This window comes from Sus scrofa, chromosome 14, assembly GCF_000003025.6.
Source record: "Sus scrofa isolate TJ Tabasco breed Duroc chromosome 14, Sscrofa11.1, whole genome shotgun sequence".
Classification (NCBI taxonomy): domain Eukaryota; kingdom Metazoa; phylum Chordata; class Mammalia; order Artiodactyla; family Suidae; genus Sus; species Sus scrofa.
In genome coordinates this window covers 116,913,690-117,401,276 of record NC_010456.5, presented here as the reverse complement: position 1 = coordinate 117,401,276, position 487,587 = coordinate 116,913,690, and the positions used below count along the sequence as shown (strand labels likewise).

The 487,587-nt window shown below is 36.2% G+C and overlaps 2 long non-coding RNA genes across 4 annotated transcripts; one reads left to right on the top strand and one right to left on the bottom strand.

The window, feature by feature from the left end:
• Positions 3,187-440,778, top strand: LOC110256694. 3 transcript variants are annotated; one of them, XR_002338575.1, is made up of 7 exons: positions 3,187-3,510; positions 263,950-264,041; positions 308,573-308,633; positions 331,928-332,016; positions 431,488-431,541; positions 432,561-432,696; positions 437,461-440,778. It is a non-coding gene; the product is annotated as an uncharacterized LOC110256694 (long non-coding RNA). The 3 variants fall into 3 exon arrangements; XR_002338576.1 differs by lacking the exon at positions 3,187-3,510 and adding an exon at positions 233,915-233,990; XR_002338577.1 differs by lacking the exon at positions 308,573-308,633.
• Positions 428,280-432,581, bottom strand: LOC110256696. The gene is made up of 3 exons (XR_002338579.1): positions 432,501-432,581; positions 430,356-430,412; positions 428,280-428,445 (listed from the first exon to the last, which is right to left on the bottom strand). It is a non-coding gene; the product is annotated as an uncharacterized LOC110256696 (long non-coding RNA).

Below are 487,587 nucleotides of genomic sequence, written 5' to 3'. Positions count from 1 at the left end.
TTAATGTCATGTTGGGACCGAAGTGAAAGCGACAAGGTAAGTGTCCTTCATTTCTAAGGGGCATTATGGCAGGAGAAGTCAGGGTTCATTTTGGCTGATTCACAGACCAACTAAATCAGCTTAGATTCAGCTGATAGAAGACAGTAGGGTCATGGATCAGCAGGATTCATTGCTCAGGTATAATATTTTGCAGAGTGATTGACAGAGCAAAGAGTAAAACAAAACAAAAAAGTACAACAGCAAAACAAAGCAAACTACTACCACCACCAAATCTCTGTGGGAAGACCTAGAGGAGAAAGGACAATTAGTCAGGGTTAGAAAATGGTCACAAGCACTTATGAAGCTTCTAGAAAGTGGGAAGGACTACTCTAACATTTGTAACAGAAACTCAGTAAACTCTCGCAAACTGATTAAGGCTGATCTTGCCTATCTGCAAAAGCAATATTCCAGTGCTTTGTTCTTCAATAGTAGATTTTGAAACTAGACTTCTTGGTTTAAGAAGTTAAAATTGGCTCCACCATTCGCTAATTTTATTATCTCAGCTGAGTTCCTGAAATTCTTTGAGATTTGCACATGAAAAATGGGGATAACAGTAGTCACTTCATAGTTGGCTTCTGAGGAAACAAAACATATTAATATGGCATAGAATGTTTTAGAGTGTTTGTCACACAGTAATTTCTCACTAAGTGCTAGGTATTTTTATTACTATTATTATTATTACTCTTTTTCTATAAGTACCCACAGATAACAATAATTCTTTGCTTTGGGAAAGTCATTTTTTCTGACCTGTAGTTTCCTATAAAATGTGACATTTTCAGCTTTGATCTCTGTGTGATTAGTTTAGAGGATCACTTCAAAATATGATGTCATGTAACCCTTCCTAGAGCACTAGGAGGAAGCAGGTGAAATTATTTTCCATTTTATGGATTAGATAATAGAGGCCCAGAGAGATTAATTGATGTGTACATAGTCATTGTATCACCATGACTTAAACACAGTGTTTGTAGTAGAAAGTCCTGTATACTGTTCACTATGATTTCTAGAATTTCCAAACATAAATACGCTGATAGAGTTTCCGTCTTGTTGAAGCTTTGAAGTTAGCAGAAAGTCATTCATTAAATTTTTCTCTCTCTGATTCCATAGTAGGTTTAGGTCTATATAACATTATTGTGTAGTCTACTTTAGTTTGACTAGGAGACCTTGATATATTGCTGAGAGCACTGCACCTGTGACTTGTTACAAGAAAGCAGCTGTACGATTCCACTCCTCTGGTTTATGGAGAGCCACTTATTTTCATATACATGCCAAAGGGATGTTTTTGGGGTCTCTGGGGTCGCCAGGTATGATGATGAAGCCAGAGCATGACTCAGTCACCTACTATGGGTTGAAACTAGCTGGAGATCTTTAAGAAACTGATTCAGACTAATTTCTAATGCCATAGTTCTTAATATTGCGTGAGCTACAATGCCAAAGCCTTTTCCAATGGTTTATTAAACTGTCAGAGGCATATTTATGAATAATAATGAAGTCAAGGTAACATATTACTTTGCATCTATAAGAGTGTGTTGGAAAGCTTTTCCTGCCCTCCATTTCACCCTCTAGAATGTCATCAAATGCAGGGGTAGCACACTTCTTGTCTCCAAGCTTCCTTCCACCTTGTATCCCCTCAACAACTCAGCATGTGTCCAACAACCAAACAAATAGTAGCATTAGATTATCACCAATGACTTGTTACAAGAAAGGAGCTATTCCTTTAATTCTCCAACAGCACAGATATGCTCTTTATCAGCAGGAATTTCAAGAAGAGTGTCAGTTACCCTGACAGAACAAGCTCAGATTGACAGGAAATGTCACACATCAGCTTCTCAAGACTCTAGGAAACTTTTATGTATCATTATTCACCTTTAAATAAAATACAGCTAAAGCTGCCACTCAGGTTTGTAATGAGGTAAACACCATTGATGTTTTCTGTATGGTAAGAGAGGAAACACATTCAGAAAATTCCCAGAGAAGAGCCATCGTTTTTAATGGGAAATAGCAGTCATCAGGTTCTTATTGGGTATCCACTTTTTTTCAGCCCTCAGCTGGACACCGCATGGGAGCCTTGGAACAAATAAATGAAGCAGGGTTATCTTTTAGGAATTCATGACTTCTCTGGGGGAGGTAAAACGTATTTACTGGAGATAATTTTGAAAAAATCATAAGTGAACTGAAGGCTAAATTGAAGCACAGATAAGTGTGCTTCTATAGATGATAAAGGGGATATGCGTTTTGAATAATCAGGAAGGGGACAGCTATTCAGGAGGAACAAAGTATGGTCAAGAGAAGAGACTAAATAAACTTCCTCCCGTGAGATGGCTATGTGCTGACCATTTGCCTTATATTGGATTGGGGGAAGGATCAGGATATCTTTAGGAGGAATACCTCAGTGAATTGAATGAAAGGTTCCAATTTTGCTCTTTCCTATAATAGATGTCTACATCTACACTGGTACAATGGTAAATGGGGGGGGGGTGGATGTAGCTGCGCTTCACTTTGGTCTTGGCCATGTGACTTGGCAAATGAGCTGTTAATGGATGGGATGGAAGCAGGTGCTTGACATGGGCTCACAAGATTAAATTTGCTCTTTGTAATTTGAGATCTGCCATGTTAGCTGGGTAGCTGGTCCTTCTGCCCAGACCTGAGAAGAAACATGCATGGGGCCAGACCCAAGCCCAGCTCTACAGTGTATCCAAGCCCAGCCGGATCCCATAATCCAGAAATAAGTACAATCCCTCAGCAGAGTTTAGATGAGGTTCACTAGTATGTTTTTAACTAGCAGATAAGAGTGGGAGAATACAGGCTTCTTGTTAAAAGCCACTAAGATAGTGGTTTTCTGCTACACAGAAAATACTGACTGATAGAGAAATTAAGGTTTCCCTCATATATTTTAACCTACAGGGGAAATAATGGTTTGTGCTTAAGTATACTATTCAGTAACTAGGAAAAGTGTCTTAAAAGAAGTGTAAAGAATTCTGGCATTGCAGAGGAGGTAAGAAGCCTCAGGTTTACAAAGACTTTCTGAAACTACTAAAGGACAGGTAGGCTTGGGGCTGATTGTGCAGACAAGATAAGGATGGAGAAGGGGTTTGCACTGTAAGCACCTGAACTTGTTTTTATGTTGTAACCCACATGCCTGACATTAACCTTTGATTGCTGCAGCATCCTCTTCAAACACAGCTATTTCAAATAAACTCATTGCCAGATACAGGACTATATAAAGAGCCAGATGCCCCACCCCGGAAGTTCCCTTTATTTTAGAGTTCTGATTGGCTTGGTATCTGACCATTCGTTTGCTAGTTTTCCCGTTATTGCTCTTATGTTTTAAATTCCCAGCAAAGGTGAACTTGTAAAACCCTAGGCACCTCATCCTCGACCCCAATAAAAGCAGAACCCTGGGCTGCCTGCTTCCTTTCTCTGCCTGTAGTCCTGCTGTGTAGCTGCAGGTGTGCCACATACCCTTCAGGACTTGTGAGTAAAAAAATCTCTTTTTTTTTTTCTGAAGTTCTCTGCTGGTTTCGTTGCTGAGGTGTGTTTTGCAATCAAAATAAGAAGCACAAGGGCCTGTTGAGCCACAACATTGGCTACAAAAAGAGAAATGTTTGTGGGGGGCTTGCATTAGACCCATGTAAGTGGCCCCATGTTTCTAGCCAATGGCATTGCTGTAGAAAGTCTAAGACCTTGGCACCAAACGGTATCCAGTTTAGAAAGTGGAAAACATGGGGAAAAGAAGGCAGAGTATAAACGGAGTGATGTCTTTCATTTCTATTGCTGCTACTAAGCCAGGTTCCTTTGCCCAACATGCAGCAAGCCAAAGGCTGAGATGCTAAAATTGGCAGCAGAGAAAAGGTTTATTCATTAGGCAGTCAAGCCAGGGGATGGGAAAATAATATCTCATCTGCCTCCATGAAGATAAGGTTGAGAGATACTTATGGGATAAAGAGGCATGGGGAAAGGTCATTGGAGGTAAGAAAATTGAGGTAATTGGTGTTCTGCTCAGCTGCAACAACACTACAAGCTTCTTTGTGGGATGCATGTTGAGAAAATAGTGGAGTTAGCAACTTGTTACGAAAAGTGGGCCCAACTGCTCGCTGCTCTAAAGCTAATAAAGACACAGGATTGGTAGAAAAACGTTTGCTTTATTTTGGACGTCAGCAAACAAGGCAGGGGGAGGGAACCTGTATCAAAAGGCAGAATTCCCCCTACTGACAACCAGTGGGCAAGATCTTTTAAAGGAGAGTTTCAGGGGTGTATAGGTGGAGGGAGGGGGCTACGAGCAAAGCAGCACAGTCAGCTCTGATAGTCAGCTTGAATGCTCATACAGTGGTCTGATCAGTGTTTCTGAATGGTGGCAGCTTGTGTTATGTCATGGTTATAGTCTGCTCATCCTGGAGTTAACTTCTGCCTGGTGGAGGTTTCAGTTTCTACAAGACAGGTCACAGGATGTGGCTCAGAATATTATCTATAGCCGTTGAGAAGGAACCAAATGTCTTTGACTTAAGGACTAAATTGTAATTGTTTTGTTCTGTTTGTTTTCCTTTGCTTCTGCATTTTCTCATTTCTCTGATTAAATTTATTCTTTTGCTAAAGCTTCTCTACAGACAAAAGGCAGATAGAAGACATTGTGGGGGGAAGGACCATAGAGTTGTGTTCTGTTTCATTCTGAGGGTGGAGTTTTTGGTTCTGTGATGTCAAAAATTCGCCGAATGAACACTCTCATTCCCAGCTGGAGGGTCGGTGGTCCCGACCAATCTTAACTGGCTGAAGCTTGAATTGGACAGACACTGACTCCAGCTTCCCAAAAAATAACTCCCGCAAACACCTTATGACTTCTAAGTTAGAGATACTTATCTATAGGGGTAGTGGAAGGGTTTTGTAACTATTGTTGAGGCTATAGGATGCTTGAAGGGTATGCAAGTTTCATAAAAACAATTAAAATGAGCTTGATCAGTGAAAGCAGGTTACAGTTTATTATTTATTAAGCATATTATAGGTTAATGGATCTAACTGATGGTTACGCTTGGTTTCATTGCTGCCGTAACAAATTAGCACAGATTTAGTGGCTTAAAAATGATGCCCATTTATCACCTCATAATTGTGTACGGCAGAATGCTGGGTGCAGCATCACTTAGCTAAGTACTCTGCTTAGAGTCTGCAAGCCATTTGTAAGGTATTAGAGCTGTGGTCCTTTCTGGAGGCTCTGGGCATCCACATCCAGTCTCGTTCAGGCTGTCGGCCAGATTCAACACATTGCAGTTGTAGGACTGAGGTCCCTATTTCCTTGCTGGCTGTTAGCCTGGAATTAATCTGATCTTAGGGGCTGCCTGTGTTCCTTGCATACTTTCCACGTGGCCTCCCTTCCTGGCAGTGGCTTAGTCTATGGGTGGGGTCTCTGTCTCCTGCTTTCTTTTTTCTTCTCCTTCATCTTCCATTATATCTGACTCTTTTCCTTTCCCATTCTGCTTCTAAGGGCTCATGTGATTACATTGTACTCATCCATATAATCAAGAATAATCTCTCTATTTGACAATCATCTGAGTAGTAATTTTAATTCCATCTTCAAAGTCTTTTCACAGCAGTACATAGATTAGTGTTTGACTTAATAACCAGAGAATAGAAATTGAAGGTGGGAAGTAGGGGGACTTTAGAATTCTACCCACCACAGGTGATACAATAGAAAATTAATCCTATTTGAATAAAAGGAAGGAAACAGTTGAGTAGAGAGAGATGAACTTGAACCAATAGATTGGGGCTTGAAATTGTAAAGTTTTATATGCCAGGACAAAGGCCATAGGGAGTAAGGAAAAGTTTCTTGTGCAGAGCAGTCATGAAATGAGAATTATACATTAGGATAAGTGATTGCAGAACATGGGCAGTGCATTTTGTTTAGAAGAAGTTGCAGAAAAGAGTAATCTCAGTTTACACATTATTGCAATTGTGCATGGTCATTTCAACAAGATTTAATTTTGGTTTGAGTAGTAAATGTAGCAAGAGGGACAGATATGAATGCCTACCAGGGTCAAATCTAAGACTGTCCCCTGAGTAATTAGAGTGGAAATGAAGGGAGGAGGATAGAGTCGGGGATAACTGTGGCATCAGTGATGAGAAAGAAGGTGGTGCTATTAATTGAAAAAGGGAATAAAAGACATGAGAAGAAGGTTAAGGTTCATTTGGATAGTTTCTGAGAGGAGTTTCCCAACAAGTAGTTGGAAATAGGGTCATGTGGGCTAGAGAGAGTATTCCAGCAGCTCTCTGAAAAGAGATGAGTGCCCAAGTTTGGGGGCACTTATAAGACCAACGAGAAAGATTTAGGAGGAGATATGGAGGGAGAAAAATGAGAGCTTGAGAACAAAACATAGAAGAATGTCTATCTTGTGAATAGGAATAAGAAAGATGTTCAGTGAAGGTCACTGAGAAGGCTTCGTGGAAGTCATGGAAGTGATGGAAGGAAATTTAAGTGACATGAAAGGTGAATGTGAGAGAATTTCAGGAAGGAGGTGATAGATAATGATGTAAACTGAAAAAAAAGGTGGCTTTACTCTTAACTCTGGAAAATATTAGGAGTTTACCCAAAACCAGTTTGTTCTAAGAAATGGAAAAAAGATCTCATGTGCATTATTGCAGAATGTACATATAGCTGTGTTTTCAACTGTGCCCTTTGTTTGCAGAAAGCTACTAAATATTGCCCATGAAGAGTCCCTAATAAGGAAACATCTCTTGGCTTCAAAAATATCTAGATAACTCATGAAATGATGGGGAAACAAAATTAGGTTCATTTTTCCTTGGATTTTTAGGGGACAGAGATACACCTGAAAACGTTGTTTCAGCTGCCAGAGAGAACCAGTGATCTCTTTCCAAAAAGGACATTTTCAAAATAGAGTGGCATGTTTTTGGCAGGTCACAGGTTTGTGTTTGTCAAATATTTCTGATGTAAAGAGAAGAAAAAAACAAAGTGATTCTTAATTGGTTACCACTTGCCGAGAAAGCACACAAGTCCTCCAAGTTGTACAAAGCTCTCAAGTACTGCCTATCCACCCTCAAATATATTCCTCAACAAAAATTGAAATTGAAGAACTGTGGCTTTTGAATATAATGGGGAAAAATAGCCAGTTTCTTATTTGTGCTAAATTTGGAAATACGTTTTTTGTATAAGAATTGTTTGAGCTATCTAGTGGTGTTTTTGTTTTTCACTGGAGTTTGCCATCAAATGTGAATTCTGTGCTATTTCGTAAAAGCACAGTCCCCAATTTTACTCTCGACTTCAGCAGACACACAGACATGGCCAGTTGCCTGCCCAATAGATTCTGTGCTTTTGTTTAGGTAATCCACTCTTAAGCATGGCCCTGTATCTCAGTCGCCCATCCCTAGGAATCCCATTCTTCTTTTCTTGTAAGTGGTTTGGGAGTAGGTATAAGATAGAATTCTGGCCAAAGACAGGCAAGGAGAAGTCTTCTGGGAACATTGCTGGGAGAACTTGTTCTACTTGTAATAAGGTATGTAAGAAAGAATATGTTCCTCTCCTTCTGTTGGAAATTTTTATGTCTGAAAATTATCTCTAGAATTGTAGAAGCCATTTGGTGACCCTCTGGGCAAAACCAGCAGACTGAAAATGGTTATGGGAAAAGAGGAATGTACATGTGTCCTTGACGTTGTTGACTGATGAATGGGCCAAGTTAAAGTTACCATACCTTGGGATTTCTTCAGAGTTATTTTCCCTAATATAAGGACATTTTGAGTTGGATTTTTGACTTATCAAAAATGTATTAACTGATCATCTGCCATCCCACTTTCTCTAGGAAGTCTGGAGGGTGTGATTCATGAGTCGGAGGATGAAATAGGCAAAGTCTGAAAGTCTAGGCCATGGGCCACTTTAGCACTGGTCCAGAGAATACTATTCAGCCTTTGCAGAGAACTAAAAGCAGAGGGAAAAAGTCCCAAAACTTCTTGACAAACAGCTTCTCAGGTCCAATTTGAAAATGAGGAATATAGAGAAAAATTCTTTGAAAACTGAAGTACAGTACGATCACTAATTGGTATGATTCAAATCACATATCAGGGATGGAGTTAAGCAGGATCTTGTTTGTTGTCATTGTTTCAAAGCAGGATGTTGTGGGTATGGAGTTCTCAGTAAAGAGGCCAGAGCTGGATGAGTATGCGAAAAGCAGAGCAGTGGATAGCAAAACTTTATGGACTTGTGTGGTTTCAACATATTCATTGAACAATGCTTTGACCAGAAACCAGAGATCTTAGCCTGAGCTTCTCACATGCTTAATTGAGGTAAAATATACTTTGGCACACACTTAGACACATTATTAATCCTTTTGAAGATAGCTTTCACTTGAACAAGTGGTGTAAATTAGAAATTGTCACAAAGAAATGTGCCATTTTTTTGATGCAAGCAGAATCAGATGATTTGATATGATTACTGGTTAAAATATAATTGCAAAGCACCCGTACTTCTGATAAATGTTGAAGACTTCACTGAGGAGTCAAGAGATTATTCTTGGATATAAAGTCAGTAGAGAATGCATATGTAAAGTGCTCTTACCAGATTTATGCTGAAACACCATAAAAAGAAAACACACACTACAAATCTAGGGAAAAGAAAGGACAAACAAAAGAAAGTATAGCATTGATATCATAGTTCAAGTTAAGAGAACTTATAACAAATTCTTATATTAGCCTAATGAATGAATGGTCAGGGAAATTTTTACATTGCTTCCATTTATTTATTTTGTAATTTCAGAGCTTCTGTTCAGGTATAGAACTCAGATGGTAGTTAGTCTCTTTCCCTTTAGAAGTTAATCTCTTGCTGAAGACAAGGAATAAAGAAATAAAATTTATGGTGTGTGTGTGCATGCATATGCATACATACTCAGGGAAAAGTAAAGCTCTTTTGGTTCAGGGTAAAAGCTCTTCAATTTTGGCCAATATATTTTATTTCCATCTAGGGGTTATGGTTACCATAATGGATAGTGAAGGTTTAGAGAGAATAATTAAGAAGCTTTTGATGGGATCACAGAAGAAACCAAAATGGACAAGAATGCAGAGATAGAGCAGGTTCCAAGATATCATCAAAGATTTGTATTCACTCATTCCAACAATTTTGTCCTACATTCCTTGGAAAGTTGGTTATAACACCGATTGTAATTGAGGCTACTCCACAAAACAACCAAAAGCCCAGTGATGATGACTTGAAAACCTCTGAACTGAATATATTTTCCTACTTCTTTAAGCTTTGCAACTGATTTGCTCTACTTAAATGTACAGTAGGGGGGCAGGTTCATATGCCTTGAACTCTAGCATCTCCCTCAGAATACCTGAACTGAACCACAATGCTGAAGTTCTTCATTTTGAGAAATTCTGGTATGTACGAAGAAATGTTTAGTACAAATAGTAGGCTAAACATGAATTTAATAGCACTTTCATGTTAGTGAGCAAGGAATTCATGAAAGGATTATAATGGAAAAAAGTTAATTAGGTTCGTTCAAATAATTATAAAATAGTTACATGAATTTAAGCTATTTTTAGGATTATACTTTGAAATACTTTTATAATATCAATAAGCTTGGGATTTCATTTACCCTCTAACAGAATGGCCAAAAAACTCTTTAAACTCTCTAGTTAAGGACCCCATAAATATTTATTCTTTAATAAATGTAGCCTTTGGTAAGGATCTGGAAAATAGAGATCTTAGCACTCTTTTGCTTCGCATGATGATAATGACAAGTAATCACTGTTTTTTTTTTTGTATTTATTGTATTAAAAAATTCATTTGCTACTATGAGTATTTGGGATGGCCTCTGGGTGAATTTTAATTTAAGGGAAACAAATTTAGAAGCCTAGGAATATATCATCCATATGTATCACACTGGTACATTTTGACAAACTGTCACTGGATTTAAACAACAAGTAGCCTCCATTTTCACTGCTCATGAATAGGGTATGTTTAGTGTCTCATGGATCCAGTCACTCTAGAAATGCCTTGAGAACAGCTGTTTCCACAGAATTTTGGCTCACTGGGTTTCTGTCAAAACTCAGAACTACAAATACTGCTCTGAAGACAGGAGGCGAGGGAACGCTTCAAGAGTGAACATGATTTTAAAGTTCAAAATAGCTCACATTGGCTTTGGCGCAGGAGGTGTGTGTGTGGGTGGGGGGTGTGAGGGGGAGAGAGATTTTCATTTCTAACTCAAAATTCATTCAGGGTTCTTTATAAATACTCTCCAATTTCTATCAAAAATGTTGTTATTATCAAGCCTAATTTTACTTTTTTTTTTTTTTTTTTTTTTTTTTTTTTTTTTTTACTGTGAAGAAGATGGAGTGATGGTGGGATCTATCAGAGTTAAGGAAAGGCAGCGTACACCATGGTTAAGCTTTTGGGCTTTAAAGCCAGGCTGCTCAGGCCGAATACCAGTCAGCTCCAGTGGGTGATAGGATCTTGGGTAGAAGTCTCAACCCTTGTGCACCTTGAGGCAAAGTGGGACTGGTGATAATCCACTTCCTATAGCAGTTGAGAGGGTCAGTGAACACAAAGAACAGTTCCTGGTACTTAATAAATACTCTACGATTAAATGGCTCTTTGAATTGGTTATTGCTAAGAAGTCCCTTTGCTTGCTATACTCAGCTCATACTTTGATCTCTTTGATTTTTTTTTTATATAAGTAAGCTTCACTTCTTTAGAACTACTTAGATCATCAAAACCTAAATTTTAGCAATCTTGATGACATTTCAGTCTGAAGTGGATAGGAGTCCAGGAATCCACTCTAGAGAGCTCTCCAGCATCCTGTATCAGGAGATAAACACACCTTTTGAGAGTGAGAAGAGCCAGCTTGCTGTGGTAGAGTTTGGCAAACGTTCTGGAAGTAGGTGTGAAGTCTTTGGGTAAGGAGCAAACGTGTTCTCTGATGGGCGTAATCTTTCATCAGGATTAAATTTTTATCTAAGACATTTTCGGTTCCTAAAAGATGCCTCATTTTGCTTTGGACATAGAGCCAAAGACGTTGCTACAGCTCCTAATTCTCTTAAATTCCCTGGATATGAAATTTCTTTCGGATTAACATAATGATATGTCAGTAACCTAGAGTAAGTACTAAGTGTCTAGTTAACATGATAAAACTAGTAAACCACCAAAAACAGGGTAGCCTTCTTGGTCTTGTGATTTCTCAGAGCACTCTGTCTTTATGGCAGAATCTTTCATCCAGGGAATAGATTTGCTTATTTTAGTACCTTTTAAAGATAAATAATTTGTAGGGTGTTTGAGGAATGGAAACTTGGGTAGTATGGCCAACACAAGGTTTGATTTCTTTTTTTATAGTGGTACATGCCATTTGAACAAATTCTCTTAGATTTTTTATTCCAGCTCTTTTCTATTAAAGCTGAGGGTAAATTTACATAAAAACAATTCTAAGGTCATCTTCAAGACAGCTACTTTTAGACAGCTATTTAGAACTGGGAGGTATTAGCTGGCATTAATTACCTGATTTTCCACAAACTTCATGTCTTTAGCTACAGCTCTTTATTTCAAGAAGACTTAATAAAATGTCTTCAGATGAATTTCTCAATCAGAGTCCTCACGACATGCAATTAAGTAATGAAGCTGAGATTTTTAGGAAGAGTTTTGTATTGAATTAGAGATAGGAGAAATGACTTAACCAGGCTTTGCACAAAGAAAAGTTAAGATGTGTGACAAGAAGGAAATCATGTAGATAGAATGACTAATGAACCTACTCTTGTTTTAAATTATAATGTTATGCCTTGAAAAGAAGTAAAAAATTAAAAGGCTTGTAGTTGTATTGCTTTTTTTGAGAAGTGTTATTGATTCTATTGGAAGACCTATAGCAATTCACAGAGTTTATTGTTCATAAGAATCACCCCGATGCTGGTTAAAACGGCAAGTTTCTTTGTCCCATTTAAGAGCTACTAAATGAAGAATCTCAGTTTTGTGCACAATTAAGTTCAAAATAAGCTTGTGTAAATTATCCAGCCTCCCAAAAAATTTCACCCATTTTTTTTCTCGTTATTAAATTTTCCTTTACTAAATCTGTAACAGGAGTCAAGTTAATCTACCATTTCTGTCTGTCTGTTTTATCCTGCCAACTTTATTGAGATAAAGTTGAGATATTAAAGGTGTAAAATGTGATTCGATAAACATATGTTGTGAAATGATTACGACAATCAGTTTAATTAACTTGTTTATTATCTTACACAGTTATCTCTGTGTGTGTGCGCATGTGGGTATAGTGTGAATGTTTAAGTTCTACTCTTTTAGAAAATTTAAAATATTCAATACAGTGTGAACTATAGTCATCACGCTATATATTAGAGCCCCAGAAACTATTCATATTAAAACTGAATGTTCATACCCTCTGACCAGTATCTATTTCTCCCACTCCTCAGCCCCCTGTTACCAGCATTCTATTCTCTGCTTTTACACATTGGACTTTTTTTTTTTTTTCCTTTTTTAGATTCCACATATGAGTGAGATCATATAGAACTCCGCCTGGTTAAATTCACTTCATGTATTATAGATTTATGCATGTTGTTGCAAAAGGCAGGATTTTTTTTTCATTCTATTGACTGAATATCATTCCATTATGGTATATATACCTCATCTTCCTTACTCATTCATCTGGTGGACACAGAGGTTGTTTCAACATCTTGGGTATTGTGAATACTGTTGCAGTGAACAGGAAAGTGCGGGTATATTTTCAAGATTCTGATTTCAGTTCTTGGGGATTTATTCCCAGAAGTGAAATGACTAGATCATGTATTAATTTTATCCTTCTGTCTTTTTTGAGGACCCTCCATACTGTTTCCTCTAACGGCTGTTCCAATTTACATTCCCACAAACAGTGCGTGAAGGGATGCTTCTCCACATCCTCATCAACCTTTTTTGCCTGTGGTCTGTCTCTATTCCTCCCTCCTTTCCTTCCTCCCTCCCTCCCTTCTTACCTTTCAATAATGCCATCTTAAAAATTATGAGGCAATATCTTGTTGTGCTGATTTTCAATTCCCTGATAGTGATATTGAATACCTTGTAATATAGACCTCTTGGTCACTTGTATGTCATCTCTGGAAGAAATTTTGATTCAGGTCATTGGTACATTTAAAAAGTCATTTATTTTTGTTTGAGCTATATGAGTTTCTTACATATTTTGGATATTTACCAGATATTTTGATTTTCATACTTTCTCTCTTTCTATAGGTTGCCTTTCATTTTGTTAATTGTTTCCTGTGCTGTGCAGAAGCTTTTTAGTTTGATGTAGTCCCACTAGTTTTTTTTATTTTTTCGCTTGTGGTGTCATATCCAAAAAATCATTTCCAAGACTAATGCCATTGAGTTTTTCCCTATGTTTTCTTCTAGGAGTTTGACTTTCAGGTCTTATATTTAAGAATTTAATCCATTTCAAATGAATTTTTGTAAGTGCTATTAAATAGAAGTCTAGTTTCATTCTTTTACAGATGGCTATCCAGTTTCCCAAAACCATTTATTGAAGAGACTCTCCTGATTGTGTATTTTTTGCACCTTTGTCAAATGTTAATTGACCATATATATATGGGGCTATTTCTGAGCTTCCTACTCTGTTCATTGATCTATATGTATGTTTTTTTTTTAATGCCAATACCATACTATTTTGATCAATATAGCTTTGTTATACAGTTGGAAATCAGGAAATGTGATGCCTCCAGTTTTTTTCTTCTGGCTCAAGAATGTTTTGACTACTAGGGGTCTTTTATTGTTCCATACACATTTTAGGATTGTCTTTTGAATTTCAATAGGGGTTGCATTGAATCTATAGATTGCATTAGGCAGTGTGGACATTTTAACAACATTAATTTCTCCAGTCCATAAATGGGTTATCTTTCCATTTATTTTGTATTCAGTTTCTTTAATCAATGTCTTACGGTTTTCAATATACACATCTTTTGCTACTGGTGATAGTATTTATGCCTTCAAAAATAAATTCTTAGATACGGAGAGATTCTGAGGTCAATAGGAACTTAAGTTCATCTAGTTGTAACATTTATTTGGTAGTGACCTTCTGCCAGGTATAGAATGTTAGATCATAAGGTCTAGGACATTGTTACTGCCCCCAGTACGCTCTTAGTCAAGTAAAAGACACAGTCCGTGTAACAGATACGAGACTGGTCAGTAAATTGCGAGAAGTGCTTACAGGAGGCCTTTAGGAAGGGCATATAGCATAGCATTAGGGATGTGGGGAGGCTCAGGAATTATATTCTAAATGAGATAACATTAGGGCCACATGTATCTTTTTGAAGCACTATTTATAGCCAAGACAAGGAAGTAACCCAGTACCCATCACCAGACAATTGGATTAAGAAGATAGAATATGTACACACAGTGGAATATTACTCAGCCATAAAAAATAAAATACTGCTATTTGTAGCAACATGGATGGGCCTAGAGAATCCTATGCTTAGCGAAATAAGTCAGACAAAGACAAATACTGTCAGATATAACTTATATGTGGCATCAAAAAAAAAAAAAACAAATGCATGTATATGCAAAACAGAAACAGACTCAAGGATAGAGAAAAATTCGTGATTACAAAAGGGAATAGGGGAGGGGCAAATTAGGGGTATGGGCTTAACAGATAGAAACTATTCTGTATAAAATAAGCAACAGGATATATTGTGTCCTCACAGAGAATTATACCCATTATGTTATAACATCTATAATGGAGAATAATCTGCAAAAATACCGAATCACTATGCTATAGACCTGAATCTGATACAGTATTGTAAATCAACTACGTTATCAAAAAAAAAGGGAGATTTCAAAGTGATGAGCAACATTTGTCCAGAACAGGGGTTATTTGAGAGGATGGGTAAACAGTATAGGTTGGGGAGACATTTCTGACAAAGTCGTATTTTTGGAGATGATATGCATTAGGTGATTATTGTAGATGAGTTCAGAGAAAAAAGCAGATCTTTGCGTGTTAATGTTTAGGACCTTGGACTTTGGATTGTTGACGAGGCTTTTTGCTGAATGCACTCATGTCAGAGATGGCTAAAAACCAACAAGGTATACTATCAAGTGGCTGAAAATTTTGTTGTTCACATCAATTTGCTGTTTAGGGAACAAGACATAGTTCTTTCTCTGTTGTGGGTAGATAAAGCCAGCTAACCTGTTTTTTTTTTTTTTTTTTTTTTTTTTTTTTTTTTTTTTTTTTTTAAGGCTTCTTAGGGCCGTATCTGTGGCATATGGAAGTTCCCAGGCTAGGGGTCAAATTGGAGCTGTAGTTGCCAACCTATACCATACCAACATGGGATCCGAGCTGCATCTATGGCCAAACACCACAGCTCACAGCAACACCAGATCCCCCACCCCACCCACTGAGCAAGGCCGGTGAGCCAACCCGCATCCTCATGGAAACCAGTCAGATTTGTTTCTGCTGCACCACAATGGGAACTCCTTAACCCTCTTTTTGCACTAATCACTCAGTCTCATCTCTGAAATAGACAGTTTTTAAAAAAAATATTTTTAGGATCACATCTGCAGCATATGGAAGTTCCCAGGCTAGGGTTGAATCAGAGCTGCAGCTGCCGGCCCATACCACATCCACAGCAAAGCAGATCTCTGCTGCATCTGTGACCTACACCACAGCTCACAGCAATACTGGATCCTTAACCCACTTAGTGAGGCTAGGGATTTAAACCTGCATCCTCATGGATACTAGTCAGGTTCCCTGTCCCTGAGCCACAGTGGGAACTCCTGAAATAGATAATATTAATGGGTGGTATTTACCTTAGCTGAAGCTTCATGCTATTGGTGTAGAGACATCATAGCATGTGCTAGTGATGCTACAATATAGAATGTCAGCACAGTCTAGTATATTGGTTAAAGGAACCTATTTTACATAAAGATCTATTTTATATAATGAGTATGGTGGTTAGGGTCTTAGAACATGCATTCAGATCCCAGGGTTAAATCTGAGTCCTGCCATGTTCTACCTGTGTGATCTTTCATAAATTACTTAATCTCTTTAGACCTTAGTAATTTTTTTTAGAGTATGGATGATAATACACCTACCTAACTGTACTGAGAATTAAATGAGGTAATACACTGTAATAAGTTCAATTGTACCGCCTATCCTCCCTCAGAAAGATTAGTCTTAACCCTCTTAGAATGTATCATCTTAAAATGTGAACTTATTTGAAAATACAGTTTTTATGGAGGTAATCACGTTAAAATGAGCTCATGATGGTAGATCTCAATCTATTATGACCGATGTCCTTGTAGAAAAAGGAAGTTTGGGGTTAGTAGATGGAAACTATTGCATCTGGAGTGGATAAGCAATGAGATCCTGCTGGATAGCACATAGAACTATATCTAATCACTTGTGATGGAACATGATGGAGGATAATGTGAAAAAAAGATATTTATGTATATGTATGACTGTGTCACTTTGCCATACAGCAGAAATTGACATAACAGTGTAAATCAACTATAATAAAAAGTATAAAAAAATAAAGTTACTTAATCGTCAGAAAAAAAAAAAGGGGGGTTTAGGCACAGAGACAGGCACATAAGAACCTGTGAACATGAAGGCAGAGATTGGGGCAAATTATCTTCAAGCCAAGTAACATTGAACATTTCTCTCAAACTGCTAGAAGCTAAGAGAGGCATGAAAGAGATTCCACAGCCTTCCAAAGGACACAAACTTGCTGACACCTTAATCTTAGCCTTGGAATCTCTAGAATTGGGAGACAATGTTTCTCTCTCTTTCTCTCTCTCTCTCTTTTTTTTTTTTTTTTTTTTTTTTGTCTTTTTATCTTTTGAGGGCTGCACCCACAGCAGCACATGGAGGTTCCCAGGCTAAGGGCCGAATCAGACAGATCTGCAGCCGAGGACCTACGCCAGAGCCACAGCAATGCAGGATCTGGGCCTGTCTGCTACCTACACCAGAGCTAATGGCAACACTGGATCCTTAACCCGCTGAGCAAGGCCATGGATCAAACCTGCAACCTCATGGTTACTAGTCGGGTTCATTAACCTCTGAGCCATGAGGGGAACTCCCAGTGTTTCTTTTATTTAGCTATCTAGTTTGTGACATTTTATTACAGCAACCCTAGCAAACTGATGCATACACATAAACTGCCTGGCACATACTAAGTGCTCAACAATGATCAGCTTTTCTTTCTGCTCTTAATATTGTTTTGCTATAGTCCTGGTTTCTTCTCAGACTCTTGCCTTGTCCGATATTGGTTATTTGGTGAGTGGGCCTTACTCTATGAGTCAGGGCTGGAAAACCAGAAATGCAATGCAGTATGTGATACACAAATATCTCATAATTTTGTGTAGGCAGAGCCATGAAACATGAAATTAGTTCTGGACCATTTCAAGGGAAGGTTCGAATGGTGGCCAGCAGAGATGAGCAAGGGCTTCAGAGGTGAACACACTAGACATGGCATCTTCAGAAAATGCAAGCTAATCAACAAGTAAAACAAACACAAAGCCAAAGCAATAATTTGATTATGGCTCAAGGGGAAGTTGAGCATATACAAATAGGAAACGAGTCTGCTTACATGATGGGTGTGTATCTTTTTCTCCCTGAATTAAAAGTATCTACTATTACATAGAATTGGCTACAACTAAAGATGGTTATAAGAAGAAAAATACCAAAGATAAAGGACAAGAAGTAGAGGAGCAGGAGAAAGAGTGGGAGTGGGGAGAACAGCTCTGTATAAATGGAGACCTTTCTTTCTACTGTGAATACGGCACTTGAGCAGAATTTCTCCGAAAGGTGTGATGGAACTTTTATCAGTGCAGTTTTTCTCAAGGAGAGGCTCTTGCTTTGAAGTTTATGAGCCTCTGGTGTGAAGTTTATGAACCACTCTGGACTTAACAGGGCTCTGCCCATGCACCTTACCAATTGAAAAGTGAGAAAGAAGAGAAAATATGTGGGAGTAGGTATTTGTCCTGACGGGAGTGGAAAGGAGTTATGAAAAGAGCAAGCAAGAAGGGGACAGAGAAAATAAATAGAAAAATGAAAGAAAGAATAGGCAGGCATTGTGACAAAGTACCCAGATTCTATACAGTAGCTCTGTGACTCTGAATAAATGACTAAGCTCTCTGTAGATTCTGCTTCCTCTTCTATAAAATGAAATTAATAGTAGCACATACTTCTACGAGTTCTTATGAGGGTTAAATTAGCTAATAGGCAAAATACTTACATTGTTTTTTATTGTATTATTACTGTGCTGGGGATCCATCAAGATGAGGTGATAAATTGTGGTATACTTAATCTGTCATTAAAAACAATCCGGTAGAGCTTCATGTACAATAAGGCAGGATGTCCAATAGCAGCAGTTAAGTGTAAAAAACAAACTGTAGGAGATGGTTCACAGTATTTACCCATGTGCATGAAAAAATATATTTTATTAATATTTGTATTTGTGTAGATTATTTTTGGAAGAATGATGAAGAAATTGGTTGTAATGCTTCCTCTGCAGAAGCTATATGGGATACATAAAGCATAGGAAGAGTTGCATGTTATTATATTCCTCCTTGTTCCATTTAAAAATATCATTGGCATATGTTTATTTTTTAAATTTTTGACTTTTTTTATGGCCACACTTCCAGCATGTAGAAGTTCCCAGGCCAGGGATTGAATCTGAGCCTCAACTGTGACCTACTCCGCAGCTGCTGCAAAGCCAGATCCTTTAATCTACTTTATGGGCCGTGGATCAAACCTGAGCCTCAGTAGTGACCTGAGCCACTGCACTTGAATTCTTAACCCACTGTGCTTTCAGCGGGAACTCCATGTATATTTTAAAATTAAAAGATAAAAACATGAATGTGAGAATAGCCCTTTTCCTATGGGTCAGGAAGATTAGATGAGATGTATCCATATATACGTGTTAACATTGTACTTGTCCATTTAAAAGCCCTCCAAAACATCATAATTATTACCACAGTTGGTTTTCAAAAACCTGTAAAGCATTGGTGTCAGGACCCCTATGGTTGTCAAACTCGAGGAATGCTCAAGTCCCTTATATAAAATGGCATAGTATTGGTATAGAACCTATGTACTTCCTCACATATACTTTAAAAAATATCTAGTCATATACAACAGCAAATATAATATAAATGCTATGTAAATGCTTGCCAGCATGCAGCAAATTCAGTTTTTGTTTTGGGGAACTTTCTGGAAGGTTTTAAAAAATATTTTTGATCTGCAGTTGGGTTGGTTGAATCCAGTTCTGCCAGAGCACCCGTTTTCATGTTATCAGGTTAGAAAGAACTTAAAAAATTGGGTCTCCAGGTGCTCCCAAGATTCTCTAAGATTTACAGAACGCCTCCTATGTGGAGCTGGATACCATTCAGTTTTTGGGTAAAAGTTTTCAGTTTGGGGAGAAATCCCAGAAGAGGAAGGTGTGCTTAGGAGCTAAGAGTTTATGAATAAAGTTTGGTCCTCAAACCACAATTTCAAAAGAAGGCAAATTTCCCTAAAGCCTTAGCTTATTGGCAATAAGCAACCGTCTAGCAAAACTGGAATCATTATGGATAGTTTGAAAGTGTTTAACTTATGCACTGGATAGAGTTTTATTTTTTCCCTAGTGTTAAATTAAAGCAGAAAAATTAGAGTCTAAAAAGGCAATCCTTAGCCAGGTGGCTAACTTAGGCTGTTCTCATTTTCATCCTTCGCAGATACCCTTTATTTATGGATTTATTCAAGGAGAGGCAGTGAATCAATCTCTATACCACTTAATTTCAGCAGACTTGTGTTAGAAAACCTGTTTTGTTTTCCTGTGCTGTACCTAGACCAACAAGAGGCTGCCTTTAATTGGTGATTTGTGGGAAAGCAGCTAGACTAGAGCTCATTAGTGGCTGAGCTGTTGACTCTGAGGCCATCCATTGGAAATGAGTTGAGAAAGTTGCCCTGCATTGAAGACTTTCTCTCCCAACAACATGACCTATAAAAACAAACAAAACCCCTTAACACTGGGGAAAATACTTTGTTTTCTTAAATGTATATGTTATGTACCGTTAAATGGGTTGCTGCAGTAAATTATGGGTCTGACCATGACATCTGTTTCACCTTGATGAGAAAAACCTGTCTTGGCAAGATACCATACTCTAAGAGCATAAGAGATCTGTAGAAGAGTAATACTTCCAGGTTTACTTCCCTGGGGTCTTGGGTTCTTCTTTCATTATGCTGTACTTTTTAGTTAACTCTATTTTCTAGTCTGCATATTGCATGGCAAATGCAAAATCCATTTAGTGTAAAAGCTTCTATCAATTTTTGTTGGTAAAACTCAAGGCATTAGTCACCTTGCAACCAGAGCAAAGAATAAGGGATTCGGTTTCTCCCTTCAGTTGCTTTGGGAATTAGATGCTGTGGCAAGATAACTATTAGATTTTATTTTCTCAAGCCTGTACACCTCAGATAATCTGAACTTTTCCCCAGATAAATCTATGTCCTTAAGTGTCTAATAGAAAGTGAAACTCTAGTTTCTAAAATTGCAACTTCAGGCTTGCTTAGTTCAGTGCTCCCCTATTTCATGCATTTATTCATGCATACATACATGTTTTTGCCCAATGTGTATTGAGTACTTAACATGTTCTGAGCTGGTTGAGAAGCTGGATGTAAAATGATGAATGACAATGCAAAATCTGCTATGAAGGATCTTTGTTTTAGAAAAAGACAAGTAAACAGTTTCTGTGACATCTCAATAGTACATCTAGGGTATTCTAGGAATATAGAGGAGGGACACTTAATTTTGACTGGGATGGGGTGAGGGATATGGAGACATTTCCTGGGAAAATTGACATCTGAATTTCATCTCAAAAGATAAGTGGATGTTGACTCTATAAAGCGTTGTTCAAATTTACTTCTTTGAGGCTCAGGATTACTTCTTACTACTGAATGTAAGGGATGTGGTGAAATTAAAATCCAATGAAAAAACTCGAGAGAAAACAATCTTAAGAAAGCATTGAACTTAGAGGAGTTGACAGAGGAGACTCTGTAATGTGTATCTGAGTGGAAAGGGAAGATGAGAGCAAACTCCTGAGTTTTAATTTCCCCTTGGGCCTAAGGATTAACTTTTAGAGATCTGAAGAATCACTTGGGAATCTTTTTTTTTCCTGAGTATTGTTAACTTACAGTGTTGTGTCAATTTCTGCTGTGCAGCATAGTGACCCAGTCATATATATACATTCTTTTTTTTTTTTTTGAGATAATCACTTTTTCTTTTTCAAAAAATTTTTAAATTATTTCCCCATACATTTTTTTTTCCAACTCATGCTATCTTCCATCATGGTCTATCCCAAGAGATTGGGTAACTTCTCTGTGCTGTACCGTAGGACTACCAACCCCAAACTCACCGTCCATCCCACTTTTTCCCCACTGGCAATCACGATGAATCTGCGTTCTCTCCTCCATGAATTCCAATTCATGTAGTTCTGGAAGGAGGCCCAGGAATATGAATTTGTAACACGCCATCCAGGCAGGTACAGGTTTCCTTCCCCTGCATTTTTTATTCCCGTCACCATACCCAGCTTCTTTGCTCTTCTTGGTACAACCAGGAAGGGCTGGTATTTTGAAAAAGAATTCTTTTAAATACCCAGCAACAACAGAAAAGGCATCAAGTAAAAGCCATATAATTAGTGAAGCTTATGTAGCACAAGGGGCTGCTGCCACTGTATGTACCATCTAGGCTTCAGACAAAACCGCTTTACGAGGCTGTTCTTGTGTCTCTCCCCCCCCCCCCCCCGGCCAAGGAAATTTTCCTGTGAGATGGCTCACAGCTTATTTCCTGCACCTAAAAGTCTGTCAGTTGTACATCTGTCAGTTATTCATTTTACCTCTAACTCATTTGAGCATAAACATTTATTTTCGACTTTATTGCCCACCTGGACTTCTTCAGCTCCATTTGTGTTTCCTGACCAAAGGAATGCCCTCATGCTTAGCTGCATATAAAGATGCCTTAATAAGTCAGATCAGCTGACGTGCTATTTGCTATACACATCAAGGGGCTCGTTGAATCCTTTCTAACAATAGCGCCACTCTTAGAGAGACCTTCACTGTGAAACAATAATGCCTATCCCAAAGCATTTGCACACATATCATCCTTAAATCACTTGCGCAGCCTGCTTATGTTTGTTGAAGAATAAATGAAGAAACACAGCAATTGTGAGTCACCGAGAGGCACCTGTGTCTCAGGACACTGATAGCTGTTATCCAGGAAGATGGATGTGATCTCTTTACCCAGATACTCCATCTGACATGAGGAAGAGTGACTTTGTCAAGGTGCTATTTCATGAACGCACTGAGATAAGAAGTTATTATCTCAAGTTGTTAGCTTACTTCCTGTGATCTCTTCAGGGATGATTGATTAAGTAGGACATATTGGAATGGTAACTGGGCTACGCTTTCTCATGGAGAAATCAGAAGTGTCAACGTGAAATTATAATACAGGTAGGTTGAAGATACATTCATTATATGAACATTTTAGGAGTACTGTGCTGTGAGATTTAGAGGTAGAAGAGTAAAATGTTGTCCACTAAGAGCTTAGAAGTGGACCAAATTTACATAATATAGCAATAACTGCCCTTGATTTAAAAAAAAAAAAAAGAGCTGCATTTCTACCACTACATACAAACGAGTAGACCTTTAGACCAAGTCTTAGGCACTGAATGAGGACCTTTCTTCAAAATGAATGGACCTGGAGAAGAGATTCAGTGATATAAGGTCTCATTTAAAATCAGTTATTAAATAAAAATCTGGATTGTGCTGAAAAGTCGTCAGCTGCCCAACCAAACTCAAAGACCAGGGCAGGAAAATTTTGCACAAAATTTTCACGGCAACCTGTGCTCTTATTTTTGAAAATTTAGAACTCTGATATGGACAATGCAATGGGGGAAAAGCCTGCAACAGGGCCATGTACTGCCTTGTCTCTTTTATTTTTCCTTTTGATGTCTCAAACTGTATTCTAAAGATGAATCGGATAGGCTTGTTCTCCTGAGAAGCCTGCTCAATTAGGAGGATACCATAACCTTTGAAAAATAAGGATGAAATGCTGATGAGCCAACACAGGAATTAACATTTAGAAATTGCCTCTGTACCAGCTCACAATATTGGGAAAAACAACGGTAATTATCATTGTTATTTCAGAAAGCTGTTAGTCTCAGTGTGGGTGTGGAAAGTCAAATAGGAAAATGAACTTCCTCCTTCTGATTGACATTTTGAAGGCATTCTTTATTACCCTTATCAGCCTAAATTTACAGGAAAAATCTCTGAAATATCATAGGTAAGTTCCAAAAAAATATGATTCTGTTAAAATGAAATAAAACAGGAAACCTAATTCAGAGTATTTAGCTATTGCAAAATTATTATTGCTCCATGGATGCATGGAAAACCTATTTAAAACTGTAAATAGTGAAAAATTTTAAGCACTTTTGCCTAGATTTAAACAGCAACTTGAAAAATAAAAGTATGTTTTAACATGTAATTGTGGGAGAAATTGTAAATAGTAGCTGACTATTTAACGTGCTTTGTCTATCCTTCACTTTTACCATATTCTGTAAAGTTGCATTTATTTTACAGGACAAAAATGAAATATTATTGCTTTTGAAATAAATACCCAAGAGCTTATCAGGATTTCGAATTATTCAGAACTCAGATTTATAGGAAAACCTCTGACCTTCAGTTTGACAAGCTAAAGGAAGCAGAGTCTTTGATGAGCATGCTGATTTTCTAGTTTTGAGGAAAAGTTGGGTCCTTTAAATGCTATTTTGCTTATCGCATCAGTACTTTGAGGGTTCCCACTGTGGCCCGGCAGGTTAAGAACCCGACATAGTCTCTGGGAGGGTGTGGGTTCAAACCTGGCCTTGCTCTTTGTGTTAAGAATCCAGCCTTGCCATAAGCTGCTGTGGAGGTAGCAGATCCTGGCTTGCCATGGCTGTGCTCTAGGCCAGTAGCTGTAGCTCCATTTCGACCCCTAGCCCAGGAACTTCCATATACTGCAGGTACAGTTGGAAAAAGGAAAAAAAAGAAATTATTTGAAAAGCAAAATAAAAATAGGTTGTACCTCTTTTCATCAGTATAAAAATTAATATATTATCAAAAATAATTCAACACTATTAACTGAGGATATTTTTGTGTAGACATTGAAAATGGTGATAGAGTTATATGGGTTAATAAGGTATGATCTCTGCTATCTTGAAACTTAGATTCCATTGTCCTGAGATCTCTTCACATCTCCACCTCTGATTACTCTCTGGTCAATCTCATCTGCTTCAAGTCTTGAATATCAGGTATAAACTACTGATTCCCCAAATATGTTTAGTCTGGACCTGTCTTTTGGGTTTCAGACTGTCTGGCTGATGTCTTTACTAGGGTGATTATTTGGTGCCTCAAATTGTCTAAAATGGAACTGTTGTTCTGCTCTGACCACCCATGTCTCTGACCATCTATTCTTCCTCTTCCCTTCTTCATCCACAAAATAAGTTCATTGTTGTTGATCTCTTGATCTTCCTAAAAAGCTTTTGGTCATAACTATTTATTCATAGTATTTACTTATATCCAATCTATAATACATTTTGTAATAATAACCCTGAAATATATTCCCAGTTCCATGGCTTCTAAATATAACCTCTACTATTAGGGTATATATACTAAGCCACCAAGTTTTCTTATCTGGAATATTATAATATTGACCCTTATAATCTATTTTCCATGGAGCAGCCAGAGGGAGCATTTGAAAAATATTAGATGTTTATACTGCCCTGCTCAGAATCCTCGAGTGATTATCCATCTTATTCTAGGTAAGAGTCAAGACCCCAGTAATGACCTCCTCCATGGTCTACCCACACCCCCTCCCCAACTCTATTGTATCACTTTGCTGGCTGTCCACCTTCTTCCACTCCAAGCACACAACCCCTCCCCAATTTTGCATTTGGTCTTCCCTTACTTGGTATGTTCTCCCCCATGCGTACCTGCGTAACTCTCTCATGTTTTATTCAACTCTTTAACTGATGTTGTCAGGGTGGCTTTCCCTGAGCCAGCTCTCAGGTACAGCACGTTCTGTACTCTGCTTTTAAATCTTTCTTCTTAGCATTTCTCATGCTTCCAGTCATCTGTAGTTATAGATGATCCTCCATTTTTTGAGAATTCCATATTTGTGAATCCTCTTACTTGCTAAAATGTATCTGTGATTTCAAAATAAGATGCACATGTTCATGGCCTTTCACAGACAAGTGCAAAGTGGTGAAAAATTCGAGTGCCTGATGCAGACACTCTTTGCTGAGGTTGAACAAGGTGACGCTCTGTCTTCTTACTTCAGCTCTCATACAACACTCGTGTGCCCTTTGTGCAGCCTGTTAAGGCCACATTTTCCTCATTTTTTGTTCTTTTGTTGCTGATTTTGCTGTGAAACACTGCTTAGATGGGTCTTAGTGTTCCCAAGTGTGAGAGGGCTGTGACGTGCCAGAGGAAATAGCTATTTTAGATGAGCTTTGTTCAGACATGAGTTTGAATGTTGTTGGTGCTGAGTTCAGTGTTAATGAATCAACAATATATATTAAATGTGGTGTCTTTTTTTGTCTTTCTTTTTAGAGCTGCACCTGTAACATATGGAAGTTCCCAGGTTAGGGGTCTAATTGGAGCTATAGTTGCTGGCCTACATGAGAGCCACAACAATGCCAGATCCGAGCCGTGTCTGCAACTTACACCACAGCTCACAGCAACATCGGATCTTCAACCCACCGAGCGAGGCCAGGGATCGAACCCTCAGCCTCATGGTTCCTAGTCAGATTCATTTCTGCTGCTCCATGACGGGAACTCCTAAATGTGGTGTCTTTAAATTAAAACACACACAAAGCAAGGCTATATATTACTTTTTGATGACAAGGTTGTGATCAGAGGCTTTCAGGTACCTAATCTCAATTTCCTTTTGGATCACTAGTTCAGTATTCACCAATTCAGTGTTGGTGTTGACTTTATAGAACATAATTACTGTGAATAATGAGAATCGACTGCATCTTTTCTTTTCTTTTTTCTTTTATTTTCTTTCCCCTCTTTTTAGGGCCATGCCTGTGGCATATGGACTTTCCCTGCTAGGGGTTGAATTGGGGCTACAGCTGCTTGCCTGTGCTGCAGCCACAGCAATGAGGAATCCGAGATGCATCTGCAACCTGCACCACAGCTCACAGCAACGCTGGATTCTTAACCCACTGAGTGAGGCCAGGGATTGAACCTGCATCCTCACAGTTACTACTTAGGCTTGTTACTGCTGAGCCACAACAGGAACTTGCACATTTTACTTTTCTATTTCTTTATTTCTCCCCTAATAAGACATAAACTTAGGAGAATAAGAACTTTGTGTTCGCTATTGTTCATCCAGTACATAGAACAGTGCGTGGCACATAGTAGGTACTCAATAAATATTTAATGACATAATGAAAGGAAGAAAGAGAATTCTAATGTGAGAGAAATACAATACATTGGTATTGTAAGAAATGCAATAAACTAGTTAAAAAATGAATAAGAGGTAAGTTGTAATAAAATCTGTGAAGATACTAAGCAAGGTGATAAGAGTAATTAACTATCAGGGCTGCTGTCGTTTGACCTGAAACATAAAAGGAAAGAACAGGCCAGCTCTGAGAAGCACTGAGGAAAGTGTATTCCAGGCAGAGAGAATACAAAGCAAAGACAGACAGTGAAAGGGATGGCAGCAGAGACTAAATAATAAAATGAGGATTGTGTGAGCAATACAGAGAATGGTGCAAATAAGGTGGAAGAAGTGGGCTGAGTCTAACCAGGAAACTTTTCTTTCTCAAATATTCTAAGAGAAAAGGAATTCATTGAACGATTTTAAGCAACATGAATTGATAAACCTGATTTATACTCCAGGGGAAAAAAAAGATCAAGGAGAGACAGATAAGTCAATAAATTGGCCCAATTTTTGGTTGTCATATATTCTGTAATTGCCAAACAACTATTCTGGGATGGAGTCATAACTGGTTCTGGGACCTGTGCAGACTGTCATGAGGGTGCTAGGTTTTTACAAGTGGATTTGAAAAACCTATATGGGATTTCTGGAAGACAGCATGCAGCTTTGACCAAAGAACTATTTTCCTTCAGGGAAGGTCTTTCTGAAACAATTGTGCAGATTTGGCAGAAAACAGACAAAACTGGAGGGAAGGGAAATGCTATCGTGGTCAGAATAGTCTTTTAAATGAACTTTGTTCTGGAAATCAGAGAGTGGCAAATGTAATCAGATTTTTCCAATTTTACTAGGGATGATATATTTTAAAATTCTGAATAGTACTCAGCACTTATAGAGTGTAATGAGTTTTTGATAGTTTTGAGGTGCATATGTTAGTTAAAATCTTTGTCTCTAATATATTTCTCCAGATGTCCCTATTTAAAAAGGTTGCTATTGAGGAAAAAATGAATTTGAATCTTTGTTTGATTAGCTTATTGCTGTTACTGTTGATACAATCTCTAAGCCAGAAAGAATCTCAAGAGATCATACTGCTCACCTCATGACTGCTAGAAAAGGTACTGATAGTAGGAATCTCTAAAAGGTTAACTTAAATGAAGATGTTTGATTTCCAGTGGCCTCTTAGATCACTATGCTGACAAGGATGCTGATGCAGAATCTAGACTCAAAAGGGTAACTATGGTAAGTGCCTGAATTTGAGCATGCCTAAAGTAAGCTATTCCGAAAAAATGACCTCTGCTGAAACAGTATGATGTGCTGAAATATGCATAGGAGTAATATCAGCCAGATGGGGCTTCAAATCCTTGTTACATTGTTTCTAACTGCATGTGTTTTAAACAGTCCATCAATATCACTACTTGTCTCTATCCAAGGAGGGTAATAATATTTATCTTTCCATGAAGAGCAAATTAAATACTTAATGTAAGTGCACAGGATATGGCTGAATCTTGGTAAACATTAGCTCTCTTTAAATTCCCATTTTCTACCAACACTTGGTAAGACTATTTCAAGGGCTCAATTTTTTAGCATGATGCTCTCTTTATTGCCCATCCTTAGCATTTAGGGTTTACCTCTGCTGATACCTTCCTTCATGGTTTAACATTCCACCCCTTTCTAGCTCCCCTCACTCGGTATTTATACTGTCTGTTGTTTTTCATCACACTTCATTAGTGTTGAGGTCAAGAGACACTCAAGGACTTCCCTCTCTTTTGTGTCAATTCTGGTCCTCTTCATACACCTGTAAGGGCTCTACTATTAAGGCACCTCAATTTTCTTTTTCTTTTTACGGTGGCACCTGCCACATACGGAAGTTCCTGGGCTAGGGGTCAGATGAGAGTTGCAGCTGCTGGCCTTTGGCACAGCCCCTGCAGTGCTGGATATGAACCAAATCTGTGATCTTCACCACAGCTTGCAGCAACACCAAATCCTTAACATTCGGAGTGAGGCCAGAGATCCAACTGGCATCCTCAAGGACACTATGTTGGGTTCTTAACCTGCTGTGCCACAATGGAAACTCTAGGAACCCTCAATTTTTATCAAAAAGAGAGGAGCCTGATAAGCATAAAACACTGGAAACTTAATTCTTTGTTTCTCTCAGAGATATCTGTATTTCAAAATAAGTTTTCTCTGAGAGAAATTGTGTTAAAAATATAAAAGCAATCGTAGGTACTGTAAATCTGCGCAGACAATGGATGATCTTATATTCCATTATTCAGCATGTTTTTATTAAATACTTTCTGTGCACTGGTTGTGGACTAAGAAGTCTATAATTCTAGAAAGGAGGCTGTGCCCTTTATAATTATGAAGGGAAAGAGAAAATGGGCAAGACTGAGCATTTGTTCAGTATTTGGCCACTGATTATCACAAAACTTAAATGATAAGGATTATGGAAGCCCTAAGACCTGGAAGATGACATTTATCCATAAAAAGGATCAAATAAGGCTTCATGGCAAAGGGGGTGTTTGAAATTTGCCTTAATGGATGGAAGGATCTAAATGGATGAGAAAGAAATTATAAGGGAGAAAATTTATAGCTATAGTAGTAACTTTAGAAAAACCAACTAAGTTCAGGAAATGATAGTGTGGCTGGATTTAGGGTATGTGTATGTATAGGCTAGGCTGGAGCCAGATGAAAGAGGGTCTTGAATGTCAGGCATTGGTGTTTATGACTGATTAAAAAATAACACAGGACCATTAGTTAATTTTGAAAAAGGAAGACTGTTAGTAGAACAGTGTTTTAAGAAGAAAAATCTGGGATTTATATGTAAATGGCCCTGGAGTTGGGAAAAATAGACCAGGAGTATCCTATAAGGGGCTAGTATTAGGATAAGAAAGGAATTTGTAGGACCCTAGTTAAGATAGAGAGGGGGGGAATGCAAATGTAAGTTACACAGGGGAAAGGAGACTACATAAGATTTGTGAATTATACTTATTTGCATAAATAATTTAGATTTATACTTGCATGTGAAAGTAAATCTTGGAGTGAATGTTCTGGGATGTCTTACTGGGATGTGGGGCAGCCATATTGGAAATGCATTCCTGTTAATAAATTAAAACAACAACAACAAAACTTGTTGACATTTAAGATTTTCAATGTGGGTGCATTGCAAATAAAAAACCCTTGCTTCCCATATCTGAAATAGTATATTAAATTTATGTTACAGACAAGGAGTGAAAAAAGCCATCAGTCATCCTTGTAAAATATGCATGTCAAGAGAGTGTGCACTGGATGCCGTTTTATCTCATCTTCTCCACACATTTTTAGGTCAAGTGAAATGATTTATCAGCATGTGCTAAATTGCCAATTCTCAAATAATGTATACCTCCAACTCCAATCATTTTGAAAGGATTTATCTCCTGTGGAACACTATGTACAAAGTGGCATTGTTTTTCTTCTGTGACTTTGCTTGCAGAGGAGACATTAAACACACAAAGCTATCGATTTTCTTGTTTCACAAATGCTTCCAAAGCTCTTAAGTTGACTTTATCCAACCAAGGGCAACCATTTTACATTCATCAGGCATCACATGCAGTTTTAGAATAGTTTACTCGGGCTGACTGCTTTTTCTTGCCTTTTTTTTTTTTTTTTTGCATGATTAAGACTTGCATTTGGACTGAAGACAAAGAGTATGAGAAGCAGTATCAGATATCTAGAACCATTATTTATAGTTTTCTGCAAGGTTTTGTACCATGTTGGATCTTCAGATCTACAAAGCATATGTTTTTATTTATTTTTATTTTTTAAGGCTTTTTTTTTTATTATTATTTTCCCACTGTACAGCAAGGGGGTCAGGTTATCCTTACATGTATACATTATAATTACATTTTTTCCCCCACCCTTTCTTCTGTTGCAACATGAGTATCTAGACATAGTTCTCAATGCTATTCAGCAGGATCTCCTTGTAAATCTATTCTAAGTTGTGTCTGATAACCCAAGCTCCCGATCCCTCCCACTCCCTCCCCCTCCCATCAGGCAGCCACAAGTCTCTTCTCCAAGTCCATGATTTTCTTTTCTGAGGAGATGTTCATTTGTGCTAGATATTAGATTCCAGTTATAAGTGATATCATATGGTATTTGTCTTTGTCTTTCTGGCTCATTTCACTCAGGATGAGATTCTCTAGTTCCATCCATGTTGCTGCAAATGGCATTATGTCTTTCTTTTTTATGGCTGAGTAGTATTCCATTGTGTATATATACCACTTCTTCCGAATCCAATCATCTGTTGATGGACATTTGGGTTGTTTCCATGTCTTGGCTATTGTGAATAGTGCTGCAATGAATATGTGGGTGCACGTGTCTCTTTTAAGTAGAGTTTTGTCCGGATAGATGCCCAAGAGTGGGATTGCGGGGTCATATGGAAGTTCTATGTATAGATTTCTAAGGTATCTCCAAACTGTTCTCCATAGTGGCTGTACCAGCTTACATTCCCACCAACAGTGCAGGAGGGTTCCCTTTTCTCCACAGCCCCTCCAGCACTTGTTATTTGTCGATTTATTAATGATGGCCATTCTGACTGGTGTGAGATAGTATCTCATGGTAGTTTTGATTTGCATTTCTCTTATAATCAACGATGTTGAGCATTTTTTCATGTGTTTGTTGGCATCTGTATATCTTTGGAGAAATGTCTATTCAGTCGTTTGCCCATTTTTCCATTGATTGATTGTTTTTTTTGCTGTTGGGTTGTATAAGTTGTTTATATATTCTAGAGATTAAGCCCTTGTCAGTTGCATCATTTGAAACTATTTTCTCCCATTCTGAAAGTTGTCTTTTTGTTTTCTTTTTGGTTTCCTTTGCTGTGCAAAAGCTTTTCAGTTTGATGAGGTCCCATGTTTTTATTTTGATCCTCTTTCATAAGCATTTAGTAGTTTTAGGCATGCTAATCCTATAGATGTTTTCTTAGATTTATTACAAAATATTTTAAAGCTGTTTTAACTGACGCTATTTATTAAACATAAGCATATGATCATGCATTGATGGTATATGGAGGTCTGATTGATTGTGCATATTGATCTTGCATCTTGTGACCTTGATAATCTCACTTACCAATTCTAGGAATATCTTTGGGGTAGATTTGTTGGAATTTTCTAGGTAGGTAATAATGTTGTCTATGAATAGGGACACATTTCTTCCTTTCCAATTTGTAGGTTTTTGTTAATTTACCTTAAACTATGCAGTATGCTGTATTGTTTTACTTATTTTTCTTATTGTTAAGTGTGATTTCTAATATGAAGTTGATTAGGAATAGTGAGAGAGGACATTCTTGCCTTGATACTGAAGGAAAACATTAAGAATCAAGTATGAAGTTAGCTCTAGGTTTCATTTTTGCATAGATCCTGTTTAACATTTTTTATAAATTTGTAGTTTGAAAATTTTTATTGCGAAAAGAGACTGAATTTTGTTAAATGATTTTTACGAATCAGTTGATATGGTCATGAAGTTTTTCTCCTTTAGACTACTAATATGATGGGTTACACCTGATCAAATGCTGAGTAAGTTTTCATTTTTGGATAAAGCCTCCTTATTTGTCATATATGATTGTTTTTATATATTGCTGAATTTGATTCAGTTATATTTGGTTGAGGACTTGGACACATCTATTTTCATGAGACACATTCTCCTGCAGTTTTATTTTCTTATACTGTTTTGTCTGGTTTTAGTATTAATTCTGTACTCATTACATGGTAAGGAGTAGTCCCTTTTTTTATATTTTCTTAAAGAGTTTATGTAGAACTGTAACTTCTTATTTGGTGATTTTTTTTTTTTTTTTTTTTTTGCATTTTAGGGCTGCACCTGCAGCATATGGAGGTTCCCAGGCTAGGGGTTGAATTGGAGCTGCAGCTGCAGGTCTGCACCACAGCCACAACAATGCCAGATCCAAGCCACATCGGTGACACACACTACAGCTCACAGTGTTGTTATCAAAGAAAGGCAGAGCGAAATGAGACACAGAGACACAGAGGTGTACACGAAAGTCCTTCAGAGCCTCTGGAAGGAATCCGTCTTTCTAAAATATTGATCCATGGGCTTCTGGTCTCAAAAACTTTCAGATAATGAATTTCTGTTGTTCTTTAGATACTGAGTTTGTGTAATTTATTACAATGCCATAGGAAACTAATACAGACCCTTTGAAGGGAAATGGTGAAACTGTGCTACAAAACAGAAATGGGGAGTTCCCATCGTGGCTCGGGGGTTAGTGAACCCAATCTGTATCCATGAGGATGTGGGTTCAATCCCTGGCCTTGCTCAATGGGTTAAGGTTCTGGTGTTGCTGTGAGCTGTGGTGTAGATTGCATATATGTCTCCAATCTGGCTTGCTGTGGCTGTGGTGTATGCTGGCAGCTAGCAGCCCTGATTCGACCCCTAGCCTGGGAACCTCCATATGCCATGGGGCAGCTCTAAAACAAACAAACAAACAAAAAAACACAGAAACAGACTCACAGACAAAGAGAGCAGACTTGAGGTTGCCAAAGGGGAGGAGAGAGGCATTGGGATGGACAAGGAGTCCAGGGTTGGTAGATGCAAATTATTACATTTAGAATGAATAAGCAATAAGGTCATACTGTACAGGGAACTATATCCAATCTCTTGGTATAGAACATGGTGGAAAATAGTAATAAAAGAATGTATATGTATGTATGTATGACTGGGTCATTAAGCTGTACAGTAGCACAACACTGTAAATCAACTATAATTTAAAAAATTTTAAAAATCACCCCCCCAAAATAAATAAATTCTCTTTTTTACCCAATTGTGTTCAAGTAAAATTACATTTTAACTAGCATCTTTACAAAGTTAGTATTGTTTGTGGTGATAGCTTTTAATTTCTCATTTCTTTCAGAGTCTTGTGTCTACCTTCCAAAATATTTACCCAAAAGATGAGTTGGAAAGGTGACTCTTTTCCTAGAATAGGCTATCATTACTGGTGATCAGAGTCCATTTACTTTAACCATTGGAAAATTGAGGGATTTATGAGTTTATCTATCTGTTGCCCTCACTAGGTATCAGCACAGGTTCTGATCCCTAACCCACAGACTTTAATAGGGGTTGAGTACAAATGAAGAAAATACTTGTAAAACTTATTTTTATTGATTGATTGATCAATCGATTGTAGGACTGCTTCCAAGGCACATTGAGGTTCCCAGGCTAGGGGTTGAATCGGAGCTATGGCTGCTGGCCTATACCACAGCCCAGCAACGCCAGATCTGAGTCATGTCCGCGACCTATACCACAGCACACGGCAATGCTGAATTGTTAACCCACTGAGTGAAGCTAGGGATTGAACCCAAAACCTCATGGTTCCTAGTTGGATTTGTTTTCGCTGCCCCTCCCCTCGATGGGAACTCCTACTTGTAAAATTTAAAAAGCAAGTTTATAGGGAAACAAAGGCTTCAGTTGAATGTAATTGCCTTATGAAGAAACTAAAATATTCATAGGTCACAAGTTGCAGATGTTTACTACAAAGTAATAAAGTAACTCATCCAAAACTATTCTTCAGGATTTTTTTTTGCTCTTTAGGTTGTACCCACAGCCTATGGACGTTCCCATGCCAGGGGTTAAATTGGAGCTGCAGCTGCAGGTCTATGCCACAGCCACAGCCATGCCAGATCCAAGTCACATCTGTGACCTACATCGCAGCTCACAGCAGTGCCAGATCCTTAACCCACTGAGCAACATCAGGGATCAAACCCACATCCTAATGGATACTAGTTGGGCTCATTACTTCTGAGCCACAAGGGGAACTCCTGTTTTTAGCACATTTGATATTTGATGGTGATAACCATCACTGACATTACTAACTTCATGAATTTATGCCTGCCATTCTTATAGGATATGTGTAAGAATTGTTTCCCTCTGCTTTCTTTACTTAGTTATGAATAGTGGTATTATGTCTTATCCATAACTGTTAACTCATCACAAATCTTTTAAATAGACTCCTTGTTCTCTCATTTAGCTCTGACAGCTCCCTTTTGATCTCTCCACTCTCTGTCATTGAATGACTATCATAATTTTGGGCTTATTTGATCATCTATACCGGTTTAATATGGTTTATTAGATTCCTCACTCATAGGTAAAAAGAGGAAGAATTTGCCCAGAGGAGGTGCCTTGACTTTGAAGCCAGTTAGTTGACTTTCCCTGTCATGATGCTGCAAATGAACTATGATAAATCAAGAGCACAGATTAGAAGGGATTGTATCCACCATGTTTGAAGACCTAGGATAGGATCCTCCTGAGGATGATCTTATCCCTAGATCCTTAACCTAAAAACATCTTCAGGGATACTTTTTCCAAAGTTATATTTCACAGATTTTGGAGGTTTGCACTTGGGCAATAGTTTTAGGGATCACTATTCAGCATCCTATATTGTTATCTATATTGAGGGCTATTTATAATTGCAGGATTCATTTTCACATTCAGAAGCAGCATCAGAGGTTCCAGTAGAGGAACAGGATATCTTCCATACAATCAAAGGTACCAGTTGGAACATTCATGGTAGGGAAGAGATGCTCTAAACACAGACCTCACACTGTGTGATAAGAGTTTCTATATGTATCTCCTGAGAATATTGCCACTCTTATTGTACAGAGCAAATATGGGAATTATATTTCATGCGAAGAAATTGCTTTACACAAAATGATTACTTTGACTCTAGGGTTTCACTGTAACATAATACTTTCAAAAATAGCCGTTGATTAAAAACAAGTAAAGGTACACTTGGGTAAAATAAACGTGCAAGTTCTGAATGATCTACCATCTAAGGTGTTAATAGATTTTGTTGAAAGACTTACTGAACCACTGCTGATGGTTATTTATGAAAACTGACTGAGAACTGGGAAATGACAGGATTGAATGCCAACATTGTATCAATTTTCCAGAATAGAAAGAACCGCTATCATGGTAATTATAGCTCAGTGAATATAACTTAAATCCTCCGATAATGGGACAACTATTAAAAGAAGAACCTGTAAAAACCTCTCAAAGGTAACAAAATCATGAACAATAAATAGAACTGGTTTATAAAGAAAAAAATTGTGACAGATGGAATTTAATAGCTTTTTGATTACCAAATTAATAGACTATGAAAAGGAAGTGATTGTAATATGTTTTTATTTTATTATATGTGATAGTCTCTAGTGAAATTTACATCAAATTTTCTGGAAAATGAGTAGTGCCTTGTGGGTTGAAAACTACTTAAGGTCTCAAACATTAGATATTTTGCTGTTGATTTTTTTTTTTTTTTTTTAGTTTGAAATGAGTAGGACATTCTGTTCCATTTGGGTTTAAAGGGAAGCTGAATTTTAATAACTCATTTGAGATCTCAAAGAGACAATTTTGTTGGTAGAAACTTTTACCAGTTTGGAAGAATAAAAATGTAACACATTTATGCATGCTAATGAGACCAGCACACAATGGCCATTTTCCCCTTTTTATAAAATTTAAAGACAAAAAAGAAGGTGATAGAATTTGAAAGTTAGAGTGATCTAGGAGCAAAACATAAGACAAATGTTTTAAAATTGAGTTTCAATTCATCTCTGAGTGCTGTTTCATTCTAAGAGGCTCTCTAATGATTGATTCCCCTCATTTTTAAAAATGGATATTTTTAAAAGATATTTCTTTGTTTTTAGGTGTTTAAGAAAGGTTCCTTTAGGAGTATTTGATCAAAAAGAAGTGAAAGGGGTTTTTAAGTTGAAAGGATATGAAGTATATGGTACAGGGTATGGGTTTGGACAAGAGAAGGTGAAATAGGATCATAGACCTCAAGAATTAGTAAAAGATTTGTATCAAAAGCGTTCATTGGAGTTCCTGGCTCAGTGGTTAAGGAACCTGACTAGTATTCATGAGAATTTGGGTTCAATCCCTAGTCTTGTTCAGTGGGTTAAGGATCTGGCATTGCCGTGAGCTGTGGAGTAGGTCGCAGACATGGCTCGGATCCCATGTTGCTGTGTCTGTGGTGTAGGCTGGCAGCTGTAGCTCTGATTCAACCCCTAACCTGGGAACCTCCATATGCCAGTGGGTGCAACCCTAAAAAAAGACCAAAAAAAATTGCATAGGGACAATATGAAATAATCATGCTATTCACCACATATTGTAAAATACATTAAAAATTAAAAGGTAATCAAAAATAAAATACAAAGTTTTATACATAGCCTAATGTTAGCTATGTAAACTGTGTGCAGAAACAAAGGATGTAACTTTAAAACTATTTTTGTTAGGATTTTGTACTTTATTTTCTTTTTTTGTGCTGACTTTTTCAAAATTTTCTACAATAAAAATGCAGTACAGCATTAACCAGCCTTCTGAAATAAACATAATTTTGTATGTACCAATTTTCTTTGGAATGGGAAGTAAAATTGAGGGAGTTAAGAGGAAGCAATTTTTAAGTATTTATTATGTGTTAAAATGTGATAGGAACTCTTTGTACATTATTTCCTTTAATCTTTAATGCAAACTTTTGAGATATTATATCAATTCTAATTGTCCCTTTGCAATATAGCTTTGAGTTTTGGATACCACACTGATTGAAAGATGCCACATGAATAATTGAAAGATGGCTTATAAAAGAGAAGAATGATTAAAGTGTATGAAATTTGATTTATGATGTGAGACAGAGTTTCTAGAGAGTTCCATCAGGCATTAATGTAGTCCAAAAGATATAAAGTAAGGGCATAAAATGACACAATTATTCAAAGAGTATAGAGCAGGTGAAATTGGTGAAAGGTAATGAATTATCCCAGGATAGTGAGGCATAAAAATTCCCACTGTGCAGCCATATCTGATAATAATAATGAGGGCCACAGTTTTTAACAAATATTTGGTATTTTAAAATTAATACGTGGCAACATAGCTTTTGCTTTGTAATAGCAAGAGAAGCTGGAGAAATCCTAAGAATAGGTGTGGAAATACAGAAATCAGAGAAATTTCCTTTGGGAGACAGCTGTTAAGAATGGATCAAGGCAATGGATGTTAAATCCATGAGAAGGTAATCTGATAGGGACAGGGACCATTACAAATGATGCATCAGACTGACTATGCCTAGGCCTATTTATCAGGCTGAAGGTCACATTAAGTCAGCCAAACATTACATGTTACTGATTGGAATGCAGTAGGTAACATAGTAAACCATCTATGACGTGTTCTTGCCACCCCCCTAAAAAAATAAAACCTAAAATCTGATCATGCTTCTAGATTTAACATTCAGTTCCAAGTAATATAGGAAACAGAGGAACATGGGGTTGCAAATGAGAAAAATTCACAAATTGGAAGAGAACAAAAATCTAGTTGCTTTAACGTGCAATTATAAGGAAATAAAAAACAGGAAGCAAAACAGTGATGAAAAGAAAAATAAAGGTGAAAATATCAATTGCTATTAAGAATGTGAAACAACAGGAGTGCTCATTCATTGCCAGTAGATTTCAAAATGTTACATCAATTTTGGAAGAAGATTTGTTGTTTTCTCACAAAGCTAAATTAGTTCTTAGCATAATATGATTCAGTGATTATGCTAATAGGTACTTACCCAACTGACTTGAAAATACCTGCACACATAAAACTGCATGCAATGTTAATAACTGCTTTATTTGTAACTGTAAGAACTGAAAGTAGTTAAGATGTCTTTCAGTAGGTGAATGCATAAACTGTGGTACATCCATTCAGTGAAATATTCAGTGATTCAATGATAAAAATATATACTCAATGATAAAAATAAATGAGAGGTTAAGTCATGAAATGATATGGATGGATATTAAATGCATATTTCTAAATGAAAGAAGGCAGTCTAAATTTACACAGTATAAGACTTTAATTATCTGATATCCTGGAAGAGAAAAAACTGGAAATTTAAAAAAATTAATCAGTGTTTGTCAGGAATTTGGGAGGAGGAAGGGCTTATTAGTTTGGTTAAATAGTTCTCTATGTACTATATGCAGGTATATGACTATGCATTTGTCAAATCTCATTGAACTTTATATTACAGAAAATAAATTTTAATGTACACAAATTAAATTTTTTAGGGAGTGAGACAATTCCATTCTGATATGAAAAATGTGATCAAACAATCTAACTTTATTACAAATCCATGAAATAACTCACTAAAAGGAGGGGTAGGGGGAAAGAGGTGCTACCATAAGTAAATTTGTAAATTGAGTTGGTAAAAAAAACCAAAAATACCCCAAAACACCTGTACCCAAGAACTATATGTCAGTTTATGAACTTGTTTCCTATAGGGCTGCAGGTTAACAAATCTCATGCTGTAGAACATGTGCCCTGGAACTGAATAATTAAATAATGGGTTGGCAGATAAAGTCAGCCAGGTTTCTCACTAGTGGAGTAAGAGTTTACAGATAAATAAGGGGGAGGTGGCCAGAATGATTCATGTGGTAATGAACTGGAGTTGGAGACATCAGTATGAACTTATATTTGGCTTAACATAGATACAAATAGTTACACGGATAGGTAGGTTAGATATGTAAATGTGCTTGGGTTATATACACAAGTGTTTCTTTGCTCTGTTAGCAGAAGTGTAAAGATATGTCACCCTGGTAACAATGAGCACATCTAATACCCAGATTTTGGTTTCTAATACCATTCTCCAATAAAAGGAATCAAGATCCTTAGAGAATTGGCTGATTATAGGACTGCAAGAAATATATGTGATAAGGCTAGAGATTTATATTGCCTGAAATTTAGGACGTGCTTAAAAATAAATTACAATAATGAGGGTTTGTCACAGGGACACAGAAATCTACTGAAAGAACTACTCTAAGGGCTATACCTAGAAAACTTTAAATAACAAAAAGTCATAGTGAATTATAAACACAAAACAAAATATTTTGGATTATAACCCAAAGTATAACATAAATATTCACGAGTCCATACTGATGTAAATAAAAGAATGGATACATAATTTGAGAAGTGAAAAAGATGTCATGCAAAAGAATTCCAAATAGTTATGTAGATATTCTGCTTTTAAGAAGGTGGAGCATAATAACCTTAGCCCTTAAGTGTGGGCTACATGTAAATGCCTTACTTCCAAAGACTGTGGTATGGAAAAGGGTGGGGGATGGGGTGTGAGGGGAGAATAACTTCCTAGTGGAGAAACCTGACAAACCTTCCCTCAGCAAGGTGATCAAGGTGAACGTGGACAGGGATCAGCCCTGTAAATAGTATATACTTTTGGTAGGAAGTGATGAAAATGGCACCTTTTTGCTGTGATCTTCTCCTCAAATTCATAAGCCAGTTTAATCATGAGAAACTATCAAACAAGTTCTGATAGAGGGACATTCAACAAAATGCCTGACTAGTACTTCTAAAAACCGTCAAGGTCATCAATAACAAGGAAACTGAAAAACCATCACAGCCAAGAATCATCAAAGGAGACATGATGACTAAATGTAATGTGGTTTTTTGGATGGAATCCTGGGACAGGAGAAAGATATTAGGAAAACAGTAAGGACATCTGAGTGAAGGATGCACTCTAATAATAATAATAATCTCTCGATACTGGTTTATTAATTAATAGCACACATACCATTGTAATGTTATGTGTTAACAATAGGAGATACTGGGTGTGACATATATGGGGACATTCATACTATTTTCTCAAAATTTCTGTATGTCTAAAACAGTTCAAAAGTAAAGATGACTTCTGCCCTATATTAGATTCCAGATATGTGATATCATATGGTATTTGTCTTTCTCTTTCTGACTTAACTCACTCAGTATGAGTCTCCAGTTCCATCCATGTTGCTGCAAATAGCATTATTTTCTTCTTTTTTTTGGCTGAGTCATAGTCCCTTGTGTATATATAGCTCATCTTCCTAATCCAATCATCTGTCAATGGACGTTGGGGTTGTTTCCCTGTCTCAGCTATTGTGAATAGTGCTGCAATGAACATGCGGGTGCATGTGTCTTTTTCAAGGAAAGTTTTGTCTGGATATATGCCCAAGGGTGGGATTGCTGTGTCATATGGGGTTAATAGATGCAGGCTATTGCCTTTGGAATGGATCAGCAACGAGATCCTGCCACTAGGAACTATGTCTAGTCACTTATGATGGAGCATGATAATGTGAGAAAAAGAATGTATACATGTATGTGTAACTGGGTCACCATGTTGTACAGTAGAAAATTGACAGAACCCTGTAAACCAGCTAAAATGAAAAAAAAATCATTATATAAAAAAATTTAAAAATATAAGGATGACAAAGTTTTTAAAAGGCAGAGTTAAAATACTAAATCCCTGATACTTCTCTGGATTTTGGTTTAGATAAACCAACTGTACAAAAAATAAAAAATAAAACAAGGAAATATCAACAGTCATTGGATATTTGATATTGCAGAATTATTTTGAATTAAGTATGATATTGATAATTATTTTGAATTTTATTAGTAACTCAAATTCCAATTTTTTAGGAATTTTATGCTGAAATATTTACAGGGGAAATGACATGATAACCCTATAATTTGGAGAGAGGAAAGGGGAAGTAGGAAGTTTGCATAAAACAAGATTGACCATGTGCTAATGGGGCTTTGGGAGTTTATTACACTATTTTCTCTACTTCTGTATATATTTCACATGTTTTTAGGATGAAAAAGTTGGTTTAAGCTTAAGAATGTGAAACAAAATACAAGAATTACGGGGACCTGAAAAGCTACTACCATGGATTTGAGGGAGTGTGGTGCAAATAAAGTCTGAGTTCCATTGTTAGCTCTTGCTGAAGCTGTGGAGGTTTATGTCCTAAATGGCTTTAGATGTCTAGAGAGAAATATACTGCTCACATTTAGGATGATTTCTGAGGGCAAATGGAAGGTTAGTCTCTGGAAAATGTTTGATTTGACAAGTTTTGAACCATTGCATGAAAAATGTTTTTGTTTCAAACACCCATAGCTCTGGTCTACCAAGTGACTCATAATCCATTGCAAAAGTTCGTGAAAATGGATGTAATAAAACCTTTTGTTTTATGAAACTTATTTTTCGTGTGTGTGGGGGGGATGGTTCTTTTAACGTTCTCTCTTATTCATCTATACTTAAATATATTTATGTATATAAGGGTCTATATAAGAAATAAGTATTTTTCTCTGAAAATTTTCTCTGTGATAGACAATTATATTTAAAAAAAACCCTGCTCTATGCAATTTTTGAAACGTAGAGACTGCTTCTTAAATCCAAGATAAATCTATAGAAGTCCTTCATGTTATAAAAATAGCTTTGTCTTAATTTGGGAACAGGGTGACTGATGTAGGGAATGGGCTGTAACCAAGTATGCCTAATTGGTATTTCTCTCTCTCTCTCTTTCTGCACCTGAGATGCTTTGCAGAGTATTAAGGAGGGTATGGTATTGGTGGAGGAAAGGCTGAGTTTTGGCAAACTGTCATTATAATGTCAGCCAGTTGATCCCTTATATGTTCTGATAACTCACTTGAAAATAGGTAGTACCTTACTGTCGGCAGAAGCTAAGGTTCATTCACTGAAAAATGTCCCACTAGATCTAATATATAAAAAGATTACTTGTGCTATGTAATTCTGGAAATATTGAGGACATCATTCATTCATTCATTTCATTCTCTCTCTCTCTCTCCAATAACTATTATCTCTATATCTATTTATCTCTGTAGAAATGGACTTCTTGGGTTAAAACAACTTTCCCCCAGATCATGCTGCTAATTAGTAGCAAAAAATAAACTAAAAATCCCAGTTATTTTTTCCCTAAATATCAATGTCTCTATTGAGCTTTGAATATCTTTATTACATCCTCTTAGCATGATGATCCCACTCGCAGGACAAGAAGCATGTAGAAAGACATTTTTTTTTTCACTTCACAATGAGTATGTGTGTACTTGCGAGTGGTGTGTGTGTGTATGTATTTGCTTTGCAAAAATACGATTGTGGAGGAGGATGGGAAATGCAATAGAAAAACCTAGACACTGAATTGATGTCAAATTTACTCATTGAGTCTTTAGATAGGATTTCACTTTTGACTGATAATCACCATCAGTAATTGGTCACAAAATGTGCTTATCTGTGTTCAGAGTTGTTGTGGTTATCCACCTTAATAACATGAAAATGTCTTCATCAATTTGTTATCTAACACCAAGATCTGTTGTCTTTAGGAAAAAGCAAACAAACAAACAAAAACACTAAATGCTGACACTCAGTTCTCTCTCAGCCTCCATTTTTGGTGTCATTTAATACTATTCCTCAGCATATAATGTTTAGGATTTTTCAAATAGATCTTAACCTTTTATTTCTCTGTTTATGGCAATTCTACAACTAGCCCTCTCTTCACACTCTCTCCTTTCATTAGTAGTTCTAATCCTAGCTGCCCCTTTTGGGTACCCCTTATAGCTACCCTTATGGGTATACCTTTCGGAAGATTTCTCTGCCTTCACAAGCTCCCCATGACTTCCTATTTCTGAATCCCTCAAGCAATATCGCATACCAGTAAATTTGAACCTTTCCAGACTGCTGGCAATGCATGGGCAAGAACTAAGTGTTATGTATCTTTGTATAGGGAAGCCCAAAGCATAAGCAATATGAATGTTTGTGTCTAGTAAACAATAGGGGTATTTCTTCTAAATGAACTGTGTTGGATCCTAAACCCCAAATGGTTAGTTGATGAACAAGAGAAAAGAAGCAAGATCATCAGCCTAGAACAATTACTTCTAAAAGCTGATGAATCATGAATTAGCCAAGAGGGTTGCATTATAAACATTTTGAGAGCTTAAAAAAATTATTCAGAGTAACAACCCAGAGGGTTTGGTACAGATGTGTGGGTATATCCCAGAAATTTGCAAGTGTAGCCCAAGAGGGCTAGCACAGAGAAAGGCATTTGTGTTCACATAAAATTAGTATTTTCTGGCTTTAAGTGGAGATTTTCCACTATAGCTGCACATTACAATAACCCAGGGTGCTTTCAAATGAAGCCCGTGCTGGGGTCTCACTTCTGGAGATGTGGGTGTAATTAGATTAGGGCCTGGTATTAGCATTTTCAGAAGCTCCCTAGGTAGTTCCAGTGTGCAGTCAGGATTGAGAACCACTGAATGGACATCCCTTTAAAATTCAATTTATCAAAACCACATGAAATACACTACTCTGGCCTTTAAGTTATTTCCCATGCTTTTCCTTTCTCTTATTCTACTCCACCTCCTACCTAAACCATAAGATTCTTCTTTGTTGGAATAATTTTCCCCACTTAGGTTTTAAGAATTAGTATTGGATGAAAATGCCTAGTGAAATAAGTTTACTTCTGAAAGTTGCCTGCAGGGGGAGGGAAATGGATTGTGAGGTTTTTACAGCATGATTCCACCATCTTACTTATCTTCTTAATGAGCACAGGAGCTTAAAAATCTTTATAAAAGTGCTTAATATTATTAAGATAACTGCCTGTGCTTCAGTGGTAGTAAGAACTAATCATTCATTCCTGTCTCGGATAGGTCAGTATAGAAGGCAATTTGGAGAATTAAAAAGGGAAACAAATGCTTAGGGGTCACATTGCTTGTTTCCTGGCAACCCAAGCTGTCTTGTTCCCTCAATCTATGAACACCCCCCCTTTTTTTTTAACCTGAGAACATCATGCTTTCCTTCCTAAGAATTTGTCACTTCAACCAGAATCAAGAGTTAGCTTTGGAAATGTTTCAATGCTAGGTCAAAAACAGCAACAAATGTTTGCTTTGGTATCATTCTGCCATCAATTTGAGACACGAATGTGATGCATAATTTAACCTTTCAGAATGAAAGAGAATAAATAATAGTACCCCCCCAGGTACCTGGTTTCATTTGAACCAGGTACCTGGGGGGATTTCTGGGCCTTTGCCTCCTTCCAGATATGTGCAGTTGACAGGTATAATCGCAAAATTCCACTCATACCTAGTATATCACAGGTACATATGTTTTCAGCCTGAGAAAAATGCAACTGAAAAAAAAAGACGTGGAAACAACCCAAATGTCCTTTGACAGAGGACTGGATTAGGAAGAGGAAGATGTGGTATATATACACAAGGGAATACTACTAAGCCATAAAAAAGAATGAAATAATGCCATTTGCAGCAACATGGATGGAACTAGAGACTCATACTGAGTGAAGTAAGTCAGAAAGAGACAAATACCATATGATATCACTTATATCTGGAATCTAATATATGGCACAAACGAACCTTTCTACAGAAAAGAAAATCATGGACTTGGAGAATAGACTTGTGGTTGCCAAGGGGGAGGGGAAAGGAGTGGGGTGGTTGGGGTTAATGGATGTAAACTATTGCCTTTGGAATGGATTAGCAATGAGATCCTGCTGTGTAGCACTGGGAACTATGTCTAGTCATTTATGATGGAGCATGAGAAAATAAAATGTATACATACATGTATGTGTAACTGGGCCACCATGCTGTACAGTAGAAAAAAATTGTGGAAATAACTATTAAAAATAATAATTAAAAAAAAGAAAACGAGGAGATGCTCTATTTTGACCTTTGATTAATTGGGTCCTCAAGGCACCAGGGGCTGAGCCTGCTAGTTTTAGAAGCAAAAGAAAGTTATGCAAAGGCATAAGGATGCATGCAACCTCCATCCATGCAAGGTTACAATGCAGCTTGTGGTTGCTCTTTCCGATTGGCCTCTATCTGGGGCCATTTATATTCCTGTTGCTGAGGCTTTTGATGCAAGGGTTATGGATGTGATCAATGGGATACTGGTGAGGAAATTAGAGTTTTAGCATGTCATGTAGGCACCAACTAATGATTTGTTATTGTGATACTCCTGAAGGAAGCAATACATGTTATAGTTAGTTATAGGGCACAAAGTGAGTCCAAGAAAACATCTCCCTTAATTCAATGTTTATTTAAATGTTTCCCTATTTAAAAAGTTTAAAGGTTTTTGAACTTGTAGGTTTTTGGAATGAATTTTTGAATTTGAAAGTAGTCAAAGAGCAGAGTAATGGACAGACCCTAGGGTCACACCCAACCATCCCTGCTTTCTTGTGTGAGCCCTTCCCCCTGAGTGTAGACAGCAACTCTAGCTCTCTTCCAACCAATGGACTATGACAAGGACAAGCATAATGGGATGTCACTGTCTTGATGAGTTTTTTATATGGCAGAGATTTGACATTATGTTGTGTAAGACTTCATTTCAGCATATTGAGTTGTGGCTTTCATGAAGTAAGTGGCTGTGTTGGAAACGCCCAGGTGGCAAGAAAAACAGGGAGACTAGGAAATGTGAGTGGCCTCTAGGATTTGAGGGTGGCTTCCAGTTGACAATCAGCAAAACAAACAAGCAAAAAAACAACCCTTAGACCCATAAGTCATACAAGCATAAGGAAAGGAATTTGTCAACAACCTAAATGACCTTGAAGCTGATTCTTGCCCTAATCAAGCATTCTCAGCCCATCTGACCTATTCATTGCAGCCTGGTGAGACCTAAAGCCAGAGGACTGAGCTAAGCTGTGTCTAGACTTCTGACCTACAAAAGCTGTGAAAAAGAATAAATGTTTTATTTGAAGCCACTAAATTTGTAGTAGTTTATTATATGGCCATAGGAGACTAATATATAAAGCGACCCTCTGGAAGCTTTCAAACTAATAAATTATCCTAGCTGGCATTTGTTTACCTGAACCATATAGTTAAGAAATGACAATTTAAATCTGAAACAATATCATTATCTTCTGATTTGGTATTGACCATTATTAAAATAGAGAACTTGCGCTCAGTTCTACCAGACACCAAACTTGGGGGAAAAAAATAGTTTTTCTGTTATGTTCTTACCTGCTCTCACTATAACACATTGGCATTACATAATTCCTTTTTACCTTTTGTTCTCATACATTTTCATCATAGGAACAGAGAATAATCTTCATTTCTCATCAATGAAAGTAATGTTTCCCATTCTCTATTCCCAAGAATCACTTTTGAAAAGTAACAAAGGACTTTATTACAGAAGCTGTGCTTCTGGGGCTTGATAATTTATTTGCCTTGTTATTCATTGTTCAATTGTCATAGCTCAAGACAGGTGACTCGATCTTTAAAGTGGGACAATGATATAATACATTTCCAATCACTGGCTACAGGGAAGGTTGAAGCCCACATAATATAGAATGGAATTAGGCACATTGGTTGGTATAGAAGAAGGTCTGCATTATTGCATATAGATGTAGGTTGCCCAGTTATTAGAAAGACTACTCCATCACTTTCTCTGTCCAATCATATTTTTCTGTTTGTTTTTTCCACTCTTAAAAATGTAATTTAATGATTTTTCTTTATATATTTACTGGATACTAATTTTATCTTCTATAATCATCTGAGCTATCACTGCAGGAAAGTTAATAAAATATTTAAAACTGTCAGATGAGACCAAGGTAGAGAATATGTAACTTCACAAATAATTCTAATTGGATTAGCATCTAGGCTGATGTTTTTGCCAAGGGCAAAAAGAACTTTTATCCTTTTGCAGGACTGTTTTCCTTTTCTATAAAATAACTAATATTGAAATTTAGATCTGCTTCTATCAGGTGACTGTTGTACCTCAGTCATAGCCTAAATCTGTGTTTCAAAAGTAATAATATAGTAAAATATTAACAGTGCTACACATTACTCGTGTGTGTGTATAAATATATATGATATAGATGCATATATATATCTATATATAGATGATATAGATGCATGGATACATACATAGATACATAGTTAGATATACACCTACCATTTATCTCAGATATCTATTTACATAGAGAGCTATATTATCTAAATTCCCAAATTTATTGCTCCACATATCTCTCCTTAGGCTGGTATTATTGCTATATAAATTACTGTAGCTTTACAGTAACTTTTGAAATTGGGAATAGAGGTCTCCAACTTTGTTTTCTAGAAAGGTGTGGCTATTCTTCCAAGTGAATTTTAGGATTTACTAGTCAATTGCTGCAAAAGAGGCAGCTGAAATTTTGATGATCAATTCTGGGACTACTGCCCTTTCTATAACATTAAGTCTTCCAATTCACAAAGAAGGATGTCTTTGTTTATCCAGGCCTTCCTTCCTTTCTTTCAACAATGTTTTGTAGTTTTTAGTGTATAGGTCTTGAATTTCTCTTCTCTTGTAGGAATAAATTGAAAAATTTAATCAATAAATTGATACATTTATTCCTACGTATTTTATTATTGCTGATGCTATTTAAATTGGTATTGTTTTCTTAATTTTATTTTCAAATCATTCACTGTTAGTGCTTATAAATGCAATTGAATTTTCTGTGTGCATCTTTTATCCTTTAACTTGCTAACTCATTTGTCATCTCTAATAGATTTTTAATGAATTCTTTAGGATTTTCTATATTCAAGTTCACATCATTTGCAGATAGACTATTTTCCATTTTCCTTTCCAAAATGGATAATTTAAATTTAGTTTTTATTTTTTGGCCTAATTGCCTGGCCCTTAGTACAGTGATAATCAGCAATGTTGAGGATGGATGTTCATGTCTTGTTCTTGATTTTAGAGAGAAAGTTTTCAGTATATCACTATTTAAAATAAAGTTTCTGTGGGTTTTCATAGGAAGCTTTATTTTTTAAATTTTTACTTTTTTTTTTTTTTTTGTACTTTTTAGGGCTGCACCCATAGCACATGGAAGTTCCTGGGCTAGTGGTTGAATCAGAGCTACAGCTGCCAGCCTATGCCACAGCCACAGCTAGGTGTGATCCAAGCCATATCTGCAACCTACACCATAGCTCATGGCAGCGCCCAATCCTTAACCCACTGAATGAAGCCAGGGATTTGACCACATCCCTATGGATACTAATTGGATTCATTTCCACTGTGGCACAATGGGAACTCTGAAAAATTTATTATTTTTAAGAAGTTCTCTTCTGTTTTTAGTTTGCTGTGTGCTTTTCTCATGAAAGTGTGCAGGACTTTGTAAAGTGATTTTTCTGTATCTACTGAGATTAGATTTGTCCTTTATTTTATTAAATGTATTTTTTCCATTCTATTAATACATTATGTTGATATTCATATGTTGAATCAACCTGGGATTCCTGTGATAAATCCCACATGGTCATGGTGTATAATATTTTTTACATGCTTCTGGATTTAGCATCTTATTTTATGGAGGATTTTGTGGCAATATTCATGAGGAATATTGGTGTTTAGTTTTCTGGTTTTGTTTTCCTTTTAACTCTTTGCCCAATGTTATTATTAGGGTAATACTAGAATCAGAGCACCAGAAGGTAAATCTTTTCTCCTTGTCTAATTTTGGTACAGTCTGAAAAGGATTAGTGTTAACTGATTTTTTTTAAATTTTATTTTCCCACCATACAGCAAGGGGATCAAGTTATCCTTACATGTATACATTACAATTACATTTTTTTCCCACCCTTTGTTCTGTTGCAACATGAGTATCTAGACATAGTTCTCAATGCTACTCAGCAGGATCTCCTTGTAAATCTATTCTAAGTTGTGTCTGATAACCCCAAGCTCCCAATCCCTCCCACTCCCTCCCTCTCCCATCACGCAGCCACAAGTCTTTTCTCCAAGTCCATGATTTTCTTTTCTGAGGAGATGTTCATTTGTGCTGGTATTAGATTCCAGTTATAAGTGATATCATATGGTATTTGTCTTTTTCTGACTCATTTCACTCAGTATGAGATTCTCTAGTTCCATCCATGGTGCTGCAAATGGCATTATGTCATTCTTTTTTATGGCTGAGTAGTATTCCATCGTGTATATATGCCACATAATCCAATCATCTATTGATGGACATTTGGGTTGTTTCCATGTCCTGGCTATTGTGAATAGTGCTGCAATGAATATGTGGGTGCATGTGTCTCTTTTAAGTAGAGTTTTGTCTGGATAGATGCCCAAGAGTGGGATTGCGGGGTCATATGGAAGTTCTATGTATAGATTTCTAAGGTATCTCCAGACTGTTCTCCATAGTGGCTGTACCAGTTTACATTCCCACCAACAGTGCAGGAAGGTTCCCTTTTCTCCACAGCCCCTCCAGCACTTGTTATTTTTGGATTTATTAATGATGGCCATTCTGACTGGTGTGAGGTTGTATCTCATGGTAGTTTTGATTTGCATTTCTCTTATAATCAACGATGTTGAGCATTTTTTCATGTGTTTGTTGGCCATCTGTATATCTTCCTTGGAGAAATGTCTGTTCAAGTCTTTTGCCTATTTTTCCATTGGGTGATTGGCTTTTTGCTGTTGGGTTGTGTAAGTTGCTTGTGTATTTTAGAGATTAAGCCCTTGCCAGTTGCATCACTTGAAACTATTTTCTCCCATTCTGTAAGTTGTCTTTTTGTTTCCTTTTTGGTTTCCTTTGCTGGGCAAAAGCTTGTCGGTTTGATTAGGTCCCATGGGATTATTTTTGCTCTAGTTTCTATTGCTTTGGGAGACTGACCTGAGAAAATATTCATGATGTTGATGTCAGAGAGTGTTTTGCCTACGTTCTCTTCTAGGAGTTTGATGGTGTCCTGTCGTATATTTAAGTCTTTCAGCCATTTGGAGTTTATTTTTGTGCATGGTGTGAGGGTGTGTTCTAGTTTCTTTGCTTTGCATGCAGCTGTCCAAGTTTCCCAGCAATGCTTGCTGAATAGACTTTCTTTTTCCCATTTTGCATTCTTGCCTCCTTTGTCAAAGATTAATTGACCACAGGTGTCTGGGTTTATTTCCGGGTTCTCTATTCTGCTCCATTGGTCTGTCTGTCTGTTTTGATACCAGTACCACACTGTTGATTTTTAATGTTTTTTTAAAGTAAAGGAAGTATGGCTGATTTATAACATTGTGTTAGTTTCTGGTTTATAGCAAAGTGATTCAGAAATCTATCTAAGTTTCTTGTGTACAGCAAAGTGATTCAGAGATAGATCTATCTGTCTATCTATCAGTCTACCCATATCCATATATATTCTTTTTATATTCCTTTCCATTATGGTTTGTTAAATGATATTGAATATAGTTCTCCTGTGCTCTGCTAAAGAATCTTGTTGTTTATCCATTCTATATAATAATCACTTGCACATGCTAGTCCCAAACTCCCAATACAATCCCCCATCTCCCTGGGCAACCACAAATCTGTTCCTTTGTTTGTGAGTTTGTTTCTGTTTTGTAGGTACGTTTATTTGTGTCATATTTTAGATTGCACATGTAAGTAATGTTACTTGTTTTTCTCTTTCTGACTTCCTTGGTATGATTATCTCCAGGCCCACCCATGTAGCTGCAAATGACATTATTTCATTCTTTTGTGGCTGAGTAATACTCCATTTGTGTTACATGTGTTTGTGTATACATACCACATCTTCTTAATCCATTCATCTGTTGGATTCTATGTCAGTGGCTTCTATGTCTTGGCTGTGGTGAATAGTGCTGCTACGAACATAGGGGTGCACATATCTTTTCAAGTTATAGTTGTGTCTGTATATATACCTAGGAGGGGGATTGCTGGAACATATGGCAACTCTATTTTTAGTTTTTTTTTGTCTTTTGGCTTTTTTTTTTCTTTTTAGGGCTGCACCCTCAGCATATGGAGGTTCCCAAGCTAGGGGTCGAATCAGAGCCGTAGCTGCAGGCCTATGCCACAGCCACAGCATCACAAGATCCGAGCTGTGTCTGTGACTCACACTACAGCTCATGGAAATGCCAGATTCTTAACCCAGTGAGCAAGGCCAGGAATGGAACCTGTGTCCTCATGGATGCTAGTCATATTCGTTTCTGCTGAGCCAAGAGGGGAACTCCCTGCTTTTAGTTTTTTGAAGAATGTTCATGCTGTTCTCCATAGTGGCTGCAGCAATTTACATTCCCACCAATGGTGTAGGAGTCCCTTTTTTCCATACATTCTCCAGCATTTATTGTTGGTAGGCTTTTTGATGATGGCCATTCTGTCTAATGTGAGGTGGTACTTTATTATAGTTTTTATTGGCATTTCTCTAATAACTAGCAGTGCTGAAATATTTTCATGTGGCTTTAATTCATTTTTAAATGTATGATAGAATTCACAGGTTAGCACAGACTTCAGTAACAAGGGGGGCAGACACCAGAAGTAAGACAGGCTACAACTCCATTATCTGTAAAAAGGTCACCATGCCAAAAATGCATAAAAATGAAAAGACAGAGAACTATAACTCAGATGAGGGAGAAAGGAAAAACCCCAGAAAATCAGCTATGTGATGAGGAGATTCTCAGCCTAAAGGAAAAAGACTTTAGATTGTTGATGCTGAAGATGATGCAAGACATTGGAAATAAACTGGAGGCAAAGATGGATAACTTACAGAGACACTGAGCAAAGAGATACAAAATATAAAACTTAAACAAGAGGAGATGCAAAATATAATAACTGAAATAAAAAATTCACTAGAAGCAGTTAACAGCAGAATACAGGAGGCAGAACGAATAAGTGAGGTGGAGGACAGATTATTAGAAATTACGGATACAGAATAGAAAAGAGAAAAAAGATTGAAAACAAATGAAGAGAGTCTTAGAGAACTCTGGGACAACGTGAAATACACCAACATCCGTATTATAGGGGTGCCAGAAGGAGAAGAGAGAGAGAAGGGGACAGAAAAAATATTCCAAGAGATAATAGCCGAAAACTTCCCTAACATGGGAAAGGAACCACTCACTCAAGTCCAGGAAGCACAGCGAGTAGCATATAAAATAAACCCAAGGAGGAATACACCAAGACACATATTAATCAAACTGACCAAAATTAAAGACAGAGAAAATCTTGAAAGCAGCTAGGGAAAAGAAACAGGTAACACACAAGGGAATCCCAATAAGTTTATTGGCAGATTTTTCAACAGAAACTCTGCAGGCCAGAAGGGAGTGGCATGATATACTTAACATGATGAAAGGAAAAAAACCTCCAACCAAGATTACTCTACCAGGAAGGCTCTCATTCAGATTTGAAGGAGAAATCAAAACCTTCACAGATAAGCAAAAACTGAGAGAATTCAGCAACAGTAAACCAGCCTTACAACAAATACAAAGGAACTTCTCTAGGCAGAAAACACAGCAACAGGAAACAAAAATTCCACAAATGACAAGGCTCACCAGTAAAGGTATATATATAGTAAAGATACGAAACCATCCATGCACAATTATACCACCAAAATCAGAAATCATGAGAAGAGGTGGGTACAAATGCAGGACACTGGAGATGCACTTGCAATTAAGAGACCAACAACTTAAAACAATCTCATATACATATAGACTCATATCAAAACTTCAGAATACCTGCAAACCAAAAATCTACAATGGATACACAAACAAGGACTCTCTGGAGAAGAAATATATCTCATAGTAAATAAGTGCATAATCCACCATGAAGGGGTTCATTTGACACAATTCTTGGAATGCTGAAGTCTTCTTAGAACTGATTCTGATTTCCTCTCCATCAAATAATTTATGATAATTATAATTAAATAATGCAACTGTACGATGAAATAATATAGGTCTGCAATTGTATTATTAATAGCCATTTCTCCCCATGGTACAATGTAAAGTCTATAATGTCTTGTTTATCACATCACCTAGAATGTTGGAATGCCTATATTGAAGAATCAATAAGATGGTAACAAATTGTGTGGACATATTTATATAGTTACACTGTTTTTAAACCAATTTATGCATTTTATATTTAAAAAAAAGAATTTACAGGTTAGCTATTTGGTACTGAAGTTTCCCTATGAGAATACATTAACACACACACACACACACACACACACACACACACACACACACTAAATTACTAAGAAGTAAATTCCTTGCAATCTCTAGTTAGAAATAGGTTTTTTTTTTGTCTTTTCTTTGAGTTTTCTTGAGCCACTCCTGTGGCATATGGAGGTTCCCAGGCTAGGGGTCCAATCAGAGCTGCAGCCACTGGCCTATGCCAGAGCCACAGCAACATGGGATCCGAGCCGTGTCTGAGACCCACACCATAGCTCACAGCAACGCCAGATCCTTAACCCAGTGAGCAAGGCCAGGGATTGAACCTGCAACCTCATGGTTCCTAGTCGGATTCATTAACCACTGTGCCATAATGGGAACTCCAGAAATAGGACTTTTAAAAAAATTTTGTACCAGACGACATTTGAGCTAGTGAGATCTGGAAAAGAGCCAGCAGAAGGGGCAAAAAAAATTTTTTTTTCCACTGTACAGCATGGGGACCTTGCCACAGAAAAGAAATATGATTTTTAAAGTCAGATTTAATAGTTTTGTATATTTCTACACATTTATTCATTTTATCTGTTTATTGATATGTAATTTTTCATTGTAATTCCATGAGATCATTTTTACTTCTTTAAGGTAATTAGTAATGTCCCTTTTTATTCCTGAGATTATTAATTTGACTTTTTTTGTCTTGGATAGTCTAGCCAATGTTTTTTTCAATTTTGTCTATATTAAAAAAAACTTTGTTGATTTTCTCTAGTATTTTTTTCTATTTACTATTTCATTGATTTCCTCTCTAATGTTAATTTCTACCTCTGTTTGCTTTGGAGTTATTCTGTTCTTCTTTTGCTAGCTCTCCTTAGGTGGAAGAATAAGTATGTTTGAACTTCCTTCCTTCCCTCTTTTTTTTTTTTTAATGTGGTATATGTAATTTTTTTCTTGAAGACTGTATTTGCTGTATCCAATAATTTTTAGTACTTGTTTTCATTCATCTCAAGGTATTTTTTAATTTCATGGTGATTTCTTTTTTAGCCATCCATTATTTATGAGTGCATTGTTTAATTCTGTATTTTTGTAAGTATCTCTAATTTCCTTTTGTTATTCATTTTATTTCATTCCATTGTCAGAGAACATATTTTGATTAAAATCTTTTAAATATATTGAGACTTGTTTTATAGACAAACATCTACTCTATCCTGAAAAATGCTACATGTGCACTTGAGAAGAATTTGTATTTTGCTTTTGAGTGGACTATCCTATAGCTATTCATTATGTCTAATTGGTTTATATTATTCTCGTAGTCTTCTCTTTGCTTGCCTATCTTTGGTCTTACTGTTCAATACATTATTGAATCGTAGCACTGAAATCTTCAACTGTTATTACTGAATTACCCATTTCTCCATGCACTTCCGCAATTCTCATTCTTTTGCTTCAGGTATTTTGTGACTCTGTTGTTAGAGGCTTATATGTTTATATTTTACTCTTAACAGATTTGCTAGATTTATCATTATAAAATGCTGCTCTTTTTATCTGGCAAACAATTTTGTCCTAAACTCTATTTATCCAATATTAGTATGCCCACTCCAGGTTTTCTTTGGTTACTGCTTCATGATACTTAAATTTTTCATCCTTTCAACCTATTTTTGTCTTTGAATATGTATATTGTTAAATAATTATTTTTTTCTACTTTTAATTTTAATTGTGATATTTAATCTAGTTAAGTATAACATAAATACCAATAAGTAAGATTTATACCTGCCATTGGTCATTGATTTTCTATGTCATGTGTATTTTATTAATCCATTTCTACATTAATACCTTACTTGTGTTAAAGAGATGTTCTAGTGTAACACTTTCCTTTTCTTGGATCTTACTATATGATTTTTAAAATTATTTTTTAGTGGTTGTTCTAGGATTTACAATTGAAACCATAATTTTAACAATCTACTTTGAATTAATATCAACATAATTACAATAATATGTTAAAACTTTATTCTTTATAGCCCATTCTCTTCTCCCTTCTTTCTGCCCTTACTGCCTTAAAAACTGCATATTTATACATTGTATGCACATCACTTCAGATTCATAATTAGTACTTTATGCAGTTGTCTTTAATAAAATAGGATAACAAATTGTTATAGTCAAAAATATATTTATTATTGGCTTTTATATTTAACAAGATAATTACTTTTAATGGCATTATTTAATTCTTTATGCGAGTCTACTTTAGTGTCTAGTGTTCTTTCATTTCAGCCTTAAGAACTTAGACATTTTGTTTTGGCAGCCCTGCTATGGACAAGTCTTGTTTATTTGAGAATATCTAAATTTGATTTTCATATTTAAAGGGTAGTTAGGCTTGATATAGAGTTCTTGATTAACAATATTATTTTTAATTTTTTTAGCAGATTGAATATTGTCACCTCACTGGTCTCCTAAGATTTCTGATATTAAAACTGGGAATCTTATTGACAAGCCCTTGTAAATGAGGGGATGCCTTTGAGTTATCCTACGTAGAATTTGTTGAGCTTTTAGGCTATGTAGATTAATGTTATGTACCTAATATTTTATCTCAATAATTTGTATGTGGCTATTTATTTATTATAGTTTTGATTTGCATTTATCTAATAATTAGAGATGTTGAGCATTTTTTCATGTGCCTACTGGCCATCCCTATGATTTCTTTGAGAAATATCTGTTTAGGTCTTTTGCCCATTTTTCATTATGATTTTAATTTTTTTCCCATTATACCTGGTTTAGTGTTCTGTCAATTTTCTACTGTACAGCAAAGTGACCCAGTTGCACATACATGTATACATTCTTTTTTTCTCACATTATCATGCTCCATCATAAGTGACTAGACATAGTTCCCAGTGCTACACAGCTGGATCTCATTGCTAATCAATTCCAAAGACAATAGATTGTATCTATTAACCCCAAGCTCCCGATCCATTCCAGTCCCCCCCAACCCCCACCCCAGCAACCACAAATCTATTCTCAAAGTCCATGATTTTCTTTTCTGTGGAAAGGTTCATTTGTGCCATATATTAGATTCCAGATATGTGATATCATATGGTATTTGTCTTTCTTTCTGACTTACTTAACTCAGTATGAGAGTCTCTAGTTCCATCCATGTTGCTGCAAATAACATTATTTTTCACTTTTTTAGGGGTAATACTACTCCCTTGTGTATATATAGCACATCTTCCTAATCCAATCATCTGTTGATGGTCATTTGGGTTGTTTCCCTGTCTTGGCTATTGTGAATAGTGCTGCAATGAACATGTGGGTGCATGTGTCTTTTTTAAGGAAAGTTTTGTCCAGATATTTGCCCAAGAGTGGGATTGCTGGGTCACATGGTAGTTCTATGTATAGTTTTCTAGTACCTCCATACTGTTCTCCATAGTGGTTGTACCAGCTTACATTCCAACCAGCAGTGCAGGAAGGTTCCCTTTTCTCCACAACTCCTCCAGCATTTATTTGTGGACTTATTAATGAGGGCCATTCTGACTGGTGTGAGGTGGTATCTCATGGTAGTTTTGATTTGCATTTCTCTAATAATCAGGGATGTTGAGCATTTTTTCATGCGCTTGTTGGCCATCTGTACATCTTCCTTGGAGAAATGTCTGTTCGGGGCTTTTGCCCATTTTTCAATTTTTTTTTTTTTTTTTTGCTGTTGAGTTGTATAAGTTGCTTGTGTATTTTAGAGATTAAGCCCTTGCCAGTTGCATCACTTGAAACTATTTCTCCCATTCTGAAGTTGTCTTTTTGTTTCTTTTTGGTTTCCTTTGCTGGGCAAAAGCTTGTCAGTTTGATTATGTCCCACTGGTTTATCTTTGCTTTGATTTCTGTTGCTTTGGGAGACTGACCTGAGAAAACATTTGTAAGGTTGATGTCAGGGAATGTTTTGCCTGTGTTCTCTTCTAGGAGTTTGATGGTGTCTTGTCTTATATTTAGGTCTTTTAGCCATTTTGAGTTTATTTTTGTGTATGGTGTGAGGGTGTGTTCTGGTTCCATTGATTTGCATGCAGCTGTCCAAGTTTCCCAGCAATGCTTGCTGAAGAGACTATCATTTTCACGTTTTATGTTCTTGCCTCCTTTGTCCAAGATTAATTGACCATAGGTGTCTGGGTTTATTTCTGGGTTCTCTATTCTGTTCCATTGATGTGTCTGTCTGTTTTGGTACCAGTACCACACTGTCTTGATGACTGTGGCTTTGTAATATTGCTTGAGGTCTGGGAGCGTTATGCCTCCTGCTTGGTTTTTGTTCCTCAGAATAGCTTTGGCAATTCTGGGTCTTTTGTGGTTCCACATAAATGTTTGAATTGTTTGTTCTAGTTCTGAGAAAAATGTCATGGGTAATTTGGTAGGGATTGCATTGAATCTGTAGATAGCTTTGGGTACTATGGCCATTTTTACAATGTTAATTTTTCCAACCCAGGAGCATGGAATTTCTTTCCATTTTTTTAAAGCTTTTACCTTTTATTTATTTATTCTACTGTACAGCATGGTGACCTAGTTACACATACATGTATACATTTTTTCTCACGTTATCATTCTTCATCATAAGTGACTAGACATAGTTCCCAGTGATACACAGCAGTCTTCCCATTTCTTTACATATTCTTTAATTTCCTTGAATAATATTTTATTGTTCTCAGCATACAAGTCTTTGGCCAGGTGTATTCCCAGGTATTTGATGTTTTGGGATGCAATTTTAAAAGGTATTGTATTTTTGTATTCCTTTTCTAATATTTCATTGTTACTATACAGAAATGTGACTGATTTCTGAATGTTAATCTTACACTGCTATTTTGCTGAATTTGTTGATCAGTTCAAGTAGTTTTGGGGTTGAGTCCTTAGGGTTTTCTATATATAGTATGTCATCTGCATACAGTGACAGTTTTACCTCTTCTTTTCCAATTTGGATGCCTTTTATTTCTTTGGTTTGTCTGATTCCTGTGGCTAGGACTTCCAGTACTATGTTGAATAGTAGTGGTGAGAGTGGGCATCCTTGTCTTGTTCCAGATTTTAGCAGAAGGCTTTCAGCTTTTTTCCATCGAATATTCTATTGGCTGTGGCTTGTCATAAATGGCTTTTATTATGCTATAAGATTGTTCCCTCTATACCCACTTTGGTGAGACTTTTTATCGTGAATGGATATTGGACTTTGTCAAATGCTTTTTCTGCACCTATTGAGATGATCATGTGGTTTTTGACTTTTGTTAATGTGCTGTATGATGCTGATTGATTTGCATATCCTGAACCATCCTTGCGTAGCTGGGATGAATCCACCTTGGTCATGGTGTATGATCTTCTTTATATGTCATTGGATTCAGTTGGCTAAAATTTGTTGAGAATTTTTGTGTCTATATTCACCAAAGATATTGGCGTATAGTTTTCCTTTTTGGTGGTATCTTTGTCTGGTTTTGGATTTAGAATGATGGTGGCGTCATAGAATGTCTTTGGAGTGTTCCTTCTTCTTCAACCTATTGAAAAAATATAAGGAGGATGGGTATAATTTCCTCTTTTTATGTTTGGTAGAATTCACTTGTCTAGCCATCTGGTCCTAGACTTTTATTTGTAGGGAGTGTTTATTACATATTCAGTTTCATTGCTACTGATTGTCTGTTCAGTTGATCTATTTCTTCTTGATTCAGTTTTGGCAGGCTGTAGGTCTCTAGAAAGTTGTCCATTTCTTCTAGGTTGTCAAATTTATTGGCATACAATTGTTCATAGTAGTCTCATGTTTTTCTTGTATTTCTGTAGTATCCATTGTGACTTCTCCTTTTTCATTTCTTATTTTATTTGGGTTTTTTACCTCTTCTTGGTGAGTCTATCCAGAGGTTTGTCAATTTTGCTTACCTTTTCAAAAAAGCAGCTCTTGGTTTTATCAATTTTTTCTATTTTTTTTAATATCTATTGATTTCCTCTTTGATCTTCATGATTTACTTCCTTCTGCTGACTTTAGGTTTTGTTTGTTCTTTTTCTAATTCATTTAGGTGGTGGGTTAAATTGCTTATTTGAAATTTTCTTCTTTTTTGAAGAAGGCCTGTACCACTGTGAATTTCCCTCTGAGCACTGCTTTTTCAGCATCCCATAAGTTTTGAGTTGGTGTGTCTTCATTATCATTTGTCTCAAGGTATTTTTTAATTTCCTTCTTGATTTCCTCATTGACCCATTGGTTTTTTAGTAGAATGTTGTTTAGTCTCCATGTGGTCAGTTGTTTCTCATTTTCTTGCCTGTGGTTGATTTCTAGTTTTATGTCATTGTGGTCAGAGAAGATACTTGAAAAAATTTCTATACTTTTAAATTTGTTGAGGTTAGCTTTGTGCCCCAGGACGTGATCAATTCTTGAAAATGTTCCATGTGTACTTGAGAAGAATGTATATTTTGATTTTTTTGGATGTAATGTCCTGAAAATATTGATGAAGTCTAATTTTTCTATTGTGCCATTTAGGATCTCTGTTACCTTATTGATTTTCTGTCTAGAGGATCTTTCCCTTGATGTGAGTAGGGTGTTAGTCTCCTACTATGATTGTATTCCCATCAATTTCTTCTTTATGTCTGTTAGTATTTGTTGTAGGTGTCTGGGTGCTCCTCCATTAAGGGCATATATTTTGATGATTGTAATATCCTTTCCTTGAATGGATCTTTTTACCATTAATTAGTGTCCTTCTTTTTCTTTATTTATGACCTTTGTATTAAGGTCTATTTTGTCTGATATGAGTATTGCAGCTCCAGCTTTCCTGTCTTGTCCATCGGCATGAAATATCTTTTCTCACCCCCTCCCTTTCAATCTATGTGTCCTTTACTTTACGTTGAGTTTCCTGTAGACAGCAGATGGAAGGTTTTTGTTTTTTTATCCAATCTGTCACTCTGTCTTTTGATTGGAGCATTCAGTCCATTGACATTTAAGGTGATTATTGATAGATACATATTTATTGCCATTTTAAAACTTGTTTTTCAGTTGAATTTATGTTTCTCTTCTTTTTTGCATTGGATGGTTTCCATTTATTTTATGCTTGAGTACTTTTCTTTTCAGTTTTTGTGAATGTAATGTTTGGTTTTGATTTGTGGTTGCCCTGTTTTTTAAGCACATTAAGACCTTCCTATATCTTCTTCCTTTAGCTTGATAGTCATATAGGCTCAAATGCATCATTAAAATAAAAAAAAGAATCTATATTTTCTTATTTTCCTTCCCCATATTCTATGATTTTGATGTCTTTTTTTTTTTTTAAATTTTTTGACATCTTCATGTTTAGATCTGTATGCTGGCTCATTTAAGTGATTGCTTTCCAACTGTGGTTTCTTCCATCCTAATTCTTCTTACTTTTTTTTTTTTTTTTTTTTTTTTTTTTTAGTTTAGAGAAGCCTTTTCATTATTTCTTTTAAAATGGGTTTGGTATTGCTGTACTCTTTTAGCTTTTGTTTGTTGAAGAAATTCTTTATTTCCCCTTCTAATTTAAATGATATTCTTGCTGGATAGACTATACTAGGTTGCAGATTTTTTCCTTTCAGAACTTTAAATATAACTCACCACTCCCTTCTGGCCTGTAGTATTTCTGTAGAGAAATCAGCTGATAGCCTTATGGGGGTTCCCTTATAATTAATGCTTTGCTTTTTTCTTGATGCCTTTAGAATCCTCTCTTTATCTTTAACTTTTGCCATTTTTATTATAATGTGTCTTGATGTGGGCCTGTTTGGGTTCCCCTTGTTTGGGGCCCTCTGTGCTTCCTGTATCTTGATATCACTATCCTTTAGATTTGGAAAGTTTTCAGCCAGAATTTCTTCAAATATATTTTCAATCCCCTTTTCTTTTTCTTCTCCTTCAGGAATTCCTATTATGCATAGATTGGCCTGCTTTATATTATCCTGTAGTTCTCTTATATTGCTTTCATGTTTTTTCATTTGGTTTTCTGTCTGCTGTCCTAATTGGGTGATTTCCATTATTTTATCTTCCGTATCAGTAATTCATTCATCTGCATTATCCATTCTGATCATTATTGCCTTTAGCTTAGTTTGCATCTCTGCAAATGAATTTTCTAGTTTTTCTTGGCTCCTCCTTATATTTTCTAGTTTCTTTCTAAAGGAATCTGCATTACTGTTCATATCCTCTCTTAATTCCTTCAGTATTTTCACTATTTCCCTTTTGAAATCAAAGTCTGTCAGACTGCAGAGGTCTGTTTCATTGTTGACTGCTTTAGGTGAATTCTTCTGTTGTTTTAACTGGGAATGATTTCTGAGCTTCTTCATTTTGCTTGTGTTTTTCTTTTTCTCTGAGTTCGGGGAAGCCAAAGTGTAGTCTTACAAGGCTACTTCTATGCAAGAATACACCTTTGTATTTTTTGGGGGGGTTACTATTTATTTTTGGTGTGGGAGTTTGAATATTTGCTGTCTCTTTCTTCAGTGTAAGCAGGCTGGTATTCCCAGGATGCACAGTCTGTTTTCAGGGAGAAGGAGGCAATGGGTAGGGCCAGCAGTCAGTGCCTGGTTGTTGGGCTCTCTACAGCAGCAAGGACCTGCAGGAAGGTGGCCCTGGCTATTCCTAGTTGCAGGGCCCTGGGATGTGGAATGAGCTCTAGGCAGATCTACAAAATGACCAGAGTTTATGGCAGTAGCAGCAGCAGGGTGCATGATTTCCCAGGGGAGTGAGAGCAACAACAACTTGTGTTTGATTGCAATGCCCTCCTCTGAGGTGACTGGAATTGCAGGTGGTGCCTGTTCAGGGATCCCTAGTGGGAGTGGGCCATGACTGCCTCTGGAGTCAGTGATAACTGTGGTGGTTTCCCCCCGCCAACTGTAGACCTTGCATGAGGCAACCCATCTCACTTAGCCCACATAGGAGGTGCTACACAGGCTGCTCTTAGTTGCAGGATCCTGGCAAGTGACAATGATCAGGCATGTGGGTATTGCCTGGAACATTTGGCAGTGGCAGCAGCAGGGCAGGTGTGGTCCCAGGGGTGCAAGAGCACCAACAGTTGGTATTTGGTCACAATGCCCTCCTCTGTGGTGCCTTTGAGGTGAAAGGGGCTGCAAGTGGTGTCCCTTCACAGACCCCTAGTGGTTGTGAGCCACTCCCACCTCTGGAGCCAGAGATAACTGCATTGGTGGTTTGCCCCTGCCTCCTGCAGACCATGCAAGAAACACCTCATCCTGCTTAGCCCCCTGCTCCTGCTGCTCCTAGCTGCAGTTTCCTGAGAAGGGACAGTGGTACAAGCATCTGGGTACTGATCAGAGCATTTGGCAGTGGCAGCAGCAGAGTGTGTGTGCTCCCAGGGGAGTGAGAGCAGGAGCATATGGTGCTTGGTTGCAGTGCCCCTTTATTTCTTCTTTCTTTTTTTGCCAACTCCTGAGGTGACTGTGGTCACAGGTGGAACCCACTCACAGGCCCCCAGTGGTGGCAAGCCATACCTCCCTCTGGCCTCTGAGAGGACCTCCGTGGTCTGTCAGTGCCACCTGTAGATTGTGCAAGAGGCACCACGTCACATTATTCTGCTGATGCACTTAACCCACACAAGCGATGCCTGGCCACTGGTAGCCTGCACAAGAAGTGCCCAGTTACCCCTAAAGGAGCAAGAGGCTTCTCACGGCCTGCAGCCTGAGCCAGAGCCACCCTGCCCTCTGCGAGCCTGTGGGCATGCGCAAGCTCTGGTACAAGGAGTTTTCTGTCAAATCTGCCCCTCTTGCTCTTACCCTCCCCAACAATGGTGCCTTGCCTTTCCTGCAGGTCTGGACCTTCTCCTGGCTTCCCTCTGCCTTAGTGTTCCCCTCCCCAGGTCATGGAGTACCACTCCCTCGTCCACGGCACATGGCTCCTTAGCCCTTTAGGCTGTCTCCACACTGCCAGCCCCAGTCCTCTCCCTGGGACTGACCTCTGGAGCCTAAGACTCAGCACCCAGCCCCCGCCCAAGTGTCTCAGGCTGTGGTGTCCAGGCCAGTGGTTCAGATGATCTGTGCGGCTCTCACTCTGCTTTGCTGTTCTCAGTCCAGCTGCTTTGCTTTTCTTGGTGACTTTGAGGTCCCTCTGACTTGGCTGATCTTTCCTTCAGTTAGGTGGCTTCCCAGGATATGGGTTTCTTTTCTCTCTCACAGCTCCCTTTCAGGAATGCTAGTTGCTTCCTGATTCCTTTTTTCTCTCTCCCTCTTTCCTTCTTTTGTTCAACCCAGTTATGTCTAGAGTTTCTTGTCCCTTTTGCAGGTTTAAGTTCTTCTGCCAGAGTTCAGTTGATGTTCTATGTGAGTCATTTTACATGTAGATGTGTTTTTTTGATGTGTTTGTGGGAGAAGTTCAGCCTGACCGCTTACTCCTCCTACATCTTGATCCTTCCCTTTTGCCCATTTTTTTCAATTGAGTTTTTTGTTGTTGTTGAGTTGTATGAGTTCTTTGTATATTTTGGCTATTAGGCCCTTGTTGGTTGTAGTGTTTGCAAAGCTTTTCTACCATTTTGTGGTTTGTCTTTTCTTTTTTAAAATGGTTTCCTTTGCTGTGCAAAAGCTTTTGAGTTTAATTATGTCCCATTGGTTTATTTTTGCTTTTATTGTCATTGTTCCAGGAGGCAGATCAAACAAGATGCTGCTGCATATTTTATGTCAGAGTGTTCTGCCTATGTTTTCCTCTAGGAGTTTTATAGTATCTGGCCTTATATTTATGTATTTAATCTATTTTGAGTCTATCTTTGTGTATGGTGTTAGAAAATATTCTAATTTTTTTTTTTTTTTGCATGTAGCTGTCCATTTTTTCCCAGCAGCACTTATTGAAGAGACTATCTTCCCTCCACTGGATGTTCTTGCCTCCTTTGTCATTTATTAGGTGACCATAGGTGCTTGTGTTTATTTCAGGTATTTTCTTCTTTTAAAATAATATGTAACTCTTTTTTTTTTTTGACAGTCTCTATTTGCTTAGATATCGTTTTTGAATTTCCCTTTAGTTCTTGAGACATGGTTTTATTTAAGGCTTTAAGCATGATTGATATACCCAATTTAAAATTTTGTTTAGTGAGTACAATGTTTGAACTTCTGCAAGGTCAGTTTCTTTTTATTGCTTCATTTCTTTCTCTGCGGAGCATACATTCTTCTTTCTTTGCATGACTTATGCTTTTGAAAAATGGACATTTGAAGTAATACACTGTGACAACTATGGAAATAAGATTCTTCCCATTTTCCAGTGTTTATTGTTGTTGGTTGTTATTGTTTGTTTAGTGTATTCGGAATTATTTTATAAAGCCTGTACTCTTTGTCATTTGTGGGCACTAAATTCTCTGCTCAGTTAGCTTAGTAGTCAATTAAGAATTGGACAGATATTTCTTTTGATGCTGGAACCAGAAAGTCTCCCAGTCTTTGTTGAGGGCTTCATGTATACTTGCTTGGTGTTTTCAACACTCAGCAAGGCAGTTTACAACTCCATGTTAGTGTTCAATTTCTGTTTGCCCAGAGACCCAAGATCAGCCAGAAGTGAGAGGTTTGGACCTTCTCAGGTCTTTCCTGAGCTTATGCACTGCCCTATGCATGGCCTTCTTGCTCCCCAGAAATATTTTTGAGTTTTCAAATCCACTCCTTATCCACTCACTATCTCATTCCCCAGTTTGCTTGTTAAGTCTTCTTGTTTCTTTCTTTTGGCTATCCAACCAGTTGCCCTGTATATAGTGCTTCAGGAAGTCACAATGTTCAGCAAACGTCTCTGATTTTCAAAAAATGCCTTGCGAAAGAGGCATTTTTCTGGGTGCTGAGTCAAGTCTGATAACATCAGCCTTGCAAAAGTGGTCTTTTAAGGAGCTTCAGTCAGGTCAAATAATGAGAATTCCCTGGAAGGTGGGATTTGAGGGAACTCTAACCCTGTTCTGCCTCTTCTAGGTTGTTTTCTACTGACTGTGGACTCAGTTTTTTTTTTTTTTTTTTTTGTCTTTTTGCTATTTCTTGGGCCGCTCCTGCGGCATATGGAGGTTCCTAGGCTAGGGGTCAAATCGGAGCTGTAGCCACCGGCCTATGCCAGAGCCACAGCAATTGGGGATCCGAGCCGCGTCTGCAACCTACACCACAGCTCACGGCAACGCCGGATCGTTAACCCACTGAGCAAGGGCAGGGACCGAACCCGCAACCTCATGGTTCCTAGTCGGATTCGTTAACCACTGCGCCACGACGGGAACTCCTGGACTCAGTTTTTGTAGATACTACAGATCTGAGGAGGGGGACCTGGGACTACTGCAAGTTAAATTGCCACAAATCTTGAACATCCTTACTGAGATTCAGCTGTTTTTCCTGAATAAGCATTCCCCAGATTGCTGCAAACCTTTGGTTAATTTCCAGAGTCCTAAAAAAGTTTTAATTCTCACTATTTTTGCCAATGTTCTTGTTGCTATTATAGAGGAGGTAATTTTGTTTGAATTTGGTCCTTGCTCTACCAGTTTTGCTGACATCTTCACCATTAAATGGAGCTTTTTTTCCCCACAAGCTTTCATAAGCTTATTATTTTTCCACAAAGTATATTAAATAATGACAATATATTCTAGGGATGATAATTTTGAGATACAGAGTGGATGTGTGAGTATATTACCTTTCTTTAAATTCTTGAATGACATTTGTGAGCTCTTTATTTTTAGTTTGTGACAATGTCAAAACTTCTCTAGGCTGTCTAGATCTCAGTATTTAATTTATTGTTCTCAGAAAGAGATAAACCAACCTAGCCAAGAGGATTGAATTGAAAATGGAAGTTAGATTTCTCTCTTTTTACTTAAATACTGAGGAAGATAAAGTGCCAACTGCAAATAGCATCTTGTCTTGGAGAGCATCATGAGTATTTTTTCCTGCCTCTAGTCCTAAAGCAGGTAACTTCCTCTTTACTCCTGTGTTTCCTCTCCATTATTTATTTATTAACAGTGTACTTAACCTAACCAACCAAACAACATTCTTTTTCTTATGCAAAAGAGCTTTTTAAAAAATTGTTGCAAGGTAGCTTTTTTTTCGAAAACTTAAAATACACGAGTAATAATCAGTGGATAGAAAGAAGAAGAAACAGATATGTAAAGGGAAAAAATTCAAACCAACTTAGATTCACCAAGAAATAATCACTTCTGAAACTTTGCTATAAATTGCCAGATTTTTTTCCATGTAAATGCATATGCATATATGTTAACTATATTAACACACACATAGAATTCTCAAAATACATTATACTGTACCTCTATTTATTACTGTTTAAAATGTAAAGTATATTCTATATGGGATGTATGCTTGCATTTTTAGTGGTTGCCTACTACTCATTTAGACTCTCAGCTATGATTTAAAGAAGTCTTTAGGAGTTCCCATCGTGGCACAGTGGAAATGAATCCGACTAGGAACCATAAAGTTGCGGGTTTGATCCCTGGCATCACTCAGTGGGTTAAGGATCTGGCGTTGCCGTGAACTGTGGTGTAGGTCGCAGACACAGCTGGGATAGGATCTGGCATTGCTGTGGCTCTGGCATTAGGTGGCAGCAACAGCTCCGATTGGACCCCTAGCCTGGGAACTTCCATATGCCACAGGTGTGGCCCTAAAAAGACGAAAGGCACAAAAAAGAAGAGAATAAGTCTTTAGATTTATCCTAGCCTTTGTATATTTGGCTGCCTATATTAGCCCCTATCATTAGCATCATGATAATAAGTGAGATAAATATGCACATTTGAGAATTTATTTTTAGCGGCAAATTCACAGAGATGAAATGGATGAATCATTTGCCTTTTATAAAAATTTTGATACATATAACCAAATTTCTAGGATACAATTTAGTAATTTACATTCTAAGCAGTGTGCTATTGTTATTTTGTTTCTCCATACTAAATAATACTGGGTCTTAGCATTACCTTTGATCTTTGACAATCTTTTTATTCTGTTTTAAAGAGCTTCTCTTTAAAAACTAGAGCACTTGAACTTGTTTTACCTGTTTCTGTTTGAATGTTTATTTCTCCCCAGTATTTTCCTGTTGATGTTAGTGGGTTTTTTTCCCTATTGATTTGCAAGAACTCTTTATATATTTAGGATATTTAGCCTTTTTTATATGTTATAATTTGGTCATTAAAGGTGCATATTAGTTTGGGATTCTCCAAAAATATAGAACCAATACCATGTGTATATTATAGTAAGTATGTATTTTAAGGAATTGGCTCATGTGACTATGGAGGCTGGCAAATCCAAAATTTGCAGTTTGGACAGACAAACGGACACCCAGGAGTATCTGGTGTTGCAGTTCAAGTCTGAAGGCTAACTACTGGCAGAATTCCCTGTAGCTGAAGGAATGTTAGTCTTTCGTTGAGCCTCTCACCTATTAGGATGAGGCTTACCTACCTTGTGAAGGGCAATTTTCTTTACTCAAAGCCCACTGATTTGAATGTTAATCTCATTCAAAAATACCCTCACAGAAGCATCCAGAATGTTTGACCATACATCTAGACACTGTGGTACCGCCAAGTTGAAAAGTTAATTAGCTATCATGGATGTATTTATTGTCTCTGACTTTTCTAGGATACATAGTAATGTCCTTCCCTGGAACAAAGACTTTAAATATACTGTGTTCATGATTAACATTTACATTTTTTTTCATCTATGTGTAATTTACTGAGGTGGATAATGTGAGGCTTAGGTACAATTTTGTATTTTTAAGTGGTTAGGCAATTCCTCTAGCTTTATGTAGTAAACAGAATAAACACCACTCAGTGATGTTGACATAATAATCTCCTGAACTAGGAAATACGTTATCTTACAAGGCACAAAGAATGTTTCACATATGATTTTGTGAAGGTTCTTGAGATGGGGTAATCTGAATGAGTCTAATGTAATCACAAGAGTGCAGATTTTAAAGGGGAGGCAAAAGGGCCAAAGTCAGAGATGGCGGTGCAGTGGCAGAAACACAGGTTGAAGAAATACACTTTAAAGATGAAAGCATGGGCCATGAGCCAAGAAATGGAGGAACCTTTACATTGTCCTATAGACACCTTGATTTTAGCCTACTGAGACTGATTATGGACTTCTGACCTCCAGAACTGAAAGATAATAAATCTGTTTTCTTTTAAACCACTACATTTATGATTATTTGTTTGAAAAGCAATAGGAAACTAATACACCCTATTTATTGAATAATTTATCATTTTACTTACTGATTTGATACTTGGCATTTATCACGGCTCTTCCAGGGATAAATATTTAGCAGATGACAAACTCGTATATTTTAAACATAAATCATGTTCCCTTGTGTCTTTCCACTTTAGAGGCCTATCAGGCCTTTTACCCCAAATAAGGAGAAAGTAGATATTTGACTTATTTAGCAAAGAAATCAGTGTCCTTAGCGAGACAACCAGAGAAATATTTCCAAATTTCTTTTGTCTGCAAAAACAAAGCCCAGACTCTGTTTTCATATTTCTTTTTCCTTAGAAAGGAAATATCCCTTTGCCTAGGATAGGTAGGCAAAGTCTTGATGGTAAATGTTAGATTAATAGGAGTTCCCTGGTGGCCTAACAGTTAAGGACTTGGTCTTGTCCCTGATGTGGCTCAGGTTTGATCACTGGCCAGGGAACTTCTGCATGCAGCCAAAAGAAACAAAAAAGATTATGCCACAAGAGCATGGAACACATGATATCTCTATATTTCTTTTTATCCTAGAAGGGATTAAAAGAAAGGAGAGGAGAAGAAATCAGTTGGAAGAGGGATGCTTCCATGTGAATCCTGTCTATGTCTCTAGGTATGAACAGAGGGGAAGACCAGTACCACAGGTACTTTTTTCCACACTCTGGGAGAAACCTTTGTGTAGAGCTACCCCACTTAATAATATGAGACCTAAGCAGAGCTAAGGTGGGAAGGGCATTGTTTGATGAGAAGGGTGAATATAATTGTTTGTACTCAGGACCCTTCCTAGGCCTCCATATATCTGAATACATATTCGAGAGTCAGTAGTTTTGCTTTGACAGTCAACACACTCACCACAGTAGTGGTAATGGCCTATGCCAGAGGGTAGAAAGGGAACATGGCAGGCTCCAGGAGTTCTTGTTGGCAGATTCAGCAGAGGGAAGCTTCTTGAGTAGGTAGGGTCTCCTAGCTTAGGAAAGCCCCATGACTCAGCCCAGAAATTGAGAAAAAAGAGACCACATGTCGATCTGCTCTTGCTTGGTCTGAGCAGCCATGTTTCTCATGTGTTTCACTACAGTTGACTCCTAACTGGTTTCCCTGCTTCCGCTTTTATCCCCTTCAGTCTCTTCTCCACATATCAGCCAATATTTATAAACTCTCTGCTCCAAACCCACCAAACCCAGTGATATGTTATTCTATCTCACAAAGAGTAAAAGCTAAAGTCCTGATGACCTAACCCCTACTACCTTTCCTACCCACCTCCTACCACTTGCCTTCTCAACCATCCCTCTTCTTTTCCTCTGGCCTCCTTTGTTTTCCCTCTAACATGCTAAGTACACTCCCACATCAGGGCCTTTGCACTTGCCTTTCCCTTTCCTAGAATGCTCTTCTTGCAGACATATAGGACTCATGTTTTCATTTCCTTCCAGTCTCTACTCATATATTACCTTATTAGAGAGTTACCTCCTCGTGATTTTATATAAATAGTATCCATGTGATGCCTTACTCTGCATGTCCCTTCATTTTGCTTCTCAAGTACCACCATCTGGCACGATACATTTGTTCTATATATTTTTTGACTTTTCACACTAGAAAATGGGAAGAACAATCAATGCCTGGGGCATTGTGGAGACTCAATACATATGTGTTGACTTCAGTGAGTTAATAAGCTACAGTCAACAGAACTGTAGTGGAGTGGTGGGATATATCTGTAGTTAAATATTGAGGAATAAAGTACAGCTAATTGGGATATCTCTGTTTTTGAATTAAATTCCTTCATATTAACTTAAAGTGAGGGCCACATCAACTCATTTCCAAGTTGTGGCCTTAGACTCAATATTTAGGCAATAGTCTTCTATTAATGACAAAGGGAAGGGCAAGATATAAATTCCAATTTAACCTCAGAGGATTCAAAGAGAAAAGATCTCTGTTACATTTATGGAGCAGGAATGTTCATGCTATCTCATTGTTATTAAAAACCTTCCCTAAGTTTCATTCTGCCAAGGGTAATGCATGGCTGATTCCTTCTTTACTCATTATATTTTATTTTGCCTCTAGTATAATTAAACATTGCATGAAAAATTTTTAAGGAAAGTTTTGTCCAGATATATGCCCAAGAGTGAGATTGCTGTATCATATGGTAGTTCTATGTATAGATTTCTAAGATACCTTCATACTGTTTTCCATAGTATTTGTATCAGCTTACATTCCCACCAACAGTGCATGAGGGTTCCCTTTTCTCCACAGCCCCTCCAGCACTTGTTATTTGTGGACTTATTAATGATGGCCATTCTGACTGGTGTGAGGTGGTATCTCATTGTAGTTTTGATTTGCATTTCTCTAATAATCAGGGATGTTGAGCATTTTTTCATGTGCTTGTTGGCCATCTGTACATCTTCCTTGGAGAAATGTCTGTTCGGGGCTTTTGCCCATTTTTCAAATTTTTTTTTTTTTTTTTGCTGTTGAGTTGTATAAGTTGCTTGTGTATTTTAGAGATTAAGCCCTTGCCAGTTGCATCACTTGAAACTATTTTCTCCCATTCTGTAAGTTGTCTTTTTGTTTTCTTTTTGGTTTCCTTTGCTGGGCAAAAGCTTGTCAGTTTGATTATGTCCCACTGGTTTATCTTTGCTTTGATTTCTGTTGCTTTGGGAGACTGACCTGAGAAAACATTTGTAAGGTTGATGTCAGGGAATGTTTTGCGTATGTTCTCTTCCAGGAGTTTGATGGTGTCTTGTCTTATATTTAGGTCTTTTAGCCATTTTGAGTTTATTTTTGTGTATGGTGTGAGGGTGTGTTCTGGTTCCATTGATTTGCATGCAGCTGTCCAAGTTTCCCAGCAATGCTTGCTGAAGAGACTGTCATTTTCACGTTTTATGTTCTTGCCTCCTTTGTCCAAGATTAATTGACCATAAGTGTCAGGGTTTATTTCTGGGTTCTCTATTCTGTTCCATTGATGTGTCTGTCTGTTTTGATACCAGTACCACACTGTCTTGATGACTGTGGCTTTGTAATATTGCTTGAGGTCTGGGAGCGTTATGCCTCCTGCTTGGTTTTTGTTCCTCAGAATATCTTTGGCAATTCTGGGTCTTTTGTGGTTCCACATAAATGTTTGGATTGTTTGTTCTAGTTCTGAGAAAAATGTCATGGGTAATTTGGTAGGGATTGCATTGAATCTGTAGATAGCTTTGGGTACTATGGCCATTTTTACAATGTTAATTTTTCCAACCCAGGAGCATGGAATATCTTTCCATTTCTTTACATCTTCTGTAATTTCCTTGAATAATGTTTATAGTTCTCAGCATATAAGTCTTTCACCTCCTTGGTCAGGTGTATTCCCAGGTATTTGATGTTTTGGGATGCAATTTTAAAAGGTATTGTATTTTCTAATATTTCTTTGTTAGTATACAGAAATGCAACTGATTTCTGAATGTTAATTGTATATCCTGCTATTGATCAGTTCAAGTAGTTTTTGGGTTGAGTCCTTAGGGTTTTCTATATATAGTATCATGTTATCTGCATACAGTGACAGTTTTACATCTTCTCTTCCTATTTGGATGCCTTTTATTTCTTTTGTTTGTCTAATTGCTGTGGCTAGGACTTCCAATACTATGTTGAATAACAGTGGTGAGAGTGGGCATCCCTGTCTTGTTCCAGATTTTAGTGGGAAGTCTTTCAATTTTTCTCCATTGAGTATTATATTTGCTGTGGGTTTGTCATAAATGGCTTTGATTATGTTGAAGAATGTTCCCTCTATACCCACTTTGGCAAGAGTTTTTATTGTAAATGCATGTTGGACTTTGACATGCACCCACATGTTCATTGCAGCTCTATTAACAATAGCCAAGACATGGAAATAACTCAAATGTCCATTGACAGATGATTGGATTAGGAAGATGTGGTATATAGACACAATGAAATACTACTCAGCTATAAAAAACAACAAAATAATGCCATTTGCAGCAACATGGATTGAACTAGAGACTTTCATATTGAGTGAAATAATTTAGAAAGACAAAGACAAAGACCATATGATATCACTTATAACTGGAATCTAATATCCAGCACAAAAGAAAATCTCCTCAGAAAAGAAAATCATGGACTTAGAGAATAGACTTGTGGTTGCCTGAGGGGTGGGGGAGGAATGGGATGGATTGGGAGCTTGGAGTTAACAGATGAAAACTATTGCTTTTGCAATGGATTAACAATGAGATCCTGCTATATAGCACTGAGAACTATGTCTAGATATTTACAACAGAGTACAACAATGGGAGAAAAAATTATGTATACATGTATGTGTAACTGGGTCCCCATGCTGTACAGTGGAAAAAAAATTGGGAAATAACAATAAAAAATTAAAATAATTAAAATAAGAAAATTACTCAGCAAAAAAAAAATGCGTAAAAATTTATAGGAATGGTAAAGTGCATTTTTTCCCTAAGAATATCACTTATTTCTGTGAATATTTAAATGCCCTGGCATATTTGATCCCATCTCAATAACTCCCCCAAATAAGTATCACAGACAAGTATCACAGAATGATTAGCTATTCTTTAGTATATTGGAAAATTCCTAATGATTTTTTCCTAAAAGTTATTCATGCTGTAAGTCATATAAATAAACGCAATGAGGGGTCAGGTTTCTGAAAGGAAATTATTCCTCCTGAGTCCTCAGAATCCCAATTCATTGACTGGACCCAGAGGACCTTTAAACAATTTCTGAAAATTATTTCCCAACTGTATTTGAATTTTATAGTGATATAAATAACTTTTTAAAAGAGAAATTCAACTTAAGACATTAAGGCAGGACTATTTAATCTGCTTCTATTTTTGCCCATGAATATCTCTAAAAACAGTATAATTTTTCAAGACCAAATCAAACTTGAAGGTGGGCAGATGGCTCAGAAGAGTTTTTTTTTTTTTTTTTTTTTAATTTGGTCTAGCTCAAGTTGGAAAGCATGTGTGCTGGGTTGAAAAGAGTCTTGGTCTAAGAAGAGGGGAACTAAGTGGTCATTCCTATTAGATCACCAACTATATGACTTTTCAAATGCCTTGTGTGTTTCAAGTTCTTTAGGAGCAGAACAGCAGTATTGGATGAATGACACTGACAGTGGTAGCTTATCACAAGCCTGATTAAATAACTGAAGAGCCAGCGCTCTGATTAACTCATACTTCAAAACAATTGAGCTGTTTGGAGTTCCCTGGTGGACTAGTGGTTAAGGCTGCAGTATTGTCACTACCCTACCTCAGGTCACTGCTATGATGCAAGTTCAATCGCTGGCCTGGAAACTTCTGATGCCATGGGCATGGCCAAAAAAAAAAAAAAAAAAGGAAGTGCTATTTGGGTTAACTTATTCATTTGAGGAGGGAGTGTTGAGGTCAAATAAGAACCCAATCTTTTTTGGGTTATTAGCTTATCCTTAGTGAGAGAAAGGGGGAATTTGTCAATGTGGGCACAGTAGCAAAATCCTTCTGGTTCTACCATATATGGCCTCTAAAGTCCATCTAAAACCCTTTCCTTTCTGAGCAACATTTCCAGATTTAGGAGAGGTAAGATTTCTGCATGAATCTAACTAGATTCTAGCCTTCAAAATAATCCCCCCTCCCAATTAAAAAATCCACCCCAATCAGCATTTTAAAGTTATTTGCCAATATTTTATTTTTATTATTACAAAAGCAAATATATGAGCAAAGAGAAATACATTCTTCATCTTTCATTTCAATTTCATTGAGCCTAGTTTTGAGGTGAGATTCAAGGCTTGAGTATTGAATAACTCATCATTTTATATAGTGAATAATGTAGCTTTACGATCAGGTCTTGCTGCTCTTGCTCTGCTAACAGCAGATTCCTGAAGTTCCATGAATTAAATTCAACTGTATTTCTGGGAATATGATGATTAAATGAAAGAATAATGACCGTTGACTGATGAATTTATTGAAGGTGGTTTGTTCCACTTAGTTTTAGATTGTCAGCATATACTCTGTTAAAAGCATTGGATTTCAATTTGTAACATATTAGATGTATCTTTAAAACAAATGAGCATTGGAGAATATCAATGTTGTAGATTAGCCCCTGCATACTAACTTCTGTACCACATTTTGCCTACAATTTATTTCTTCTCTGCAATATTTAAACAACTTTCTGAACTCCAGATACTGAGATCATTACTTTGCTGAGCCATAAAAGTTCTGGCCCTCACATATAATACACCCCTGCAACAAAAGAGAGCCAGGAATGTTCTGAAGTATTTCATATCTAATTCCAGGAAAGGGTGTTTTCAGCTGTCCAGAATGTTATATGATCTAAGAGAATTCAATGAGGATTATTTTATGCCTATGGAATATTGCTTCGGAACAAGGACAAATGATACATTTGTGTATAGAATTTAGTTTTCCCAAAGCACCCTTAATTCTGATACCCAATTTAAGATTCCCTTTGAGGAGTACCTTGAAACTTGAAAAATAAGAAACCAAAGACCCTCAAGTATATAAGGTTTATCTATCTGCTCTGCAGAAATTTTGCCAAGTTAACTTTCATGCCAAGTTAACTTTAAGCCATAAAACTCAAATAGTATTTCAGAAAAGAGCTCTGCAAATATAGGGAAGATACAAGTCAAGAAAGGCAGGTGCAGATGAGGATCTAGCTGGCTAAAATATGCATGAGGGTTATGCATTTTCACCTTCATATAAAATTTTTTTAGAGGAGTGTTACCTGAGGAAAGACGTTTCTATCCTGGCAACTTAGGGAAAGTTGAAAATATTAAGAGGAGGGAGAGCAGGATGTGGGTAGTAACAAACAATTTTTCTGTGTCTGCAATGCCCTCTATGTCTGGACACATCATGTTTAATGTGAAGAGCATTTAGTTAGATGTGAAGTACTTCTGTGGAAGGCAGGTGCTGGACAGAATAACCTACTATCGTAATGCTGAAGAAAAAAGTTATGTTTTTGTGGGTTGTGAGGAAGAGGAAAATACCCTACTCATCAGAGGCAGAAACTTTGATCAGTTAATGTGGGAACTTGAAGTAACTTGGCCTTTCTGTTTCTGTACATATTAGTTTGCTAGAGCTGCTGTTGGTATCGAACCAACCATAGGTCCACATGCTTATGGGCAGTAAGCCAGTCTACTGGCATTGGACTGTGGTGAAGGACAGTGCAGCATTAATTTTTTAATTTTATTTATTTATTTTATTGATTATTTTTTTGTCTTTTTGCCTTTTCTAGGGCCGATTCCCATGGCATATGTAGGTTCCCAGGCTAGGGGTCTAATTGGAGCTGTAGCCGCTGGCCTATGCCAGAGCCACAGCAATGCAGGATCTGAGCCGTGTCTGCGACCTACACCACAACTCATGGCAACACCAGATCCTTAACCCACTGAGCAAGGCCAGGGATTGAATCCACAACCTCATGGTCCCTAGTCGGATTCGTTAACCACTGAGCCACGATGGGAACTCCAGTGCAGCATTTATTATAAGGTGACAGACAAGGAGTCTGGGACAGCTGGTGCCCCAAAAGCCTGAACTTCCTAGACAGGTTTCAGGATTTTTTTGGGGGGGTGGGGTGTTGCATCCATGGCATGTGGAAATTCCCAGGCTAGGGGTGGCATGAAGCTGTAGCTACCGGCCTATGACACAGCCACAGCAATGTGAAACCTGAGCTGCATCTGACCTACATGACAATGCCGGATCGTTGACACAGTAAGAAAGGCCAGGAGTCAAACACACGTCCTCTTGGATCCTAGTTGGTTTTGTTATCACTGAGCCAGATGGGAACTCCTAGGAAATAATTTTTAAAGGCAAGGTGAGTTGCAGGGTCAGTTGCAGCTGGTGCACATCTCTGATTGGCTGATGGTGAGCTAAGAGGGCCATGTCACAGGAGTTAACCTTAACAGTCCTCAGGCTCCAGGAGGTCTGGGAGCTGGTGCCCATGGTTATCAAATAGTCAACATCTTCCTTTTGGTGGGGGTTTTAGCATCTGTAAAACAACTCAGGAAATGCGCATCAGATACTGTTATCTATGAATTGGAGATAGGAACTAAAGCGGAGGGTCATGGGGGAGGGGTCTGTCCTAGGAAGGCCCCATAGGTCCCTGCTCAGTTACACTATAACAAAATACCACTAACTTGGTGAAAACTAATGAACACTTATTTCCATAGAATTCTGGGGACTGTAAACCCAAGATCAAGGTGTCAGTAGGCTTGGTTTCTTCTGAGGTGTCTTTCCTTGGCTGAGGTCTCTCTTCTTGCTATGACTTCACATGACTTTTCCTCTAGGGAGGTGCATCCTTGGTATCCTTATCTCTTAGGAGAATAGCAGTCACATTGGATTAGGCCCTATTTTAATTTATTCATGTCCCTATTTCTAAATATAGTCACCTTCTGAGGTACTGAGGAGTTAGGACCTCAATAGATTAATTTTGAGGGAAAGGGCATGTTTGAGCCCATGGCACTGCCCAAGAAGTGAAAAGTGCTGCTTCGTTATACTCAGAGATAACTACCTCAATTTGAGATTCAATTAAGAATGCTAAAAATACTTTTTCAGAATACCTGCTCTCTCTAGGCCACTTAAACCAGGGAACCACCGGGATGTGAATCTGGGAGAGGTACTAGCCCTGTTGTGTTTGTGGTCTTCAAAGAACTGTGATCCCTAGAGAGTTGCCACTCTGGGAAAATCTAATCCCACCACCAGTTAGAATGGTCTGACTTGCCAGCTTCCCTAAGAACAAAAGAATTTTTATCTCCTAATCTCCTAACTTCAGATAGTACACTCATATATTCCTGCCCCCATGAAGCTTAAGTATTAAGCACGAGGTTGAGAATGGCTTCTCCAGGTACAGCTATCCAGAGAATCCCCTTTCTTCTTTCTAACACACATAATAATTGTAAGTATAATTTTTCAAATAATTTTTTAATTTAATGTTTGCCTTTTCTATCCTACTAGGGGAGTCTTGTTAATGGCTATACACTTGGTACATCTATGATGTAATAGATGTTCAATAATTATTTTCTGAATTAAGGAATATATAAAAATTTACTTCTTGTCCTTTAGTCTCTTACTATGGGCTCAGTATCATGGTTTTCCTGTAAGAACTGTGCTGCGTGATTCCCAACCTCAAGGAAAAGGGGAATTGATTGGAAGACAAAGCAAAATTAATGAAATGAAATTGGGTATTTGACTGTATGGTGCTGCTGAGATGATCATAGGGGAGAAAATGTAAAGTAAGAAAAGTTTCTTGGAGTGGGTGGGATGTGAACTTGGCTCAGAAGGACAAGGTAGATCTAGAGGAGTCGATGGGTGGGGTTCATAGTGTAGAAAAGACATAAGAGTTAAGGTAGTTCATGGGATTTATCCAGCCAAATGTTTTTGCTTTCATTTTAGGAGATTCAGCCTTCTCTGTATTTCTAAAATAAAGGGCCTTCGAAAAAAGTGGCTTGGCTTGCTGCTTCTTCCCTACCACCATCATTATGAAGCAGACAGCAGTCACTGATTTTGAACAAATGAACAAATTACTTACACATACGCATACACACACACACACACACTTTCTAAAAGTGGGATTGGAGGAAAAGAAAATTAATCCTTAATGGTGATGAACAAGGAACTTCTAGCTTAAGTAGCTCCAGATGGATGAACTTTCAAGACTGTTTTTGCACTGAAAGCCAATTGGCAGAATTTCACCAAATGAGCTATTTATTTTAGTGTTTTTCTTTCTTTCCTGTGCATATAAATCAGTACATAAAAATAAAAGACAACCTAAAACCAGTATCAATTAAAACATATAAACAGCTCCAGAGAAGCTTTTGCTGGAAAAACTAGACAAGTTTTTACTCAGAAAAGAGGAAGGAGGAGAGCGTAGATAAGAGTAGTGGTGTCACTACCAATTTGACAAGGATTGACTAAGCTCCATCAAGGTAAGGACTGACTGGGTCTGTTTAATTCAGCATTATGTCCCATGGTTCAACAGAGTGCTTTGGATACAGAGATGCTCAGTAGATATTTTATATATGAATATATAACTATATAAATATGTGTATAATGAATATTTATTAAATTCCTATTTATGTCAATAAACACTTCTTGATAATTTGCTTCACCAAAAGTGCAAATGAGATTCAAGGGGGGAAATTCATGCAAGGGTCAAAACTAGCAGTTCCAACTAGCTTAGAACTAAGGTATTGATCTCATAAAACTGGAAAAAAAATAGCATGTGATGATGAGGAAAGATTGTTATTTCAAACCTAACTTCAAGGAGGTCCAAGCAATCAATCTAGGGAAATTCAGACAATCTGGGGATAAGGGCTGAAATCCAACCAAGACTCAGTTATAGGGCATTGACATTGATAATCTATTGGCTCTAATCCACTGGCTTTTTTTTTTCTTCTCTGTGTGGCGCCACATTTTCTTCCTCTATACAACGCGCTATCATTATAAGTGATCCTAGTTCTTTAAAAAAAAGGTCATCCTTCAAGTTTGTGTCTGTAGCTCAGTGAGACAGTTCTGCTTTATTATTTAAAGCATCTGTCCTTTAGGCTGGAGGAGGGGTGTATTATTTTGAAATTCTGGCATCCTCCATATTATCAGGTTGTTTACCTGGAGCCAGGGTTATAATAATGGGACTGCTGATCATGGAGACAAAAAAAAGGAAAAGAAAAGAGATAAACTAGAAATGAGGACTTTTTAAAGTTGAGCCCATCAGAACTTTTAGAAACAGAAACTTTGAAACAGTATCACCAATCCCCCTCTCTGTTTCTTGCCCTTAGACTGGTCCAAGCCTCCATTATCTCTGATGGGGACAACAGCAGAAGCTTTCCCATAAGTATCCAGCTTTCACCCTTGCTCCCTTCCAGTATTTTGGTTCACATTGCAGTAAAAATTATCTTACAATTTAAATTTCATTATGGCATCCTCTAGTAAAAATCCTTAAATATTTCAAATTGCTCTTAAAAGAAAGACAAAATTCCACAATGGTATAGTTGCCAAGTCCCAATATTGCTTCCTGATAGTTTCACCTTTTTAGTGCTCTCACTTACTAAGTGGGATTGACTTGTGTCACCAGTAGGGTCTTGTGGAAATGACAGAATGTGACTTCTTAAGTTAGGCTTTAAAATCAATGCTGGCTTCTTCCTTATTTCCTTATCTCCTCCTGAGTCATTTACTCTTGAGGAAGCCAGCTATCACGTCTTCAAGCAGTGACGTGAAGAAGTTAATTCTCCATGAGAAAGGAAGGGCTCCTCCCCACACCCACTCAGTACTTTTCAAATATGCCTGGGTCACCTTTGGACCCAGGAGTGGATCCTGACTCTAGTCAAGTTTTCAGATACCTGTAGCCTGGATGAGAGCTTGCTTGCAACTTCATGAAAGACCTTCAGCCGGCACCACCAAGGTAACCCACTCCTAGATTTCTGACCCAGACAAAATATATGAGATAATAAATGTTTATTGTTTGAAGCTGCTGAGTTTTGTGATCATTTGTCATTCTGTAGTATGTAAATCACATACATGATTTTAGAAGACCCAAATCCCCTCTTTCATACCTTTTTTTTTAGGTTCATCTTGTACCACACTTCTGCTGACATATACAACTTCAACGAGTCTGTTCTTCATTCCTTTCCTACAACCTACCCTGTTCCTTGTTGATGCAAAGTCTTTGTATATGCAGTTCCCTCCTTGAGTTGCCTAGATAACTCAGCTGCCATATTCCCTTTTCCCAGTGGAAGCTCTGAAGAACTTTCTTTGACTCTTCTGAGTAAGCAAGATTCCTTCTTGCATACTACACATATTTTCTTCATAGCATTACAATTCTATTTTAAATCCGTAGGGAAAGATTTGTATATTTTCTGTCTCTCCCACTGGACCATAAATTCCATGAGTTGTGACTGTCTCATTCACCAGGTTCTAGGACCTGGTAAGGTTTTCATAAACAGGTAATCATTAAACATTTTTAGTTAAAAATGAAGAGGAAAGAAAAGCTTCCTTGATTTGTGAGCAAAAGGAGCAGTTATTGACACTCATTGATAAAAATTATAATTTGCAAAGAACACTTTTATTTTTAAAAGATAAGTGATTCAATAGAAATATGAGCAAAGAAATGCACAGGAAATTTACAAAAGAAGTGTGCTTCCAGCTGATTTTTTTTTTTCAGGCAAATTCTCTAAGAATGAGCATAAAATTAAAGAAAATATTAAAAATCAATATTTTTTAAGGAATGAGAGTTGCTAAAGATTTTGATAATTTGCTAGGCCATATTATTCAAAAGGCTTTTAAAATTTTTTTTTTATCTTTTATTTTTTCTACTGTACAGCATGGTGACCCAGTTACACATACATGTATACATTCTTTTTTCTTGAATTATCATACTCCATCATAAGTGACTAGACATAGATAGTTCCCAGTGCTACACAGCAGGATCTCATTGCTAATCCATTCCAAAGGCAATAGTCTGCATCTGTTAACCCCAAGCTCCCAATTCATCCCTTTCCCTCCCCCTTCCCCTCCCCCTTGGCAACCACAAGTCTGTTATCCAAGTCCATGATTTTCTTTTCTGTGGAAAAATTCATTTGGGTCATATATTAGATTCCAAAAATAAGTGATATCATATGGTTATAAACTTGTTTTGTGTGCTAATGCTTATTACATTAAATGAAATAACTTTTCAAAATAAAATAATTTGCTGGGCCAATAATTAGAAGACAAAGGAATTCAAAATAAGATAGATAATTGTTGCTGCTTTTCTCTTTGAAATAATGACTCAATGTTAGTTATCTCTGCCATTTTTGAAAGTAAAAAATCATAGCTAAGAAACTGGGTAGAGGTTTAAATGATACAATGTCTTAGGAGAACAAAACTTGGGAATTCATGACCTGCCAAGAAAGAAGGGACTTAATAATCTACATAAGTTTAGAATCCTGATAGGTTACATCCTAAGAATAAAAGTGAACTGGAAATAATAAGTCCCTCAAGGACTGAAATAAAGTTTTGAATAATTTTAAACACTGATTGAATTAAGACAATGGGCCTCTGGGTAGCTACCTCTCCAGAAGCAAATTAATTTCTTTTGAGATACTTGAAATTATACTTCAAAAATATTTTAAAAGAAATAATTTTTATCAGTTTTATATACATAGTTAAATTAAGAGGAATATAGAGAGATTCCGCACATATACCTGCCCTCACACATCCAATAACCTTCCTCACTATCAAATCTCCTAGGAGAGTGGTACCTTTGTTACAACTGATGCAAAGACTGACACATTGTAATCACCCAAAGTCCACACTTTACATTACAGTTCACTCTTACATTGTACATTCTAGGTTTGGACAAATGAACGAACCTGCCAGTGTAGTACTGCAAAGAGTATTTTCATGCTCTAAAATTCCTCTTTGTTTGGCCTAATAATCCTTTGTTTCCTCTCCCAATTCCTGGAAACTACTGATTTTCTTTTTTATTGTTTCTATAGTTTTGCATTTTTAGATTGTCTTCTTCTACTTAGTAAAAATGCGTTTACATTTCTTCCATGCCTTTTCATGGTTGGATAGATCATTTATTTCCGCACTGAATAATGTGCTATTGTCTAGATGTACCACAATTTATCCATTTTCCTGCTGAAGGGTATCTTGGTTGCTTCCAAGTGTTGACAACTATAGAAATTTCAGTGTGCAAGCTTTTGTGGAGGTGTAAGTTAGCAAGTCCTTTGGGTAAACCCTAAAGAGTATGATCACTGGATCATATATTAAGAGCATGTTTAGTTTTGTAAGAAACTGTCAAACGGTCTTCCCAATTGTCTGTAGCATTTTTATATTTCCATCAACAAATGAGTGAGAATTCCTATTGTTCCAAATCCTTACTAGCTTTTGGTGTTTTCAGTATATCGCACTGCATGTTATTGTAATTTGCATTTCCCTAATGACATGATTTGGAGTATCTTTACATATTTTTTTTTTTGTCATCTGTATTTCTTTGGCCCATTTTTAATCTGGCTCTTCGGTTTCTTACTGTTGAGTTTTAAGTGTGTGTTGCCTATTTTAGATAATAGCAGTCCTTTCTCAAATGTGTCTTTTGCAAATATTTTCTGCCATTAAGTGGCTCTGTCATCATTTTTTAGACATTGTCTTTCACAGAGATAATTTTTTTCATCTTAATGAAATCAATACATCAATTGTGACTTTGGTGTTAACATTCAGAAAAATAATTGTCCTGCTAAGGTCAGTGTAGGTTTTCTCCTGTGTTATCACTATAAGTTTTACAGTTTGACATTTTGCATTTAGGGCTGTAGTTTTGAGGAGGAATTATGGAGAGACTTAGGGTATTGGAATGTGAGGCAAAAATGGAGAAAATGTAAGTGAAAGAAGAAGGAAAAAGAAGGTTGAGGAAGAAGGAAGATGTTAAATCTACATGGTGTGTAAAATTGTCTTAAAATGAATGGCTGCTACCTCAGGCTGATGAACTTTTAGGTCATTTCTGTTTTATCTGCTATTCTTTATTCTTTCATTTGCTATTTAAAAATGAGCGTGCAATATTTACATAAACAGGAAAACATAATAAATCTGATTTGAATGGATTGGAAAAAGGTTTTAAAAGAAAATTTTATGGTTGAAATCTAAAAATGTTCTTGTCAAAATTGAAGCAAAAATCTTGTGCCTGAGGAGCTATGAAGAATTTCAAAAGGTGACCAGACTAGCTTGAAAACAAGGTTGTTTATGTAATTTTTTTATTGTTGTTTGACCATAGCCTATTTTAGGAGATATTTATTCCTATTACTCCTATTTAGGAGATATTTATTCAGTAAAATAACTTGAGGGAAAAAAGGTATAACCATGAAAGCACTTTTATCTAAAGCTTTCTGTTTTGAATACATACATTATTATCTGTCCAAAGAGCCACCCTAGTGTTAATATAGGATGCCTTCACTATTTTTCTTTCTCTGAGTGATAAAGCTGTTAGGAGCCAGTATGCATAATAGCTGCTGAATGGTGTGCTGGAAATTAAAGAACAATCACAATTTGCTAATTTTTCTAAAATGCATTTAAAAATCCTTTCCCATTAATCTCTGTGATTCATAAAGAAAGGGAGGCAGGCTGGCAAAGTTTAAATGATTGAAAATGATGCCGGTGGCCTTCTGCAAAATCTGATTACAGTTTGATGATTGATAGCTTGCCATTAGCACAGAAAGGGAAAAAGCTTAGAAATTGAACCGAGTAAATCAAGCAAAATTCTTCTGGTTTATAGTGAACACTTAGACATGATTCAAAAATATTTTAACCAAGATTTCATTTTCTGTAAATATATGTTGCCTTTGAATATGAAGTATTCATTTCAGTGACTTTTTCCTCAGCTGCACTTTAATCTTGTCTTGAAGGAAGTCCAACTTGCCCTGCTGCCTTCCCCAGCCTTCAAGGCTGGTGTGATTTACTTAAGTGACAGTGTACCACTCTATTTGTATTCCTGTTTTCGTTTGGTACCTCTTAAGGAATGCATGTTGCTGTTGCTGGGGAGACAGGAACATTGCAAAAATTTAGAAGTGAGGAAAGTAAGGAATCTGCCTTTTGCGTGAAAACTTCCTTGCCTTTGCTAAATGACCTGTGTCAAATTGACATATGGGACAAGCTGTTACAGTTCATTAGTTTCAGCATAAGCACATAGATTATATATTCATACCTCTCCATAACATCATGGGCCAGAAAAGACAATTCACAGTATGCCACACCTACCAAGGAGTTCATCCCAAGGGTTTTAAACACAAAACAGCTAGTATGGTAGGATTTTATCAAGTAACACATGACATAGGCCATATTACAGAAAATTTCCAATAATCCGTCAGATGGATTGTGTATAGCTATGGAAAAATATTTGTATATTTACATGTCATCCTTGCATGTGTATGAGGTACTTAATACTGCTTATAGGTATTTAATGGCCCACTATATCTTTATAGATAACCATAGTGATAAAATGACATTTACTAAATATCAACATTGTAACAACTGGCTAAATGTCAATAATGAGCCCTTATTATATATGCCAGCATGGTGATGTCAATATTTATAGAGCACCTACAGTATGTAAGACTATAAGTTTCTTGAAAGTAGAGGCCATGTCTATGTTGCTCACTTGAGAATTTAATACAATGCCTATTACAAAGTAGTTATATTTCCTGCACATAGATTTTTAGAATTATTTTTATTTTTTGTTTTTTTTAGGGCCATACCCATGGCATATGGAAGTTCCCAGGCTAGGGGTCACATCAGAGCCATGGCTGCCAGCCTATACCACAGCCACAGCAAAGCAGGATCCAGGCCACATCTGTGACCTATACCATAGTCCACAGCAATGCAGGATCCTTAACCCACTGAGTGAGGCCAGGGATCAAACTCATGTTCTCATGGATTCTAGTTGGGTTCATTACTGCTGAACCACAATTGGAAATCCCACATTTTTTAAAAAGAATGAACATCTTAAATTATACAATTCTTGTTTAATTTTCTGTTCCCTGTCCCCTTTCCCACAAATTTACAATTCGGTGTTTTTATTGACCTTGTTTTAAATAATCTGAAACAGAGAAGTGGAAAGGACTATTAATATTCCGTGAAAACACAGCTGATTGGTAATTTAAAGTATCATTTTCAATGATTTGAAAACTTGAGGGCATAGATAATCACTAGGAAATTTAAAGAAAAGCAAAGTGGCCAGAAAAGAGGCGTTCTAAGAATCAACTCCAGGAATGGGTCAATGAATCACTTTGACCTTCAAAATATTCTGTATAGATCTCTGCCTTACATGTTACTCAGACTGTTCTGCATTAGTTTCCTGTTACAGCTGCAACAAACTCCCATATTCTTTGTGACACACAAATTTATTACCTTATAGTTCCAAAGGTCAGGAGAACAAAATGGATTTCATTGGGTTAAAATTTAAGTGTTGACAAGGCTGTGTTCCTTCTGGAGAACCTAAAAGAGAATCTGTTGCTTTGTCTTTTCCAGCTTCTAGAAGTCACCCACATTCTTGGTTTCATGACTCACCTTCCATCCTCAAAAGTGGCAATAGCCAAGTGAGTCTTCTCTATGTAACATTACTCTGGCTGTAGCTTCCAGCATTGCTTCTTTCTCTGACCCTTCTTCCCTCTTTCACGTAGAAGGACTCATGTGATTGCACTGGGCTCACTCAGATAATCCAGAATAATCTCCTATCTCTAGATTTTTGGCTAAACAACAATGGAACAATCCCTTTTGGTATATAAAGTCACATCTACACTGATTCCAGCGATTAAAACATGGATATCTTTGAGGTTGGGGGTCATTGTTCTACCTATTACATGGCCCTTATAGAGAATAGAAAGAGGTTGGATAAATATCTTAGAGGCTTTATTTACCATCCCTCAAGAGGTTAAGTCAGTCAACATTATTAATCCAAAGTAACATAATATTAAATTTGTTCAATGTGACCTATTATGAGTAACATCAATGTTAATTTACTGAGTGTCAGGACTATAGGTAACAATGTAAACTACCCCTATAGGTTCACATTGTTACGGATCTGAGGAAATCACTGTGGAAGAATAGTTTTATGCGTGTTATTTCATGCAGGAAAGTGTTTACACTTCTAAAAATAGTAAAGCTCTACTTCCTTCTCTCTTAAAGGAGATACTCAGAGCTGAATGCAAATGTGTTTGTAGTTAGATCTCTATTATAACTCAGACCATCTTGATTTTGCCACAAGAATCTTTGGAGTATGTTAAAACTAGACTATGGTAATATCCATTTAACCACCTTGCAGGCATTATCTTAGATCCTCAAATCAGACTATTCATCTAAGTCAGGTATTTTTCTTCAATATGACTTTCATTATGCAATCTTCCTGTTCAAAATCTTCTTTCAATTTCTATTCGGTAAGGACTTACTAAGACTTGTATCCAACTTTTTCCTTAGGCCCTTCCCGGAATCATGTGTAAGCTTTCACCACTCTCTTAAGGGATCTTTTGTTTATCTTTGTTTTGCATTTATTCCAAAAGGGCTAAGGGATCTCTGTAGATGCCCTAGAGCAAAAGCATGTTTGTGGAAAGATCTCCGGACTTCTTTTTGCATCTTTAATCAGAATACTGCAGTGTTGGCTGGTTTATACATTAGGTATCATTGCAAGACAATTGTTAAGGAAACGTTTCCAAAGGGGTGAGAGAATTAATTATAATGGCTATCATCTATGAATAGCTTATTTAGCCAAATGGTACTCCTTTCTGATGAGTACACATCTTGCACATTGAGGCTTATCACAGTTTTCTTCTGTTCTTTCCCCGCTCTGGGATGATCATTCCCTATCCAGATCCTGTGTCCTTACAGGCTAACTTTAAGTTTCATCTTATGTGCAAGACTGTCCCTGGTCACTTGAATGCAGAGAGCCCTCTCCTTCTGGAATACTAAGGTGACATGTAATCATATATTTATTGCCTGGTTTTGTTGTATCTCCAGTGCTATGCATGTGGCCTGGCATACAATAGACATACACTGCATGGTGCATGATGGAAGGACAGAAAATAGAAAGGAAAATAGGAAGGATGGAATATACACAGAAGGAAAGACGGAAGAAAGGAATTTGACAACTCATGTATTGTGTTAAGGTGTCATTGAACTTCCTTTTTTTTGGGTTTAACTTGTCATATGTAAATTAAAATCAACCCAACTAGTTTGAAGGAAAGAGAGATGACAGCAAGCATAGTTAACATTTATCAAATGCTCTATGATATGCTAGGCACATTACAGGATTCTCCTCTTGGTTTACTCTTCAGAGAAATCCTATGAACTTTCACCAAAGAGGGAATTGAAGCTGGGTGAGTCAAGCAACAGTTCCCAATCACATAGCACCAGCAAGGCTTGAATTCAAATCCCAGAGTGTGTTGTATGCATCTGTTCAGGCTCCTATGAAGCTAGTCACTGCTTTCTAAATGTCACAGATTAGACAGGAAGCAAATATTTATTTTTGGTGAATAAATGCATGAATTATTGACTACTTCATTAAAGAAGGATGACACAGGTACCTTTTAATAAACTACTGCATTTCTACAATTGAGCTACTACCACCACCATGCCCACCACCCTGGCTGTTGGGAGCCCTGACATGAGAGGCATCTTGCTGGGTTTCAGTTTTAACTCTACCATGTGTCAGCTGTATATCACAGTCAGGTTCCTTTGCCTTCTGTGCCTCAGTCTTTCCATTTGGTGCAGGAGGAAAATAATTATACTCACTTCATAAGGTTATTAGGAGAACTAAATGCACTTGGCCGTGTTCCTAGACCATTATAACAATGAACATTTTTTGAGCTCTGACTACTGGCACCACCTCCATGAATATTTATTGGGTTTCTAATAAACGTCAGGCATTGTGCTTCTATCCTCACCATAAACCTCCTCAAAGCCCCATCAACTATCTACTGTTACTGTTTCCCTTTCTAGATGAGGAAACTGAAACTTAGAATAGAAATGATTTGCCCAAAGTCACTCAGCCAGTAAATGAAAGAGCTAGGCTCCAACTCAGGTTTGTCTGACATCCTTGATCTAAATTACTAAGTCCCTGCTGAAAATTTGGCTTCTATCTGGTTGCTCTTTGGGGGCTTTTTGTGTCGCTTCCTTTGTGTATAGGACTCTTCCTATGTACTATATATTTGGTGTGTCTCTTTCATCATGTTCCTCATTGTCCTGATTTCTCTGTTCATTTGGTTATACTCTCTGTCCCTATGACTCCCCCATTTTTTTTTTTTGTCTTTTTGCCATTTCTAGGGCCGCTTCTGGCGGCATATGGAGGTTCCCAGGCTAGGGGTCCAGTCGGAGCTGTAGCCACCGGCCTACACCAGAACCACAGCAACGCGGGATCCGAGCCGCGTCTGCAACCTACACCACAGCTCACGGCAATGCCAGATCCTTAACCCACCGAGCAAGGGCAGGGATCGAACCCGCAACCTCATGGTTCCTAGTCGGATTCGTTAACCACTGCACCACGAAGGGAACTCCGACTCCCCCATTTTCATGTCAGACCTGAGGTTCTTCCAAGTTGGTGTTGTTATTACTGTTCTTGATTGTTTTTATTGCCATTTGTGATTCACATTCTTTTGATTTGTATTAACTATTTCACACACATACATAGACAGGCGCACATGTCTTTCTACTCTGGGTTACCTGAGAAAATTATCAGCTATCAAAATGGGATGACATTTGTCAGCACCATGGACGTCTGTAAATATCCTCATGGCTCAGGGGATGTCCTTGTCTAAAATAATGCTCCCAGAAGAGCCCTATTTAATTTGTCCTAGTAAACGCAACCTGCTGTAAGCAATGCTAGTGGAACCATGAGCCAAGTACGTTAGTCTATTACATGGAAATGCTTCAGCCTAAAATTAGCTGATTTCCACCACTCTGGGTTACTTGTGATTGCCTTAGGAAGCATCCAGAGATATGGGTACAAAGCAAAATATCTGCATTAGGAGGTTGTCCTTTCGAAATTTAAGCAATGAACTCTCTTGCCTTTCTTAATTCCTGGTTTTGTCCAAAGTAAAGAGATACTCCATGGACTGTTTTGCTGATGTCCAAGGCAAGTAAGGCAGCTATTAGATAGGTTGCATACTATGTACAATTCATTCAATGTTTGTGCATTGAGCTTTTTTTCACAGATACAGGGCTGGATACTTGAAATAAAATACAGATTTCCAAGGGAATCTGAATTCAGTGATGCAAATACAATAATTTGTGTCTTAGCATAAATTTTCTCAATCATTGTAATAGTCTTGAAAAAATAAAGTTATTATTTTAATTTTTACACATGAGCAATGATAGACTGAGAGAGATTTAGTATTTTTCATTTCATTTACAGACTAATTGATTTTGTAATTCATCCATCTTATACCATATCACTACTTCTACCAGAGCCCACTGTGGGAAGACTCTTGTGTAGCATAACACTTAAGATCGCAACTTTGGCATCAGGCAGATTGTACTATAAATACCTGCTCTGCCACCTATAACTTTTATGACTCGGGGTGTGTATATGCACTCATGCATGTGTGTATGCACATGCATGCATATTATATATTACATATAAATCTACATCACAGGATTGACATAAGGATTAGAAGAGATGCTATATTAAGCCTACTCTAAACCTAGCACATAGTATATCTTTGTTAAATGTCAGGTTCCATTATATTACTAGTATTAAAGGCAGTTTCTGTTGGGTTATAGTAAGGAAAACCCTAGTATGAAGTGTAGCTCTATTTTCCCATAAAAATAGGAAATGGAATTAGCTGATGGGCAAACAGCCATTAATACGAATGAGTTAGGCCCATCTTTTACTCCTTAATCCTTCGGGTATATTCTTTCAGGAAAGATACGCTTGAAAATAATGATAAAACAAAGACAGCATAGTCTTGTCATTTATGGCTAGTGGACATTGGAACTAATTTTTGAATATTAAATGTAAATCATTAAAATACTGAAGTTCTACTACAATGCCACGCTGGTATTGAAATGAGGTAAGTTAAAGGAACCCGGTAGGAAAACACACAGCCTTCTTGCCCTTGTAGGACTTTGTGGCACATTTTCCCAAAGAAAGAGGAACTACCATCCCAATATTACTCCCAAAGAACCTGAATAAGTATAGGGACAATTCTGACCTTTTTTGACTTAGTGACCCATAGATAAAATTTCTGACTTGGAGACTGTCATGGAATAATCTATTCATTCACTATTTCAGCCAATATTTAGTGAGCTCCTTTCTGTAGTCCCTTTCATCACATGGGAATTTTGGCCTTGAATGATCCTTTTCTCATGTCCTTTGTTCAGTATAGGTCACATCTACAGTTGCCTATGTTGTGCTTGTAATCCATACTTGATTGATATGGGATCATATAAAGTATTATAATTCTAATGTATACATGTAAGGATAACCTGACCCCCTTGCTGTACAGTGGGAAAATAAAAAAATTATTAAAAAAATAATTCTGCCCAAAATAGACATTAACTATTTTAACATTGTCTTTTACTCATGTTAACTATTTTGTACTGGTGAGGTTACAGGAAATTTTGGGTGTATGTTTGTGTGTGTATCTTCCATCATGTATGTTATTATACCTCGTAGGTCATAACTTTGTCTATACCAACGCTCCTGAAGTCATCTTTGAGCTTTTACTTGCTCTGCTTTATACATATGATGTCACAATCTTCATTCCTCCTTATTTTTAATTTTTATTATACTCATTCCCAAGGTTGTTCATTCAGCCCAATGACTTTAAATATTATCTATTCGCCAATGACTTCCCAGTTTAGTTTCTAGCTCTGACCTCTCCAATGAACTCATGTGAAAATCCAGTTGCACACTTGACGTCTTCTATTGAATGTTCAATATCCATCCTGAGAATAACATGTCTCAAACAGAACCTCTGATAATCCTGACAAACATACCTCACCCATTTCCTTAGAAACATCCCCTTCCTTTCTACAAAATTTCAAGCATCACTTTTCAATAACTCTTTTGATTGAAAAAGCCAATCTGTCCTTGGTATTTCACATACATATCCAGTCACCAAGTTTTCTAAGCTCTATTTTCAAAACGTATCCTGGTCTGATCACCTATCCTGTTAGCAGCCTAATCCAAGCTGATGTTCTCTCTGACCTTACTGGCTACGTCAGTTTCTCATCTGGCCTCTCTTTCTTCCCTGGCTTTCTTTGGATCGACTCTCCAGGTAGCAATCAGGGTGACATTGAAAAATTACATCAGATCATGTCACTTACCTGCTCGGAACTCTTCAATGGTTTCCCATCAGGCTCAGAATCAAATTCTTACCATGACAGGACAGGACTCTTACTAGCCACGTTTCTACCTCCTTGACCACATCCCCATTCTCCTCCCCACTCTCATTGCTTCGGCCACACTGGCCATCTCATGGTTTAATGAGCCCACCAAGCCTGTTTTCATCTCAGCTCTTGCCCTGTCTGGAACATTATTCCACTCTACCTTCCTATGGCTCACCCCTTCACTTCCCTTACAACTTTTTACAGTGTTACCTCCTCAGAAAACCCTTCTCTGACTAACATAGCTAGAATCTCCACCTCCTTTGTGGACTGCTCATCCACTTGTTACCATTTGTCTTCCCCTGAAATTTTATATGCATATTCATATACTAATTTATGATTTGAATGAATGTATTTGTATGTTTTTTAGATAAAATTCTCTCCCTTCAAGATTGTAAACACATCAAGATCTGAGACCATGTCACAGTCTATACCTATTGCAGGGATCAGCATATAATAATTACTCAATAAATGTTTGTCAGATTGAATTGAATCAATATAGTGTCCTTCACATTTATTACTCATTTACTTGTATTGATTTTTAAATTGACTAAAAGAGTAAATAGTCCATCTTTGTGGGTAACTACAAAGCATTAAAATAGTTTAAAAGGGAAATCCAGCTTTCGGTGCCAATCCTTGCTTGGAAGATTCACCCGGGTAGCTTATGTATACAGCAACCCTTTGGGGTAGATAATGAGTAAAGTTTTTATTGCCAACTTTGAGTTAAGGAAATTGAAAATCAACATTTATTTTAATATCATAAACTGTAAAAGATTAAATGACTGCTAGAGATTAGCTAAATCCACTTAGCTGCAGGTTACTTATCTCTAACAGAATTCTAAAGTTCTTACAGACTCTTAGTGGACTAATACCAAAAAGATGTATCGGTGATGTTGAAATAAAAAATGATATTTTCTCCATATATGTTTTGAAGTTTTCCCATGAGTCTGTCTCTGTCCCTTGTTCCTGGAGAGGTGGCAGGCTGAGAGGAGGGGAGCCTGGTAGTGAGGATACTGTGGATTGCTAGGCATTCCTCAAGGCACCCACCCTGACCTCACAAGGCACATTTCAATTAATAGTAGACCTTGGCAGCAATGATGACTTCTGTCCTTTTCTCCCTCTCTTCCAAGGTGCCAGGGTTCATCATAATATTTAATTATAATGTACTTGTAATGTACCTACATTGATGTAAATATAGTTAAAGTAATATTTGTTTCTGATATATTGCTTATCTTGTTTTACCTACTCTGACCACAAGAACTGTGCCCAAAATAGCCAGGGAGGGTGTACCAGTGTCATTATTTATCTTTAACACTGTCTTGAAGAGATATTAAGTTTAAAACTTCATGAATATAACAGAAAGATTGAGACTGAATGAATCCACACTTTTGAGTAAGTATATGTGCTACATAATTTACATTAGCATGATTAAATAGGGCAACTCTGAATATTATACACATTATACTCCTTTTTTATTCTTCATAAGTAGCTGGTGAACTTTCTCAGCTGGAGATAGCTGAGGAAAGAGTCTGGTTTTGATAGAACCTGAATTTCTGGGGTTCGCATTGTGGCTCAGCATGTTAAGAACACGACATAGTCTCCATGAGCCTGCAGGTTTTATCCCTGGCCTCGCTCAGTGGGTTAAGGATCTGGTGTTGCCCTAAGCTGCAACATAAGTCACAAATGTATCTTGGATCTGGTGTGTTGCCACGGCTGTGGTGTAGGCCTTCAGCTGCAGCTCTGATTCATCCTAGCCTGGGAACTTCCATTTGCTGCAGGTGTGGCTGCAAAAAGGATTAAAAAAAAAAAAAAAAAAGAAAAAGAAAAAAATCTGAATTTCTATTTACTTACTTCTTCATGGTCTATGACTAAGCACATGGCAATAGACACTGGACTTTTACTTCCTCATGCTCTTATGATTTTCAGCAAACCCTCACCATTGTTTAATAGTACACTTACTCATAATTCACTGTAAGCCTTGGGAATGTCTTTATCTACAAACTACAAAAATCCAGGCAAAATACTTAGGCTGCAGAACAGACTTTACTATAACGTTCTAGGACTTTCTCCCAGAGCCCTTGTCGAGGGCATGGAATCAAGTCTCAGAGAAGTCTAATACCTGAGGCTGCAAAGCTCTCAAGAATCAAAGTGGATTTAAAGAAAGATCTGTCTTTCTTAGACACACAATTAAGGCACTGATTACTTCAGCATTTCTCCTTTATTTTCACCCCTGTATTTTATAGATCTCTCTCAAATGACCAGCAGGGACAAATTAGCAGCAATTGATCCTGATTTAAATAAATAAGACAAAATGAATTGACCAATACGGATGAGATAACTATATGCACGAATCAGCAATGATCATGGGGAGAAGACCATTAGAGCAGACAGCCAATGGCCCATTGGTTAGGTTGAGCAGAGGAAAATTTCACAGGGGGGAAATTGGGGGCTAGGCAGACATAGCAGAAGGAACACCTGCTGGTAAAAGTATCAGTAGATTTGCAAGGAGGCTTTGCTCTCCTGCAATATATTAATATTTAGTCTTGCATGTCACTATGTACTTAAAGCCTTTCCCAATATGTGTACAATCCAACTTCCTGCCTTTCTCTCTGGTTTGAATGTTCAATATTGCCTTGTCAGTGTCTTCTGATTCTGCATGGTCAATATTTATACCTCTTGTATGCTTTATTGAACAAACATTCTTGTGTTGTTCATGGCTAATATCTCTATGTTACAGAAGTAATGGACTTACCTCACATGCCTACTTTTTTCCCTGCTTGCAGGCAAATGCCAAGCACTTTCAGAGAATAAGCCAAGACAGTGAAGGGTGATGTTTACTTCATTTATTCCCTATCTCAAAAGTAGACAGGGGTTCCCCTTGTGGTTCAGTGGAAATGAACCCAACTAGTATCCGTGAGGATGTTGATCCCTGGCCTTGCTCAGTAGGTTCAAGATCCAGCATTGCCACAAGCTGTGGCATAGGTCACAGACACCACTTGGATCTGGCATTGCCTTGGCTGTGGTGTAGGCTGGCAGCTGTAGCTCTAATTCGACCCTAGCCTGAGAACTTCCATATGCCGCATATGTGGCCACCCCCCCCCAAAAAAAAGCTCTCCCTAGCAATCCTACTCTACCTGTAAGTTATATTTATTTTCCCCATTCTCCAAAGATTATACACTGCCAGGGTGACTCTCCTCAAGCCTCCTCCATTTCAGCAATTCCTTACCTTCAACTGATGACTTCCCTCATTAGTTACTAAGCTAATAAAAACAATTGATACTTCCTCATTTTACCAACATCATATTTACTAACCTGCTTGCATTTCTATTCATTCTCATTGCCCTTATCTTACCATGGCTGGATATAGTATTGCTCTTGGACAAAGCTGGCACTTCCGCTTGGACTTCTGAATACATCCTCTTCTCAAAAGTCTCACTCCTGCTTTTTTCTTTTTTCTTTTCTTTTTGGCTGTGCACAGGGCATGCAGAAGTTTCCAGGCCAGGGACTGGACCTGAGCCACAGTAGTGACCATGCCAGATAACCCACTAGGAAAGCAGGGAACTCCCTCACTACTTCTTTATATACACACTCTCCAGCATTATCAGTTTCTCCCTCTTATTGGATAATTCTCCTATCACAGTAAATGCCTTTCCAAATTTTTCCTATCTTAAAATGTATTCCTACCTTAAAATGCTGAACTTCCTGTTCAATAACCTATTGTTCTACTCCCCCTTTGTTGTAAGAGTCTTAAAAGTGTGATGCACAGTTGCTGTTTCCACTTATCATCGTGCATGCATTTATCAGTCTACCATAATTGAGCTTCTGTCCCTGTCACTCAACTGAGACCATTTTGTCAAAGTTATCAGTGACATCCATGGTGCTGATCCCATGGTGACTCCTCTGTTCTTAAGCTCTCAAAGGTGCTACACATGGCTGATTATTCAACCATTCTTCTCTTGGCTTCGGAGACAGAACATTCTCCTGTCTTTTCCCTTTACTTGGGTGGTTACTTCTTCCTGGTCTTCTTTGCTAATGGATTCTTCTCTGCTCAGCTTTTCTCTGGTGCACCGACCCATCGTTCTTCAGTCCTGGACCCTATTCTCCTTCCTAAATACTCACTCTTCCTGGGTGAATTTCCTGCCTGTGAACACCATCTCTAAGCTCTTCACCTTCAAATTCACTACTCACAGAATGATCTCTTTCCAATATCCTACACCAGTATATGTAACTACTCACTGTGTGACTGAGATTTTTAATAGCCATCTCAAACCGTGTGACTGAGATTTTTATGGCCATCTCAAACCTAAGAGATAGGAACTAGAATTTTTGATTGCTCTCTATCCTCCTTTTACTTGTCATGTGGTCTTTCCCACTCAAATAAATATGAAAAGCACACACTTGTTTGGTTATGCCAACAGTCTAAGAGCAATCTTTAGCCTGTATTTCACTCCTCTTACCATATCTTGTTCCCGACTCTTTTGAAGCTACTCTGGAAAGATATTGATTAATCAAGTATGCACCCACTTCCCTGTCTACTGCTATAGCTCTCAGCCAAGCCACCATCCTATCTTATCTGGACTTTAATAAAAACTGGGGTTTCAATTTTTTTTTCAATACAAATATTTTGTCTATGTGGCTTCCATGTTGTCTTTTAAAAAACTTGACTTACATAACTTGACTAGATATCAGTTTAGATAACTTGACACACACTGCTGAAAATAAACCCCTCCAGTGGAACTTTGAAGTTTAATCTAACCCTTTAATTTAACAAGTTCTGCATGACCAGGACCCTGATAACTCTATGAAATCATTTAATACCAGGTTTTCCCAAATTTATTTTGCAACCAAGAAAACAACACACACACACACAAAAAATGTTTTCTTTCTGTTTTCAACTGACTGACCTTGCTCACATTTCTGGATCTTAGTTCCAGATTCTATAACAAAATACTAGAGGTTGGGTGGCTTAAAAATAATTAATTCTTACAGTTCTGGAGCTCTCTGGCCTCTTCTTATAAGGACACTAATCTCATTCACAAGAGCTCACCCTCATAACCTAATTACCTTCTAAATGTCCTGCCTCTAAGTACCATCACTTTGGGATTAAGGATTCACATATGAATTTTGGAGGAAGCAAACATTCAGGCCATTGCGCAGTCTTTGCACTAGGTATTTTGGAATGTAATGTTCCTCCCCTTTATTCATTCTTGGCTACCTGTCTTGTCATTCAGATTTCGACATTATTACTGCCTTCTGAAAAAAGCCTCCGTTGACCATCCATTCCCTTTCTAACATGTTGCCTTATTTTCATCACCTGCAGATCACTTATCTTTTAAGACTGAAACAGCATCTGTTTAATGGTATATGCTCACAAAATATTTGCTGTGGTGTTTTGCAGGCCTTGGATTTGTTTATTTTGGTTTTTTTTTTTTTAAGAAATAGCAACATTTAATTTGATTTGAATTATAGTAATTAAGACACAATACAAAAGTGCAACTGAAAATAAAGCAAATAGAAAACTGAACCCTAAATTGAGTATTTCAGAGGCAGCATGTAATTAACGAAAGTAGAATAAATGTGCTTTTGAGAAAATAGGCTAGGGATGAGAATCCATAATGATTGTAGTTCTTATGGTCCTGTTTTTCTATCTTACTGAAAATAAACATTTTTTTTAAAATACTGGAAGATGATTTTTCACTGTCCATGAACTTCTAAAGAGTTGTGTAGTATGTTCTTTGCGGGAAGATTGAAATCAGTCTGGCACTTTGTTCTTTTGTCTTATGTCTGGCAACCCAGGCAGGTGGACTTTGGAAGTTCCAGTCATAAAGATGAATGATTTGGGGACTTTAACAGGCCACATGATGGGAAACTTAAACAGTGAATCCTGGTTCTCCAAGGAATTGTTGTTTATTTCATACAATGTGCTAATGGATATTTCCTTATGAAATTAAAAAAGTGAGTATGATGTGGGAGGAATAGATCATTCCTGTATCTATAAACTTAAATATCAATAGCTAGTTATTTTCTACCTTTTGCAGACATGTGCTTTTTTGTTTGTTTGAAGTTTGGTATAGTTGATTTAAAATGTTGAGAGATGTCTTACTTATTATTGGCTGGAAGCTGTTCACTTTCCTTCTGATAACACTATTCAGATCTCTCCTGGGGAAGCACCCTGTTACTCACTGTCAGGTTGTAGCTTTTCTGTAGAGTTGGGCTAAATTGCCAGCTGGAGGAGTATGTTTCTTAGCCTGGCCAATCAGAATATTACAACGTAGTAATTGGTTCAGTACTAGGCAGATGATGAGTCAATAAAATAAAATGGGACTTTTATTGGGGTTGCTGAGAGAAAAGCACTCTTTCTGCTTTTTTCCTCTCTGCCATGACAGTTGGAGGCTGGATCTGCTAGGCCACGATGAAATCCTAGTAACTGAATAGGCCCAGTGGATAGAGAATCATCCATTCCTCACCCCGTTCATTATGGGAACTAGTAAGTTTCCATCTTGAGTCATGCTTTCTATTATCTGATATTAAAAGAACTTCTCTTGAAATATTCAATCTAGGGTTCATTTTCCTGGTCTTGATGTGGTTGTTGTCATCTTCTCTGCCTGCCTTTATAAATCAGACTCAAGGAAAAAATTTACTGTCTTGTTCATTTTGATGCCACAATATATATGAACTTGTATTGATTTCTAAATTTTATTTGTGGTATAATAAAAAAGCTTATCTTTTTCACTTCTTACAACTTTATTGACATAGAATTGACCTAAAATACTGTGATAATTCCTACTAGACAACAAAGTGATTCAGTTATACATACACTTGCATTTTTGTTCATATTATTTTCCCATATAGGTTATCAGAGAATATTGGATGGAGTTCCCTGAACTATACAGTAGGTCCCTGTTGAACGTCTACTCCATATTCCACAGTGTGCACATGCCAATCCCAAACCCTCCATCCATCCTGTCTCCCCACCTTTCCTATTTGGTAACCAAAAGGTTGTTTTTAAAATCTCTGAGTCTATTTCTGCTTTGTAGATAAGTTCACCGTACTTTTTTATTTTTGATTCTACATATAAGTGATATCATGATATTTGTCCTTCTCCTTTTTCACTTCGTATGATAATCTATCAGTCCATCCATGTTGCTGCTACTGGCATTATTTCATTAGGTTTTGTGGCTGTGTAATATTCCGATATCTATTTATCTATCTCTCATCTTTTTTATCCGTTCTTCCGTTGATGGATATTTAGATTGTTAGGGTGTGTTATAAATAGTGCTGAAATGAACATTGGGGTGCATACATCTTTTAAAATTATGGTTTCCTCCAGGTATATGCTGATGAGTGGGATTCCTGTATTATATGGTAATTCTATTTTTAGTTTTTTTGAGCAATCTACCTCAGTGGTCCTCCATGGTGTGGTTGTGCTGACTTATTACTTTCCCACCAACAGTGTAGGAGGGTTCCTTTTTCTCCACACTCTTTCCAGTTTTAGTGTTTGTAGACATTTTGATGATGGCCATTTTGACTTGTGTGAGACAATACTTCAAGGCAGTTTTGATTCACATTTCTCTAATTAGTGATGTGGAGCATCTTTTCAGGTGTTTTTTGGATATCCGTCTATCCTCTTTGGAGAAATGTCTATTTACATCTTCTGCTTATTTGCTGATTGTATTGTTTATATTTTTGATATTGGGCTGCATGAGTTGTTTGTATATTTTGGAGATTAATCTTTGGTTGCAAAGATTTTCTCCAATTCTCTGGGTTGTCTTTTCATTTTGGTTATGCTTTCCTCTGTTGTGCAAAAGCTTTTAAGTTTAACTAGGCCCCATTTGTTTATTATTGTTTTTATTTCCATTACTTTAGGAGGTGGATCCAAAAAAATATTGTTGTGATTTATGTCAAAGAATGTTCTGCGTATGTTTTCCTCTAAGAGTTTTATAGTATCCAGTCTTATATATCTTTAATCTATTTTGAGTTTATTTTTTTGTGTGTGGTGATAGAGAATGTTCTAATTTCAGTCTTTTACATGTTGCAGCAGTAAAAGCTCCAGTTTTCCCAGCACCACTTTTTTTTTTCCTTTTTTGGCCACCTCTGAATATATGGATTTCCTGCTGTAGTTGCAATCTACACTGCAGGTGCAGCAACACCAGATCTTTTAACTCACTGTGCCAAGCCAGGAATCAAACCTGTGTCCTGGCACTATAGAGATGCCACCAATCCCATTGTGCCACAGTGGACACTTTTTTTTTTTAAAAGCACCACTTTTTGAGGATATTCTCATTTCTCCATTGTATATTCTTGACTCTTTTGTCACAGATAATTTGGCTAAGTGCATAGGTGTATGGGTTTTTTTTCTGGGCCTTCTATCCTATGCAGTTGATCTACACTTGTTTTTGTGCCAGTACCATACGGTTTTGATGACTGTAGCTTCTTTTCATACTACTTGTGGATATCATGGCATTAGATCGTGAAGAAGATAACAAAGAATTTTAAAAAGCAGTGCAGCCTTAGGTCTTGTCATCCTAAACTGGTTTCTGGTTGGGGAGACAGGATTGCTTATGTGGAGCAATTAAATGGGGTGTGACCACTTTGTCTAGTTGTCAAAATGAGAGGTACTATTGAATTTTGTGGTTTTCAGAAAATGGATGGATGAAGATGGTTTGCTGTGTGCAGAGAAGAATTTGTGGAGGATTAGAGCCTTGAATTAGTCTTGAAGGTAAGGTAGGCTATGTAGGGTTGGAGAAAGTTCAAGAAATTGTTGGTGAAGGACAAACAACAAAACCTTGGTGCCTTTGGAGAACAGTGAAGTCAATATGACTGAAGCAGAAAGTGCCCCTTAACAATATGAGCTATTTTTATCAGAAAGTGCCAAATTATTAGAGAATGTGGGTTTGTCAAATCTCAAAACAAACCTACATTAGAAGACCTTATTTCTAGTTTATGGTCCAAAAAATTAAGCATTTGTGCAGCTATGTAACTTGCCCAAGTTACCAGTTTATAAGTGGCAGCATGACAAGCCGCAAGTACCATGTGTCTTATTGCAGAACATTTGCTTTTGAAGGCTGCACAGGCAAAGTGCAGCAAGTTCATACAGAGCCTCCGATACTAGTCTGAGGAGACTCATGAAATTTCTCTGGCGGATGTAGGGTATTTGAGGAATTTTCTAGTTGTCCACATAGTGAGGCTTTTAAATCAAATCAGGATTTTGGCGCAATTTGAAAGAACATAAGTAAAAGGCATCGTCATTTGGGTCCTTGATGCCTCTCTGATAAGGACTTCCTTATCCTTCCTTATTCCTTCTTCTAGTTGGAATAAGGTTTCTTGCCTTTATTTCATCCTGGTTTCCTCCATATTATCTCTGGATCTCTTCCCTAGCTTGTCTGCACAGGTTAGAGTGAAATTAGAATTTAAAAGGGAAGGTTAAAGGCAATTTTTTGTTGGAGGTATTTAAAATCTATTTGTAAATTTTTCTAACAGCTGCAAAGTGGCTTTTTAATGTGTCTGGTAATTGAAATTATTTTGTAATGAAAGTCTTGTCGTACATCATTAAGATCATCCTCATACCTCTAGGCCAATTTAGGAGTGGCTCAGACATTTGGACTGCCCTGTTGCATAAATCTGATTTGTTTAGGGCTATCAGAAATGCAACATTAGTTTCGGCGATTCCAGGATGACATCTGAATGATGTTCAAAGTCCTACCAGCTTTAGAGCTATTTTGTAGAATCTGTTCTTGTCTTGGTTACCAAGGTGTGGGAATGCCAGTCTCTTGTTATTTATTGCAGGAGTTAATCTTTTCCCCTGAGATCTATGTCTCTGTCTCTTACCATTAAAGTTAGAAATGGAGAATTGCCCACATTACTGTCTGCTGTTGGTACCAGTGCCTTTGCCTTTAGAACTCCCTTTCAGCCTTGCTTTGTTTTTCCCGATTATGTCCATTATCTGTTGCTGCTGTCATAGCAGCACTTTTGCTTTTTTGTATTCATGGCAGTTTCAAGGAATCAGTAAGCTGCAAACACAATGTTTCATTTTAGTTTATTTTTATTGGGAATACTGATTACATAAACCCTTATCAGTATAAACACATGGGAATTAAGGCAGAGGCAGAATCCAGGGATATAAGGACCATGTCATAGGCCAGAAGCAGGCATCAAAATTCTTATTGAAGGAAGTCAACATCTGGAAAGAGCAGAGGAAAGCCAGGTGATAGCCATAAGAGGCAAGCAGGAATAAAGCCAAGGTAAAGTCAGAGCTGAAGAATAAAAGTAATCAGGGCAAAGCTAGTAAACTAATATGGATCAAAACCCAGCAGATATCAGATAGTCTGTTAGGAACAAAGAAACATTAGTGAACAGAACTCTGCTAGTTTGGGCCCTGAGGATGCTGGATCATATTTTCATTTGTTATTCTCAGCTGTTCCACAGTCCAAAGCTTCTACTTCCAGAAATTCTTTAAGATACCACGTGATTTATGCCACCCCTGTTGGAGAATTGATGAATGTTGCTTTGCATATGTTATCCCCAATCCTCATAAGACTCTCAAGGTAAGCATTTTTGCTTCAGTTTTATGGATGAGGAATTTGTAACTCAGGGTTATTTAGTAAATCTACCTGGGGTTATACAGTTACAACGTTCCATAGCTAGTTGCGTCTGAATCCAACGTTTTGTTTTTTGTTTTTGTTTTTTTTCCCTGAACACTCTTACCCTGCTTTCCTTTTATCTAATAGAATTCCAAGCCAGAATGTCACGTCCCCAGTTGCAATTGAAACTACACGTGAGCATAGCTATTTCATCCATAGTGGTTTGTATCTGTTAATCCCATACTCGTAATTTGTCCCTCCTCTGCTCCATCTCCTCTTTGGTAACCGTTAAATTTATTTTGTATCTCTGTTAGGCATTTTCTGTTTTGAATATAGATTCACAGGGAATTATACTCAATGTCTCATAACAACCTATAAGGGAATATAATGTGCAAAACACCAAACTGAATCACTATGCTGTACATCTGAAACTAACGCCGCATTGTAAATCCACGGTACTTTTAAATTTTTTTTTTCTTTTTTGGAGCTGCAAGTTTGGCATATTGAAGTTTCCAGGCTGGAGGTCGGCCTGGAGCTGCAGCTGCTGGCCTACACCACAGCCACAGCAACTTGGGATCTGATTCGTGTCTGTGATGTACACTACAGCTCACAGCAACGCTGGACCCTTAACCCACAGAACGAGGCCAGTGATTGAACCTGTGTCCTTATGTATACTAGTTGGGTTTGTTACCACTGAGCCATGATGGGAATTCCCTAAATCCACTTTCCTCCAACAAAAATTTTAACAATTAAAAACTCTACATGAGCAGAAGGCAGAGATAAAATCAAGTGTAAAATTCAAGTGGTTAAATTATCTTTTCCGATTAGCTAAACAACTTTTTAAAGTAATACATCCCAATGTTGGTAAAACCATTACTGAAACTCGGATCTCTAGATTCCTAGGCTGGTATTACATCCCTAGACCTTAGTCTATTTAAGTCATACCACTGAGTGCTGAGGTTATTTGAATTTGGAGTCTTAGCCATTTACATTCTCTCCTGTCATCCCTGACAGCCTGTACACTTTGAATCTGGAAATGCATTTGCTGACTGACCAAACACCTTGACCTTATCAGGTTCAAGGGAGGCTGCCATCCGAATGAAACCCCTATAGGAATTACTCCGCATTAGGGAGGTCATAGGTGAGTGCCTGGTGTCAAAACTGATCCATCATATAGGAACAGACAGCATATGATTACATTTTTTGGTGGTTGTCAATGCTAGGTAATAAAAAATTCCTTTAGCCTCAAGGGATTTGTTGCAGCTTGAGTTCTGCCATGGAAAATTTCATCAGTCTAGTCGCAACGGAGTACCACTCTAAAAGAGGTGTGCAAATGATTTCTGATACTGAGAAAACAACCCGCAGATCTAGTCATTTGCATGGAAATTAGATGAAGCCCTAGAGCTCGGAACTTGGTCTTGTCTTGGACATCAATGAAAAAGAGAAACATTTATAAGATGCCAGATACCAAATAACATTTTCATTGAATCAGTTGTAATTTTAAAACTGATCAGAATAGTAAAAGTAATGTAATTCTCAGTTCCGCTGTATTATTCCATCCACAAAATCGCCCCTAAATGACCCGTCTACAACAGTAGTTCTCCAAGAGCAGTTCTTGGAGGATCAGCATCAAGTGCCTCTGTGTCACCTATGGACTTGTTAGAAATGAAATTCTCAGGATGCACCCTAAATCCACTGAACTAGAAACTCTGATGACAAGGAGTTGGTGTTTTATCAAGCCTTCCAGATGATTTTGACACAACCAAAGTTTGAAAAGTAGTGCCCTGGAACATAGACCTACTATGTCTACTGGGTATATATCTCAGGACTATGGTGTTTGCATGTGACAGGAACGCAAGTTTAAGCCAAGAGGATTTGTATTGGTTCTCATGCCTGGAGAGTCAAAAAGTACAGTAGCTCACTGCATTAGAATTCAAATGTCATCATCATAGCACTGTTTCCAGCTTTTGGATCTGTTCTTCACAAGGCTGTTTCCTTTATAGGTGGGTTCATTATTTGTAAAGAGAGACACTGGCAGCTCTAGCTCACATAATTCTCATGGACCTTCTTTCCGATGGCTTCAGTTAAAGTATCTGGGGAATTATAGTCATTGGCTTTTTCTAGGCCCCTTGCCCATCCCTGAACAATGTGCCTCAGTAGACGGAGGTGTTCTGATTAACTAGATTTGGACCGTATCCACTTGGAGCCAATAAGTGGCAACAGTACCACGTGAACCACATCTAGTAAGATGATTTTCCTAAAGGAGGAAGTGTAAAATAACAACAAGAAAAAAGGGAATAAAAATTTGTCACAAAATCATCCCCCTAAAAAGTTGAGGGCTGAATTGTGTCCCCACAAAATCCATTTGCTGAAGTCCTAATCCCTCATAATTCAGAATGTCACCTTATTCAGAAATGGTATCATTGCAGATGGTACATAGAAACAATGGAATTTTGCTCAGCCATAAAAAAGAATGAAATAGCGCCATTTGCAACAACATGGATGGACCTAGAGATTATCATGCTAAGTGAAGTAAGTCAGAGAAAGATAAATATCATGTGATAACACTTATATATGAAGTCTAAAAAAATCAACTAATTTATGAAATAGACTCACAGACACAGAAAACTTAAGGTTACCAAAGGGGAAATATCAGGAGAGAGATAAATTAGGATTTGGGATTAACATATCCACATACTGTTATATATAAAGTAGTTAATTAACAAGAACCTACTTTATAGTACAGAGAACTCTACTCAATATTTTGTAATATCCTATAAGGGAAAAGAATCTGGGAAAGAAAAGATATATGTATATGTTCAACTGAATCACTTTGCTATACACCTGAAAGTAACCCAGCATTATAAATCAACTATAGTCCAATATAAAATAAAAATTAAAATATAAAGAATGTGACCTTACCTAGACACGGTATCATTGTAGATATGATAAGTTCAGTTGAGGCCATACTGGCTTAGGGTGAGTCTCTCTTCCCACATGATTGCTGTTCATATAAAAGGGGAAAATTTGGACACAGACACAAACACAATGAGACATGGTGTGAAAATTGAAGTTGCCATAAGCAAAGGAGCTATCAGAAGCTAAGACAGAGGCCTGGATTAGATTCTTCCCTAGCACTTTCAGAGGGAGCTTGGATCTGCTGACATCTTGTTTCTGGACTTGTAGTTTTCAGAAATGAATCAGAGTAAATTTATGTTGTGAAAGTACCCATTTTGTGGTATGATGTTTTGTTAAACTTGGAAAATGAATACAAAGATCATGAGCTGCTTCCATTTAATGTCATGTAAGGTTAACATCTGTACTATTCAACACTGTCTGCATATTAGAACCACTCAGGTGGTGTAGCATTCAGATTCTCGGGACTCATGGCCAACTCACTGGGAATAACTAAGGGAATTTGATAAAGTTGCTATATAGAGAGGTGTGGGCAAGGTAAGGGAAACTACCAGAGGGTGGTGAGGCATCCAGCTCTGCCTTCAGCAACACCACCGTCAGGAGCTCCGCTGATGTGGGAGAGGGAGTGCTGAGCTGCCAGCTGTTGGAGCCGCCAGATCAAACATAAGCCAAAGAATGAGAGTTAAGACTTCAATTACTCACTGCAAAGGTAAAAGCAAGCAAGAGTCTAAAACTGGGGAAAGGGCAGGTTTTCCCTGCTCTAATTGTCCTCATGGTATGGTGAGCTGGTCAAGGGTCTAAGGGACAGCTCAGGTGTGGGGGCTGGCTCACTCTGGAGAGAGTCCCAAACAAAAAACTTGGCAAGTTTAATGGACCCTATCTGAGTGCAGATGTTGTAGGAAATGGTGTTGAAGGGGAGAGCTAACAAGAAAGTGGTGGGTATTAGGATAGAGCAGAGATGGGGTCTTCAGGGTTTTCCTGTCCTCCCCCTGTAAAGAGGTTTGGCAGACAACTGGAAAAGACCTCTGGCCAAGGCCTCAGATTAAGAAAGATCTAAGAGGGAAGGTGCCAGGGCTATAAATGCAAATATACCAAAGCAAGGCTGGCCAGAGGGACTTGAGTTGAATGCAACTCCCCTTAGAGATGGCAGTATCTGTGTACTAAGTCTAGTGTGGGAGGGCTACTTCCCATCATGAGGGCTGTCAGGTAAAGGCCTGAAAAATCACACATAGATTAACCAGGAGCCAGACTCCTCAGATGCCATTACTATGCCAGAACAAAAGAGTGCATTTTGAGCTCAGTGAAAGTTACTGCGGAGGCCACCAGAGGAAAACACTGCCATGCTTAGAACCATGGTCAGGGGAGACAGCATGGCTGGAGGAGCAAATATCCTTTTGTCCTTCTACTGCTAACTCCCTGTCCACATCCCATTGCTAAATCTAGTGGAGGATCACAGGGTGAGGGAGCAGGTGTGATGCAGTTCTTAGTTGTCAGGAACCCCAGAGTACAAATCAGACAATGGAAAAAAGTGGGGGAAAAAAGATGCATAATCACTACTCAGGTCTTTAGAAGAGTAATACCAATGCTTGGGCCACAACTCCAGAAGTTCTGCTTTAATTACCTGGAAGTAGGCGTAGGCATTTGTGTATATTTATAAAGTTTGTATGTGAAACCTCACCTGCACTAAAAGAGTTCACAAATTATAAGACTCAATGGATTATCATAAAATTGACACAGAGACAGAAATTATTGGCATTTTTAGGGTCCTCTGCCAGTCATCGTTTTCTAGCTTCTCCCCGTGGGCAACCACCATCCTGATTTCTGGTACCACCAATCATTTTACTTGTTTTTTAATTTTAGATCAGTAGAATCATATAGTTTATATCTTTTGTGTCATTTTTCTCTTACACAAGTGGAATTCATTATATTCTAGGTATTTGTCGCAGTTCTGATAGAACAGGACTTGCAGCACTGCTGCCAGTTTTAACCAATGGGAGAGTTTTCTTCCGGACTCTTGCAAGGGAAGCGCCACAGCATGTTTCGGCCCTTAACTAAAAACTGCTTTCCCATTTTGCAATTTTCCAGCTGTTAGCTGTTACTTGGGTAACAGTATTAAATAGACATACCTTGGCAGAGTTGATAACTGGTCTTTACTCCTGAGCCCAATATCGTATATCCTATATCAGGGATTCGAAGACGTCTACGATGATGTCTCTAAGACGAAATGGATTGGAATGATACATGACAAACAGCTCTCTCCATCAGGCAGTAGAGAATGTGTGTGAAAGGAGCAAAATTGCTTGCAGAGGCACTATACTTGCTTGAAAAGTCCTCAGTTTCAGAAGAGAAGAAAGGACTATTCACTTTAGGGTCAGAAGTTTAAACGAATTTTCTGTTTTATGGTGAAGACAAGTTTTTAAGGGATTGGAGTACAAGATGTGGGGTTAAAAATGACTAGTTAAGGATTCAAGCAGGTTGAAATGAAGTCAGAATGTGATTTTTGAGGGAAACAATAGGTGCCACCTAAATGCAGAATTGGGATAACAATTTCTAATTGTACAAGGTAGTTATTTAGACCTTAACAGATTGTAGAATCCACTTATATATTAAAAAATGTGGCAAAGGATACAGAAATTATAGAGAAAGATGGTTAATACATCCTAAGCATGAAGAATGGAACAATAATGTAAAATTCAGTCATGTCCTATTTAATTTCAAGTGATGGGCAGTAACTTCAAGTTTTAAATTCAAATACGCCTTAGTTGACTCTTCTTACCAAATCAGTGTTGTGTAACTAGGGCCATAATGTCCTGCCCAGTGGTTAAAATCCTGTCAGTCCCTTCTTGCAGATAGCAAGTATATTTAGAACTTAGCTTGAAGAGAATGGTATATGACAGGGACTGCTCTAGTGAGACTCCTCTGTTTTTTAAGAGGGGAATACTTATGAAATAAAATCATCTCTGTCTACGGAATTCTGCGTGAATACTCGCCATGTAATGGCATCACGTTTGGATGGACATAGGCAGTTCCTTCCTGATAGAGACCCTTAATGTAGCAAACGTCGCCAGTTCCTTTCTTTAAGTGGTTGCTCATAAGCTGTTTTGTTTTAATTACACACAAAATCATCCTGATGAAGTGAATTCCCCACTGATGCTCTGATTAGAACACTAAATCAGCTAATGTTTTTACTGGGGACAGTGGGTCATAAGAGCCTTACTTTGATGAAAATTGCTATAAATCTTTCTTAAAGCAACTCTTTTTTTTCCCCTCCAAATATTATTCTTAATATGGCAACTCTGTGCCATATACTTACTTATAACATAAAACTTCCTTTTTACAATTTTAAAACTGTTTTGAAGTTCCTTATTCTGGGAAAAATCCCCTAATTTTGTAACTACTTGTATACCCACCATTCTCTTACCATGGAAAACATTTCAGTGTTGACAAAAGCAAAATAATCTCCAATGGCCAAAACGATTCTCAGGGACTTGGAAGTCAGGCACATTAGGACAAGTCTTCCTCAAACACAAAGTCAGTGTCTTTGCCTGCCAACCGTGTCACTCACCTTGAGGCCTGGGAAGGTAATGTTTGAAGAGATTGGGGAGATTTTTATGAGGGGAGGTAAATCTACCAATGGAAAAATTGTTTCCAGTATACAAAATGTGAGCAAATTTTAGTGAACAGTTCCTTCTGTCAAAGTAAGAATGAGACACTACGGTCTTATGTCTGAGACATAAGGTTGTGACAACTTCCAAGATTCTTAAGATGCTTGTCCTGGACAGTGTGATTAAGAGTAGGAAAGTAGGAAGTATGAAAGGTTATGGAGCAATTTTCCCCAATACCCATCCTTAGCCCATGACAAGTCTACGGTGCTGCTTTCACTGGTCTGTAAGCCACGTAAGAATGTTGTCAATTCTTCTTAATGTCATTATCATTAATTTTAAACATTGTTCTTTCAGATTTCCCTTTCTCTTTTGGTTTTAAAATTATTATTTTTTTAATGACATACCATGTTGGTACTTACTAGGCGTTGTTATTGCTGCTTTTTCTTTTCTTTTTCAAATTTAATTTTTTTAATGCCCTTACCTGAAAACTTTTTAAAAGCAGAGGGTACTATTTAAAGGTTTTTTAAAAAGTTCTAAAAATGGCAAAAGACTAAACATTGCCATTTTATAAGACGCTGTTCTGGATTATCAGAAATAGGAAAATGAATGGGAAATTCTTTATACTTCCAGTCTGTGGACTATGACATGCAAGTACTTGTAGGACAAAACATTCCTGGAGGGTACTTCCAAGTAGCATTATGGACACCTTAGATAGAGTGCCATTCTTCTGTTAGCCCATGCTCTCCTAGAGGGAAGTAGTTCTGGGAATATCTGGATAGTTTCATGCTTGTCCTCATCCTCACCTAGACCGTACAGGTAGCTATGAATTGGTCTTATTTTTTTGCATGTCTGCAATTATTGTGCATAGATGGAGCTGGTTCTCTCAGGCTCTATATTCCATGTGGCCTGAGTGCTAAGAGCAGCCATCCCAGGTGTGGACCTAGCCATCATCCCCTTATCTCACTCCAAGTGTTTAGCTGGGATACAGCAATACCTGAGGTGCATATTTCAGCTCAGTGGGGGAAGGAGTCCTCTTACATAGGGATGGAGCTAGACTTTGAATTTGGTTATCATAATACATTGCCATTCTACTTTGTGATACCACTGTTTCTTATTTCTTATTTATGTGGCTGTCTTGAGAAAATTGAGGGTGGAGATGCATGTGGAGACAGTACCTCGGTATTTTTAGATTTTATGTTTATTGTTGTACCTAGTAGAAATTCAGGTAAGATTAATAATTAATACCCCAGTATCATGACAAATGTCAACCTAGCTCTTTTGTTCTAAGCAAACATTTTTATAAAACTCTGGAACAAGTTTCTGAGATCAGTAGTTGTTTTTGTACTGCCTTCTCTTAGGAAACCCTTTCTTTACTCCATTAATTCTGTTGATAACCTCACTCCATTAGATCACCACTTATCTAGTAGATTTGATTTTGATAGCATATATTTACTTCATTGCCACATATTTTTTAAGATTTATGTGTCTTCTGAAAGACTGTAAACCCTTGGATGGATGTGAGGATTTCATCTATCTTTGTATATTTAGAACTTATCACTTTGCTTGACATGTAGTAAACATTCACTGAAATGTGTTGAGTGAGGACAGAAAGATATAAATAAGTTAATATCATCAAGTCTTATAACCATGAAAGTGAAATAAATATTTAATTATATCAGCAGGTATCCATTGTCCTTAACATTCAGTTCCTTCTAATCTTTGTCCCGAGAGCTGGTGATTAGAGCTTTCTTTTCCAATTCTTTGGGTTCACTGGTTGAATTTTCTTTAATTTGAGATTCTCTGGAATAGCCATAAAAGTGTCTGTCATTTTTTTTTTTTTTGAGTCAGGCTATCACCAATACTTTCTCTTGTCCTTATGATGACAGTATATACCTTTTTTCTCCATTTCAGAGCAGTGTGATACATATTCACTGAAATAAATTTATACCCTCATCTGATCTTATTTTATTTGCTGGTAGCAGCCAGTTCCTAAGCCAGTGATTGACATTACCCAGGAACCTAAAATTTCACAGTACATTTTCATTTTTATAAAAAGCATTGCTAACTGTAAAATTTCCTTTTTCTTTCTTTTTTTTTTTAACTTAGCATATCTGTTTACCTTATAAAGGCCTTCTTTATATCTGGACTAAGTCCCATGTGGATAATTTTTCAGAAAGAAAATCCTTAGCATCCAGAGAAACTGATTTCTCTTTCTAGTATCTATAAATAGCTGCATTATACTTTTAAAATGTACTGAAAGTAAGAGGAAGAAGTCTGGAACTGATTACCATTTTGACATCAGTAACTACAGCTTGATTCATGCAGAATGGAGTGATAGGACTTAGATTTTTGATAATCTGTTTTATTTATTTCTGCAGTATTTAATAGTGCTACAATTCATTGACGTGTAAATAATTGCTTGAGACCATCAACCCTGTTTTCTTTCTTTCTTTTTTATCTTTTTGCATTTTCTAGGGCCGCTCCCTTGGGCATATGGAGATTCCCAGGCTAGGGGTCTAATCTGAGCCGTAGACACCGGCCTACACCAGAGCCATAGCAAGGCAGGATCCGGGCCGCGTCTGCAACCTACACCACAGCTCATGGCAATGCGGGAACCTCAACCCACTAAGCAAAGCCAGGGACTGAACCCTCAACCTCATTGTTCCTAGTCGGATTTGTTAGCCACTTCGCCACGACGGGAACTCCTCTTTTCTTTTCTTTTATTTCCTTTCCTTCCCTTCCTTCCTTCCTTCCTCCCTCCCTCCCTCCCTCTCTCTCTCTCTTTTTCTTTCTTTCTTTCTTTCTTTCTTTCTTTCTTTCTTTTCTTTCTTTCTTTCTTTCTTTCTTTCTTTCTTTCTTTCTTTCTTTCTTTCTTTCTTTCTTTCTTTCTTTCTCAGCCTATCATATTTATATTCCTGTAAACCCACTGGTTTGCTATTTTCTTGTAAACCCATGTGTAAACTACATAAAGTTAACTTCCTGTGCCCTAGGCACATTATTTTCCTTGCCTGCAAAACGATGATTTCAACTAAAATTTTCTCAAACTATAGTACGGACCTATAAATATTTGTTAATATTTTCTCTGTAAGCCTAACTAGTTACTTTACGATCTTGATTCTTTTATTCACAAAGCTCTCATTTTTATGTTGATGCAAACTTGACCAACATGGTCTCTAAAACCAAAGTTACTGAAAAAAATATTGATTGAGATAGCCCAGGAACCAAGCCCTGTAGGGAATCAATTCCTTTGTTGCTACTCTTTGCGAATGGTACTTCAATCAATTGCGAATTTATGAAATTTTACTAGTTTCAAACTCATTTTTATACTTTACACACAGATAGGCATAAAGAATTTTCAAATGCTTTACTGCAATCCAGCTATGCTGTGTGTATATCAGTGTCCTACTTAACTATCTTCCAACTGCATAAAGTGGAATGTGATCAGTTTGCTATTGCTCACTTTCAATTATGCATTTAACAAATCCATTCATTTCTGCTGCTTAATAGCCACAAACTACTCCATTATAATACCATTCTAGAAGTCTTCCCAGAAATTACATAGAGCTTGGCAGTCAGAAGTTTGTAAAATCTGCCTGGTTCATTTCAAGTCTTATAATGACATTAGCTCGTCTCTAGTTTCTTGGCATCATTCCATTCTAATTCTTTCTTCCAAGAATCTGGATTAGCTCAGATAACTCAGGTAGTTCCCTCAGCATCCTACAATGCAGTCCTTCTGCAGCTGAGCCTGAAATTGTTACATTCTCTTTCAATTTCTTCACCTGTATTAGACTTCTATAATCATTTATCATAATTACTTGCATATAATTTTATTCAACAGAAAAGGCAGAAAATAGAGAAGTTGTACATTTCAAGTTTGCCTTTGTCAACAACCAACATGGAAAAGTTGATTCTTTCTGAGTTTCTCATTTTCTCAATACTGTTTACTAAGTTGCTTTAGTTTTGCTGACAATGATCTTTATGATTTATCATAATACCTTTATATCACCCTTTTGAGCTCATCAAAGACCTTGATACGCAATCACCCTGGTTCCTCTTTTCTACCTCAGTGATGTACTTTACAATTGCATGCTCAGAATAACATTTCTTAGAGCCTTACTATCCTCTCAAGCCCATCTTACTTCCAGAATGAAATTCCATGGAATCCTTCCTAAGACCTGAATATTTTCAAAATTGCCTGCTTAAAAATCCATGCTGGTCCTTTGATAGCCAGCTTCACAACCTTACATACTAGAGCCTAATAAGTAAAACTGTTAATTTAATTCACAAATAACTGTCATTTAAAAGCCCATTAAGAATTCTGTAACTTTTATTTCATCTGTCTTTTCTTTATCTATCTATCTATCTATCTATCTATCTATCTATCTATCTATCTATCTATCTATGTATTTTAGGCTGGAATCAAAGTTTCCATACATTAAAGTTCCTCAACTTCAACTTTTCAAATTTTGGGCAGGATAATTATTTGTTCCAAGGGGCTGTCCTGTACATTGTAGGATATTTAGCAGCATTCTTGTTTTCTATCTGCTAGAAGTTAGTAGAACCTTCCCCAATTGTTCTAATGTCTCCAGACATTGTCCACTGTCTTGTTAACAATTAAATTACCCTGCTAGAGAACCTACTAGATTCCTTTGCTCTCCAGGAGATAAATTTTCCAGTCAAGATCTTATCCTTTCTTTTATCAGTTCTCAAGCAAATCTTCTAACCACTCCTTTCCTCTCTCTGGTTAGAACATGAGGTGCAGTAGAAATTCAGCATCTTCTTTCTGGACAAATAGCTCTAATAAAACGCTATTTTCTTTTATCTTTAAATATCTCTTTTTAAAAAAATTAGATTTCTTCTCTCAGATAAATGAGTTTTATAGAAAATGTATATATTATTTAAATTTGCGGCCACTTTACCTCCCTTGGCATAACTAGGAAATTGTTATAAATAATACTTGGCTTTTAAAAATGTGTTTTTTTTTAAAGAATTGTATACTGAAAAAGAATACTAACAATATAAGCTTATAAATAAAAGTAGAATGAATGGTAGATATAATGTTGTAAACATTTGAATAAAGCACATTTATTCTTTGGTGTCATATGGATAAAGTTAATAAAAAAGGTAGGACTTTGGATCTTATAGGAAAGATAGAATCAAATGGAAAAGCAGAGAGAGCATGAAAGTCACAAACTCTACAAGAATGAGCAAAAGCACAAATCTACAGAGAGAAAAATATCTGGGAGAGTTGTGCATAGTTTGTTTACCAGTAGCGTGATAAAAAGTTGCAAGGGAATGATAAATATTTTACTAGATGGTGTTTTAGTTTCCTTTAGCAGCTATAACAAATCACCTCAGAATTAGAGGATTAAAATTATGCAAATTTATATCTTTAACAATTCTGTAGGCTAGAAGTCCCACTGGGTTAAAATCAAGCCATTGGTAGGTGTGAGTTTTTCCTTGAGGCTCTAGGGGGTAATCTGCTTCATTGCTTTTCCAGCCTCCAGAGACCAGTTGTATTCCTTGGCTTATGACACACTTGCTTCATTTTCAAAGTTAACAACAGGAGGCGATATCTTTCTTATGGTGCCATCTCTCTGGTACTCTGTTTCCAGCAAAAATACTCAATTTTAAGGACACAGGTGATTAAATTGGGCATACCCAGATAACCAAGGATAGTCTTTCTATCCCAAGGTCCTTAACCTAATCATGTCTGTAAAGTCCTTTTTATCATATTAGCAACATATATACAGGTTCTAGGATTGTGAAAAGGATCTTTCCAGGAAGGGTGATATTCTACCTACCATATATAAACTGGATAAATGCAGAGAGCCTCGAATAATTGCTCAAAGAAATTGCCTTAAGTATGTACAAAAGGGGAAGTGATTGAAAAGGGATCAAGTTTCATACAGAAACTCAGATCCTCATCACATACAAGAATGTATGTTTTCATCACTTTCATGGGTTTTGAGCCTTTTTTCATTTCTCCTTTTGTTCTAATATTTCTTAGATTACTTTCTTCTATCACTTGGTCCTTCAGTACCCGGGACTATTATTCAGCACTTGTGCTGCCAGTTACAATGACACCAGGATCCCATGACTGCCAAATTATGTAATGGGAGTCTTGACATCCTTTTTGTCGATGTGCTGTGAATCAAAGTAGAATGAAAATAATAAAGCAGGCCTGGAGTAAGTCTAAGTCACAAGGATCATGTTGCCATGGAGTAAAGCAAGAAGATCAGATGAAACATCCCATTGTAGAAATGATGATGATTGACCAGAGTTAAGGCAGTAAAATGGGTTGTCTTAGTCCATTCAGACTGCAGTAACAGAAAACCATAGACTGGATGACTTGTAAACAATAGAAATTTATTTCTCCCAGTTCTGAAGGCTGGGAATTCCAGGACCAAGATTCTAGCAGACTTGGTGTGTGGTGAGCACCCACTCCCTAGTTGATAGACTGCCATCTTTTACGCTGTGTATTCACATGGGGGAAGCAGTGAGAGGGATCTCTCCGGGGTCTCTTTTATAAGTGCTCAAATCTATTCCCTTCGTAAGGGTTCCACCCTCACAACCTAAGCACTTCTCAGAGACCACCCCTCTAAACAATATCACCTTGGGGATGAGGGTTCAGCATAGGAGTTTGGGGAAACATGTTCAGTATATAACACATTCTACAGGTAGCAGAATAAACACAACACACAATAAAAAGCAAGAGTTAAAATGGAGGCAAGGTTTGTCTCAGCCAGAAGTCCTCTCCTATTCTGCCTCTTGCAGTAGGAGCCAGTAATTTACTTTTCCAAATCAAGTTAACCTAGGGCTCAGGCTCTCATGATTAGCATTTCCCCCTAAGACCTGTGAGACCTGGCACTCTGCTGATAGGAGAATCATAGAGTACTGGGTACAGAGTATGTTTAATGATCAGCAGTTTTCAAACCTGCATTGTAATCTCCTGGGGAAAAAAATTAAATACGTATTCTCAGACCAGTGCAACCTCTATTTCAGAATCTCCAGGGGAAACAATCAGGAAATCTGTATTTTCGAACAAGTGACCTCAACAATGTCTTTAAAGAGCCTGGCCCAGATCAAGGGGCTGACTGGAAATGATAGACTTATATCCTCATTTCACAAAGTGAAATTGGGGTCTAAAGGAGTTAAGAAATTTTCCCCAAAGTCACTTTTAATGGACTAGAACTCCTCCACCTAAATATCTGTAGTCTATTCACGGGAATACTTGGAATCTAGGAAGAGCCTTGACTCATGTCTTCTGGGCAATGAAAGTTTCATGCGCAAAAGTGCTCCTTTGCCCCTGAAAATTTTGGCCTTGGCATTACAAACAGCAATAGCTAAAGAGTTGATGTTATATGCCTGTGTAGATATATGCTTTCATTTGCTCTAAAGTGTGTAAGGACAATTTCCTGCCTTCATCATGAGGAATGCAAAGCCACCTGATCTAAAACCCCTGACCTCTTGGTTCCCTTCCTACATGTTTTTGCAAGGAAGTCTATTGTGCTTGGAAAGTTAGGCATTCAAGACTTTTCTTAGGTCTGTAATGCACTCTCTGAAATCATTCCGGAGAATGGGGAGTTGATTAGGGTGATGCATTTGAAATGTCAGAGGTCTTTCTATCTTACTGAAAGGAGTCAGGATCTTTGACAGATATGCTCAGAGGTAATGGAAATGGAAGCAGCTTTGTGGAAATCCTTAAAAACCACCTCCGTTATTCAGGTTTTTAGTCCCCCCCACCCCCTGCACCATGGATTAGACAACACAAGTAATACATATAAATCCATGAGGAAATATATATTTATGTATATCTAAGGTCTAATTACATGCTTTTTAAAAAATACCTGTATCTTGCCTAACTTTGCATGTAATGGCTAGAACACTTCTTACCCCATTTTGTTTTTACATTTGAAGGACTAATTGGTAATGTTAGAATTCTTTAAGGAACCACTGATTCTCTTTATTTAACAAATATATACTGTGTCCTATGTGGCAGACAGACATTAAGGGGGGGTCCCATGATCTTCATTTTCTGGTGTTTATGCCATTATGTGATCTCTTTTGCTTGAATGTGGGTAGAACCCATTCTTACCAAACTTGGGTTTGGCTGCTCATGACTCAAAATCCAGTACTCGAAAGACAAGTGTTGGTAAAAAAGGAAAGATTGCTTTGTTCAGGAAGCCGGCAACCTGGGGAGAATGTGTACTCATGTCTGAGAACCAATTCCGAAGATTCTGCTCGACCATGAAGGAAAAGGAGTGAAGGAGAGCTGCCATTGTGGCTCAGGAGGTTAAGAACCCGACTAGTATTCATGAGGATGAAGGTTCAATCCCTGGCCTTACTCAGTGGATTAAGGATTTGGTGTTACCCCAAGCTGCTGCACAGGTCACAGATGCGACTTGGATCTGGCATCGCTGTGGCTGTGGTGTAGGCCAGTAGCTGTAGCTCTGATTCGACTCCTAGCCTAGGAATGTTCATATGCCGTGGGTGTTGCCCTAAAAATGAAAGAAAATAAAGCCAAAAAAACAAAAAAGGAGAAAGGATGCTAAAAGCAGGTATCATTTAGGGAGGGGGAGAAAAGGGCAGAGTTTGTCATTTTCCACTGTGTGAAGACGGCCAGCTCTAAGGTTCTCCTTTTTTTTGTCTTTTTGCCATTTTCTTGGGCTGCTCCCACGGCATATGGAGGTTCCCAGGCTAAGGGTTGAATCAGAGCTACAGTCACCGGCCTACGCCAGAGCCACAGCAACTCTGGATCTGAGCCGTGTCTGCAACCTACACCACAGCTCATGGCAACGCCGGATCGTTAACCCACTGAGCAAGGGCAGGGACCGAACCCGCAACCTCATGGTTCCTAGTCAGATTCATTAACCACTGCGCCACGATGGGAACTCTGAGGGTTCTCCTCTTCTTACGCTACCGTGGTCACAGAGCCCAATAACAAGACTGCTGGAGGAAAGGTCTGGTTACCCTTCAAGTACCTTTTGGCTATTTTCCCTTCCTTCAAATTAAGAAAAGAACCAAGATGTTAAACAAGGTAAGAGTAAGAATGAAGGCTTTGGAAACATGCATAAATCTGAAGGTCCTAGAATTTTGCTAGCTAGTGTAGAGGTTAGAGATTAAAGTATAACTAGATTCTGGAGTTCCCGTTGTGGCTCAGTGGTTACCGAATCTGACTAGGAACCATGAAGTTGCGGGTTCGATCCTTGGCCTTGCTCAGTGGGTTAAGGATCTGGCGTTGCTGTGAGCTGTGGTGTAGGTTGCAGACATGGCTTGGATCCCGTGTTGCTGTGGCTCTGGTGTAGGCCCGTGGCTACGGCTCTGATTAGACCCCTAGCCTGGGAAACTCCATATGCTATGGGAGCGGCCCTATTAAAGACAAAAAAAAAAAGGTATAGCTAGATTCTAAGGCCAGCAGGTCACTTACACTGTGACTTGCTTCCAACTACAGAATGTAGCAAAAGTTATGGGATGCAGGTTATTGTGTACATGATTATGTCTCATAAAATAGTAATGTCCATCTTGCTGGAATCTTTCTCACTCTGAGTAAAATGAGTGGATATTTTTTTGGAATATTACATGGCAAAGACTTGTGGGAAGTCCCTAGAACTGAGTGGTGTCTGTTCTTGCTGAACAACTAGCAAGAAACCAAAGTCCTCTTTCTGTATCTACAAGGAACTAAATTCTGTCGACAACATGTATGTTGCATCACATACTGGAGGTGCTGTAGGTGCAAGCAGTGTCCTCTTACTTCTTCCCAAAGAAATGGATGGAAGTTATAAATAGCAGTGTTTCCCCCAAAGGGATAATTGTTTCTATCCTATGTAACATGCATTCTATTTGACCTTTACAGATGGATCTGGAATTTGATAAAGACAGATTAGACATACCTCAACATCACTAGTGCAAAATGAGGTGTTTTTGACACATTAACTGAAGTCTTCAAATACATGATATTTTAAAGAGTAAATCTGTAATAGAGTATAATTGAATACAGAGAATTATGTACCTGTAATTGATTAATTTTGTAACCATCTTTTATTGTAGGAAGAATGCTTTATACTCAGGTAAGTAACTATATTGTTTTTACTTGTTGAAAATGTTAACTCTTAAGATACTCTGATTTTTAGAAGATGAAATGTGCATCAACAAACCACAGCAAACATCACACTTGCTGAAGTGTGATGAAGACATTTCTTCAGAGAAAATAGTCAAAAAATGACTATAAGGAAGGCAATAGTCCATAGGTATAAGACCAAGAAAAATGTAAGTATGTCTAGTCGGGCCACTTCTATTTAACATTGTACTGGGAGTTCTAGCTGGAACAATTAGGCAAGGAAAGTAAAAGACATCCAAATCAGAAAGGAAGAAGGAAAATTGAGTTTGATGATTAAAAGGTCGTACATATAAAATAATCTGCAGGGTACCACAAAAATTTGTTAGAACTAATAAATTTGATAAACTTGCAGGACAAAAAATCAACATACATACATTTATTCCATTTTTATACACTTACAACAAAGTATGGAAAAAGGGTTCTAAGAAAACTACCATTGTCAATAGCATAAATTAATAATGTACTTAGGTGTAAATTTAACTTGGGAGGTAAAATACCTGTACACTGAGAGCTATGACACATTGATAGAAGAAACTAGAGGTAATACAAATAAGTGGAAAGATATGCCATGTTCATGATTGGGAGAATGAATATTGATAATACGCCCTTACTACACAGAGTGCTCTAAAAATTCAAAGCAATCTATGTGAGAAGTCCATTGGCAGAATTCTGTAGCATTTTTTCACATAAATAGGAAAAAAAATCTTAAAAATCACATGGTACCACAAAGATCTTGAATAGGCAAAGTGCTCTTGACCCAGATGAACAAAGCTGGAGGCATCACACTTCATGATTTCAGGCTATATTACAAAGTTAGAGTTATTGAAACAGTGTGGTATAGGCATAAAAACAGACATATAGACCAATGGAACAGAATAGGGAACCCCAAAATAAACCCATGCATATATATATATATATATATATGTTTTGCTTTTTAGGGCTGCAGGCTGCACCTGTAGCATATGGAGGTTTCCATGCTAGAGGTCCAATTGGAGCTGCAGCTGCTGGCCTGCACCACAGCCACAGCAACGCAGGATCCGAGCTGCATCTGTGGCCTACAGCACAGTTCACAGCAATGCCTCATCCTTAACCCACTGAGTGAGGTCAGGGATCAAACCTGCATCGCCATGGTTGTCTGTCAGCTTTGTTACCACTGAGCCACAATGGGAATTCCTAGTCAGCTAATCTTTGCAAGGATGCTAAGAATAAAAGTGAGAATACAAAATGAGAAAAAAATAATCTCTTTTAGTAAATGATGTTAGGAAAACTGGATATTCACATGTAAAAAAGTGAAATAGGACTCATACCATACACAGAAATAAATTGAAAATGATCTAAAGACAAACATATAACCTGAAATTGTAAAATAAGTGAAAAAAAAGAAACTTAGGGAAAAACATCTCAACGTTGGTCTTAACAAGGATTATTTGGAGATAATACCAAAAGCACGAAAAATAAAATCAAAGATACACAAGTAGAATCACATCAAACTAAAAACTTCCAGCCCAGCAAAAAAAGAAAATCGACAAAATAAAAATGCAACCTCTGGAATGGTAGAAAATATCTTATATATCATAAGAGATTAATATCCAAAATAAATAAGGAACTCATACAACTCAAGAGTAAAAATACAAATAACATGAGTAAGGAATTGAAAGACATGAATAGACATTTCTTCAAAGAAAATAGTCAAAAAAAAGGAGACTGTAAAGAAGGCAATAGTCCATAGATATATGAAAAAGTGCTCAGCATCACTAATCACCAAAGAAATACAAATAAAAACTACAATGAAATATTATCTCATAACTGTTAGGTTAGCTTTTATTTAAAAACAAACTAAAAATCCCCAACTGTTGATGAGGATATAAATAGAAGGGAAACTTGGTACCATGGTGGTGGGAATGTATATCCATTATGGACAACATTGTGGAGGTTCTTCAAAAAAAATCAAAGTAGTGCATTCCCTTTGTGGCTCAGTGGAAATGAACCCAACTATTATCCATGAGGACATTAGTTTGATTCCTTGCCTTGCTCCATGGGTTAAAGAACTGGTATTGCTGTGAGCTGTGGTATAGGTTGCAGATGTGGCTCAGATCTGGCATTGCTGTGGCTGTGCTCTAGGCTGGCAGCTTTAGCTCCAATTCAACCCCAGCCTGGAACTTCTATATGCTGCAACTGCAGCCCTAAAAAAAAAAAAACCAAAAATTAACATATGACACATCAGTTCCACTTCTGGGTTTTTTATCCAAAGGAATTGAAATAAGGAATGCCAAAGACATCGCTGCATTCCTATGTTCATTGTAGAATTATTCAAAGTAGCCAAAATATGAAAATATCCCCATGTCCATGGACAGATGAATAAAGAAAATGTGGCATAGTCATACAATGGAATATTATTAAGCCTTAAAAAATAAATCTTTTGTGTGTATGTGATAATGTGGATAAACTTAACAGTGAAATAAGCCAGATGTAGAAAGGCAAATTTTGTATGGTCTGATATATATGTGGAATCTAAAATAATCGATCTCATAGAAGTAGATTGTAAAATGTTGGTTTGCCAGGTTATGGGGAGAGGGGGAAAAAGGGAGGTGATGGTCAAAATGTGCATAGTTTTTGTTATGCAAGAAATAAGTTCTTATAACATAGTAGACATCTAGAACTTGTTCTTTAGTTACCAATACTGTACTGCATACTTAAAGTTTAAGATGGTCCTTCTTCTGCTAAGTGTTCTACTATACACATACAGAAACACATAACAATAGCAATATGGTAGATGAGAAGAAACATTGGGAAGTAATGGATATGTTTATGGCCTGGATGATGGTGATGGTTTCATGGATATATACTTATCTCTAAACTCATTGCATACATTAAATATGAATGGCTTTTGGCCTGTCAAACATACCTCAATAAGATAGTTTATAAAAAAAGGATTATCAATCTTCAACAGATATCATAAATTCTGTATCTGTTGAAATCATCAGGACTAAAAAGGAATAAAGACATTCTCACACAAAGGACAGCTAAGAAATTTTGTTGCCAGAAAAATCTCCCCTTAAAGAGTAGCTAAAGGGGTGAAAGTGGAGAATCTCCTTAAAGGCATTAGTGAGGACCAGTAGTGTATCTCAACTAAATGCTAACATGCTGGGAGATGTAGTTTACATGTGTGACCACCACCCCCAGCAAAAAATTTTTTTGGAAAGCTTTTTGCCCTTCTCAATACCACATGTAAAGTGCTCTTTACAAAACAATAATGTCTTTAGCCCCTCCTGTTGCAAACACATTTTCCAGCTAGTGGTTTTTCTTTTGATTTTCTATTTCTTTCTTTTTCTTTCTTTTTTTTTTTTTTTTGCTGTTAAGTAGAAAAATGTGCTACATATTTATGTAGCTAGATTTTTGTCTATTTCACTTTTGTGTTTAGAACACTTGTAGTCATTGGAAAATGAGATCCTGAATGTACATCTATATATGCTGTATTCTCTAATCATTTTAGTTTTGTTGTTTCCATTTAGTATTTTTAATTGATCTTTATTTCTGTGTATAGTGTGAAGTAGAGAAATCAATTTTATCTTTCTGAAATTGATAAATTGTCCCAGAAAAACATAATACAAACAAACTTCTTTTACGTACATTTAAAAAATTCTGCTGTGTAGCACTGGGAACTATGTCTGGTTTCTTATGATGGAGCATGATAATGTGAGAAAAAAGAACGTATACATGTAGGTGTAACTGGGTCACCATACTGTACAGTGGAAAACTGAAAGAACCCTGTAAACCAGCTATAATGGAAAAAAAATAAAAATCATTATATCAAAAAATACCATTTTTATATGCAAAATTCCTCTCTAGGAAATTTGAATTTTCTTTCACTGATCTGTTTAACACTAAGGTTATTATTATTTTTAATATTTGAAAGCAAAGTCAACTTTTTATAAATCTTTTATTTCAAAACAGCCTTTTTTAGCCTATATACTTAGTTTTCCATATATACATATATATATATATATATATATACTTTGTTCCCAGTTATTTTATATAAGTGATTTAGCAAATGATGTTTTTCCTGTGTGTATATATATATTTTTACCAAATTACTGAAGTCCTATATGAAACTATTACCATATAATTATCATGTAAAAATTACTTTAAAGCATTCTCATTGACTATAACTTTTTTCTTGTTTTTTGATTTTTGTGATACTTCAAATTATCTCTTCCTTTGGATTCTATGTGTTATGTTTGCTTTTATTTTTATGTTGCAAAATGATCCACATACTCTATCACATATTTCTTGCCAGTGATTCGTGAGTTTGAGTAGAGATTTATGAGGTCCTTCCATTTTCACAAAATCTGAGTTTTTAATGTTTTTCTTGATTATCTTACTGTTCAAATTTATGCTGGTAGAGATAAATGGAGAACTGCTATAAGTTTTATTATCTACTCAGTCATCTAGAGGTGCAGGTGGCTGGAGAGGAGGAGGAAGTTGCAGGCATTCACATCCAGAGACCACTCTAAACCATGGATTTGCTGAACTCAGTATATCTGGTGCCCATTCTTTGCATACTATCTCATGTTCTTTACCATTTATTCTAGACCATACTCCTGCTTGATCAGGCTACATCTAGACTTCTGCTGGGCTTTTACTTGATGTGAACTCAGTAGCCCTACATTTTTCCACTGGAGGTTATTTTAAGTGATATTTGCAAACCGTCACACTAAGCGAGCTTCTGTGTATGTGTCCCCTACCTTTGACCCTTTGACCTCTCCCTTCTAAAATAGAGTGTATTTGTGGGGTTTTGTCTGCTCCTTTTCCATACATACCTACATATATATATGTAGGTATGTATGTATGTATATATTTTTTTTAACCAACTTTAGATTACTTTCTAGAAAAACTACATGTGAATGCACTCTTGATATCCTCCTTTGATCTTGTTCCAACACTATGTAAAGAAATTCTCTGATTTCTTCTGTTACCCCAGGAATGGTCATGTGGAGGCCTGCTCAAAGGTCTATGCTTCCAACCTTTACTTTCTTAGAGGAAATCTTCTTTTATTTTATACCAAATAACCAAACGTCTTATACCTTCAACATTTTGCCCTAAGAGATCCACAAGCTCACTAGCATTTTTCATATTACACTGACTTTGGAAAGGTTTCTGTCTTTTTTCTCTTCATCTAGCTGTGCAGTGGTTGCTTTAACCCATTCTTAAAACTGCAACCACCACCACAATTGCTGTATATTGGAGATAATCTATTGTTTCTCAAACTGTTTTCACTGTTATTCACTTCAAAGAGGAATTTTTAGATACAGTGTCCTAATTGGCATGAAATTTTAATGCCACAGATATACTGTATATCTGATTAGGTAATCTGACAGTTTTTAGGGCCACAATCCACTGTGAATTCTAGGTTTGTGTTACCCTTCAAGAACAAACTTTTACCTCCATAGTCACAATATTGCCCACATTGAGACTATGGTATAATTTCTTGTACCAGATGATTTATTACTTATTTCGTATTTATAATATCTTGTGTTTCATTGATTATTTCTGGATGTATGGCTGGCCATTTCTCTGATGATAGATTAATGTTAAACTATTCCTATATAAATTAGCTTATAAATTTTGCCTTCCAGTTGCCTAGACAACAAATACTGTCCTTTTGGCTCTTCTCATGCTTGGTTTCCCTTTCTAATTCATTCACCACACACACTTGAGAACCCAACTAGGAGAAATGAGCAGTGTGAGAATGCTGAATGGCTGATACTTCCTCATGCCATGTGGAAAAAGCTGTGTCTGGAAATATAATGCGATTTTCAAATGTTAATCACTTTTTATTTTCCTTCATGACTACCTAATACCTCTGGAATCATGCTTAAAAAAGATGAAACTACCTGTCTCTTTTGTGGGAGTGGTAGGGGTGGAGTCCTTTCTGTCCTAATGATTTCTACAGTTTTAATTATGAAGCAGTGATCCTTCTAGCCATACTCATTTACATTCTAAACCTGTGTCTTTTGTTACTTGCTTTAATTAAAAAGTAATCATATACAGGAGGCATGTTTTCAATGCATGATCCTATTTTCAGTGATTCGTGAGTTTGATTAGATATTTATGAGGTCCTTCCTCATAATCTCTGTGGCTTCTATTGAACATGAATGGACAGCTGACTTGGGGTTGGCATCTAGTCATAGGCTGGTTAATTAAATTACCTATTGAGCATGTGAGCTGAGAATAAAGACCAGAGTTAGGCAGTAGTGGAGGAGGAGGAGTTGGGAGGGGAAAAAAGAAAGAAGGAAACTGATGGAGAAGAAGAAAAACAAGAAAAATTATTTCATAATGGAAGAAATGATGCTAACAAAAATAAGTGGAAAGAACATAATCTCACCATAGAAAACACATTAAAATGGACACGATATAATGAAAAACTCAGTACATTGTATAATTTTCCTTATTTCACAGTGATCTCTTAATAACTTCAACTCTTACAGGAGTAAGCTCTACCTAATATTTAGTCCAAGAGTGATAAGAGTTGATAGACTTATATATTTCAAAACCTGAGATAGAGATAACCAAAAAACCAATTCCTTTGCTCTTGCTTTGCCTTGACATAGGTCAACTTACTCCAGTAACAAGCGGTGATTTCATATAAATGAATCATGTTGATTGACAACTACATATGCCTTTGTAATAAACAACAGTCACATTAAGAATTAATAGATGTCATTTAATTGATTGACAAGTCTTTCAAAACATTAGACTCATGAGGGAAATTAATGTCAATTTTTATTCTATTATTAAAAGACCGTCAAACTGAATTGGCAGTTAAGTCTGTGCTGGTAGGACTAAAGTGGAAAGTTCAGCTTCTTTTTGACCATGACTGTACTTTAGGTATGACCAGGACATATTATAAGATGCCCCTGGAAAAAACAAAAGGGTCTAAACCAGGGAGAGTGGACAACTCTGTAACATCATCCACACACTTACACACTGCTGTGGTCTTATATCAAATATAATTTCTGCCACTAATGTTTCAGGTATGACTATGCATACACTAAGTAAAACCCATGGGCAATTATGACACATACACCTCCTGAGATACTGAAATTATAAAAAGTCCAGTCTTGGGGTTCCTGTCGTGGCTCAGTGGTTAATGAATACGACTAGGAACCATGAATTTGTGGGTTCAATCCCTGGCCTCGCTTGGTGGGTTAAGGATCCAGCGTTGCTGTGAGCTGTGGTGGAGGTTGCAGATGTGGCTTGGATCCTGCATTGCTGTGGCTCTGGTGTAGGCCTGCAGCTGTAGCTCCAATTCGACCCCTAGCCTGGGAACCTCCATATGCCAAAGGAGCAGCCCCAGAAAAGGCAAAAAGACAAAAAAAAAGTCCAGTCTTCATAAATGCATTTTTCAGTTAATGTTAAATGAGTTCTTGCCCAGGTTTTTTTCCTTTTAGGGTTTAGGTGTGTTGGGAGTTGAGATTTGACTGAATAGCCTTCAAAAACCATTTTTTATTGATGTGTATTTGACATATACCTTTATATTAGTTTCAGGTGTACAACAAAATAATTCAATATTTGTATACATGGCCAAATGATTACCACAATAATTCTAGTTGCCATCTGTCACTGTATGAAACTACAAAATTCTTCTTATGATAAGAGCTTTTAAATATTCTCTTAGCAGTGTTCAAATATATAATACAATGCTATTGACTATAGTCAGCATGCTGTACATTATATCCCCATAATTTATTTTATAATTGAAAGTTTGTATCTCTTGATTCCTTTTACTCATTTTTTTCCATTACCCAGTTCCCCTCCTTCCAGGCAAGCATCAATTTATTCTCTGTGTCTATGGGTTCTTCTTCTTCTTTTTTTTTTATATTCCACATATAAATTAAATCATGCAATATTTGTCTTTTTCTGACTTACTTCACTTAACATACTATCCTCTAGGTTCATCTGTGCTACTGTAATGGCAAGGTTTCATTGTTGTTGTTTTTTTAATATCTGACAATTATTCCATGGTGTATATACACCACATCTTCTATCAATCCATGCATTGATGGACTCTTAGGCTGTTTCTGTATCTTGATTATTATAAATAATACTTCAATAAATATAAGGTTATTGTAAATAATACTGTGATAAACATAAGGTGCACATATCTTTTCAAATTAGTGTTTTCATTTGCTTCAGTTAAATACCTAAAGGTGGAATTCCTGGATAATATGGTAGTTTTATTTTTAATTTTTCAAGAAACTTCCATACTGTTGTTTCCTGAAGGCTGTGAAAATTTATATTCCCACCAAAATTTCAGGAGGATTCCTCTTTCTTCACATCCTTGACAACTCTTATTTTTTGTCTTTTTGTGAATAGCAGTTCTGACAGGTGTGAAGTAATATCTCCTGGTGGTTTTGATATGCATTTCCCTGACTATTAGTGATGTTGAACATCTTTTCATGTGCCTATTGGCCATCTGCCTGTCATCTTTAGAAAAATGTTTATTCAGATCCTCTGGCCATTTTAAAATTAAATTTGTTGTTACTGAGTTGTGTGAGTTTTTTATATCTTGAACATTAAACCCTTATCAGATACGTGTTGTGCAAATATCTTCTCAAATTCAGTAGGTTATCTTTTCATTTGGTTAATGCTTTGCTTACCTGTACAAAAACTTTTTAGTTTAAAATGTAATCTTATTAGTTTATACTTTTGTTGACCTTGAGTTTGGACTCAGATTCAAAAAAATCATCTCCAAGACCAATGTCCAGAAGTTTAACACCTATGTTTTCTTCTAGGAATTTTATGGTTTCAAGTATTACATTCTAGTCTTGGATTCAATTGTTTTTTTCTTTTGCCACGCCTGTGGCATATGGAAATTCCCAGGCCAGGATTGAACCTGTGCCACAGCAGTGGCCCAGGCTACTGCAGTGAAAACGTTGGATCCTTAACATGCTGCAGCACAAGAGAACTCCATTGAATCCATTTTGAGTTTTTTTATAAGGTAAGATTTTTTTTTGTGTGTGGCATCTTTAGGGTTTTCTATGTATAAAATCATGTCCACAAATCGTAACAGTTTTACATATTCCTTTTCAATTTGGATGGCTTCTATTTCGTTTTCCTACCTAATGGCTCTGTTTAGGACATTCAATATTAAATAAAAATGATGAGAGTGGGTGTCTGATCTGAAAAGAAAAATTTTCAGCTTTTTACCACTGAATATAATGTTAGCTGTGGGCTCGTCATATATGTCTTTCATTATGGTGAAGTACATTCTTGTTATACTTACTTTTGTTGAAAGATTTTTATCATAAATGTGTCTTGAATTTTGTCAAATGCTTTTTCTGCATCTATCGAGATGAACGTATGATTTTTTTATCTTTCTTTGTTAATGTGGTGTACTATGTTGATTGATTTGCAGAGGTTAAACTATCCTTGAGTCCCAAGAGTAAGTCCTATCTCACAATTGTGTATGAATCTTTTAATGTACTGTTAAATTGGGTTTATTAGTATTTTGTGGAGAATTTTTTCATCTATATTCATCATGGATATTGGCCTCTGTAACTTCCTTTTTTCTTTCGTTTTTTTGGTGATGGTGGTGGTTTTGTCTGTTTTTGGTATCAGATTTGTATTCTTTTTTTTTTTTTTTTTGACCTTGAAAAATCAGTTGGAAGCATTCCCTCCTCTTCAAACTTTTGAAGAATTTGAGAAGGATAGGTGTTAAATGTTTGACTGTTGGGTAGAATCGACCACCTGGTCCTCGATTTTTGTTAGTTGGGAGGTTTTTTATTATGCATTCACCTTTCTGAGTCTATTCAGATTTTCTATTTCCATATGATTCACTCCTGGAAAACTGAATATGTGTAGGAATTTATTCATTTTTTTCTAGGTTGCCCAGGTACAATTTTTCAAGAAGAAATGTTCATAGTAATCTTTTAGGATAATTTGTATTATTTTGGTATCAATTATAATTTTTCCTCTCATTTTTGATTTGATTTGAGCCCTCTCTCTTTTTTTCTTAATGAGGCTAAAGTTTATCATTTTTCTTTATATTTTCAAAGAATCAACCCTTAGTTTAACTGATCTTTGTCCATTGTCTTTTTAATCTCTCTATCACATTTATTTCTGCTCTAACCTTTATTATTTCATACCTTTTACTTTGGACTTAATTTGTTTTTCTTTTTAAAATTTCTTTAGGGGTAAATTTAAATTGTTTGAGATTTTTCTTGTTTGTGAAGCAGGCCTGTGTAAACCTCTCTCTTACAATTGCTTTTGTTGCATCCCATAGTATACGGTGTGTTGTATTTTCATTTGTCTTAAGGTATTTTCTGATTCCTCCTTTGATGTCTTGTTGACTCTTTGGTTGTTTATTCTCTATGTATTTGTGATTTTTTCCAGTTTTCTTCTAGTAATAGATTTCTACTTTCATATGATTTTGGTTTAAAAAATTCTTGATGTGATCAATCTTCCTAAATTTATGGGGATTTGTTTTGTAGCCTAATATAAATGATATATCCTGGAGAATGTTTCATTTCCCATTAGAAGAATGTATACTCAGCTGCTTTTGAATAGAATGTTCCTTATACATTCATCTCATCTCATGTGTCCTTTGAGGCTAATGTTCTCTTACTGATGTTCTGTCTGGACAGCCTATCTATTGATATCAGTGGACTATAAAAGTCCCCTGCATAATGTTGTGGCCAAGTTCTCCATTTAGGTCTTTTAATATTGTATTTACGTGTTCCTCTGTTGGGTGCATAAATATTTTAAAACATTATGTCTTCTTGTTGGATTGACCTATTTATCGTTATGTAAAGCCTATGTTAGTGTTTTATTAGGCTGTCTTAAGGTCTACTTTATCTAGTGTAAGTATAGCTACCCTAGTTTTCCTTTGGTTTGGATTCACATGAAACAGTTTTTTTCTATCCTTTTATTTTCAGTCTGGATGCATCCTTGCATCTGAAGTGAATCTCTTGTAGGCAGTATATAGATGGGCCTTTTTTCCCCTCTATCAATTCAGCATGTCTTTGAACAGCAAATTTCATTTTAAATACATTTAATGATTAGTAGGTATGTACTTATTGCCATTTTGTTAATTGTTTTCTGGTGGTTTTTGCACTTCTTCACTGTTCCTTCCTTCTTATCTTTCTTTTCTTGTGGTTTAAATGAATTTCTACATTGTTATGCATAAATTTCTTTTGCTTTATCCTGTTTGTATCTACTACAGGTTTTTGTTTTGAGTTTCCTGTGAGGCTCATATATAACATTTTACATACGTAGATAGATAGCAAGTTAAGTTTGACTGTATTGTAAAGCTCTCCATTTTTCTCCCTCCCCTATGTTTTATGTTTTTGATGTCACATTTCACATCTTTTATTTTTGGTATCCCATTAACTAATTGTTTAGCTGTAGTTATTTTTACTACTTTGTCTATTTCCCTTTATATTTGCTCTACAAGTGATTTATAAGTGACCTAATTTTGCTGTATATTTATCTTTACCAGAGACAGTGTTACTTTCATATGTTGTCTTATTACTAATTAGTGCTCTTTTCAGCTAAACAAGAATCTCTTTAATATTTCTTACAAGACCAGTTTAGTAGTTTTGAGCCCCTTTAGCTTTTTCTTATTTGGAAAAATATTTATCTATCATTTTTGAATGATAATCTTGTGGGGTTAGAAGTTTTTTGTTTGTTCATGTTTTTCTTTTCAAAATTTCAATACCATGCCACTCTCTAATGGCCTGCAATGTTTATTAGAAATATGCTAGTTTTATGGGGGTTTCCTTAAACATAACAAGTTATTTTTTTCTTGCTGCCTTTAAGAGTGTCTCTTTAACTTCTGACATTTTAATCACATTGTATCTTAGTGTGAGACTCTGTGGGTTTATCTTGTTTGGAACACCTGGGATTCCTGGATCAAAATGTCTATTTCCTTCTTTAGGCTAGGAAAGTTTTCAGCCATTATTTCTCTAAATACATTTTCTGTTATTTTCTCTCTCTCTCTTCTCCTTCTGGGATCCCTAGAATGCATATGTTACTATTTTTGTTGTTGTCTCATTGGTACTTTAGTTTTCTTTTTGCTGCTCTGTGTGAGTTCTACTTCCCTGCCTTCCAGATAACTTATTTTTTATTTTACCTCATCTACTCTGCTGTTGAACTCCTGTGTATTTTGCAGATCAATTATTCTTCAGGTCTGTGACTTCTCTTGGGTACTTTCTATCTCTCTAATGAAGTCTACACTGTGTTCATACATTCTTCTCCTGAGTTTGATAAGCATCTTTATAACAATTAATTTTAAATCTTTATACTTTAAAGAAACTCAACTAGATTGTATATCTCTGTTTCATTAAATCCTCTCCCTTCTTCCTCACCTCCCACCCCTCCTGGAGACTTTACCTTGTTCTTCTATTTGGGATGCATTCCTGTTTCTTTATTTTGCTTGACTCTGTGTTTTTTCTATGTGTTAGGTGAAATAGCTATCTTTTCCAGTCTTGGAGAAATGGTTTTATATAGGAGATAAAACTTATCATTTAACCTTGTCCTCACTTGTTGTCTTTCAAACTTTTATGGTTATCTGGGTGGCATGATTTATTTTTAATATCCTCTAGCTGTTAAGAGTGTGCCAATGCCTATGAGCGTTCCAGAGGGAGGGATCTCAGTCAACACCTGGTTTCAGGCTGATTGGAAGCTAGACCCTTAACAGCTTTTAAGATATGAAAATATACATAGTGTTGGGAGATTTAAGTTATGTTTTGATTGTTTCAGATGTATAGGGCTCAGAAATGCAAACCTACTGACCACCAAAGCCCAGGTGCTTAAGGGGAATCTCCCATGTGGGCTACCTGTGCCTAGAGCAACAGGAGCGACAGGCTGGCAGGGTGTATTCACTGGTGCTAGCAAGTTAGAGGGAGAGCGCAAAGACACTGTCCACCCGTGCTGGTGGTAGAGTGAGAATGCAACAGTGGTTGGTGAACTTTGTCTCAACCTCTCCTTCCTGACTCAATGTGGTACTTTTATCCTTTGCTGTAGAGGAGCTGTTGAGCTAGTTTTTAGGTCTTTTTCAGAGTGAATTGTTCCATATGCAGCCATAGATTTATTGTGCTCATGGGAGGCGTGCATTTCCAGGCTCTTCCTACACTAACATCTTGAACCACCCCTCCATGACTGTATTGCTTTTTTTAAAAAAATCAATCAAGTGTTACCTCAGCAGGCAACAGATGGAGGAAAAGCCATTTGATGTCAGATTAGTAGCAATGTGCCCAGCACACAATATGAAACACAGATGTTTATCTGGAATGGCCATGAAGTTGGAAAATGAAAACTTGGAAGAAAGCTATTGAGTTCCAAACCCTCTCCAATGCCATAATGTAAACAGGCAGGACACCTCTCAATGGGGAGCATGAATACCTGATTTGCTTATGGTTTTCTAGTAATAATGGATGCACAAAAGTGCTTGTGCTCAGCACTAAAACCTCAAGTCAGAGAAGTCTTTATTTTTCCCCCTTTGGTCTCTGAACATTACTTCCAATTAATGTGCTTTTGTCAGAAATTTTTTCTTCTTTTTTCCCCCAATGTCTTTTTTTTGGTGTTTTACATTCAACATTTTATAGTATCTCTCATGCTTTGTGTGATGAGAGTCCAAACTGAATCTCACAATCCTTTCACTCCCCTTAAAAAGGTAGAGTTTAAAACATTTATGTGTCTCAGGTATCTTAGGTTACAATTACCCTACAGAGAACTGTTTTATTTCCCCTGAATAGTTATAAGGTGGTTTTATTTGTTAGCTTTTATTGATGAGGTAGCATTTTGTATCCCAACTTCTTTAGAGACTGTTCTTCACTCAGCAAAGAGAAAAATGTTTGAGTGGGTTGTCATTTGACCCCATGGGCTTGAATGAAATTATCTGCTCAAAGTGGGATTTCTAAATTTGTATATGTAAAGAGTACTACCTCTAACATATGCAAAGCTTGGGGATAAAGGACAGATGGGGAGTATTCTCTGTAATGCCCACCCTTCTGTTCTCCTCCCCAGTACCAACCTGTATTGTAGAGAGCCAAGAAAATGTTTGTGGACACCTCAGACCATCAGTGCCAGTTCTGTCAGACAATGGCTTCTTGAAAAGAGCTACCCCTTAAATAACTACCAGGACTTAAATTTGTTTATCAGTGGCATGTTCTGCTTTTAGGAGAAGAGACTGAAGAAAAGGCACTACATGCCCCAGGAAGCAGGTTTGGAACTATTTGAGCAGGGTGTTCTGCAGACTTAAGCCTCCATAGGACAGCATAAAAGAAGAGGTATTTGGGCTTATTCCTTTGGCCCCACAGACCCCTTTTCCTATTTGGAGGGATACAGCTAGAAGAATCCATAGTAAGCACCTCTACAGCATAATGCCCCAGACTGACTCACTTGCCTAAGTCTAAGGTTGTACTTCATGTAAATTTTATTCCGTCGTAAAGATAAGGAAAAGGAGATAAATTAAAGTAATTCATACTTGGAAAAAGATGAATACCCAACTTGTAATTGTTGATCAATATCATATCAATCCTTTCATTTTATTTACAATATTTCCATTGTGGGGAGAATGTCCTAAGGTGACACTCAATGATCTAAATGCTGGTATAATTCCTTCTTTTTGAATGTGGATGGTATCTGTAATTTAACCAACAGAATATTCCAAAGGCGATTGCATGTCACTGGTTATATTACATGCCTCAGATGATAAAAGACTTATATAAGACTGTCTTGGGAGGCTGAAGAGAGAGACTCTTATGCCAGTCTTGAAGAAGTAAGTTGCAGTGTTTGAATCATCTAGAGAGTGGGCCACCGGGTAAGCCCTTGTGAGGGTCTCATTCTTGCAATTGCAAGGAACTAAATTCTTCTAATAGCTACCTAAGCTTGGAAGGTGACCTCCATCTCCAAGAAGGATGACAGATTGGCTGACATGTTGACTGCAGCCTTGTAAGACCCTGAGTAGAGAACCAATTTACACTGAACTCAGAATGAAGACATTAGGAGAAAATAATTGTGGGTTGGTTGAAGCTACTCAACTTGTAACAACTTGTTATACAACATAAGGAAATTAGTATTCTGGTCCTTGGGAGCTGGCACATTTGTTTTTTCATATCTTTCTTGTACTTAGTCAATCTCATAGCTTTTAAGGGTCTGTTAGTCACTCTGTTCTTGTGCATAAACCCTTGGGTTGACATTGGATAGCATCCTTTAGGAATGCCAAATGTGCTGTATTATTTGAGGAAAGTATTTTGTTGTTGTTATTGTTAATACAATTTTATTTTTTATTTTATTTATTTTTTACTTTTTTATTACTCAAATGAATTTATCACATCTGTAGTTGTATAATGATCATAGCAATCTGATTTCACATGATTTCCATCCCACAGCCAAAGCACATCCCCCTACCACCCAAACTGTCTCCTCCAGAGACCATAAGTTTTTCAATGTCTGTGATTCAGCATCTGTTCCGCAAAGAAGTTTTTCAGGTTCCACATGTTAGTGAAAGCATTTGATGTTGGTGTCTCATTGTATGGCTGACTTCACTCAGCATGATAGTTTCTAGGTCCATCCATATTGCTAAAAATGCCAGCATTTCGTTCTTTTTAATGGCTGAGTAATATTCCATTTTCTGGATCCACTCCTCTGTCAATGGACATATAGGTTGTTTCCATGTCTGGCTATTGAAAATAGTGCAGCCGTGAACATCGGAGTACATGTGTCTTTGCGTGTCATGGTTTTCTCTGGATAGATGCTCAGGAGTGGGATTGCTGGATCCAATGGTAGTTCTACTTTTAGTTTTCTGAGGAATCTCCATACTGCTTTCCACAGTGGTGGCACCAATTTACAATCTCACCAACAGTGTACTAGGGTTCCTTTTTCTCCACACCCTCTCTAGCACTTATTGTTTGTAGACTTTTGGATGAGGACCATTCTGGCTGGTGCAAGGTGGTACCTCAAAGTGGTTTTGATTTGCATTTTTCTAATAATGAGTGATGTTGAACATCTTTTCATGTATTTTTTGGCCATCTGCATGTCTTCTTTGAAGAACTGTCTGTTTAGATCTTCTGCCCATTTTTTTTGATGGGGTTGTTTGTTTTTTTGGTATGGAGCTGCAGAAGGTGTTTATAAATTTTGGAGATTAATCCCTTGTCAGTTGATTCACTTGCAAAGATTTTTTCCCATTCTGTGGGTTGTCTTTTCGTTTTGTTTAGGGTTTCCTTTGCTGTGTAGAAACTTTGAAGTTTGATTAGGTCCCATTTGTTTATTTTGTTTTTATTGTCAGTACTCTAAGAGGTGGATCTGAGAAGATGTAGCTGTCATTTATGTCAGAGAGTGTTTCACCTATGTTTTCCTCTAAGAGTTTGATAGTGTCTGGTCTTATGTCTAGGTCTTTAACCACTTTAAGTTTATTTTTGTGTGTGGTGTTAGGGAGTTTTCTAATTTCATTCTTTCACATGTGGCTGTCCAGTTTTCCCAGCACCACTTATTGAACAAGCTGTCCTTTCTCCATTGTATATTCTTGCTTCCTTTGTCATAGATTAGTTGGCTGCAGGTGTGTGGGTTTAATTCTGTGCTTTCTATCCTGTTCCACTGATCTATATTTCTGTCTTTGTGCCAGTACCACATGGTTTTGATGATTGTTGCTTTGTAGTCTAGTCTGAAGTCAGGGAGCCTGATTCCTCCAGCTCTATTTTTCTTTTTCAGGATGTCTTTGGCTATTCTGGGTCTTTTGTGCTTCCAAACAAACTTTAAAATATTTCGTTTGAGTTCTATGAAAACTGTCCTTGGTAATTTGATAGGGATTGCATTGAAGGTGTAGATTGCCTTAGGTAGTATAGTCATTTTGGTAATATTACCTCTTCCAATCCATGTGCATGGTATGTCTTTCCATCTACTTGTGTCATCTTTGATTTCTTTCATCAGTGTCTTAGTTTTCAGAGTATAGGTCTTTTGTCTCTTTAGGTAGGTTTACTCCTAGATATTTTATTCTTTTGGATGCAATGGTAAATGGGGTTGCTTCCCTAATTTCTTTTCCTGCTCTTTCATTGTTAGTGTATAGAAATGCTGTCAATATCTGTGTATTAATTTTGTATCCTGTGACTTTGCCAAATTCGTGGATGATCTCTAACAGTTTTCTGGTAGAGTCTTTAGGATTCTCTCTGTATAGTATCATTTCATCTGCAAATAGGGATAGTTTTACTACTTCTTCTCCAATTTGGATTCCATTTATTTCTTTTACTTCTCTGATTGCTGTGGCTAGGACTTCCAGAACTATGCTGAAGAGTAGTAGCAAGAGCAGACATCCTTGTCCCGTTCCTGATCTCAGTGGGAATTCTTTCAGCTTTTCACCATTGAGAATGATGTTTGCTGTGGATTTGTCATGTATGGCCTTTATCATGTTGAGGTAGGTTCCTGATATGCCAACTTTCTTTTTTTTTTTTTTTTTTTTTTTTTATTTTATTTATTTTTTTTTTTTTATTAAATTTTATTTTCCCACTGTACAGCAAGGGGGTCTGGTTATCCTTACATGTATACATTACAATTACAGTTTTTCCCCCACCATTTCTTCTGTTGCAACATAAGTATCTAGACATAGTTCTCAATGCTATTCAGCGGGATCTCCTTGTAAATCTATTCTACGTTGTGACTGATAAGCCCAAGCTCCCGATCCCTCCCACTCCCTCCCCCTCCCATCAGGCAACCACAAGTCTCTTCTCCAAGTCCATGATTAATTTTCTTTTCTGAGGAGATGTTCATTTGTGCTGGATATTAGATTCCAGTTATAAGTGATGTCATATGGTATTTGTCTTTGTCTTTCTGGCTCATTTCACTCAGTATGAGATTCTCTAGTTCCATCCATGTTGCTGCAAATGGCATGATGTCATCCTTTTTTATGGCTGAGTAGTATTCCATCGTGTATATATACCACATCTTCCGAATCCAATCCTCTGTCGATGGACATTTGGATTGTTTCCATGTCCTGGCTATTGTGAATAGTGCTGCAATGAACATGCGGGTGCATGTGTCTCTTTTAAGTAGAGCTTTGTCCGGATAGATGCCCAAGAGTGGGATTGCAGGGTCATATGGAAGTTCTATGTATAGATTTCTAAGGTATCTCCAAACTGTTCTCCATAGTGGCTGTACCAGTTTACATTCCCACCAACAGTGCAGGAGGGTTCCCTTTTCTCCACAGCCCCTCCAGCACTTGTTATTTGTGGATTTATTAATGATGGCCATTCTGACTGGTGTGAGGTGGTATCTCATGGTAGTTTTGATTTGCATTTCTCTTATAATCAGCGATGTTGAGCATTTTTTCATGTGTTTGTTGGCCATCTGTATATCTTCCTTGGAGAAATGTCTATTCAGGTCTTTTGCCCATTTTTCCATTGATTGATTGGTTTTTTTGCTGTTGAGTTGTATAAGTTGCTTGTATATTCTAGAGATTAAGCCCTTGTCAGTTGCATCATTTGAAACTATTTTCTCCCATTCTGTAAGTTGTCTTTTTGTTTTCTTTTGGGTTTCCTTTGCTGTGCAAAAGCTTTTCAGTTTGATGAGGTCCCATGGGTTTATTTTTGCTCTAGTTTCTATTGCTTTGGGAGACTGACCTGAGAAAATATTCATGATGTTGATGTCAGAGAGTGTTTTGCCTATGTTTTCTTCTAGGAGTTTGATGGTGTCCTGTCGTATATTTAAGTCTTTCAGCCATTTGGAGTTTATTTTTGTGCATGGTGTGAGGGTGTGTTCTAGTTTCATTGCTTTGCATACAGCTGTCCAGGTTTCCCAGCAATGCTTGCTGAATAGACTTTCCTTTTCCCATTTGATGTTCTTGCCTCCCTTGTCAAAGATCAATTGACCATAGGTGTCAGGGTTAATTTCCAGATTCTCTATTCTGTTCCATTGGTCTGTCTGTCTGTTTTGATACCAGTACCACACTGTTTTGATGACTGTGGCTTTGTAGTATTTCTTGAAGTCTGGGAGAGTGATGCCTCCTGCTTGGTTTTTGTTTCTCAGGATTGCTTTGGCGATTCTCGGTCTTTTGTGGTTCCATATAAATGTTTGGATTGTTTGTTCTAGTTCTGTGAAAAATGTCGTGGGTAATTTGATAGGGATTGCATTGAATCTGTAGATTGCTTTGGGTAGGATGGCCATTTTCACAATATTGATTTTTCCAATCCAGGAACATGGAATATCTTTCCATTTTTTTACATCTTCTTTGATTTCTTTGATTAAGGTTTTATAGTTCTCGGCATATAGGTCCTTTACCTCTTTGGTTAGGTGTATTCCGAGGTATTTGATTTTGTGAGGTACAATTTTAAAAGGTATCATTTTTTTGTATTCCTTTTCTAATGTTTCATTGCTGGTATACAGAAATGCAACTGACTTCTGAATGTTAATCTTATATCCTGCCACTTTGCTGAATTTATTAATCAGTTCAAGGAGTTTTGGGGTTGAGTCCTTAGGGTTTTCTAGGTATAGAATCATGTCATCTGCATACAGTGACAGTTTGATCTCTTCTCTTCCTATATGGATGCCTTTGATTTCTTTTGTTTGTCTAATTGCTGTGGCTAAGACTTCCAAAACGATGTTGAGAGCAGTGTGAGAGTGGCATCCTGTCTTGTTCCAGATTTGAGTGAGAAGCTTTCAGTTTTCCCATTGAGATTATTTGCTGTGGGTTTATCATAAATGGCTTTGATTATATTCAGGAATGTTCCCTCTATACCCACTTATGCCAACTTTCTGAAGGGTTTTTATCAGAAATGGGTGTTGGATTTTGTCAAAGGCTTTTTCTGCATCTATTGAGAGGATCATACGGTTTTTATTCTTCAGTTTGTTAATGTGGTGTATCACACTGATGGATTTGGGGATATTGAAGAATCTTGGATCCCTGGCATAAATCCCACTTGATCATGATGTACAATCCTTTTAATGTATTGTTGGATGTGGTTTGCTAGGATTTTGTTGAGGATTTTTGCATTGATGTTCCTCAGTGAAATTGGCCTATAGTTTTCTTTTTTTGTGGAGTCTTTGTCTGGTTTTGGTATCAGGGTGATGGTGGCCTCATAGAATGAGTTTGGGAGCATCCCTTCCTCTGCAATTTTTTGAAATAGTTTCAAAAGGAGAGGTGTTAGCTCTTCTCTAAATGTTTGATAGAGTCCGCCTGTGAAGCCATCTGGTCCTGGGCTTTTGTTTGTTGGAAGTTTTTTAATCACAGTTTCAATTTCAGTTCTTGTAATGGGTCCATTCATCTTTTCTATTTCATCTTGGTTTAGTCTTGGAAGATTTTACTTTTCTCAGAATTTGTCCATTTCTTCTAGGTTTTCCATTTTATTGACATATAATTGCATGTAGTAGTCTCTTATGATCCTTTGTATTTCTGTGACGTCCATTATTACTTCCTTTTCATTTCTAATTTTATTGATTTGAGTCCTCACTCTCTTTTCCTTGATAAGTCTGGCTAAGGGTTTATCAATTTTGTTGATCTTTTCAAAGAACCAGCTTTTCGTTTCATTGATCTTTTCTATGGTTTTCTTTGTTTCTATTTCATTGATTTCTGCTCTGATCTTTATGATTTCTTTCCTTCTACTAACTTTAGGTCTTGTCTGTTTTTCTCTCTTGAGCTGCTTTAGATGTAAAGTTAGCTTGTTTATTTGAGCTTTTTCTTGTTTCCTGAGGTGGGCTTGTATTGCTATAAACTTTCCTCTTAGAACGGCTTTTGCTGCATCCCATAGGTTGTTTTAGAGTGTCATATCTTCATTGTCATTTGCTTCCAGGTGTGTTTTAATTTCCTCTCTGATTTCTTCAGTGATCCATTGGTTGTTTAGTAGCATGTTGTTGAGTCTCCACGTGTTTGAGTTTTTGCAGATTTTTTTCTTGTTGTTGATTTCCAGTCATATAGCCTTGTGGTTGGAAAAGATGCTTGATATGATTTCAATTTTCTTAAAGTTAATGAGGTTGAGTTTGTAGCCCAGGATGTGATCAATCTTAGAGAATGTTCCATGTGCACTTGAGAAGAATGTGTATTCTGTTTCTTTTGGATGGAATGTCCTATAAATATCTATTAAGTCCATCTGTTTTAATGCATCATTCAGGGCCTGTGTTTCCTTATTGATTTTCTGTCTGGTTGATCTGTCCATTGCTGTAAATGGGGTGTTAAAGTCCCCCACTATTACTGTGTTATTATTGATTTGTCCTTTTAAGGTTGTTAGCAGTTGTCTTACATATTGTGGTGAACCTATGTTGGGTGCATAGATATTTAAAATTTTTATATCTTCTTGGATTGATCCTTTGATCATTATGTAATGTCCTTCCTTATCCCTTAAAATATTCTTCATTTTAAAGTCTATTTTGTCTGATATGAGTATTGTTACTCCAGCTTTCTTTTGATCCCCGTTTGCATGAAATATTTTCTTCCATCCTCTCCCTTTCAATTTGTATGTGTCCCTAGAAGTGAAGTGGGTCTCTTGAAGACAGCATATATATGGGTCTTGTTTTTGTATCCATTAAGCCAGTCTATGTATTTTGTTTGAGGAATTTAGTCCATTAACATTTAAGGTAATTATTGATATGTATGTTCTTATTGCCATTTTATTAATTTCTTTTGATTTATTTTTGTTGCTCTTTTTTCTTTCCTTCTTCTCTTGTTCTTTTCTGCCTATAGAAATTCCTTTAGTATTTGTTGTAAGGCTGGTTTAGTGTTGCTGAATTCTCTTAGCTTTTGCTTATCTGTGAAGGTTTCGATTTCTCCCTCAAATCTGAATGAGAGCCTTGCTGGGTAGATTAATCTTGATTGGAGGTTTTTTCCTTTCATCCTGTTAAGTATATCATGCCTCTCCCTTCTGGCCTGCAGAGTTTCTGCTGAAAAATTTGCTGATAACTTTATTGGGGTTCCCTTGTGTGTTACCTGTTTCTTTTCCCTAGCTGCTTTCAAGATTTTCTCTTTGTCTTTAATTTTGGCTAGTTTGATTAATATGTGTCTTGGTGTATTCCTCCTTGGGTTTATTTTATATGGTACTCGCTGTGCTTCCTGGATTTGAATGAGTGATTCCTGCCCCATGTTAGGGAGTTTTCGGCTATTATCTCTTGGAATATTTTTTTCTGTCCCCTTCTCTCTCTTCTCCTTCTGGCATCCCTATCATATGGATGTTGGTGCGTTTAACATTGTCCCAGAGTTCCCTGAGACTCTCTTCATTTGTTTTCAATCTTTTTTGGCTTTTCTGTTCTGCATCCGTAATTTCCACTAATCTGTCCTCCACCTCACTTATTCGTTCTTCTGCCTCCTGTATTCTGCTGTTAGCTGCTTCTAGTGAATTTTTTATTTCAGTTATTGTATTTTGCATCTCTTAAGTTTTTTTTTTTTTTTTTTTTTTTTTTGTCTTTTTGTTATTTCTTGGGCCACTCCTGTGGCATATGGAGGTTCCCAGGCCTGGGGTCGAATCGGAGCTGTAGCTGCTGGCGTATGCCAGAGCCACAGCAATGCTGGATCTGAGCTGTGTCTGCAACGTACACCACAGCTCATGGCAACACCGGATCGTTAACCCACTGAGCAAGGGCAGGGATCAAACCCGCAACCTCATGGTTCCTAGTCAGATTCATCAACCACGGCACCATGACGAGAACTCCTTGTTTAAGTTTTATATCTTGTATCTCTTTGGTAAGTGTTTCCTGTAAGTTATCCATTGTTGCCTCCAGCTTATTTCCAATGTCTTGCATCATCTTCAGCATCAACAGTCTAAAGTCTTTTTCCTGGAGGCTGAGAATCTCCTCCTCGCTTAGCTGATTTTCTGAGGTTTTTTCTTTCTCCCTCATCTGAGGTATAGTTCTCTGTCTTTATTTTTGTAGGTTTTTGGTGTGGTGACCTTTTTACAGAGAGTAGAATTGTAGCCTCTCTTACTTCTAATGTCTGCTCCCCTGTGGCTGAAGTCGGTATGGGGGCTGGCTGTAGGCTTCCTGATGGGAGGGGCTGATGCCTGCCCACTGGTAGGTGGAGCTGATTCCTATCCCTCTGGTGGGTGGGGCTTAGTCTCTGGATGGAATTAGAAGCAGCTGTGTGCCTGAGGGGTCTTTAGGTAGCTTGTTTACTGAGGGGCAGGGCTGTGATCCCACCTGGATTGCTGTTTGCCCTGGGTCTTCTCAGCAGCTGACTGATGGGTGGGGCCAGATTTTCCCAAAATGGCTACCTCCAGAGAAAGGCATGCCTGCTGAATATTCCTGAGAGCTTTGCTTTCAGTTTCCTTCCCTCACAACAAGCCATGTTCACCCCTGTTTTTCCAGGATGTCCTCCAGGTACTGCAGTCATGTTTGACTCAGATTCCCATGGAGACTTTGCTTTGCCCTGGGATCCAGTGCACATGTGAAAGTCCGTGTGCACCTTTTAAGAATGGGGTCTCCATTTCCCCCAGTCCTGCGTACAGGCCCCACTGGCCTTCAATGCCAGATGCTCCAGGGGCTCTTTCTCCCAGTGCCAGATCCCCGCACTTGAGGGTTTGATGCGGGCCTCAGAGCTCTCACGCCTGTAGGTGAGCCTCTGTGAACCAGTTAGTTTTCAGTCTGTGGAGCTTCCCACCCGGGAAGTATGGAGTTGTTTATATCATGAAATCGCCCCTCCTACCTCTTGATGTGGCCTCCTCTTTGTCTTCTGGAGTAGGGTATCTTTTTTAAGGTTTCCAGTCCATTTGGGTGGAAATTGCTCAGCTTTTAGTTGTGAACTCTGTTGTTTTTAGGAGAGAAGTTGAGATCCAGTCCTTCTCTGAGGAAAGTGTTTTTGTAAAAATATACTTATTTGGTTTTCTATAACTGAACAAAGATGATCATGTTCAAACACTCCAACATTTTTGAAGAATTTGCTCTTGATTTTTCCCATTTCCTTTCCTTTCTAAGTTATTCTTCAAGTGCATTCTCATTCCTATGATTTCTTCCTGTTTTCTTATTTTGCCCCTTGACGTTGGCAGAAATACTGTCTCCTCTTCCTTTGATATATAAACCACTTTTTTAACCTCCTTTTAAGATGTATTTTTACTTAATCCTTTACTTAGAAATTGTATATGAGTCCTTTCTTTCATAATTAAATTATATTTTCCGAGAGTGGAGGGAGAGACTAAGGCAAAGATAAAATTATTTATGTCTGTATGGTCTGTCCTTAAATCCAACAGTGTCTTGTGCCTGTGGTATGTCTTACATAGAGTGGGCTCTCCTTAGCTACTTGAACATATAAATGAAAGTGATGTTGAATGGTATAGTTTTTAGCCCAGTATTCCTCAGGAAGATAACTCCTTTTTTTTTTTGGACTCTAACAAAACATATCAGGTGATGCATGTTTCGTTAAGGCTTAGGTGATCTTTTACATCCTGAAACTGATAGCACTTTATTGATAAACTTAGAAACTTTGATTCAGAAAACCTTCATTTGCTTGAATATCTGGGTGTGATTAAAAATAGCAGCCATAGAGGGCAGTTGAAGTGAATGATATGATTTGATCTTTATTGTACATATGAAAACTATGTCCAGGTATTTTTCAAAGGATGGGTAAAGGCTGAACTCTACTGGGAGTCTAAGGCATAGTTCGTATTTCTGCTCCAGTTCTCTCCTTGGCTAGCAAGGGCCAAATGGAACCTCCTGTGGGTTCTTGTCATCCTTGGTTGAAGCCCTAAATGTTGGCAGACTGTCCCCACAGGCAAAGTGAAAGGACGAATTGAGACAATAATCAAGGTTATTCAGGGAATGTGTGCTCTCATAAAGAAAACAGGTGCTTGGGGCTTGGTTGACCCAGAATGTAATGAATACTCTGGATAAATGGCCTTCACACTGCTTTCTGTTTTATAACTAGAAGCAGTTTAAGATCTCTAATCTATTGGTGTCTTTGAAAGTAAAGCTTGTGCCTCCTTAGTAAAAATGTCCAGATTGCTTTAAAGTTCAACCTCCTTACAAAGATATTATAACCCTCAGTCATAATTGTGACATTGCCCATCAAAATTCAGATATTTGCTTCTGGTAATACCAATAATCTGAAATTTGAACCATTATAAAAGAAACGGTTTGGGAAATCAAATGTCTTGTTGCAATGGGGAAAAATTACCAGAGATGCTGTGTGTAGAGGAACTAATACTGTAATCTGTTTGACACACTTTCTTTCTTTGGATTAAGTGGGCCATTAATGCTTTGGGGGAAAGTGTGTCCTTTAGTTTTCTGTGCTGGAGAAGTAGGAGAAAGGATGGCCAACTCCAGAAACCACTGCCTCCTTGTATATAGTGGATGTGTTTACCTTTTGTGATGTGATTGCAACTTCCACCCTGGATTTAAGGGAAATAGTTTAACCAAGTTTTCTCTGTAGCAGTTTCTTAGAAATGAAGGGGATATTCAAAAAGGCCCATTGCGATATCCTCATTTGACTTTAGTACACATTTGCTTAAGTCTGGCCAGCATGACAGCTTGGAGTGGCAGAGTTCATGGAGTTTCCTTTTAGAACTAGCAAATGGAAAACCTCTTAGCTGAAAGAGTTTTAGATTGAAGGAGGAGGGAGAAGTCATTTAAGGTGTGTTTCCAATTAGCATTTACTGATTCTAACAGAATTCCAGGAGTTTTAACTCCATGTGTAGACTGACATTAAATAACAATAAGTAAATCATGCAGACATATTTTGGAATCACTGTGAATTTCTTTCTTCTAGATTATTTTTGAATGTAACTGTTGATTAAATTTGAGATGACAGTGCAATATTGTGAGTTTACTTTTAGTTTTCCTATTTTATTTTAGTGTAAGAAAAGATTCCCTTTGGTTATCTAACTTCCATGAGCACTGCTTTCTAAATTGAGTTTTCAGGAAATTTCTCTTATTCTTAACAAAAAATCTATTTCATTGCAAATAAAAAAATTTAAAAGCATGTAAAGGTTTTAGCAGTTCCTGTTGTGGCTCAGTGAGTTAAGAATCCGCTGTTGTCTCTGTGAGAATGCAGGTTTGATCCCTGGCCTCACTCAGTGGATTAAGGATCCCGCCTCGCCACCAGCTATGGTGTAGGTAGAAGCTCCAGCTTCAATTTGACTCCTGGTCCAGGAACTTCAATATGATGCAGGTAAGGCTGCAAAAAGAGAAAAAAGAAAGACTTTCTTACAAGCTACAGAGAAGACTGGGCTCCACTTGCCTATGTTAAAATTGATGTTAAAAGTCTTCATTCCTTTCAGAACCTTAATACCATTATCCTCACTGAAATATAGCCAAAAAACTTTCTTGTTTTATTCTCAAGGTTTCAATTATGTCCTTTATCATCCAAATTTAAAAAAAAAGCACACATCCTACTTAATTCTATCTATTGAAAATAGATTATAATTTGCTTCTAAAACACATAAAACAGTCAATAAATTAAATGGGGCAGAAAATAGACATTGAATTAGGAGATGCGGGTTGATGTTTCAGTGTGAAAACATTGGTAATCATTGATTGATTGTCCATTGTTTGGTTTATTCATCTTGGAACATATTTATTGAGCATCTAAGTCTCAAGGATGGCGCCAAGCACTCAGAATGCAGTAGTGCATGTTATTGGACTTGGCCAGTCCTTGCCTTTGCCAGCTTCTGGTCTCACAGGTTAGAAAGTAATTCTTAAAACAGTAATGTATTTTTTAGAGGAGTAGATAAGGATGAACTGAGATAAATTCTATGAAGGAAAGAATCACCACTCTTCAACAGTTACCTACAGAGGAACTTGGCTTTCCTGAGAAAAGTATACCTGTCGTATTAGTAAGTGATAAATAAATGAGGAAGAGATTGATGAAAGAGCATTGTTTTCTGCCAGAGCAGTATGTACAAAGGGGGATGCTGTATAGGAGAAGCTAACAGAGGTTGAGATAAGAGCGTGGGGAGACTATTGAGAAGGGTGAGCAAGAACTATATTACATTGCTTTGAAGACTGTGTGAAGGATTTTGATGTTATTTTATGTTCGATTGAAAGACTTTGGGCAATTTTAAGCAAATGTTACCATAATTAGATGTAATCTTTCACAGTTAAATTTTGAGATGAGAATGTATTACAAGTATTACAGAATCTTACTCTGAATTCTTGGCCACTTATTAACTGGAGACAAGGCTTATTCATAAAGTGAATATATGTGTTGTTGTATGAAATTGTGCAAAAAATTGAACAGTTCATAAGGAGAGTTATAAGAATTTATAGGAAGAGTTATAAGAGAACTATAACAAATGATATATTTCCCAGTTTCCTTTTAGATAATATCTATATCAATATATGTTAGGAATTTTGTATATGTTAATCTTTTCTCTTCATTTCAATTTAAATTATAATAGCATTTGACAGAGACTAAATTGTTATGTAACAATGGCAATGAAACAATTGTTTTTGTTGGATTGATAAACCTAAAGTTGTTATCAGTAACATCTGCACATTTTTTTAACATTTTTATGAGAAGGGCAAAATACAATAAATTATTCATATCACTGCATGTAGACTGTTGAGGCAACCCTAATAGTCTCTGTTTTCTAGGATTCATTCCATTATGTGCTCTCCCACTACTGAGTGTGAATTATACCTCTGATTTTCTTCTAACTAAAAAATTTGGCAAATGTGATAGGATGTGCATGATTATTTGTATGTGATGATATGGTTTAGTTACATGAGATTATAGTTCTTCTCTTGCTGTAGTTTTCCCCTCTGCTTGCATTGAGGAAGCAAGTGGCCATGCTGGGGAATCCTACATTGCAAGGAACTATGTGTGACCTCTAGGAGCTGACAGTGGCCTCCAGTCAGTGGTCAGCTTGAAACTGAACCCCTCAGTTCTACAAGTATGAGAGACTTAATTCTGCAACATGTGTGAGTTTGAAAAGCAAAAACTTCCCCAGCTGAGTTGCAGATAGAGCTGTAACTCCATATCAATTAGCTTTTATTGCAGCTTTATGAAATCCTAAGGCGAGGATCCAGTTTAGTCATGTTCCGATTCTTGACCTATAAACACTGTGGACTAATGAATGCGTGCTGTTTTAAACTGGTAAATTTGTGGTAATATTGTTATGCAAGAATGGATAACTTATACAATGATGAAGACAAACTGTATATGGGAGAAGGGAGAAAGTATCACCACTCATAAGATAAATGTAACTGGTTAGGAGATGAATGGAAAACTGAATTCAACCTGAGAAACTTAATTGAGGAATATCTATGCATTTCTCTGAGAGTTTGTTGTCAAAAAATTAATTGTGCGAATGCAGAAGACTAGTTATCTGTTAACCTGGGCAAATCACAATTTCCCTGGTCTTAGTTTTTCTATCTCTAGAAAGAGAATATTTGCTTGACTTACACGAAGGATTATTATAAGATTTTACTGAGATCATCTAAATGAAATAATTGTTAGCTTTATACTAGTGTAGTGCTTTCACATATAGTACACGAAAGCCAGTGACAACTGTAAATTGCTAGTTCTTTACATGGAAGAATTTATATAGTGTTAACGACTTCTCCTCTATTCTCTATGACCTACTATACATTACACACCCAACTTGGACAGATTCTTCACTTACACTTTATTTTTTTCTCTTAGAGTTTAGAGGAGATTGGTTGTTAATGTCTTGAGTAACACTCATATTGTGGTCCTTCATTTTAGCAAGGGTAGATGCATTATTCCAGGTTGAAGTTAGAGTAATTCACATAGATGAATAACCTGGGTACCCTTAAACTCTATTCTTGGGTGCAGAACCACTGGGAAATTCTCTTTTGTGAAAACTCAGCATGTTCCATTTGTTCACACCTTGCCGTTAATATTTACCTTCATATTTGCAAGCTGATCACAAAAAAAAGAATTTATTTTCAATCCTTTACTATTTATGCAAATGCCACTGTCACTGAAGGGTGAAACTGTAGATGGAATTTAAATGCATAATATCACAAATGTTTTGGAAATTCTTTTATTAATGCAGTTCACAGCAAATTAAGATCAATAATACTGTTTTTTGTCCACTGGTTTCCCAAAACATTTAAGATGCAAAAGCAGATCTTGGGGAACTATCCTCAATATGGTTAGAAAAAAAAAATGTCAGCAACTTGATGCAAAATATGATTCAGCTGCTCCTGTAAAGTTAATAAGAACAATTCAAAAAGAAGATGTGAATTATGAGAGACCTTTTTGTTGTTGTTGTGTGTTTTCCCTATTGGCTGATTTTTCATGGAGTACCCTTGCATTTCTGGGAAAACGATCTGTGATTTCTCCATTTGGCTGATTTTCTTCTTGTGCCAATAACCAATGTACCTGGGAAGGACTTAGCATCATAAATAAAAGTTCAACTTACCAGGTATCATTCTGTCACAAAAGCAAGGAAAATTGGAAAGCACTTTATTTAAATTAAGAAGTGTTCCTTAAAATTGTAGTACTTAGAAAATTGGTTATTTTAGATTTCTCACTTACTAAATACAAAATGTATCACTTGTATAGACAGTTGGGAGCAGGAAAGAACATAATCACACAATTACTGGGGTAAACATCTTAACTATATTTTTAAGACTTAGCTGCTGCAATAAATGTGAATTAGTCACAAAAGAAATACATCTTTATTTAATGTAAATTTCTTATTTCCCTAAAGGTAAAAAGCTTTTGCAAAACAACATGATTCAGATAGTTTCAGGGCAGTCATATAAAGAAAAGGTAACCTTGGCTTACATTTGTTGAACACTTACTATGTGCCAGTCTCTTTGCTACTGTTTCTACACAGGTTATGTGGTTTATTCCCTATAACTAATCCTATTAGGCATGTACTATTATTATCTATACATTACAGATGAGGAATGTGAGACAATGAGAGATTAAACTTTTTAACCAAAGGCCAGAACGTTGGGATCCAAATTCAGGTAGTAAAAGTGCTTTTAATAAAGTGATCAATGAAACTGAGTGAGACCTGACTCTGATCCAGTGAAGGTCTATTTCACCCCTTCTCAGTGAGGCAACACATTTCAAAATAAAACAGTCTGGAAACCAGTGATCTCATGGCCATGTCTCAAGTTCTTTCTTTGGATTTTAGAACACCACATGGGAGAATGTGTGCATTGCAAAAATCATTTCCTAAAGCTTCTACCAGGAGTCTCCTAACTTCCTTTCTATGACATTTATTGAAATGGAAGAGAACGAGGGAGGGAAGAGGATATTGAGAGAGCCAAGCTGAAATTCTTCCCACCAGGCAAATGGAGAGAGAGAGCTTGTAGTGCTCATACATTACTAGCTTTTGTTTGGTTACAACATTTTAATTACACTTTTAAAGGCATTGATGATCATACATATTTCGGAGACTCGCTATTTTTTTTTTTTTTTTTTGTCTTTTGTCCTTTTAGAGCCACTCCTGCAGCATATAGAGCTTCCCAGACTAGGGGTCTAATCAGAGTTGTAGCCACTATGCCAGAGCCACAGCAATGTCAGATCCAAGCAGCATCTGCAACCTACACCTCAGCTCATTGCAACACTGGATCCTGAACCCACTGAGCAAGGCCAGGGATTGAACCCTCAGCCTCATGGTTCCTAGTTGGATTCATTTTCACTGTGCCTCAATGGGAACTCCGAGACTCCCAATTTTGAAAATGTCAGATGTTACAGCTTGGCCAGGTGGCATTCGAAACAAAAGTACCTAGACTTAAAATGGCTTTATTACTTTTTTCATATTACACAGTTCTTTCAAATTGAACTAATGCTCTTATAATTACCTGTGCAGGGAAGAAGGGATAAGGGTAATTAAGGACGAGATTTCTAACAGATTGATTGTAGCTTGTCTGCCAGCTATCATGATGGCTGGCTGGTTTAAACAGTAAAGCCTACTCTATCTTATTGATGGTATTTAGAGATGGTTTGTAAGAGGTCCTGTGTGAGAAATACTGATTACTAATACCCCTTTATTGGGTAATTGTGCTTCAGTAAGTTTGGAATGAGGTAAGATTCCACTTTTACTTGTAAGTGATTCAAGGGAACATCTCGTGAGGAGGCATTTTCATTTTATCTGTAGGCCTTTTGATATTAACACTAACCCACAAGCCTCGTGAAGGAGTAATCTGTAGCCAAAGTGTATGAGACAGCATGATTGTTGTACTTTATTCAAGAAAAATTCAACTTTAAACAAGTCTCTCAACTTCATCAATAAGAAATTTATATTTGGTTAAATCTACATCAAAATGAAATACAATTTGGGAAGCCCAGAATTCAAAGCATTATTAATTGTTTTTTGTATTATCCTTTTATCCTATTAATTGATTGGCGTCTGTAAATCTGAAAATGTGTTCACAAAGACAGAAGAAAACCAACATTTATTAAGTCCCAGATTCTCCAGGGCATTATGTTGGAACCTCACAGGTAGACCCTTCATATGTCTTAATTTATTTAATCCTCACAGTGCTTCCTCTAGACGAGGGGGTTATCCTCATTTTATTTTTATTTTTTCTATTTATTCAATTTTATTTTTAGAAAACTTTATTATAGTTACAATGTTGTGTTTCAGGTGTACGGCAAAGTGATTCATATATATGTATGTGAATATATATATTCATATACACACATAAACATATATATATATATATACTTTTTCAGAATCTTTTCCCTTCTATGTTATTAATAAATATTGAGTATAGTTCCCTATGCTGTGCAATAGGTCCTTGTTGGTTATCTTTTCTATATATAGTAGCATGTGTATGTTAATATCAAACTCCTACTTTATTCCTCCATTTACCTTTCCTCTTTGGTAACCATAAGTTTGTTTTCTATGCCTGGGGGTCTATTTCTTTTTAGTAAATAATTTCGTTTTTTTTTTAAGATTCTACATTTAAGTGATATTATATATTTCTCTGTCTGGCTTCATTTGGTATGATAATCTTTATGTCCATTTGTGTTGCTATAATGGCATTATATTTCACTATATAGTATACCACATTTTATTTATCCATTTGTATGTTGATGGATATTTAGTTGCTTCTGTGTTTTGGCTTTTGTAAACAGGGTTGCATTTAACATTGAGTTGTATCTATTTTTTCGAATTATGGTTTTCTCTGGATATAGGTAGCTCTATTTTTAGTTTTTTTTAAGGAACCTAAATTCTGTTCTCCTTAGTGGCAGCATCAATTTCAATTTCCGCCAACAGTGTGGGAGGGTTTCCTTTCTTCACACCCTTTCAGCATTTACTCTTTGTAGACTTTTTGATGATGGCCATTCTAACTGGTGCGAGGTAATATCTCATTGTGGTTTTGATTTGCATCTCTAATAATTCTCAATGGTGAGCATTTTTTCATGTGCTGTTGGCTGTCTGTATGTCTTTGGAGAAATGTCTATTTAGCTCTCCTATTTTTTAATTTATTTTTTGATACTGAGCTGTATGAGCATTTGTATATTTGGGAGATGAATCCCTTGTTGGTTACATCATTGGGATGTAGGTTGTTGTCTTTATTTTGTTTACAGTTCATTTGCTGTGCAAATGTTTAAGTTTAATTAGGTCCTATTTATTTTTTATTTTTTATATTTTCATTACTCTAGGAGATGGATCCAAAAATAGAGGAGTTTTATCATCACCTCATTTAAAAGTTAAATGAAATGAACTCTTGCCCATCACGTATAAAGGAGGGATGGAATAAGGTTCAAACTCAAACAGACTTAAATATTTGGTTTACTTTTTCAGTGTACTTTTTATTTTATAATAATATATAATAGATGTCAATAATACCCTATACTCAGTTTTCCCTATTTTTTTTTTTTTTTTTTTTTTTAGGGCTGCACCCATGGCATATGGAGGTTCCTAGGCTAGGGGTCCAATCGGAGCTGTAGCTGCCAGTTTACACCAGGACCACAGCCATGCGGGATCTGAGCCATGTCTGTGACCTACACCACAACTCATGGCTATGCTGGACCCACTGAGCGAGGCCAGGATCAAACCCATGTCCTCATGGATGCCAGTCGGGTTTGTTAATGGCTGAGCCACAACTGAACTCCAGTTTTCCCTATTTTTATCATCTCATATGGATACGTTGTATTTGTCACTATTAATGAATCAGCATGGAGACATTATTATTAATTCCATATTTTTTTTCAGATTTCCCAAAGCTTTCTTTAATGTCTCTATGACAGCCTACACTTTAGGAGTGGGGAGTTATATTCCATCTCCTTAAGGATTGATCCATTACTTGGATAAATTATTTATCCATATTTGGATGATTATCTATTATCTAGATTCATTTCAGTAATTGTTTTGCATGGGACATTTGTCTCTTTTCTCCTATTTTCTTCACAATTTATTTATTTTTATCGGTATTACTTATGGATATTTATTTTACCCTTGGCGTTCTAGCCACTACAAATATATTTTTGTTATTGTTGCTATAAATCTGAAATCTGTGTGTTGACAAGACCATGCTTCCTCCAAAGCATCTGGGGGAGGATCTTCCTTGCCTCTCCAGCTTCTAATTATGCCAGTTTTTCACTGGTTTACAGCAGCATAACTCCAGGCTCTAGCTCTGTCTTCCTGTGGCCATCCTCCCTTTGTTTCCATCTCTTCTTTCCTTAAAAGGACACCCAGTCAGAATGGATTGGGGACCACCATGATGACTTCATCTTGATGACATCTGCAAAATATTTCTAGAGTCACATTCACAAGCACTGGGAGAGGGTTGCAGGGAGGGAGTTAAGACTTCAACATAGCTTTTTTGGAGCGACACAATTCAACCCCTAACAGTAAGTACAGTGCTTTCAGAATTGTTAAACCATATCCCTACAGAAAGCAATTTGTTCAACTAGAGCACATTTCTTGCATACAGCTTCTGTTACCTTTATTCTTACAGAATACACTCATTTCCTTAATTAGACCAACCCCTTTCCCTCCATCCTCTTCAATGATACTGTTTTATACATTTAAACACTTTATTGTATTGTATTTGATGTGTGATATTATATGAGTTTCTCATGTGCCATGATTTGATATTTTTATATATTATAGAATGATCATCATGGTAAGTCTAGTTACCAAATGTCAACCATATAAAGTTATTACAGTATTTATTGACTACATATTTTATCCTGTGTGTTACATTTCCATGACTTACTTATTTTGTAAATGAAAGTTTGTGCCACTTATATTCCTCCAACTCACCTCCTGTCTCTATATAGAGAACCTACCAGTTCTCTATAAATTTGTTTCTGTTTTGGTTTATACATTTTTGGTACATTAGGATTATTTTTTCATTTTCTGCATTCTATACTCAGATGTCCCAACCTCTGAATATTTTATATTTTGCATACACAAATTCTCACTCATTTTTTCTTTTTCTTTTTTTTTTTTTTGGCTTTTTAGGGCCACGCCACAGCAGATGGAAGTTCCCAGGATAGGGGTTAAATTGAAGCTGCAGCTGCCAGCCTATGCCACAACCACAGCCATGTGGATCCAAACCACTTCTACAAATACACCACAGCTCACAGCAATGCCAGATCCTTAACACACTGAGGCAGGCCAGGGATGGGAAACCTGTGTCCTCATGGATACTAGTTGGGTTCATTACTGCTGAGCCATGACAGGCACTCCTGCAACTGTTCATTCTGTGTGCTTTAAGTTTTATAGGTCTTGCTGAATGCATAATGTTTTATATCCATTATAGTATCATCCAGAATTATTTCACTGCCTCAAAAAATAACCGTGCTTCACCTCATCAAACTTTTCTCTCCCAGTTTCTGTCAATCACTGATCTGTTTAGTTTTACCTTTTTACCTATAGTTTTACCTTTTCCAAAATATCATCTAACAGGAATGAAACAGTATAGTCCTTTCAGACTAGCTTCTTAGACTTACCAATGTGCGTTTGAAATTCATTTTTGTGTTTCGTGGCTTAAGGGCTTATTCCTTTCTATCACTGAATAACATACCATTCCATTGGATGAATTTTACAATTTATTCATTCACTTTTTGATATTTTGATTGCTTTTTTTTTAAGGTCTGCACCCACAGGATATGGAGGTTCCCAGGCTAGGGGTCTAATCGAGCTATGGCTGCCAGCCTACACCACCACAGCCACAGCAACACAGGGTCCAAGCCGCATCTGTGACCTACCCCATGGCTCATGAAATGCCAGTCTTCATGAGCAAGGCCTCATGGATAATAGTAAGTTTCATTACTTCTGAGCCAGGATAGGAACTCCAGTTTTGATGATTTTAAATAAAGCTGCTTTGTACATTCATGTTCAGGTTTTTGTGTGGACACAAGTTTTCAGGTTATTTATGTAAATAACTAGAAGTACAATTGCCAGATCATGTGGTAAGACTATATTTAGTTTTGTAGGAAACTGCCAAGCTGCCTCCTAAGTTGATGTACCATTTTGCATTCTCAACAATTAGAGATTTGTTGTTCTGCATCCTTATTAGCAATTGGTGTTGTCAGTTTTTTGGATTTGAGCCATCCTAGTAGGTGTACCATGATGTCTTAATGTTTCAGTTTTATTTCCCTAATGATAAGTGATTTGAGTATCTCCTCATGTGCTTATTTCCTATATGTGTATCTTCTTTGGGAAGGTGCATGTTTAGATCTCTTGCTCATTTAAGAAATTGGGTAGTGTGTGTTCTTATTTTGAAGTGAACATCTGTTTTGAATGTATAATTTCAAATTAGAGTGTAGGAAGGATGATATATATGGGCCAGGCATTCTGACATACATTATTCAATTTCAGCTTTAACCTGTTCCAGTGAGGCAGGTGTTATGCTTCCTTATATTTACATAGGAAAGATCTAAGGGTAAGAGTTCAAACCTAATATTTAGAAGCCACACAGCTAGTAAGAGGTAGGATGGTCTTTTCTAATGGAGTCTAAAAAGTGGTTTTCAGATCAAACCTAAGAGCTCCTTTTTTTGTTGATGCATTTTTATATCTCATTTACTATCACCAAATGACATGTATAAATAATATGACCTACTTAAAACATAAAATAATTAATATAAAACTCAATGTAATATGAAGGAAAAATAAGAGGAGAGAGGAATTATATTAAAGTAAAATATGTGTACTTATATAAACATTTACAGGATAATATTAGGTTATAATAGTAAATATTAATGGTAGCATCCACTGATAACTGATAAATGTAGATGTAAAAGATCAAAAAATCTTTCTATATTAGAAACTAAGGAAATAGAATTTATATGAATAGATGCAACAATAAAAATTCAGATTAGTAGCAAGTAGATTTATTTAAATATAATACAAGAAGAAAGATAATGCTTATGTGAAATAGGGAAAACATGCCAGGATAAATTGTAAAGTCTAGAAGTGGAGGAATGGGGAAACACAAAGTCTTTGCAAACAAGATGTATCCAAATGTCATACAGAATGTGGAAATGCTTTGTTGGATGAAACTCTCCTGCATTGCAAGACCTCAGCTATCCCTGGGAAACTCAGTTGCTAGGTTCTAGTCCTCACTCCCATTCACTGTGATCATTGTGACAACCCAAGACACTAAGTCGGTTTCCTAATTTCCAAGTTTTCTTAGTGCCTCCTTATTCTAAATCCAGACATTAATTGTTCTAACTTGTAATGAGTACTTTGAGGATTATTGTGACTCAAGTTGCAGAATGTTGGAACAATTCAGAAAATTTTGGAAATTTTCATTAATGACGGTAGAAGGGTTGAAGAACAGTAAAATACAGAACTTAAATTTCCAAACTCATGGCCTTGAGTCAAATGGATCTTATCTTGGATAGCGCATGAGATTTATAAAAATTAATGAATTAATAAAATTGTATAGAATAGAATCAACTACTTTAGATTTACACCAAAACTGACCTCCCAAAACCTCAAAATTGTTCTTTGATGTAACACTGAAAGGTGGACTATGAAAAAGTGTCTTTTAATGACCATCCATTGCGTATTTTTCTTATACTAAGAATTGTTCTGTGCAGATATGGAGGATACCTAATATGATGGGGAGAAAAAACACAAAAACAGCCCCTCCTTTTACCTTTTTAACTTCCTTTATTTTCATCACACAGATTAAGGGCACGTGACAATCCCAGTCTTTATAAGTCAGTATGGCCTTGTCATCTTTGAATTTATCTGAATTTTCTGCCCTGAATTGGTATTTTTCAACTTGGGTTGCCTCTTGTGTTAGTATAAGCACACCTCAGAAGTATTGCAGGGTCGGTTCCAAACCACCACAATAAAATGTATCATATTTTTTTTTGGTTTAGCAGTGCATATAAAAGTTGTATCTACATTATACCATAGTCTATTAATGGTATAGTAACATTACATCCAAAAATCAATGTTATATTCCAGCTGCATTAGTCCCTAATGAGAAAGTCAGCCTGTCCTTTGAAGCCAGGCATTGAATTCTCTTCTCTAGCTCTGAAAATCCTAAATGGCATCTTCTTCCAATATAGGGCTGCTTTGTCTACACTGAAAATGTGTTGTGTAGTGTAGCCATCTTCATTAATTATCATAGCTATATCTGCATAACTTGCTACAGTTTCTATACCAGCCAGTTGCTGCTTCACCTTGCACTTTTATGTTATATAGAGACAGCTTCTTTCCTTAAAACTCAGGCTAGCTTCTAACTCTTCTGCGGATTTCTCACCTCTCTTAGTCTTCAAAGAATTGAAGAGATTTAGGGCCTTGCTCTGGATTAGGCTTTGACTTAAGGGAATGTTGTGGCTGGTTTGATCTTCTACCCAGACCACTCAAACTTTTACCATCAGCAATAAGGCTATTTCACTTTTTCATTATTCACATAATCACTGGAGTAGCACTTTTAATTTCCTTCAAAAACTTTTCCTTTGCATTAGTAATTTGGCTAACTGGCACAAGAACCCTAGCTTTTGACGTGTTGGGGCTTTCAACATGCCTTCCTCACCAAGCTTAAGCATTTCTAGCTTTTAATTTAAAGTGAGAGATGTGCAAATCTTCCTTTCATTTGAATACTTAGGGTTATTTATTGGCCAATTTCAATATTGTAGTGTCTCAGGGAATAGGGGTATCCAAGAAAAGGGAGAGAAACTGGGGTGGGGGTGGGGGTGATGGCTGGTTAGTGGAGCAGTCAGAACACACATAACATTCATCGATTAAAGTAACTGTTTTGGGCACTGTTTGTAGCACCTTAAAACAATTACAATAGTAACATCTAAGATTACTGATCACAGATCAGCGTGACAAGTATAAAAATAATAATGAAATTTTTTTAACCTGTAAGAATTACCAAAATATGACACAGACAGCACAAAGTGAGCAAATGTTGAAAAAATGGTGCTAATAGACTTGCTTGTCACGGAGTTGTCATAAACCTTCAATTTGTAAAATCCACAATCTGCACAGCTCAATAAAGTGAAGCCCAATAAAATGAGGTATGCCCGTGTAGATTTATTCCTTGTTCTCACAAACAAGTCTTTTTTTTTTTTTCTTTCCCCTGCAATTAAAAAACATGGGCTTTGGAAGAGAAGGATGAAAAACCTATTTAATAAGAACATTTCTTGATTCTCAAATTCCTATTCTTAGTAGAATGACCTAAAACAGATTATTTTAGCATTACATACATATTTCTCTTTCAGGACCTGATTCAAAATCAATACTTTATGATTTAATCATCCTTCTGTCCTACTCCAGAGTTTGATCTTTGCTGATGCCCTGGGTACAGGGGGTTCTTACCATTCTGCCTTCTGGGAGGATGAAAGTCTCATGGGGCATCTGAGAGGATGCAGCTCCCTTCTAAGGATGGCTAGGTGCAGCCAGGGCAGGCTGCGGGCTGCCCCAGTCCCCATTCCTATTTCTCTGTTGTCATCTCCCCTGTGAATTGGGAACCTCAGGCTCAGGGGGTTGAGTCCAGGCCATCTCGATGGGACTTCCTCTTTGTCGTTGGGTGTAGGATATCTTTTTTGGCCATTTCTAGTCTATTGCATTGATGGTTGTTCACTAGGTTGTAATTTTGGTGTTTTATTTTCAGAGGTGAGCTTATATCCTTCTACTCTACCATCTTAATCCCTTTTGGGAACTCAAACAAGTCTTACTTTTATTAATCCATAATTTTACTCCCACTTTTTAGGAGAACTTTGGTGGCACTAGCCAAACAGACTAGAAGAGTATACAGGATAGATGTGAGTATAGGGGGCTGGAGAGGTTTGGGGGCCCATTGAAAGAAAGGAAATGCCCACTAGGTGGCAGTAGCACATAGAAACTTTATTTGGGAGACCTGAATTCCTTCATAGCATGAGACCATCTAGAGGTTGCAGAAATAGGGACCGGGGTACCATCCAGAAGGGAAGGGGGCGGGCACATTCTCAGAGAAGGATGGGTCAGAGAGGGAACTCAGCAGCATGGTGGGAAGTCTCTGGGTAAGGATCTCCACAGGTCAGCAGCAGCTTGGGATATGCATGGCCCCAGGGCTTATTTTCTCTATGGCTAGTGTATATAGGGCAACATTTCATGGTGTATGCAAAGCAGGCAGGCTCTAAATGACTACAAACCTGTGTGTCTGGGTTATGTGTGTTTAAAACAACTGGATGTGTTAGAATTTGAGTTTGATGCCAGCTGGCTTTTGAGCTATTGAGTCTTAGCTTGCAGTAAAGAAACAAGCAATTTAGGAACTGGTATCTGAGGGCCAAACTTGGCTCATTTATATAGCAGGGAGAGTTTGTTTTATGGTATTGGAACTGGGAATCAGAGAGGTTAGGATTTGAAGACCTTATCTCTTATTAACTGTGTGACCTCTGTCAATTTCACTACCTTTTAAGAATATCAGCTATCTCATGTAGAATGGGGGTGTCTTAATAGGCAATTAATAAGACTGGGATTAAGACCAAATGAGATAACAATGCTAAATATCATATGATGCATATGTTCTGTAAATATTAATTATCTTGAAGAACCGTTCTGATGCTTTGGGGTATGTATTAATTTGAGTGCCCTTGGATAGCAGAATATCCAAAAGATTATATGCAGATAGTTTATTTTGGGAAGAGATCTCAGGTAATAGAGCGGGGGTCTGAAGAGAGGTAATCTGAGAAAGAAGGAAAGTTTGAGTAACAGATGTGTTCTAGGGTCAGTTTTTACAATGCCAGCTGTTGTTTGAGGAACATATGGAATGTGCCTCAGGATTACTCGCCAGAGGAAAAGAACCAAGGCGAATTTATCCAGGGGCATTTCCTTCCACCTCACCTGAATGGTGTGTTAACCCCTTCTCACTTGTGGTTTGCATACCTATGAGTGCTGGTTTCCTGCAGCTATCTAATAAAATCCTCACTGCAAAGCCGGAAGTGAAAGGGCAGGAAGCCAGAGTAGTGGTGCCTCAGGGGTAAGATGCTTTGCAGTCAGCCTTGTGTGAAGCTGGTTGCTGCAGCAATGGTTAGAATTCCAGGTGTGTCAAAATGATGGTGATGGGAGAGCACATGTGTTCAAGAGAGAATGCTTACTCAGAAGAGAGAGAACTATCCAGTAAGGAGCAAATCCTTCTTGGAAAGAAGGGGGTATGTTTAATAAAACCATGAGAGAGCATATTGATTTTTCAACTGAGAAGTGTAACATTTTGGTAGGCTACATGCACAACAATTCTTGATAATTTTTGAACAGGGCTAATTTTAGACTTGTGATTATTTCTCTGTATGAAGCTAAAGTGATAAAAATATATGGTTTCTTCATTCTGTTAGATTCTTTGGGTTGCAAGGGACTGAGGTTTTCTTATTTTAAGTATCAGTGATCATTTAGAAGAACACACAAGTGCAATAATCCAGGGTACATCTTAATTCATGCAAATTCCACTTTACTAGCTTTTCCAAGAGAGGAGAGAAATAGACATGTAAAGTGTGTAGGGCATTCCGGGGACAATTCCATTTAAAAAACATACCCAGGAGTGAGCATAAGCTGAAAGATGGGTATTTGCTATTTCTTTGGTCATTTTTTTTCATGGTGAGAACGTCGCATGAAACCTTGGGGATTACAGTGTTTAAAGAAGCATATTTTTCACACAAAATTTCTTCCAAAAGCAAGACAGCCACTTCATCTGGCACTCAATGAAAGAAACCATGATTTTCTCCAAAGATAGAAGAAGAAAAATGATATTTCAGTCTCTATAGTGGTATTCTCTCAAAGAATTTTTGAGGAAGTGATGACTACCTTTAATTTTTGTCTTCTGCCCTCACAGTAGACGCTAAATTCTCAGTACACATCTGAGGCAACTGACAAGGTGGACCAACAGGAGGAAAGGAAAACTAGGAACACCAGTGCCACTGAAATGATTTAGTTTTCTCCTTTTTTGTTATGTTTCTCCTTCTATGATGTTATTGGTCTTTCTTTCACTTTACGTTTCTTTTTTCTCATAATTTTGGTTTCTCAGAGCTTTGACATTCAGGACCTGTTGTGGATCAAATTCTGTCTCAAGGCATCCTTTGATTATTCGTTCTGATAATGACCTAATTTGGTAGAGGGGAGAGAGAGAGAGAAAGAGAGTGTGTGTGTGTGTGTGTGTGTGTGTGTGTGTGTGTGTGTATGCATCTGCACATCTTTGGCTTGAATGCCTGAGACTTTATTTGACCCAGTTCATCATTTAGAGGCTTTAATACCTTAACTCTTGAAATTTTACCACTTTAGAGTGTCATTGTCCTAGAATTCCATCTGGGGGTAAGACAGGGTCATAGTATCTTCATAGAGCTTTTTGAACAATAAACCAGCTATGAATGAGACAGTTTACACAGAAGGTGACTGTGGCTCTAACGGGTAATCTGAGAACTTGTCTACTTACCATCAGTTACTTGGTAAAAAGACTGTTCACTCACCAGCCAGTAGTCAGCTAATATCCTATATATCATTCAGATAAAAACTCAGTAAGAACAGATGATTCTTCAGCAAGAATTCTGACTCCCAGGTTCCTTGCATTTGTCTTTTTGTCTTGATTGTGAACTTTTCAAATTGTCCTCAACCTAAAAGATCTATGATTTTTATTCTCTGACATTCTTAGTTAACTCCCTTGACTAATAATAAATAACAACAAACTCTTCCTCTGAACTTCCTTGGGGACCGACAGAGTCAGAATAACTTAAAAGTTGTAGGTATCACAAAGTTCCTGACATTTAGGAATATTCTTAGCTGATAAGGGCAAGGACTTAGCCTTAATCAGAGCAAAGAGGAAATATGTTGTGACAGGGCCATTGAAATCTGCTTGAACCCTAAACAGTGTGGACGGTATTTGGTTGGCTTTAATAAATGGTCATTATTTGATCTATTACATCAAAATTTAAAGTATTCTTTCTTCAGAACATTGTTCCTAACTAGTGAGAGAAACAGTGCTACTTACTATTATAAATTAAACAATTTTTTTAGGAAGTGGAATATATTTAAAGTGACTGTGTATAAAAGAAAAAGAAATAAGTGAGATGATATGTTGTATGAAAGAAGAGGGATAAAATTCACAAAACTTTATTTTCTACAGTTTTTTTTTTACTCATTAGGGAACACTGAGCACATTTTTATAGAATAGAAAATGTACCCTAGGATTAAGTCAGAAGGTTTGGAGATCTGTATACATTCTTCAACTCTTCAAGTGCTTCAGCATATAACTCATTCTCTGAGAGAAGTGGTCCCATTATTTCCCATTATTTCTCAAATGACGCAGTTTGTTCAGGCATATATACATATATTAAATTTTACATCTCTTTCCTACATATGTTATGTAGGGGCTATTAAAATGTTCTCAGTGTCATTGCAAAGTAAAATCATGCTCAGTAGGAATCATCAAGATAAAATTGAAAATGTATTCATCCAATTATCCTTTCATCCTTAAACAATTAGTAAATGTCCACAATGGCAAGTTAAGGACTTGTTCATGTTTGAATAAGATGTAGAAGTGAGTGAAATAAAAAGAAAGAAAATGATGTATAAACAATTATAAGAGAAAACAGATGAAATTAGATGGATGCATGAAATTGGCTGGACGGATCACCAATGAAGGAGTAAAAGCGTGTGGGTATTAAACCAGAGGGGAAGAAATACAGGCAAGAAAAATTAAGCATTGAAAGGGGAGGCATTAAAAATGGGGGAAAGTTTATGATGACTGTCAGTTTGACAGAGCAACATTCTGGACAGTAGAGCTCAAGAGGAAGTTGAGATAAGCATGTTTGTACCTTGAATGCTACACTGAGAGTTTCAGCCTCTTTCTCTCTTCAATAGATGGAGCATAAATAGGATATAAAAAGTATCAGCAATTAATCTGCTGATGTACATTGACCCCTGAAACTTCATGATATAGTTCAGTTACTTACTCAGTTACATCTTAAAGACAAACACAATTTACCTCTACGCATCTGAAACTGCCTTTGAGAGTGTTGATGGCCTCTTCAAAGCCCAACCTTATTTTATATGTTTATTAATCTTTGCAAACTAGCTGGAATAGAAATATATCCTTATTGTTTGCTACAGTGAATCCCTAAAGAGCAAACCCACCCTCCATCCCTAATACTGTCAGTTTATCTGAGAGAAGCATCTCAATGGATCTGGAAACTCTTGAGTTCCAGATCTTGATGCTCAGGAGAAGAGGTGTAGGTCAGAGAAGAGGAAAAATAATTGTTTCATGAGAACTGCATACTTCTCTGCCTGAGAGATGTTCAGGTAGAGGTTTTTGATGATTGATATGAGTGGGAAAATCTTAACTGCCATTAACTTGTGAGATGCTTTCCTTAACAGGTGACAATCATTAGTTGTCTGGGTTTCCTAATAGAGAAATATAGGGAAAGAGGTGCAAAGAATATTTAGAAGATTCAATAAAAGAAAATTAAACACGTTCAAACTTGCATACTAACAGTTCAAAAAACTAGAGATGTTTTAAAATTTTTTTGGCAAGAAAAAAAAGTACACTGAATGTAACCTAGTTAAAGGGATATTTTACAAGCCAAATGCAGTGTGTGGAACTTTGTACTCTGGATGGGAGGTATTCGATAAATATTCATTGGTAAGGACAAGAATCCAAGGATGGTTTAAAACATGAAATTGAGGAAATGTGTTTTTAATTAATGGATTTTAAAAATAAATCTAGATAGTTTCATCCATTGGTTTTAGGTTCTCATGGAAAAATATATGGTATTATTTTCCTGGTCTCAATTTTCTCACTTGTAAAATGAAAGATTTGGATGGGGGTTAGATAACTATAGCCTGGGTGCTGAATATAGCTTGTGGAAAATCTTTATAAAAAAGGGTCATTAGATACAGTTGCATCTATTCGTTCATGTATTGTCTATGGCTACTTTTGTGTGGCCACAGCAAGGTAATGTGGTGGCAAAAGAGACTGAAAATACTGAATACCTCTCTCTTAGGGAAAAAAAAATGCTACTCTGGATCGGATATTTCAAGTCAGGTAAAGCAACCCACAAGTCTAGGAGTGTATTCTGATAATAATTAGAGAGCTTGTCTACTATGCAATTCATCAGTGAGAGTCTAGCAGAATATGACACATTTGTATTCCTGACATACACTGGATTCAGGGGTTTGCCCATGCACATGGCACAGTTACCTATCAAGAACCCTAAAAGCCATAGTCTCTTCTTCTTAAGCAAAATAAAGTCTAAATAACCCGTGTTCTTTTTCTTTCTGGGACTGCACAATTATTGCTGCACTAAACTTGATTACTTCAGACTTCATTAACTTGATATTATAATTCAGGCATACTGGGTTGCGATATGTATACCATCATACCATCATGTCTTTTTTTTTTTTTCTGTAAGGATTTATTGAAGATGCACTAATGAAAGGAGGGTTATAGGGAAATATTTTGTCTTACGAACTGAATGCTCTTGAATTATAAATTTAGTTGGTCACGATGTCCTCTCCACATTTTATGTTCATTGCTCAAACAGATACCAAAGAATCTCCTCTCTCTGTTTTAGTTTGCCACTTGAATTAGAGACAGAATGACTGGTTCTTTGGATTCAGAAGACCCAGGTCCCAATTCCAGGTTTGAAACTTTGTCTAGTTGCTTAATCTCTGTAAGTCTCATAGCCTCTGAATTGTGTGGCCTCCCTCCCATCAAATGGTGGGGACTGTTCACCTTCCCTTTGACACTGGGTAGCTTGTGGCTTTTCAACCAAAAGAGAGATGATCTCTGTAATTCATAAAAGATGATGCAACTTCTGCCTCTGAGTCTGGAACAGGTGCACTTGGAGCCTTAAGTTATAGTTTAAAAGTTGGCTAACACCAAGGTCAATGTGCTAAGAGAAAGCCACACCACTCAACAGTTTTGATTTTCAAGTCACTTGGAGCCTGACATGTGAAGGAAGGAGACCTCCGGTCATTCCATCCTCCAGTTCTCAAATCATCCAAGCTTTCTTTGAAGAGATCCCAGACCTGGTAAAGCCAAGAAAAGCAATTCCCAAAAATAATAAAATGTAATCATATGTAGTTACAGTTTTAAGTCACTAAATTTGGAATTATTTTGCTTAGCAACAACAATAAAGAAACTGGATCATTATCTGCAATATAGAAATCATCATAATAAATGTGATAAGACTGTTGGAAGGCCTAAATGAAATAATACATGAAATAGCAAACTGCCTAATCTTTAATAAGCTAGCAATGTATAATTCATGAAGATGAAAATGATTATTTAATTCTGATTTTTTTTTAAATGGCCACACCTGTGCATGTGAAGCATGTGGAAGTTTCTAGGCCAGGGATTGAATTTAAGCTCCAGTTGTGGCAATACCAGATCTTTAATGCACTGTGCTGAGCGTCAAATTCACGCCTCTGTGGTTACCTGAGCCATTGCAGTTGGACTCTTCACCCACTGCACCACAGCAGGAACTTTGGGTCTGTATTCCTTTTTCCCCTTCTCTGCAGCACCCACACAGCTACCCTCACACTGCCACTCAGTTAGAAACTATGGCCTAAAAAATAGCACGCTTTGGCATTCAATAAAGCAGACTTTTAGTAGCACTTATGTATACTATTTAAGAAAAACTAAAATCCAAATGAGAAGTTAATATTAGTTATTGTCATTTATTCAAATAAATATTTATCAAATGTCAACTATGTGCCAGAACCTCTGATATAGCCCATGATAATCAGCCCTGGGGGAAAAAAAAAGTCTGCTTTGCCTTTGGCCCAGCAAAATAATGAATGCAGGAGTTTCCATTGCAGCTCAGTGGATTAAGAACCTGACATAGTGTCTGTGAGGATGTGGGTTCAATCCCTGGCATTGCTCAGTAAGTTAAGGATCCAATGTTGCCCCGAGCTGTGATGTAGGTTGCAGATGTGGCTCAGATTTTGTGTTGCTGTGGCTGTGGCATAGGCAGCAGATGCAGCTCCAATTTGACCCTTAGCCTGAGAACTTCCATATGCTGCAGGTACGACCATAAAAAGAAAAAAAAAATTGATGACTGCAGTTCCTGCTTTAATAACACTACACCTGCACTTTGGTGGTAATGTAAGCTGGTACAACCACTATGGAGTACAGTATGGAGGTACATTAGAAAACTATACATAGAACTATCATACAACCCAGCAATCCTACTCTTGGGCATATATCCAGACAAAACTTTCCTTAAAAAAGACACATGCACCTGCATGTTCACTGCAGCACTATTCGCAATAGTCAAGACCTGGAAACAACCCAAATGTCCATCGACAGATGAATGGATTAGGAAGATATGGTATATATATACACAGTGGAATACTACTCAGCCATAAAAAGAACAAAATAATGCCATTTGCAGTGACATGGATGGAACTAGAGACTCTAGTACTGAGTGAAGTAAGTCAGAAAGAGAAATACAAATACCATATAATATCACTTATATCTGGAATCTAATATATGGCACAAATGAAACTTTCCACAGAAAAGAAAATCATGGACTTTGAGAATAGACTTATGGTTGCCAAGGTGGCGGTGGGGGAGGGAGTAGGGTGGGTTAGGAGCTTGGGGTTAATAGATGCAACCTATTGCCTTTGGAATAGATTAGCAATGAGATCCTCCTGTGCAGCACTGGGAACTATGTCTAGTCACTTATGATGGCGCATGATGTGAGAAAAAAAGAATGTATACATGTATGTGCAACTGGGTCACCATGCTCTATAGTAGAGAAAAAATTGTATTGGGGAAATAACAATTAAAAAAATGTAAAATAAATAACACTATCCTGGGAGTTCCTGTTTTGGCTCAGTGGAAATGAATCTGACTAGCATCCAGGAGGTCACAGGTTTGATCCTTGGCCTTGCTCAGTGTGTTGGGAATCCGGCATTGCTGTGAGCTCTGGTACAGTTTGCAGTTGCAGCTCAGATCTGACATCTCTATGGCTGTGGTATAGGCCAGCAGCAACAGTTCTGATCCGACCCCTAAACTGGTAATCTCCACATGCCATGGGTGTGGCCCTAAAAAGCAAAAAATAAACAAAAAAATCACTATCCTTTCCAGAAAGCAGTTTGTGACTCAACTTGTATCTTTTCAGATCAGATGGAAAGTTGTATATAATCACCAAATCTCAGGATTTCATCATTGAGGAGTTAGACCCAAATGTTTCCTCCTAGTTTATTCTGCTCTTTGGTTTGTCAGTAAACAGGGAGTTGCAGCATTTGTGTAACAGTGACTTTGAGTGAACAGCATGAAATTTAAATGCACCATGAGCTGAAGTGACATTTTTTATCCAGTGAAATGTCATCAAAGCTACATCATTGGAGAAGGGCTCCGCCCCAGCACTCATGAGATCAACTGTGCGTTGAGACCACTCCATGGACAAATTGTCCTGCACTTAAGCCTGAAAACAAGCACTGTAGTAAAAAATTCTTTGCTTCAGGATCATAATTCAACTCACTCTTTGTTCCTTTGGAAGGTGGTCATACCAGCTTTGTTAAATAAGGCAGTAATTCTTCCTTTATGTGGTGTCAGCCCAATGGTTATGATCTTTTCTGAGCTCCTAACAAATGACAGTGGGGTGGGGATGCAGAGATGTGCTGGAGACTTGAGGGAAGGATGAATTCTGTAGCCATCTGTTTTCCAGGAATCCACCTTCTTCGTTATGCAGACACCTGAAGAGAGGAAAGAGAATCCTGGATCTGGGGGAGTGATGGTGATTTGGGTTGATGAAGAGCCAAGCATCATTATGGGCACTCCATGTACATTTTCCTACTGATCCTCATGATAACCTTACAAAAGAAATATCTATCTTACATTATCCAGAAGGCAAAAGTGAGGTATAATTGAGTAACTTGCTTAATGTTGAGCAATTTGAGACATTATGAAGTGTGAGGATGTAGCTGTCTCAGAGGGGAAGCTATGTAAGCCCATAAATCCAGTGATTGACTAGTGGGTGGGAAGCTCTCTACCCTATTCTTTGAGAACATTTGTATGTGATTTCAAACAGTTTAATTCTAAAAGAATGCATGCTCAGTTAGAAACTTTGGAGAACATTAGCTGATAAAATTTCCACTGTCTGAAAATAACCATTGTTAAGATTCTGAAGGACTATGAGTCTTACAATCTTCTTGCTATGACTTTTATTGACTTAGAAAAAAACTCCCTCTTAAAACTAGAAGTAGTGCACCTTTATTTGTAAAAGGCAGAACTTTATAAAGAAAAAAGTTAGAAACAAAAAAAATCCACAATTCAGACATGTCAAACTTTTTGGGAATTTTCATACAAACATATGCATATATGTAGTCATGCGTATAGATTTATATATTAGTACATATAGATATAAGTATATAATTTATATTTTCTAACAATCTGATGTAATAACATATAATTTTGTATCTTTTTTTTTTCTTTTTATGTCTACACCTGAGGCATATGGAAGTTCTTGGGCCAGGGGTCGAATCAGAGCTTCAGCTGAGGTCTCTGCCACAGCCACAGTCACAGCAATGCTGGATCCTAAATCCACCGAGCCAGGCCAGGGATAGAACCCACATCCTCACAAAGACAACCTCGTGTCCTTAATCTGCTGAACCACAACGGTGACTCCACAACCTTGTATCTTTATAAATCCATTGTTATTGTCTTGTTATAGAAATTGTTTATTTAAATCAAATTTATTAAGAGAAAAAAGGGAGGAATACAGCAAAGAGAAGTGATAGGGAAGGAAGATAAAAGATGGGGGATATAGAAAAAATAGCAGGAGAGAAAGAATAATTTAGGTCATGTTAGTCATGTGACTTCTGGCTTTATCAGCCTGAAAAATGAATGATTGAAACTATAATTACATATTTTTTGATTTAAATCTTTGTGAAGCATCATTATCAATGATTATATCCACAATGGAATAAATTCCTGTTGTACTTAACAACACAGAAACAGAATTATAAGCCTTGTAATCACAGGATGTAACTCAATATCACGGTCACCATCAAGTTCATCTGCACATGCTTCCTGCCAGTTCTTCAGAATGTATGTGAGGCATCTCATTTAATCTTTACCACCTATAGGATAGGGACAGTTTTAAATTTCATCTCACAGATGAGACATCTGAGATTCAGAGCTATTAATTCCCCAATTAAGTAAATTCCCCAAGTTCTCATAACTAGGAAACGATGCTGAATTTTGAACCCAGGTTTTCTAAAACCTTAGACCATGACTACATTCCTGGAAATCACACTATATTGATCCTCTTGATCAAAAGGTAGGATTTTTCTGCTTAAGTATTTGATAAATAGATTGATATTAGCATCAGAGGCCAAAGAGCATAGAAATGTCATGTTTTAGAAATGGAGTCTTGGTTGGTAGTGCAATGTCCTCATATTAAACATGATGTAAATGGAACACAGAAAGATGAAATGATTTACCACATACCAGGCTGCAGACTTAGGTCACATGGCTTCCAGGCCAGTGTCTTTTAAAGAAAAATCATGACATAGAATGGCAAGGACAGTGTTCTCAACTAATAGCCCTGAGACCAATTTGCAGATTCAACTTTGTCATGAATGTGTCATATCCATCTTAGTCAAGTTACTTTATCTTTCAAACCATTAGTTTTTTTTTTTTTTAAAAAAAACCTTTTTTTATCCCTGGGGAAAGAATGGGGGTTAGATAAGTGATACTCAAAGACAAAGGCTAAAAATGCAGTTTTCAAGCCTAAATGTGGAGTTCAACTCACCAGTTACAGACAGAACATCCTTAGAGTAAAACAGGTGACCTCACGAAGCCTCATTTATCTGTCCTTAAAATAGAGATAATAATAGTCCCTACTTGGGGGTTGATGTGAAGATAAAATGATAATCTAAATAAAATGCCTGGCTCATCATAATGCCCAATAAATGATAATTATCTAATGTCCCTTCAGATTCTGAAATTAAGCATTATAAGTCAGGAACTAGTGCATATTTACCATATCCCCAAGGTCACCTACAAAAATCTAAAATACATGCTTCATATAGAAACTTTTCCTTTCAGCTTCTCTGAGTGTTAGAGCCTTTAATTGAGCAAGCAATTTTTAGTTCATGTTTGTGTAGAATCATGGAGAGAGAGAGAAAGTGAACACACAGAGATAGCATTTCGGTACATGCCCTTCACAAGGTTAAATCCCTTAATTAAGTCTTTGCTAGTTCTTCTCTCCCCTTAGAATTTCTATTTGAAATTTCTTCATTGCAAGTGTTGATCCAGATTTACGGATTGCTTTACTTGCTTTTCTAGTTCAAATGTCAGTTTTTCAAGGTAAAAACAAGCCAGACATGTTGTTGTGTTTATCACTCTTATCAGAGGAAAGACTTACAAGGTGGTGTTCTTATCTGATGCTATTATGACGTTTGGCGGCTTGGATATGTTTTATACAAAAAGCCTTCAGATGGTATTGTCCACAGATTTTTCTCAGTTACAGAAATTATTGGCATATGTTGATGTATTGACGGTAACTAAGTATTGCTTTCAGCTTTTTTCACAAATAGTGAAGGTAAAGAGAAGCAATGCAGCAGTCATTACCAAGTATATTCTTAAAAGACCAGTTAATTCTTAAGTTTTGAGTTTTCGTAAGTCTTAAGTTTTGAGTTTTCTCAAAATATTCCTTGGTGCTTCAGGCATATTGGAAGTGTGGTAGTTACATGAGGTTATATAATCTCCTTAAGTAAGGTGTGCTACGTATTATAAATTTATGAAGAGAAATCTATTTGTTTCTGTTCTGTCAAAGTGATTAACATGTTCACAAGGTTGAGGGACAGAAAGTTGACAGTGTAAGACTATTCCCTCTGCCAAGAATATTAAATATCCTTTATGACATACGATAAAATGTTTAAGGTGCCTAATTTGTAGTTACATCTTTGGAATTAGGCTGTTTCTGGTGGTGAGGACAGAGGTTGACTCAGGGGAAGGGGTTCAATTTAAGGAAAGAAAAACGTCAGGATGCTCAGGAAACTACCTCAGGAACTCATTAGAGATTATTTATGGAAAATTGACATTTACCCAGACTAGCCCTATAACCTGAACACCATTCTAATGATGTGTCCTTCTCATCACTCAGCTTGTTTCTTTCTGTGCTGCCTAGATTGCTTCTGTAGCAACTCCTAATACTAGTTTTACTTGTTAGTACTCATGTTGTACTGGTTGCCATGTGATATCCGTTGTGTGCAATATGCCAACCTTGCATCAAAGACCCAAGTCAGAGCTTTTGATGAAGTTGGGGGTCCATGTTCAGTATGCAATGCTGAATGCCCTTTGGGGCTAAGTTCTTATCCCAGGAAATCTCTCAAGCTATATGTATAGATGACTTCCTTTGGCTCAGGATTTGAATCAGCAGGTGACTGCATAATTATGCAACAAAGTATAAAGCATTCCATCCTTTAGGTCAAAGAAACTCTTCTGTTGCTTCACTGTGAAGGAGCCATATAACAAGTAAGAATATTGAAGCTTCTTTCTGTTGAGGGCAAAATGGAAAAATTGAAGCTACTCTGACTGGTGTACTCACATTATTACCACAATTGCAACAGCATAGATTATATCAATCAGCACTCTTTATATTCAAAACTTTCTCTTTTATGTAGATGAAACTTACTGGCATACATTTATGTCATGGTGTATCTTTAAAAGAAAATAATACTTTGTTCAAAATACCAGGGGGGTTATGCTTGCTTTATGCATGTAAATAATGAGATTTGGGCTTTAAGAACTACCTCGATGGTTTACTGTAAGTACCTGTCATAATTCCAGGAAAGGAGAAGACAGGGATGGCTTTAAGATGCACTTTAAGATACTACTTGAAGCAAATTGTCCCACGGCTTTTATTTTGCAATATGTTTACTCTGGTTTAGCATAAAAATCTTTTCTTCTGGAAAAATATGTGAAGGTACTTGAAATATGTAGAATTATTTTTCTTTATTTTTATTTCTTGAACACTTTTGTTCCTTTAGATGTCAAATGCACCTAATTAGTATAAGTTGATGTGTGAATTTTATTCAGCTTTTAAGACAAGAGGGAAAATTCTTAGTTGCATGAGATTTAGTTGCAAATGTTAAAGGACATTAAAAAATAAATCATCATACATCTTAATTAAGCTAGGAAGTTTATTTGTAGAATTACAGAACTGAAGCTTTTTTTCTCTTTTAATACAGTCATCTGTGATGTAAAAAATATATCTTTGAATGTGACTCAGGATAGCTGGATGCTGTTTTAGACTATGCCACAGATATTTTATTTCTTCAAATTTTATTGAAGTATAATTGACTTACAGTGTTATGTTAGTTTCAGGTGTACAACAAAGTGTATATAATACACACACACATATTCTTTTTTCCCATATAGATTGTTACAAACAATTGAGTAGATTTCCTTGAGCTATACAGTAAGTTCTCATTAATCATATATTTTATACAACAGTGTAGGTCACTGTTTCTTTCTTTTTTTTTTTTTTTGTCTTTTTGCTATTTCTTGGGCCGCTCCCGCAGCATTTGGAGGTTCCCAGGCTAGGGGTCTAATGGGAGCTGTAGCCGCCAGCCTATGCCAGAGCCACAGCAACGCAAGATCCGAGCCACGTCTGCAACCTACACCACAGCTCACAGCAATGCCGGATCGTTAACCCACTGAGCAAGGGCAGGGACCGAACCTACAACCTCATGGTTCCTAGTCGGATTCGTTAACCACTGCGCCACGACGGGGACTCCCCACTGTTTCTTTAATATGATAAAACTAGTTAACATTTCCTGTTTTGATTAATTTATGAACTTATATTTTACATATATATATATCTTTATATATGTTTGATGTGATTATCTTCTCTTACCATCACAAAATACTGTGAGGAAATCATTAAATACTATTGAATACACTTAGATTGCTAAAAAAATACTTATGATATTATATATATTCAGACATTCATAGGAATTTGGGGATACATTCAGCTCAATCCATGCTAGAGTCTTGCTGGGACTTTGATGTTTCTTTCTGGAGAACCATCTTTAAATACTGGGCCTTTTAAGTTTAGGACTGAAAAAATAACATTGAGTTTAGGATTCAAGAAATAACACTCACAAAGAAACACTTGTACATTGTTGGTGGGAATATAAATTGGTGTAGCCACTGTGAAAAAACAGTATGGAAATTTCTCAAAAAACTAAAATCAAACTACAATGTGACCAAGAAATTCCACTCTGGGTGTATATCCAAACAACCCCCAAACACTAATTTGAAAAGATACCTGTACCCTAGTGTTCATAGTAGCATTAGCTACTATGGCCAAGATAAATGGAAGCAACCTAAGCGTCCATCAACAGATGAATGGATGAAGAAAATGTACACACACACACACACACACACACACACACACACACACGGTAGAATACTACTAGTCAGCCTTAACAGAAAACGGAATTTTGCCATTTGTAAAGTGTGGATGGACTTGGAGGTCATTATGCTAAGTGAAAGAAGTCAGAGAAAGACAGAAACTGTATGATATCACTTATATGTGGAATCTAAAAACAAACTAGTGAATACAACAAAAAAGCAGACTCACAGACATAGATTACTAGTGAGGGCAGTAAGGGGGTAGGGGAGTGAGAGGTGCAAACTGCTGGGTATAAGACAGGATAGGCTGCAAGGATGTATGACACAACACAGGGCATATATGTAGTATTTTGTAATAACTATAAGTAGGGTATAACTTTTAAAAATTATATATAAAAATGAAACACTTCAAAGACAGGTTATAAGGAAGAAAAATAACATTCTATCCTCCCTACAAATTCTATCCTGAGTTAATTTATGACCTTTCTACTCCAGTCCACAGCTGTCCTGTACTTACATAACCCATAAACATATAAGAGGCTTTATAGTAACATGGAAGGTTGACCATCAGCTCTCACAGGACAAAGTTTTCAAACATTTTGCAAATTTCATCCAGAAGGAAACAAATTAAACATTTAGCAATTGCTTTTATCCCTCAGAGGTGACCATGACAGCTGTTTCAACATCTGGGAAGTCATGTCTTTCATCAGCTCAGCAAAAGAGCTATAGACTGCTGAACATACCAGAAAGAAAGTGTGCATGAAAAAACTGTCTTAGAGCTTCTACAAGATAATTTAGATCTAACTTGATCTAAGAGCTTTGCTGCTATGAATGGTTAATAACTATGATCTGTCAGCAGTTTGACTCTAAGACCTGGGAATGTTTCTAGCTTTCAGTTATTCCACAGTCCCTGCAAGGTTTCAGATTAGGAATGTTTAAGGGTAATAAAAACTCCCACTTGATAATTAGTGACCTGAAAAAAATGAGTTGGATTTGATGAGAATTGATTGAGATACTACCCGGGTAGGAAGAGGGAAAAGGCCTCTTAGAGGTTTTGTAGAAAAAGTTATAGACTAGGAAGCAATGATATACATAAATTAACCTTTGATAAAAGTGATGTGAATGGTCTTTCCCCATTTCTATCACTGGACCACATGTATTTTCAACACTTGTCTGAATATACCTTGTATGACATCATTATTTATATAAATTATTAGTGCCTCATATGTATTTATTGAGCACTTATATTAGTCATCTACTGTATGTCAACCATGAGTTAAGTGCAGAAATACACATCACCTCCTCCCTTCACTGAACCTGGTGGAGGGACAGTTATTAACCAAAGAATTCTAAGTCAAGTGAACAGCATGTGCAAATGTCCTTAAGCAAAAGCAACATGATGACTTGAAAAAAAAGTAGCAGTGCTAAATTGGACAGGCAAGCCAAGACTTTGCCGGCTGCCTTGCTTTAGATTTTACCCTTAACATGATCAGAAACTTTGGAAAACAGGAGAGAAAGATATAATTAATTCATTTATCAGTGATCCTTCTGGCAACTCAATGGAGATTTGGATGGGGCTTGTGGGGCAACGGGGAGAATTGACTTAGGAATATAAGTGAGGAAGCTGTTGCTGTGGTCAAGAAAGGAGATGATGCCAAAGACATGCCCAGGTGTGGAGATAGAGAGGAGTGAACAGACAGACTTGAGAAGTAGAATGTGTGGGACTTGGCTGTCCATTTGCATTGTTGTGCATAAGGAACAATATAAATGATAAAATTTCTCAAATCTGGAATACATTTTTATTAAAAAATTTTCAAGAATAGCTGACTTACAATGTTGTGCCAATTTCTTTATACAGCAAAGTGACTCAGACACACACACACACACACACACACACACATAAACACACACACATACACACATTCCTTGTATTATCTTTCATCATAGTCTATCCCAAAAGACTGGATATACTTCCCTGGGCTATATAGTATGATCTCATTACTTATCCTTTCTAAATGTAATAGTTTGCATCTACTAACCCCAAACTCCCAGTCCATCTCATTTCCTCACCACTCTCCCTTGGCAACAACAATTCTGTTCTCTATGTCTGAGACTGTTTCTGTTTTGAAGGTTAGTTCATTTGTGCCATAGTTTAGATTCTATGTATAAGTGATATGGTATTTATCTTTCTGACTTACAACCACATTTCTGCAAATGGCATTATTTCATTATTTTTTATGGCTGAGTAGTATTCCATTGTGTATATGTGCCACATCTTAATCCATTATCTGTTGATGGACACTTAGGTTGTTTCAATGTTTTGACTGTTGTGAATGGTGCTGCTATGAACATACCAATATATGTGCATTTTTGAATTAAAGTTTTATCTGGATACATGCCCTAGAGTAGCATTGTTGGATCATATGGTAGTTCTATATTTAGTTTCCTGAGTAACCTCCAAACTGTTTTACATAGTAGTTTGTGCCAATTTACATTCCTACCAACAGTGTAGGAGGATTCTGTTTTCTCCAACCCTCTCTAGCATTAGTTATTTGTAGACTCATTAATAATGACCATTCTGAACAGACTGAGATAGTACTTCATTGTAGTTTCGATTTACGTTTCTCTAATTCGTGATTTTGAGGATTTTTTTCATGTGCCTACTGGTCATCTGTATGTCTTCTTTGGAAAAATGTATATTTGGGTCCTCTGCCCATTTTTCAATTGGGTTGTTTGCTTTTTTTGTTGAGTTGTATGAGTCGTTTGTATATTTTGGAGATTAAGCTCTTGTCTATTGCATTGTTTGCAAAGATTTTCTCCCATTCCTCAGGCTTTAAAGCAAGGCTTTTACTGAGTGTTAGTACAAATGGCTACAAAATATTACTAATTCCTTTGACATCTGTTTTCATATATGTATATGAAATGTTGCTGTGGAATATCATTTAAAAATATATGGATCTTTTTGAAGCTTGAATGAAAGCTGATGGATTCAATATGATGATAAAAATTATATTTAAAACATTTTATATGAACTACTTCTTATTCCCGTATGGCAGAAGTAAGCAAAATATTGCTCATTGGCCAAATTCAGCTCATGTCCTCCTTTTGAGATAAATTTTTATTAGAACACAGACACACCCTTTACTTTGCATATTGCCTGTGGCTGCTTTTGAGCTATAAAAGCAATGTTGAATAGTTATAATGGAGACTGTATGACCCACAGAGATGAAAACATGTGCTATCTAACCCTTTACTTGAAAATGTTTGCTAATCCTTGCTCTATTAATACTTGAACTGATCTTACATTTGTTTACTTAGTTGACTAGAACACTCTTTATTGGATATTTTACATCACAGAAAATGAATTGCAGTTTGGAATTGTGAATTATTTTTTAGTATCCATCAAAATCCTCAATGCATTAAAGGGTTTTATTTTATTTCATTTCATTTTAGTCTTTTTAGGGCCACACCCATGGTATATGGAATTTCCAGGGCTAGGGGTTGAATTGGAGCTGTAAGCCACCAGCCTACACCACAGCCACAGCAAAGTAGGATCTAAGCCGTGTCTGCAAACTACACCACAGCTCACAGCAAAGCCGGATCCTTAACCCACTGAGTGAGGCCAGGGATTGAACCCACATCCTCATGGGTACTAGTCAGGTTCATTACCACTGAGCTATAACAGGAACTCGCTAGAGGGTGTTAAAAGATGTGTTTAATATTGATAAATAATTACTATAAAGGAGAGAAGAATTACATTTGCCAGATTTTTTTTTAAATATGGTTCTATTTAAGGATCTCAAGAAGTAAAGAATTTATATAAAATTTGGAGTTCCCGTCGTGGCGCAATGGTTAACGAATCCGACTAGAAACCATGAGGTTGCGGGTTCGGTCCCTGCCCTTGCTCAGTGGGTTAACCATCCGGCGTTGCCGTGAACTGTGGTGTAGGTTGCAGACGTGGCTCGGATCCCGCGTTGCTGTGGCTCTGGCGTAGGCCGGTGGCCACAGCTCCGATTCAACCCCTAGCCTGGGAACCTCCATATGCCGCGGGAGCGGCCCAAGAAATAGCAAAAAGACAAAAAAAAAAAAAAAAAAAAAAGAATTTATATAAAATTTGATGTTACTTTGGATACCAAATTTTATAAAGGGGTCCATCTATCTCACATATAAGAATTTCAAAAACTGTCTGAGATGTGGCAAATTGAAATGTTAAAATATACATTTTCAAATAAATATTTACAAGTATTCTTCTTGTGGAAAATAAATACCGTTAAATAAATGTACAGGCTTCTTTTTCATACACTCACTATGTAGCTGTCATTGATATATATCAACACTTTAGTATATATATATATATATATATCAACACTTTAATATATATATATATCAACACTTTAATATATATATATATATATATATTAATCTCAACACACACACACACACATATGTATATATATTGTTACTAAAGTGTTTCTGATGCTACCTGGATATCACTTAGCAAAAAAGATAGATTTTAAAAATTTGCCCTAAAGACCTCTCATCTTGACTGCTTGTTATAAAACCATTAGCCAATGTCAAATCAATTTTACTGGTTTCCTACAAAAATAAAGTTTAGATTTGAACTAACTTTTTACCAAATGATTTTCACAAAGCATGAAATTATCTTAGTGCTGAGAATCACCAATGAAATTATACCCTTGTCAAAATTTTCCTAATTAGTCATTACTCATGGTAACTGGCTCTTTTTCCCTTTGAACAACTGAAGTTATCTGTATTGAGAGAGAATGGTGCTTCTGCTCACCAATTGTTACTGGTAATTCATCCTATGAAATGTCCTCTTGTGGCTGAGAAATTCCTTGTGGAGTGTGTTAAGCATATCCTTGACAATGCAGCAGCAATGCCCACAACCCTATTGGCAATAAGCACTATGACTTGGATGTACACCATTAGATGGTAACATGCATCCTATATATTAACCTCTATATATCAATGACCCCATTAATAATTAAAAACCAGTCCTCTTCACAAGGAGATCTGACTGTTCACTATAATTTTATTGTCATCATTGTCATCCTTCAATATCCTAAGAAAATTGGTCATTTTTTCATGTTATGAAACAAAAATATATTTTGCAAAAGGGATAGGATAAAGCAAGACCAGCTTAGTACTAATTTAAAAATGCTGAGTGCAAAAAGCAAAGGAATCAATTTTGGGCATTCTAAAGGATGCAGGTAGATGTCTTCCTCAAACTAGATTAAATCCAGCTGCAGCAGATCCCAGTAGTATTTGCTATGTTCTCATTGAAATTGAGAAGAAATCATTCCACGATGTATCACAAGTCTTATTAAGCCAAAGGACGGTCTCCATATTTCCATTCTTTTGCTTTTTCCAGTCATCAAACACCTAATAAATATAAGCCATCCTTGAGGATGCAAAAGTGAATTCAGACCTAGTCTCTGATATTAGAGAAGAAGGCAGAGGGACAGGTCAGGCAGAAGGGACAAAAGTTTGCTGTGAGTAAGAGATTTCAGTGACTATTATTTGTGCCTTAAAGAAAAATCCATGCTCTTTGTAAGGACCTTCAAAGCTCTGTGTCATTGCGCCATTTCCTCCCTCCTAATAGTACTGTTTTTTCTGGATACAATAAATTAATTTCCATTTCATAATCTTTGCACCAACAGTGCCCTAAGCCCAGAAGCATTTTCTCAGGTCTTAGCAAGGCAAATTCCCTTTTAAACCTCCGATGTTTGCTAAGTGTTGCTTCCTCAATGAATCATATCTTCATTCCTGGAGGAACTCCCAATTCATTAGTCTGTTAATCACATCTTCTTTATTTATTTCATAACACCTAGTATAAGCCATAATTTAACTTGGTTATTAGTTCACTTGCTCATTATCTTTCTCCCTCACTGGACTTTAAATGCCATGATGGTGGTGAGTATATTTCAGTGATTCTAATTATGCTCCTAGGGCCCAACACAATGCTTGGTTCTTTGTGGAAGCATAACAAATACTTACGCAGTGCATATACTCAAAATCTAGTGGATAAAATTCAGTGATGATGCTGGATAGCTCATCAGAAGTCAAAACATACACACCATGAAGACCTCAATAATAAACACTTTAAAGTTTATCTTAATAGTGATAGAGAGCTATGAATGGCTATAAGCTTCAGAATTAAACTGTTAAGCTTCATGGACCCTCCTTTTTTCACTTCCTAAACTTGTAAATACTTACCTTTTTTTTTACTTTTTGAAGTCGCATAACAGCTTCCTGCTTTTGAAGTCTTCGGTGGATTTCAAGTCAAGAACTGACTACTCCTTTACATATGCTTCTATTAAGACAACTTTCTATTACTGCAGTTATTATTTTCCTTATATGTGTTACCGGAAGAGTGGGAGCAATAGAAAATAAAGAGCATTTAATTCTCTGTTTTGCATAGCTTCTGCTATAGAGTAGGCGCTCAATAAATATTTATAAAATGATGATTGAATGTAGTAGAGATAATTTTGATACATTATTCTACAGGAGTGTATGGGCAGAAGAACTATGAATTTTAGCTAAGTTGTCTTGGACAATAGTTTTAGAACCTTTACTACTGGCATATTTTTAACCCTTTGTATACTACTGACTTCGCGAAGGTTGGCTCAAGGGATGAGTTCATTGCCAAGGAAGCCAAGGCTTTGTAGTAAAGGAAAATATTACTTTATTAGTTGCATACATAGGTAGATATAGTTAATATATGTAAAACACACACACACACACACACACACACACACACACACACACACACATAACTCTATTTCCTTTATTTTACTGTGCCAGTAATTCTGCCCTTTCACCAACATGTGAGTATTTCTAAGATATTTAATGAGGTAGGTCTGCTTCACTCCAATCCACTGCTGGTTTTATAGACTCTGGTCTATTATCTCTGTATTGAAGGGGACAGCAGCCTCTTTATGTCCATAGGCTTCTGTGGTATAGCCTGCTTGTGCCCTACAATAGCATAACCAGAAATCAGCCCAATTTTGAGTGTGCCAGAGTTACTCAGACAAGTGAAAATGGACTCTTAATGCAAAGATGAGGAACTGGTAGGCTATTTGGCTAGCTCAGAAGAGCCTGTTGTTTCTTCATATAGTCTAACTGTAACACAAAGACAAGCTTTATTGGCAGTGGTTGATGTTCATATATACATGCATGGAGCCTTAATCAAAGGAAATCATTTGGTTGTGGAGTAAATCTTAAATATCACAGAAAATATATTTGAAACTATATATTTCAATTTTCCTTCTCTGATTAACATTTTAAATATGAACTATTTATTTTCAATTATTTAATTAGAAAGCCATCAAAAGATTTCCGTATTTCTTTTTAGATGTTCTTCTAATGAGCAGTTCTGTTTAATCCAATGAAGAAATAATGATTTTTTAAAATAATGCCTTTCCCTACATAGTCAGAAGGCACAATCATTTAAGGAGGGAGAGTAATTTTACTTCCTTTTTTTAAATAGACTGCATTTTAAACATTCAACCCCAGGGTAATTACAGTCATACAAACCTTAAAAACAACTTCAGCTTGATTTTTTAGGACAAATTCTACTCACTTTCATTATTGAAGTTGAACATTATTTTTTTTTTCTCCTTTAAATTGCTCTTAGGAGAAAAACATTTTCTATGGTGAGTTTTGTGACATAATTTGCAAAATGTTGGCATTTTGGATTGAGGAGACAATTATTTCTTATCTTTCATTATGTTAAAGTCATCGCTTTAACTCTGTTCTCAGATCCATGGTGATTAGAAGGGTGAAATAACTTACATTTTATCTAAAGATAAGACGTTAAAGCCCCTTTTCTCCTAAATAAACATGCCATTTCTGGCCTTAGAGATGAACAATAATCAACTAAATTAAAAAAATATATTAAATGCCTCTGGGCACACAGCATCAGGCTTAGATAATGTGGGTGAGACAAAGGTAAAGGAAAAGTGGGTTCTGTCCACTGACCCAGGAGATGAGAATCAGATCGCAAAACAGCAAGGACATAATTAATTCTGAAATAAGGTCCACCCTGATCATTTCTTTACTAGAGGTGGAAAAATTTATCTGTATGTTGGAATATGAGTCAGAAAGCATAAGGCTTCCTATGCGAACTCTTGTTACTGGTTGTACAAAGAATTTTTCAATGAAACCAATTTCTTCCCTTTGTCAAAAATCTCTTAAGAAATGTAGGAATGGGTCCCATGGACAATAGGGTTTCATTTCTGTCTCACACAGGGCACCCAGTGTGGTTGAAATACTTTTCTTTACATATGGATATCATGAGAGGCCCTGAACCACCAAATTGATAAAATGTGTCATGCATGCATTTGGCTCTGAGGCATAGAAGCTTGGCAAACTTCTTGACTTCCTCTATGTCCCTTAACAGGGTAGGTAGAATCTACTGTAGAATTTCGGACAATATCCTGGGAAGTTTGTGGGTAGAGACAATTTTCTTCTTGAACTTTATGACTTTATTATCCATGTGATTATGTAATGACAAGGAAGAAAAATACATAAAAGATGCCTATTTGTGAGAATTAAGTTATTTCATGGTCACTGGTAATTATGTGTCATATTTTCCTCTCACCCATAATTGACAGGGATTTTGAAGTTTGAAAGTTGCACCTCTAGTTAGAAAATTAAGTAATGTTACCAAAAGCTAAAATGTATTATGAAATGTTTAAAGGACCATCATCTTAGCAGAATGATTTGAACCAGTATTTTTTTTTTCCTGAAACTTGGTTTTCTTTATGGGAATATTCACTGCAAAAAGGAAAATACAAAGTATAAAGTAAAAATCAAGAATTGTTTAAAAATAATTTCCTTTACCAAGCCCTAACAGAATAATCCAGCAGAATGATAAAATATCATTGATGATCTCTAAAGCACCTGAAAACTCATCAGAAAAGTTTATGGATGATGAGAAATAGAAGACAGTTTGAGCTGTTTTAGAAAACTTCGTGTTATGAGAATCTAAAAAGCTCCTTTCTTGAGCTATCCCAAGCATAAGATGCTGGACACTTGCTTCCAAAATCTCTCTCCTCTTATCTCAATTCACTTGGGTTAGCTCAAGCTATGCGGGATTGAGCCAGGTTTTACACAGCAATAAAAACTGCTCAAGAGTATACAATTTCCTATCTCATGTCTAAAACACTTCACAGAATAGGAATATGAAAGAATAAAAACTAACTCTCAAATATTTACTCTGTGACAGGCATTTTTGACCATGCCTTACCATATTAACATCTATTAAATACAATACTCTTTGAGGTAAATATTAAATTCCCTTTTAATGAACAAATGAAGATGAGAGGTGCTCTATAATTGCCCAGAGTCTTACTGCTACTAAGCGGCAGAGCCAGGATTGAACAACAACAGTTTGTCCTCAGTGCTTATGCTCTTAAACCACATCTGATATTGCTTAAAACAGAATTAAGAAAATAGTCCCTGATTGCCAGTGAAAAAGCGTTTACCTAAAATACACATTGTACATTTTTATCCTTCCTAGCAAGCTGTTTGTTGAGATTTGTTAAGGAAGGCTTGCTTTTATGAAAGAAAAATTATTCTGATACTTGTTCAAATAAGAAGGGAGATTTGTTCAGGTATTGCAACAGAGGGGATGCACACTCCAAGTACAGCAAAGACAGCTATGGATTTATAGCTGAGGATCAGGATCATAAAGTCAGTGGATAGACAACTACTAGGGGGAGATTTTAGGGGCTTCTTGCTATGTGACCTGACAGCATTCTCACCAAAAGTGGGCCAAGAACTTAGACATCAAAAGTGAGAAATGAAAACCTCTATTGGATATCAAGAACGAGGTGGATTTTTGATAAACTGACTCAATAGGATTTCTGCTAAGACTGAACTAGGCAGGCCAAGGATAAGTAAGACTTAGTGGAGAAGGGTGCTCAGAGGAGCCCAAGTAAAGTTTGATCAAGAAGAGAGTCTTTGTGAGTCTCTCCTTTGGTTCAATAAAAAAAGAGACATTCTTCTTTCCTCTGAACAGCAAATGTCCATGTCATGTTCATCTTTTATTCAATAGGACAAGATGAACCCTCTATTGAGATTTGGTAGTGGAGCATATTTGCTGGATGGTATGAGCCATTAAGACATTTAATGAGGAGGGTTTCTATGAAAACAAAATAGAAACAAAGGTTAATGATTGTAACAGACAGTAAAGCCAGTTTCTGAGTCTGTCAGGCAGCCAATTGAGAAGAATTTTAGATATTGGTTTGGAATCATCTTTAGATGGTGGAACAAGGAGAGAAGCAGCAGTATGACTGATTTCCTGGTTTGCAATTTGAATGTCTTTAGTAATGGTATAGATTTTAGTGTCATAGTCATTCCCCCTCCCTCAGAACAGAGCATATGAGAGGCAGGCTTTCCAGTGGACTTCCTTAGTGGCCTGTACAGTACTAATATCTATACCATTACCAAAGACATTTAAAGCAGACAGGAGGGTTGTCCATATGATTTGCTGTGATGGTGAGTTCTTTGAAGTTTCTATCCAGGTGTCCAGCTTTAGCTTGCAGGGCTTATTTAAATCTTGGAAGGAATATCAGCAATAAGTGAGAGTCCCAGTAAGGATATGGGAAGTTAGGTTTTAGTTCCCAGTGACCAATGCAGGAAAGTGGGAGAAAAATTCAGAAATGTTAATTTGAAGAGTTGTAACCTTATACTGAATGAAACTAGAAGAATTGAGAATTTGGTAATGACTGACAACATGTGCAAGATGCCTGGGCCAGCCCAGTTTACAGGTAGATAACAAGTAAAAAGGAAAATGTAGTTTACCAAGAGGTGAAAAATAATAATCAAAGTAACAATCCAGAGTAGAAACGGATAACCCATAAACTGTGTGCTGTAGTTTTCTATTGAAGTATGAGAATCTATTTCTTAAGATACCCCCATTTTGACCAAAGATAAACAAAGACTATTTTTATTTATGTCAGATCTCATTTGATGTGATCTGATCACACAAACCTCATTAGATGAGGATTGATTTGTAAGTTCATAAACATGGCAGTTGACTACAAGGACTAAGTGTGCTTTGTTGGAACTTTTCGTAAAGAATCTTGGATTAAAGTTAAAAGCCTCTTAAGTCCAAGAAACAAAACCCCAAACTAACCACCAGATTTTGCCTACAGTAGCAATGGATTTTGGTGAATTTCTCTCTTCTAGAGGTCCCTAAAGTATCCTAAGTTTCCTGGGTCTAGTCAAGGAATGAAAAAACTGGGAACTATGAGCCAAGCACCAAGCCAGTTTTCGTAATACAGTTTATAAACACTGGCTTCTCAAAGTCAGGCTTAATTCTTTAAAATTGGTTGGTCATATTTGATTCAGTGCATCATCATTCTCAAATATGACCTCCCAGTCAAAGCTTTGGTTCTATAACCATTTTTTTTCCAATTGTATTCTGTTACAAGGAGGGCATGCTCTTATTGAGCTTATGCAAATCATTATATCGCCATGAAAATGAGAACACTCAATAAGGCTTTCTGGATTCTGGGAGATCAGACAGAGAGAAAAAAATAAAGTTTTATTTCACGCTACAAAAATATAATCTACTTAATTTTGTGAGCTATTGGTAGTTAAGAGAAATGAGAAAGGGGTTATACAGAGAAAATAGGATAAAGCACCAGTAATGTTCCAAACAAAAGCCATAAAAAAATCATAGCCATTTTTTATCAATTTTAGTCTCATGTAATTAATTCTTGTTCGGCTTGATCTTGGTTTAGCGTTTTCATAAACCCATCAGATTCTCTCCAAAAATTATTAGTCAAAGATATGGTCTCAAAGTTATTAGCAATTCCATCAGAAGCCTGTAACCCAGAGCAGCTGCCATAGTTTTATTAAACCAACAATATTAAACTAGTCTTATTTGCTAAATATTTATTCAAATTACATAAACTTGAAAAGCATTGGGGGCCATTTGTATATTTCTTGGATTTTTAGGAATCTTTAATTATATAAATTAAATAAGTGCTTATTTCCAAGCTAGTCAGGACACAGCTCCCTTAAAATTAATATAGTAAAACCATCCAAAGGTGGACAGATGTCAAATATATGCAACATACATACATATACAGACATACATACATACACAGAGGTAGAATAGCTTTGATTGTGAAATTTTATCCATAAGTCATGTAAACACAATAATATAAAACTCACTGGTAAGATAAAGATAAACAATGGGTGGCTATCATCTTTGTCCCAAGTCCTATTTTTATCAAAAGAGTGTTTCTGACTAGTAGAGCAAGTTAATATTACTTGCTCAATATTAGGGCTAAAGGATTTTTTACAGTATTTGTGGAGGGGATTTAATACCTCCTTTTGCCCTGATATGTAATCACTTGAGAGCTGGCTCCTAGTAGATTTAGGCACCTAAAATTGAAGTGACTCTCGGGAGTTGAGGGCTGGAGTGGGAAGAGAAAGGTCTGACAGAAAGGAAACATGTCGGAGGTAGGAGTTTGAAAGGAGACATAAGAAAGTATTCAAGGCAGCTAAAGGGGATGATGAAGGGGATGGAAGGAGGAAGGAGGAGCAGAAGCAATGAAAAAGAAGAGGTCTTAGAGGATCCAGTCTGCAGGACACATTGACATTTCAAATTATCCTTAGTAAAGTCATACCAATAAGAAAGGAAGCTTACAGTTAGTGCCTTCATTGCAGAGCCTAGAATCCTCAGCGGTTTGTGAGGGGCATGGTTTCAGTCTACTGAGAAAGTCCCATGTTCTTAACTAATTGTACCTTGCAAACAACGAAGCCTGGAACTGACTCTAACCCAGCCTCCAGAATCTTAAGAATCAGACTTTGACTTTGCTTCAACAGGCTGTCATCCAGAGCTAAGGAGGTTGACTTACCAGTAGTTCCCTGATTAATTAGTCAAGAGAGAAGACAAAGGCTTCAAAGGTGCACACTTTGCATTCTGGGTGGGAGGTCCAGGGGTCCATCAATGAATTTGGTAACTGTGATAAGGATGGCTTTATAATTATTGTAATAGTGGTATTGCAATATGGAGGAGAGACCAAGCTCAACTTTGATGATAGCAAAGACAAGTAGTGACTTATAGCCAAGGAACATGGTGAGAGATTAGGAGATTCTTAATTATTAAGAGGAGGCATCCAAGACAGGGGCATTCTTGCCAAACTGATCGAATAGGAGCTTGCTAAAGGCAGGCTAAGAGCTTAAACATCAAAAAGGTTGAGGATGAAGAACTCAATTGTATACTAAGGGTAATCAGTTATTGAAGGTAGTGGGATTCTTGTTAGGATGGGGTCTTAGTTTCTTCATTTGTTTAATGGGGGTAAAATTCATGAAGGCTTCAGAGGAATGTCATGGGGATTAAACAAGATAATCTGTTACAATATTTGGGCACAATACCTCACATATAGTGAGCATTCCACAAATCTTAGCCATTGTCATTCAAATCCTCATCATGACCTGTGAGCAATTATATTAGCGCCGCTTGGTAGGGGTTCCTCAGATGATTGTCAGTCTGCACGCTCTTACTGGCCCATGACGAAATAAATGCCAAGATGTAGAAAAAGCATTTAAATCATTTTATAGCAATTTTCCAGAGTAATTTTATGCCAATTGGATCTGATAATAAAAAATCTCTTTTGTTTTATATGTTTGTTTTCTATTTCATTTTTCTAGTAGTCCATCTTTGTACATTATAAAACTGTCCATCTGTACTGGATTTGAAAGGGAAAACAAAGAAATAATTTGTCTATACTATAAACGGTTTGAGGCACGCTGGTCTAGACTAGAAGAAATTAGGGACCTGCTGGCATACTGATTTTCTAATTGGTCAAGATTGTGGTGGGTGTGTTTAAAAACTACAATCTAGCCTTTCTTTGTCCAACATAGGTTTCTCTTCTCTCTTTATGAGGTTTGTTTTATCTTTATACTAAATGATTCTATATACTCCGGGTAGACTATAAGCAGTGTTCCTTAGTTTTTAAAATTAATTATTAACTTATTCAGGAACTTGAGATTTCTGCACATGTATGCAATCATAATGATAATAATAATCACAGACAATTTGGTGAAGTAGTACAGGCTATCTTCTACTTTCAACCTGACTCATGCTGTAGGGTATTTTACAAACTTAAATTCACTTGGTAAAGTGCATTTGTGGCAAAGAAATTATAGCTTTTCCTATCTTGAGCAGACGAGTGAACGTAATTGAGAGATGACTTAAATTCTACCTACACAATTGTTAAAAATGAAATTCTGAGTCAATCTACTGTTATTTCTTCTCTAGAGCACAAACTCATTTTGCCTTTTTTCTACTTTAATCAACCGGTTATGAAATCCTATATGCCTACTCTTAATAACTTGTTCATGGATATAAGCAATCAGAACTGCATATTGATAAAATTTTCAATGATCATAAAACAAGATTTTAAGAAATCTAAGGAGCGGATACTCTGAATTATACCAATTAAGGATTTTATTAAATTTACAGTATTTAAAGTGTTCTTTCCTACTTCTTTTCTCCTAAGTGATTGATGTTACTTGTAATTTAGAAGGGAAACAAAGGGAAAATGCTTTTTCAATGTACAATAAACTATAATTTTGCTTGTACTAAATTATCTCCTTTCAAGAAAAGCTTTTTTTTTTTTTCTTTTTAATTCCTACTATGAGCTTATGTTTTTTCCTAGGTGATACTTTAAGGTTTCTACAATTTTCATTTTTTTAACAGATCTTTTCTAACAGCTGTAAAATACCTTTTGATCTCAGATTCATAATTATCCATAGAATTTTCTTAGTCCCCTTTTCAGAGCACAGCATTTTCTTACAGGAACTAGTAAACAGCAATATATTCAATAAAAAGATTCAAAGACCTCAGTGAATTTAGTGTGCTCTTAGGCATTTGACAAAGCTTTTTTTTTTTTTTTTTTTTTTGTCTTTTGTCGTTGTTGTTGTTGCTATTTCTTGGGCCGCTCCCGTGGCATATGGAGGCTCCCAGGCTAGGGGTTGAATTGGAGCTGTAGCCACCGGCCTACGCCAGAGCCACAGCAACGCGGGATCCGAGCCACGTCTGCAACCTACACCACAGCTCACGGCAACGCCGGATCGTTAACCCACTGAGCAAGGGCAGGGACCGAACCCTCAACCTCATGGTTCCTAGTCGGATTCGTTAACCACTGCGCCACGACGGGAACTCCTGACAAAGCTTTTGTGTTTGATTGTCCTTTAATGCCATATGGGGGTAAGGCTGATAATATCGATCTCACTAATGGCTTTGTGTACCTCATGATCACATGAGATAACAGACAATCAGTTTAGTCATATATTAAATGTATTCATTTGCAAAATGTTAATATTATGTCACCAAAGAGACTCTGGAGGTACTTTTTGGTAAGAAAAATATCAATTAATGCTGAACAAGCAATAGAAGTTTGGATGACCTTGAGATCTATAAACAATACGTTAGTAAGGAGATGCTGTTCAAGGGTTAGATCTTTGCTTTTATTACACTTTTGCCATCTTGAAACTTCAGACCCAAGACTGTAATCTAAAACCTCTTCCAAAATCACCTCTCTCCCTACCTGCCCCCTCCCTACCTATATGGTGAGGTAAGTGTAATATTTGTACTTACTATAAAAATTCAGCTTAAGAGAAAATGCGGTTAGAGATGTATGATTACTGAACATTTACTTACATTTGCCCAGGTGGATGCCAACTCTTACCATATCAGGAGTGTTAGTGGCTCAGCTAGGGGTAAGAAATATTCCCTTCAAGGGCCACTTATTTGAGGGGGAATGGAAACATTTTGGGGTAGGAAATAGGATCCCAAGGAAGTTTCTTTGACATGCAAATTACCCTCTCTAATTTTGTCTTGGATGCACTTTTTCATTGTGTCAAGTCTTATTCTAGACCATGGGACTATAGCACTGATGAAATCCCACACCCTGTGGCTGTTCATGTTTTATCTAGGTGGAGGATGTAGTCATTACATAAAATAAGAGATACTGATATAAAAAGAGGATGGTGCAGTACAGAAAAAAGTTAAGCAATGTAGAGGACACAATGTGGAGGTGGGGCAGTGGAAGGAGGATCACAGTTTTAAATTAGGTGTTTAGAAAAGGGTCGACTTTGAACATGGAGAGCTGAGGAATATGAGGAACGAGGAACGTATTGCTGAAGTATTCCTGGTAAGTTTAGACATGAGTGTTAATTGCTCTGAGGTGGGAGTGTGCCGGGTGTCTCCCATAAATTGGCAGGAGACCAGTGGTTTGGCTGAAATATTGTCTGCCTCTGTAGACCGATTCCAAATAGAAATGAGAGACAGAGTTGAAACACAAAAAAGTAGTTTTAATTGCCAGGTAAAAGGGCAATTATAGGACTGTGCGCCCCCTGGAGGCAGGTAGCAAGGAGTCTTAAGGTGCTGGTCTGATCAGCTCCTGGAAGTTTTCCTGATTGGTGGTGAGATAATTGGAAATCAGTGTCATCAACCTTCTGGTTCTAACAGGTCTGGGGTCTACATGCTGGTGGGCAGCATATAGTTAAGTTCTTTCACACAGTGGGAGCTTCAGCACCTGCAATACAGCTCCAAGGACATGTCTGAGAATATTATCTTCAGTTTTTGAGGAAGAATTAAAAGTTCTTGACTTTGTTGAATGGCTAAATTATTTTTATTCTATCTGGCTTGCCTTCCTCCCCCTTCTCTGTATTTTTTCACTTATCTGATTAACTTGATTCTTTGACGAAAGTTTTTTTTCCATAGATAAAGGCAAATGGAGGACACTGAGTTGGAGGTCTATTCTGGAAAGACCTCATAGGGTCCTGCTTGGTTACAGTGGGCTGGAGTAGAGGGAGTGAGGGGAGAGAAAGAGGAAAGGGAGTAGAAGGAGAACACATTGTGTACGAAATTGTAGGGAGAGATTTGCTGCAGGTTGATTGGCAGGTGATTTCAGTAACAAAACCTGTAAGAAAGTGAGGGAAATGGAATTGAGTGAGAGGAAAAATTGGAAGATGATGTTATTGCAACAGAAACTCATAAAATCATCTGAGACGCTCTAGAGCTAAGTTGATCCTTCAGAGTTATTCCAAACGGAGGCAAGGAGCCTGGACCTATGCACTCCTGCATTAACCAGTCATTGGATAAGAGCTGCCTCTGGGAAGGGAGCCCAAACTTGGGTTAGGCTACTTCCTTTGGCTAAGGGTAATTCCTGGAAGGAGACTCATCTGTACATTATTATCAGTCCAAACTCCCAGCAGCTGGAGAAATCAGTGTCTTTTACTAAAGATAGATCTTCTGAATGATACTCTGTAACATTCACTTCAGCAAGATATTGGGGATTTTTGAGTGAAATGTTGAAATCATCATGCTTGTCTCATAAGTATCATTCTAGGCTTGTATAAGTATATAGGGTATGAAGAATAAAAATAGAGGGACCTCTCTAGAGGTTATGTCAATTATCAAAGCAAAAGAGATGGCTGGTTTGGATGAACAGACTAGTAATAGAAGTGGTGAAAAAAATTTAGGACCACTGGGGCTCAGTGATAACAGACCTGACTAGAAACCACGAAGACTTGGGTTTGATCCCTGGCCTCACTCAGTGTGTTAAGGATCTGTCTTTGCCATGAGCTGCAGTGTAGGTCGTGGATGCAGCTTGAATCCAGCATTGCTGTGGCGTAGACTGGCAGCTACAGCTCAGATTTGACCCTTTGCCATAGGTGTGGCCCTAAAAAAGAAAAAAAAAAAACCTGGATGTATTTTGTTGTAGAGCCAGTAGGATTAGCATTCGAAGACAGGGTAAATGAACAAAACTCATGGATGACTCCAAGGTTTATAAAGCTACTGAAAGGATGGCGTTATCGTTATCTGAGAATGCAAAGACTGCAGGAGCAGCACACTTCAGGTGGAAGTTCAGGAATACCATTTGGTACATACAGGGTAGAGCATTCAAGTGGAGATATAAAGAAGACAGCCCTATATATGCATTTGAATAACAAGTCCGGGTGATCATAATTATCTGCAGCAAATGATGCCTTTTTGCTGCTAACCTGAGGAAAGCGAAGTCTTTATTTGTCTATGATTTCAAAATCTTCAAGGACTTCCCAATAAGTGGTTCAAGCTCACACCTTTTAGCTTAGACATGATTAATAATTTGAATCAACCGTTTAAGTAACTTTAGTGAATTATTTCCAATACAAGGAAAGTATGAAGAATATTACAGACACTCAGGTCTATCATGTAATTATAAAAAATCTTTTATTTTGCCCTTTTAATTTTTTTGTTTGCTTTATAGCTGCACCTGCAGCATACAGAAGTTCCCAGGCCAGGGATCAAATGAGAGTTACAGCTACTGACCTATGTCACAGCCACGGCAATGCCAGATCTGAGCCCCATCTGTGATCTGTGCTGCAGCTTGTGGCAATGCCAGATCGTAACCCACAGAGCAGGGCCAGGGATGGACCCCGCATCCTCACTGACACTGTATTGGGTTCTTAACGCTCTGACCCACAACAGAACACCACCATTTTACATTTAAATTGCACTTTTGTTCTTATTTTTTAATTTCCCCTCACAGCTACAGTTGGTTCTGCCTTTGTATGCTCCCCAAATATCATTTTCTTTTTTTACTTTGACGGTAATCACTATCATGGATTTGTTGTTCATCATCTTCATAAACATTTTAAACACCGTCAGTAATATATATATATACACACACACATATAACTACAAATAAACTCTGTCTCCATTTTAAATGTGTGTTGTGCACAATATGAAGTATAGTCATATATTCTGTTATATTTTATATGGGTAGTCTCACAATATAGTTTCAATCTGTAACTTTATTTACTTAACATGACTTTTTTTTGAGATTTATTTAGGCCAATAGGTAATGATATAGGTATATAGATAGATATAATACTAGGTCATTTGCATCGACGCTTATAGTACTCCATTATATGGTTTTACTACAACATATTTATTTATTCTCCTGTGATAGATATTTTGGCTGTTACTAATTTTTTACTATAGCAAAAAATTATATAAAAATGTTCTTGTTATGTCTCCCTGAATATTCCTTGGAATTCTTCAGGAGTGCATACTTAAATGAGGAATTACTTAATGGAAAGAAGTTATACATCTTCTGCTACACATGATATTGGTATAATACTTTTTTATTAACAGTTATACCAAATTACATTCTCCTCTCTAAGGTATGGGAATTCCAATTCCTTTGTATTTTTGCCAACACCTGTTGTATTTAGACTTAAAAAATAAAAAGACTTAGGTTCATGATGTAACATTATTGTTTATACATTTTTTTCTTGGACTTCTAGTGAAATTGAGCACATACTATATTTTCACTGGCATTTTGTCTTTTTTCTTCTGTGAACTGTCTCTTTAGATCTTGGTCTTTCATTTTATTATTATCGATTTGTGGGGGATGAAGAAGAAAGAAATTTGTATATTCTGAACACCAAATATTGTCAATTTAGTGCATTGCTAATATCTCCTTAACATTTACTATAGAAAGTTCTACCTTTACATAGTCATTTTTATTTATTTTTTAAAATTTTTCTAGGGCCACACTTGCAGCACATGGAGGTTCCCAGTTTTTTAGGACCACACCTACGGCATATGGAAGTTCCCAGGCTAGGGTCTAATCAGACTTGTGGCCGCTGGCCTACGCCACAAACACAGCAATGAGGGATCCGAGCCACATCTGCAAACTACACCACAGATCATGGCATTGCAGGATCCTTAATCCACTGAGCAAGGCCAGGGATTGAACCTGTGTTGTCATGGATACTAGCCAGATTCGTTTCCACTGTGCCATGATGGGAACTCCTACATAGTCATTTTTAATGCATCACTCTTATAGTTTATTATTTTTCTATCTTTCTAACACAGTCTCCATGTTCTTGTTGATGTGTTCCTATATTTTCTTCTGAATCTTCTTTTGAAGTTTTCTTTCTCTTCATTTTTCAAAGTTTTACTGAGGTATAGTTGATTTACAATGTTGTGATAATTTCTGTTGTACAAAAGTGATTCAGTTATGCATATGCACACATACATTCTCTTTCAGGTTCTTTTCCCATTTACTTTTTTTTTTTTTTTTTTTTTTTTTTGCTATTTCTTGGGCTCCTCCCGCAGCATATGGAGGTTCCTAGGCTAGGGATCTAATCAGAGCTGTAGCCGCCAGCCTACGCCAGAACCATAGCAACGCAGGATCCGAGCCGAGTCTGCAACCTACACCACAGCTCAGGGCAACACTGGATCGTTAACCCACTGAGCAAGGGCAGGGACCGAACCCGCAACCTCATGGTTCCTAGTCGGATTCGTTAACCACTGCACCACGACGGGAACTCCCTCCCATTTACTTTTTACATTTAGATATTTGATATCTGAATATAATCTTGAAATTACTTTGTGAACTATTTCACGTATGGATACATGTGAGTGATTATTTCTGTATTTATTAGGTAATAACACTTCTGAATAATAACTAATCTAACATTATTAAATAATATCAAGTTTTAATATATGTGTGAGTCCTCTGTTAGTCTGGTTACTGGTCAATTTGTTTATCTCTGTGCTAACATCATTTTATTTTAACTAGAATTTTGTTGTAAATTTTGATATATAGTAGGTTATTTTATCCTTTCACCCTGATTCTTCAAAATTGTCTTATTATTCTTAGTCTTGTGGTGCTAGATAGCTAACCAGATTGATTAAGAAAAAAAAAAATCCAAGATACCAATCAAGTTTCATGAAATTTCCTCTTTAAATTTTGGAGTTCCCATCGTGGCTCAGTGGTTAACGAATCGGATTAGGAACCATGAGGTTGCGGGTTCCATCCCTGGCATGGCTTAGTGGGTTAAGGATCCAGTGTTGCCATGAGCTGTGGTGTAGATCACAGATGTGGCTTGGATCTGGCATTGCTGTGGCTCTGGCAAAGACCGGTGGCTATAGCTCTGATTGGACCCCTAGTCTGGGAACCTCCATGTGCCATGGGTGCAGCCCTAGAAAATACAAAAATAATAATAGTAATAAATTTTAATACAATTTGCACTGATTTAATTCAATAATTTAATTAGGAAAGCACTGGTAACTGGTATTTTGCAAATGTCTCTATAAATGCTTGTGTATTTCTTGTGTTAGATTTATGGGTACCTTATTTTTTATTGTTTTTGGTGTTAATTTGAATGTGATTTTTTTCTTACTAGAAGCTATAACCTAGGCAGCAGTTAATAACTACACTTTAAAAATTTTTATTATGTTACAATTAGATGTTTGAAAGTCTGTCCTTTAGTAGATTATAAGCTCAATGAGTGCTATCTATGTCAGGTCTTCAATAAATGTCAAATGGGTTAGAGGAATGACTGAATGACTGTATTGGAATTACTCTTGCTGTTTATCATTAAGAAGTCCTTTGTGGTCCATTTCTCTCTGCTATTTCCTAATTTATCAAAGTTAATGAGAAATTAAATCTCAGGTCTGTGATGGGCTATAGGTTCTTTTGCTTCTGCCATGTGGGCTTGACTGGCTGAAGTAAGGAGTGGTAGTATATGGGTTTCTGCCACAGACTTAGGATTTACTGCTTGAACCTGATTCACGTCTCCAGCTCTGTGGCATTAATAGTAACACCTGGGTTGACAGATTCTTTATGGTAACTTATTCTTTCCTGAGATGAAAATGTTTAGAGGTGGCCACACTGCCAATCAAGGGCAAACTAGGAAATGAAAAGGATCTGAACTTGAACATGCATACACTAAATCTTTAGATGTTTCTCCAAATCTTTTCCATAAGTGAATTGTTTCCAGATTTCTTCTGCACTGTCTCTGTTTTAAGAAACCTCTGGGGAGGTCTGTCTTCCTGTCAGATGGAGCGTTTTGACTCATGAATTCTCCTTATAGAGCAAGAATAACATTAACAAGTAAAATAAAAACACAGTAGTGAGGAGAGATTTGAATTTGCAATTTAAATAAAATTGGAAGAAGAGACATTGAATTGTTCCGAATGTCCTTTCAAAGGTGGATAAAGACCTTAAACTTGAGGACATTTGATTTTTATGGTACCTTGCATTATGAATAAAACATTCTTTTGAATTCTAGTAATAATGCACCAAGTTTGTAAAGAAACTGCTTAAGACCTCATAGCACTTTTTATAAAAGAGCCTTTTGTTTTTTCTCTCAGTATTCCATCTCAAGAAGGTCAGGTTGGACCCCCATGCCATGTTTGTAATCTGTATTATTTGGTTTGAGTGCTTTTCACTAATCCTGTCTCTGATGAATTATGATTTGTATATTCCTCATTTTACTCTTCCATTTCACTGCAAGTGATAATTTAAAGTGCTCTGATGTAGATCAAGAAAGGCAGTCACAATACAAAAATTCTTTGCCCCAACGTGAATATTCTCTTTTCTCACCAAGACGGAAGAAAAACATATTGAGGTAGAAGCCTGAAACTAAGAATGTCTCTATTTTCTTTAAATAGTCCCATATAGTTACCTTAGGGAGCTGAATCAACTTATTGTGGATAATGTAAATAATTTTCAACAACAATTATAAAGATCCAACTATCAAAAATATAATAGTCCAGATTACAAGTAACAGTGGACACATCCATTTCAGGAACTATCTACATTATCTCACTAAATACTGAAAACTCTTTTTTAGATAAATATTATTAGCATCATTTTATAAATGAGGCAACTAAGACATAAAAAAGCCAAATTGCCTCCTAAGCTCACACAGCTAGAAATAGTGATTTGAGCATTTAGCTGATGCTCCTCTGACTTTCAAGCCAATACTTCTAATTACTGCCCTTTCCTTCCTCATTAAAATAGTGGTAAGACTATATAGAAAAGAAACACAATATTACTATAAATTGGACCTCATGGATGACACAAAACATAAAAATAATACTTTTTTCTATAAAATAATTAGAACAATTAGGACTCATTTTAAGTTTTATTTTTTTTTAAATTTTTTGCAGAATCTGAGATTCAAATATATGTTGAGCATGAGATAAAACACATTTGGGAGTTATAATGGCCAGATTGGAATTTCTCATTGAAAATGTCCTGAAGCCCACTAATAAAAGGATATTCTCCTTATTAATCATTTGCAAGTTTTTTGACCAGTGTACCTTCTTTAGAATTCCCTTCCTCCTTTCCTTTCCTTTCCTTTTCCTTTCTTCCCTCCCTCCTTTCCCTTCCTCTCTTTCTCCCATCCATCCATTCACCCATCCTTCATGACTAGGAATACTGGAGGTACACCTTCCAAAAAATCGTTATTCATTTTATAAACCCTATTCCCTACAGGGGTGTGATTTTACTCTTAATCTATTACAGGCAAATTCTTCACAGTATTTGAATTCAGAATTTATTGTTATCTTGCTTGTCTCTTTCTATGTTTGGTATCTCTACAGCTTTTCCTGTTTACTCTCCAAAAATCTTTTAATGTACTGAGCTGGCTAGGCAGGGTACTGAGCCAGATGCTTATATCATCCTGGCTCCTCCAGAGGGCTTAACATAAAGTATATAGCCCAAAGCAACCGTGCAAGAAGGGATCAGCATGTCTGGAGTGCAAGAGCCATCCACTAAGACCTTTGCTTTCTATATATCTCCGCCGTCCCTCTCACTGGGATGATTGTTTACTGTAGCTGAGAAGGATGTTCTAGGCAGGAAAACTTGATTTAATGAAGAGGTTTAACACAAATCTTCGCTTTGGTAGGATTAGTTGCACTTGTAACACTGGCAGAAATGTTACTATTGAAATTACTGTTGGTAAAAGGGCTCAGAGAAGGGGTGGGAAACTCAGTTTTTCAGCTGAGTATCTGAAGAGGAAAACTCCAGTTTTAATTCATGCTTAGGAGGTTTTTCAAGGCAAAAAAAAATAATTTTGGTAAGTGTCTCAAGGTTGGAACTGATTAACTCCAGTTGCAACCTTCATCAATGGAACATTGATAACTCAGAGCCATCTTTCTCCATTTGGTTGGCTTCAGTTGCTTTGCTAAGTGCCATTTTCAGAAATTAACACAATCCTCACATCCAATGTTCACTATTAAAGAGAAAGAATAAATATGGGAATGTAAATGTTTATGCAAGAAAGGAATGGTTATGTGGTTAGAACATCTATGACTTAATATACAGTCTTAATATCTAATGTCAAATCAAGCAAAAATTTACAATGTTGTCTCATATATCCAAGGTTATATCACATTCTCATTCTGTAACCTTGTTTACTCAAGATTATATTCTTGATATCAAATTCTCTTTAGAAATATTTCAAAAAGGATGAAGAATCACCATGCATTTTTTAGGGTCCTATTTTGTTAAGTATATTATTCAAAACAAAATATTATCATTAAATAAGATAATTGTCTCAAAATATTGCTTGTCAGTATTTTTTAAAGAAGACTAGGAAACTCACACAGTGGCATGGATGAAAAAGTATAGGATATAAAGGACTGGAAAAATCTTTTTAAATGTTCCTTTCAACATCTCATATTTAAAATATCTTTGCCTGATTGAAAATGAATTCTAAAAGTGCTGTTTCTATAACTATTATTACTGCCCCCTCACCCCGCCAATCTACGATTTATTTCACAAGCTCTGATTTCTCCTGGGTTTGAGTTATAATGACGCAGTCTCAGGATCCTAAGGTCGGGGCTCTTTCAACTCAGAGAGGAATGCAAAGATTTCCTTAGCTTGCCTCGCCTTCATCTTCAAGTCCTTGGGTGAGAAGGAGCTCAAGTGACCACCAAAATCTGTAATTTTCCCTTTCACTCAGTTCTTGATCTTAGGCTTATAGATCTCAAATTCCTAATTCAATAACAAAAGAATTTCCGTTGGCATTAATGATAACTTTTTTTAAAAAAAAGTCTAATATTCCTTCTTCTGCAAGAGCTTCCTGATATTTGCCCTGATTTTTTTTCCCATTGTATATTCATAGATCTTTTTATTTTATATAGGATACTTAACAGGACTCATACATACTTAAGAGTTGTTAATGTAATACTCAGTTGACAAGAACAGTAAGGAAGCCTTGGAGATTTAGATGGCAGTAGTTTTTATCAAGATTCTGTTTTAGCTTTCATAAACGTCATTAGTTACTTCATCCTTGCAGCATTTGCAGTGTTGAGCTTAAAACAATATTTCTCATGTACTGTAGATAATTCTTCTTTAGAAGACCAGTGAATTTTTAATTATGTGTGTGTGTGTGTGTGTGTATGTATACACAGACACATATTTGCCATAAAACAGATATATACATTTGCATTATGGTTCATGTTAATCTTCCATGTAGTTCTTACAACAGAAATAATAACCCCAATTTTTTTTCCAGTTAATGTCACTGAGCATTAAAATATTCAATTATTTACACTCCATAGACTGGTAAGGTGATCAGCAAGTGTTCATTTTTAATCATTCTGCAAAAGGTTTATTCAATTTGAAAGAAGTGACCAGCTTGACATGCATCATGCAGTCTATTTCAGCCTCATTACCTGGACTCTTTGATCTCAAGCAAAGAATATTTAAATACCTATATATTATCTAATTGCTAAAGAAGTCTGATAAATTTGAATTACCGGCACACTAAAAAATAAGATAGATTAAGAAGTAACTGAATGATTGATTTATCTCCTCCAGGGGAAAAAAATAAAACATAAATGTGTCAAATCCAGTTATATAGAATTGATGTTTTATGTAACTCCTTTTGAAGTAGAAATTAAATTTCCTTAAACAGTTATATTAAGAAGGAGATGGGATGGAACCATGAACTAACACACCATTACTCTAATAAATCTGGGGGAAAATACATTTTGAAAACTTTTCTGAAGTGTGGTGTTAAATTGATTTATTCAGTCCTAAGAAGTAATTATGAAATGTGCTTATCTAGAAACCCTCTGCTACTATTGATCTTCATGTCTTCTGATGAAAAGCTCATAATTCATTACATTCTTGAAGTTTAGAATTATTGGAATTATTTATGATCTGTGCTCCTAGGTGCTGGTAACTATGGTAGTTGAAGTGATAATTTTACATTGCAGAACACTGGCCATTTCCCTGAGCCAAATGGGTAGCTGATGGATCCAGGCATTATATACATTAAAAAATGCAGATTTCCTGTGGGAATTTGAGGTGCTGCTATCCTGTCAATAAACAAAGGAATCTGTAAGAGTATGAGGCTTATATGATCTACTTTTCCCCTGTGGTGCTTTATCAGCTAAGGAGGGCTAGCCCTCATTGTCTTGGTTCACTTAAAACTGTATCATGTCCTGAACTTATGATTCAGGTTCCTGTTCATAAACTATAGGTTTCCTTTCCTTCAGGTCCTAGGCAGGCATATCTCTAAGCATTATAATGAAGAGGTCATGGTGGTGTTACAGCATTTGTTTGGCCAAATTCCTATTTTCAGTGGTCATTCTTTCTTTTTAAATATATTTTTAAAATTAGAGTGTAGTTGATTTACATGTTGTGCCAATTTCTGCTGAACAGCAAAGTGATCCAGTGATATATACATGCATATATATAGTGTATATCATAATACATGCATATATATTATGTGTATACATATATAATGTGTATATATATACACACACATTCTGTATATAACATTCCTTTTCTCATACTATATTCCATCATGTTCTATCCCAAGAGATTGGATATAGCGCCCTGTGCTGTTTAATAGGATATACTCTTTAATCTAGATTAGCTGATGTTCTTCATTTTAGAATTAGTATTGCATTTGCAATCACCCCAAATCTGTTTCGCCTTTACACTTACTCCTTTACCATTTGTCTATCCAGTTGCCTAGCACTAAGCCTTGGCATCTTCTTTGACTCTCTTTGTTCTTCGATCCCTTCTATCCAGTTAGCCACAAAGTCCTGTCAAGTCTGACTCCACATGTGTCCCCCCTCTGTTCTAGTCCCACGGTGACCATCAGTTTCAGGACTTCATTACATCTCATTTGGGCAATAGAAGTCTTCTCTTAAGTGGTCTCCCTGCTTCCAGTCCCTTCCTCAGCCACTCCTTCCTGCTGCCAAATTAACCTTGATGAAGCATAGCTCTAAATACGTCATTCTCTGGCTCAAAAACTTTTAATAGCTCCCCTTTGAATCATAAATTATATTTAAAGTTTTCCACTTGGCCATCACAGTTTTGAATAATTTGAACACAGCAACCTCACATGGAATCTATGTTTGCCCACCAGACCTGTAGTTTCTAAACTTTAGAATTCCATGGATTTTTACATTATTTTAATTATTATTATTATTGTTATTACTTTGATTTGGGACTGGGGAATACCCTTTGTATATAAGATTGTAACAGATAAGATTGATATAGAAAGTAAAAACATACAAGAATGCCATCTACCACACACACACACACACACACACACACACACACACACACACAATTATGTATATATACTTTTTTTTTAATGGCTGGACTTGTGGAATACAGAAGTTCCAAGGCTAGGGGTTGAATCAGAGCTACAGCTGCCAGCCTACACCACAGCCACAGCATTGTCAGATCTGAGCCCCATCTGTAACGTACACTACAGCTCGTCACAACAGTGTATCCTTAACCCACTGAGCAAGGCCAGGTCTCAAACCCGGCTGCTGCAAGCTGTGATGTAGGTCACAGAAACAGCTCAGATCTGACGTTGCTGTGAACCGTTATGTAGGCTGGCAGCTCTGATTTGACCCCTAGCCTGGGAACTTCCATATGCTACAAGTGTGGCAAAGACAGAAAAAAAAAAAAAAAAGTGGTGGGGTGGGGTGGGAATGAGTTATGTCCCAGAAAAGCACAGTTGTTACAGAGGGCATGCAAACTTCTGTGAAGCGTCAGATAAGGCTTCTTGGGCCTTACACTCTTTGATACAGCTGCTCAGCTTGGCTGCTGTACGGTGAAAGCAGCCATGAACAATACGTAAGTGAATAGCATGTGTGTGTGCCCACAGTACTTTTTCTGCATGCTGGAATTTGAATTTCACATAATATTAACATGTGAAATATTCTTCTTTTGAATGTTTTTCAACTATTTTAAAAAATGTGAAAACCATCCTTAGTTCATGAATCGTGCAGGAGTAGTCATCAGGTCAGATATGGCCTGTGGGTCATAGTTCACCCAGGCCGTTTATAGATGTAGCGCTGTCTGACATAGGTAAACGTATTGATGTCCATGAGAAGAGCTTAAATAAGAGTTATGTTCATTCCAGTACAATCAATTTTGAATGAGCAAGTTATTCTTAGATACTGGGTTTCTAACTAGATCTTCCTCTGTGTGAAGCTATTTCTGAAATAGTTCTTATGTATGAGAACTCTATTTAGGGAACCAGCTGTGTACAGGGTGAAGTTGGGAAAAGATTTGATTTTTCTCCTCATGGGTCTGTGTTTATATGTCAGATTTGCTTTTTATGGGCTGGGGAATTAGGTGAAGTTGGAGATCTGGGAAGACTAACTTGGCCTGGTGGGGAAGACTGCCTCTTAAATTATTTTTTGGATTTGTTTGGTTCTGTGTTTTATATTCAAAGACTCCCAAGTGTTCCCAAGGTCTTACTCTAAAAGGGAAGTACTGTATCTAGATTTTAAGTATTCACTTCAGGGGTAAGGACCTGGACAGGAATTTCTATTATGTTTTCTTTGGAAAAAGTTGGCAGTATTTTTTTTTAACTAGGTGAAGCTTTCTGTACTTCTTTTAAGGTACATTTTTAGGTAGTATCTTATCCTTTTTATACACTTTTCCTGACAAAGTTTTCCTTGGGGTCTTCTGTTCCATCTTTGGTGAGCAGATCTAATTTGGCTGTGAAATATTAATTGTAATCTCTGGTGAATTATTCTGCCCTGAGGATATCTGTAAAAATGCGTGCACAAAAATGTGAGCTTCATTACTTTCTTGTAGGCCTCAGCTCTTGCTGATTTCAAATTCTTAGAAGTGAAAGGAACCATTATCTTTGGTTTTGGATTATTGCTTAGGTTAATGATTCTCTATCAATTCTCTATCATTTAAATCCTTCAGCTGCTTAAAAATTTTTGTGAACTATTTTATAATATAGAACACATATATTTAATAAAATAAGCAATTGGAATAGAAGCCACCTCATTCATATTTTCTAAAGTATCATTTTTTTTCCATGATACCTTCCCTTCCCTCACAATCCTTCTTTAAATCTTCCTTTCTGTATAAATGCTTGCATATGGAGTAGCTATTCCTGAATTTGTCATTTTAATTCTTATTTGGAATTCAGTTCCTCAAAGTACTCCCTATGTGGTACAGAAAGAAAAAGATGCATGTTAGGCCAGACTCAGAAGTATCATTTTACCCAAGGGTTCTAGCTTCAACTACTCATTCATACACTTACAAAGAACTCCACCCTTTGGGAAGTATATCTTGAAACCTAAGTTTTAGGAGGTATGTGATATGGAGAATGAGCATTTATTAAGCCTATGATATGGCCTAGTTATTTTGCAGCTCTGAATAACACAAAACAAGTGGGAGGGGGGCTCTGCTTCTTAAACGATGTAAACAATGCAGTGATCAGAGAGACTAAAGCAGGAGGATGTGTTCTGGACTAAAAATGGCTAGAGTTTGAATTCCATATTTGGACAGTTTTTTTTAAGTTTTATTGAGTTACAGTTGATTTACAAGGTTGTGATAATGTCTGCTATACAGCAAAAGTGATTCAGTCATACATATACACATATCTTTTCTCTTTCAGATTTTTTTTTTTTCCCCACAGAACTTATCAGAGAATATTGGGCTAGTAGTTACTAGTTTTTAATGTCAGGTATATTTCTTAACTTCTCAACACCTCAGCTTCCTTATCTGTAAACTGATAGAACAACACAACTTTTATTATGTGCTCTGTGGAATAAATCAGATGATGGATGGGATATGCTCCTTAGCTCATCATCAAGAAAGTCCTGAAAGATGAACTTTTCTCATTTCCATCATACTTTTTTGGGTGTGTGCTTTTTAGGGCTGTACCTGCAGCATATGGAAGTTCCCAGGCTAGGGGTCGAATTGGAGCTAAAACTGCTGGCCTGTGCCACAGCCATAGCAAACCTTGATCTGAGCCACGTCTGCAACCTACACCACAGTTCAAGGCAAAGCCAGATCCTTGACCCAATGAGTGAGGCCAGGGATTGAACCCACATCTCATGGATACTAGTCAGGTTCGTTACCACTGAGCCACATTGGGAAGTCCTGTCATAATAATTTTTATTACTATTATTGTTGTTAGAAAAGAGCAGGTAGCAGTAGAAGCACCTAACTTAGTTTGAAGCTTGGGGGTATAAAGTTTTTGGGAAAGCTTTTTGGAGGAGATGTTCCCTAGTTCAGATCCTCATTTCTAGGGCTTCAAACAAGTCCCTTAAATGACTTAGAGGTTTTTGGCTATTAGAATGGGGTTAATGAGTCCCACCTGGACATAGAGTGTGTACAGAGCAATGCTCATTTCCCTCTCTCCTCTTCCCCCACAACAGTTTCATAGATACAGCCTATATCTGGATAGGGGTGCCCAAACTTCCTGGCTAGATTCTAAAAGTGTTTTCCTTAAGCTTCCTGTTTAGATGTTTAGAATACAGGATTGAAATGGAAGTGGCAAAATAAACTGGAAATGAAACTTATTATAAAACCAATAGCCTGTTTTCAAGTTTGAATCCCATTCAGACTTTCTGAGTTCTCACAAAGATTAATAGCTCTGGGAGGTGACCTGTAGCTTCTGATAACAGACAGAATGCATAGTACGACAGGTCTTGATAACTACTAGTGTGCAGATTACTCAAAAGGACATTATGGAAATCAAATGTTCACAGTGTTTTTTTTTGTTTGTTTTGTTTTTTTTTCCCAAACTGGGGCAAAGTTCTGGACAAGATACCAGATTCTCAGATATCCATGCATGACTAAGACTGGCTGTGTATTGAGCATCTTTGATTCTTCATTCATATTGGCAAATGTTATTTTTGTCGAGTGAAAATGACAGAATTCTTCCCCACTGGGTGAGGTGAAATGAGTCTAAATGATACCTATAATTCATATGATTATAGCCACTGCAAATGAAAGAATCTGATTTTGCCAAGAAGCCTAATAATAGGCAAGACCAGGGGGGTAAAATGCACAGATTAGTCAAACATTTTCTACATTTATGGAGAAAAATCTGTGTTTCTTTTATTTCTGCTCAGAGCCATGCACCGAAGCTAATGTTTCCACTCCAGCTATATTTCCATCACCCCTACTCAGACACATACTTGCATTGATATGATCCTCTCTTCTAAAGGCTGATTGTGTTAGTAATTCTGACCAAGTTTCCTTCTATTCATAGCTTTGTCTTTGATTTAAATATGTTTTCTTGAACTTGATTAGCAATGACTTTGCTACTCTCTTTTTCCTGAACACCCATCCTGGAAGACATTTCCTCTCTTTGGGCCTCTATGACCTTATCTGTAAAACACAGTGGCCAAGATTCCTTTTAAACTAACATCCCATTTTCTCTTCTATAATTCTCAAGGCAGTATTGGACACTGGTTTTAATGTTTTTGCTTGAAGTATCTGGTTCCAAAAAAAGAGCCCAAATTAATTTTATATCATAAGTTAATTTTTTTTCTAGAAAAGAACAGTCTGTGTGGGGCATGTGTAGCTTCTCCAAATAATAATCAGTTTGTTTAATATGAGGCAGTAAAACCTATTTTTGGAGAACTAATTCTAAAAGATTTCTTTTGAGATTAATAATAACAATGATGCATTATTTCCATTACTAACAACTTATAAAATAACTGTAAAATGAGCAAAATTCCACAAGTTCTGAATTATGGAGTAGTTTGGAAAAAAACTCCAAGAAATTTAGATGAATATATGTTATTATTTCAACACATAGGTCATCTTTTAATGTTTGGTAAAAATTATTTTTTAGCTATGCCATATATTGTTTCTTGTTATTCTCTCTCTACCCTCTTTTAAAAATGAAGTTGTTCAGTTTATATTTCCCTGCTTCTTCTCCCTTTTAATTTCTATTGAAGTTTTCTTGGCCTTTCCCCAAATGAGTTCTTTTTCTCCAAAACTTATCACAAATGGAATCTTTTCAGAATTTATTGTCAATGGAATAAAATTGCAAGAAGGCTCTTATTTAATTCTTTCTCCTGGGAGCTTAAAAAAGTCAACAAAAAAGTAATAAAAACTGCAATCATTAGTTTTTGTCAAGGAAAGATTTTCCCCATACTTTCAATTATTAGTATCTCTTGTCTACATAAGCATTCTTAAAACTAATTAAAATATTTTTTTAGGCTACAAGAGTTAAAATCCAATACTAGGGAACACATTATTGAGCTCCTAGAATGTGTTGGGTGATTTTCTAGATGGACCATATTACATTTGTTATCATGTATTTGTTTTTTCCTGAGGAAAGTGTTATCTTCATTTTATAGGAAAACAGTAAGACCATGGAAGTCTGAGGATGGTTTCCAGGGTAAGGTCATTAGTTATCTGTTAAGAGCTGGAATAGTGTAACTGTAAAGCCAGATGTAAGGGTTCTTCAAGCACACACATGGTCCATCAGAATCTTTGATCCTAACAAGCCCAAGTATATCAAAGCAGTGGGTTTGAGGGACTTCTAAATGCTAAAGCAAAATGAAAAATACCCTTGGCTCTTCTTTCTTAACAGGGGTTATTCATTTATGGGGCAAATAACTATCAACCACTTAACTAAATCATCATAAGAACGGTGGTAAAGGTGATGCCTTAAGTATGGTTTTAATGTTGTGGTAGAACCCAGAGGCTTTATCTTCACAAGACAAATATTTGTGCTCTCCTGAGGCTTGAAAGTTTATGATAGTATTACTCAACTGCAAACATTCTTCTCTTGCTCTTTACCTTCTAATAGGATTCTTTTATTAATCCAGTTTATCTCAACCACAGAAAGAACTCTACTCCACTCCAGATTATGATATGATCATCTGCTATCCACTAGAGAAAAACTACAACTCTACCTCTCTCTAGCTATATAGATTTTAAGTTTTACTTTCTGAAATTTGTAAAATGAACGCCACTGTTTTTTTAATGCAGACATAAAACTATATTCTTATATTTGGTCATTTGTGTTCTAAAACTCTCTCGCATAAGCCCTCTAGAAGTGCGAAAATTGCTACAATAGAGTCTATGTAGACCCAAAGTATTTTAGAAAATACATAAAATTTTATTGCTGAGATTATGAAAAAACAGTAGAGGAAGCAGTTTGAGTCTTGTAAAGAAGGTACTTCTGAGGTTGCTTCTAAGAAAACCATGATTGAAGATCTGATTGACATATCTTTGCTGACTTTAAGATAATGCCCTGGAATGACCTGAGGCACCATCATTATCTGTTCTACCACTGAAGTACATCATTTGTCATCTTAACTCAAAAGGTGTAGGAAATCTATTTTAAGTCAGTTATTGGGCTACATCTGTGCACCCTGTGTTTTGAAGAGAATTAGTTTCATTATAATCCCAGGTAGACTATGGTATGGCTTCTCTTTCAAAATAGCTCATGGTTTCTCTTCATATGTTGGTGGTTGGTGAAATGGTTGTAAAAATGGCTTTGGTGAGAGCAGAGATCTGTAGCTATGTGCATTGAGTAGACCCTGAAATATTGGTTGCTTGGGTGAATATCACAAAGTGTTGGGAGGGGCTCCTTTGAAAATTATCCGCAATATCTGTGTTGAAAGAAGAGTGAAGGTTCTTTAAATTTCCCACTCATTCCATGATAGACATCTATGAAAGAAAAGCCATTGTAAAAATGAGAGTGTTTATCTTAGGGAATTTATTAAGTTCCCTGTTCCTTTCTTTTTTTTTTTTTTTTTGTCTTTTCTAGGGCTGCATTCTTAGTATATGGAGGTTCCCAGGCTAGGGGTCTAATCAGAGTTGTAGCCGCTGACCTACACCACAGCCATAGCAATGTGGGATCCGAGCTGCGTCTGCAACCTACACCACAGCTCATGGCAACACCAGATCCTTAACCCACTGAGCAAGGCCAGGGATCAAACCCACAACCTCATGGTTCCTAGTCAGATTTGTTAACCACTGAGCCACGACGAGAACTCCAAGAATTTTTTTTTTTTTCAGTTTCCCGTTTCTTCCAGCCCTTGCTTTCCACTGACTGTTACTTACCTTCTAATATATCATCAGTTAACTTCTTTTTCTCACTCTCATGGCTGAACTCTTGGATGATTGGCTACTCAGACCCAGATTGTTATAGATTAGAAACTCCCACATTGTATGAAAAGGGGAAAGAGACATTTGTAACCTCATCTCATTTACTGACCATGGTTCATACTCACCCTGGAGCAGTTAAGTAACTCAATTATAGACACATGCTCAAAGTCTTAAGTCCATATAATTTATATATATATATATATATATATATATATATATATATATACACACACATATATATATATTTTTTTTGTTATGGAAAGTGATCCCACAAAATGTAGGCAACTTCAACTCTAGCTAAATAAAAATTAAAAGTCACCGCTAATTCAGAATAGAGGATATTGGTCAACATAAGGTAGAGCCTTATCAAACATCTGTGTGATATCTTCATTGGGAGAAGAATACTTTTTATTTTATAGCAAAAAGAAAAAAAAGAAACCTTCTCCCAAAGTCATCTTAACTGAGAGGAAAATGTTACCCAAATTGTAAAGGAGATAATTTCATTGGAGTCATACTGTCAAAAAATCAAATGAAGACCAAATCAACATTTTATTTTCTATAAACACAAAGAAGTATTTGATATTTTTAAAATTCAATCTTAGAATAAAAAACAGTATGTATATTTATGTACATGTATGTGCTTGGAATATATCTACGTATATATCTACATGAAAATCTGCTAAAATTTGTTTTGTAGACGAGGAAAGTGGACTCACAAATTAGCAACACATCGATTCTTACAGTTAAAAATAAGATAAAGGGTTAGACTGACATTTTAAAATTAAAATCACAATTTGAACTCAAGTTTACAAAATCCAAAAAGGCCACTTTGCACTATATCTAGTCTTTCTAATACAAAATTTTTGGTGCAGAGTCTGTCAGAATTTCCAGGCAGTTGCAGCATTAGATGGAAAGGACAATATAGCCAGTCCCTTCCGAAAGTAATCAAAAATTCATTTGCAATAAGCCCACTAAAGCAATGCCAAAAATAATAGGGTACTTAATAGAGAAAGAAAGTCCAAAATGGCAGAGTGGTGAAATACGTTTGGGACTCTCTAAACAGGTTGAATAATAGCTAATGCTTAAGCTATTTTGCTAAAATGGAAGTGCAGTCAGATTTGCTTTTCCTTGAAATTAAATGTTCTTAATTGGTATCCTTTCACATTATTCTATTTCATGCTATTAAAATTAATAATAATGATAAGAAGGAGAAGTAGAAAATACTTCATGTTTCCAAATACTAATAAATAACCCAAGACCCTCCATGGAATAGGGTAAAGAGAAAAATGTACACTGGTCAGGAATGATTTGAAATCATTGGATTTGGGGTACAGAAGCAATCTCCAATATATCCCAGGAACAGATGGTAATAATAAAATCAGTCTTCCGAATTGGCTGCATATAATTTCAGATCAGAAATCATTACTGTTCTGAGGGCAATAGGAAAGATATTTTGTAAGTTTTGTGTATTAGACTTAAAAGTCAGTACTGCAGTTTCTATTTCATTGTTCCACCTCACCAACGTTAATGGGTAGTGTAAGTGAAATTGGCCCATTTTACTCTCACCGTAGGCATGGCCTGGTCTCAGCGCAGCAGCGATACATCAAATGGCCATATAACAACTCCAAAAGCTTTAAGAAAATTATGTACATCTTTACTGAAGATTGTCTTAAGGGGACATCAAAGGCAAGCTAAACCACGCAGTACAAAGCAGAGTGTCCTGAGAATCCCCTCTATTAGGTAACCTCCTGAAGTTATGTCCATCGTGGAACAGCTGCCTTGTAAGGCACAACTCTGCTAACCAAGGTCCCCAATCTGCACATCAGGCCCCACTAATCACACTCTTCAGAGATGGCAGGTCCCTTAATATTTTCAACATTGCATGAAAATAGCATCAGTTAACTACAAGATATGGAAAGATCTTCCTCATTGCATTTCTTTAAAAATCTCATGATTGCGGACTTACTTTAGTTTCTTTTTTTCTCTTTTCCTTTCTTCCTTCTCCTTTTTTTTTTTTTTTTTAGAGCAACCATGGCATATGTCAGTTCCTGGGTCAGGGGTCAAACTAGTGCCACAGCAGCAACCCAAGGCACTACAGTGATAGTGCCTGATCCTTAACCTGCTGTGTCACAAGAGAACTCCTATAGTTACTTTTTAGTGAAGTGGATTATCTGGCCACACAATATTTCCCTTATTTGGAGGGGATTCTATTCCTTCATTCCCTACCTTGCTCAACATTGTAACATCTCAGACCATTAAATTGGTCCCTTGAGACATGTGTATATGACCATGAACCCTAACATTGAAACACAGGCAATCTCTGTCTCTTAATAATATCCTTGGCAAAGAAGAACTTCATTGAATGACCTGTGTGGGAACCATACTTCAGTCACATCTATATTCTGAGTAATACAAAGTGAAGGTTGTGTCTATGTGTGTGGAAAAAAATAAAGTTGCAAAAGTATTTAAGTTTTTCTATGTGGACTTGACATCATTAAACACAAGGACAGTTAACCACAAGTAATACATTCCTCGGTAGCACTGGCTATTTTCACAGCCAGGTACCAGATGGCATATGGTACTTTCCTATTGTCTTTGTTTCCTTCTCCTTCTCCTCTCCTTCTTTTTAACCTTGACCCAGTAATGTCTAGGATTTCAAGACAAGGTAGTAAAAACATTTATTATGTTATTAAGAGAAATGTCAATACTATGGCAGTGTTTAATCCTAGAGACAACAGAGGATTCTTGCAGGGTGCACAGCAGTGTTGAAAACATCTCAGTTTTTCATATTCCTCTTCCCTTTGCTTTTCTTCAAAATGTTGTTTGTTTTAGGTGGGTACAGGCATAGTCTTCTGTTTCTGAGTTTATGGAGAAACAAGAGAACATTTGAGAGCTTCCTACGCCCTCCAAATAGAAGAGGAGAGAGCTAAAGTTAATAGAAATGAAGTAGCTTATTCAGTGTTAGACAAGAGGCAGACACTATTTGAAATTCAGAGACTTGGTAGAGTAGAAACTGGGTGAAGAATTCAAAAAATGGTGAATCTGTGATGTAGCAAAAAGTAATGACAGACATTTATACATGAGAAGTATACTCAAATCAGAGGCCATCTTCAGATGTGCATTGAACATATGTGAGCTTCACTTAGCTTACTGAGGCACTGTCTAAGGTATCATCTTCGAAATCAGATCATAGGTGAAATGCAAATTATCAGAATATTTAGATATTTGGATATGTCATCAAATATCAAATTATGAAATGTATATGCATTATTTGTTCATTACACATGCAAGATATATTCAATTTTAATAAACTAGTACACTTAAAATTTGTGAACATACTTTAAAAAATACAAGAAATGTTACCCTCTAGATAAAACTACTCTTAACCTTTTCATTATATACATCCATATGATTCCCATGTAAATACATGCATCTGTGTTTTTACCTTTGAAAAATTAAAATGATAAAATTTAAATTCCTTTTTGCCCTCTCTTGCTTAGGGCCCTGTCTCTCTTCTAATTTCACTGGTATATGAGCTTGTTGTTTTGATAACAGTCAACTGGTGAGGGAATACTAATGAAGCAATTATTCTTATCCTGAAAAAGGCAGATATTCTGAACTGAGTTATGTCTTCATAAAAATATATACTTTGCATGTAAATGTGTGTGTAGCTGCTCCACTTTTATTTCTAATTAAGCATTTCTAATAGATATTAAAATGTTTTTGCAAGTTCAACATATAAAAGAGGCAGGTCAGGATTATGAGCAAAAAGAGAATTTAGAGTTAAACATTCCCCTCCAGATCATCTAGAAAGTGAAAATTTTGGAGCTGAATACGGTAGAATATTTGTGACAAAGACTCCTTATTCATAAACTGCTCAGTGATGTGGTCACAATGCAGCTTTCAAGAGAGGAAATGGATTCACCAATAAGTGATGTTAAACTTTCAGTCAGGGTCTGTGGAGGCAAGGGAGTAAATGGTTGAGAATTTTTTGCCTTATGAGGAAAAATGCACAATTACTATATTTAGGAGATCACATCAGATGTTCTAGAAGATGGGGTATCTAATATAGTAGTTACTAGGCATATAAACCTATTTAAATTAGTTACTAAAAGCTCATTTGTACTTTTGTTTTTTCCAAGTGCTCAGTAACCCACCTGTAGATAATAGTCACCAAGTAGGAAGATGCAGATTTAAAACATTTCCTCACTGCAGAAAATTCTATTGAACAGAAAGTTCTCCATTGAAGAACATAAAACTCCTATCTTCCATCGTATGGTTAGATAAAGAAGACATAAATACTTAAGGCATAAATACTAAATAATAGGAGTTCCCGTCGTGGCTCAGTGGTTAACGAGTCTGACTAGGAACCATGAGATTGTACGTTCGATCCCTCGCCTTGCTAGTGGGTTAAGGATCCAGCATTGCCGTGAGCTGTGGTGTAGGTTGCAGATGCGGCTCAGATCCTGCGTTGCTGTGGCTCTGGCGAAGGCCAGAGGCTACAGCTCTGATTCAACCCCTAGTTGGGAGCCTCCATATGCCATGGCAGCGGCCCAAGAATATGTCAAAAAGACAAAAAAAAAAAAAAAAATAAAAAAAAATAAATACATACTAAATGATAATAGAAGAGCTTTCAGAATGTCATGAATATTTAATTGCCAAAGGAATGAGAATGAGGGTTTTAGCTAAGGTGATGCAACCTGGGAAGTCTGCAGTCAGTTCAGACATCATGGACCAGACAGCACTTGAATTGGGCATCAAAGAAAGTTGAGATTTGGAGGCGTAGAGAGCAAGGTGAAGTCATTCAGAGTTTAGGTCAAGGGCAAAAATGCAGGGAGGGACTCATTCTAAATATAAGAATTTGCCATTTTCTTGTGCTTATGAATTTTTTGAACCCATGATGTCTTTCTACAATTTTTTTTTTAAACCACATAGGCATTTTCTGAGGGTTAATGAAATTAGATACATTTTGTATTGTTTTAACTGGACAAATATAGATGCATAACATTTCAGAACACTGAAAATAAAGATTTTAGGGTGCTTTTATTAAATCCATGTACTCTTTCTTTAGTTTACAATACTACATTTTTTTCATTTTTAAATTTTTATTGAAGTATAGTTAATTTACAATGTTGTGATAATTTCTGCTCTACAACAGTCATTTAGTTTTACATGTAGAGACATCCGTTCTCTTTCAGATTCTTTCCCCACATTGACCATCATAGAATATTGGGTAGAGTTCTTTGTGCTATATGGAAGGTCCCTGTGGGCCAGTTACTACACATACCTCAGTGTGCAGATGCCAATTCCAAGCCTCCAGCCCATTCCTGCCCCTCCCCCAATTATCCCCTTTGGTAACCATGAGTTTGTTTTCAAAATCTGTCAATCTGTTTCTGTTCTGCAACTAGAAATTATCAGATTTAGTGAAATTAGTCAGTGAAAGGCAAACATCATATGATATCACTTACATGTGGAATCTTAAAAAAAAAAGATACAAATAAATCTATTGACTTTTAAAATCACCTCTTCCACCAGGACATCTCTTAGTGCATATGGTAAGTAACCACAGTAACAATAACCACAGCAACAAGTACAGACGAATACAAAATTAGTAAAATTTACCTGGTGATTTTTTGTTAAAAAGTCAAATAAATTAATTCTAATATTTTATTTCTTTATCCCAGTGAATGTGTGTGACTCAGGTTGACGACTACAGTTAGAGTAAATTGGAGTCATTGCCTCCATACATAACTCAGGTAATCATTTGCTGCAGTAAAATGGTGCATATTATTTATACCATGGCAAGATTTAGTTACCTTTCATGATAGCAGTGAAAACTGACATTAAATTGGCTTTCCTAAGAGCTCAGAGAAGTAAATGGAACATTGGGTGGAATTATTACATAAGAAACCTTTCTTTCAAGAGAACCAATTGCCATAATTGAAGCATCACACAATATTTGATTTGCTTTAGCCCTATAACCAAATGTTTCAATTAAACTGATTTGTATTAGTATAGCTGAGATCATTTCCAAAGCTTTGTGAAAATTATCACAGGCTTCATCCTGGAACCACAAACTCAGACTTCAGAGGACACAGCCCAAGCTCTGGGAACCTTGTGAACTGAATATAACAGGGATCTTTATGATTCCCATATGGGAGTACTCATTAGTGAGTATAAGCGTTTTTTTTTTTTTTTCCTTATACTTGAAACAGAAATTCTTCTTCAGAGAGCTAATCAGCACCCACAGCCCCAAACAGAATTCCAAAGCAGTTTTTCTATTTAAAGAGGTATCTGGCTTCACACATAGTAATGGAAGATTAAAATACTCTTTCTGCTTGCATTTTGGAGCTATTCAAAATATTGAAGTGTTGTATATGCAGAGATGAAGTCCAGCTCTCTCTCTGAGACCCCTTAACTATACTTCCCCTAAAGAATTAATGGGGACTAAGTTCTGATATATTTGCCCAATTATTCTGAGATCTGGAGTTTTAGTTATCAACATAAATTACAATTGAATTATCTGGGAATACTGTGGAACCCCGGGGATCTTAAATTGCATCTAAACTGTGAAGGAGTAGTCCATCTCCCACAGCAGTCCTGATTTAGGTATGTAGTACATTAGTGGCATGAAAAGACCTTAATGGAATGCGGTGCTCTGCATATTGACTGATACTCATTGTAGTCTGGCGCCATGAATCACAGACTTTTAGCATTCCAAGAATGTAAAAATGCTCCCCTAGGTGATAATCTTAGGCCAGGGGAAGAGAAATGCCTTGGTTCAAGGTTACACAACTATTTTGAAAGGGAGCCAAGACTAGAATCAAGATTTTAGGGAGCTCAGTTTTGTTCTCAATATATGATAGGTTGCATCTCGAGTTTGGAATTAACACCTATCATAGTGACTCAGTTGGCTGAAAAAGTAGCGATTCCCCCTCCACACACACCACAATTTAATACAAATCATTTAAATACAGTCAGGCTTCTTTTTCTGTGGGTTCTTCAATCACCATTGAACTTGATCCACAGGGTGAATCCCTGAATGTGGAATCCATGGACATGGAGGGCCATTTTGTATAAGGAACTTGAGCATCTGTGGATTTTGGTATCCTCTTCAGGATCATGGTATCAAATCTCCTGATGATACTGGAGAGATAACTCTGTAAAACAACTTGAACTTGAATTTATTTTTCACATAGTAGAGGTTTAAAAATGTCTGAAATGTATATATGTGCATTCTCTTGTGATTATACACTTTATGAGGTTAGGGACTAAGTCTTTCACTTCAGATGATTCTTTCCAGATTATGCAATTCTTTGGTCAATGTAAGCACTCAGACATTGCTCTTCAGTGAGGAAAAGCATCAGTTTCTGAAGCCTAGGCTATTTACCCCTGGCCCTAAACCCCTGTCCATAAGATAATATGAAAGAAATTACAGTTCGTGGCATAGAATATCTGAGTGGAGTGATGGAGTGTAAGTCTTTTGAAAGGATGCTTTTGAAATTGTTCCTCTCTCTTTTTCTTTTCCTCTGTCCATTTCTTCTATAAAATGTCAGAAAAGATTTAGGAGCTTTTACACATTTTGTTTCCCTGAATTTGTGGGCCTAACCCTTATCACTATTGCTACAAAATCAACCAAGCAAAGGTTGATCTTGTCATTGAAGTTTATAAAGATTCTTTGAGCCAGAACGTATGTCTTAAAGATTCTGTGCAATAGCAGCCCTTATATTGTCAAAGCTAGTTACCTAGTTATTATCACTCTCAAGACAATTTTGTTGTCTTTTTTTTTTTTTTTTTTTTAAATACTAGACAGGATCTCCACCCTGGCCTCTTTCCTATTAAATAATAATTTTGCTCTCCTATGGATACTTGACCAATTTTTCCCTGATTCCAGAGGGTGTTTGATAATTACCATCACCACATAGAAATGATCATTTCAAAAAGGAGAAACATAGGGATAGAATATTGTTGAGACATCATCTTCAGCTGGTCAGATAAAATGAAAAGGTAGTTTATTCCTAAATGTGAAGAGTGGCCAAAATCTAAGCAACAATAAAAGCTATTATTGAAATAAACAAACTGGCAACATAGGCATATTTTGTTTTTTGTAATTTCTGTGTCATCATTAATTGATTCATAGAATGTGCATGATTGGCTATCTAAATGAATTAATCTCCAAAGATAAGCAAAGGAATTATAATTGAATGTTGTCAAATATGGTAGGAAAAAATATTAGCTAAAACAATCTTAGGTCAAGCTAAAAAAAATCACAGGTTATTTTAAATGGTAGCTCTGATTTCTTTATTGGTATTGTTCTTCAAATGAAAACACTCCCCTAATCCCCCTGCCCCTGGTCCTGTTTGAAATAACTTTAAAACTAATTTCATCAAGCCCATCAAATACAAGGCACATCGGTGTTTTATGGGTCTTGTTTGCAGTCCCAAACTAACATAAAAATGTTCTTCAAAAGCAAAAATAACTAATCAGCTTGATAAGGGACCCTTGTTTCTTAAAGTCTGATAATGAAGAATAGATTAGCATGTATAGTCTTCCTTCCAAACCACATGCTCTATTTGTGGCGGGGGGGGAAACTATGCAAAATTGGGTTAAGACAAAGCAGCAAGGTTTATTAGTTTGGGTTGAATAGTTATTGATGGGAAGAAAAATAAGTGGGTGGAGTTTTTAGCACTAATATTTTCCAAAGCTGTAAGAAAATCTAAGACATTCTGAATATGTTAGCAAAGTACAAAATTGATAGGGGGCCAAAGAAAAAATTGAAAAAAAATTTCTCCAAGGATTTTCTGATTTTTAAATAAATTTTTAGTTGAAGTATAGTTTATTTACAATATTATATTAGTTTTAGGTGTACTACATAGAGATTCATTATTTTTATAATTTTCATTATAGTTGATTACATTTAGTTTGGCTTCTAAATCTGAGTCTGTTTACATTTTATAAGCTCTTTTGTATTATTTTATTAGATTCCATATATTAATTATCTCAAAGGATAGTTGTCTTTCTCTGATTTATTTCACTTAGTATAATAATTTCTAAGTCCATCCATGTTGCTGCAAATGGCATTATTTCATTCTTTTTAATGGCTGAGTAATATCCCATGGTGTACATGTACCATATCTTCTTTATCCATTCTTTTGTCGATAGATATTTAGGTAGCTTTCAAGTCTTGGCTATTGTAAATAGTTCTGCAATGAACATTGGAATATATGCATCTTTTTGAATTATGATTTTCTCCAGATATATGCTCAAGAGTGGGATCATATGGTAGATCTGTATTTAGTTTTTTAAGGTACCTCCATATTATTCTCCATAATGGTTGTACCAGCTTATATTGCCACCAACAGTGTAGGAGGATTCCCCTTTCTCCATATCCTCTTCAGCATTTATCATTTGTAGACTTTTTGATGATTGCCATTCTGACAGATATGAGGTGATACCTCATTATAGTTTTGATTTATATTTCTCTAACTAGCAATGTTGAGCATCTTTTCGTATGCTTTGTGGCCATCTTTCTGTCTTCTTTGGAGAAATATCTGTTCAGATCTTCTGACCCTTTTTTTTTAAATTGCGTTGTTTGTTTTTTTGATATAAAGCTGTATGAAACATTTGTATGAAATTAATCCTTTGTTGATTGCTTTGTTTGCAAATATTTTCTCCCATTGAGGTTGTCTTTTTTTAATGTTTCCTTTACTATGCAAAAGCTTTCAAGTTTAGTTAGGTCCCATTTGTTTATTTTTGTTTTTATTTTCACTGCTATAGGAGGTGGATCTGAAAATGTGAAGGGGAGGCATAAATTTAGAGGTTGGACCTACTGTATAGCACAGAAAAATCTATTTAATATTTTGTAATCTATATGGGAAAAATCTGAAAAAGAATGGATTTATGTTTATGTATAACTGATTCTCTTCTGTACACCTAAAGCCAATACAACATTGTAAGTCAACTATACTCCAATAAAATTAAAAACATTCTGGATTCCCCTTGTGTTGCAGTAAGTTAAGGATCTGGTATTGTCATTGCAGTGCCTCAGTTCACTGCTGTGGAGTGGGTTTGAACCCTAGCCTGGAAATTTCTACCTGCCATGGGTGTGGCCAAAAATAAATCTGATTTTAAAATGGGCAGAGCACCTGAATAGACATTTTTTCCAAAGAAGACATGCAAATGGCCATCAGGCACATGAAAAGATGCTCAACATCACCAATCAACACAGAAAAGCAAATTAAAATTGCCTCACACCTGGCAGAAAAGCTATCATCCAGAAGATAACAAATAATGCATTGTCAAGATGCGGAGAAAAGGGAAACCTCAAACTCTGTTGCTGGAATTGTAAATTAGTGTAGCCACTGTGGAAAATGCTATGGAAATTTATTAAAAAATTAAAAATAGAACTGCCATATAAGCCAGGGCAAAATAATTGAGGATTAAGAGATTCCAACCTCCCTTTATGAAAGAAATAGGCCACAGGGATGTAATATATAGCATGAGGAATATAGTCGATAATATTGTAATAATTTTGCATGAGGACAAATAATTACTAGATATATTGTGGTCATTTCATCATGTTTGCAAATGTCAAACCAGTATATGTTATATCTGAAACTAATATAACATTGCATATAACCTATATTTCAAAAAATATATATAGAGTGCAAAAAAAACATTACCAAATAACAGCTATACTTGCCTGTGGTATACTACACATCTTTGTTTCTTATCTATTTTAGACAGTTTGTATCACTTAATCCCATTCCTCTAATTTTCCTTTTCCTCCTTTCCTTTCCCCTTTGGTAACCACTAGTTTGTTTTCTATATCTGAGAGTCTCTTTCTGTTTTGCATATACATTCATATATATTAATTTTTAGATTCCATATATACATGATATCATACAGCATTTATCTTTCTCTGCCTTTTCCGCTAAGTATAATATTGTCTGGATTCATATGCTTTTCTGCCAGTGGCAAAATTTTGTTATTTTTTGTGGCTAATATATCATTTTATATGGTATATATTTATCACAGCTTTTTTATTCACTTTATCTATTTGTCTATTGATGGGCATTTGGGTTACTTTCACATTTTGGCTATTGTAAATGTGCTGCTGCTCTGAACATTGGGGTCCATGTATCTTGGGGTTAATAGATGCAGATTTTTTCAATTAGTTTTTTTTTTCTGGATGTATACCCAAAAGTGGAATTGCTGGATCATATAGTAGTTTTATTTTTAGTTTTTTTTTTAGAAATATCCATACTGTTTTCCATAGGGGCAGGATCAATTTACATTTTCATCAGCAGTGTACAAGGGTTCCTTTTTTCCCACATCCTGTCCAATGTTATTTGTAGACTTTTTGACGATGTATCATTCTGACAATAATGAAGTGATATCTCATTGTAGTTTTGATTTGCATTTCTTTAATAGTTAGCGATGTTGAACATCTTTTCATGTGTCTGTTGGCCATCTGTCTGTCTTTGAAAAAATGTCTATTCAGATATTTTTCCTGTTTTTGGATTATATTATTTATTTTGTTGACTCTGACTTTTTAGTATTTGTAAGTCATCATTACCTTTGTGCAAGTGGCTGTGGAGAATAAAATAAAGTTCTAGAAACATGGCGGATAGAAAAACTAATTAATCCGCAACATACACAGTATTTTTCCATCTACTGTCTTAACTGATATTCTGTGTTATATGGACAATCAGCATTACCTATTGCCATTTTACATACCGGAAATTAAGTTCTCAGAGAAGTTAAGGCCATTTGTTAAATGGATGTTGCAGCCAAAATCAAGAATGTAAATATCCTAACGTGAAAAATTATCTTTCATTCTGATGCAATCTGATAGCAACCCTCTAATTCCAATTAGAATTGAGTTCTATTCATTTGATGTAAGTCAAATTCAATGAAAAATGTTTTTAGGAGCCTCCCACTGGCTGGTGCCATGTTAGAGGTTAGAAATGAAATGAAGGACAGCTCTGTCTTTAGTGACCATAGAATTTAGTGAAGGAGATAGAAAAGTAACAAGTGCAGAACATGGGAATACAGAACAGTAAGCAAAAGTTCATTCCTGTTATCTTCTTATGGTAATGATGGAGTAGCCACCATGTAGCTGATGTTATGCAAAGCAGCTCTGTGTACTCTTGGCTGTAAGGGTAACCATACATATTGGTTCACTATTGTACTTCTCAGAAGTAGAAAGGTCTCAATTAGGAAACAGTGGTGGAGACTAACATTTATTGAACATCTACTCTGTACACTCCTTATTTCACACAAAAGAAAACCTAGGATAAGGTCACAGAGACTGTCAGTGACAGAACCAGAATGATTCAGAATGCACTCAACCATGACCCTAGTCCTAGCTTTGTTGGCCCTGGGCTCAGTTAACTTGCTTAGAAAGCAATAACAGAAGCTGCTTCACTGGCTACTGAAAAGCACCTACTGAGTACTACTACCTAGATATACAAATATCTACAATTTCTCTAACACTAATAGGATTTTAGTGAATGCCAGAAAGAAATCAAATAATCAAGATATTACAAATAAGCAAAAAACTCTGATGAATTCACACACAGACGTCAAACATAGTAAACTTGAAATGATCACTCGCCTTTCCCCAGAGAGGAATTCATAGCATTAGGTTCTGTGCAGTGCTGGGGCTATTAGGGACCAACAGGTGAATTTTGAGAAGTTTGAGAAGAGCGGCTCTGGTATTGAAGTCTGTGCTCTAGGAGCTTTTTCTCTGGCTGACAGCCCTGGGAGATTTACTGGGACTTTGGTGAGGAAGGAGGGATTAAGTTAAAACATTTTCAAGGAGCCCCAGAAGTTACAATAGAGATTTCTAGATTTCTGCAGGATAATTCTCTGTGAAATAAAACAGAATCAGTCCAAAGGCTTTTCTAACCACTAACCCTGTGAGACACCATTCTGGGTTTTATGAGAATCTTACATTCTTCCTGTTGGTAGTTTAAGTGTTAATCTTTCTTTTTTACAAGGTACATTGCCAATCACAGCTAATCCCATTTAGCATTTTTGCATTTCATCCTCCCATAGGAATTGGGGGAATAGAATAGAATAGGGCAGATCATATATGTCTGCCTAAGGCAAGACATAGCAAGTGGATCTTTATTCTCTTCCATAATGAGCCTGGCAGAGAATTTAGTAGTCGTGCAAGGGCAAAAAAAGAATAGAAAAATATACATATATTTTGTATAATTATGTATAAATGTATATAACATATTACAGAATGTAAGAATGAACATTTATAAAATCATATATATTTATATATAAATATAAAGAATATTTATATGATTTATAATGCTACAAAAAGTTCTGATTTTTTCTTTCTTAATTATTTACCTTCTAATTAAGATTCATAGGCTCTGGGGTTATGGAAAATATACTAGCATGATATCCTTCCATGACAGGCGATTCTAAAACAACACAGCCCCAGCAAATAGCTCTGCTAGGGAAGCAATGCTTTAAAATGAATCTGCTATCTTACTTATATAGACTTTGAATGCTTCCTTAGCCATCATTTTCCAGACAACTATATTCAGTAGTCTGAGCTACCTCAGGTACTCCTGTCCTCACCACTAAGGTCAAGAAGTAACATAGGGGAAAGTACATCTGAGATAGATGATTCTTTCTAGTTGGAGTTCATGCCTCAACAGGCCCATGACACGTAGATGCACGATGATATGCTTTGAATTGTGTTCAGTGGTAATTACAGCATAAAAGTAGGAACATTTCAAGGATCATATGGTGCCTAGGGCAGCAAGTAGCTATTTTCCATGTATACAAATTTACTAAGGCATGTTTCATGCTTTATTCTAATTCAAAAGGCTGCCATGTGTATGGTACCACCTTGTGAACTCACATGGTCCTGTCTGTTATTCTCTGTAACTGGTCTGCACAATGACCCTAACTCTGATCCCTAGGTAAGCCAAAAATACTTAGCACAGCATCACTGTGCTCTCTAAGACCTTATGTGATTTTGCCTCTTCCAGTCTTATTTCACTGTTCCTCCAACTTCATCTGCTCTGGCCATGTTGGTTTCTTTTCACTCCTTGGAAGTATGCTCTTTTATCCCTGTCACAGTGCCTTTTATAACTAACATTCTTTGTACCTCAAGTCCCCATCCTCCAGATTTTTAATCTCTGGATTTCTCTGTGTTCAAATTTCAGTTTGTCAATCATCTCCTTAGAGAGATTTTTAATGATTAGCACTGTTAATCCCTCACCCACACACCATCATTGTCTATCTCATTTCCCAGTTTTGTTTTTTGCAACATTTATCACTATTTTACAAGTCCTAATTTTTTTTTTTTTGTCTTTTTTCTTTTTGTTGTTGTTGTTGTTGTTGCTATTTCTTGGGCCGCTCCCGCGGCATATGGAGATTCCCAGGCTAGGGGTTGAATCGGAGCTGTAGCCACCGGCCTACGCCAGAGCCACAGCAACGCGGGATCCGAGCCGCGTCTGCAACCTACACCACAGCTCACGGCAACGCCGGATCGTTAACCCACTGAGCAAGGCCAGGGACCGAACCCTCAACCTCATGGTTCCTAGTCGGATTCGTTAACCACTGCGCCACGACGGAACTCCTACAAGTCCTAATTTTTAATTTTCATATTTATCATCTCTCTCCACCTGCTAGAATTTAAGGTTTATTAAAGCAGAGACCTTTGTGTCTTATTTATTGTCATATCCCCAGAACGTAAAACAGTGCCTGGCATATGCAAAGTTAGAATAATTATAAGTCTAATAGAATAAACTATAGCATTATTTGCTCAAGTGGCCTCAACTAGGAATTTCTGCCACAAACTCTGGGAATAGTTAGTGCCATCAGCTGTGCTTTCTTCATGGGCTCTTCCTTTACTCCATAACCTTTGGAACCAATAATTAAATGTATCCAGGGTTTGAAAAGAGCTGAACTTACTAAAGCAGAGCTACAAAAGCAATGTTTTTCCTCACTCTTACTGCTAATCTTGCCTATGGATCCCCTTTTCTGCAGTACCTGGATTCATCTCATTCGGGTTCCTTGGTTTGCTTAGTCATTTTTAGACCATAAAAAAGAACTTTTTTCACGTTCCAGCATTAAGGATGTGACATAACAACTCTAAAATATTTCAACCTTTCCCCTCCCTATGCTTCAAGGTTGAGAGGCTGCAGGAGAAAAGGGCATCTTTGTTGGCTTCCTTCTTTTTATTTATCACATCTCCCACTAGCTAGCTTCTGATTCTTAACTCTTCCAGGGTTGAACTCTGGGGAGAAGAGCTTAGGAGGAAAAGGGCAGAGCTTCACCTGGCTCATACAAGTGCACTGGTATCCATGCCCTCTAGGTATGAGTTGACCAAAGAGGACTCTTTTGCAGGGCCATGTTGAAGTCTCTTCGGATATCCTCTAGGCTTCCATTCCCTTGTCCTGACTAATGCCTCTCCTTTGGCTGCCCAGATATGACTCTCCCCCTATTTGTTATTTTGGAGCCCCTTCATCCTTCTCCATGGTCATCTTATGCAGGACTTGGTAAGAAGACTTCAGTCCATTTCACTTTCTCAGGATCCACATCAAATTTCCAGAAAATGTGCAGACTTTTTCCTGCAAGATATAAAGGAAAATGCAACTTGACCCTCCACACAGCCCTCCATACACCAAAGTTCAGGAAGGGGTACCTGCAGACCTAGAGTCTCACCTTTAGACACTCATATGTGAGTAAAAGACTAGTCACTGTGGCCTTTATAATCCAGAGGATAACTTTCAGCCTCACTGAATCATCTCCTGAAATTCTTCTTTGATGTGCATTGAGGAGGAAGTCTGCCTCTACTTTCCCCATGGTTGGAAGTATAAACAGCACAGGGATTAGACATTCCAAATAAACTCTCTTTTGGCCAGGCTCTCCCATAGAGGTTTCTCAGAGTGCATCGGAAAACAAGCACTGATCCCCAACCTCCAGAGGTGATGTAGCTTACTCTCTGAAGAGTATGTTTAAAGCCTGCCTGGTCAGACATGGGATGATTAAAAAGCATACCAATCCTCTCATCTATGGAGAGAGAGAGAACAACAAACCAACAGCTTTCTTCAAAACTATCCTTTTCCTTCTAGCCTTCTCACCTGAAGTCTTTTATACTCCTGAGGAGGATGTTAGATTAGGATAATCTGGTTAGTTTTACAAACTCTTTGTGGTTCCTGGTTAGCAGGTCTAGCAACTTATTTCTTGACATAAGGATAGATGAACATTTATTGAATTAGTCTAGGCCTTTGGGGAATCAGCCAAAGATGGGACAAAGTCTTATTCTAACTTTTCATTGCATTAAAAGCTATATTATTTAGTAGTATTGGTAATTCTTTCCCCCATACTGCCATACCTCTGCTTTTATGTGAGTTTATAACACTAGCTAATGGCTCAAGAGTCTCTCTGGAAGAAGCAGCATCTAATCAGAAGTGAAATCTGTTATTGGAAGAGAGATTGAACCATTGTTAATTACTAGATATCATATTAAGTTGTAGATTCAGAGAACATATACAGGTAAACAAGACTGCAGCAAATGAGACAAAATAGGAAACTTCAGAAAGTTTCACATAATTTGATGACAGGAATTACATTCAGACTAGAGTTTGAACTTGATCAAGTAGAAGTTTTCAGCAAAAGCTGAACCTCAGATTTACTACCCTGACGGTGGAACTCCTCGACTTTTTGGATATTATTTGAAAGGAAGTAGCAGCAACTTATCATTCTAATGCTTTGGAAACTCTCTTTTTATCTGAATTCATGGTACCTATTATCTGTGCCTCTCATTGAGTACTGATCTTCAGGTTCAGTGACACATCATCTTTTATAAAACCCATGTATGCATGTCTTATTTCCATAATTATTTTCCACTAAGAGTGTCAAAGAGAATGTTTTTGTATTCTCCTCTAATGTTCCTAATTTCAAGCTTACAAGTAGTCAGTGCTCAGTTAGCGACTATTGATTAATGACTAGCTTTCCTTTCTTTGTTTATTCATTAGATTTCTATTATGTGAAAAATACCAAGGAATGTTCTCATGCTAAATAACAAGAGTCAGGTTACAGTCACCTTTAAGTGTCACCTTAAAGAGTCCCCCACTGGCCAATGGTGCAGACTTTTAATCATCTGTAAATACAAAAGGGATTAATTAAAACACACCAAATATGTTAGATCTGAAATTTTAATTTAAAAAGATTATTATTAAAGGATCCTAGCAACCTGTTCGTTATTTGGAAATGGCTGAATAAAGGGAAAGAGCCAAGTATTTATTTTGCTTTTTGTATACCAATTATATCACTGAGTAACAAAATAAGTGAGAGGAAGTAACAAATGAAATGTTAATGTTAAAATAAGCATTATTTTCAATCTCTCGTTAAGAAATGAGTCTAGGCATTCAGCATCAAAGATGGCTACATCCAAAAATCTGGAAACAACCAGATATTTTCTACCTCCTGATGGAAAATCATATCACTTGTGAAATAGCCTTTATTATATTTTTAAACATTTTGTTGGAATAGAGTTGACTTACAAAATTAATTTCATGCACACAGCAAAGTAAATCAGTTATACATATTGAAATAGTCTTTAAAAGACTTAAAATCCCATCTGAATCTGATCAACATTCTAGGTCCAATTTCCAATTTATAGGAAATACAGAGGACAGAGGAGCATGTTAAACTATATCATGGAAGTTCAGTCAATAAAATTTTAATCTTCTAATATTCTACAAGAAAATTACCCAGTTTATTTGAATAATAAATTGTAGGGCAGATATGGAAGAAAGTGAGAGAGAGAAGATATATAGAGGAAAAGAGACTTAAAATACATATCAACCATCCCCATGTGTAGGTATTGTTTGAACCCTGATTCTAATAAATTATAACTAAGGTTTCTGTAGGACAGTTGGAAATTTGAATTATCATTGTAAATTTGGTTACACTAAAAAAATAATTCTTAAATTATTTTTGGCGTGACAATGCTATTTGAAATAGCTAAATGTTCTTATTGTTTAGAGATGTGTACTGAAATATTTATGAATGAAATTATGTATTGAATGAGATATTCAATTGAGATTTACCTCAACTGAGATATTGAATGAGATTTACCTCAAAATAAGGAAGAGGTAGTAGGTAGGGCAAAGATTCAATATGAGTCACTATGAGTTCATAATTGATGAACCTAGGGGATGGGTATATGAGAGTTCACAGATATTATTCTCTGTTTCACATACTTCACTAAGAAAAAATTTAAAGGTACTGTAGGAGAAATAATATATTAGTGGATCTCCCTTCATAAAACTTAATGTATTAATTCCCTGAGTGATAAATTTATGCATTTCATTGTGCATATTTGTTTTTTTTATTTTTATAAAAAATGTGTGTGAAAGAGTAACAATACAGGGATTTTGATGTATTGGATGTATGGGTCCAACAGTGATTCAGAAATCCATAACTTCTAAGAACTGTATGCAAAATTAATTTTCGAGGTGTGTGTTTTTGCATTTTTTGAAGTCAACTCTAAAAATGAAAAGATTTTAAGAACAAGCAATTCACAGGTGTTGCTATTTTTTAAAGAAATACTACAAAGTTCAATTTTCTTAGGATGATTTGGCAACTAAAATAAAAAAAAATGCATTTTCAAAATGGCTCACTAAATCAATGAGAAAATCTTTCCATTTTGTCAGATCCAGGCATACCAATGTGTAATTTGAGACACATCTGATGTTTAAGCAAAAACACTGATATTTTCTGTGTACTTGAGGTTTTCATTGTCTGGTTCTGCCTTGTCAAATTCTTACACTCAAACTTACCTCTTCTCTAGACCTTCTTCCTTCACTCACTGAAGGTAACCTTCCTTTTGCACCATAGCTTCCTCCAACACACCCTGGGCATTGTTTAACTACAAGTATGCTCATGAGCAATTTTAGATTTCTATATCTACCATTTTATATTCATTTTCTCTGAAAGTTCAGAACAGTTTCTCTCCTGGCAGAAACCATATTTTTGTAGCCTGTGTATTCTTCCATTGTGTGACTCTGGTGAATAAGAAAGCATGGCTATTCATTTGCCTCTACTCTTCATTCCACTCACTCTAAATCTAGAAGTAAAAGTGCCTGAATTAGATATTTTAGAGGAAACTAAATAAACATGTTTGAAGCAACTATCTATATAGTCATTACTTGCTTTATACTCTTACCTGCTTTTATTCAGTTTACTTACATGCTTTTATTCAGTTCAAGTTGAAAAATCAGGCACACATGGAAATATTCATACCATATCTGTAGGCAACCTTCTTTTTTCAATAGTTCTGTTTTTTCCCTTGTCCTTATTATTCTAATAATTGGACATTTTTAAGCACAAGGGTAAATTCTCAGATAAATTTACAGGAAAACCTTCCTCCCTTATGTAAGTTTTCTTGCAAAGTCATTTCAAGTATGATCTCTCTTTCTTTTTCCCCTCTTCACAGGTTTGCTTACAATTTTTAAAAATATATACATTCACAGCTTTACTAGATTATCACTACCTATTATTATCACATTTAAAACAGATTTTAGAAAAATATAATATCTAGGGAGATTCTCATGAGAATTCCCAAAGCAAGGTTATTTATTTATTTATTTTTTGCAATGTAACAGCTTTGGAACGCAAAGGCATTTGAAATAGCCATCCTTGATTCAAATTGCAGATTACTTTCTCACTACCCCTGACTGTGTACTTCCAAATCAATAGAAATTCATGGGATCTGAAAATTAAATCTTGCAGTGCATTTTTTTCATTCTGACTTTATTGATAAGGCTATAATCCTTCTGCACCATTTTAGCAATTTCAGGTGGAAAAGTATTAACATTGACATTTGAAAATGAATGTGTTAGGTAGGAGAGGTGGAGATGTTAGGACTTCACAGCCCAATTACTTAGGTCCTGTTTAAATTTCATAGATTGCACTAAGTACATCAGAGATACTTTGCTGAAAAGCCTTGCCCAGTTTGCTTCTTTTGCCTTATGGGCATAGCATCATTAAAAAAACTGGAGAAGTAAAGTTCAGCCTTTCCTAATGAAGGAACTGCTGATCAAGGTCATCAATACTCAGGGCTTCCTAAAAATCCAAGACAGTTTTGTAACTATTATGACCCCAGACTCATTTATGAAGGTCCATATAGGGTACTTTATTAAAAATTAATAGATTCAGAATTTAAATAGACTCTTGAGACCTCTATATGTTCTCTTGACTATACTCTACCACATACAAGAAACAAGATGTTTCCACAGTGCTTCTCCTGCTTGGTAAATAACTCATTCATACAATGTCATAGGGTCTTCGATTCATGATTTTAGCCAATCCCAGGGAGAAGGAATCATTAGTACCTAGCCATATTTCTTAGGTAAATTATTTGGAAAGAACCGTTTTTTAAATATCCTTGTTTGTCTCAGTCATCATTAGAGCTTTAAATTTAAATGGATTTTCTCATGTGCATACATATATACCCCCAATTTTATTCAATTTCACACTTATCTTCATTCCCTGAAACTCTCAAAACCCACAACTTCTCATAATCTGTTATCATGACAAGTCCCCATCTCTTTAACTCCTTCAGCTGTTGGTTTCTTCTTCTTACGGTAAGTAGGATGATGCTTTTCTCCTGAATCCTCTGCTTCCCTTGCAGCTCTATGAAGTTGTCATTTTTTTTTAACTCCCATAGTCCTTTTGCATATTCCAGAAATAAGACTGCTTATTAATTGTTGCTTTAAATGTCATATCTGGAGTTCCTGTGTGGCTCAGTGGAAATGAATCCGACTAGTATCCATGAAGATGCGGGTTTGATCCCTGGCCTTTTCAGTGGATTAAGGATCTGGCATTACCAGGAACAGTGGTGTAGGTCACAGATGCAGCTCGGATCCCACAATGCTGTGACTGTGGTGTAGGTTGGAAGCTGCAGCTCCAATTCAACCCCTAGCCTGGTAACTTCCAGTGCTGTGGGTGTAGCCCTGAAAAACAACAACAACAAAATCATATCTAAATATTGCTTAATTTAAGGTAATAAATATTTACAACTATATTTTCTTCTAATAGTTTTATAATTTTAGTTCATAAGCTTAGGTCTTTTATCCATTTAGAATTATTTTTTAAAATTTGATATGAAGTAGAAGTCCAAGTTTATTCTTTTGCAGTGGATATCTACTTATTCCAGCACTTATATGTTGAAAAGACTCTTCTTTCTTTTAAATGGTCTTGGTACCCTTGTTGAAAACCAGTCGACCATCAACATAGGGATTCATTTATAAACTCTAATTTCCATACCTTTGGTTGGTGTGTTTGTCCTTATGCCAGTATCATGCTGTCTTGATTACTGTAACTTTGTAGTAATTTGCATTTAGGAAATGTGAATCCGCCAACTTTGTTTTTCTTTTACAAGAGCATTTTTAATATTTCAGATCTCCTGCATCTCTACATGAATTTCAGGATCATTTTGTCCATTTCTGAAAAGAAAAAGGCATGGAGATTGCTTTGAATTGTAGATCAATTTGGGGTATGTTGGAATCTTAGAAATAGTATGTCTTCCAATCTATAAACATGGAATATTTCAATTTATTTAGACTTCTAAATTTCTTTTGACTGTAGCTATCAATGTAAAAATCCTACACTTTTAATGAATTTATTCCTAGTTATTTTCTTTTTTAATGCTATAGGCATACCTTGGAGATGTTGCAGCTCAAGTCCAGACAACTGCAGTAAGATATACCATAATAAAATGAGACGCACATTTAAAAAAAATTTATCTGGGCACATGAAAGTTATGTTTATACTGCACTGCAGTCTATTAAATGTGCAATAACATTATATCTAAAAAGCACATACCTTAATTAAAAATACATTTTTGCTGAAAGATACTAACATCGTCTGAGTCTTTAGCAAATCATAATCTTTTTTGCTGGTGAGGGTCTCTCCTATATGTTAATGACTTCTGACTGATCACAGGGGTGGTTACTGAAGATAGGGATGAGTGTAACGGTTTCTTAAAATAGGACAACGATGTTTGTTGCGTCAATAGACTCTTCCTTTCATGAACAACCTGTAGCATGAGTACTATTCTATAGCATTTTACCCAGGATAGAACTTCTTTCTAAATTGGAGTCAGTCCTCTCAAACCCTGATGCTACTTTATCAACTAAGTTTATGTACTTTTCTAATTTTTTATGCCTTTTAGGGCTGGGCCTGTGCATATGGAAGTTATCAGGCTAGGAGATGAATCAGAGCTGCCGCTGCTGGCCCATACCACAGCCACAGCAACACCAGATCCTGAACCCGAGTGAGGCCAGAATCAAACCCACATTCTCATGTATGCTAGTTGGGGTCATAACCCACTGAACCACAACAGGAACTCTTGTGCTTTTCTAATTTTATTTTGGTGGTCGTTTCAACAATTTTTACTGCATCTTCACTGTGAGTAGATTCCACTTCAGTTGAATTTTTTTTGTTGTTGTTATTCCCATCCATAAGCAGCAGCTCCTCATTCTTCAAACTTTTATCATAATATTGTAGCAATTAAGTCACATATTCAGTTCCAATTATAATTCTACTTCTCTTGGCATTTCCATCACATGTTCAGTTATTTCTTCCACTGAAGTTTTGAATCCCTCAAAGTCAATCTTGAGGTTTGGAATCAACTTCTTTTAATGTTGATATTTTGATGTCTTCCCATGAATCATGAATTTTCTTAATGGCATATAGAATGGTGAATCCTTTACAGAAATTTTCAATTGATTCTTCCCAGATCCATCAGAGGAATCACTCTCTATAGTAGCTAGAGTCCTTCAAAATGTTTCTTAAAGAATAAAACTTGAAAACCAAAATTATTCTTTGGTCCATGGGCTGCGGGATGGAAGTTATGTTAGTAGGCATGAAAAAGAAAATCTTGTTGCACATTTGCATATGAGCTCCTGAGTGACCAGGTGCATTGTTAATGAAGAGTACAATTTTGAAATAAATCATTTTTCCAGAGCAGTAGTTTAAAATATTTAGTAAACTGTATTGTAAACAGATATGTTGTCATCCAGGCTTTGTCATAGAGGATATGATGAGTCAATTTAGTGTAATTCTTAAGGGCTCTAGGATTTTCGGAATGGTAAATGAGCACTGGCTTGAACTAAAACTCACCAACTCTATTGGCCCCTAATCTCTTGAACCTGCCTGTTGTTTGAAGTTTTGAAGGCAGACTTTAACTTCTTACTAGCCATGAAAGCCCTAGATAACATCTTCTTTCAATAGAAGGCTGTTTCATCTAATAGAAAATCTGTGTTTTTTATAGCCACATTTATTCATTCTCTTAGCTTGATCTTCCAGATAATTTGCTACAGCTTCTACATAAGCACTTGTTGCTTCACCTTAAACATTTATGTCATAGAGATGACTTCTTTCCTTAAATCTTATGAACCAGCCTCTGCTAGCTTCTAACTCTTCTGTGTTTCCTCACCTCTCTCAGCGTTAGAGAAATGAAGAGAGTTAAGGCCCTGCTCTGGATTAAGCTTTGGCTTTAGAGATGCTGTGGCTGGTTTGATCAACTCTCTGGATCACTAAATTGTTCTTCATATTAAAAATAAGTCTGTTCTTATTCATGTGTTTAGTGGAGTAGTACTTGTAATTTCCTTCAAGATTTTTTCTTTTGTATTTACAATTTGGCTAACTGGCACAATTTAGAGGTCTAGAGAACTATATTTCAGCCTATCTCTGCTTTTAACATACCTTCCTCACTAGGCTTAACTATTTCTAGTTTATGATTTAAAATTAGAGGTGTTTTTTTTTTGTGTGTGTGTGTGTGTGTGTGCGTGTTGTGTGTGTCTTTTCGTCTTTTCTAGGGCCGCACCTGCAGCATATGGAGGTTCCCAGTCTAGGAGTCTAATGAGAGCTGTAGCCACTGGCCTACACCAGAGCCATAGCAACACGGGATCTAAGCCACATCTGCACCACATCTCAGGCAAGGCCGATCCCCAACACACTGAGCAAGGACAGGGATAGAATCTGCAACCTCATAGTTCCCAGTCGGATTCATTAACCACTGTGCCATGATGGGAATTCCCTAAAGTGAGAAACTTATAACTCTTCCTTTCACTTGAAAACTTCGGAACCGTTGTTGGGTTATTAGTTGGCATAATTTCAGTATTTTTGTGTCTCAGGCAATAGGGAGTCCTAGGGAGAGGAAGAGAGATGAGGGAACTGCCAGTTGGTGGAATTAGTCAGAACATATATAACATTTATTGATTAAGTTCACCATTTATATGGACACAGTTTGTGGTGCCTTAAAACAATTACAATAGTAACATCAAAGATCACTGGTCCCAGATCATCATGACAAATATAATAATAATGGAAAAATTTGAAATACTCTGATAACTAGCAAAATGTGACAAGGAAACACAAAGTGAGCAAATGCCATTGAGAAAATTGTGCCAATAGAATCGTTTGATTCAAGGTTGCCACAGATCTTCAATTTGTAAAAAACACACTATCTGTGAATTGCAATAAGGCAAAGCAGAATAAAATAAGGTATTTGTATTGTAAATAGAATAAGTTATAATGAAAATTTTAAATTTTATATTCATAATTTTAATTGTTAGTGTACAGAAACACAATTATATGTATATATACACATATATAACACTAATATATATAATGTATACAAGTAATATATAATATATATTATATATATTTATTATCCTATGGCTTTGTTAAACTCATTAGCTTTATTAGTTTCTTTTGTGTGGATTCTTTAGCATTTTAATATAAAATATTATGTCATCTATGAATAGAGTGTTTCATTTTTTTTCTATCCAGATGCCACTAGTACTACACTACAGTGTTGAATAGAAATGGTGAGTGTTTCCATTTTTGTTTTGTTCCCAACCTTAGAGGAAAAGCTTTCAGTCTTTTACCACTAAATATGATGTTAGCTATAGATTTTTTCATAATTGTTCTTTGTCTTATTGAGGCAGTTCTCTCCTTTTTCTAATTTGTTGAATGTAATTATAATGAAAGACTGTTGATTTTTGTGAAATAATTTGTTCAACATCTGTTGAGAGGTTTGTCAGTTGTTCTTTATCTTCTTAATATGGTATATTATATTGATTTATTTCCCTTGCTTAAACCAACCTTACATTCTTAGGAGAAATCCTACTTGGTTGTGCTATATAATCATTTTATATACAGCTAGATTTATTTTACTAGTTCTTGTTGATGATTTTTGCAGCTATATACATGTGGGATTGTGTTAGTCAAGCTTCTCCAGAAAAAGAGACACAATAGGATAAACACACACACATATACATATACATCTCTAATATATTATCTATTGTGATTTGCATCTGTGAGAGAAAAAGATTGACTTAAGGATTTGATTCACATGGTCATGGAGGTTGGCAAGTCCAAGCTCTGCATGGTAGGCTAGCAGGCTGGAGACAGAAGGAAGGGTTAATAATTTAGTTTAAGTCTGAAGGCAGTCTGCTGGCAGAATTTCCTCTTCTTCAGGGGAGAAAATCAACTGATTAAATAGGTCTGTTCACATTATGGAGGGCAATTTGTTTTACTCAAAATCTGCTGATTTAAATATTAATCTCACCTAAAAAATATTTCACAAAAACATTGAAAATAATATTTGACCAAATCTCCAAGTAACATAGCTTAGCCAAGTTGACACATGGAATTAATCATCAAGGATATTGGTCTACTTTAATTTTTTTGATATATTTGCCTGGATTTTATAACAGACTAATACTCGGCCTAAGAGAATGACTTAGGAAAGATCCCTATTTTGTTTTATGGAAGAGTTTGTGAATTACTGACATTAATTCTCTTATAAATATTTGGTTGGATTTGCAGTGACACTATCTGGGTTTTTCTTTGTAGAGTTTTGTTTAATAACTCAGGCATTTTATTTGTTAAAGTTGTGGTCAGATTTTCTGTCTTGTCCTTCCTTCCTTCCTTCCTTCCCTCCTTCCCTCCTTTCTCTCTCTCTCTCTCTCTTCCTTTTTAGGGCCAAACCTGTGGCAAATGGAAGTTCCTAGTTTAGGGGTCAAGTCAGAGGTACAGCTGCTAGGCTATGCCACAGCAAAGCAGCGATCTGAGCCACATCTATGAACCACACAACATCTCATGGCCATGCCAGATCCCTGACCCACTGAGGGAGGCCTGGAATTGAACCCATATCCTCATGGATACTAGTTGGATTTGTTTCTGCTGTGCCACCATGGAACTCCTCCAGATTTTCTATTTTCTTGAGTTCATTTTAGTAGTTTGAATCTTTCTAAAAATGTGTCCATTTCATCTAAATTATTTACATATTCTAAGTGTACAGTTTATTTTTGGTAATTTTATATCGTTGTTCCACAATCATTTCAACCTAGTTTTTGAACATTTCATCTCACAGGAATTTCCCCTGGTATATTTGAGGTCAGGTCTCCACCTACTTCTGGTCCCCCAAAATGACTAATATGTCTTATGTTTCTGTATATTTTTTTTGAAATTCATATAAATGGAATAATACACCACATAGTCTATTGTGTCTGGCTTATTTTACATAACATACCATTTTTGGAGTACATTATTTGTTGCTTATAAAAATAGTTGTTTTTCATTGTTAAGTATTTTCCATTGAATTGCTGTAGTAAAGTTTAGTTATTAACTGAAAGGCATTTAATTTTTAAAGGTTTTTGTCTATTATGAATAATGCTACCATGAATATTTGTGTGGACATTTGTCTTTATTTCTTTGGAACCAGACATAGTGGGAATGCTGGGTCATAGGATATCAGAAGTATTCACATATGTACTCAAGAACTGCTAAACTATTTTCCAAAATAGCTATACATTTCCTCTAGCAATGTAAGAGTCTTGCTTTCACCACACTCTCACTGCTAGTACTGTCAGCCCCTTTGAAATGCAAATTAAAGCCACTATGAGCTACCATTGTACAGCCACCAGGCTGGTAGTATCTCATTATAATTTTAATTTCTGTTTTCCTAATGACTAATCATGTTGAGCTTCTCTTTAAATGCTAACTATCCATTTATTTATCATGTTTGGTGAAATGTCTATTTAAATCTTATATCAATATTTAAAAAATTTGGTTTTTAGTTTTATTGTAGAGTTACATGTTTTTAATAGAATCTAGATATAAGGCCAATAATCAATATATGTTTTTCTAGTCTGTGGTGTATATCTCATTTTAAATAACAGACTTTAAGGAACAGATTTTTAAAAATTTTAATTATCTTTTAATTATCTTTTTATGGGCCTCATTTTTGTTTGTTTTGGTTTTGTAGCTCTAAAAACTTACTTCTGAACCCAAGGTCATACAAAATTTCTCTTATTTTGGGTTATATTTTGATGTTTTGGATTTTTATGTTTTGAATTATATTCTCAGGTGGAAAATTATAGAGGGGTTTAACAGATAATAAAAAAATAGGGTTTAACTATTTGCTGCCTACTGTAGACTCATTTTAAGGACATGCATAGGCTGAAAGTAAAGGGATAAAATAAAAGATATTCCATACGAATAGTAATACAAATGAGTGTCAACATTCATATAAGGAAAAATACAACTTAAGTCAAAACAATCACAAGAGTCAAAGATCATCATATCTTAAAGATCAACTAATTGTGACAATATAACCACTTTGTAGATATATATGGATCTAATGTATAATTGTTATAAATGATAAGCCCACAACTAACATCATACTAAATGGTGAAAAGCTGAAAACTTTTTCTTTAACATCAGGAACAAGATAAATATGCCCACTGTTGCAACTTCTACTCAACAGAAGACTAGAATTCCTTGCCAGAGCAATTAGGTAAGAAAAAGAAATTGAGACATCCAAGTTGCAGAGGAAGAAGTAAAACTGACACTATTTGCAGGTAGTATAAACTTATATATAAAAAAATCCTAAGACTACACCCAAACTCTTTTTTTTTTGTCTTTTTGCCTTTTCTAGGGCCACTCCCATGGCATATGGAGATGCCCAGGCTAGGGGTCTAATCAGAGCTGTAGCTGCTGGCCCACGCCAAAGCCACAGCAATGCAGGATCTGAGCTGCATCTTTGACCTACACCACAGCTCACAGCAATGCCAGGTCCTTAACACAACAATGCCAGATCCTTAACCACTGAGCAAGGCCAGGATTGAACCTGCAACCTCATGGTTCCTAGTCAGATTTGTTAACCACTGAGCCACAATGGGAACTCTGACACCCCAAACTCTTAACTCATAAACAAATACAATTAATTTGTATAACGAAAAATCAACACACAAAAATTAATTTAATTTCCATCCTTTAACAATAGATTATCTGTAAAATAAGAAAACCCTCATTTCCAATAGAATCAAAAAGAATAAATACTTAGACATAATTTGAAACATGGAGATGAAAGATCTGTGCATTGCAAATTAACACACTGATAAAATATTGACAGAAACTGAAGAGGACACAAATAAAGATATACCATGCTCATGGTTTGCAAGAACAAATAATGTTAAAATATCTGTTGGACCCAGTTATCTGCATATTCAATATAATCCCTATTAGAATTCCAATTACCTTTTCACAGAAATGGAAAAAAAATCCTAAAATTTCTATAGAATGTCCAAAGATTCTGAATAACCAACACAACCTTGAGTGAAAACGAAGAAAAAGCATCACTTTTCCTGATTTCCAGTTATATTACAAAGCTATAGTAATCAAAAGAGTAAGGCACTGACATAAAAGCAGACATATAGACCAGAGGAACAAAACAGACAGCCTAGAAATAAGCCTTGTGTATAAGGTCAACTAATCTTTGATAGAGATGCCAAAAATACACAATGGTGAAAATATACTCTTTTCAATATATAGTGCTGTGAAAACTGGATCACCATTTGCAAAATGATATTGGACTCATATCTTCTACACCACAATCAACTCATTGATGAAGACTAAAATATAATGCCTGAGACTGTAAAACTACTAGAAGAAAACCTAAAGAAAACTCCTTGACTTAATTTTGACATGGATAATTTGGATATGACACCAAAAGCACAGATGACAAAATCTTTTAAAAAGTGTGATTATACCAACCCCCAAAGTTTCTGCACAGCCAGGAAAAAATAAAAAAATGGAAAAGACAATATATGGAGTGGAGGAAAATATTTGCAAACCAAATACCTGATGAGGAATCAATACTTTAAATGTATAAGAAATATATACTAATAGTAAACAGCAACAAATAAATTAAAAAATAGGTAAGAGACCTGAATAGACACTTCTGTGAAGACATACAAATGGACAATAGGTGTATGAAAACATGCTCAACATCACTAATACCCAGGAAAATGCAAATAAAACCATGAGATACACCTCACACCTATTAGGATGTCTTCTATCAAATAGACAAGGGATAATAAGTGTTAGCAATGATGTGAAGTAACAAAAACCCTTATATACTGTTAGTGAGAATGTAAATTCATACAACGATTATGGAAACTAGTATGAAGTTTCTTAAAAAAGTTAAAAATAGAACTACCATATGATCCAAAAATTCTAATTCTGAGTATTTATCGAAAGAAATTAAAATCAGAATCTCAAAGAAGTTTACTTGCATAGTTACTGCAGCATTATTCACATAGCCAAGATATATACCACCTAAATATCCACCAAAAGATAATACAGAAAATGTTCCATACATACAATGGTATATTATTCAACCTTTAAATTAGGGAAATTCTGCCATTTGTAACAATTTGGATGTATCTAGAGGACATTTTTATCTTTTCCTTTTTATGGCTCTACCTGTGGCACATGGAAGTTCCGTGGCGAGGGATCGAACCAGAGCCTCAGCCACAGGCCTCCACCACAGCCACAGCAGCACTGATCCAAGCTGCATCTGCTACCTACATCAGAGCTTGTGGCAATTCCAGATTCCTAACCCGCTGAGCAAGGTGAGGGATCAAACACCAACCTCATGGACACTGTCTTGGCTTCTTGACCTGCTGAGCCACAATGGGAACTCCTAGAGGACATTTTGTTAAGTGAAATAAGCAAGACACAGAAAGACTATTACTGCATCATCTTATCTATCTGTGGAATTTAAAATAGTAGAAACAGAGAGTAGTAGTTGCCAGGGCTGGGAAGAGGAGTTAATAGGAAGGTGATTGTCGATATTACCAAGTTTCAGTTATGCAAGATGAAAAACATTTTGGAGATCCATGATACAGCATAGAGCTAATTTCATATTAAATGTTCTTACAAAAAATAGTAATAATAAAAATAATATCAACAACAATGACTATGACGATGATGACATTGGAGGTAGAAGGAAACTTTGGGAGGTGATGAATAAGGTTATGTTTTTGATGTGGGTCATGGTCTCACGGGTGTACACTTATTCCCAAACTCATTAAATTATATGTGTTAAATACATACAGGTTTTTTTTTACATGTCATTTACCCTTTAATAAAGTGGTTTAAAAATGGAGAAACATTTCAAGATGATGTGGTATTGGGTATGAGTGTTAGCATATAAATTGCTCGAATAGGATAGAATGCCCAGAAGTGAACCCTGACAGTTATATTCACCTGATACTTGACAGATAGCATTAATGGAATTCAGTGAATGATCTTTTCAACAAAAGATGCTGTAACAATTGCATAAGCCACATTGAAAAGCAATGAAAAAATTACATTAGGCTGCTATGCAAATAAATCAATGTACTTTCAATTTCAAATATCTGTCTTTCAGGTTGCTAATTTTTTCTTCTGCTTGGTCAAGTTTGCTGTTGAATATCTTTAATTTCTTACTTCAGTTGTTGTATTCTACAGCTGCAGCCTCTCTGTGGTTCTTCTTTTTTTAAAATGATTTCTCTCTTTTTGTTGAACTTCTCATTTTGTCCATGTATTGTTTTGCTGAATTTGTCTATCAGTATTCTATCGTAGTTCACTGAACTTTAAGGTATTTACCTTGGAATTCTTTGTTTGTTTTTCCCCTTTGATGTCATATTCTAGAACATTAATTTTTTCCTTCATTCTTTTTTTGAAATTATCTTAAATGTATTTTTTATAATGATTTTTATTTTTTCCATTATAGCTGATTTACTGTGTTCTGTCAATTGTCTTTGAAACATTGCGTTGTCCCCATATTTCACTTTAGTCCTTACTGATGGGCTTTGGGAGAGAAAGACCTTTACCGGCTAGTACATCTAGAGATATTGGTCTCAGAACTTTTCTATGGGTGCAGCTGCTCCACTCCTCTTATTCCTGCTTGGTGAAGTTTTAGGATTGTGTACCTTCCCTTGATCTTATAAAGCCAGCCTGGGTGTACAGAACTTTCTGTTTGTTTTTCCTAAACTACTGCTCTGAGGTGTTCAAGGTTGTGCATCTTCTCCAAGTTCTGCCGAGTTGAGATGTCTGTTGATATTTGTGTGTTGTTTGCAGGAGCTCATGTGTGCCATCTGTGGAAGCAGCGCACACCATGTTCAGAGATGCATTTTCATGCAGGCTGTGAGGGATGATAGGTCATTGCTACGGGTGGCGTATGGTGTCCTAGGAGGACAGATTGGACAGCTGGGGGTCTGATAGGTAAGGGGACCTCTGGGGTATGTGGGCAGTGTTCTCTGTGGCAACTGTGGGCCACTGAGTGGGATCTGAGTCTGACTGTTGAGGTTTCTGCGCTGTTAATTGTGGGTCTCTCCTCACTTTTCTCTGTTCATACCTGTTCCCAGAGTAATTGAGCTGTGCCAATTCCTTCAGTGGTCTGGGTGAGCCAAGTCAGAAATGGATCTCCTGGGCAATGTCTCACAAGTTTGGGGAAACCAGGCATACCATTGCATTGAATGTCCTCTGTGAGAGAAGCAGAGGGCTGAGCATTCTCTCCTGTGCCTGAAGTGTGCCACCATAGGGGAGAGTTAATGGATAAAGGTAAAATGTTCCTTTATGTTCTTCAATGAATCTGGGTGGTTATTTATTTATTGGGTAAGTTGAGAAAGTTAAAAATCCTATTTAGTAAACATTGTTAAGTTTATTACCATTAATCAGAGTGTTTTTCTAATGGAGATAGAGGTACTCTTTAATAATGAAATCTCTTCTAAAGCTTAAAGAAATAACAGTGCAGAATTGATGCGGGCTGTGAAGATGCTCCTGTCAGTAGTTCCTATAGACTATGGCCTGGGAGGAAAGGCCTGAAACTCATGGGCTAATCCTATAGTTAGTCACATAATCAGAATCAGAGGGTGAAAAACATATGAGCAAAAAAGAACATACCCATATACAAAAGAAGCAATTTCAATATATAAGGATTTTGAAAATAGTACCAGATGATAAAGAACTGGGGAAAAATTTGGAGGGCATGAATGGGAAAATTCAGATGAGGGGTAGTCCAGATTGTTTTCCTTTAGGGGGAAAAAAAAGTCCTCCATGGAAGCACTAGGGCAATGGATCTTAAACATTAACATGTGTAAAATTCACCTGGGCCTGGGGTTTGGGTGGGGGGGTTACTTGTACGTTTCACCCCAGAGACTCTAATTTAGTATAGTTGAGTCAGGGTCCAGGTAGTTCTAGTGAAGATGTTTGTTTAGAGCCATGTATTTCCAATATGCTGATTTTATTTTTATTATTTATTTACTTACTTACTTTTCACCCATGGCATATGGAAGTTCCCAGGATAGGGGCAGAATCAAAGCTACGGCTGCTGGCCTATGCCACAGCTCATGGCAATGCCGGTCCTTAACCCACTGAGCTAGGCCAGGGTTTGAACTTGCACCCTCATGGGTACTAGTTGGGTTTGCTAACTGCTGAGCCATGATGGGAACTACTCCAATATGCTGATTTTAAAGGCAGATAGCTTGGGCAATTCCTGCAGTCCTTCCACAAACCCTAGAGTTTAGTTCAGATCCTTTTAAATCCATGTTTGAGGGCCTTTTAACTGCATCTCGGGGCTTGGCGGTGAAGAGGTGAATAAGGTCTCTTGTGTGTTGCCCCCTAGGGGTTTTGCACAGTGGCAGCTGCTTTTCCTATCTACTTTTAAAACTTCATCTGACCATAAGCAGGTGCTATGCATTGAGTCTGAAAGTGTTTTTTTTTTTTTTTTTTTTGTCATCTGTTTGCATCTCTTTCTACGCCCTCTCCTCACCTTCCATCCTTTGTACCTGCAGCAAGGGCACTCATTGAATGACATGCTGTAGCCAAGGAGATAAAGCTGGATTTCTCTGAGATGAAAGCTGCCTCCCTTCTAGGGAACATATTCTGAGACACTGTACACAGACAAGAAGCGTTAGCATCTGATCTGCTTTATCCTGCAGCAGCTGGGGCTTCAGTGCTTTACAGTGGAAAGCTATTCCACGGTGTATGTATGGAGATAGGGAGCTTCATCTTGTCCCAGGATCATTGCTTAAGCTTTGTTTCCAGTGGTGTGGTCTGTGACAAATTCTCCCCAAAGGCAGACTGCATCTCTTTACTGCAATCCTCAGGATTTCAATTAGTCTGTACATTCTAGTGGTCCTCTAAAAGAAAGGCTTTTTGCAACAGAGCTAGCAATGGAGTCCATTGCTAATTCCAAACTTTCTTTGGAAGTACCAAATTATGTGAATAAGATTATGCAAATTTGGCCTTTTCTCATGTCATGGTTCTGTGACAGGCCAAAAGAAGGAAGAGAGAAAATAGCTGCTTCTCCTGCTTGCCTGCAAGTTGAATGATGAAATTCTTATATTAGCTCATTGCCAGACAGCCAGAGAAACACAGAATAGGATGTAACCCTGGTTTGAATTCCCTGTGGTCACTCAGAAGCAGAGAGGACTTAGATACAGTCATCTTGGCCAAATGGAACAGCTGGATTTAATCTTGTCCAAGCAGGGCCCTTGGAGGATGAAGTGTGACATAGAGTAGTAGCCTTCCTTGTGAAAACTGAAATGCAGAGTGACCTAAATTTGAGTCAGCAAAAGCACTGTTAGGTGTGTCACCACACTTAGTCTCATTAACTGACACGCACTAACTTCTGCTGCCCTTGTTGCCTTTCTCTCATCCTCTCCCCAGGTTTGCCTTCATAGCCTAAGTCTGCATGGAAATCTTTTAGCTAGCTCTCTTTAGGAAAGAGACTGAGGTATTGACAATAGAAAAAAAAAATCATTAGCAATGGAGAAAAGCATAGACAGAGCATGCAAACAGAACTGAAACATGTGTCCAAAGGATAGTCTAGTAATACTGCAGTCAGCATCTCTCAGGTCAAGAGAAACCAAAGTGCAGACTTCCGTGCCGTTGAGTCTCTATTTTATTATAAGTTGAAAAAATATCTGCAAATTTGGTCCTTTAAAATTTTCCAGTTAGTACAATGATACTTTAAGTTTTCCATTTAACAAGGTTTCCCTTTAACAAACTGACGCTTTCTGTAACTTTTCAATGGCTGGGTATACAACCTCTTATGAAAATCAGACAAAAAGTCTACATCTGAGGAGGACTTTTGTGACATTGAGGCTCAGGACAGGTCTCATTGCCTTTTGCCATACTGTGTTTGCTACCAAATCGTTGATACAAAGCCTCTCATCATCCTGGACTCTCTCAGCTTGTCAGGTATCTCCATGAGGGGAGTCAGCATCTTCACACTAGCATGGAGGAATTTCCCCACATCAGGACCTAGTCAATGTTTCCAAGCAGAAAGGAGAGCAGGTTCAAAGCATCTAGGCTCCATGGGGTCTATCTTTCAGGTAGAATGTACACAGGAGTGATGTCTCTTTTCACAAGAGATCCACCCCATCCCCTCTCCCAGTCCCCCCCATCAGCAGAGAGGCCAATCACAGAGTCATAGCACTAGGAAATTTTCACCATTTAAACACAGGAGCCATGTTTAAGAATTCCGTGCACATCCAACAGAGGGAGCCAGTCCCTCACCAGTAATCTCTACTTGCAGGTATTCCAACCGTATGTGTCCAGGACTTCTACATGCATTATGCATTACCCCAGGTTACAGGCAGATGGACAGTGGACTTCTGATTTGCTACCTGCAAAATGCACTATTTTGTAACACTGGTAATCCTCTCCACCAGAAGGGAAGGTTTTTGTATGCTTCCCTTGAATCATCAACATAGCAGCTGTTAGTAGGATTTCTTCATAAAATAGCTGCCTTTTCCTAACAGTGACAGTTTGTTGAACATTGTGTCTGACTCAACTTGCTGAGTTATCCCAAATTGACAAGAAGCCACAAAGACCCCCATGTTGTTTCATATAAAATGATTTAAGCCTTTACTCTTCAAACTCTTCACAAGGACGCTGCAAACACCAAGTGAACATATAACCAGCAGCTTACTCCTTGCTAACAAGCATTGTTAGACTGGAGAAGGGTTGGAGGGCTTTGGTATTGCAGCTCCCAGAGACAGATTTTTTTTTTTTTTTGTTTTTTGTTTTTTTGCTCCCTCTTCTATAGGCAGCTAGATGCCTCTGACATGGTCATCTTTGGAAATTTTACATGAATTGAAGGCAAGTTTCCTTAGAATTTCAACTGACTTTCCTATTGTGATTGCATGGAGAGGATCCAAGTTTGGCTATGGTAATTTAACTTCACATCAGATAGAATAGAAATAGAATATCACATAATAGGATTCTATCATGATTAGATTTCAGATTAGTTCACAAGTTTCGATTTCCAAAGGCCAAATGTCACATGGTATGCCTTTCAGTTGAATGAGCAGTTGATTATTATTTTTTTTTTTTTCCTGGAGCTCTCTATATACTCTATGGGAATCAGGAATATTTTGATGTTAGCATTGCCAGCCCTCTCAGTGAATGTAGCCACAAGAAGATCTGCAATCTGGTGACTGAACTGGTTGTGGTAGCCTCAGCTTAGGGGTCTATGCTATTCTAAACTGTGTTGGGTTATGCTAGTCTGTACTGGGGGTAGGCCATGCAGTCCTAAAGTAGGCCTTTAGCTGGGCTGGGCTAATCTTTTTTGGGGAAGACTTTTTTCTTGGAGCATATGTGAAATACAGCAATTCTGTGCTCTGTGGGATTAAAGATATTTTAGAGGTCCTGTTGTTTTTAGGTAAATGAAGGAGATCTTAGTTTGATTCAAGGAAGGAAACATGGATGGATGACTGAGAATTACGGATAACTCATCACTGCAGTATGTAAACTTATGAACTTAACAAGTAGTTGGTTTGAGTGTTACCCTGCATGTGAAAAGTGTTTCCATGCTCTATTCATTTACTGAACATTGAACTCCCTAATTTATTTTTGGTTAACTTAATTTTAAGTGACACGAATGGTTTATTTTTCCATGGTCTTCTCAGAATTCAATGTAGAATCATCAGAGATCAGTTTATAATTACTCATTATTCTTGCAACAAATACTTGTTAGATATAACAAGTATTATAATGTATAGCATTCTCTAGTAGGAGATAGGGAGACAAATAAAAATATAGCATGATCTGGGATTTAAAGGGAGGTTTAAGATCTATTAGGATTTTAGCTAAATGTAATGTATTTGTAATTAAAAATTCAGGTATCCTGAAATCTTTTCTTTTCCACCTGTTAACTGTAGGAACTTAGGCAAATTTCTTAACATATTTAGGCACTCATGATTTTTTTGAACTGTAGGGAGGGATAATAATTGTCTTTACTCCATAAAATAGGTTGGATGGAAGAATTAGATTGCATAATTTTTATAAATAACTTAATATATAGGAAATGTTGCAAAAGGTTTACTATTAATAGTTGCAAAGTTATAGACATATGCATATATATACACACAGGATATATATTAATTTCCCAATTAGTTTTAAAAAATCAAATGTATGTAGAATCATGAGTGCAAAAGAATAAGAGTTTCTTGATAGAGATGCTTCCTTCATTATATTTAGATTAAACAATGTACCTTCAGAATGGGTGGCCCTTACATTCTTGTTGATTTTTACACACTGATTAATAGATTGACTCAGGAATTCTTCAATGAGTCTGTGTGTATCATTTCCAAAGGAGCTTAAGATAGTGAGATCTCAAAGATAGTGGTAAGTTTGATGTTTTTGGAACCTAAAACAATATTAAAAGTCCACTTTCTGTGTGACCTGAGGCAAGTATCTGAACATCAATGTCTTCATCTGGAAAAATGTTTTTAAAACTAAATATAATGTGCAGAATACATACTAAGCATGCAGTACTTGGCTGTTCTTACCACGGCCCATCAGGGTAAACTGCACACAGACACATGCCTTACGATCAAGGCATTTTGAAGGCTGGCTGTTATGTAACTGAGGAAAATTTGGAGATGGAGTTGAGCAGATTGGCAGGAAAGATCTGAAGAAGGGATACGAGAGAAATTCCTTCCTTCCCCTGAGGTTTTAAAAATAATGTGGACACCGTTATTTCTGGCTCGATGGGCACACCCTTACTTAGTGTCAGAAAGAAACAGAACAGTTGTTAGCATCTATTGATCATTAATTTTGTACTGGGCCCTATGCCAAGCCCTTTACTGGGTTATGCTATTTAAACCTTATGGAAACCTTGAAGTGGGTACTGTTATTATCGTCATTTTAGAGAGGCTTAGGAGATTTAGGCAATCTGCTCAAAGTCTCTCAACTAATCAAGTCCAATGAGTAGGACTTGAACCTCAGTTTAATCTGACCCTGGGGCCTGCCCTTCTGACCACTACACTGTACTTTATTCACCAAAACAAGAGAAACAATCCTGATCTTGTTTTCAAGGTTTATGACCCTTGAGTCTATCCCATGTGTAATTTATGAAATTCAGAAAAATTATAGCCAAGTTCAAAGTCATAAAAATTCTCGGTTGCTTTTCGAAGTTCTAAACATTTAGCTTAAAGGTAATAAACCTAGCTTGAGATTTATGATTAAGAGATGATACCTGACAAATTTGAACCTATAGTCCCTTATCTCTATGTATGTCTGATGGATGATTACCTGGTAAAGGGAATATTAAGGCAGTTTGTTATCTGTTCTTTTGAAGAACCAGTGTATAGCTTTTCTATTGCCTCTCAGGCCTGCACTTACCAATGGCCTTTGACCTAAATTTAAAAGAGATTTTTTTATTTTTAATGGACATGGTGAAGGAGCACAAAGGAAATAATAAAAGCAAAACATGCCTGTACCTCTAAAAGAAGGTTTTTGTATAACACAGTTTCAAATGACACTATATTTTTAACCATCTCGATAGCAAGCACTTATATTGTGAACAGGGACTAAAGGTTTGTGGAATTACTGAAAATGTTTTATGTGGAGCTGAAAAGCTCACAAAAAAAAAATGAGCATGGGTTTAAAAATAGGGTTTTATAAAATCTAGCGTGTAATACTGCTGCCAAGTGATTTTGTAAATTATTATTCATCGCATAGACTTTCAAGGAGCAATTATATTTTTAGCCTTCATTCACAAGTTAAAGTGTGAATTGGAAAAGACGGAAAGGTATTCTGTGTTTGCTGTGAGAAAGATGCTCGCAATTGTTCTTAAGCGTATTAAGATAAAGGCTTATATTGTGTTGTTTAATAAACTAAGCATGTTAATATTTCTCAGAAATTGTGTGTAAATGTTTGGCCATGTTTGATCACAAGGTCTTAGTATAGTCAATATAGGAAAATGTTGGAACTTAAGTACAAATTTGAAGCAATATTGTTAGCAGCATTTTGCTTAGCTATTTGCTGTCGAACCTTTCAATAGTTTGGACAGATCCCATGGGATTCCTATCATGTTTGGTTATAGAAAATCCCAGTTGTATGCAATCCGGGTAAAAAAAATTTTTTTTCACCTTAAAGCCTCATTCCCCCTTCCCATCTCCATTTTTTATTGGCTCAGATACTTGCTTTGAGGACAAAATTGGCCAGGCTTTTACCTTGAATTTTGGTCCTCACTTTAGTACTAAATATTTCAGCATTATGTGTATTTATGGAAAAAATCTGTTGAGGTCGATGCTGGAGACAGAGAAATGAATCAGACCAGTTCTTTATCCTCAAAACAACCATAGTGTAATGGAAAAGTAAACATTAAAATGATTCCATTATCATGCTGTATGATATGTGCCATAGAGAAGGGACAAATAAAACAATGGTGAACCTAGAAGTCGGTTCACCCTAGAGTGGATTTCAGGGAAGAGATGGTGGAGGAGAAATTGGAGCTGTGTTTTGAAATTGACTCAGAGGGCCAGGTATCGAAAAGGCATTCTGGGAACAGGAATAAGATGCAGACAGGCAAAAAAGACAGACGTAGTTTGATTTTTTTTTTTTTTTCGGAGAATGACAAGTAGATATTAATGAAAGTTGCAGATATTATAGTATAACTAAAAACATTTATGTAGTACCAGGGGCCCAACCTCTAATGTGAACACTCCGTTACAGTGGGTTTCTCTTTGCAAAACAGTGAACACAGTTGTATCCCACCTGTTACAGTACATAGTATGAGAACCTGGGGAAATTCAGGAAGGCCCATGGCATAGGTTTTCTTAAAGGAACTGAAAAATGTATTCAGGTGATCTATATTTACTCACTCACTCTTTTACTATATATTGTTACTAACTGTGTGTAAGCCACATGTTGGGCACTCAAGGAGTAATGGCATTGTCACTCTTTTCAGGAAGCTTGTAGATGGGTTGAGGATGTAAAAAGTGTGATAAGTGCCTTAAGAAAGGGATCGAATGAATGGATTTCAGAGAAGGGTGTCATCATCCCCAGGTAAGAGGTCAAGTGGATAGATTCCATTTTTGCTTTATCAAATGGTGCTTGACCAAAGCCTCAAAAAGTAAGTATCATGTTGATACATTAGGGCAAGGGCTTAAGAAAAAGTATAGAGGTGAGAAATCTTAGGCATAACTTGGTTACAGAGGGCAATACGGCCCCTGGAGGAGAGCATGGAAACGAAAGTGGAAAGCATGTTTGTGACTGAGGCATAGATGTCCTTGAATGTCAGGCAGAACATTGTCATTGGTAATCAGTGGAGAATCCCTGATTGTTTCTCGAATATAAAAATAATATGAATAGAGCCTATGTCAGGCAGCGTTGTGATAGGCAAATTTGAAGAGGCAGGAGCATGGAGAGTAGTGGGAAGGTGGCTGCAAGGACACAAGAAATATGCTATGAGGGTAGCAAAACTATGTAGGTAGAAAAGAAAAAAAAATTGGAAAGTGTTACATGGTGGGAGGTGGTGGTTAAAAGATGATATTACGAGAAAACAGAGGAAGGATCAGTTGTGAACTGAGGAGAAGAAGAGGGCTGCCTACATGAAGCTGTATCCTATATTTATGTTTAAGGATTGGTTGAGCTGTGGCCAAAGATATACATTATAAAGCTCCTTTATCTGTGTCGTTGACTGTCAGAATTAAATCCATGCAACAATCTGGTGATCAATTGGTCCCCTAGAGAGGATGTTATTTAAAAAATCAAGAATTCACACAGTGGATTTCCCATCATGGTGCAGTGGAAACGAATCTGACAAGCAATCATGAGGTTGCAGTTTCCATCCCTGGCTTCACTGGGTGGATTGGGGATCCCATGTTGCTGTGAGCTATGGTATAGGTTGCAAATGTGGTTTGGATCCTGTGTGGCTGTGGCTGTGGCTGTGGCTTGCAGCTATAGCTCTGATTTGACCCCTAGCCTGGGGACCTCCATATGCTGCAGGTATGGCCCTGAAAAGCAAAAAAAAAAAAAAATCAAAAATATAAGATCTCCAGTAACCTACCTTTGCTTTTGGCCACGTGTGCTCCAGGTTTGAATTTCATGGGCATATTCGGATACAAAGGTCCTGGCATTCCACACACTGTATGTTATGGTTTATAAAAAGCATGGCAGTGAGGAGTTTTGCTTTGCCAACAATGTTTATTCCTCAAACAAGGGAATGCTTATGCCAAATTAGTTACCCTTCATTTCATTGACAGAGAATGCTCTCTCTTTATGGGTAGAAAAGAGCTACTGGCATTTTCATGCATGAGGTTGAACCATGAGAAAATCACTCTGTGCAGATGAAAAATTGTCAAGTATCACAAGAGTTCAACATCCACAAGCCCAGTAAGAATGGTAGAGAGGAAAGAACATTAAGTAAAGCATAAAGAGAAATTGAGTTCTGGTTCTGATTCTCCCATTAGCTAGATATATAATCACTATCAGTTCAATTTCAAGGTTTGGAACAAGTAGACAACCATGGAATTGTAGAGCCAGGAGATGCTTATGAAGGAAGCTTAATTTTTCAGATCAGGCAACCATTTAATAATAGTATTGCCACTCATTTAATACTAACTTCAGGGGCTTTCACTTGTACCAATGAAGGATACAGATTCTGAAGCCAGATTACCTTGGTTTGAATTCTGGATCCATCACTTACTATGTCAATAAATTGGGCAGTTAACTTGGCTTCATAGTTTTCCCATCAGGAAAATGAGGATAATAAGAGTACCCCCTTATAGGTATGTTGTGAGAATTACAATCATATATATATATGATATATATCATATATATATATGTATGTATAATCTGTAGCATATCTTCTATGTAATAAGCACTTTATCCACAGGTGCTATTATTATCAATATTATAAGAATGTTCTTTGCTAGAAGATTCCTGATGCCTTCACTTTTCATTTTCAATCAGACTTAATGGACTAGGGCTTAACAGTCAGGGGCCAATTTTGGAAACATATACAAATCCCTGGGGATGGGAATCGATAGTGGCAGTGGCTAATTGTGGTGCTTGAACATGGAGAATCTTAATTGAAATAAATCAATGGCATCAAGGAATGGGATAAAGGCCCAATTGGAGAAGTTTAAAATGGAAAATAACAAGGGCTAAATTACACTTTAAAAGTTTCGATCGCGTTATCAGCCCTTTGAGAATGGAGTGTTTTATTACAGAAAAGTAACCAAGCAACTACTGTACAGAAACACAGCCATGTTTCAGGAGTTGAAAGCACTTAGCTAACCTTAAGCCCAATTAGAGATGAGATATACTCTCCAGCTGCTTTAGCCAAGGGGGAAGTGAAAAGAAGCTATTGAAATCTGAGAATAGGAGTAAAGGGAGAAATCACCTTCAAGGTCAACTGCTAGTAATGAAGAAATTCAGTTTTTCTCCTCAATAGTTTGCCTTTTATTTGTTGCCTGGCCTTTCTCTCTGCCCTTAGCTCACAGAGTAACTTCTAGCTCTCCTAGCCAGAAATCTCCAGACTTCTGCAAAACAGAAATTGCTCATGAATCTTGATGCACAGCAGACAATAGGGACAACATTAAATACAGAGAAAGAAAAGGATTGGGTGGGAGATCTCAAAAACAATGAAGCAATTTTATTCTAAATTTCTAAGATCAGCATTTGCTCACTCAAATAACTCTTGTCGTTTGAGTTTCTGCCACCAGTGGTAGCATCAAGGTCAACAATCAATAAACTCATTAGGACTTACAAGCATCTTTGATTAATATTCCTTGTCAAATTCCCTGAGAAATGTACTATATCTTCCAGCTTAATGAAGACAACACTGAGTTATTTAGGAGTTTGTTAGTGAGGCTTATTTGCATATAATTAACTAGATTCTTTGTGTTTATAGCAAGCAGTAAAAAACTTTGTACCAATAGATGTTCTTTTCACTAAGATCTATATGGTTAAGTAAATGCTTTTGTTCCACTATAAACTCTTTGATTGAAGGGGCTAATTTTTCTATCAGTTAAAATCAAGCATACCCATGTAAAAACTGATTGGCGTCTTTCTTGAAAGAATATTTCACATTCCTCCTTTTTATTTATTTTTTTAATTTTCAAAGTTTTACTGAAGCAGAGTTGATTTATAGTGTTGTGATTATGCAGTTATACATGTATATGCATTCAGTTTACATGTGTAAACATGTATACACATTCAGTTATGCATAAATACACATCCATTCTCTTTCAGATTCTTTTCCCACATAGATGATCATATTGTATAGAGTTCTCTGTGCTATACAGCAGGTCCCCACTGGCCAATCATTCCATATACTTCAGTGTACATATGCCAATCCCAAACCCCCAGTCCATCCCCTTCCTTTTGAAATTAATAAACTTTAAAAAGAGTAGTTTTAGCTTCACAGAAAAATTGAGAATAAAATGTGTAAAATTTCCACATATCCCTTATTCCCACAAAAGTATAATTTCTTCCACTGTCAACATCCTACATCAATTATCTGTTATAATTTGATGAACCTACATTGATGCTTTATTATTGCCTGAAATCCAGAGTTTAAATTCAAGTCCATTCTTGGTGTCGTACATTCTATAGGTTTGGACAAATTTAAAAGATATGTACCCACCATGGTAGTATCATAGAATAGTTTCACCACCTTAAAACATTCTTTGCTTTGCCTGTTCATTCTTCTCTCTCCCCTAACTCCTGACAATCACTCATATTTTTACTGTATCTGTGGTTTTGTCTTTTTCAATATGTAACATAGTTGGAATCATGCAGTATATACTATTTTCATATTGACTTCTACCACTTAGTAATATGCACTTAAGTTTTCTTCATTCTTTTCAAGGCTTGATAGCTCACTTCTTTTAGGAATGTATAATATTTCATTGTCTGCATACATCTGCATTTGTTTATCCATTCATCTGCTAAAGGAAGTTGGTTGCTTCCACGTTTCAACAGTTGTGGATAGAACTGCTATAAATTCCTGGGTCATATTGTAAGAAGTATTTAGTTTTTTGAGCAAAAGCCAGGGTTTTCCAAATGGCTATACTATTTTATATTTCTACTAGTGATGAATGAGAGTTACCACTGCTCCTCATCCTTGGCAGTATTTGAGGCTGTCAGTATTTTGGATTTGGGTATTCTAATAGGTGTGTAGCAGTGTCTCACTATGGTAAGTTGCATTTCCCTAATGATATATGATGTTGAACACCTTCCTATATGCTTATTTTCTACCTACATATCTTCTTTGATGAGGTATCTCTTCAAGTCCATTTTTTAAATTGGGATTTTCTTTTCTTATTTTTGAGTTATAAGAATTCTTTGTAAACTTGGGATAAAAGTCCTAACCAGATGTGTCTTTGCAATTTTTTTTAACCTAGATTGTGGTTTGAGTCTCATTATCATTGTCTGTCCCAAAATAGAAGTTTTTAATTCTAAGTTCAGCTTATAAAATTTTCTTTTATAAATCATACTCTTGCTGGTGTATATAAAAAGTCATCATCATGAACAAGGTCATCTAGGTTTACTCCTATGTTATCTTGTAGGGGTTGTATAGTTTTGTGTTTTATATTTAGGTCTGTGCTCCATTTTTAGTTAAGGGGGTAGGATATGAGCCAAATTTCAATTTTTTTCATGCATATGTTCAGTTGTTCCTATTATGTTATATTTGCTCTTTGGGGAAAGATCAGTTGACTGTATGTAGGTCAAGTTATTTCCGGGATCTCTATTCTGTTCACTGATGTATTTGTGTATGTTTTCACAAGTATTACACTATATTGATTATTATAGTTTTATAATAAGCTTGAAGTGAAGTAGTATACTAGTCCTTAGATTTTATTCTTCCTCAATATAGAGTTATGTATTCTGGATCTTTTACCTCTCCATGTAAACTATAGACTCAGTTTGTTGATTTGCATGAAATTGCTTGTGGGAATTTGATTGGGGTTGCACTGAATCTATAGATCAAGCTGTGAAGGAATGATACATTGACAATATTGTCTTCCTAATCCTGAATGTGAAATATATCTGCATTTTTTAATTCTTCTTTGATTTCATTCACTGGTTTCAATAGTTTCCTTTATAAAGATCCTACACAATTTTTGTTAAATTTATGCCTAAATATTTCATTTTTGGCTGCAGATGTAAATTATAATAAGCTTTAATTTTAAATTCCACTTGTTCACAGCTGGCATGTAGAAAAATGATTCAAAATCCATGAGATGCTGCAAAAGCAGTGCCCAGAGGGAAGTTCATAGTGATACAGGCCTTCTTCAAAAATAGAAGAAAAATCTCAAATCAGCAACATAACTCACCACCTAAATGAATTAGAAAAAGCAGAAACAAAACCTAAAGTTAGAAAGAAGAAAATCTTAAAGATCATAGAGGAAATCAATAAAATGAAGATTCAAAAGACAATAGAAAAAAATCAATAAAACAAAGAGCTTGTTCTTTGAAAGGGTAAACTGACAACCCTCTGGCCAGACTCACCAAGAAGAAGAGACAAAAAACCCAAATAGACAAAATAAGAAATGAAAAAGGATAAATCTCAACTTATACTGAAGAATTACAAAAAAAAAACCATAAGAGAATACTATGAACAATTATTTGCCAACAAATTTGACAACCTAGAAGAAATAGACAACTTTCTAGAGAAGTATAGCCCACCAAAACTGAATCAAGAAGAAATAGGTCAACAGAACAGAACAATCACTAGAAATGAAATTGAAAATGTAATAAAAACACTCCCTACAAACAAAAGTCCAGTACCATAGGGCTTCATTGGATCTGTGAATTCTACCAAACATAGAGAGAAGAAATTTTGCCCATCCTTCTTAAAATATTCCAAAAGGTTGAAGAAGAAAGAACACTCCAAAATACATTCTATGAACCCACCATCACCCTAGTAACAAAATCAGACAAAGATACCACCAAAAAAGAAAACCATAGGCCAATGTCTTTGATGAATATAGATGCAAAAATTCTCAACAAAATTTTAGCCATGTGAATCCAACAACATATAAAAAATATCATACACCATGACCAAAGGGGACTCATCTCAGATTCACAAGGATGGTTCAACATACACAAATCTAACAACATCATACACCACATTAGCAAAAGAAAAGTCAAAAACCACATGATCATCTCAAAATATGCAGAAAAAGCATTTGAAAAAGTCGAACATCCATTCATGATCAATACTCTTACCAATGTGGGTATAGAGGGAATATACCTTAACATAATCAAAGCAATTTATGACAAACCCACAGCAAATATAATACTCAATGGAGAAAAGCTGAAAGCCTTCCCACTAAAATATGGAACAAGACAAGGATGCCCACTCTCACCACTGTTATTCAATATAGTATTGGAAGTCCTAGCCACAGCAATCAGACAAAAGAAATAAAAGGCATCCAAATTGGAAAAGAAGAGGTAAAACTGTCACTGTATGCAGATGACATGATACTATATATAGAAAACCCTAAGGACTCAACCAAAAACCTAACTGAACTGATCAACAAATTCAGCAAAGTAGCAGGATATAAGATTCAGAAATCAGTTATATTTCTGTATCCTAAGAAAAGGAATACAAAAATGAGATACCTTTTAAAATTGCACCCCCAAAAATAAAATACCTTGGAATAAACCTGAGCAAGGAGGTAAAAGACTCATGTGGTGAGGACTATAAAACCTTAATCAAGGAAATTAAAGAGGATTCAAAGAAATGGAAAGATATTCCATGCTTTTGAGTTGTAAGAATTAGTATCATAAAAATGGCCCTACCACCCAAAGCAATCTAAAGATTCAATGCAATCCCCACCAATTACCCATGACAGTTTTCACAGAACTAGAAAAAACAATCCAAAAATTTACATGGAATCATAAAAGACCCAGAATTTTCAAGGCAATCCTGAGGAACAAAAACCAAGCAGGAGGCATAACTCTCCCAGACTTCAGGCAATATTACAAAGCCATAGTCATCAAGACAGTGTGGTACTAGAACCAAAACAAACATACATATCAGTGTAACAGAGTAGAGAACCCAGAAATAAACCCAGACACCTGTGGTCAATTAATCTTTGACAAAGGAGGAAAGAACATAAAATGGGAAAAGACAGTCTTTTTATCGTGATGCTGGGAAAACTGGACAGCCACATGCAAATCAATGAAACGAGAACACACCCTCACACCATGCACAAAAATAAACTCAAAATGACTTATAGACTTAAATGTAAGGCAAGACACCATCAAACTCCTAGAAGAGAACATATGCAAAACATTCTCTTATATCACCCTTACAAATGTTTTCTCAGGTCAGTCTTCCAAAGCAACGGAAATATGAGCTAAAATAAACCAATGAGACCTAATCAAACTGACAAGCTTTTGCACAGCAAAGGAAACCAAAAAGAAAACAAAAATACAGTTTACAGAGTGAGAGAAAATTGTTTCAAATAATGCAACTGACAAGAGCTTAATCTCTAAAATATGCATCAACTTACACAACTCAACAACAAAAAAGCCAACAACCCAATTGCAAAATATGCAAAAGACCTGAATAGACATTTCTCCAAAGAAGATATACAGATGGCCAACAAGCACATGGAAAATGCTCAACATCACTGATTATTAGAAAAAATGCAAATCAAAACTACCATGAGATCCACCTCACACCAGTCAGAATGGCCATCATTAACAAGTCAACAAATAATGAATGCTGGAGAAGGTATGGAGAAAAGGGAACCCTCCTGTGCTGTTGGTGGGAATGTAAATTGATACAACCACCATGGAGAGCAGTATGGAGGTACCTTAGAAAACTACACACAGAACTACCATATGACCCAGCAATCCCACTCTTGGGCATATATCCAGACAAAACTTTCCTTGAAAAAGATACATACACCTGCATGTTCATTGCAGTACTCTTCACAATAGCCAGGACATGGAAACAACCCAAATGTCCATCAACAGATGAATGGATTAGGAAGATTTAGTATATATACACAGTGGAATACTACTCAGCCATAAAAACACAAAATAATGCCATTTGCAGCAACATGGATGGAAGTAGAGACTCTCATACTAAGTGAAGTAAGTCAGAAAGAGAAAGAAGAATACCATGTGATATCACTTATATCTGGAGTCTAATATACGGTGCAAATGAACCTTCCCACAAAAAGAAAATCATGGACTTGTAGAAGAGATTTGTGGTTGCCAGGAGGGAGGAAGAGGGTGTGGGAGGGACTGGGAATTGAGGGTTAATAGATACAAACTATTGCCTTTGGAATGGATAGACAAGGAGATTCTGCTGTATAGCCCTGGGAACTATGTCTAGTCACTTATGATAGAGCATGATAATGTGAGAAAAAGAATGAGATGATGTGAGAAAAAAACCAGGGCCAGTGTGTTCCCAGGGTTGTAAGGGCACCAACAGGTGGTGTTCAGTCACAGTGCCCTCCTCTGTGGTGCCCTTGAGGTGACTGGGGCTGCAAGTGTTGCCTGTTCATGGACCCCAGTGGTAGTGGGCCACTCCCACCTCTGGAGCCGGAGATAACTGCCATGGTGGTTTGCCCCTGCCTCCTGTAGACCATGTAAGAAGCACCTTGTCCTGCTTATGCCCCACAGGAGGTGCTTCACAAGCTGCTCCTAGTTGCAGGTTCCTGGGAAGAGACAGTGATCAAGCATCTGAGCACTGCCCAGAGCATTTGGCAGTGGCAGCAGCAGGGTGGGTGTGCTTCCAGGGGAGTGAGAACAACTACAGGTGGTGTTCAGTCTCAATGTCCTTCTCTGTGGTGCCCTCTGAAGTGGTGGGGCTGCAAGTGATTTTTGTTCAGGGATCCCCAGTGGTGGTGGACCATACCCACCTCTGTATCATAGATAACTGTAGTGGTTTGCCCCCACCACGTGCAGGCTATGCAGGAAGCACCCAGTCCCACTTGGCTCACTCAGGAGGTGCTGTACCAGCTGCTTCTAGTTGTAGGGTCTTGGGAAGGGACAGTGACCAAGTATCTGGGCACTGCCCAGAGTGTTTGGCACTGGCAGCTGCAGGGTGGGTGTGTTCCCAGGGGAGTGAGAGCAAGAGCTTATGGTGCTTGGTTGCAGTGCCTTTTTTTTTTTTTTTTTTTGGCATCCCCTGAGGTGACTTAGGCTACAGGTGGAGCCCACTCATAGGCTTTCAGTGGTGGCAAGCCATACCTCCCTCTGGCCTCCGAGATGACCGCCATGGTCTGTCTCTGCTGCCTGTAGATTGTGCAAAAGGTACCATGTTGCACTTAGTCCCCTGATGCCCTTAGCCCACACAAAAGGTGCCTGGCCACCGGCAGCCTACAAAAGAAGCACCCAGTCTCCCTTACATGAGAAAGAGCAGCATGTAGCCTGTGCCAGAGCCACCCCTCACTCTGAGAGCCTGTGGGCAAGTGCACATACTCAGGTGCAGGGTGTTTCCTATGGCAGTCCACCCCTCCTCTTCTCGCCCTCCCCAACAATGGCACCTTACCTATCTATCCTGCAGGCCCAGACCTTCTCAGGGTTCCTTCTGCCATGGCATTCCACTCCCCAGCCCATGGAGTACCACTCCCCCGCCCATGGCACACTGCTCCTCACCCCCTAGGCTGTCCCCACACAGCCAACCCCAGTCCTCTCCCCAGGACTGATCTCCAGAGCCTAAGACTCAGGGCCCAGCCTGAGAGTGTCTCAGGCTGTGGTGTCCTGGCCAGTGGTTCAGATGATCTATGCAGCTCTCACTTATTGCCCTCCTCAGTCCAGCTGTTGGGCTTTTCTCAGTGAGTTTAAGGTCCCCCCGTCTTGGCTGATCTTTCCATCAGTTAGGTGGCTTCCCAGGATGAGGGTTACTTTTCTCCTCACAGCTCCCTCTCAGGAATGCTAGTCCCATCCTGATTCTTTTTCTTTTTTTTTCTTTTACTATTTTTATTTTTTCCCATTGTACAGCAAGGGGATCAAGTTATCCTTACAGGTATACATTACAATTACATTTTTTCCCACACTTTGTTCTGTTGCAATATGAGTATCTAGACATAGTTCTCAATGCTACTCAGCAGGATCTCCTTATAAATCTATTCTAAGTTGTGTCTGATAAGCCCAAGCTCCCACTCCCTCCCTCTCCCATCAGGCAGCCACAAGTCTTTTCTCCAAGTCCATGATTTTCTTTTCTGAGGAGATGTTCATTTGTGCTGGATATTAGATTCTAGTTATAAATGATATCATATGGTATTTGTCTTTGTCTTTCTGGCTCGTTTCACTCAGTATGAGATTCTCTAGTTCCATCCATGTTGCTGCAAATGGCATTATGTCATTCTTCTCTATGGCTGAGTAGTATTCCATTGTGTGTATATACCACATTTTCCGAATCCAATCATCTGTCGATGGACATTTCGGTTGTTTCCATGTCCTGGCTATTGTGAATAGTGCTGCAGTGAACATGCTGGTGCATGGTCTCTTTTAAGTAGAGTTTTGTCCGGATAGATGCCCAAGAGTGGGATTGCAGGGTCATATGGAAGTTCTATGTATAGATTTCTAAGGTATCTCCAGACTGTTCTCCATAGTGGCTGTACCAGTTTACATTCCCACCAACAGTGCAGGAGGGTTCCCTTTTCTCCACAGCCCCTCCAGCACTTGTTATTTGTGGATTTATTAATGATGGCCATTCTGATTGGTGTGAGGTGGTATCTCATGGTAGTTTTGATTTGCATTTCTCTCATAATCAATGAAGTTGAGCATTTTTTCATGTGTTTGCTGGCCATCTGTATATCTTCCTTGGAGAAATGTCTATTCAGGTCTTTAGCCCATTTTTCCATTGATTGATTGGCTTTTTTGCTCTTGGGTTGTATAAGTGGTTTATATATTCTAGAGATTAAGCTGATTGTTTTTCTCTCTCTCTCTTTATTTTCTTTTGTTCTACCCAGTTATGTCCAGAGTTTCTTGCCCTTTTTGGAGGTTTAAGTTCTTCTTCCAGAATTCAGCTGATGTTCTGTGTGAGTCTTTTTACACATAGATGTGTTTTTTTGATGTGTTTGTGGGAGAAGGTGAGTGAGACCTCTTACTCCTCCGCCATCTTGCTCCACCTCTGCTCTTATTTTTGATCATATTTTTTTGTTTTCCATTGTTGTTCTGTTTTTTTTTGTAGTTTTGAATATTTTTTGCAATTCTATTTTTCTCTACTTTATTAGTATATTTTAGTGTATTCTTTAAGAGCTTTTTTTTTTTTGTGGTTGCCCTAGATTTTGCAATATACAATTACAACTAATCCAGATCTACTTTCAGATTGTCATGATCAGTGCAGGTATCTTACAACAGAGTACTCCCAATTCCTCTGGCCTGTCCCTTATTACATTTCTGTTATCCATTTTATTTATCTATAAGCTACAATCAATGACTGTATTATTATTATTTTGTTTTTTGTTTTTTTTTTCTTTCAGTACTGCACTCGCAGCATATGGAGGTTCCCAGAATAGGGGCCAATCACCAGTTGAAGCTATAGCCTATGGCCTATGCCAGAGCCACAGAAACACAGGATCCAAGCAGCATCTGTCACCTACACCAGAGCTCATGGCAATGCCAGATGCTTAATCAACTGAGAAAGGCCAGGGATTGAACCTGTGTCTTCATGAATGCTAGTTGGGTTCATTAACTGCTGAGCCACGACAGGAACTCCATTGACTATATTGGTGACATTACAATTTTGAACAAAATGTTATTTTTAGATCAATAAAGGAATAAAATGTTTTAATTTTATCTTCACTTAATTTCTCATGCTTTTCCTTTCTTTAGGTAGATACCAGTTTCTTATCTATATCAATTTTCTTTTCTCTGAAGATATTTAATATTTCTTATAAGGCATAACTACTGGCAAATTTTCTTGATTATTTTATGAATTACAGAGTATTATTTGTTCTTCACTTTTGAAGGCTAATTTTGTAGGCACAGAACTCTAGCATTTTTTTCCCTCTCACTACTTTAGATATTTCACTCCTCTCTCTTTTCACTTCCATGATTTCCAAAAAGAAGTAAAATGTAATCAATTTCTTTCCTCTGCTATACATAAGTTGTTCTTTTCCCTCTGGTTTCTTTCAAGGTTTTTTTTTCTCATTCATTATTGCTTCAAATATTTCTTATGTTTCTTTCTCTTTTCTTCTTTTGTTATTTCTATTATATTTATATTACATCTTTGGTAGTTGTCCCACATTTCTTTGACATTCTGTTCTGTTATTTTCAGTGCCATAATTTCAAGCTCAGAGAATGATTTCTCATCTATGCCAGTTCTACTAAAAAGCCCTTCAAAGCCATTCTTTACTTCTGTTACAGAGTTTTTGATCTGTAACATTTCTTTATTAATTCTTAAAGTATCTCTTATTAGATTATATAAAGTTCTAATATATTGCCTACTTTTTCTCTTAAAGATCTTGGTATACTAACTATGGTTCTTTTAAATTCCTGGTCTGGTAATTTAAACTATCCTGCCATATCTGACTTTGGTGTTCCAATGCTTAAACGTTCCCTTCAGACTGAGATTTCTGTCTTTTAATACTCCTTCCAATTTTTGTTTAACAGTAAACACAATGCACTGGGAAAAGGAACTGAGGTAAATAGACCTTCAGTGAGTTGGGGGGAGCCTTTTCTAGCCCTATGATAAGTCTCAGTCTTTTGGTGCACCTGCCACACCTGGACTGTAAATTTCAGCATTACATTTCATGTATTTTCTCCCCTTAGATGGTACAGGATAGCTAAAGGGGGCTGGAGTTGTGTATTTCCTTGTCTAGTGTGGAACCCTAGTGTTGGTATTCTTGAACATTCCCCTGCCCCAGGTTAGTACCAGATAAAATACCTTTTCCTGAGAGCAGGTCTAGTTAGGTGAGCATGATGCTCTTGCTATATTACATGATGGTATCTTTCTCCCTTCCCTTGTTAGAAATATCATAGCCTTTTTTTGTCTGACATTCAATGGTAGGACCTCTTAGAGCTCCTGGAAGTAAAACTGAAAAAAGTCTGGGAGTCTTCCTAGGGCTGGGTTACCAAGGAGATTTTAACTCTCGGGTTTGTCCACATTGAGTCTCCAATTTGCCAGTTATAGTTGGGATTTGCCTCTTTCAGCACTGACTCCTGTGAAGATTCCTATCTGTGTATTTCTGTCCTGGTTAAGTTGTGGTGGTCTCTGTCCTCCTGTCCGTCTCCCCAGAGACAGTAGTCTACCCTGTAAGCCCACATCTCTAATGGATCTAATGAGTTGTTGATTCTTATATTCGTTCAGGTTTTTACTTGTTAGGAGAATGGAATGGCAACTTCCAAGTTATTATGTGCTGGACTGGAAAATTTTTCCATCTTTTGAAAAGAAATATATAATGTATATGTTGCTTTATGAGGGAAAAATAATGGACAACCAGAAAACCACAGATTAAGTGATAGATTCTAGTAAGTATGAGGAATAACGAGTCTCAGGCCGTATTAGGCTACAATAAAAATTGTCAAGGTTTTTTTCTTTCAATTATCTTCAATTACTGTTCAGGTTAGGCAAGTTATTGAAATAAATATTTAATATACTTTGTACGTTTTTCCTAAGAAAACGATGTGTCTGGTTAAGAATATTAGCTCCAAGAGGGCAAGAACTTTATTATGTTCGTGCCTAGCATCTACTCAAGGGTTCAGTCATGAAAGGATAAAATAATAAATACATTGCCTACTGTAACAAATGTAAGGCAAACATTTTCAAATGTTTTCATCAGACTGCTTCAGTGAGGAATGGAAATTCTGGGAGTGTTGAGGTTATAGTCAAGAACTGTATCCTTCCTTGGAGCATAAAATGTTTTTAATCACGTGTTACCTCAAAATAAGTTGAAATATTACATAATCAATCTAAATTTGTTCTATAAAATGAAATTTTGCAATTCCTGGGTATAATGGATGCTACTAAAGTTGTGTTCTGCTTGTTCTGTGTTTCAAGGAGTCTCTAGCCAGATGGCAGGTACTATGGGTGTTTGTGTTTTCTTATTTAAAAACCACCCAAGTAAGATATTATTGTTATAAATTTATATCAAAGAATTTTGGGATAAGAATAAAAACCATAGTATTCACTAAAAAATGAATATTTATTACTCTGCCAAGCAAAAAATTTCCCATGACTATTTTATCAACTAATATCATATATAGTATAAAGAACTGATGAAATTTGACAAAAATTGACAAAAGCCTTTCATAAAGTCTGCCTAAGCTGAACAATATTTCTTAACATTTTTAGTTCTTAGATTCTTTTGAGAATAGATGAAAGCTATGAACCCCTCTCCTGAGAAATAATACATGGGAGCAAATACACTAAAATTTTTTGATTCGGTTTTCATCAATCTTCTGTAGGCCTAGTCTCCAGGCTGAGGACTCCTACTATGTTGATTGTAAAATGGATTAATCACAAAGATAGCATACATTAGACATTCTGAAATGAAAGTATGACATGTGGTCTCTATCAGATTTCTCCTCTTTCACTTTGTTTGAGAGAAATATAGATAATTGGTATCTAAATTGATGAATTATTTTTCTTAATACAAGCATGAGGTAAAAACTGCTAATAGTACAAAAGGAAGCACAGTGAAAATACTTTCTCTCAGAGGTTGCAGCTGTTGTCAATTTCCTTTGTATCTGCCAAGAGACATCCTATGTGTACATAGACATATATTTCATATATGATAATATTGCATATGTTACACACACACATGTGTGCCAAAAATACTTGGATATTTTGCAGGCTTTTCCATGCCTTCCTTTTTTCTGTCATCGGTAGTATATCACAGATCTACTCAACGATTTTTAGTAATGCAGAGTATTCCATTTATGTACCATCACTTACTTATCCTGCTCCTTGTGACAAATATTTGGATTGTTTGTGATCCTTTGCTACTTATCCAATGAAGCAATAAACATCTTTGTACATATGTCTTTGGGCACATGGGAGTTACTCTGTTTTGAACATAATGAAAGAGCTGGGGCAGCCATGGAATGACTGACATTTGTTCTCACTCTCCACATTCAGCACAGCATGTTTAGTCATAAGAATGCTGTGGGGAAATTAATTCATTATATTCATGCCACCTCAGGGTACCAATCATCCTTTCTATTCTTGCTTCTATGTCTCTCATTGTAGCTTGATTCTGTAAGGGAACAGAAATGAGGCTGAGCCTTAATTATGTTTCAGCATCTAGCTTGTCTGAATTACAGAAGGACAGAAAAGCTTTCAGTGCTCTGTCCCACCCTGACTGCATGTCCTTCCTGTAGCAGCATCCAGCTTTCTCCTGTGCCTGTACACTGACTATTGTCTGTGGCTGTCGTTGGCAGCAGTTCATACTGAGGGTTTCTGTGGGTGCGACGAGAGCAGAATGTTACCACTCTAGATTTCTGGTACACGGATTTTCTTATTATAAAAAGAAAATTAAGAAATTAAAAGAACAAAAAGACATAAATGACAGGTTTCTCTAATTGATAGAATTAAGTCGTTGTAGCTATATATCAAAGCCAACAAATTGCTGTATGATAATAGATTGTTCTTTCCTGGAGAGGAGTAAGCATTTAAGACACTTTCAAGCTTAAGCCATAAATCATCTCTATATCAGTGCATCCTCTGTTACTCATGGAGGCTCTCCTGACACCTTTGCACATGGTAGGTAAAAGCTAATTTTTGTATGAATTGAAATCAAATACTTTCCTCAGATAATATTGATTTCCTCTTTTGATTTTATCCCATGTGCAGCTTTCTTAACTTACACATTGACACCTGTTTACTTCTGGAGCTTGACCCAGTGCTTCACAGGCCCCCATTGTGCTTCTAGACTACAGACTGTTCAGAAAACTTCTGATTTGCAGTACTTCTAGATGTTTCTCCAAGTTCAAATGGCCTGCCTCCTTTGGTTGTGCTGACTCTCACTTTGTTTTGTCTATCTGTAACTGATTGTGGCTATTACAGAAGTCACAACTGGAAAATAAGAGGCAGAAAGCAGAGCAATCACCCAGGTTTCCAAGGTCAGAGTAGAACAGGAGGCAGATAAGGCAGACTCAGAATAGAGTCATGAGAAGTATGTTAGATGTGGTCATGTCAGGATGTGGTTAGATGACTTATCACAAAGAAGATCCAAATCAAACTTGGACAACGTGAGAGAGCTAAGAGTCAGGCAAACTAACATGGACCAAGATAGCTATAAATGGAGAGGAAGATAAAAAGGATGAAAAATTATAAGGAAGGAATGCTGATGGAGGGCCTTCTACCTCATTTAATATATATTTGTGAAGTCACTTCTATGTATTGACAACTCTGTCAGGTACTAATGATACAGTGAAAGGTGTGAGGAAACACAAAAATCTCCGTTCTCATGGAGCTTATCTGAAGCAACTTTTCTTTGTTGAGTTAAAGGGAAGGAAGATTCAAATCCTTTTGCTTGAATGATCTGAGGCTTGTATATACCAAAATATGTATAGTTCTTAGATTGTACAGGGTAATCTTTCTGAAAATATCTTTGGTGGAAACAATTCTATTGAATTTTTTAAAGTTTTTGTTCAAATACATTTAATACATGCTTGCCAAAGACTAATTAAAACTGGACTTTTGTCTAAACTGGAATTTTCCATATCATTAATGGTCTAGAGTCCCACATGAATGTGTAAGAGAGGCTGTACATTTGAGTGTTTCCCAAACCTACGTATTAATTGAAGACTTCTTTAATTGAGTAGCTTCTGGAACTATTGTTTTACAAAGTACATTTTGATACATGTTAATATAGGGAATGTGTGAGAAGGTCAACAAAGATAACTCTTGTCCCCCCTGATGCCTGGAGTGATTCCATTGGCTTCCTCTTGATCCTCCACCACCAGTATTTCTCAGGATCTTATCAACCTTGTGTGCAGACAACTTAAGCATGCTTAACTTCCCTCCTTTCCCCTGGCATGAGAGCTGCTGGGACACAGGGAGAAACTCTGAATTATTTTCTGCAGCATATGAATAAGTTAGATGCTAGTGGAAAAAATGGCAGGTGCCTTCTTCTAGCTGGAGTGGTTGATGACTTTATACATGAAGCAAGTGTTACCATCTGTACATAAAATCAGCTGTCACCCCCAATGTGAAAATGTGTGAAGGGGCTATCCCAGATTGCCATTCTGTTTTGACCGCGGAGTTGTGGAAAGTTTTTCTCTAAATCAGCATCATAAGATATTCTGTCTAATGTAAGTCAATCTTACCCCATTCATTCCAGGTAAAATCTCTTTTGTCCATATCTAATATGTGTCTTTTCTTAATTTTGAGGGATTCTAATAATTGTTTATGATTGTCTGCTGTATATATATTTTCTTTAGAATAATTTTATGTATGGGCCAAAATATATATACTTAAATGAAAAATCCATTATTTGAGTTTAATTGTTAGTTTATTGAGAACAAGAGGAAAAATAACATGTTTTGGGAGTTGCACTATTTTCTACATTCATAAAAAAGGTTGTTTTATTGCTGTTAGTCAAGTACATTTTTTCACTGTTTTTATAATTTCAAAAATAATTTGTCATCTAATGGCCATGGTATATAATAAAACCAGATCACTTTGTCTATCTACCCATAATCATCAAGACAGGAAATCTTTTAGTAAAATATTCTCAGCAGTTAAGATAACTTCACAAATTATATCTCATATTTAAGAGAAAGAGGGGATGCCCTTATTGCTAGTTTAATTGAGGCATAAATGTTTTGGAAATAATGAGAAAATAAGAATGCCTTTCTTGGAGTACATGATGCCAGGTTTAATAGCTACATTAAATTGGTACATTTTTCTATCTAGTAAGTTTTGATGGAACATGGTTAATCTCATTGTTCAATAGATTGAAAACAAAAAAGGTGTTGATTAGCCTTGGTATTCGTGCCATTCATTTGGGTATTACAACAATCCCTATCCAGTCTGGCACTAACTAATGTATTATTCATAGGAAATGCGAGTTCAGAGGCTAAATGTCCTAATTTTCACACAAAAAAATTTCTGCTTAGGATGACAAGAAGCAGAGACATGGGCAAATCACTTGTTTGTGATGATAAGCCTCATGGTGAATTAAAGAATTATAATCAAAATATGTGAACGAATTAGTTGAAAGAGACATTACCCTCACTCAGTATCTCTTCCTTTTTCTTAGAAATGGTTGAGAAAAAGGCAAAGGGAGCCCACCTGGGGATAAACAACTGAAGATAACTGACATAGCTTTTGGAATGCAACATAGCAAGACAGGTAAGTTCTGACCCTTGATTTTTGATTGACCTAGCTTCAAACCTTATTTCTAATATTGTTTACTAGAATAGTTCCGTGACCTTGGGTGTGTCTTGGAATCATCATCTATAAATATATTTTTGTTGGCAGAATAAATGAGATGATGAAAAGATAATGGTATAGTTTATGTCAGAGAGTATTTTGCCTGTGTTTTCCTCTAAGAAAGTCAAATATAGTGAATTAATAATTACCCAATAGTAATAAAGGTGTTTTTTTCCTCTATACCTCATATCATATGTGCATTTAAAATATATACCTATTTTACACCTTTAATTTTCCTCTTGGTTGCAAGAATCTCACTTTCATATTCAACTGATTTCACATGCTGTGCATTTTGGCATTTAATTATAAATTAATTGGAGTTCCTGCTGGGGTGCAGTGGGTTGCTGGGATCTGACTGCAGTGGCTCAGGTCACTGTAGAACTACAAGTTTGATCTCTGGCCCAACACATGGGTTAAAGAGTCTGGTGTTGCTGCAGCTGCCAGGTAGGTCAGCTGTGGCTTAAGGTAGAGCAGTAACTGGGATTCAATCCCTGGCCTGGGAACTTCCATAGGCTATAGGAGTGGCTATATATATATATATATACACACACACACACATATATTTATGTATCTACACATACATATCAGTCATCTATATATATACACACACACACATATACATATTACTGGTTAATATTGTTTGGAAATGCATAACAACATGAGTCCTTTTGCTTTACACATGTAATAGCACTCTATTAGAATATTACTTTATGGAAATAACAGGACAGCAAACATCACTTTAAATGATTGAGAAAGGTAAAAAACCCAACACTGATGTCTTAGGAAAACTTAAAAATGGCCAGTTTATGGAAGGCTTTTTGTGGCTCTGTGGGTTATGAACCCACATGGTAACCATGAGGGTGTGGGTTTGATCCCAGTGGGTTCAGGATCCAGTGCTGCCGTGAGCTGTGGTGGGTTTCAGACATGGCTTGTATTCCACGTTACTGTGGCTGTGGTGTAGGCTGGCAGCTGCACCTCTGATTCAACCCATAGCTTGGGAACTTCCATATACCACGAGTGTGACCCTAGAAAGAAAAAAAAAAAAAAAAGCCACTTCATGACCTCATGTCTCTATGCTTTATTTTCATGGTGATTCCTTCTTTCTACTGTCAGCCCGATGACTTCACTGAGCACCACTTACATTACTTCTCTATTTTCTTTTTCCATTCCCTTGCCCCTACCGATCTAGCTCCGAGAGCTTGGAGTGGGTTAAATTGCCACTCTCCCCATGTTTCAAAATACCATCATCAGTGCAGAAAGTCTACAGCTTGAAAAAATAATTTAAAACCATTTTATATTAATTTCTCATTATAACTTCCCTGAGAACCTCTTTTCTTACAAATATGATGGCCTTCATTTTTTTTCAACATATGAGGACACGGAATTTTCTTCCAGACAGAGAAGTTGCTTCCCTTGTTCATCAAATATTAAGAACCAGGATGCATGTCAGTGCTTCCTGATTTCACCAGTCCATCTTCCCTTGTAAAATCCAAAGTTCAATTCAAAATTCAAATGGGGGTTCCTGCTGTGGCTCAGCAGTACAAACCCGACTAGTATCCATGAGGTTGCGGGTTCAATCCCTGGCCTCACTTAGTGGGTTAAGGATCCAATGTTGCTGTGAGCTGCGGTGTAGGTCATACATGCAGCTTGGATCCTGCATTGCTGTGGCTGCGGTGTAGGTCAAATACTGCAGTTCTGATTCAACTCCTAGCCTGGGAACTTCCATATGCCATGGGTGCAGCCTTTGAAAAAAATTCAATTGGGATTTTAAAAAGAAGGCCCTGAAGTGGGAGAATATAATAAATTCTTACATCTGTGCTACTCTGTATCTTTGACTTTAAATGCTTATAATTGAGTGGGTTGACAGACCACTTGAAATATGTCTGCCTGGCAGAACCCCAACTTTCGGATTAATTCATTGAGAGCAACCAAACAATAATCTCCCTTTTATTTCCCATCAGGTAGACTATGTGAAGGTGAAGGCCATTTTATTTTTTGACAAAACCTGCACTGAAATCCTGGTAGCTTAAGAAAGGGCACTTGACTTTTATTGAATACAGATTGGCAGACTTTTGGTCATTTGTTGTATGAAGTTTAGGAATAAAAGGAAAACTTAAATATTATCTATGTAAAACCCATCATTTCACAAAGGGAACTTGATCTATAAAGCAAATTGAGCTTCCCAGAAAATCTCCCAGTTAGTGGTTGTGTTTTGGCAAGAATCTAGATGGTTGGACTCTACTGACCTTTGGTTCACTATTCATTTGTCTTTTCACCACATCTCCCTCTCATCTCACCCAAAGGCACTTTGTAAAGATTCATAACATTATATAGCTCCTTACCACTGACAGCTTTTAATGTCATATTCTGATGAAGTATGAAGTTCCGTGAGGTGTACTGTATATCTGATCACCTGTAATCATTTTTAGAATTGTTGATATCTGGAATAGCTTTTAAGGGCAGTCATACACTTATTTTCATAATTTTAAAAATCAGCTTTAATGATATATTCTTACAATACAAAATTTGCACATATGTAAGAATATATTTGTATGAGTTTGTACATGTGCTTTCACCACAACAAAGTAAATAAACATACTTATCAGCTCCAAAGATTGCTTGTGTCCATTTGTTTGCTTCTGTGTATGTGAGGAAATAATACTTACCATGAGATCTACCCTCTTCATGAATTTTTACCTGTCCAGATGGCATCTCCTTTTGAATGACTTAATCGGAAGGATAGAGTCTACTATAGTATATACTTAAAAATTCTAGGAGGGCAGATCGTATGTTAAGTGCTCTTATTACTAAAAATAAGTAAGTGAAGAGGTCAGAAGGAAATGTTTAGAAGGAATGGTCATATGGAAGTTCCTGCTCCACTATGGCAGATTAAGTCTCTAACTGCAGTGTCTCAGGTTGCTATGGAGGAGCAAGTTCAATCCCCAGCCCCACGCAGTGGGTTAAAAGATCTGGCATTGCCACAGCAGTGGTGTAGGTCTCAGCTGTGGCTCAAAATCAGTCCTTGGCTGGGGAACTTCTGTATGCCATGGTGTGGCCATAAAAAAAAAAAAATTAAATGGCACAGTTGTAGTGATGGTTCCATGGGTGTATATTTACTTCTAAGCTCACAACAAAATTGCATATATTAACTATGTTCAGCTCTTTGTATGTCAGTCATACCTCAATTAAGTGTTTTTCAAAAACACAAAGAAAGACAAAGACCTATGAGATTAAAAAAAAAAAATTCCCTACTCTGCCTTGGAACCAATGAATCAAAATTTCCAGATGGTGTCTGAAAACAAGAACAAACCAATAAACAAAACACCTTAGGTTATTCTGTTACACTAAATATAGAAGCTACTTTACTAAAACACCTCACAGCAATAAAATAGGAGCTAATGGAGAAATTTATGGAAATGCCTCTTGGAGTTACTCACTAATCTGATACTGAAGAAACCCGAAATGAGTAATAGCCTCATATCCAAGGTCACAGGGCCCCTGCCTTGGATGCCATACCATACAGGATTTTTTTTTCCTCTTCCTCAGCTGTACACCACCACCTTCTCAAGGACGAGTGCATTAGTACATGTCTAACAATGGTATAAGCATGTATGTTCCCTTCTAGACCATGTTTCAGGTTCCTGGTAATATCTCTGTTCAACCTTCTCCAGTCTGTTTCAGGGCTTATGAAACAGACATCATGTTTTGATTTTAATGATATGTTTAGAGTATAATGAGGAACTAGGATGTTGATTATGGAAAAAAACATGAACTAGGTTAAGTTTCTTTGTTGCTGCCCAAACTCAACGTACCACATCGTCTTCCACAACCATTACTGGGCACGCCGGAGCCTTCCTTCTTAAGCAGTGCCCTGCTTAAGTTGATAAAGCCAAAAGCACGATGATCAGACAGATCTTTGCTGTGTGTGGTTGAACATCTGCTCTCTTAGAATCCAGTGAATTAATTCATTTTATGAGCTAATGCATGACCCTGGACACCAAGCCTCCATGCACATGCTGTTTGCTGTGCACGAGTCACCTTCCCTTCTTTGTCATTATATGATTCACCAAAATTTTAAGTAGCTGTGTCAGTAGAACATTATGCTTACCAGTGAGGTCACTCAACTCGGAGCATTTCATTTTCTTGTCCAAATTCACATGCCTAATAATTGGTGGGGTCAAGCCTAATTGTAGGGACACAATTTAACCTACAATAGAAATGTTTTTCCAAAATTCCCTAAATGTTGTGGGGAGAGGATATTAGGGATGAAGGGCTGAGGAGGAGAGTATGTTAGGTTCATGTTTGTGGTCGCAGTTTGGCGGCAGAAATATTCTTGAGCTTAGGAAGTTAAGAGGGAACTTTTTACTGTGATCTATTTGTAAAAGGAACCACTGGAAGAATAAAAATTTAAGAGTTAGATTTGCAGAAGGAATCCACATCTATTTTTGAGAGGCAGGAAAGGGGCTAAGTAGAAAGATACAGAAGAACAATATAGTAAGTAGAAAACAAAGATGAAATAAGTCTAAATATACCAGTATTTACAATACATATAAGTAGTCTTGGCTCACTGATCAAAAGATAAACTGTCAGAGTGGATGAAAATCAAGACACACTGTTATACAAAATTTTTATTGAGAACAATTACTTTTTATTTTTTTGAAAATAATGTATAAGCCAAAAAAATCAGGTTAGGGATTTTAATGTCAAACCAAAATTAATATAAGAATAGATGAAAGGGAAAATGAATCAGAAAGATAAAAATAATGATTAATAAATATGAATTGAATATTTTAATAGTTAAAAGAATTATCTGAGAAAATAATTAGAGTTCAATAATTAAAAATTCCCTTTACTGAAAGTAACAGCTCAAGCAAGCACAAATAAGCAAATACATGGGAATTTGAATGTCATGTACTAAACATAACTTTGTAATCAACAAAGGTGGACTATGCATTTACTCATTAGTCTCTGCTTTCTCTTCTATTTATTTGCATTTTCTTTTGTTTTTAAATGATTACATGATTATAGATTTTTTAAAATAAAAGAATAATTTTACCAATTCACATATAAATAAACATGAAAATTTAGATAAACTTGACACATTTTGAGAAACAACAATGGCAAAATTGGCTAAAAATGAAATGAACCGGATAACAATCATAGCAAGAAAAATTTAAATTAGTAATGAAACTTCTAACTCCATTTCCATCAAAAAACTCAGGGCTTCCTTGAAAGTCAGTGCTGCTAATTTTTCAAGAAACAGATAATCCAAATCTTATTTAAGAGGTTATAAAACATAAAACAGAATAATGAAGGAAGTTATTCCCTTGCTTTAATAAAGTTATATTATAATCCTCCCCCAATTTAAAGGTAGTACAAGAAATCATAGGCCAGTTTCACTTTTAAATATTGATGTAAAAAATCTGAATTAAATAAATCTAACAGAAGCAAATAGTATGTTAAAAAATAAATCATGAACCACTGGGTTTATTCCAGATGTAATCATGTTTTAACATTAGAAAAATATGTATTGTTAATACAGCAATATGAAGGAGAGATGCACATAAATAAATAGCTCTAAATGTGTAGAAATAGGATAATGTTCTATATGATTTTATAATAAAAATAGTTAAATTGTGAACAAAAGATAACTTTCTTAAAAATAGCAAAATTACAAAATTGGTTTATGTTAATATACTGCTGCGACTATTTATAGACTCTTGTTTCTGGTTTGTGAGTAAACGATCTGTTCATTGTGAAGAAGAGTGTCAGTGCCAGGACATAAGATATGTTTTTATATCATTAAGACCAAGAAATTTTATTCCAAGGTTTATATTCAGAAAAAGCCTGCATAAATTTGTAAAACAACATGTATAATTTTTTTATGATAACTTTTTTTTTTTTTGATGGTGCCTGTCACTAGTTAGAAGCAACCTACATGCCCATTCCCAGGGGGATAATTAAATAAAAATATGGTACATGCACAAAATAAAATATGATGCAGAGTCAGAAGCAAAGAGATTTATTGCAATTTGGCTACGTATCACAAACATGTTAATAAGAAAAGGGAGCAAGAATAAGATCTATAGCACCATTTATGCAAATTAAAAACACATGTTAATGCCATATATTTTTCAAGGATACGCATATATCTAAATAGGTACACAAAAGAGAAATTGAAAAGATATATATTAAAAACACTAGTATGAATAACTTTCAGAAGAAGGAAAAAAGCAGTAAGGAAAAGAAATGAAGAGAAAATAATACAGTGAAATAGGGAATGAATAATACAATTTAATTTAATTCTGTGCACCTAAGGTACAGATAAAGTTAAAGGATAAAATTAAACTTGATTGTATGTTACATATACACAATTTTTGTATTTTTATATATTCTTTGTAAGGCTTTCTTAAATAGCAGTGTCTCCCAGTGCATTTAAAATAGGATTCAAATTATATACCTTTTTTAATTTTTTGTGAACACATTTGTAACATAAAGCATTTTCACTCTGAAAAATGGTTACTTTGCAGGGAATCATAACTTTTCTGTCTTGCCTTGGCTGGAAGAAACAGGATTGAAAAGTTTGCATATGTCCTTTTTTTCACACAGTAGGCATAAAAGAATTTTTGTGATTTTTAGACAGCCTTTGACTTGACTGGCTGCCACCTTGAATCTGCATCAAATTCTTCAAGGATCAGGGTGACAAAGTGGTCTAGTCTATGAATAGTCTTTCCCGATGTTGAATTGGCTTGCACAAGGACCCAGTTCTAATGTAGCTTCAAATCCCCATTGTCAAAATGTACAATTGAGAAAACAATCATAAATCAAATAAATTAAAAAAAAAAAAGATTTTTCAAGAGAAAGTATAATTTCATTTACTGGAAACTGAGGCACAGGAAGATTTAGTTTATTCCCAATCATATCATGTGTCAGATTAAAGACAAGCCAGAGCTAGAACCACATTTTCTGATTCCCAGCCAGTACTTCTTCCACTGCTGTGCTTCCTTTATAAAGTGTTCAAGTGCATATAATTCAATGTACAATAACAAATTGCATCATCAATATTTAAGTTTCTTTGTATGAGACATTCTATTGAGTTTGGAAGTTTATGAGAAGATGCAAAGTAGCAATTTGTGTTTGCGGTAGAGACATTTTAAACCACTGAAATTTTAATTAACCACTAATTTCTTTTCTTCCCGCAGCATGCACAGTAAACTTTATCTGTTTGCTGTCTAAAGCTCTGTGTTTGCAAATTAGAAACTCCTGCTTCTTTCCATTTTAATTAAAAATTGTGAGCTTGACATAATCAACTTCTTTCCTTTTTGGGTTGTTTAATGAACATTAATGAAATAAAATTAAAGTGCCATTTAACATTCAGCCAATTTATTAATGGTTAGGCGGGATAACTTTGTTTTCAGGGACTGGCATTGAACTTGAATAATTTAGGGAAATTAACTTTTCTTCTAGCATTTAATAAAACTACAGTAGGGCATGGGGCCTGAAAAATCAGGTCAACACACTCTTGTTATTGTTTATATTGTGAAGACATCTTGAACTCAGAGAAACCACCAAAACTTCAGTCAATAATTGCTTCTACTTGATTAAAACCCTGGCATTTCTGATGAGGATAGAGGGCCATTTTCTCGTGGCAGTGCTCCTGTCCTCTTCACTCACATATATTCTCTATCAGCACCTGCACTTTTTCCAACTATCTTTTTTGTGTATTCACTACTCACATATTAAATGTATTCTAGACCTACTCTAGAATACAAAATGTAGATTTTTTGAGCATATATTTGTTATACTCATAAGTTATTTATTTATTTTTGTCTTTTTGCCTTTTCTAGGGCCGCTCCCATGGCACATGGAGGTTACCAGGTCCAATTGGAGCTATAGCCACCGGCCTACACCAGAGCCACAGCAACTTAGGATCCGAGCTGCATCTGCGACCTACACCACAGCTCACAGCAACGCTGGATCCTTAACCCACTGAGCAAGGCCAGGGATGGAACCCGCAACCTCATGGTTCCTAGTCGGATTCGTTAACCACTGAGCCACGATGGGAACTCCACTCATAAGTTATTTTTTGTGCCTACAGAGGCAACATAATAGAATGTCTTAAGGTAAGCATTCAAACATTGATGACAATGACAACAAAAAGCCCTTAATTTGAATCCCAGATCTGCCCTTACCAGCTGTGTGATCTTGGGGCAAGTTATTATCTTCTTTGACTCTCAAGTTTATCTCATCTGTGTCTGCCTCACAGAATTTCTCATTCAATCAGGAAATGTTTTTGTGCTGGTGTTTGTAATAGGCCTGGGTTTGTAAGCATGAAAACAAGGAACATGTTTGTATGCTCATGGGATTTACCATTTAGCAGGGGAGAGAGACTTGAGATATTAAATCACATAGAACGATCATTTACTTATTTTTTTGAAAACTCAGATGTTTTATTCTTGTCTTATAGATGGCAGAGATATATATTTCTATCTGAAAAAGAGGATGGACTTCAATTTTGTTTTTCCATTACTTTATATTGCATCATTAAGACAGTTTTAGTAGGTATTTAAGGAAAAAAAAAAGAATGGCAATGACCCCTAAATGTACTAATGACCCCACAATGATCTCCCAGAGACCCAGCAATTCCTTTCACCAGATCGGTTCAGACCCCATGTTCACAGTTAACAAGGTTTCATTCCATTTACTTAAATTTTTACCATGTTTAGTGAAATGCTTAGAAGTCTAGAAAATATGATTGTCTTCCCTAAGGAGAAAAGAATATGAAACTAGGACGATGAATAGAAGTTGGTCAAGAGAAAAGAATGGGGAAAGTATTCCAGGGAGAGGATAAAGCAGATGCAAAAATTGTGAAAGGAACGGAGATTGGTTTTTCACGAGCATCTGAGGAAGGCCAGAACAGAGGCAGAATGGAAGAGGCTGATAGATGTGGGTGCATGTAAATTATGAAGAACCTTGTAAGCTAAAGTGAGAATGTTAGACTTTGTCTAAGTGTAGTAAACCAACAAAGGAATTTTTTAGTTCATTTTCATTAAATAATATTTGATTTATAGTATTGTATCAATTTCTTCTATACAGCATAGTGACCCAGTTGTATATGTGCGTGTGTGTATACATATATGTAAGCATATATATATATATATATATATAATGTATACACACACACACACATTCTTTTCCTTATACTATCTTCTGCTATGTTCTCTCCCAAGAGGTTGGATATTGCGCCTTGTGTTGTACCTCATTGCTTATCCATTCTAAATGTAATAGTTTGCATCTACTATCCCCAAACCTCTAGTCCATCCCATTCCCTCCCCACTCCCTCTTGGCAACCACAAGTCTGTTCTCTATATCTGTGAGTCTGTTTCTGTTTTATAGGTAGGTTCCTTTGTGCCACATTTTAGATTCTACATGTAAGTGATATCATATGGTATATATCTCTCTTCTGAATTACTTCACAATAAGAGAATCTCTACTTGCATTCTTATTGCTGCAAATGGCATTATTTTGCTCTTTTATATGGCTGGGTAGTATTCCACTGAATAAATGCACCACATCTTCTTAATCCATTCATCTGCAAATGAACATTTAAGTTGTTTCCATGTTTGGTTATTGTCAGTAGTACTGTAATGAACATAGGAATATATATATATATATATATATATATATATATATATATATAATGAATTATAGTTTTGTCCAGATACATGCCTAGGAGTGGGATTGCTGGATCATATGGTACTTTTATATTTAGTTTTCTGAGGAACCTCCATACTGTTTTCCATAGCGTTTGTACCAATTTACATTCCCAATTTTAAGCAGTACAGGAAACAAGAGTGTACTAATTTTATCTTGCTGTTGTAACAGATTGCCACACACTTAAGTGGTTTAAAACAACACAGTTTTAAATATATTATAGTTTTCTTTGTCAGAATTACAACACAGGTCTCACTAGCCTAAAATCAGTGTTGGGAGGACTGTGTTCCTTTCTGGAGGCTGTAGAGAAGAATGCATTGCCTTGACTTTTCAGCTCAGAGGCTGCTGTTCCTTGGCTCACAGCTCCGTTATTTCCACTCCTCCAAAGCCAGCAACAGCAGGTGGAGTTTTCCCCTTTTATCACCCTGACCTCCTCATTTGCCTTCCTCTTCCACTTTCAAGAATGCTTGTGGCTATCGAGGTATGCCTGGGTCTCTATTAACCATGTAAAAACCTTAATCCCATCTACAAACTTAATATTCGTTTTTCATGTGAGATAACTTATTCAAAGGTTATTCTGAGTATTCAGATATGGACATCTCTGAGGGGTCATTATTCTACGCACTACAGGAGAAAGTCAGGTAGGGGTATGATCTCAGAAAAAGTCTTGCAGAGAAACTCAGGAGTGTAAATTTACTTATGGGTCACAATCAAGAAGAAGGAAGTACATTCCTAGGCACTGGAAGGTAGAGGACACATCTTCGAAGAGGAGGATGGTGGCCTTTGAAAGAGAAAGTAAATCAAGGAAGGCGCAATGCACTATTATTTTATGTATCATGGAACAAATATGCTGGTAATTAACTACAGTAGTTCATCAATTGCAAGATGTTTCTTGATTTCAACCATGATACAACATGAAAAATGTTCATCTATAACCAATGAGATCAGAAGATATTACAGTTTTATCAAGCATTTATCTTTATCCTCTCCATTCTCTTTTATCTTTTTACATGTGCCTATGCAGATTATGTTGTCATGTTGTACATTTGCACTGTCGACTTCCTTTATTCTTATTCTTCTGACTAAACAAAGTATTTCCATCAGGCTCATCTGTTAACATTGACATGGCAAACATAAAGTCCATATGCTATGCTGCCAATTCTCCCAGGTTTTTAAACTACTTGTAACCCTGGGGAGATATCACAAATCAATCAAAAGAAAGAGCTTATGGAACTTGAGGAAGACTTGGGATCTTTCTCATAGGTGAGGTGACAACATAATTGATTGTTGAAGCTAGGGCCCTTCTGGGAGTCAAAATGAGAGCTATTAATAAATGCTTGAATCACAGTATGCAATGAGAGCATCCTGAGCAAAACTGGATATATTGTCTCTCCACTCATAGTTTAGGGCCATTTGATTAGAACTATCAATAAAGTTGAATCATATTTGCCAATTTTGTCTAAAAATACAGTCCTGATATAATGGTAAATCAAACCATCTTTGGGCTGCACTGGAGGCCATGTGGCTTTCTGGTCTCCCAAAGGAATCCTGACCCTAGTTGTGGCCAAGCAACTCTTCTGTCTGTCCATCCCCATCTCCTATTTGACTCTTTATCTTACCTTTCTTAGCTGTGTTTGCATAAATTCAAACCTTATCACTTGGGAATTTTGAACAATTCTTTGCTGAGGCTGCTTCTTATACCTTTTGGTATATGAGTCCATTTGATGCCCATGTCACCCCACTGACTGCAGTGGCTTAGGAATTGTCCCCAATCACAGCCATATTTTGACAATTAGATTTATAATGTGTCAGATAAACACAGAAGAGAGAATTCAAGAGACAATGGACCATTAAACAGACACCTTTGCAAGGATGATACTAAACAATGAGGAAAGACTGAAAATGTGAACTTTATAATGTGTAAAATGTCTAAATATTTTCTTTTTTATAGAGCTTTTTGAAAAATTTATGGGAACTATAAGTACTCTATAAGAAATGAATCACGTATTGAAGTGAGGTGAGGCCTGATGTTTTGGCTATGTAATACAAATAATCTAAAGAAGTAAAAAGACGTGTAAAAATATAGCATACCTGGTAACTTTGTGTTCTTTGATTCAAAGTATACAATTAAATACAACCTCTATGTTTAAAAAAGCTAAATAAGAATGCATGCTATGATATTCCTTCATCATTAAAAAAAAAGGTTAAATCAGGGGGAGACAGGATTAAGATGGTGGAATAGAAGGACTGGTGCTCACTTTCTCTCATAAAAAAACAAACAAACAGAATTATAACCAAATGATGAATAACCTTCAACCAAATGGACTGGAAACATTCAAAAAAACCTACTCCAGAAGTCAAAGAGGAGGCCACATCAAGACAGTAGGAGGGGCTATTACATGACATAAGAAATCCCATACCCAGATGGGCAGCCCACAGACTGGAAAATAACTATCACAGAGGCTCACCTATAGTAGTGAGAGTTCTGAGCCCCACATCAGATTCCCATGCCTGGGGATCTGCCATTGGGAGAAAGAGCCCCCAGACCATCTGGTACTGAAGGCCAGTGGGGCTTGTGTGCAGGAGCTCCATGGGACTGGGGGAAACAGAGACCCATTCTTGGAAGGTGTACACAGGCTTTCATGTGTGCTGGGTCCCAGAGCAAAGCAGAGACTCCATAGGAATCTGCGTCAGACCTGACTGCAGTTCTTGGAGGATCTCCTAGGAAAACAGGGGGTGACTGTGGCTCATTATGAGGGAAGGAATCCAAATTGGAGAGGAAGAAGAAAAACTATCACTATTTATAGATGACATGATACTATACCTATAAAATCCTAAAGACAGTACCAGAAGACTGTTAGAGCTCATCAATGAATCTGGCAAAGTCACAGGATACAAAATTAATACAAAGAAATCAACTGTATTTCTATATACTAACAACAAAAGATCAGAAAGAAATTAGAGAAACAATCCCATTTACCATCACATCAAAAGAATAAAATACTTAGGAATAAACCTGCCTAAAGAGGCAAAAGAACTGTACTCTGAAAATTATAAGAAGCTGATGATTGCACTGAATCTATAGATTGCTTTGGGTAGTATGGCCATTTTTACCATATTAATTTTAAAACCCACGAGCATGGAATATCTTTCCATTTCTTTACATCTTCTTTAATTTCCTTGATTAATGTTTTATAGTCCTCAGAATATAAGTCCTTCACCTCCTTGGTCAGGTATGTTCCCAGGAATTTGATTTTTTCGGGTGCAATTTTAAAAGATATTGTATTTTTGTATTCCTTTTCTAATATTTCATTGTTACTATACAGAAATGTGACTGATTTCTGAATGTTAATCTTCTATCCTGCTACTTTGCTGAATTTGTTGATCAGTTCAAGTAGTTTTGGGGTTGAGTCCTTAGGGTTTTCTATATATAGTATCATGTCATCTGCATACAGTGACAGTTTTCCCTCTTCTCTTCCTATTTGGATGCCTTTTATTTCTTCGGTTTGTCTGATTGCTGTGGCTAGGACTTCCACTACTATGTTGAATAACAGTGGTGAGAGCGGGCATCCCTGTCTTCTTCCAGATTTTGGTGGGAAGGCTTTCAGCTTTTCTCTATTGAGTATTATATTTGCTGTGGGTTTGTCATAAATGGCTTTGATTATGTTAAGGTATGTTCCCTCTATACCCACATTGGTAAGAGTTTTGATCATGAATGAATGTTGGACTTTGTCAAATGCTTTTTCTGCACCTATTGAGATGATCGTGTAGTTTTTGACTTTTGTTAATGTGCTGTATGATGCTGATTGATTTGCATATCCTGAACCATCCTTGTGTAGCTGGGATGAATCCCCCTTGGTCATGGTGTATGATCTCTTTATATGTTGTTGGATTCAGTTGACTAAAATTTTGTTGAGAATTTTTGTGTCCATATTCATCAAAGATATTGGCCTATAGTTTTCTTTTTTGGTGGTATCCTTGTCTGGCTTTGGAATTAGGGTGATGGTGGCATCATATTATGTCTTCGGAAGTGTTCCTTCTTCAACCTTTTGAAAAAGTTTAAGGAGGATGGGTATAAGTTCCTCTTTGTATGTTTGGTAGAATTCACCTGTGAAGCCATCTGGTCCTGGACTTTTATTTGTAGAGAGTCTTTTTATGACATATTCAATTTGATTTCTACTGATTTGTCTGTCCAGTTGATCTATTTCTTCTTGATTCAGTTTTGGCAGGCTGTAAGTCGTTAGAAAGTTGTCCATTTCTTCTAGGTTATCAAATTTGTTAGCATATAATTATTCATAGTATTCTCTCATTGGAAAAATTAATATTGTAAAAATGGCCATACTACCCAAAGCAATCTACAGATTCAATGCAATCCCTATCAAATTTCCCATGAAATTTTTTCACAGAACTAGAAAAAACAATCCAAAAATTTATATGGAATCATAAAAGACCCAGAATTGCCAAAGCAATTCTGAGGAACAAAAACCAAGCAGGAGGCATAATTCACCCAGACTTCAGGCAATATTACAAAGTCACATCCGTCAAGACAGTGTGGTACTGGTATCAAAACAGACATATAGACCAATGAAATAGAATGGAGAACCCAGAAATAAACCCAGACACCTATGGTCAATTAATCTTTGACAAAGGAGGGAAGAACATAAAATGGGTAAAAGAAACTCTTTTCAGCAAGCATTGCTGGGAAACCTGGACAGCTGCATGCAAAGCCATGAAACTAGAACACACCCTCACACCATGCACAAAAATAAACTCAAAATGGCTTAAAGACTTAAATATAAGACAGGACACCATCAAACTCCTGGAAGAGAACATAGGCAAAACATTTTCTGGCATCAACCTTACAAATGTTTTCTCAGGTCAGTCTCCCAAAGCAACAGAAATAAAAGCAAAAATAAACCAGTGGGACCTAATCAAACTGACAAGCTTTTGCACAGCAAAGGAAACCAAAAAGAAAACAAAAAGGCAACTTACAGAATGGAAGAAAATAGTTTCAAATGATGCAACTGACAAGGGCTTCATCTCTAAAATATACAAACAACTTATACAACTCAACAGCAAAAAAGCCAACAACCCAATGGAAAAATGGGCAAAAGACCTGAATAGACATTTTTCCACGGAAGATATACAGACAGCCAACAAGGACCTGAAACAATGCTCAACATCACTGATTATTAGAAAAAATGCAAATCAAAACTACAGTGAGATACCACCTCACAGCAGTCAGAATGGCCATCATTAATAAGTCAACAAATAACAAATGCTGGAGGGGTGTGGAGAAAAGGAACCCTCTTGCACTGTTGGTGGGCATGTAAGTTGGTACAATTACTATGGAGAAGAGTACCTTAGAAAACTATACATAGAACTATCATATGGCATAGTAATCCCACTCTTGGGCATATATCCGGACAAAAGTTTCCTTGAAAAAGACACATGCACCGCATGTTCATTGCAGCTCTGTTCACAATAACCAAGACATGGAAACAATCCAATTGTCTATTGACAGATGATTGGATTAGGAAGATGTTGTATATATACACAATGGAATACTACTCAGCCATAAAAAAACACAAAATAATGCCATTTGCAGCAACATGGATGGAACTAGAGACTCTCATACTGAGTAAAATAAGTCAAAAAGAGAAAGAAGAATACCATATGATATCACTTATATCTGGAATCTAATATATAGCGTAAATGAACCCTTCCACAGAAAAGAAAATCATGGACTTAGAGAATAGACTTGTGGTTGCTAAAGGGGAGGGGAAGGGAGTGGGATAAATGGGGTGTTTGGGGTTAATAGATGCCAACTATTGCCTTTGAAATGAACTAGCAATGAGATCTGGCTGTGTAGCAGTGGGAACTATGTCTGGTCCCGTATGATAGAGCATGATAATGTGCGATAATGAATTTATACATGCATGTGTAACTGGGTCACCAGGCTGTACGGTAGAAAATTGAGAGAACACTATAAACTAGCTATAATGGAAAAAAAATCATTTTATAAAAAAAATGTTGCCAGAGGCCAGCTCCGGCGGCCAGGGAGTATACATCCCGATAGGAGAGGGACATGGCGTCAGCAAATGTACATATGGAGATAACCTCTTTGTCCCTTCTTTCAGGGCACTGGACTGCTCAAATTTTATTGGCATAAATGGTTGATTGTATAGACAGCTTTTTGCTACAGATTATATCACAGTGTTAAAAGTACAGTGGTTAACTATTACATGGTATAGCAGCTATGCATCCTGTTTTAAGATCTCTATCTTAACTAAACTTAGTGAGTACTTTGAAGAGGCCATAGACACAAGAATTTGGCATTTACAGACTTTGTAGACTGGTGCTTATCTTCAAAGCGTTATGGCAGGGAGACAGCGTAAGTAAATATAAACCAACTTAATTAAACTAGCCATCACTAAAAAGCTTTCCAAATCAAAGACAAAACTCACAGCTAGGTTTTTTGGATAAGATATGGCTAACTTCTATGGACCTCATTAAAATCCTAATTCTAAAGTTTACTGTAACTAGTTAGTAGATAAACACTATATATTAATTAAGTTGGATATGAATAGGGAAAAGTCCTTCAGGATGAAATTCTCATTATATTATTGTTGTAACTTTGTTAAATCACAAATCACCACAGGAAAATAAGAATGGAAAATAAGAATAATAAGTAAATAATCAGTAAAGACTGAGGAAAACTGAATAACAAATAAAACAACAGGAAAGACTAGGTCACCTGAGAAACAATCCATGTTCTCCAGCACAAACATGGAAATTGTTTTCCCAGGAAAGCGCCAATCCTTCCCCATCAACATCAAAGTGAGAGCTGTGTAACCTGAGGCCTACCCTCGGCTTGTACTGTGCAGGCAGGATTTCATCCTGACCAGAGGTCCACCTTTGGCATGCACCATTCAGGTGAGCTTTTATCCTGACCAGAAGCCCACCTTCAGCTTGTACCGTTCAAGTGAGCTCCCTTCCTTGGTTAGGAACCTGCCTTCAGGTTTTTTTCTGCCATCAGGCAAGGTCCTTGTTTTGAGTCCCAGCATTTTCTCAGCTCCCCGCAAAAAAAGCAGCAGCTGATGAATGAAATAAAAAATGACACATATAGATGGAAAGACATACCATGCTCTTGGATTGGAAAAATCAATATTATCAAAATGACTGTGCTACCCAAGGCAATCTACAGATTCAATGCATTCCCTATCCAAGTACCAAGGACATTTTTCACAGAACTCGAATAAAATATTTTAAAGTTTTTTTTGGAAGCAGAAAAGATCCAGAATAGCCAAAGACATCCTGAGAAAGAAAAACAGAGGTGGAGGAATCAGGCTCCCTGACTGCAGACTATGCTACAAAGCTATAGTCATCAAAATTGTATAGTACTGGCACAAAGACAGAAATATAGATCAATGGTACAGGATTGAAAGCCAAGCATTAACCCATGCACCTACAGTCAACTAATCTATGACAAAGGAGGCAAGAATATATAATGGATAAAAGACAGTCCCTTCAATAAGTGGTGCTGGGAAAACTGGACAGCCACTTGTAAAAAAAGAAAATAGAACACTTTCTAACACCATCTGCAAAAATAAACTCAAAATGGATTAAATACCTAGATGTAAGTCCAGATACTATAAAACTCTTAGAGGAAAACATAGGCCAAACACTCTCTGACATAAACCACAGCAATATCTTCTCAGATCCACCTCATAGAGTAATGACAAAAAACCAAAAATAAACAAATGGAACTTAATTAAACTTAAAAGTTTCTGCACCTCAAAGGAAACTCTAAGCAAAACAAGACAACCCACAGAATGGGAGAAAATATTTGCAAATGAATCGACTGACAAGGGATTAATCTCCAAAATTTATGATCAGCTCCTGCAGCTCAATACCAAAAAAAAAAAAAAAAAAAAAAATAACTCATCTAAAAATGGGCAGAAGATCTAAACAGACAATTCTCTAAAGAAGACATACAGATGGCCAAAAAAACACATGAAAAGATGTTCAACATCGCTCATTATTAGAGAAATACAAATCAAAACCACTATGAGGTACCACATTTACCAGCCAGAATAGCCATCATCAAAAAGTCTGCAAACAACTAATACTGGTAAGGGTGTGGAGAAAAGGGAACCCTATTACACTGTTGGTGGGAATGTGAATTGGTGCAACCACTGTGGAAAACCATATGGAGATTCCTCAGAAAACTAAAAATAGAATTACCATTTGACCCAGCAATCTCACTGCTGGTCATCTATCCAGAGAACATCATGATTTGAAAAGATACATATACTCCAATGTTCATCACAGCACTATATACAATAGCCAATACATGGAAACAACCTAAATGTTCATTGACAAAGGAGTGGATAAAGAAGTTATTATACATATACACAATGGAATACTCCTCAGCCATTAAAAGGAAAGAAATAGCGGCATTTGCAGCAACATGGATGGACCTAGAAATTATCACGCTAAATGAAGTTAGAGAGTGAGACTCCGATATCATATGCTGTCTATCACTTACATGTGGAATCTATAGAAAGGACACAATGATCTTCTTTGCAGAATGGATACTGACTCACAGACTTTCAAAAACGTATGGTTTCCAAAGGAGACAGTTTGGGATGTGGGTGGATGGGGCTGGGTGTTTGGGACAGAAATGCTAAAAAATTGGGTTGTGGGATTGTTGTACAACTGCAAATGTAATAAAATTCATTGAGTAAATAAATTTATAAAAGTTAACTCATTTTTCAGGCTGATTCTCATCTCTTCTATCTGGAGGGTAAAAAATGAAGGCCACATGGTTTAGAGACACTACCATTCTTTTTTCCTAGCACAGTTGCTTTGCTCATCTGTTTTCAAAAAAAGAATCCAAGCATAAATTGCTCTGTTATCAATATTGAAGGCTTATATTTTAATCACATAATATAGCCAAAGGAGGAATTGAGAGAGAGGACAGAGACAAAGATTAGAAAGAAGGAAAAGAAAGATGATAAATACTTTTAAAAAAAACTGTCTAGAGAGCTGAAGACAAAGGCAGTTAGTTACCTATCTTCCTGTCTGTCTCTCAGTAGTTCCTACCAAACAATATAGAACACTAAAAAGAGGATATCTACCTATCTATCTAATCTATCTAGCTATCTTATCTATCTAAACACATATGTATCTATATGTATATGTATCTATACACCCATCTCATGTACATAATGGTTTATGGTATATATACACATGGTACATATATATATATATATATGTATATATGCTTTCTACATAATTTAAAGATAAGAATTTTCACAATGAGTTAAGTAAAAAGAGGAAAATAACCAGATCCTGGCTATGATTGCTCATACTCTTACTCTGCTCCTGCCCGCTTGAAGCTTTGTGACAAGCAAGGAGCCATTGATAAATAATAAAACTACTGGCAAAAGTCCAATAAAAAAATAGATTCCATAGTTTCAAAGTGTATCCCAATATATTTATAAATTACAATGAAAAAAAATCAGCAACTTCATTAGAAGCAGCTCTGTGAAGGGTATAAGGGAACTCTGTACTACTTTATACAGTACAAATTTTTCTGTCTAAAATTATTTCAAAAAGATAAAGTTAAAAAAAGTGAAAGAATCTCGAGGATAAGCATTATTTTTACTCTATGATGTCATTATGTCCCATGAGAATACTGTAATGCATTAGTGCCATATACTTTTTGTGTATTTATATGAATATATGCATATATATATCATTTGTATATACTGATTGTATGTATATGTAAAATATCAAGTGAAAGGTTTTCCACATTGGAACATATTCTCTAAAAAAATCTTTTTTTTGTTTGCAAACTCTAATATTTAATGTTATAGTTGTCCATAAAATAGATGTCTACCTATTAATTAATTCAGTCACCAAGAAATATTTAATATAGCACACTTTCCATTTTTACACATTCCATAAAATAGCATTTTTTGTATTCTTAAATCATCTTTGCCATTCCTATTTTCATTATTGCTAAAGTTACTTTTGGATCTTCTAACCTATTTACCTAGAGTATACCATCTTTATTTTTCTCTGAAGTGTTTGAGATAAATTGTTGTTTCTCTAAATTCTCTCTAAAGTTTCTTTCCTCTAAATTACTTTTGCATCTATGAGACTGCCCCAAAATTTATATTCTGAGACATGGTAATAAATCATGAGATGTTAGGACAATTTTCTTTTTTTTAATGTATCTGAAATTCAATTGAAAAGTTTGGCTGACTGATGGAGCTAGTTACTATGTTGTTTTTAAAGCAGTCTTCAAGGGGTTTATTTACTACAAAATGTTCAACACTCACAACTGAAAATAATGATTAATAATTTTTAAAATTTATCTCTTTTTAAAATTGTGTCTGTCACAGGAATTTATAGTTATCAGAACTAATACTGGTTGAGGTCCTTCAATCTGAATTCCCCAGACACTTCCTTAATGCAGAAAATGAATTAAGAAACCACCTGTTAATACGAGGTTCATAAGTTGACTACTTTTTAAATTCTGGGATAAAAAAGGCATATACTATGTTTCTTGAATTTTTTACTTTAGACGATAATGCCAACAATCCAACAAACTTTTAAAAAAACTTTCCATGTCAGTGATTCAGAACTGTGTACACACTTCCAAAACAGGGTTGTTGCTTCAAATCACACCTCTGTGCCTTGGCTGGCTGGACTACCCAGATCCAAATTGGCCGTTGATGCTTCTCTGTATTCTGTGGTTCTGATGAAAGCAGAATGGCTTCAGGAAAACTTTACAGTAGCAGATAAAAGTTTTCGCATTTTTGTGGAAATGAAATGATGTCTGACAACCGGTCAGAGATAAAGTGAGATGTTTCTTGAAGTGGCCAGGTCCAGGGTGCATGACTCAGCCACAGCTGGAGATCAATCTGTCAGCAGGATTTTATTTTCCTCATCTCTAAATCCATACAATTCCCTTCGCAGATATGTTTTTCTCTTTCACAGAGCTGCAAATCAATATCTACTTTTATTAGAGATGTGTACGTGGTGGTTGTGACTTAGTTCCCAAACTCCAGTATGCAAGAGAACATGGGTAGGGAATTGCCTCACACTCTTTCATGGAAGGTTTGTGTCCTGGGTAAATCCAGCAAGTTCTACCCTCTAGGCTGTCATGGTGGTTGTTGCTAGCCCTGTGTTCAAGTCCACATGCTTCTGGAAGAATGCTGGCCTGTGATGCTTTACTACGTCAACAAGAGCCAGGGGCCAAGAGCCGCTGAATGATTTCCCTAAATTTTTCAAACTCCACGCTCTGGATGTGTCACCGTTACACTGGCGTGATGTTCAGAACTGGAGACCCTGTTCCTGTTGCCTGTGAAACCCAGAGACTGCAACACTCCTGCACGGCCTGGGGAAACTGTCTCAGTGTGCCTCCGTACAATGTGCAGGCACAGATGCTCATCCTTCCTTTAAAGTCCACTGTTCTTTTCCCTGAGTGTCAGCTTTCACTAAAGAAGAGAAGAAAGAAACATTTCATGATGAAACTTTCTCTTGACATCTGTAAAATTCCAGAAACAAGGAAGCACTAGGACCTGTGTGGCCTTAAGGAGAAGCAAAAGACAGGAAAAAGGGGAAGAGACCCCCAGTAAAACCAAACTGATCTCTTAAAAACTATCTGGCTGCAACTAAAGAAATTATAATTGACGAAATGCGTGGCCAAATGGATACCAGGAAAACATAACCGTAAACTCTTAAGGGGTTCAGCACTCTTGTGTTACATTCACAGAAATCTGATTATTCACATCCAGAGACTGTAAAGCCTTATATGTACTTGTTTCCATATATCATTACCTTTGTTTGTCTTACATGCTAACTTCTCGCAGTCATAAAATACCACTTCCCCATTTTGTGAACTCCCTAAATGCTGATATGTGTGTGGCTTTACTTAGCTCTTTCTAGATTGCATGTGTATATACATGCTTTTTCTCCAAGCTGTATGCAAACTTCCTGAAGTTATGATCCATATTTGCTACAAATCTGTAATGTTCTCAGTACTGAAGAGAGTACCACACACACTTAATATACACTGAACCGATTTGTTGTAATTCAACCCTGTGAGCATTTAGCATATGCAAATACAACTATACAGGCAGAGGAAAATAATAATAATAATAATAAAATAAACATAGATTGAGGATATTTAGCTTGTCATTCCACTCCATGGACATGAGACCATGGACTCTTAATGCCCTGTGGACCTGATCATTCTGTTTTCTTGGTCATGATTCTAATGGCTGTAATTATTATTTATCTATAAACATACATCAAATACAAAACTAGAATATAGCATTATGCTGCAACACGAGAAGTAAAACCGAGTATTGAATTTAAGGAGAGAATACAAAGCCTCTCTTTTGGGAAAGCTTATGGCATACTCGAGAGAAATTTTGGTGGTAAACAATATCCATATTATGCCACGATTGTTGAACCTAGTTACCATGAGCAGTGGGAAGTTTGTATTGAGCTTTCACTCTCCTTTATATCTATTTTGTCTTTGAAGAGCCTGGAAAATATGAAACTGCATTTCCCAGACTCCCTCGAAGGTGGGTGTGAATTTGATTCATGCGCTCCAATTAGAACATGTGAAAATCCAGAATCCAGGTGTGGGTAGTTTAGACAGAAGTCACCCTCCTTATGTGGGAGACACTGGAATGGTTGGCACCAGCTGAATATCTCACTCTAGGGTTCACTTCTCAAATCATGGTAGTGAAAGGCCTTTAGATTTGGCAGAAGCAGCAGTTTGCTAAGCTTAGGGGTGTAGCTGCATCAGAATGTTCTTAAACTTAACAAGCCAGACCTCCGGATCCCTGACTTGCACCACTCTGCCCCTCTCAACTGTTTTGTAAGCACCAAATCCTGCCTTTCAAATGGACGGGAGGAGTTTTGCAAGAAAATACCCATTTCCCCTGCCAGGAAGCAGTTTACAGGATAGATAAAGGAAAATAATTAAGGTGTGTGTGTGTGTGTTTGTGTGTGCGCACACGCATGTGTATGTGTGTGGATGTTAAGTTATCTATGAGTGTGTTTTACTGGTTCCATTTCCTATAGGATCACACCATGCTACAGGAATAAGGAATCTGAGAAAGCATATGACCTCATCCCCTTTCAATTAGAGATGAAAAAGGTGAAGTCCAAAGAAGTTTTGGGGAGTTCCCGTCGTGGCGCAGTGGTTGGCGAATCCGACTAGGAACCCTGAGGTTGCAGGTTCGGTCCCTGCCCTTGCTCAGTGGGTTGACGATCCGGCGTTGCCGTGGGCTGTGGTGTAGGTTGCAGACGCAGCTCGGATCCTGCGTTGCTGTGGCTCTGGCGTAGGCCAGTGGGTACAGCTCTGATTAGACCCCTAGCCTGGGAACCTCCATATGCCGTGGGAACGGCCCAAAGAAATAGCAAAAAAAAAAAAAAAAAAAAAAAAAAAGACAAAGAAGTTTTGGTTTGTTCAGATTTAAACAGCAGTGACCTAGAACCAGGGCAACTACCCAGGTCTTTTGGCCACATGTTCAGAGCTCTTTCTGCTATATGCATCTGCTTCCAAAAGATTCAAGAAGACACTTTATCCACTTAGTTAAGATTATTGGTAATCACTCTTCCTCTCTGTCAAGCTCTCTCCTTTTTCTTTTACTTTGTCTTACTCATTGACCCAGAGTCCACTTACTTAAAACTCAAATTTATAGTTTATACTTACAGTGAAAAAATATGTTTTTAGATGGATAAATGTGAGTACACCTGAACATGAGATGAGTCATTGGGAATATGGCTTATGTGAAGATGATTTTAACCCCATAATACTATTTACATTGTACCATGTGCAATATACCAATCACTTGGGGATATTATCTAAAGTTACTAAAGTTACTTTAGTAACTTTGTGACTTGGGAAAGTTTAACCATGGGCTCTGCTTTAATCATCCTTAAAGGGGAATTAATACAAGAGGTTTTAAACAGAGCTTTCCTCAGTATTGGGTTGATCATGCTCATGCATGATGGGGCAAACTTTTCATTGTCTGTATGGGGCCCAGTATTGATCTACTGAAACTGGAACTGCAAACTCTGGAGACATAAAAATATAGCACTCTTGGCATAGACATTGGTTTTCTCAGGATTAGTAGGAGCAGCTGTGAGACCACTCTAAGCAGCTAGTATAAGCAATTAGAATTTTGAAGGAGGGAGAACAGGGCAGTTTCCTCCTTGTGAGTGTAAACAACAAAAAGGTTTTATAGGCACACTGAAAACATCCTATTATGGACCCTAAGGAAATACTTTGGGGAGTTTTCCCACCTTGCTTGGGGTAAAAGGTGCTATCAAGATAATAAATATTTGCATTATAAATTTGAAATGTTGATGAAAAAATTAGGTATGTAATTTCCACTAAATAATTGGTATGCCATCCATATATAATGTTATATTGCATTTTTGTCTTTTTAACTTAAAGAAGATTTGCCTCTTCCCCCTGAGGACAAATTCATTGCTTAACCAGTTCCTTCCGTTAGGAGAGTTCCAGCAATGGATAGATTAAGAAGTGCTATCATCTTGAGATGATTAAAGACCTAAAGGAAATCATTTGCATCACTCACTGAAAGACAAAGTTGGGGCTATGTATTTTGTAAAAGGTCCAGACACAGACATTGATTTTCCTGCAGTGGACCACCAGAGTCTGCACTCTGTCCTGGGGAAGCAAAATTTAGTTCCATTAAAAAAAGTTAATTAAACCCAGTGATGTATGACCAGTGAAAATGTAAGCATGGCAGTTGGCTGGTATTAAGAGAAGTCACTGGTTTTTTTTTTTGTTTTTTGTTTTTTGTTGTTTTTGTTTTTTAAGGGACACATCTGCAGCATATGTGTTCCCAGGCAAGGGGTTGAATCTGCCAGCCACAGCCATAGCCACAGCAATGCTGGGTCCAAGCCAAGTCTGTGACCTACACTGCAGCTCATGGCAAGGAAAGATCCTTAACCCACTGAGTAAGGCCAGAGACTGAACCCACATCCTTATGGATGCTAGTCAGTTTCATTACTATTGAGCCACAGTGGGAACTCCAGAAAGGGTGTCTTAAGAAAGGTGCCAACCCCTGCCCTCATATCTCCAGAGAAGGCCAAAGAATATTATCACGAAATCTATTGATAAGTCTAAAGGCATAAGGTAATATAAACTATACCAAATTACAAGCGAAGGCATCTGAAGCCCTTCCTCCTGTCATTCAATTATTTAGAAACATTTATTGAGCACCTGAAGTGTTCTAGGCTCTATGCCAGCTCTGAGAGATACAGACCTCAGTAAGAAAAATGAGGTCTAGGATTTCACGGAGTGGCTATTCAGTAATTTATGTTTCTAAACACTGTATATTCTTCAACAGGTTACTTGTCCTCTCTGAGCCTCAGTTTCCTCATCTGTCACTTCACTGATAATCTGTAATTCTATTATTGCCACAATCCTGGGAAACAAGGCAAGCAAGATGATGCATAGATTTGAAACATGGAGAGGAACTGAATCTATAGGGGTGAAGCATTATCATCTCTCTTCCCGAAGGAGGGTTTACATGGGAAGGGGCAAAGGGAATGAAAGTTGGGAAAGCACTAGGCTGACATGCTACCATGTCACTATACTTAGTTTTCACAGTAACTCTGTGAGTTTGGAGTTTCCTCTTATTCCCATTGTAGGGATGAGGAAACTGAACTAAAGCAAGGGGGAAATGCCAAAGATTACACACTTAGTACCATGAGAATTCCACTCCACCCCAGCTCACTCTAAAGTCTATGTTTGTCTTTTTCCAACATGTGGACACTCCTTGACTACACAAAGACTTGAGAAGCAGCACGGGAGGATAAGCTACTTCCTACTGGGGGAATTTTTTTGTAGAGTTTTGTGAAAGATGGAACATTTAGGCTGGGTAGAGTTAGGACATATGACAAGAAAGGGCGGAATTGGCTATATAGGCAAAATGTAGTATCAGTAAACAAATGGAGTAAAAAATTTAAGACTGCAGGAAGAAGAGTAAGACTGAAAATTACAGTGTAGTAAAGAGAATAAAAATAAGAGCAAAAATCTTGTTTGGAACAGTTTGTTCAAGGCCTTGAATGCCAGACCAAGTATTTTAGACTAATTGCCAAATGGTGGAGGGTTTATCATTGAAGGTTTCTGAACAAAACAGGAGCATACTCAGAATTGTGCTCTGGAAAGATACTTTCCATCATTTTTGGTTGACCGCAGACCTTGTTTGACATCACCAAAGAACTCTGAAATTTAGGGGAAGAAAATTGTCAACGATTCCTGGCTTATTTTCAAAATTGGTCTTTGTTGACTAATCCTATTGGTTTATATTTTGTTCCTCCTTCTCTCTGCCTCTTTTCAGATATATTAGACCCACTGTCCCTATATGTCCAGAGATTCAGGCTTTTCCATTCCTTTTAGTTAAGCCATGGCACATGGCTCTACATGTAAGTGGATAAACATTGATAAACTCTCTGATAAATATTGCCTCCTGTGTTACCACATTGCTGTCTGCCTATCACCTTGATAAGCATGTGTCTGTGGAGCAGAACAGCTCAGACGCAGCCTCTTAGATGTAAGAAAATACACTTTAAACTCATTGCATGTCATCTTCCTTCCTGCCCTCAAGCCCATTCCAGCAAAACACAGGCTCTCTCTTTTGATATAGAAAAATCCTCTGGGGATCTGAGAAATTGTTTTAAGAGTGAATGTGGGGACATTGTTTTGCCCATTCATTTCACTTTCATCTGAAAATCTCAGAGAAAACAAGGAAACAAGTTATAACAATGCCTCATTTTCGTGTCTTCATGGAATTATTCCATCATAATGCTATTCAAATGCCAATGAACCCTGGATAATTGTGTGTGTGTGTGTGTGTGTGTGTGTCTGTGTTCATGCATGCGCATGCACACATGCAGGGAGATTTTATTTTTTATTTATTTTAAACTTGTTTTTATTTTTTAAAGTTTCATTGAAGTATAGTTGATTTACAATGTTATGATAATTTCTACTCTACAACAAAGTGATTCAGTTATACATACATACACAATCATTCTTTTTGAGATTATTTTCCCATGTACATCATCATCGCAGAATATTGGGTAGGATTTCCTATGCTATACAGCAAGTATACCTGTTAAAGGGGAAACAATGTCTTTAATTCTCAAGAATATGTTTGTGAACCCAGATGCAGAAAAACTGTTCTGCAATGAGCATCTATCCCTGCAAGCCGTGGAAAGATCAAGTTTACAGCAGGTCTCAGAATTATTCCCTCTAGAAATGACTGGCTAACTACTTCCTGATATCAGACCATTATATGTTGGGTCTAACCCTGAAGCCAACTTATGTCTTCTACTAAGGTTCTAAATAAGACTGTGAGTTCACTCAAAACCCAACCAACCAAACAAAAGAATGAACATACAAAATAACGTTTATTCTTTCTCAGGTGACAAATATGGAGGTGGTTCCTAATTGACTTACTGATAGCTGACACTAGATTCTGTGACTATCTAATTAGAAAACCTTTATTGGAAACCTAAATTTGAGCCATTAATGATTCTCTTTCTATTACATGTTAAACAAAAACCAAGAGGTGGAATATGCTTGAATATTTCCTTCAAGAATTTACTGGTAAATTTGAAATGTTCTAAATCTCCTAAACTTGAGTAAGAAACATATCCCAATAATGTAGTCTATGGGCTTCTCTGGTGGCCTAGTGGTTAAGGATTGGGTATTGTCACTGCTGTGGCTCAGGTTCGATCATAGGTCTAGGAATTTTGCATGCTGTAGGTACAACCAAAAAAAGAAATGAAGCCTATGTAAAATGTTTAATTTGCTATAAAATATAATGCCTCTCAATATTAAAAAAAATAACCTGTCAAAGCTTTGGCCAGCTGTTTCTTTTACTAGAACATTCCATCTAAAAAATGCTGTGTATATTAAGACTATTCCAAACTCAAATTGTTAGAATTAATTTTCTTTTAAAATCTATATCTAAGATTTTATTATATCTATGGACAATTCTTTTATGTTAAAAATTTGCTAGAGGGAGTTCCCATCGTGGTAATGAACCCGACTAGTATCCATGAAGATACAGGTTCGATCCCTGGCCTTGCTCAGTGGGTTAAGAATCCAGCATTGCTGTGAGCTGTGGTGTAGGTCATAGATGCGTCTTGGATCCTGAGTTGCTTGGCATAGGCCAGCAGCTGCAGCTCCAATTCCACCCCTAGCCTGGGAACTTCCATATGCCATGGTGTGGCCCTAAAAACAAAACAAAACAAAATGAAAAGTCTGCTAGAACACAGGTTTCTAGTAATGGACTAGTTATTAGCTTGTAAATAGTGCATAGTATGTCACAGTGGGGTTAAGGAAGATAGAAGCAAATTGTGAATGGCAAACATAAAATGAAAACATACCTCCTTAAAAACAAAAAAAATCCACTTTGCCCCCCCCCCCCTTAAGTTAAAATCAACCTAGTGTTTAGAATTTCTCTAAAAAGAAACTGGAAATATTCCTTTCACCAGTGAAATCTGAAATCATATTCATTTTAGAAAGACTCAGAGTGTGGTGAACAAGAGTTCCATTCTGAATAGATTACAAACACAGGAAGAGAGAATGGTCCTGAGAGAGATGTCCATATGCAAAGTCCAAGGAAAATCAGTTACTAAAAAATTGCATTAATTCTTCCCCTTGCTTATCTGTAAACCCAAATGGCAAATACTACTAAGGGTTTTATATCAAGTTGATTTTATTATCCCCATAATAGGACCCTCCTGGGTTTGCAGGCAGCTCATCTTCACTTTATTTCCTTTGATTATTTAATCATTCATGAACACTCCCCCCTTTCCCTCTGGTACTCTCCGATTCTATAGAACCTGATAATAGAAAGATAGGTCTTTTCAGCATCCAGTGAGGAATTTCATAAATTCCATCCACTCTCAAAAGGACCTAGTTTAAGGTGATCAGGTGTTTTGATGGCATACACACTATTCCTGATTCTAACTCTGCAGAAGTTCATTTAACTGAAAATGATTCCATATGTCTCTTGTTTGCCTTAATCCTAATTCTTCTCACACTTCATTTTTTTTTTCCAAATCAGATCTCAGACAGGATTCATGACTATGATGCTTCCAGATTTATTTTATTTTCTACTTATTTTTATTTTTTTTAAATTGGATTATAGTTGGTCTATACTTTTGCGTCTTAGGTGTACAAGCAGAGTGATTCAGCTATATACACACACATATATCTTTTTTCAGATTCTTTTCCTTTCTAAGTTATTACAAAATATTGAGTATAATTCTCTGTGCTCTATGGTTGGTATTGTTGGTTATCTATGTTATATATAATAGTGCATATACAATAATCCCGTCCTCCCAGTTTGTTCCTCTCTCCCATGGTTTCCCCTTTGGCAACCCTAACTTTGGTTTTGAATTGAGTCTGTTTCTGTTTTATAAATAAGTTCTTTAGTATCATTTTTATTATATTTCACATAATCATGATACCACATGATATTTGTCTTTTTCTATCTGGCTTACTTATGATGATAATCTCTAGGTCCACTCCATGTTTCTACTAATGGCATTATTTCATTCTACTTTATGGCTGATTATATATAGGTACCACATGTTTATCCATTAGTTTGTCATAGACATTTAGTTTGCTACAATGTCTTTGTTGTAAATAGTGCTACAATGAACATTGGGATGCATGTATCTTTTTGAATTACTGTTTCCTCTTGATATATGCCCCAGAGAGGGATTTTAGGATCATATGGTAGCTCTATTTTACATTTTTAAAGGAACCTCCAGACTGTTCTCCATAGTAGCTATACCAATTTACATTCCTACCAACAAAGTTGGAGAGTTTATTTTTCTGCACACCATCCCAGCATTTATTATTTGTAGATTTTTTGATGATGGCCATTCTGACCAGAGTGAGATGATAACTCATTGCAGTTTTGATTTGCATTCCTCTAATAATTAGTGATGTTGAACATTTATGTGCTTATTGGACATCCGTATCTCTTCTTTGGAGAAATATCTACTTAGGTATTCTTCCCATTTTTTGATTTATTTTAGATTTGTTCTCTGTAATACCAAAATTGATTTTCAAATGCTCTGTTATTTATAAGCACCCACTTCTGCTTCTACATACCTTTCTCTTTCTTTCCTTTCCATCCCCTCTTGATTTTCCCTCCTATGCTCCACCCACTCTGTTTTCTTTGTAATGACTATACTTGTCAAAAATTAGGTATGGAACATATCAAAAACATTATCATACAATCCTAATGGAGGATGAAAGTAAAAATCTCCTAGCTGCTGAAATAACACATTGCTGTTATTAATATTTTTAGGAAAATGTGTAGGAAAATTAGTAAAAATACATAGTAGTAAATAAAAGACCTTTTGCTTAACTGTAGGTATATTTTTTAAATGCACAGGGAGGTTGCAGCTCCTTCCCTAAAGCATATACCCCCTAACATTGTCAGTGTCCTTCAAGATTGCCAGCAGAGATGGAGTAAACTTTTCTTGGTTACTTTCTCATGCTGAGCATTATAAGAGGTTATCCTGAGCTCTAAATCATGCCTATTTCCTGTGGCATGATCCTAGAATTGTTGAAATTGTTGATCAGATTAGATGGAAATGTTGCTTATAGCAACAGCACATGTTAGTGACAGATAAAGCCTCATTACCCAACAGTTCTGGCTTTTGGAGCCTCTATAAGCCAACATGGGCTGTGTGTTGTGATAGGAAGGGAGTAATTAAAAATGAAAAGGCTATCTATGATTAATGTTCTGTTATTTTCTTTATCAAGAAACAACTCTGTAGCTGTAGTAAGAGCTTTGTGTGGGTGTGCATATGCATGTGTGTTCTCGAAGGAGGGGAGAGTTCAAAACAGAAAAAGGAAATAGAGAGAGGGGGAGAGAGAGAGGAGGAAAGGGAGAGGGAGGATGGGAAATGGAAGAGGAATAGGGAGATGGTAATATAACAATGGTAACCACAGCAACCAAAATAATGCATAAAATTTATGTAACGTTTAACATATGTTGGATAAGGCAGGGCTGAGACTGGAGTGAAGTGAGTGTGTAAATCACTTCAGATGCAAAATTTAAATAATAGGGCAAAAAACTCAGTAATCAAGATAAACAATGTTTTAAAGCATTATTTTAAAATGCAAATTTAGTGAAAAAGTATTTTGAAAAAGTATTAAAATATTAAATAAAGACAAATTCTATAGTAATATGCTAAACTCTTTGTCTCCACTATCTGTTTTAATACCCGAGCAACCATACACAATTGGTATTATTTTTATATATATTTTACTGATAAGCAGTGAGTAGTAAAAAGCAAAAGGAGGAGAAATGACCTGACAGCTTGAACCCTCTGGGTCTGAAAGAGTGTTGGGAAACACATTCAAAGGCAGACAGAGATGTGTGAGCTCCAGCTGACTGCAGTTTTCTGGGCTGTGCAGAGGGATGGAAGTCAGATCAGATGTCAGATGCAGAGAGGAGCCATGGATCCAGGTTATGGAGTTTTTTAGCTGCACGATGAAAGACTGACTTGTTTTAAGGTGGTGGATCACAGAGCACCAGCCCCTCTCCTGACATAAATAGAAGCAGGAGTCCATGCAGTGGTTGCATCTCTGTGGTCCATTCTCCTGCTGCTGTTTCTTGGTGGGAGGTCCAAGTCCTTTCTCTTTATTATATGGCTGTGTGGCTCCAGGAAGATTTACTGCCTCAGATCTGTAACCATAATAAATTGCCTAAAGCTTCCAGGAGTGGCCAGTTTCCAAGGAACAGGTTTCAGTTCCCTAGTGGTGCTACTCAGTAAAAGACCAGCTTCTATTCTAGGAGGCTATCTTCCATGGAATCCATCATTTCCCGAGTTAGCCTTTACCTCTGAGTATTAAATCTATACTTTTAAGGCTATACTTCAATAAATTTGAAAAATCAGGATTCAAATACAGGTGTGTCAGATTCCAGAACTCAAGCATTTAGCCTTTGACATAATTGACATTGATGTAATTCTTTCATTCATTCAGACACTTTTGCTGAAGCTTTAGTTTGTGTCAGATTGTTTTTTAAATTGCAGGGATAAAATTGTCAACAAGGCCGTCACCATCTTTGCCTTCACAGGGCTTAATAAAGATAAGCACCATAAATCTTTATGGTTTTCAAGCAAAGGAACTCTTTAAGTGGGTTACTCCCTCTTTCTATAGGTTTATGTTCTGTGACGTGCTATAATGGACTGCCAAGAAAGTCCTAGTTGTGTTTAACATGAAATACAAACCAGACCACACCTTACAAGGAGATGCTTGCTGTCTTTCATCATCATTTCATTTTATAATTTCCCGTGCTCATTATATTCCAGCCATTCTGGCCTAGCTTTAGTTCCTCAAATATATAAAGTTCCTTCCTGCCATGGAAAGTTCTCCTCTCCAAAAGCAATGTTTCTCCCCAGGCTTTTCTCCCTAAGATTTCTCATATTTTTGGATCTTAGTTTAAATCTACATGGCCAGAGAGGTCTTCTATGACCACCTTCAGTAAAGCAGATGACCAGTCTGATCATTTTAATTCTCTTTCATCCCCCAATTGTTTATTTCTTCTACAGCACACAAATTATAGTTTGTAATAATCATATTTGTTCATGTGTTCATTTGACTTGACTTGGTCTCCTCTAATAGAAGTGAAGGCAGAGAATTGTCTTGTCTACTCTTATATCCTCCATATTTGTACAGTGCCTTGCATAGAAGTGCTCAATAAATGTTTGTTGAATGCATAAATTGTAATACTAGTAATCATAGTAATAATAGATACCAGATTCCATCTGTACACACAACTCGTGAGACAGAAGCTGTGTTTATAAAAATGTATTACTTTATAATTATAAAATAATAAAATCTCAATAGGAAGAGATGCAAATAATATGGAAAAATTTCCTTTTATATAAACCCATCCCCAGATATAACCTCTGTTTTTATCATGCAAGATATCCTTGAAGATACATTCTTGATTTAATTTTATTGGAGCATAGTTGATTTTATAATGTTTATTAGTTTCAGGTATACAGCAAAGTGAATCATACATATATATAAATATATCCATTAAATTTTACCATGTAGTCTATGCAAACTATTGAGTAGATTTTCCTATGCTACACAGTAGGCTTTCCTTAATCATCTATTTTATACAGTAGTGTGTATGCAATTCCCACCCTCTCAATTCCTTCCCCCACCAATGGTTTCACCTATGGTAACCATAAGATTGGTTTTGAAATCTGTGAGTTTGTTTCTATTTTGTCAATAAGTTATTTTGTATCATTTTTACTGCTTTCAATATAACTGATATCATATGATATTTGTCATTCTATGTCAGACTTAATTACCTGATGATAACCCCTTGGTTTGTCCATGTGGCTACAAATGGCATTATTTCATTCTTTTTATGGCTGAATAATATTCCATTGTATATATGTACCACATCTTCTTTATCCATTCTTCTGTTGTTGGACCTTTAGGTTGCTACTTGTAGATATAGTCTATGCTCATAAATATTCTGACTCAGCTTCGCCTGTGGCCCTAAGGGTCAGTTGCTCCACATTTCAAAGTAACTCTCTCTAGATAGCAAATGGAGAACTTGGAAGAGTTGACCAAAAGATCCTCTTATCTCTTGGATATATTTAACATGCACAGAACTATTTTGAGTGTCAAATGAGATTCTGTCAAAGTACTCTATAAGCTATAAAGCAGTATATACACATAAAAGATGATTATATGTTTTTATCAGAATAGACAAGAATCCGTTGAACATCTGGCTGTGTAGTTTTGATTATTTCAAGTCTTTGGGAACTTTGCTAATGTTGGTTGTGTTGGGTAACTTCGAAGTGAAACCACCACTGCACTTAGCTTAGAATTCAGGCTTTTGAGAGATATCAGGGTCAGAACATAGCTCTGCATGTACTCATCTTGTGTCTTTGGATGAGGTGTTTCATCCCTCTGATCCCATTTTCCTCATTTCTAAAATTGGGTGAATAATATCTACCTCAGAGATTTGTTCTTGGGATCCAAAGATCTTACGTTTTAGAGCATGTAGCCAGCATGTACGAAAGACTCAAAAATTGTAGTGGTAGTTATTATCTCATTCTTTTCACATTCTGTTCCAGTCAGGTGTAGTTGGAGAAAAGGATTCCCTGTTTCAATATGTCTAGAAACCATTATGCCAGCTCTGAAAGGGCCATGGTAAATTGTGCACAGGCAAACAATCACTACTTTTGAGCTAACAGAAGGACAAGGGACATTTCCTTGTGTGAGATGTATGACCTTTCTGATCTTAGAGGCTTTTACAATGTTGATATCACTGCCGCTGCTGATCCAACAGTGTGTTTCTTGAAACTTATAGAAAGAAAAAAAAAAAAAACATGACTTTGTAACCCTTAAAACAGGAGGAAAATAAACGAACACATGAATTGTGTGGTTTTGTTTGAGTATATCCATGATTCTTTTCTTGGGATTGAGCCCTGACCTTCATGTCAAACATGAAGTGGTGAAAAGTTTTTCTGTTTACCTGTTTCTGACAATGGTGAGGCTTTGGGGAGAGGGGGGCACTAGCATAACATATAAGAGAAAATTGTGTCTCACTCTGTATTGCTATGACTCCTTTCTTTATCCAGCCTTTTCACGGCAGCCAGAGGAATATTTCATAAGACTGTATCACCCAGCCCCTGTGTTATGGACTTAATTATGCACTCTACCCCACCTCAAAAAAATTCACATGTTGAAACCCTGATCCCCAAAGTGACTATATTTGAAGACAGGACCTTTAAGGAGGCGATTAAAGCTAAATGAAGTCATGAGGGTGTAGCCCTAATCTGATAAAACTGGTATTCTTCTAAGAAGAGGAAGAGACACCATGAGTACATGCACATAAAGGAAAGTCCATGAGAAGACATAGCGAGAAGGGGGTCATTTGGAAGCCCGGAAGGGAGGTCTCACCAGAAACAATTCCTGATGGTACCTTGATCTTGGACTTTCTATGTTGGAAGTTTAATCCAATGGGCAAATGTTGAGGGATCCATGACCACTCCAATGCCCTGCACATTGAAATCACCATCAATAATTTTACTTGCACTCAATATAAGGGCCTTACCAGATTTAGCCTGTTTGCAAGCTATACAAGGAAGTGTTAATGTTTATAAAAGGTAAATGATATGTTTTTAATAAAGTGACCTCATAAGAGATGAGACATTGGCTGCTTTTGAAGGTCTTTTATTGGACAGAGACCTCAACAAAAGATAATTCCCTCTTCCCTGAATGTGTGAAAAGGAGATGATGTGGGAATGAGTGGTCTTAAATCTAGGGAAGTCTCCACAGCCCAAGGCCGTGGAAATTCAGTCTTGAATGCTGTAAACCGCTAAACTACCACTGGTATAATTCACAACAATCACTATACTTCACATGCTGACAAGGCAGGGAAGAAGTGTGCCAGATAAAATTTCTAATCACTACTTTCCTTGTTTTGAGATGCCCTGGATCTATTATCAAGCCTTTATCTCCCTCTGTTCCTGCAAGTTGTGTGAACTAAAACCTGCTGAGTCCAATACCAACATGACGTTGCTTGTCATTTTTCATTGCAAGTGTTTACATAGAATATACGATCCAGCTTTCACAGAGGAAAAGCTGAAGTTCATTTCTTCATTTACTTCATTACCCTGAGCTAAGCTGAGTTTCAATAGCAAACACAGAATGATATGAATGTAGTAGAGATTGGTCACAGAGAAGAATTAGCCAGGCCCCTCTGTGTAAACATGGTTTCTCAAAACAATATCCTGCTAACAGCTTCTTCCTCCTGTTTTATTAAAATAGAAGAATGTCTGGTAATAGTTCTAGATTTTTTTTCCATCAGTGTCCAATATGTTATTCTAGTACTTTGTAGAGGAAGATTCTATTAGGTTGTTTTATATAGTTAGTATTGAATATATAGTTATTTTTCCTCACTTGTGCATAATAGGAAAAGGCTACTTGAGTTCATAGGATGCTTAGCACACAAATAGCTTATCAGTTCAGTGAACAGCTATAATAAAAGCCACTCTCTGTGAGTTTTAATGCCACCTTCAATCTATCCCATTCCACTTATCCCCAATTGCCTGTACATGTAGAACCTGGTCCCTATTTTACCTTAAGCTTGATTTCAGTAAAGAGAAGCTGCTTGTATTTTCCTTGCCAAAACATGAATAGCAAAGCAAATATCCTAGAAACATCCCTCTTTTTTAACATGAGAGAATGATGACAATGACATCTGATCAATGCAAAAGAGCTGGTAAGAAAATAGGTAGCTGCATAAAGAAGAGAGAAGAAAGAAAAAAAATAAAACAAAACCTTTAAAATTGTAATATACTGGAAGATGAAATTTATTACCTCCTCATCATGACAATGATCTTTGCTGAGAAAAGAAGTCTTTTTTCTTTTTTTTTTTTCTTTTGGCCCTGCCTCTTTACCCCCGATGAAACAATTCTCTAGGAATGGATTTTTTTTTCCAATTAAATGGATAATCTTTGAAGTTTTACAGTAATATTAAAAAATAGACAAACAAAAACTAATAATAGGACATGTTTTATTTGTAAATATGTAGCCCTTTTGGCAGAATTATAGGAATAAACCAGCAGCAATGTTTTGTGTGGCATTTATTTCTACCTTTAGGAACTCTCCCTAAGGTAAGTGGCTGATAATATTCAATCCAACTTTTAAAAATAGATGGCAAGACTTTTAAAGGGCTTGCATCTTATTTGATTATAAGGAAATAAAAACCCTAATAAAATTTGAATGTTTATAGAGTCATATGCTATGGTTAACCCATTTAAATATATGGGGTATAAGATGAATACTTGAATCCATATTGTTTGTATTATTCATGATCATTTGTTTTTTTCTCTAGAAATAGAAATATTATTATTTTCACCTTGCTCACTTCTCTCCAGTCCTTAAATAAGAAAGATGCAAATCTCTACAACCACTTGTTAACATAATCCTTTTTCTTGATACGTTCTGTAAGATAAGCTGGCATAATAATGTCACCATGTGATCAGACCAGATTTCAAACCTAGTCTGCATTTGTGTATTTCTCCTAAGATTACAGCGAAGTTATATATCAGATCTGTTTGTTAGCTAGTAGAGTAAAAATGTTTGTTTGTTAATGTAGTTAAAAAAAACTGTATTCCAGCGTCCCTGTTTTTTGAAATAATTTAGCATGTTGTTTTTCAAACCAATTCTTAGTTTATTCTATTTTTTTTTGTTCTTCATTTAGGTTGTTTTATTGGAATAAGAGAATATAGTATTTAAAAATTCTAAGTGTAGCAGAGTACTTGTTTTTTTCCTCTCAAATAGTCTCATTTACTGCATATCTTCATCTTTGTTCCTTGTCTGGCTTTTTACAGGCAGTTATCTTCCTAGGCACTGCTTCTGGAACAAAGTAGTAGTTCCAGTCCTCTCACATCTTTGAATTATAATCTTATTCTAGAAGAGTTTCTGTCTTTTTGCTCTTATGGTAATTTGGGTACCTATCAGAAAAAAAGACCACTTTCACTCATATACTTTCTCTAATAAATAATGTTAATTTCCTATTTACTGCATGACCAATGCTTATCCAAATGTACTTTGTTCAGGGACCCAGCAGGAAAGAGTCATACTCAAAAGGAATTCCTAGAAACCTTAATTAAAGGACTATTTGCAAAAATATGAGCAGGATTAAGGGGAAACAAGAGGGCTATGGTGAAGGACTTCAGAGTTAACAGCAGTGAGAAGCTGCTACTACTCCTAAGCAAGAAAGAACGAGAGGTGGGGGAAGATACCTGATCTTGGGGAAATTTTAGCCTCTTAATACCAATGTGGCTTTTAGTGGAAGACGGCAGCATGACCCACCTCTGGCCTGGCAAGGGGTTGCTATGGGAAAAGTGTACAAACCTCCCTTTCCTTGTGCCCTCCCATTTCCTGCAAATGTGTCTTGTATTTGACAAAACTAACTAGGAGTCAGAGGGGGAAATGGCTGTTTCAGAAAGGTCTGACCCCCAGGCACTCAGGTGGAGGGAGAAGAGTGGAGTATGTGAGGACTATGTAGCAAAAAGTGGTCCTGGGGATGGGATAGCCGATTCAACCCTCACAATGACCACATCAGGTGGATAGCTAGTATCAGCTATGGTTTTGGGTGAGACAACTGATTTATGTGATTTGCATATGAGTCATGCATCTCCTGAACAGCAGGGCCAAGATTTGAACCCAGAGTCTTTCCCCACAAACTGTTTCTGTATCACCACAAAATACTACCCAAGGTAAAATTTTTCTCATCGTTTCATGGACAGAAACCAGACGTAGAATATGGCTCATTTTCTAGAGCTTTTGTTTCTGTGACTCTCATTTTTACATCTTCAAATAGTTTAATTTGAGAACTTTGGCAGTTCTGGAACTAGTGCATTTCTTGTCATTTGCCTTAGGATGTAAATTACCAGTTGAGGGACTTTTCTTGTGAATAGATCAGGTACATTTTCTGAATCAGTAACTATTATAAGAAAATTAATTCAGTCTTATTCTTAGCCTTTTGAATTTCATCATTCTAAATTTCTAAATATAATTATATAGAGGTTTCTACTCTTTAGAGAGAAAAAATTCTGAGGAATAGTACAGTGGTGTAAAGGTGACATGTACAAAAGTTTAGACATTTCCCAGAAAGATTTTTAAAACTTATAGCTTATTTTATACTGAAAAATTACATTTAGGTCAGGTTTCTGCAGTAGAGTGAAATTAATCTCTATCGGAATTTTTAAACTATATCCTTGTAGCAGTCAAGTCTTTTTCTGTTGAAAGTAGCAGAAATCCAATTCATACTAGCTTAATGAAGAAAGCATTTATTGGCTCATGAAGTTTGGGAATACATTGGAGAATCAGCAGAATGAAGAAGGTTCTGTAGGAATTAGGGCTTCAAGGGTTGCAATCTGAGACATATTCCAGGAAGGATCTGTCTCTCTAACTCCACCCACATTTCATCTTTGCTTTTCCCAGTTTCCCAATGTGTTGATGACATTTCTTTTTATTTAGAGAAACACTTTCTTAACATGATGGATTGATGACCATTTTAGCTCCAATTTAGCAGCTCCAACAGGTTTTGAGGTTTTATTCCCCTTAGTATCCATATATCAATCCAGAGGATGAACTCTTGACAGATTTTTCTAGATTTGATGGGACTGACCTGTATCCTAATCACTGTTATCAGAAAAATGAGGTTCTCTAGTTCTGCAGAAACATTTCACCTGCCAATCTATGTGATCAAAAGTGTTATATGAGTTCCTAGATGAACAGGGAAGGAAAACATGTTAGACAATTTAAAAAAAATCTGTTATCCTTGTCCAATAAAGACAGCCAGCTACCTACTGATTTGATAGATTGTTTGTTTTCCTTCTTCCTTTATTTCCTTCCTCTGCAACTATCCAAGAAATAATGATACTTTAATTTAATTTACTACTCTGTTTTGAAGTGCTATGAATTTCAAAATATGTAAACCATTCTGCGATTTTCTAGTTAAAAAATCTTATGTAAGTTTCTTTTGTCTTCTTACATCTTGATGAAAAGTGTTTAGCTACAGATGTTTTGTGGGGTACTCAATAATTGCCCTTGCTATATGATTCACATTGTTTTTCTTCTCCAATGCCAGTATGGAGTCGGTGGTAATATGCTTCTTAATTGTTCACAAATCATTATCTATCTGGAAAATTGGTGTTTTATTCTATTATTAGTCAATACAAATAAACCCATTTCCACTCTTAAATCTACTGCAATTTTTCAATTTCTTTATTAATATCATTTTACCATTCCCTACCCTCCATTTTGCCCAGACCTCTAAAAAAATAGTAGGAGATTTACATGTATTCATGTTTGTCAAAGTCCCCCACCCCCCAAAATGTTCTGAAAAACTTAAGGCAAACAAAGTTAAACTCAAAATATAATATTTATTCTCTGCACCTATAATAATTAAACATTTTTTAAATTGCAAATAAAATGATGGCAGGAAAAAAAACTCCTATTTTTTAAATTATACAAGGTACCCTAAGGGTGACATACACATCATAGGCACTCATTATAGTGCGGAGTATAGCTATAATGTCCAAAGTACAAGAAGAAATTTAAATACAATATTCCCTTTCCCTAAACAGCTTGAAAATTCAAAATACATTTTTTTATTTTAGTAGAGTTATAATTTCAGAAGATTGCTTGGTTGACCATCTTTTTCTATTTAGTCTGTAACAACTGTATAATATCCCAGGACCTACTGGAAGAATTCTCTCTGAACGTTACGGTATGAGTGAGACACAAGAAAGGGTGATAACAGTATATGGAAAAAGGAACTAAACATTAAGCGCATGAGATGCTAGAGAGTATACTATCTAGGTATGCTAGATAACATTTATTGAACATTTACTATCTATAAGACCCCAAAGCAACTTCTTTTGTATATTGTCATTTAATCTTCATGGACAACTGTATTGGGTAGGAATGAAAATGCCCATGTCACACATGACAAGTTGAGGCTTAGTGTGGTTAAAGCAGTCACTGAAGATATATATTCTTACAAACTTTAGAGCTTTAAATCAAATGTAGGATTGTCTGATGTCAAAAGTCTTAGTCCAAACCAATACAGTATATCCTAACTTTCAAGCTTTGTCACAGATTGTGATTTTTAGGAATCATTACCGCTACATAGGTGTGCTAAGTGTTTAAAGAGATTTTTATGGCTCGCTCAGTTTTCCAGAGTTAATAAAGGACAAAGTTGGATTTAGAATCCACATCAGTGGGACTCCAGCCACACTTCTAATAAGAAGCACACAAAGTTCTGCAATTGTATCGTTTCATCTTCTGGTACATTGAAGTCCCCTAGTAAAAATATTTTCATTGGGTTCAGTTTAAGTCATAAAGGTTTAAGGTTTATCTCCTAGAACATTTCCACTTCTGACAAATCAAAAGTCACACCAGTGAAATCAATTGAGTGAGTAGACACTTATCTGGATTGTTTGCTTCTCTTGTATCCTTTGTTGCTGTTACTTATAATAAACCATCTAACCATGCCCAGTGATTTGGTTTTCAAGTTAGTCATTGATCGACACTTGAGAACAAACAAGTATTTTTTTTTGTTTGTTTTTAATATCATATTTTCCCAGGGGAGTACACAGGAGAAAACTTCAGGGTTATGACAAGCAAATATCTTCTTTAGGGATTTCCTTGTGGCGCTAAATCCCCACCTTGAAAATATGACACCAAAAATTAGCCGTAAAGAGTGACTCAAGAAAACACAGTGAGTCAGGGCCTTGACCCTAGTACTTTTTTATCATATCCCTGAGAATAAGCCAGGTTGCAGTCATATTCTGAATATTACGACTTGAATGTTTAGTCTGTTCCTTATGTGTATTAGTTTTCTATTGCTGTGCAGTGTCATCACATATTAGAAGCTTATTACAAGATGTTAATTAACTCTTAGTTCTGTGGATTAGGGATCGGGGTATAGCTTCTCTAGGTTCTCCGCTCAGGGTTTCACAAGGAGGTGTCAAGCTGTGTTCTCCTCTGGAGGCTAGAATGGGGAAGAAATTGTCTCCAAGCTTATTCATGTTCCTGGTGGAACTGATTGTGGAGGTCAACTGACAATCTGGTCCACACGGTTCAAAATGGAAACAAGCTGACTCTGGAAAAGATTCATATAATCATTTCAAACACCTAACCCTTCACCTTTCCTCACTCAACACTATCTAGAGGAGTTTTCTTAGAGTCAAAGTGTGGAGTCTTCTGGGGACAAACTTTAGCCAAGAGTAGTTAGTAGTTGCTCAGGGCTTTTTTTCCTCTTGTACCAGTCTCAATAAAGAGAGCTTATGCAATTAAAAAAAATGATGCATTGAAAGTAAATTGGCTGTCTCATGGCATCCTGCATTTAGAGACGGTTGGAATGAAGAAAGAGATGTTTGAGAGGAAACATTATTCCTCTGTCTCCATCTTTGGTTTTTATTGCACGCAGCTTCTGCCGAATTCTCACAATAGACAAAAACTGGGGGAATTAAAACACACATAGGGAAATGGTTGGAGAGAAAGAGAGGTTTTGAGGATGTGTCAGTAGATGTACTACAGGTGGGGAACTCAAATATGAATCATACAACTATAGGTTGAGGCAGAATTACGTTCTATAAGCCTGAGTGTATGTAGTGTCGTAGATGGAAGTGGGTAAGAGAAGGTGTTTCTAGAAAAGTAAGGGATAGTGTTGGGATTATCTACATTTTATTAAAAACACAGGAAATCTATCAAATCTATTTTTCTATCTATCTGTCTATCTATCATCTACTTAATTACCTATCTGTCATCATCACCTTTGGTGAGCTGCTCCTCAGACTCTGTGTTTTGTGACCCTGAGACTTTGAAGTCCAAGAGGACTGTAGTCTTACCATTATAGTTTGTACGTTTAAATATCCAATGAATGCTGAACTTGATCTGTTTTGTTTTCCATTGACAGTAGATCAGAATATTACACCTCTCAAAGTTTTTCAAAGACTTCCTATTTTATTCAGCAGGAAAATCCACATTCTTATGATAAGGCTCACTACAATTTACAGGACAGACAAGGCCCCTATTTTTTCCATGACCTCATCTCCAGATACTTTTTCTCTCCTTCACTCTGCTTTAACCACACTGGATTTCCCGCTGGACCAACCGATACCTCAGGGCCTCTGCTCCAGCTGTTTCTTCTCTTTGGAACAGTCTCCCTTCGGGTAACTGAAGAGTTCTTCTCTCCCCTGTCTCTAGGTTCCCTCTCCAAATCTATTGCATAAATGTATTTTCTTTTTTTCAGCTTATGGAGATATAATTACAAAATGTATTTATTCAAGATATACACTTGATGTTTTGATAAAAATATGCATTGTGAAGTAATCACCCCAATCAGGATAATTAAGATATCCATCACCTCAGATAGTTACAATCTTCTTATGTAACTATTTAGTGGTGAGAATTCTTCAAATCAACCCTTTTAGCAAGTTCCATGTATACAGCATTGTTAACTATAGTCACATCTTATAGGGCAGATGTCTAGGACTTATTCACTTACATAATCAAACTTTATATTCATTGAACAGTGATCCCCCTCCCCATGTACCCATCATCCCAACCACAGTGACCACCATTCTACTCTGTTGCCATGAATTCAATTATTTTTTAAAAATTTTATTTGCTTACCTATTTATGTAAAGTATAGTTATTTACAACCATGTGCCAATTTATGCCGTACAGCAAAGTGACTCAGTGAATTAGTCTAGTTAGACACTTAGTGGGATTATGCAGCATTTGTCCTTCTGTGACTGGCTTAATCTCGCTCAGCATCATGTCTTCCGGGTTCACCTGTATGTCAAAAATGACAAGATTTCCTTCTCTCTCACTCTCTCTTTTTTTTTTTTCTTTTTTGGCTGCCTTTGCATCATTTGGAAGTTCCCAGGCCAGGGATCAAATCTGAGCCACAGCTGTAACCTACACCACAGCTACAGCAAAGCCAGATCATTAACCTGCTGTGCCACAGTAGAAACTCAGGCTTTCCTTCCATTTTAAAGCAGAATAATATTCCACTGTAAGTATATTTATATTTTCTTTTTATCCATTTATCCATTGATGACATTTAGATTGTTTCCATGTCTTAGCTATTGTGAATAATGCTGCAGTGAAGATCACAATTTCAATTTTTTGGATAGATACCCAGAGTAGAATTGCTAGCACATTCGTATTGTTAGTTCCACTTTGGTCTTTTGAGGAATTCCATACTGTTTTCCATAATGGCTACACCAATTACATTCCTATCCACAGTGTACAAGAGTTCTAATTTCTCCATATCCTTACCAATATCTTTTGTTTGTCTGTTTTGATAAAAGCCATCCTAACAGGTATGAGGTGATATCACATGGTGTTTTTAATTTGCATTTCCCAAATGATTGCTGATGTTTGACACCTTTTCATATACCTATTGGCTTTTCATATGTCTTCTTTGTAGAAATGTCTATTTTTCTTTGCCCATTTTAAAATCAGGCTCTTTGTTTTTCTGGGTTTTTTTAGTATTTTTTTTAGTATTTTTAATGGAATTATGAAGAATTCCATAATTTTGTATTAAAACCTTATCAATTATATAAACTACAATTTTTTCCATCCAAGGGGTTATCTTCTCATTTTGTTGATTGATTCTTTTACTGTAAAGAAACTTTTAAATTTGATATAGTCTCACTTGTCAATTTTTGTTCTTGTTGCCTCTGTTTTTAAATGCTGCTTTCTTAACGCACCTTGGCCTCCATTTAAAAAACTGCAGCTACCCCCACAGTCATTCGTCTTGGCATTTCCTACTTTATCCAAAACATTTACAATGAATCAACATACTATATACCCTATTTTACTTACTCATATGCTTAGTATATATTTCGATATCTAGAATATCATCCTCATGTGAGTAGGCATTTTATCTGTTTACAGTGTTATCCAACCAGGGCCCAGAGCACCGCGCATTGGAGTCCCAACAGTGTGTGTGTGTGTGTGTATACACAAAAATTCACTATTTAAGATCACATGCACATTTCTTGAATTTATTTGGAGTGAGGCTGTGGGGAAATTATCTTAGGCTTTTTTTTTTTTTTCCCAGCAATGTGTGGAAGGCATTTCCTAGGGTATGAAAAGGATGCAGATGAGAATAGAAGACATGGGTAAGTGTGAAGGTTGGATGTATAATCTTCAGTATGATAGGACTGTAAATCCATGACCACTAGAAATCTTTGTTTTATAATATCATTTTTGCATGTACTTTATAATGTAATTTAGTGAGGCTGAGTTCACTGGTCATGGAGTGCTGCGATCTTTGATTCTACAGCTTTTTAAATTTAAACACTGAGTAGAATGTTCATATAAGGAGCACATTTTAAAGAATGTTGTCCATTTTAAAATCATGCAATGGAGTTCCCGCTGTGGCTCAGCGGAAATAAATCTGACTATCCTCCATGAGGATGCAGTTTCGATCCCTGACCTTGCTCGGTGAGTTAAAGATCTGGTGTTGCTGTGGCTGTGGTATAGGCTGGCAACTACAGCTCCAATTTGACTCTTAGCCTGGGATCTTCCATTGCTGTGGGTGCATCCCTAAAAAAAAAAAAATGCAAAAAAAATAAAATCATGTAGAGTAAAAGTGACAATAAAATAGCAGTCTTTTGGTGTGCAACTGACATTATGCCTTATTTTATTAACCCTGGGAGAATTTTGTTAAGTTGGATTTATATTTCCTCATTTTTATTAGTCTTTTTCATTACTCTCAGCTTGGACAATCAAAAAAAGATGTTCATTATGTTTCTCTGCTGTGTTTGCACTTCTAGTCAGGCAATAAACAGGAAGGATGCCTGTATATCCAAAGCAGATTGGAGAATAAGCTCCACCCACCGTGTGAGGGCCTAATGGCTTTTAGCAGACTTTGTGGTCTTTTCTAATTCACCGTAAAGTTTGGGAAAAATTCAATCTTTGATTAGAGATAGTTTATGAAATAGGAGGGTGAATATCTAAGATTAATGGTTTCAGGGGAGCCAGTGAGGCCATGAAATGTCACATATTTATTCACCTGTTACCTGTTCTATTCACTGCAGAGACACTGTTATGCCCAACTTCAGAGCTCCTTGGTTTTACCTGAGACTCCAGTGGAGGCTGAGGTGATGTGCTCATTCACTGCCAAATTCACCCAAGATAGACCTGACCATGATCTCCCGCAAGTTCATGGTTCCATCACGAGTCATCTGGGTGACAAGGGGGTGCTTGCTTGGGTGCCACTGACTGCACTTTTCAATCACATTTGTGAAACCTAGAAAAATGTGGGCATTCATGTACTCTGGGGCAAACCTTTGATCCATGGAAAATGGGTGAAACCCAGTGTACAAGTTTTTCCCTCTATCCCTTTCTGGGTGGTCTATCAAGATAATTAGAGTTAATGTGGTTTGTGGAGGACAGTTGAATTGGATACACTTCATGGACTCTAGCTCTATGACACAATGGCACATTGTTTCTTCTTTGATTCCTACCTCAATTTCCTTTCCTGCAGTCTGATCCTGAGATAGCACTCCTGATAAAGGATAACCCAGATCTCTTCACATTATACCCTGCCTTGTACAGGAAGGCAAATGAAGACAGTAACGTTGGGGGTGACTCTAGAAAGGAGATGGAATTTGGAGCTGGATGACTCTCGGATCTAATGATGATAAGGACCCTATTTCTGTTGATAAGCAGGGTGGTCATTGCCATTGAGGCTTTCACTTGTGAATAATCATAATGAAGTGTAGGTGGAAGGTGAGGCCTTGACTCTGCAGTGGCAAAGGGTTTGAATGATGTTGGGGAGATGCTTGTTATGAGGAATATGAATTTGTTTGATTTTTTTATTGGAAGACTTGAAATAAGAAGATGGTAGGTTCTGGGCAACCAATTGCTATCTCAAAGCACAGTAAAGCCAGAGAGGCTCTGGGAAGCTGTTAAAGGACACTTTCATCATCTGAAGCCACAGCACAGACTGTGTTGAAAATTAGGCCCACTATAAGGACGATCCTTCCATATGGTATGATTCTTACAGAAACCAGCTGTCCACATGGTAGCAGATCAATTAACTTTAATTCCTTCAAACAAGAAAGGGAAATGATTGGTACCTACCACGTATGTGGGTTTTTCTTCCCTACAACAGGTACATCATCACCACTTAAGAATTTACAAAATGGGAGTTCCTGTTGTGGTGCAGTGGAAACAAATCTGACAAGGAACCAAGAGGTTGTGGGTTCGTTTGATCCCTGGCCTCTCTCAGTGGGTTAAGGATCTGTGTTGCAATGAGCTGTGGTGTAGGTCACAGATGTGCCTTGAATCCTTCATTGCTGTGGCTGTGGCACAGGCTGGCAGCTATAGCTCCGATTGGACCCCTAGCCTGGGGACCTCTGTATGCCATGGGTGTGGCCCTAAAAAGCAAAAATAAAGAACTTACAAAATGCCTGATCCATTGCCATGGGAGCCTACACAACATTATTTCAGGACACAGGACCATTTTACAACAAATAAATTATGGCGATGAGTGTACGATTGTAGAAACACGAATCTTACCATAAACCCCATGGTGCAGGCAGAACAGTAGAATATATTGTTAAAGGTTCAGCTGAGGAAATAGTTTGGGACACTGACAACCAGAATGTAGTCTGTTTGATGGGCCAACTGGAGACTGACCACAAGAATGTAGTCTGTTTAGTGGGCCAACAGTGTCCATAATAGCTAGTGCGTATGGGTCTGGGAACCAAGCAGTGGAAGTAGGATTGGCTATTATAAGCTACTCTTAGTTACTCATGGAATTAGTGCTTTCCATGCCTCTGAACTTTGGCTTTACCAAGACAGTTGTCATAGACTTGGGAAGGAAGAATGCTTCTCTTAGAGATACTAGGAATTCGGTTGATTTTTCTTTCTTTCTTTTTCTTTTTCTTTTTGGCTTTCGTTTTCAGGGCTGCCTGTGGCACCTGCAGTGTATGGAGGTTCCCAGGCTAGGTGTCCAATCAGAGCTACAGCTGCCAGCCTACACCACAGCCACAGCAACTTGAGATCCACGATTTACCTGCAAGCTATACCACAGCTCACAGCAGCGTCAGATCCTTAACCCACTGAGTGAGGCCAAGGATTGAACCTGCATCCTCATGGATACGAGCTGGGTTTGTAACCTGCTGAGCCACAATGGAAATTCCCAGAGTTCTGTTGAATTTTAAGCTATAACTTTTTTCTGGCTGCTTTGGGCTACCTGTGCTAGAGGAGCAGGCATAAAAAGGACTTACAATACTGATGGGATTAATAGCCCCTGATTGCCCTGATAAGCTAGGGTTGTTTCTACATAGCAGTGATATTCAAGGAGGAATATCTTGAATCTAGGTGGTTCCCCAGGACACCCTGTGCTTCTGGTATCAGCAACAAGAGTGAAAGAGCATTTGCAAAATCTTGAATTTAAAAGAGTAAAACAATTAAGGCATGGATATATCAGGGATAAGGATCTGTATCATCCCATCAGATAAGCCATTAGGATAAGTTGAATTGCTACCCAAGACTGAGGGAAATCTACAATGGCTGTGAAGAATGGTAATTGATGCTTTCAAGCATAAATAGAGTGACCAAATGACTGGGGATGTTACAAAGGAACAAGATGACATGTAGAGTCTCTCTCCATCCTAAGACTTGATGCCTCAAAAGATCCAGAGCTTCATTTATTTTCTTAATAGCATCTGCCTGTTTTGTATCCATCGCTTATGTCCATTTGGAAAATATCATTATCTTGATAAATGTATGTCAATGACATAAATTTGATTCCCTTACACAAACTTGTCCTTCACGATATATCAGGTGCATAGAAAACAAGAAAAACAAGTTCTCAAGTGATGCCTAAGATGATAATTGGATGATGATTAACTCTCAGGTTCAAAAATACATACACTTCACATATAGCGAGCTGTGTTTAAGCAAAAGTTTTTGACGAGAAATGTAAATAAGGAGCTGGTTATTATTTCTTTAGGGTAAAAGGGTGAAAAATAGCACCTTAATCAGTGAAGATGAGCAACCAACTCGATAAGCTAATGAAATGTCAGGCATGGATAAAGGAGAATTCAGGAAGGAATTATTGCTTATATCAGGATTTGCTGAATTGCTATGTTAACTGAGCAAGACCAGGGAAGATTTGATCTCTAGGCCCCAGTCTTGTATTATATGAGGTTGATTTGGAGTTATATTATTTGGGGTCCCCAGTAGGCTTTCTCCTCCAATATGATTATTATTTTCTCCCCCTCATTCTTTTTTATTTTTTATTTATTTATTTTTTTTGCTTTTTAAGGCCGCACCTGAAGCATGTGGAAGTTCTCAGGCCATGGGTTAAATTGGAGCTGCAGCTGCCGGCCTACACCACAGTCACAGCAACATGGGATCCGAGCTGCATCCGTGACCTACACCACAGCTCACGGCAATGCGGGATCCTTAACCCACTGAGCGAGGCCAGGGATTGAACCTGCATCCTCATGGATACTAGTTGGATTCGTTACCACTGAGATACAATGGGAACCCCCCTCTTTCTTTTTCATAGGAGGAGCTTCAACATTTTCTGTGTCACATTGGACAAGTTATTTATCTTTTATTTTTTAATTTATTTTTTATGGCCACACCCATGGCATATGGAAGTATCTGTGCCAGGGATTTAATCTGAGCCATAGCTGCAGCAACATCAGATCCTTTAACCCACTGTGCTAGGCTAGGGATCAAACCTGTACCTCTGCAGAGACTGGAGCTGCTGCATTCACATTCTTAACCCATTGCCACAGCGGGAACTCCCCATTTATCTTTTTAGAATTTATACTTCTACCATAAAATAAAGCACAGTGGTTAATTTGTGTGTAACTGTTTTCAACTAATATGTTTGGAGCACCTGTCATAAATTCAATATCAGGGATGCATTTAAGAACAAAATTATAAACACTGTAAAAACAGGGACTTTCCAGTTTCAAAATAAACAATCTTCTAATTAGGCTTTTATTTGAGTCTATTTCTTTGTCTACACACTGGGAATTAATACCTGAAATCAATGATATATTTTTGGATTAATATTTGAAGAGACCATTTGACTTAAGCCCCACCATCAAGCTTACTCTGAAATGGATACTGTCTCTCATTCTTGAAGTTTTTTAACCTTCACCAGTCACTCATTTCTGTTATTTATTCCAGTTAAATAAGACATTCTTCCTAAAGTCTCACCAAAATCTACCACACATCTAAAATTCATAGCAACTTTATTCTATCTGATTTAATTTTCAAAATAACTGTCCAAGATTCTTGTAAAGACTTGAAAATAGTCATTAATGCTGAGGGAAAATGCCTCATTAAAACTGTTCTGCTGTCTTACGGGCTGTGACACACAGGTTCAAACACACATCAGTGTGGCTGCAGGTGTCATTAAAGGCATGGAATGGAGAAAATGGCTATTTGTTAAAATAACACCAGTTGTGAGATCTGGGGAGGTGTTATCTGGCTTTACCTGACAGATGCAGACTTCCTCAGGGACCTGCCAGTGACTTATGCCAGCAGTTGACTTTGGTTTGTTCTCAGGGTCTGAACATCCTGCAGAAAAAGGGAGATTTTTCCAGCAAGATTTGAGGGAAGTAAGCACATGAAGCCAGTGATGGAAAGTCGGAGGCTCATACAAAATTCCCTGAGCACTCCAATGTAATGCTAGCATCAAGCATTTGCTACTTCTACCAAACTCATCTCTGATTAGTTTTAAATTGCAATTATTTTATAATAATACTTTTAAAGCAGCTTGAAAGAAAAAATGATGACCTTTTCCTTCCCATTTGAAAACATTTCCTTGAGATTAGCAGAAGGCATTAGAGAAGTAACTGCTTCTTTTGCGTTTAATCCTGCAGAGACAGGATAGCTGGGTGTTTAGACAACCTCATCAAAGTAATTACAGCTCTCTCTAAAGAGCTGGGCTTATTTGGATGTTCTGAGCCAATTATAGGGGGTCCTCCATTTTCTTGGTGATACTATAAAAAGAGGCAAAATTCCCACCAGAGAAATGCAGATGGATTTTATATCTAGTAGCAAAAATATTACTGAAAACAATAACATCAATATCTATCTCTCATGGTTTGATTGATAAAAAAATCAAATGATAAGGCTTTCCTTAACCATAAATTAAAATTGTTGCATTATTATTTTTATCCATTCACTTTTGTTTCTTAAATGATGAAAATAGTTGGTAAAAATTTTTTTGTTTCTTTTTCTGAGATTGTCCAAGAGATACTCTTGAGTGTAAAATCTTTGTTTTATTCAACCACATTCTGGGTCATAATGTTACAATTTGTCCTTATATATTTCTTTTGGTTGGAGAGTTAGTATTTCTCTTAATAGTTCCATACCATTCAATGAAAAAATGGAAAATACAGAATTCTCCACATATTGTCCATAAACCAGAAATGTTTATTCTTGGACTAACTTATTTTGCTCACAAAAAGAGTTCCAGATGCATTTTCCAATATAGCTGCCAATTATCTTGCAGATCCTTTTGGACATTTCTATGTTGTCTAGAAAAGAATGTGGAATCATGCATTTAATTTTGATGCTTAAATAAATGTACTGAGAAATTAGAATGTCAGAGAAAAATAAAATCAGAAATTGGATACTTTATTTTACCTAGCATCAGTTCACTCTGCAGCAAACAGGGACTGTGAATTAGATTGTCTTTAATAATCTTTCTATCTTAATATCTAAGTTTTAGTTGTCTATTAGAGCATCAGGTCCCTATATCTCACCTCTCATTATTACTGCTATTATTATCTAATCGAAATCCAGACCCTGAAAGATGACATTATCTCTGAAAAGATATATAGATTTTTGGTGTCAGAGCCAGAAATAATATCTAGATTTAATTTTGTGCTAAACACAGTAGAAAAACTCCCTTGTTTGACAAATCTCTCAAAAAGTTAACTAGATAAGAATATGTATCTCCTAGTTGAACAGGAAGAAGTTGGGTAAGATGATTGGTTCTTAAAAACTGAGGGCTAAGAGTTGACCACAGAACTGAGTAAGATGGAATGGACTGTTAAAGTCTCTTCAGGGATGGAACAGTAGAAGATGAAGTTGCCATTAGTTCTTTGTGTCATCTTCCTGTAACCCTTCTTTTCTTTAGGCCATACTCCTTTCAGTGCAATTTCTGTTTGAAATGTTTTATTATTTATCAAGAGCAACTTAATGTGTCTCCCATAGCTCTTTTAGCCAAGAGGCCTGAAACCCCCAAATTAGATCCCTGAAATGATGCCACAAAGCTGAACCCTTTAAATTTTGTCTGGTTCTATTCATTTACATAATGAGTATGGAGCTCATTTATAGCTCTATGAGAACACTCCATATGAGCTAGTGGCAAAATAAAACTCTTTTTATAACCAGGATTTCTAAGTAGCATTGACTCAAAATAACTTGGGAAAATATTAAAATTGTATGTTGGATTAAAGATAAATATGTCTGCATAATTTCAAACATATAAAACATTCAGAAGTAAAGGGTATAATTTGTTATTTGATAAAATTTAGTAATAAAATGGAGGGGAAGCAGGAAAGATGGTCATTTAAATCAGTGTTCCTTGTGTGCATTTTTTGTCACCTGTTTGGCACTCTAACTGGTAAAGAAACTAGGAGTGACTATAGATGCCTAGTGGAGAGCAGATATACAGGCCAATACTCCCCCCAAAAACAAAAAAGAAAAAGCAGATACATTTTAAAATTTATATTCATTAAGGCATCAAGGAGCTGAAGAAGCAACATAACACTGAACTGAAGAAGCTAGATACAAATAATCACACTAAATGTATCTATTCATATAAAATTCTAAACAGGCAAAACTATGGTGCTAGAATTCGGAATTCAGGGAAGTATTAGTCACATATCAGTGCATAACAAAATATCACAAATTTAGAGGCTTAAACCACACATGTATTTTTTTCACAATTTTTGTGAGTTTGGAGATAATTTGCTTAAGATACTTTGATGGATACTTTGCTTAAAATATCTCAAAGAAGTATCAAAGATCTCAAAGAAGTACCAAAGTATCAAAGATACTTTGTTGGATACTTTGCTTAAGATATCTCAAGGAAGCAATCAAGGTATCTGTTTTGTCCCATGGTCATCTGGAGGCTTTCTGGGAAAGAATATACTTCCAAACTTATTAGGTCTTTTGGCAGAATTTATTTCTTTGTGGTTGTAAAAATTAGAGACATGACTTTTTTTCTGGACATGACAGCTGCATTCCTGTCCCAGAGGCTTCCTACTGCTTCTGGAGGTTGCCCTCAATTCTTTTACCATGTGAATTTTCCCAACATAGTCAATTTGTCAAGCCAACAATGAGTCTCTAAAGCCAATTTATTAGCTAAACAAACTACATATAGCATAACAAGCACAGAGGGATATCTTATCACTTTACCTTTTTTTTTTTTTTTTTTTTTTTTTGGTTAGACACAAATCATAGGTCCCATTCATACTCAATAGAAAGGAATTATTCAGAGAGGTGAACACAAGAAGGAGGCAGTGTTCCTTGGAAGCAGAAATAACAAAAGAATGACTTTGGTTTGGGAGGAGGAAAGCCCAAAACACCCCCACCCCCATCCCAGGTACTTTTATAAAAGTATTTAAGGAAAAATTACTGGAATCAGCAAGATTTTTTTGATATTGGAAATATATTTTTTAATCTCATTGGTGGCTACAAAAGTATGGACATGCCATAATACTTTAGCGAGCTGGGCACTCAAGCTCTTTGCCCCTTATTATGTTTTGATTTAAAGTTTACTTAAAATAATTACATTGAGCATTTTTTTCATATAACTGTTGGCCATTTGTACGTTTTCTTTGGAGAAATGTCTGTCAAGTCTTTTACCACATATAGAAAGTATCCAATATAATCAAACCCATAGAACAGAGAGAACACCATAGTGATTGACAGGAGCTGGATAGTGGAGAAATTGAGAAGTTGGTAGTTGAGTGATATAAAGTTTCATGTATGCTAGACGGATAAATTCCAGATATCTGCTGTACAACATAGTGCCTATCATGAACAATACAGTATTATGTACTTCAAAATTTTCAAGAGTAGATTTCATATCATGTTCTTACTACAAAAAAAAAAAAAGAAACTCTGGAAGGTGTTAGATATCTCTATTATCTTGATTGTGATGATATTATTTTGGAAGCAGAAAAGACCCAGAATAGCCAAAGACATCCTGAAAAAGAAAAATGGAGCTGGAGGAATCAGGCTCCCGGACTTCAGACTAGACTACAAAGCAACAGTCATCACAACCATATGGTACTGGCCCAAAGACAGAAATATAGGTCAGTGGAACAGGACAAAAAGCCCAGAATTAAACCCATGTGTCTACAGACAACTAATCTATGACAAAAGAGGCAAGACTATACAATGGAGAAAGGACAGCTTGTTCAATAAGTGGTCCTGGGAAAACTGGACAGCCACATGGAAAAGAATGAAATTAGAACACTCCCTAACATCATACACAAAAAGAAACTCCAAATGGATTAAAGACCTAGATATAAGACCAGACACTATAAAACTCTTAGAGGAAAACATAGGCCAAACACTCTCAAACATAAATGACAGCAACATCTTCTAAGATCCACTTCTTCAAGTAATGACAGTAAAAACAAAAATAAACAAATGGGACCTAATCAAACTTCAAAGTTTCTGCACAGCAAAGGAAACCCTAAACAAAATGAAAAGACAACCCACAGGATGGGAAAAATCTTTGCAAGTGAATCAACTGACAAGGGATTAATCTCCAAAATTTATAAACACCTTCTGCAGCTCCAAACCAAAAAAACAAACAACCCCATCAAAAAATGGGCAGAAGATCTAAACAGACAGTTCTTCAAAGAAGACATGCAGATGGCCAAAAAACACATGAAAAGATGTTCAACATCACTCAATATTAGAGAAATGCAAATCAAAACCACCATGAGGTACCACCTTGCACCAGCCAGAATGGCCACCATCAAAAGTCTACAAACAATAAGTGCTAGAGAGGGTGTGGAGAAAAAGGAACCCTAGTACACTGTTGGTGGGATTGTAAATTGATGGATCCACTGTGGAAAGCAGTATGGAGATTCCTCAGAAAACTAAACATAGAACTACCATTTGATCCAGCAATCCCACTCCTGGGCATCTATCCAGAGATAGCTGTGACTCGCAAAGACACAGGTACTCTGATGTTCACGGTGGCACTATTTTCAATAGCCAAGACATGGAAACAACCTGTATGTCCATGGGCAGAGGAGTGGATCCAGAAAATGTGGTACATATACACAATGGAATATTACTCAGCCATTAAAAGAACGAAATACTGGCATTTTTAGCAACATGGATGGACCTATGAATTATCATGCTAAGTGAAGTCAGTCAGACAATAGACACCAACATCAAATGCTTTCATGTGGAATCTGAAAAAAGGACAGACGAACTTCTTTACAGAACAGATGCTGACTCACAGACATTGAAAAACTTATGGTCTCCAGAGAAGACAGTTTGGGGGGTGGGACGATGTACTTGGTTGTGGGATAGAAATGATTTTGATGATCATTATACAACTACAGATGTGATAAATTCATTGAGTAATAAAAAAAGAAAAAAATTATGTAGAAATTAAAAAAGTAACTTAATAGACATTAAGTGAAAACTATACTCAGAAGAATATTTGTAGCTTTAAATATATTTTAATTAAAAAATTAAAATTTGTGAAGAAATTATTACTATTAAGCATCTAGTAAATTCAAATTAAAAATAAGCCCCCCCAAATTGAATGGAACTAGGAACTTTTTATTGAAGACAAAAATAGATATTAGTAAAATGAGAAAGTGGAAAATTCCATACAGTAAATAGCTATTCTTTGAAATGCTGGTCAGTTTGAATAAGAAAATGGTGAAAGAAAACAAATGGACACAACATTAAGAATGAAATATTTTAATCTGATTTATCTAAAATTACAGAACTTTACAAGATAATAGGTGAATAATTCTTTGAAAATAGATTTTAAGTTATAGGAAACATAAATGATTTTTATGGAAAAATTTCAAAAGTTTTGTATAATTATAAATTTTAAAAAGTGCCAAGCTCAGATTGGCTTAAGAATTATAGGTTCCTCAAGTATTACATATGAATTGAGCTGAAAACTGATTAACTGATAATCTGCTGCTAAAGAAAAATCTGGAAGTTTCTCCAGCTAATTTTACAAATTATTGCAAATTTTATCACTCAAACCTAAAAACATATGGTACAAAAGCTTAGCCAGAATTCATTTATAAATGCAGATGTGAAAATTTCTAAATAAAATATCAATAAAATATATATTTAAAAAAGTATACAGATAAACATGGGGATTATCTATGAATATCAATATTGTTCAATGTTACATAATCTATCAAAATATGAACAATATATTTAAAGTAAATGTAATATCTACAACTTATTAAATAAATATATCAATAAGTTAAAGGTAGACAGAAATTCATTGTAAAAAATTGCAACTAAAATAGAAATAGCAGGAAACTACCTACACATGATACTATTTATTTACTCTATGATATTAGCAAATATTAAAAAGTGAAATAATAAGCCATTCTCATTAAAATCTGGATGTTAATAAGAATGGCTATTATCACCACACTAAACAGTATTAATAATAAATATTGTAAGGATAATCGATTTCCAATATTAGTTTTAGGTGTACAACTTAGTATTTTTATACATTAGATGTTTTATCTAATTAGTATTACAGAATTTAAAATAGGTCATAACATAACTAAAAGAAAATTAACTTAGATTGCAGATAACATGTCTGTGTTTTTTAAAATAACCAAACAAACCCAGTATGTAAAATGTAATAAATAATTTGATTTTTATTAAAAAATAAATCAATAAACCACAATAATTTTTAATATATGTCAAGAATAGAAATGAAAAGATTATAATGACCTAAAAGTATAAAATACCTAGAAGTGAATTTAATGAGAAATATATAATATCTGACATGAACAAATCAATAAAAGATTATAGAAGAGCATCACACAAGATCTTGATCAATGGAGTAATAGAACATTTCACTAGTTGACATTAATTAGCACCATAAAAATGCATTTCTGGAGTTCCGGTAGTGGCTCAGCAGTTAACAAAACTGACTAGCATCTCTGGCGAGGTGGGTTCAATCCCTGGCCTCACTCAGTAAGTTAAGGATCCAGCATTGTTGTGAACTGTAGTGTAGGTCACAGATACAGCTCAGATCCAGCGCTGCTGTAGTTGTGGCATATGCCAGCAGCTGTGGCTCCCCTAGCCTGGGAATCTCCATATGCCATGTGTTTGGCCCTAAAAAAAGAGACTAAATAAATAAATGAAAATGCATTTCCTTCCAAACATATCTATGTTGAAATCAATTTTTTCTTATATTTAGTATAATCGACTTACAATATTGTATTCTTTTCAGATGTTCAATCTAGTGATTTAATATTTTTGTACATTATTAAATGACTACCACTATAACTCTAGTTACTATCTGTCATTGTTCAAAGTTATTACAATATTATTGTTCCCTATGTTGTATATTATATACCTCTGATTTGTTTATTTTATAAGTGGAAGTTTGTACTATAACCCATCACCTATTTTGTCCACCCATCCCACCTCCCATCTGTTTGGCAACCACTAATTTGTTCTCAGTATCTAATAATTTGTTTCTGTTTACTCATGTTTGCTTATTTTTTTTTAGATTTCACATATAAGTGAAATTATATGACATTTGTCTTTGTCTGACTTGTATCACTTGGCATATTACCTTCTAGGGCTATTCATGCTATTTAAATTACAAGAATTCATTCTTTTTTATGGCTGAGTAGTATTCCATTGTGCATACACACCACATCTTTTATGTAGCTGTCCAGTTTTCCCAGCATTATTTACTCTTCAGGCTGTCATTTATCCATTGAATATTCTTGCTTACTTTGTCACAGATTAATTGACCATAAAAGTGTGGGATTATTTCTGGGCTCTCTATTCTGTATCATTGTTTTTTTTTTTTTTTTTGTTTTTTGCCAGTACCACCTTGTTTTGATTACTACATTTCTCTGGTGTAGTTTGAAATCAGGGAGTGTGATTCCTTCAGCTGTGTTCTTCTTTCTGAAGATTGCTTTGGTTATTTGGGGTATTTTGAAATTCCACACACATTCTAGGATTATTTGTTCCAGTTCTATGAAAAATGCCATTGGTAATTTGATAGGGTCTGAGTCTGCCAATTGCCTTAAGTAGTATGGACATTTTGGTAAATGGCCATCTGTTTGGACTTTGGTAAAGTCCATCTGTTTGTTTCATTTTCAATTTATTTCACCAATGTCTTATATTATTCTGTGTAGATGTCTTTCACTGCTTCATTAAATTCACTACTAGCTGTTTTATTCTTTTTGATGCAATTATACATGGGAGAATTTCTTCATTTGTTTTTCTGATAACTCATTTTTAGTATATGGAAATGTAACAGATTTCTGTATATTAGTTTTGGATCCTGAAACTTTACTGAATTCATTTATTTCAATAATTTTTTGGTGGAATCTTTAGTATTTTAACTATATATATATGTGTATATATATTATATATATATATATGTATAGTTATGCCATTTTAAATAGTGACAGTTTTACTTCTTCCTTTCCATTTGGATTATTTTTCTTTTTCTTGTCTTATTGCTATTGGTATAAATTATAATACTCTGTTAAACAAAAGTGGGAACAGTGAATGTCCTTGTCTTACTCCTGATGTTAGAGGAAAAAAGTTTAAACTTTTCACAATTGAAGTATGTTAAGTGCAAGTTTGTCATACTTGGCACTTATATTGAGGTATTCTACCTCTATACCCATTTTGTTGGGAGTTTCCAATCATGAATTGATGTTGAATTTTGTAAAATTCTTCTTCTGTATCTATTGAGAAGATCATATGATTTCTATCCTTTTTTAAAATGTGGTATATCATGCTGACTGATCATGGTGTATGATTATTTTAATGTGTTGTTGAATTTAGTTTATTAATATATGTTGAGGATTTTTTTCCTTCTTACAGTTTCTAATTACAGTCTTTTACACATATATAAAATCCTTACATTTCTGGTAAGGCTGAATTAGTTATGATGAGCTCCTTTAAGTTCTGCTTGTCTGGAAAACTCTATTTTTATTTAATTCTGAATGAAAAGCTTGCTGAGTAGAGTATTTTGGTGTGCAAGTTTTTCCTTTCAGCATGTTAAATACATCTTGTCACTCCCTCTGGCCTGCAAAGTTTCTAATGAAAAATCAGCTCTTAGTCTTATGGGTATTTTCTTATAGGTAACTCTGTTTTTCTCTTCCTGCCTTTAAAATACTTTCTTTATTATTAAATTTTTCATTTAAATTATGATATATCTTGGTGTGGATCTTTTGGGATCATCTTATTTGTGACTCTATCTACTTCCTGGACATGAACATCTGTTTTCTTCCAAAGATTAGGGAAATTTTCAGTCATTGTTTCTTCAAATATTTTTTTCTGCCCCTTTCTTTTTCTCTCTTCTCCTTCTGGAAGCCCTAAAATGTGAATGCTAGTACACTTTACATTTGCAGAGGTCTTTTAAACTATTATCATTTTTTTCTTTTTTGCTGTTTTGATTGAATGATTTCCAATATTCTGTCTTCTAGATCATAAATCTGCACTTCTGATTACCTAATCTGCTATTGGTTCCATCTACTGTATTTTAAAATCTCATTCATTGTTTCTTCAGCTCTGATTGATTCTTTCTTATATTTTCCAGCTCTTTGTTGAAGTTCTCACTGTGTTTCTCCATTCTTCTGACTTTAGATAGCAGTTTTATGACTGTTGCTTTAGACTCTTTATCAGATAAATTACTTATTTCTATTTCATTAGGGTTTTTAACTAGGATTTATCTTATTATTTCCTTGGGACATACTCCACTGCCTCCTCATTTTGCTTTATTTCTGTGTTTGTTTCTATGAATTAGGAGAAACAGCTGCCTCTCCTGCTCTTGAGAGTGTGACCCTGTGTGGAAGCATCTTCTCTGTCATCTGCATGTTCGAAGCAACTTTAGCAGGCCAACTGGTGCTGGAACAGATGCAGACTGAAGGAGTTCCAGTGTCCGCTACATTGGGCCACCTTATTGGGATACTGGTACTGAAGTTAATGTGAGCTAGAGTTTCTTGGGGTCTGTCCCATCAGGGCCATCTTGGCAGGTGGGCTAGAGCAGCTGGACTGTGTTCCCACCTGCACTGTTACGTTGAAGGGAGAATACAAAAAAAAAAAAAAAGGCACTTTCTGGTGCCTTGGACCCCAGAGAAAATTCCAGTAGTTCTTCATCCATTTGGCAGATACTCTAGGGTTACAAAATGGATTTCCTTTATGTTTGATCTAGGTGTCCTTTAAATTGCTATTTTTTCTCATGTCTTAGGGCAGGCAAGTCTGTACACAGATACTCAGTGATATCTCTTCCTACTAAATTTTGCAGTATTGGAGATGGAATGCTTGTTGATACCATGTCCCTATCTCTCTATGTGTGGTCCCTTTATCATTTGTTGTCTAGAATCTCTTCAATCAGACTTTAGTTCTTATTCAGGAGGAATTGCTCAGTATATGGCTGTAGATTTGGTGTGTCTGCAGGAGGACATGAATTTAAGTTCTCTCTGTGCTCTCATCTTGCACCGAACTCCACAGATTTTTTTTCACAAATTTTTAAAATGATTTTTATTTTTTCCCTTATACTTATTTAGTTCTGTCAATTTTCTACAGTACAGCAAAGAGACCCAGTCACACATACATATATACATTCTTTTTCTCACATTATCCTCCGTCATGCTCCATCATAAGTGACTAGGTATAGTTGCCAGTGCTATACAGCAGAATCTCATTGCTTATCCATTCCAAAGACAATAGTTTGCATCTATTACCCCCACAATCCCAGTCCATCCCATTCCCTCCCTCTCCCCCTTGGCAACCACAAGTCTGTTCTCCAAGTCCGTAAGTTTCTTTTCTGTGAAAATATTCATTTGTGCCTATATTAGATTTCAGATACAAGTGATATCGTATGGTATATGTCTTTCTCTTTCTGACTTACTTCACTTAGTATGAGAGCCTCTAGTTCCATCATGTTGTTGCAAATGACATTATTTTGTTATTTTTTATGGCTGAGTAGTATTCAAGTTGTGTATATATACCACATCTTCTTAATCCATGCATTTGTCAATGGACATTTAGGTTGTTTCCTTGTCTTGGCTATTGTTTTTTCACATATTTTGGTTTAGATTAGCAGTTGACATTTTTGGGAGAAGGAAATACTATGCAAATTTTAAGTGTCATGTAGAATTATATATATATATTACTTAAATATATATATATTTTTTCTATATATTTAAATATATTAAAATATTTATATAACTGTATATAGTTTAAATAAGAAACAAAAACATAGCCAATAGTGAGAAAGCATTTGTATCTCCTTAACATTAGAACTTTATAGAAAGTTCCTTAAATCTTAATCATATGCTATTAAAATAGGGATAAGCAAATAGGTAAAGAAAAAGCAGAACAGAAGAGATAGTTTAGTAACGAGTTTTATTTTATAGGGAAATTTAATACGTGCAAGGGATGATACTTGGATTTAGTGGGAGAGAGATTATACATTAGAATAATTGGATTTTTTTCATTTATCCCTCTATATCACAGCTATAAGTCGCATGTGTCATTTCAAACTGGTAGCAACATTTGAAAATTTAAAAAAAGGGAGTTCCCATCATGGCTCAGTGGAACATGAATCTGACTAGTATCCGTGAGGACTCAGGTTTGTACCTGCCTCACTCAGTGGGTTAAGGATCCGGCATTGCTGTGAGCTGTGGTGTAGGTCATAGACACAGCTCGGATCCTGTGTTGCTGGTGGCTGTGGCTGGCAGCTGCAGCTATGATTGGACTCCTAGCCTGGGAATCTCTGTATGCTGTGGGTGCAGCCCCTGCTCCCCCAAATCATTTAACACATTATTACTATTTCAATATGCAATGGATGTGAAAACAATTATTAATTAGATATTTATTATTCTTTTTGTTTGTTTTTCCTACTAATTCTTTGACATCAGTATCTATTTTACACAGACAGCACATCTTAATACAAATTTCGGCAGCAGCATGTACCTAATGCCTGGCATATTGGATCCTCTTTCTATGTCACCATTGGATGAAATCAATGCTGTGAACTACATTGATCAGTCCCTTCGTTCTATGGTTTCTTGTAGAGTTCAGCCAGAGGGAGGCATCAAAGAGAAGGACTTAGAGTAAAAGGGCCCCTGAAGGCCATAATTTCTTTTACGTGTCCCTCTCTGGCAGGGTTCTGGTAATCACTCCTTTCTCCTGCCTTTCCCACCCTTCTCGTCCCTCTAAGAAGGAAGAAAATGGATCTTTCAATATTTGTTGGCTTCCCTCAACCTTTCCTCATCCTTATAAATAGTCCTTTTACTAAGCCTTTTAATTTACCCTATTTGTCCCATATTTTCCTGCCAGAATCCTAATTCATATAGTTATTCAATACAAAGAGTGTAAAAGTATGCCTTATCATATATCACAGCCAATACACACACATATGCATATGTAAACACACACCTAATGTTATAAAGCTTTATATAAAAGGTATAAAACTTTTGAAAAAAATTGTCACATAATATATATTTTTTTAAATGTATGGCCACACCCATGGAATAGGAAGTTCCTGGGCCAGGGACTGAAGCCAAGCAGCAGCTGAAACCTATGCCACAGTTGCAGCAATGCCAGATCTTTAACTCACTGTACCACGCTGGGGATTGAACCTGTGCCTCCACAGCAAACTAAGTCACTTCAATCAGATTCTTAACCCACTGTGCCATAGTGGAACACCATTACGTAATATTTTGTAAATAAAACATTTGAAGAAAAATTTTGGATAATTTTGTGAGAAGCACAAATTCAGGAAACTAAAAAATATGAGGTAAAAATCAAAGCAGGTAAACAAAAACAGTGAGTGATTAGATCATGTTAAAATTAGGGTGTTTGTGTTGCTAAATCAGATCTATAAGATTTTTTTAAAAAAATAGATGAAAATATTGACATCACATAAAATACACAAAATATTAATATCTTAATTTATAAAGAGCTACAGATTCCTTAAAAGAACTATCAGAAAAATAGACAATAAATTTGAACAGTAAATGTACAAGAAGTTAAATGCAAATGTCAAATAAGTCTATGATAAGATGTTCCATTTCATTAGTACTGGGCAATCACAAATTAAAACAATGTGTCATTTTATTTTTCATTGGCAAAATGGAAAAGATTGACTTTACCCACTGATGAAGTAGGTGCAGGGAAAGAAAGAATCATAGATTATTAATGTAAGTGTAAATTTCCACAATCACCTATTTGATAGTAAAATGGCTTTATCTATAATCATAAAATCAAAATATGCCCTTGCTTTCCTTCTGCAAGCCTATAGTTAGTCACCTCTCAAAATGAAATAAAATTATCAGTATCTAAGGATGTGTGCACAAGGATGTTTACTACTGCACTGTGACAGTCAATACTAGGTGGTGGTGGCGGGGAGTCTATCACAGGAGAAATGTAGGAAGAATTTATGAGCATTCATTTTACGAAGCAGGATGAAACTAATAAAAACATGCTATGTCTACAGGTATTGACCCGGTAAGAGGGTCATATTATTTTTAACAAGGAAAAATATGGGAATAATGTATCTATAATCCTATTTTATCAAAAAGCAGAGAAAAAAGAGAAAAACACACCTATGTTTTTATATGTATATATAAAGCCATTTTGGATGGAGAGGCACTAAACAATATTAATTGCTCAATATATTGGGAATGAAGTGGAACAGAGGAGATATTACAGAGTTATACAGATTGAGTATGTAAGAATTGATTCATTAAAAATGCAAATACTTTGAAATAAGAATAGAAGGCTACAAAAAAACACCATTGAATACTATATATATACACCATATATATATAAATATATATATATACATATCAACTTCTCTTTGTTACCATCCCAGAACAGATGCTAAGTACAATCCAAATAACTTAAACCGGCAAAAAGGATGCTTCTTACTATATAGAGCCAGTTTCCTAAAAGACTGTCCTGTTATCAAACCTTCTGTTCTGCATTAAGATCACTTACCAATTTAAAGCCTTCTGATTGATGTATACTTCTGCTTTCATTAACAGTTTTAATTATTTTAACAGCTTAATTGACAATTTTGGCAGTAGATCTGTCAAAGTTTAATTCAGAACAATATCAAAATAATCTGAATTGGGAATTGTGTTTTCCCCGGATTCTATCTCAAGGAATTTCTTTCTAAATCAGGAGTATATAGCTGTTCTCAGTCTTGTATGTCTCATTCTAAAATGGTTATGTAGTTAAAAGAGGAAGTTAAGTGAAATCTTTGTCACAATTGTCATCAATTTTATTTTTTTATTATTACATTTTTTATTTTTAGGGCTGTATTTGTGGCAAATGGAAGTTCCCAGGCTAGGGGTCAAATGGGAGCTACAGCTGCCAGCACACACCACAGCCACAGCAACGTGGGATCTGAGCTGCATCTTCAACCTACACCACAGCTCATGGCCATGCGGGATCCTTAATCCACTGAGCAAGACCAGGGATCAAACCCATGTTCTCATGGATACTAGTTGGGTTCATTAACTGCTGAGCCACGATGGGAACTCTGTCAGAAATTTTAATATTTAATAATCCAGCTCATTTTTTTCCTATAAAGTGAAGATTTAACTAGTTTAATAATATATTATAAATTTATTTTTCTTAGATAATTATGCACAATATAATTTTATAGCATAATTGGTCTAGATAGTTTTTGACGGCAAAACAAAACCCTCCACAAATTCCTGCTATTTTAAGATAAATGTCATTCAAAACAAACAGTGCCCTGCCAAAAGAAACTTATCCTCTAAATGCAAAACTAAAAGAAAGCTGGTCTGTTAACACTTCTGACTGGCTGGTATTTGAGAGCCTACTTAGCATATCTGAATTTATTTTTCAAGGAATCCATGAGCATGTTTCACAGTCAAGATTTCACCTTACTCCCATCATTTTCACTGCCTGACAAGTACTTCCCAACTTCATTCATGCTATTTTTCTACCCAGCCCTAGTTTGAATTCACCTCTTTTCCAATGATTACTTAATGACAGTGATTGGAAATTACATTTTTTATCTCCTATGCAACACTTCTATGTATTTTTAATAATAGTGTATATGTTTTAGTACACTTAATGCACTGTAAACTTCCAGTAGCCATTAGTAGTGCTCTGCGAAAATTCATTACCCAATATAATTTTTAATAAGAAAATGTTGAAAGTGAAAAAATTGCTATAATTTTTGTACCACATTTAAGTAATTGCTTAAAATTTTCCACTGTGGATGTTTTGGGGTACTGCAGATATAGTCTAAGTTTTGTAATAGAAACTAGTTAATATGAATCAGAAAGTAGGAAAAGATAAGACAGTCCACTGGTTCTCCATCTATTTTTATATCACTTTGGAGACCAGAGACTATTGGAATCACGAGATTTATAAAACATTAGCCCTGCAGCTTTCCTGTGTTTATTTTTCCAGATGGTACATTGAATTTGTGGATATTCATACAACACAGAGAAGATTAATCAAAAGAGCAAGACATATAAAATGTCTTTTTAAATCATGCTTTTAATTGCCTCTTTTTTCTACCTCCAAAGATTTGGATAAAATATTTTCCCACATTGGCATTATTTTTCTCTGGAATGAAAATTCCTATTGTGGACCAATCACATATCATTCCAGGGCAGACATCTCTAAAATTGTTGGCATATACTGTATGTTCATCAATGATTCTGTGGTATGTATTCAGAACCCCTGATAATTTTAGGTAAATACAGGTAGATAATTTAAACGGAAATATTTACTTACCTTAGGAAAATAAAGTATAGATTACTTATACCCATGTTCATTCCATAATATAGGACTTGCTCACGCCTACCTCTGGCAGTTTTCAGACACTTCTTCACAGTAATTCTTCTTCTCCTCTCTTGTCCATTAGCTTTTATTTAGTGGTTATTTTGGCTGGAAACTAAAGCACTTTAGAATAAACCTGCTTGTTATAAAAATTATGTATTACTGAGAATGGTTGGAATTTAGGGTAGTATAAGAGCTGAAATCACGTGAGGTTGGGAAGGTACATATAAATAAGCCCATAAAAGCCCTGTATGCCATTATTTTTAATCTTAGATTTATTGAGCACTGGATATATTCCAGATACTGAACTTCACCTATGTATATTATATATTATATAATTTAATCTTCACACCATTCTAAGATAGGAATATCACTATCCACATATTGTAAATGCAGAAACTAACTTTGGTCAAGTAGAATAACTAACTCGAGAAGGCAAGTTTGAAATAACATGCTAAAAATTTGCGAATAATTACAGAGTGAATGAATCAATGAAACAATTGGAGGAGAGGAGTGAATTTGTCAGATCTAGGCTATAAAACATTGAAACTCCTTTGGTTTTCAAAGAATAGTAATCGTGAGGGATGAAGGAGTTGTATAAAATTTGGGAAAAAAGAGTTGCCCAGCAAATTCTCCCCTGCCCAGTTAAGAATCACCCTCTCACAATTACCCTGTGCAACATGGAGAATAGGCATCTATTATGCATAGCTCAATTTAATATTCCAAGAAAGAAAAAAAATTGTATGTTTTCTGCATAGGTCAGATCGTACTTATAAAACAGCATCTGTTTGTTAATAAGAAAAAATGATAAAGCCCCAATATCTATGTGCAAGCAATTAGGATGGCGAGGACACTCAAAATCATATTATGATGGAAAAGAAATCTGGATCTTTATTTAAAGTAGGGAGGATTTGTGAAAGGCATCAGACATGCCTTCAAATTTTTAAAATGTTGCTAAATATATGGTAGAGGAAATCAAGCATTTTGGGTTGTAAAATATAACTTTTTCAGATTTCAATGTAATAGAAAAGGGTATTTCTAATAATTGTAAATTGGAGTGCATTGTCTTTGAAGTAGGTGAATTTCTAATCACTAAAGGTTTGAAAATGTAAGTTGCAAACCTCTCATCAGAGGTTTGTCCTCTTTAATTTTTCCATTGACTGTGGGAAAAGCCTTAATACCAGGGTTTTCTATCTTTTGAAGAAGATGTAATCCAACTAAAACCAATTTATTTGTAAGGGAACTCATTCGTTTATATAAATGGAAGTCATGAGACAGAGCATGCTTTAGGAATGGTTAAGACCCAGAACTTCACATATCCCTATCACCAGTTTCATTTTTTCAATCTGGCTTCATTCATATTGGCTATAAATTGGCATGGCTCTTGAGTTACATTCATCTTCATTCATATTAGGCAAGAGAAATCTTAGCTTCAGTGAAGTGCACCATGTTTAATCTCATGCATGAGATTAACATAATGTATGTAACATTCTCTTTGTGTCATTCTGGGTTATAAACCTATCCCTGACCCATAATATGTGGGAATAAACTGTGAGAATACTGATAAGTTTGGTGTCTCTTCCTGAGCAAAGGTTTTTGATCTTTAGCATGCATTAGAATCACCTATAATACTTGTTAAACCACAGATTAATGGGCCCGCTCTCAGTATTTCTGTTTCAGTAGGTCTGGGGCCCAATAATTTGCATTTCTAAGACCTCGCCAGGTGATGATGATAATACTGGTCCAGGAACCACATTTTGATAACCACTGCCCAGGCTCCATCTGAAAGCAATTAAGAATCTCTGCTGGGACCCAGGCATTATTATTGGTTAAATGTGTGTAAATCATTGGAACTTTTGTTAAAATGCAGATCTGATTTGGTAGGTCTGATAAGGGGCTTGAAATTTTGTATTTCTTACAAATTTTCAGGTGATGCTGATGCCCCTGGTTCATGGTCCCCACGTTGAACAACTATCTAGATTAGATCCTGATTAAATTAATCTGAAGAAAAGCCAGGTGCTCTTAATGTGCAGGTTTATTTGTAAATCATTGTTTTAAGCAATCAAGACCCAGGAGTTAAAAGCCAACCTAAGAACAAGGGGAGGAGAGGGTTTCTTCTAGAAAGACAATCTCTTTGCAACCAGGTCAGTGATGAAATTGGTTGGGTTAGGCTTTGGGCATCTTATATTTAGGAACATCTGAAGCCCCTTTCCTATTTAGAAATTATCTCGAGCACCTTTGTGTTAGCCCACACGGGAGAGAACTCAGATTCGGAGATTCTTTACCGTTGAAAGATAAACTCAAGTAGAGTCATTTATTTTGCCAATTTAAAAAAAAAATCTGAAATCTGAAAATCTTCTATTACCAGGCTCACAATACATTTTAAGAGGAAGTCATCAGCATTTTAATCCTCTACAAGAACCATAGACACCCACGCAGCTGTTGTCAGAAGAAAAGGTAAGAAAAACAATTTTTTTTCCAACAGCAGAAAAGAATTTGAATTACTACTTCTTTTAGTCACTTATTTTTCTCACTCATGTGCAGTATTTTCTTTAACTTGGGTACCGCGTTTTGGTTACTAATAACTGCTGATCTGTCCTGAATGAATGGATTAGTTTATAGGAAAGATTTGCATGATAGAGAATCAATAGGGCAAGTTTAAATCCCTTGCTGGTGTGGAGAGAGGAAACAAATTAATCTGGTGATTGTTGATAAATTGTGAGCAGAGAAGTGAAAAAATATATTTTTTGGGGGGAAAAATGATCGTCTGTAATGTCAAAAGTGAAAAATACCAGGAAAATTCAAGTAAGGGATCCTAAGCCTCTGCTTTATCCCACACTCATAAAAACTGATTTGAGCTGATGTTGGATTCTATCCATTAATAGAGAAAAAATGACTTTCACAATTAACTCCTTATATGAATAAGGAGTTTTGCCCAATATGAAGTGGTATACCTGGATGTTATATGTGTGAGGCTACTTTAAGAGAGTCTTAACCCATAAATAAGGGAAAGAAGGGAGGAAAGGACAAAGACACCTTTTTCGACTGATGTTTTTATTGCTGCAGATACCTATTCTTTCTTTCTTTCTTTCTTTCTTTCTTTCTTTCTTTCTTTCTTTCTTTCTTTTGACCTATTCTCTTTTGATCTTGGAACATGAAGTGTGGTTTGTGGGATTGAGCTGGGTTTGTTAGGGTCATATGTTAAAACTTAGGTAGCACTTGCTCCAGTTATCCATTGCCTTGTTATGGCATATTTTATCATTAGGATTTGCAGGATAAGCCTTATAAAAATTACACATTTTATCACCCCACATAAAAGTGACTGGTATGATGGTCTAGATGACTTAAGAGAATGGCTAATTATCCATATTTTACCATTTGCAAGGTCAGTGTATCAACCACTGAGAGGCCAGTATGAGGTAAATGGCTGACAAGAATTTGAGAGCTTTTGTGAAAAGATCAGTGACCTTCATTTGTCATAGAAGCTAAAATAGGCTCTAATAATTCCGGTAGAGGGCAGCAATTCCTACATGAGCACATCCCCATGTCAGAGGCCAGCAAAAAGATTAAAATGATAACTACAGTAGCAGCAATAGCAACAACAATAATTACTAATTGAGTTATTACTCAGGCATCATGTACGTATGCTTTCATTTAATTTTCAAAAGCAGCACAAAAGATTTTTATTATCCTCCTTTTACTTATGAGGAAGCAGGCTTTGAGAATTTAAGTAATATACCTGAATAAGCTGATCAATCTTGTAGGGAACAGAAGTAAGGCTTTGGATCCAGGACTAGGGAGCAGGTTGGTACCTCGAAAGTGTCATGACTATAACTGCCGTCCTGTAATGCTCTGGTGGTGGTCTAATGTGTTTTCCTCCAATTGTATTCCCAACACACAAATATTTCTGCAAGATGCTCCTTGGTGTTTTGGAGTTGAGGAGTGGTTCTGGGTGGGTAGGAGTGGGAAAGGATTCCTGAAATCTGGGTTACATGAGCTTAAGCAAGTTTATTTTTTATAATACTTCTCCAAGAGAGAGGTATAGTTTGAAGGATAATCACTATATTATCTCCAGTGGAATACAGTTTGGAAGGAGCTGAACTAGGGAAAAAGTATAAGACCAAGAGTTAAAAACCTAGCTCCAGCTCTGCTTGGCTGATTCAGTAGTCCCACCCTCCACCATAATTGGACAAGTTGATGCCATTCTTTATCAATATTTGCATGAGTAGTAGGAAAAATGATAAGGCTTACTCATGTCACAAGTTGATGAAAAGTTCTGTGGTATTTCAAATGTGATGTATTCAAGGTGATTGTTTTAAAACATTATTATTTGTATAGGAAGTTGATTAATTAATTAGAGATATAATTAATGTCCCTGAAACTTTTCCCAGTTGGGTTTTCTGTAGTACATCATTTGAAGATATAGTTTACCTAAGGAAATAGCTCAGACCACGTATTAAAATTTTTCCCCCTACAAAGGATTTGAGATGACTTATAGCAAGAGAGATACATATTTTCATAAGTATATATGAAGGCCAAAAAGTCAGACCCTTTGTGAAATCAGTGGATTAGAGAGGAAGGAAGAAAGTAAGAATGTAGATTGTTATCCTGTAATAGGTTATCACAATTAAAGGTAAACCTCAACTTACAAGAATGTATTTGTTTTCAAAAAAAATGGGAACAAATATTAAAGAAGAGAAGAAACTGCATAAATTTAGAGAAGATTAGGGGCCAGAGCCAGAGGATTCTATCTACTTGATCTAAAATATTTTTCAACTCCTGATTCTGAAAATCTCATTGGAAACATATACCTCTCCTTACCTCTGAGATTGCATCTAGGCAATGGACACATTGGATAGGGATTGTAAGCATCCAAGATTATATGATGATCTGTATTCTTACCCTCTGAATCCAAGACGACTGCCAAAGACATGTAGAATATAAAACAAAAGGAAAATTATCATGTCTGTGTTGAAATGACTAGCCCATTGCTAGTCATCATCAGAATGTACTGAGCCCATTGCTAAAATGGGAAATTGTTTACTTTTGAGGCAGACCAAATACCAGAGCACAGAAATTCCTAGGTCTTTAGGAATCAATGGACCCCAAATCTGACATCTTTTCTATTGATATAGCAAATTCTTTTATTGATTACGATGCTGTCTCTATTACTTTGTGCACGCTACAGAGTATTTTTGAAACACAGTGCCTGAACTCAAAGAATAATGAGACTTAAGTTCAAAAGAGTTATTTATTTAAGTCAAAAGAGGCCTCAAGGAGCCCTACATTTTCCAAATAAGGTAACTGAGGCCAGTCAGGGAGCCATATATTCACAAAGTAGACTGGTGACTGAGACAGGTCTTCAAGTTTTTGTTCACCCACTATGGAGACACGTAGCCATTTAAGAGACTATCCACATGTCATTTTGAATATCAATCCTCAGATAGCGTGTTTTGGAAGTCAAAGAGCTTCAGAGCTAATTAGAAAGAAAAACAAGAATGCATGTAATGAACATACCAAAGAAAACAGGTTTCACATGGGCTTGGAAGGAAAAGAATCAACAGTATTTCTACTTTAGAAGGCATTTTGGGAACGAAGCTAAGCACTTAGAGACAGTTAATGTTTAGCATGATGTGTAATTACAGGAATTGGAGCGGATGTGGGTGGATAAAAATGGTCCCCATCTTTGCAGCAAGCAGTTTCTGCTTGCCATGGGGAGGGAGCAAACAAGACCACTGAGAAATGTGATTGAATTATTAAAAATCCTAGTCTGCTTATAAGGATTAATTGTGAATTCTGAATCAATATTTTATCATTTTAGCTAGTGAAAAATGTATGAGACAGCCCCCTTTTTTATAAGTACCCTAGTATAATTAAAAAAAGATCCAACTCTCTAATTGTCATCTCCTGTTTACCTGTATCATATTAATTAGCTAGGTTATGAACATTTAGGAACAGTCTGTCAGATTCCCTGTGCCCAGCATCACTGGACCCATAAGTACCCCCCCCCACACACACACAAAAAAAAAACAGCTTAATTTTTTAATTTATTTACTGAGAAAACATTTATTGCTTACTCGAATGCAGGTCACTGTTAAGGGTCCTGGGGTATATAGTGATAAGAGATATCATTGTCCAAGCCTAGCAGCAGAATACAGAGATCATTTTGATGAAATACATACATGTAATCTGGTTTTCTTATGCCTCATCATTGTGTGCATAAGGGATGTATGTGTGTGTGTGTGTGTGTGTGTTGTGCAAGATGGATGCATCTCCTGATTTACAACAATAAAACAAAAACCTTAGTAGCTCAGTCTCATACCTACTATTTTCAGGGTAATAGTACTGTCCTCTTTTTAGCATCTCTCCCAGTGCCAACAACTTTTGGAAGTTCTCAAGAAGTATCTCACATGGGAGCTCTGTAAACATGTGCATGTGAATGTGGGTTTGGAGTTTGAATCCTGCTTACAGCACTTAATAGTTTTGTAACCATGGGCAAGTTCCTTAACCTCAGTTTCATCATCTTCAGAATGAAAATGAACAGAATACCTACTCTCTCTCCCCAGATTTGTTTTAAAGATCAATTAATATAAAACCTCTAGAATAGGGGTAGTCCCTTTATGGCACAGTGGAAATGAATCTGACTTTGATCCCTGGCCTCACTCAGTGGGTTGGGGATCCAGTGTTGGTGTGGCTGTGGCTAGCCCTGCAGCTACAGCTTCAATTAGACGATTAGACCTCTAGTGCCTGGGAACTTCCAAATACCATGGGTGTGGCCCTAAAAAAGCAAAAAACAAACAAACAAACAAACAAAAAAACAAACAAACCACCAAAAGCTAGAATAGTGCTTGATATAAAATAACTCAAGTCATTTGTTATAATTATATATATACTGATGTGGACTGTGTTTCAATAACTATAGATGCATTTTTATCTTATTTTTGCATCTCTGAAATTAGGATGTGATTGTCAAGCTATAGTGTCTTAAATGCAATGGAATGTAACTAGATACAATGCATATTTATATATCATGCATATAAACATATTTATAATAATATATATTATCTTGGGCTTAGGAGTACTATCAGCTATACTAATATTTCTACCTTTTTTTCCCCTTGATCCAGTTCGAAGTGGCAGTCTGACATTTAGGTCTAGTTCATATAACAATGTGGGTTTTACAACTTGAATCTAATAAAACTACTTGTGCCACTGCAGATGTAGCTGATACATGCACTTGGGTGTCTAGCAGTGGTATCTAGAAGCATTATGATATCTATAGAAAACAGTCATTTCTGTTACTCCAGGAGTGGTTAGTACTTATTATGCCAAAAATCACTTTAATTTCTACTATCATTGAAATAATCTCTTGAATGTACCCTTGTGTCATATTGTGGGATTATAATTTAACATCAGGGCTGCTCAGGACTCCTTATGCATTGCAGATTTTAATTAATCAGCTGTTTCAGTTTTGATTTGCAGACTCCACTTCCTAGGGCTCAAGCTTATATCTTGGGGCTAAGCTTAGACTGGAAGGGGAAACAGTGACTAGCAATAGGCAGTCCTCTCAAGGTACCCCTCCCCTCAGGCAGGAATGAATATCTGACTCTTATTTGAGGATGAATTGTTTCCTAGGTATCTAGTCACCTCCCAAGGTGCCTGTGTGAGCTGGATAAATGCAACAGCTGAATAATCACGTGGTGATATACACTGTAAGTGTGGTAGCCCTGGTGTCTCTTCCCATGCTATTTCTTTGGCTTGTTGGTGCTCATGGACGTTTCCTGCCTGTCCTCTGCTCCACTGCATGTTATAAAACATTGACCTCTGCAAACTATGTATTCCAGACTCCCTTTCCCTCTGGCTTCCAGCTACATTTAGCCAATGGTAAACACTAACGGACATTGGAGGGAGAGAGAAAAGCAGAACCTGGATTATTTTTCACTCCGTGTTTTTTGGCATTGTTCCTAATAGGGCTGTATCCTACCCTTGCTGGACATCTTATCTTTCTTTGGCACCACCTCCCATCATAGCAAATCTCTTGAGCTCTAATGATTCCATTTCTTTTTCCTCCCTTTGTCCCTATAGCCTAAGGGTGATGGTGACTTCTTGCACTTGCTAATTTCTAAATTGCCTTCTGTTTGGTATTTCGGCTCCTTCCATATCTTTTTAACCATTTTTCTATTTTATTATCCTGCTATGTACCTGGAATGGGTGTTACTTTCCTGACACATTCCCATGCCAAAAAACCTTGAGAGTACCAAACTTGTAAAACCTTATAGTTTGTATCTGAATACTAGTGAAGTCAGTGCAAATTTAAGTTGAGAACAATTATATATAATTTTATATACATATATAATGTATATACAATATACATTATTAATACATGCAATATAATGAATTGCATATAATTTTAATATATTTGTATATTATATAATTGTATATAATTTTTATTATATATAATATGTTTATATAATATTTATTTAACTGACATGGTCAAATATATGTCATTTAGGAGATACCATGAATAATGAAGCTTTAGACAGGCTGATAGAAAAGACGGTAGGGTAGATTGGGAGAGTTTGGAGTTAGTAGATGCAAACCACTACATTTAGAATGGATAAGCAATGAGATCCTACTCTGTACCAAAGAGAACTATATCCAATCTCTTAGGATAGAACACAATAGATGATAATATGAGAAAAAGAATGTATCCATATGTATGACTGGGTCACTTTGCTGTAGAAAAGAAATCGACACAACATTATAAATCAACTATAATTTGAAAAAAGAAAAGATGGGAGGGTGATGGGTGGAGTGTTTTTTTGTATGGCACTCTTTGGAATATAGAATATGGTCAAAGACAAGGGAACATACTATAAATTAAAAGCAACAAAGTTAGAGACAGCTAATATCATTTATTTTGATTTTTATGGTTGCCAGGCAATAAGTTGTCAATATATGTTCTGCAATGTAACTTTATAAATATTGTAAAGGAAGCATTATTAGCAATATGTAATGATGTAGAAATAGGAGATAAGAGGCGTGAAGTGGTTCTTCTAAGGGCACACAATTAGTAAGTGTCAGAGCTAACCTGTCAAATATGATGCTAGTTCACCTGCTCAACCCACCTTACTCACCCACCTTGAACATGTCAAGCTGGAGCCAGTTTGGGGCCTTTTTACAATTTCTTTTATCTGCCTGGAATGGTCATCCCCTGGATATTCATATTTCTCTCTTTTTAAACATCTAAGAAAAAGGGGGTCTCAGTATATTTATTTGATTATTATTTTCTCCTCTGTCTACAACCCCATCCAGAAGATAAGTGTCAGGAGGGCAAGGACTTTTTCTTTGCACTTTTGACCACCTGGTGCCTAGAACAGTGCCTGGCACAAAGTAGCTCCATGATAACTCATCATTGAATGGAAGAAGGATACATAGTGGGCTGTAATTAATATCCTCGTTTCCTGTCCTAATTCCCTGGGTGTCGAAAACCAAATCCTCAGCCACTTCCAAGGACATATGCTCTATACACACAAAAGTCACAACTGCTTCCAGAAAAAAAAAAAATATATATATATATATAAATATATATATATATATATATTTAATTTACAGCATTATTAGTTAGAGAATTTGGATCCATTTTTCTCAGCCATTGTCGGTGTGAAGGCTGAGGAATGAGATTCCTACCATGCCAAAGTATTTATATTTTTTTTATGTAATTAACGTGATGAGAATGTCTGAGAGCACAACTCATTGTATGACATTCCCGCAGGTCCAATTCATCTGTTTTCATTTCTGGCTCCAGTTAACAGTTTTATAGAGAAAGCACATAGAGTAGTGGGAACTCATGCAGAGCTTCATGGAGGAACAAGCAATTTGCTATTTCCAAGAGAGAAATGAGTGAAGAACAGAGGAAGCAAGAACCAGTCTTTTCTGTTTTAATTAAGAATTGTCTATTTTGAATAAGCCTCCTAGTGAGACATGGGGAAATTCAGCCTGTGCCAAGCCCCCTATGTGGACATGAGAAAGGACCTTATATTTGAAATGTATATACATAAGAGACTAACATGTAGAGATATAGTCAGTTTCACCAGAGATTAGTGTAGCACAAAAGGGTGTGTGCATTCCTATGGAAATAGAGTTTCAAGCTGGAAGCAAAGCACTGTTTCTTCACGAGACAAAGGCTTAAGGCTTGGAGGGAAAAATTTGCCTTTGAGAAGGATGGCTTCAGCTTCTGCACCTTTCTTTTCCTTTTTCTTCTTTTTTTTTTTCTTTTTTCTCTTCCTTCCTTCCTTCCTTCCTTCCTTCCTTCCTTCCTTATTTTTAGGGTTGTACTTGTGGCATTTGGAAGTTTCCAGGCTAGGGGTCCAATTGGAGCTGCAGCTGCCAGCCTATACCACAGCCACAACAACACCAGATCCGAGCCATGTCTGCGATCTATACCACAGCTCATGGCAATGCCACATCCTTAATCCACTGAGTGAGGCCAGGGATTGAACCCTCATCCTCATGGATACTAGTAAGATTTGTTACCACTGAGCCATGATGGAAAATTCTCTTTTCCTTTTTCTTAAATTGAATATAGTTGGTTCACACTGTCGTATTAATTTCTGCTATATGCCAAAGTCATTCAGTTGTATATATGTATACACATTCTTTTTAAAATATTCTTTTTCATTATGGTTCATCATAGGACACTGAACATACTTTTCTTGTTGTTTATCCCCTCCGTGTATAATAGCTTATATCTGCTATCTCCAACCTTCTTGTCTATCCCTCTGGCAAACCCCTCCCCTTCCACAACTACAGTCCTGTTCTCCTGTCTGTATGTTTCTGTTTTATAGATTAAGTTCATTCTACAATATTTTAGATTCTACATATATGTGGTGTTATATGGTATTTGTCTTTCTGACTTAGTATGGGGATCTCTACTTCACATTTCTTAACAGACTGTTCCTCACTGCATGTTCAGCCCAGGAGGCAGAAATCTCAAGAGAAGCTCTCTGGGTGCATTTAAATCCTAACTACTAGTTGGGTGAGCTTTTGTGGTGGTTCTCTCCATATCTTGCTGTCATGGATTTATCTCAGAATCTCAGTGTCTACATCAGTGTTTTGGAAGGTAGTAATTTGAATGCAAGGAGCAGAATCAAAGTGACTAACTTATGTTTGAAAAATAATTTTATCAAAAAGATGCAACAAAAGATAAATTTACTGTAGCTCACAGAACCAAAGGAAGAACAAAGCAACAGAACATTGTTGGGAAAAGCAAGGCTACAGCAGAGCTGGGTATTTCTGAACAGATGATTTGTTCCATCTGCATTCCATCTCTCTGTATATGTTGTTCAAACTTCTGAAAGAGAGTGGATCTGAGTCTCATGTCTATCCTTGTATCAAGGGGAGCAACTCTCTTGGGATGGCAGCCCTAGATGAACCTAATCAACTAGGGAAGGGAAAGTTTCTGCCCCACAAAAAAATCAATCACACGAACAACAACCAAAGAAGAAATATCCACTATCCTTGAGTTTTAGGGGGACCACAGTGTTTAAAAAAGACAACACATGTTGATTGCTCACCTTAACGCATAGCACAGATACTCAACAAGTACATGCTAAGTGTGAAATAGAGCATGATACCACAAATGGGGTAAATAAAGCAAAAATCCTATTACTGGTAGCAATAGCAGCAACAATGATGCTAGGATGATAATGGGTCTTTAGCTTTAGATAGGCTGGGTGTAAGGACAGTAGTCAACCCAGGATCAGAGAATGAGGGAAATGATAGTTCCCTTGGGTTTCTAAATTAAATCACACAATATACACTAAGCCCTTAATACAGTTTTATATTTTGCTTCTGGTTAGGTAATCAGTTTTATGTTTGTGCATAAAATCATCTCTATACATCACATCTATATGTATCTTTATCTAACATATATAAGATTGCATCTTAGGACTTTAAAGGAATCATAAAATTTATTAATGGGATAAATTTGAGGTTGTGTCTCTCTTTAGCTTTTTCTTGACCCCCTTCCACCTAAAAATATGTTTCCTTAGTATCCACATGCACATAGAATTGACATTTCATTACACACATACAAAAAAAACTTCTGCTGGCAAGCTCTGGAAAAAATATACTAATTATTATGCTTCCCTCATCAATTTTACGGGTAATGTTGTTGTTATTATTGTTAGCTTGCAAGGCCCACATTGATTATTGAAAGTGGATATTAACAGCTGCATTTTATAAATAACATCTTCATGGAGATAAAGGAAAACTGTGGAAAAAACCCCATGGATGGGTGACACAAAGCCCAACTCATGCCTCTTGTGTGCGTATGTATATGTGTGTGTGTGTGTGTGTGTTATACACACATATATATATATATTTATTTCTTTCTGGAACAGAAATGCTCAGAGGAGGGAGTTTAATGTCATTAAGATAAATTTTTATTTTTCCAGTGACTTCCTCAGCAAATGCCTCTTCGCTTTCCTGTCTGTGGCCCTGTCTTGGTAACATAGCTAGTGATTCTTATGAAAATAGATGTGCCCTCTCTTCTCCAAGAAGCTTCTGCTTTGAGTTGTTTGCCTTTGAAGGTAAATGTTATTCCACTATAGAAGAAGAGTAGAACTGACAAAGTTATTTCACTACACACCCCATCAACCCTTCCTGTCATATGCTTCATTTGGTGATGTTTCCAGAATACGAGATAAAATTTTGGTGCAATATTCTCCAGATGATACTAAATCATCTTGAGGTGAATTTTGGGTGGGTCTAGGCAGCCATGATCATGGTAGGTTCCCCCTAACAACTGTTTTCCACTTAAATCAATTTAGAAAATACAAGTGATAATTTACTCCTTGTTGCAAACCTAGAAGTATTATAAAGGAGATCCACTCAACTAGTTAAATAAGTTGCAATGTATAGTGTCTAGTTTACTATTCAGATACTAGTTTTAAGATTGTTTAATGACATGGAAAACTCTTTCTGACATATTGTTAGCTGAAAAGACAATTCAGGTATCATGTAGTATAATCGCAAATGACATAGTCATAATGATATTAAAAATTGTGTACTGATATATTTCTCTATTTACTCAATTTTCTACAAGAAATGTGTGCTTCTTTAGAACCATAAAGAAAATCAGTGACTGCTCTTTTGTTAAAGAGGGCCCCACTGACCGTTTTCTCTTTCAGCCTATGGGCCCTGATTAGGATTATCACTGGACTCACCCACCTCTGGACTTCAAGGATGACCCTAATTCCCTTCTATCAAAGATGAACCTTTACATGTGATTTCCTAGGAAATCATTTCGACCCACTGACCAAACCTATGAGATAAGGCTCAAAGTCTACACCAGACCCCATATTTCAATTCAGATAGTAGAAACCTGTTACTTCTGTAATGAACTCACATTTAGCAATTCCATGACCTTCCCTGGTTCATTTTTTCACCTTATTTTTTTCCATGTCTATGTGACAAACTCTCTCTAGACTGTGGGCTCTTTTGAGGATATAGTATGCAATCCTGCAATACAGTGTCAGCCTCAGTGTCAGCCAAGTGCACAGTACAGCAAGACCAAGGGCAAAAACAAGCAAAAGGAACTGCACTATGCTAAACACTGGCATCAGCAAGGTAATATGCCAAGGGCTTTCAGTCTGCAAGATGACTATAATCCACATTTTTTCCTTCAAGGAGAGAACAAGGTGAGAGAGAAAAGGTGAGCATGTAATGACAAGAACACAAATAACTATTATATAGGACAGAAGATGTATGTCAAGTGGTTGTACTTATAATGAAGGCTTGTGAGATTCAAAGAAATCATATGGTTTAGTGGGTTAATGGTTTTCTGAGGACATTTCATGGGGGCTTTATCCCTAAAGGTGGGACTTGAAGGAGGTAGAATTTGGTAGGTCGATAGGATGGCACTTCAAGCAAACTGAAAAGCTTGAGTAATTGGAAAACATGAATAATTTCCAAAGGTAGAAATATCTTTGGGAGCCAGAAGAAGTTGGATTTGACTTTCTCATGAGGTGTAGTGTAGATGATGCAAGATGTTTAGTTCATCGTCCTATTGTAGAGAGCACTTAATGCCAGAGAGGTTATTCTCAATTTGGTAGGAACCAGCAAACCACACATGGCTTGAAATCATTCAACTGAGTGAAGGTTTGTTTTATACGGAAAAAAAATCTGAAGGTGGGAAAACTAATTAGGTGGTCATTTTAATCTTTCATTTAAGACAGAAAGAGGTACTTCAGAGGGTTGGCATGGGAAATAGAAAGGAGAAGACTGGGATGGACAGAATCCATGGGTAGAATTCTAGTTATTTTATAAGATAAATAAGGATGTTTACAACCTGTATGTAATTTACCTCGCTGATGGTAGCATTTCTCAAGTCCCATGTCCCAACCTACATTTCTGCCATCTGAATACATGACTCTTCAGATAATTCTGGGTCATCCTCTATTCTGTGGCTTTGCACATGCCTCCTATGTCCAGAATGCCCTTCTCTTCCAGCTCAAACATCCTCTCTGATTTACTGACTCATCCCAGGCAGGCAGTTCTTCCATGCTAAATTTTCCCACAGTATTTTTTATTTCTCTAATATTTTTCTATTCACGATCATTTAAATGAATGCATATCTGCCCCCCTCTCCCACTAGACTATGAGCTCTCACTTCTAACCTAAAGATATCTTCAAACTTGAAAAGCATTTCTTCGGGTCTTCAAAGTCCTTTCCCCAAATATTAAACAGAGCAAAGCTAACACTCTGCCAATTTCTCCAAATTCATTCTATTTTAAAATATTTATGGATCACTGTCTGTGTTCAGTCGTATGGTGGATGTTGTGAAGGACTTAGAAAAAAACAAAGCTATCATTCCTCTTCTCAAGTTTCTCACCATAGAGGGAGGAATCAAAATGCATCCTTATAAAACAATTAGAGGATGAAACACAATGTTATATCACTGAGTTTAATTGTGTGGTGAAGATTTATAGATATTTAAGAGGAGGGAAGTGGAAGAGGGCTGAATAAGTCAAGGGTGAGAGCAATTCCTATGAGATGAATTAACCATCTCCAGATATTTTTTTCTGGGGTTGGAAAAGAGTTCCACAGTCCCTTTAATCAGAATTCATATAGTAGTTGGTAAACCAGGAAGAAATTGATTGATTTATACTAATTACTAAAAAAAGTCTTTGTATCCAAATCCTCTTTCTTCTGAAGAGGTTAAAGCAGTCATATATGAAGAGGTGAATGTAAGATATACAAATGAGACAAATATGAACATCTGTCTATATTAACAGTAATGCTAATATTTATTTGGAAGGGCTTGGTTTGATTTAATTTCTTTCTAGTTTATCATTCTAGAGTCAAAGACAGTGCAGTGTTTGCCAATTATAATAATGCGGATCAAACCAGGTATCCCCCAGAATTGAGATGAGTTCTCTTTTTAGCACTGAAGTTCTTTTATAGCACTTAAACCTTATGTTAACATGGTGTTTGAATGAGAGGCTACCACCAATAGAAACGTCTATGTTTTTTCAAGAACCACATTTTTCCTCAATAAGAAATATTCAATGTGTCTGCTGAGTTTTAGAATCCATGTACATAAAAATTAGTTATTAAATAATTATGTGGGATCCAAGGTAAACGGACTAACCAAAATGTGGAGGTAGAAGGTGAACCTAGTATTTCTATTTTGAATAATATTTTCTTTTATTTGTATCTGTATTTTACGGATGCTACCAAATTGACATTTTATATCAAGGTAGACACATGTTTCCTCTTTCACATAATGCAGTATATTTTCCCTTACATAATGATATTGAAATAGGTGAAAAATTGTTTTTCTGTAATCTTTAGGTCAGTCTGTACATTTTCTCTTAGATCGTGATCTATGTATGACTTAAGAAATATTTGGATTGTCATGATTAGAATAAAGACAGCAGTCAGGAACAAATAGTATAGATTTACATTTTGTATATGACCTTTCTTCTACCTATCTCTACTGTCTTTTGTCCACAAGGTGGCACTGTCTAGATACATCTAAATTCAAGCCTTTTTAACAAAAATGCATCAAAATAGAAATCCTCTCCAACCAGTCTCTGGTTAACAGCCTTCTCAAAAAGCCACATGAATTCACAAGTGTACTTTCAAAAAAGAGCATGGTTAAATGTGTCACATAGATCACTAACAAGGTGCCATTGTTTATATTATACATGTATAAAGTATTTAATTCTGGATCAGTCCATTTAGGTCTGAATTTTTTTTTCCCTCCCTCCAGGTATGAACAGGAAAACAGATTGTCATTACTAAATCTGATTAGTCCTAAAGTCCCTCTGGTCAAGATTCCTTCTTGGGAAGTTCACATGCACATTCCAGTGGGTAGAGTTGTTGCAAAGAGAAGGGAACTCACACAGTGACCATATATCCCCAATTTTTTCAGGATAAAAATAACTTAAAATGGTTTATTTTAATTACCCATATATATATTTGTATTTTTGGAGTTCAGTTTGGTATTTTTTAGATTTGAAAATAGTTTGTTTTAAAGACAATTTTGGTTTACTTTTCAACCAACTACGCATGGCATCTGTCAATAGCATGGAAACGGGTACCCAGTCCTTTCTTGAGGTTTGCCCTGGGAGATGTTCATGGGCCAGAATATGGTACAAAGACGTGACTTTGGCAGCTGGATCTTAGAAACAAGTTCTATCAAATTTCGGCCTCTATTACGGCCGTTTCAGGAAGGAGATATATCCTTACCCTTGGCTTGAGAAACTTCATTTGAAATTAAACCCTCAAAATTAATACCCACCCAAAACTGTCCCTTTGCTCTACATTCAGATTCTTGCAGTGAGAATTTTATAAAGTCTTTTCTCTCATCATTTAATAATTGTGTAATAAACAGGTCATCAGTAGAGAAAACTGTTTTATCTTTTGCAACTGAATGACAGACACTGTGTGGGTAGTATCATTAAATAAGGATAAGTCCTCTAGCCCCTTCCTCATTCCCTTAGGTATATACAAGAAAACTGAGGTCTAGTAAGACCAGGGATATGCTGAAAGTTAAAGTCTTACTGATTGTCACTATGACAGGTAAAATTGTCATAGGTTAGCTCCAAACTATCTTTGTAATCATTGCCCATCACTTAGGTACAGAAAAACCAACAATGAATCCTACTCTCTATTAATGTGGTTGATGCTGCCTGCTTATGTTTAAAAACATTTTCTTGGCATGTGGAATAGCATATTAAAATGTCCGTGAAGAGAAGCTCATGTGTTAAGTGAACTGAATTTAAATTAAAGGAGGAGGAGCCTGAAGAAATTCTCAAATGCAGAAGAATGTGGAGTGAGTGATGATTACCAGGCACTAGCAGGAAAAACAGAAAACAAAACAAAAAAACCCCACAAAAAAACAAAAAACTGATTAACTAAAAAATGGACTAGACAGAGGCATCCTATAAAATTTTCATACAATCAGTGTCCTCCCTGGCACAATTGCGGAAATGACAATGGGGAGGAGTTATGGGCTTGCAAAATTGAGTAGATGTAATAAAATGAGAAAGAGTTTTGCTCTGGGAAGCATCTTTGATGCATATGGTATTGTGAAATGCATTACAGCCCCATCATAAATAATCTAGGTATAAGTATACCTGATAGGCATTTGCAGGCATTTGTAAGTGGAAAGTAAATAGAAGGACTTGACTTGATTTAAAATGAGCAGGGAATTAGATAAAACAGAGACTATGACGGAGAGGTCAAATTGGAGAACAGGGGTTACAGAGCAGAAAAAAATCAGCGTGAAGAGATGGAGAGGAGTGTGGAGATGAGTGAAATATTCAGCCAAACACTAAATAAATTATACACTGTGCCCCCGCTGTGCATGCAGATTATGTGCTATGTGACCTCAGGGGCTGCAACCAGGAGAGCAACTTTTTATTTTTTATACCAAAAATCATGTAATCTTATTGAGGAGAAAAGATGTAAGCATATAAACTTAGATTAATGCAAACATTAACAAGAGAAAATCATACAACAAAAATGTCCTAACATAAAATAGGTCGAATTACAAAGAGACGTCGCATGACAGTATGAAATGAATCCCAATATGAAAGGGAAAAGTTAGATCCTTTAACTCCATTTCTTGGACAACTTTTTATCCTCTACAACTATTTGATTTCCAAGAATTGAATTAAGTCTACAGTAAAATGATACAGACATATAGATGACTTTGTTAGAGTATCTATGATTATGTAAAACCTAAGCTTCAGTCTTTGATCTTAGGGATTAAAGGTATAAGAGCTATATTTTATAGCACCGAAGAGTAAGCTTTCTAAGTCCTTTACTTTTAAACATGTATTTGAAAGCTGCAAATATAAAAAAACAGTTCGTACACTTAAATGAATTTAGTTTGAATAACCAATATTTTTAATTAATTTTTGGATCCCAGGGAATATAACTCATTAGATATTTTTTAATCTTGTCAATGGTCATTAATTATGTACAATTATTTGTGAATTTAAAATGTTTAAAAACTGACATTCACTTTGTGATTTGGGCTGAAGAAATTTTATTTCTCAAGGAAACAAGTTTTTCAAAACTCATATTTTAAATGATTTCTAAAGTACCTACTCAGTGAATAGTAGTTAATATTGTTTCTTTATAAGTACCTAAATAAGGCATTTGACAAATTTCCAATTACAACAAATCACTCAAAAGATAGGAACAGTCAAGCTCAAAGGGATGGTGACTTGTCATTAAGCTAGAAAATGGCTCAGGTGAAATTTACTCCCAAATCTGCCTGAATCCCGACCAATCATTACTCTCTCTACTGGGTAATGCTGCCTCCTTAGTACCATATTAGGAAGTTGTCACACTAGAGGCATGTGTATGTATTCACACATGTATATATATGTTTATGTTAAATTTTTGATAACTTAGACAAGTCTCTAGCCAGTTTCAAGATTTAGGAAAAATGATAGCAAATGAGAATTGAATTATTAATTTTTCTCTACTAATCCCAACCTATACTACCTCTACCCTATTGCAGAAAAAAAAAAACACTGTGTGGTAACCTAAAATGTGTTGCCACCTACTTTCGGCATCTTTTTTTTCCTACTTTGTTTTTGATGACTGATACTTTAATGACTACATAGTATCTGACTCAAAGCAAATACCTAAATATTCTTGAACGACTGAATGCTATAAATCTGTATTTACAATTTATGGTTCCACAAATAATACTTGTCTTCCCTCGTATCTCAGAAAACTCACGTGGACATTGAAACTTTATTTTTTTAAGTGTTCTCAGATGCACTTACATTTGGACAATATTTTAGAGCACATCAATACTGATTTTTTTTTAATGTTTGTGTTACACAATCATATAATCCAAGAGTTCTTAGGGTCCTTAGAGATAATATGGTCCAACTACTTTGTGTTTTCAAAGAACAAAATAGAACCATCAATAAATTAGGACATCCTTATTTAAAAATTTTAAATTTGACAAAGAAATTCAGAACAATCACATAAACATTTCTTTCAAAAATTGGAAGTGTTGCTTTATGTTGGTATCTCCTTCTTCTCTTCCTTGCTTACCTGTTGTGGCTGGGTAAGGGGTAGTATTGCCTAGGGTGGTGGAGTCAGAAAGACCTTGATTTGGGATTCACACTGGCATGTCCAAAATGTGGCTTGGAATATATGATACACTTTTCTCTACCTAGATTTCTTATTCTTTAAATAAGATATAATGATTATCTCAAGAGACTATTTTAAAGATTAAATGAGATAACAAAAAAGGACTTAGCATATGCTGAGTTCTATTTGTAGGAAAATTTCAATAAATGTCACTTTTCAATACTGTTGTTTCACAACCCCTGCATATTGGTTTTTTTGATTTTGAAGATATATTTTAACTTCTTTAAAAGAGATAGATGCAAAAAAATGGTAATTTCTGAGCTGACTGCTGTAGCCTGTACTCTTTGTTTCCCCTTTCCTTTTTTTTTTTTTTTTTTTTCCCCTATATCCATCTCTTCAACTGCCTCTTCAAGTCAGCACTGCTGTTGTGGACAGGGCAGTGCACTTAGTGATCCATTACCTGAAGGATGCTGCAAAGTCTCTTCATATCTCTTCCCCAAAGTATTCCTGAAACTGCAAGTCATTCAGCCTGATCTCAAGTGAAATCTGGAAGTGCAGGGGTATTAACACTTACTCTCAATCAGTGGGATGTGGGAGTCATTAGATAAATGTCTAACATTTATCCTCCTATCTTTTGGGGGACAATTCTGAGGCATGTTCTATATGGTCTCTCAAAACCCCTATAATTTTAACCCCAGTTACCCATAGCAGTAACCAACTTGGACATTCCTTTTACTGTCTTTTATCCTTCCCTGACTTTATCACTCTACTATCTCATTCTCATCATCCTACTTAGAATTTTATCTTAAGTACACTATGTATATCCAAGTCTTTGCCTCAGGCTCTCTTTTGGAGGGAGTTCATCAAAGATCCCTCTTTAACTGAGTTTCTTTCAGTTATAAGTAACCAAACACCAAGTTAAAACTTATAGAAAAAAAAAAAAATAAAGGGGTTTTATTGATTCACACAAGCAAAATTTTCAAAGGAAGAATGAGTTTCATGTGACTCTTGATTCCTACACTTTTACCATATTCCAAATCTATTTTCTCTCCAGCATTCTGCCTGGACTTCCAATGTATCAGCTTCATCCTGTGGTTTATCTCCTTCATGGTCTCAAGATGGATTTCGGTGGCCTCCAGAGTAGATATTTGGCCATTTATGTTTTATATGAAAGAAGTGATACCATCATCATGCTTAGAAACTTCCAAAATAGGTTTCATGTCCATGCTGCTACCAATCACTTTGACCAGAGAAATGATATATGCTGACTGGCTTGAATTGATTCATGGGTTTCACCCTAGGGCAGAGAGAGGAAGCAGCTTTTTGGAATCTACATAATTTCCCCCATAGAAATGGGAGCTATTGGGAAGGATAAACAGCTAGGTGGGTGCGGAGGATGTAACCAGAACTTACTACTGTTTTACCTCTCTCAATAGTGCAGCTAAAATAAAATGGCATCTGTGAATATCCCTTATATAGCAATAAGGTGCAATGCAAACATCAGTAGTTGTTATTGGCATCTGATTTTCTTTGGTATGTGCATCTCCTAAGGTTCTGTCCTTACATCTTTAACCCAGAGCAAGAGTTCTATGTGCAAAAAAGTCCCAAGGCCACTTATGATTTTCCTTGGTGTTTGGTAAGAGCTGGTGACATTTTTGTTAGCCAGGACACCCTAGCAGATGTGCATGAGTAGGGAAGCCAAGGGGAATTTCTGTATATATAGTAAGAACAATGTATGCCTTCCTCTGGGTGAGATTTGATGTTCATTGAAACAGCTGTTATCCTCCAGCTGCTGCACGTAGGTTAAAGGGAGTAGGATATTGTTAGTTTAGGCTCAGGTAGGTTTATTTTAGCAACAGAATCATGCCACACATGGTGCCATCTATGAGAATGTCCAATTTTGTTTCTCACAAGAGAAAAGAAACAAATGATTCTACAGAAAACATTATAGTGTACCTAAACATAATATGCATCCTGTTCTTGGCATCCTAAAGCCGTCAAACAATTTGGGAAGTAACTTTGATATGTTGGGCATCAACTATGATTTGTTTGAGAATGCCATTTCTAAATCTGAGTTTTGGCACGAAGAGTTAATAAATGAAAGTAGTTTTAAAATATGTGACAGTATTTAGACCAAGGTGATCACAAATAGAATAGGAAATGTCTTACTAAACAATATGATGTCCACTTCAGATATGAATAGTGTTGGTCAGAGTACAGATATAATCTTTGAAATAAATGGCATTTAACAAAAGGCTGTGAAGTTGGCCAATATAAATGTTTTTTTTCTTCTTTTTTTCCTTCATAAAAGAACATAGGTTTCATGTACCAAGGCACAAATAGAAGGAAAAATGCACTAATCCAGGAAAAAGAAATAGGTCAGCATTAATCCTAGCTTTGCTTTATAGCGATAAATGTGTTTTTTAAAAATGACTAATTGAATACATGATAAGAAATGACATTCCTGGAAAATAACTTGCAATTGAGAACATATCGCTACCTTGCAGAAACCCAGGCTCATAGTCACTCTTATTAAAACACTGAGACAGACAGAGTGAGGATTAGTAAACTGCAGTAATAATTCAGGGTGTTGTGAAATGGTTGAGAAAATAGTCTTTACTCTGCAAACTTTTGGCACCACACTTTTCTGATCTTCCTGATTTGCAGGAAATCACATGTGCTGGCTCCATGGGTAAGAAATCATCTGTATTGTAGGTTATGGTAGTCGATAAAGGCAGGAAAGGCAGGAAAAGTGAAGAAATGGGAAATATAGGTATTTGCTATATCTATTACTTAAAGTTATATGGACTAAAACTCTAAAATCACCAGTTGGTTTCACTAGTTTGCACCCTATCACCTGATGCTACTGATAGTACATAGTATCATGACCAAATCTGAGTTGATAATACGGGATAAACATTTCAGAGAGAGATTCAAATCCCACAGCAAAAAGTACACACCATGTGCAACAATGAGATGAAGCTCACATTAAGAACTAGGTGGAAAAGTTTTAAGGCAGTTGATTTCAGCACAACACAAAAAACAACAACAACAAAAAAATCTTCTTACCAGTTGAGAATAGTCTAAGAGTTTAAGGTCTAACCGGATCCTTTTCAATGAACCTGGTCAAACAGATGCCGAAGATATTATTGAAGATCAATTTCAGAGTTGAACTAATAAATTAAAAACAGATTCACAGGCTTTAGAGGAAAATAGTTTTTAATCCCAAGCTATAGTGAATATTCCTTTAGTTCTTCATTATTTTGGAAATGAAAAGGAGTTTTTCTGGAGCATTTGAGATGTATTTGATATGGGAGACCTGAAAGCAAGAGTAATTTTATGGAGATTCGCAGAATTTCTGAATTGCAAGATTCATGTATTGGCATTGTTTGATTTGAAAATAGATTTTAAAAAATGAGAAGTGTGTGTGTGAGTGTGCGCGCGTGTTGTGCGCATGTGCGTACACGCATTAGGAGTAAAACTGAGGGAGGAGTAAGCTGACTAATATGTTAGAGAAATTTAACGAAGCTTAGTAGGCATTATAGAAATGTTATGAGATTAAGTGAGACTGTACATGCAAAGGTAGGGCATATAAACACTGTTTACCATCTCTTCATGGAAAAATCAGACATTCTCTTATAAGTAGGTGGTAGAAGAGTACAAATTCTCAATTCTTCTAACTTGATAATAATAAACTGGGATACAGAAACCCATCCATCCGGAAATTACAGTCTCCTCCTGCTATTTGTTCATGGGTCCCATAGAGCCTATGAGCATCTGCACCTTGAATGCCCAGGTGCACCATGCCCTATCTTAGTAAATTGATTGTGTCCGAGTTGAAAACAGCCATAGGATGTCTTGTGCAAAGTTCTGGCCATGTTCCTACCACAGATACTGGAATAGTATCATCCCCCACCGTAGCTAAGGCTCCTAGCTATAAAGGCTAGGCTTCTTAGTTTAAATGAAAGTTCATTGAGTTTATACACCCTTGGTGAAGGAGTTTTCCAGATAAAATGTCACAGTCTTTATTACCTCATGGGAATAAAATGGTAGACATCTGGTTATGGTGCTTTGATTCATTGGACATCAAAGTCTGTTCCTCTGGGCATGAGACTGTTTAGAAATGTATTATATTTCAAAATCACTGGCAGAAAAGAATTATTCAAACAAAAGTGTAGAAAAAAATCACTCAGAATATTTGAGCCTAAAAGCTTGTATCCCAGAACCACTTCTTACCCCACCTGAGCTCCTTAAGCCCCCAAGTGTGTTTTTCTTACACATGTATTTCTAGACAATCAGGGTTGGCCCTTTGCAACAACCAAGGAAGATGACCATAAAGATGATTTTTTTTTTACCTTTTAATTTTATTTTAAAAAATACATTTTATGCTTTATTGAAGTATAAATGATTTATAATGCCATGTTAGTTTCAGGTATATAGCACAGAGATTCAAATGCATATATATTTTTTCAGATTCTTCCCCTTAAAGGTTATTACAAAATATTCAGTGTAATTCCTATGCTATATGATAGGTCTTTATTGGTTATCTTATTTATTTATAGTAGTGTGTGTATGTTAATCTCTTACTCCTAATTTATCCTTCTCCACTGTTTCTTCTTTAGTAACCATAAATTTGTTTTCTATGTTGGTCTATCTGTGTTTTGTAAGTAAGTTCATTTGTACCTTTTATTTTTTTTAGATTCCCCATATAAGCAATATCATATAATATTTGTCTTTTTCTCTCTGTATTACTTCACAAAGTAAGATAATACTAAGCAATATTTGCCTGGGATTTTCAATGTCTGTGCTTTTTTTCTCCATTAATATCATTGTTTGGCTTTTATATTAAGGGAATATTGGTTTCATGGAAGAAGGTGATGATTTTTGCCTCTTTTTTTAAAAAAAAGAATTTGTATGATATTGATATTATCTGCACTTTAACTTTTATAAATGACAAATGAAACCATCTAGTCTTAGTTTTTCTTAAAAAGTTTTAATTTAATCTATTTATATATTACAGATCTATTCATATTTTCTATTTCTTCTTAGGTCAATTTTAGGAATCTGTGTCATTCTAGGAATTTGCCCATTTGATACAAATTATTTAATTTATTGGTATACAGTTTTTATACTCTTTTCTTACAATCCTTTTTTGTTTATGTGAGTTTGGTAAAGATGTTCCCTCCTTCATTGTTGATTTAGGAATTTAACTTTTTTGACAGTTTAGTTAAAATTTCATCAATTGGGTGATATTTTCAAAAGCCAGTGTTTGTTTTTGTTGATTTTCTCTATTGGTGATTTCCTTTCATGTAAATTATTTTCTTCCTCATGTGTGTTTTGGGGTTAGTTTTCTTTTTCAAATTATTATCATTATTATTATTTTTAGCTTTTTGGCTTTTATAGGCCTCATCCATGGCATATGGAGGTTCCAAGACTAGGGGTCGAATCAGAGCTGTATCTGCTGGTGTACACCACAGCCATAGCAACACCAGATCTGAGCCACACTTGTGACTTACACCACAGCTCATAGCAATGCTGGATCCTTAACCCACTGAACAAGGCCAGGGATCAAAACTGCGTCCTCATGGATACTAGTCAGATTCAGTTCCACTAGCCACAATGGGAACTCCTCTCTTTTTCAGTTTCTTAAGGTAGTAGATTATTAATCTGATATCCTTCTTTTATAAAGTATAGATGTTTTCAGTCATAATTTCCCTGTCAGTACTAGTTTAGTTGCAACTAATAAGTTTGAGTGTGTTGTGTTATTATTTACATTTATCTCAAAGTTATATCCTTTTTTACTCTTTATGTAAGGCTGTGCATTTAATTTCCATGTATTTGTCAATTTTGCAATTTTTCTCTGTTTACTTTGTAACAATATCACTGTGGCTACATAATTTACTTTGTATAAGGTTAATGTGTTTAAATTTATTGAGGTCTGTTTTGTGGTCTAGCATATGGCCTACTTGGAAAATATTATACACCACTAGAGAAGAATTTACATTCTTCCACTGTTGGCATTTTGTATGGGTATTTGTTAGCTCTAGTTGGTTTAGTGTTGTGCTCTTCTGTATCATGGTTATTGTTCTCTCTAGTTCTATCCATTATGAAACTGAGGTATTAGAGTATCAATATTACTGTATTGTCTATTTGTCCCCTTGATTCTGTAATATTTTGCTTTATGAATTTTAAAGTGCTCTTTAGGTGAAAATATAATTGTTACATCTTTAGATTTAATTGATTTTTTTATAGTTATTGAAATAATTATCTAGTTACACTTTTGTTTTAAAGTCTATTTATCTTAGTATTAATACAGTCCCTTAGCTCTTTTATGGTTGCTCCTTTTCCTGATATATTTTTCTCCATAATTATTATTATTATTATTTGTTTTTTTACGGCTCCACCTGTGGCATATAGAAGTTTGCTAATTCCAAGGGCCTATTGCATCTCTTTAAGATACAATGGGCAAAAATAATTCTTTAAACAAAAACTTGTGGATGATACTACTTTATGAGTTATTATTTTTTTTAGAAGGGATGCACCTGTGGCATATGGAAGTTTCCAGGCTAGGGGTTGAATTGGAGCTGCAGCTGCTGGCCTATACCACAGCCACAGCAATTCATGCTCAGATCCAAGTCATGTCTGTGACCTACAACACAACTCTGGCAACACTGGATCCTTAATCCACTGAGCAAGGCCAGGGGTCAAACCTACATCCTCATGGATACTAGTCAGGTTCATAACTCACTGAGCCACAATGCAAACTCCTTTCTTCATAATTCTCATACCCAGACTATTTGTATTTTGAACCTAAAGTGTCAATATAAAGTATGGAGAATAGTACATTTTCTAATTTTTTTTAATATTAGTAAATCTAACAATATCTGCCTTTTGATTGGACTGTTCAATTCATTCACATTTAATGTTTTTATTGATACAGTTGAGTTTATGTCTGGCATTCTCTTTTGTGTTCTATATGTCTTGTATTTTTTTTTTTTGCCATACTATTTTTTTCCATTTTTCTTTTGCATTAAGATTTTCTCATGTAACATCTTAATCAGTTTTTTAAACTTTTATTTTCTCGGCCATTTGTCTATGGTTAAGACCTATGGTTACTTTAGATTGATAATCTAACTCAATTACAATAGCTACAGGAAACAATTACTCCTATAAAACTCAATTCCCTCTCTTCTTATTTGTGCCTGATTTATATATATGTATAGATTTCTGGTTCTTTCCTCTTGTTCCTATGAGTTCAAATTACAATGTGTCATTTCTATAGTTTGGTACAACTTTGTCCTAATCTGCCTATTTTATGATATTGTCAAATATATTAGATTTCTGTATGCCATATTCATAACATAACCAATACAATTACTCATATTGTGTTTTATACTTATTTTTTCAATTAATTAAGAGAATAAAAGAGAATTATGAACTTACACTGACTTTACAAATTCCATAGTTACCTTTACTGGTGCTTGATATTTTTTCATGTGTGTTTGAATTATTGTCTATGATCATTGATTTCAGCAAAAAGAAATCCTCTTAGTGTCTCATTTTAAGATGGGTCTTTTAGCTATGAATTCTCTTAGTTTTTGTTATTTGAAAATGTCATTATTTCACCTTCACCTTTGAAAGAAGTTTTGTTGGATATACAATTCTTAGTTGACAGGATTTTTTTCCCTTTCATATTTCCCTTTGACTATGTCACCCGCTGTCTATTGGACTCCATTGTTTCTGATAATAAGTCATTTTTTTAATCTTTTGGAGTCCCTTTGAAAATGACAAGTAGTTTTCTTCTGGTTGCTTTCACCATTTTCACTGCCTTTAGCTTTCACCATTCTTATTTTGGTGTGTTTGGAATTTCTTCGAATTCATCCTACTTGCCATTTATTGGGCTACATGGATGTTCTGATTAACTTTTCTTAATTTTTAGAAGTTGTGAGTCATTATTTCTAAAATTTTTTTCTGATCTTTTTTATTCTCTGCTTCAGTACTCCCATTATATTTATGTTGGTATGCTTAATAGTATTCCACATTTCTCTGATGTTTGCATATTTGTTTCCTGTTTTTTGAATTGCATAATCTCTATGAATTTATCCTTAATCTTGCTGATTCTGTCTTTTATCAGTTCAAATATACTGTTGAACCCCTCTAGTGAATTTTACACTTTGGTGATTTAACTTTTCAGAATTTTCATTTGGTTATTTAAAACATAACTTATATCTCCATATTATCTTCTCTATTTGAAGAAACTGTCATCATAGCTTCATTTTATTTAAGTATAGTTCTCTATTTATTTGAATATATTTATAATTGATGTGCTGAAATTTCCTGTTATATCTGCTATTAAAGTCTTCTCACAGGCAGATTATTTTGCCTGCTGTTATTCCTGTTTATGGGTCACACTTTATTGTTTCTTCATCTAAACCATGACTTTTCATTGAAAATGAATATTTTAAGTTATATACTGTAGCAATTCTGGATCCTTATTCCTTGCACATCATGGAACATCCTGTTGTTGTTGCATGTTTATTTGTTTAATGACTGGAATGGGCTAGCTTAGGGAATTTGACTTTTCCAGCTGTGTAAAACCTTTGATGTTTCCTTCTTAGAATATCCATCCTGGGTGTGCACAGCCTCCCTGAACATCTGGGGTGCTCTACCTCTAGTAATATCATACCCAATCATTAGCTTCCACTGTTAGATGATTCCTATATTGTTTGTAGCAATATCCTGTGGCATATACTGTTCCATAGTCCGATCCAATTAAAGTAAGGACCTTTGGAAGCTTGCCATTCTTTGAGACTGTTCTGAACCCATGAAAGCTCTCCTTAATTGTCTCTTTCCCTGTTTCTCTCTGTTAAACTTCTTTGTTTACAGTTTTGCTTTATGTTATTAGTTTTGGAGAGCTACTAGTTTCTTCTTAATTGCTCATTTAATGATCTTCATTGTTTGGAACAAGGTCTTATACATGAACCTTCCTGTATTTTCTTCTTAGGTAAGTGAATCTTAATTAGGCCATGCTGTGTACTCGTTTTTCTTACTGTCTCCCTCTTTTACTGAACTCTGCACCACGCATCTGGGCTGAGGGTGGAGAACATGGCCAACGTTTCTTAAGAGTGAAACCTTTGCTCAACAAGTACATTCCGTTCAGGGAATTAACACTTAACTTCTGGACTTGCTCTTTTTGTCATGGAACCTGTATACTACAAGCAAGCTGGGCAGGAGTGTTTGAGTTCCAATTTCTTTGCCCTGTTGTGCTTGGAGCAGAGCTTCCACTATTCGAGCAGGGCTGGCTGAAGAAAGAGACCAGTCTTAGCTTCTAGAGCTTGCACAGTTAAAAACTGGTGTGGAATGTAGGTGCCTGCTTAGATCAAACTGTATCCTTAGACTGAAAGCTGGTGGAGAGGAAGGCCTATCTTAGTTTCAAATATTTAAAATATAGCTTTCACCACACTGAGCTGGAGGTGAAAAGAAGGATGGGGAATGATGGTGAATCATATCTTAAATGCCACATATTTTTGGTGTTCTTTTAACCTAGATTTAGTCATTTGTTTTGAAAAAATGTCCGTTTGTTGTACACCCTTGAGAGAATTTCCATAGACTTTAGAATATTAATTGAAAAAAAAATAAAAAACAGCTAAATGTTTTTGTTTGGTTGACTAGGAAAGATCCCACTGTGCTCCTCATACATCCATTTTCAAAGTGAGTCTCATTGGTTGCCTTTAAGAAAATACATTGTCTTTGATAATTAGCATTTTCACCATGACGTGTAAATTGGATTTGCTTTCATTTGTTATGTTAGTGGATATTTTCTTATTCAATCTGAAAGGTTTTTTCTTTCCTTTTAGTTAAGTGATGTTCATAGTCACTTTGGTTTACAGTATTTTATGTTTTAAAATTCATCCTATTTCTTTCTTCCCTGGGATATATGAGGTATGTTGAACAACTTGTGTGTCTCCATGGAGTGTCTTATGTCCTTTTCATATCCTCTAGTTCAGTTATTGTCAAATTTAGCAAGTATTAGAATTATCTGCAGAATTTATTAAAGGATTCCTTGGAGTTCCCGTCATAGCAGTGGTTAGTGAACCTGACTAGGAACCATGAAATTGTGGATTTGATCCCTGGCCTCGATTGGTGGGTTAAGGATCCAGCATTGCTATAGATGTGGTGTAGGTCACAGATGGGGCTTGGATCCTGCATTCTGTGGCTCTGGCATAGGCCGGTGGCTATGGCTCTGATTAGACCCCTAGCCTGGGAACCTCCATATGCCATGGGTGTGGCTCTAAAAAGACCAAAAAAAAAAAAAAAAAAAAAATTCCTGATCCACACACCAGAATCTCAGATTCTATAAATATAGAGTGGGGCTCAAAATTTTCATCTCTAACAAGTTTTCAGGTATGCTTGTATTTTTGCTCCAGAGATTATACATTGAATCTGCTATTCTACCTCTTATATCTCTTTGCTGAATTTCACATAATTTCCTCCAATTTATCTTTCAGTTTACAAGTCTTTCTTCAGAAGTATCTGATTTGCTATTTAACTCATTCTCTATATTTTAAATCTCAAATATTTGTCTTTCTGGAAGTTCTACTTTTGTAAACGCTCAGCTGGTTATTCACAAATTCTTATTCTTTTATTATATATATATTTTAATCTTCCCTTATCTCATTTTAAGAACTTAGATATTTTTTAGTTGTAACGTTAGATTCTCTGATACTAATTGTTTGCTGTTATATCGCTAAACTGTCCAATAGGTAGGATGATCTCCTTGTGTGTTTGGCAATTTTGGATTTTAAATTATCCTTGATAGGAATTATTTGCCTGTAGGATGATTTTTTTTTCATATTATTTTATGATGGTTTCTGTGTAATTAGTGAAATTGGATTTTTTTTTTTTTTTTTTGCCAGAAACTTGGAAAGCTTAATAAGTCTCATCATGTCATTCATGCAGTGTATGTGATATATATTTGGATCCATTTCTGGATTTAAAAGGGTGGGATTTTGGGGAGTTCCTGTCATGGCTCAGTGGTTAATGAATTTGACTAGGAACCATGAGGTTGCGGGTTTGATCCCTGGCTTCACTCAGTGGGGTAAGGATCTGGTGTTGGCATGAGCTGTGGTCTAGGTCTCAGACGCAGCTCAGATCCTGTGTTGTTGTGGTGAAGGCCGGCAGCAACAGCTCTAATCAGACCTCTAGCCTGGAAACCTCCATATGCTGTGGGTGCAGCCCTAGAAAAAGACAAAAAGACCAAAAAAAAAAAAAAAAGGTGGAGTTTTGTTTAATGTTTTACTAAATGATCTGTAAAGATAACAGATGAGAAGAATTTTCTGTTCTTTTTTTCCTGGAAAAGTTTGAATATGTTGGGGATTTTTCTCTAACAATCTAAGTTCAGTATTTCAGAACTACAATGTAATAGGTCATATATAGAATTGATAACTATCCTATTAATCACTGGACTGCTACAGTGAGAGCTTAAAAAACTATTGAGGGGAGTTCCCGTCGTGGCGCAGTGGTTAACGAATCCAACTAGGAACCATGAGGGTGCGGGTTCGGTCCCTGCCTTTGCTCAGTGGGTTAACGATCCGGCGTTGCCGTGAGCTGTGGTGTAGGTTGCAGATGTGGCTCGGATCCCGCGTTGCTGTGGCTCTGGCATAGGCCGGCAGCTACAGCTCCGATTGGACCCCTAGCCTGGGAATCTCCATATGCCGCGGAAGTGGCCCAAGAAATAGCAAAAAAAAGACCAAAAAAAAAAAAAAAAAAAAAAACCAAAAAACTATTGAGGAGGAGATCCAGATTGTAGAGCAGGAGGAGGATGCTGGGCTCACCTCCCCCCACAAACACATAAAAAATACACAAACATATGGAGGAATTATCTCTGAAAAGAAACAGGAATTTGGCACAAAGGTTCTTCTACAACAAAATCTGTAAAGAGAGATTCACGCAGAATTGAGTAGGAGGGGACGAGAAGCAGTCAGGATATCATGGGCTTGGATATCCTCCCTAGGGAGTGAGTGTTTCAAACCACATATTGGGCAACCTAGCCCTGAGGTCCTATACTAGGCCGTCAAGATGAGCCCCCTTGGCTGGTTTGAAAAACAGTGGGACATATAGGAGGACTATAAAAAACTAGAATTCACTTGTAAAGAATGCACACATTGCTTACTCCTAGGAACAAGGCAGATGGAACAGATTGAAACTGCCTAGGGCTCTGGCCACTTCTCTGCAGTCACCCAAGTGTATATCCCAGTCCACACTAAATGCCCACTCCAGCCCCTCTAGCTCCAACTCAGCTCCCTACTGGACTATAAGCTGCTATTACTGAGGAGAGTGCACACTTGGAGAACAGAGCTAGCTTCGGCCTGGCACTGCAACTAATAGAGGTAAGGACAGCCATTGCTGGTGCATGGAGATGGCAGATAAGGAGCTGTTCTTGGGCTCCAACTGGCATACATAATTATCCCAGCATGTGCCCCATCTTGGACCAGGCTTATGATCCAGCCTCTCCTACTTCAGTGCTGCTCCTTTCTGGGGTAACCTCAACTCAAAAATCACCTACAGAACATTTCATCCCAAAACAGCAAAAGAGACATTTTTTTTAAATGCTTGTGGTGCTTTACCCAAGACAGATCACATGCTAAGCCACAAACAAGTCTCAAAAATTTAACAAGCTAGAAATCATATCAAGCATCATTTCAGTCATAACTATATGAAATGAGAAATCAATTATAGGAAGAAAAATAGGAAAAACACAAGAATTTGGAGACTAAGCAATATGCTGCTAAAAAAAATGGGACTATGAAGAACTCAAAGAATAATTCAGAAAATACCTCAAGACAAATGAAAATAAAAGCACGACTTTCCAAATTCCACAGGATGCAGCAAAATCAGTTCTAAGAGGGAAGTTTATAGTCATACAGGCCTATCTAAATAAAATCTCAAATAAACACCTAACCTACCATTGAAAGGGATGAGAAAAAGATCAAACAAAGCCTAAAGTCAGCAAAATGAAGTAACTAATAACAGAGAGGAAATAAAGAGAGACCAAAAATACAATGGAAAAGATCAACAAAATCAAGAGCTGGATTTTTGAAAGATAAAAAATATTGATGAGCCTTTTGCTAGGCTCATTAAGACAAAGAGAAAAATGAATAAGATAAAATAAGAAATGAGAAGTTATAAATAATATTAGCTAAAAATCATGAAGTAATATTATAAAAATCTATATGCCAATAAATTGGACAACCTAGAAAAAGTATGGAAATTTCTCAAAACAAAAAGTCTTCCAAGACTGAATTAGGAAGAAAGAGAAAATTGCAATAGATTTGTGACTAGTAGTTATATTTAATTAGTAATCAAAAGACTCCAAGCAAACAAACGTCTGGGACCATACAGTTTCAATGTGGAATTCTACCACACAAAGAAGAGGTAATACCTATCCTTCTCAAACTATTCCAAAAAATTAAAGGGGGAGGGACACTCCCAAGTTTCTTTCTATGAGCCCACCATTATCCTGTACCAAAACCAGACAAAGACACTAAAAAAAGAAAAAAATATACAAGATGATATCTGTCAATATGGATTCAAAAATTCCTCAAAAATATTAGCAAACAAAATTCAAAAGAATATCCAAAGGATCATAGCAGGGATGAAAAGATGGTTCCAGGTCCACAAACCAATCAATGTGATATACCGCATTAGCAAAAGGATTATATGCTATGATCAAGTGATGTTTATTGCAGGGATACAAGAATGGTGCAATATCTACAAGTGAATTAGTGACCACATTAACAAAATAATGGATGAAAATCATATGGTCATCTTAATAGAGGCAGAAAAAGCATTTTAAAAATTTACCATCTCTTTATGATAAAAACTCTCATCAAAGTGGGACTAGAAGCAACATATCTAAACATAATAAAAGCTATGACAAAACCACAGCTAATGTCATATTCAATGGTGAAAAGCTAAAAGCCTTTCCTCTAAAGTGAGAAACAAGACAAGGATGCCTACTTTGCCACTTCTATTTAACATAGTATTGGAAGTCCTAGCCCCAGCAATCAGAGAAGAAAAAGAGGCATCCATATTGGAAGGAAAGAACTAAAACTGACACTATTTGCAGATGAAATGATACAACATATAGAAAGCCCTCAAGTCTTTACCCCAAAACTATTAGATTAAAAAGTGGATTCAATAAAGTGGCAGGATATGATTAATATACAGAAATATGATTTTCTATAGACTTTTATTTTATTTATTAGGGCTGCATCTGTATAATATGGAAGTTCCCAGGCTAGGGGTTGAATTGGAGCTGTAATCACTGGCTTATGCCCCCACAGCAATGCCAGATCTGAGCCATGTCTGCAATCTACACCACAGCTCACAGCAACACTGGATCCTCCTTAACCAAGTGAGTGAGGCTGGGGATAAAACCTGTGTCTCATGGATACTAGTCAGATTTGTTTCTGTTGAGCAATGATGAGAACTCCTCTATAGACTATTAATGAACTATCTGAAAGAGGAAGAAACAATACTCTTTGAAACTGCATCAAAAAGAATAAAGTAGCTAGGAATAAATTTGACCAAGTGTTTTAAAGCCTATATTTGGAAAACTATGAATCACTGATGAAAGAAATTAAAGATGATACAAAGAAATGGAGAGAGAACTGATGCTCATATATTGAAATAATTAATATTTTTAAAATGCTCATACTACACAAAGCAATCTATAGATTTAATGCAATCCCTATCAAAACACCCATGAAAATTCTCACAATACTAGAATAGGTATCTTAGAATTTATAGCACACCAAAGAAGACCCTGAATAACCAAAGCAATTTTGTTAATTTTTTTTTGAGGGGGGGAAGCCAAAGCATGTAGAATTTCCCAGGCTGGGGCTCAAACTGGTACCATAGCAGTGACCCAAGCTGCTGCAATGACAACACTAGATTCTAAACCTCCTGCACCACCAGGGGATTCCAAAAGCAATTTGAGGTAAGGAACAAAGCTGGAGTTAATCATGCTCTCCCAACTTTATACTACAAAGCTAAAGTGATCAAAACAGTATGATACCAGTACAAAAATACACATAGATCAATGGAACAGAACAGAGAGCCTGGAAATAAACCCACACACTTATGGTCAACTGATGTATGACAAATGTGGCAAGAATACACAATAGGGAAAAAGACAGTCTCTTCAATAAGTGCTCCCTGAAAACTAGATAGCTTATATGTAAATGAATAAAATTAAGATATTTTCTCTTATCATATACAAAAATAAATTCAAAGTAGGTTACAGAACTAGAGGTAAGATAAAAAGCATAAAACTCCTAAAAGAAATCTTAGGTGCAGTATTCTTTGACATAAATTATAGCTGTATTTTTTGGCTCTCTCCTCTAAGACAAAGGAAATATAAGAAAAAAATAAATGGGTCCTAATTAAGTCAAAAGCTTTTACACAGGAAATTAAACCATTGACAAAACTAAATGACAACCTATTGAATGGGTGAAAGTACTTGATATGGCCCATAAGGGATTAATTTCCAAAATATGTACATAGTTCTTACAATTCATTATCAAAAAACAACACAAAAAAAAAAAAAAATGGGAGGAAGAGCTGAATAGACTCTTTTTCCAAAGAAGACATACAGATGGCTGATAGGCACATGAATAGGTGCTCAGTATTGCTAATCATTAGAGAAATGTCAGAATGCCTATCATAAAATAAGGCCACAAATAACAAAGTTGGCAAGGATATGGTGAAAAGAGAACTCTAGTACACCGTGGATGGGAATGGAAGTTGATACACCCTGTATGGAAAACAGTAAGGAGGTTCCTCATAAAAACTAAAAGTAAGATACCATATGATCCAGAAACTCCAATTCTGGGTATATATCCAAAGAAAACAAGAATACTGGTTTGAAAAGATTTATGCACACCAATATTAATTACAGTATTATTGATAATAGTTAAGATTAGGGATCAGCCTAAGTGTCCATTAACAGATGAATGAAGAAAGAAGTAGTATATGTACATAAAATGGAATACTAATACTTTTTTTGTGTGTGTGTGGCTACTGGTCAGCCATAAAAAGAATGGCATATTGCTACTTGCCACAACATGGATGGGCCTGGAGGTTATTATACGTAGTGAAATAAATGAGACAGAAAGACAGTGCTGTATGTTATCATTTATATGTGGAATCTAAAACCAATCTAATGAATATACTACAATAGAAACAGACATTGATATAGAGAAGAAACTAGTGGTTACTAGTCAGGAGAAGGAAGAGGATAGAGGAAACGGAGGTGGGGGATTAAGAGCTACAAACTACTATATCCAAAATAAATAAGCTACAAGTATATATTGCCCAACACAGTGAATATCGCCATTATTTTATAATATCTTGAAATGGAGTATAATCTATAAAAAATTGGAATTACTCTATTGTACATATGAAACTAATACAATATTATAAATCAACTATGTTTCAATATAAAATGATAAAGGAGTCAGTGTATTTTCAGGGTGTTGGGAGCTATATGAGAACTCTCAGTACACTTAACTCCAAAAATTAAAGTCTATTAATGAAAAAAAAATGAATATTGCTTATTCTCAGAGACTGTTCTGTATCTCTCATCCTAAAATCTTCCTGCCATGCACCTTTTATATTTTAAGAATGGAATTTATTATTATTGTTAAATTTATATTATCAATTTTTATGTACAATGTTTGGGGTTACACATCATCTGAATCTCACAACAATTGCAAGTTTATAGTAGTTTATAATCAGAAAATCCAAAAGTTAAAATATGTCAGTAATCTAGGAGTGCACATTTATAATCTGTGCACATAGTGTGTATGTTTTATATTTTTAAATGAGGTTTTAAACAGGTGGCACAGTGAGTGTTTGCAACAAGAATGTGTTCTCCTTAAGTGTTACATCTTCTAGTTATCATAACTCCTTTTCTTGTCCATGGCCATTTGTTACACTGGTCATTGTTGCAATGGAAATAGCCAACTCTAAAACTTTTCCTATTTCCTGAAAGCCAAACAGGAGTTGAACTCCCTATTTCTTTTGAGAAGCAATAGACTGACAAGTAATTGGATTGACAGTAAGTGCTCTGGACCATTTTGATGGACGGTTTTTCAGTTCTGCAAAAACAAACACAGTGGGCAGGCATGCCTAACTGTTTTATTTACTGGTATATTCCAGAATATAGAATAGTGCCTGGCATGGAGTGAATGTTCAGTAAACAATTGTTGAGTGACTGCATGAAACTGTCCAATTGATCTAAACCAAGGGATTATTTGTGGTCTCCATAATCAAAGGCTAAACTTCCAAATATTGATTCCCAATCAGAGCCCTAGCCCCTGAGTTCCCTTTCCTAACTGAAACCTGGAGATTAAGTTTCAACTTTCTGTGAATGTGAGGCAATGACAAGAAGTGTGTGTGGGGGGGTTCCTGTGAGTCTGTGACTATTTGTAAGACCCACTGCAGCTCAAGCTCTATCTTTGCTGAGATTTATGATCTTTTGAATGAAACAAATGCCCTTGACATTAAAAGTAATATTGGGTTAAGTGTCTTATAATTAGATTGTTACTTTTACAAACCCATAAAGTAGAAAGGTGAACTCACATGCAGAGGTTGGTTAATTACTAATTACAGAGATCATGGGAGCTCATGGCCTGAGCAGAAGATAGGCGGGAGCCAGCACCTTAAAAAGATCCTCTCAGGATCTTTCGCTAATAAATAGAAATCTTGCTACTGAGATGGGGCAGACAATTGATGTAAGGAAAAAGCAGTCTTCCTCAATTGTTTTCTACATATTTGGCCATAAGGCTGCATCTGGGCTTTGATTAATGAAAATTCCCCATAGAACTTTACAAGTTTTTAATGAGTGTCCCCAGCCGGTTTTAATAAGCTGTTAAATGGAACATGAGGTGAAGCTGGATCAGATTGTGCCAGCAATCTGCTAACTTAAAATCAAAGCTTTTAGACCCCTGTTCTTTAATTCAAAGAGTTTCTCCTTCCCAGTCAATTTTTCCATCAAGAGTCACCTCCTCAGAGATGCCTCATTTTTAGCTCCAGTGTGATTTAGGGACCACTTCTGAGAGTAATAGAATGCAGTACCTAGGTGTACCTGTGGCATTATATTTACTGTCAATTGTTCTAATAATATTTGGGGGTTTCCTAATAGACTGTATGTGTCTTTTTTTCTTTTTTTGTCTTTTGTCTTTTTAGGGCCCCATCCTTGTCATATGGAGTTTCCCAGGCTAGGGATCGAATTGGAGCTGTAGCTGCCAGCCTATACCACAGCAACACTGGATGGGAGCTGCATCTGTAACCTACACCACAGCTCACAGCAACGCTGGATCCTTAACCCACTGATATAGGAAAGCTAATCAAAATTAAAGTAACGAAGGTAAACTGGACCCTCATTTTAAAACACTCAAAGTTTTTTTCTTATTTAAAACACTAAAATAATTTGTTAAAGATAGACTTTTGAAATGCTTAATATTCAGTTTACTAGTTTTCTTTCTTCCTCAGATTCTCCTCCAAGGGAGGAAATACTACATTGGAATTTGTTTCATTTAATCAGTTAATGATGCAGAATCATTCTTTTCCCCAAAGTGGATCTTAACAGTTTGTGAATCTCTTCTCTGCTACTTTCTGGTTGGCATGACTAAAAAAGTTTCTAAGGATCTGGGGGATGGGACTGACGTAGGGAGCACAGAGATAAATAGGCCCCTAAGAATTTAAGTGAGTACTGACTTAAATCAGGCATGTCACTTTGCTGGGTTTATTGTCTTTATCTATTAAAGAAGTGTCTTGATCTAGGATATCTCTTCCAGTTCTAAAATCCTGTCCTCTCCTTGCAGCTTGAGGCTCTTTCTACCCACAGTTCTCCCTGCTCTTGAACCATCACCACATATAGACATAGAGGAAACCTCCAACTGCAGGGAAACCACTGGGCCCAAGATACAGAAGCATGATCACACAGAGATGTTGGGCTGCTGCATCTGCACGCAGGTTTTGGTGCCATGGGGATCTCACATGTCCACACCTCTCATGGGAATGCAAGATTCTCAAATACTGGCATGTTTCCAGAGTGTCTGTGTAAGGGGATTGGGTGAGAGAGAGAGGGAGTGATATATGGTAGGAAAGGAAAAATAGAAGGGTAGGATACAGTTGGATAGTTAGCATTCTTTAATATAGTAGTTCTTTTTTTTTTTTTCATCTTTTGTCTTTTTAGGGCTGCACCTGCAGCATATGGAGGTTCCCAGGCTAGGGGTCTAATTGGAGCTGTAGCCACTGGCCTGTGCCAGAGCCACAGCAATGCCAGATCTGAGCCATGTCTGTGACCTACACCACAGCCCACGGCAACGCTGAATCCTTAATCCACTGAGCGAGGCCAGGGATTGAACCCGCAACCCCATGGTTCCTAGTCAGATTTGTTAACCACTGAGCCATCATGGGAACTCCTAACCTAGTAGTTCTTAAATCCTTACAATATACCAGTTACTGTGCCATGAGCTTTCAATTCCAAATTTAACCATTAGAAGAAAACTTTGTGGAGTTCCTGTCGTGGCTCAGTGGTTAACGAATCTGACTAAGAACCATGAGGTTGTGGGTTCGATCCCTGGCCTCACTCAGTGGGTTGGGGATCCAGTGTTGCCATGAGCTGTGGTGCGGGTCGCAGACATGGCTTAGATTCCGAGTTGCTGTGGCTCTGGGATAGGCAGGCGACTACAGCTCCGACTGGACCCCTGGTCTGGGAACCTCCATATGCTGCAGGTGCGGCCCAGAAAAGACAAAAAAGAAAAAACAAAACAAAACAAAAAAAGAAAAAGCCTTTAGTTTAAGTACTATTTTAGGTCCCTTATACATACAAATGGAGAAATTGAGGCACAGGGAAGGGAAATAACTTGCCAAGTTTATACATTTTAAGTGGTGTGAACGGTAGGCTCAGGCAGTCTGACTCCAGGAGCTAAGTTCATAATCACTAACCTAGAGAGAAAGAGTGTCTCACATTTGGTAGTTAAAAACAATCAAAATTCAGTAAGAGAAGAGGATATGAAAGTTTCCTACAGACTCAACCTGAGCAGCAAGACCTGTTTCCAAGAAGTTTTGTCTCCCTGGTTATTGGGGCAGTGCCTCCACTAAGGAAAGCCCTGGTATGAGAATGCAGGACCGGCTCCAAAATATAGGTCAGAGAACTTGAAAAAGCAACAAACAATAAGATACAATTTCCAGTATGCTGGTTAATAAACATTCTAGTGTAATTGAAATAAAAGAGACTTCTGCAGAAGCATAATTTTAAAATATCGATTTCTCAGTGATCCCTATGATGTATAAAACATCTCCTTCCCTTGTTGTTACAGGAATTTTCAAATACTTTCTGTATAATTTGATACCTTCATTAATTTTATTGAATGTTTTGTATGGATCAGGCAGGTTAGATTAATGTGATCATGTAGGTGAACATTTAGTACTGTGCCTGACACATAGCAGATGTTCATTTAATGATAGCCATTATGCTAATGAGCTATATACCATTTAGGATTTAGCTTCAAAACAACCAGGGGTATGATTCAGGAGCTATGGGGTAGAAGTGGAATGGGCTATATAAGAAAGGCTTTTCTAGCTGAGGGATCTGGAGACCCACTTATAGGGCAGTGGCCAGGTATAAGAATGTGTGCCTATCCATCCTGATTCTGTCTCCACTCTTTTGTCACATGGACTTTATCCCTCTGTGCTGGTGTGCCTTCACAGACCTCCTTATAAGAACACCAGGCATTGAACTTCAGGTTCATCCTAATCCAGTGCAACCTCATCTTAACTAATCCTATCTGCCAAGACACTATCCCCCCAAATAGGGTCACATTTACTGGAACTGGAGGTAAGGGCTTCAGCTTATCTTTTTGGGGAATATAATTTAACCCAGAATGCTACCATCCCATTTTTCCTTTTTAGGCATGCTTCTCTAAGAAATTATGTTTGAGTTACCTCTCTCTTGACAAATTATTATAATTCATGTAGGATGCAAAAGGGGACAATACAAATTAAATAAATTAGTGAATAGGATGCAATTTTCATTGTCTCATATTTCTTTAGGCTATCCTTTAAGAAAATGTATGCTCTGTTCACAAAAAAAGGGCAGCAGAGAGAGGTTTATTGTGTACAACTGTATTCCACTATTGGAGAAAGAAAGAAAAAAAATAAAATTATATATAATTTTGAGAGGGTAATTCAGTGTTACTTTTCATAATGCGGTCATAATGCTAATACTTAATGATTGTTAAATGAACTAGGGCCAGCCTGTCTTTGGAAAGTCTTGACATAGCGTGAAGAAGCCTGAGAAATATCATATCATGTCACCATTTCATTTGTAAGTTTCTATTTATTTATTTATAATCTGCCTTGTTCCAGCAAATATTTAAAGTGGTATAAAATACAGTAAAAAAAAAACCATATAATACATGTAAACTAAGGAAGAAAATGAGGGGACTTAGGCAGCAATATTTTGGGGATTGAGTCTCCAAAAGAGATGTGATTTTCTCCCTTTAATCATTTTTGTGTCACATTATTAGTAAAAAAAAAAAAAAAAAAGTATATTTTAAAGCTAGAGTAGACTGATATAACTTGAAGATTGTGTATCTATCCAGGTACTACTAGGAATGCTTTAAAGGGAGTAATGCATTCTAAAAGGATTTATGATTCATTTTTGCCTAGACACCCTCGATTTTAAATGCTAGGCTACTTGCAAAGAAAGAGCTGGTCCTCAGAAAGTGAGAGCCCTGTGGTTGTCTCTCCAGGGCAACAATAGGATGGGCTCCTATCTATTGTAGACAACCACCATCCATCTTTTGAACTCTGCTGTTGCTCTTGTAGTTACACAGGTCAAGATCCAGCTTCCTTGGTGACCAAAAAGCAGAAAGCCATTAGTCTTCCTCCTTCATTGTCAACATTTGCCATACCTCTTCTACTATGGTGAAAATCTCTTAGTTGAGGATCTTTCTCCTTCTTTCTGCTTGGTTTAGGGAAAATAATAGAGCACTAACATTTTTTTATTTCTTTTTTTTCTCTTATTTTTTGCAAAAAAAGTGTTGTCTTTTTCATTGAGAAAAAGAATAGTGCCTCAAAGAAAATTATTCATTACTGTGATAGAACCATAGGCATAAACCAGGATTGTCCCAAACAAACCAGAGTAGATACTTCATGTAAGGGTCAGTAAACGTAGGTTTATAGGATCATAGCAAAATATCATTCAGTAAAAGTAGTTCTCTGGTGAGCAGATGAGAGGGGTGATACGGACAGTGTAATACACCTTACGTTTGCTTCTCAGCTAGTCCAATTTAATAGAAAGGTACATTTCAAAGAGTCCTGTCTACATTTAGAGAACAAACTAGTTGTTACCAGTGGGGAGAGGGAAGTGGTTTGGGAAGGCAAGATAGGGTTATGTGTTTAAGATATATACACTACTATGTATAAAATAAATAAGAAGGATATATTGTAAATCACAGGAAAATATAGTCATTATTTTACATTACCTTTCAATGGAGTGTAATCTATAAAATATCGAATCACTCTATTGTTTACCTAAAACTAATATAATGTTATAAATCAACTGTACTTCACAAAATTAAAGAATCCTGTCTAGTCAACAGGCAGTGTATCCTTCAGGCAGCCCTCTGTCAATACTTTCTTTCTGTTGAGTTTAATAGCTGAGCTACTGGGAGTTTGAGGTTATATTTCTTAAAAAACTGTTTGTATTGAGGCTATTCTAGATTCACTGTGAAATGCAGTATCTTACTCTTGAGTACCAAAATGTGATAAAGTACAAATTGACATTTTTAAAAGAAACATAGGGATACTAACATATCAGGATAGGAGGTTATGTGCTCCCATATGTGCTGAAGGTGAACCACAATTTCTTCTGCATTGCAAGCAGTGAAATATTTCAGCTTTTTGGTAGCACACTTGTCTACTTGTTTATTAGGGTGCTGAACAGTGTCTGTCTGTAATGTATATATGAGATAGTCCATCATCTTTCTATAATTGTCATTAAAATGTGGCTGGTGACTCAGCTTTCAATGCTGATAGCAGACCTGCCTGATGGAACACCTATCCTCTTAGTCACCATTGGCTCTTTGTACACTGACTTCCTTTTTTGTTAATATCATTAGAGAGTCCATCCCATCCACACTATACCAACAAATTTTCTAGTTTGGAGTAATATCAGGGTTCATTGAGCTCACATATTTTTCCTTTAAAAAAAAAAAAAAGACTTAGAGAAATTTGAGTGTAGAGGTCATACGAGCTCTTGGTAGCAAAGCCAGTTATAGAATCTAGGCATCTTGACTTCTAGTTTAATCTATTTTATGTTTTCGTGAATTTCAGGTGATTTTCCTGAAGAGATTTGAAGGACTCAATCCATGTATCTTGCTTACATATCTTTTTAATGGGTTCATTTCTGTCATTAAAAAATTCTTTCCTGTGTCTCCCCAAAGGTATCAAGAGCAAGCAAATTCAGGTGAAAATTTCATTTGGTTTTTAATTGATTCACACAGATATGACTTATTGACCAGATTAGATAATACCTGAGATAGTATATCATTCAAGAATTTGTAATGCACCTGTCACCACCTGTTAAAGCCAGACTCTGTCCAGCACCCAAATAACCAAGTACACAAATGTGCTACAATAAGCTAAAATATTTCACTGCTTGAAAAGCAGATCCCCTCTAATCTGAGAGTTTTGATAAACAAAAGTCCTTGAGCCAAATCTGGTTGTCTGCCTGTTTTTGTAAATAGTATTATGAGCCAGACTCATTTGTTTGGACAGGCTGCTTTCACACTACTAGAATGGAGTTGAGTAGCTCAGACAGAGGATGTTTGGCTTGCACGGTGTGAAATACTTAGAACCTTTACCAAGAAAGTTGGCCAGTTCTGCTAGGGAAACTAGAAACATTACTTTTTATAATCAAGATTATGCTGGTTAGGTTTTCTTTCTTTCCTACTGGTCTACCAGAAAAGCATTAGGTAACTATAGATTCATTCTAAAATTTTAAATAGATGACTTATTCCATGCCTTCCAGAACAATCAATGACTTTTTTGTTGCATGGATGATTCTTCCTATGTCCTTGAATATTCATTTTTTCTTGAAAGCCGACAGGTAATTGTAAGTGAAATGACATATCCTACATAAACCTGGATGCATTTTTCCTTTTAAAGTAAGAACCTGAAAGTACAAATGTGTCTTTGATTTGTAAACTGACATTTTCAGTCTTTTAATGAATTATCTATGAGGAGAATATAGGAGAAATCAGCATCTGCTTTCAAATTACTCTTGCCTTTTTGTGCAAGCTCCTGTTCTTAGTGGAGATGCTGAAGTGATAGATTTTGGCGGAGGGGGGGAGTTCATGGATATAGTCATAGAATTAGCTTTGTAGTATATTGAAAAATCTGAGTGTTTTTTTTTTTTTTTTTTTAGAAATCTCCAAACAAATCCAATAAATATCCTGGCATCATTTGTAAAGTTGACTTAACTGTCTTAACTTAGGTTCATTTCAACACTTTGCCTAATCATGTTCTAAACAAGTGATAACTATCTAAAAATTGTTCACTTAGTCCTCTTCAATTTTGTCTGGGAACACTGATTCCATATGACTATAAATTCCACAAAGTTAGCTATAAACTATATACTATTTAGCATTGTCTCCGCATAGTAATAATTTATTTATTCACAATATATTACTGGTAGCTACTGATACCATAAATATGTTAACCCTGAAAATGATCAGTATGAAACAATCATATAATAAGCTACCCAGAACTTAAAGTTTAGCTCCTAGAACAGAAGTGAGCACATATAAATTGTGGAGGGATATTAATCTAAGTAATGAATTAATAAAGATTATTAATGTTTAGTACCAAGTCATTGAGAATTTCTTTTATTTCATAGCTATCTGCCTCTAATCTTGACAAGTAAGGCTGTTAGGAATAAAGAAACCAACATGAGAAATAGTGGATGATTCAACACCCCCCCCACTCCTGTAAAATTACACCTAACAAATTAACTACAGTGAGTGCCAAAGAAAAGATGAACTTCAATTTAATTGGGATTTTTTTAAAGTGCAAATATGGACTTACTGAGTCTAAATGCAAAGCCCTTTACACTGGCCTCCTGGGACCCCTGCAAGCAGGCTCCTCTAGAAGTGGGATCCATGTCCTACTTCTTTCCTCTTTTTTCATCCTACTCCAGCCACATTGCTCTTTTGGTTTTTCAGTTATGTCAGGTGTGCCTCTGCCTCTGAATCCACCCTCCTCCCCCCGCCCCTGGCTGAAGCATTTTTCTTTAAGGGATCTAGGTGGCTTTCTCAGCTCCTTTTGCAAGACCTTATTTTACTCAGGCTACTTTTTCAAAGACAATTTCTCTGACTTTCTCCTTTTTCTCTCTCTTATTTTCCCTTTCTTTTCTTTGCTTATTTCTCTTTCTTTCTCATTCATACATTCATTCATTACTGAGTTATTCATTCACTTTCTTTACTCAATGATACTACAGAGTTAAGAAGATGCATTTTAATATATAATAATGAAATTTATAACAACAGGGGTAAAGCAATGGAGAATACTCGGCAAAGCACAGGTATAATGCTACTTATATTTATAAAAGAAGGGGACTATGGAATATATCAGAAATAATAGTTCCGGTCTCTGTTTCTTAGGAAAGAACTACTGTGAATGAAAGTTAGTGACTCCTGAAGTCTATACAGACAGGTTTTGTAAATACTTGTTGAGGTACTTCTTTGCAATAGTTTAGCAATTCTACGTGCAAATGACTTGTGTGCTTTTTAGATTTCCCTAAGGCATAACCTTTTAACCTGATTTCAAAATTTCAATTGGTTATTCTCATTTCAGTATTGTCCAAGTTTGAAACATGTAAAAGTGAGCATATTCAGTGCTTTAGCTTGTCCTATCTCAATGCAGGAATCACTCCGAGCATCTTTTAAAATTTATTAACTCAAGAACCAACACTTCTGCCATACCCATGGCAAATGTTTTGAAAATCCTTTACCCTCAGAGCCAATGTCATCAGTTTAGGACTAACAACTCAGACATTCATGTAAGAAAGCTTGTTGCCTCTTAGAATTAAACATTGTAGTACATAAATCTCAGTATTTATGTGGAGTCATGTGACTTTCATTGAGTAACTAAGGTTACAGTTTCAAAATTCAAAAACACTGCTTTGTCAATGATAAAAATTACATTAGAGGAAGCAAGTTACATGAATACAACTAGGACCCCTCCAAAAATTGCCCTGTGATCTTCAGGGCAGAGGAGCTTCTTGACTCTCAGTTCATGAGAAAATATAGTATTCAACAGTTGAAGGAAAATTTGACTTTATCGTAAGAAATTAGCCATTTAGAAAAAAAATAGTACTGATAACGAAGGATTGTGACATTTGTCCAGGAACACGTTTTCTCTCTCTCTCTTTTTTTAAGGAGTGCACCCAGAGCATTTGGAGGTTCCCAGGCTATTGGTCCAATTGGAGCTGTAGCTGCTGGCCTATACCATAGCCACAGCAACGCAGGATCCAAGCCGTGTCTGTGACCTACACCACAGCTCACAGAAATGCTGGATCCTTAACCCACTGATTGAGGCCAGGGATTGAACCTGTAACCTCATGGTTCCTGGTCGGATTTGTTTCTTCTGTGCCACTACAGGAACTCCAGGAACACCTTTTGAATAAAAAGAAATGTTGTTCGCAGAAGTGAAGTATTCAAAATTTATGAAAAGTATACAATGTTTTTGTTTGTTTTAAGAAAGTAAAACCTTAAGAATTTACTTGCCAATTGAGATTTTTGTCTCTGGAATTATGAGCCTATTTTGGAGGTATATTGATTATAAAGGCAGATTTCCTCTTCAGTATGTATGTATGTGTGTGTATATATATGTGTGTACACACACATATATGTACATACACATACTAGCCCCACTGTGTGTGTATATATATATATATATGGGGGGGAGAGTGGTTTTCATATATATTAGATTTTTTTTGTATAGAAAATAATCTAATATTCACATATATTCATCATTGCTTATTTTCATGCATAAAACTGAGAGTACAGTGAAATTTCTGAACGTGCCATGGAACATTTTCCTTTCCAAATCTAGCTGCTATGTCTTTTTTTTTTTTTTTTTTTTTTTTTTTTTTGTCTTTTTGCCATTTCTTGGGCCACTCCCACGGCATATGGAGCTTCCCATGCTAGGGTCAAATTGGAGCTGCAGCTGCCGGCCTACGCCAGAGCCACAGCAATGCAAGATCCGAGCCATGCCTGCAACCTACACCACAGCTCACGGCAATGCAGATCCTTAACCCACTGAAGAAGGGCAGGGATCGAACCCGCAACCTCATGGTTCCTAGTCGGATTCATTAACCACTGCACCACGACGGGAACTCCTGTTATGTCTTTTAATCTCCATCTCAACCATCCCATGTTCTCTTTGGTTGCTGTTATCTTAGATTGGTGCCACAGTCTGTGGCCATAGACTCCATTCTCTAGGGAATGTAGAACATGCCCTATCTCAGAGGACTATTGTTCACAGGTACAAGCAGAACAGGTTTCCTTAAGCTTCTTAAAGGGCTTTATGATAGGGAGGAAGTTAAGGGGGGTGATGTGGGCAGAGAGTCCAGCGATTTGCAGCTCCCCAATCCTAGTGTTGAGAATGTATCAGTCACCGAGGTCCCCAAGGGCAGTTGTTGCTATGTCTAGTCTTTCAGCTCTGTCATAATATGTTTTCTATCTAAGTTTAAAAACCTAATTGAATCAATTTCTGCTTTCCCTGTTTATAAATTGCCAGCAATTGTCTTTCATCTTAGTACTAACTTTCTTCATCAAACAAATATGTAATTTACTTTGCTAAAAGCTATAAACTTCTTCAGTGACCTGTATTTTGCCTTGGATCGTAATACTTGGTATCTTATTAGAAATCTTAGCATTTTACCTAAAGATACATTGAAGACTTAGGACCTAATTAGTCCAGAACTTGCAACTAATGATTAAGCCAACAGAGATGGCAGAGTCATGTCAGTTACATAATCAGAAAATTTACGGTAAATTGATCTCTCATCCTTGATCTTAGACTTAGCACTAGCCCCATTGTTTTTATTTCACAGCGACAGTCTGTTTCACTGTCCTTGATCTTTTCTTCAGGATCATGCAAAAATTATATAGATAAACTCAGCAATCTCTGAAGATTTTGATCAGGAGGCACAAACATTCTCTCCCATGTTATTGTCATTAGATTTATTATGAAAATCATTGAGGTTGTGGAAGCAAAACAAACATGTCATCCCTTCATGAATACATTATTAATAGGAAGCCAAGTTCCTGGGTTTAGTCTTGAGAAAATACTGCAAAAAGATGAAGCTAATGCTTTATTATCTGGAAGATGTTTCTACAAATCATCTCCTCTTCTGTTTCTAGAGCTCAGGTATACACCCAACATAGCTCCAAATTCCATGCCTAAAACAGAGAACTGAAGCACAGGAAAACCGCAGGCTAACTAATATTGACTTAGGTGAAACACATGCTATCTCAATAGCTTTCTCCTATCTGCTGAGTTTTAAGTGACAATAGATAATACAGTAAATAAAATCAGAAATTTCATTTTGAGCAAAGAGCACCTTTGTAGCAATAGGAACAGAATCATTATAGCTATAGTAACAGCAAAGTAAGGCTTCTTGTATTATGTCCCATGGCAGTGTTTTCTTTATTCCTCTGGAAAATAGGATCAATAAGGAACCACCAGAATTATACTCTAAGTTGAGTTAGAGCTCACCTCATATTCTTGAGCAAGTAGAAAATAGAAAAATGTGCTAGTCTAAATTGAAGGCACTCTTGGAAGCCTGATTTGTGGGCAATGCAGAAACATGAAACCATCATCCCATTGTATACAAACACATTTTTTGAGTACGTTGTGTGAAGGGAGGCTAACTACATATACATCTTATATCCTGAGAATTCATAATTCTGTCCTAATTTGTGATACTGAGTACCAAAAAAAGTTTAGTCTTCCCCTGTGACCTGATGCAAGATGCAGAGAATGCAAACATGGTCATGTTCAAGTGTTGACAGCCAAGTATATCCTTTAGGTACCTTATCATCAATCATGACCTCCTATCTCAGCACAAAAGGGGCAGAATTTGGATAACTAGCTAGTGTGGGTAAATTAATTTTGTTGAGAATGTGGAGTTTCAGAGACTCTTCCTCCTATTCTTTCATCTTACAACCCCTAAGTCTATCCCTTATTCTTATGTTTATCACCACCTTAACAGAGAGGAGAAGAAATGAATTTACTGCATTCATTCCCTATGGGCTGATACATAGCTGAAATTAGAGGTAGAAAGAATGAAATATGATATTAGTGCACGGGATTTGAAAGGAAATGCTTCTGTTTGAGGGTTTGGAAAGATATTCGGTAGTCTTAGAATGTAATGCAAGGTATGTTTTTTACATGTAATACAAGGCAAGTATCTTCATAGATCAATGTTACTTAGCATCCCTGGGAAAACAAAAGTTAGGACTACAGAGCAACAACAATAACAATCTCTAAGTAAAAGGATTGTTTTTAATCAGTTAATACATCTGCTATATCCTTCTACCTATCTCTCAAGGTCAGTGGTTGCCTTATTTAATCTGAAATAACCAGAGATTCTGAAAATTTTCAAAGACCATAAAGAGGTAAACCAATGAATAATTTTGATTGTATTTTTACTGTAAAGAGCCAGATTAAGAGAAACAAGAAGATTGAAAGGAAATGAAAGCATTAAGAAATCAACATAAAATTGTAAGAGCTTCTCAGTAAGTCTGCCATTCAAAGAGTGAAACGTTCTCTACAACATCGTATCAATATGTGGCAAACAATATCTTGAAATTTATGTACAGGTTGTTCTCACTTGACTCTAACCTGTTCTTTGAAATCATTAGGCGTGATGTTAACTACAGTTTTTGTTGTATTTTTCTTTTCAAACTGTTAGGCATCATTAGTAAATACATGGATAAAGATGAAAAGAATTTATGATTATTAACTGAGTGTAGAAGTCACATATATACGTTGTTTTTTAATTAACTCTATTTATATCAATTAGAAAATCATGGACTTGAAGAATAAACTTGTGGTTGCTCAGGGGGAGGGGGAGGACGTGGGAAGGATTGGGAGCTTGGAGTTAAGGGATGCAAACGATTGCTTTTGACCGGATTAACAATGAGATCTTCCTGTGCAGCAAATGAGAACTGTGTCTAGATACTTACAATGCAGCATGACAATGGAAGAAAAAATTATGTATACATGTATGTGTAACTGGGTCCCCAGGCTGTACAGTGAAAAAAAAAAAGTGTGTTGGGGAAATAACAATAAAAATAAATTTTAAAAAAGTTACTTATAAACAGTTCTTCTGTGGAACATCAAGCCTGAAATATGGCTTAAAACAAAACAAATATTCTGTGAGTCAATGAGTTTTAGAAGAACTGCATTTCTGAAATAAGGACTCGTGATGGGATTAGGATTTGGTGATAGTGGAATTAGAGTTACAGATCTCTTTGGGTCGAGAGATGTGTGGTTGGGGATCAGAGCTAATTTATTTTTTACAGGAAACCTTGAAATGAAAAGTTAAAGGGATAACATAATTTCCAGGGTGGTAGTTAAAGGGGTTGCTTAAGGATCACCATAAATCCTGTTCAATTGATTTAACTAAGAATTTAATATATAATTTTAAAAAAACCCAAACATTATGAGGGGAAAGTGTAGATTACTTAATGAATTATGTGAAGAAAACTGGCTAAATATTAAAAAAACAACAAACCAATACAACAAATGGACATCAACACACTCCAAAATGATTTAGACACAGATTCCTAAACATCACCCCTCAAAATGAAAAAAATGTAAAAAATGATAAACTACAGCATTATTTGATTTTAATTTTTAGAATAGACTTTTGGGGAAGAATTTTAGATGATAGAAAAGTTGAGAAATTAGTAACAGAATTTCCACATACTCTTGTTTTCCCTATTGTTAATCACTGACATTCATATGCTAAATCTGCTACAATTAATCTGAACCAATATTGATACATTATTATTATTTAGCACTCATAGATCATATTTGCTTAGTTTTTTATTCAGTTACCCTTTTCTGTTCCAGGATTCCATAAAGACACCATATTATACTTAGATGTCAAAGACTCCTTAGCCTCTTTGGCTGAGACAGCTTCTCAGATTTTTCATGTTTTTGATGACTTTGGTAGTTTTCAGGAGTCCTGGTCAGGTATTTTGTAGGATGATCATCTGCTGGGACTTGTTTGATGTTTTTCTCACAATTAGACTATGGTCATAAGTATTTTTTGGAGGAAAACTACAGATGTATGTGCCATCGCAACATTATATCAAGGGTACAACAGCATCAGTGCTGACGTTGATCTTCATCGCCTGGATAGGGCAGTGTTGTTCAGATTTCTCCAGTGTAGAGTTTATGTTTTACCTCTTTTCCATCCTAAAATGTTTGGAAGTTTGTCACTATGCACAGTCCATGCTTAAGGAGTGAAGAACTATCTTTTTCCCCTTTAGGGTGAAGTATCTACTTAAGATATTTGAAATTATTCGGCATGGGAGATTGTCTTTTCTCCCCCACTAATTGATTTATTCAATCATTTATGTATGTCACTATGTATATTAGTATGGACTCAAAGATACTTATTTTATACTTTTCATAGTAATTCAATACTACTTTACTGATATTGTTGCTCAAATTACTCTAGTTTTGTCCACTGGGAGCTCTTTTAGTTGCTCCTATGTCCCTTTAACATTCCCCCATCAGGTGGGGGTTTTCTTTCAGCACTTCCTTACTTTCTGGTATTATAAGATGCTCTAGCTCAACAGGTCTATTTCATGCCCTAGCACAAAAATCAGCCGTTTCTCCAAGTAGCCCTTTCTCCTTTTGTTAGATCATGGTATTTGAAACCAAAATCTGGATAATAGGTGTGCTTTTATTTGTTTGTTTTAATCCATTAGAGAGCAATGGATGTAAAGAAATCTAAAAAGCCAAATTCAAAAGAGGTGATAGCTCTTCCTAGATGAGATGAGAAGTATACCACCTTCCTTTGCAGGCAATTGTCTATCCTTGGAATAGATGGGCAAAGCATTCTGCTGAAGCAAAGAAACATTAGCATATATTTTTTTAATTTTTATTATGATTGATTTACATGTTCTGTATATTTCTGCTCTGCAGCAAAATGACCCAGTCATACATATATATACATTCTTTTTCTTGCATTATCTTCCATCATCTTCCATCATGTTCCATCACAAGTGATTAGATATATAGTTCCACTGTGCTATACAGCAGGATCCCATTGCCCATCCATGACAAATGCAAAAGTTTTTATCTACTAATCCAGACTCCTAATCCATCCCACTATCCCTCCCCCCCCGGCAAACATATGTCTGTCCTACATGTCCATGATCTTTTCTGTTCTGTAGGTAGATCAGGTGTGCCATATTTTAGACTAAATATATAAGTGATATCATATGGTATTTGCCTTTCTCTTTATGACTTACTTCACTTAGTATGAGAGTCTCTAGTTCCATCCATGTTGCTGCAAATGGTGTTATTTCATCCTTTTTATGGCTGAGTAGTATTCCATTAGATATATGTACCACATCTTCCTAATCCATGTATCTGTCAATGGGCATTTATGTTGTCTCCATGTCTTGGCTATTGTGAATAGTGCTGTGATGAACATAAAGGTGCATATATCTTTGTCAATGGAAATTTTGTCTGGATATAAGTTCAGGAGTGTGATTTCTGGGTCATATGATAGTTCTATGTTTAGTTTTCTGAGGTACCTCCATATGTTTTTCCATAGTGGTTGTACCAGTTTACCTTCCCACCAACTGTGAAAGAGGGTTCCCATTTCTCCACATCCTCTGCAGCATTTGTTGTTTGTTGATTTGTTAATGATAGCCACTCTTAACTAGTGTGAGGTGGTATCTCATAGTAGTTTTGATTTGCATTGCTCTAATAATTAGTGATGTTGAACATTTTCTCATATGCCTTCTGGCCATCTGTGTGTCTTCTTTGGAGAAATGTCTATTTAGGTCTCCTGCCAGTTTTTTACTTGGGTTTTTTTTTCTCTTTAGTCGTAAGAGTTGTTTGTATATTTTGGAGATTTATCTTTGTCAGTTGAGTCATTTGCAAAAATTTTCTCCCGTTCTGTAGGTTGTCTTTTCATTTTCAATGGTTTCTTTTGCTGTGAAAAAGCTTTTGAGTTTAATTAGGTCCATTGGTTTATTTGTATCTTGATTGTCTTTATTCTATGAGGTGAGTCAAACAAGATGTTGCTGTGATTTATGTCAAAAGCATTCTGCTTATGTTTTCCCCTCAGAGTTTTAAAGTATCTGGCCTTACATTTAGGTCTTTAAACCATTCTGAGTTTATTTTTGTGAATGTTCATAGAAAATGTTCTAAATTCATTCTCTTACATGTGGTTGTCCAGTTTTCCCAGTACCATTTATTAAAGAGACTGTCTTTTTTCTTCACTGTTTGTTCTTGACTCCTTTGTCATAGATTAATTGACCATAGGTGTTTGAGTTTATTTCTGGGCTTTTTATCCTATTCCATTGATCAATATTTCTGTTTTTGTGCCTGTACCATATTGTTTTGATGCCGTATTTTTTGTAGTATTGCCTGAAATCAGCAAGCCTGATTCCTCCATTCTTGTTTTTTTTTTTTTTTTTTCTTCGATATTTCTTTGGCTACTCAGGGTCTCTTGTGTTTCCATACAAATTTTAAATATTTTGTTCTAGTTCTGTGAAGAATGTCCTTGTTAATTTGATAGGGATTGCTGTGAATTTGTAGATTGCCTTTGAGTAGTATATTCATTTTGACAATATTGATTCTGCCAATCCAAGAGCATGATATGTATTTCCATCTATTTGTGTCTTCCTTGATTTATTTCATCAGTATCTTATAGTTTTCAGAGTACAGGTCTTTTTTCTCTTTAGGTAGGTTTATTCCTAGGTATTTTATTCTTTTTAATGCAATGGTAAATGGGATTGTTTCCCTACTATGTCTTTCTGCTCTTTCATTGTTAGTATATAGAAATGCCATTGATTTCTGTGTATTAATTTTGTATTCTGTGAATTTACCAAATTCATTGATGAGATGATGAGCTGTAATAGTTTTCTGGTGTTGTCTTTAGGATTTTCTAGGTATAGAATCACGACATCTGCAAACCGTGATAGTTTTACTTCTTCTCTTCCAATTTGGATTCCTTTCATTTGTTTTCTTCTCTGATAGCCATGGCTAGGACTTCCAAAACAATATTGAATTAACATTGATGAAAGAGGACATCCTTGTCTTGTTCCTGATCTTAGTGCAAATGCTTTCAGTTTGTCACCATTCAGAATGATGTTAGCCATGTGTTTGTCATAAATGGCTTTTATTGTATTGAGGTAGTTCCCTTCTGTATCCATTCTCTGGAGAGTTTTTATCAGGAAGGTGTGTTGAATTTTGTCAGAATCTTTTTCTTCACCTGTTGAGATGATGCAGAATATGCTTTTTATTTTTAAGTTTGTTAATGTGGTGTATCACGTTGATAGATTTGTGGATAATGAAGAATCCTTGTTTCCCTGGGATAAATCCTACTTGCTCATGGTGGATGACCTTTTAAATGCATATTTGTATGTGGCTTCCTCATATTTTGTGGATGATTTTTGCATCTATGTTCATCAGTGATATTGACCTGTAATTTTCTTTTTTGTGTGGTATCTTTGTCTGGTTTTGGTATCAGGGTAATGGTGGCTTCATAAAATAAGCTTGGGAGTATTCCCTTCTCTGTAATTTTCTGGAAAAGTTTCAGAAGAAGAGGTGTTAACTCTTTTGGTAGAACTCAACTTTGAAACTGTCAGGTCCTGGACTTTGGTTTTTTGGAAGTTTCTAAATCGCATTTTCAATTTTAGCGCTTGTAATCGGTCTGTTCATATTTTCTGTTTCTTCTGGGTTCAGTCTCGGTAGGTGGTACCTTTTTAAGAATCTGCATTTCTTCTAAGTTGTCTGTTTTACTGGCATACATCTGCTCATAGTAGTCTCACATGATTGCATTTCTGCAGTGTCAGTTGTGACTTTTCCTTTTTCATTTCTAATTTTATTGATTTGAAACCTCTCCCTTTCTTTTTCTTGATGAGTCTGGCTAATGGTTTATCAATTTTTGGGGGGATCTTTTCAAAGAAGCCACTTTTGGTTTCATTGATCTTCTCAATTGTTTTCTTTGTCTTGTTATTAATTTCTGCTCTAATCTTTATGTTTTCTTTCTCTCTACTAATTTTGGGCTTTGTTCTTCCTTCTCTAGATGTTTAAGGTGTAAGGTTAGGTTGTTTATTTGAGGTTTTTTGCTCCTTTCCTGAGATAAGCTTGTATTTCTGTAAATTCCCTCTAAGGACTGCTTTTTCTGTGTTCCATAGGTTTTGGATTGTTGTATCTTCATTGTCATTTGTCTCTACATATCTTTTAATTACCTCTTTGATCTCTTCAATGATCCATTGGTTGTTTCGTAGCATATTGTTTAGCTTCTAAGAGTTTGTGTTTTTTGCTGTTTTTTTTTTTTTTTTTTTTTTTTCCTTGTAGTTAGTATACAGTCTCATGGCATTGTGATCAGGGAAAATGCTTCAAATAATTTCAATTTTTAAAAATTTACCCAAGGCATGATCTGTGGCCCAAGATGTGATCTATTCTGTTCTGTGTGCACTTAAGAAGAAAGTATATTCTACCACTTTGGTGTGAAAAGTTCTTTAGATATCAATAAAGTCTATTTGGTCTAGTGTATCATTTAAGGCCTGTGTTTCCTTGTTCATTTTCTGTCTGGATGATCTGTCCATTGCTGTAAGTGGGGTGTTAAATTCCCCCACTATTACTGTGTTACTGTCAATTTCCCCTTTTATAGCTGTTCATAGTTGCCTTATATATTGCGATGCTTCTATGTTGGGTGCATATATATTTGCAATTGTTAATTCTTGTTCTTGTATGGATCCTTCGATTGTTATGTAATATCCTTCTTTGTCTCTTGTGACCTTTATTTTAAAATCTATTTTGTCTGATATGAGTATGGCTATTCCTGCTCTTCTATAATTTTCATTTCTGTGCAATATTTTCTTCCATCCCCTCATTTTAAGTCTATATGTGTCCTTAGATCTGAGGTGGGTCTACTATATATAGACAGCATATAGATGGGTCTTGTTTTGAATCCATTTAGCTAGACTTTTTCTTTTGGTTGGAGTATTTAATCTGTTTACATTCAATGTAATTATGGATAAGTATGTACTTACCATTATTTACTTAGTTTTTTTTGGATTGTTTTTTTAGTTCTTTTTTCTTCCCTTCCTCTTTTTGTTGTCTTCTCTTGCTATTTGTTTCCCATATTTAATGTCATGTTTGGCTTGTTTTTTCTTTTTTATGCATGTGACCATTATAGTTATTTGATTTGTGGTTCCCCTCATATTTTGATATATCCATCTCTATGTGTGCAGAATTATTTCTGCTTGTTGGTCTCTTAGTTTCAAATGAATTTTCAATGTTCTACATTTGTCCTCCTTCTTCTGCTTGCTAGTTTAGATATCATATTTGTCAATAGGTGATTTCCTAATTTTAAATTATCTTTGCCTTTACCAGTGAGTTTTTCATTTAGTATTCTTTTTTCAAATTGTGGTTTTGCCTTTTCTGCGTCAGGAAGTTCGTTTAGTAATTGCAGAGTTGGTTTGGAGGTGCTGAATTCTCTTAGCTTTTACTTGTCTATAAAGCTTTTGATCTCTCCCTCAAATCTGAATGAAAGCTTTGCTGGGTATTCTTGGTTCTAGGTTTCTCCTCTTCATCACCTCAAATATATTTTGCCACTCCCTCCTGGCTTGTAGAGTTTCTGCTGAAAGCTCAGCTGTTATTCTTTTTTTTTTTTTTTTTTTTTTTTTGATTTGTCCTTCGTATTTTTAGGGCTTCACCCCTGGAATATGGAAGCTTCAAGGCTAGGTGCTGAATTGGAGCTACAGCTGCTGGCCTACACTTCAGACACAGCAATGTGGGATCCGAGCTGCATCTGTGACCTACCCCATAGCTCATGGCAATGCCAGATTCTCAACCCACTGCACAAGGCCAGGGATCAAATCTGAGTCCTCATGGACACTAGTTGGGTTAGTTAACCTCTGAGCCATGACTAGAATTTCAATCAGCTGTTATTTTTATGGGGGAGTCCCTTATATGTCATTTGCTGCTTTTCCCGGGTGGATCTGAATATTTTTTCTTTGAACTTAATTTTTGTCAATTTGATTCGTATGTATCTTGCTGTATTTCTTCTTGGGTTTATTTTGTATGGAATTCTCTGTACTTTTTCCACTTGAGTGACTGTTTCCTTGCCCATATTTGGGAAATTTTCAGTTATAATCTCTTCAAATATTTTCTCTGGCCCTTTCTCTATCTCTTCTCCTGGAACCCCTGTGATGAGAATTTTGGTATATTTAATGTTGTCCCAGAGGTCTATTAGACTCTCTTCAGTTTTTTTCATTCTTTTTTCTTTATTCTTTTCTGTAGCAGTGATTTACACCACTCTCTCTTCCACTTCATTTATTTGTCCTTCTGCCTCCAGTAATGTATTATTTGTTCCTTCTAGGGTACTTTTCATTTCAGCTATTGAACTCTTCATCTTTCTCTTTAAATCCTCTAGATCTTAATTAAACATTTATTTTAAGTTCTCCATCTGTGTCTCCATTCTTTTTCCAAGATCTAGGATCATTTTTATAATCATCACTCTGAATTCTTTTTCAGGTAAATTTCCTGTCTCCTCATTATTTAGGGGTTTTTGTGGGTTTCTGTCTTGTTCCTTTGTCTGAAAGCTACTTCTTTGTCATCTCCTAGTGTCTACCTTTCTGTTAATCATCCCCTTGACAGTTGGTATGTGGATGTTGAAGAAGGTGCCCAGTAATGGAGTTCTCAGGGGTGGAGAAGTTCGCATGTACCCAGAGCATGTGTTAGGAACAACTGTATCACACTTCTTCTCCTCTAGCTAGGGGGCTGCTAAGGATAGGGATGGGTTCTGTGAGGCAGATGGCAGTATTTCACCATTCACAAGATTGCTTTTGTAGCTTGCAGGAGTAGCAGTGTCTCTTACAGGCCATCCTGCTACCAGGTAGGTTTGAGGGCTATTTTTTGGAGCTTACAACGTCAGCAGTTTCCTCTGCTTCCTCTCCCTTTATGGGGTAGGCTCTAAGGACTGCTCTCTATAGGTACAGGAACAGGTACTGCTGTTCTGCCAGCTTTCCCCTTTCTTGGCCACTCTAGGGATCTCTCTCTACAGCCTCAAAGGATGGAGTCCTTCTCCCCTAATTGTTGCTCACAGGCTCTCTCTGAAGCTAAAAAATGTGTTTCTGGTGGTCCCGACCCCCACCTTACTTGTGGTATGAGTGCTCTCTGTAGCCCTGCAGATTGGAATGTGGGTTAATCGGCCTCCCCTGGCTCCCTTGGTGTGGAACAAGTGCCGCTGATGTGAACCTTCACAGGGCTGCTGGTAGGAGCCCTGTATCTTGGGCTTTTCTCTCATTGGGCAGCCCACAGCTCTGTTAGGGAGTGGGCATCAGTAGCCCTTTCATGGGAATGGGTGCTGCCACCAGCTTCTCTTCTGGTGCTGATGGGGTGCCACAGGCACAAGCCTCTGCAGATTCTCTGGGTAGAGCTAAAGCACCTGTGTGCTTTCTCTGATGGATAGGGAGTGGGCACGCCTAGCCCTCTCACAGGAATTGGCATTTCCACCAGCAGCTCTTCTGGTGTTGCTCTGCTGGTGTGAGCCTCTGCAGATTCTCTGGGTTGAGCTAAGGTGCCTGTGTTTTCCCTAATTGACAGGGACTGGGCACTGGGAGCCCTCTTGTGGGAATGGCTGCTGCCACCGGCAGCTCTTCTGGAGCTGATCAGGTGACCCTGGCGTGAGACTGTGCAGATTCTCTGGGTAGAGCCATGATCCCTGTGCTTTCCCTGATCTCTTGGGGTATGGGCAACACCACCACCAGCAGCTCTTCTGGCACAGGTTGGGCTCCACTAGCACGGGGACCCCTGCCAGCAGGAACCAGGAACTTGCGTTATTCCTCCAGGCAGTTAACTCCACCTGCTCCAAGAAAGCTGTACCCCTATAGGAAGGGCTCTGCTTCCCAGCTACTGCCAGGCAGCCACTATGGCCAAGTGGTTCCCTAAGCTGGGGTAGGCAGTGTCCTTCAGCTTGAAAAGTGGGCACAGGAAACAAGGCTGTAGGGGTAGATCCCACCCTTCCTTCCAGCACCCCTAAGCAATGGCACCTAGTTTCTAAGCCCAACTGGGTCTCCTCTGCTTAGATGTTCTCCACTGTGGTCACCTTAGACTCTAGCCTTCCCAGGCTATTTCTGTACGGCCAACCCCCTATTCCCCCCACATAGCTGGCCCCAGCTCCATCTTTGAATCTGATCTCTAAAGCCAAAGTTTTAGTTCCCAATACCTGTTGGCACCTACCTACTGTTGCCTCTTGCCCAGAACACTGGAGGTTTATGGAGGACTGACTCCTATTTAACTGCTTCATAACATTTGTCTAGAGTTCCTCCTCCATTTTTGGCTGATCTCATCACTGGTGGAACTTTCTGAGGTGCAGGAGCTATTGCTCTTTCCAGTTCCCTCCTGGGAGACAAGGTCCTGTCTCATTTACTCTCATTTCTTTTTCTCTTGTTCTTCTTCTTTCTTATGTCCTATCTGGTTTTGTAATGTTTTTCTTGTTCTATCATAATCTTGAGGTGTTTTGTCAGGTTTTTGCAAATTTTCTGTGCAAATAGTTCCACATATAGTTGTATTTTCAGTGTATTTGTGGGAGTAGGTGAATCTTATGTCCTGCTCCTCTACCATCTTAGAGCTCCCCACTCTGAGCATATTTTTTTTTTTTGGCTGGGTATGAGTCATCCTAAAGAATGTATCCAATAATACTACATACAGGGCTAGGTTCCTGCCTGTTGATTTGATTCTTTCCAAGAGATTTATACTGAATGTTGGACAGCATGGGAAATTGAGAACATTACTCCAGGTCCTGCAGTCATTGAAAGAACTGTAAGGTTATTATGAAAAACTTCATGCCAATAAACATACCAGTATCAATTTGATAAAAACTGATATTGTGTTTTGCAAAATATAACATAATAAAAGCTATAAAAGAAGAGATAAAGAATTGCAGAGTTCCCATTGTGGTTTAGTGGGTTAAGGACATGGTGTTATCTCTTTGAGGGTGTGGGTTCCATCCCTGGCCTCTCTCCGTGGGTTAAGGATCTGGTATTGCCTCAATCTGTGGCACAGGCTGTAGATGCAGCTTGGAACTGATATTGCCATGACTGTAGCATAGGCCACAGCTACAGCTCCAGTGCCACCCCTAGCCCCAGAACTTCCATATGCCTTAGGCACAGTCATAAAAAAGAAAACAAAAAAAGCCAAATATCTGTTAAAAGTAATAAAATCATAATTTAAAAACATGTCACAAAAAATGTGACACCGATATCTTTATGGTGAACAAAACATTTAGAGTGATTTAAAAGAGAAGTCAAAAAGAAATTTTTTTTTTTTTTCTTTTTGCCATTTCTTGGGCTGCTCCCACAGCATATGTAGGTTCCCATGCTAGGGGTCCAATCGGAGCTGTAGCCACCAGCCTACGCCAGAGCCACAGCAATGTGGGATCCAAGCCACGTCTGCACCCTACCCCACAGCTCACAGCAATGCCAGATCCTTAACTCACTGAGCAAGGCCAGGGACTGAACTCTCAACCTCGTGGATCCTAGTCAGATTCATTAACCACTGCACCACGACGGGAACTCCAGGAAATTTTTTTCTTATTTTATAAGCAATCACAATTATTCATAATACCACCTAGATAGTTCATAGTAAGTAAAGAAAATTCTCTTTCAGGATCATGAACTCAGAAGTGTTAAACAAAATGTTAGCAAATTGAATCTTGTAATATACGGTATCATCAAGTGGAATTTATCTCAGTTAAGAGAATTCGGTTTCATATTAAACAATTTATTATCAAGAAAAAATAGATTTTTTGCATTGAATAAAGAAGAAAGCACTTAATAGAATTAAACAAAAGTACATGGTAAACATTTTCAATGTAGCTGGAAACTTTCTTAATATGATAAAGTGTTTCAACACAAAAGCATTAGATAACATTATTCTTTCTAGTTAAGAAAATAAACACTGAATTTGGGAAAGAAACAAGGATATCTACTTTTTTGTGCTGGGTTCATTCATTTGGCATGATGATTTTTAGATTCATGTACATTGTTTTGTGTCAATAATTCATTCTTTTATTGGTGAATGCTAGTTCATTGTGTGGATAAGGCATAATTTGACTATATATTCACCTGTTGATGGAAATTTTGATTGTTTCCAGTTCCTTTTCATTTTTAATTTTAATTTTAATTTTTTTACTAATATGAGTATAGATGCTATATGCATTTTCAAGTGTCTTTGTATGGAAATGTTCCATTTCTCTTAGCTAAATATCTAGGTATGGAATTGTTGGGCAGCGTAGTGTTCAACTTCATGGGAAACTGACAAACTCTTCCAAAGTGATTATACCATTTTTATGTGACAATTTTTTCTTTTCTGAAATAAGAATTTAGTTTTATCCATTTATCACTAAAACACTGCTTTAACAGCATCCCCCAGATTTTCATAAGTTGTATTTTAACTTTCATTCAGTTGAAAATATTTCCTAATTTCCTTTGAAATTTTCTCTTTGTCCCATGGGTCATTTAGAAGTGCCTTGTTTAATTCCACTTGTTTGGATATTTACATATAATCTTTATGTTGTTGATTTATACTTTAGTTCCATTATGGTCATTGAACCTGTTTTGTATGATTTCAATTCTTTGATAGTAAGACTTGTTTTAAAAATCAGGGTAAGGTTGTGTTGGTTAATATTGCATGCATACTTAAAAACTGTATTTTGTGGATTGGGGTGGAGTATTCTATGAATATCTGTTAGAACCTGTTCGTTGATGATATAGTTCAGTTTTTTTATATCTTTGCTGAGTTTGTCTACTAGTTCTCTTTATGACTAATAAGAAATCCACAGCTATAATTGGGATTTTTTTTAACTTCATTTTTTTTCAGTTATTATTTCATGTTCTGAGGTTCTCTTCTGTTCACGTACATTTAAGGCTGTTATGGCTTCTTGGTAGAGTTAACCTTTTTCCATTATGTAATTTTCTTTGCTCTGAAGTCAGTTTCGGTATTAAGGTACTCATTCTAGCTTTCTCTTGATTAATGTTTTTATGCTAAGTAGATTTCCATCCATTTAATTTTAAACTGACATGGGCGTCTTGTAGATACCATGAAGCTGAGTAAATTTTTCAAACCCATTTTTTTCAATCTCTCTTTCTGTTAGTGTTTGTAGGTCATTTAGAGCCAGTTAGTCCATTAGCAACTGAATGGGCATGCAGTCCCTTGCTTCTCTCTCTCCAAAATTTCCCTAGTACTTTCTGGTTCCTTGGTATTTCCCCTTTTCTGTCCTCTGGCCTGAAAGATGGAGCTTTAGCCACTCTGCCTACCATGATCTTCCCATGACTATACCAGCATCATGGGCATGGCAGGATACAATCAGAAAACCTCCAGCTTTCTGATTAGGGGGAAGACAGAGAAAACACCACTGAGGTTTTCTTCAACCTCCTTGGACCACAGATCCTCCAATCAGAGAGAAAAGGTTTCCTCTCTCTAAGTTGAGGTGTTCCAGGGTATCTACATTTGTGTAGACATTTTGAAGGATGTTATGCCCGACAGTTTCTAGTAAACATGAGGATGAACAGTCCTGCAATTCTGCTTTTCATCATATACCCTAAAGAACCTCTTCAATGTTTGCAAAAAGAGGCAAACACAGGTGATCATTCTATATTTTTATACTAGCAGAAAATTAAAATTAACCTAAATTTTCATCAGCAAGAAAGCGAGTGTTTTCCTTTGTCACTTGATTCATGTCTCTGCTTTAAAGTAGCCTCTTCAGAAAGGCCTTTCTTGATCACCTTCTTAGAGTGATTCAGGCCTCCAACCCCAATCTCTCTCCATCTCCTATCCTGTTTTAGTCCTTTAATAGTTATTATTATCTGATACTCTACTGTGCTACTGGTTTATCTCCCACTGATCTTTCTCACTAGAATTCCATAAGAATGTGTATTATTTATTGTTCATATCATTACCTCATAGTACATATTTGTTTGTTAAAAATATTTGTTTATCCTCTCTTTCCCACTAGAATATAAGTGCCATGAAGCTTAGACAATTTTAATCACTGCTGTATCATCACTATCTGGGAAAGTGTGTTATTCAGTAAGTGCTCAAAATATTTGCAGAATACGTAAATGTATGGATTATGTAAACCTGAGTAAATAATGCAAGATGTTTAATAACTGTCTTTTTTACTATTTTTTATATTTTATAAATGGTTAGATTATAAATGATTTTATCCTTGTTTTATTTTTCAAAATTTATTTGGGCACACTTTATTTTATAAGTAGACTAATAGCTATTTATACTAGTAATATTGTATTTTTAAATATGGTAACAACTACTTTGCTTAGCATTCAAGACCTGTTTCATTTTACATTTACTCTTCTGGAAACCTGCATTTTTAGCCAACTATTTACTACTCATGAACAATTTTCTTCATTCAAGATAATATTATGCTCTCTGCTTACTTGTATAGATCCTGACTCTGTGCAAGTGCTATTTTCATTTGGAAAGACAAACCATAGTTCGATTTCATGGTAACTAAATTTTTTGGAAGACCGTGTTTAGAAAAATTTAAATAGATTATTTTAATTGCAGATCTGTTGAACACATTTTATTTGCTAATGTGCATTATGAATCTTCCAGAGGGATCTACAATATACAGATTCAACTCGTTTGCTCATAGATCTCCTTTTTAAAATTTAATGTTTTCCCTCTAAGCATTTCTTTGAATAAGTGTTTCATGATGTGGGCTATTGCATCCTGATATATTTCATACTTTCTTCAGGGAAATAACTCTTTTTACCTTCGAAATCCCCTCCCCCACAATTGATTCACATATTAGATAATATATAAGCATTAGATGAACACATAAGCACTCTCTATTAGAAACTATTTAGAAACTTGAGTTTAGCACTTTAGTACTTTGTCTAATGTGGCCCTTTAAGTATAATAATCTTTTTTAAAAAACCTCTTGAAAATGAAATCCAGCTGTTAAATGGACTCCCACTCAAATTCTTTTCTACTGTCCAAAGTGAGGAGTGAGTCGATAGGGCATCTGTGAAAACTTTGTCATCTCTTATTACAGCTGAATAGCTTACTGTGTTCTGTACATGTGAGTCAAAATCAACTTGACAGGTAGAAGTTGCCTTCAAACTTTCGATGGGAATGAGATGAGAGAAAGCAACCTGAATTTTTCTTTGCCCTTTCAATGTTTTGTTGGTTGTTTTTTTTTTTTTTTTTTTTTTTTTTTTTGCTTTTTAGGGCCACACCTGCAGCATATGGGAGTTCCCAGGCTAGGGGTCAAACAGGGGCTGCAGCTGCCAACATATGCCACAGCCACAGCAATACAAGACTCAAGCTGTGTCTGTGACCTACATGGCAGCTCACGGTAATGCAGGATCCTTAACCCACTGAACAAGCAGGGATCAAACCCACATTCTCATGGATGCTAGATGGGTTTGTTAGTTCTGAGCCATAATGAGAACGCCAACAAATCAATTTTAAAGATTAAGACTCAGAGATGGTGGTTTTAGAGAAGGAAGGTGTTGGAATTTCACTTGGTTTCATGAGCAAACAAATTGACTCATTTGGATTAAGGCTGAGTTCTGAATATAGGCTAAATGTGCTCTCATAGAATTTCAGTGTTCCGTCCCCTTCAAGATGTAGTCAGAGAATGAACCAGTGTCACTCTATGTGTTTGACTTTTGAGAAGTGTAATCCTTTTAGAAAGATTTCAGCTGAAATTATTTATTAACTATGAAAAAAAGCTCTCTTTGAGCTCTATAATATATATCATTGACAAATTCCCAAATCTTGAAATGTCTTTTTGTGATTCTCTCTGCCAATTGACATAACAATTTTTTGATGATTGAGGAAAGTTTTCAAATTATGCAGTGATATTATTGTATATAAAACCTACTTTGTACTAAGTACTTATTAAGTACTAGGGATAATTCTAAGTATTTTATATATGTAGTTTCACTCAGTCATCCTGATAGTTCTATAAAATTTATAGGAATGTTATACTCTTTATTATCTCCTACCAATAAGAAACTGGAAATGACAAGAAAATAAATTACTTTGTTCTAGGACACAGAGATAGCAATGGTCCAGCCTAAGCTGCAAACCCACATAGTCTTTGTTCAGACCCTGGATATCTAATTGTGGCTGAACAGTACACAAGTAAATTTAAAAGTATAGGGTCTGCAGTAAAAGGCACCCCAAATTCCAGGCTTTACTCTCTATTAGTTGTTTGGCCTTGAGTAAATTGCTTAATCTCTTTAAACCTCAGTGCCCTTAACTGTAAATCAAGGATAAAATAGGTACACATCTCATCTTGGAAAGATTAAGGTGTTTATGCATGTGCAGGGTAGAATCAGGTAAACCATTAGTAATTGTTACCTGTTATTCTAACATCTACACTGTTATTCTATGTCGGGAAAGTTTCTCCAAATAAATTGGTTGGTTTCCCCATGGAAAGTTTTATCAAAGGCTTAGCTGGAAAAAAATGTACCCATACAGTAAAAGTTTTGTGTGTTTCTAGTCACAGACAAGATTTCCTGCAAGAACACACTATTTTAAATCACTCTTGAATTAATCTTTCCCTTTTCAAAAGGATAGCCATTCAATACCATCATCATAAGCTTCATCATCACCAACCATCATATTCATGATCATTAAAGGCATAAAATAGTGTTTTAAAATGTGCTCTTATCAGCAAAGAAATAGCCACCCTGCCCTCTCTCTTGACTGCAGAGAGTCTTACTGACAGATTCTTCCTTCAATTTTCTACCTAGTTCTAAGCAGCTTCACAATCCATAACATCAAATCAAGAGTTTTACTTGTGTAATGGATTGTCTGATTTCTGAGAAGAAAATGTATGCATTGGCTTACCTTTCATTAACAGACACAAAGCAGATTTACCTTCATAAGAGACCTGGGAAATAATAAATTCCTAATGAATATTCTGAATTTAATTCATTCATTAAATCTACTGTATTAAAAAGTATACTTCTACTTTAAACAAGTTCGTAAATTCTGTTCATTTATCACAGTTCTTTGTAGTCTATGTACGCACACACACACATATATATAAATGGATTTCTAATTAAAATTTAGATTTAGTGATAATCTGTTTAAACCTTTGACCTAAGTTGCTGTGTTCTTCAGGTCATTTTCTAGCTTTACAAGTGAATCACCCTTGGTAGAATTTTGTAGCGTAAAATACATTACTGCATATTACAGTCTCTGTCTGTAATTCCCTTTTTCCTTCAGTACCTAAGTATAGGGTTTACTACAGTACCTAAACCCTTCAGTTTATATCCCCTTATTGAATTGTCTGTTTTTGTCCCCTTCCTTTTTAGAAGTAAATTGTCTTGCTTATCCAAGTTATCCATGAGATTTCATCCTTCTAAGAAGAAAAAGTTCACATATTATCAAACCATGTCCTACTCTACCCTCCTATTCTCTCTTTAGCCATCAGCCAAGAGGGTTTTGGAGGCTCCAGATACCACCCAGATACCTTAACAATGTTAAGCAGTCAGCTACAACATATATTGTTTGCATTTTTTTTTTTTTTGCTTGCTGATTTTTTTAATGGGACAAGGAGTATCTGGATTAAACTTCTTGATGCTGTGAATATGATCGAGAAAAATAGATACCTTCTAACAAGTATCTCCACTTTCTGGTCCATCTTCTTTATTTCCCAACACCTTTCGTTTCCTCCATTTTATTCCCACCCCTAACTAAACGGCTCTTTTCAGTGGTCAGATCCAATGGCCATTTCTCCTTATCTTGCTTAACTTCTCAGCATTTAACACAGTTCTTTGTGGCACTGGACAAGTTCTCTCTCTTGCTCCAGCATTGCAAACCTCTCTTAGGTTGTAGGATCATTCAATTCATTCTCAAATATTTCTTCTCTCTCCTTTCATAGTTGTTCCTTCTCTATGTGCCTTGTGAATATTGGAAAGTTGTCTTCTTTTTTGATACACTGTATATATTTCTAAGCATCTCATTTAGTTCCAAAGCTGGAAATACTCTGTATGCTGATGACTCTCAGATTTGAAGGAAGTCATGTAGTTTCCCTGGAGCTCTGGAGTTATCAATTAAAATGTAGAAAAACCTGATAACATATTTGAACATCTCAAATCAATATGTCCTCCAGTTTTTTATAGAAGTATGTTTCTTTACGCTTCCTCATCTCAGTGAATGAGTTCAAATTCTGCTCCATTTTTTTCACTTCAAAATATAGGTAGTTATTCTTAATTTCTTTCTATATTTTAGAGACCATGGAGAGTTAATTTTGATCAGACTCAGGTTTTTACGGAAAAATATTAAGGGGAAACTGAATATAATCTTCTATCTGGCTTAAGTCTTCTTTATTCGCTTAGCTTGGGTGTCATTTTATTATCCTATCAAGGAGGCTTCGGGATTCTTAATTTTTATTACATTTTTATATTGCATGCTTAATATTGGGACCATGCATAGAAGATAATGGTGTTCAAAAATGTGTCTATAACATAAATAGCGGAAGAAATAAGAGAACATTTCCAGATTTACAACATCCCTCTTCAAAGAACTCTTTTCATTTAAAAATCATTATAGTACTGACTGCCATTTTTGTTTAAGAGTTGTCAGTTGACACCATAGCATCAGGCTCACTGACAACCATCCTGAGAGGGTGAGGTCAAAGGTAAAATGACTGATTAAGTCTGCCCATGGAATCAGAGGAAAAACATTTTTATCACAACCATTTTGTTCTTTTTTTCCAAACTTAGAAATTGATTCACTTTTATGTAAGAATATGAAATAATGATGTATGGAATACCAGATATCTTTGTAAATAAAGCAATATATTTAGAGTCAACAAAATTCCAAAGTGGAAGTGAGTAAGCTATTCCTAACTCGAAATTTTAATACAATTTTGATCTTAGAAAAAAGAAAATCATGGACTTGGAGAGCAGACTTGTGGTTGCCAAGAGGGAGGGGGAAGGAGTGGGATGGATTGGGAGCTCAGGGTTAATAGATGCAGACTATTGCCTTTGGAATGGATTAGTAATGAGATCCTGCTGTGTAGCACTGGGAACTATGTCTGGTTACTTATGATGGAGCATGATAATATGAGAAAAAAGAATGTATACATGTATGTATGTGTAACTGGGTCACCATGCTATAAAGTAGAAAAAAAATAATGTATTTGGGAAATTAAAAAAAAATTAAAAAAAGAAATAAAAGGTTTGAAAAGCAAAAGGTTCCTATAAATGAGTGCTTGAGAGAAAAATAAAAAAAACTTTTGGCATGTCTAGAATCATACACCTCTGAATAAAGGATGGATTCTGGAATTCCTGTCATGGTTCAGTAGAAAAGAATATAACTAGCATCCATGAGGACACAGGTTCCATTCTTGGCCTTGCTCAGTGGGTTAAGGGTTTGTTGTTGCCATGAGCTGTGGTGTAGGTTGCAGATGTGGCTCAGATCCCACGTTGCTGTGGCTGTGGCATTGGCCAGCAGCTACAGCTCTAATTTGATCCCTGGCCTGGGAACCTCCATTTGCCATGGGTACAGCCCCCAAAAGACCAAAAAAAGAATGGATTCTGACCAAGGCAACTTCTGGCTTCTTAGGGGTTGGCAAGTGCAGGGTGCAAAGGCAGGGTTCTTGACAAGCTTCACCTAACTCTGGAAGAGAGCCTGTAACAACTTTTGAGGACAGAAGTCAAGTATAAGTACCTGTAAAAAAACAAAGAGTTACTATAAAATTTCATTGAAGTACTTACAGAAGAAGGCTATGCTCTATATTAAATGTAAGATTCCTTCTGGAAAAGTATATGTTTACAAAGCTACACTGGGAAAAAAAGAAAAGAAAAATAAATGTCTGGTTATAAGGCAGCAGAGGAAAGACTGTTCTTCCTCTCTTCTTCCTTTTCCTCCTCCTCTAACTTTATCAGACATCCCATGCTCTTCACTTTCCTTCTGTATTAAAAAATATAAGATGATTAAAAAAAGGAAAAAGTACTCCATTCTCCATGTATCATCTGAAGACTTCCAATGCACTTATAGATATTCAAAAGAAAACGGCATTTTTGGAGGCAGATATATTTACTTTGAATGAAGTTACTTAAACTAGGGTTTGACAGTTTTTTCTTCAAAGGGCCAGCTAGTAAACATTTTAGGTTGCGTGTGCCATATGGTTTCTGTTACAGCTGTGTAACTCTGACAGGGTTAGAGCATTCATAGGGTGGAAGCATTCATAGACTATATGTAAACAAATGGATATGGCCGTGTTCCAATAAAACTTTATTACAGAAACAGGTGGAGGGCCAGATTTGGCCTGCAAGCCTTTTACTGCTGATTACTGCCTTCAACAATTGAATAATGTAAGTGTATGCTTAGCAGAAAAGTGGGCAGATATTTAGCACAATGTTTACTCGACCTCTAGTTTAAGGAGCCTCACTCAGGTGTTTGGTTCATGTTAAAATAACAAAAACCAAAACAGTCAAACATTTCTAATGTAATTTTAGTTTTCAGTTGTAAATTAAAATATAAAAATTCATATTAAAACATGATGAGTTATTTACATCAATTGGGGGAATGGTAAATAGACTTTCAAGATCTGAACCTCAGGTTTTAGAGCTGCACTGAAAGGAAATAAAGAGTACTTAAATGGCTATTTGCTATGATCTTCTTGGAACAAATTGAGTTATAAATCTGGCATTCTTCCAGTCAATCTTCTGCTGAAAGAGTAAGGCTCATTTCTAAACCTGCTGAGAATTCTTGGGTCATGTATGAAACCCTAAAAGTTTTATGTTCAAAGGCTGGGGTAGCTGAATTTGGGGAACAATTGAAATGTTTACTCATTTACTCAGTATTTCCCAGCAGTCCTGTAATAACATCCTTGCCTGTTATGGTCATTATATTCTAAAATGTCATTCACCAAAGAATCAGCTTGGTAGTCATTGTAGATGGGACAGGGAAAGATGTGAAAATCAGTCTGTCATTAGCAATGTTAAGGCATACACAAAGTTCACAGAGTTCCCATTATGGCACAGCGGAAATGAATCCAACTAGTATCCATGAGGATGTGGGTTTGATCCCTGGTCTCATTCAATGGGTCAGGGATCTGGCGTTGATGTGTGCTGCGATGTAGGTCGCAGACGTGGCTCAGATCTGGTGTTGCTATAGCTCTGGCGTAGGCAGCAGCTGCAGCTCCATTTGACCCCTAGCCTGGGAACTTCCACATACTTGGGTATGGCACTACAAGAAAAAAAAAAAAAAAGTTGTGATGCAAATTTTAAGCATATAATAACAAGAATGTTGTTTTGAAGAAACAGGGCCAAGGCTCTGTTTCAGAGGAATTAAAACTTTAAACATGCCATAAAATTGACTCTCATCTTGAGGAGTTGATTAGATTTTAATTTAAAAATAATGATTTGTGAGGTGAAATGTATATAACCAAGGAATCACCAGTGCCATTAGCTTTTGTGAACAGAGTATGGCTCTAGATTGTAAGCAAGAAAGTAAAACCATTGTAAGACTGTAATATGCTGGATGAAAGATTTATGTATAGAGTGTGGGATTTTTTATAATCTGAAAATTGGAGGATTTTAAAACTATCTTCTGTACATGTAGAAAAAAAGGCACTCTTTGGCTTTAGAATTCAAGCCATTTTTTTAACCTCTGCAGGTGTGTAAAATAAAGTCATCCATAAAGCTATAGATCCTATATGAATAAAAAGCCCCAATGATTTGAAAAGATATCTGAAAGAGATTGTTTTGTTTTATTTCATTTGAAAGTTCTATTTTCTCACTGTGGAAGCATGAACATGGGTGGCCCCCTAAGGAAAAACATCATGATCTTAAGAATGTAAAGTCTAATTATTTTCTCATTAGGGTTTGGAGAAATAGAAGTAAAAATTCGTTTTAAGTTAGGGTCGGGCAGCTCTTAAATGTTCACCTGGAGTCTATAGGATGGTTTCAATTAGTCACTAAATCCTAGCTCCAATCCCCTTACCAACTGTCTAAAACACACATATGTAACCCACACAGCACCACAGTAGCTGCACATGATTCTAAGTTATGCACTATGGCTTGAAAATCCTTTGTGTCTTGCTTCCTATAGCAACCTTAGTGAGGATAAAAGAGTGCCTTTTTATAATACATACTGTGATGTGCATAATGTTTCCTCTCAAGTCGCTACATTGTAGACGGTGCTTTTACAGTGACATATAGCATACGATGTAAATGAGCTGTGGAGTAACAAATTAAACAGCTTTTATAGAATCCTCTAATTACTATTTATGGCTCCCCAGGTACTTCCTAAACTGGCTACTATGAAAATAATTTCAAGTTCTTCAATGAGAGTGGGGGGTGTGCATAGTTGACTTACAGCAGATGCAGGGAATAGCGTGATTTATTATTAAGGGAAATCCATAAAAGTAGTTTTTTGTTTGTTTTTGTTTTAATCTGTCATACTCTTTCTGTGCATTGCCTGGCAGACAGAAAAAAGGCGTTTTTAAAGATGGTGGCCTATTTCAGCCCTGCAGCTGTTCTTCTTGGATGAGGACTCCTCAACCCAGCCATATTTCTTTAGCACACAATATCAATATTATAAAAAAGTGAATAGTTATGCTCCTTAGTCATCAGTAACTTAAGCATCATAAAATTTGCATTGCATTTGTACATATACAATCAATATATTTATTTAGACCTACCACTAGGCGAAGCACTATACTGCTGTCTTGTTATAAAAGTCATTAAAATTGACCTCAAGGGAGTCATAATTTGGTACATTCATCTTTGTAATACCATTTCCTAAAATGATAAAATTGTACAAATTTGTAATCCAATATTTATTGAGTCCTTACTGCTTGTCAGCTATTGGTTAGACTCGGGTACAAAAATTAATGTCCTGGCCTCTACATGTTTATCATCTAGTAGAGGACAGAGAAAGCTACACAAATAGCCCTGCTGAATGGCAGAGAGGGATAAGTCATCTGATTTCAAATCCATATATTATGAGAATAAGGAGGTGGGAGATTAATTCTGAGTGGAACTGATGGAAAGGCATCTGGGATAAGGTGAAAGATGAACTTGCTTGAAAGAACATCTAAGACTTTAGCCTGACATGAAAAAAAAGAAAAACACTTGCATGTAATGTCTTGATTTGAAAAAGAAGCATACAAAATATTCAAAAAGATGAAAGTGGCAGAAACAAAGTTTACAGAAGAGGAAATCAAACACATGTATTGTTTAGACTTCTGTTTGATGGGATGCTATAGAGGTAAAATTAAAAGAAAAAGGATAATTATTATTTTTATACTGCTTACAGTCTCTCTGGAGAGTGAGAGCATCTACTTTGCAGGATCAGATTTGTTTACACATTTTGGTATAATTGCAAAAACTCAGATTTTGAAGCACAACTATTGTACCTAGTCTAACTCTTAGAGATTGTGTGGGTGTAAAGAACACACTTGCAATTGCTTTACAAATTCTAAAACTTTAAAGAAATGTCACTGTTCTGAAATGACTTAAGGTAGACAGACACATAAGTTTAGGTACTACTTCTCCCCAAATATCACACAATTGACTTCCTTACATCCCCAAAAGCTGCACTGGATGGAGAAGACACTACTGTCCTTTTGGACTTGACTACAAGTGACAAAACGATGTCAATGATGCTGCCTCTTTGGAATCCAGGTGGCATCATGTTTCACCATGCCGTGAAACTTGTTTTTGCAGCTGGTGATCGAGAAGTCCAGAAAAATAAAAAAAGTTGATAGTGTCATGTATTGAGATTGTCCATGCAGGTTGGGCAGCCTAGCTCTACCTCCATCAGAAAGCTGAGAGACTTGGAATGTATCTGCAAACACAGCAATTGTGGAAATCATAGCAGCAGCAACAGCACAAATGGGCAAGAATCCCAGGCTTGTGTAGATTCCTGGGTAAGACCTAGTGCCATTCTTGACTTGAACCCCAGACTTGCAGTGGTAGTTATATTGCTCTCTGATACTATAATGTATCCCACTATTGGTGAGTCCAGGCTGAGTACAGCCAACTAGTAAACCCTCTGAAATGTGGGATTATAAGAGGAAGAATGCACCCAGGAGATAAGGAAAGTAAAATTTGTAGAGTGGAACTTGAGGTCAACCTTAATTGATGATGTAAAAGCTGGCTCCTTCATATGCAGCCCAGGCTAGTGTTCCAAATTTCTCTTTCACTCACCCTCACCACCCACATTTTATTTTGTAAAAAAATATAAATTTTACTTTTTATATCAATCATAATATAACTACGTGTACCCTTTAGCCATTACACTGTTTGAAAAGTAGATGAGCCCTCTATTTGATCACTTAGTCACCTCACATCATTTTCCCATCCCTTCTCATGTCTTAGACTCCATAAGTATTTGGGTTCTTTGTTTAATGCTACCATATGGCTTTTCTCATTTGTCTGGATTTTCATTCCCCATCTTTGCACAGATAAACCCAGTGTTTGTATTTTACCATTACACAGTATTTATAAAATCAGTAACTATGAAGACCCCTGACATTTACTGTAACAGACTTCTCTATTGGCAGTCGTCATAACCTAGGAAACAAGGAGGGGCATGAGAAGGAGACTATTCTCTCAGACTTGGAGTTCACTCAAAGCCCCAGCTGATTCTATGTTCTTAAAAAATTGTCAGTGTGTCCTGTACATTGTCATCTCTTCTTACTCTCCAGACAGAATTTATCCAAATTGATGCATTAGTGTCTAAAGAGGATGAACAAAGTCTCCAATGAGGCAGGAACACATAACTCATTTACCCAGTTTGTAATACTGGAAGACTGGTGAATAGTATTTCAAAACTTACATCCAAATGCCTTTACCCAAAGTTGAAAATGATTCAAATATTCATATAATTGGAAATTCCTATTATTCCACTTTGCTGTATGCATAGCAGAAGGTCTCTAAGACCTAATGAAAATCTTTCTATTTGTGCAAGTTAAAAGATTCTGCATTTTCCCGTTTTCCATGATGGTGTACATACTTTAAACACCAAAAGATTAAGAAGCTTAGAAAAATTGTATAGGGGTGACCTGAATAGATAAATAAAAGTGTTAATCTGTGAGAAGAAAGTTTGAATTAGAAATTGGCTCATTAGAAGTGATGGTATTATGGAACAAGTAAGTAGATAAGGATGGAAGATTAGGTCCACCGACAGCAGAGTCTTAATAATTTGCCATACTATCACATTGATCAACTTAGTGCCTACAAATTGTGTATTATTAGTGGAAAATGTAGAAAGTCTATCAGTAATGTGTAAAATAGAAAAGCAAACTAGCACTTTACTTGGTACAATATAATGGGGCCAATGACCAATGAACCATGATAGTAGAAACCACATTTTAAAATTAATAAATGAAAGAATTGCATGCCCTTTAAATGACCCACGTGTCCTTTTTTTTATTATTATTACTTTCATGGCTCTTTACATCCAAGCATTTGCTCATTTTTCACAGTTTTAATAATGAGTACTAGTCAGCATTGCTTAATTTGTGCACAGGGGAGGCAATACTTACAGCAAAGCAATAAGTGAAACAATTCCTGTTTTTGTCATGGCTCCTTTTTCGTGAGGTCTAGGAGCAAATTGAGGATCATAATTCTTTTGGAATGGATAAAATAATATTTTAGCATCTTTTACTCTCAAATGCCAAATGTGATTATTCTGTCTAGTAGGAATGGGGTATTCTTGGCTTTATCTAATTATATTGTTCATATTGAAAAATACACCAAATTATTTTTTAGATATTGCCACTACTCTAAAAAGACCTCATTCTCTCTCTCTCTCTCATTGGCAGTTTTTTTCCTTTTGATTCCTTTTGATTTCTCTATTCTGTTCCAAACTACTTAGAGACCCTAATAGACATTGCTTTTCTTTGTCACAATGGAGTGAAATTTATATTTTATTAATCTTTTATTTTCCAAATCCTTGATAAACAAAAGCTTTTCCAAAAATATTTAAATGATTCTCAAGGGTTATGTGTGTTCTATGGCTATACCAGAGAACTTTTTGACTCTCATTCAAATAAAATTCCAGTTTGGGTGGATGCTTTTTTATTCTGTTTTCCATGACTTGAATTAAAGTTACTGAAATGTTGATCCTAAAATAAGCATTAAAAAAATTCTGTGTCATCTGGTCGATTTAATAGTAGTGAAAGGCACTGTCCCTGTTAGGATCTGGGCTATTGTGTCTTACCCTAGGTGACTTGTCTTATAAAGACAAATAGAGATGACACTCTCTGCCTGGTTCCTTATACCTGAGGGTAAGGCTTGCAAAAATGAGAAAATATCTGTGAAGTGTTTTGAGATCTCTAGGTAAAAAGAAATCTATAGGTGAAAGCCATCCTTGTTATTATAAATGGAAATATAAAAGATACCAGGGAGGTAATTATAGAATCCAGATCATTTTCCAAAAACATGGCAGTGCCCTTTCCCTCCCACCACCTACAAGAAAAGAGAAAACTCTGCTTTGAACCACTAAAGTGGGTGTAGGGAACACTCCTTAAACATCTGTGCTTTGGATAATATTATTACAGACATCAATAGATTTCCCCACTGGCTTTATATAAATGAACATTTACTTTGACAGGTCATTCAATATGCTCCATGCTGTCCAGCCAACATACACTATGGGATGAAATTAGAGAGCAGTCAGTTTTTGTCAGCAGGAATATATAATTACGATGTGTACCAAGTGTCTACCTGGGAGCTCCATTAAATTACTGTGTAATTAAAAGGCAGTTTGTTTCTTCTCAAGCTACTACTTTTCTCAGAGTATATGGAACATTCCTACGGCAGTTATAGGAATCCTGATATTTTATAGAGGAGTCCAGAACACGATGAATAACCTCAAAGTATATAGATGCCTGTTGCCTTCATTAACCATTCATTGAGGGTCAATTAATTCTCACCTATTTTTATTTATTTATTTTCTTTTTTGGCTACCCCTTGGCATATGGAGTTCCTGGGCCATTGTTCAGACCCGAGCCACAGTTGCAGCCTTTGCCACAGCTGTGGCAAGGAAGGATACTTTAACCCACTGTTCCTGACAAGGGATCTAACCTGTGTCCTGATGCTGCAGAGACACCATCCATACTATTTCGTCACAGCAGGAACTCCAATTCCCATATAATTTGTTTTGCTATTTCAAATAAAAAATGCTTTGCTCTTTCTAGTGGCCAAACACTTAGAATTGGATAACATAGCAAATAGTTTATCACATTTATAAAAATGATACAACACCCTGCCTCCACTTTTTCATTTAGTGAAAAGAGTACAGTGCGTTTTGGAAAATGTGCTCCTGAAAATGCCAGGCTTATAGTCGATGTTGGATCCTGTTCCACTTCAGAAATTCCAGCTTCAGTGATAAAAGCACAGCAGCAGATTGTCAGATTTGTTATTTATTTATTCATTTTTTGGTCTTGCCTGTGGCACATGGAAGTTCCTAGACCAGTGATGGAACTTGAACCATAGCAGTTACCTGAGCCACAGCAGTGATAACACTGGCTTTTTAATCACTAGGCCACCAGGGAACTCTCTTGTTATGCATTTAAATAAACAGATATTAAGTAGATAATTGATAAATAGTGACAAAAGAGCATTCAGCAATAGTTTTTTTATTTTATAATGATTTTTATTTTTTCCACAGTAATAAAATCTAGCCAAAGTTTTTTAATGTTTTCTTCACATTTGGTTATAACTATAAGGCAGGGACTACAAAGATCTTGACTGTGCTTCAAAGTGCATATGACTAAGGACAATACTTTTCAATTGGAGATGCTTATATAGTCCAAATTTCAAGTCACCCTAGAAAATATTAAGGGGAAACAAATGGCTGCAGCAGAAATTTGCAATTCAAATAGTGCCATTTTCTCTTTTGTGCAGCAAATTCTTCTTTCATTAAAAAAGGGGGAAAAAAGGAGAAAATAACCTCATGCTGTGAAAACCTACCATACAGATTAAGGTTGTAATAGGTGTTAATTGCTTTATCATAGCACTATTGTTTTTCATGTAATTTTATCAATACTTCTCAGAGTTCAGTTTATGTTTTAAAATATTTTGCATTTAATCATAATTACCTGCACTTTTCTCATACCCTTTTGCAATTCTGGTTATTAAGGTCCTCTGTGTAATGAAATATGTGTGTTAACATTTATTGGGTATTGCTTTTAATCTTTTCTGCATTTATACTTGAGCCTTCAGTAAAGCAGTGCAGGGGTACAGCCCCATGAAATTTCCTCATGGGGATTTTTTGTCCTTCAAGAAAATTTTAAGATTTACATTGTTAATTTTTCTATCAAAGCATATATCAAAATGTCACATGTAGATCTTGCTACAGTGCCCCAAGTCAGCTGAATAAGAGGTGAGTTCAGCCACCTAAAAGACATAAAGAGATGGGTGCAAAAGGGAGGAAATCATTGAAGGTAATTTTACAGTTCTGCAAAAGAGAGCTAAGGTATGCCCTGGAATTCTGCATAGGAGGTGGAATTTATTTTCCAAACATCTTCCAGGATTCATCCTGTGGTGAAGATTGATTTTTCAGGTGTAAAGAAACTTTGGCAGAGAGGAAAATAAGTGCTACATAGAAGATGAAAATAGGAGGTAGAGGATCTGTCCATATCACTCTAAAACAAGTTTGCACAGTAAAAATAAAGGCACCTGAGTATTATGGCACATACATTGGGCTGGGCACAAATTTGATTATTTTTCTAAACTAACAGATTTGCTTTGGGATTACACGGACCGAGTCTGAGTAGATTATAAGGGAAAGTAATGCCTCACTTCCCTCCCCAGCACATATACAAGTTGTGCATCTGATATACACACATGCACAGGCAAACACCTTTTTTATAACCAACATACGATTTGCATTTTGAACAGTGAATGAAGTTTGGAGAAATAGAAAATAATTACACTTATGTTTAAGCTCCAAGAAGGACATACACACACATATAACGCAATGAGTGTTTCACATACCTTCTTTTCATCTTCGTTTGTATATATATATTTTCACTGCTGGAATTTTTGTTCTTGCTCCCTACTTCTCTTCCTACTGTTGTGTATGTGTTGCCTTAGAGGAGGGATGGAAGGTAGACAATGTCTAAGTTCTCCTGGCTTTGCTTTCTGCAAACTAAAACTTTGTAAAAACACAGAGCTTTTAGAACCTCAGTAAAATGGTGGGGAGAAACAGAATGAAAAAGATCCTGCTGTCTTAGGAAACAGATTCCCTATGAATCAGAAGTAAGGAAAGAAAATATGTTGAAATGCTGAAAATAAGGTTCCCTTTCCCTTTCTCACAGGAAGCCCATGAAAACCTGTTCATGATATTAATTAGGCAGGACCACAGAGAGTTTTCAGTGAGTCCTAGGTCTTTGGTAACACCATAGCATCAGAAATAACCCCATTAATCCAACATTGGCTGGGCTACGTCAGAGCTGGTAGCCCTTAAGGTGTCATGAAGACAAATAGTGCAAATGAAGTTGCTGTTAATCTATGCTGACTAATGACTATAAAAATAAATTTCCCATTTGCCAATGCCTTAGCTCTATGTAGCCTTCCCAGTAACATGATATAACCCCAAAGAACTCTCAGAGACTATGTATCAATTTTCCTGAAAAGGGAAAAATTTCCCCTTTTCTCTAACCCTAGTAGATGAAGGCTTGAGACTGAAATAATTTTATAATACAAAATACAATATACAAAGTTAAGAATACAGGTAATGAACATGAAAAGAGTCTAAGCACAGTAGAAAAGAGGATTAGTGAATTGAATGACAAGGCAATAGAATTTCAACTGAAGCACAAGAAGAAAATAGAAGAGAACAGTGAGTAAAAGACATGTAAGCCATGGCCATACCTTCTAACATGGGTGTAACTGGAGTCCCAGAACAAGAGGACAGTGGAAATGAGGAAGACGCAACGTGTGAAAAGATTATGATAGAGAAATCCACCATATGATTTCACTTATATCTGGAATCTAATATATGGCACAAATGAATCTTTTCACAGAAAAGAAAATCATGGACATGGAGAACAGACTTGTGGTTGCCAAGAGGGAAGAGGGGGAGTGGGATGGACTGGAAATTTGGGGTTAATAGATGTAAACTATTGCCTTTGGAATGGGTAAGCAAAGGGATTCTGCTGTATAGCACTGGGAAGTATGTCTGGTCCTTTGTGATGGAGCATGATAATGTGAGAAAATGAATGCATACATGTATGTGTGACTAGATCACCTCATTTTGCAGTAGAAAATTGACAGAACACTGTAAACCAGCTATAATGGAAAAAACAAAAATCATTATTAAAAAATATAACAAAAAAAATAGAGAATTCCCCCAGACTGATAAAAGATCTCAACCCACGTATTTCAGAAGATCAGTGAAACCTAGATGGGAGAAATACAAAGAAAATCACACAGATACTTCATAGTTAAATTGTTGAAAATCAAAGTTAAAGAAAAAAAGCCTTAAAGCAGACAAGGGAAATAGATACATTATCTTCAAAGAAGCAGCAGTAAAACTGATATCCAACTTTTCAACAGAAACTATGAATCCAGAAAACAATAAAAAGGCATTTTTTAAAGTGCTAAAAAAAAAAAAAAAAAGAATTTCAGCCTTGAGCTCTATACCTAGTGAAAATGATCATCAATGATGAATGCAAAATGAAGACTTTTTCAGACAAACAAAAGCTGAGAGAATTTATTACCAGAAGGGTCACACTGGATGAAATCCTAAGGGATTTTTTTTTTTTTAGGCTAAAGAAAAATAATTCATACAGAAGCTTTGAACTACATGAAAGAATAAAGGATTATAGAAATGATAAAGATGGGAGTAAATATGAAAGAACACTAGCTGTGTAAAACAACCCCTATCTCATGTAATGTATAGAAGGAAATTATAAACGGCAAAACACAGACAGGAGAGGTTACATAGGCTTAAACTTTTTAAATTTTCTTGTGTTATTCTAGATGTGAATATACTAATTTAAGTTAGATAATAATAAGACAAATATGCACATCTATGATATCCACTAAAAGAACAATACAAAAGTGCACTGAATAAAATACTTAATCAATTCTAATCCCCCCCTCTGGGCACTAGGAGTATATTGTTGAAAAAAGCACAATTCTTGTCCTATTGAGAAGAGACAGAAACTAATCTTAAAAATAATATATAACATGTTAGGTGATAAATGCTATAGGCAAAAATAAAATTTAAAAATTCCTTCTATTTCTTGACTATCTTTAGGTTTGGGCATTGAGTTAAGGGCTCAACATGCATAGCTGTCTTTTTCTCACCACAGTCTGATGGAGATAGCACTATCTGTATTTTACATGTGAATAAAATAAGACTTATAGAAACTACGTGATTCACTCAAGGATACAACATTAATAAGTGACATGTGCAAGTTTATAACTTCTCAAACATCATAGTGAAAGTATTTTTCCATGTTATTACCAGTTCTCTTTAAATATTATTTTTAATTTCTATGTAATATTTTTTTTGGACATCCAAGACACAAGCTATAACAGACAATACTTTCACAAGTAATTCCTCTCTTGTGGTTATAGCATGTTGGTTTGAAAAATGACCCCCTACATGCAGGGCAAGGATAGACCATAGAAAGAGGCAGACCACTCCAGGTTGATAGGTGGCAGATTTAGCAAGCAAGGGAACTTAGTAGGCTTGTTCAGGGTGGGCACAAGATGAATGGCTCTGCATTTGCCCACTAGAATCTTAAAGTTTATGCAGAGGCTTTCCACAACACCTTGGTTTCTTAAGGCTACATCCTTGAAGCAGCTATTAGTTTGGGGATAGTAGGTAGGATATACATTCCAAGGTTGGGGTGGGGTGGGGAAAGCGTCTGAGTGCCAAATCCTGATCCTGGGTCAACTGATGGTATTGTCCTCTCAGCTGCTGCCGCCAAGCAGCAGTTTTTAGTGCTCTTCCACATATACCGCGACATTTACCATCCTCCTTTTACTCAGGTCAGGAGACGTGACTAATTTGGCCTGTGAGTAAAATCATGTGATTCACTTCTGGTCAGAAGCAATCAAGGTATATGTTTTTACCCTGCTTTTTGCCTGCCACCATCCTAGATTTGAGATGGCAGAATGACAGGATTGAGTGAGTCTCAATCACTGATCAATGGATGGAGGAGGACCCCTGGACCTGCATCTGGATGTCAGGGAGAAATAAACTTCCGTGTGAAAAGCTAATGTGTTGTTGACTTTCACAGTGTAGCCTAGAGTTAGTTATCTGGACTGATGTATGGGATTGTTTTCTTAGGCTCGTTTTTTGGAATATGACATAAACACTGCATTGAAAATAAGTATGGATTAAATACTTTCTCTATTTTCTTGCTATAGGTCATCAGATGCGGAAATAATGGTTTAAAGTTCTGAGGCATTCCAAAGGGTATTTTCTAACAAAGCCTATTGAGATTTTGAGGGCCATTTTTTCCTACATCATCAGTAATCATTAATATCAAAACCATATATTCAGGTACATGAAATAGGGAAGAACCTCATTGTTATTTTTTGATTCACATTTATCTGATTATTTGTAAAGGTAAACTTCATACATTTATTTTTAATAACTTTATTGACTTATAATTGACATAGAATAAACTGTATGTATTTAAGTTATAAAATCTTATAATTTAGACGTCTGCAAATGCCAGTGAAATAGTTACCACAGTCGGGATAATGGACATATCCATTACCCTCGTGCTCCTGCAAATTCCTTCATTCTACTTATCCCAGTTTAAAAGATGTTTTTCTACTATCTTTGGCTGGCATGTTTTATGATGAGACACACTGCCATCCCTATCTTCGTTCCTTTGTATGTGATATGTCTTATTCTCTGGTCATTTTTAAGATTGTCTCTTTATCTCTGGCTTTGAGCAATTTTATTATGATATATCTTATAGTTTTCTTCATGTTTCTTATGTTTGGCGTTCATCAATCTCAGATCTATAGATTAATCATTTTCATGAAATCTGGGAATTTTGAGGATATTATTTCTCCAATTACATCTATATTAAGCTGATTAAATTTGCTTCACATTTTAATGGATGCTCTGTTAATTTAAATTTTTTTCCTTCTGTTTGTACTTCATTTTGGACAATTCTTATTGCTATATTATCAGGTTCACTTTTTTTTTGATATTGAGCTATAGGAGATGTTTATATATTTTGAAGATTTATCCTACTAAGTCACTTAATTTGCAAATATTTTCTCCCATTCTGTGGGTTGTCTTTTCATTTTGTTTATGGTTTCCTTTGCTGTGCAAAAATCCCATGCACCTATGGTCAACTAATCTTGACAAAATAAGCAAGAATATACAGTGGAGAAAAGAAAGTCTCTTCAATAAGTGATGCTGGGAGAACTGGATAGCTACGTGTAAAAGAATGAAATTAGAACACTCTCCAACACCATATACAAAAATAAACTTAAAATGAATTAAAGACCTGAATATAAGACTGGATACTGCAAAACAGAGGAAAACATAGGCAGAACCCTCTCTGACATAAACTGTAGCAATATCTTTTCAGACTCATCAACATATTGAAAAAGAATAAAGAAATGAAATACACTGCAGTTAAATATAGTCACCATGATGTACATTATATCACCATGACTTATTTATAACTAGGGATTTTTATTTTTTGATCCCCTTTACCAATTTTGTACGCACTCACCCTCCACCCCTTGCCTTTAGCAACCACCAATCTGTTCTAAGACCTTGTTTTTGTTAGTGTTTTTAGATTTCACAAATAAGTCAAATAATTTGCCTGACTTATTTCACTTAGCATAATACCCTCAAAGTCCATCCATGTAGTTGCAAAACAAGATTTTTTCTTTTTTATGATTAAATAATATTCCACTATGTATATATACAAATTTATCTTTATCCATTCATCCATTAATGGATGCTTAGGTTGTTTCCATATCTTGACTATTGTAAGTAATGCTGCTGTGAACATGGGAATATAGATACTGCTTCGAAGTAATGATTTGTTCCTTTGGATATATATGCAGAAAAGGGGTTGCTAGATTATACATGGTACTTCCATTTTTAATTTGTTGAGGAAACTCCATACTGTTTTCCATGATGGCTGTCCCAGTTTACATTCTCAAAAACAGTCCACTAGGGTTTTCTTTTCTCCTCATTGTCACCAACAGTTATTGTTTGTCATTTAGGTAATAGTCATTTTGATTTGTGGGAAGTGATATCTCACTCATGGTTATTTTGGTTTTCATTTCCCTGATAAAAAGTGATATTGAACTTTTTATGTACCTATTGGCCATTTTTATGTCTTCTTTGAAAAAAAGTCTATTCAGATATTCTTTCCATTTGTTTTCTATTAAGTTATATAAGTTCCTTTACATATTTTGAATACTTAATCCTTATCTGATATCTATACATTTTCTCTCATTCAGTAGTTTGCCTTTTAATTGTGTTAATAATTTCCTTTGCTTTGCAGATGTTTTTTAGTTTGATGAAGACATTTGTATTTTTCTGCTTTCGTTGCCTTTACTTTTGTATTCAAACTCAAAAAGTCATTGATAAAAGACCAGCATCAAGGAGCTTACTTGCCTGGGTTTTCTCCTGGAACTTTAATGGTTTTCTATCGTACATTAAAATATTTAATACATTTTGAGTTATTTGTGTATGAGACAAATAACTCTTTTATTGTTTTGCATGTGGCTATCTGGTTTTCATAATACCATGTACTGAAGGCAGTCCTGTCTGCATTGTATAATCTTGGCTTTTTTCTTGCTGTAAATTAATTGACCATTTATATATTGGTTTATTTGGGGGCTCTGTATTCCCACATGTTGGTCTATATGTCTGTTTTTATGCCAGTGCCATACCATTCTGTTTACTATAACTTTGATATAATTTTAAATCATGGAGCATGATGGCTTCAGTTTTGTTCATCATTCTAAATATTACTTTGGGTGTTTTGAATCTTATATAGTTCCATGCAAGGATTGTTCAATTTCTGCAAAAAATGTCATTGGAATTTTCATCAATATTGCATCAAATCTATAGGTTATTTTGTGTAAAATAGACATTTTGACAATATTGTTTTAATATAATAGCATAGATAGATTTCTTTTTATATTGTCTTCAATTTCTTTCATAAGTGTCTTATACTTTTCAGTGTACAAGTCTTTTGCCTCATTAAATTTAATCCTATATATTAGTTTTCGATGCAATTTTACATGAAAATGTTTTCTCAAGTTCTCTTTCTAGTAGTTCATCACTAGTGTATAGAAAACAATTTATTTTGTATAATGATTTTGTATTAGGCACCTTTACTGAATGTATTAGTCCTACAGTATTTTAGTGGAGGCTTTAAGGTTTTCTCCTTATAATATCATGTCATCTGCAAATAGTGACAGTTTTACTTCTTTCTTCCAAATTTGGATGTTTCTTTATTTCATTTTCTTGCCTTTTAGCTGTGAGTAGTACTTCTATCACTGTGTTGAATAGAGGAGAATGGGCTTGGTCTTAGAGGAAAAGCTTTTAACTATTAAGTAGTAACTGTGGGATTATCAAATACGGCCTTTGTTATGTTGGAGTACATTCCCTCTAAACCCACTTTGTTGAGAGGTTTTTTTTTTTTTAAATCATAGATGTATGTTTAATTTAATTCTTATTTTGAAGTCAAGTATGGAAGAAATAGCCACAAGGTATATCTGAGGGCTCATTCCCGTCACTGTAAGATGGAATTTGGCATTACTTGTCACCTGTCTTCCATGAGCCTCCAATAAAATCAAGGTCCATGATGGTATTTTGAGTCCCCTGGCATAAGTGCCGGCTGAGACCCTGCAGTAAGTACCCCTTCTAAGTTCTCTCCAGTATATCTTCTGATAAATTACTGAAGGTCTCTTTGAGAAAGAATTGATGGGATGTTTACTGTATTAACTTTTAGTGGCATTTCAGAGTTCCTATCCATGTTGGAAGTAGCTTCCCATTCAATTCTTGGGAATTGTGTATCAAAACTGGGAGAAAAATACTTTTAAAGTTTTGACATCATCCTTCTTACAAGCCCTTTATTTTTTTTCTGGTTAGCTAAGTCAAGTAGTACCCTTATCAGCTGACTCACTATCTCACTCTTTATAGAAAAAAAATATATAGCCACATATCACTAGATAAATAAACAACAACAACAACAACACAGTCTGGTTGCTGATTTGTCCTTACTTTACATTAAAAAAATGTCTACCTTCCATCAAATGGTGAAGTTTCACTACCTAGCCTCTTCTGTTTCCATTGACACCAGGGAGCTCTGTTCCATGGCGGCACCTCCTAATACCAACATTGGCCTATGTAGGACAGTCATCGCTAGACCAGAGATGCAGTAGAGGTGTGCTTGAGCCAGTTTAGAGGATTCCCAGAAATCCACTCAGGCATTTCCACTTTAATTACAAATATTGGGGTCTCATCTAAGGTCCTTCACTTTACCCTGCACTGTCAAGACTGTACATGCTCTTCTTTGCTGCTCTCGTTACAAACTCTCAGCCTAATTTTTAGCACAACACTGTCCTCATTGGAAGGATTTCTTAAATTATGTCAAGATCTTCAGGATTTTATGGCACATTCTGCTCATTGGCAGCCCAGAGGTTGTCATCTCTTTCTTCAATTATTTTAAGAAATATAACAAAAGCTAATCAGGATTACTTCCTGATCTTTATAATTACTAGTGCCCCATGCTATTCAAGTGCCAGGGCTATTGTATGAATTAATGAGTTCTGTCCTAATTTTACTTCATTTCAAAACATCACAGGTGGTATTGGTGATTGTGATACCGCATTACACATCAGAGGTTATCATCACTCTATTTATTATCATAACAACTGATATATAAGCAATAAGGGATCCAGTTCCAGAACTGGGATACATTTTCTGGGACAATTTCTGGAAAAAAAAATTGTCTGTTTAGACTTTCCCAGTCAAAGAGCTTGAAAGAAGGGAATTTGTGAAGGCAGTTTATTTGATAGATTATTTCACGAGACAAGAACAATAGAATAAGTAAGTGAAAATAAAAAAGACAAATTTAAATTAAGGGTGCTATTTAAGTTGTTGCTGAGGGCAACACGGCTAGATTCCGCTGGTACTTGTGAGAACAGTGCCTTCCCTGAGTTAAGTGGTCAACAAGCATGGCTGCAACCAACAACTGACAGTTGCTCTTTGGGGATATTAACACCAGTGCACTTCAAAGCTGTGCAAAAATACGTGAACTAAGCCAGTTCCTCCCTTGTAGGACAATGCCCTGATATTGAAAAAAAGAGATGAATGGGTGTCTTTCAATGTGAAACTACCACAGTTCCAGCTGAAACCAAAATTATGCAGAAAATAAATTCATTTGCTACATACATGATTTAGGTTCTGTCTAACTAGGGTTCTCTTGAAAATATAGTTGGAAGTACAGTTTACACATTAATAATGTGGCAGAGGGAGGAGGGAATGAGTTGGGTCATATAATCCTAGTACCTAGGAATAAAGAATTGAAGATGGCAACAGATGTATGCAAAACATAGTGGTCTCTAAGTCTCATGAGATTACTTGGGGCAGGCTGTATATAACTATCACTTACCTGTTGAAGAAATTGTTAAAGAGAAGTAGAAATATCTTTTCCAGCTCTCTTCTATCTCTTCTCTCATCAACATTTATCCACAGAGCTTACCTTTTATTTCCTTTATTTTTCATTGGTTAACAGATTTATTAAAATGTTATTCACATACCACACAATGAGCTCATTTTATGTGTACAATACAATTATTTTTGATAAGTTACCTTACTGATTTTTTAAAATTGCAGCAAAGTGTATTTTGCTTTCTGTTTTTTTGTTTTATTTTAGGGGACGCATCTGTGGCATATGGAGTTTCCCAGGCTAGGGGTCAAATTGAAACTTTAGCCACTGGCCTATGCCACAGCCATAGCCACAGCAACACTGGATCTGAGCCATGCCTGCAACTTACATGATATCTCACTGCAACACCAGATCCTTAACCCCCTGAGCAATGCCAGGGATCAAACCTGCATCCTCATGGATACTAGTCAGATTTGTTTCTGCTGAGCTACAATGGGAACTCTGCAGTAAAGTGTTTATAACAATTTTTTTCATTGTAATCATTTTTAAGTGAACAATTCAGTGGCATCTACAATATTCACTGTATTGTGTGACCATTTCTACTATTTCCAAAACATTCATAACCTCAAACAGAAATTTGCAAAAATTAAGCAATAACTCCATTTCTCCCTCTTCCTTCCTCCTCGTAGCCTATTTTCTGTCTCAATCAATTTTCCTAATCTCAATAATTTAAATAAGTGGAACCATGCAGTTTCTTATTTACCTAACATATGTTTTCAACTATATTGTAGCAGGTATTAGTATTTCATTCCATTTTAAGGCTGAATAACATTCCCTTATATGGATAACCACATTTGTTTATCCATTGTTTATTCATTCATTAATGAACATTTGCATTATTTATACCCTTTGGTTATTATAAATATGCTGCAATGAATATTTGCATACAAATATCTGAGTCCCTACTTTCAAATTTTTGGAGTGTTTTTATTTTTGATAGATACAGAATTATATATTAACGATTTAATTTTTTTCTTTCTGCACTTGACACACCTTACTTCGTTTTCCTTAAGTCCTCACTGTTTCTAATGAGCAGTCAGCCTTGAGTTTTATTGTTGCCATGTATGTGATGTGTCGTATTTGTCTAACTGCTTTTAAGATTTTGTCTTTTTTTCAGATTTATTGAAATGGAAATTTACTTGATATATAACCTTGTATAATATGATGGTTTGGTGTAAGTGTATATTGTGACATGGTTACCACAGTAGGGTTAATTATCACATTCATCACCTCACAAAATTACCATTTTTAGTTGTTGTTTTGTGGTGAGAACATTTAAGCCACACAATTGAAAATCTGTGTATAATTTTATAGTTGGCCATCTGTACTCACAATTCTGCACCCATAGATTCAATCAACTGCAGATCATACAGGAGTGTAGTACTTATTTATTGGAAAAAAGAAAAAACTGTGTATAAGTGGATCCACACAGTTCAAGCCCATGTTCAAGTGCCAACTGCACAATACAGTGTTGTTACTGAGAGTAATCAAGGGCTTTAAATTATTGTATTTCCAGGTGTGTCATCAGGCCTCAGGCCTCTCTGAATATGAGTTATATAAACTAGATCTCATACTTAATGCATGATGAATTTCTGAATCTAGAATTGGATAGAGGCTATAGCCTCTGTATTATTCATTGTCTTAATTACTAAAGCTGCTTTAGCTTGCACTATAGTGGGTGTAAAGAAAACCATGCCAGAGTGTACACTCACTTCAAGGTCCAAACCAGTTTTAGCATGCTTCCTCCACGCTATTCTGCATGCCCTTCACTAGTGGAGTCTCAGTTTATTTCCTTTCCTTCCCCTTTCCTTCCCCTTTCCTTTCCCTTCCCTTCCCTTCCCTTCCCTTCCCTTCCTTTCTCTTTCTTTCTTTTCCTTCCTTCCTTCCTTCCTTCCTTCCTTCCTTCCTTCCTTTTTAGGGTAGTGCTTGTGGCACATGGAAACTCCTAGGCTAGGGATCCATCAAATTGGCGCCACAGCTGTAGCAACTGGAATCTGAGCCACATCTGTGACCTACACCACAGCTCGTTGCAAGGCTGGACCCTTAACCCACTGAATGGGTCCAGGGACTGAACCTGCATTCTCATGGATACTAGTTGTATTCATCACCACTGAACCACAATGGGAACTCAAAGAGTCTTGGTTTCATACAGCCCCCTACTAAGGCCCACTCATTTTCAGACGAGCTAAGGAAAGTTGTCTTCGTGGTATGGAGTTCCCATTGTGGCTCAGTGGTGATGAACACAACTAATATCCATGGGTTATTTGTTTTTATTTTATTTTGCTTTTATATTGGGTTGTATGTATTCCTATTATCTTTTAGATATTTTGCTTTTGGATATTTGGTTTGCAAATATTTCTCCCATTCCATACATTGCCCCTTCATTTTGTTGACATTTTCCTTTTCTGTAAGAAGCTTTTTAGTTTCATGGTATCTTACATATTTTATTTTGCCTTCGTTGCCTTTGGTTTGGGTGTAAATTTTCCATTTTGAGTTGATTTTTGTTCATGGTCCAAGATAGTGGTTCAATTTTATTATTTTACATATTTCCAATCATCATTTTTGAAGAGACTATCATTTTCCTATTGCAGATTCCTGGCTCCTTTGTTGTAAGTGAATTCAATATATGTTTGTGGAATTTATTTCTGGGCTCTCTATTCTGTTCCATTTGGGCTCTCTATTCTGTGCCATTGATCTCTGTGTCCATTTTTATGCCCATAGCATACTGTCTTGATTACTGTAGCATTGTAACACAATTAGATGTCTTCAGATTTGTTCTTGTTTCTCAAAACAGTTTTAGATATTTGGGTTCTGATATGGTTCCATGCAGACTTTAGAATTGTTTATTCTATTTCTGTGAGAAATTTCGTTGGAATTTTGATATGATTACATTGATTCTAGATTTATTGGTTAGTATGAATCTTTTAATAAATTTTTCTAATTCAAAAATACAAAATATCTTTCCATCTATTTGTGTCTCAGTTTCTTTCATCAATATCTGAGAGTACAGGTCTTTTATATCCTTGGTTATTATTCATCTTCCCAAGTTTATTGTTCTTACTGCTATTGAATTTTTTAAAAATTCCTCTTTCCTAAAGTACATCGACGGAGTTTAGAAATGCAAATTTTATTTGTATATTATGTGTCTTGAAATTTTACTGAATTCATTCATTACTCCTATATTTGAGTGTGTGTGTGTTTGTGTGGAATCTTCACGGTTTTCTATCTATAATATTGTCACATGCAAATAAAGACACTTTTGATTATTCCTTTTCATTGTCTTTTCTTTTATTAGTCCTTTTGCTTTGGCTTTACCTTCCAATTCTATGTTAGAAAAACAGCAATGAGAGTGGGCATCCTTGTCTTGTTCCTGATCTTACAGAAAAATGTTTCAGCCTTTCATCACTGAAAATATTGTTAGCTCCGAGCTGGTCATATATGGTGTTTATTATTTTGAGCTATATTCCCCTTATGTACAGCTTATTGGTAGTTTTTATCATAAAAGAAAGTTGAATTTTGTCAAATGCTTTTTCCTGTACTACCGATATGACCGTATGATTTTTGTCCTTCATTTTGTTGATATGATGATTCATATTTATTCATTTGAGAATGTTCAACGATTCCTGTATCTCTGGAATATATGCCAGTTTACTATGTTTTTTCCCCTTTAATATACCATTTAATTTAATTTGCTAATATTTTTTGATGATTTTGTATCTATGTTCATTAGAAATTGGCATGCGATTTTCTCTTCTTGTAGCATCCTAATTTGGTTTTAGTATCAGAGTAATGCTGGTCTCATAAAATAGGTTTGGATATGTTCCTCCTCTTCTATTATTTGAAATGGCTTGAGAGCAATTGGCATTAGTTATTTTAAAAAATATTTTGTAGAATTTACTAGTGAAACCATATGGTCCTTGATTTGCCTTTGTTGGGAGCCTTTGATTACAATGTCAATCTCCTTACCAGTAATTGGTCTGTTCAGATTTTATATTTCTTCACAATTTCTCTTGATAGGTTGGATGTTTCCAGGATTTTTTTCTTTCTTCGAGGTTATCTAACTTATTGGCATATAATGGTTCACAGTCTTTTATGATCATTTTTTATTAGCATGGTATCTGTTGTAATACCTCTTTTTCTGTCTAATTTTATTTTCTTGACTCTTTTTTCTTTCTTTTTTTTTCTTGGGAAGCCTGTGTAAAGATTTGTCTATCTTATCATTTAAAAAAATCAGGCCTTAGTTTCTTTGATATTTTCTATTATCTTTTTAGTCTTTATTTCTGCTCAAGTTTTTGTAATTTCTTTCATTATACTAACTTTGTGTTTAATTTTTTTTCTTTTTATCTCAAGAATAAAGTGTAAAGTTATCTCAATTCTTAAAGTAGGCATTTAATATGATGCATTTTCCTTTTAGAACTATTTTGCTTGCATCACATAATTTTTAGTATACTGAATTTCCATTTTTGTTGTATGAAAATATTTTTTACTTCCTTTGTGATTTTCCTTTGACAAATTCTCCATTTTTCTTTTTTTTTTTTTCTTTTCTTTTCTTTTTTTTTTTTTTTTTTTTTTGCTTTTTAGGGTCACACCTTTGCCATATGAAAATTCCCAGGCAAGGGGTTGAATCAGAGCTACAGCTGCCAGCCTATATCACAGACACAGCACTGCCAGATCTGAGCCGTGACTGCATCCTACACTGCAGCTCCTGGCATCACCAGATCCTTAACCCACTGAGCGAGGCCAGGGATAAAACCTGCATCCTTGTGCATACTAGTTGGGCTCATTTACTACTGAGCCATGAAGGGAACCTCTCAGTTTTCTTTTTGTAATCTATTTCTAGTTCTATACCATTGTAATCAGAATAAATATTCAATTATTTCAATACCATTAAATTATTTAAGGCTTGTATTTTTTGGCCTAAAAAATGCTCTACCCTGAAAAATGTTCCATGTGCAACTGAGAAGAGTGTGTATTATGCTGCTATTGGATGAAATATTCCATAAATATTTGTTAGGTCCATCTCGTCTATTATGTCCTTTTGGTCCAATATGTCCTTATTGATTTTATGTCTGGGTAATATCTCTATTTTTGAAATTGGGTATTTACTACCCTAATATTATTATATTGATATAATTTTTCTCCCTTTATGTCTGTTAATACTTGTTCTATATGTGTTCGTGCTGCTATGTTGGGTGCATAAATATTTACAAAAATTATATCCTCTTATTGCATTGACACCTTTATATAATGACCTTTCTTGTCTCTTATTACAGTTTTTGGCATACCATCTATTTTGCCTGATACAAATACAGCTATTCCCTTATTCTTTTGGTTTCTATTTGCATGGAATTTTTTTTTTTTTACTCAGTGAATTTATTACCTTTGTAGTTGTACAATGTTCATCACAAATCCAATTTTATAGGATTTCCATTCCACAATCCCAGCTCATCCCCCCTTCCTCCAAAATGTCTCCTTGGGAGACCATGTTTTTCAAAGTCTGTGAGTCAGTATCTGTTCTGCAAAGAAGTTCATTCTGTCCTTTTTTCAGGCTCCATGTGTCAGTGAAAGCATTTGATGTTGGTGTCTCATTGTCTGACTGACTTAGCATGATAACTTCTAGATCCATTCATGTTGCTAAAAATGCCAGTATTTCATTCCTTTTAATAGCTGAGTGATATTCCATTGTGTATATGTACCACATCTTCTTGATCCACTCCTCTGTCAATGGACATTTAGGTTGTTTTCATGTCTTGGTTATTGAAAATAATGCTGCAATGAACATTGGAGTACATGTGTTTTTGTGAGTCATGGTTTTCTCTGGATAGATGCCCAGGAGTGGGATTTCTGAATCAAATGGTACTTCTATGTTTAGTTTTCTGAAGAATCTTCATCCTGTTTTCCACAGTGGTTGCACCAATTTACAATCCCACCAACATTGTACTAGTGTTCCTTTTTCTCCACACCCTCTCCAGCACTTATTGTTTGTAGATTTTTTGATGACGGCCATTCTGGCTGGTGTGATTTAGTACCTCAGAGTGGTTTTGAATTTCATTTCTCTAATAATGAGTGTTATTGAACATCTTTTCATGTGTTTTTTGGACGTTTGTATGTCTTCTTCGGATAATTGTTTGTTTAGATCTTCTGCCCATTTTTTGATGGGGTTGTTTGTTTTTTGGTATGGAGCTGCAGGAGGTGTTTATAAATTTGGAAATGCACCAACATCCAGAAAGAGAAGAGAGACAGAAAGGGACAGAAAAAATATTCCAAGAGATAATAGCCGAAAACTTCCCTAACATGGGAAAAGAACAGCTCACTCAAATCCAGGAAGCTCAACAAGTACCATATAAAATAAACCCAAGGAGGAATACACCAAGACACATATTAATCAAACTGACCAAAATTAAAGACAAAGAGACAGTCTTGAAAGCAACTAGGGAAAAGAAACAAATAACATACAAGGGAACCCCAATAAGGTTATCAGCAGATTTTTCAGCAGAAACTCTGAAGGCCAGAAGGGAGTGGCATGATATACTTAGTGTGATGAAAGGAAAAAACCTCCAGCCAAGATTACTTTACCCAGCAAGGCTCTCATCCAGATTTGAAGGAGAAATCAAAAGCTTCACAGATAAGCAAAAGCTTAGAGAATTCAGCAACACTAAACTAGCCTTACAACAAATACTAAAGGAACTTCTCTAGGCAGAAAAAAAAAAAAAAAAAGGCTGCAACAGGAAACAAAAATACCACAAATGACAAGGATCACCAGTAATTGTATGGAATTTTTTTAATCCCTTCATTTTCAATGTATCCTTAAAGTGAAGTGAGTCTCTTATGCACAGTATACAGTTGAGTATTGTTTTTCATCCATTCAGCCTTCAAATTGATTGAAAATTTAGTCAATTTACATTTAAAGCAAGTGTTGATGTGTTTGGACATCCTTTTGCTAATTTGATATCTCTGGGTTTTTTTTTTTTTTTTTTTGTAAATCCTTTAATCATTTTTCCTTCTCTTGCTTTTTCCCTTTGTGATTTAATGATCTTCTGTATTGGTATGCTTTGTGAGAATTTTTCTTTGTGGTTAATATGAAACCTATGTAAAAGTTTTTAATAGTGTAAGCTAATAACGACTTCACTTAAAACACATACAAAAGCTAAATTTTTAGACTCTTTCTCCAATATTTTATTTTTCTTATGTTGTAATTTGTATCTTTTTAGATTGTGTATCTATTAACAAATAAATTTAGTTACTTATTTTAATAATTAAAGGTCTTTTAACCCTTCTTTTAAGTTTTATAGCTATCACCATCCCAATCTTTTCTGAATTAAATGACATATATACATTTAGCAGTGATTTTTACATTTTCACAAGATTTTTCTGTTACTAATTTTCTTTTTATTTCAGCTTGAAAAACTCCCTTTAACATTTCTCTAAGGCTGCCAATTGGTGGTGACACTCCTTCAGCTTTTGTTTGTCTGGAAATCTTTCTCTTATTTAATATTGAAGTCTGGCTTTGCTAGGTAGAATATATTTAGTTGGCAGGTTTTTGTCTTTCAGCACTTTGAAGATATCATGCCGTTCTCTTCTGTTCTCTGAAGTTTCTCCTGAAACAAACTATCTATTTGATAGTCTTATGGACATTTTCTTGTATACAAGTTGCTTTTCTCTTGCTGTTTTAAATTCTCTCCTTGTCTTTAACCTTTGAAAATTTCATTATAATGTCTCAGTGTTGATCTCTTTGATTTCATCTTATTTTGTACTCTGGGGTTCCTGGATCTGGAATTTCTGTTTCTTTCTCCACTTTAGGGAAGTTATCGGCCATTACTTCTTTGAATAAGCCTTCTTGCCCTTTCTGGGACCCCTGTATTGTGAATATTTTTTGACTAGATGCGTCTCATAAATTTCTTATGCATTCTTCACACCTTTCTGTTCCTTTTTTCTTTTTGCTTCTCTTACTGTACTAGTGCAAATATCTTCTTGTTTGCATATTCTTCCTACTCAGCTGTTGATTCTATTACATATTTAGTTCAGATATTGTATTCCTTCAACTCTGCAATTTGTCTTTGATACTTTTAATATATTTTCTATTTCTTTGCTGAAATCCTCACTTTATTCATGCATTGTTCTCCTCACCCAAGTGATTAACTTTGACTTTTAGTTTGAATCTATATCAGATAAATCAGTTATACCTGTTTCATTAAGATGTCTCTGAAGATTTTGTAAACATAATCTTTCTTTATTTTCCTTGAATATTTGTATAAAGTTTTGCACATTAGATAAAACATCCACCTCTTTCTGATTTTACAGAGTGGTTTCACATAGGAGATGAACCCCATCAATCAGCCTTCTTTCACTTTTTAATATGGACTTAAGCTTTTTCTGTGTCTCTTCAGGACTTAATGGATAACTTATTTTTAACCCTGAATAATTCTCCATTATCTGGATGTACCACATTTTTTTTTATCCATTCACCTGATGAAGGACATGTTGGTTGCTTCCCAGTTTGAGCAATCATGAATAAAATTGCTATCTATATCCATGTGCAGGTTTGTGTGGACCTAAGTTTTCAACTTCTTTCAGTAAATATCAAAGAACGATTGTAGGATCATATGGTAAAAGTGGATTTAGTTTTGTAAGAAACCACCAAACTGTATTTGAAAGTGACCATAACATTTTGTATTTTCACCACCATTTTATGAGTGTTCCTATTATTCTGCCTTCTTGCCAATATTTAGTATTGTCATTGTTTCAGACTTTGGCTGTTCTAATAGATATGTAGTAGTATCTCATTTTATTTTAATTTACATTTCTCAGATGACATACAGTGTGGAAAATATTTTTATATGCTTATTTGTTAGCTTGTCCTCTAAATCACTTGACTCTTTCATAGAGCAGACATTTTTAATTTTAATGAAGTCCAGCTTATCAATTATTTCTCTCATGGACTGTGTCTTGGTTATATATAAAAAGGCATCACCAGAGTTCCTGCTGTAGCTCAGCACGTTAAGAACTCAACATAGTGTCTGTGAGGATGCAGGTTTGATCCCTGACCCTTCAGTGGGTTAAGGATCTGGCATTGCCACAAGCTGTGGCATAGGTTGCATATGAAGCTCAGATCTGGTGTTGCTGTGGCTGTGGCATAGGCCCCAGCTGCAGCTCTGATTCAACCCCTAGCCTGGGAATTTCCATATGTCACAGGTATGACCCTAAAAAGGAAAAAAATTAAAAAGCATCACTAGGGAGTTCCCATTGTGTCTCAGCAGGAATGAATCTGACTAGTATCTGTGAGGACACAGGTTTGATCCCTGGTCTTGCTAAGTGGGTTAAGGATCTGGTGTTGCTGTGAGCTATGGTGTAGGTGAGCAGCTACAGCTCCGATTTGACCCGTTGCCTGGGAACCTCCATTATGCTGAGGATGCAGCCCCAAAAAGACACAAACACACACACACACAAATCACAATTTCAAAGGTGTATAGATTTTCTCCTGTTATCTTCTAATAATTTTATGTATTTTACCTTTTACATTTAAGTTTGTGGTTCATGGTTCATTTTGAATTAACTTTTGTGATGAGTATAAAGCCTATATCTAAATTCATTTTTTAGCATATGTATGTCCAGTTGTTCCATCATCATTTATTTGAGACTGTTTTTGCCCCATCCTATCGCATTGACTTGTCAAAGGTCAGTCATGGGGGTATATTTCTAGGTGCTCTATTTTGTTAATCTATTTGTCTATAAGCAATATTACATTGTGCTAATCATTGTAGTTTTATAGTAAGTCTTGGAGTGAAGTAGAGAAAGCCCTCCAAATTCATTTCTTTTCCTGTTATTTTTTTAGTTTTAATAGGTGGCAATATGTATTATTTTTAAACTGGGAACTTAAGAAAACTTTTCTTGTAATGAAATCAAGATTATATGTATTCTTTCAAGTATAATTTACCCAACTTGAAACCTCCAGAAAGTCATATTGAAATCTTGCCAAGGCTCATGTTAAATAAAGAAGATCCTTGGCAGTGTACTAACTTGAGGAAACGAAATCACACTGAATGGAATTTTTATGCTTGTCTAATCCTGTTTGAACTTGACATTAGGTCTGTTTATTACAAAGGGGCATATTTGAATCCTGTCTCCTATTTTATGATAGAATATGTAGACCTTAAGCTGTCCTCATAAAAATCTTCCTTGTTCTAAAATATTGCAAGTCAAATTCAGCCTGGCATTTAATCAGATTCTATAATTTTAGGAATATGCCTGTCATCTTTCTGATGGTTCTTTCTTTAAGATCTTCATTGCTTTTTGCTTTTTTTTTTTAACCAGTGGAATAGCAATTTATTTTTTTTCTCATTAAAAAAACTAAATAACTGTGTGTTAGAAATGAGAGAAGAGAAATTCAAACCAGGTAATTATAGATGATATTACCAACTTTGAGATTCTCTATATTTAGCTCAAGTTCATTAGTGACAGGTTGAAGCATGTGTAGAATCATCCAGAAAACTAATACTACTGTCATGTTCTTTATATTAATTTATATAAAGGCCTTAGTACAATTATTAAATAAACATATGTTCCTTTTCTGACTTTATCTCATTTACTCCTCACAATAACCCTAATCAGTATTATCATTATCTCGGTTTTACAAGTAAAGTACTGAGGCACAGAGTAGAAAGTTGACAAGTCTCATAGCTAATGACCCAGAGCTGAGATTCAAATAACACTCACACTCAACCACTGGGCTCTATGGTCATGTGATTATTGCTCCAAAGCCAAATGCTTATTCTGTGACATTGGAAAGGCAGAAGATACTAGTTAATATATAGTGATTGTTTGTTTTCCATGTGCCAGAATTATTATAATAACTTTATACTTAGTATCTCAAAAGACATAAGCAGTATTCAGTGTTTTCTCTGTTAATAGTACCATTCTTCTCCCAGTCAAACATCATGGGTACTGTTATTCACATCATGCATTTTTTTCAGTTTAAGGCACAGAGCTTTCCAATACAACTTAAAAAAAATTTACTATAATATCCTAAATATTTTTATTTTGAAATATTTGAAATATATAGAAACATTTATATAAAGTATAAAAGATAATCAAATGGCCACATGTGTACTAACCACTCAGATTATAAATCAGAGCACTGTTGAAGCTCTGTGTTCCCTTCTGTTCATGTCTTTCTTCCCTTACACACAGGAATAACCACTATTTTGAGCAGTATTTATCACTCTCTTCCTTAAAAACAGTTATAAAATATAGACAAGTATCCCCCTATGAAAATAATCTTTAGTTTGTATTGTTTTTAAACTTGATATAAATAATAGTGTTAGACTCTGTGTATTTTGTATTCTATTACAACTTCATTTTATCAAGCAATGTTGTTCATAAAATTTATTCACATTAATGCATGTAATCATAGTTCATTCATTCCCAAAGCTATAGCAAAATATGCCTTAATTTATTATACATTCTGCTTTCACTGGATATGTGGTTTGTCTCCAGATTTTGCTGTTATAAACAATGCTGTTATAAACATTTATCATGTCTTTTGGTGCACTGATGCTAGAGTTTCTCCAAAGCGTAAATGATTAAAAGCAGAAATAATAATTGGTAAGATATGTGCATTTTCAACTTTGCAAATAATGCCTAATTATTTTCCAAAGTCTTTGTTCCAATTTTCATTTCTCCATATACTACTCCACATTGCAATCACATCTTTATCAACACTTGATATTGTCTATCTGACATCTATCTTTCTCTATCCATCTATCATGTATATTATATAGATATATCTATTTGTTTAAAAGTCTATATCTACATTGTTTGTACACCTATATCTGCATCATCTATATCTGTCTGTGGAGAGAGACTGAGTAATTGACTCAATACCTATGTGAAAGTGTTGATGTTTGGAATACAGATTCATTCAGAAAAATTGAGAGGAGAGGTGAAGAGGAATTTGAGGGTTTATGTAAAGTTAAGAACCCTGTGGCAGTTCCTGCTGTGGCACAGTGGGTTAAGAAACTGACTGAAACGTTCAGTATTATTTTTATCGGCTTTTTGCACTTATTACCACAAGTCCACATTGTTAAAATTTCTTGCCTATAAAAATCTTCATTATTCTTATTTTTGATTCCATCTCTTACTTTGTTCTTTAATGGAGCCATTTTCCATACAACACTGGCCTCAGGAGCAGCACCCTTGTATTATTTGTTCTGAAACAAAGAAAAATTTTCGGGTGTACCATTCACACTGCCCTCCTCCACCTTCTGACCGTTAGTGTTTCTGTTATTCTTCCTCCTAACGCTCAATCAATTAGAATTCCCCTTTGCTGGATCCCAGTCTAATTGATTACTTCTCACACACAGGAGGAAATTTTGGGTGCTCCTTGCATAAGTTATCTCTGCATTTCTGTCCTGTAACTATTGGTGCTTCTTGGTCTTTGCTTAGTGTGAAGAGAAAGTACCAACATCTCAAGGTCTCTCTGAAATACATTTATTCCTTTATCATTTTTTAACTTTTATTGAAAAGAATCCTTATGCAAAATGATATGAAAACTGAATACATTAATAGTTTCTGGACTATCTGATCATTATAATAAGTGCTGAAAACTTCGAAGATAAAATGCAATTGTAAATATCCTCTTCCAGCAATAACTGAATGAGTATTAAATTCAGTTTGAATCCAAACACTAAGGTCTCTGAGTAATTGTACGGATGTTGAAGCTTCATTCTGATACCATTTCTGAAACCCCTAGATTTTCTTTATTGATCTTGCTATTCATGCCCTGCAAAGCTCATAAATATTGTTCAGTCCAAAACTACCCATCGATGACCTTCAAATGACTTGGGTTTTATTTGGTAATACAAAAATCATTTGCATACGCCAGCTGCTGCCTCTCATGAGCACGCTATACACACAGAGTGTATGTCTCTATTAGGGAGTTTTCCTTTTCATAAATCATTTAGTTCCATTCCTTATCTCCACATCCTATGATAACCTGGACTTTTATGATCTGTACTTCAAACCAAAGCAATAAACTACTTGAAATTATTGTTAGTGATCTCTTTAGTGCTGCAAGAGACTAGATGAAAGCTGAAATGCATGAAGTCAGCTTATCTCATCTATGCTAATAACCAATGCCAATTAGTGACTGCCTGGAGGAAATCTGCCCTGAAGAAAGCAACATAAGGTGGGTAGATGGGAGGATATTTGAAACATTATTGTTGTTCTCTCTTTGGAGGTGCCATTAAGGTTAGGAAGAGTCCTGACTATAAATTTTAACTGTAGCACATAAGGATAGAAGAGACCCAAATTATCTTTTTCAACTTCTTTGGGATTCCTTTATTTTTCTTGGATAGAGAGATTCATTTTGGGCATATGTCTCATTTGCTGAATACAAAATTTTCTTGCTCTAATTCTACTCCTCTCTGCCAGACATTGGGGCTAGTTTATCACCTTGACTGTAGTTGCTAGTAATAATCTTGGAACAGTTGCTAATCAACAATGTTTAGTTGTAGGAACCAGATTATTAAATCCTTAAATTGCTTAGTAACACCCAATCTCTCCTAAAAATAATCATTTTTTAATTGAAGAATTTTATAATAAGATTTAGTAAGAAGTATCAATGATAAGCCATTGAACCCATAGGATTTTTGACATTGGAAATATTGCGACTTTTTTTAGATGACCAGTAGGAAATATGAAATTATACTTTATTCTCTTGTAATTTTTCTCAGTGTATTGCACTTGAACCCTGTATCCTATCTTTCAGTGTGCTTCCTAAAAAGCCAGAATTCTGTACTGCATTCTGAACTCACTGAATTGGAATTTCAGGGATAGGATGGAAGGAATGTGCATTTTAACCTATGTTTAATCTGCATTCTTATTTCATAATTATTTTACTGATTGACATTGGAAAAACACTAATCTGGAGCTAATGAAAATTCATACTTTAGCTCCTTTTATTATGAATGTAAGATCATTCTATTAAATCATTTATAGGATTTGCCAGTGCCCCCAATTCTGCCATTCCTTTCCTTGTATAATGTTGACCTGGATAATTTTGGTACATTAGAAGGAAGTGGGGAACTGAATCTGGTCCTGCAAGATCTAGCTCGCTTACCAGCTCAGAAAATACATAAACCAGAAAATAAAACCTTCCAAATCTCAGTTGCTTTATCTGGAAAAAAAAAAAACAAGGTTAGAAATAGTGCTTTTCACTTAAAGTAGTTCTTTCATAACTTTACTGATGTTGGGATTTTTTTTTTTTTTGAGACCTTTTACATGCTGTAGTGAGAAAAACAGGTGAAAAATATTTAACTTATTTTTCCTTAAAGTCTTTGGTTTTTCTTTAAAATGGAACCAGGAAACAAATTGTAAAATTATGAGTACTCTGAAAAACTGTTTAATAAAGGTATTCTCTTTTATAATAAAGAAAAACTTAGAGCCAATCCTATGAAATGGCTCTAAATGCCTCTACAGTGTCTCCTGTTGCTGTTGAAGATGTGGTATGCAATAATTTTGCTAATTAGTCATCATATGGTTAACAGATGGTGAAATTTAAACTTGCAGGGCAAGAATGTGTTTTAATCTCTATAGTTACCTGGAGCTATATATGAACATTTTAAGGATCTAAATACATAAGCAAAGTTCTATTTGTGAATATGTCAAGGTATTGTGATTTCAAGAAAAGAAGAAATATAAAATTAAAACATGAATCTTACAAAATATTTATGAGTTTATTCACTAACAAAGATAATGCTAATGGAATCCATTTGATTTTTCTTCATGAGAACCAGAGACTGTATTTAGAGTATTGAGACTACTCTTGGATTATTTGCTGTTAGTCTCTTTCTGTGTAGGTATTAGTTCTTATTGTTCATCTCATTATAACACATATTTCACTCTGAAGTAGGCTTTAGTGATTCTGAAGGAAAATCAGCCCAGTTAAAGCATGTTATACTAGCAATTAATATCTAAAGAGAGAAATTTAGGGGTGATTAAAAAGTGAGAGCTATGTCGTTTTGACTAATCTTAACTAACAATATGCATAGTTTCTGAAGTTTATTTTAATTCTAGATAACTAAGTATTCTCAACATAATTTTGAAAAACTTATCACATTTGCTTTTGTGTCAGTGTCACTTAATTCATATTTCTTTAAGAGCTGGACTACTATAATCATCGGAAGAAGCAGGACAATTTGTCACTCACCTCCTAATAGAAGATTCTAAAAGAGAATTATCTTTCCTTTCAGGATTCATGAAAGGCTGTTCTTGGCTGTGGCATAGGTGACCCACAAGAGAATTTGGTATGTTGTAAATTATAGGCTACAACTAATAAAAACAAAGTTTCACAGTCCCAAGCTTTACCTGTAACAATCTTATTCTCAACACATACTTTATGGTGTGCTTCCTTAAGCAGAATAGGAAAGGATAGATTTTTACTTCCTGTAAATATTAGCCTTGCCTTATGCATAGTTCTGCTGTGTGCATAGCTCACATGAATTGAACATGTATTACATGGTATGTGTCAGAGAATACAAAAAAAATTTCAAACCACTTGGAATTGTATTTTTGCTTTCTGAGAACACAGAGGAAAAGTAGCAGTTTAGTGACAAAATCTCTGTAACTGATCCTTTCCTGAAAAACTGTACACTGTACTTTAAACATAAAGATCAAGAGGCTTTTATGTTTTCTTGGGGCTGTTTGGATAAACCCTTTGCATTTGCTTCCTGTTTGTTTCTGGGATACTTACTGATATGCTGGTTCTAAAGTTAAGGTAACTTTTTATAGAATTTAGGGATAGGGTTAATTAAACCACACTCACACAAAAAAATGGTAATGAACCCAGGCATCAGCAACAAAGTCTAGCCATTACCATGATTAGGCTCCTTAGAACGAAAGAAAAGAGCTATACAATAGAAATGCTTAAAAAGTGTGGAGCCATGAAAGAGGGATCCCATAGGACCTATCAATAGATAATGCATTTGCCAAAAAATGGTAGACAATCAGTAAAGGAGTAGGGAGGAATAAGCATCTCAACATCAATCTTCCCCTGTAGCCCTGGTGGTCTAGCGGTTAGGATTCTGCCCTCTCTCAATCTTCCCTGTCTTCCAATTCCTGAAGTGTCTCTCATTGGCTAACTCAGCCAGAAGTCAGAGAGCAAAGGAGCCAAAGTGACCCAGTCCAGACAGGTCAATACCCCAGGGCACAAAGAAGACAAAAAATGGACAGAGGGTAGGCCTGAGATAAACAACAAAAGCATTACCTTGTTAGATGCGAAGCAAAAATAAAATGATCAAAATAAGATTTTTCCTCTTTCCTCCAGGTAACTTTGCCAACTCCTGATTTCTATGTCTTCAGGGGAAAGAAGTGAACAGACACATCATGCTGGGAAACTGCAGCTAACATATTATCTATTTCCAAATAGTTCTATGACATGTTTTTGATTGTGATGACTCTTGGTAAGTCAAAGTTTTACTTTGAGTATTTTAACTTTAATCAAGAGAGTGTAGGCTAAGCCAGCTCTATGCTATTTCTACATTAAAATCCAGATGGGAGTGGCACTTTTCTTTGATGGCTGATCTGCCTTTGTTGGTGCTAAGGAAGACAGACCATCAAAAGATACATTACTTTATCTGCTTCTGACAAGTGCGATCCTCTATTTCAGTGTGTGCCATGATTTCTGTTCCTAGAAACAAAGGAAGAAAAATTATTAAGCCATTAAAAAACCTTTTGAATATTCATAACAATATGCCTGTACATGATTATTTAGAACAGGAAGTCAGTATGAGATAAATAAGTTAAAAATGAATCATTTTTCTTTCTTTAACCTTATCCAGTCAGTTTCAAGGCGATTATTTAGAGTTAATCTTTATTATTGCTAAATTAGTTTTGTTTGTAGTCTCTACTTGAAAAGGTGTGTATATTATGGGGAGCTGTCCACATCAAAATTAGTACTTGAACAAATAAATAGTATATGTTAGCCATGGATTAATGCGGTATGGAAAGAGATTTGGCTTAGTAAGTACCAACATTTTTCTTAATTGAAATGAACTTGAAAAAGGCTTTGTAAGAGAAGATATATTAATGATTAAGATTTTAAATTAAGGATTTAGATTTCCTAAATACAACGAAAGAAGGATATGCCTAAATGTTAGAATTTTAAGGGTTTATGGTATTGGAGACTTGACCAAGAGAAGCTAGACCAAATTTTCTTGACTTTCACTGCAGACGTCTGCCCAGTAAAATGAAAAACAGAGTGTATATAGAAAGTTTAATATATATTTTATTGTATATTCAATGTGGATATAATTACAAACACCCAAGTATGGGCAAAGACAATGAAGTAATGAAGATTAGCTAGCACTACTTCACCAGTTAAAACACTGAAATGCTAATTTTAATACATATACACGTATATACTCAAGGCATTTAAAAAGTTTATTGTTTGAAAAATTATTGGTCCAATTTCCCCAAAGTCTTTTAGTTAATATGCAAATATAATTTATTGTCAATATCTTTACCTAGCTCATTACTCCTCATTAGACTATACCTACTTGACTGTGATAATAAATCCCTAATATATAATGGATTCTGGGTCATAAAAATTATTTTAACATCTAGAATGACTAATGCTTTGAATATAAAAGAAGTTGTCAGTTAATGTTGAATAAGTATATAAATGATATACCAAGTTTTGGTTCAAAACAAAAGTAGTATATATATATATATATATATATAATCTCACCGGTTTTGGTAACTCAAGAATATCCTGATTGTATTTTACCAAAGGGAGAATATACTAAGAGCAGAATTTGTCACTTGCCAGTTAGAAATATATTAGGCTCCAAATAACAACAACAACTTGGGTTCTCCCAGTTTAAATAAATAGGAGGATTATTTCATTATTTATGTCAGTCAATAATGTCAACACCCAGGATATCTTCTCTTCTACTCTACTGTGCTTGAGGAGATGCTGTTTTGCTTCATAGTCATAAGAAAGACACTCTAGTGTTATCATACATTTGTCTAACGTAGGAGGATGGGAGCAAAGAACAGAGCCAACTGCCTCTGTACCCTTTAATCAGGAACACAGAACGTTTCTCAGAAATTTTTCCTTTCTCAAATTTTTTCTAAACATTTTTGCTTTGCTTATGCTGACTACAATGGGCAGTTGGGTCATTTAAGTATATGTCAAATGAATAGGTCTGAAAATACTAGAAAAATATAAAAGCTTAGTCTGATAGGTACTCTGATAGGTTAAGAGAAAAGTGGGATCCTTGGGTTCTAGGTTTTTTATTAAGATATTCTTAATTTTCTACCCAATATCTATCCATCCCTCCCCCTTCTTCCTTCCTAACAAAATCCTCAATCTGTTTCTAAGACCAGATCTTAAACAAAAAAGAGTTAATGAGGATGATTCAGGCAATGAATCAATGAGATGTGATAGAATATCTTGGTTTAGATGCCGAGATGTCTGGATTTCAGTTCCAATGAGTTCGATAAGTAGCGTATTAAAATATTAAAATGTCTCATTGTGCCATCTATAATATTTAAAAGGTTAGAAAAGATTATTGGATTTCAAAATACAGATAACCCCTGATTTATAATGGTGCAGAAGCCATGCACATTCAGTAAAAACTGTACTTCACATTTTGAATTCATGTTTTCCTAGGCTAATGAGGCATGGTAAGATATTCTCTCATGATGCTGGACAGTGGGAACAAGCTACAGTTCCCGATCAGCCAGGAGACCTTGAAGGAAAACAACTCATAACACTCATAGCAATCACTGTATCTATACAACCATTCTAGTTTTTTTTTTTTGATTGTTTGTTTTTGCTTTCAGTAGAGGGTTTGATAAATTATATGATATTCAACACTTTTTTATTATAAAATAGTCTTTGTATTAAATGATTGCTCATATAAACATTCTGAGCATGTTTAAGGTAGGCTAGACTAAGCTATGATGTTCACTATGTTAGATTTTTTTCAAATGCACTTTTACCTTAAAAAAATTTCAATTTATTATGGTTTATCAGGATGTAATTCAAGAAAGATTTATGTGTTCTTCAGATCAGAGCTCTGTATGCATATCTAGTGTTCCCATGGAAATAAAAGTAAGGGAAAACTGAAAAAGAAAAGCTATGTGTCCCACTAAAGTGTTTTAAGGAAATTCCTTCGTGGCACAGCAGAAACAAATCTGACTGTCCTTGAGGATGTGGATTCAATCCCTGGCCTTGCTCAGTGGGTTAAGGATCCAGCATTGCTGTGAGCTGGGGTATAGGTCACAGACATGGCTCAGATCCCACATTGCTGTGGCTGTGGCTGTGCTGTGCTATAGGCCTGAAGCTGCAGATCTGATTCAGTCCCTAGCCTGGAAACTTCCATATGCTATGGTTGTGGCCCTAAAAAAATAGTTTTAAAGATGACTGGGCAATATGCTCTCTTAGATCTTTCCATTCAATCTACATTATGCTTAGTGTACTTAATCATATTTTTTATAATTTAACATTAATTACAAGAGAAATTAATATACATATCATATATACGTGTGTGCATATATACATATACACACACACGTGTGTGTGTATATGTATATATATATAATCAAATGTAAAGACTTCCCTAATCTAATTATTCCAGGAAGAAAACACAAGTGTATCACATGATATGTTTTCACTAATTTTTTTTTTGTCTTTTTCCCTTTTCTAGGGCCACTTCCACGGCATATGGAGGTTCCCAGGCTAAGGGTCCAGTCGGAGCTGTAGCCACTGGCCTACACCAGAGCCACAGCAACATGGGATCTGAGCCGCATCTGCAACCTACACCACAGCTCATGGCAACGCCGGATCCTTAACCCACTGAGCAAGGCCAGGGACCCAACCCGCAACCTCATGGTTCCTAGTCGGATTCGTTAACTGCTGAGCCACGATGGGAACGCCTCACTAATTTTTTATAAGTGTGAGTAGATTCTGAGGAAACAACTCAAACTTTTATAATTGTGACTGAAATATAAATTAAAATCAACTTCCATACCTAAAGGAAAATATATATATATATGTACATATCTGTATCTATACACAATTGATAGTGTGTGTGTATATATATTGACAGTAGGTACATATGTATACATATGTATACCACATATATACATGTTTATATCAAATATATATTATGTACACACAATGCATGAGCTACAGATATATACCTGGGATATATATTGATATATATACTTGATATGTATCTATCATATGAGTTAGATACATTTGTGATATTCTTGGGATAAATATATATATTTGTACTAAATTTACATATATAATTTTAGATATACTTGATATACACATTTTCTTTATACATATATATGAAGAATTGATAACTTTAGAATACATATAATTGGGAAAACTAATAGAACACAAAGGATAGAAATGGAGAACCTAGAGTTTGGGGGCAAATAACATAAAGTCGTACTTTATGTAAATGGGTAGATTATTAAGTAGAAATGAATGCCTTTAAGCTTTGAAAAGAGTATAGATGTCATACAGGTGTATACTAATGTCATACACGTGTATACTCAAAGTTTTGAACAGTTTGGATTTAGCAACTAATTTGATGTTTCTGACATTACTCTAAAAATACATACTTAATAGTACAGGTGTTTGTTAGTCACTGGCCTCTTCTAAAGAAAAATTAGTTGGTGTTAACTGTTCCACCCCAAGAACACATTGGTTAAGAGACTACAATACTGATCCAAATATACGTTTCTAACAATTTAGTTTCTAACAATTTTGTAAATTGAATATATTTAAATCTCACATTCTGTACAATTCTCCATGCTAAGCACAGTAAAGCATATAGAGAAATATAAGGTGTGATGCCTACCTTTACGGATGCTTAAAATCAAGTTAGAAAATTAAAATACAGACATTCAGTTTAACATTTGGCACACAACCTGAAACATTGAAAGTGTTCGACAGATGTTAGCTATTATTTAATTCTCACATCTACCATATAACATTATTATTATCATCCCTGTTTTGCAGAAGAGATTGGGTTTGGGATGTAAATTGCTCAGTATTACATAACAAATAAGCAGTGTCAGGGTTGAGATTATCTCTTTATCTTCACTTATTGAGATGTTCATGCTCTGAACCACTGTGCTATAATACATTTTCGATGATAAAGTTAATCTAAACCTGTTTTCTCAAACATTTTTTGTCCCAGCAGATGACATCATCTCCTCCTAAAAAATAAAACTGAGAGCTTGAATGAAAACCTCTAGAATCTGCAATTTTTTTCTTCCTGAAGATAGGGAGGTAGAAGGAAATAAGGATGAGTACAGATGTGTATGTATGTATAAGTGAATCACTTCACTGTACGGCAGAAATTATCACAACATTGCAAATCAACTACAAATTTTTTATTTAAAAATGCCTTGCCAAATAACTCTGTCACAACTACCCTTGAGACCTACTGGAGATCTTTGTATCTTTTTCTCTCTTTCCCTCCTTCCATATTCCTTCACTTCTCTCTCTGGTGTGAGTACTTTACCTTTTCATTAAAACATGAACAATTGCTCTGTTTTACCTAAATAAATATAACACCTCAACATCACTTTAATGTTAAAAGAACACAATCTTATTTTCCATTCCAGATTTGAATGATTTTTTGTTTCCTCTTAAACCTCAAGATTATGGGCCTACTCCACCAATCTATTAAAAATGTCTTCTAAGAAAGATCTTTGAATTGCCCAATTCCAAGAAAAACTGAGTCCATATTTACCCAACTGTTGATGTTTGACACTGTGGATAACAATTGTTTTTCTTGAAATTTTCATCTTTTTTCACTTGAAAATGAATATTTTATCTTTAACATCTCACAGTCTTGAATAATATATACCATTCATCTTTCTATATTTCTCTTTGTTCTGCTTTCAGATGCCAGTGCTCTCCTGAAGTCTGTCTATCCTTTCCTGTCTTCCCTTCTGGATGATTCCATGCATACCTCTACAATGTAATCTCTATTACAGTGAATTTATGTGGTTGGCTCTGACCTTTCTCTGGAGCTCAAAATCAGCCCTCCAGTACCCTCATTCTGATTGTTATTTTGAGCCTGAAAATCAGTATGTCCCTTACAAAAATCATATGTTTTCATCCAAATCCTGTTTGGTTTCCTCTTTTATCCATTACTCATACTTTGCTGTTTTTCTCCTTATGATCTATTCTTTGCCAAGTTAAATATGTCACTAGCCGTATCTTCCCTATGCTTCTTATTCCAAATTTTCATGAAGTATATGATCATATTATATATAAATTGCATAAATATGTATCATATATGTATATATATAATTATGTATGTATTGTGTGTAATATATTTATTACATATATGTATTTCTGTTACAAAAGCTCACTTCCATTTCTATTGCACTTCATTGCTATAAATGCGCCACCTGCTAGGAGTGCTATCACCAAGGTGGTGACATAGGTCATTCCTGACTTTGCGCTACCTTACAGGAATAACAACTAACAACTATTCATGAACAAGACACCACTCAAAGAATCCTTGGATATGGAGGTGAGGCTGATGAACCCCTGGTGTAATACAGACAAGGACAGCCTCCATCTGAAGGGTAAGAGGAGCCACTATATGTTGACCACAATACCATGCTGAGAGGTCTTCCCAGACCCTACGATTCCACCAGTGGGAAACAGAACCAAGGGTAGACATCCAGTCATCCAGCCCCATCCCCCCTTCTGCATCACGTGTCTTTTCTTGGGAATCCCACTCAGGTTTCAGCCCATAGGAATTTCAGGAGAATCTCTGCGGCTTTACCATTAGGGACCTCATTATGACTGAGAAAAGAGAGGGGCTTGAAACAGTCAGCAATTAGATCCCAGAAGACTGAAGTTCTACCTGCTATGACCAAGTAGAAATCCTGACCAACAGCTTTGCTTATCTGCAGAACTAAGTTGGTGGTATATTATGACCAGAGAACTAAGTGGGGTATAACATGTCTATTTAGTGTCCTCGGAAAAAGGATATGTTGGTCCTGGAGCCTTGTCTGACCCACCCAGGGAGGTGAGCTGAGTTATATAACCCCATGTTTTGCTGAGTGAAACTCCCAGCCCTGCAGACCAGAAAACTTAGACAGAATGCGTGGAAAGCTATATACTCCAAAACACTTCCAGAAACCCTGGAAGCAGAGGTGATAGTCTCCAGAGCAACACAAGTGACTCTGTTTGCCCAAAGATCTTAGGATATGGGCTCACTTAAAAGCACAAACAAAGAACCTTGGTAGCCTTAGAGCTAGTTCTTCCACCACCCTTGGGCAGGAAAACTAATTTGTAAACTTGCCCATTCCTGAATACATATTTCAGCTTGCCCAGTCATGGAACTTAGCCAGAGCACATAGGAAGCTACATAGCACTTCCAACAGCCCTATTTACAGTGGCACCTGAAGAGAGAGCACAACTGTTTGCTCTCTCTATCTGCAAAGCAAAATTAGTGGCCCTATCTTAGAAAGAGTCAGTGTAAAATCTTGACTTAATTAGGATCCCAAAAACATGTTGCACAGACCCTGGTGGACTCTCTGCTACTGTGTAGGGCAGAGAAAGTAATTTATAGCCCCACTTATTGCTGAGTATAGTGTCCTGACTAGACAATCCAGGTCTCTAGAACCCTCATGGGAGCAGGAAACCAAGCCAGCAATCTTGTACAAATGTTTAAGTCAGGGACATCCCCCACTCCAGAGCTTATATAGTTGCCTCCCCCAAAATATACCCCAATAGTAGGCTCTAACTGCTTAAGGCTTTACCAGCAGATGCATCTATAGAAACAAACTGAGCTGAGTGGTAGAGAATTGACTCTGACAAAGCAAAAAAAAAAAAAAAAAAGGAAACTGCTTACTTAAATATGCAGGTACCAACATTAGAAATTATCAATCTCAAAAATCTGGTAAACATGAGATAACTAAAACTAATAAAACTTAGTAACTGACTAAAAAATGATCAGTGAACTGTCAGAAAAAGATTTCAGAATAATTTTCTTAAAGAAGTTCATAAGAACTACAAAAAACAGACAACTAAATGAAATTATGTAAACAATGCATGAAAAAGTATTTCAATAAAGAAATTGACATATCAAAAAACAACCAAAAAAAATGCAGAAATCCTAGAGCTGAAAAATATAATCACTCAGCTGAAAAATTTCAATAGAGAGTTTCAAAAACAGATTCACCATGAAGAAGAAAGAATCAGTTAAATAGAAGATAGAACATTTGAAATTATCCTGTAAGTTATCCAGTCAGAGAAGCAAAAAATAAAAACAATAAACAAAATCTATGGGACTTATGGGACACAATCAAATAAACAATATCCACATGATGGGGATTCCAGGAGAAGAGAACAAAAAAAGAGAAATGTATATTTAAACAGTAGTGAATGAAAATTTCCTCAGTGTTGGAGAGAAATACATAAAGCCCAAAGGACTCCAAAAAGGTTGAACCTAAACATGCTATAACTGTCAAAGTACAAGACAAAGACTTTTGAAAGCAATAAGAGTAGAGAGAAATTTTCTCAGGAGAAACAGTTCACACTGAAAAGAATGGGATCATATTTTTAAAATATTGAAAGATAAAATTGTCAACCAAGAATTCCATACCCAAGAAAGGTACCTTTCAATAAACAAAGTAGAAGTAGCAGTGGTGGTATAGCAGTGGTGGTATAGCAGTGAGCATAGCTGTCTTCCAGAAATGAAGGCAAGATAAATTCTGTCCCAAACAAACAAAAGCTGAGGGGTAAGCCTACTATATAGCCTTAAAAGAAGTGATGAAGGGATTTCTTTGACTAGAAATAAGGATGCTATTTAACATTATAAAAACATAGGAATGTAGCATAAAACTGATAATGATAACTATATAACCACTTTTTGATTCTACAGCATGGTAATAATGATATACAATTCATTTACAACTCTAAGTTAAAAAAATTAAAAACAGGAGTTCCCATCATGGTTTATTGGAAAGGAATCTGTCTCGGATCCATGAGGACATGGTTTTGACCCTTGGCCTTGCTCAGTGGGTTAAGGATCTGCATTACCATGATCTGTGGCATAGGCCAGTGGCTGCAGCTCCGACTGGACCCCTAGTTTGGGAAACTCTATATGCTGTGGGTGCAGCCCTAAAGAGACAAAAAAAAAAAAAAGAAATTTAAAAAACAAATATAGGAAATTTTACCATAGGTAAAATAATGTGATATTAGTAACATAATGCTAAGTAAACTATAACATGAGTAACCTAAAATGTGAGAGCAGGAGAATAAAGTGTAAAGTTTAGGAATGCTATTGAAGTATTATCAGTTTAAAATGGGGTGTTATAATTTTAATATATTTTTAATAATCATCATGGTACCCATAAAGCAAAAACTGGTAGTAATTATCCAAAAGAACATAGTAAAGAAGTCCAAGAATTCTGTTACAAAGAATCATCAGTACAGGCAAAGAAGACAATAGGGTATGAAAGAAAAAACAATGGATTTACAAAGCAGAGAGAAAATAAACAAAATGATAATAGTAAATTCATAGCTGTCAATAATTAGCTTAATGTAAATAGATTAAATTATCCAATCAAAAGCTATAGGAATCTCTGAATGGTTTAAAACAAATTAAAAAAAAAAAAAAACAAGATACAGTAACATGCAGCTTCCAAATGTCACTTTAACCTAAAGGCACAGATAGAGTGAGAGTGAAGGGATGGAAAAGGATATTTCAAGCAGGTGGTACACAAGAAAGCATGGGTAGGTATACTTATATCAGATATGACAAATTAGACTTTATGCTAATAATGGTAAAATAGAGACAAAGAAACTTATGTATTGCAAAGAGTGGTCAATCCTTCAAGAAGATGAAACTTTTAAATATTTCTGCAATCAATATCAGAACACCCCTATATATAAAGCAAAGAGAGAAGTAAAAGGAGAAATATAGTAATAGTTAGAGATTTTAATATCTGACACCAGTAAAGGGTAGATCATCCAGGCAGAATCAATAGGAAAAGAGCATATTTGAAAAACGCTGTGAACAAATTAACTTAATAGACCTATACAGAATATTCTATTAAACAAAAGCAGAGTACGCATTCTTCTCTAGTGCACATAGAACTTTTTGTAGTTTATGCCATAGAGTAGGTCACAAATCAAGTCTTAGCAAGTTTGAGAAGAGTGAAATCTTTCCAGGTATCTTCTCTGACCACAATGTTATGAAGCTAGAAATCAACAGGATAAAAACTGAAAAAAAAATGATACATGGAAATTTAACAATTTCCTCAAAAACCATCTAGTCAAATTAATGGTGGAGTAAAATTGTATCTTGAGAGAAATGAAAATGGAAAAACAACATACCAAAACTTTTGGGTTGCAGCAAAAGCAGTTCTAAGAGAAAGTTCATATCAATAAATGTTTACATTAGCATGAAAGATCTCAAACAACCTAACTCTCTGCCTTAAAGAATTAGAGATAATAGAACAAACTGATCCCAAATGTAGCAAAATGAAGGAAATAATATATAACAGAGCAGAAATAAATGAACTACAATGAAAAAGAATTAACAAAACTAAGAATTGAGTCTCTGAAAAGATAAAAACAGAATTGAAAAAATCTAGACAAATCAAGGAAAAAGAGAGAGCCCAAATCAACAAAATTATTGAAGAAAAGGAGACATTACAACTGATGCTATAGAAATACAAATTAAATTAAGAGGCTGCTCTGAATATCTATATGCCAACAAACTGGACAACTTAGAAAAAATGAAAACAATTATTAGAAACAGACAACCTACAAAGACTGAATCAGGAAGAAATTTAAAAATCTGCACAGACCAGCTACTAGTATCAAAAATCTCTCAACAAAGAAAAGCCCAGGACCAGATGGCTTAACAGGTGAATCTTGCCAACCATTTAAATAATAATGCCAATATTTCTCAAAGTCTTAAAAAAAAACTTGAAAAGGAACACTTCCAAATTCATTTTGTGAGGTCAGAATTACCCTGACAACAAAAGCATAAAAGGGCACTACCCAGTAAAACAAATTTAAAAGAAAATCCAAAAAACTATAGGCCAATATCCCTGATGGATATAGATGCAAAATTTCTCAATAAAACATTAGCAAACTGAATTCATCATCATATAAAAATACAATTCACTGTGACCAAGTGGGATTAATTCCTGGGAATTGAGGATGGTTCAACACATGCAAATTGATCAATGTGATAAATCATATTAATGGCATAAGAGAAAAAAATGATTATCTCAATACATGCAGAAACATTATTTGACAAAATTTAATATCCATTTATGATAAAACAAATCAGGTATGGAGGGTACACACCTCAACACAACAAAACCCATATATGACAAGCCCACATTTAGCATTATACTCAACAGCTCAAGGTATAATGCTTTTCCTCCAAGATCAGGACCAAGACAAAGTACCCACTCTCCTCACTCCTACTCAACATAGTAGAGCAATTAAGCAAAAAACAAACAAACAAAAAACCCCAAGAAAATGCATCAAATTTGAAAAGGAAAAGTCTATTACATGTTATATGTACTCAGTGAATTCAATAAAGTTGCAGGAAACAAAATTAAAATGCAAAAATCAGTACTGTTTCTATATACTAACAATAAGTTATGTACAAAAATAAACACAGTAATTCAATTTACAATAGCATTTAAAACAGTAAAATAATTTGAAAAAAAATTAACTAAGGTGAAAGACAAGTAAGAAAACTGCAAGACCTTGATAAAAGAAATTGAAGAAGGTATTCTGTGTTCATGGATTGGAAGATTAAGATTGTTAGAATGTCCATTCTACCAAAAACAACCTACAGATTCAATGCAATCCCTATTGAGATTTCAATGGCATGTTTACAGAAGTAGAAAAAAAATCCTAAAATTTTTGTGGAACCACAAAAGACCTTGAACAGCTAAAGCAATCCTGAGAAAGAACAACAAAGTAACATGTATCATGCTTACTGATTCCAAGTTTTATTTATTATAAAGCTATATTAATCAAACAGTATGGTTCTGGCATGAAAACAGACAAGTAAACCAATGGAACATAATCAAGAGCCCAGAAATAGACCCAAGGAAACAGCAACTAATATTTGACAAGAGAGCCAGGAATACTCAACGGAGAAATGATGGTCTCACCAATAAATGGTGTGGGGAAATATGGATATTCATATGGAAAATAATAAAGCAAGACCCTTATCTTACAATATACAGAAAAGATAACTTGGAATGAATTAAAGACTTAAGTGAAAGCTTGAAAACCATAAACTCTAGGTGAAAACATAGGACACAATCTCTTTGACATAGGTCTTGGCAAGGATATTTTTTTGGATGTGGCACTGAAAGCACAAATGGCAAACTGAAAAATAAACAGGTGAAAACACATTGAAACTGAAAAGCTTCTGTATATCAGAACAAATGTTTAAAATGAGAAAATAATATTTTCAATCCATATAGCTGATAAGGGATAAATATCCAAAATATATAAATAACTCTCAGAACTCATTAGAAGAAGAAAATAAAATAATCCAATGAAATTGACCTGAATATTCTTTCCAAAAATATATATGTATATACAAATAGTCAAAAGGTCCATTAAAAGATGTTCAACATTGCTAGGGAAATGCAAATCAAATCACAATGAGATATCACCTCTCACTTGTTAGAATGCCTAGCATCAAATGACAAGAGATAACAAGTGCTGGAAAGGATGTGGAAAAAATCATTTTTGTACTATTAATGAGGTCGTAAACTGACATGCCCACTAAGGAAAATGCTATGGATGTTCCTCAAAAAATTTTTTAAAACTAGAACAACCACAAAATATAGCAATTCCACATGTGGGGCTGTGTCCAAATAAATTAAAACACTATATTGAAAGGATACCTGTACCCTCCTGTTTGTTTGCAGCAGCATTATTTATAGTAGCCAAGACACAGAAACAATATAAGTGCCCAGTGATGGATGAATTAATAAATTATATACATACATTTATATATATATATATATATATATATATATATGTACACAAGTGCATATTATCAGCTATAAAAAAAGGAAATCCTGCCATTGGTGACAACATGGACCTTGATGGCATTGTGCTAAGCAAAATAAGTCTGACTAAGAAAGACAAATACTGCATGGTCTTACTTATATGGAGAGTTTTTAAAAACTTAGAAAAAGATTCAATTTGTGGTTACCATTGGTGGAAGGTGGGGAGAAGGGAAAAGTACCAAATTCCAGTAATAGTATAAAAAAAGTACTAGAGAGGTAACATACAACATATGTAGCACAGTTAACACCACTATATGGTATATATGAAACTTAGAGTCAGTCTATCCTAAAAGTACTCTCCAGAAGGTTAAAAAAATTTTTTTATCTATCTATATGAGATTATGGATGTTAACTACTTTTATTGCAGTAACTATTTTACAACATTTTTAAGTCAAATCATTATGCTCTACAAGTTATACAGTACTTAATATATCAGAATACATGGAGTATTTGTATTTTGTATTCTGTAGTATTGTATAATACAATACCATATGTGAATAATATCTCAATAAAACTAGAAAATAAATCTAAGTGCCCTACCATATTTATCCCTCCAGCTTAAAATCTCTATTGTATGGCATTTATGTTCATTTAAAAAATGTGAACAAGCCAATGCATTTTTTACTCCTTTCTGTTTCTCGTATTCCTATTTCCACATTCAGTTAATTTCCAAGTGCTTCAAGTAGCTTTACCTCTTCTTTTGAACTGGGGTTATCTTTCTCCATATATCCATTGCCAGACCTTCACTGTCTGTATTGCAGTAACTTTTTATCTGATTTCATGGTTGTCAGGCTCTTTGCCTTTTATATGCCACAGATGACTTAATGTAACTGAAACATAATGGTGGTCACATCCTTCATGAAACTTAATTTTTTTCTTTGGTCACCATTCCTCTATGTCCTGCACCTATGTTATTTCTATATTTCTACTTCCATTATCCTTCTTCAACTTATATGTGAATAAATAGATGATAGATCAATAAATAAAATGATTTTTATCTCCTTGTTGATTTTGTACCCAATTTTTACTTTTTATTATCACATACTATCTATGTAAATCCAAATGATCTCCGCTTTTCAAAGCTCAGTTAAAATGCTTCATGAAAATGTTCCTTATCTATCTACCCAGCGGCAACACCTTTCTTCCTCAAACTTCAATGACACATTGAATTTGTAACAACATAATGTGTTGTTGCTTGTCCTTTCTATGTTGATTTTATCTACTTATTTGAGCATTATTTATTGAGTACCTGCTATGTGTCAAGCAATGCTAGGTTTGCAAGTGGTCAAAAAGATTGAGAATATGGTCACATAAAAGTTTATAAGCCAGTGGGAGACAGATATTACAATTGTCAAGATGCCTGCAAAAAAATAAATGGCTAATAACTAATGAGAAAACTGATCTAAAAAAATGACATTTGTTATTTTTAAGGAAAGTTTTGTCTGGATGTATGCCCAAGAATGGGGGTGCTGGGTCATATGGTAGTTCTTTGTATAGTTTTCTAGGTACCTCCATACTGTTCTCCATAGTGGTTGTACCAGCTTACATTCCCACCAACAGTGCAGGAGGGTTCCCTTTTCTCTACACCCCCTCCAGCATTTGTTATTTGTGGACTTATTAATGATGGCCATTCTGACTGGTGTGAGGTGGTATCTTGTTGTAGTTTTGATTTGCCTTTCTATAACAATCGGTGATGTTGAGCATTTTTTTCATGTGCTTGTTGGCCATCTGTTTGTCTTCTTGGAGAAATGTCTATTTAGATCTTTTGCCCATTTTTCCATTAGGTTGTTGGCTTTTTCGCTGTTAAATTGTATAATTTGTTTGCATATTTTAGAGATTAAGCCCTTGTCAGTTGCATCATTTGGAACTATTTTCTCCCATTCTGTAAGCTGTCTTTTTGTTGTCATTTTGGTTTCCTTTGCTATGCAAAAGCTTGTCAGTTTGATTAGGTCCCATTGGCTTATTTTTGCTTTGATTTCTGTTGCTTTGGTAGACTGACCTGAGAAAACATTTGTAAGGTTGACGTCAGAGAATGTTTGCCTATGTTCTCTTTCAGGAGTTTGATTGTGTCTTGTCTTATATTTAAGTCTTTCAGACATTTTGAGTTTATTTTGGGGCATGGTGTGAGAGTGTGTTGTGGTTTCATTGATTTGCATGCACCTGTCCAGGTTTCCCAGCAAAACTTGCTGAAAAGAGTGTCTTTTACCCATTTTATGTTCTTGCCTCCCTTTTCAAAGATTAATTGACCAAAACTCTCCTTAAAAAACACATGCACCCACATGTTCATTGCAGCACTATTCACAAATGCCAAGACATAGAAACAACCCAAATGTCCACTGATAGATGATTAGATCAGGAAGATGTGGTATATATACACAATGGGATACTACTCAGCCATAAAAAAGAACAAAATAATGCCATTTGCAGCAACATGGTTGCAACTAGAAACTCATACTGAGTGAAGTAAGTCAGAAAGAGAAAGACGAATACCATATGATATCGCACAAATGAAACTTTCCACAGAAAAGAAAATCATGGACTTGCAGAATAGATTTGTGGTTGCCAAGGAGGAGTGGGATGGATGGGGTGCTTGGGGTTAACAGATGCAAACAATTGCTTTTGGAATGGATTAACAATCAGATCCTGCTCTGTAGCACTGAGAACTATGTCTAGTCACTTATGGTGGAGCATGATAATGGGAGAAAAAAGAATGTATACATGTACGAATAACTGGGTCACCATGCTGTACAATAGAAAAAAAATGTATTGGGGAAAAAACAATAAAAAAATTTTTAAAAGTCACATTTGTGTTGCAATATGTCGAATGAATGGATACAATTATTTTCCTTGATAAACTTTGAATTTATACAGGCAAGGTCATTATATACTTTGTGTTTTTAATCTCTTATAGCTACCAACTCTGCTTTTATCTTGGCAAAAAAAGTATTTGTTGAATGAAGACATTGAAACATTGCCCCAGTACATAGCCTATCACTCTAAAGACTATAATTTTGGAGGTGCACTATGAGGGGTGATCCAAAATGAGGATACCTGCCAGCCCATGTAAATAAGATGCTATCTGCCTTCTATGATAAGAACACCTGTTTCTAATTAACATTGGCATATTCTTTGTAGATGGTGGGGTTGATGGTGACCCATGCTGTGTTCTAGAAAATCATGTCATATTAGCTGACACAACTGAGGTGGGTCGAATAACATAGGTGTCACCTTCAATCATCATCCCTAAGTAATTTTTTCTTCAAGAAGCTAGAGAGCCTGGTGTATCAGTGCCCAAGACACACAATCCAGCTTGTTCTTGTCAGCGAAATGAAATGTCACAAAGCAGTATGTTCCTTTTGCTCGCTCAATGCCACACTCTTGATTTTCCCTGCTCTCATAGTGCTACAGTTTTCTCTCATTGGGGCGTTTGATGCAGATATAAACATTCAAATTCTTAAATGCCATTCCTTAACATCGTTACTGAGAAACGATTCGTTTAATAGATTGACATCAAAAGCAAGAGACTTAGCCACCCAAGAATCTAAATCCAAAAATAGAAACCAAATAGTTTTTCATCTAGAAGGTACACCTGTATCAATCAGTAGTGACTGCCTAGGGTATGATTTGGAGAAAGTTGTAAGTTTATACCAGGCTCAGCAAAAAATAGGATTCTACTCTCTCCCCTCTTTCAAGCACTTATCCTTCCCTCTTACCCGCTTATTTTAGGCCATCTTCTTAATCTTCTGTTTTTATCAATATTTCATTCCAATATTGCAATCCTTGCTACAATTAATTCTAAACTCAGCATGGACCCTGACCAGTGGTGACTCCAACTGCTCTCTTACTTTCAACTCCTTTTTCACTTTATCCTTCTATCACTCCTGGTCACCCAAAAGTCTCCCCCACCCCACCTTCAAAGATACACATTGCCATCCATATGGTTTAACTCTAATCACCTATTCATAGCTTAATTAGGGTGAGAGTAGAATTCTAATGAATCCCACAGAAGTTAAATATGAATATTAGTATGACAAGAAACATTATATATAATGTTTCTATGATGTATGCCAACATTATATAACCTTCCTGAAAGATAAATACATTGTATAAGTGTTTAGAAACCATTCCTAGCTGCTGTTTGAATAAAAAAAATCTTTCAGGAATTGGTGTGTTTTCATACAGACGTTCAAAGAGGAGGCTTGTGTAGGATTTTCTGAATTGGAAACATTTCTAGACCATTTGGGTCAACACATCTGAACTATTCTTAATTCAATTTGCTCAAGGCAAAAGATCAAATAGTGTGTATCTCTAATTAGCTGTTGGTTGGATGTAACATGTGTGCTTGGTCTTGTATCCAGGAGTTGTCAGAACTTTTCATATAGTGCTGTGTGCCTGTGTGAGAGATGGAGGGAGAGGGGTAAAAGAGAGAGAGACAGAGAGACAGAGGGAGAGGGAGGGGGAGAAAGAGAGAGAGAGAAAGAGATGTAGTGACCAAAGATAAATTTATTTACTCACATGATACTGGTTGCATCTGTTTTTTAATGAAACTTGCCTTCAATAAGAAAGGGAGCTCTCAAAAATTTCCAGTAGTTTTCCTTTAGACATTGGCTAATCTAATAGTCAACTTACTAGAACTTTTATGAGATATCGTACAAATATACCCTAAAACTGAAATGACTTAATTAAAAAAAAACACCATATTAGTGGTCTTAGATGAATCTTCTAACTATATCTCATTTCATTTTGTCTATTCAAAGGATTTAATTTCATACATTTTTCAACTTAAAAAGTAAATGAACATTTTACATGGATGTTTGGTATATTAAGATTGTATTTTAAAGGACACATTCATATGAAGAAGCATTCTAACCTAAGATACAGTGATACAAGTGTTTGGCTTATTTTTGAAAAGATGAAGAAGCATTAAGAAGCTAAATAGAAAAGAAATCATGGACTTGGAGAAGAGACTTGTGGTTGCCTGATGGGAGGAGGAGGGAGTGGGAGGGATCGGGAGCTTGGGCTTATCAGACACAACTTAGAATAGATTTACAAGGAGATCCTGCTGAATAGCATTGAGAACTATGTCTAGATACTCATGTTGCAACAGAAGAAAGGATGGGGGAAAAACTGTAATTGTAATGTATACATGTAAGGATAACCTGACCCCCTTGCTGTACAGTGGGAAAATTAAAAAAAAAAAAAAAGAAGTATGCCGTGTGAACAACAACAGCTAACACTGAAAAAAAAAAAAAAAAAAGAAGCTAAATAATTGTCATGAGGGCCCATGAGCAGTATTTAGTTCGTATTGTTAACTCTAGACATTAAATCTTACAGATCATGAAAATAAGTAAAATAATGAAATAGGGTGGTATTAAAGAACACACATAGATTGTTCTAAGGCTACTGAGACAACTTGAAAACATGACTCTTTGGTAAGAACAAGTTGAAAGACAGAAATTCAACAAGGTTCTCCTATACAAACAGCTCTATCCAAGTCTTCTAATGACATTTTGGTCATAATACTCTCCTCACTTAGGCTGCTAGATTAGACTTGCCAGTTCCTTGTCAGAACGCTCAAGATCCTGAATTGAGCACATTGGAATACTTTACTAGCTATTCCCCAAAATGAATTTTAACAGATTTCAGGCATTATGCTGTTGGAGCATCTACTGGGCATGCTAAATAACAAATTTTACCTCATTTAATCATTTCATGGGAAAGTAAGAAGCATGATGGTATGTAAATCTAAAATGTTTGGATTTTCAGTGTAAATGTTCAATAGAAGTACAAATAAATATTAAGTGCTACCTGCAAAAAATGACGTTGATGGTTATTAACAATTCCTACTCAAATTGAGTCTACTTCCATCATTTAAAAACTAGCTATTTCATTAAACACCACCTTTTTTCTACATATATTGAATATTTCCACAGTCTCCATTTTATCAACCTCCAGGTGACTTTTTTTAAATATCACCAACGGGGCAACTGGGGAGGTTAATTGACTTTTCATTGCAATAAAGGATGAGTCAGTGCCAAAGCCAGAAATAGACACCAAGGTTTCATCTCTTCTCATCTTGGTTCACATCATGAGAAAGAGCTTTCTGCTTATAAATATATTTAATAACATGGTTCCTTGAACTGTTAATTAGGATAGTTTTTAAAACCCACCTGGTTTCAGAAAGAGGCATTTCCAAAGTTGGGAATGTTTCGATGAAATATTTGGGAGTTTTGTGTCAATTTTGTGAGACTCAAGAACTTTGTGATGGACTTACAGCAACTTAAAAAAACTAGAATAATATATGTGTGTATAGATTTCTCTACATATACTCACTAATTTTGCTCAAACTTGTTTTCCTAAGTGAATTACAAAAGTTTTTTCTTACCTTCTACACCAGGAAAGACCAACTTTATTTTTTGGGAGCATATATATGAAAGACATACATGTATAAAATGGAGAGAAACTGGTACAAAGGGAAGATAATTAGATTATTTTCATCTGTCTTAGTGGCATATTTGGCACATAAAGAGTTTCTATCAATTATGAATTATAGAAGAAACAGTGAGTAGATAGACATCAGAGAGGAGTTGCTGCCAATCATAAGGATAATAATAATACCACCTAGCCTTTATTAAATGTACGTATGCAGATTTTTTTCTCTACTGAGAAAAACACACAGTACTGGTTAAGTTAGAGAATTCTAACTTAAAATTGTCAAATTTTTAAGTGTGAAGCAACAGGAAAGATGTTTAAAAATTATCAATTAAAAGTGGAAAGTACTTAAACTGGAGAATGAAAGATTAATGAAAATATTAATGTTTTGAGATATTATTTGGAAAGGGCATTAGGCCGAGGGAGAGAATAAAAACAGAATGGGTGAAAGGTATAATGGTGCAAATTTTAACTCCAAACAAGGGAGAGATTTTTAATAACAAGTGCAAAATTAGAACAGACTCCAGATTTTTCTGGAGGTGAACAAGCCTATACATTATTGTTGAAGGGATTCAACTACTGGATGAATTGTTGATTTAGCTGAAATTTAAGGCCCTTACAAGCACAGAGAGTCCATTACTTTTATTGACAAGATATGTAGTGAGGCAATAATTTCTATGAGGAACTCAGGACAAAGAAGTAGATAAACCAATGTGGATAGACTGGGATGATTGGAATGCAAATGGAAGTTAGAGTTTCCATAGATGAAAAGAAACACTGAAGCCGTTTTAAGGATCAGCAAGAAATAAAGGGGAAAAAATATAGTGTGCTTATAAGAAATTGTCAAAAGAGCCACATTGAGTTAAAGATAGTACACATTCAGATTGATAAAAAAGGAATGAGATTTAAATATCAAGAATATCATTTTAATTAACAAGTAATATGTTATAAAAGATAAAGAATATAGACTTTGGGACAGAAAGATTTAGATTCATGTGCAGATTAAATGATCATTATCTCTGGAAGAGTCAAATTCTCATCCGAAAACTTCATGGTGTTTACCAGGGACTGATACGTAGGGGAATAAAGGAGTTGCTGTTTAATAAGTATAATATTTCAGGGTTGTAAGATGAAAAAGTTCTGTTTCATGGCAATGTGAATATATATAACACTTCTGAACTGTACATTTAAAATGGTAAAGAGAGTAAATTTTACAATATGTGATTTTTAGCATAATAAAAAAATACCCCCCAAATCTCTAAAACCTGTGTTTAAATTCTCTGAAAACTCAGCTCTCTCTTCTGTAACAACTTTGCATGCTTTTTAGCCCTCCTAAGTGAGTCCAAATAAATGAAATCATGACTCTGTAGAGCAGCACATAGAAAATGCTAAAAATATTTCAAAGGTTTCCATTTTCTCCCTCTTCCTAGCTGGTCATGAGTTTTATCAGGAAAACATAAGGAGTAGATAACATGAAATTATCTTTTGTGTACATGATGGCAATAAGTGTTTAAATTAGTTTCTAAGATAAAAATTGCATATAGGAGTTCCCATCATGGTGCAGCAGAAACAAATCTGACTAGGATCCATAAGGAGGCAGGTTCGATCCCTGGCCTCGCTCAGTGGGTTAAGGATCCAGCATTACCCAGAGCTGTGGTGTAGGTGGCAGATATGGCTCAGTTCTGGCATTGCTGTGCCTGTGGTATAGGCTGGCATTTGTAGCTCCAATTTGACCACTAGCCAGGGAGCCTCCATATGAATGGGTGTGGTCCTAAAAAAGCAAAAAAAAAAAAAAAAAGCATATAATCAGAAGTTTCTTTGGACAACATTTTAATTTTGTGGAATATCAAACAATGCATTTTCTTAGGAACTATAGAGCTATTTTCTTTTCTTTCTTTCTTTTTTTTTGTTTTTGTTTTTGTTTTGCTTTTTAGGGCCATACCTGCAGCATATGGAAGTTCCCAGGCAAGGGGCTGAATTGAAGCTACCACACCAGCCTATGCCATAGCCACAGTGACATGGAATCTGAGCCAAGTCTGCGACCTACACCACAGTTTACGGCAATGCTGGATCCCCGACCCTCCGAGCAAGGCCAGAGGTTGGACCCACACCCTCATAATACTAGTCACCTTTGTTTCTGCTGGGCCACAACGGGAACTCCATATTTTCTTACCCAAAATTTAACATTGTTTTTACCTTGTTTAAACATGACTCAAAATAGTTGGCTTGTGTGTAACAAACCATGTTGCCTGGAACATATAAACTTGATTTTCAAATGAGAAATCACATTCAGCTCACACAACAAGGAACAAGACATCCAAGACTGAGGCAACCCTACACAGACATCTTCAATCACATGCTCATTCCAAGTCAGTGGCTCTCCAACTTTGTGCATCAGCATCACCCAGGGTGGTGGTGGGGGGCGATAGTTAAAACCCAAAGTGCTTGATCCCACCCCTAGAGTGTGTGGTTTAGTGGATGTAGGGTGGGCCTTGATAATTAGATTTCTCACACATCCCAGGTAAAAGCTGATGCTGCTGGTTAGCACTCCATATTTAGCACTTAAATAATCACTGCTCAAATTCATACACTGACAAGGTGAAATAGAGGAAAGTATCTCCCAAACAATTAACACACACACACACTCTCTCTCTTCCTTTGTCTTTCTTTTTCCCCTCCTCCCTTCCCTCTCATAAACAAAATCACACCTGTGGGATAAATGGCTTTTCAGACTCAGTTATACCAAGCTCCTAAGCAATTATATTTCAAAAGCTAAGGAAATAAAATTAAAATGAATAAAAACATACATGAAATCAGCACATCTTTTATGAAAAAGTTTTTGGCCACTTGTGAAGAAACACAACAATTCCACATTCCAGTATGGGTCAAAGATAAACCATCTAGTCAAGTCAGTCATGCTGATTTGACTGACAAAGTTCAAGCAATGACAGCTTTGGTACTGTGGATATGGAAGAGCACTGAGGTGGCAGCTGGGCTGGAATGGAGGGCTAGGGTCTTTACTTGGACTCACTTTTGAGGTCTTATACTATGCTAAGAATCCTCCCAACACTTTTTACCTCTTCTAATATCATAACATAGATGGATTTAAAGGATACCCACTTCCTTTAATGACCACACAATTTAGACAAATAGAATGAAGACACTGGCCTGCTTCCCTGGCAGTGATCCTGCCATCACAACTCTGTCCTTTAAGCAAGAGATCAAACACTGAAACCATATATGAAAGTCTGATTTATCTGTGCCAATACATATATATATTTTTTTCTTGAACATATCCACTTTTCTAACTACTTTATTCAATTTACTTGGTAAAATTCAGCACTCTTATTTAAAATTGCTTTTAGTATACATGGCCCCAGATTGTTCATTCAGGTCTCAAGCTTTGCTTTTCCTTTCAGGCCTCTCATTCCTCTAGCCATCATGCACACTCTCTCTGAAAGGATCCTCTCTTGGGAGGGTTGTTAGTATGTCTCTCTTAATGGTGTGGTTAAGGCTGTGTCAAAAGGGTACTTTCATGCTAGGCTAAACTATTGTTTTGTAAGATTTGCTGAAATAAAAGTAATTATTTCCAGTTGCAGTAGTGTCATGGTGATCCCAAACGGATTCTCATGCATTAGGGAATAGAAGAGGATTGGCTTCTAGATTTTCAGGAATATAAATTGTCTTTCTTGCATTTTGTGTTTGTGCCTTGTGTATTAAAAAACTACAATGAATTAATTAATGAATTATTTAAATAGACCTAGGATGGCATATTAAGGAGGGGAGGAAGAGGGAAAACAAGCTTGTTCAGGCTTTCAGAACAGGGTGTGATCCCGTTTATGTATCCTCAAATTTTTGTAGAGTGCATTAATGCCATCCCTAGTTTGATAAAACACAGTAAGAGGGACCACATCTTTGTCTCAAGTTTTACCATTATCATTCTTTTCTGAATTATAGTATGAGACATTCTTCCTTGTGACAAGAAAGGATAATAATAGGAGTTGTATTGCACTGTTTTTATAGCCAAGGAATATAGAACGATCTTGTCAAAATCACAATGCTAAGAGAGAAACTGACTAATGTAATATGTGTTAATACTACATGCACACAAACACACATACCTTAAGTCCTGAGTCTACTGAGATGAATGAGATAGAACATAAAATGATTGTTTCCAGAGTTCACACAGTTGGTTGTGATAATAAAACCCAATCAAAGAGATAGTACCTATCCATTTCTTAATAAATAAAAATGTATTAGGTTGCCAAGAATTCAGTTTTACCAGTTTATGTACCCATAATGAACGCTAAAAGAATTAAAAAAACTAAAATTTGTGTAAACTTCTACATAAAAGATGATGTTTTTGTCTAAATATTTTCATGCAATTCCCTCATTGTTATATAAATGTCCATGTTTTTCAATATTGGGATAAAAACTGGCATTTGGGTACCCCCAACTCTATTTACATTACTAATTATTTTGAGACTCTTTAAAAAAATCACTACATTAATAACTCCTCCATAATGGGCACAATTAAGAATGAGGTGAACTAAATAAAAACGGAATCCTTGTTCTTAGGGGATTTTTAAATATATTCAAAATAATTATGTGGGTCAAATAATCCCAGTTCAAATCAAGAAACACTTACGTGCCAGTGATTGTAAAGATACAGTGCTAGCCAAGTGAACCTGTCTGTAGAAAAGAAACGACCTCATGGACAGGAAGAACAGACTTGTGGTTGCCGAGAATGAGGGGAAGGGGATGGGATGGACTGGGAGTCTGGGGTTAGTAAATGCAAACCCACTGCATTTGAAAGGGATGAGCACAGAGATCCTGCTGTATAGCATAGGAAACTATGTCTAGTCACTTGTGATGGAACATGATGGAGGATAATGTGAAAAAAAAGAATGTATATGGATATATAGCTGGGTCACATAGCTGTGCAGCAGATACTGACAGAACATTGTAAATCAACTGTAATAAAAAATTAAAAAAGACAGTGCGAGGCACTGTACTGAATAATAGGTATTAAAGCAAGTTCTTTTCTTCATTAAGCACACAATCCTGTAGAAAAATTGATTCAATTTGGGTTCCTCATGGTGATTAGTATAATGTGAAATAATAAATTTTAAGTTTTACAGAAGTGTTAGGTGAGTATGTAAAAAGAAAGACTGAGTATCACCAAGAAGCCCTAAAGGAAGTATCTCTTAAACAATGGATAGGTCATTGTTTAAGTCTTCTAACTCAATGGAAGGCCATAGCTCATATTTTGGTATGTCAAAGGCATAGAAGAAGGAAAGTCCAACTCTCTTATGGAAAGGGGGTGAAGAGTCCACTGCAGTTGGAAAGTGTATAGTGAAATGTATTTTGAAAAAGGCTTGAAAAAGCAGGTGGGGTGAAAAATATATTCAATTTTTAAAACCACCTTTTGAATCAGCAGAGACATCGTTATACCTACTTCATAAATGAGGAAACAGAATTTAAAATTTAGAAATAACTCAATTGTGAAAGTTGATTAAACACACTGTATAAATCTTCCTCCTCTGGGGTTGAAATCAGCAAAGCTAGCAGTCAAGAAGGGGAGATAGAAATGGAGTGAGAGTATCAGGGGAAAAAATCTGGATCTAGGAGGATTGTGTCTGTTTCTCACCTCCTCCATCTCACTGATGGTGATAAGGTCTAGGATAAACTTACACATTTCATCACAGAGCTTCACATACAGCTGCCCCTGGATTCAGAAAAGGTAAGAAAGAAATCTGGTAGAAGCTGTGGGAACTGTGGGCCCATGTATTGCCTTGCTCTATAGGCAAGCAAGCATGTCAATGACAAGTATGAGTTTCCACAGCACTTGTGCTACAGTGACCTTCAGAGAATAAAATGTGGCTATTACTCTACCTTCTAAGTCTCATGCAAATGTCTCTTGTGGCCAACAATTACTCAGAATCATACAGGGAAGGGAATTCTGGAAGAGCAATTCTAGTTTAGCTGAATTGGCATGTACAAAGCCACCACAGTAATAGAGATTCTGGATACTGTTATATTCCCCTGAAGAGTGATTTTTGTTCCAGCAGGTTATTGATTACACTTAATTTACATACTCTGTTTCCTGGGCTTGGGCTGCAGTGGAAAATCTATTTTTTCAGTTTTTTGGGGTCATGGTGACACCTGTGTTGTTCAGCAGTAAGATCTGGAAATATTTCATATGTTTTCTTCTGCATCTCCCTTTTTTTCTGGAATCTCCTCACATAAATTTTAGTCTGTCATACCATCGTCAAACTCTGTTCTCTGATATCTCAGTCCAGTAAGGTTGTAGTTTTTCTGATAACTCAAGCTACACACTATTTGAGAATTTCCTAAAAAGAAAAAAAAAAAGGCACCAACAGGCCCATTCTCATTAGTTAATTAAATATAATTCCTTTCTTCCAGGGGTAGGGATATGGAGTGAATGTTTATTTTCCCCCAAATTCATCTGTTGAAGCTTTGACCTTCAATGTGATGGTACTTGGCAGTATTGCCCTTGGGAGTTAATAAAGTTTGGATAAAGTCATAAGGGCAGGCACCTCATAATGAGATCAGTGTCCCTATAAGAAGAGGAAGAGAGACCAGAGCTAGAACTTTCAGAGCACACACACACACACAAAAGAGATCACATGTGCACACATGAAGATAGAAGCCACTTAAAAGTCAAGAGAAGAGGTCTCCGCATGAAACCTACCTTGTTGGAACCTTGATCTTAGAATTCCTAGCCTCTAGAAAGGTGGGAAATTTTTACCGTTTTAGCCCCCCATGCGATTTTGTTATGGTGCTGCAACCAGACTAAGACAGATGTTGGTAACAAGGAGTAGGGTGTTTTGTAACAAATACTGAAAAATGTGGAAGCAACTTTTGAACTCAGTAATGAGCAGAGTCTAGAAAAGTTTTGAGGTGAATGCTAGAAATATGAGCATTAAAGACAACCCTGTTGAGATCTCAGATGGAAATAAGGAGCATGTTATTGGACCCTGGAGAAAAGAAAATCATTGTTATAAAGTGACGAAGAACTTAGTTAAACTGTGTTCTAGTGTTTTATGGAAAGTAGAACTTGTGAGTGATGAAAATGGATATTTAGCTGAGGAGATTTTTGAACAAAGTGACTGAAAGAGAGGCTTGATTCCTCCTGACTGCTAATAGCAAAATATAAGAAGGGAGAGATGAATTCAAAGAATTCCTAAACAAATAGGAACTAGAACTTAAAGATTTGAAAAATTCCCAACCTGTCCATATCGTAAGAAAAATGAGACAGCATGTTTAGAAGAGAACATCAAAGGTGTGGCTGAACTATTAATCAATAAAGAGATTGTGGCTATAGTTCAAGGACTTAATGAGCTATCTCAACAGAAGCAAAGACTAGAGATGGAAATGTATCAGCAAAAATATCACTCTACTGGCTAGTAATAAAGTCCCATGGGTAGGGCCCTAAATATAGCCTCAGTAGAATCCTAGCAGAGAGACATACAAGTGGTACCCCATGGAGCCAAAGAGATGGGTCTGCCCTGCAAAGCCATAGGGGTGACATTGTCATCCAGGGGAATTTGACTTGCCAAGTTTGGACTTAGTTGGTATCTTTCAACACTTCTTTCTTGTTTCCCATGTTTGTAATGAGGATGTCTACTCTATGCTTGTTCCCCCGTTAAATTTTCAGTGTTTAGCCGTCTGATCAGATAGTCTCCACTACAGTTTCAGCTTTCAAATACTGTGTTATGCCTTTTTTTTTGTTAGAGTATATAACTCTTATCTGTACGATGGTTAGTTTGATCAAGCCATTCCACTATTATCAGATATCAGAGACATATTTTTGATAGAACTGTATTATTAATTAAATAAATCATGTCAAAAGTCTGTTCCATATATGATGCCTTTCTAAGTTTCTGAAGAAACGTATTTATACACACATAGAAACAAAGATCTGGAGGGATTTTCAGCAATATATTGAGGGGTTGTAATACAGTGTTGAGCTTATGAGTATTTTTTTTTCCATTCACTCATCATATTTTCTCTATTTTCTTATGTTTATCATGTAATGCTGGGTACTTTTGAAACTAAATATGAGAATAAGTTGAAATAAAGACCAGTTAAGCAGAAACATTATGCCGATGTCAGTTCACATCTGTAATATTTTTGTCTTAAGACTAAGCAAAATCAAATGAATAAATTTGTTTTATTGATAATTTTGTGCACCTAGTAATTTCATTCATTGTTAAAACTCAGCAAATCTGGCAGTATTCACTTGGATAACATCTAACAAATGTTAGAATCAGCCTGAATGTTTTATTTTGTAATCATGAAACTAGGTAATTATATATGAAATAATCCTTTGCAAGTCAGTTTAATCCAGTGGTATGTATTAGTAATTTTTATTTTCTTAAAAATTGGAATCCCCATTTTCTTTTCTTTCTTTCTTTCTTTTTTTTTCTTTCTTTTTAGGGCTGCACCTGCCACATGTGGAAGTTCCCAGGCTAGGGGTCGAATTGGGATTACAGTTACAGGAATGTAGGATCTGAGCTGCATCTGTGACCTGCATCGCAGCTGGGGCAATGCCAGATCCTTAACCACTCAGCAAGGCCAGGCAATGAACCACATCCTCATGGGTACAGTCAGTTTGGTTCTTAACACTCTGATATACAACAGGAACTCCAGAATCCCCATTTGCTACATTAAGTGCCACCTGATTTTCTCTCTCCCTCCATCCCCTTCATTTTTTCCCTTCCTTTCCTCTCCCCCCCCCATTTTCCCCCTTTTTTTCCTTCTAACATTTATCAAGTTTATACTCTGCCAGATATTGTACTGGACTCTAGGAATTCAGAGTCAAATAAACTCAGTTTCTCAAGGGGCCTTTTTGGGATGACAGGCAAGCGGATGAGTGATAGAATGAAGGCTAAAACAGGAATGCACAAGGGGATGAGGAAAGTATAGCAGAGACACAGAGCATCCCTAAAAATCAGGACAGCAAAGGCTCACTGCTTCTGAAGGGCTTTTATAAGAGCAGATATAAACAATACGTTCAGGTAGTTTATTTCCATTTTTTCCCTTACAGATTCGCATTTAAATGACAATTTTTCATTTTAAGTTCTCTTTTAGTAGGTGGCAACAAAGGAGAGCTTTTATATCAAGAAATAGTTTTTACAATAATTGTAATTTATGTTTCAGAGCTTTTTTGTTTACTTTTTAAGGTATTAAAAGAACTCTTTTACCTAAGGGCTGATTTAGTCATGATTAAGATAAGAGTGACAGAATCACATTTTTCCTGTAGTCTCTAAACTACATGAAAGTTGAGAAAAATCAGTGGCTTTTAGCCTATAAGGGATTTGTAAGTATCAAAATGCCTTTAGCATTAGCATTTGGATCAAGCCTCATTTAAAAAGACATAAAAATAAAGGTTTTCACAGTAGTTTTAAATGACTTACAATGAAGCTGATGGATCTCCTACATTAGGCAGAGAAAACTAAAATCCCCCAAGGAAACACTTAACATGAGTTAAAAAAAAAAAGGCATATGAATACTCCATGTCTATGATTCCTGCGTATTTTATTTCCTTCATACTTCATATATTGTTCACTGAAAACATTGCTCCTTCACTCACATTTGAAGTAAAACTCCCCTCTGAATTCATAAGGTAAAGTCTGCAAGATAACAAATGCATTTAGCCTTTAAATGAACTCATCAGAAGTGATGGCTTCTTTAGAACTAGTGATGGGCAGAGCTTGGGAAGTCGTGGAGGTTGGCACAAGTTTGAATATTTTATCTAAATCTAATCTGAACTATTTGATTCAGCATTACTGGGTGGAAAGTCTCATGAGAACAGGAATTAGCACATACAAGAACACTGCCATAATACACAAGGTAACATTTGTTGGGCAGACAAATTTTTTGTGTCAAACATAAAAATAGGTTATTTTCCTGTAACCTGCTGTAGAGACCCATGAGGAACCATAAATATGAAATACTGTGAATTTTGAAAAGTGAACGTCAAAGATTAATTACTTCTTTGAGAACAGTACAGAGCTTTTGTATGATTCACATGGGCAGAGAGAATATACCCTGTAATTTGAAAGGGGGAAAAAGAACATTTCTTACATATAGTAAGGAGAAAAATCTTGACCCAATATGACACAAATTTTTAAAGATACTTGTTTTTTGGAAAAATAAATGGATATATAGGTATGCCTTTTTATAGCCACATGTATTCTTTAATATATGAGATATTCAACCAATTAAGGTTTTATTTATAAAATATGCAAATTCCATGACTTCTAGTTTCCTTTTACCTCCCAACAAATATCTCCCTTTTTTCTTTTTCATCTTTTTAGTGCTGCACCCATGGCATAAGGAGATTCCCAGGCTAGGGGTCAAACTGGAGCTGTAGCCGCTGGCCTACACCACAGCCACAGCAACACGGATCCAATCCGTGTCTGCGACCTACACTGCAGCTCAGAGCAATGCCAGATCCTTAACCAGTTGAGCAAGGCCAGAGATCAAACCCGTGTCCTCATCCACAACTAGCTCAAAACATAAATCAGAAGAAGTCCCACTCTGACAATTTTCTGGGACAACAGAACCAGGTTACCTTCATTTCAGCATCTCAGTGCCCCATATATCCCCAGAAACTATGGATACAAAAGTGGAGAAATAAACATGATATAAAATACAAAATCAGCTCCATTCCACTATAGAAAACTTACTGTCATAATAACTCCTTCCACAATAGTGTTTATTTTTTAGGCATGAAGGAACATTTGCCATAATGCCAAGAAGTCCCTTGTCTTGGTTCATCCCTAAATGTGTGTGTGTGTGTGTGTGTGTGTGTGTGTGTGTGTGTGTGTGTGTGAGAATTTATAATCTGGTCTTTAAGGAATTTCTGGGTGTCCTTGAATTAGTGTCCTGTATTAGTTCTTAAGGAAACGGCACATTGAGAGCCACTGAAGGAAGCTAGGGCATATCTGCACCCCACATATAGTATTAACTATGCTGTTCCTTCAGAAAAAGTACTGCATTTTTGAAGGGTCACTTAATCTAAGCAGAGAGCAAGTGGGAGAGGAAAGGGAAATAGGCAAGACAATCAGTCTTGGCTTGGTACTGCTCAGGAATGATTTTGGAGGGCTGGGTTGAGGACATATAAGAAAAAAATAGAGCAGAGAGAAGGAAACAAATGGACTTTGGAAGATTGCAGCCCCAGTTTTACCGCTTGCTTCACCACTGTATTCTTTTGGTCTGGGTACATCCCATAACCCTTTTAACCGTTTTAAGTTCCAGGATTTTATTTTCCACCTACGCACTTGGCACATTTACAGTGTCTTTTTCATATGATTATTGTGAGATTTAAAAAGAAATAACAATAGTAATAATAAAGCTACATTATAGTACTTAATAATTATACTTTTAATATGGTTACACAGTTCCTGGCAAATATTATGATCTTCAACATCATTATTTTTATTAGGGTGCTACTCTGATGTTTATATCGGGTCTGCTTTTATCTTTGCAATACTGGTTAGATGAGTCCCCTAATTCTCCAGACCTTCATTTCTCATCTCAGAAATGGCAAGGATTGGTCAACCAGTCTCCAGGGCCTCATCAAACTCTAACAATCTATGACTTGGTCTACTCTTACAGACTGCACTTCTGAGAGTCACCAATTATATTTATATGCAATTTCAAAACGGGGGAATTTATGTGGTGAATAGAAATGGAAAAAATATCTAAGAAAATAATTATAGACAGAACATAATGATAGAAAGTACCCATAAAAATCTCTGCCTATTTCTAAAGTCTGTTTTTACACTTCCGCATTCCCCATGAGACTGCCCCAGATGCAATTTAGTGAGACACTGAATTGGATTCAGAAGGTTGAGTGTTTTATGAATTTTTGTCTCTAAGTGACATATGCCTTTCTGCAAAATCAGAAAATAGATTTGTTCAGCGCATGGAGTGGAGTATTACCGATGTAATTGGGTAAGGCTGGCGAAATATGTTCGATTTTAGTTGATGACACTGAATAAATCTCCTGTCAGGAACAAATTGAGTATTCATGGAAGCTTCAATGTACCTGTGAACACAGACCTGCACAGAAATCTGAAAGCTTGATCAGATTTTCTTATATAGATTCAAAAGCATTATGAAAATTGACTCAAATTTAGAGGAAAATGCAACAGTTGAAACCCAGAAGTTTATAAGAAAACAGCCTCCCTGGAGATGAAAAAGGAGCCCTTTGGAACTGTGTGTGGATAAGCTGGTGTACAATGCTATGACGCAACAGTTTACCAGTGAGCCTCCTTTCCTTTGCACCTCTTTAAAGTTAGCTTGAGAAAATTATAACTAGAACAGAAGATGCTGCTGCCCAAAGGATGGAAGGAGCTTTAAAATCTCTTGGGGTAGAACAGGATAGGAGATGACATGAGAAAATATATATACACATATATATATATTCTAGTTATGACTAGTTACTATGTATACAGCAAAAATTGACACAACACTGTAAATATACTGTACTCTAATAAAACAATAAAAAATAAAAAATCTGTAAATCCCTTGGCTGCAACTAACAGCACTAACTACCTGACCAGATTGAGTGGTTGGCTTTACACTTGAGACAAGGATCACAATTTTTTGAATCCTCCAAAAACGTCTATAATGAGAGAGGACAAAATACAGTCAAAAATATTAAGGAGATTTCTGGTCCTTCTTGCCCAAACTAACAAAAATTCTAATACATTTTATTTGACAGTCAAGAATGGTATGAAGGTCAAAATTTCATCCTTACAGACTCCTAACTAAGAGGACCGAGGATGCATTGGGACTTAAGACTGGCATATAATAGTCATAGCACATAAAATAATATTATACCACACCAGGAAAGATCCAGACTGATATGGCAGGACTTAACCTTGCATCCAGTGATCCCCAGGATGCAATACAAGTAGCAATAACTCTTCAGAGAGTTTATGAATCCACGCTAACCGATTTTATCCCAACTCCCTCAAAAATCATTATAATTGGAACTTGTTTCCTTTACCTTCTCCTTATTTAGTATTTTTATTTTTTAAATTCTCTTTCTCCAAACATGTCTTATTTCTAACTGTGGAAAATGTAGATATTTGGGCCTCTGAAAGAAATTTTGTCCATGACTCAGGTCTGCTGCAGACTCTTGAGGCAGTAAAGATATCTGATTACAGAGTGATATGTTTAATGCTTCCACTTTGCCTTGACAATGAACAGATTCAAATAGAATGGTCTGCAAGTCTTTTCTTATTTAAATAATGAGTGTTGATAGCATGAACACAGATCTCCCTTGTTGTATCCATTCGACAGTATTTAGGAAGCAGCCACTGTGCCAGTCACAGGGAATGCAGTGATGAGCAATATTGATACATTCCCTTTGCTTATATAGTTTACATTCTGGTATAAGAAGTGTCAGAGTATGATACAACAGCTACCTTACTCAAGAAAAAGACACACTCTGAAGTGGACTATTGCCTGAAATTGCACCTTGCTTGACTTTTCCCCCTTTCCTCTTCTGCTTCCTCTTCCCTTACTGTTTTCTTTAGACAACTCTTCTTTAATAAGTCAAGTACACAAATATTATCATTTAAGGTGCTATTTCTGGGGAATCTAACCAAAGTATCTAAGAGGAAAAAGTAAACAGGCTTATGGATATAACATCATGTCTTCCTGAGTCAACAAGTGTCACCAAATGGTTTAACCTAACAACTTGTGAAAATTTCTTTTGAGTGTTTTGTTTTGTTTTTATTAAAGTGGTTGGTCAGGAAGTTAAACTTACCTCTAGGAGAGTAAACAGTCCCAAACTAACAGATGCCAGAATAGCAGCATAGGTATAGGGAAAAAGTATTCTCTTGGTACCAATAGAATGACACCCTCTTTCGGAAAATCATACTTTCATCACAGAAAATAGAGTGGTATTTCATAATAATAACATAACATTACAATGACAGGATTTTTTTCTGGCACTTTATAAATATCAACTCTCTTAGAACTATTAAAAGACCCCTGAACTCACTATCATAACTCTGACTTTATCAGTGGAACAACAGAGACATAGAGAGATAAAGTCATTGCCAAAAGTTACATAGCTAGTAAATGGCAAAGCTGGGATTTGAACAAAGGTATTTTATCTCTGGAGAATATGCTAGTAGTCACACATAATACACTCTTTCATATAATGAAACAATGAAATGATAACCAATATTAGCATCACCATCAACAAAACAGCATCAATAGCATTGAATGTGTGCTGTGTGTCAATAAGACCAGGCACTGTTCTATAGGCTTTGCATATATTATTTTATCTAAACCTCATCAATTTTCCAATTGTTAAAATGGATATAATATTATCACACTGAACCAGAGAGAGGTTATGCAATTTACCCAAATTCACAGTAAGATCTAGGCAAAGTCAGGTTGTAAGTAAACTGTATTGCATTCTTAGTAGAGAAATATGGGCCATTGTAATGCAAAACCAATTATCTTACTCTTTGTTTTGCAATAGCTGAATTATTTTAGAATTAGAAAAAGCAACTTTTGAAATTTTAATTAGAAATAAATTATCTAAAACTTCTTACTACTTGTATTTACTACAAATAAGAAAAAAGAAAATGTTCTATCTTTTAAAATCATTTTTACTTTAGTTGCAAAGACTCTTTTATGCTCACCTAGAGAAACTAAAATTTTATTTTTTTAGATTTAGGCTTATGATCCATTTGAAATAATTTTGTATATAAGTGGAATTTCATGTTTTTTCTTCTCATATGGATATTCAATCGTTAAAAAAAAAAGCTGAAAGTTTGTTTCCCCATTGAATACCCCTTACCATATATATGTATGTATGTCTGTTTCAGTATTTTTGTATGTCAATCCGACTCTATTTTATTATTGTAGCTTTATAGTAAGTCATGAAATTTGTAATGCACCTCATCCAAATCTCTTCTTCATTTTCAAAATTGTTTTGGTTACTCTAACTTCTTTGCCTCTCCAAATGAATTTTAGAAGTAACTTTCAATTTCCTACAAAAGACCTATTGTGATTATAAGAGGGATTGGTTTAGAACTATAGATCAATTTGGGATGAATGGAAATCTTAACACTGTTTTCCTATCCATGAATTAGGATATCACTATATATATTAAAATATCTTTTTAAGGGATGTTTGTGGTTCCATGCACATTTTAGTATTGATGTTTATTCTATTTCTGTGAAAAATACCATTGGAATTTTGATAATTGTACTGAGTTTATAGATAGCTTTGTGTAGTGTGGACATTTTAGCAATGTTCACGCTTTTCATTCCTGAAAACCAAATGCCTTTCATTTTGTCTTATTCAGTTTTTCTTTTTTTAATTGTTATTTCCCCAATACATTTTTTTTCTACTGTACAGCATGGTGATCCATTACACATACGTGTATATATTCTCTTTTCTGCTATTATCATGCTCCACCATAAGTGACTAGTCATAGTTCTCAGTTGCTACACAGCAGGATCTCATTGCTAATCCATTCCAAAAGCAATAGTTTGTATCTGTTAACCCCAAGCTCCCAATCATCCCACTCCTTCCCCTCCCCCTTGGCAACCACAAGTCCATTCTAAACTCAAAATGGCTTAAAGACTTAAATACAAGACAAGACACCATCAAACTCCTGGAAGTGAACATAGGCAAAACATTCTCTGACATCAACCTTACAAATGTTGTCTCCGGTCAGTCTCCCAAAGCAACATAAATCAAATCAAAAACATATAATGTCAGAAAAAAGAATGCATACATGTAAGTGTAACTGGGTCACCATGCTGTACAGTAGAAAATATATATATAAATAAATGATGAAAAAAAATAAAATTAAAAAAATCAAAGCAAAAATAAACCAATAGGACCTAATCAAACTGACAAGCTTTTGCACAGCAAAGGAAACCAAAAAGAAAACAAAAAGACAACTTATAGAATGGAGAAAATAGTTTAAAATGATGCAGCTGAACAGGGCTTAATCTCTAAATTATACAAGCAAATTATACAACTCAACAGCAAAAAAGCCAAGCCAATTATTCAGTTTTTGTAATCAGAGATTTGTAGCTTTCAGTGTACAAGTCTTTCACCTCCTTGGTTAAATTCTAAGTATTTTATTGTTGTTGATGCTAATACAAAATGATTCTTTTCTTTTTTTTTTTTTAGATATTTCACAGTTAATATATCAAAATACAACTGATTTCAGTATTTGATTTTATATCCTACAAATTCACTGAGTTTGTTGATAAACAGTTTTTTGATGGTTTCTTTAGGATTTGTACATATAAAAAATATTGTCTAGAAGTAAAGAAACTTATTTTTTCCTTTCTGACTTAAATAAATTTTATTGCTTTATCTTGACTGATTGCTCTACCTAGGAATTCCAATACTACGTTGAAGAAGAGTGGTGAAAGTGGACACCTCTGTTTTGTGCCTGATCTTAGAGGAAAAGCTTTTGACCATGAGTGTGTTGTTAGCTCTGGGGTTGTTGTATATGACCTTTTTGTGTATGTGCTGAGGTATGTTCTTCTCTACCCAATTTTTTGAAAGAATATTATGAAAGGACATTGTATTGTGTCAAATATTTTTTCTGCTTTTGAAATGACCATATGATTTTTCTCTCTCATTCAACATATGTGGTATATCATAATTATTTATTTTGCATGTTGAACCATCCTTGCATCTTGTGGATAAATCCCACTCGATTATGGTGTATGATCCTTTTGATGTGCTGTTGAATTCAGTAATATTTTTTGCTAATATTTGGTTAAGAATCTTTGCACTTATATCCCACAGGACATTTGTTAAGGATTTTTTTATTTTGTTTTGTTTTTTTCTTTTTTCTTGTAATGTCTTCATCTGACTTTGGTAACATGGTAATTTTAGCATTGTAAAATGTGGTTGAGAGTGTTTCTGCCTCTTCAATTTTTAAAACAGTTTGAGAAGACTGGAGTTTTTTTTTTTTTTAATGTTTGGTAGAATTAATCACTGAAACCATCAGGTCCTGGACTTTAATTTGTTAGAAGCCTCTTGATAACTGATTTAATCTCCATACTCAGTATCAGTCTTTTCAAATTTTCTGTTTCTTTATGATTCAGTCTTAGTAAGCTGTATATTTCTAGCAATTTACCCCTTTCTTCTAGGTTGTCCAATCTGGCATAAAATTATACATAGTAGTCTCATTATCTAATGAGATCCAGTTTCTGTGGTATCATTTGTAATGTCTCCTCTTCAGCTTCTGATTTTGTTTATTGGAGTCATCTCTCTTTTTTAATTGGTCTAGCTACTGATTTGCCATTTAAATAAGTCTTTCCAAAACAGGAACTCAGTTTCCTTGAAGTTTTTTATTGTTTTTCTGGTTCCTATTTTATTTCTTTTTGCTCTAACCCTTTTTATTCCCTTTTCTTTCTGCTAACTTTGAAATTAGTTTACCTTTTGCTAGTTCTTTTGAGTTGCAAAATTAGGTTGCTTTTAGATTTTTTTCTTAATTTAGCTACATATTGCTGTAAACCTACCACTTAGACCTGCATTTGCCATACCCCAAAGGTTTTATTATGGTGTGTTTCCATTTTCATTTATTTCATGATACTTAATTTCCCATTTAATTTTTCTTTGACTCATTGGTTATTAAGGAGTGTGTTAATTTACACATAATTGTGAATTTTCCAGTTTCTTCTTATTGATTTTTATTTTCATGCCATTATACTCAGAGAAGATATTTGGTGTAACTTTAATCTTCTTAAATTTGCTAAACCTTTTTTTTTGCCTAATATATAATCTATCCTAGAGAATATTCTATGCACACTTGAAAAGAATGTGTATTCTGCTGTTAGAATGGAATGTTCTTTTTTATTACTCAATGAATTTTATTACATTTATAGTTGTACAGCAATCATCACAACCAAATTTTATAGCATTTCAATCCCAAACTCTCAGTGCATCACCCCACCCTCCAACCTGTCTCATTTGGAAACCATCATAAGTCTTTCAAAGTCTGTGAGTCAGTATGTTCTGCAAAAAAGTTCACTGTGTCCTTTTTTTAGATTCCACATGTAAGTGATAACATGTGATGTCTCATTGTCTGACTGACTTCACTTAGCTTGATAATTTCTAGGTTCAATGCATATTGCTGCAAATGCCATTATTTCTTTCATTTAATGGCTGGGTAATATTCCATTGTGTATATGTACCACATCTTCTTGATCCACTCCTCTGTCAATGGACATATAGGTTGTTTCCATGTCTTGGCTATTGAAAATAGTGCTGCAATGAACATTGGAGTATACGCATATTTTTGAGTCATGGTTTTCTCTGGATAGATGCCCAGGAGTGGAATTGCTGGATCAAATGGTAATTGTATTTTTAGTTTTCTGAGGAATCACCTTACTGTTTTCCATAGTGGTTGCCCCAGTTTACATTCCCACCAACAGTATAGGAGGGTTCCCTTTTCTCAACACCCTCTCCAGCACTTATTGTTTGTAGACTTTTTGATGATGGCCATTCTGGTCAGTGTAAAGTGGTACCTCATAGTGGTTTTGATTTGCATTTCTCTAATAATGAGTGATGTTGAACATCTTTTCATGAGTTTTTTGTATGTCTTCTTTGGAAGACTTTCTATTTAGATCTTCTGCCATTTTTTGATGGGGGTGTCAGAATGTAATGTTTTTTGTATAAGTTATGTCTAATGTTCTTTGTATAAGTTAGGTCTATTTTGTTCAAAATATGTTTCAAGTCCAACCTTTTCTTCATTTTCTGTCTTAATAATCTGTTCATTTCTGAATGTTGGGTGTCAAGGTTCACCACTATTATTGTGCTGTCTATTTCTCTTTTCCAATATGTTGGTATTTGCTTAATATATTTAGATGCTCCAATTTGGGGTGTATATATAATTACGATTATTATATCTTCTTGGTGAGTTGTTGAACCTTTCATCATTATGACAAAATGACCTTCTTTGTTTCTCATTACTATTTTGGCTTAAAGTTTATTTTGTTCAAATATAGGTATAGCTACCCCTGCTATCTTTGGTTTTCATTGCATGCAATATTTTTATTTATCCCTTTGCACCAATGTTGTTGAAGAGAATTGCTTACAGGCAGCATATAGTTGGGTCTTATTTTGTTTGATTTTTAATCTAGCCTGCTCTCCTGTGCCTTTTGATTGGAAAATTCATTTTTATTTAGAGTCATTTTGATATGCAAGGAATTACTAATGCCATCTTACTGTTGTCTGTATGTTCCATAGTTTCTTTGTTCCTTTTATCCTATCTTGCTGATTTCCTTTGTGAATTTGTGATTTAATACGGATGTATGCTCCAATTCTCTTGTCTTTTTCTTTTGTAAATCTACTGTAAATTTTTGCTTTGTGGTTGCCATGAAAGTTATTTCAAATGCTTGTAAATATAACAGTCTATTTTATGCTAATGACTTAATTTTGCTAGGATACACTCTACCCTTTTATTTCCCTCTTTACTATGATTTTAGTGTCACTATTCACCTCTTTTCAAACTGTGTATTTGTTAATAAATTATAATATTATAGTTATTTCTGCTACTCCTGTCCTTTAGCCATATTCTACAGTTAATTATTTAACACAACATCATACTAAAGTTTTAGAATTTTTTGAATTTGACTACATGATTACCTTTACCAGTGTGTTGTATATTTTCTTGTTTTCATGTTACTGTTTAGCACCCTTTCATTTCAATGGAAAGAATTCATTTTAGGACTTTTTGTAAGGCAGGTCTAGTGATCATTTCTAACTTTTTCTCCTGAAATAGTCTTTATGTGTCCTTCATTTCTTTCTCTCTTTTTTTTTTTTTTTTTTTTTTTTTTGTCTTCTTAAGGCCACACCCGTGGCATATGGAGGTTCCCAGGCTAGTGGTCAAATTGGAACTGTAGCTCCTGGCTTACACCACAGCCACAGCAACATGGGATCTGAACTGCATCTGCCACCTACACCACAGTTGATGGCAATGCTGGATCCTTAACCTGCTGTGCAAGGTCAGGGATCAAACCCTTGTCCTCATGGATACTGGTTGGGTTTGTTACCCACTGAGCCATGATGGGAACTCCTGTCCTTGATTTCTAAAGGATAATTTTGTCAGATAAAATATTTTTGGTTAGCATTTCATTTCAGAATTTTAAATATATAATATTACCCTTCCCTGTGGACTGTAAAATTTCTACTAAGAAATTTATTTTTCTAATATCCTAATGGAAGAAACCTTGTAGCTGACAATCTTTTTTTTTTTCTGCCTAGCATTTTTTCTTTGTCATTGATTTTTGATAGTTTTATTTTAATATTCCTTGGAGAAGATTATTTTGGATTGAAATAATGGGATAATCTCTTAACTTCATGAACTATATGTTCAAATCTCTTCCCCAGGTTTACAAATTTATCAGCTATTATTTCTTTTTTTAATTTTTTTTGTCTTTTGTCTTTTTAGGTCTCCACCTGTGGCACATGGAGGTTCCCAGGCTAGGGGTCTAATTGGAGCTGTTGCTGCTGGCCTATCCCAGAGCCACAGGAAAACCAGATCCAGCCATGTCTGCCACCTACACCATAGCTCACAGCAACACCAGATCCTTAACCCACTGAGTGAGGCCAGGATTGAACCTGTAACCTCATGGTTCTTAGTCAGATTTGCTTCCACTGCACCACTATGGGAACTCCTATTATTTCTTTAAATAAGCTTTTTATCTTCTTGCTGACTTTTCCTTCTGAAACTCTTCTGATTTATATATTTTTGTGCATTTGTTTTTTGGTTTGTGTGTGTGTGTGTGTGTGTGTGTGTGTGTGTGTGTGTGACCTCCATAGATCATGAACACTTTATTAACTCCTTTTTTATTTGTTTTATTTCGTTCCCTTCTGCCTCGGTTATTTAATTGTTCTATCCTCTATCTCATTGAGCATTTCTTCTGTTTGGACTATTCTACTATTGATGCTTTCCTTTTCATATTTCACTTTTTGAATATTTCAGCTCCAGAATTTATGTTTCGTTCTTTTGTTTTATACTTTATTTTTTAAAGTGTAGTTGATTTACAATGTTCCTTCAATTTCTGTTGTACAGCAAAGTAGGGCCTCATTGTCCATCCATTCAAAATATAGCAGTTTGTCACCAAAAAACCCCTCAAATGCCTATCCATCCCACTTCCTTTCCCATTCCCCCTGGGAACCAAAAGTCTCCTCTCCTTGTCTGTGATCTGTGTCTGTTGTGTAGATAGGATCATCTGTGCCATATTTTAGATTCCACAAATAAGTGATATCATTTGGACTCTGTCTTTTGCTTTCTGGCCTGCTTCACTTAGTATGAGAATCTCTAGTTCCATCCATGTTGCTACACATGACATGAGTTTATATTTTTTGATGGCTGAGTAGTATTCCATCGTGTATGTACCACATCTTAATCCATTCATCTGCTGATGGGCGTTAAGGTTGTTTCCATGTCTTGGCTATTGGGAATAGGCTGTGATGAATATAGGAGTGCATGTATCTTTTTGAATGAAAGTTTTGTCAGGGTATATGCCCAGAAGTGTTATTTCTGGACCATATAGTAGTTCTATATTTAGTTTTCTGAGGTACCTCCATACTGTATTCCATAGTGGTTGTACTAATTTACCTTCCCATCAACAGTAAAGGAGGGTACCCTTTTCTCCACATCCTCTGCAGCATTGTTATTTGTTTATTTGTTAATGATGACCATTCCAACTGATGTGAGGTAGTACCTCAATATAGTTTTGATTTGCATTTCTCTAATAATTAGTGATGATGACATTTTTTCATGTACCTGTTGGCCATTCATATGTCTTTGGAGAGTTATCTATTTAGGTCTTCTCTTCCTTTTTTCAATAGGGTTTTTGTTTTTGTTGTTGTTGAGTTGTATGAGTTGTTTGCATATTTTGGAGAGTAAGCCCTTGTCTGTTGACTCGTTTGCAAATATTTTCTCCCATTCTGTGCGTTGTATTTTTGTTTTTTAATGGTTTCCTTTGCTGTGCAAAAGCTTTTGAGTTTAATTAAGTCCCATCGGTTTATTTGTGTCTTTATTGTCATTATTCTAGAAGGTGGATCAAGCAAGATGTTGTGATTTATGTCAAAGAGCATTCTGCCTATGTTTTCCTCTAGGAGTTTTATAGTATGTGGCCTTACATTTAGGTCTTTTGTGGGGAAAATCTGTCCACCATCTTCCCCTGACCCTGATATCTTGCCCCAACTCCCTGTTTGTGAAACAGCACATAGCTAGCATATGATTAAATATGAGACTTGGGCTGAGAAGGACAGGACAGCAGGGCATATAACAACTGAGAGAACAAAGTATTGACTTTGGCAAGCCAAGACAATGCAAGCAGTCATGTTCTTTTCATAGACACATATTGCTTCTTGAGATGTGATACACAGATAACTGTCGCTGGTCTTCCTCGTGCCCTATAAATAACAATCATATGCCTAAAGGTTAAGGTTAAAAAATAACTTGCTATGTGACTGGAGGTGGTTATGCTCTGAAACCTTTTTCCCCTACTCACATTTTAAACATACCAATGAGTGCAATAAAAGCAGTGAGGGACTGATATTCAGGGCTCTTGATCTTTGAGGTCTTGAGTCCCCCAGGCCCACCTTTGATCTGAGTCTTGTCTCTGTGTCTTTTATTATGACCTAGCTTTCTTTCAGATTTGCAGTGCCTGTCTTTCATCCCCAACTCACTGAGCTGGTCTCAGCAGTCATTAATCCATTTTGAGATTATTTTTGTATATGGTATTAGATAGTGTTCTATTTTCATTCTTTAACATGTAGCTTTAAAACAATATATATAATGTATAGAATCTCTTTGCTCTTGTGTCTTTTTATTTTATTGATTTCTGATTGTCTATATTATTAGTTGTAATCTAATTATCTCAGGCTTAATTTGCTCCCCCATTTTTTATGTTTTTACAGAGAAAATAGAAACCACTGATATAAAACATTTTCCTTTTCTAAAGAAAAATCTTTAACTGTAAGTTTCCTTTTCAGCACTACAGTAGTTTCAGGTAAAATTTTTGATATACTCTATTAGATTATCTTCCAGTTTAAACATCTTCTAATTTTTTTGCTGTTTTTCTCTTATTGATTGATAATTTAAAATCCTGTTTAATAATTTCCAAGTATTAAAATAATTTATATGTATATTATATGTTACTGATTTATAATTTTGTGCAGTTTTACTTGGATAAAATACCTTGTACTGGTTCAATTTTTTGAGATTTGTTTTATGATGTGCTGTATGGATTATCTTGGTGAATGTTCCATGTACACTTAAATAAACGATATAGTATATATTTGTTGAGTATATTGTTCTGAAAATGTCAGTTAGGTCAAATTGTTTGATGGCATTGTTTAGACCTTCCCTGTTTACTACTGTCTTTTTTTTTTTTGGTATACTGAGATTTTATTCATGAATAATTCTAATATACTTTTTTAATATGATGATTTTTATTTTTTCCTTTTTCAAGTTTTTCTATTAATTACTGAGAGAGAAAGGTTCAAATCTCTCATTATGGTTTTAAATTTCTGTCTCCATTTAATTTTAGTCAGTTTTCTTTCTTTTTTTTTTTGTCTTTTGTCTTTTTGGGCCACATCCATGGCATATCAAAGCTCCGAGGCTAGGTGTTGAATTGGAGATACAGCTGTTGGCCTAGGCCACAGCCACAGCAACTTGGGATCCAAGCCACACCTGCAACTAATGGCAACACAGGATCCTTAACACACTGAGCAAGGCCAGGGATCAAACCCACATCCTCAGGGATATTAGGTTCATTAAGCCACAATGGGAACTCCTCTGTCAGTTTTCTTTTAATTTCTTTGAAGATCTGTTATTATATGGAAATGCAATTAGGATCTTAAGTCACACAGATTTCTCATTCCTTTTATCATTATGAAATAATATTTCTTATGATTAGTATTTTTTATTCTGAAGTCTACTTTGTCTGATAATGATGTATTTATATCAACTTTGAACACTTACTGATAGCAGCTATATATATTTAAACTTTACAACCATACTTCATCTTTCTATATAAAGTGTGTCTCTTTCACACATCTATTTTTGTCTTGCTATTTTACTTTCACCAAGTTCAATAATCTTAACCTTGAAATTATGACTTTTCTTCCATTAAAATTTAATATAATTATTGACATGTTTGGGTTTATGTGTACATTTTTATTATATTCTTTTGCTTTTGTGCCATCTGTTGTTTGTTTCTCTGTTCTTATTTTCTGATTTTGAGGGAAATAATAAAAAATTTTAAAATTTTTAATTTTATTTTCTCTATTGGACTTTTAGCTATAACTTCTTCCTTTCCTACCTTTTTGGTCACTTCTCTAGGGCTAACAATATGCATCTTTAACCTATTGACATCTACTTAGAGTTAATATTATCATACGTTAAACTTCACATTTCACAATCCCTAACATGTTTTTCTTCACATATATATTAATAAAAAACACTAGTAAAAAATTGAAAAAGCAAGAAATGTTAGAAAAAATATTATTTATAGAATTCCCAGCAAAAAATATTAGAAAAATTATGGCAGATGCTAGATTAGCATCTGACAAAATAATTATTTCTAGGATATACAAATAAACCATGGACTGGACAATAAGAAGATAACCCAATTAAAATATGTTCAAATAATTTGAATGGATACTTTATCAGATAAGATATAAGGATGGCCAATAAGCACATGAAAAGATATTTAGCATCCATAGGCACTGGACAAATAAAAACTGCAACCATGTGATACAGATACAACTGTAAGTCAATTATACTGTCTAAAATCAAAAAGAATACAAATACCAAAACGTCTAGGATGTAGAACAACAGACACTCTCATACACTGCTGGTAGGAATTTTCAATGGTATAACACTCTGTAACCTTGCCTTTGAAAGATTCCACTCATCCTAGTTCAATCCCTCATACCCCAAAACTTTTTCTTCCAATCCACTTCAGTGGTTCCCAATTTCGCAATTTTATCCCATGTCACAAAAGAATGAGAGAGAATGGGATAAAATATTTGCAAACAAAGCAACTGACAAGGGATTAATCTAAAAATATATAAACATCTCATGCAGCTTTATATATAAAAAAACAAACAAGGGGGAGTGAAGCGAGCGGGATGAATGGGAGTTTGGGGTTAGTAGATGTAAACTATTACATTTGGAGTGGATAAGCAAAGAGATCCTGCTGTATAGCACAGAAACTATATCTAGTTACTTGCGATGAAACATGATGGAAGATAATGTGCAAAAAAGAATGTATATAACTGGTAACTTTGTTGTACAGCAGAAATTGACAGAACATTGTAAGTTAAGTATTAAAAATGATCTACATATACATAATGGAATACTACTCAGACATAAAAAATGAAATCATGTCATTTGTGGCAACATGGATGCAACTAGAGATTATCATACTAAGTGAAATAAGTCACAAAGACAAATACCATATAACATCACCTATATGTGATGTGGAATATTTTAGATATGTGGAATCTAAAATATGGTACATATGAACCTATCTATAGAACATAAATAAACTGACAGACATGGAAAACAGACTTGTGGTTGCCAAGGGGGAGGGGGAAGGATTAGGATGGACAGGGGTTAGTAGATGTAAACTATTACATTTAGAATGGATAAGCAATGAGGTCCTGCTGTATAGCACAGGGAAGTGTATCTAATCATTTATGATGGAACATGATGGAAGATACTATAAGAAAAAGAACTGGGTCACATTCCTGTATAGCAGGAATTGACACAACATTGTAAATCAACAATATTAATTTTTTAACCCCCCCCGGAAAATAAAACCCAATCAAAACATGGACAGAATATCTAAATAGACATTTCACCAAAGAAGGCATACTTATGGCCTGAAAGCACATGAAAATATGCTCAACATCACTAATTATTAGAGAAATGCAAATCAAAACTACAATGAGGTACCACCTTGTACCAGTCAGAATGGCCATTATCGAAAAGTACACCAACAATAAATGGAGAGGGTCTGGAGAAAAGGGAACCACACTATACTGTCAGTAGGAAATGTAAATTGGTGCAACCACTATGGAGGACAGCATAGAAGTTCTTTAAATTAAATATAGAACTACCATATGATCCAATAACCCCACTCCTGAGCATATATCTGGAGAAACCATAATTTGAAAAAATGCATGCACCTCAGTGTTCACTGTAGCACTATTTACAATAGCCAAGAGATGGAAGCAACTTGAACATCCACTGACAGAGGAATGAATAAAGAAGATCTATGTTCCACTGTATATATATAATACTAATTTTCCCCCTGGGTAATGTGGGGATTTTGATATTTTGAGTGCCCCAGAGGAAAACTTGAGTTTCATTTCTTTTGTGTACAGCACATTTGTAGCTCTCTGTCTAGCCTACACTGCAACACATTTTCTCTCCTCCAAAAGATGGAACAAATATAAAAGTACATTTGCATTAGTTTTAGAATCTTTCAACTGACAAAAAGTTTCCCAATAACATTATCTGTATTAAAATATTTCATTGTAAGCATCCTTCATATTAGTCCATTTGACGCTCTGCAAATGTATCTTTGCTGTCAGGGAATTTGGGCTTCAGTTTTTATGAAATACAATAAATTATACATATAACATATTTTATATCCTTATAGCTAGAAAGTAAACCTGTCACCATTCAATTGAAAATAGGTCTCTGATTGACATAGTACCTTGCAGAGTAGCCTCTTTGAAGTGACTGACCCTCTTGTGACTTCAAAATCTGTGCATCTCAGCAGTGATTATTCATTTATCCATGCACCCATTTATATTACATTGTTTTGTGTTTGATTTAATTTAATAAACCTATATTTAATCCATGCTGTACATCAGGAACTGTGCTTTTCTGTGAGAAGAGACTAAGAAGACATTGTACCTGTGCTTGCAGAACTCACAATCTAAAGAAAGAATGAGAGAGGTACAAATGCCTATAATACAAACAATGTTATAATAGAGATAAATGATAAATTTCAGAAAGCTAACTAAAGTAAAAATCTTGTTTGCCTGAAGATGGAGAATAGGAAGTTTTATAGAGGAATAAAACAGGCATTAATACTGACCTGGGTATTAAAGATTATGTTGAAGTTTACCAAGTGGACATGAGACAGGGAAAAGGTGCTCAGGTTTTCCTGAGAACAGTATATTCATCTACACTGAGAAGTTAAATGACCTGCTGTATTTGTGGAATTCAAGTGTATCCACTAAGAATAGATTAGAAAAAAAAATGGATAAGGATGAAAAGAAGGAATGTTCCTAGTTATAAAGGGCCAAGTAATTTGGAATTTTTCACAAGGTGCCAGATGTTATAAGTAACACTATACCTGCCAAGCTACCAAGATGTTGCTAAAATTAGTTGTTTTCCTCCTAGGCCAGTAAAGACTTTTTTTTTAACTACATCCTTTGTTCAAAAAAATTCAGGAATAAAGCACAGAATCTCTAAATTTCACTCTTGGGAAGAAAAGAGAAACTTCCCTGGGGAGGGAGTAGACTTTTGAATACCAAACTACCCCAATGGCCAGTATCTTTGACACCAGTAGGAAAACAAAAACAAAAAACAAAAAATAACAACTAACTGGTCCCGCCCATTGAAGTGAAATAGTTATCTTAGAATAGTACTGTTACTCAGTTTTTATACTTATTTAAATAAAAATAAATAAAAAATAAAAACATTTCAGCACTTGTAAGCTTGTACATTGAACCTAACTTTAGTCCTTGGAAGAACAGCACTTGTAAGCAGATTTCTCCAGAAAGGATAGGAAAGAGAGAAAATGAAGACATAAAGTCAGTAAGTGAATTCATGAGCTCTGCCAAATGATTCTGTTTCCCCTTGAATGCTGCATCTGCATGAAATGCACATTGATGACAAATGGAATACCCCAATTTACTGGCAGGTCAATCCAGAGAACTCACAACTTCTGATGTATAGTTCCAATTTTGGTGCTCTGAGAAAACTTTCCTTTCCTTCCAAAGCAGTTTACAACTCTCCCTTTGGGTTTTGCTCCTTTAATGATGAAAAGACAGGCAAAAAAAGGAAACATCAAAGGGAACCCAAATGATGAGAATAAACATAAAGCAAGTTTCCAAGGGCTATGTGTTGCTAAATGAGTACAGTCACGTGTTACTGTGCATATGCCATGCAATCCAGGTTCAGCCTAATCCCAGAGCTCAAAATGCATCACTAATCAAAACAGTCTGAGAAATCATGCTGCTACAATCACGTGAGTGATGTAAGTGACTTTTATTGTACTCTCAGCACTGACAGCCAAAGAAATGCTTCGAACCTAGGAATTGGTGGAAAGGATAATAATCACCTAACATTTGGAGGGTGTTCTTATTTTCCAAACTAACATACCTATGTGCAGAAACTTCCCGAGAACAATATACACGGCCGAGCACTCCAGTTCTATTTTACTTCTCCACATATAACTCCCATTGTGGGTGAATTCTGGGGTGCTTTTCTCAATTAGGAAGAACTAACTTCTTATAAGGGAGTAAACACTGAAGATCCAGTCTCTTTTCTTCTCTCTCTTCCCTAGATCTTTGAGGGAGAGTGATTGGGAATCTGCTCTGCAGAACTCACATTTTTCCTCTCATGGGTTGTCCCAAAGCTAGATTGGGGAATGGGTGAGGCCAATGATCTAAAGTCAGGGGAGGAGAAAGCTTTGAGGAACTCCTTTGTCCTCAGTCTTGAGACACATTCCCCAATCAGCATTATCTGTCATGCGGATGGTATTTCAATATTTATTTTCAGACTCTATTATCTATGCTGACATTAATCCAAACTGATAGAAACTCTAGAGAGTTTAGGAGTATAGGATCCTAATGAATATCATTGCAATTCAGAAGTAGTTCAATCTTTACTTCCTTCCTAATAGTGTGTGTTTATCTGTATGTGCAAAGCTAAACAAAAAGTTTCTAAATTTATAAAGTCCAAGAAAGTGTAGTATAGTGGAAAAGATAATAAATTGAGTCATAGTTATGCTATTGTATGAGTTGGGGAACTCGGACAAATGGCTTAAACTCTGTTTTCCAATTTCCTCCTCTCTAATATTTATTGAACATGATATATTTAAGATGCTTAGCATTTAATTCCAAAATGCTAGTTCTCTGCTATTTAAATGACTTACTTTTGCTTTCCTGGGTTACTGATAACTGTGATCTGTTGGTAGTCATATATATTAATGTTTAGTGAATGAAAATTTGAAAAATGATGATTTATACTACCAATAAATTAAAACTGTATTGAATAGGTTTATTCATTTATTTGACAAGAGCACCAAAGCAAGGGAATTCTGTCATCAACATTTGTATGGTAGGAGACTGATGGAGCAATACTGAAAACAGTAATCTAGAGACCATGAAAGACTAGATTATTAATTAGCAAATGTTCATTCTTCCTTCAGTCATCAAGAGATGAATGCGCTTTCCAAAATCAAAAAAATTTAAGCTTGGTCATATGAATGATTTGGGATGATTGAAAATGAGTGACAATGACAGTTTAAAGTTCTTCACTGGGGCCATTAGAGAATGTCGTGTTCCTTCTACCTTTTGTTTTTGCCTCTCCACTAGAAAAACATGACTTGACTATTTTCCCATTCAATGAGACCCAGCCCCAAACCAGACGCCAAGCTAAGATGAGCCCAGCCTAGAGTACAGTTGAAACTCAGCTGATTTCACAGATAATAGATTAAGAAACAAAGAACTAACATTCTATGTTTCTAATCTATTGTGATTGTTTTTTTAAAGCAGCATTAAATAGCTAATGACAAATGTTAGTACGAATGTGGAGAAAAGGGAACACATATACCGTTAGTGGGAATGTAAATTGGTATAATTTAGCAAGCTTGAGCCAAGACTCAATAAGTTCAATTGTATACTTTACCGTTTATAAAATTCTAAGGCACAGTATAGTCAGTGAATGTATTTAGCATCTTTACCTCTTTTCAGGTAATTTGGCCCACCATAGAAAATGCCACTTGATCTGGAGGACTACCCTCTTCCATCACACTCATCTCGGAAAGAATTTCATAATTAATCTCACTTTCTTTTACTTTCAGTAACCATGGGCTTTAGACCCATTCATTAACAGAAATTTCACCTATCCCCCACCTAGACTCTAAAGAGCCATTACTAAGTCTCAGGGGAGAAGGTTGCCTTATTCAAATACAACTTATTGCTTCTTCATGACATGGTGAGTCCCCGAAGCCTTGAACCTTCCATAAGTAGTTTTACCAAACCAGCAAAAGATTTCACCTTGATTGAGTGGCCTAAAGAGAATTCATAATTTTCACATATTAGAGTGTTCTGTTGTTTTCATCAGCTACCTGAAGTGCTAGGTTATTTCTATCAAGGAAGACTCTGGATTCCTTCCTTTGTAAGCATTAAAACACTTCACAGGTATGCTTCTACAAACTTATTTATTTGTTTGTTTATTTATTTGTCTTTTTGCCATTTCTAGGGCCGCACCCGCGGCACATGGAAGTTCCCAGGCTAGGGGTCCAATTGGAGCTGTAGCCGCCGCCGTACACCACAGCCACAGCAACGTGGGATCCGAGCTGCGTCTGCGACCTATGCCACAGCTTGCGGCAACGCCAGATCCCTAACCCACTGAGTAAGGCCAGGGATGGAACCCACAACCTCATGGTTCCTAGTCAGATTCGTTAACCACTGAGCCACAATGGGAACTCCTACTTCCACAAACTTTAAACTATTTCCAGAGCTCACAAATCACAGGGACTTAAATGGACATTTACATGTTTTGCCTTTTCTATGAAGTGGATAGGTATCAGATTTTAAAGGCCAAGCAGCTTTGAGTTGTGTTGTAGCTCTTAAGTTTATTAATTATGTCTTTGGACAAGTCGCTTCATTTATCTAACCTCATCTATAAACTGACCATATAAATGGTCCCTAAATCATCAACATGTTGTGAGGATAAATTGAGTTAATAAATGTGAAGACTGAAGCACAAAATAAGCCCTTGGTAAATGTGTGCTAAAATTGCTGTTATTATCTTAGAAGAAAAAACTGGATCTTCAGTAGAAGCATTTTTAATTTTTGGCACGATTCTGAAGGACATAAATCTTTTATCAATTATTGGAAATTAGAGTAAATGATATATAACCATATAGGTTTCTATGTAATCCATAACATGATCATTTTCATCTTTCTACAATTCTTTCAAGATGGCACCTTCTTAGAAGGAGAGGACTGGCATTTGTTGAGATCCTGAAGAGTGGTAAGACAGGAACTAGGTTATGTACATGAAATAATTAACTCTCACAGAAAGTCTCACACTCAACAAATAACTGACCTGGGATTGGCTTGCAGTTCTACTTTTAAGGCATGTTGCCATTATAAAATATTCCCTTATCCACAAATTTGTCCTTGACACCTAGTCCTTTTATTTCCTCTTCTTTGTTCCTATCATAATCAAACTATTAACTTTTGTCTATTGCCTAGATCACATATACAGTATTATGTCTACACTTTTGTGAAATAGTAATTGTCTTATAAATAGTGGCATGTGACAGGAACTAAAGATAACTCCATGATTGAGGATAGATTACACATTTGTTTGAAAGCTTGACCACCAGAGAAAATTAGCCCTGGAAAGCATTCACTCTTCCTTCCCAAATAAGGGGTGAATTAGGTTTGTCTGAACTTAGAATAGGAATTTCTGCTACCCTAAGTAAGATCTAACTGGAAACATAACTCCTTATATCTTATTCTATCCCCCATCAGGTTTTAGTATGTTTACAAGATATGTGGTTCCAAAGATCAGGACTCCCACTCTCAACTCTATTGTATCAGAAGCTGAGACTACAGGACTTCTAGCAACTTCATAATAATTATATTCATTATCACCTGGATGTTGGTACCTTATCTGTCACCAGATGATGTGTAAGCATCTTCCTTACCATTGAAGAGTCTAGAGATTTCCAAGTGATATAAGGAATACTATGGAGGCTGCCTCCCTATTCCATAGTACTTGATGAGTTTTGCCTGCATTATCTAAAAGTCCAGAGGGAAAATGTTATTGATTACAATGGGCAGGCTCAGCACAAAACTGACAATTTCAATTGGACTAATTTGAGAAGAGTTTAATAAAGGGATTCTTTAAGGCATGAGTAAAGATTTAGGAATCTAACAAGATACAGTATGGTATCCCAGTGCTAGGTTAGTATCAGCTGGGTAAACTTTAAAACTCTGTAGACCTGATAATGCAAGTAAGAAGAGCAAAAATGAACTTACAATACTTCGCTCTCTATAAAGAATTGTTTGGCAACCACTGGGAAGAGAAAAAGCTAGGGAATAGCTACCCCAAGTTCACTTTCTTCTAACTGTATTCCTTAATTTCACTATGTTTTTCTCACCTTGACTGAAGTATGAGATCAAGGAAGTATGTTGATGCAGCCCATATGGGCAAACTCCTAGAGCACAGAGAAATATGGAGAACATGAATGAATGGATCTGGAGAGACAAATGGAATATATCCTTCATACTGATTGGGGTAACATTTTGGTAGAAAAAGGATAAAGAAAAATCCATATATGTGTTTTTTTTTTTTTGTAGGAAATCTGGATAGAACTGATTGGACAATATATCTTATTTGTGCTGAAGAGTGTAACGTGTAAGGCATAGCTGCTAAAAGCAGAGCAGACTAAATAAGGAGAGGCAGAATGTGAAGTGTTCATACAAACATGACTACAAAATCAAGGTGAGTCAAGGGTATAAATGGAATTCAAACAAATAGATTAGAAGGTCCAACTGAGACAGAGATATAATTTCCTAGGTATTGGTTATGGGTACCCTCTCATCAAGTTAATTATGGTATAATTAGATATGCACTATGCAAATGAACTAAACTGAAGTTAGGACGAAACATGTTAGAGAATTTTCTACTCAAAATGTCTGCACAGAATTGATATCATATTGAAGTTAGATATTCAGAATTTTGGTCTTTAACCTAGGTATTATTGAATCAGAATCTGTTTTTTAACAAATATCCATACGATGCCTATGCATCAGAATTTGAGAAACACTAACTGAGTTATTTCTTCTTTGGTGAGCTGGGGGAAGTGACGGTAAAGTGAGTAATGAGTAAGTGATAAGATGAGAGCAGTGACAAGGTCCTATATTATAAATTTAAATTATTCTATTGACCCTGTGAGCTTAGAAGATTTGAGGTATAAAGACCTCTAATACTACCAACTAGATGAAGTCAATGTAATTACACCAGGAGTTTATGAATACACTGGCCTCACTTTGTTCTAATGATTGCCTTTGAATCAAGGGAGAAAACTTCAGGACAAGGGCAAGGTTATGATCATCCCTTTGCTGTTTTGATCAATTACCCTGCATCTTTCAGCCATTTAGAGTGATGAGACATCTTCAAAGGAATTAGGGTGGATAGAAAGAACAGTAGCAGGATAGGTCTAGTGTATTTATAAATCCCCCAACTATGTCAAATTGTTCCTGGTATCAGAACTGATTTTTCAGAAATTGTGACCAGTTGGAGGGACATGTAAAGAGGTATTTCATTGATGCTATATCTTCAGAACACGAAAAACAGATTTAGAAGGGTTTCTTTTTTTTTTTTTTTTTTTTTGTCTTTTTTTTTGTCTTTTGTCTTTTTTGTTGTTGTTGTTGTTGTTATTGTTGCTATTTCTTGGGCCGCTCCCGCGGCATATGGAGATTCCCAGGCTAGGGGTTGAATCGGAGCTGTAGCCACCGGCCTACGCCAGAGCCACAGCAACGCGGGATCCGAGCCGCGTCTGCAACCTACACCACAGCTCATGGCAACGCCGGATCGTTAACCCACTGAGCAAGGGCAGGGATCGAACCCGCAACCTCATGGTTCCTAGTCGGATTCGTTAACCACTGCGCCACGACGGGAACTCCAAGAAGGGTTTCTATCTTGTCTGAAAGGATACATTTTGATTGAAGTTTATTGCTCCACAATAGCAGATAATTATCATTTCTGTTTACTGCTATTTAGCACCTAAAAAAAAATCCTGGCACAGTCTAATAGAAGCTTAATATATCAGTTGAATTTATATATTGATTTGAAATATTTTTCCAAAACTCACTCAAATCTTCACACCAAATCTGGCCCTCACCCCTTTCTACCAGTTTAATAAGAGATGTTATCATATAGTGTATACAGATGATCAGATACTGAGATCTTGGTCCAATATCCAGGCTTCTCTTGATTTTGTTGTAACTTGTTGAAAGATTGTATCATTCAGCACTTGCCTATTAAAACCTAAGGATTCTAACTTTAGTTAACATATTGGCCACAGTGATATTACTACTGCCCTTCTCCAAAAAGAATATAAATAAGAAAAAATATCAATCTTGAACAGATTTTTCATATCAATTAAGAGAAAAATGAAATCTCAAGTAAAAGAGAGTACAGATTTTCACACTGACAAACCGGGGAAGCCATCATTGCTGATTTTACCCCCAGAAAATCTTAAGTATTTAAGAGGGAGTGTTATTGGGACTGAAAACAGTCTTAATAGGTAAACACTGTAACTTGCACATAGTGTGGTCTTAAAAATATCTGCTGAATAATTCCATAGAAGGAAAGACATATATTTTGTTTAGGATGAATATAAAGGATATTACTCAGCCATGGAAAGAAGTGCACCATGTACAAAAACACTCCATCAACTTCCATACTTGATTTATTAAAAAAAGTGTACTGTGAGGTAAGTACAGCTTTAGTCCTAAAAGTGTGGTCCACAAATCAGAAGCAACAACAGTTCTTAATAACTTGCTAGAAATGCAATATTGGGCTCCACCTAAATCTACTGAATCATATATTTTTGCAGCTAGGTGTCAGGAATGTGTGCTCTTTTTTAAACTTTTTTTTTTTTTACATTGAGGTATAGTTGATATACAATATTATATACCTTATGGGTATACAATATAGTGATTAACAATTTTAAAGTTAAATTTAAAATTTTATACTCCCATTTATAGTTACTACAATGTATTGGTTATATTAATTGTGTTGTACAATATATCCTTTTAGTTTATTTTATACATAATAGTTCATACCTCTTAATCTCTTACCCTTATACTGCCTCTCCTCATTCCCACTCCCCTCTGGTAACAACTAGTTTGTTCTCTATATTTGTGAGCCTGCTTTATTTTTTGTTATATCCATTATCTTGTAGAATTTTTTTAGATTCCATATATAAGCCATTTCATACAATATTTGTGTTTCTCTGTCTGACTTATTTTACTTAGTATAATACCCTACAAGTCCATCCAATTGCTACAAATGGCATTTTTTTTCTTTTTTAATAGCAGAGTAGTATTCCATTGTGTATATGTTTACCATATCTTCTTTATTGATTCATTCATCTTTTGATGGATACCTAGGTTGCTTCCATAATTTGGCATTTGTAAATAATTCTGCTTTGAATACTGAAATGCGTATATCTTTTCAAAGTAGTGTGCTGTTTTGTTTTTTTTTTTTTTGGTTTGTTTGTTCATTTTTGTTTTGTTTTGGGACACATACCTAGGAGTGGAATGGCTGGGTCATACTGAAGTTCTAGTGTTAGTTTTTTGAGAAACTTCCATAATGTGTTCCATAGTGGCTACACCAATTTACAGTCTCATCAAAAGTACATGAGGTCCAAAAAGGTACATGAGGTACAAAAAAAAGTACATGAGATACA